This window comes from Tursiops truncatus, chromosome 7, assembly GCF_011762595.2.
Source record: "Tursiops truncatus isolate mTurTru1 chromosome 7, mTurTru1.mat.Y, whole genome shotgun sequence".
NCBI classification, from domain to species: Eukaryota; Metazoa; Chordata; class Mammalia; order Artiodactyla; family Delphinidae; genus Tursiops; species Tursiops truncatus.
In genome coordinates, this window is record NC_047040.1 from 92259939 (window position 1) to 92836654 (window position 576716).

At 42.6% G+C, this 576716-nt stretch overlaps 2 long non-coding RNA genes across 2 annotated transcripts; both read right to left on the reverse strand.

Annotated features, from left to right (window-relative positions):
* Positions 1 to 3854: 3854 nt before the first annotated feature.
* LOC141279103 (uncharacterized) lies at positions 3855 to 241087 on the reverse strand. The gene is made up of 3 exons (XR_012332859.1): positions 241039 to 241087; positions 57009 to 57059; positions 3855 to 3882 (listed from the first exon to the last, which is right to left on the reverse strand). It is a non-coding gene; the product is annotated as an uncharacterized lncRNA (long non-coding RNA).
* Positions 241088 to 306281: 65194 nt separating this feature from the next.
* LOC109548376 (uncharacterized) lies at positions 306282 to 385513 on the reverse strand. Its single transcript, XR_002174457.1, has 3 exons — positions 385478 to 385513; positions 324188 to 324284; positions 306282 to 306371 (listed from the first exon to the last, which is right to left on the reverse strand). It is a non-coding gene; the product is annotated as an uncharacterized lncRNA (long non-coding RNA).
* Positions 385514 to 576716: the final 191203 nt, after the last annotated feature.

Below are 576716 nucleotides of genomic sequence, written 5' to 3' on the forward strand. Positions count from 1 at the left end.
CTGGCTTTCCGGTCCTGATTAATTTAGATTCCCAGCATGTGTGCCTCATCCTATTAATAAGGGCTTAATCCTTCTTCTCGAAATTTAAATGATGCAACCCAGCAAAGAACAATTGGCCTGGAGTCACAGGACCCAAGTTATGGCCACAGCTTTTCCTCTAATTAGTTATGCAACCTGGTCCAATTTACTGCACACCTGCCCTGGGTAAAGCGAGAGCGACTCCTCTCCAGTATCAGTCTCCTGATCTGAAAGGTGAAGAGTGGAAGCCTGCCCTCTCTCAGGTTCCATAAAGCTCCCACAGATAAGGGGGTGCAAATCAGTGACCCTACTTCCACCCCTTATCTGTCCTCACAAGCTCCATGTCTGAGGGTGGCTGGAAGAGAAAGCCAAGAAAAGAGGTTCCATGTGCAAAAGATTATGGTTGAACTTCCACATACATGAAACGAAGGTAAACCAATCCCCAAGTACTGGCTCAAAGCCTGCTTTGTGCTCAGAATCATTGGGGGCACTCTGGAGGACCTTTTTTAAAGCATAAGATATATTCCTTGTCCTCAGAGACAATTTGTCCTTTAGAAATTACTATCTAGTTAGAAGAAAACTGTAACATGCATTTTAAAAAGAGAACAATGGAAGACTCACACTTAAGTGACGAATACTTAAGGAGAACTTCATGGTATGAATAGCTAACAAAGACTTCTTAGAGGTCTATGTGAAATAAGATTTTGCTCATTTAACAAATATTTACTGAGTGCACACTCTGTGTCAGGTGCAAAAACAGGCGTAGTTTCTACTCTCATGGAGCTTATAATCTAGTAGGAAACAGTCATCAATAGAAAGGCCCATGCTGCAATGTGAGATAAAAGGGGGAAGGAATCTAGTAAGGAAACTCAGAGGTCACTTCCCAGAAGTGACACTAATGCTAAAATCTAAGGACAAGATGGCATTAACCAGGTGAAGCAGAGAGGCAAGGATATTTCAGACTGCGGATACAGCATGTGCAAAGGCCCTGTGGTAAGTAGGTGCTTGACACATCTGAAGACCTGAAAGGCCATGGAGCTAGCGTACAGAGAGCATGGAACACAAATGATGTTCGGGAGGAAGTCAAGACCAGGCATGCTGGGTCCTGTAGGCCAGGTTAGCAGTTTCACCTTGAGATGAGAACATCTTCAGATGGACATGTCTGGCTGCTGCTGTGTGGGGAAAGGAATGGAACAAGACAAGAGTAGATACGGGGAGGTGTTTAAGAGACAACTTCAACAGACCACATGAGAAATGATAATAACACTCTGGACCAGCTTGGTGGCCATGGGGATGGAAGAGATAAAGACAACTAAATTTGCTGATGAAGTGGATATGGGGGTTTGAAAAATAGAAGTGGTCAGGGGCAGCTCCTGGGTTTCTGATGTGCCTAACAGAACAAATGATAGTGTCATTAACTGAGAAGGGAACACAGAAAAGGCTATTTTGAGGAGAAGATGCTAAGTGCCAAATGCTATTGAGAGGTTAACTATTACAAGATGAGGACTCTGAATTTAGAGAACTGAGGGTTCCTGGAGAACTTAGCCATTTTTTTGTTGTTGTTTGCAGATAACATGGTTTCTTATCTTTTTGCTTTTCATTGAAGTACAGTTAATTTACAATGCTGTGTTAATTTCAGGTATACAGAAAAGTGATTTGGTTATTTCAGTTACAGATAGATATTCTTTTTCATATATATTCTTATACACACATTCTTTTTCATATTCTTTTCCATGATCGTTATTACAAGATATTGAATATATACATATACTATATTCTATATTCAAGACCTTAGCCACTTTCAGTGGCATGAGAGGTCAGGTGACAGGTGGATTGAGGAGCTGGAGATCAGGAAGTACAGGGAATACAGCATAAGTATCTGCCCATCTTCCCTCATCTGTCAGCATCTTCATGGCTCCTATGTCCACTCATACAACACACAAGAACAAAGTACACACACATCTCAGATACTTCCTAGAAATTGGTACTCTCTCCTCTGAATAATTAGAAAGGTAAGGAATGGGCTAAGTTCAATTCTTGTAATCTGAAATAAAACAAGGCATGAAATGATCTAATTCTTTTATCCCCTAGCTACCCTCCTCTCTTTCTCATTCTTTCTGTCTCTCTTGCCTTGTCTCTCTCTCTCTCTCTCTCTCTCTCTCTCACACACCCACCCACCCACACACACACACACACACACACACCTTTCAGTGTAACTGTCTCTAAATATCTCATATCTTTCTACTGACAACTGTGGGCTACATCTTTGTAAGTAGCAAAGTATCAACTCAAGAAAGTTGCCTGTGTCTTCTGCTAAAGAAAGTGGCCAATGACACATTCAGCACTGGGAGAGCTTCTGCTTGGTTTTTCATCCAGCATCTGAGGCTGTGAGGTCCTTTCTGGCACTCACCCCCCTACTGTAAATCTGCACGAAACTGTGGCAACATGCTGACAACAGAGGCCAGCCATCCGAGGGACATTCTTTCCTCAAATAAGACTTCGCTTTTATCCTCTGGTATATAGATGAACTGTCATCATTAACCTGGTCTAGGGAACTAAAGTTTCTCTCTCGTTGCTTAAGGCCGTATGTGCTTCTTGTTCTCTTTGTTCTACATGTTTTAAAAATACCTATTCATCTTTTATTTCCAGAATGTTGACCCACATAGGTCGGGACAATAGGATACCATACATAGGAGTTTTCTGAATATCTTGGATATTATAACACTCTTTATTATGCTGAGCAGTCCAAGTCAGTGAGAGACCCCTAGAAAAACTGGGTCAGAAATCCTGTAAAGGTCTGGAGCTGACCTAACATTGCCAGAGGGATTAGTGACTTCTCATGATTCTCTTTGCTGTGGTTTGACTATAAGGTCGAATCTGCTTGTTAATCACAGAAACTATGTTAATTACATCACTACTTAGCATGTTTTCTTTTCCCGCACTTGTTCTGGTTTTCTAATACTAGTATCCTACTTATCAGCACATGCCCTTTGATAGGAAAAGTCAGAAACTCTATTGTCAAAGAGACAGATATAAGTACATAAATTAATCAAGTAATCGATAAGTCTACCCAGAGTTAGATACTGTGCTCAAAGTTATTGCTAAAATACATCAGTTCACTCCTGTTCTATCACTGGACGTGTAGAGATGGAGACATCGTCCAGTGCAGAGAAAATAAGAAGGAGGATAGTGTGCCTTGGGAACCACCAGGAAAGCATCACTGCTAAGACATCCCTCTTCGGGCTTCCCTGGTGGCGCAGTGGTGGAGAATCTGCCTGCTAGTGCAGGGGACACGGGTTCGAGCCCTGGTCTGGGAAGATCCCACATGCCGCGGAGCAACTAGGCCCGTGAGCCACAACTACTGAGCCTGCGCGTCTGGAGCCTGTGCTCCGCAACGAGAGGCCGCGATAGTGAGAGGCCCGCACACCGCGATGAAGAGTGGCCCCCTCTTGCCACAACTAGAGAAAGCCCTCGGGGCTTCCCTGGTGGCACAGTGGTTGGGGGTCTGCCTGCCGATGCAGGGGACGTGGGTTCGTGCCCCAGTCCGGGAGGATCCCACGTCCTGCGGAGCGGCTGGGCCCTTGGGGCCATGGCCGCTGAGCCTGCACGTCCGGAGCCTGTGCTCCGCGGTGGGAGGGGCCACAACAGTGAGAGGCCCACGTACCGCAAAAAAAAAAAAAAAAGAAAGAAATTCCTCGTTGCATCTGAAGCTCCATCACCTCTCTTCTTGGTAGTTTTCATGACTATTATAATGCAAACAAACATATTTATCCAGGTATCATGAGTGAAGAATTTAACAGCCAATTTCGCTAGGACAAAAGGCTCCCCTTACCTTCCACAGGAGGTAAGAAGGGACAGTGTGACCTGGAAAGGAAGAGGAAGAAAGAGGCTGAAATCAGAAAGCACCATCGGAGCCTTGCCCCGTGTTTGTTGGACCTATAGGACCAGACCTATAGGAGTTACTTAGTAATCAAACAGCTCTTGAACAGCAATCAACAATGAAAGAGACCATGGGCTTGGCACTGAGCATGATGCTTTGGGAAAGAGGACGGGTCCGATTTACCTCCTTCAGAATGTTTGGGAGTTCCAGTTTATTTGGGAACTACAACGAATGTACAAAGCAATTTTAAACCACGGAAGACAATATATTCTCTCAATTCTAATGCTGGGGCTTTGGCTTCTTAACCTGAGGAAATTTAGTAAATAGAGCCTCTTTATTTCATGTCTAAAACATCTTATTTCATTTCCTTAAACCTATTCCACTGCAGTACATTTAAATAATTACGAACGACTTTATATTTCAGAAAGTCTGCTTCAGAGTATATAATTTCATAAGTGAAAGGATGAGACTAACACTGCTTCTTCAATCTGTGCATGACAATGGAGAACCCACGGTAGGCAGAATAATGCCCCCTGCCCCACTGCCAACGTGTCCATGTCTTAACCCCCAGCATCTGTCAATATGGTATCTTACATTGCAAAGACACCGCAGCTGTCAGGATTTTGAGATGGGGAGACTGTCCTGGGTTATCAAGGTGGACTCAATCTAATCATAGGAGTCTTTAAAAGCAAAGAACCTTCACCGGATGGGTTAAAGAGATGAGAGGGAAGAAGGAGGGAGATTGGAAACATCAGAGACTGGCCTGTTGTTGCTGGATTTGAAGCTAGAGGAAGGGGCATGAACCAAGGAATGCAGGCAGCCTCTGGAAGCTGGAAGGCGCAAGGAAAAAGATTCTCCCCTGGAGCCTCCAGGAAGGAACATAGGCCTGCCTACACCGTGATTTTAGCCCAGTGAGACCTGTGTCAGACTTTTGACCTCAAGAGCAGTAAGATAATAAATTTGTTCAATACATTTAAGCCATTAGGTTTGTGATAACTTGTTATAGCAGCAATAGAAAACTAACTTGTTTTCCTCTGTATTTTGAAATCTGCAAAATGGGGACAATTACCTTTTCATTTTTCTTTTAAACTGTTATAAAATTAAGAAGCACATATTAAAGACTGTTAAAGAAAACAGTCCGAGTAGGAAAAAACAGCATTGAAAATTTTCTTCATTGCACCTCCTTTTCCTAAATTTTACACGACCCAGTCAATCAGAAAATAAACCAGAAACCTAATATACGTTAGCAAGTTTCATGGCATCCCCAGGTAATCAGAGGCAATCTCTCATATTGATCACAGTATAAAACCAGTTGAGTTATAGAGACACATATCTTATCAGTTCTTTGGCAAATATAAAGCCTCCCTTGGAAAAATACAGTAATGAAATATTCTCAAAGTCAGTATGCAGATCTCCAACTGCTAGGCAAGCTAATGAGATGCATAGCTAGGGACTTAGCATGCATCTGGAGCACTGGTGCTGCATAAGAAACACAGCTGATTCTGATCTCATCAGCTTATCCATTTTTTACAGAAACATCAGCAAAGAGAAGACACTCCATGTATTAAAAGTTTCTACATCCACCCTGAGCTCCACCCTGAGCTATCAGAAACAGGACTCCTGAGCTCCACCCTGAGCTCCACCCTGAGCTCTCAGAAACAGGACAGCAGGCCATGTATTAGAGTTTTCAAAGCTAATAAAATATTTTGCAAGTAACATATTTAGTCAGTCAAACATTGATGATATTTGGCACATTCAAAATACCAAAGCCCGGCCACACAAAATGGTTTGTCGACATGCCAGGAACAGCCCTTTGAAAGAAGGAACTTTAGGGTTTAGACATTAGATGGGTCCCAAAAAATGCGCTTCCAAGTTAACAGAAAATCATTTCGCAGATATGAACAAAAAAAGGATCTTAGCCTCATATAATAATAAATAATCAGAAGATGCTCATAAATAACAAAAGAGTACAAATTCCACAATTAATATTTATATAAGTTTTAAAAAAGAAAAGCCAAGAAGGGACAAAGCATGTCAAAAGCAACTCTCTCTATTCAAGTCTTTGCTACTACTTTGCATCTTTGGGAAAGTTTCTTAATTTCTTTTCACCTTGGTTTCCTCATGTGTAATAGTATTTTTAAAGCATTAAATAGCATTTAATAGCTCTTTACAAAGGATTTAAAATAGTCTCTGAATTTGGGGATCTGCTCCCCACTCCTCTCCTCACTCCGTTTGTCCTGTCACACCACTGCACCAGAGACCTGGCTCTTTCGACAACCCTGGAGTGTTTCTGCGTGAAACCTTCTCATTTCCATTGTGGCATCAGACTCCACAGAGCACGGATTAGTTGCACTCCGGTAAACAGCAGCACCAGCACAATGATTAAAGCCTCTATTCCTATCTTCCCTGGTACCTTGGTGCAGGGGTGGGGTGGACAGGTGATGGGTAGAGGGTACCTCATGAAACAGTCCCTCTGGCATCCTCAGCCTAAACAGGGCCCCAAGGGACCACCTTCACTTGGCTATTCCCTCTGACGAGCTTCTGTCTTCAAACCATACCTCACCACCACCTCGCTCCCAGTAAAACAGCCTATTTTCCCTCACTCAATAGAAAAAAAGACTGAGCTCCGCACATAGATGTGAAAATTAAAGGAGGTAACAGACACAAAATGTTCAGTACAATGTCTGAGCCTAAGTACCCACTCAACACATATTAACAACTATTTTCATCAGTTATGACCATCATCCTCATGGTAGGAACATCTTGCCACAAAATCTGCTAAATAACCCAGTCAACAGACCACAGTTCGTCAGATCCATGTTTTCTATATCTTGGTCAATTTGCTAATGCTAATAGGAATTATTCAAAAGAAGAGACTTACCCAGATGCCCTTTGTTAATCTGGTAAAGAACCACAGAGAAATTTCCTTGGGAAATAAAACGTTAGAAGCAACTACACAATAGTAGATTGTAAACTTTAAGGAAAGCAGGAGAAAAATCAGGAAGACAAGAAAAATGAACTTAAGAAAAATGTGTCCAAGTAATAAATTGGCTCAAATGAGATCTTTGTGGAAAATAAAAAGCAAATGGGAATGTCATGAAAAAGTAAAAGTAAAAAAGTGAAAGTTAGGCCAGGTTTTACATAGAAAGAAGTAAATATGTGAAGGCACAGGTTTAGAAAATGAAAAAAAAAAAAAAAACGTTACTGGCAAAAGAATAGAGGACCTTACAAAGCAAAACAGAGACATGGGAGGAAAGGTTAACTGATAATTGTAAGGCCATCTGGTGTTTTCAACTAAACTTCCTAAAAGACGTATCATCTGCTTTCTGCTAAGCAAAGCAAGTACCATCTGACACAAGAATAAAGAAAATGAAACCAAATTTGAGAAAGAAAGTACTAAAATGTACCTTAGCAGCCGGCTACCTTCAAATCAGCAGAGCCTTAATGGCCCACATTGGAGGATAGTTGAGGAATTTCCAAATGTTATTACGAAGAGCCCCATTCTCCTTGGTTATCCATTATCTCTGCCTTCTCATACTGAAATATCCTACACAGCAATGCACCTCTTCCAGATGATATACATTAAATAAGCAACCAATGGAAAGCATGCAGTGTGCCTATCATTCTGAATACTACCCAAGTCATAAAAGGAGATGCTTATTGATAATTCGGCCTTGTAATTACAGCCCTAACTTCTTCAAGGAAAGGCCCCTAGCAATACTCCATAAAATAAATTAGAATTCACACGTTTACTTAGAACAATTTAATTAATAGGTATGGCTAAATCCAGTTAACTCTCTAGGGCAATTAGGACATCCGAATCACCTGGGGTGCTTTTAAAACTATTACAGTCCCCACTCCACCCACTGAGTCATGATGCCTGGAGATAGGTGTCTCCCGTTTAAAACCTCTCCATGGTGATGTTTACACACACTAAAACATGTGTCCTGGGCCTTCTTCCCCGAGCTCCTTCCAAGGGGTACTTCCTCCCTTCTTTTATTAGGCATATTTATGCATATTTTAAGACAGGGCCTAGGAGCAACAGACTATGAATCACTCAGAGCTAGAGTCAAAACCTCACTATAGAAAGTAATAGCCAAGTGACTGCTTGAAGTCTCAGGTTTGTTTTTTTTTTAAATTTTTATTTTATATTGGAGCATAGTTGATTAACAATGTTGTGTTCGTTTCAGGTGTTCAGCAAAGTGATTCAGTTATACATATATCTATTCTTTTTCATATTCTTCTCCCATTTAGGTTATTACAGAATATTGAGCAGTGTTCCCTGTGCTATACAGTAGGTCCTTGTTGGTTCTCTATTTTAAATATAGCAGTGTGTACATGTCAATCCCAAACTCCCAGTCTATCCCTCCCTCCCACCCTTCCCCTCTAGTAACCGTTAAGTTCATTCTCTGAATCTGTGAGTCTGTTTCTGTTTTGTAAATAAGTTCATTTGTATCATGTTTTTCTTTATCTGTAAAATGGGAGCAATAAAGCCTATTTCTCAAATTTGCTCTGTTGGTCTGAGGACTAAATGACTGCAAATGTTAACATGCTTGAAGGAGTGTTTGGCACTCCTCCATCCTTCAGTGAAGGACCATTAGTAAACCCCGGGGTGGTAGCAGCAACCAGTCAGTCTCCAGGAAGGCCTATGACAGCTTCTAGAAGGACAGGATGCCCTTCTGTGTTTCAGTACACTTGCCTATGCAAAAAGCCTAAGGTATCCTTTGCTGAACTAAATCATCCTCAAGTGGTTTTGGTGGAGGCATGTCTGGATGGGTTCTCAGAGCCACAGTCCTCATAAGCCTGACCAATCCCCTCATCAAGGATGGCAACGCACTGGTCTCTATATCATTTGGAGAAATACAAGAGGAAAGAGGGTTGAACTTCTTCTTTATAATTCCCAACTCTTCCTCCAGTGATGCCCTTTTTACTTTGTCCTGTCCAGCATGAATATGGTTCATTCTCCCTCTTCAGAGGGTCTTGACATTAAGTGATGTGCCTTGATCCGTGACCCAGAGCCAAGCCATCACATTATACGGCTGGTCATTCATGTCCTGATATAATGTGTTGTGTTCTCTGTAGACAGCACATGTTTATTGATCTCCTACCAGGGCCCATGCACACTGCTAGGCTGTGCCCTGCTAAAGTCTGCAAGAAACCAGGCAGATTCATAGTCACGGGTGGGCTGTAGCAGGTATCACTGTAGACGTTAGAAAAGATGTGAAGACTCCCCTACAGGTCACTGAGTTTGGAGCCAGGACAGAGCATTGCCTGTGCTGAGAAAACCAGTGCAGGAGAAATTCATAGGGGACCACAGTCAAAGAGAGCAAGGAGGCATGAAAGAAGTCATGGCCATGTACCTCCAGAAGCAGCCATAGAGGCAAGTGATAACAAAAGAGACCTCCTCCACCTGGTCCAGGTGCTCTGCTTGTCAGTCACAGAAGAGGACCCCCAACCCTGACCCCACAGGACACTCCCACTCCTACACCCACCCAGCCAGCAGCTGCTGAGGAGTCTGGGTTGGAGGAGAGAGGGAGGAAGGGGAGAGAATTCAGTCCATGGGAGCCAGTCCCAGGAGACACATTCTAGGGAAGCCAGAACCAGGGAGCTCTGAACTATTACACGGAATGGAGTTTAGAGTTGCAAACTCATTATAAATGAACATCAAGTATGACAAAATTATCAACAGGGACTGAGAAGCCACTAATTGGCAACTCTACATTTTCTTTCTTTCTCTCAGCAAATACACAGAATATGGGTGATTAAAAAATCAAGCTGAGATAAATTACTGGGAAAAAATGTTCCATGTAAATACATCACTTAGTAAAGACTGTCCAGTCATACCTGCCACATTTCCTTTCTTTTTTTTAAATTTTTAATTAAAAAAAATCAAACTTACAGAAAAGTTGCAAGAGTATTAGATGAACCACATGAAATTGGCACTTTTATAAATCAAATATGGCCAAATATTGGTTATATCATACAGGTCTAACTAATAGTATTCTTGTAATTTATCTGTAAGTTTTTTTAATACCGTGAATTTTCATTTACCCTTCACCTAAATTCTCTAATTGCTAACGTTTTGTTCCATTTGTTTTTTTGCTAGATAGATAGCTATAGGTATAGCTATACAGATAATTAGATATATATACAGATAGTGCTAAAATTTTTGAAAGTTGCAGACTCCATGATGATTTACCCCTAAGTACTTCAGTGCGTTTCACAAGAACAAGAACTGTATCTTATATAGTCACAGTATCATTATCAAATTCAGGAATGAGACGTTGATATGTATGCTATTGGTACCTAATATACAGTTCATACTCAAATTCTTCCAACTGTCCCCATAATAACCTATATAGCATTGTTTTCTAATCCAGAATCACACACTGCATTTGACTGCCACGTCTCGAGTTTCCTTTAATCCAGAAAGTTTCTCAGCCTTTCTTTGATCATTTTAATAATGGCATTTTTTTGAGAACACAAGCCAGGTGTTTTACAGAACGTTACTCCTGTTGGATTTGTCTGATGTTTTCTGATGCTTCCTTGCAGCTGTGGCAAGATGACAGAAGCGATGCTGTGTCCTTCTCAGTGCATCACATTAGGAGGCCCATGATGTCAATTCATCCGATTGTGTGTGATATTGACTTTGATCACTTGGTTAACATAGTGATTCCACCATACAAGTTACCATTTTCCCTTTAGAAGTAACAAGTCAGTCGTATCTGAAGAAATTAGCTACTATTTCACAACCAGTTCAAAAATATTTATTGAGCACCCACCCTCTCCAGACACAAATCTCTTCCTTCAAGGATCTCACATTTCAGTGGAGGTGGGGGAATCTGATGATATACAAATAATTAAGGATTTGATATTCTAGAAGGCATTTGAAGGGGGGGTTATGGAGGGACGTGTGTGTTTCCATTTTAAATAGAGAGTCAGGGATGGCCTCTTTGAGGAGGTGACAATTAAGTACCGGCTCGAAGGGGTAAGGACCAGAGCCATGGGGAAGATAAGAGCTTTCCAGACAGAAGGACCAGCAAATGAAAATGGCCTGAGGTACCTGGTATGTTTCAAAGTCGTCAAAGAGCCAATCAGGCTGGAATAGAAAGAGCTGAATAAGGAGAATAACAGAGTTTTCTCAGGATTCTTTCCATTACAGCTGACCAAAAGACTCCCTAAACACACGGAAGTAAGAGGAGGGGGAACAAAGGGACTGTATTAGCCAATATAATTTTGACATTCATGGTAGAGCTCATTTCAGCCACAGCTGGACTGGGGGCTTAAGTGAGGACCTCAGGAGGCTGTCTCTCTCCAGGTCTTGCCTCTGATTTCTTCTCCCCAGGTGGCGGCTCAGATGGCCATTCCACATCCAGCCTTTCATCATACTCATTTAGTTATCCCAGGGGGAAGGGAGTGCCTCCTCCCCAGCAGATTGAAGACAAGTCATGAGAGCAATGTCCATTGACCTTGCCTGCTTCATGTTCCATTCCAGAGAGTAAATCCCTAAGGGATGGGGGCGGAGGGAAAGGAGGAGGGGGAGGGTGTTAGGATTGACAAGGTCTGCATCCCAGATCCACCCCCAGAGCCAGAGAAAGAGGTCAATCCCACCCTAGGGACACAGTGAGAGAATGAGCGAGTAGCAATTCTCTCCAAAGCAAGATTAAGGTCCTAATTCTCAAGAAATGAAGAAGATGTACTGAGCAGGACAAACAACAGATGTGCACTACTAGTGCATTTACATAATTATACTTTGTCTCCTTAAAAAAATAATAATAATCTTGACTTTCAAAGCCTCTGATAAATGACAATTGGACAGAGATTTTTTTTGCCCATTATGTTTTTTTCAAGGACACTAGCTTAGATCCTTCTGTTCCCAGTGTAGACATTGGAGGATTGAGAAGAAATAAGCAAAACACAGTGTTCAACACATAGCTTCTCAGTGGTTTTCATGTTCATTAAATCTGCTTTCACCCGTGCATAAACACCTAATTTTCTACTGGGATGCCAAGATATCAGGAGCATAAAAGTCTGACAGCACCTAAAATGACAATTCTCCTTTATAACAGCATCATTTTCTTAGAGCTATAAGCGGCCAAATCCAGTCTCCTAAAAATCAACTTATTCGAAAGCCAATGGACATTGCTAAATGAAAAAAGAATTAGAAATGAGGAATCAGTGACTTTTTTTATACCATTGGCCTTAACCTACATGTGAAACAATTTCACATAGAGGCTGAAAAACTAAATTAAAACATAAATTCTGTTTTAAGCTAAAAGAAGCAAGGGACTATAGTCATTTTCTAACTCATTCCGGGTTCTCCGTAAGGCTGAACACAATTCTTTTCTAAAAAAAAAACAAAGCCTTTTTTTAAAATGAATTTGAGAAGTAACACCAAACAAGACCTTAATATTTCTAAAAGTTCTACTTAAAAAGGGAAGCATTCAAAACTGCAGATTAATCCAGGTGTATTCACCCAAAGTAGGTGCTGATAGGATCACTGTCCTATCATTTTTCTTACTAGCGCTGTTTTTTGGCTCAGATAAGACCCAACCAACAAAAGAGACTTTTATGTGCAGCCTCACACACAGTGGGGAAAGTTGAAGATGTTCACTCCTAGGATTTACTCTAACCTCTCTGTTGTCTAAATGCAAACTGAGAGATTCATCTTACACACTTTTAGAACGAACACGCCAGTTCAGCAATATGACCAAATACAAAATATACCCAAAATCATTGTTTTCTTAAAATACCAACAGTAAGTCTATGGAAAATAATGGAATAAAGATTCGCATTCATCATACCAACAGATAAATGGACCTTTGGGTATAATATTTATGAGAAATGTGCCAGGCCTATATTAAAACATTGTAAAACTTTTCTCAGACATATGGATATAGATATAAAAATAAATAAATAAATGAACAAACAAACATGGCATTCACCTACATTCTCAGTAAAATATGTAAATTTGTATAGCCTTTCTGGAGGGCAATTTGCATTACATATTAAGTCTTACAAATATGTATACCTTTTAACCCAAGGAACTCTGTGCAAAAATCTATCCTAAGGAAATTATCAGAAATGTACCCAAAGATGAAGGTTGTTTATCTTGGTGTTATTTATAATAGCAAAACAAAACAAAATCCAAAATTTTAGGAATAGAGAATTAATTAAACTATGTCTCATTCATGCAATGGAACCCTATGCAGCTACTAAAACCATAGTTTTATCTTATTTCAAGAATATGAACTAGATTTAAATAATATACTATTATAGCAGGATGCCAAACTGAAGAGGCAGAATATTCTCCATTTCATAAGATGTCTGTATGTGATAGACACTTAAGATTATAAAAATACCTTCCAAGCTTCTCAAATTCCCATATCTGCAAGCATCTGTATGATAATCTCTCCCATAAAAGGCAATCAGTTGTAATGAAATAATGTTACGGACCTCTTCACTCAATATGTGAATAAACTCTAAAGATTCCAGGACAGAGAAATGCTTTTCTTCATGCCCCAAATAATCCCAGGCCAAATGCTGACATCCCTCCCCTGATCCTGTCTCCCCACTAGAAGAATAGTCACTTTCAAATGCCCTGGATTTTCCAACTAAACTCATAACCTAATTTGTTTCCATCTTTTTTTAAATAGTGTTTTCCAAATTTGGGTCATTTGCTTCCTAAGTTCATAATATTACCAAACTTACAAATTATCTGTTACTCTCTATTTCTTCTTTATATTGGCTCGTGTTTTATGTAAATATTTTGGTCACACATCAGCCATGAAATTAAGGATTTGATATTGTAATTATTTTTTCTAATATATCTTAAAATAAATACCTTGATCAAAGGAAAAAAAACATCTAACAAACTCTCATACACTTACATCATTGCTGTCTATTCCAATAGGAAACATAAGAGAAACACCAACTCCATGGATGCTGATAGGTGACCTGGGTATAGTTGAACCAAGTTTAAGCAATGTCTTAATCCAAATTAGTGTCTCTTAGGGCACCAAGTCAAGAGTCATGGAGAGTTAGCCAGGGAGCATCTTTTAGGACAGGCCACAAATTTAACATCCTTCTGCCTGAACTACTCAAATCAATTCTCCCTCTCTATCAATGAATCCTATGCTTCTTCTCTCCAAAATCCAAGAAGCAATACCATTTATTTAGGAAATAAAAGATCTGTTTAAAGCAATACAGATATACTTTCCTGTAACTTGTGTGAAATCAAGAGTTGGCAAATGTTTTCTGTAAAGAGCCATATAGGAAATATTTTTGAGTTTGTGGACCATACAGTCTAGCACAACTACTCAACTCTGTCATTATCATGCAAAATAGCCACGGGTATGTAAATGAGCGAGCTCAGTGTGGTTGTGTAACCATAAAACTTTATTCATAGACACTAAAATTTGAATATGATATAATTTCAAGTCATGAAGTATTATTCTTTTTTTAAATTTCTTCCCAACCCTCGAGAAGTATAAAAACTTCCTAAGCTCAGGAGCCATACAAAAGCAGGCAGCAGGCTAGATCTGGTCAACAGGTCAGAGCTTGCTAATCCCTGCTTTAGACCATCAGGGTTGGCAATCTTACTGTTTATACAAACTGATGGAAGCAAAAGTCCAGTGTTTGTCACAATTTTTCCTGAAGATTTGTTTTTGCATAGTCAGAAAATTATTTATCAACATGTATTTTATCCAAAAAAACATATTTTTAAAAAACACTTCTAAGAAAAACTTCAAGTGGTCATTTTATTACGTATATAGTACATAATTACTATATACGTAATGAGTAAGAGACCTTTAACTTTTCTACTTCTTCCCATTAAAGGCCTGCTTTCATTTTATTGGGGACTTTAGGCATCTTCATCCAGGAACAGAACAATGTATGCAGTTTATGTAATTGTTCTTCAATAATTACTCCCAGGAAATTCTGACCCAGTTCAAATATCAAAGAAAAATAGAAGTCCAAGTTCCTGACTTGTGGTTCCGGAGAGTGTGTGCAACAGAATGCTGAGAGACACACAGAATGATGAGAGCCTGCAGCAGCCCAGGTCAGGAAACCGGAGGCCACCAGGTCCTGCGCTGCCACACACCAGCTAAGGGACAAGTCCCCGTGTCACTGCGCTGAGCCACAGATCTCCATCTGTCAAATGGGGATCACTTCCCTCACAAAAGTTTTCTGAGAATCAAAGGAGAAAAGCCCTCTGTCAACTGAGGAGGATAATACTAAGGTAATGAAATCTCAAAGAGAAATTTGGTAGAGTCGGAAGCATAGAAATGAGCTGCTCAGATTCATTAAGTAAACGTTATAAGCAAACTCACTTCGAAGAATATGTCCATCATGTCACCCCACAAGCAAAAGATTACCCTGTGGAGCTCTCTTAAGAAACGTGACAGAATATCACTTGAATTCAATCACGGCATGTTCATCAATATTCTTCTTCATTTTGCAGTTGACCGTTCAAAGTTGTATGAGTTCAAACTTGAAATCGGGAGTTAAAGACCTGCAGCTGTCTCCAAACTAATATCATTGTAAATACAGTCAAGCCGTTTGTCAGTTCCGCGTGTGTGTTTAAGTCATTTCGAAGAGCAGTGGCTCCATTTCTCCTTCTCTGCGGAAATGAGAAGCATCCATCATTAACTTGCCAACCAACGTGAGCCTGGCAGTCACACTGTGGGTCTAATCCAAGCGGTATAATGCTCGGCGGTCTCCAGTAAGTCACAGCAGGTCTGAGGGCAGGTTAAATGGCTTTAATTAAGAATAAGAACTAAAAAGAAAGATCATTTGACACATAGGTCAATATTTTTCCTTCAAAACTGAGGTAGGCATACTGGGACAAAATCATTGCGTATTCATCAAAATGAAGCCAGTATGAGACCTCAGAAAGGATATTAATTAAAGAGAGGAAAAGTAATTAAACGTTAGAAAAAGGTGGTAGATAAGACATACTTTTACCCAGCCATATTATTTTTTTCTCTTGTAAACCAACGGATTTAATAATAGCTGGGGAATTTCACTTACTGCTGGCTGAATGCCAACTGGTGTAGCTCATTTGCATCATCAGATATGTGTGAAGAGATTCATATTCACCCAATAAAGACTGCTTGTATGAACTTTCAAAAATAATGTACTTTTAAAGCAAAGTTTACTATCGTCCGAAACACTTTGGTTTCCTCAATTAGAAGATTTGAGGACTGTCATTTATTAGCAGGATTACTTAGAAAGCTCATGGCGGTGACATCCAGCTGAAAGGGGCCCGAGGCTGAATTCCACTCTCCTGCCTCTTTGTGTGTGACGGACGACAAATTGCTTAGTTCCAAACTTGTCTCTTCATCTAAGAAAGGAAGATACTGATGCCTACTTCTTTGAGTTGCTCTGATGAGTAAATAGGATAATGTATGTAAAGTATTCAGCACTGTGCCTGGCACATAGAAACTTCTCCACAAACAGTAATTATTATTATTTTTATTATAAGTGCATTATCATTTTGCTCCGCGTCTAAGTTTCAGCTTACAGCTACTTCAACATTTTCTCAGAATCGTATAAACTACAGCATGGAAACACGCTTTTTATTTTACAAAGAGCCAAATATACATAATATACTATTGTAAACTATCGAGCTTTAGGTCAACTTAGTGCTGTAATTTTTTTAGATTCTTTTCAGATAATTCACTGCACATGCCATCAAAAGTTTTCATGACAGTCAATACACAAATAACATGGGAAGGTGTTGGCCAGTTAAACAAGAAAATAAAAATCACCATTTTTAGGCCAAAATAACTGAATGTGCTCAAAGTGTGCTCCAGCGAATTCTGAAGGGCTCCAGAATAAGCTTCCAAATTACGGATATTTAAAAATTCAAGATATACTTTATTTAGAATGAATTCATCACTTACTCATTATTCAAAAGATCCTCAAAGGTTTGGAAGAGATTGCTCTAACCGAGTATTTTGCTGATATTACATTTAATAATTCCTTTTATGTTCGTTTAGATAAGAGCTGAAACTAAACTCTCAACTGCAAAGCACAGTCTCAGCTCTGCACAGGGAGGGACACCTCAGGCCTTAGGATGAATGCACAGTAGATAGCAGGTAAACTGCCGAGTGAAACAGGAGACAAACAAAGGTGAGGACTCACACCTTTCCTACTTTGGAGCTTTGCCTTCTGCCTTCTTGGGATGGCTCATGATCTAGATTACAGAACACTCAGCAATTACCATTGGGTCACTTCTTTAGATTATATATATAGTAATTCCACAGTTCACAAGAATTATTTATTTTTTATGAAAATTTCTTTTCCTCAGCTCTTTTTTAGCTCATTTAGCTTATCGTTATTGTTAAAGCAAAAAGGTGGGATATTCATATACTGGGGCGGAGCTTAATTAAGAATGAGCATTTCAGTGGCTGAAACCAGCCTTTTTTTTTTAATCTTATGCTACTGTCTGTATTTTATAAAACTTTAAGGAAATATTTTAATTTATATAGAGTGTTTTTTACAAAAGAAACTGGTATCAGTAGCTGTTTGAGGAGAGGAAAGCTGAGGCACTGGAGATTCTATTTGGGAAGGACTTACTTTTTGCTGCATACATTTTGGTACTGTTTTGGAGGAAAATGGCATATTAACTTTAAGAAAATATTAGTGCATAGAGTTAATGCATGGATTGGAATACAATGCTCTCCAAGATTCCTTTCATTCTTAAAGTCTAGGATTCTAAATTCCTGTTGTGTGTTCAGATAGCCATTCTATATCTAAAGCAAGTAGAGCAAAACCAGTCTCTGCTACTGAGGGATTTATATTCTCAAAACGTTGGGCACTGGTATATATATGCCAAGGAGAACATGAGAAATATATTGCCATTTATCTAGAAAAGCCTGGCTATCTTTTGTAGATCAAGTTTTCTAGACAGTCTTTTAAAAAATAACTTTTTTTTTTTTAGGTTTTGTTCATTGAAATTCTGGGTGTTTTTTAAAATTGAAGTATAGCTGATTTACAACATTGTGTTAGTTTCAGGTGTACGGCAAAGTGATTCGGTTATATATATATATATATATTCATATATATGTACATATATACTCTTTTTCAGATTCTTTTCCATGATAGGTTATTACAAGAAATTGAATTTAGTTCCCTGTGCTCTACAGTAAGCCCTTATTGTTTTGAATCCAGCCTTTAGACATGGTTCACTTTGTCTGAACAATGTTTAGCATCTTTCGGAATTCGTTTCCATCATTTAAAAATTAGGTTTTACATAAGACCTGCCGATTTCTGACTTCTGTTGAAATGTCTCCAAATGGCGACCGCACTTATGCGTGGTGACGATTGGCACAAGCTCAGTAGTGGCTGTCCTCTTCTTTTTTTTTTTTTTTTTTTTTAAATTTTATTTATTATGGCTGTGTTGGGTCTTCATTTCTGTACGAGGGCTTTCTCTAGCCGTGGCAAGCAGGAACCACTCCTCATCGCGGTGCACGGGCCTCTCACCATCACAGCCTCTCTGGAGCACAGGCTCCAGATGCGCAGGCTCAGTAATAGTGGCTCACGGGCCCAGTTGCTCTGCAGCATGTGGGATCTTCCCAGACCAGGGCTCGAACCCGTGTCCCCTGCATTGGCAGGCAGACCCTCAACCACTGCGCCACCAGGGAAGCCCGGCTGTCCTCTTCTGAAGGCTGTGTGTTCTCCAAGTTCCCACAGTCCTCTGTATTCACTGATGGCCCGTCCCTAATTTCAGTGGGTATTGGATTTGGGGTCCTCTGCTCTACAGAATAAACTCTTCCAAAACTGTGCTTTGCAGTTGAGAGCTTAGTCCCAACTCCTATCTAACCTAACATAAAATGAGTTATGGATACATCCTGCTGACAGGCTACATGCCACATTCACCAGCATTCAGCATGTTGTTTTAGAAAGAAGTTGATGGATAGAAACCACCTCGACAGAGGGGACCTGAGAAGGAAATGAGACTCACCAGAAGCCTCTACCATGGCGGGGGGGTGGGGGGGAGGGCACAGGGGGGGACCTGCATCTTCAGTGTCTATTGAGGTGATTCCCATCACCCCATGTTCAGTGCAGGGGCACAAGTCAAGCGTGATACCCCCATAAAGAAACTCAAACCCTCCACGCCAGGAGCACTGCTGACTTAAGGGTTACAACATCATCATCACTGTATTTATTTATTTATTTTAATTATTTATTTTTGTCTGCATTGGGTCTTCGTTGCTGTGTGCAGGCTTTCTATAGTTGCAGCAAGCGGGGGCTACTCTTCGTTGCGGTGCGCGGCCTTCTCATGGCGGTGGCTTCTCTTGTTGCAGAGCACGGGCTCTAGGCGTGTAGGCTCCAGTAGTTGCAGTATGCGGGCTCAGTAGTTGTGGCGCACGGGCTTAGATGCTCCGCGGCATGTGGGATCTTCCCGGACCAGGGCTCGAACCCGTGTCCCCTGCATTGGCAGGCGGATTCTTAATCACTGCGCCACCAGGGAAGTCCCTACGTTTTATATCTTTATCTTTCAAATAGGTTTGGTGCCAATGCATGGTCCACAAGGCACATGCCTCAAGGATCAGACCATGTTGACCTGAGTGAAAATGGCATACAAACCAGCTAAAGGATATAGAGCTGAAGGACACAGCTAAACACCCACTTGCCGTGCCCACTGCACTGCCAGAAAAGCCATGAGAGTGAAGCTCCCTTTCATAAGGAAACCCAACGTAAGCACCACCCAACGACAAGCTTGAGTAAGACATTCGCAGGGAAACCCCGCCACTTCAGCAGCTACAGAACACATGATGTACCTTCTTTGGTTGCAGTTTTGGACATGACATATCTTCAGCCCACTTCCACAGTGGGAGCATGAGACTAACTACCAGATGCAGCTTGGAACCCGGCAGAGGTATCTAAGGCTCTCTCCTTCTATACTTGGTAACCGCTTTTATAGTAGTGCAGAGACATTTTTAAAAAGATATCACTTCTGTCTGCTCACAGAGAGAAGCCTGAAATAAATGACTGGGGTCTGTTTTCCCTCTTGTGTGGCAGGAGCAATTGCTTTGAAAGACTACTCTCTGGAAAATTCAAAGTTCAGCTGAGCTCTTCTGTAGCTGCTCTGCTTTCCAGGAAGAGCTTTCAAGGGCCATGAACTCAGGCAGCAGCACATGACAGCACAAGTCAAAACGAAAAGAGAACGGCTTTTGTCACACCCCTCTCCTCTACACGTTAACTACCCAGAATCTCTACACTAAATCCAACCACTTCCTGCCCTAACCATAGGTGACACACATCCTGCCTTCGCATGAATTATAAAAAGGCACCTCTTCCCCTCTGGGGAGGAAGAATTATAGAAAGAGTGTTCCTCTCTCCCCCTCTTGGCTGATGAATTATGAAGTGAAAGGCTTAACAAGTGGAATGCAGCTGGACTGCCAGCTCAACCCACCAACTCTGCTGGTACCTTGAGCAGTGCACCAACTACACAACTGTGCCGGCTGGCATTTTTCTCCTTACTGCCGTCACTGCCACCCAAGACCAAGCACCAGAATACTGTACTCAGACTCCGGCAGCAGCCTCAAAGCTGGTCTCCCTTGCTTCCTCAGACGATTCTCCACACAACAGGCCAGGGAGACTTTATAGACTTTTAAATCACATCACATCATTCCCATGCTCAGAATCCTCTTCAGAAGTCTATTCTCATTCAGAATGAAACCATGACCAGAGTCTGCAACTTTGCTATTCGTAGTAGGATCCATGGACCAGCACCCAGAAACCTATTAGAAATGAAAGGTCTCAGGTCCTGCTCCAGAACTACTGAATCAGAGTCTGCATTTCAAGAGATGCCCAGGTGATGCCCAGGCCCATCAAAATGTATGAAGTACTGGTCTACCAAATCCAACACGACCCAGTCCCGCCCGCTCTCCAACTTTATGTCCCCCCACTCTTGCTCACTCAACTCCAGCCACAGAAATCACTGCTCCTCCAAAATGGCAAGAGCCCTGCCACCTCCAGGCATCTGCTCCCATTCTTCTCTTTGCCTGAAATGCTCATCCCTCTGGACATCCACCTAGCTGACTCCCTCAGCACTTCCAGATCCCTGCTCACCGTCATCTTCTCAGTGAGCCTTTCCCTGATCACTCCCCTTCTCCTGAAAACTCCACGGTTCTCTGAAGTCCTAGACCCTGCTTTACACTGATCGTAGTATTTATCACTACCTTATATTGCATTATATTATATTACACATGAAAAGTTCTTCTCCCCCACAAATGTAAGCTCCGCAACTACAAGGGCCTTGTCAGTTTTTGTTCACTGCTTTATCCCCAAGGGCCAACATACAGTAGGTAATCAATAAAGATTTGATGAACAAGTGAATATATGAAACTAGTGCTTCTAATGAACAGTGGATTAGGCAAGTATCCAAACTTGTTTTTACAGACATTAAAAAAGGTAACTTAGGCACCTCTGACTTCTAAGAGAAAACGAGCTATAGTTGGCAAGTAACACAGTCACACCTCCAGCACAAGGACACAGATTTTTAAAAGACCAGATGGCCCTAGGTAGCATTAAACTGTGGCCAGAAGCTATAGAATAATTCAAAATAGAAAATACATGTGTTTAAATGTAGGTATTTCTAGGGATGAAAAGAATTGGTAATACAAAGCACTACTGAGGATATAAAGCAAGAGGAACGCTTATTTACTGCTGGTGGGAATGTAAAATTGTACAGTCACTGGAAGTCACACACCTAGGTATTTACCCACCTGATTTAAAAGCGGATGTCCATACAAAAACCTGCACACAAAAGTTTATAGTGGTTGCCTTAATAATCAAAACTAGAAGCAACCATGTTGTCTTTCAACAGGTAAAGGGATGTACAAAGAGTGGTACATCCATACTATAGATGATACTATGGACTGATGAAAGGAACAAGTGATTAATCCACACAACAACACGGATAAATCCTAAATGTGCACTGCTCGATGAAAGAAGCCAGTCTGGTAAGGCTACATATTGTATGATTTCATTTATATGACATTCTGGAGAAGGCAAAAGTATAGACAGAAAACAGATTGGTGATTGCCAGGGGTCTTGTGGGGATGAGGCAGGAGACTTGAACAAGTGCAGCTCAGGGGATTGGGGGCGGTAGTGAAACTATTCTGTATGATACTGTAATAGTGAATACATGACACGACACATTTTTCGAAACTCATATAATTTTACAATACAAAGAATGAATAGTAATACACGTAAAATAAGAAAAAATATCAATCAGGAGGGCAAGATAGCCCAAGATGGAATGCAAATTGTGACAAAAGGATCTAACTCTATTCCAAATGTATGACATAACCTCACTAAAAGGAGTAGGGAAAAAGAGGTGCTGACTTACGTAACTTTGGAAATGACTGGAAACTGTAAGACTATAGACAAAAGGAACTGCCCACAATTGTGTACTTTAGTTGATAAAGTTGTTTCTCAAGAGAATACAAGTTAACAATTCGGAAAGCACTGTACATGTGTACCTGAACTGGACAAGTAAGTAAATGAATGACTGATGGTGGGAGCCAAGTTTCTCACTATTGCAGTTGGAGATTACGGCCAACCAAGGGGAGAAGGCTAGAATAAAATACGTGGTAATTGGAATTGGTGACACCAGTAGGAAGTCATGTTAAACTTAATACAGACACTTTATACGTCCATATATTTCCTAGCTCTATCCTCTGAGAGGGTCTAGAAGCAAAGAACACATCTAGTGCCCTGATCTTAGTTTTTTTTTTTAAGATTTTTTTGATGCAGACCATTTTTTAAAGTCTTTACTGAATTCGTTACAGTATTGCTTCTGTTTCATATTTTGTTTTTTTTGGCTAAGAGGCAGGTGGAGTCTTAGCTCCCTGACCAGGGATCAAACCCGCACCCCCTGCATTAGAAGGCAAAGTCTTAACCCCTGGACTGCCAGGGAAGTCCCCAGATCTTAGTTTCTAATACTATTCTCCAATAAAAGAAAAAAAGGTTTCTTGGAGAAATGGCTGGTTCTAGGACTGGAACGGGAAATAATACAAGATGAGCCGGAAACATCATAGTGCTAGAAAGTAAAGATGTGCTCAAAAAAAAAAAAAAACCCCAAATGCTGGGGGTATGTCAAAGGGATATAGGAACCAACTGAAAGAACACTCAATAGCCAAGACTAGAATAATGTGAGCAACAAAATAAATAGGGGAGGACTGCATTATAACCCAAAGTACGATAAACAGTCATGAGTCCATGCTGATAGGAACTGTTGGATAAATAAATAAATAGGGAGGTAGGAAACAGCTCTACTGTACAGAAAAATTCCAAATAACTTATGTAAATATATTTCCCCTCAAGGAGGTGGAGCACAACTTCCCATGCTTTAAGTTTGGGTTATACTAAGTGACTTGCTTCCAAAGAGCAAAGGATAGAAAAGGAGGAAATACAAAGTAACCCGACAAACATGACCTCAGCCAGCTGATCAAGGTTAAAAGGTTAACATCAACGATGATGAGTCACGTCGATAGTACATACCCTTGACATGTTAAGAATACTTCATCTATGTGGTCTTCCTCCCCCAAATCCATAACCCCAATTTAATCATGAGAAAAATAACAGGCAACCCCAAATAAAAGGACATTCCACAAAATTCCTGACCACTAACTCCTCAAAACTGCCAAGGTCATTAAATCCATGGAAAATCTGAGAAACTATCATAGCCCAGAGGAATCTAAGGAGACATGACAACAACATGACAACTACATCTTGGGTGGGATCCTGGAACCTAAAAGAAAATTAGGGAACAGCTAATGAAATCAGAATAAAGTATAGAATTTCATTAATAATAGATCAGTATTTGTTCATCAGTTGTGATAAATGTCCCACAGTGATATAAGATGTTACAAAGGGGGGAAATTGGATACTGGGGATATGGGGACTCTCTTACTATATTTACATCTTTTCTGTAAATCTAAAATTTAAACTTTATTCAAAAAAAAATGAAGACAAGCCTGAATATAACATATTTATGTGTCCTCTTGCCAAGCTGCCATCTCTCATTATCATTATTAAGTCTCCTATAGATACGCACACCATACTGTACTTGGTAGTTTGCATACAACATCCTACATAGTCTCATAACAGCCCTCAGAGCCTAGGATTATTCTAGCATTTTACAGATGGAAAAATAAAGGTGATATAAAGTGCCCAGGGCCATGCAACTAGGAAGTGGGGCAGATGGTATTCAAACCTATGTTTTCCTGACTCCAGAGTCCACACTCTGTCCACTACACCATTCTGACTCCATAATACAATTCCTAAAACTTCTAAAATACCATGGACTGGAAAAGGCAAAAAATAAAAAAGGAGGTTTAATTCCACAATCCTGAAGAAGTAGCTCCAACATTATGACCTCCAAGAGGGAAAGAGTCAACTTTGGCAATGGCCTGGCCAAGTTACATTTGGTCATATTTACCAGAAGCCAGCACCACCCCTTGCCTGAATCTCCCTGGGGTTCCCACCTGCTAAGCGGGCATCAGCATTAAATGACAGCAGCAGTCCCTGGAAGACATAGATGGTACACCCAAACTGGGTAATACGAGGAGAGTTCCGTAAGGTATTATTTGGTTGGGTGTGGAGAAGCCACGGGGAATAGTGCAGTGGCCCAGAGCGAGCAACAGCAGAGCTGTTACCAGCCCCCAACCTGAGAGGACCAGAGGACAGAGCAGTTAACAGCCTGAGAGAAAGAGCCAGGTGAGGAAGGCCACCGGACCGAAGCTACAGACGCTGCAGGGAGGGGGTCAGGGGAATAAAGGCTCCACTCTTTTTTTTTTTTTTTTTTTTTGCGGTACGCGGGCCTCTCACCGCTGTGGCCTCTCCCGTCGCGGAGCACAGGCTCCGGACGCGCAGGCTCAGCGGCCATGGCTCACGGGCCCAGCCACTCTGTGGCATGCGGGATCTTCCCAGACCGGGGCACGAACCCGCGTCCCCTTCATCGGCAGGCGGACTCTCAACCACTGCGCCACCAGGGAATCCAAGGCTCCACTCTTGATGTGGAGACAAGAGAACCCTCCTACACTGTTGGTGGTGCAGCCACTATGGAGACTGGTATGGAGGTTCCTCAAAAAACTAAAAATAGAACTGCCATATGATACAGCAATCCCACTCCAGGGCATATATCTGGACAAAACTATAATTCAAAAAGATACATGCACCCCTATGTTCATAGCAGCACTATTCACAGTAGCCAAGACATGGAAACAACCTAAATGTCCATCAACAGATGAATGGATAAAGAAGATGTGGTACGTATATACAGTGGACTACTAGTCTGCCATAAAAATTTTTTTTTAAAACATGGAATTCTTCCATTTGCAGCAGCATGGATGGGCCTAGAGATTATCATACCTAAGTGAAGTTAAGTCAGAAAGAGAAAGACAAATACCATATGATACCACTTATATGTGGAATCTAAAATATGACACAAATGAACTTATCTATGAAACAGAAACAGACACACAGACATAGAGAACAGAATTGTGGTCGCCAAGGGGGAGGGTGGGTGGAGGAGGGATGGATTGGGAGTTTGGGGTTAGCAGATGCAAACTATTATACATAGAATAGATAAACAACAAGGTCCTACTGTATAGCACAGGGAAATATATTCAATATCCTGTGATAAACCATAATGGAAAAGAAATGTATGTGTGTGTATGTTTATTTATGCATATATATATATATGTGAATCACTTTGCTGTACAGCAGAAATTAACACAACATTGTGTATCAACTAAACTTCAATAAAATAAATTAAAAAATTAAAAAGCTCCACTCTTACCTTTCTCCCACCCTAGGTGCCCCCTACCGGCCAACCCCAATCAAAAGCCAATGGTCAATGGAGCTTGAAGATACATGCCACTTGGAGCTCTCGGCAGGATAAACTAAAGGGGAAAATGGATCTGAAGGGACAAATAGCAGCTCTTCAACACACAAGGGAAACTGGTCAGCTGTTTTAACTACACACAACTACAACTGACTCTGATTGTGTTTGACTCAGGGAGGTCTGTTCTCACTGCCACCATTTTAGAGTTAGTTAGAGGCTGTCTCCATTCAGACTCCCAAAACAGATCACCTTTCCCAACTCCCTGGTCAGGACAAAAAAATGCTCTCTTAATGTACTATATTTTCCCCTAACGTAAAAAGATTGAAGTTTGATCTCTGTTTAACTGCCACTCTATAGGAGTCTATTCCAACAGAAGGTCTAGCAGTTGAAAGGAACTGATAAGAAACAGGGATTACTAATTGATTAATTCTCCCAAGAACAATAAGATAAGGACTGTATTGAATCACGTGTACTTGCAGTATTTTTCTAGGGAAAAGAAAGAAAGAACAGCCATGCCGTGAGTTCGTGAAGTTTTAGCTCAGTTTCCCAGTCTGCTACGTGGACATCACACATTTCTAACTGAAGTTTGTTTAGCCACCAGCCCAAAAAGGCCCAACTCCTGGACCATCAAAAATGCCTGTAGGGGGCACCATTTTCCTAGAACAAAACGTGAACCTGGAGTGGTCCAAAATGCTGGCCCTGACCCCAAGGAAGTCATGCTTATCAGTATCCGGAAGCAGCATGGCCCCTCAGTCTTAATAATTAAGCAAGTTTTCTTTAAAAGAAAGTACCCAAACAGAAACTACTTTATAGGTAATTCTTTTAAAACACCCAAACAGAAAAAGCAACTTCAAGCAAAAGGGATGCAAATAACTAATTAGCTCCAGGTTGTCTGCAGGAAGCACGATCCACAGCCTCTTCTTCAATACAATCTGAAGCTTTCATAGAATAAAGCCCAAGATCTTAACACCTTGGTTGACTAACTTACCAAGCACCATAACATTACTGAAACACCCCAAGCTAAACTTTGATAATCATACTGATCTTCATGGCCTTAAATTCAATAAAGAATCAGCTCGATTCTCCCCAGCATTGATATATTTAAGGATAAATCTCAAATGAAAAAGATGTGCGTGTGTGTGTGTACGTTGGTACACCATTTGTAACACTGGTGCTAATGGACAAAGGGGTGAACTAACGTTGAGCGTCAACCTTTACATATACATTCATTCATTATATCCTTTCTATAACTCTATAAGGAAAATCTTTGCAGCTGAGGAAACTGAGCATAGGAAGGTAAATTCCTGAAGACCACACAGATACAAGTGGCCAAACCAGTATTCACGGAGCGAGCTCTTTCCAATGCACCACTTTCTTCAGAGATCATACTGTTCTAAGCTTTATACAGAGCATATAATCTCATTTTTTATTCTATATTAAACATCCAGGTAAAAAATTATACCTGTATTTTCTATCAAAAAGCCACTGCTGACCTTTAATTTTCATAATACCCGAAGTCTTCTACATGTGGTCCTATGTAAAGTACTTCTTTTAGAATTTTGTGTTGATTTTTAAAATTGACGTGTTCCCTCCTTCCTGATAACAAGAATTATTCAACCATCATAATATGCCTCCCAGCCTTGACCGCCAGGAAAACCAGCACCAAAATTAAGACTCAACCACAATAGCTTGATTAGGTTTTTGGTAGAGAATTTGCTTTTTCTTCCTTCTTTTTATGGTTTTGAGTGTTCATGATATTAATTTACTGTATGCTTAACGAAAATTCAGGCAGAACAAATCAACGAGTCTTTTACATATATGTATGCATATTCCAGGAAATATGATTTGATCCAAGATATATCTAAATTCATGAAGTAGGAATCCATTCATATCAAGGATGTTCCTATACAGTATATCAAATGTTTTTTAAAATGAGCATCTTTTCCTTAATCTGAACCATGACTCATAATTTTTTATGAGCTTAGATTTACTCTCTGAAAAATAACAGCGTTGAATCTGTTGTTAGCTATTAGCTCTGTTTGTTGCAGGAGAAATATTTCCTAGCATGCCCATCATTAGGTGATAATAAAGACCTAAATAATAATCATGGTGTTAATAATTTATTTGGTTATACAGCAAGTGTCCCTCTAAGTGAAGAGGAAGGTCTCACATTTCTAAACCACTCTGTGGCAGTTCAGCAGGTGAATTAAATATTTAGCAAGCTGCTTAATATTTCATTGTAGACAAATCATAGTGGGTTTTAACCACCCTTGGGTACAAAAGCAGTGATCAAATGCCCCATGTATATCTAAATTTAATTGATAAATTGTTTTAAAAGGCATTACAGTCAACAGTACACAAGAAGGGATGCTTGAAGGACCACAACACTGGGTTATCATAAAGCAATTATAGCAGTTTGCTGATGGAAGATTTTGTTATCCTCTCAGGAGAAACAATCTGAGGACAGGTAGATTTCACTCCTGCTCTGTACGTTTCTGCAATCAAGAGAAACTATGTTCCCTGCTCCTGTTACAAAGGAAGTCGGTACTTCAGCCAAAATATTCTGGCTGCCTTGCTACTACATAGCTTTCCCCTTTGCCTTCACTGAACATATATTGCTAAAATCTACTTGGAAATGAAAGGAAGTTAATTCTCCAAGGATCCATGGGATTGTGTTGCCTCTGGCTGTTCTCACTTCCTTTCCCACCCCATACATATCTGTCAGCTTTGAAAATCTCTCCTGATGGTAATTGGCAATTTACCCTATTACTGTTCCCCTTATATTTAAAGTGTTTTTTTCATTACCAGCTGCCTCTTATTCTGTCCCTTATAATGGGGAAGAATAATCCATCTCTACCCAAGTTAGTAGGACTCGGGGAGGTTTACACAGAATTGCTTATTAAATAGTTATTAACTGTTCGGAAACCACACATGGATTTGTGTTATTGTAACAGCCACTCATTTCCATACAAGCAGCTCCCTAAATATGCAGAAGCCATTTCTCTACAATAACAGTTTAACCACACGTCGACATTATGCAAGCAGAATGAAATAATGCTCCGGTTTAAGATACTCTCATTTCCTTCTCTGAAGTCCCCTCTTAGTTCCTGCCCTCCATATCACAGCATGTGCTGAAAATTACTGCCTTCGTTTATCCATTCAAAACTGCACAATCACACCCCAGCCCTCAGACACAACCCCACTCACTGCCTTGCCAAGTGCATTACAATACCATTCAAACCATCCTCCTCGGTTTCAAATGCTCTCTTATACTTGTTAGAGCCTCTTTAATGGGCCCTTCTTTTGCTTCCCTGCCATTTTTCTCCTCCTAATGTAGAGACTAACCAAAGAACATTGAAACAGAGAGAGAAAGGGGGAAAAATAAACTGTGTGAAGTGTATTTGAAGAGGTGGTCTTAACTACCTCAGGCTGAGGTCAAAACAAACCCTTCTAAGAGGCTTGATGATGAACCAGACTAGGCCCACCATCTCCATTTCTTAAAACGGGTTCATCCAATGCTATCTCAAATGATTCCAGACACAACCAAGTCTGAAGAATGGAAACTGACCTCTGAGGGAACTCAGGTTTTCTCATCTGTAAAATGAGAAATCTGAACTAAAAAAATTTCAAGATTTCCTTCAGTTGAGTCCAGAGATAAACCCATACACATATGGTCACCAAATCTATGACAAAGGAGCCAAGAATATACAATGGAGAAAAGACAGTCTCTTCAATAAGTGGTGCTGGGAAAACCGGACAGCTACATGTAAAAGAATGAAATTAGAACATTCTCTAACACCATACACAAAAATAAACTCAAAATGGAATAAAGACCTATATGTAAGACCAGATACTATAAAACTCTTAGAGGAAAACATAGGCAGAACACTCTTTGACATAAATCACAGCAAGATCTTTTTTGATCCACCTCCTAGAATAATGAAAATAAAAACAAAAATAAACAAATGGGACCTAATGAAACTTAAAAGCTTTTGCACAGCAAAGGAAACCATAAACAAATGAGAAGACAACCCACAGAATGGGAGAAAATATTTGCAAATGAAGCAACCGACAGGGGATTAATCTCCAAAACATACAAACAGCTCATACAGCTAAGTATCAAAAAAACAAACAACCCAATCAAAAAATGGGTGGAAGATCTATATAGACATTTCTCCAAAGAAGACATACAGATGGCCAAAAAGCACACGAGATGCTAAATAGCACTAATTATTAGAGAAATGCAAATCAAAACTACAATATCACCTCACACCTGTCAGAATGGCCATCATCAAAAAATCTACAAACAATAAATGCTGGAGAGGGTGTGGAGAAAAGGGAACACCCCTACACTGCGGGTGAGAATGTAAATTGGTACAGCCACTATGGAGAACGGTATGGAGGTTGCCTGAAAAACTAAAAATAGAGCTACCTTATGATCCAGGAATCCCACTCCCAGGCATGTATCTGGAGAAACCATAATTCGAAAAGACACATGAACCCCAATGTTCACTAGAGCACTAAATACAATAGCCAGGACGTGGAAGCAACCTAAGTGTCCATCAATGGATGAATGGATAAAGAAGATGCAGTACATATATACAATGGAATATTACTCAGCCATAAAAAAGAATGAAATAATGCCATTTGCAACAACATGGACGGGGACCTAGAGACTGTCATACTGAGTGAAGTAAGTCATACAGAGAAAGACAAGTATCATATGATATCACTTCGATGTGGAATCTAAAAAAATGGTACAAATGAACTTATTTACAAAACAGAAATAGAGTCACAGATGTAGAAAACAAACTTATGGTTACCAAGGAGGTAAGGGGGTGTGGGAGGGATAAATTGTGATTGACATATACACACTACTACATATAAAATAGATAATTAATAAGAACCTACTGTATAGCACAGGGAACTCTACTCAATACTCTGTAATGACCAATATGGGAAAAGAGTCTAAAAAAGAGTGGATATATGCATATGTATAACTGATTCACTTTGCTGTACAACAAAAAACTAACACAACATTGTAAATCAACTATACTCCAATAAAAATTAATTTAAAAAATACCAAAAAAAAATACAGTTACTTGTGTCCCTGTTTCTCCAGTGGTCATGGCAGACTGCACTGCAAGCTGCATCATTTGCCAGAATAAACGTCTCTCCCTTCCAAGGGATAAATTATATTGGGGAGCAGAGACATGTAAACCATAAGGATTTAGGACCATTCCTAGAACGGATGACATATGTACAAAGGATGAAGGAGAACTAGGAGAAGACACTCCAGGGCTACCTGGGAAAGTCAGGAAAGGCTTCATGGATGAGGTGGCTCTAGATGTGTTTTAAAGGATGAGTAGGAGTTTACATGGCAGACAAACAGGATGAGCACATGATAAGCCCAGGGAACCACACAGGCCATAAAATGAAAGTCTGCAAGATCCTAGGTTATTCTGGGCACTACAGAAGTTCTGTGCTCTCGAGAAGCAAGAAGTTCAGGAGAAGAAAATCCGGAGAGTTGATCTCTCTTGCTCCCTCTCTCTGAGAATCCCTCTCTCAATATCTCTCTCTTTTTTTCTCTCTGTCTGTCCTTCCCTCCTTCCTTCCCTCCTCCTCTCTCTTCTCTTGTTCTCTCATTCAGCTCCTATACAGTCTTAGCCCATCATCCCAAATGTTAAGATGGAAAACATGAGAAAATTGCAAAAGCCTACACAAATCTGCACCTACTTGAAAAATAGCTCATCTTGTAAACATTTTATTTCCCACATACAACTTCGGCAGGTTTGATACAAGTTAAACAATATACTACTCTCAACAGATTCACTTAGCTGTGTGATTAACAGATGAACACACCCACCTTCCCCTTGATCACAGGTCTGAAGTTTTCTATTCTGATTTGAAAGCAACGAGTCATACAATATTACCATCCACAATGCAGGGAAGGTATCACAAAATTATCACCTACTGATAGATATTGACTATATGCCACAGAGAAGTGAAATAAGCCAGGAGATGGTGGACATAGGTTTCAAACCCAGGCAGTCTAACCCAAGAGCTTATCCTCCTTAATAGGACGTTTAACTACCTCCCAAAGAAGGAGGTGGTCACAAGAAAAAATTTATTGTAAAAATAGTTGAAACAGATGCAAATATAATGATGGACAAAATTGTGGTGGTCTATGAGTTGACGAATATTTTTAAGGATATACTACATAAAAGATTCTAGAACCTAACTTAATCTGAGAAATGATGTGGGAGTTCAGATACAAACAGGTCAGGATTTCCTTAAAGTATAGAATACAAAACTGTTTTTTCAAAAGAATCCAAATTTCTATAGACCACCCTCATCAGAATATCTTTTAGAGTGGACGCATACCTCAAAGAAAACTCTACACATTTTAAAAATCTTTCTCCTTTCAAATTACCATTTTCAAGTATTAGTTACATGGTTATTATATTTACATAACGATTCAATCATGTCCATGTTATTGAGAGCAGAAGTAAGATCAAAGTGACCCATCTTGAGATCCAGAACAGTGGAACCACCATTGTACGTATGGACATGTACTAAGAATGAGCCTCTTAAGAATAACTTACTTGGAGATGTAGAAATTTATGTTGATCCCATTGAAAAGGCAATATTCTAATCTCTGAAAGTTCTATATTTCTGCCAAAGTAACACTAATCCAAAAGAAGTACTCCAAAGTGACAAAAAGACCATGTATAATATACAAATAAAGATATGCTTGGGCATCTATGTGCTTGTGGGGGGCGTGTGTGTGTGCACACGCATACACACAAATGTAGAGTCAAACACTTAGCAATTAACAAGTGACTTAGTTGGTGCAGCCACTGTGGAAAACAGTATGGAGCTTCCTCAGAAAACTAAAAATAGAATTACCATATGATACAGCAATCCCACTCCTGGGCATATATCTGGACAAAACTATAATTCAAAAAGATACATGCACCCCTATGTTCATAGCAGCACTATTCACAACAGCCAAGACATGGAAACAACCTAAATGTCCACTGACAGAGGAATGGATAAAGAAGATGTGGTACACGTATACCATGGAAAACTACTCAGCCATAAAAAAGAATGAAATAATCCCATTTGCAGCAGCATGGATGGGCCTAGAGATTATCATAGTAAGTGAAATTAAGTCAAAAAGAGAAAGACAGCTACTATATGATACTACTTATACGTGGAATCTAAAATATGTCACAAATGAACCTATCTATGAAACAAACAGAATCATGGACGTAGAGAACAGACTGGTGGTTGCTAAGGGGGAGGGATGGAGCGTGAGGGTGGAGATAGCAGATGTGAGCTTTTATATTTATTATAGAATGGATAAACAATATGGTCCTACTGTATAGCACAGGGGACTGTATTCAATACCCTATGATAAACCATAATGGAAAAAGAATACTAAAACACAAGAATGTATATATGTATAACTGAATCACTTTGCTGTACTGCAATAATTAACACAACACTGTAAATCAAAAAATGACCTTCAAAAATGTGACTTTGAACTCTGAAAAATCAAATGCTGATTGGCTGAAAAGGAGGTAATGACTTACAATATATCGGAAATGACCTGAATTAAATTATAGACCTGCTTGAAACACAGGTCAGTGAATTTGAAGGTGAAATCGGGTTGCAAAAAAAGCAATCTATGGAAACTATTGATGAACGAGTAAGGGATTCTTTTTTTGTCACTGAAATGAAACAAATAGGCTCTAGTTAATGGTTCCAACTGTTTAAAAAAGAAACACTTCTAACGTTTGTAGAACTTAAGTGTTAAAATTATCTGCTCAATCTCCTAATACACCTCCAAAATGTATTTTGTACTAGGAAATTGGATGATTACAGTGTAGGTTAGTAATGACATTATAGTAAAATCCCAGGGCCAGCCAATATCTTTCTTGCTATATGAAAATAAATCATTTTTCTTCCTGAGCTAACAGATAAGTGTTAACAACTATCCTACATGGCAAGTTTAGATGGAAAATATTGCTTTCGTTTAGTAAAGAAGAGTAGGAAAAGGAATTCCTTCATCAGGTAAGACAGCATTAAGTTTGCAAAAGGGAATTTCAGATGAACCCCCAAAATGTACAGATTCACACTGAAAGTAGCAACATGAAAGTCTACTAGGGCAGGATGTCCAAAACTTGCAAGTGAATTTCTGGGTAAGGCCTAAAGGAAGTCAGGAAATGGGTAAAGACTACAAAACCAAGAGGAAAACATCACCAACTACTTCTACTGCCTAGTTGATCAATGTTACAGGTGTTCGAGTTTTAAGAGGAAATTGGCTAGGTAAACTGCAAACAAATAATTACTTCTTTACATAAGTTCAACAGAGAGTGGTATAGACAGTGTGGCCTTGGTCGGTACTGATTTTGCAAGAGAGTAAGAATGTTTACTGGCCAGTTTGGTTGTTACTGATTTGGTTTTGGTTTTGGTACAGTGTTGATAGCATGTCAGTGGTTCCCAGCCTGGAACAGTACCACCTCTCCATGGGATCTTTTGGAAATGTGTATAGACATTTTTGGTTGGCTGAAGGTAGAAACTAGCATTTGTAAGATAGGGAAGGGGACAAGGATGCTATATGTTCTATATGCAGGATAGTTTTACATAAGGAAGGACTATGCCACCCAAAATGCTGTAAGTGACCCCATGAAAATATACTGGGATATTTCCCTACCCACCACATCCCCTCCCTTCAAAATGCATTCTGGGGTGTCTAAAGCAATCCCTAGACTTGGCAACCTTGCAAAGAGACCCCAGAACTGGATGCACAGTTTTCAAGGAGCTGTTCCCAAGTGGTTAGCGGCCAATCAAACTAGGCGACAATCAAGAGAAGGTCAGGCATACTTTGATGTGTAAAATAAGGGTTGTGAACCTGCAAGATTTAAGCAATTCAGCCCCTGAATCCTGTTTTTCTAATGAAGGAGGGAAGCCAGTCAAACTGAAGCAACTGATTTGAAAAGTATAATTTTAGAGCTTAATGTACTATATCAACCAATAGGGCTCAAGAAATGATATTCTAAGTAGGAAATAGAGAAAAGAGCATAGGGGAGAGAAAAAATCAACTTAAGGGAATGCATAATTCTTCTAGCTTCTTCTAACTGTAGTAATGATAGCCCTTTAAGTTCTCTGAGAATCATCTTACATGTCAGTGTTTGCAAGGATGTGGCTTGCCTCGTGTATAATCGCCTCCAAGGAAGACGAAACTTGCCAGGCCGTTTGGTTCAGGTGTGCAAAATACCCCATGTGAAAGTTCTAGTTTTAAATAACTGTAAGTGTTTGCATACAGTAGAGAGTACCTGGAGACAACATTTTCTTTGTGAAAAGGTGCTCATGCTTTGAAACCAGCAACAGTTGATATCATCAGGCTACACGCCTTATATGAATGCTAAGACTGAAAGGGAAGGATGAATAAAATGCAAACCATAAAATGTCCCCCCTAAACGTTCAGAAAATGGAAGTGCCTACACTCAATAAAAATGATTATAATGTGTGCAGAATTGCATTGCTTTCCATATGACCAGTCTCAAAAAGATCATGAACAATCATTATGTGTAATCAACGGCCTATTTATCTGCAACACATGAACAAGCCCATTTCAAATAAGCCCTGCTCCATCGTCTTGACTCTGACGTTTCATCTGCACTAGTGAGACTCCTCTGAGCAGACGTCTGCTCTGAGTTTGTTCATTCTGATGAGGTGACCTATGGAAAGACTTATGTTCTCTCCAATTGTTTTTAAGTCCGTTAATTCAAAATGCAGAGAGGTTATATAATTAATGTGTGTGTTTTGGTGACTCATGGCCTTGAGAGAGCTAGAAAAATGTGGTCATTTAAATCTTTCCCCTGACTTGGGGTTGGAAAGAAGTGGGTCTAAACCAACCTGTGGAGACTGGAATAATTTCCCAGAAAGAAAATTTCTTACCCTCTCAATACCCTGCTCCAGGATCTGAATTTAGTGATTCACATGCGTACTGCTCTGTTTTTCTTCAAAGGCTCCTAAGTGACCAAAAATTGGATTTCTACCAAAAACGTCCCAGACACTTCACTTATTAATAATTATTCTTGCTCTTCTTTTTGACAAAAACAAATGAATCTTCACTTCTCTTTTTTGCAGATCATCAAATACAGTATCTTAATATCTTGGCCAGTAAAACTGACAATGGTGTATTCTGTCAAACACTTCCAAAATTTAAGCAGGGTATCTTCATAAATGTCCCCGATAGAGAAGCACAGAAAATTCTGTTTACAATTTTCAATTACTGTTAAATAAAACCCCAATCTTAAAAATGGAAGCTCTTTAAGGAAAAAGAACATGACTTCAGTCTTGGGAGAATTTATATCGTGACATGCCTGTAACTTCATAAAGAGTTTCTTTCCAAATCTCAACAAATACTAAATTTAGAGGAACTCAAAAATCCCAGAATTGATTAGAAGCACAAATAAAAAAATACTGGGGACTATTTCAGCTTTATAATTTAGTAATTAATCAGTGAAGATCTTGAATTAGATTTTATGACTAAATGACTCTCTACTGCCACCTACAGGTAGTACCCAACTCTTATAATCCACTCTTTTTTTTTTTTTTTTTTTTGCGGTACGCGGGTCTCTCACCGCCGCGGCCCTTGTGGAGCACAGGCTCCGGACGCGCAGGCTCAGCGGCCGTGGCTCACGGGCCCAGCCGCTCCGAGGCACGTGGGATCCTCCCGGACCGGGGCACGAACCCGAAGCCCCTGTATCGGCAGGCGGACTCTCAACCACTGCGCCACCAGGAAAGCCCTTATAATCCACTCTTAAACGACTGCAAGGAGACCTTTGTACAAGTAGACTAGCTTCGAAAGAGAACCTCTCAGAGTTGTGTGAATTAGACAGTCATCCAGTCTACTGTTGAAGTTCCACAGTTCCCTGCAGGGATCCGTGCTATGTCCAAATTTACAGACCTTTCCAGGAAGAACCTACTAGAATCACAGGAAAACAAAAGCGAAAGTGTCCTTAAACACCAGTTCATGCCCCTTCTCAGGCTGAGCCAGGGTCTACATCAGGTTCCCTAATGTCTGCCTGCCATGCTCTCTGCAGTCCCTTTAACTTTACTCCCTCACAAATGGTATTTCCTGACTCGTGCTGTTAGGATGGTTGTAAAGGTCATGGCTACCTGTTGAGGTCCTGCTGAAACTACTAAAAAAAAAAAAGTATAAATTTCAAAAATCATATTTTCAAAGACATCAAAAAGCTGTGGGAGCAATGAAGTCTAGATGAACTAAAATTACAGAGCCAGAAGAACACTTTCTAGGTAAGTAGAAGGTAAATGAGGGTAAAATATTTTGTGTGTATGTATTCAGTAAGCAAATGAGACAGATAATCAAGAGAAAAAAAACGACAGAAGCAGATTCACAAATGATCCAGGTATTAGAGTTAGCATATAAGAACTTTAAAAAATGTACGTGATAAAAATAATTATTCAGGATGAACTATGTAATGCCATGGATGCTTACTGAAATCTCTAAGGTAACCACAAAAAAAAACACAACTATGCATAGAAAGATTGGATGAGAAAAAATAGAACAATAAAATTCTTGTTTAACCTACAAGAAGGCAAGAAAAACAGAGCAACAAATAGAAAGTAAAAAGCAAGATGGTAGATGTGAACTCATTTATGCCATTAACTGTATCACATATTACGTATTTATTACTTAAACAGATGAATAATCAACAGACAAATTGTGAGAATAGATTAAAAAAATAGCAATAGCTAACTATATGCTGGTGTGTTAGGCAGATAACAGCTCCTGCAAAGATGTCCATGTTCTTTGTTACCTTACATGGCAAAAGGGACTTGGCAAATATGATTTAAGTTAAGGATCTTAAAATAGGAAGATTATCCTGGATTGTCCAGGTGGCCCAGTGTAATCACAACTGTCTTTACAAGTGAAAAAGGGATTCAGGAGAGTCAGCATCAGAGTGATGCAATGTAAGAAATGCAATTGCTGGCCTTAAATATGGAAGGGGGCCATGAGCCAAGGAATGTGGCTCAATTATCTAAGCTTCTGTCTCAAGAAAAAGAACAAAAAATTAAAATTGAACAAATTACAAGGAAATATAAAGACATAAACTAATGAAACAGAAAGCAGATAAATACAATTCAATATAGTCCAAAAGTTGCTTCCCATACAAGATTTGAAAATTGATATACACTTAGCAAGACAGAACAAGGAAAAAACAAAAACTACAAAGTTCACTTATCAGGAATTAATGAGGGGCATCACTACAGACAAAAAGATAATGAGAGAATATTATGAACAAATTCATGGCAATAAATTTGTCAACCTAGATGAAAGGGACAAATTCACTGGAAAATACAAATTACTAAAATGTATGGAAACATAAATGAATATCTGAATTCATAATTAAAAACCTTTCCACAAAAGCTCAGAAGGCTTTACTGAGGAATGCCTTCAAACATCTAAGAAAGAAACAATACCAAATTTAAACATACTCCTTTACGGAAAAAATAAAGTGGAAATACTTTCCAATCTAGATTATGTGACTAGGATAATCCTGATATTGAAACTCAAGAAGAATATTACAAGAAAAGAAATTAGAGACTGTCATCCCTCATGAACATGGATACAAAAATTCTGAACAAAATTTTAGCAAATTAAATGAGGCAATATATAAAATGAAGATACAACGTAATCAAGCAGGTTTATTCCACAAGTGCAAGATTGGTTTAATATTTAAAAGTCAATCAATGGAACATGAATAATAAAAGGCAAAATTCCTGAACAGTACTATATCAACAATAAATAATTTCCTCTTCAAAAGACACTGTTAAGGAAAGGAAAAGATAAACTACACACTGGGAAAATAGAAATATTTTGTGATATATAAAATTTCAAGGATAGGCAGTGTAACTATAGAGACAGAAGAAAGATCAGTGGTTGCTTGGGTGTGGAATGGGGATTTAGTAAAAATAAACACAGAGAAAATTCTTAAAAAGGACATTATTTTTAGGAAATTTGGGGTTCAAAGCAAATCTTAAAGGAAATACAGAGATTTCCCATATAGCCCCGCCCCCATCCCCCCTCCCACGCACAGCCTCCCCCGCTAACAGCATCCCACCCCACAAAGATACGTTTGTTCCAGTGGGTGAGGCTGTGTTGACAGGTCATGATCACCCCAAGTCCGTAGTCTACATTAGCGTTCGCTCTTGGTGTTGTATATTCTATGGGCTTTTGACAAATGTATGATGACATGATCCACCGTGACAGTACCATGAACAACAGTTTCACTGCCTTAAAAATCCTCTGTGCTCCATCTATTCATCCCTCTGCCCCCCTAACTCCTGGCAACCACTTATCTTTTTATCATCTCCACAGTTTTGCCTTTTCCAGAATGTCACAGAGTTGGAATCATACAGCCTCCATAGCTTGGCTTCTTTCACTCAATAATAGGCATTTAAAGTTCCTCACAGAAGAATGTTTGAGGGACGATGGAAGTGCTCTAACCCTAGACTGTTGACACAGAAAGCTGCTCAACACCACCAGCCATCAAGAAAATACAAACCCAAAGTATGAGATACTACTTCACACCCACTAGGATCCAAAAGACAGACAATAACAAAGGATGGTGAGAGGCGGAAAAATTAAAACCTTGTATACTCTGGTGGGAATACAAAATGGGGCTCTGAAAAACAGTCTGGTCATTCAAAAGGTTGTACAATACAGTTACCCTATGAGCCAGCAATTCCATGCCTAGCACTACTCATAACAGCTAAAAAGCAGAAAAAAGGGCTATTAGCTGATGAATAAAATGTGGTATATCCATGCAATGGAATATTATGGGACAATAGAAAGAAATGAATACTGATAACTGATGAACATGGGTGAACCTTGAAAACATTATGCTAGGTGACAGAAATCACAAAAGATCACATACTGTATGATTCTATTTGTATGAAATTTCCAGAATAGAAAAATTTATAGCGAAAGAACATAGATTAGAACAGCCAAGGGCTGGAATGGGGAGGCAGGGGGAGGGGGGAGGAGTTAAAGAAACCGAGGAGTGACTGTTAATGGAAATGGGGTTTCTTTGGGGGTGATGAAAATGTTCTAACATTTATGGTGGTGATGATTACACAGTTCTGTTAATGTTCTAAAAACCACTGAATTGTACACTTTAAATGGGTGAATTGTATGGTATGTTAATTGCACTTCAATAAGATTATTTTTTTTAAAAAAACTAAGTCTGCTGTTTTGATGCAGTTATGAAAACAAATGGCTTATGGAGATGGTTACATAACTATATCTTAACAGCTTTCTTTGTCCAAAAGCAATGTCTATTGGCACAAAGAGATGCAGGTTTTATGGGGGGAGATGGGTGCCTAGGAGTGCTATATCTTCTGATTCACTAATTTTGTTTCTCTAAGACCCTTAGTTTTTCTCTTACTTCTTTCTTTCCCATTACTACAAAGTGTCCGATGGACGCCCCCTCATGCCAAGTCACCCCCTTCTCCACTAGATGCAATGCCTCCCTGAGACTGTCATGTTTATTCCCATAAACATGTAAGTTATTTCCTTGTAATACCCCAGGGGCCAACACTGATCTACCAAGTCTTAGACCTCCTCTTAAAACCTCCAATCCAGGTGGTACTTTCCTTTTTGCAAGTGAATATTCTCTATGTGTTTATCAATCCTCCTGTTTCCCTTCTCCTTTTTTCTCAGTTTCCTCTACTGGACTTGGGTGTTTCTCTAATTTGAGGTCAACTGAAGTTTGTAGTGTCCTGGGTCTCTCAGTTATGCTGTGGTTTTATTTGCTCTCTTTCTTGATCTGTTTTCTTTCTTGGGAAGATATGTGGATAGATCCGGATTTAGAGAGACCCCCTTAGACCCCATTCTAAGTTTCCCCAACGGAAACTTAGAAGCCCTACGTAGCATTTTTACTACTACCGATATGCTATCATAGTGTCGATAGTGTAAATTACAGTCCTGGAAATCTCCAAGGACTTTCATCTTTTTAGAGAGAAAATGTTTTAACCCAGACAACAGGAAACAAGATACAAGGCAATATGTAACTGAAAGCTCTATTAGCTACAGAAATTGTACACATTATAGAAATTTGAAATAAAAGTGGAGATAACTGTGACAAATTATTGATAAAAGCTTCATAAAGAAGGCAGGATTTTATTTTAACTTTAATGAACAAATAAGATTTGTTATAGAATTGAAGTCTGGATATGATAACAATATCTAGTTTCAATACAAGTAACCAGATATTATTTTAGTATTTTGAGATATTAAATAGGTTTTATTTTCCTCCACATTTTCTTTATTATCTATTCTTTCCCCCATTCAGCCCGTGAGGTTTATTACCTATGGGGAAACATAATTCATCAAAAATGGGGTGGGGGGAGTTGAATTTCAACACACACACACACACACACACACACACACACACACACACACACACACACACACACACACACACACACACACACACACACACACACACACACACACACACACACACACACACACACACACACACACACACACACACACACACACACACACACACACCCAAACTAGGAAAGGTTCCCAGGCACTAGGAGGCTACAGAGAGTTACACAGGAAGCAACAGGGAGCTTACAATTTGGTAGGGCTTGGAGAACAAAGCCCCTTCCCTTCCCCAGGCCCAGGTAAATCTCTAGATAGGTTTGGGAAATCAAAGAGTCTAGGATACCTCTCCAGAAGGCTCCACTCCTTTTGTCACTGAAACTGCAGGTCCCCGTGTTTACATAATGTCACATGCTATAAGAAGTAGGAATAAAAAAGCTCTATGTTCTTCATTCTCTAAACTATCCCCTAGACAAAGCTTTTATAATGTCCATCTTAACTTTGTTTCTGTTCAGATTCAGAAGCCAATTTTGAAAGTAATATGTTTTTGTAATGTTTTACTCATCTTTCCCTATTTCCCCATAAGTGAATGAACTACTCTCTCCTCTATAACATTCCCATTATGTCATTTATCAAGCTATTCCTTGCTTATTTTTTAAGGTTTCTATCTCCTTTATCAGGTTGTAAACCTCTTGAGGGCAGGTATCTCTTAATCTTTGTATCAGCAACTTAGCATAGCACACAGAAGGTACTCAGTGAATTGAACAGAAATTATTTATTCAAATTAAAACTAAGTAGTGATTATCAATTCTTTAGGATTGGGAAATCTGTATTCACCTTCTTTTTTTATGTTAAAAAGATTACTTTTTGCTGAGGATTGAAGTGTAGAAGGAAATGGCCTGCAAGCAATTTCAAAAACTCTAAAAACTTTAAAAACCAAATTGTTATCTTAATTATTAAATCTTGGCAATCATATCCCATTAAACAGTGATTTTAAAGATCCTTACACCTCTAAGAACCTAATTCTGCACTGAATATGCAAATCTAGAGGTCACTTCATTTAATAAATACATACCTCCTAATCAGCTGCATACTAATGAGTTAATCTGAAGGCTAAATTTCAGTTATGAATTAGAGACCCTCATCTCTGTTTCTTGATTGCCTAAATTATCTATATCCAGAAACTTCCAATATGTAGCAAAATGAGCTGCTGAAAAGTACATCGTTTTGAAGATCAACTTCATTCAGCCAGGTGAGGTGAAACGTGATGTGCCTCTAATTCTTAATTTTTATGTAACTCTCCTTACACAACACAACCATTTATAACCACCTAGTAGGTAAGTGAGCTAACTAAAGGCACACTGCACAAGTCTGGATGCTGAAACGGAGCCATAAAACTTAAGATCCCTGAGGTTTGTAATATAGGCCAATACTTCAGCAGGAGTACTTATCCTGCTCTGAGAAATTAATTTGAATTGAAAAGAGAATGGTTTTCCCTCTCAATTCATAGCTCTCAAAGTTTATTCTGAGCATGTTTTCTCCAAAGGAAAAAAAAAAAAAAATTCAAGTATGAAGGAATTTTTTTCCTAAGCTGAGTATGACATACATCAGCTGACATTTATACTTCAGTTGAAAATTAATTTGTGTGACTCTAAAAGCAACAGATTTTATTATTTCACAATGTGACAATGTAATTCAAATAACTATCTCAAACAGCATATCTGAAAGAAAAATAATTAAAAAGTCCCAGCTCACTTTCAGTGAATTGTTCCAACAGATCACTAGTGCTAACCACAGAATAGAACAATGTTCCAATCAAAGATTCTTTCTCATTCTTACAGTCAGTTGAGGTTTGTGGAGTTAGGCATGACTCTAACATCTTAAGGTGTCTCCCAGTGGGCACCTTAACCCCATTCTGGTTTGGCAACTCACTTCATTGAATCATAGAGCTGAAAAAAAAAAAGAAAATCCAGATACCTTCAAGTCAACTATACAAAGCAGTTCACCATCTTTAAAATTCTCATCCATACCCTCCAGATGGTATCAGCACAATCCTGTATTATATTCATGCATCTCATTCTTTGTGGCAGTCAGCTGAGTCTAAGTTATGCTGCAGTAACAAACAGACCAAAATTTTAGTGGCTTCCAACTGCAAACACGGTTCATTTCTCGAATACACTACATATTCATCACAGATCTAAAAGCCAGCTTGGAAGAGCAGCTGCTATCTGGGACATGCCAGTCCCAGGGCAGAGGGAGAAAAGGACGTTGGAGAGACTGCACAGTGGTTTCTACAACGTCTGCTTGGAAACAGCACTCATAACTTATTGCCACATTTCATTGGTCAAAGCATACCACCTGGCCAAACTATGGACAGGAGGCAACTAAACAGGGGACAGCGATATGCTTCTGATGATACAATCAATAGTAAGGTAATAATCCAATCATATAATGTACCACACCTCTTAAAACCACCAATCTTTAAATTTCCCAAGTAAAACTTCAGATACCACTCTAACTCTCCGAGAGACTTTGATCTTACCATACAAGGGGACAAACAGACCGGCCAAGTGCCTTTTCTAAACTTACACTCTAGGCACCTTTTACAAAGCAGCCTGTTCCTAAAAACTAACTCTTGAAACTCTTTAAGAATCCAATTCCATCTAATCCTCCCAGCTGCCTTAGAAGTAGTCAGTATGCCAGAGCACAGGGTAACCTACTCCCGGCAAACAGAAGAGAATAATTTACATTTGGAGAGCTGAAAAGAGAGGGCTTATGAAGAAATTGTCAGAGTTCATAGAATTCGCATACTTAATCAAAAGGATACTCTACAGATATAAAGGGAAAAGTATTCCAACTTAAGACTTTCCTGAAAGAAAACTCATCCAACTTCAATTTTAGAAGCTTCTTAGATTTCATTTTTTAGGTGCCTTAAATTTTTTAAATAACATTAGATTATGGATTTCATCACTTTCTCAACTTTCACCCTCTTCTTACACTGATCCCAGGCATAAACTCAAAATCAACCGTTGTTAAAGTCACCCTATGCTCTCTTCCAAATTGTAGGCGTAATTCTTGATATTCCTAGCAATCCTGTGTGTCTTGGCCACCAAGCTATGTCTCACCCAAAGACTACTAAGATCTGGCCTCCTTCCTAACCTGAACAGGGAAAAGCTGATGTAGCTACGTTTTTTTAAGATCTGCCATACCGATCTCCATCCCTATAGCATACCGAGCCATTTCTTTCGATTTACAACATCTTCGCTCATTACAACTGGTGCTGAAACTATTAGCTGAATGGTTGATGAGGAATTAGACACTTAAATAATACCAAAATAACCAAATACACATTACTTGCTAGACAGAGGGGGAAACATATAACTGCGAAATGGAAGGATCCGAGAGTCATCACGCTAATCTTGCCATTAACTATAGTATCACTAAGATGATTTCTTCTGATATAATGCAATCTGAAGCGTCACCAATGAAGCAAAGTTAAACAAATACACACTTCAGACAAAACGTCCAGTTCACAGAAACAGAAGAACAAGCTAAACAACACCTTAAGAAGCAATCAGGCAAACCCGTAAGGTAAGACATTTCCCAGGACAACTGGAACTGGGCAGGTTCTTCAAAAGCCCGTGACATTGAAAAATGGACTGTTCTTAGTTAAAAGAACCATAAGAGACATAACAGACAGAAGTAATATGTGGTTCTCTTTCGGATGCCGATTGAGATAATCAGCAGTGAAAGACGTCTGGGGAACAACAAGGTAAACTGGAACACTCCTTGGTTCTAGATGAGATGAAAATTCATAACTTAACATATGCGAATATGTATATATACAGAGAGAAAGAGAGAAGTCAAAGTAAAATTACACTCAAGTGTTCAAACTAGTCATTTCTGCGTGCTGGAACACGGTGACTTTTCTCTTATTTTTGCTTGTAAGCATTGCTTAATTTTCTACAACACACGTGTACTGCTTCTGTAATAATACAAGCCTTTTTCTAGGCTTTGCCTCACCGTGGTTAAATGAGTTAACACTTTGAGTTATAGGCTTGAGATGGCTTTCTGATTCTATTTGATCCTTGTGTATCTACTTCACTTAAACCTTTCTCTGTCTCTAAACGATGGAGGAAGGGGGAAGAGGAGGGGAAAGGACTAACAGGTTTTGACTGGTCACTGGGCCTTGCACTCGACCTAAGCTATCACATTTATCTTCCTAATAACCATCAAGCTAAGTATTATAACTCTTCTTTTACAGGTGAGGAAACAGGCTCCCAAGAGTTATGCAACCTACTTTAAGAAAGTATAATGGGTATTATCTAAAGCACCCTCACCCCAGCTTTATTGCATTTCTTGGCTGTGACCTTAAGGCCTTTCCTCCAACCCCAAGGACTTCTACCGAATGGCTCCACTGCCTAAAGGGAAAGTCAAAAGAGAATCAGGACACAGAAATCTCAAGCTCTGGGATGTTTAGACTTCAAGTTGGCCTTATAGATGTGTTTGAAAAAGAGCAGAAACCTTGAAAGAGAAACAAAAGAGTTAGATACAGTTCGGGTTTCTAAGAAAGGGGGTGGACGGAAACAATCAGACCCCTTCAGAGTCTGTTCCTGCTTTTCTCTGAGACATTGGGAAATGGGAAGTGACCCCGTAGCCTGACATCTTACTGTTCCCATGCTGCCATGGCCCAGAAGACCAGGCAGTGATGAGAAAGGGGTGAAGCAGAGGAGACAGACTGCCTCAGCAAGCCCTCTGTGTGACCTGATGAAGCAGGGGGAACAGGCAAACATCACCCTCACCACCAAGAGGGCAAGAGTGGGACGTGCAGGGCAAGGCAGCAGGCCTGAAGGACCTCCCCCGGTGAGAGAGGATGCTGTGCAGAGGGCAGGATGGACCTAATGAAGGGAGAGGAGGTAGGAGCTGGGATATGCTGCAGAGGCCAGCATGAGAAAGGCCTGACAATGCCCAATACCAGCAAAGGCTTCGCATCTCGGAGGATGCCAGCTTGGACCATGCCCCACCCCCGAGGGCCACATACCTCTCCCCTAACAAGTGCCATGCAGGGGAGAAAGGCGAGACAATACCCGAAATTGAATGACGGAAAAAACAAACCAAAACAGATGTAATGAAGTTAACCCACAGTCCTGCCACTAGACTGAAAAGCATTCTGAAAAGAGAGATTGTCACGCAAGAGAAAAATGAGCATTCAAGTATGTGGCTTTAAAATACTATAACTAGTGTAAAGATTTATCTCCGATTACAGAGCCAGTGGATATCAGTATAACTTGCCTTGCAAATTGCACTCCACAGTGCTACCAACAAAGGCTAACAAATATTTCATCACGAGGACAATTCTGTAGACTAACAATAAAAATAATCCTGCATATAATGCCTTTGAAATGCAGAACAAAATGTTAGTTCTGAAATAGAACTATAGAACATATAGAAATTCAATAATTTTTTGAAATTTAAGATACATTTATTAAAATTAAATTGCATTTTTTATTTCAATAATACTTCCTCCTCATAAGGAGGTGTTAGTCAACGACCTTAAAAGCCTCTTATTTGCACATTTTTTATTTCTTTCGTATATTTTACAAAAACAAAGAATGGAGCCTACAGTATAAGTCTAGTATAGTCTTTTCACTGGCCTGAGCCCTTTAATAATCTTACCAAAAAAGAAAACATCTGTGCCTAGCCATTTCTGCAGTATATATAGCACTGTTGTTCTAAACGATACAAGGAATGAACCAAATAAAAAGGCAGCCCAAACAAAAAGAATGTTCTCAGTCTAAGGGAGAAACTGTGCTCAAAATCATTATTTGTATAAGCTCCATTCTGATTACTTTTGCTTTGCCCTGGAGAATACTTTAATATTCAGCTGGAAATATAATTTCTGGAGGACGATATTGCCTATAAACTGCAAGGACAATAAGAAAGACAGGGTAAAGGTGAGAAGCGCTGCCATGCTACCATGACTTGAAGTCAAGAGAGAGATTTCAATTATTAAAGAATATTTTGTATTATGACTCATTAGGGAAGAAGTTTCATGATGACACACATTGTTCCCCTCTGGTGTGCTGGATCTATGTGACCCACACCTCACACTTTTGATATCAATAATCCATTAACCAGTAAGTTTTCTCAAGAAAACTCTAACAGAAGTCCTAACTCTTATGCATTTCTCTTACCAAATTAACGAAGAAGGCTTTCTCAGAAGGATCCGTAAGGCAGCACTGATGCCACTGAGCAATCTGTTTGTTGAAAAGAAGGCAATGAACAGTGGGCCACGTCGATCATTTGCCCCATTGCTCTTTGCCTCAGCCCTGCTCTGCTCTGTGGGGCAGGGACCTGATTCCTGCAAACCGCATTCCCACCCTCCCTTGCCAGCAGGCTTCTGGTCAAGTTCTTCCAGTGGGAGGATCTGGCAGAAGACTGGGGGTGGGAGGACAGGAGAAACTGGGTGTTTTTTAGCCCCTCACTCTCTCTACTCAGGGCAGCATTTTCATCATGGCCGTGACTCCTTTGTGGTACCATATCCTTCTGGTTGGCTCTGCCCCTGGGCTCTGGTAAGACCACCTCCTCTGCTGGGCTCTCCATTGAGCAGCAGCTTCCTGCCACAGCTAAGCTCTGAGTTGCCTCACCGTCCTGTTTACTTATCTCTTTTTTTTAATTTTTATTTTTGGCCGCGCTGCGTGGCATGCAGAATCTTAGTTCCCTGACCAGGGATCAAACCTGTGCCCCCTGCAGTGGAAGTACAGAATCTTAACCACTGGACCGCTAGGGAATTCCCCCATTTACTTTTTTTTTTTTTTTTTTAACAAAACTTGTGAGTATTTAAGATGCACAGCATAATGATTTGTTATACATACACAGAGTACAATGATTACTACAGTCAGGCTAATTAACATATCCCCCTCAGAGTTACTGATGTGTGTGTATACACATGGGAGGAGAACACCTGAAATCCACTCTCCTAGCAAATTTCCAGTATTCAGTACAGTGTTATTAACTACAGTCATCATGCTGTACATTAGACCTCTAGACTTATTTATCCAACAAAACTGTAGCTTTATACCCTGTGAACAACATCCCCCCTCTTCCCCCGCGTCCCTGCCCTTTGTAACCACCATTCTACTCTGCCCTTCTATTTATTTAACTTTTTTAGATTCCATGTATAAGGGAGATCACGCAGGGTCTTTTTCTACCTATGTCTGGTTTATCTCACTTAGCAAAGTATCTTCCAGGTTCATCCATGTTGGCAGAATCCTCTTCTAAGGCTGAATAATATTCCACTGTATGTGTGTGTATGTCACAATTTCTTTACCCATTCATCCATTGACAGGCATGTTATTTTTTAGCCCTCTAAAACAGCTTTTGAACAAGTACCCATTTAAGGTCCCTCCACTGAATAACTTGGCTTGAGCTGTTTTCCCAGCTCAATTCTGCCTGATAGAACAACCATGTGGAACATTAATAAAGAAACCATTCCAAGATTTTGCTCTCTAGGAAAAACAACACACTAAGCCACAATCAACCATAAACCCTTCACTCAGAGGGTATACAGCAGGCATAAGAGTCCTGAGAAAAGGAAGATGAGAGGAAAGGATAACCGAGCAGGACCCTACGGGACCTTCCTGGGACAGGCCCCTTCCCCATATCCTCTGCTGTAGCTCCTCTTGGAAGTACCCAGATAATGATATCTCAGGCATAGTTCCTAAAATTTTCAGATGCTAAAAACCACCACTAAATGGAAAAAATTAACTACTTGATGAGCACCTAGCCCCCAAACCTACTGGCACTTAAGGATTGCTAATGTTAACCCCTGTGACACCGCCCTGTTACCTCACCATCAACCAATCAGAAAATTGTGCAGGAGCTGATCACAGACCCTGGGACACCCGTCCCTCACCTGGCCTTTAAAAATGCCTTGCTGAAACCCTTCAGGGAGCTCAGATCTTTCTGAGCACGAGCCACCGACCATTTTGGTCTGTTTGGCCTCACTGGGCATCAGGCTCACGAACTTTCATTCGGTAACAAAAGGAGACAAAAAGATTCTTCCCTTTGCCAAGTGCCTACCACTAGCCAGGGAACGTGCTGGATGATGGGGCTACACAAATGAGGGAAAGCAAACAAAGCTCGGCGTCCCAGTCTCTAGTCTAATGGGGAACAACATGGGCATTTGCGAAAGATCACACAAACAAATGTAAACTGACAACAGCAACGCTCAGTTCTGCTGTGACGCTTGTTTTGAAGAGGTGAAATTGACATATGAGGGAACAATTTGAGCAGAACGGGCTTTTGTGTTTGCTTATGCAGGGATTTCATCTGTGAGACACACTGGATGAACATGCAAAAATCTGCACCCAGCTGAAGAGAACCGGGTAGGAGCACACAAACAACACAAGAACAGACCTCTTCCTGGGACCTGAGTTCACCAGGAGCTGCACTTTCCCAAGGATTTCAGACAACCCTCCGCCCACCACTTCACAACTCACAAGCAGCAGCCTTCTGAAGGCCACTTCCACTCAGTAAACTTCAGGTCTTTTTCAAGGTACATTACCATATTTATGGAAGTCATTGTGCATTTCTTAATGATTTTACATGTGCAAAAGCTTCCTACCATTTTGGATTAGTTTCCGGTCTTCTTTTTAGGTGTCACTGGGGAGGTTTTTGTTTGGTTTTGGTTTTAGTTTTTATTTATTTATTTTATTTATTTATTTTTGGCTCCGCTGGGTCTTTGTTGCTGCGCGCAAGCTTTTCTCTAGTTGCGGCGAGTGGTGGCTACTCTTCGTTGCAATGCACGGGCTTCTCACTGCAGTGGCTTCTCTTGTTGCAGAGCACGGGCTCTAGGTGTGCGGGCTTCAGTAGTTGTGGCATGTGAGCTTCAGGAGTTGTGGCACGCGGGCTTCAGGAGTTGTGGCTCGAGGGCTCTAGAGCGCAGGCTCAGTAGTTGTGGCTCACGGGCTTAGTTGCTCCGCGGCATGTGGGATCTTCCCGGACCAGGGATCAAACCCGTGTCCCCTGCATTGACAGGAGGATTCTTAACCACTGCTCCACCAGGGAAGCCCACTGGGGAGGTTTTTGATTGCTGTGACCCCACCTCATTTTCCCATAAACCCTGTGGTTTTTATTGTGCCATTTTGCACAGCATGGTGATTTTTTTTTTAATGTATATGTTGCATTATAACAGAACTGACTATATTTCGAAAGTAAGGGCAATGGTGCTCTGAAAGCATAAACCAGAAAGAGAAAGGGAGGCCAGGGGCAGGGCTACTATCCCTATGGGCAAGAGGGAACAAGGCATAGTACAGGGAACTGAGAAAGGCTGGGGAAGAGTAACTGGAAAACAGATAGCAGTGTGGGCTGGGAGGAGGCCAGAGAGCTAAAGTGGGAAGCAGGGACGGTACATGGAGCCTGCCAGGGCAGGAAGTGGTGAGGGTGTAACCGACCAGGACCCTACGAGGCTTTCCCAGAATAGACCCCTACCCGTGTCCTCCATCTGCCTCCTGTCTGTAGAAAAACTTTAGTCAAAGAATAAATTTAATCAGAGAAGTGAGAAAATGAAGAAAGAAAGGAAAACAGTCAAGCAAGACAAAATAATAATACTTTAGCCATTAAACAAACCCAAGGACCTTTAGTTCCTCCTCAAGGGCTATAGATAATATTCTGAGCCATGTCCTTTGAGCTGTTTTGCAGCTACTGAAACCCCCAGCAGGTGGAAGAAGTTAACCGTATGCGGCCCACAAGCAGGCAGACCCCAGACCGGTTGGAACCAGAGGGTTGATGATGCTGACTCCCAATTACCTCACCTCCAACCAATCAGAAGAAGGCCCATGAGCTAATCAGGCCCTGCTCCTTGAACACTGTAAGTCTCCTCACTGCCCCCTTCAGGGTGGGACACACAATTCTGAGGGCATTAGCCCGCTGTGGCCCCCTTTGCCTGGCAAAGCAATAAAGCTATTTCTTTCTAGTTCACCCAAAACTCTGTCTCTGAGATTTAATCTGGCACCGGTGTACAGAGGCTGAATTTCAGCAACAAGAGGCCAAAATGGACTAGCAGGACGGAGCTGGGCACCCAGACAAGTCTCCAAAGGAAGTGGTAAGTAGACCAAATATACGGCAAGGCCCCGTTTTCTCAGTGATAAAATGCAAACTGGTTTGGGGCCAACTTGAAATACACACACACACACACCCACACACTTTTTGGTATATATATATACATATATATATATATATATATATATATATATTACACTGAAAACATCTACTTGTAAAAATTTAACTCATTAACTTTTACACAAGCACATTTAAAAATCAGGTGACATGAAATCACACAGTGATTTTAAAAGACGGCTTTTTACGCTTACACATTTCATGAAGTATTTTACTCATACACTGTATGCACCTTCACATCCTTTTTATGCACTAGTGACATCAATGTTTACCTTCACGATGGCTCCCCCGCTTCTAACTAGTTAGCTCTTTAATTATAGGTGGAAATACGGACCTGTTTGACACTTCTCGGGGCTCAGGAACTTTGGGGAGCCCTAACAGACTGCCACCTGGTTTGTTCAGTGAAGTGTTTGAAAAGTACTAAATGTCTGGTAGATTTAAACACTGGGCCAAAGAGATCAGATTTTGGATAAAGAATCTAAAAGCTGTGCTTAAATACTTATTTGAAAATTTATGGTTTGAAAGAGAACCTTACCTGAAGGACTTCATAGGGGATTCTCACTACTCGAAAGGAATAATTTGGAGAGGGGGGAGTCCTCTACACACAATGAAAATGAAAGGCGAGTCAAAGGTAGACTCTAGGGAATGGTCAGCCTTGGGGCAAAGTGGAATCTCCTCACCCTGCAGAGAGGAAATAAATTCAGCAGGGGTGGGGTGGAGGGGCACGCAGAGATAAGAGAAGGCCAAACATTCACACACCGCCAAAAAACATATCCGTGTCGGACAGTCAGTCTGCAACCTTCTCCAGTCCACACCTCCTTCAACTCGGGCCTTTAAATTTCACCCAGATTCAGACCAGACTCCTTTGCTCTTCCACCATTTCTGTCCATTGCACTCAGTACACAACCTTCTTCAGCACCTCTGATGTCAATCCCTCCACAAAACTAACCCTCTGGCCCCCAAATAACCAGGGGACTGGTTATCTGCATCCATAACCAGTCTGTCTACTTTCTCCCATTGGGTAGCTGTAGACTGAATCAATCTTCATGCATGCGTATCTATTCCTGTTTATAGCAAAATCCTATATGTCTAAAACCCCAGAAAATGTAAATAAACAGAATTTATAGTGCCATTCAATGGTAATTGATTTTCTTAGTGTTTCTGGGAGTACTCCAAGTTCCTAAAGGAACTCTAAATCATCAAAGCGAGATTAACCTACATTCCATGAAGTTTCCAAGTGGCTTTTCTTCGCCTTATTCTAATATGATTCATTTAAGAAACGCTTAAATTAGCTCCTACTCTACACATAGTAATGGGCTCAGCATAACGGAGGGAATCCAAATGTAATACAAGGTTTGGGAACTTAAAGCAGTTATAATACTCACATGAAAAGTCAGAACATAAATTAAGCTACAAATATAACAGTATTTATATTAATGCCACTCACTAACAAAGACACTTTTCTTTCTGCTCTAATGTGTTCCTGAGAAACTGGGTCATCAATCAGATTATATTTCCCAAAGTAAAAACATTATAAATTATAACATAAATTATAATAGAAGTTGTTTGATCAAAGATGTGGCACTTAAAAGAATGTACTATGTACATACGTATACACACACACACACACACACACCCCCCCAATATCACGTCACAAAACAAACAAAAATGGCAAGAAACACTGGCAGCCATTTAACATAATATGTCACCCAAATGGGATAATAATTATGTAGACAGTATGCAGTGAGATCCAATGTACTCATGTGTATACATATCACAAAAATACACCTCTAACGTGAACTCTAATGTATCATAAATTTTACTTAGTGCCATAATGCCGGCTCTGATAAACAAGCATATCATTGACTATAGTTTTCCTTGACTTGTTGGATTTGAAAGAGTACTTCGGGGATGGCTTGAGGGCCTGAGTCTTTCTTAAAAATGAGCTGATAGGGAGGGTGGGAGGGAGGGAGACGCAAGAGGGAGGAGATATGGGAATATATGTATATGTATAACTGATTCACTTTGTTATAAAGCAGAAACTAACACACCATTGTAAAGCAATTATACTCCAATAAAGATGTTAAAAAAAAAAAAGAGCTGATGCCTTCTTTTTCTCTAGATAAATTTCCCTGCAGTACAGCTGAGCTCTCAGATTTCCTCACTGATCTTAGAGCTGACGTAAAGGACCAAGGCAGGTGTCTAATAAACGTCTGCTCCTGACGGCTAGAGTGGCATTAGTGCATCCTTTTCTCTTTTAAAAGGACTGACCTAACATTTAATCCCCTTCAATCTCTTCTCTCTTGAATTTTCTTAAAGGGACAGTTTCTGAACAAAAAAAAAAAAGAAAAAGAAAAAAAGAGGAAAAGGTAAATATGGAATAAACCTAGCGTCTGCAAACAGGTATCTAAGAATTTCGTGGGGAAACCCTACCCACCAGCAGTTGTTAGATAGGGGATTGAGGTTTTCTTTGAAAGATGATTTCAATGGTAATGCTGTCAACCAGAGTACTCTACAAGCAGACCCTTCATTCTCTCTACACTCTGGAGCAGTAAGTTTGGTGCTCATAAGGGCATCTGTGACTAAGCACATGTTCATCTTTATGCATTCCTTAAAACTTTGACCCTTTTAACTTCTTCTTTAAAATTCCCCAGCAAGAGAAACATGTCTGTGTACTAAGCAATATTTCCCCTCGACTCCTATAGAGTTAATATGGTATCTTCCATAAAGGATAGTTATATTTTCGACTAATAAATCCTAATTAAATTTCCTGCTACTTACCCATGTCTTCCTCAATTTCCAAAGGCTAATATTCCAATCTCAACTTTATTTTGAAGCTATTCTTTTGGGCAAAGTGTCATACATTTCAATCTTTTCCGGTTTACATGCAGTCCAAAATTACCCATTTTGCTTCTCTAAATCTCCAGTAGTTATTTTGGCAGCTTTGAAACAGAGAATCAAAATGGTAGGACCATGGGAATGTTACCAGTCCATTCTTGGCTTCTCTAATACACTAAGATTCTTCTTTTAATCATCACAATAAAGTGAGTCCGGAAAAAGTCCATTGGATTTGACAGCTAGGAAGCCATTCGTAACTTTGACAAGAACTATTTCAGTTGGAACAGTGGGGACAAAATCCAGGCTGGGTGATTTGAGGAGTAAATGCACGGTGAAGACAGCAAGCAAATTCTACTAGCTTCAGAAGATAGAATTGGCAGGAAAGGCAGGGTATAAGGATGTCACTGGAAAAGGAGTCAACAGTAGATTTTGCTTTAAGTGAGAAAGACTTGGGCATATGAACTTTTCATAGTATTATATTACACAGAGCATTCAATTTCACTATGTCAACCACTGCTTCATAGCGCTCCCATTTGTTTTTCTTCTTGTTCATTGTTTTTCTAAATCTGAGAGAATGCGTAATCTGTTTGGGTTACACACATTTCTCCCTCCTTTGCAACTGGCTTACTCTTTAGAACCAGCAGTATGCTTTCTTTCCCAAGGCTTTTCCTCTACCCCCTTCGAACAGTCTCATTTGGTGGTTTCAATGGAATGGTATTTCTAAACACATGTCTAGTCCCAACAGCTAAGAGCGTTAACTCCCTTTCAGGTGAATTGTTTTCCTCCTCTTCCCTCTTTTCCTGTCATTTCTCGTCTTGGACTTGCTATCATTTTTTTTTATCATTTAAAAATGTGTATGTTTTCTTTGGTAGGGGGAGGGGTGTGTGTGCATGGTCACATGTGCACCCTACCAAATTTCCATCATCCTATGTTCACTTCCTAAACCTTCACAGCATAAATGATTTCATACTATTTGCAGCATCTCTTAGCTTTCAGTTCTTGGGACTGACTACGTTGCTATTCCGAATGCCTTTTATCTTGTAGCCATTTACCAAACATCTGTGCTTGCCAACCTTGCTGCCAAATCAATGGATAATTCTGTCCCTGTGTACATTTCCCCATCATGCCCAACACATGCCAGGACAAAACTGTTTACCTTAGCTTATAAGGATTTGGGTCTCACTCTATTTAGACTGTGAGCATCACAAGTTTTCAAAACACAGAGTCTGAGAATGAGATCAAGTTCTATGCAGACCAGTAAACCAGGGATAAGCCATTCTGCCCCCATTCCCAGGCTGCGGGGGAGTTTAATCGTTACTTTTGTTGTTTTTAATGAATCTTGAAGAGGTTTCTTAAGCCATAGACTTCAAAATACTACGCAAAATAAGACTTTATATTAAAGAGAATATAAATATCCAGTCTAAAGACTAGCATATACGATCCAGAATCAGAAACAAAGTCGGAAAAACTATAAGAAAAACATATAGGATGACAGGGAGCCCAATTTATTCCTTCTCAGGCTGAATCTACTCATCTATAAAACCCCACGGATGCAATTTTTATCTTTGAGGTACTTTCCTTTTTTTTCTCCTACCTCCACGTGAATTCCATGAAAACCTTAAGCAGATGGCCAATTCTTGGGTATGGCTGTACATTCCACTGGGTCAAGGAAGTGCACTGCATACCGTAGAAACACAATGTTCCTTATTGGTGAATATTTTCTTTTCTTTTTTCTTTTGTTTTTTAAATAAATATTGAATTTATTTTCTTTAATTTTTATTTTATATTGGGGTTTAGTTGATTTACAATGTTGTGTTAGTTTCAGGTGTACAGCAAAGGGATTCAGTTACGCATATACATATATCCATTCTTTTTCAGATTCTTTTCCCATATAGGTTATTACAGAATATTGAGTAGCGTTCCCTGTGCTCTAGACTAGGTCCTTTTTGATTATCTATTTTATATATAGTAGTGTATATATATTAATCCCAAACTCCTAATTTATCCCTCCCCCCCCCGACCTTTCCCTTTTGGTAACCATAAGTTTGTTTTCTATGACTGTGAGTCTATTTCAGGTTAATATTTTTTCCTTGAGGAACCAGGTAGGTTGAGAAGAATTATTTAAATCTATCAACGTGTACTGAAGCCCTTGCAGGCAAAATGATAAAGAAATGTCTTTCTGATGATCTGATGTCTTCGTGTTTACATCAACTTTTCTGTAACTGATTAAATAGCCACACTAGCAAAGCAGCGTATTCTGTGCACTTGATGGGATAGTCAAAGGGGGCTCTACCTCTGTAGGTTACATAGACTTGCTAACTTTTAGCTGATTCCTTTAGAATCAGAATTCCTATATTCTTCACCAGTCATTGAAAACCCTACACAGGCACATGTAAACACATTTTTACCCAACCTCTTGGGTGCATACTTCCAAGAATTACGTAACATGATTGAATGTCAAGGTTCATCCTCAGAACACAATAGCATCTTTTTTCGTATACCGAAAGAGTCTGTGACTGAGGTTAAATCATGATACGACCCTGGCATGCTGAGACAAGAGGCCTCACACTTCCATCAGGTTAAGACCATCTTTTTCAAGTGCAGCCGAGCTGTTAGAAGTCACCAACTGGATTCAGCAGAGCAGATCCAGCTAGAGGAGTAGCAAAGGAATTGGGATTAGACTTGATTTGTCTTCATTATTTAAAACGAGACTTTTATAGAAATGGTCCCAATATAAATATGGCATTATAGCTATACTTTAATTCACAATATAAAGAAAATTAACGTACCACTTTCATTTAATCCAGCATACACCTGTTGCAGTTATTCTTGGCAAGGTGCTGAAAATAAAAATATGAGTAAGATGCATTCTCCGCATTTTTACAGCTCATACTTAGTAAGAGAGCTAGACGTATATAAATAAGGTAATCTGGCTTTGCCAAGGGCAAAGGACGTGTGTGTCACATCTCACCGGTTACACTTCAAATTCCTGGAAATCGAGGCTGTTCTCCTCTATTTGCTTTTATCCACTCTGTGCCATGGACACAGCAGGTGCTCAATAAATACGCTGAGTTTATTCATATAGCTCACAAACAAATGCATGTTGCATTTTCCACTGGTTTGTCTTGCTGTGTAAAGACTGCTTAGTTAAAAAAAAAAAAAAGATGTGCTGCACGGGGGATATATTATGTCCACAAGCATTATGTTTTAATTCTACCAGCTCTATAATCCAAATGAAACATCTAATATTCATGCACATAAAATTAGATGACATATCCTTAGAGTCTGTCTCCACAAGGAAATTCCTCCCTATGAAGTTTAGAATTTGTCTTTCTTTCCAATTGCAGCCTTGTTCTTAGTATTTTTCTTTTAATAAGCAACTCGAGTCAGATTTAAGCTACCCATAAAATATGCTCCCCCCGCAAAAGAGACTTGGAATTATTAAAACGTTTCACACTCTCACGTGCAGCCGAATAGAAGTTGCAGTAACAGAGGATACACAAGACTTGTTTCTATATGTGCCATGCAATGAAAGGCATGTCACATTCTGATTTTTCAATTGAAGCATGCCACAGCCCAGAGGGTCGGTTACTGTCAGAAATTCAACTTGAGAAAAGCCCTTCAGATCACTGAGAAGAACGCTACCTGCCAAGCCATGCATCAAACCTACCCGAAATTACTATGATTTGATCAGAAATATCACTTTGGTGGGCCGCATGTCATTTTTGACTTCAGGAATCATAAGAATGTAGTAAAAGAGGACTGAGAAACACACATCAAGTGTAAATGAGAAAAACTGGTTAAGTTCACTCTTCTTCGTTAAAGGTGATTTTCTCCCTTCTCATTCTTACTAGAGATAAGGAGATCCTCGACTATGCCCATTTCATACGCATCAGGCTACACAGATACACCAGAAAACCAATAAAAGCAAAAAAAAAATTAATAAGAAACAGCAAAAGAAACTGGGATTGTTTAGCCTGGACACAAGAAAGGAGAGGTGACTTAATCATGCATATGAATAGTTGTAAAGTTGAAGCAATCCGGCTATGCTCCATTGTCACGAGCGAAAGGCATATGGGATTTACTTTTTGACAGATGAAATACAGAGAAATCTTCCTACCTTACAGGTTTTAAAAGTAAACAGGTTCCTGAGAGAAGTCATGGAAGTGTTTTAAGTTGGTTTTTTTCAAGAGATGATTCATGCTGGCATTTAACGGCAAAATCAATAACGAGCTGAATGGCCTCACATATGCAGACCGGTGGTGTGTGCCTTGGAAGGAAACTTGGCAGCCAACAGACAGCGGTAGAGTGGGACTGTTCATAGCACGAGCTCTAGTCATGTCCCATATAGCAGCCCCAGCCAAGTGTGGCTACTGAGTACTGGAAACGCGGCTAGTTGAGATGTGCTTATAAGTGCAAGTTACAGACTGGATTTCAAAGGCTTGGTACAACCAAGATCTAAAACACCTCATTAATAATTTTCTTGGGCTTCCCTGGTGGTGCAGTGGTTGAGAGTCCGCCTGCCGATGCAGGGGACACGGGTTCGTGCCCCGGTCCGGGAAGATCCCACATGCCGCGGAGCGGCTGGGCCCGTGAGCCATGGCTGCTGAGCCTGGAGTCCGGAGCCTGTGCTCCGCAACGGGAGAGGCCACGACAGTGAGAGGCCCGCGTACAGCAAAAATAATAATAATAATAATAATTTTCTTGTAATTGATATATTTTGAACTAATATTCTAAATATATTAAGTTAATAAAATACATTATTAAAGTAAACTTCGATCCTTCTTTTTTTCCTTTTTAACGTGGCTACTAGAAAATGTGTGACCGCATGTGGGAACTGTTTTTGTGGTATGCATTCTATTTCTATCGAAAAGCGCTGCTCTAGAATCAGACTGCCCGAGTGCAGATTCTGACCTGGAGCAAGTCACTTACTGTTTATGCATCTATAAGTTGGGAATAATGATAAAACAATCAACTCTAAGATTTTTGAGAGGATTTCATAAATTAATATATGGAGAACAGTATCTGGCACATAGTATCTATCGCCAACTAAAAATTGTCACTTGCCATCTGCCTCTACAAGGATTAGGTCACTAGCCACTGTAGCCATGGACCTTCAACACACCCTGAAAGGAGTTCAGGGTAGAGATCAGGAATGAGGCACTCTGTGCTCTGGGAAAAACTGGCAGAACAGGCCTTCAGATAGTTAGAAATTTTCCAGAGAAGATTTTATGAGCCCCAATTCTTGCATCTCCTCATATCTAGAAAAGCACTAAAATCATTAACAGTGACATCTGCTTCTCATGACCAGCAGCAAGACTCTGTCAAAACTTGACACTGGGGCTTCCCTGGTGGCGCAGTGGTTGAGAGTCCACCTGCCGATGCAGGAGACACGGGTTCGTGCCCCGGTCCAGGAGGATCCCGCATGCCGCAGAGCGGCTGGGCCCGTGAGCCATGGCCGCTGAGCCTGCGTGTCCGGAGCCTGTGCTCCCAACGGGAGAGGCCCGCGTACCGCAAAACAACAAACAAACAAACAAAAAAAAAAACGTGTGCTTGAATGCAGGTACCCCCTTTCAGTAAAATTATATATAACACTGACCTTCCCCCGCTACCTCTTTGGAGCTGGTACCTCAGAGCTATCTGAGACACTGTCTCCTGGGCTATAGTCCTCATTTTGCCCCAAATAAAACTTAACTCACAACTCTCACGTTGTGTATTTTTTTTCAGTCGACAGTATATACTCAATAAATCTGTTATTAATATCCCATGCACGTGTCCTCTATGCAGAATATGGTGACATGTAGCTGCTAGTTCTGTTTGAAAACCCCCAAAGATAGGGAACCCACATTTTCTTGAGACAGCCTATGTCATTCCTGGACTTCTCTGAATGTGAAAAAGTTTATTCCTGGAGTGAGTAAATATCTCTCTTTGCAAGTTTGAATCTTCTGAGCTTCTTTATATACGATTGTGCCAGAGGCAGAGAGAAACTGGTCATATCTCAACACTGTATTTCTACAGAAATTAGTGAAAGACTTTGGTATTGGAAATGGGGATATTGTACATTCTCACGGAAGTTCATGTGAAGAGACCTCATGCTGACCCAGCAAAACCCTTTTAAGAAACAGATCTTCAAAAATGTGATTCATCATACATGCTTCACCGAAGAACCACCCTTCTCTTCTTAGCAAAGTTGTCCCTTTTGACCAATTACACTTTGCAGTGGGAAAGTGGAGAGAAGAGGACACCTGACCAGATGGCTCAGCCCAATCACGAGGGTGACCAAGGCCACTCACTGCCAATCTACCTACACTCACATCTGAAGACTCGTTTTCCCCTTTTTCCTGCTCTTTGTGTTAATTTCAAAAGTTAATGATTTGCAGATTTGGCACAACCATTCTGTCTTAATGATAAACCATTAATGAAAAGGAATATGATGTGGCTTTCCTAAGCATGCCTGGATTTTCAGAATCTTCCGTGTTTCCTCAGGAAGCCCACACTTTCACATACGAATGTTTCAAGCTCTTTACAATTCTAAGACACTATAATCTTCACGCATAGGATCTGCACCAAATGAAACTGCAGGCTTTTCCTATTTCCTAAGGGCACGTCTACCTTCACATAGAGGTGACTCAGCAGTACCCTTCCTGGCAGTCGTCTCCATCCATCATATGTGTAGGCTCTGGCAGTAGGTGAGTGTGAGTGATTGTGTGTGAGTATGTGTGTATGCACTTTTGCATTCTCACAGAGGTTAAGATTAAACTTGCTGACCCAAACATCGGGCTCTAGGGCAGTCTAGCGTATCAGAAGCAAAATGGGTCTTGCAGACCAAAAGACTGGGATGCGAATCTTGGCCCTGTGGTTTACCAGCTGCCCTGGCCTTACACCATGTGCCAAAGGCCCCTCAGCCTCCCTTTCCTAGCAATGAAAAATGAGGCTAAATAACAGACACCACTTTGCAACATTATTATGAAGTTTAAACATGCTGATTCTAATGCACCTGGCCTGGTATGCAGCATGTCGTAGATAAGCAATAATTAGCAGTCACTCTTGTTGCCCTCCCAGATACTGTGAAGCCTTGCCCCAGAGACCCTCAAAGGGCTATTGTCACCCTGCTCTCCATCACTCTCTCCTCTCTAACATGTTCCAGAACCCTCGGTAGAGAGTGGTGCCCTTTCTCTTTCAAGTCCTTTACTATCAGAACTGCACAAGTAGATGCTAATAAGATAATAGATTCAATCAAACATTAAAATAAGAATTTACCACCTGAGTTGTTTGGACAGAAAGAGGGCTTTGTGAATTGGCATAATCAGAGAAAGCTCGGTGGAAGTATAATTAAAACTGGGTCTTGACTAAAATCTGGATAACTGGGAGCTGGTGGTGGAAAAAGCAACATCTGGGGCCTTTGGAAATCACGGTGGGTCTTATGGGTGACTTAAGGGAGACAGGCCTGAGAGCACAAGGTGGGTAATAGAAAATTAATGGCTGGCAAGAGTCTATGTGATGTAGGACCCGGATCACTATTTTTTCTGTTCACAAAAGAAGCATAACTTAAGCTGTGTTCTTCAGGGCCCATGTAGCACTGTTTCATTTTAGCTAGAAGAGATCCAGAAGGAAGCACCAAAGAATTCTCCTTATAGAGTCTGCAAGGTCGTCACCATCCCTTTCCTCTCCCCGATTGGCCGGAAGATATTCCAGCTCATGGAATGGGTTAATTCTGGTGAAATGAAGCCCCATTAACAAGACAGTCACAAAAATGAATGGAAGTCGATACAAAATAAATTAAATCTGAAGACCAGAAATGGAGATGGAGAAAATAATTACTTTTCCCCCAAAAGAAAAAAGCCTTGTTGAACTACTCCCACATACATACATATATTTTAATTAAGTGGTGTGAGACAGCTGTGGGGTGGAAGGATGTACAGCCGTAGCAGATGACCTGGGTTAGAAATCTGGCTCTGCCCCTTACCGAGAGTCTGAGTTAGTATGCCTAGTTATGTTTGGTGGAGGCCCGGGGGGCACATTAAATGGAAGGTAGAGTGGCTTCATAGGAATTGATACCTAAAAGGGGTCTAGGTACTTTGGGATCTTTGGTCATAGAAGTATGTGCAAATAATAACAGTTAAGTGTTTTTAACAGATATAAATGTTAGACATATAAAAATGAAAATATACACTTAAACAGATTTCACGTTCAACTACTTGATAATGCCAATGGTTGCATTTATTCATGTCATGAGTAAACATATCAAGGGATGATACCAGAAATATTTACCAAGTGGTAGGGCTCAAGCACCAACCAATCAGAACAGGCTCTAGCAACATCCCTGGGGCGGGTCCCCAGGCCCTCTTGCCAAAACAAGTCGTGACTGTCTCAGTGGCTCTAACAATAGATGATCTAAGAGGTGTCAAGGGAGTGGCCATAGGACCAAGGTGGTAGTGGGGCCTTCAGGGGGCTTAGACCAGCACATGTTTACCTACTGGTACAGAAGTATTTAAATAGCTTACGACCAGTAAAATATGTGGCTGTATCAGTAGCCAAATCACCCAGAATATGTCTAAAGTTAAGCACAAAAGGCAGAAATCAATAGAGGAGTGCCCAGGAGCCAACTCCACAAGCAGAGATTACTGCAAGCCTTAGTCTTACTATAATTAAAATCTTTCATTTATGTGTAGTACATGCTATGGCTTTAAAAATCACCACCTGAAAAAAGATCAATTCAAATCTGCGTTACTCCAAAACTACAGTCTAGGACCAAGGCAATGGTGCCTGACTGCCATGAAGCTGAGAGCTTTTCCCAACATTGTGATTCTCTCAGTAAGTAACGAGCTGTTCACTAACGTAACACTAGGGCACAAATCTGCAGTGAACCCTCATGCAGACAAGTGGAACGCAGCAGAGCTGCTCTCCAGTCAAGGCAGGGAAGGACCGTTTGTGCATTAGTTACTTAGGATTCTGTTTTTAGCGGCAGCATATTTCATTACAAGAGGCTCATAATTAAAATATGCCTCGAAAGGCAAAATCAAAAGCAAGCATCACATCCCTTGCTGCAAAATACCCAAGTTCAACAGTGACAGCCTTTATTCCACATGGGGAATATTTCCGCATTCTCACTCATCCTCACATCTAGGTCAATGTCCAACCTTTTCTGATAGAAAGACCTCTTCTTTTTTTTTTAATTTCAAAAAAGTCTACAGACTCCTACATCACAGGAAAAAAAATTGCAAAATTACCTAATGGCCAAAAGTGAGGATGAATAGCTTTCAAATGCACTGTGTGATTTTCATCACAAGGGCAAATACATACTCTTGAAATACAGTAGTTCTTATAGGTGCTGGATGACTTAATTGTTCAGCTTATAAACCGATCTTGGGTTGAACCCTCCTTCCCTGCAATAAGCCTGAGCCCTGACCGGCAGTGGAAATCTATTCGACAGCATCTCCAGTATCGGTTTCAAAAGTCAGCCAAAAGACATGGAGTAAGTGGATTTCACTAATATTCTATTTTCCCCTTCAAATGGATTGCTTGATCTAGTAGCTAGAGAATGCTCATAATCAATCATGGGTGGACTGCAAGGGATGGAAATAACTAAGTATCTATATTTTGTTTACCTGACCCACTCCAGACAACATGGCTCTGGATGAAAGTGTAATCCTAGGATTCAAGGACTGTGATCCCTATCTCCTCCTCAGTCAGAAGCTACATACAAGCTGAAGGGAACTGCACCTAATCCTCTCTGGCTTGCTTTCATCAATAGCTACTGTTAGCTCTTATGAATAACCATCCATGAAAATGCTAGTCAAAACATCAACAAAATAATCCCAACTAATGAAAAACTGTAAAGGGTAAATACGATGTTTATCATCTTGGAACAAGGCTGCCGCAGACTTCACATCTGCAAAACACTGATCCCCCTCAAACTCACAATCTCTACAATTTCTAGAATTAAAAGTGGAGTTGAAAATCCTCTACTTTCACAGGTTTGTGTTAATTATCACTTCAATATTAATCCTGTTAACAGCGCTAAATTAAGGACCTGTGTTATATTTGGGAAGCTACCTGGTGTTAAAGGGAATGCAGCTGCTTCTTTCATAGTTATATCCTGGGAAAAAAATGTCTTCTTTTAAAAACATAAAGCACTTATGTCAATAGTTTCTGATACTGTAATACCCTTTAGTTAGTCAAAAACCCAGCCTTTGTACTTCACCTGGAGAGGGTCTCTGGAGCTGTGCTGTTAATGGTGCTGTGTTTCTCTCCGCCAAGTAGAACAGTTGTCACTACTTAGAATCTTCTAATCTGTTTGTCTTGATCATGTGCTTAACATATTGTATCATTTGTCATCTGGGCTCTTAACAGGACCAGTCAACTCTTCTTCATCATTCTATTCAGAGTTTTGCAACGATGTTATTACTTTCCTGCCTAATCTTTATAAAGGTGTGCAGCACAGCAAAACTGCAGCCTGAGCAAGATTTTTTTCTTTGAAGGAATCAAATGACTGCAGCTTCAGTTTGTGAAATACAGTTGAAATGCGTTACATGCCTTGGAATTTTGTTGTTGTTTGGATACTCCTCTTCCACCCACTTATAGCTCCTGTCTTTTTATTCTGCTTATTCAGTCTGTTATTTAAGGACAAACTCTTTTAAAACAAATATTAATGAAAGAATTATTCCTTTAGAAACAGGATCTGCAGCAAGTAGACGAAGTCCCTAATAGCCTTTCTGATGAAGCATTGAGTACATTTCAGCAGTACCATTTTTCTCTAATTCTTTACCTTGTTTTTCTCAAAAGGCACACTCAGCACAGAACAGAAAGGTACCTTTGGCTGCCAATTTATTAATGTCAATCCTCAAAAGTGGAGGCTGTGTTTATACTGCTTTTATCATCAGGAATTATTGTCTGCCCATCTCACAGTCTTTCTATTTCTTAGCCCTTCAACTATTTAACAAGCAACAACTTTTATTAAAAATAATGGGGGGGGGGTGCTGAGGACTAAGAAACACTGTAAAGATCATTTTTCAAGTATTGATTTAAATATTAAGGTAGTTATAAAGTAAGCCCACTTGTTATAGACCCTCAAAATGGACTATCAAAGTCTATCAGCAGTAGGCAGTCCTTCTGTGGGCTACGTATCTCCAAGACCTCACCATGGGTTACTCTCAAGTCTTCAGAAGCCTAAATGGTTTGTAGGTGTTCAGAGCCACTGGAACTGTCTGTGCTAATGAACAAGACTATCCCACATTTTTTAAGTCAACAATTGTATCTGCATATGTTGTTACAGGGTCATGAGAATTATCTTCATAATTCTTTTCCACTTAAATTTGCATGCAGAAGAGTTTCCAGTCCCCAACTCCCATCAGGCGTCTTCCAATCTACCCAGTTGGCTCATCTACCCACAGAAAGTAGAGAACTGGCTATATTACGTTTAAAAAGAAGGCTGCTGGTATTAATGTCGTCACGGTTAAAAACAGCAGTGCATCAAAGTGAAGCCTCATGACAGGTACTTTATATAGCTTTCAACTCACAAATATATGAGCTTTTCCCTTACCACTGGATAGGACTTCTTGATTTGGTTAGGAACATCCTAAGTGGCTTTCATGAAGCCTTAACCAATAGCTGTAATACAGTCCAGAATGCAAAAAGGCTTCCCTGGAGAGCACTACCTCCCAGTTACCCAAGAAACCATTACTGTCCTGGGAGACATCCAAAGATAGCCTGGCAAAAGGAAACTCCAGATGCACAAGTGCACGTGTACACACACACACACACACACACACACACACACCACAACCTGGCTGGCATGCACCCTGCCTGCATGGCTTACCATTTCCATGATAACACAGCACCCACAGGTGCACTCCTGAAAAACACCAAGCAAGGCGGCTCCTCCAGCCAGGTTGTCACTTACAAGAGCACAAATGCACTGTAAAGGTGGGAAACGGCAGACCACCAGCAGACCACCCTGGCAAGGAGCAGAGCACCAAAGAACTCTGGCGTCTCCCGTAGAACACGCCAAAGTACCATGATCTTAGTCAATTCCACCTTGACCAAAAGGAACTGAATTACAATAGCTCTTAAGGGATGCTCAGAATAATTCCAGGAAAAAGTACCATTAGATCACCCACCCTTCCTAGAAATAAAGTTTTTTTCCCTTGTATTTAAGAGATTGAGAGAGCTTAACGCCCCCTCCCCAAACACCCACCCCCGCAAGCTTTCCAACTTCAAGACTCAAACTACGTGGACTGCAAAAAGCGGAGGGTTCGTTTGCGTATTCAAATAACTTTCATACTACAGGAGGTGTTGGAAGGGAAAGGTGACAGGAGCATATGGGTGATGCTTTAGAAATTTACGCGTGTCGTCTTCCTTGCCCCTCACTCTCAAGCCCAGTTCCCAGTTTTCTCTAGATCAACCGTGTGATGTCACGCCAGACCCACAAGACCCATTCTCCCCAGCTGGCCCCTCGCCCCCTGCAGGGACACTGGAAGTGTTAACTGTTGTTGCAGCCTCCTGACACTCCGCTGATAAATCAGAGGAAGCTGCAAAACTTCTTGGCTTGCTCGGCTATCCTCCCGGGGCACTGAACGCCCACGCGCAGATTTCGCAGTCAGCCTTGCGAAAGGGAACCCTCAGTCAACCTGTTTGCAAAGCCCGCATAACTCCCCGCCCTCCGATCCTGGGGCTCCCCGTGCAGGACTGGGGGCCCTTGGCTCCCTTCATCAGTACTCCCCAAAGCAAGCTGGAAGTGGAGGCAAGAGAGCTCCTGCCGCCCCATTTCCACGCCTCGGTCCTGTTGCCTGCAGTCTGCGTCCAAGTCTCTGCATGGGGTACCTCCGCCTTCCCAACCCTGGGGTCTCCACACGCTGCGCCCCTGGCAGCTCGCCCTTCCTGCAGCCTCAAGGCAGAGGCGTCCGGGAAGCTCCGCCTGCAAGTTCCAGTGTCTGGCCGGGAGAAGGGGAGAAGGAGGCTGCCCGGGGAGGAAAAAGCAAAGTCTGTGCCCGTGGCGCGCTCCCCGCCCCGGGCCCCTGCCACCTCGAGAACCGGGTGCCTGGCAACCCCAGGTCGGGGCGCAGTGCGGCCACACTCACCCGCCTTGTCCAAGCCGCCGCCGCCCTCGCCGGCACAGCCTCCGGGAGCCGCCGAGCCCCGAGCTTCCCAAGCGCAAGAAAGATGGTGGTGTGTGTCGGGAGACCACCCATTCCAGCGTCTGGCTCCTCGGCGGCGACTCTGGCTCCTCAGCACAGAAGGAAGAGGAGGAGGAAGGCACGGCGCAGTCGAACGCCATCTGCTGTACACCTCAGCGCTGCCATTGGCCGCCTGGTGCGTCCCCGGGAGCCTCGGGGCGCGGGCCGCCGGGAGCCACCTTGCGCCTCGCCGCCCGCGGCAGCTGCTCCCTACCTCCCCTTCCTTCTTCCTCCTCCCCTTCCCCCGGCGGGCGCACCCACCCGAACCTCAGCTCAGCCCGCACCCGCAGACGAGAGTCACGGGCGCGCTGGCCTCAAGCTCGCCTCCTCCGCTCCCCGAGACTGTTTTCCGCAACTTTGAATCTTCGGGGTCCCCTCCGGCCTGAGCCCAGGGTACGCAAGCCTCGGCTCGCCGCGGACAGGGCGAGCGCTTTGCACTTCGGGGATCTAAGAAGTGATAGGGGAGAAGGAGGCAGAGCAAGTGGGGGTGATTTACTCCCCGTTTATAACCCCAAACACCTCCCCAACACTCACACGCGCGCGCGCAAACACCCACAAACACACTCACAGGCAGAGCCATCCCGCCCGCCCGGCCCGATAGCTTGGCGTTCCTCTGCAGCCACCCCCCACCCCCTCCCCGGGCACGAGAGGGCTTCAGTGTTACAGGGGGAAAGACAAAGAAGATCCTAGCGGGACATGTGGAGAAGAGAAAAAGGGAAAATTGGGGTTGACTCCGGGGGAGCGCCCCGAGCTGGGTCCTTACCTGCCTGGACATCCCCGCCTGGAGGGGCTCCCAGAGGCTCTCTGCCCACCCAGACCAGAGCCTGGGAAAACCCCTACCTCCCGCCTCTTTTTTTGAAGGGTTTGTGTCCTGGGGCTCGGGAGGCAGGGCGAGGGGCGTGCTGTCGTATGGGGTGGAGCGTCTATGGCAAACTGGGTGGTGGGTTACAGTGGCCGGGGAGAAGGTGAGAGTCAAGTCCGCCCAGGTGAGGCAGGAGTACAGAGAACACGTGGGCAGGCTGGAGCAGTCACAGCTCTGAGAGTCCTTCGCTTACTCCCTGACACTGTTCCAAACCCTCCTAGTTTTTGACACCTTTGATCTAGGGAACTTCTTAGGCTCGTGCAGAGAGATGAAGTTTCTTCAACAGGGAAAGAACATGAGGACTACTTATTGCCAATTACAGGATATTTTGCCTGTCATGTCTCTTTAAATGTGTGAACCCAGCAACAGCAGGGATTGTATCTTTTCCATTTTATCCAATGCTTGGCACACCATGGGTGCTTAAAAAGAAGCAAAACAATCCTGAGAAAATTGAAGCTTGATGTCATAGCACAAATTAGATTTAAGAGATAAACAGAGCACCTAGGGTTGTCAAAGGGAGTAAAATTAAAAGAATGCAAGTGCCACTGGAAAGGGAAACGTGAATATGATGATGAAGGTTCTGATCCATCTTCCTGTGAGACTGGACTCTGTAAGTGGGAAAGGGAACACGCCTTACTTAATATCTTAAACAGCAACTGCTATTCTCCCGGTGGACACTGGCATCACACTCTGGGCTGTGCCTTTCTTTCTGACACCACTGTCTTAAATCAGCAGCCATCCAGATCCTAGAATATTTCCCCAAATCCAAGACCATGATTTATTACTCCCCAGAAATAAAATGCCAATCCTGTGAGCCTGGGGAAAGAGAAGCGGGTCTATTATGTTTTACTGTAATCTCAATATATACAAATCAGTAGCCAACAAGTCGCATTTAAGTAACTTCAGGAACAACAGACAAGGAAAAACATTTCTGTTTTCCAGGACTGTTACATCCTGGCTTCCCAGATTTCCGTCTTTCCAGAGTCAACGCAGCATTTTCAGACCACATCCCATGCACGCATCCATATGGTAGAAAGATCTGTGTTTGCAATCCTTGTGGAAAGAGGCCATCAAGGACCCACTTCTGAGTATGTCATTTATGCATGTTTTTATAGTTATGTATTCTCCTCCCTCTTCAGAGGCAGCGATACGTATGTTTTTCTTTTAGGCTAGCAATTTGATTTCAATGTGCATTTTAATTTATTATGCTAGCCCGTTCTCATTAACCCCTTGCTCTATGTCAGTGATCACTATGGTAATCCTAAGATTTTGATTCTTAAGGCACAATGTTCATCCTCTGTTGCACTATATGCATTCGGTCTCCTGGTTTTTGACCACAATATAAGAGATAATACCTGTATGGCAATCATGTCCTATCCACTGGGCTTCTTAATCAAAAATAAGCAATTCATAAGAATAAAATCTAAATTATTTCTAAAATACAAAGAGCGATGAATTTCAAGCATTGCTACATTTTGTTAGCTTACTGACTCCTTCAGACTACAAAATAGTCACTTTTTATTAAGGCACTATGCCAACAGCAGGTATCTCAGTATAGTTAAATACTATAAGGTGCCTGAACTATCTCTAACATTATTCAATTGCATAAAAACCCGGTAGAAGGAAAAAGCAACCATTTCTAGCTCATATTCTCAATTTATATTTTAAATACACATTTTACTAATATGAGTTTCTTGCCAAGACAGTCAGCTTTTGGTCCTTAACGGAAGCACATCCCTCAAAATCTAGATTAGGTTAGAAACATTAGAAGGTTAATCTAGGGAGGGAAAGATGTTTTCAGTGGAGATTGGGGGTGGGGTTTGGAGGGAACGACCAAAGAAAGGATTTGGAAAAAGGTAGCCTTGAAAACTAGGTGTCATTATTATGTGTAAGGAATAGATTCCAACAAGGAAAATAAACTGGAGATTATACATTCCCAGAGCTCCACAAACACAGATGCCAAAGGCTCCAATCCCCTCCAGGCTTCCAGGGAGGATGAAATGAAACAAGAGAACAGCAGAAGAGGAGAGGAGGTAGGAGGAGACGGTCTCTTGGGACCAAGTCCCTGGTGAGAACCAACGGGGGGGCCACAGAGGAAAGCAACCCTATCCTATCCAAATATCGTTGGAGTTCATTTTCAGGTTTGTGTGTATTTCTCATTGTTTTTTTTCTGAACACTATCTTCTCCGTACAGTCTAATAAGCTTGGATGGGAAAGTGCTGTGTAAATAGAATAGACAAGCATTGGCATTAAACAAATAAGGGATAAAGAAGACACGTAGATAAAGCAGCCCAATTTTAAATGGGAGAAAGAAATGCAAGCCTGAGCCAGTATCTTGGGCTCACCGCCCAGGAAGTCCCTGCCCAGGTCTACATTAGCCCATCTATGGAAGCAATGAATTGTGTCAAATGTTCAGTCACCTTGGGAGGCAAAACCAGAAGGGGAAAGGGGAGGAACCGTGATTCTCTTCTTTACACAATTCATCCAGGCCAATTCCAGGTTAGATGTTCTATGGCAAATCGGGACATTTTTTTCTGCCAAAAAAAAGCATTTAATCTTGGCATACAAATGTAAGTTTTGAGCTGGGTCCAGTAATTTGATTTTGATGTGTCAATATCTTAAAATACAATGTAAAGACAATGCATTGAAAAGCAATGGAGTGGAACTCCACTGGCTTCTGGCCCGGCTCAGTCCCTCGGAGGCACCATGTTGCCAGTAGACACTGAGCATTCACAAACGTAGTTAGCCCTGAGACATGAGCTTCAGTGATTCATTCAGCAAGATATTTATTGAGTGCCTACTATGTCTCTGGCACTGTACATGTTGGTTGTTTGGTGATACAGTGGGCTGAGTCCTTCCCCTCATAGAGTTTACAATCTGATAGGGACATCAGACAATAAACAAACAGGCATACAAATGGTTATAAACATATAAAATAGGACTTCCCTGGTGGTCCAGTGGTTAAGACTCCATGCTTCCACTGCTGGGGGCACAGATTCCATCCCTGGTCTCCCGGTCGGGGAACTAAGATCTCGAATGCCACACAGAATGGCCAAAAAATAAAATAAAATGAAATGAAAGAAACAAGTTTTGTGAAAAAGGATGCAGTAGAGGGGAACAGAAAGGAAGGATGAGGCTCAGGTGGGATCTCTCAGAGGAAACGACGTTTAGTCTGACACCCAAGGGATAATAAGAGGTAAATAACATTTATTGAAATTTTTCTAGATACGAGACATGAGCTAAGTCCTTTACATGTACTATTTAATCCTCATAACTAGCCCATAAGGTAGGCCCTGTGATCACGTTCGTTTTATAGTAGAGACAGAGAGTTTAAGCAATTTCTATTCAAAGGCACGTGGCTGATGAGCAGAAAAGCTAGGATTTGGCCAGGCAGGCTGTACTGTGTACATTTTTAACCCCTAAGATACACTGCATCTCATGTAAGTAGATATCAGCCAAGAGGGGAGAAAAGAGAGATACCATGACCAAAGACCCTGTGGCTTGAAGAGCTTGGCACACAAAGAACTCATTAGGACCTAAAAGAGCTGCAGACTAGTGAGCTTGGTGGAGAATCTCATGACACAGGGCAGAGGGACAGGGTGAGAACAAAGCTTGCTGGTCCTGTAAGCCAGTGGACAGTTTTAACTCTGTGAGTGATATGATCTGATTAGACCTTTAAAAGATCACATGCATTCTTTGCAGACACAAAGCAGCAAGGGTGGAACAGTCATCCAGTCAAAAGATGGGGGTGGTTTAATGGAAATGGAGAGAACGGCACAGGCAGAGGGGTATTGGAAAGGCCTGTCCATCTCTTCACTTCTGCTCTGCTCTGCCTTCCCACCTCTCCCCAAGGCTGGCATCCAATCGTTTACCTCAGGATCCAAAATCCTAACTTCAGTCATTGGACCCTGGGTCTGTTTTCTTGTCACATGTCTGTAGTGTGGGTGGGATGAATAGCGATGACCGCCCCCCATTTGGCCAGCTCTGGGACCTTCGCTTCTGAGCCCTGTCCTAGAATCCTCCCTCTGTGCCCAGTGTCATCTGAATTCTCTATTTTGCTGCTCGGCCTCCAATAATATTTACTGACCAAGAGATCTAGGGTGTGATGGATGATACCCTCTTCCCCACAGCTCTCTAACGCCACCAAGCCAAGGCCATATCAGAGAGGCAGTCACTCAATCTACACTAAACAAGAGAACATGCGCAGGCAACCTCCATATATGTGAGAAACGACTCTCATTAATTTGGAAATAATAAAACCCCCGGAATGACAACTTGGATCACATTCAAAATGACTTGGTTTGTAAAGACCAGGTGTTATGTAGACTAAAGCTTGTTATTATCCAAAGATTTGGCAACTCTAATCTCTTCTACTGGGCACAAAGCCACACAATACTCACAGGCCTAACTCTGATGAGATGGGCAAGAGAGCCTCTATCTTCTATTTTTCTGTTTTCCAAGGACGCCAGCCTATCTGATGGGCAGCAGGTCCCTTTACAGGTAGAAAGGATAGAAAACATTGGAAAATGACAATATAGCCAACAGATTGCAAGCTCGTGTTCATGAGTGTGGTATATGGTGTGGAACTAAGAGAAGAGGTTTTTCTCATTTCTTACTCATTTAACCTATAATACCCAATTACCTAGGAAACAAAAAATCCCCAATTCGTACGATGTAGAAAAACTTTATACAACGGAAACTTCAGAACCAAAACTTTCTAGCATATTCGTCTTAGATTCTAATTATGCTATTTTTCTTGGTGCTACCTCATTGATTCTCCACTTTCTCCATATTACGTGTTATCTTCCTGAAATACTCTTTGTCGTATCACTTTGATTCCCAGGAACCTACTATTCTCTTCATCTCGTCACTTAGTCCCTTCATAAATATCAGCTCCAAACTGGATGTCCATTGACAGAGGAATGGATAAAGAAGATGGGGCACATACAGACAATGGAATATTACTCAGCCATAAAAAGAAATGAAACTGAGTTATTTGTAGTGAGGTGGATGGACCCAGAGTCTGTCATACAGAGTGAAGTACGTCAGAAAGAGAAAGACAAGTACCGTATGCTAACACATATATATGGAATGTAAAAGAATGGTTCTGATGAACCTAGTGGCAGGGCAGGAATAAAGACGCAGATGTAGAGAATGAACTTGACAAGGGTTGGGGGGGACAAAGTGAGAGAGTGGCATGGACACATATACACCAGCAAATGTCAAATAGCTAGCTAGTGGGAAGCAGCTGCATAGCACAGGGACATCAGCTCGGTGCTCTGTGACCACCTAGAGGGGTGGGATAGGGAAGGTGGGAGGGAGGCTCAAGAGGGAGGAGATATGGGGATATACGTATATGTATAGCTGATTCACTTTGTTGTACAGCAGAAACACAACAGTGTAAAGCAATTATACTCCAATGAAGATGTAAATAAAAATAAATAAATAAATAAGCACCAGCTCCTCAGAAACGCCTTCCCTGACCCTCCACTATAGAAAGAAAATGGCATATGTTCCATTTCTCTGTATCTCCTTATCCTGCCTTACTTTGCTTCATAGCACTTATCACAATCTGAAATTTTGCGACATAGTTGTTTCAATATTTATTATCTCCCCTCTCATGAAGAATGTAAGCCCCATAAGGTCAGGGCCTAGGCACACACCCCCTACTTAACAACAGTGCCTGGCACATGGTGGGCACTCAATAGATAGTTCATGAATGAAAGAATAAATGAATGCCATACACTACGTCTGCTGACTTTTGAAATCCTTCCCACTGTGGCTCTACCCTACCTTTCCAACCATATTTCTTGCCACTGTCCAATAACACCCGTCCCCCTGGTTTCAGGGGTCTCCTCACTTGCCCCTTCACAGTCTATGAAGCTCTGATTCAAGACCTCTCCATGTCTCCCTCCCCAGCCTTGCAGGTCTGACCTCCCCTAAGAAATGTTCCTAGATCTAATTTCATTTCACATTTATCTATTTCTTCTCTTACCAAACTCTTATAATGCTCACTGTCTGTGCCATTCAGTTTTTCAATGAACTGTACACCATCTCATACTGTTCTCTAATGCTTTCATAAGCCACAGCCTAGTCCTCTCAACTGCATCATTCTTCCTTAAGGGTAGAGGCTCAGACAGACACTTCCTTTCTTCTCTTCGATGTAGAACTTCTGGTATACTGCAGGCACTCAGTAAGTACTTAGGCTTCCTTTGGTCATGTGATGTTAAGAGACACGCTTATCACCTTATGTTTGTGACAACCAGGACCCTTATCACCTTACGTATGTGGGAGGTGATCTTGCCAGGGGCCAGGCAAGACTGTTCATTCATTGAACAAACAGTGACTGAGAATCTGCTTTGTGGTAGATACCATTGTAAGTGCTGGGAAGAGTCCTGGAGGAGATGATTATCTGAGGAAACAGACCCTTAAATTGCAATAGAACAAGCGTTAGAGGCAACACGTGGATATGGTGGAAACCTCCAGGATTAGCATGTAACCTAGGGTTGGGTGAGTCAGGAACAGCTTCCCAGGTTGGATCTATCTGGCCCAAAATCAGAGCCACAGGAGAAAGAAAAGAAAAATTCCTCAGATTTTGTGACCTGCTGGCTTGAAATAATTTACGACTGTAGCATTTTCACAGTGTGCTATGCTCCATTCATGACTTCATTCTAAAAAATCACAGCACAGGCTCTCTCTCACAACCAACAATCTAGGGAAAACATAACTGCCATTGGAATGTCCATACATGCTGCAAAATCACTCCTCCTCCTGCACAAATACTCAGGATTTGAACTCTAAGATGCCATTTTTACAGTTCATTTCTTCTCTTAGCTTCCTAGGTACCACATAATCCTGGCTTTCCTCTTCCACCTAACTCCTGTGTTTTAGAGCATATTAAAGTTCCAGACTGGGCTCCCATTTCCTCTCCAACTACACTTTCTCCTTAATTGAATATGTCCACTCCCATGATTTCAGGTACTTATCTTTCTACCCTTATTTATTTATTTATTTATTTTGTGGTTGTGTTGGGTCTTCGTTGCCACGCCCGGGCTTTTCTCTAGTTGCATCGAGCAGGGGGCTACTCTTCGTTGCGGTGCGTGGGCTTCTCATTGCGGTGGCTTCTCTTGTCGCACAGCATGGGCTCTAGGCGTGCAAGCTTCAGTAGTTGTAGCACACAACTCTAGAGCGCAGGCTCAGTAGTTGTGGCGCACAGGCTTAGTTGCTATGTGGCATGTGGGATCTTCCTGAACCAGGGCTCAAACCCGTGTCCCCTGCATTGGCAGGTGGATTCTCAACCACTGCACCACCAGGGAAGTCCCTCAGGAAGTTACCTTTTTACTGAAAGTGCCTAAATCTATTTCTCTGGCTATAGTAGTCAGTATATGCTAAGTTGTGCTACAGTAACGTATGAACCCCCAAACCTCAGTAGCTTAACACGAAAAGGTTTATATCTCATCCTGTATGACCAACATGGGTTAGCAGAGGAAACAGTGACTCTGCTTCACATAACCCACTCAGGGACCCAGGCTGAAAAGGGCTCTCCATCTGGAACATTGCTGGTTGCTATAGTAGCAGAAGGAGTGGTCAGAGAGAACTTCAAATTCCCTCTTCTGTGCTTCAGTCCAAAGTGACATAGCCCATTGGTTAGACTAATCACATGACCCTCACCAAAATACAAAGTGGTTGAAAATATAGAAAAGCACACAGATATACAGTGAGCAATAACTCTCTCTGCCACACATATAGTGGGCATCCTTGGTCCTCCAACTCCATAAACAAATGCTTATTTGTCATCTTAATTGGCATCACCTGTGTACTTTGAACTGAATATTGATTCTTTTTCCTTCCAAACCTGTGTACTTCACATTGAACATTTATTTTCCTCCCCAAAACTGCCTGCCTTCCAGTCTTCCTTGTCCTAGTATATAGTACCATTACGTTGTTCAACCCCAAGCTCTAAGAATCACCTCTCATTCCTTCTTTCTCTCACTTTACTCACATGGAAATAACTAGTTCTGTTATTTCTATCCCCCAAATAAATGCTATGTGCATCTGCTTCTTTCCACCTCCACTGCCCCCATGCTGATCTACGCCACTACAGTCTTTCATGTTGGTGATAGTAGCAGATTCCTAACTGACCTCTTTTCTTACACTTTATCCTTATACAATCCATCTTCTGCAGAGCAGAGTGATCTTTTTCCGTGGTACGTTGATAAAATCTTTTCCCTGCTTAAAACCTTCCAATGATTTACCAATACACCTAGGATAAATTCCAAATTCCTTGTGTCTGACTCCTATCGATACTGAGCAGGACCCTGTAGGGCTCCTGGGCACAAAAGCCTTTCTGTGTTCCCCATTTCCTGATTACAGGAATAGGCTTCATTCAGCCTCCATGACCTTCCCTGAGTTCCAACAAGCCAGGTTCAAACAGTTGCTAATCACAGAAGGGAGGGGAAATGGAGGAAAGGGAGGAACAGTCAAAAGAAACAATAGTGTAGCCTTGGGGCAGGGTCCTGGTTGCCCCTCAAGAGATATACAGAACAACACCTTTGAGCTTTTTCGCAGATACTGAAACCCCCATCAGGTGGGAGAAGTTAATGGTATGCTGCCCACAAGCACTTAGACCCCAGACCTGCTGGACCCAAAAGGTTGATGATGCTGACTCCCAATTAACTCACCACCTACCAGTCAGAAGAATGTTCATGAACTGATCACGCCCTCTTTGAACCACTGCTATAAAACTTTTCGCTACTCTCTACAGGTTGGGACACACGGTTTTGAGGGCATTAGCCCACTGTGGCCCCCATTGCCTGGCAAAGCAAGAAAGCTATTCTTTTCTACTTCACCCAAAACTCTGTCTCTGAGAATGAATACGGTGTCAGGGTACAGAGGCCAGATTTGGCTTCACTATGTTTCTCTGAGAAGTCATCTCCTACTTCTCTCTGTTGACACTAAATTACAGCCTGGCGTGCCCAGTCACTGCTGCCTTAGGGCCTTTGAGCCAACTGTGCCTGGAATGCTGACCCCCGCCCCCCCACCCCCACCCCGCCACCAGATTTGCATGTGGCTGCCTCTCTGACATCATTCAGATCTCAAAGTCAATATCATTTCCTCAGAGAGGGCTTTCTGGACACCCAAATAAAGTAGCTGCCGGTTACTCTCTGTCACATCCCCCCTACCTGGTTCTTTGCATAGTACTTGGCACTATTTGGTATTGTGCCATTTCTGTATTTGTTTGCCCATGGAATGTAGGCTCTCTTATAGCCACACTTTGTCTACCTGTTCACTCTTGTACCTCTCAGTGCCTAGAAGAACAGTGCCAGGCACACAGAGTAAATGCTCAATAGACATGAACTAAAGAAATGCATTTGTCGCTCACTTAGAAAAACTTTGGTGCCACTGCCCAGTCTCATCTTTATCTCATCTTGGTTTCTTTTCCATATATCCTTGTAAGGCAGAAGACTCAGACTAAAATCCTTATTTTCAACTGATGAAGACAAATGTAAAGAAATGAAACAGTGACGTGATCATCCACGTGCTGGTGATTTGCAGTCTTCTCCTGGCCAGTCAGAAGGAAGAAGTTAACTAAAGAGGCAGTTACTTGTCACATCTAGAGGTTCTTTTGACCCCAGTGATTAAGATGATGTGCCTGATGTGGTGAACTTTTATATTATGTTGCCAGAGAACTGGGAAAATAGCCCTTTGTCACACTGAGATCTCAGTTTTGATGACGGCTGTCACTGTCCTGGAAGGAAATGACTCACCCAAGATGGGCAGCGGGGGACTTGGGGCAGTGACAGGACAGGAGACAGAACTAATCGGAGGGTCTGTTTCCAAGTCCGCTGGAATAAATAGAAAGTGAAGGTGCCATAATACACAGGCACATGTTGATAGCAGACAGTATATAACTTTGGTCCAATTTCTAAAGCCTTCAAGGAAGGAAAGCCCTCTGTGTTCCTTAGCAATTTCCTCTCCCTATGCTGAGGATGCCCAGAGACTAAAGGCAGTTTATCTTGCAATGTTTGGTTCTATCCAGCTTCACAAAAAGGTCAGGACAGGTAGCTGGGGGTCATATAAAGGAAGCCCTTCACAGTCTATCAACCTTCATCCAGCACTGCTTTCCCTGCATATATTCTCACATCCTGGTTCTGAGTTTGCTCCCAATCCTCCCCATCACTAACTCCTTGATTTGCCTTCCTGTACCTGGTCCACCTCTCAAGTGGTAAATGGCTTCAGTTGTTTGAGGACAACATCCTACCCAGTCTGGTCTGACCTCAGTGTCCTTATTTGTCAAAGAAGACTCCCACTTTAGGTCACTGTTTACAGCTACAACTTTCTCAGCAAGATAGCTGTTATGGATGAAGTGTTTGTGTCCCCCTAAAATTTATAGGTTGAAGCCCTAAATGCCAATGTGATGATATTTGGAGGTACAGCCTTTGGGAGGTAATTAGGTTTAGATGACGTCATAAGAGTGGGGTTCCCACGATGGGATTAGTGCCCTTACAAGAAGAAACAAAAGAGCTCACTTGCTCTCACTCTCCTTGTACTCTCTCTCTCCCTCTCCCCCTCTTTGTCTCACTCTCTGTCTCTCCTTCTCCCCCTCTGTATCTCTCTCTCTCCCTCTCTTTCTCTGCTATGTGAGGACACGGCAAGAAGGTGGCCATCTGCAAGCCAGGAAGAGAGCTCCACCAGAACCTGATCATGCTGACACCCTGATCTCGGACTTCTAGCCTCCAGAACTTTGAGAAATAAATGTGTGTATTTTAAGCCACCCAGACTATTATATTTTGTTATAGCAGCTTGAGCTAAGACAATAGTTATTCACCTCTCTTAAAAGACTGTACATTTCCCCCGAAACATGTTCTATTAACTCGTAACCTTTAGAGCCAGTCGGGGAGGGAGGGTTCTTCTCTATTTCTAGTCTAAATTTCTCAGGACTTAATTAGACCTCATACCAAAATGGAGATTTTGATCTCATTGAAAAAAAAATGCTTTTTATTTCATTCCTATAAGAGAACTTTTTCAATCTTTACAGAACCTTATTTCAATGGTATTTGATCCATCCCTGATTATACAAATTATTAGCCTTTTGGTGATCTAACCAATGACATTTAAAAGGCTTGAATTATGAAATCACAAAACTTTTGCGCTGAAAGATGCCTCAGAGAAAATATAGTCCAATCCCTGTATTTAAAAGATAAGGAAAGTTGAGACCCAGATAGCTGAGGTGTCCTGTACAAGGTCACACAGCTTGTCGAGAAATAGAAGGGAAGAAAACATGTGAGATGGCCTTCTTACCATTCTACCTGTAGTTGAAGAAAAGTTTTTAGAAAGATAAAATGGGAGACAAATGGCTTTAGGGTCTTAAAAAAATGCTGATGCCATCCCAATGTATTTTATCACGCTTCAAGGATGGTATGTCATTAACATCGAGAAACCCTTAAGAACATGAGAATGTTGGCGAATCATAATTTTGAAAACAGGGATTAATTCCCAGATCACTGGGGTGAAGGGGCATGGGAAGTAGTGGGAGGAGAGGTCTTAAGAAAACCAACCTAAATCATGGTCCTTGGAACCAACTGCTCCTGATTCTCTCCTATTGGGAGTCTTTTGTAAGAGAAAACTGGAAATATTCAGCTGCACACAGATTGCTTTATTTAGCAGACAATCTCAGAAAAACAACATGTTCTCCTGTGATCTGAGGCTTGATTATCTAATTTTCTCTTTGTGGTGCTCCTCCACCAGCAACCACCTGCTAAATGGCTGGAACAGACATGACGACTCTGTTAATGGTCCTTGGTGCTCTGGTCTTCTCAGTCGCCACGCTCTCCCCGGGACCTTCCATTCACTCCCGTGTCTCCATCTGGAGAGACCCCAATTCAATCTCCAGGTCTTTCCCTTGAACTTTAGATTCATTTCTAATGCCCCAAGGTGTATCTCTACCTTGATGTGACCGGGCACCTTAAACTCAGCAAGTCTAAAACAAAATCCATGACTTTCTTCCCCATGACCCCAAATCCATCTCTTTCATAACCTATCTAAGCTGCCTAGGTTAATGGTGTCACCAGGCACTCAGCTGCCTAAACTGAACCCTCAGAAGCATCCCTGACTCTTTCTTCTACCTCACCCACCACATCCAGCTCATCACTAGTCTCTCCTGCCTACCTCTTACGCATCCCTAGAATCTGTCTCCTATACTCTAATCCCTCATCATCTGCCCGAAGTCCAGACTCCATCATCTTTTGCCTAGACTGTTACAAGGAACTTCTAGTAAGATAATCATCTTATTTTCCCCACCTTGCACAAATCCAATACACTCTTGCTAAAAACCCTTCTGTGGCTCCCTATTACCTAAAGAATAAATTCCAAATTCTTTAACATAAAAAAAAAAAGGTGACTTTAAATTTACTTACGTTTAACTTAGATATACTGAGCCTTAATATTCCATCTGGAAACTTTCACCCATTAGTAATGGATCTGTTCTCAAGAGCTGAATGTGGCAGAAGAATCGACCTAAGCCCTCATTCACAGAGAAGACTACGTATTGTGGTTGAGAGAACGGGCACAAAAAGCAGACGGAACTGGATGAAGTCCTGAGTCCACCATGAATCATCATTGCGACCTATGTCTTTATCTGTTAAATGGGGATGATAATAGTACATCATCATGGGAATTACATGAAATGTGTGCAATGTACCTAACAACAAAACTATCAATAAAGTCATATATTATTATTAATATCATTATTATTAACAACTCCTTAAATGTTTTAGCATAATTATGATAGGCCCCTCATTATTCTCTTCTTTAACCTAAACGTTCCCACTTCTTACTGTCAATTTCAAAATCATATCTTTTTGAGAATGGTTAAGTCCTGTGGACCATTAAGAAACTAACCATGACTTTATCATAAGACTTCAAAATAAACAGGAACTCATCCTTCCTAACAGTTTAAAGGTAATTAATAAATACAAACTCTCTTTTTCCAAGGGTGTTTTCTCTTTTAATCATTACAATTCTGAAGGATTAAACACCTTTTTATGTTAGTATACACTTTCGCTTCCTAATTGGGGCTTTCAAGGAAATTTTAGAGTGTCTATTTCAGACCACAAATTAGTCACTCCTTTCTAAAAATGCACCTTCCTGGTTTTGGTCAGAGATTATTGGCAGGAAGTTAGGTAAAGCCTTTCTGTGGCTTCCTAGAGCAGCACTATCAATCTAACACTTTTCACCAGCACTGAATTTATAGTTGTTTTAATAAGTAAAAGAGGGTAGTTGATAGAGCAGCAAATTGGTCTTCTCTTGCTATGAAAATGAAAACAGAGAGCAAACACAGTAGTCTATTAAAGTAAGATAAGTACTCCCAAGAAGTCAAGATATTGTTAGAGATGTTTTCAAAATGTCAACAGATAATAAGATTGGGCAGTGAGCCAATGATACCCAAGAAGAATAGATTTATTTGTTTATGTGAATTAAATGATTCTTCAACCAAAAGTATCAGGGAATTTCCATTTAACACATTCAGAGTGTTGTTACTGTCATCTAGAGTGTGAACATTGAGGACTTTCTTTTTTTTTTTTTTAAGTAGCATCATCATGAGAAAAAGCCCTGAAGTCTAAAATACCTCAGTCCCCCTGTTGCCCCATCACTTAACTAGCCCTGTGACCTTGAACAAGATACTTAATCTCCCTAGATTTTCATGTATTCAACTCTAAAATGAAGAAGGGGAAATAAGAACATAAATCGGTTTGCAATGACGACCAAGTCAAGGTAATTCATGTCATGTGCCAGACACAGAGCCTAGCACACAGTAAGTACTCAACAACTGTTGGCCATACGTGACTAGATTTGGATAACAAAACTGCTGTGAATCTCATTTCGTTTTTGTTTAGAGATCTAATGCAGTGACACCAAGTGAAAAATTCAGTCAACAGTCTTAAATTTTATCTCTTCATCCATTTGTTTTCGATCAATAAAAAATCAAATACCAGTAGGCTTTTTCCTATGGAAATGACCAGCTATTCTATCATCATGAAGAAATGCCCTTAGTGAATATTTCCTTTGATACACTGTATTTCTAGTTCCATAAACTTAGCTGCTTCATAGAGACCTGTAAATACTAAAGAAATTTTACTCTCTAAAGTTCTCTGCGAGGTCAGGTAGTAGCAAAAGATTAAGAAAAAAGAATCCAAGTATCGTGATTGAGAATATTCTTCAAAGTGTTGATAATGAAAGGAAACACTCTTCCTAAAAACCCCACCAAGCAGACAGGTGGCTTAAATTAGGTGCTAAATACAGGAACATGGATAACTGAATCCAGTCATATCCCTGTCAATCTTGAAAATATTATTATATTTATTACAAGCAGAAGACATGTAGGCAGCAAGTTCTGAGAGAAGGTTGGAGACTTCAGAACAACTATCCAAGTCTCAGAATTCTGTGGATTCAGTGGTAATTAGATTAGATATCGTTCTGCTGGATGTCAGATACAGAGGCATGCTATACCCCACCCCCATTGCTACACGGTGTTCAAGGGGCATTAATTAGTTGGTTAATACAGCATCATGATTAACTAAATCACGTCAATACAAAATGCCAAGATATATGTTTAATGAGCTGGGTTTTCACCAGTATTAATCTAGATAAGTAAATAAACTACACTGTCTTAACACAAGAATATGTCAAATTTATTTTCTTTTGATTGATCAAGGTGGTTCACAGTAAATTAGCATCCTCTAGTGAAAAGGCTAGTGCAGAGAAAATGTTGATAATAATATCTGCTAACATATATTAATTTCTAGATATACACATGCATAGAGTTCTTTTAAATTGTTTATTGAAATATAATTGACATACAATATTATGTTAGTTTCAGATGTACAACATAGTGATTTGACATTTATATACATTACAAATTCATCACCAGGATAAGTATAGTAACCATCTATCACCATACAAATTTACTGCACTATTATTGACTGTATTTGCTATGCTATACATTAGATCCCTATGACTTATTTAATTTATAACTGGAAGTTTGTACCACTTCAATCCCCTTCGGCTACTTTTCCCAACCTCCCCACCCCCCTCTCTCCTCTGGCATCACCAGTTCTCTGTATCTATGAGTCTGTTTCTGTTCTGTTTTTTGCTTTTTAGATCCCCCATATAAGTAAAATCACGTGGCATTTGTCTTTCTCTGACTTATTTCACTAAGCACAATACCCTCTGGATTCATCTGTGTTGTAAAAATGGCAAAATTTCATTCTCTTTTATGGCTAATGTTCCATTGCATATATATCCCACATCTTCTTTATCCATTTGTCTATCGATAGAAACTTAGGTTTCTTCCATATCTTGGCAATTGTAAATACTGCTGCTATGAACATAGGTGTGCATTTATCTTTCTGAATTAGTGTTTTTGTTTCCTTCAGATACACACCCAAAAGTGGAGTTGCCAGATCATACGGTGGCTCTATTTTTACTTTTCTTGAGAAACCTCCATACTGGTTTCCAGTGGATGCACAAATTTACATTCTCACCAACAGTATAGGAGGATTCCCTTTTCTCCACATCCTCACCAACATTTTTTATTTGTTGTCTTTTTGATGACAGCCATTCTGACAGGTGTGAGGTGATATCTCATTGTGGTTTGGATTTACATTTCCCTGATGATTAGTTATTTTGAGCATCTTTTCACGTGTCTACTGGCCATCTGTATGTCTTCCTCGGAAAAATATCTATTCAGTGCTTCTGCCCATTTTTTAACTGGATTTTTTGGTTTTTAAAAATATTGAGTTGTGTGAGTTCTTTATATATTTTGGATATTAACCCCTTAAAGGATATATCATTTGCAAATATCTTCTCCCATTCAGTAGGCTGCCTTTTCATTTTGTTGTTAGTTTCCTTTGTTATGCAAAAGCCTTTTAGTCTGATGTGACCCCATTTGTTTATTTTTGCTTTTGTTTTCCTTGTCTGAGAAGACACATCCAAAGAAACACTGCTAAGACTGATGTCAAAGAGTGTACTGCCTATGTTTTCTTCTAGGAGTTTTATGGCTTCAAGTCTTACATTTAAGTCTTTAATTCATTTTGAGTTTATTTTTGTATATGGTGTAAGAAAGTGGTCTATTTTCATTCTTTTGCACGTAGCTGTCCAGTTTTCCCAACACCATTTATTGAAGAGACTGTCTCTTCTCCACTCTATATTCTTGCCTCTTTTGTCATAGATTAATTGACCATATAAGTGTTGGTTAATTTCTGGGCTCTCTATTCTGTTCTATTGATCTATGTGTCTGTTTTTGTGGCAGTACCATACTGTTTTGATTACTGTAACTTTGTAGGATACTCTGGAATCAGGAAGCATGATATCTCTAGCTTTGTTCTTTCCCAAGATTGCTTTGCCCATTCAGGGTCTTTTGCAGTTCCATGCCAATTTTAGGATATTTGTTCTCGTTCTATGGAAAATGTCATTGGTATTTGGATAGGGACTTGATGAAACTGTAGATTTCTTTGGATAGTATAGACATTTTACAGTATTAATTCTTCCATTCTACACATACATATAGTTCTAAGCACTTCAGGGATATTTAATCATTTAAACCTTCCAACAAATCTACGACTACCTAACATAGATACTATTATCATCTCCATTTTATAGAGGAAAAATCTGAGGCACAGAAAAGTTAAGTAAAGTACCCATGGCCACTTACCCAGTAGGTTGGTGAGCCAGAATTTCAGTGCAAGCCTTCTAATCCAGAGCCCTTAATAATAACCTCTATACGAGTGATCCTCAATCGGGGGTGATTTTACCCCCAGGCGTATTTGACAATGTCTGAAGATAGTTTTGACAGTCATGACTGGAAAGGGAGAACTCTACTGGCATCTAGTGGGCAGAAGCCAGGGATGTTGCTAAACATCCTATAATGTACAGGACAGCCCACCCCCGGCTGCCCCACCCCCCACCCCTTCCCAAACAAAGAAGGAGCCAGCACAAACTATCACTAGGGTAGAGGCTGAAGAACTCTGCTCTGTGTTATACTGCCTCTGGGATCAGTTATACCCTTGCTACGAAAAATGTGGTCTGCCGGTCAGCAGCACTGCATCACCTAGGAGCTTGTGAGAAAAGCCCACCCCAGACCTACTGAATTAGAATCTGCATTTTAATAAGATTCCCCAGGTGATTCATCGGTACCTTGAAGTTTGAGAGGCAGTGAGTTATACTATTAGCCCCATCATGCTGTGATAGGCCTCGAATAAGACAAACGCACCATTTGTCCCACACAACAGTCGAGTCTCCATTCATAGGTGCAGAGAGACAACGTTAGGAGGGTGGGGGGGGGAGGGGAGGAGGATGGACAGACCCATCAGGGATGGAATATCAGGGGCTGAAATTTTCTTCAGTTAGATGGTTACCTGAAGCAGTGGATGCAATCAGGAGGCACACACAATCTGGGGCTACCAAAGAGGGACTAAAACGACCCTCAAAATCCAACTCTGACCTCAGGACTAAGGACTATGCAGACGACCAGGAGCCAGGTAAATACAGGTATGGAGTAGAGCCAGGTAAATACAGGTATGGAGTAGAGCCAGGTAAATACAGGTATGCAGTACAGCCAGGTAAATACAGGTATGGAGTAGAGCCAGGTAAATACAGGTATGGAGTAGAGCCAGGTAAATACAGGTATGCAGTACAGCTAACACAACTGGAGGGGTGGCAGGGCAGGATAGTTGTCACAAACATACAAACCAGCCAGGACAGCAAAGCTCCTTGAGTCTGGGTACCAGCTGTGCGGACCTGGGATCAGCCTGGTTTAAAGGCTCAAGTGCAGAGAAGGCCCACCCACCTGATGAGATTTATATGTATTTCCACAAAATGCAACTTTCCTAGAATACTTTTTTAACAGCCAATAAGGCAAAAGCACTAGCAAAATACAAAACTCCAACAATCATTGGTCATTCTTTTAAGACAAGACTCCCATCCTTTTAAGATATACACGCACAGTGGCTAATGAGACACAGAAAGAGTTCCTCCTCCCAAGTGGCCCTCAGAGTTGGCCACAAAGTGCTGTAGAACCCCCTGATCCTGATGCATAAACCGTTACACAATTTCGCATTTGGAGATTTAAGGCAATACTTTTGTCAAACCATGTTTCCTCCCCCACAGGTTTCTCAAAGCAATAAGCAAAATAACAATCTTTTGTGAGCTTTACCAAATGTTAACTGGGAAACCCTACTGTTTTTAATCATGCTCGAATAAATGCAGACCAGGATCTGTGACTGCAAATAAAGTGGTTTCTCTCCCGCTCTCTGCCTCCAAATCAGCTTTGCATTGATAGGTGGGCATTCCAAAGGCAAAGGCAAGATTGAGGGAAAATCCTCAGAGTCCAACCACTGTGAAAACCATTTCACGATAAACTAATAGTCTAAGAATACTTTTGTTGTGGTTATCCAAATAATTTCCCTTTCCATCATTCTCAATTCCTAAATCACCACTCTAACTATTGCATGAAAATCATAGCATTTGGGGATGAACTGGATCTTAAAAGATTTTCTAGTACAGTAGTTTCCAAATGTGGGGGTCCTCTGATTTGGGGAGATAGGGATACTGAGGAAAAAGCCCAGAGCCTTTTAAAAATGCATATTCCCTGGGTCCTATGCTCAGGAATTCTAATCCAACAGGTGTCAAGTGGGCCCAAGGAAGTTGTGCTTTTAACAATCTCCCGAGACTCTTCTGATGCTCAGCAGGTTCTGGGAACACTATCAAGTTCAATTCTCCCATTTTACAAGTCAGGAAACTGAGAACCGAACAGTTCATTTATTGCTATCATCCTAATCTCCAAGCTTAATTTATTTTGATGACCTAATCCTATTACTTTTTTCATTTGATCAACAACACTGCATAAAGTAAAAGAGAGCATTCCAGAATGTGAACTATCAAATGCAGAAGAATCCGGAATTTGGAGCTAGGATTTCTTCTATTTTTTCCACTTCCCATTCCTGTTCATTTTAATCCATGTAAAAGTGAAACAGCCTCCCAGATATGCCTAAATGCCAGCCTCCTGGTCTTCACAGGAGAGGATACGAAAGTTTTTCAATGAACAGTCTGCAAACTAGCTATGTAATCAATGACATTCCATACTTATATTTTCTCCCTTTTAATCTCTTACAGCTTTATTGTTCTTGAGCTTGCAGGGAATTTCTCGTTACCGAAAGAAGAACTGCATTATTGTAACTCAGGATATGTAGCCTCCGTGGTCCTATTGAGTGGTCAAATTCAACTACTGTAATTGCCTTTTATCTACATATATGCATACATAAAAGAAAGTTAACTTAGGGAACACATCCACTGTTTTCTTTAATTTCCCTCACTGCATTCTTGATTTTCTAAGAAGTGACTTGTCTAACTTAGCTACAAAACAAATAGCATTAAGAAAGAAAAAGTGCAATGACAAAGACAATGGTATTGTTTTGGTTTGGGTTTTTGAGGGGTAAGAAATACCAAAAAACACAAAGATTAATTATTTATTTTTAGGCAAAGGCCCACTCCTATTTGTGAAAATGTATCTGCAGACAAAAAAATGTTGCCTGCCATTTCAGTAAACAGCGAATGTTACCTGCCATCAAGCCATCTGCCACTGTAGCCACAGACAGTGTTCCCCGAGGGGAATTCAGGATGAAGAAAAACAGGATACTGGCCCTAGATAATTAAGATGCATATCTAAGGAATAATTTCAGTGAGCCCAGACTTTTCCATCTTCCCATATATAGAAAAGCACTAAAATCACTGACTTGAGATGTCTGGTTTTTTGGGATTAGCAGTAACCTGTTGATGTTCGACTACATTTTTTCTTCGCAGCAAAAACTCCTATACATCCTGGCTCCTCCCTTTCCTCTTGAGCGCAGTTCCTCAGAGCATCTGAGAGTTGTCTCCCAAGCTCTAGTCCTCAGTAAGGTCCCTAATAAAATGTAACTCGCAACTTTCAGGTTGTGCGTTTTCCTTCATTTGACATATCCAAATTCCGGCTGAGTTCACTCAGCTTGCAGTTCTGCCCTGGGATACAGTGTACTCACTGTGTCTATTCCTTTTTCAGGCATTAAGATTTAAAGAAAAGAAGAGTAGGTAGTCCTAAGAGCCATGGCCCTCCTGTACAGTGTACCTGATGTTTAGTCCAGAAAACGTAAGCTCATTTTTGGTATCTTAGCCACATTATTTTCTTTTTGTTGTTGTTTTTTGTTTGTTTGTTTGTTTTGCGGTACGCAGGCCTCTCACTGTTCTGGCCTCTCCCGTTGCAGAGCACAGGCTCCGGACGCGCAGGCTCAGCGGCCATGGCTCACGGACCCAGCCGCTCCGCGGCATGTGGGATCTTCCCGGACCGGGGCACGAACCCATGTCCCCTGCATCGGCAGGCAGACTCTCAACCACTGCGCCACCAGGGAAGCCCACATTATTTTCTTTGGTATTATCAAGTTAACAAATATGTTTTTATAAAAGATCCCAAAGCATATTATATTTTGTCTTCTCCATCTATCAAAATCCTACAAGCTTTAGAGCCCACACAGTTCCCTGCCACCTCTGGGAAGCACTCTGGCTTCCATTCTTTATACCCATCTAGCATCACATCTGGTAGAAGACCCTGCTACTCAAAGAGTGACCTACACACCAGCACATCAGCACCACCTGGAAGCTTGTTAAAAATGCCAAATCTTGGCCATGCTCTGGACCTACTGTATCAGAACCTACATTTTAGTAAGATCCTCCAGTGATTCATATGTACGTTCAAGTTTGAGAAGCACTGCTCTGTGTAATATAAGACTTCATTTCAGTTTGCTTTGAATCTCTTGTCTCCTCCAACTCAATTTTTATATCTTCCAGGGAACAACTTTTGTGTTGTCTCAGCATTTGGTACCATGAGAAATCTATGGTGGAACTGAAGACAATACTTATGTAGCAGACACTGTTGGTTGCCTGTCCAACAGCTATTCCTCATCTTCAATCTAGCTAACAGTACCTAGGCTTCTAGCAGGGAGGCATGTCCAGGTGTCCTAGGGATGTGGGATCCAGCTCCATTTCCAGCCTCAAGCCCAACTGTGGTTTGTGCTGATCATGGTGATCCTATGGTCCTACTTCTCTTCCCAGTCACTGGGGAGCAGAGAGTATGGGTATGGGACACAATTCTAGCCAAGTTACTGATGAGGGAGACATGGTTCCCTGGAAAAGTTTCTGAATGATTCCAAACGGACACGAAGACTTAAAAACCCCACTTTATGACTCTGGACATTTCCTGATGAAGATATGATCCCTAAAACTAAAGAAACCATCTTGTAAAGAGAGCTAGCCCAAGGAAAATATTCAGAATGGTTGAGCAGAAAATTGGAAGGATCTGGATCTCTGCAGGCATTGAATTCACCAACCTTAGACCTGCTTTACTTCCAGACTTCTTATTATGTGACATATCAATCATCTTATTAAGCTATTAATGTTGGATTTTCATTACCTGAAACACAAAGTATTCTAACTGGCAGAACTGTTGACTAAAGGATCAACCAGTACTTGAGGGTGTATATTCACCCTTTACATGTATTATCTCATGCAATCATGTCAGTTCTATGAGGAAGGCACCGTGTCCCTAGTATACGGACATGAAAACTAAAGTTCAGAAAGATTAACATTTCCAAGATTCAGGATTTGAACTCAGATCTGCCAGAACCCATCACTCAGGCATCTTCTTCCATCCTCTTACCATGGTTTGACTGTTAAGAGCCAAGATAATTTACTCACACTATTTTCTTGGGCCTGTATAAGAGTTGATCTTTGGGAGGATTACATTCCAGCTTGGATGGGGAGGAAAATCTTTTATAGGTTTTCTTGGGAGTGATTTATTATTTGCTTTATTGATGACACTGCACGAACAGATGTGTGGGTTATTTTAAATGGGAGTAGTCTCAGCCTACAAAACTCTATTCCCAAAGAATCCTGCAGCATGCCAAGCAGGTTCAAGATGAATAAAATAATGAAGCTCCCAGTTTGTGAAACTATTCATTGTAAAGAGATGCTGTGTTATAAAATTAATGAATCCTTCCAAGAGAGTTGATGGCAATGAACCGATACCCAATTCCTGACATGTACACATGGGTCTGAAGGCAGATGAAACCTCTACAAGTAGTGCCAGAGGAAAACATAACACTGTACTTCTTTTAATCTACCAGTTCACTTTGAAAGTATGTGGCTCAGCTTTCAAATTTGCCCAATTTAAGCAAGCACCTGCATTCATTTGTTCAGGTGTTTTGTCTGAAAGAGGAGATTAAAAAAATATATTCAAATATGTGGACGTCTCCAAAAACACCACCTAAATATTTCATTTGCCATTCCCACATGATGGACTGGTAGAGATGCTACCCTTGAAATGAGGCCGACAGTTTACTCAGGGTGGACTCCAAAATTATAAGAGATGAAAGGCTTTTGGATCAATCTTTAGCTCCTAAGAGAGTATCATTCTTATTCTTAGAAATGTCATTTCCCAGGTGTCTAGAGATACATAACAAGCAGAAATGTTTCTGTAATAAAAGGAGAACACAGCTTAGACACAATTAGCAACATTAAAGGAAAGAAGCTGGCTTTGCAGGAAAATAAAGCCCTGTCCTCACACAAAAATAAATGTCTGGGAGCACTGGCCTTCCACTCTCCATGTGCAGGCTACGCTTGGAAGGTCACCCTACGTAGACAGAATGCTAAACCTGGCTCTTAATTAGGTCACTTAGTCAATACGGTAGAAAATTCAGTCCCAATGGTCGTGTAATGCATGTAAACAATGTCTGTCTTTTTTTCAGTTCAGCCTTAAAGATCTCTTTAAATCTGTTGTTGGAAGTGACCAATTATTTCAGTTAAAAGAGATGAACTAATAATTCTGTGCAGACATGGGCACTGCTGATTAACTCTAGAAATGGCATAATTCATTCAGTAGTCTCTGAAATATTTCACTTTAGCTTCTTAAAATAAGGACTCTGACTCATTATAATGAGAATCAGAAAACTGTTTCTCATTCTCAAGTCAACAGAACAATGAAAAAAGACTTATTTCAGTATTTTATCTTCCAATTGAATTTTTGAGTTTTGCACAGGTATCCTAGTAATTAGGAGGAAGACAAAAGAGGTATGGGAATACCGGAAAATGAACCATCCCAATTGCTAAAGTCGAACATGTTCTACCAGCTTGTCCTTCGTACAACCATGGCATTTTAATTTTTCTTCCTAATTAAGAGTTAATTTAAAACCATCTTTTGGGTAGATCAATCCCCCCAGTAAATCAAAGAAGACCTGTGATATGATTGATAACTTTTATATATATTTTGGAATATTAAATAGGCTCATCATGGTAGATTTTTTAAACTACAGACATTTAGGGGAAGTTGGAATCTTGAAATATAATCAGTTTTTAAAAAGAAAATCAACTTAATAATTAATATAGTGAGATAGTACTGATAGACATTTTGATTAAAATTCAATATGTAAAAACTTAATTTTAAGTTGAGCATAAATAAATGCTGTTAAAAGTAAGGCATGTTGTAAATAAAGAATACAACCTTTTTTTTAAAAAACAGTATGGCATGTTATCTTTGATACACACATACAGATGATATTTTGATAAAAACATAATTCTAAATCAATGATAGACACAAAATAACCCAAGAATTAGCAATCCTGAAATCACAATTTCTGTTCCTTTTGTTTATATCAAACAACAACAAAAAACTTTAAATTGTGACACAGCATTAAAAAAAGAGATGAAAGTTTTCACTATTTTCAGCCAATCCTTAGCCCTTAAATTCTCACTCAATAATAAAGGCCTATGACTTTTAAATTTTTTACTAAGTAATATAAAACCATGACACTGTTTAGGTTGCATACGCTACCTATTCAGAGCCTTATAATTTACATGTTTGAATCGATTGTTTTCTAAATGATGAGCGATTTTATTAGAGCGAATGTTTATTCCTTTTATATAATGTTCGAAGCAAAGTCTAATGGCAGCTGGATGACAATCTCAAATTTTCCCTCACTGTGCACGTTGCTTCAGATTCCCAAAGCTGCCAGCAGACTTTATAGAAACAGAGAAGTTCTTTATAGCCACCTACCGGGAAACCTGCGAAGGTAGTATTACACTATTACACTGACTATTCTTACAGGTGAATAAAGGTTTTCTTCTGGGGAGGACAAAAAAGTTGCTATAAATGTGAATTCTAATAGCTATGGAGGTAGGCGAGGTATGGAGGGATGGATCTCTCTCTCGTGAAAATCATTTTCCACTAGTCGGTAAAGATTAAACAATCTTTTGGTTCAAAAAATCTGTAAAGAGTGCTCTTTTCTAAACAGAGCTACAATTCAGTATGTCTATATTTCATTTTCCCCCTCTGGTTAAAGATTTGCTGACCCACCTAAATCCAAGAAGTTCTGTTCTTGGAGTCCTGCTTTCAGAGAACAGTCTACACAATATTAGAAAGTGGGAAGAGACAGCAAACTGATCCATCCAGCAGTTTTTATTACATTTCAAGGTGGGGAACCTTCTGTGTCGTTTTTATTTCCCCAAACTGCAACAGCTGATGTGATCTGAGAACAGAGTTCAAAGGATGTGCAGTAGGACCAAATGAAACAGGCTGAGTATGACGGACAGATCCTTGAACCCTCACTTGAAATTTATGAGTTCCTTCAAATGCATCTAGTACTTTACAGGTGTGTCTCTTCCCAACTCAGCCAGCGGTGTGACTTCCTCGCTCGTTTCTCTTGGACAGCCTGCAGCCTATCAGACGTCTCTGTGCACCACTGCATATTCTCTCCACCCCATCCCTTGCTGAGACACTGTGACAACTTGTTTTCTGAGCAATCAGCTTCACTTGGGAGTAACCTGACAGGGAAGCACACCCCAAACCTAAGCCTGAGCCCCACACCCCTCCCCTCTTGCCCACCACTGCTAGAGAACCTTGGAATAAATATTTCTTGTGGTGGTTAATTTCATGTGTCAACTCAACTGGCCAAAGGGTGTCCAGGGAAACATTATTTCTGGGTGTGTCTGTGAGGGTGTTTCCGGATGAGATTAGCATTTGAACCAGTGGATTCAATGTAGACTGCCCTACCCAGTGTGGGTGGGCATTATCCAATCCATTCTTGTCCTGAATACAACAAAATGCGGAGGAAGGAGGGATTCGCCTCTCTTTTTCCTGCCTCACTGTTGAGCTGGGACAGCTTATCTCATATTCTCCACCCTTGGACTAGGGCTTGCAGTCATAAGTTCCCCTGGATGTCAGGTGCTGGAACTTAGACTGGAATGACATTGCTGACTTTCCTGGGTCTCCAGCTTGCAGATGGCAGATCATAGGATTTCTCAGCCTCTTGTCATCACATGAGCCAATCACTCATATTAAACCTCCTTTTATATCCTATTGGTTCTACTGCTCTAGAGAACCCTAATACATTTCCCTTTTCAGACAATTTTGAGACACCTTTCATAAGGCTCTCTGGAAAGTCCTAACTAGAGTGAATATGTCACCTCTAGCGGCAGCCTACAGAAACACTTTATAGGAGTTTCCCTCCTTCCCTAATCCATTTCCCAGCCACTCTCTCTTCTCCCTGGACTTAACTTCCCAAATCATCTACCTACATCCAAGGCTCTGACTCAGGCTCCACTTTGAGAAAGACTTAGCCTAAGAGACCTAGAACATCGTAATCATAACCTTGAAGGCGAGCCTGCCATAAGCAACTTTCTTAGAAAGCTGACAGTCTTAAGATCATTGGCACTGAGTGATGTAGTAAGGGTGTAAGTAGGATTCAAACCCAGGTGCGCTGGAGACTCTCAACATTGCCTTCCGTGTGGTCCTGCTCAAAACAACACTCTGTAGACATTGAGGCATCAACCAAACATAACAGTTCAAAGTGTTTTAAGCTGTCCAGGTGCTTCCTGATAGTAACAATAATAACCACTATTTATTGAGGGCTTCCTGTGTGCCAGGTTCTGTGTATCTTTGCAATCTCATTTCATCTTTACGACAAGCCTGTGAAATAAGCCAGAGGCTATTTCCTCATGTGTGTACCACGGATGCCTGCTAAATAAATAGACACTCAGTACTTGCTTACTGGATTAAACTGAACTGAAATAAAATTTAGAAACCACAGATCTTTTCTATCTTCCTACTTCCTTGCAGAAAAATGAAGTGGACCTCATGCTCACAAATTTCCTGAAAATCTCCACTTTGTTCTTTGATAACATATTCTGATGCCTCAGGAACAAAGAGAAACATATTTTCAAAGCACGGGTTAGTAGTCTCTTCAAAGGGGGAATAAAAATGTAGATTCACTCAAGGAGATTAGTATCATGGAATATGGAGTTATAAGGAAACCTCAGGAGGTTATCTAGTTCATAACCTTGGCTCTAGGCAAAACTACAACAAAGCTATCGTGAACACATCTCTGCCTGTGTCTCCAGTTCAAATCTTATTATAACCCATGGTAATTCTGATCTCCAAATGATACAAAGATCCCTCTGATCCAACAATTGGCCAGTTTATTTCAAGCAGTGTTTGGTAATGCCAAATTTCAACAAGAAACGTCTTAGTGGCCAGAGAATGAAAACTCAAAACAGGAGGAGAATTTCAAAAAGCTTCGTAAAGGCCAAAGACTGCGAGCGTGGATCTGCATCAGCGTGTTATTTTTGAAACTGCAAATCCTGAACTCTGGGAGAAATTAAAGAGCAAAGAAATTCTGAAACTAAAAAATTTCATTACACCAATAAAATAAATACCTATTTCTTATAGGTCAGGAGTAAATGATCATTACATGTACCTCTTTATTGGATTAATAAACATGGTTTTGTTCAAGACCCCTAAGGCAAATGTACAATAAAATGTGAACAAGAAGATGAGAAGGATAATATCTTTGAGCACCTTCTAACCCAACAAGTGAATTTTTATGTACACGTTTGTCCATTAAAAAAAGGCAAAGAGGGCTTCCCTGGTGGCGCAGTGGTTGAGAGTCTGCCTGCCGATGCAGGGGACACGGGTTCGTGCCCCAGTCCGGGAAGATCCCACATGCTGCGGAGCGGCTGGGCCCGTGAGCCATGGCCGCTGAGCCTGCGCGTCCGGAGCCTGCGCTCCACAACGGGAGAGGCCGCAACAGTGAGAGGCCCGCGTACCGCAAAACAAAAAAAAAAAATGCAAAGATCATTTATGAAAATAGGACGATAACAACGGGGCTTAAAGTGCATGCATCAGAAGTCCATTATAATCTCGCTTGTTATTAGATGCTTTCTGCATTCAGCTTGGTCAAGACATTCCCTCGGAGACATCTCAACTATACTTAGCAAAGCACAGTATCAGGTTTTCTCACACTATCAGGTTTATTAAAATAGAGTCGAGGGGCTTCCCTGGTGGCGCAGTGGTTGAGAGTCTGCCTGCCGATGCAGAGGACACGGGTTCGTGCCCCGGTCCGGGAAGATCCCACATGCCGCGGAGCGGCTGGGCCCGTGAGCCATGGCCGCTGAGCCTGCGCGTCCGGAGCCTGTGCTCCGTAACGGGAGAGGCCACAGCAGGGAGAGGCCCGCATACCGCAAAAAAAAAAAAAAAAAAATCGAGTCGAATTATCTTCATTCACTACAAATGAATGAAGATAGTGAATGAACTTAATTAATCATTTAATTTAATAATTAAGGAAAGATGTCTTAAAACCACTGCTATGTTGTCCATTAAGGATAAAGATGCTGACATTCTGCAGTCAGCTATCTAATGGGAGTAGAAAGTGGCTTTTCCATGATGAAATAACGTAAGAATAGAGCATTGGTTTCCCTATTTCCTTTCATGCCTGGGCCCCATGAGCGTTTTTCATGCTGCCCCACTGTTACTCAGACAAAGGTTCTGCTGTATCCAATACCATATATGTCATGTGTCTATTATATTTTTAATTTTTTAATTGAAGTATACAGTTGATTTACAATGTTGTGTTGCTTTCAGGTGTACAAGCTATAGCAAAGTGATCCAGATATATATATATCTGAATACACACACACACACACACACATATATATTCTTCTTCAGATTCCTTTCCTATAGAGGTTATTACAAAAAATTGAGTATAATGGAGACACATGTCATGTGTCTTCAGACTCTGCCTTTTCTATTTGCAGCCATCCGTGCTTGAGACACAGACCAAATTAACCATCAGTACAGGCTGCAGGTATACTGGCTATTGGAAACCCCTGGGACATGTGTCCTCTGGAAAACTAACCAAAGTTGTTGCTGTTGTTCTTGTTGTTTTAATTTTAAGAATTTTATTTGAATGTCTTCCTAACAGACATGTTTCTGCCTTAATCTAATATACAATTGTCCCCTGAACAACATGGGGTTTGGGGAGCCCACCACCTGTGTAGTCAAAAATCTGAGTGTAACTTTACAGTTGGCCCTCTGTATCCACGGTTCTACATCCACAGATTCAACAAATCATGGATCATGTAGTACCATAGTATTTACTAATGAAAAAAATGTGCATACAAGTGGACCTGCCCAGTCCAAACCCGTGTCGTTCAAGAGTCGACTGTATTGGTATAGTACAGTTTAGTAAAATACTGTAATATAGTATAGTATTAGTACTAGTATTATAGTATAGCATTAGTACTATAGTAAGTGCAATACAGAAAAATATTAGAATTATAGTATATTATTAGCATTTGTATCAGTATTATCGTAAAATAGGTTATAGCATAGTATTAGTATAGTATGTTAGTACAGTCTGGAAGCATAAACCCAACATATATTTCTATAATAATGAGGTAGATAATGTTAGCTGCCGTAGCAAATAAATCCTGGAGACTTAATACAAAAACGTTTCCTTTTTCACTAGTATCCCATCTAATCCATAAATACAGCAGGTAGGTTCCCAGGCTCTTTCCATTGTGTGCCTCTGGACAGTGGAAAGGTAAAGAGAAGGTAGAAGGGGCACCAACTTCATAAAAGTCTTGAGTGGAAGTACCACTCATCATTTTCATCCTCATTCCACTGGTGAGAACCAGTGTGTGCCTGGGATAGCCAGAGGGCCATATCTAGATGCAAGGAGGGTTGGGCAATTCAATCCCTGGCTGGGCAAACATTCTCCAGCTAAAATTCCATCATGTGGATAATGCCAACAAATTCCACTAGGCATTCAGCCATCTCTCCCACACTGTTCTTTCTTCTGTCTCTCATACTGTTCTAGAGCACACCCTTAAAAGGCTTTTCCTCTCGTTGTTTGTTGAGAGGTGAGGGTTTCAGAGAGGTGCAATTTGACTGTACTTCTATGGCTGAAGTACAAGATATTTAATGAAAGGGTCATCTCTCTCCTTGATATACTTGCTTTACTCACAGCCATATTCACTGTCTGAAGTTCTTGCCCACTTGGGTAAAATATTTAGTAGATATCTAAGTGTCTACTCTCCTTCCTGCTTCTAGATCCCTAATTATATGATATCAAATTATCCTGTCTCTAACAAGCTTCATGACTTTTTTTTCCCCTGAATTGAATAGATTCCAATGCTGAGGCAATGTTCTTTGGTGAAATACTTACAGACTTCATCTATCAGGGAAAAAAGAAACTCTGGTAAGCTCTTTATTTACTCAACAAACATTTACTGAGCATCTGCTGTGTACAAGATGTGATGCTAGGCTGTGGGAGTCCTGAGTTATACAAAATGCAGTTCCTACTCCCAAAGAATGTTTAGGTAACGTAAAGAAGAAATGCAGTCCTCCCTAAATTTTCTTTCTCCTTTCTCTTTTCCCTTAAAGAAAAAAAAAAAAAAAAACACACACCAGAAAACTCCCAAATACATTTTCAGAAGTTAGTCCAGTAGAGGGCAGCACACACACGTACACTCACTTCCACTGGCACCCCTACACCCCCAATAAACCTAGCTAAGTAGATAAAACAGGTGAAAGTTCTTTGCGCAGGACCCAGCACACCGTAGGTATGCAACTGATCCTTAGGGGGGAAAAAAAAAAAGACAGAGTAGCAAGGCAGAAAGCACTTAAAAAGAGGCAAACGTGCATTAAATAAAATTAGTATTCTAAAAGATAACAAAGAACTATCTAATTTATTCCTCACGTCTTAGTAATTGTTTCAAAAACACAGTGTACATAGAATGCAGTAAAAATCTACTTATAGTGAAAATGCTCTATAATTCAGCTCTATTATCATATTACTGTGTCTGATTTGTTTTCTCTGAACTCTGATACAGCTACGAAAATGAGAAAATCAAGTGTAACATTTTTTCAGCAGTGAAAATAGAGACAGATGGAACGTAATTATTAAAACTGTCATGTACCTTAGTCACCCACATGCTTAGATAAATTGTCCAGTTCTTCAGCACATTTTAACCATGCAAGAGAGTAAGAGATAAGCACTAACTCATTAACACTCTGTGAAATGGTTCCGTTTACTAATAAAAGACTCTCTAATAACAAAGCTTTGTGGGTCCATAAGGGAGATTTATTGTATAACTAGCATTCGCAGGAAAAAAAAAATGTATACATTTGCTGTTAATAAACTGAGAGCAAAAGTTTTTTCTTCTTGGAATAAGCCTATATACATAGGTTTGTGTACTGGGTTGTAATTACGGTCTTCAAACCAGAGAATTGCTAAATTAGCACATCTAATGAAATCAATACATTCTGGGGCGCCAAGAACCTTTGTGAGGTCTGCAAGGAAAACTATTTAGCAAGGCATGAGGGCCTTTTGTTTCCATAGAGTGCTGATTCATTACTTCTACTCAGACTACTGATGATTAAACTGAAAGAGTCAGTTCCTGAAAGAGTAAGGTACAATTTTAACAAGTTAACTCATTCCTACTTAACCCATGAGAAAAAAAATCCCTTTCATCTGAGAGTAACAAAGCTTCTTTGGCAACATCAGTAGTAGAATTAGCTTCTCCTTCCTCTTTCCTAGATGAGTGCAGTTGAAGTGAGTAAATAAAAATTAGGAAAACCAAAATGGCACCAAGAGGAAAATAAGGCATTTTCAGGAACCCTGGGGCACAGAAGACATTTTATCCTTCCTTCCACTAAGGTTGCAGCCCATCAGATTTTCACCCTGACATCTGGGTTTTTTAATACTGTATTGGGTGTCAGAGTAAACATCTGTCATGCCTTCAGATCAATTTAGGAAAAAAAAAATTAATATTTTAAAAGAGTCTGTGTCAAAATGCCCCTACCCCTTTATCACTTTGAACTTTTTCAAGCTTTTAAAAGTTTTCTTCAATTTCTTTTTTCTAAAATCTAAGTGCTTTTTCCTTCCTATTTCATCAATTCTTGAAAATGAAAAAAAAACTGACCTATTCAATCTAACTTTGTTGATAAAGGAGAGAAAATGGGTTTCCATAGCTTATTCTCTCTGGGAATGGCAAGTTCCTGAGGCATAATTCTTGCAAATACATGCATTTTGGCAGAAGGTGCCATGTGAGAGGTAGCAGCATAGGGGAAGCCCAAGTTTGGCCAGGAGAGCACCTCAGCAACTAAACTCCCTTCTATCCTAGAAGGGAGACAAAACCTTAGAAGTTCTGCACCAATAGCATTTTTGCTTAACAGGCTTTTTAAAATGATGGAACCTATTCACTTTGATTTCATGAAATGTCTTTAAATAATGCATTTTCCCCAAAATAATTCAAGAAAAGGGTGGACTCTCGCTGGCTCCTGAGTTGGAAATGTTTTTATTTGGGTTGGAAGTTTGGAAAAGTTCAGTTCGTTGCCCTGAGATTTACAAATTCTGTATTTGCCTTCCACAGTTTTAAGTTGGTCAGCTCTAAAGATCTTCGTATTCATGATTCTCAAGTCTTATAATTTCTCACTGGAAGCAGCGATCAGTTTTGCAGTCATCTATCCTCTCCCTGCTGCCAGATAGCTATAATAAATGTTTGAGTAGCACTTTACAGGATGCAAAGTACTTGTATGATAGCTAGGGTAAGGCACAGAAGTACTGTGATGTAAACAATGTTATCTTTGAGGAACAGTGAACTATATAAGACACATACCAAAAACAGACACACATTGACTCTGCCAGTCATTAGGCATGCAATTATACACTACCTTGTGCTTCTACTTGGCTGCTCTGTGTGTGTCTGATGTTTTTTCTTTTCAACTGGCTTTTAAAACCCTTCAGAGATCATGTCACAGATTTTTTTTTTAATCACCCTCACCTCTAGCACAATATTGAATAAAAAGTAAATGTTCAATAAATAATTGAAGGAATGAAAAAAAAGGTGAATGAATGCAGGAACAAAGTGACTCATTAGGGAAGACGCCATTAAAATTTAGCCTGAGAACTCTAAAGCCAGAGCTTTTGAGTGTTAAGAAATGTGGCTTCATGTCTAGGCTGAATCCCTGCCTATTCAATTTCAGGCCTCAATCACTTTCATACTATGAAGTAGGGATGGAGCATAACTGATACCTTTTTTCTCTGCTGGGCAACTCTGCCTCAATGTCAAGATACATTAGGTCATTTTCCCCACCCTCCATGAAGTCCTCCTTGCCTGAGCCCTAAGATCTTCCCCTCCTCTGAATTTCTGTAACATTTATAGTCAAATTAGCACTCAATCATTCCCTAGCTTTTTTTTTTTTTTTTTTTTTTTGACAATCTTGTCTCTATTTTTGACTGTCTTCTACAACTTTTGGATCTGCCAGAGTATTTAGCATAGTAGCAGACTCACATGATGGGCATGTATTACATATTTTTATTCAGATAATGGTTTTATTCATTCATGCATTCAACAAATACTGTCAAATACCTAGTCTGTACCAGGGACTGTTCTGAGCATAGAGAAAGCACGAAACAAAACAAAGCCATTGCCTTCACGGAGCTTACATTCTAGCTGTGGGAGGACAGACAAACAAACAAGCCGACGTCTTCCACTCTGAGAATATGGCACCTTCTGTCAGCACAAAGAAGTTAAAGAAGCTGGACCTTTGCCCCTGATCCCATAGAAATGGGATGATGTCTGACAAATGCGGATTTGAGCAGCTCTTTTGCCCCTTTCCTGTTTGCCTATTTCTGTTTCCCTTAAACTTTAATTATAGAAATGAGATCCCTAGGCAATCTAACTTAACTCCTGATTTACGCTCTCCTGAATGCACACCACACCTTGCCTAACCTGTTGACTCTTTCCCTAGATTAAAAGAAGTAAGAATGAAGAATTAAGTAGTTAAAGAATGACTAGCTCTCTACCCCCATCAGTCCCCTTAGCAATCCTGAAGGCAGACTGTGCAGGCAAGATAACATCTGAAGACAGATAACAAGGAGTCAACCAGTCTTTGTGCAATGGAGAATGATGTAGAGCTTGACATCCTGCCTTGATGATTCACTGACATTCTTTCCCCTTTAAAACCTGTCACGGCAGAACAGAATGTTGGGAGTTGGTTTTGAGGACACAAGTCCGCCTTCTCCCCGAACTACCGGCCTTCTGATTAAAGCAAACTTTCCTTTCTACCAACACTTGCCTCTCAAGTATTGGCTATTTATTCTCATTTTTGTACCTGGTTTTGTTACTGGCTTCTATTTGTTTGGTATCTTTGATGGAATCAGGGTATTCCTTTTCATCCCTTTTGCTCCCTTTTGTGCTTTTCATTTTCTGTTGTGATGTCTAAAAACGGTGTTTTTCATAAGAAAGAGAATCACAGGGTAAAATATAGGCATAGGCTATATTAGGCTGATGCTTGAGCTGGCCTCACAGACTGGTGGGATTCTCACCAGATTGGTGTCAGTTCAGACAAACTTGGCTTTGGGTCACCAATAAAACTGGATGAGGTTCTCCTTCTATTTTTTTTTTTTTTTTTTTTTTGGTTCTGAGAGCTTGGCTTTGATAGAGAGACTGTGTTCTTTCTGGTTTTCTGCTTGCTGGGGGTGTGGGTTGCTGGCTCTGCATTCAGAGGACAAACATCAGGGATGGGCACCCAGGACATGAAGTGCACAACTCTTACAACCTCTCATGGGGTCCTCTAAGTCTAAATCTTCTCCGCTTCCAGGAGAAACTCCTGCTTCTCCAATATACTCTCGTTATCATCCTTATTCTTATATCTATCTTTCTAAATGGCATCATTTTGCCAAGAATGATTTGTGCTTTCAGTGGCTCCTCTGGGAAACATTTGAGATGTTTGAGACATTTGAGATGGACAAAATTGTTCATTTGGGAGGCATCATAGAAAAGAGAGCATAAGATTACTTAGCTCCAATTGGTAGCATTTTTGTATTGGTATGCAGAGGTTACCAAGTGAATTCTGAATCAAAAATTGCTTCACTAAAAGATTCTTTGTCGAAGGCTAATGAGCAAAATTTGACGAACTTAAGCAACAATAAACTAGACTCATTTCCCTAGTAAATCCTCCCTCTCCTGTCCTCCAGTTGCCTCCCTACATCCAGTCTCCTCTTCCCCTTTGTCCTGTTCTCTCTTCTGTCATCTCCTCACTCTTTCTTCCCCTTTTCCAGACTCCCTGCTTTTTCCCAACGATTCTAAAACTCCAAAATACTTGTTGCTTCAAAAGATCCATCTTCCTATGAGCCAGGTATGCAGGCAACTGTAGAACTTAACCCTTAGACCAAAGCTTAATTAAGAGCTATAATTAAGGATTTCCTTATACTCAGAGAGGACCAGCAACTATCCACAGAAAAACTTAGAATTCTTTTGGGTGCACAGGGCCCAGGGTTACCTGATCCATATTAAAATGTACACATGTTGGACAGAACCTCAGAGGTTAAATCTTAAATGGCAAAACCTGATTGGACTGACCCAGAAAGTGACCTACAGGATCTTTCTTTCCACAGTAAACCTAAGGATCCATAATTTAAAAAAAAAATTTTAAAGGCCAAAACATAAGTCAAGGTTCCCTAAAAACGACATTTGAACATTCTAATAAAATTTGTTCAGACCATAATTCAATCATATAAACAAAAGAGAAAACTATAAGTAGATACCTAATTAAGGAACAGAAATTAGAATGAGAAATAGCTCCTTTACTTGAATTACAGCTCCTGGCAGAACATTTTGAAAGGGCTTAAGAACAAAAACCATACAGGACCGAAAATAAATGTATGGCCCTACAGATCGAACAGCTGGGGGCCCACTTCCCAACTGATCACCTGGTAACAAGGACACTTGTACATGTTGTAAACAGAAAGGACACTGCATAAAAGATTGTCCTAGCTTGCAAAATGGAAACCAAGATGATGAACTATCAGAAAATTCATGCCGACGTGTGTGCTCCAAAGAAGGAAGAAGTGCCTAATATTGCACCTTATCCTTAAACACTGAAGGTTAGTCAACCATCAATATAGATGGTTAACCTTATCAATTCCTGGTAGATGTGAGGGTGACTCTTTCCACATTAAGCTCTGCCACTTTTTTTTTCAGCTTCTTCCGTGGAGTAGACATATCACACATCTGGTAGGTATTTCAAATAACCCACAGATTTCTTCACGTCCCAGTCCTTAACTGAAACCCTTGGGGCCTTTGCTGAAAAACCCCTCCCTAATCTATGACACCACTCCTGCTTTTTAATAGAAAAGGCCACTGGCTTTACTGTAGAGGATCTCTGCCTTCTTCATTGTGCTTCTAGACCAGGCCAATTCCTATGTTTCTGCCTTCACCTGGGAAGGAAAACAATATACCTGACAGGCATGCCCAGTGGTTCATGAAGCCCCCTTTTACTTTTCCATGTTTTTCAATCAGACTTAAATGATCTCAATTTCCCTCATGATTCAGTTCTAATACAATATGTAGATGACCTCTGTTAACCTTTGTTCAGAAAACAAGAAAGCCTGTCAAGAGGACTCCACTTTCTTGCTCACAGCCTTAGCAAAAAAGGGACAGGAATTGTTTGCCAAAACACAGTCCATTATTTAGGGCATGACCTATCTAAGTAGGGAAAATCACTGTCCCCTGATATATTAAAAAGTATTCTAATGTATCCTAGATCCCTTACAAAATAACAACTAAGAAGATTTCTAGGTTTAAATGGATACTGCAGATAATGAGTGCTGAATTTTTCTGAGATCGTGACACCTCTGTGTGAAGTGACTAAGTCCTCAGTAAGAGACCCTCTCCTCTGGAAACCCAAACATGAACAGGTCCCTGTAACTTGGATAAGGCTTTGCCACAGCCTCCTTCCCTAGACATCCCTGACAACAAAAAGCCCTTTTGTCTGGTTTTACATGAGATCTCGACAAGCCCTTGGGATTTTAATTCAACTTCTTGGGAACCAATCAAAAACCCATCACTTACCATAACCTCATCCTTGACCCTGTTGAAAAGGCTTACTACCGCTGTCTTAAGGCAATGGAACCTCATGAAGGACAGATGTTACTATTGACTGAGAACACACAACAGCCACACAATTAATCTCTTATGAGACTCTTATTCTTTCCTCACATTACTATTCACCGCAGTCACAGCCTGAATTCTGCCACGCACTTGACCCCACCAGAAGAAGGGAACCTCCTGACTGCCTTGACTCAGAGAACTTTCCTATACCTCATGCAGATCTGTTGACTCCCATTGAGAATCCTGACCTAACATTATTTACTGATGGAAAACTGAAACCAGAGGTTATCAAGCAGGATATGATATCATTCATTTAAGCTCTACTTTAGAATATCATTCCCTACCTGAGATAAAATCAGCCTGGATGGCAGAACTAATTGTACTTACTAGAGCTTATTAACTTGCCAAAGACCAGAGAGTAAACAAAGATGCAGATAGCAGGTATGTTTTGGAGTAATACAAGACTTTTAGATGCTTTGGAAACAAAGAGTATTTCTTACTTCTACTGGAACCACCATAAAGGAACTTTTGCATGCACTGTACTTGCACATACAGATGGCCAACAGGCACATGAAAAGATGCTCAACGTCGCTAATTATTAGAGAAATGCAAATCCAAACTACAATGAGGTACTACCTCACACCGGTCAGAATGGCCATCATTAAAAAGTCTAGGGACTTCCCTGGTGGTACAGTGGTTAAGAATCCGCCTGCCAGTGCAGGGGACATGGGTTTGAGCCCTGGTCCAGGAAGATCCCACAAGCCATGGACCAACTAAGCCCGAGTGCCACAACTACTGAGCCTGCGCTCTAGAGCCCACGTGCCACAACTACTGAGCCCGTGTGCCACAACTACTGAAGCCTGAGTGCCTAGAGCCCGTGCTCTGCAACAAGAGAAGCCACTGCAATGAGAAGCCCATGCACCACAACAAAGAGTAGCCCCTGCTCACCACAACTAGAAATGCCCGCATGCAGCAACAAAGACCCAACGCAGCCAAAAATAAATGAAAAAAATTTTTAAAGTCTATAAATAACAAATGCTGGAGAGGGTATGGAGAAAAGGGAACCCTCCTACACTGTTGGTGGGAATGTAAATTGGTGCAGCCACTATGGAAAACAGTATGGAGGTTCCTCAAAAAACTAAGAATAGAGCTACCATATGATCCTGCAATCCCACTCCTGGGCATATATTCAGACAAAACTATAATTCAAAAAGATACATGCACCCCTATGTTCACAGCAGCACTATTCACAATAGCCAAAACATGGAAACAACCTAAATGTCCATCAACAGATGAATGGATAAAGAAGATGTGGTACATATATACCATGGAATACTACTCAGCCATAAAAAAGAACAAAATAATGCCATTTGCAGCAGCATGGATGTAACTAGAGATTATCATACTAAGTGAAGAAAGTCAGAAAAAGAAAGACAAGTATCATATGATATCACTTACATGTGGAATCTAAAATATGACACAAATGAACCTATCTGTGAAACAGAAACAGAATCATGGACACAGACTCGTAGTTGCTAAGGGGGAAGGACTGGGAGTTTGATATTAGGAGATGCAAACTATTATCTATAGAATGGATAAACAACAAGGTCCTACTGTATACGTATAGCACAGGGAACTCTATTCAATATCCTGTAATAAACCACAATGGAAAAGAAAAAAATTAAATGCAGTGTACTTCCTATAGAGGTGGCTATCATAATGGTTGTGGCCCATGCAAAAAGAGACAATATGGAAGCTAAAGAAAATGCTCTCGCAGATCATTCTGCCAAACAAGTAGCCTTAACCGAGATTATGAGTCTATGCAAATCCTCAAAGAATAAATCTCTGAAATGATTCAGAGAATCGTTATAAAATATTAATGCTTAGGCTCCAATTTCTAAAAGAAAGAATGGGGGAAAATCTGGTTTGACCTTTCACTCAGATAATCTCTGGTTCTCCCAGGAAAAGCACTTGATGGCATCAGATGGTTTCAAACGGATATTGGCTAAATTTCTCTATGTAACTGCTCACACTGGTGCAGACAAACTGGTTACTGTCTTAAATTGGCACTGGTGGAAAAACTTTGGAAAGACAGTTGAAGTTATCTGTAGGTCATATGTTACCTATCAACAACGTAATCTTGGAAAAACGATAAAGTTGGGACACAGCCAGGAACCAAAACCTCAGGGGGCTTTGGAACACCTTCAGATGGATTGTACTCAGCTTCTACTCTCCATGAGCTTTGAATATATTTAATTATTGTATGTCTATATTTAGGATGGGTTGAGACATTTCCTTGCCAAAAACCTACAGCCTAATAGTTGCTAAAATGCTGTCTGATTTTGTGTTTCCAACCTGGAGCAGACCAACTTTTATACCAAATGACTGAGGATCACATCTTATGAGAACTACTATAAAAGAACTCTGTAAGGTATTACCCCTCACTCAAAAACAATACTGTCCTTACCACCACAATCTTCTGGAAAAGTTGAAAGAATCGATATCATCTGTAAATTAAAATGATAAAAATATTCAGAAACCCTTGGACTCCTTTGGCCAAGGATACTAGCCGTTATAGTCACAGAGCCCTCTCCCCTGAGAACACATCAGTTATTACCTTATGAATTGGGAACTGGAAGGTCCGTGCAGTTTAGGATTTCACCTCTGATACTAGACTTGCCCTGATGCATGCAATTATGGCAAAATACTGCAAAGGAATCCTATGGGTTTACCCAGTCCTATCACTGACAGTTTAAGACTGCCTTCCTACAACATCTTTTTTTTTTTTTTTTCCCCTACAACATCTTCTTAAACAGCCTGGTCATGATCTTGGACCAGAAGAGATTTTGTCTATTGAAAGAGACATCAGAGAAAAACTGCTTTTTAAGCTCACTGGAAAGGACCTTATGAAGTATTGTTAATAACAAATGCCGCAATGAGGTTCCAGGTAGTCTATCGTTGGGTTCATATTTCACAACTGAAGAAGCAATTCCAAGTCTGATCCAATTGAAAGGCTACTCCAACTCAGACAAGAGCTTCAAAATGAGGCTCATCTTTCACTGTTCAGGCATTTTACCTAGGTGTTCACATAACTCATTCTTTATGTGCAAAATCAGAGCAGTGGTCCCATTGGTGGGAATTATACAAATAGAAAGGACTGTAATGAACTTAGTAACTCTGGCAGCAGCTGTTAACAGTGCCATCTCTGCCCTAGATGGAATAGAGAGCAATGTAAATTCATTGTCATGAGTATTAATGGGCAATTACACTGCTCTAGATTTCTTGTTGGCTAACTATGGTTGTGTCTGTGCCGTTGCTAATACTGCTAGCTCTATTTGGATCAAGGAAATAGACCAGATAGAACAACCTATCTTGTTCCACATTCTATGCCATATATCTTATGGCCTATGGGATTCGTTCTTTTGCTCTAGAGTTGACAGTTAGGGTTCCAAATTTTAAAGAATCTTACAGGGATTATTAACTGTTCTTGTTTTTGTAATAGTGATCATGATGCTGGACCACTGCCTGCTATCCACAGCCTTAAATGCTTCTGCACAGCTGATCGCTCATGAGATGATTGCCATGATGACATAACAAAAAGGTCAAGAAAAATCTCGTGATACTACTGACTGTATCTTCAAAAGGGGAAGAGCTGAATCTCTAGGTTTCCGTGAATTACTCAACCTTTCACAATCCAGAGAATGACCAAAAGGAGGAATGAAGAGACTGAATATATAAACGGATAATGGCCAGACCATATATAACAACAGAACTCTGACCCACAACTTCTGTAACAGCTAGCTTAGGAACCCAAACCACAACCTCTACAGCAACCAGTCCAGGAAGTCAAACCACCTCTGCAGCAATTGGCTCAGAATGGTCAGGACTTGGTCATTGACTTCCAGCTTCCATATTTTTTGCCCCCTCTTCCAACGCAAGACCAGCCAGAGAAAACCAAATATGCTCCTCAAAACCAAACACGTAAGATGCTCCACTTCTAGTCAGCCTGCCCCTGGCTTCCTGAACAACTTCCAATCAGCACAACTGAAGCCATCTTCTTTTTGCACCATAAAGCTTTCCTGCCATTCTGCTTGCCTTTGAGTTTCATGCCAAACACAAAGTGATAGTGGCTGACTGCCTTACTACAGCAAGCTCTGAATAAGTAACCTCTGTCCTTATTGGGGTTACCATTGTTTATTTACACACAGGAAAGAGAGGTGGGAGACAGACCCTGGCTGAACCCTGAGAGAAGCAGCCATGATCTGATTTAGAGAGTTATTAGAAATCAAGGTTTTCCCTGGATCTCAGATCCCTCAAAACAAATTCATGCATTCCAAAGTGTCTGTGCTCAGGTTCTTTAAGTAGAAAAACTCTATTCCACGATATTATATCTTTTAATAATAATAAAAAAGTGTCCATTATTCAGCTGTCTTCAGCAACAGACAAGTTATTAAATGGGATTTCTATAGGCAATATTCCAATGAAAATGTTGGTTTAACTGATGGCTATTATGATATTGGAGCCTGTATACATGAAAATGGTGTTTTTACTGTCCATAAAGGTGATAAATCGTATTTGGGACTGTAGTCTAATTTACAGCTTATGTGCTTTTATATTACCTGCTGGCGTGCTAAAAGAGGTTGATGTAGACAGATAAATAAAACATACAGATTGTTAAAAATTTAAATATTCACTTAGCAGAATCCACTAAACTACTGAGTTTGGTGGATTTAAGCAGTCACACATGCAGATTCTTTAAGAGAAAATGCTGTTTAGGGGAAATGAGCTTCTAGAGTGTTTTGGATTTTTCTTCCCCAAATATCCATTATTCAATTATCTCCACAACTGAAATGCAACTTGATGTTCTTTGCCTTACAAAAAGAAAAATGCCATCCTAATTTTTTGTTTTGTTTTGTCTTAGGCAAGTGTGTCTAGAATGGAGGAAACCCTGGAACAATGATAAAGGCTTGTTCTATCTCCTGATGGACAGAAGGAAGAATACTGTGCAGTCATTTCTGGGCTCAAAAGTCAAGCAGACTTCAACAGGAACACTCTCAATGTGGAGCCTGCAGAGAGAGGCCTGCTGAGCTGGGAAAATGGTTGCTGTGATCTCCATGTAGGTAATGTCATTTACTATTTAAAATTTAGGCTAAATTTAAGAGCCACTCTTTTCAAAAACATATTGATAATTTGTAAGACTGTTGGATCTTGGGGATAACCTGTAGGAACCCGGGAGAGCAACACATTAATTAAAGGCCCCTCAAACTTCAGCTGATAATCAAGAAGGGTATTGGCAGAATTGATATCTAGAGTCAAAACAATCTCACATTAGACCTTTGATCTCCCAGTGACTGGAGGGATAAAGGTTCAACTCATCTGCAAGTTTCACAAGGCCGAACTCTATGTTAGGAGACTCAGTAGAAATGACTCAGGGATTCTTGACTACTTCACTTGGCAGTAACTGCAGATATCAGCCCAGTTTTATAGCTTTGGCCTGGAAGCTCTTCTCCATGGCATGAAGTTCCTCTATGGCATACGTGGGTATTTTCTAACCCATCAAGGAGTGGCTTAAGAATTGTTGGGTGGCAAGTTTCTTCCCCAAGTCTGCTAATCCATGCCTGTAGTGAACTCAAACAGAATATCCTCATTACCTCCTCAGAATAATAATTACACTTCAGAGACTATTCACATATAATAGGTCTTTGGTTTTGAAAGTATGTTCCAAAGACCACCTGGGATATGAGCAAATGGAGGTTTAGGGATCTCACACCAGCCCTACTGAATTAGACTCTCCAGGAATGGGATCCTAAAATTTGTATTTTAATAAGCTCTCCATGTGAATCTTACACATACAGCTGTTTCAGAACCATTGCCTGTAATCCTCAAGCCATTCTTGGAGAGTGGTAAACCAGGGATCTTGTCTTTCTTGTTCTCAGCAACAAATAAACATTTGTTGAATAAATGAGTAATATTAAATGATAGAAATTATTTGAAGTATGAGGCAAATAAGAGTCAAAGAGCACTTTTCTTACTATATATATATATGTATATATTTATTCTTATATTCCATTTAGCTTTGTATCAGAATGCCTGTTGTATCAGGGTGCCTGTTAGAAATTAGGATTCCCTAGCCCCTTTCCAGACCTACACTCCCCATTCCTACAACAATGGAGCTTTGCTCAGTACTCTGAATATCAGCCACCTTTCATGATTAACAAAACACAGTGAAAATAATGATGGTAATTAAATGAGATTGAATTTATTATCACAAAAGCCTGGAATGGAAGGTTCTGTTATCCATATTTTATATATGGAGAAACATAAGGTGAAGAAGATAAATCCTTGCCTTATTACCCAGTAAGAAGGAGATCCACAAGCTTAATTCACATCGCCAGTCCACAGTGCTTCTAACATCATGGAAAAGAGAGCCTACACATATAGAGTATATTCATCCTCAAATCTTAAATGTTGAGACTAAAGGAGGACAATAGGCAAAGCTACCATGTCATAGAGTCTTTTCTAGCAAGTCAAATCAGTAAGTATTTAGTGATAGTCTAATAGGTACATCAAAAGTTACACAGTAATACTGGAGCCAGATATCATGGCAAGGCAGTATAGAAAAGCTTTGGGACAATGCTCCATTCTCAAATTAACAACCAAAAAGTCAACTATAAATCCAATGGCATAAAAGCAGGTCATGCTTGCAATAAACTGAGAGGGTATCCGGGAAAAGGGATTCAAGCTGGACTTTGCAGGGAGACAAGTTTTAATAGTCAAATGGAGTGAACAGGTGTTCCTTTTATCTCTTTATTCAACATGTATGGATTATCTTTTAGAGACTAAAAACTATATTAATTAACAAGGAGGTAGTTTCCCCAATATTTCATCCTTTTGGGAATCATCTGTATCCCATTTCCTGTGGATAGAGTGGGACTGACTGTATCCACCTGCCTCAGGAGTAGACACATGACTCAAACATGGGCAGTTAAGTCCTCAGTTCTCTTGGCCACAAAGGGATAAGCATGGGACCCAAGATGAACTGATCAGAGTCCTCTCAGGAGGTATTCTTTCAGAGAAATTAAAAAGTATTAACTTTCCCAGCATAAGCTATATATTCCAAGTATGCAGTGGTTGCATATCATCTTCTCTGGCTACATGGAGGGAGCCTTCTTCCATGAGAGAAGATACAAGCAAAAGAGTGAGCACTGATAATCATTTGACTCCCTGAACCCAGGTCTGACTGGAGCCTGGGCCTTTTCAATATTTGAGCCAATCAACTTCCTTTTATGCTTAAGCTGGTTTGAGTTGGGTTCCTTTCTTTTGCAGCCAAAAGATATTCCAACCAGTAAAGCAATGACAGAAAGTAAAAAAAATCAACAAGCTTATATATAGTTAAGCAAACAAGAATACTAATAATTATAATGCAGTGTCATACATGTTATAATAAATCTTAAGCACAAGATGCTACGCTAGCACAAAAAAGGGCCACCTTATTCCTTATCTGGAGTTAGAACTATCACACTTCTGCTACTGAATGGTATCAGTAGGGATTTATTAGCCTTAATCCCTCTAATCTTTCTCTTCTACTATAAATGGAAATGATCATTCAAACCGATCAGTAGACAAATCAATGTAATTGTCTTCTAAATACATGCATATAAGCATTAAAAAATGGCACAGAAACCACGGAGAAGATTCTTCCTTTATCTTCTTGACTTATTAAGGAAGTTATAATTTATAAGCAATTTTAAATAAGACCTTTCTTCACTAGAGAAACTGCCTGAAACTCAACATCAAAAGCACTATTTACAGTCTCTTAAAATCCTTTATTTTCTAGTTAAGTAGAAAATGCCCCGTTCAACAACGATCTTCAGGTCCGCAGATCCTATGGAGTTAAATATTCTCTGAAAACTGTCCTAATTTGTTTTTAGCCTCAAAGGAGTTGAGGACAGAGGTAGAACAAAATGAGGAAAGGGGAAGAACCTGATAGATAGATAGACAGACAGACAGATAGATAGACTCTACCTGTATAGTCAGTCATGTGTATGTTATCTTCAGTAATGGATAGATGTTAAAGTTAGGATGACTTCAAGTTACAGCCGGTATTACTCAATGGCAGGGGGGAAAAAAAAGCAAATGTTGTATAGGATTGTCAAAAGGAAGGAGCACCAAGGTTAGGCAGGCTTCGTTGTAATTCAAGGGAAGGGAAAATTTCCAGCTCAAGAAAATATAAAAAAGTCAGTGTGAATCCCTAGATGAAAGGGTAAAAGATGCTGGGAAGTAGAAGGAAGGTGGGTTTTGGAAATACATGACTAATTGAAAGTATGGAGAACTTAAGCAAAAATAATGGAATAAATTAAATTCTGTTGCAGGGACTAGCTGAGACAGTCTTCTACGTAGAGAAGAGAAGAGGAAAAATAAACCCCTAAGATTATTTTCTGTTGGCTAATTCCATGATTTTTTTGAGGCCTGAAGACTTTTAGTGAACCTGAATTTAAGCAAAATTAGCCCTAGTTGGTGCTCTCCCTTACCGCCAAATTGAGTTTGCCTTGCCACTTCAGCAAACTCGAGAAGCAACTCTTATACTACAGCTCTGCCTCCAGAAGGATAGGAGAAGCAGGGGAGAGGAAGCACTTTTATCTGTAGTGTATAACTTGCTGTTTCTAAAAGAGGGCTTAAAGAAAACTCAACAGGAGACAGTAAACTCCTTAAGGATGGGCGCTCTGTCATCTCCATCTCCATCTCTCTGCCAACACTGCTGTCATAGCTCTGCACATGGTAGAAGAGGATTAATATGAGTCTAATGAATGCAGGTGGATTAATCAATATTCAGCAGAATAAACAAAGCTAAGAGGCCATCAATCGCTTGTCCTGCTAAAATAACTGGGCCCCTTGTAGCCAAATCTCTCTAGAAGAATCTCAGAGCCTAGCATAACGCTTGCCTCACAGTAGATGCTCTAAATAACTGGCCTTTTAATGAATGAATGAATGAATGCCGTGGATTCAAATTTCTGTATTGAACCTTTCATCCTGGTTCACGTACACCCCCAAATCACTAACACAGCATTCAATATAGAGAGATCATTAACCAAGGCAGAATGGCCAATTTCTCCCTGCCCTGGTCTCACAGTTTTGACAATGTTAGATGAGCTTTGGATACAGCAGTTAGAAAACTGTCCTTCTCCAAGGAAAAACTCCCCAATTACTGAGATAGTTTCTGCAGGGCCCCCAGATGAATTCACAGAGATGTAGACGTCGACCCTGAGGGAGGGATTTTTTTCTTTCTCTGCTTGCTCGTATTCAAATGCTGTGCCCAAGTCAGTGACTTTGTGGCTTATTTGCAGAAGAGCTTCTGTACACAGGCGTGCTGCCCGTTTAGAGAACACATTGCCCCGCTCTGGAAGACTGCACACTATTTAACCAAAGGATCTGAATCCTTCAATACATTTTGTCTCTCTCCACCGCTTTATGCTTGATGGGAAAGGCAAGATGCAGAATATTTTCCAAGCAACGGATCTATGATTTTCACTGTAAGTGCAGAGTGCCCCAGGTAGGATTAGGCAAGCACCTTCTCAAGGGTGGGGGAAGTGTACTCACGAATGGGATGAAATTTAATCCAACTCATATTGTTTATCTGAAATGTTTCTTCAAAGCAGGTGGTGACGCAAAGTGACACTTCAAAGTCTCCTGTCAACCCTAAGAGAATGTGAAATCCCACGTAAATGGTCGTGTTTAAGCTACTCTATCCTGATCCCCCCAACTTGTTACCTAGAACAGTGTCGGAATCATAGCCTTCACTCCCGATAGGGAAGAAATATCAGCCTGACTCCTCCTTCCACGGAGGCTTCTTCCTCAAACTACCTATTAAGCAAGCATAGAAATAATTTCTTCCTTTGGGTGCAAATGTGGTGACAAAAACATCCAAAAGGGAGAAGGCTAAAATTGAACAGGAGCAGCCTGAAGTCAGAGGAAGGCTTACTGGAGTCTATTTCTCCACAGCTGCACCATCCCTTCTAACAGAATCCCTGGACCACTTTTGTTTGAGAATATAAGAAAAGCTCTTTTTCCCAGAAGTGTACACAGAAACAAGTCATGTACCTATTATCAGGTGGTCTGCAAGGCCCCTTAAAGCCCATTCATGAGATTTCTAGGGGATCCTTGCACTCCAGGTTAAATGTTCTTACACCAAACTTTGCTTTTTTTTTCTGTATCTTCTTGCCTTGATCAGACTAGGGGAAATATCTCATACTGTGGAAAAAAAAAAAAAAGGAAAGAACAAGAATCTGGGCCAGCACTAAGGTATTAAAAGAAAGCAATGAACCTTCCAATTACCCCAGCCAGATTCTTGATTCCCACCCTAGGCTTCATAGCTTGCACGAACAATGAGAATAGGATGCATTCTTTCATCTAGCAAGTACTTCTTGAGCATCTCCTATGTCAGCCAAGTGCAGGAGAAGTCACTAAGGTTAGAGATGAAAGGTGTTCGGTTGGTCTATAAAGAACTCGTAAAAAATATAGACAAGTACTGCATCATAAAACAGTATGGTGCTAATATGGATGTCAAGATGAGTGTTTCGTGGGAGCGAGGAGGATTGGGGAGTGTTGGGAATGGTTGGAGAGCAGCAAGGAGGTCTTGTTAGGAAGCTAATGCCTGGGCTGAGTCATCAGTGAACAGGAGCGAACTGTGGCGAGAAGGAGGCAATGGCAGCTTGGAGGTGAGAAGGAACAGGATGCCTTCAGAACGGCAAGCAATGGCAGAACTGGAACAGAGGAAGCGGTGAAAGGGAAGGCTGGAGGAGTAGGCAGAAGCTATCTTGAAGAGCTTCGTAGAACGTGCTAAGAAACCTGGATTTTATTGAAGAGCAACCAAAGAACTTGAGCTGAGGAGTGTCATCCAGTTAGCATTTTCGAAAGGTTATTTGTAGATGCCCCCAAATATTTAATTGCTGGATCGCCAAACGGTTCTAAGACTTCATAGAAGAGATGTCAGTCACTCCAACTCTAGATGATTCCAAAGCAAGTAGCAATCAGAGCACTTATACATTCATACCTTCCGAAGACCCTTAGCTTTATATGCATAGGCGGTAATTCACTTCGCTGCAAGTCCTTCTGGGTATAGAACATAATGACCACATTCCCAATAAAAATGAAAAATATCTTTATTGTCATAAATATATTTACTTTCATTGTATGTTTTGAAATACAGTGTGTCAGCTTTCTATTGTTGCTATAACAAATTACCACAAAGTTAGTGGCTTAAACAACACAAATCCATTATTTTACAGCAGGTTAGAAGTCCAGTACGGGTCTCACTAGGCTATAACCAAGGTGTCAGCAAGGCTGCATTCCTTTTTGGAAATTCTAGGGGAGAATATGTTTCCTTGTCTTTTCTAGGGGCCATTCAAATTTCTTGACTTGTGGTGTCCTTCCTCTGTCTTCCAAGCCAGCAAGTTGAATCTCTCTCTGACTTTTGTTTCATAGTAACATTGCCCTCTGACCAGAGCTGGGAAAGGCTCTCCATTTTAGACACTCATGTGATTAGACTGGGCCATCTGGAAAATCTGAGCTAATCTTTCTAACTCAAGGTCTGTACCTTTAATTAGATCTGCAATGTAAATCAATATATTCAAAGCTTTGGGGGCGGGCTTCCCTGCTGGTGCAGTGGTTAAGAATCCACCTGCCAATGCAGGGGACACGGGTTCGAGCCCTGGGCCGGGAAGATCCCACATGCCGCGGAGCAACTAAGCCTGTGCGCCACAACTACTGAAGCCCGCGCGCCTAGAGCCCGTGCTCTGCAACAAGAGAAGCCACTGCCATGAGAAGCCTGCGCACCGCAACGAAGAGTAGCCCCCACTCAACGCAACTAGAGAAAAGCCTGCACGCAGCAACGAAGACCCAATGCAGCCAACAATAAATAAATTTAATTAATTAATTAATTTTTTTTAAAAAAAGCTTCAGGGAGGCTTCCCTGGTGGCGCAGTGGTTGAGTGTCCGCCTGCTGATGCAGGGGACACGGGGTCGTGCCCCGATCCGGGAAGATCCCACACGCCGCGGAGCGGCTGGGCCCGTGAGCCATGGCCGCTGAGCCTGTGCGTCCAGAGCCTGTGCTCTGCAATGGGAGAGGCCACAACAGTGAGAGGCCCACATAACGCAAAAAAAAAAAAAAAAAAAAAAAAAAAAAAGCTGTAGGGGGTTAGGACATGGGCATTTTGAGGAGGGGGAGGGAGCCTTATTCTACCTACGCAGAGGGATTTGGCAATTTCTCCTTCCTGCCACTGTTACCGCTTGACCAATGAAAGGCAATTTGACAACACAATATAATACAGCTTTATCTACTTCTGTCTTTTATTTTTAGCTCATTGAAAGCATTTAATAACATGCTTATTTATATCCAAGGAGTGGGTTAAGGCCTTGAACGTGCTCTCAATATCATCAACCACTGCAGAGAAAAATAAATCAGTGAAGGAATCAGTGTTGGCAGATGAGGCCAACCGTGGAAACTCAACATGAGAATCTGAGACAAGTGAAAGCTGAGGAACGTGGTGGATACAGGCCTTTGAAGAATCATCTGAGTAATATGATTCCCCTGAGACTAAGACAAGCTATAAACCTGAAAATATTATCAAAGCATTGAAAACCAGTCAAGAAATCACAAATATTCATGTGTTTAAAATGAGCTAATTGCGGCTTTCCTGGTGGCGCAGTGGTTAAGAATCCGCCTGCCAATGCAGGGGACATGGATTCAAGCCCTGGTCCGGGAAGATCCCACATGCTGCGGAACAACTAAGCCCGCGCGCCACAACTACTGAAGCCTGCAAGCCTACAGCCCAAGGGAAGCCATCACAATGAGAAGCCCGTGCACCACAACGAAGAGTAGCCCCCGCTCGCCACAACTAGAGAAAGCCCGCGTGCAGCAACAAAGACCAAACGCAGCCTAATTAATTAATTTTTAAAAAATAAAAAAAATGAAATGAGCTAATCAACATTGTCAACAAGCATCCCCCATCCACCATGTACGTCCCAATGGCAAAGCTAACGTATGCTGTATTTTCCACAGCAACAAGCCTATTGTCAATACTGCACCAATAAATTGTAACAGCTTAAACTTACTAAGTCGGCCAGTGCCTAGAAAAGTAGTTTAGATTTCAGACAAGAACCAGAGTTCTCAGCCCTCTCTGGCCATTTACCATTTTAGAACACTCCAACTTTCCCAAGAAAAGCCCATCTGTTTCAAAGGACGTTACCTTTTCAACGTTCACTTTGAGGAGAAAGTAGCCAAGCACGCACATTAGACAAATGTTAAATCTCAGTCATCTGGCTATATTCAATACATGTTCCTAGAACACCCAGACGCTCTGATTCTATTCCAAATAACCACAAGTTCAACCTCAATTTCTTTTTTGACTCTTGGCTGTGTTGTCCTGAAATTCAGACTGTGTTCTATGATATCAATTCTGAAATAAATGGAAGATATTCTGCTTTGGGGAATGAGATGACTAGAGGGGAAATGAGGTCACCACCACATGGTGCCCTGGGATGCTCAGAGGGGACTCACACATTGGGCGGAGGTAGGAGACAGATTCTTTTCCAAATCTGAGGGCTATGGTTCAGTGTGTGTAAGATATGTTCATCTTAAGGATGGTTCTGGATATTGCTGAGCTGTACTAGAAAGAAAGGCCCCTGAGAAATGTCCCCCGAAGGCTCTGTTTCAGATCAAGTCATCCTGCTTAGAGACATACGATGCAGTCCTACAGACTAAAAGTAGACAGCCAGCTCTGGGGTGTGATTTGAGGCGCACCAAAGTCTGCCTCTCTCCCTGTTCTATGAGAGTCCCTCAGAGAAGGAGGGATATGAGGGATCCTAGGAAGCCAGATAGGATTTGTACCAGCTGAGAGTATTGGGGGACGATTCAAGGGAAAGGTCATGAGCAAACAAGCCTGGTGTGTTTGGAGAGGTAGGAAGAGACAGTTGGAGGGGCCATTTAGGGTCTTCTAGTGCAACCCTGTACATGAGCCCATAACGCAGAATCAGAACACGGAGGAAACTGACAGTTTACGGAGTCTGGACTCTGACCTCTAGGCAATGACAACTGGAAAGTAGGCACTGGGGAGGCAGGGCAACCCACCTGAAGCCACCTTGGGCAGGAGTTTGAGCAGACTGAGGAAAAAGACGGAGGGCCGTGTAAATTGCGACTGGAAAGAAAGACTGGGCATTCCCCCCTACTTCAATGGTTTGGTGTTACCTTTGTTTATTCCTTTTACTTTTATTTTTCAAATTATTGAATTCATAATGTTTCAGAATGTCTCCATTTAGAGGCATACATACAATTTTAAAAAATCAATTTGTTTCATATAAAACATCTTCAAGCTTACCTATTTCTCAGTAATTTATTTTCCCAGAATTTTTAAATACATATTGCTATACTGAGATTTATGTATATGGACATGTATATATGTGCATATATACACACAACTATATAATATATTGGTGTATACATATATGCATACACACATATACATTTTTCTTTACTTGTGCTTCATCCATTACTGTTTATCCTTCTCTGTAATGTTGTTTTTGAAAAAAATTCCGTGTCACCTAGCTGCACTGAGTGGAAAGGGAAGAACTGTGTATATATACACGTGCTTGTCCACATGGCCTGGGCATATCCCGTTCAGGGGAGCATTTATGCCCACAAACAGAAGCCCTGGGACAAAGGGCTGGGTACCAGCTGTAGGGGTGAAAAGGATTAGGGAGCAGTGAGTCCTCAGAAGTTCATTCTTCCTAACTAGCACATTCCCAAACACTTTTTCAAGTAATATCTTGCCATGACAGACGTGAGGACCATAATGAAAAGGTATGAAAGGAAATGGATTAAATCGATAATTAGGTCAGAAGGTTTAATACCTAGAAGAGATGTATAGAGAAAACTGTCAAAGGGTGATACGTTTTTGTTTTTATACCTACTGCTCATCCAACAGCAGAGGCTCTGCCCCAGACCCAGCAAAGGGTGATAACAGTAACTATTTCTACTCCTGAGACCTGGCAAAGTTTCAGAAGCTCCAGTATCTGCTGGCAAGTGGTATTTAACTTGCTCACTCCTACAGCCACAATGTTTGAGCATGGACCCCCAATGTCAGCATATTTATTTACAAATTGTTATAAAACATACCCACATAAAATGTAAGAAATACAAATCTATGAATGATGACATAAAATGGGATTAACTGTATTTTAAAACTAACATTTGTATCACATACATCACATGTTGGGCACTTGTTTGAGCATGTTACACATATTAACTCATTTAATCCTCATGATAGCCCTCCAAGTAGGTACTATAATTAATCCCCATTTTACGGATGTGGAAACTGAGTCGTGAGGCATGGAAGTAATTCATCCAAGGTCACACAGCTTGTAAGATTCAGAACTTGAGTTCAAACCCAGTAGTCTGACTCTAGCATCTGCATCCTAACCTCTGCACTACACTCTCCGAATTTTTCTAATGCTTCTCTAATTGTTATTCTGCCCCATTGATCAGAATGGCATCAGTTACTCTCTCAAGACATGATGTGCACTTTGGGAGAAGTTCACCATCAATGATGTGGCTATAAATCTGCATTTGAAATAGTCTTCTTGGTAATCATATCTGATTAGATTTTCTTTATTTTTTACCACCCTGATGGAGCTGACCAGGAGCTTTGAACGAACAGGGCAATTACCAGCATGGCCATTTTCTTTTGCTCCCTTGCGGACACTCCTTTGGCATTATCATCAAGTCACAGGTGCTTTGTAGAATATCTGTTTAAGCCAGCTGACCATACTGTGAGGGGTAGTTTAGTTAAACAAGATCATTGACCCTTAAATCCATTTACCCAGGCAACATAAATCTCCCTATATCAGAGTAAGCAAAACTCAAGTCAATTTCCACCCCCACTCAGTTCGTCAGGATTCTAAACACTTTGTCCAGGACATGACCAGCTGACTGTCATATAGGTTCAACGAGGACACCAGTGCCTATCAGCAGCAAAGCTTAAGAACTATCCTTCGTTAAGATAAACTTCAGAAAAAGTTCTAAAATGTTATTCCATCACCATAACATCCCCTGTAATAAGGATGTACATACCCTACTCTGGAGGCCCCTTCTCTAGCAGAGTATTTCTCAAAGTGGAGTCCTCAAACCATTTATATCAGAATCAACAGGGTTCTTATAAAAATCTGGACTCTTGGACTTAAGTCCATGTTTACTGAATGGGAGTCTTGGGGTAGGACTCAGGAACTCTGCATTTTACATGAGTTCTTCGTATGATCCTTATACATGTCAATGTTGGTAGCTGCTGCTTTAGGGGTTGCTCAGTTCCTAACACAACAATAACTCCCAAGGTTACAAGAGCCCTTCAGTGGCCCCTACCTCAACTCTCCAGCCAATACTTGCAATAATAGAGTAAAGAACCAAATACAGTGATGATGATTCTCCTTCCCCTGAAGAGAGGATACATTTGATTACTGCCTTTCAATTACTCAGATATATTTTGTTTCTTCAGTTTAATTATGACAACCTGGGAAATAAATGTGCTTGCTTTCTCCTAATATCTGTAGTTCTGATTCGGCACTAGAATATAGTAGGCCACAGCCAGCAGAGCGCTTTTGTCTCATGTGATGCCTGATTAATTGCTAGTTGCTACCGCGAGTACTCTGTGGACAAGGATTCTGAGACGGAACTGGGGCACAGTAATCAATCTCTGATGCATTAGCAATGTCTGCCATGGAAACCATGTGGAGAAGTGGCAACTAGGGATGGGCATATGGTGACATCAATGAGCCATCTCAGCCGTACATTCTCAAAATGTATGAATACAGGAAGATATCCCAAATATTGCATACGTGAGCAAATCGTCTCTCACTTAGAGATTTGCAAGTTTTTTTCAGGTCATCTCGGTCTTGGAAGGTCATTCCCAAAATAAGGTGGCCAATATATAAGGAACTCATACAACTCGACAGTAAAAACACAAAACAGTTCAATCACAAAGTGGGCAAAGGACCTGAATAGACAGTTTTCCAAAGAAGACATAAATTGGCCAACAGGTACATGAAACACTGCTCAACATCACTAATCATCAGGGAAATGCAAATCAAAACTACAATGAGATATCACCTCACACCTGTTAGAATGGATATTACCAAAAGACAAGAAACAACAAGGGTTGGTGAGGGTGTGGAGAAAAGGGAACTCTCATACACTGTTGGTAGGAATGTAAATTGGTGCAGTCCCAAGGAAAACAGTATGGAGCTTCCTCAAAAAATTAAAAATAGAACTATCATATCATCCAGAAATTTCATTTCTGGGTAGTACCTGAAGGAAATGAAATCACTATCCTGAAGAAGTACCTGCACCATGTTCACTGCAGCATTATTTACAATATGCACAACATGAAAATGACAGAAGTGTCTATCAAAAGATGAATGGATAAAGAAAATGTGGTATATATACACAGTGAAATATTAGCCATAAAATAGAAAGAAATCCTGCCATCTATGATGACATGAATGGACCTTGAGGACATTACCCTAAGTAAAATAAGTCAGACAGAGAAAGACAAATACTGTATCTCATATGAAGAATCTAAAAAAAAATCCAAATTCATAGAAAAAGAGAAAAGATTGGTGGTTGCCAGTGGTGGTTGGAGGGTGGCGTGGTAATGGGTGAAGGTGGTCAAAAGATACAAATTTCCAGTTACAGGATAAGTTCTGAAGATGTAATGTACAGCAATGGTGACTATAGTTAACAATATGGTATAGCATATTTGAAAGTTGCTAGGAGTAAATCTTAAAACGTTCTGATCACAAGAAAAAAATTGTAACTATGTGAGGTGATGGATGTTAACTAAACATATTGTGGTAATCCTCTGGTTTTATATATACAAAATAATCATTATAATAATCATGTAATCATATGCTAATCATTATATATATAAAATCACATTGTACACATATTTATACAATGTTATATGTCAATTATATCTCAATAAAACCAGAAAAAAACCCACAAATAACAAACAAAACCACAAAAAAGTAGCCAGACCCTTCCAGAACTGAAGCAATAGCCACTTAAAAAGAATACTTCTGGGGCTTCTCTGGTGGCGCAGTGGTTTAGAATCCACCTGCCAATGCAGGGCACATGGGTTCGAGTCCTGTTCTGGGAAGATCCCACATGTCACAGAGCAACTACACCTGTGCGCCACAACTACTGAGCCTGCGCTCTAGAGCCCACGAGCCACAACTACTGAAGCCCGCGCACCTAGGGCCCGTGCTCCGCAACAAGAGAAGCCACTACAATGAGAAGCCCGCGCACCGCAACGAAGAGTAGCCCCCCGCTCGCCACAATTAGAGAAAAGCCCGCGCACAGCAACGAAGACCCAACGCAGCCAAAAATTAAATTAAATAAATAATTTTTTTTAAAAAAAAGAATACTTCTGCCATGTCTCTTTCATGCCCACCACATATGTGGAGCCTCAAGTCAGGAGCACACTGGAGTTAGCCACAGACCTTGGACAGCTCCCACCATATTAGTGAAGGGGAATCATAAAACTACAGTTTAAAACAAGAAAGCAAGCTTGGTTTGTTTTTTTTGTTGTTTTCTTTGTTTTTTTTGCAGTACGCGGGCCTCTCACTGTTGCAGCCTCTCCCGTTGCGGAACACAGGCTCCGGACGCGCAGGCTCAGCGGCCATGGCTCACAGGCGCAGCTGCTCCGTGGCATGTGGGATCTTCCCGGACCGGGGCACGAACCCGCGTCCCCCACATCAGCAGGCGGACTCCCAACCACTGCGCCACCAGGGAAGCCCTCTTATTAGTATTTTTGGCAAAGATAAACTGGATTCAAGAGAAGGGGACGTTGGGACTAGAATACTAAAATGAGTTAAATCCATTGGACCCACTGGACATGTTTCAGGTTGTATTACCTGAATAAATGTTTGCTAGGTGGATAGATTAATGACTGGGTAAGAGAAATAAAAGAATTTTTACAATTTCAATCTGTTGAATGTTTGTTGGGTTTTCATCTAATCTGGGCCACAAATTGGAAGAGAAAAGAGTATCCAAATGTTTAAATTATAAGTTATTTATATTAACATTGTAAATTCAAGAAAGCAAGAATGTTCTACCAAAAAGTTTTAAGTCAAGAAGTGTTCATCATATTCATCATTGTCATTGTCATTGTTATTAGAATAGCTCATAGGATACCATGGACTAACACAACTCCTTTTGCTTCAGAAAGACAGCTCAAAAGGAAAAACACCTCCTCCTGCTAGATACCCTGTGTTTTATTTCTTCCTGTGAGTATTTGTAATTGAGTTGTGAAAATCTGGAAGTGCCGACCCAGCTTTTACTGGCTCCCTCTGAGCTCTATAACTACCATAGAATGAATGCTCAGATGAGGCTGAGAAAGAAGAGTTCATTTCCCTCTATCATGTCTCGTCTGCTTCAAAAGAGAAAGCGTAGCCATGAGGGAGGACCCTCCAGCAGCTGTCATCTGCTCTGAGCATCAGCAAGGTACCAGCATCCACACACTGTATTTAACCTGCCCCCAAGTCCTGCTCCTGGAAAATCAGCACAAAGTTTCCCATGACATTATGCTTTTCACCCTCCAGAACTGATGAGATGATTCAAGTGAAAAAGCTTTCAGAGGACAAGCTACTTTTCTTCACCAAGTACTTATTTGGCCTTCGGCTTAAACACTTGGGAGACACACTGCAAAAGGAGGAAGCACGAGTTAACTTGCCTTCTTGACTTCTGTATTGATAGGTGGTTAGTGGCTGATGAAAAAGTGATCCAGCCCAAAACTGTTCCACCCGTTATCTATTTAAGTGGGACCATCAGCTACCATTTCTGCCTGCTGGGGGCAGAGCTCTTGATTATGACATTAAACATATAGCAGGAAGGTTTCAATTTGATCCTACTGGTGACTTACAAATTAGGATTAAAGGACACTAGATTTTTGCTCATGTCAACTACCACCCTCTACACACACAGACACCTCCACTTACCCTCCCCCTCAACCCTTGCTTCTTTCGACCTCCTTCTGCAGCTACTCAAAGTCTATACTCTCCAGGGTCCCTGAGGGTGAAACATGGCTACTGATTCCCACATCCTATGGGAACTGGTATCTGGGCAGAGGGTCCTCTGCTGAATTTCCTTAAAGCACAGAGGATCCTCAAGATTATCTGAAGTTAAAAGTGCGTTTCCTTGGATTAGGATTTCTTCCTGGAAAAATAGCATTGCATGGCAGGATCATATAAGAGCAGCTCTCTCAAGGAAAGCTAAGCAATTCACCAATGCAGAGAAGTTCATGAAGAAATTTTTTAATATATTCATTTATTTTCCATACACATTTTGCCTAGAAACCCAAAAAGGAAGCTGCAACGTAAGGGTCAAAGCAAAAGAGAAGAGTGAGAAGCAAGGTGGAAATTTCTTTTCACCATTAGTAATGTTTTGTCACAGACAACCTAGCCAGCCTTTTCACAGCCAGAGCAGAGAGGTACTTGTAATCACCCAGCACTTTGAGCTCAATAGAAAATGCCTGCAAATTTCTGAAGCCTGAGCACAGGATAATTTCATGCCTGCTTCCCATATGCCAGTGCTGTGTTGAGGGCTCCTTTATCACACTTAGCAGACAGCCTCCCCATGCTGCCCATGTGTTTGTGTTGTGCTCCCTGACTGAGCTTGTCTGTGTCAGCACAGACATTGTCAGAAGCCCCAAGGGCTGAATGTGGAATCCATCCAGGAGGGCAGGAGAGCCCAGTAAGCCAGGCAGTGGGAGGCCACTGCCCTCTCCCCTCCAGCTGCTGACTGTGACCACCTGTGCGCACAGACTTTTACGAAAACAAACGCCGTGCAGACCTGACCTTGGTTTTTGAAGCAATTTTCTAAAACAGGGAGCTAGTTGTGACGGTCAATTGAAGTCTAGTCCTGTCTGCTGACAGTGTTAGCTGAAGTGATTGGAATTTGAAAGCAGTATTTTGTTCAGAAGAAGGTGAAGTGTTCTGGCAACAAGAACAGTCAGTAAACAAGTAATCACCATTAAATTCACATGGATTTCTATTATGAAAATAATAGTAATTCCTCCACTGTCCTACCCTCTCCATGTCCTTTGGAAACTGGAGAAAGCTCTCATTGTCCCAACTCCAGAACGCGGGCATGAATTTCATCTGCCCTGCCCTCCATCTGAAGAAAGACAACTGCCTTCAGATCTTCAGCTGGTAGACAAAACCTCACGGGCAAATGTTCATTGCTATGGGGGCATCTACTACGCCACCTAAAGAGTAAGAAAGTTAATTGCCAAAGATGCGTCACAATCTAACCAGAGAGGAACCTCACTTTCTCCTTTCCTTGGGTTGGGCTGCCAGCAGGGAAGGTTTGTCACAAAATACCATCCTACCATTCTCAGCCATAGCTGTTCTACTCTTACTGGAATTTGAAGAGAGACAGTTTCAACTCCATGTGCTACTTGAAAGCTTAAAAGAAATATTTAATAATTAGAATACTCATTACTTGCCCCCTCCAGAAGTTTCCATTTTAATTTTCACTTGCCTTTTGTGTTGGAAGAAAAAAGAAAGACAAAGTGGCAGATAGATCAGAATACACCTTCTTCGTAGGAGAGCTCTGTCACAATAATGTCACCTCCTTAAATATATGTTGTCATGGCCCCCAAACATCTATCATTAAACCTGTTCATATTTGTATTTGAAACACTTCTCTCCAAAAATTAGGCTATGTTACCTTGAACTTGCCTCTCTACTCCCTCTCTATATTCAATCACACATGGTGGATTCCATCCCACACGTGATATGGTTCAGACAGGTTTACATAGCTGAACCCATCACTGTGCTCCTGGTACCTCTTTCAGTACCCTCAAGATGGAAGGTTGAAATTTCCAAATGAATGCTTTTCACAACTACCAGATGAGGTATGCAATATGGTCCACATTTTGCTTTAAGTAAACTGAAGTTCCCCATCATTGCTGGGTTTAATGTCATCACTATCCATTAGGCTCCTACCTGTGCTGTGAATTTTACCAAGTTAGTAAAGTAGAAGTGATTTCTACCATCTCAAGTATGGGGTTATGTGTGAACAGTGAGAGATGTCTATTGGAACACAGCCTGGAGTTTCACATGCAACACTGAATTTATATTCCCTGTGTTATTAAGGATGAATTTCTCAGTTTCCCACAACTGGTCTGAATTAACTGAACCTGATAGTCCCGCTAATATCTAACATGGGGTTTTCGAGTTCCCATAGACCAACCTCTTCCCAATTCCCCACACACCTTATTCATTCTCACCTTCCTGTCATTGACCTTTGTTCCTACTCCTTTCATGGCCAGAGAGACGCTTTGAGTTCAGAGTCACTGGTGGGGTCAGTCACACTTTATTTTGCCCATTCACACAGCTAATTTGTTCCTCATGTTAATGAACTTTTTAAGTTGACGTTTAATGTACATATAGAAAAGTACACATACCACACATGTACAGGCCTGTGAATTATCATGAAGAGAGCAAGCTTCTCCCCTCTGAGATCAAGAAATAGAACATCATTAGCACCCCAAGGGAGCCCCTCTCTTATCCCCATCCAGTTAAAAAGCCCCTCCTCCCCCAAGTCATCCGTTACTCCAATACCACAGATTAGTTTTGCAGATATTTGAATTTTATATAAATGGAATCTTCAGTACACATTCTGTAGCACCTGGCTTCTCTCACTCACTATTATGTTTGTGAGACACAGCCATGTTCTCGTCTATAGCTGTAGTTTGCTTTCATTGCTGTATAATATGCCATTGTATGAATATATTATCATTTATTCATTATGCTCCTGGGAAATATGGGTTGTTTCTAGTTTGGGGCCATTACAATAATGCTACTATATATATTCTTCCATATGTCTTTAGACACAGACATACGCACTTTTCTGGGTATCGTAGCATCTACTGTTAATTCATCCCTATCCTCTGGAGTTTATCATTTCCTGGTACTCTGGCCCAACTTTCAGCTGTCCACACCGTGACTATACACTTGAAGGGTCTCTCTGGCCACCAGAGTCCTCTCTGCCTACACACTAAGCAAGCCAGAAGTACTAGAGGATTAGTAACCCTGGGATAAGTAATAATGGGATCACCCCTTGGACGAGATTAACTAGAGTTTCATCCTGGCTCCCGGTATGTCCCAGTGTAAAGCTCCAGACACTCCCACAGGTAAGTTTCTTGATAATGCATGCTTTATCGGCTTCCTTTCCATGCCTGTCTCGCTCACTCACTCCCCTGCTTTTACTGAGGTCACCTCCCAAATAAACGACTTGCATTTAAACCCTTGCCACGGGAACTAATTCTGGATGAACCCAAAGTATAACACCAACTTTCTCCTCTATTCACTACTCTTTACAAGAGGAAGTGGCTAGCCTAGAGATTACAAAATTAATCTTTAACTTATTCAAGTCTAATATAAACTAAGACATATACATCTCAGACAACTCAGAGGCTTTCAGACACTAACTCCATCTACCCCTTCTTCCTTTTGAGCTTTTATTGTCATGTTTTAAGTAGGCTTTAAACCCAATGACATATGATTATATTTGTTTCATGCGGGGGATATTTAGATTTACCTGCATACTCTTTCCATCCTTTATTTCTTCCTATATGTACATGCTTCTGTCTGGGGTCCTTTTCCTTGTTCTCGAAATAGAGACTTTATTATTTCTTTCCTTGTGGGTCTACTGGTAATAATTTCTCCGTTTTTATTAGTCTGAAGTTATCTTTACCTTGCTTTTTGAGAATATTTTTACTGGGTATCGGATTCTAAATTAGCAGGATTTCCCCCCCGCCGGCATGTTGAAGCTGTCAACCATAGTCTTCTGGCTTCCACTGTTTCTGAATAATATACGTATTTCTTTGAAGGTAATATATATATTTTGCCTATTGACTGCTTTTAAGGTCTTCTTTTCTGTGTTTAACAGTTTCACTATGATGTGCTTAGGCATGGGTGTCTTGTATTTACCCCACTTGGGATATGAAGCAATTCTTAGATCTTCTGACTTGAGGTCTTGTAAATTTTGGGAATATCTTAGCAATGGCTCTCCAAATATTGCTTCTCACCCATTCTCTCTCTCCTAACTTTTTGGACTCCAATGACATAATATTAGGCCTTTTTACCATATATCTTTTATGCTCTTTTGTGTATAATTTTTTCTTCCTATGTTGTATTCTGATTTTTTTTACCTTTGTGTCTAATCTGCTATTAAACCCATATATTAAGTTCTTAAATTCAGTTATAATATTTTTCGGTTTCAGAATTTCCACTTGATAGTATCTTAAAATTTTCAATTCTCTGCTGAAATTTTTCATTTTGTTAATTTCTTGAAAACAGTGATAACTGTTATGTGAAATTCTTAACTGGAATATGTGGGTTTCCTATGTTTCAATTTCTACAGACTTTAGTCCTCTTGATTTTTTGGCTAATTTTTAAAATTTCTGCATGCCTAATTTAGGGGGTTTTTATTTTGCTTTGGGGTTTTGTTTTTAACAACAATTATCACTTTAAGGCTCTGACCAATGTTACATTTCCTCCAAGAAAGGTCTTACTTTTGCCTGTGGCAGGCAATTAGAGTAGAAGTGGATCTTCATCTAACCTGGGATTGAGGTAATTTGGATGGAGTTTCAGTCTCTATGAGGACTGGTGAGTTTCAGCCTTTGTCAGGGTTGGTCTATTTCCAGTTGGTCCCTAACTCCTAGAATGTAGCCCTTGAAGGGTTCCCTCTAAATGCCTCAAGTGCTTATGAGGGCTTTTCTCCCCTGGCAGATGCTTAACTTCACTGTTCCTTCAGCCCCACAAGACCATCAAAACTGCCTCAGCCACTACTTTAAAATTTGCAAATATCTTGGCAGATAAGGCAGTGCCAGATGTTATACCTGCATCTCTGAACTTTTCTTTTCTCCAAGACCTTCAAAAGTCTTTGCTGCCTTCAAAGCTTTTCAATGGCTTTAAACAACAGTTTTTAAAGCCAGCTTTTCCAGTGGTGTTGGCGGGAGAGTGGATCTGATGCAAGCTAGTGTGCCTGAGCCCAACCAGTTAGTTTCTACCCAGCCAAAGCCAAGCTCAAGTCCTTCCTCCTCTAAGAGTCTTCTCTGTTTACTCTGGACCCTACGGTTCTCTTGTATCTGTGAACTTTAATGGCATTTTTAGTCTGCTTCATGCATTTTAGTACCTGAGCTCATTCTCTTTTAGTTTCCTCCACTAGTTTATAGAGTTACAGAATTAAATTACTATCATAATATACAACATATAATATACATGTATTCATGTATATTCAAATGCCGTATGCATTAAGATTATTACAATTACATAATCTACAGCATTAAACAGTTATAGATTGGTATCTCAAACACTTCTAAATTTCCTGAGAGCCCAGGACCTAGCACTTATGTTGCTTTATATTCATTGGAGGAAAACTTGGAAATCCAAAAAATCGTAGAAGTGGACCCTCTTATTATCCCTATTCACCAGAAAGACAGAATTAATTTGATTAATATTGCTTTGGGTAAGTTATTTAACATCTCTAAACCTCAATTTCCTCATCTGTAAACTAAGGATAGTGATACTACCTCATTGGGTTGGTGGGAGGATTTAATGAGATAATTTATGTGAAATGCTTAGAACAGGGCATTACATTATGCTCCTTCCGTTAATGTCAGATATCAGAGTAAGAATAGAGGTTTCATGTTTATTTCCTGTTTCCTTTCAATGGTCATGCTCTCTGTATAACATAATATCCCACTGATGTTTAATTTTATGTCATTAGGCAATAGGGGCCAGATATGGAACCATGAGCTGAAGGATTTGCTTGGGAGAGCTTGTACTGATTTCACCTCAACTCACACAGCCAGACATGTACACAGGGTCACACTGAAGGCAAAATCCCTACTTTCTCTGGTTCTTTCTCCCAACTGCTCAACAGAGCCAGTTGCAAAATACTCATTCTCCATACCTCTAGCATCCCCAGGAGAGTCTCACGCAGGTTCTTGAAAAGTACTCTGGCCCTCACCCCCAGACCTCTTGCCAGTGTACAAAGCTCAGAGCTTTACAACTGCTGGCCTCCACCAAAGGACAGTGACATCTGTGCCGAGGGGGCTTCTTCTCCATGTTCTGGAAGGTGTGAGTGGCAAGGTGCCAAAGGAATCAGAATCCTTGCAGGCATCCCTGGGCCAGGGCCATTCTACATTCTCTGCAGAAATGAGAAGGATGCCCCCTCTCTGTCTCCACGTCACTCTGTCTCCTGGACGCCAAGGTTAGGTCACTTGTTAGGTGGAAGCAGCTTCTTCTGTTTCCTTCTGTGTCCTCTTTCTCAGAGGGCAATCAATCTCCTCCAGGAAGTCCTTCTTCAGACAGAGCTCCACACACTAAGCTTCTCCCCAGAAGTAAACTGTATCTTGTTTAGGGGAATTATCTACACATCTGAATTTATTTGCAGCTATTGCTAAGAGAAAGAGAAGTAGCAAGAAGAAAGTTGACACACAGGGAAAAGGCAAGGAAGAAAACTAGTATTTACTGAGCACCTCTTGTATCTCTAGTCCTTCCTCCCAGAGAAAATCCAGAAAGAAAGTTCTAGTCTAAACAAACGCACAAAGTTACTATAAACAACCCCTGGAGGTCCTCAGACAAGAGTTCTCTGCCCTAGTCCAGTCTGGTTTAAGCTTAACCTGGCTCCCGTAGATTGGATTACTGCCTTCCTTTTTCCCTGACCAAAGTTCAACTGCCTTCTCCAGGTCTCACGAGCATCAAGTATCAAATTCCCTTTGCTTATGTGGAAAAAGGGAAAAGCAAAGGCTCTTGGGTTCAGCAAGATGGTTTCTGTGGAAATCTCCACCTGCCTCTGAGGGAGGAACCACAGAACGGAAATAGCCCCGCAGACAGGGCAGTACTTGGCAATTGTCTCAGGCGACAAAGCAGCTCAAAGGCTGATGAACTAGAGTGCTTTTCTTGTCTAACACTGAAAGATTAGTTCTCCTATAGTAGAATGGAAGACCACAAATAAAAATGGTTCAACTTTTATGCATAAAGGGGAAAAAAAATCAGACCATATGGGTAATTCAGCTACAATATACACAAGATGCAGCCTTTCACCACTCCATGGAGATGGACCAATGGGCTTTTCAAAGGGCTTTGGAAGGCAGGGCCTGCCAGAACCCAGATCAGAGGTTGAGCTTGGTACAACCCTTTAACCCAAAGCAAACAGTTAGAGGAGAGTGTTTGGAGACATCCCTTACAAAGTCAGAGCCTGACAAAAAGAAAATAAAATTGAACTTTTGTTTCCTCTTTCTCTAGGCCAAGTTTCCTTTTATTTGACTCTATTAGTGAACATGGTCCCAGGATTGCAATAACAAAACGTCTCAGACCCACCATCATATAAGAACAAACTACTTTAGAAACATTTTCACACTTTCAAGCATCACTGTAGGCCAGGACACGAGAAACGTGAGTTTAAAAAATTTTTAAACCTTCCAGGTGTACTTCTTAAATAAAACTTTCTCTCTCTCTCTCTCTCTCCATATATATATATATACACATATAATGTATGTATAATTTTTTTTTCCATTCATGAAAGTTAAAGCCTTCAGCAAGCCTGATACTTGCTAAAGGAGTTGACCATTCTGCTGTTGCTTTTCTGTGTCTTGCAGATGAGTAGCTCTTTGGATAGCAAGGGCATTAGGAAAGCTGGAATTATTAACCAGGGATCAGGGGCTGCCTGAGGCCACTTGAATTTCTGTGTACGAATAGCATCACAGAAGAGTCCTGTTTGGACTCGGCCTGTGAAGGCAGATCTGGAAGCTGCTCCGGTCCATTGGGATCACCAGGAAGCCACTCAGCAATGCTATTGCATAAGATTTTGTATCCAGTGCAACCAAAGTACAGATTATATGGTAGTTTTAAGGCACTGTATCAAATAATACAGTGTAATTTTTAATAAAGGTATCAGATGTTTTGGAATTAGAAACAGTCTAAAGGACACATTTTTAACATATGATAGCATACTGCACATGCAATTCTCAGAATGGGTTATTTAAACCACAGGTCTAAATTATACGTACACACATATTTGCTAGTATATTCATAGACTGTTTCTGCAAGAACACATGAGAAACACGAGGATACGTGAGAAACAGCAGTAGACTCACTTGTAACCATATACCCTCTGGAAACTTTTGAATCTTACACTATGTGCATGTGATGACCCATTAAAAACAAATCAGTATTATTTAACATAAAAAAATCAAATGATGCCATGTGGCTTAAAGTGATCTTCTAAAAGTCTCTAACTATGAAGATGAGAAGGCAGCTCGTCCCGGGTTGGCGGGGGACCGGGCAGGGGGTGGATCCAGGGTTGACATCTCATGGAGCGAATGCCCCTGATCAAGAGGGAAGATGAGGCATTCGTTCGACAGATCGCTACCTCGGCACCAAGCACCAACTCACCAGGGATGGGTGAGGGATACTGAATGTCACAGCAACGTCCTCAGACCAGCAGAATATTCAGAGACTCCAATATAGAAAATAAAATACAACATGATTCTATCGGTAAAAGGGGCAGGAGTGGGATGTGATATGTTCTCATATAACTAGTTAAGCCCACCAATAGGTTTCTTTGCTGCAAGATAAATTCATTTTTCTACACGGTAGACACTGAACAAAGGTGTTTATGACTTAAAGGTTGCAGTCACTGGCGTGACGAAACACTGACAACTCCCACAGCTGCATGAACCCCTGTGGAGTGTCTCAGGAGCTGTAGCCTGAGAACACGGGAGAGAGCATGGGTACTCCACTCTGAGAGGCCAAAAATGTGAACTCTGCTACTTTCTTGATGGGTAACTCTGAGCAAATTGCCTAACATCTAGGAGCATCATTCTCCTAATCTGAAAAATGGGAATGAAAATCTCTGCATTGCAGCCTTGCTGTGAGGACTGCGTGTATATGCGTGTGTGTGTGTGTGTCTGTGTGTGTCAGGGTGGCGTGAGTGTGAGGGGTGTCATGTTATTATGCTGGCATGTAGAAGAAGCTCAACGAATGGTGATTGTTAAGATCCTGGTTATTATTAATAACAGCTCTGGAGAATGGAAGAGATCCTGATAAATATTTAAGAGTGATCTTTAACTTACCACAAAAGAAAAACATAGCTCATAAAGAATACATGTAAACCAGAACAAATAGCTAAATATCTGCTATTCTTGTGAGCATAAATTTTCCTCCTCTCGGTTTATGGGGCCCATGATTATCTCTGTCAGCTGGGATATTCAGAAAAATGCGCTGTATTAAAGAGCAGGCCTATTCTATGGAAATCAATCAATAAAATAGAGTCCGGAAGTGACGGCAGCCTGATGACTCTTTTATTCGATCTGTTTATCTATGTGTCTCTCTGCCATCTGTCACAGCCATACCTGAGGGGAGTCTCCAGGGCTTTTACCTGACGGCAGGGGAGGCAAGGTTTAGGGTGGAAGGAAGAGCCAGGCACTGATGGGGCCTTGGCACTGGTGGGGCAGCACGTGCGGCTGCTCGAAGGTCAGCCTGAATGGTGCAGGACTGGAGACGTGCTGTTTCCTCCCTGTCCCAGGGGCCCACAGAAGCCAGCTCGGGCCAAAGGACAAAGCCCAGAACAGGACCAGACCCTCTACTGTAGATCTACATCTTCCTTATTAGGAAATGGGTCAAAACAAAATACTAAGGACGAAGGGATCAGGCTGGGGCTCTCTTAGGTGGCAGCGGGAGGACCATGGCCAGAGACTCTTAACTTGCATGGGGAGCCAAGCTTGCGCTCAGGGCAGAACAGGCTAGTGCTTGGTCGTCAGGCCACAGGCAGGGACATGGGAGGCTAAAGGTAAAGCCGGCTGCCAGGGAAGTCAGGCCAGTGGATTCCTGCCAATGGTTGCCTGTGACGGGGCTGAGCAGGGTTTTACCTGGCAGCCCTTCCCACAGGGAGATGTATTTGCCCTCAAGGAGACTGTCCTGTTGTGAAATGGGAGAGGGAAAGAGGAAGGAGTCTGGTCCTGGTGGGGCAGTGACCACCTCGCCTAGGGGCCTACCCTGTCTCTCCTGAGCAGTCACGTCAATTCATTCATGGAAAAGGAAGATTTGGTAACTCCTGGATTAAAGTCAAATAAAATACACATTTCTAACCACAGTCTACCAGATCCTACATGGCATGGCCCCTGCCCACCTCTCTGACCTCATCTCATGCCAATTCCCACTTGTCACACTCCCCACCAGTCACCCTGTTTCCTATTTGTGCAAAGCTCAATCCTACCTCAACAGCTCGCCTTTGCTTGCTGGTGTCTTGCTCACTCTTCTCTGACTCTATGACTTCTTTCATACAGGCCTTCGCTCAGGGCCACCTTCTTTGAGAAACCCTCCAGGGCCAGCCCATCTACTGGAGCCCCATTGCCTTTGATCTCTCATGACACTTCTGACACCAAATGTGTGGGTGTTTTCTTTTCTCACATCATCCAATTTTCCAACTCTCCAGACACCAACTGCGTGTCCTGCATTTCAATTCAATTCTGACACTGCTGACGCTGCAGTGTCAATTCTGACAAGACTGCTCCCCAACTCTAGATGCCGACTGCAAGTCCTGAGGCTCCCATGCTTCTGACTGACTGGCTATAAATCAGGGGTTCCCACAACACCCTCCTCAGGTTCCACAATTTGCCAGAATGGCTCACAAAATTCAGCAAAGCATGTTACTTACATTTAGTGGTTTACTATAAAGGAACAGCCAAATGGAGAAGATGCATACGGCAAGGTGTGTGTGTGCGTGTGCGTGTGTGCGCGCGTGCGTGCGTGTGCGTGTGTGTGTGTGTGGCGGGGGGGCTTCCACGCTCCCTCCAGACATACCACTCTGGCAACACCTCAGTGTGTTCACCAACCAGAAGTTCTCTGAACCCTGGTGTTTGGAATGTTTATAAAGGCATCACTACGCAGTCTCTCCTGACCCTGCAGTGCAAGCTTTCCTTTCAGCTCCCAAAGCCTGTCTTCTTGTCTCTCACCTTCCTCCAGTCACACAGCAATCAGTGCTCTTATCCAGTCTTAAAAACACACCCAGGAAAATAGAAGAGTCTGACGGTCCTGAAATGAGGTGATCATTAATTTAGCATTTCCTTGTCCTCTTCATTCTCAGCCTCACGTGTAAGATGAGTAATGTTTCAAACAAACGGGATCATGCAGCTGGGAGGATGAGAGAGTTAGTATCAGCAATAATGAATATTCCTGCATTTTTACAGAACAACTATTGATTGTCTAGAAGAGTTTAGAGCTCAAGGTAACTCTACCATTAGATAGCCAGTTAAAAACTCCAAACGATTCATTATTTCTCTTTAAAAACATATTGTGAAAGAAATGGAGTTGCATTTTCTATGCTATAAAATGAAAAGAGCTAAAGATGGTATTTTCTCAATAAGCCTACACTGTGATTAAGAAGAAAATGAATATCACAGAAGAAAATATCAGCTAAGATGAAATGAGAAAAGGGCAAAAGCTGAAATCCAGTAATGTTTTAGCAATTCAAACTTCCAGTACCTTAATATTCAGTCGTAAGATAAAACTGAGTTTTTAAACCTTTGTAACTTGAACAGTTACTACATACGCATAAGCATCCCACTGACGTCATGCCTCTAACTGGCTCCTCAGTTTCTGGGTTTTCTCTGGGCCTGAGCTTACGACCCCCACTGTGTCTCACTTTCCCAGGAAGACTCGCTCACTGAGGGCCATGAACTACTGTCCATCACAAGTCCACCCGACCGCAGGCAGAACCCAGACATCCTCTGCTGCCTTTCCTCTGGCCCAGCCAACAAAGCTGCTCACCTCTCCTTCCTTCCCCAGAGACACCTGCCACTTTCCTTCTCGACAGCTGGAATGCTGTTCTCTACTCTTCCTTGCTTAACCAAAGGACTCAAAGGTGTAACTCATTTCTAGCTCCCTGAGACCTAAGATACATAATATTCACCCTGTTCCCCTGGTAGAGACACTTGGTTTTCTGACGCTCCTAGACAGCACAGTCTGGGCTTGTGTTTTTGTGTACTGCCCTTGTACCTGTTGCTGATAAGATGTTGGGTCTGTGATAATATTTTTAATACTAAATTGGACCAGTGATACAGCTACAACCCCCTCTTCTCTGCCTCAGTTATGAAGTCTTGCCGCGTTCATATCAATCTTAAGTACTGCCCTAAATACATCTTCTTACTCAGCAATGTGACAGTAATTGTTGCTGTTTGTTCTTTGAGAACCTGCTATGTGGAAATCACCGATCATACATTAACTCTCCTCAAATGCCTCACTGAGATGGGGTGAGAGTTATTTTTTAAACCATGACCCATCAATAAGAAAAGAGGCCCAAAGAGACAAAGTCAGTTTTTCAAGTTCACACAGCTATTAGATGACAGAAAGAGAATTCAAAATCAGGTCTGTTGGAAATCCTTATACCACCTCTTCTCAAACATCTGACACCTTCCTGCTCTATGAATAATTCTCAAAGGAGTCTTCCATTTGCAGAAACATTTAATTCTATGAATGGGAGTCCAGGCAGTGGGCTCAGCAAGCGGGAACAGCCTCATGTTGTATGAGACTCATTATTCAGGCTTAAGGTATGTCGTTCAGAGAGACCAAGAGAGCGAGATCTAGGACCGTCGTCTAGAATATTCTGAGTGAAACAAGAGCTTGGGGCTGTGCGATTTTTGTCTCCACGCTGGCCTCCACCAGTGGGGGCACTGTGCTTCTCAGGGAATATTTGGAAACATCTGGAGACATTTTTGGTTGTCACAGTTGAGGAGGTGGGTCTTGCTTAGTGTCATCTGGTAGGCAGAGGGCAGGAATGCTGCTGAACATCCAACAATGCAAAGGACAGCCCTCTCCCCATCAAAGTATTCAGCCCCAAACGTCAGGGGCGCTGAGTTGAGGAGCCCTGGCTGAGAAGGAAGAGAGCTTTTATGGTCCTGCTCTCAGGCAGCCCCAGATGCCCCTCAGGTTGGCTCTCTGGATATCAAAAGGGTCACTGGCTTCTTAGCTGCTTCAGGTGAGGTCAACTTTTAGTTTGGGGTCTGAGTGTTAGAGGAGGCTTTAAGTCCATGCCTGTACCTTTAAGGTACAGCCTTGAGCATGGGGTCTGGCAGCGCCTCTTACGGGACCACTCTTGGAATCTTGAGACCATGTCTCACATCTGATACCTCCCAGAGGGTTTCTGTAACAACATGTGGCCTTGTCATTTCAAGCCCTCTTCTGTCATTTCTGCCACTCCAACTTCCCCCCCTTTCCTTTCCTCCATACCCCATCTTTTTCCATTCTGTGCTCACCAGCCTGTTTCAAACTCTCTCTGGCCCATCCTCTGCCTTTGTCTTCTGAGATGCACTCATCTCAGCATGTGCCACAAACATGTGCCCAAACTCAGTTCATTACTTGCCTCATTTAGGAAGAGAGAGCAAGAAAGGGAACTTCCTCAGCCACAGAACTTCTCAAAGTCTTGAACAACCCTGCTTATACGACCACACCTAGAACAATCACTTCACCTGTGCAATGCCAAGAGCCTGGGGCAGAATTTGGGGCCAGCATTCATAACCCTTCAGTTCTGGAACCAGGTTTATTGGAAGAATTTCCCAAAAATGCTTCCCCCATGTAAGTCCTCAGGTTTGTTCTTAAAACCCCCTTCTACTCATGGTCTTTACTCGAGTCCAAACCACAGCAGAGAAGGGCACCACCAGTAAAGAAACTAGTGGAAAATAATGTATTATAAGCCAGAAATCATTAAAATCATATTTGATAAGATATATTCATTAAATATATTCTGAGTAAAGAAAACACTTTAACCTTGAGGAGGCACAGGGAAAAAAAATTGCCCTTGGCTTGGTGATTGTTAGGGGGGAGTTTACCCCATGAATGATATGACTTTATATCAAAAAATAAACTAGGACGTCAAGAGCGCAGAGAACAGAGCCTTAAATAACGTGTTGAGATGGTAACTGAAAAGATATCTGCAGCCTATGCAAACTCAGAGTCAGAAATTATATATTTCCTTCTCTTCCTCATAAAACATACTCCACAATAGAATATTTCACCTTTCATCTAAAAACATTTCTCTTCTCCTCGCCCCTGCCTCATAAATAACGGTAGTGAGGAGAAAAATTAAGTGGGTATCCGCATCGTCTGAGATGCGTTGCAGAGGTCCTTTACTTTCTATAGCAGGTTTCAGATCAGAATTGTGTCATGTTTTCATGAATTTGGTCAAGGAGCCTTGTGTCACAATTCGAAGAGTGCCGGAAGACAAAATGCTGTTTCTGGCCACATGCAGTTCGGGGAGCTGACCAGCTCAGAACTTTTGAAATACCAGGAGCAGATGAAACCTTGACACATCGACGGTAGCCAACTACTCAGATAACAGGGATGGGGGTGGGGGCAGGGTGCCACATCTTAACCTGCTGCGTGAATCGCAGATTCACCCAGTGCCTCATTCACTTCCCAACGCTCTCGAAGCTGGCTGGAGGCAGCCAGTTAACCCACATGTGTATGGCAGAGGGAGACTAGCTTGGAAAAGCCTTCACCACCTGTGAGGACAAGATGTGCTTTAGGAAAGGGAATTTAAACTCAGTTCAAGCTCAAAGGGAATTTAAAGTGAAATTAAACTCAATTAAAGTTAACCAAATACCCTCTACACGGCAGATGCAGAATATATTTAAGGATCTTACTAGAACAGAGGGGAGACAGAGAAGCAAGCTAGTATTCACTGATCAGTTTAATGAGCCACAAACTGAGCACAGAGCAGGATGTGAGATTCTCTGGTGAGGGGTGGAGATGGCTGGGATGTTTCACCAAGAAGGCCGTCCTTGAACTAGGGTTTTGAAGCCCGAACAGGAGTTCTCTGGCTAAAAAAAGTAAGAGGGATAATCTAGGAAGACAGACTATTTATCCATTCACATGACACAACGTATTTGTGGGAGGGAGCATAGGAGAGTCTCGTTTTACATTTCTAAATGCCTAAGGGTGTGAGCCCAGGGATCCTCAGGGAACCCTTGAATAAGTTGATTTATCCAGGAAAAGAAGACCAACAAGGAGAAAATTTTATGACTGTGGCTGGACACAGAGATGAGAAAGCCAGTAAGCATAAGAGGCGCCTTCTGGACCCAGGGCAGTCCTGATGGAGTAGTCTGAGCTCTATGAATAGAGAGTGCTGCAGAAATAGGCTGGAGAAGCAAATGTACACGAGGGAATTTTGAAACATGGCGCATGGCCACTATAAATGACATCAAAGAGTGACACTAAGTACAGGCGACACATCAGTGCAAAATACAGCACTCCCCTGGCATTGAGAAATTTTTTTCATTATGGAAGGGCAAGTTAGCAGAAACTGAGATGCTTAGCAGGAGATGGCAGATGCCCAGTGGACATGGAAACGCCCAGTAGGTGCCTAGCAGGAAATAACGGAAGCTGGACCGACATGCAGTGCCCAGAGGATACTGGCAGAACAACAGAAGCAATCTAGTGCAAGCCAACCTGTTCGGAAACCCACTGTGATGGGGCTTCACATCTGGGGCTTCACATCCAGGGCTTCCAGGGCTCTGCAGATTCTTTATGCAAGACTGTGAACACAATCCAATGGCATTAGAATTAATATTATTAACGGGATGCCATTGGTACCTTCAGGCTAGAGAGATCTGGAGCAATTTTTGGAGTTCTGTATTTACTGAAGAGTGAAACAGAGCAATGTGACATTGGCTTGGCTCTCAGGTGGCAAGAAAATGGATATCAGAAGCTAGAAGGATGGCAGCCATGTTATATAAAGGCAAAACACCTGTCAAACTTTTTTTTATATGGTGAGTAAGGAGGCAGACATGCCTACTCAGTCTATAGCTCGAAGAAAAGAGGCTGAAATATGGAGTGTCAGTAATAAATGCTACTTTGGAAAGAACTGGCTGATTTGCAAGCAGAAATGAGAAAGGACAAAGAGCGAATATGCAAGGCTTTGCAGGACTGAAAAGCTTACTGCTTCAAGACTCCAAACACTAAGAAATGAGAATTAAAGATAGTCCTGAATCACAAACATTTAAAACCTCTTTTGATTGATTAAAGTGGCCCAAGGTAAAGATCATATTAAGGTTATATGATATCTATGCCACACGTAGTTTTAGATATCCTTCAGGTGACCATCATAAGGTTGAAACAGAAAGGGGCATGGAAGAGAGGAAGCAATGAAATAAATCGGTATCAAGTATTTTATCTAGTAATTCTTGAGCATGCTTACAGGCATCTGGAATCGACTAGAAGCAAATAGATCAGAAGATGATGAAGTTTTGAAGAAATGGTACTGCCAAAGAAAAGTCTTTGGCTATTCCAGTGGTCCAATAACCTTCAGGTCCTCTAGTTTACATGAGTAGGAAGAAGGCTGTAAAAGCAATGCAGCCCCCAAGAAGGGCATGTCCCCCAACACCTCCTTCAGATGTGGCAAGGAAGACATGCAAAAGGAAGAAGAAGAACATGGCCCATAAGACAGACCCAGAGGCAAAGGAGAACAATGAATGAGACAGCTGTCCCCAGAGAGCGGTATCAGGGCCTACAAAAGAAAATTCCCCACCATCAAGGTAGGAGGCCTTCAAACGCTTGCAGTTCCATAGCTGCTAAGGACCAGTGGCTGTGCTGTGCCTTGCATGCTTCCTTTTTCCAAATGAGTTTGTCCTGAGGTTACCCTGTCTCTGCTTGCCCACTGCACATTGGATGCGTGTGGCGGGGGCAGAAAGGATAATTTGTCCTTTTAGTTCACAGGTTGCTGAGTCGAGAGAGGCCATATCCAAACCTGATGGGGAAGAATGCACATCACTCAGAAATCACAGGCTGTGAGCTGGATACAGTGACCAGCTGGGACTCTGGGTCAGCCCTTATGGGGAGGCAGTGAATATGTGCTGTGTGTTGGAATGAGGGGCACATGGATATTTAGTGACCAGAGGGTAGCAGAGGCATCTTTCTGATAACCAAAAGTTTGTGGGTGCTCTGGCTAGAAAGCAGCTTCCCCGTCAGGACTACATTTCCCAGCCCCCCTTGCATCTAAGTGGGACCACATGACTATTTCTGGTCAATGAGATGTGAGCAGAAATGATGTGTGTCCCTTCCAGTATGTGGCCATTAAGTATTCAGTATGTCTTCCTTCCCTTTATTCTTTTCCCTTTATATGGGCACCTGAGGCAGCATCTCAGGATGTAAGGAGCCTAGATCCACTAGAAGGAGTCTGAGTAACCACTTAAAAAGAGGGCCACCTAGAAAATGTATCTATTCAGGAACAGCTACATTGGACTTTGAGAACAAGAGAAATAAGTTCCACTGTACTAAGTCACTGTGACTTTGTTGTTGCTGGTGTTAACTGGCCTGACTAACATGACCAGCACAGCCTAATGCACAGAGGTAAGAAATATCACATGTGGTTAAGGAATTAAAACAGTTTATACTGTTAAAATATAAGATGAACAGGGAGGATGGCAGGAGTTGAAGCTGGAGAGGTAGGCCAAGAACACATAAGTGTTTCTCAAAGTGTGGCCCAAGAACTATCTATATTCAAATCTCCTGGGAGTCTAATTAAAAATGCATTTGGGGGGTTCCATCCCAGACCTACAGAATATCTTAATAAGAGGCCCACAAAACACACATTTTTAACGAGAACTCAGGTGATTTGAACACACACAACAGGTTGAGAGATACTCGGTTGGACGGTAAAGAGACCTTGTGTATCATTTTAAGATTCCTTTATCTTATTTTACCACACAGACAAATGGCAACTGGTAAAAGGTCATAACTGGTGAAAGGGAAGCAATATGATTATTCTCAGTAGGGTGTTAACTCCATGAGGGCAAACAGTTTGTCTCTTTTGTTCACTACTATATCCTTAGGGCCTTAAATAGCATCTGGTATTTAGTAGGTACTCAATAAATATTTATTGAATAAATGAAACAGATCTGAGTTCTGATAATTAATTGGAAGGGAAGATAATCGCTCTTGTTAGGATGCTATTAAAACCATTGAGGTGTGAGATGATGTATTTTTAAGCTAAGGCAATAGCGTTGAGAACAGGGGAGAGGGTATGATTTTGAAATATATTTACAAGGATAAATTGGTGTGTTTTTTATTTTTGTCTGTGCCGCACAGTTTTCGGGATCTTAGTTCCCTGACCAGGGATCAAATCCGGGCAGTGAAAGCGCCAAGTCCTAACCAACGGACCACGAGGGAATTCCCAAACTCGTGTGTCTTAGTGACCGATTCAAGTAAGTAGCTGGGATAAAAGGGAGGGTCTAGAAAGACTGATTTCTTTTTTCTCGTCTAATGAAACTGATGCTCGTGTTATTCACCAAGATCCAGAACTTAAGTCAGTTTTCAGGAGGACATAAGTATAGTATGGGATAAACTGAGTTTGAAAGTCTGATAATACACCTAGACGTTCAGTACATGGTTGGCTGCATATTTCAGGAACACACTGAAAATAATACAGATTTGCGAGTTTGCATTCATTCATTTCCTCATTCACTCATTAAACAAATATTTACTGAGTGTCTTCCTTATTAGACAGTAGACTAGGGGTTAGACGTACAAATATGCCTTTCAAGAGCCTTAGAGTTTCATGAAAGGACAAAAGAGTAGTAAGCTCCCAGGGAGGTCAGACGAAGGGTACCAAATCCAGCGGGAAGGCTGAGAGAAAGCTTCACAGTGGAGGCCTTCAAGGAAATCACACGACAGACAAAAACATCAGCGTGGACAGAAGTCAGCTGCAGCAGATTCAGAGAGAAACCAGATGGCAATAATTGAGAAGTGGCAGGGAGATTAGGAAATAAGGACAGTGAATTTAACACAAGACTTTCAAGAAATTTTGAAAGGAAAGAAGGAAAGGAAAGAAGGAGGAAAGAAGGAAAAGGAAAGGAAAGGAAAGAAGAAGGAAAAGAAGGAAAAGGAAAGAAGAGAAATGGGTCAACAGCTAAAGGAAGCTTTAAAGAGAGCCAAAAATTCCATTTAGAAAAGGAGAGCACTGAGCATGTTTTCTTGCAGAAGGACCAGAAAGGTTAAAAGTTATAGAAGAGAGAGAGGCAAAAACTGATGAAGCAAAATCAGAGAAGACAGAACAGGATGGAGTAAGTTCACTTGACAGAATGACCTACAGACAGGACGTAAGAGACCACTTCTTCCACTGCTCATGGTGGGAAGGAAATGCACAGATGGAGATGATGTCTGGAGGCGGGAGAGAGTGGGTGGGAAGGGGGAGGGGTCCGATGCATGTATAGGAAGCACTGGTAGAGGTTTTGAAGATGGAGCCAGCATGGCATACTTCTGGCAGCGGGGGAGGGGTTAAAAGAGAAAAAGAAAAATGATAGAGTTATAACTTTTAAAGAGAAGCTAAAACCAATCAATCCAACATGTAGAAAATATGCAGTACGACCAGGGATGATATTAGTTTTTATAACATATACTTCTTCCCAAATTATTAGAACTTCATAGCATCCTGGGAGCCTGTTAGCTATTTATCTTTGCAACCCTATACCTAGCAGAGCGCCCTGGCCCATGAGAAATGTTTGCTGTGTGAGTCCTGGGCCCACTCATACTGCTACGACATTTATCTATTTCTAACAGCTACCAATATCTTAATTAAAAATAAATTACTAAGAATTAAAAGTAATAGCCATCCATTTCAGTAAAATAGGCATCTCATAAGAGCCCTGGACAAATATCACCAAGATTACATTCAGAAAACCTGCACATGGTTCAATGCAACTGGGGAAAAAATAGGCTAGAATTCATGACACTACCTCTAGTTGCTCAGAGTGATTTGTTGGTCTCTTTATATTCAGACAAGATTCCTTTGGATTTCGAGTAAGATTTAATCTCCTAAAACAACATATGCTCAACTCATAATTGTTACCAAACATATGTTCAGAATGCATAAGCCAGAAGCTCTGATTTATGCAAAAGCAGAAGGCAGCGAGCCTATTTATCTTTTTCCCATGCTCAGATTCCCTGCAGATCCAATATGAAAATAGTCATGGAAACTGTATCATTTCCTTTCTTCAGGTTTACCTGAGTAGGTAATAGAAGTATGATTAGATCAATGATTTCATTGTTATCACCCTACTCACCACCACCAGCATTGCCATCATCCTCAGCAGTAGCAGAATAAATGCCTCTCGGAAACACCAAGATGCTGTACCAGTGATTCACACAATCCTTGCCCTTGGAAAGCTTATCAAGGTCAAGTGACACAACTGGAGGAAGAAAGGACATCCACTTGTGGCTAGGTGAGGCTGCTTCTCCAACTGTGCTCTCTGAACCAATTTATATTCAGGCCAGAGGTCCTCAACCCTCACTACACATTAAAATCTCATAAGAAACTTTAAAAAAATACAGTTGGATAGGCCCTACCCCAAATCAACTATATCAGAATCTGGACGGGGACATGTGCTGGGGAATCTAAGCATCAGTAATTTTTTTTTTAAGTTTCTTAGATTATTTTATTGTTAAATTTTTTTTAATTTTGTTTTTACTTTTTTTATAGTTAGATTTTTTGAATTATGTTTTTTTTATAGTTAATTTTTTTGAATTTTGTTTTTTTTTTAAACAGCAGGTTCTTATTAGTTATCTATTTTATACATATTAGTGTATACATGTCAATCCTAAGCTCCCAATTCATCCCACCCCCACTGCTTTCCCCCTTGGTGCCCATGTGTTTGTTTTCTACATCTGTGTCTCTATTTCTGCCCTGCAAACTGGTTCACCTGGACCATTTTTCTAGATATATGCGTTAATATACAATATACAATATTTGTTTTCCTCTTTCTGACTTACTTCACTCTGTATGACAGCCCCTAGGTCCATCCACATCTCTACAAATGACCCAATTTCATTCCTTTTTATGGCTGAGTAATATTCCATTCTATATATGTACCACATCTTCTTTATCCATTCATCTGTCGATGGGCATTTAGATTGCTTCCATGAGCTGGCTATTGTAAATAGTGCTTCAATGAACACTGGGGTGCATGTGTCTTTTTGAATTATGGTTCTCTCTGGGTATATGCCCAGTAGTAGGATTGCTGGGTCATATGTTAGTTTTATTTTTAGTTTTTTAAGGAAACTCCATACTGTTCTCCATAGTGGCTGTATCAATTTACATTCCTACCAACAGTGCAAAAGGGTTCCCTTTTCTCCACACCCTTTCCAGCATTTGCTGTTTGTACATTTTCTGATGATGCCCATTCTAACCAGTGTGAGGTGATACCTCATTGTGGTTTTGGTTTGCATTTCTCTAATAATTAGTGATATTAAGCAGCTTTTCATGTGCCTCTTGGCCATCTGTATGTCTTCTTTGGAGAAATGTCTATTTAGGTCTTCTGCCCATTTTTGGATTGGGTTGTTGGTTTTTGTAATACTGAGCTGCATGAGCTGTTTTTATATTTTGGAGATTAATCCTTTGTCCACTGCTTCGTTTGCAAATATTTTCTCCCATCCTGAGGGTTGTCTTTTCTCCTGTTTATGATTTCCTTTGCTGTGCAAAAGCTTTTAAGTTTCATAAGGTCCCATTTGTTTATTTTTAGTTTTATTTCCATTACTCTAGGAGGTGGATCAAAAAAGATCTTGCTGTCATTATGTCAAAGAGTGTTCTTCCTATGTTTTCCTCTAAGAGTTTTATAATGTCCTGTCTTGCATTTAGGTCTCAAATCCATTTTGAGTTTATTTTTGTGTATGGTGTTAGGGAGTGTTCTAATTTCATTCTTTTACATGTAGCTGTCCAGTTTTCCCAGCACCACTTATTGAACAGACTGTCTTTTCTCTACTGCATATCCTTGCCTCCTCTGTCATAGATTAGTTGACCATAGGTGTGTGGGTTCATCTCTGGGCTTTCTATCCTTTTCCTCTTATCTATATTTCTGTTTTTGTGCAACTACCATATTGTCTTGATTACTGTAGCTTTGTAGTATAGTATGAAGTCAGGGAGTCTGATTCCTCCAGCTCTGTTTTTTTCCCTCAATATTGCTTTTGCTATTTGGGGTCTTTTATGTCTTCATACAAATTTCAAGATTTTTTTGTTCTAGTTCTGTAAAAATGCCATTGGTAATTTGATAGGGATTGCATTGAATCTGTAGATTGCTTTGGGTACTATAGTCATTTTCAAAATATTGATTCTTCAAATTCAAAACATGGTATATCTCTCCATCTGTTTGTGTCATATTTGATTTCTTTCATCAGTGTCTTATAGTTTTCTGCATATAGGTCTTTTACCTCTTTAAGTAGGTTTATTCCTAGGTATTTTAATTTTTGTTGCAATGGTGAATGGGATTGTTTCCTTAATTTCTCTTTCTGATACTTCGCTGTTAGTGTATAGGAATGCAAGAGACTTCTGCACATTAATTTTATATCCTGCAACTTTACCAAATTCATTGATTAGCTCTAGTAGTTTTCTGATGATATCTTTAGGGTTATCTATGGTCATCTACAAACAGTGACTATTTTACTTCCTCTTTTTCAATTTGTATTCCTTTTATTTCTTTTTCTTCTCTGATTGCTGTGGCTAGGAATTCCAAAATTATGTTGAATAATAGTGGCGAGAGTGAAAATCCTTGTCTTGTTCCTGATCTTAGAGAAAATGTTTTCAATTTTTCACCATTGAGAATGATGTTTGCTGTGAGTTTGTTGTATATAGCCTTTATTATGTTGAGGTAGGTTCCCTCTATGCCTACTTTCTGGAGAGTTTTTAGCATAAATGGGTGTTGAATGTTGTCGAAAGCTTTTTCTGCATCTATTGAGATGATCATATGATTTTTATTCTTCAGTTTGTTAGTATGGTGTATCACATTGATTGATCTCTGCATATTGAAGAATCCTTGCATCCCTGGGATAAATGCCAATTGATCATGGTGTATGATCCTTTTAATGTGTTGTTCGATTCTGTTTGTTAGTATTTTGTTGAGGATTTTTGCATCTGTATTCATCAGTGACATTCATCTGTAATTCTCTTTTTTTAGTATCTTTGTCTGGTTTTGGTATCAGGGTGATGGTGGCCTCACAGAATGAGTTTGGGAGTGTTCCTTTCTCTGCAAATTTTTGGAAGAGTTTGAGAAGGATGGGTGTTAGCTCTTCTCTAATATTAGATAGAATTCACCTGTGAAGCCATCTGGTCCTGGACTTTTGTTTACTGGAAGATTTTTTTTTTTTTTTTTTTTTGTGGTACACGGGCCTCTCACTGTTGTGACCTCTCCCGTTGCGGAGCACAGGCTCCGGACGCGCAGGCTCAGCGGCCATGGCTCACGGGCCCAACCACTCCGTGGCATGTGGAATCTTCCCAGACCGGGGCACAAACCTGTGTCCCCTGCATCAGCAGGCGGACTCTCAACCACTGCGCCACCAGGGAAGCCCCCTGTTGGAAGATTTTTAATCACAGTTTCAATTTCATTACTTGTGATTGGTCTGTTCATATTTTCTATTTTGTCCTGGTTCAGTCTTGGAAGGTTGCACCTTTCTAAGAATTTGTCCATTTCTTCCAGGTTGTCTGTTTTATTGGCAAAAAGTTGCTTGTAGTAGTCTCTTAAGATGCTTTGTATTTCTGCGCTGTCCATTGTAACTTCTCCTTTTTACATTTCTAATTTTATTGATTTGAGTCCTCTCCTGCTTTTTCTTGATGAGTCTGGCTAAAAGTTTATCCATTTTGTTTATCTTCTCAAAGAACCAGCTTTTAGTTTTACTGATCTTTGCTATTGTTTTCTTTGTTTCTATTTCATTTATTTCTGCTTTGATTTTTATGATTTCTTTCCTTCTGCTAACTTTGGGTTTTGTTTGTTCTTTCTCTAGCTGCTTTAGGTGTAAGGTTAGATTGTTTATTTGAGATTTTTCTTGTTTCTTGAGGTAGGATTATATTGCTATAAACTTCCCTCTTAGAACTGGTTTTGTTGCATCCCATAGGTTTTGAATCATCGTGTTTCTGTTGTCATTTCTCTCTAGGTATTTTTTTTTTTATTTCCTCTTTGATTTCTTCAGTGACCTCTTGGTTATTTAGTAATGTATTGTTTAGCCTCCATGTGTTCGTGTATTTTTACATTTTTTTCCCTGTAATTTATTTCTAATCTCATAGTGTTGTGGTCAGAAAAGATGTCTGATATGATTTCAATTTTCTTAAATTTACCACAGCTTGATTTGTGATCCAAGAGGCCATCTATCCTGGAGAATGTTCCATGTGCACTTGAGAAGAAAGTGTAATCTGCTGTTTTTGGATGGAATGTCCTATAAATATCAACTAAAGTTATATGGTCTATTGTGTCATTTAAAGTTTGTGTTTCCTTATTAATTTTCTGTCTGGATGATCTGTCCATTGGTGTAAGTGAGGTGTTAAAGTCCACCAGTATTACTGTGTTACTGTTGATTTCCTCTTTTATAGCTGTTAGCATTTGACTTTTGTATTGAGGTGCTCCTATGTTGGGTGCATATATATATATGTATGTTAGATCTTCTTCTTGGATTGATCCCTTGATCATCATGTGGTGACCTTCCTTGTCTCTTGTAACATTCTTTATTTTAAAGTCTATTTTGTCTGTTATGAGAATGGCTACCCCAGCTCTTTGGATTTCCATTTGCATGGAATATCTTTTTCCATCTCCTCACTTTCAGTCTGTATGTGTCGCTAGGTCTGAAGTTGGTCTCTTGTAGACAGCATATATATGGGTCTTGTTTTTGTATCCATTCAGCAAGCCTGTGTCTTTTGGTTGGAGCATTTAATCCATTTATATTTAAGATAATTATCAATATGTATGTTCCTATTGCCCTTTTCTTAATTGTTTTGGGTTTGTTCTTGTAGGTCCTTTTCTTCTCTTGTGTTTCCCACTTAGAGAAGTTCCTTTAGCATTTGTTGTAGAGCTGGTTTGGTGGTGCTGAATTCTCTTAGCTTTTGCTTGTCTGTAAAGCTTTATATTTCTCCATCGAATCTGAATGAGATCCTTGCTGGGTAGAGTATTCTTGGTTGTATGTTCTTCCCTTTCATCACTTTAAATATATCATGCCACTCCCTTCTGGCTTGTAGAGTTTCTGCTGAGAAATCAGTTGTTAACATACAAGGGAACTCCCATAAGGTTATTTGTTATTTTTCCCTTGTCGTTTTTAATAATTTTTCTTCATCTTTAATTTTTTGTCAATTTGCTAACTATGTGTCTCAGCATGTTTCTCCTTGGGTTTATCCTGTCTGGGACTCTATGTGCTTCCTGGACTTGGGTGGCTATTTCCTTTCCCATGTTAGGGAAGTTTTCGACTAAAATCTCTTCAAATATTTTCTTGGGTCCTTTCTCTCTCTCTTCTCCTTCTGGGACCCCTATAATGTGAACATTGGTGCATTTAATGTTGTCCCAGAGATCTCTTAGGCTGTCTTCATTTTTTTGCGGTACGCGGGCCTCTCACTGTTGTGGCCTCTCCCGCTGCGGAGCACAGGCTCTTCCTGGTGGTATGCTGTTTCATCATTATGTAATGTCCCTCTTTGTCTCCAGCAATTTTCCTTGCCATGAAGTCTACTTATTTGATATTAACATAGCCACTCCTTCTTTTTATTAGTGTTTTATGGTATGTCTTTTTTCATTCTTCTATTTTCAACCTAATATGTTGCTGTATTTGAAGCAAATTTCTTATATACAGCATATTGTTGGACTATATTTTTAATCCACTCTATCAATCTCTGTCTTTTAATTGTTATATTTAGACCATTTACATTTAAATTAATTATTGGTATGTTAGGGCTAATTCTTCAATTTTATTGTTTTCTGTTTGTTTCCTCTGGTTTAGTTCCTCTGTTTCTCTTTCCATATCTTCCTATAATTTTTTTAAACATTTATAAACTTTAACCTTGATTTATAGTATTTTTTAGTATTTAGCTTTATAGAGTTCTTAATGACTGCTATAGGTATTGAAATATGCATATGTAACCTGTCACAGTCTACTGTGTTTATCATTTTAAGTATAGAAAGATTATTTTCTTCCCACTTTTTATATGTAATTATCAAAAATATTTCCTTTACATATATTGAGCACCACATCTGATGGTGTTACAAATTTTACTTCAACAATCAAATATAATTTAAGGAACTCATGAGAAATAGAGTATTACATCTATATTTTTCAAAACCTACTCTTATATTCTTCTTTTACCTACTCTCATGTTCTCGAGTCTTCTTTTGTTACAATTACTTTTGTGTTTAGAGAACTTCCTTTAGCCTTTTTTTAAAGGTAGGTGTGCTAGCAAGAGATTCTCATAGTTTTCCTTCTCCTATAAATGTGTCTTTATCCCTTTCATTCCATAAAAATATTTTTGTTGAATATCGAATTCACAGCCAACAGTACTTTTCTTTCAATACCTGAAAACTGTTGTGCCACTTCCTTTTGGCCTCCAGGTTTTCATATTAGAAATACACAGTCATTCAAATTGGTAGCATAAGTAGTGTATTACTTGCTTCAAACTTTTTTGTTTTTAATTTTCAGAAATTTAATTCTGATGTATCTCAGTGGGGATTTCTTTAGGTTTATCCTACTTGGGCTTGACTTCTTGAATCTGTAGATTTATATATTTTGCCAAATTTGAAGTTTTTCACTATTATTTTTTCAAATACTTTTTCAATCTTCTTTCCTCTCTCTTTCTGTGACCTTGAAAATACAAATATTAGCTCTTTTGTTATTGTCCAACAGGTCCCTAAGACACTATTTTGGTTTTTGTCTTTTTTTCCAGGCTATTTTCTCTCTATTGTTCATATTTGGTAAATTCTATTCATGTTTCCTCAAGTTCATGAATTCTGTCCTCTGTCATCTCCACTCTATTATTAAGCCCATTAAGTAATGTTTTTATTTCAGTTATTGTATTTTAATTCTATAATTTCCATTTAATTCTTTTTTATAGTTTCTATTTCTTTGCTGAGATTTCTATTTTTCATTTTGTTTCAAGAGAATTCATAATTGCTTATTGATATATTTTTATGACAGTTGCTTAGAATCCTTGTCAGATAATTCCCACATCTGATTCATCTCTGTGTTGGCACCTGTTGTTTGTCTTTTCCCATCTCTGCTGTGATTTTCCTGGTTCATCCCATGACATGTGATTTTTCAGTTGTATTCTGGAAATTTTAGTTATTATGAAACTCTGGATCCTCTTTAATTTTCTTTTCCAGCAGATAGTTCCTTGTTGAGGCATAGCTTGAGGGCTAGTTGGGTGTATCTGTTCAGCTTCTGACAGGGCCCCTATGATGCCATCCCAGCAAAAGTGGGGCATTGACTTAAACCACCTTGTCTCCTCATTTGGTCCTGCTGACACCACAGAGGAAGGAAACAGAGGGCTGACTCACACCACTGTTGCTGCAGGGTGGAGGTAGAGACTCAGTAGTTTTCTCTGACACAAACAGAGGGGGTGAAGCAAATGGTCAACTACCCTACTTCTCACCACCTCCTTCTGCCTCCTTAGTGCTGGGTGGAGGAGGAGGTGCTGCTCTACCTTGCCAACACTATCCTGGCAGGGGCATCAGAGCACTGCCTATTTCTGCCAGATGGGGAAGGAAATTAGTTCTCTGTTCCCTGGATATACCACTCAGTGAGGGCTTCCAGTACATCTATGCTTTTACTCATAGGGGTGGAAGATCAACTTCTTGCTGGATCACGTGATGTCATGGAGAGGGGATGAGGAGGTATAGTTTTAACACTGGTATTTGGTTGTAGTGGGCAATATTGCAAACAAGGTTTCCTGTTGCTAAGCCATCTTTTTATCAGTTCTTCGGCCTGGGGAACTGGCTTTTCTTGGAGTTTTTTCACCCATGCCTGCTGGCAGTTCAGAATATATGGGAGGCAATTAAAAAATCCAGAGAATTCACTGCTTTGTTGCTCCTCCATCTTTCAGAGACTTATTGTGCTTTTTAGTTGTAACACGGAGGACCTGGAAGGAATGGGCTATTCCATCTTGAGAGAACCCCTTGAGTGTTTTTAATAAGCAGCCAGGCTTAAGAACCTCTGATTTAGTTCAAATGATTATTCTGGATGGTATGTTTCCCCATATAATTAATTGGTTGTTTGAATGATAAGATAAAAATTCTACAGATATTGATTAAATAAGTTTTCATGGTTGGCTTGCTACATATCAGGCAATTGTCTATGTACCGAAAATTGAGAATAGAGAAAAATCAAGTCCCTTCTTTCACAGAGCATACATGATAGTCATACATGATAGAGTGGGAGAAGGATGCTTGGAAGATAGAACCATTATCCCCACTGCCACTCCTGGCTTTCAGCTCTTTGGCATCTCCTACTGAGGCCATTGGAATAACCACCTAACTGATCTTTCCTTCTTTGTACCTCCGTCCTTGAAGGAGATGTGGAAGTTTCTCTTCCACTTTAGAGTCAATGAATGACCGCATCTGTCTCCTAACTAATACCCTCAATTGACTGTCTGTCACTACAAGATAAAGTCTAAAGTACTCTTAGCAAGTCTTTAAACCACCTCCATGATCTCCAGAAACATTTCCTGCCACAATTTCCAAAATCTGCAACGGCAGCACAATGTGGTGTCCCACCTCTTGCCTTCTTTACATGCTGCTCTCTCTCTCTCTGGAATATTCCATCCTCCTCCTTGATTGCTGGGTTAATTAACTTTCCAGTAACCCTTTTCCTGTAGTCCTGGCCCTTTGGGGTCTTGTGCTATTAAAATTAAAAAAAAAATCTAGCTTACAGGAACTTGGAAGACCTTATTCTAAGTCAAATGTGTTACAGAGAGAGAAAGTATCTGCCTGTTGGAGGTAAGCCAACACTTGATCAAAAGGTCACATTTTTAAGCATTTTACATAGGCACAAGAAATCCCTTTTCAGAGCCCAAGGATCGCACAGTCTTTTTTTCCAAGTTCCAAATGCCTTTCAACACAGCAGCTTCAGCATCTACAATTATGTAATGGGCATGGATGAAACATTAGCAGAATGGAATGAATCACTTCAGCACTGCAACCTTCCCTCTCTCTCATAGGAGAATTCTCCCATGGTTTCAGAAGAGTTCTCATCAATTTGTGCCACCAACTCACATATACATATGGACCTCAGCTTTCAAGGAACCTTGGCATTGATTGCCTTCTCTGTGCTAGCAGCTGTAAGTCAGTAAATGAACCCTCTGATGACACAGATCTAACATATCAACTAAAGCAGGGTTTCTCCATGGGTAAACGTTGAGATCCACTGATTTGTCTATTGAACAAAGCCACCTGGGGCCACTCTTTTTGTCTTAGAATACTTTCCACCCTTCCCTAAGCCAGTAACCTAAGTCAGCATCAGAATGACACAGAGACCTTGTCAGAAATGTAGCTTCCACGTCCTATTTCCCCCATGTTGGATGTATTAGTTCTGGATTTGTTAATAGAATACAGTAGAACAGAATAGAATAGAAAATATAAGAATGCATCACAAGTAGTAAAGTTAAGAGTTTGTATTTCTATAAGTGAGTGAGAGTGTGTGTGTGTGTCCATGCCACAAAGTGTATTTCTTACTGTGGATAGAGGTCAAAAGGTTTGAAAACACTGAGAAATATTGGGATTTTAAAAATGCAGGTGGTAGGGCTGTCTTACATTTAGAGCAGCTAGGACTTCATATCCCTATAATAATGTATAGGGCTCAGAATATGTCCTAAACTCTAATTGGAGACATTCCCCCCAGGAATTACCTCTTCTGTGAGGTCCTCCCTGACCTGCTTCTCCAGGCAGAGTCTGTCATGACCTCTTCTGAATTAACCTTTTTCTGTCCTTCTTACACTTGCCACTCTGACTATAATGTATTTGTTTACATCTGTTTTTTTTCCCTTTAACAGACTGAGGTTAGAGACAGTTATATTGATCTATGTGTATGTCCAATAGCTGAAACATAGTAGATATTCACTAGATTGGTCGTTCAAAATGAATAAGGCAAGAATCGTGAATGGATGCTAAAATTAATGAATGGAAGTTTGATGAGAAACAGGATATTTATATGATATACTATGATTATGTTACAGAATGTTCTGTATTTTTAAGAAATACACACTGAAATATTTGAAGGGAGGAGAAAGAGAGAAAATGTAACACTCCTGTAAATTTAAAATTTTCAAAATCAAAGATAAAAATGAATAAATGAATTAATGATAATATTATTAACAAGTAGAGAAAGTAATGGTCTTATGGCTACTTGATTATAGAGACAACTAGACTGAATTTATATAATTCCACTCATAATTAGGTGTCTTAGGTTCCAAGATCACAAGGCAGGAACAAATCCCAGACCACCTTCATCCATAAAACATCATAAATAGGGAGCTTTGGCTATGCCTATTTTCATCACTAGTCCATCTCATTTAGCTGAACTGATGAGTTACTAAGTAGTTACAAGCTGGTAACCAGGCCATAGAGTCAAAATTTCTAAATGGCTTAAATGGTCTGAATCACCACTGGCCATATGAAAGCATCAGCTGTCTGACCTTTACCCGCCTCACCCCTGGCCAGGTACCTACATAGCCTCATGCTGGTCCAACCCCATTACAGGTTTCCCCTCTTAACCTTATCTCTTTAGAGTAGAAAATCCCCACCAGCAAGAAAGAATTATTTTTTCTTTTCCTTCCTTTCTATTTTGGTTGCACGCCTTGTGGGATCTTAATTCCCCAACCAGGGATAAAACCCGGGCGCTTGACGGTGAGAGCACAGAGTCCTAACCACTGGACAACCAGGGAATTCAAGAAAGCATTACTTAGAAAGAATTCCCCTGCAAAACTTCTATGCCAGTTTACATACATATTCTTTATTATTTCATCAAAGCTGGACAAGGGCAAGGCCAGGCTTGGTGTTCTGCATTATATCAACACAGAACGGCCAGACTGAGCGTTCTGATTCAAATGACCAGTTGTCTCAAACTCTAATAGGTTCAGCCCATTTGGTTTTTATTCAGTGACTTTACCAGATGTTTGACCACACTGCATAAATTGTGTTGTTTCAGCATCGGACAGACCTAATTAACTACCCTATGCCAAAATCTCCTCTTGGCCTGGGGTGACTACAAAAAGACAACCTCGAGGTAGTGGCAACAGAAGACCCTTTGGCAATTATATCCTCTTTGCAAGGCAGGTAATGCGTCTTCGTGGCTCTGATATGCAGGGGGCGATGGGGAGACAGAAAGGCAAGAGAAGAAGGCGACCACATGGCTTCCCTCAGCGAAGGTCGGGGAAGAGACACCTCTGAGTAGACGTAGCCCCAAGGCCCTGTTTCCCATTAACCACATTGAAAACTCTCCTTTTCACCTATGAGACTCTCAGTTCTCTGTCTATGTCTTCTAGCTGTCTGGACACTATGGAGTCCCAGGCAAATTCAGGATCAAATATGATCATTCACAGCAATACCCACAATAAAATGTTGAGATACTGATTAAACTCAAATTTTTAATTTCTCTCCTAAAATATGATATTTCCTAAAAACAAATTTACATGTAGTGAAGAGAGAAAGGGATATACGGTAGCAGTTAAAACAGGAAATCCCTAGGCTCCAACCCCAGTTGAGTTGTAGCATGTTGGGTTATGTTAAGCTAATTCCATAATTTAAAAAAAAATCTTCATAAGTACAAAATGAGAGTTTGGACTTAACAGCCTCTAAGAAGATTCCTATGTCCAAACTTCAGTGCTTCTCATAAATGTTCCTCTTTGTATAACTAACTTTTTCAAAGGGCAAAACAAGCCAGACTGACCACCTTCTCCCACAGACAATTCATACTCAAGGTCATTCTCAGGGACGTTCTCATACCTAGACTTAAAGACCTAGTCCTGGATGTAAGGTACATGTGCGTGCATGTGTGGATAAACAGACACATACTATAGACACACACATACACACATATACTATTTACTATATACGAACTACTATACATATATATATATGTATATATGTGTGTGTATTTTTAAATGCTTAATCACACACTATTTCACAAGCAAGAGGAATCACTCCTCATTATTAAAAGAGGCTAATTTAAAAAATTGCAAAGGTCACATTTACACAAAATGTATAGGACATCTCTGTAAGTGCATTGACAAGAACCAGAGAGAGGCCACAGGACCAGCAAGGATATCCAGAATGGAAAGACAGGAAGCTTCCAGGAAGACATCCTCGAAGTCATCAACATGCAGACCACACCTGGCCATGCATAAATGAGAGCTCAGACACACGAGTTGGTGCTAATGTGGATAAAATATGGATAAGGAGAGACCAGATATCAGCTAAATGAGTAAAACTGAGAAACTGGAAAAATGAAACACAGCCCTTCAAGCCAAGTGGCCAACATTCAATATCCAATTCAGAGAAGTGTGGAAAGGTGATATGTAGACTACCAAACAGAGCAGAAACTTAGAACGATTTTAAGAGTCAGCTACTTGGTGTGTACTCACAGACAGGGTGGCAGAGCCCTCGTGGGTGAGCCCGCATGCTGGGGCAGACTGAGCGGGGCTGCAGGCCAAATCCTGGGTCCCGGACTTGGCTCTACCATCACCTACAAGTGTACTGCTTACCTTTCTACCTCTTATCTCTTTTCATGAAATAATATATAGAAATGTAAATAATTATTTGTATTGAATCACTAGGATCTGGTTAAACTGCATTATTCAGAAAAGGATCTCAGGATGTAGGCAACTACCCAGAACTCCAGAAGGAGTTTTTGGCAGGAAGCATCTTTTATCAGTTAACAGAATCCCCAATGAGTGTTTGATATTATCACTTCAAGCGTACAATCCATTCTCATTCCCTTCACCTTCTATGGCTCTCATGACACAACAGAGCATGTTCTTCTCAACAACTCTCTGATTCTGACTTCTAAAGGTCAGTGGGCATCCCTCCTTACACAAACTCTACTGATCAAATCCCTCAGGATTTCCCCCCAAAATTCCCTCTGCCATTTTTACCATAACCCTTCCATCCTTCTGTTCTCCGAATGTCCCTGATATTCCCCTGCCCATCTACTCTCACACTGAATAGGTCTCATGAATGATGACTTCCATCTTGTACCTGCTGCCACCTTGGTCCAGGTGTCTACAGCATCACTCTTTTTTTTTTTTTTTGCGGTATGCAGGTTCCTCACTGTTGTGGCCTCTCCTGTTGCAGAGCACAGGCTCTGGACGCGCAGGCTCAGCGGCCATGGCTCACGGGCCTAGCCGCTCCACGGCATGTGGGATCCTCCTGGACCGGGGCACGAACCCATGTCCCCTGCATCGGCAGGCGGACTCTCAACCACTGCGCCACCAGGGAAGCCCTATAGCATCACTCTTGGCTGATGACACCAGCTTCCAAACTATTCTCCGCTTGGAGTCTCTAATATTTTCAACTTACTCTAAGTCCACTATCAGATCCATCTTCCAAAGGTACTGCTTTTTATACATCATCCTTTTTTTTTTTTTAACTACAAAAGTAATACACTCTCTTTATAATTTTTTGTATCAATTCAAAAATGTATGAAGAGAAGAAAACACGTGCGATCATTCTTGCTCTTACTCTCAGGGTAAGCTAGGGGCATGGCTCTGAGGAGGCAATTTCACTCAATACTAAGTTAAACGAGTCCTGGTTGCAGCTCTTCACAGCAGTGGAGTTTACAAGGGCACAGTTTCCAAGGGCAGAACTCAGGGAGGAGCGAAGGTCTTGTGCTTCCCTTAGACCTGTGGCTTCCAAACTGCACTCCTTAGGAACAAGGAGGCCACATGCAGGTACGTCAGGGAGGCCGAGGGTTTTCAGGGGCTTCTCACCCTCGTCAATCTGAGCACCCCCATTTTTCTCTCTTTCCCACTGAGTTTCCAGGTATGGTATCACTGGAAGAAAAAGACCTGATGCAAAAAAAAAAAAAAAGTTTGAAAACCATTCCTTTGAGACTATCTTCCTTAAATACCTCTTCTCTCAGACTGGATTCTGATAAGGGCTAGAGAGCTGACAATGTGAGGTTATTTTCTCTGACAAGAGTCTGGAAGGCAGATGGCCTATGTTATTGACTGAGAGAAGACTGATACGTTTTAAATACAAGGCAAAGAAGTGGTTGGTTTGATATTCTGTTATGAAGTCTTCAGCTATAGTGTGAGATTCCTGGGGGAAAGGATGGTATCTTACAAGCCACATGTACGCCCCAAGACAGCGTCTTGCAGTGCTCACAAGACATTGACATTTAATAGGCGCACCTGACCACTTTGAAATGTACTGAATCTGTTTTGGCCAACAGCCTTGCTTTAGCTTCAGTTTTCCATCTGGGTTTACGCAAGGTCTGCATGTGTGTTTTTAGGGCCACTGATGTCAAAAGTAGACCCAGGTGTCCTAGCCCATCTTATAAATTTCCCAGCAGAATCCCAGGTAAGATCTGAAATATCTGCAGACCCCTCCTCCCCTCCAGCCTACTTTCTTCTGTCTCTCCAGGTACCCGGCCTGCAAGGCTTCTATCCAGACCTGCTCTTCCATGATAGCCCACTCCACCTTGGTCAGATGACCAGCTAATCTGGTTCCTTCCTTTATGCTCACCCTACACTAAGGACCAATATATAAAAGTCCTTTCTTCCTCATCTTTATCAAAACATAGCCATCCTGTGTCCCAGGTCCACATTTCATTCCAGATGATTTGATATTAGAATTAACAAGTCCATGGCTTATTGTGAATCAGCCCATTTCTATTGCATGATATACCTTTCCATTTTGACAGGCTGACAGTGAGTCACCCAAGTGGTAAAGGGTGATATTTTGAGACCTCAAGAGCCTTCAAGGCAGAATAAGTAGATGACATCATAATCATCTCTTCTATCTGGGTCTACAGCTACAGGAGAATAACTTGCACACTTATCCCTCCAGGAAAGTCAGAAGAAATAAAAGCATATTTCTTCTCACGGCCACATCACACAACTACACTATAGACTGGCCCTACCCGTTGAACAAAGTGAAGGCCTCCCACTGGCACAACGATGTTCTTCAAACTATGAATCCGTTCCTTCACACAGGTAATTGCTGAGCATCTGCTATGGGTCCCTGTGCTAAATACCGGGGTTATGAGTAAGACAAAATTCCTGCCCTCGTGGGCATATAGTCTAATGGAATACACAGACATTTAAAAGGAAATTATACTAAAGCGTATAAAGGGATCCTACAGGGAAAGTACAGGAAGTCCACAGCAAGAACACCCATCTCAGGCTAGAATACCCACACCAGACATTTACTGTAAACTTCCTCTCTCTATCCTCAACTACATCACAACTTTCCACTCTATACCCCTCTTCTGTTTCATGGGAAAAGACTAAGGTTCACTGCCAAAGACACTGTTAACATATGCCTTCTGTGTGCTGAAGACAGTACCTAGCAAACAGATTCTTGAATATTTAGTGCCCCGATAATGTATACTGACTTTGAAGATGGTGGTAGTAGAAAAGAGGAGTCTAAAGCATAGAAAATTCCAATGGTATCCTCAGTGGGCTGTAGTCTCCACCAAAAATAGCAAACTCGCCCCCTAGAGTCAACACTAAGGAACTCCACCTGGAAACAAATTATCCAAGGAAATGTTTTGCTCTTTCCCAACAGGATCGTCTTTTCTCCATTTATCGAAGCTTGGTTCCAAGCCCTCAGCCTCTCCCTCTGCAATCTAAACCCAGACAGAGTTCAGATATGCATCTGGGGGCACAAAGGAAACCAACTAGAGCCACCATATTGGTTATACAGTTCATGGGCCTTCCAGTTGGAGGGCTGAAATGTGGGGCAGGGGTAGGGGACGTCCTCTTCATTTGTTCTCAGATGATACATTTTAGGCTGGGGATATCTTTTCCAGGACACCCGTAGCCTAAAAGGGCCAAGTAGAGACCAGGGTAGGATCCAGAAGAGGAAACAACTAAGAGGCTACTTAGGGGATGGCTCTGCTCTAGGTTTTAGGTGAGAAGGATCAAACAGGAAGAAATTCAAAGTTCTTAAGTGGTTCAGCTCACCTAACCAGATCAGCAGTGCAGCTAGGACTCTGTGTAGAAACTGGAAAGAAGTGAGTTCTTATTTTTCTGAAGTGGTTTGTCTTGTGTCTTTTTTAGTACTTCAAAGGTGGTGGGATAATGATTTGAGATTTAGAGATTCCAGACACTGGTATCCTTTGAGAATGGGGACCAAGGGACTGGAGGGGGGAAGTGAGGACAAAAGTGGAACATGTCAGACAAGAGGGCAGTGAGCATGAAGAAGGGTTGCTGGTGTCCTGTGACACGTTCCTTCCCCTCCAAGGAGAGAGAACGAGAGAAGAGTCAGTTCTCTCACCCTCCAGGGTTATCACTTTCTTCACGGCTCTCTGAATAAATTCCATTTAGGTAAAAGTTTACTGAGTGTCTGCTGCATGACAGGCACTGTGGTAAGCAACAGGAATACAAAGATTAAAACCACAAAAAGCCTCAAATCACAAGTCTCTTGCTATCCAAAAGGTTATAACATGATAGAGGAGAGAAATGCACCAACAAGTAATTGCAAAGTGTCACTATAATGGCAATAAGAGAAGTGTGAACCAGGCCCTTTGGGTTACAGAGTGATCACTTCAGCTTGGGTGGGGTGCCAGATATCTTCTGTTTGCCCTTTCAGATCCACGCCTCAATCTTCTCCACCTGCTCTGTGCCCCAGAAGGCTGACCAATACGATCTACGTCAAAGACTCCCTGCCCTCTCCTGTCCTACTCCTACTGATTTCAGCCAGTGCTGAGTGCTGGCAGGAGACGGAAGGGAGGGAAACGAGCAAGGTTAGGGTATTTGCTCCCTTAACTCCCTTCCTGCAGTGAGGGCAGGTAGGTGGCTGTGGGCTGGCTGCATCCCTCTAACAGCCCTCTTTGTCTCTGGGTTCAGGTAACAGCTCCCCTGCGCAGGGAGGGGACAGACGGTAGCCCCCTGTTTTAGCCTCAGGGTCCTTACTACTCTATCCTTTGTGATTTCCCCCACGTCCGGCTCACATCTTTGTAAATATTCTCTTTATTAAACTCTCCACTTTGAACGAGCCATTTCCTGCCAGAAAGTAGTCTGACAGGTGATTCAAGAAAGAATTCATAGAGAGATGAGTTGAAGGGGTTTGACAGGGAGATTAGAGGAGAAAGGGAAATCAAGTATCAGGCAGAACACAGGCAAAAGCAGGAAGAGAGACTGCAAGGCATATTTAATGAGCCAAATGACAGAAGGCCTTCCGTGCCGTGCTAAGAAGTTTAGACTTGGTCCTAGAGCCGCTAAAATATAAAATAGGATCGGTTTTATAACCGTATAATGGAAGTTTGTGCCCAAAGGCAGCAAGGCCCATTGACAGGCTACTACAGAAGTCCAGATGAGTGATGCTTTGAAATATGACGTAAAAATGGTTTTTTCCTCAATGAAGAGCCCCCACCTAGCCATACAACCGCGAAAGAGAACAAGAAAGGAAGAGATGCAAAGAAAATGTAAAGAAACAGAAGTAACACTCACCAATTAGCACAAGAAATTAAAGACATGAGAAGTGTGGGCTGACTCCCAGAGCTCTCACAAGAGAAGATGGCAGCATCACTAAGACTGGGAATCCAGGAGGAGGGAGAGATGTAGGAAAGAAAACGGATAGTTCTGTGCTTCTCCTTCTGCCAGGAGGTAGAAGCAGGGGCAAGAAGATGACTAACCTGGAAACAGTACATGTCGTTTTCTATTTAACAGCACTGGGAGAATGACTTATGAACGCTTTGATTCCCAGTTAAATTCAGCCAGGCAGAACCATCAGAAAGGGGGTGTGCCCAATGTTCATAGCAGCACTCTTCACAATAGCCAAGACGTGGAAACAACCTAAATGTTCATCGACAGATAAATGAATAAAGAAGATGTGGTACATATTATATATACAGTGGAATACTACTCAGCCATAAAAAAGGAGGAAATAATGCCATTTGCAGCAATGGAACCCAGAGATTATCACATTAAGTGAAGTGAGAAAGACAAAGATCATATCACTTATATGTGGAATCTAAAATACGACACAAGAAAGATAGATCAATGAAACAGGATAGAAAGCCCAGAGATAAACCCATGCACATATGGACACCTTATCTTTGATAAAGGTGGCAGTAATGTACAGTGAAGAAAGGACAGCCTCTTCAATAAGTGGTGCTGGGAAAACTGGACAGGTACATGTAAAAGTATGAGATTAGAACACTCCCTAACACCATACACAAAAATAAGCTCAAAATGGATTAAAGACCTAAATGTAAGGCCAGAAACTATCAAACTCTTACAGGAAAACATAGGCAGAACACTCTATGACATAAATCACAGGAAGATCCTTTCTGACCCACCTCCTAGAGTAATGGAAATAAAAACAAAAATAAACAAATGGGACCTAATGAAACTTCAAAGCTTTTGCACAGCAAAGGAAACCATAAACAAGACCAAAAGACAACCCTCAGAATGGGAGAAAATATTTGCAAATGAAGCAACCGACAAAGGATTAATCTCCAAAATTTACAAGCAGCTCATGCAGCTCAATAACAAGAAAACAAACAACCCAATCCAAAAATGGGCAGAAGACCTAAATAGACATTTCTCCAAAGAAGATATACAGACTGCCAACAAACACATGAAAGAATGCTCAACATCATTAATCATTAGAGAAATGCAAATCAAAACTACAATGAGATATCATCTCACACCAGTCAGAATGGCCATCATCAAAAAATCTAGAAACAATAAATGCTGGAGAGGGTGTGGAGAAAAGGGAACACTCTTGCACTGCTGGTGGGAATGTGAAATGGTTCAGCCACTATGGAGAACAGTATGGAGGTTCCTTAAAAAACTACAAATAGAACTACCATATGACCCAGCAATCCCACTACTGGGCATATACCCTGAGAAAACAGAAATTCAAAAAGAGTCATGTACCAAAATGTTCATTGCAGCTCTATTTACAATAGCCCGGAGATGGAAACAACCTAAGTGCCCATCATCGGATGAATGGATAAAGAAGATGTGGCACATATATACAATGGAATATTACTCAGCCATAAAAAGAAACGAAATTGAGCTATTTGTAATGAGGTGGATAGACCTAGAGTCTGTCATACAGAGTGAAGTAAGTCAGAAGGAGAAAGACAAATACCGTATGCTAACACATATATATGGAATTTAAGAAAAAAAAAATGTCATGAAGAACCTAGGGGTAAGGCAGGAATAAAGACGCAGACCTCCTAGAGAACGGACTTGAGGTTATGGGGAGGGGGAAGGGTGAGCCGTGACAGGGCGAGAGAGAGTCATGGACATATACACACTAACAAACGTAGTAAGGTAGATAGCTAGTGGGAAGCAGCCGCATGGCACAGGGATATTGGCTCGGTGCTTTGTGACCGCCTGGAGGGGTGGGATAGGGAGGGTGGGAGGGAGGGAGACGCAAGAGGGAAGAGATATGGGGACATATGTGTATGTGTAACTGATTCACTTTATTATAAAGCAGAAACTAACACACCATTGTAAAGCAATTGTACCCCAATAAAGATGTTAAAAAAATAAATAAATAAAATAAATAAATAAATAAAATAAAATACGACACAAATGAACTCACCTACAAAACAGAAACAGACTCACAGACATAGAGAACAGACTTGTGGTTGCCAAGGGGGAGGGGGTGGGGGAGGGATGCAGTGGGAGTTTGGGGTTAGCAGATGCAAACTATTATATATAGAATGGATACACAACAAGGTCCTACTGTGTAGCACAGGGAACTATATTCAATATCCTGTAATAAACCATAATGGAAAAGAATATAAAAAAGAATGTCTATATGTGCATAACTGAGTCACTCTGCTGTACAGCAGAAATTAACACAACATTGTAAATCAACTATACTTCAATACAGTAAATTTTTAAAAAAGGAAGGGAGTGGGGTTCGCATGGTCAGCTCAGAGGCCCTTCATAGCCTGGCTCCCCTAAGAATGCCATGTGAACTTCCCTGCACCCCAATTCCTAAGACTCCCAAAATAAATTCTGTGCATATCTGCATGAAACAGCCTTTTACAGTTAAGACTGTCAACTGTGAGTTCCGGCAGAGAACGCGGTGAGAAGCGGATCGCGGCCTTCTAGCCCGGGGCCCTCCAGGCCCTCCGGCCTCTGGTCGGCAGGTGAACTGGGGGGCCCCCGGGACAAGCTCAGGCTGTGTCTTACCGAACCCCAGAGCCCTCGCCGCAGCCGCCCACTGGCAGGGCCCGAGCCCGGAAGCAGCAACGAACTGCTCCCCCACCCCCACCTCCGCGACCTAATGGCGGCGGCCCCTCGGAGCCCACATCCCGCCCACCGCCGGGTCTCTTGACCCCACGCTGCAGGGGTTAGGCGAAGCCTACGGCAGGCCACCGAGGACGTGGCGCCTTTGGGCGGCGGGCGTGGCAGGGCGAGAAGAATGGCGGCCACTGGAACGCTGCGGAGGGCCGTTAGAGCCTCGAGGGCCCGGGAAGGGGGCTCTACGTGGACGCCAGCTCAGCCACCCTTAGGCCTTGGAGCCCGCGCGGATCCGGGACCTGAGGTGACCTCTCTGCCCCAGTTGGACGAGACCTCACCTCGTCCGGACAACGACGGACAAAGGCCTTAACGGGCCCGGAAGGTGAGCGGAGCCCCGGTCGACGACGGGTGGAACGTTAGCGGGTTATCGGGCGGTTGGTCGTCGTACCAAGACCTCGATGTCGGAAGATAGAAATGGTAGAATAACGTACCACATGCGGCCAATAGGAAGTGCCCGCCACCCTTTGGGAAGATTTACTGGCCGTTTATAGAAGGCCTGTGTATATAATATGAAAAAGCTGCTCTCAACTTTCCCCCCAACCTTTCGAAAGAAGACTTTTCGCTACATATAGGCCTTCTACATGTGAAGAGGTTGCCGACGTATGATAGAGTTAAAGTCACATGTCTTGTAAATGCCCATTTCTTTAAAAAAAACCGTAGAAAAGAAATGTCTTCTGGAAATGACTTTTCGAAATGGAGTTGTTTGACCACCTCTAGAGGCGACATCAGGAGCCACAGAGGTCCACGTTTGTTCAGTGGGTTAGAGGACATGGAATGGAAGACGTTGAGGAGGAAGAAAAGAAGGTTCTGTGCCAGACTGGTCACAGAAGACATTTGCATATTAGAACCATTGTTTTGTGTGTGCATTTTACTCCTTACTACTGTATGTGTAGTTGACAATAAGTACTTTTTTGATATATCTAGTCTTTCTAGATCTTCTAAAGTGCCTGATATTTGTTCAGAGTAGAGGTAGTAAAAAAACATTTTGTAAATACCTTTTTGTTAAAATTCGTATGAAATGTTGTTTGCGGGGGGAAGGGGTGGCCAAACCACCTTTTTGAACAGTACGCAGTATGCACTGTGTTTGTTTGTGCACTGGTTCAAGGTCGCGGGGAGGAGAAGGAAGTGCAAAGAGCTCTGTGCCAGTGTGTTTATAGTGAGGCAAGATTAACCATTGTCTTTTTTATGTTCCCGCATTTTGTTTCACTTCGCTGTGTATATAGTGTATATAATGGACAAATGAGTCCTAATTTAAAACATCTAGTCTTTCTAGATGTTAAAGAGGTTGCCAGTGTATGACAAAAATAGAGTTAGTAAATAATACATTTTGTACATTTTGTGTTAAAATTTCTAGGAAAGATTGTCTTCTGAAAATTTGAGCGTGATAGCCCTCTGGGTTGGTGGAGGGGAGAGAGAGAAGGGGGTTGGTCTTAGAATGGCTAGAATGCTGGTATTTTGAAGACAGTTTCAGATTATAACTGTTACATGTGTGCAGTTCATTCAGTACTGCTCTGTATATAGTGGACAAATTAAGTCCTTATTTGAAACATCTAGTCCATCTAGATGTTTAGAAGTGCCCAACGTATGCTAAATGTAGATGTAGTAAAATATCACTTTGTAAATAACTTTTTGCTAAAATTCACAGGAAGTACTGTCTTTGGGAATGTTAAATGTTAAACCACCTCTCTGAGCAGTATACTATTGTTTGTACTTGTTCAGTGGTTTGGAGGAGGGATGGAAAGAATTGCAAAAGGTAATATGCTAGTGTGTTCATACCTGGACATTTTCAGACAAAACCATTTTTTGTATGTTCATTTTGTTTTGCTGTGTATATAGTGTATATAATGGACAAATTGAGTCCTAGTTTTGCAACATCTAGTCTCTAGACGTTTAAGGGGTTGCCAGTGTATGACAAAGTAGTAAAATTAGCACATTTTGTATACTTTATTGAAATTCATAGGAAAGCTTGTCCTCTGTAAATGACTTTTGGATATGAATTTGTTCAACCACCTCTAAGCATTACATATGCATGTACTTGTCCACTGGATTGGTGGTGGAGAGAAGGAAGTGAGGGAGGAAATGGTTCAGGCCAAAATGGTCATATTTAGAAGATACCTCAGATTATAACCATTGTTACATGTGTGCAATTTTATTTAACAGTGCTGTGTACATAGTGGACAAGTAAGTTCTTATATGAAATATCTATTCTTTCTAGATGTTTAGAAGTGCTTGATGTATTTAAAAGTAGTTTTAGTAGAATAATGCTTCTTGTAAATAGCTTTTAAAAACTGGGGAAATACTGTCTTTGGAAATGGAATTGTTAAACCTCCTCTCTGAACAGTATACTCTGTGCTTGTTCATTGGGTTTCGGGAGGTGGGAGGGAAGACTGCAAAAGATGTTTTGCTAGCAGGTACTAGAACATTTCAACTTATCCATTGCTCTATATGTTACATGCATTTTGTTTAACTTTACTGTATATATTTTGTATATACTGGACCAATGGGTCCCCATTTTATAATATCTAGTCTCTAGATATTAAAGAGGTTGCCAATGTATGACAAAAGTAGAGTTAGTAAACTAACACATTTTGTACACTTTGTGTTAAAATTCATTGAAAAGCCGTCTTCTGAAAAGGGCCTTTGGAAGTGAAATTGTAAATCACATCTAAGTGACACCTGTGCCTGACACCTGTGCCTGTACTTGCCCAATGTTGGATGGATGGCAGAAAGGAGGTACTGGGAGAAATGAAGTGTTCTAGATTAGAATGTCCCTATGTAGAAGACACTTTCAGATCTAACCATTGTTACATGTGTGTAGTTTATTCAACACTACTGTGTATATAGTGGACAAACTTTAGTCCTTATTTGAAACATCTAGTCTTTCTAGATGTTTAGAAGTGCACAAAGTATGTTAAAAGTAGAGGTAGTGAAGTAACATATTTTGTAGATATATCCTTTTGTTAAAATTCATATGAAATACTGTCTTTTAGAAATGGAGTGATCAAAATGATCAAACCACCTCTCTGAGCAGTACACATTATTTTATTTGTGCTGGTTCAGGGAGAAAGAAGAACGTGTAAAGGGCTTTATACCAAGACTAACCATTGTCTGGTGTGTCTCTGCATTTTGTTTTACTTGGCTGTGTACATAGTGTACATAAAGGACAGAGGGTCCAAATTTACAACATCTAGTCTTCCTAGATGTTAAAGAGGTTGCTAGTGTATTACAAAAATAGCCGATAAATACATTGTGTACACTTTGTGTTAAAAATCATAGGAAAGACTTCTGAAAACAACTGGAGGAAGTAAAATTGTTAAAATCCCCTCTAAGCATTACAGATGCTTATTCTTGTCCACCGGGTTGATAGAGATGAGAAGGGGAAGCTTCTAGGCCAGAGTGTTCCTGTTTAGGAGACACTTTGTGACTATAGCCTTTGTGTGCAGTTTCTTCAGTGCTACTACGTGTATACATAGTGGACAAACTTAAATCTGTATTTGAAACATCTAATCTTTCTAGATGTGTAAAAGTACACAACATATGTTGAAAATAGAGAGTTAAAAGTAACACCTTTTAAAGTATTTTTTTTCTGTTAATTCATAGGAATGGTTGTATTGGGGGAGTGGCAATTGTTAAACTTGAGTCTTGGAGCGTAAGCTGACTATTCACTGGGTGGTGGGGAGGCGGGGAGCAGACAGGGAAGGAAGTACAGAGAAGGGATCTGTGCCCATGAGTCTTTAGACAAGTTCAGATTGTCTAACCATTGTTCTATTTGTGTGTTTTAGTTAATATTGCTGTGTATTAAAGAATAAGCAAGTCCTAATGCCCAAAGTATATTAAAAGTAGAGGTAGTAAAATAACCCCTTAATAAATGCCCTTTTGTTGGTTTTTAGGAAGGGCTGTGTCTTCTGGGAGCGTCTATGTTAATCCACCTCTTGGAGCTAGATATAGTCCTGTACTTAGTTGCTGATATGCTGGAGGATGGGTGAGAGGAAGGGTGAAGGGAAGGGCTCTTAGCTAATATCTCCATATCTAGAAGACAGTTTTAGGTTATAACCATAGGTCTAAATGTGCATTTTTGTAAAGTACCAATGCTTACTATGGACGAGGTTCATTCATTATTTTGCAACATCTAGGCTTTTTAGGAGTCCTGAGGTGACAATGTATGATAAAAAGTAGAGCTAGTGAATTAACCAATTTGTAAATATCTTTGTTATAATTGGTAAAAAAGTAGCATCTTGGACATGGAATTGTTAAACCATCTGAGAAATGTACACCAGGACTTGTTCATTAGGTTGGCAGCAGAGGGGCAGAAGGAAGTATAAAAAGGAGGGAAGTATGTGGATGTATTCCTTTTTATATTTTGATGATAACCATTGATGTGTGTGCATCTCTTAGCTGTACTATAGGAATACATTGTTAAGTAATTCAGTGGAAATATACCTCCTTGCTAACACTTTAATAGTTTAGATCAGATAATGAATCCTCTTAAAAGCATTATACTTTGGGTACTCTGTTGCTTTATGTCTCAGTTTTAATTGAACGTTAAGGGAATGTAGTATTTTAATCATAACTCTGCCAATATCTTTATCTAGAGGCCTGTTGCCATTTTTGTCTTTTCTGAAGTTTTTGTCGCCAAGAAAGGATTACATTTTTTTCCTTCCAGATTGAGTTGGTGTGTAGTGTATTTTTGGTTATCAAAATACTCATAGCTTTGGGACTTTGAAATGGTAAATATTCATGATGTGTGAAAAAGCATGATACATAACTGTATGATCTTAATTACATATAAATGGATGCTTAGTTGTGTTTAAATACACAAACGAGACCTAGAAGGACACATCAAATGGTAAATTGCTTGTGATGATGAATGACTGTTTTTTGCTTCTTGTGTTCTTTGGTTTCCTATTATGCACATGTTAACTTTTAAGAAACAAATGTTATTTTGAAAACCTTAAAAAAAAAAAAAGACTGTCAACTGTGAGACTGCAGGGACAGTAACAGCAAAATAGGAGGGGAAAAACTGTTTTCATTTTTCCATCTGAAAATTGTATTTTCACTTGTAAGATGTGGCACATTTAATTTTAATGAATTGGAAACTGAGGTTTCCAAGAAACTGATCCCTTTCTCACTACGATAGTTTGTTGGAAGTCAGGCAAGTGACAAAGGGCAGAAGAAACAGAGAAGGTGATTGTGAGAATCAGTACTCCCATCCTTCAGCCTCCCTCCCGCAAAAAAGATGGTTATATTTTGAAATCCATAAGTTGTCTCAAAGTTTTGCCATCCCATTTCTCCAGTAGAATGAAACTCTGAATAGCTAAGAATCTGGACTTGATAGGCCAACAGTTTCTTGATTTGGTTTGGCCGGAAGGTCATCTCAGAAGCACAGTAATGGACCAAGTCTAGACTCCATCTTTGGAGAGAAGCCAGGGGTCTATAAATGGCAGTGTATATGCAGCTGGACAACAGCACCCCAGTTCCCAGAATAGGAGGGAATTCTCCCAATTTGATGCTTCCATTAGGCATGGAGCTGTTTCCAAATTTAGATTAAGAACGGGTAATACTCCAAAATGATGAATCTCATGGCCAAACTAAAGAAACAAAAAATGGATGAAAGATACAGCATATTTTCCTCCCACGTTTTTTGTTCTATGCCTGCTTTCTTTAACACTTTCACGCGTCCTTGTCACTCACACTCCTGACAATCCAACTCCTAGTCACATCTCAAAACCCCGCAGAGTAGTCAGAACCTATGTAAACCATTTCCTTGTAAACTTCCTAATCAGAGGAGAGATTCCCTCCACTCTACTACCTCTGGAGCTTTATATCCACCTCTGTTATTCCTTTCATCACGTAGAATTGAATCTACCATTTGCACGTCTATCTCCTCTACCTGACTTTGGTTTCTTTAAGGCAGAGAGTGTGTCTTATTTATCACTGCGTTCCTAGTACCTGGCCCAGCGTCTGGCACCTAGTAGGTGTTCAGTGAGTGTGTACTGAATGTCAGTGTGTTGAATTTTGTCCAGACACCAATGGGAAAAGGAAAAAGACTGGTTACGTTGTGACAGGCAACTGCTAAGCTCTCAACATGCATTCACTCATTTAACCTTCACAACAAGCCGGAGAGAGGGGGAACAATAGGATCCCCATTTACCAATGAGGAAAGTGAGGCATAGATTGGAAACTAGGAGTTTGATTTCAAAGTCTACCCCTTAATCTCTATGCAATACTGCTGCTTCTCTGTAAAATCTAGTACATGTATTTGTATAGCACATGGTGCTTTAGTCTCAGCTTTCTCCTGGATTCCCTAACACTCACTTAGACACGGAATTATTTCCCTTTGAAGTCTATCTTTTGACCAGTCCCTCAACATGCCTTGCGGCTGTAACCCTGCCAGGAAGGCTGGGTGCAGATAAGCACAGGAGCTGTGTCTAAGCCCATGGTAAGGCTGCCGGATGCTCTCAGAGCAATCCCGCCACTCACTTGGCCTCCTCCTGGGAGCCAGAAGGTACACACAGCTCCTTGGCCAGGGCTTGTTTGCTTAGCGGTATTGACAACACTATCCATTAAAGACAACGGAGACAGTAATGCGTGCCATTAGAAGCCAGTGGGCTCTAACAGAAATCTGAGTTGAAAGACATCGCAGTGTAGCCAGGAAACCATTCATCTCGGACCATCTATATTAATGAACTGAATCACATCTATTCCACCTTATCAGATGTCTGATTCAGTATGCAAATGAAATATTTTGATAACAGTCTGTGGAGAGTACTCTGTTTGCTTAATAAATTACTATTTTCTAAAACATTATTTTTTTTAAAAAAAAGGAAGATTATAAAAAGGCATGCAGTGTCATCAACCTGTAAGGCATAACCTCTCTTTAACACTTAGTTTCCAGCTTCCATAAAAGGTATTCAAAATGCTAAGGAAAGTCTGCATGGGTTTTAATTTTAACATCAGAAAAGATTCCTGAGGATTAACATATCTTCCCATATTTAACGAATATTGGACAGGTACCCGCTATTGGTTTCCAGTTTCAAAATCAAGAATGATGCCAAAATAATAATAAAAGCAGCAGAAGACAGTGAACAACAGAAAGGGTCAAAGGCGACGGACTCTCTCCCTTTCTGGGCAACGTCTTGTGCTTTCGTGAACTTTTTAATGAGAATAAATCCCTCAGGTCAGACTGACCTTCTCCAGATGGTTCCTGGAGGGGGGAGGTGTCCCCGCCACCTCCAGCAGTGGCTCCAGTGAGACACAAACATGATCAGCTTAGCCCCGGCCTGGCCAGCAAATGTGCTGACAGCTGGACAATCTTCCAAATGACAGTCCTAACAGAATACTCAGGTTCACCACGAGCCCCTTCCCGCAGCATTCTGCTCAGAACAATCAGCTCCCCTCCGTGCTAACAAACCATCATTGTCCTTGTCTGGCCCTTGTCATTTATCAACTGGATGGCTGCAGGCCCTAGGACTTGTCTTACTGTGTCCAATTCCACACCACCCTGGGTCACTCTACTCACTGTTTCCTGAGTGATCTTACAGAGGTATAAATCTGGCCACTCGAATCTCCCTTTAAAATTCCTTCAGATGTTTAAGTCCCCCACCCCAAGGAGAATGGTCAAATTTGATACTCAACCTCCAAAGATCTGGAGAAGTTGACCTCTCCAGAGACATTTTTGTGCTCCAGGTATCTTGCTCCCATTTCCCCCTGTGAACTGTTGCTCGTGGCATTCTCTTCATCTCAAATGTTCTTCTCTACATCCTAGTTCTTCCTCTCAAGATAGACAAACTTATCTTAGCAGAGTCATTTCCGGGGCTGCATCTCTCAGACTGGGGTGAGGGCCATTCCTCTGTGTCCCTCTCCTGAACTCACTTCCCAGTACATAACTCTATTAAAGCATTTATCATGCTCTACTCACTCTGTTAGTTGGCTGATATTTAATGAGCAAATGACAACTAAGGGCCAGAACTGTGCTCACAGCTTATGTTCTCTCAATAAATGAGCCCCTCTCTCAAGAAGCTTCTAGTGAGAGAGACAGGCAAGTACACAGCCACTGTGATACCACATGGTAAGTGTTATTCTAAAAATTGGAGGAAGCTGCGGGATGGCAGACGATGGATAACTAACCCTAATTTGGGGGGTAGGGAGGAGGTAGATGAAGAAAAAGTTCCTAGTGAAGGAACCTGAGGTGTGAAGCACAAGTAAGAATAGAATAAGTGAAGAGAATAGAATGGAAGTGGGAACAGCCAAGGAAAAGACCTGAACATGAGAGGGGAAGAAAATCAGGGCCAGGGAAACAGACTTGGGAGGAAAAATGAAGGGCTCTACTTTGGATTTATTGTGGCTGGGATGTCTGTGGTACTACTTAGATAGTTGGATGTTTGAGGCTAAACTGAAAGAAGGGCTCTGGGCTAGAGATACAAATTTGGAAGGCATCAGCATAAATATGATGTTTAAATCTCACAGGCTGTGATAAAGTGACCTAGGAGAGAAAGAAAAGATGGCCTAGGACCAGTCATAATGTACTATTATCTTCTTTATACATTGCTGGATTGATTTGGGAGCTCTTTGTTGAGGACTTTTGTGTTTACGTCCACAAGTAAGATTAGCCTACGATTTTCCTTATTTGTACTTCCCTAGTTTGGTGTTAGGTCAAGGTGTCCAGTTTGCCCACCAATTTTGGAAAATTCTCACCTATTATTACTTTGAATATTGCCTCTCCACCATTCTCTAATTCTCTCTTTCTGGAGCTTCAATTAGGTAGACGCAGGGTTTTTTCCATACTGTCCTCTGTGTCTATTAACTTCTTTCGTATTTTGCATCCTTTGTGTCTATACTACATGTGGGGTAACTTCTTCTGATTTATTTTCTAGAACATTAATTTTTCTATTCATTTATGTTCAATCTGCTAGGTAGGCTGTACATAATGTTTTTTAGCTTAAATTACTCTTTGTTTCTAGGTATTCTGCTTGTTTAGCTTTCCCCAAATCTCCCTGGTATTGTTTTGTCATTTTTTTCCTTTCTCTTAAGTCTTTCTTTAAACATATGAAACATGCATGTATATTATATTCCCTATCTGCTTATTGCAACATTTGCATTCTTCATGGCTCTGACTCTACAGATAGTTGTTTCTATTGAATCTCACACATGGTGGCTTTTTTCTTTGCGTATCTGGTGATTATCGATTATGATCTTCAGTTCCTTGAAACTTTATCTACAGAAATATTTGGAACCTGAGCTTTAAATGTAATTCCATAGAGGATTTGCATTTGCCAAGCTCTCTGGGCACTGTCAACTTGGGGGCACATTATATCAGACGTGTTTGTAAGTTTTGTTTTTCATTTTAATTACACAGGTGGCATGAATTCTATTCTCAGACCTGTTAAGTGGGCATATGAGGCAGGATTTCTTAGAGGAACTTGCCTTCTTTCTCTTTTCACTCTACACAGAAACAGGGCAGAGACGGACAATTCTTCTGCCGGCAGTTCTAGTTCACCTACCAAATGGCCTTTGCAGATTGAAACTCTGAGCAGGAATCTCTAGTTCAACCTCCCATCCTGCTCAGGACTCAAGCTATGCAACTATACAGCATGTACCCTCACAGTGTCTGAAAACCCAGGCTCTAGGACATCAGAGCTCTGAGCTCTCATTTAATATGCATGGCCAGGTGTGGTTTACATGAAGATGCCTTTGACCAAGTCTCTCTAGAATCACATGCCCTCAGGACAGTCACCAGCTCTAATGCTTGCTTACCTTGTAGACAGTGTGTTCTTATCATTTACAGTCTTTGCTCTCGCTCAATCTTGCTTTATAAATACATGTTGAAATTATCCAGCATTTTTATCTGTTCTATACTTGGAGGGGTTTATCTGCTCACCTACTATCATACTGCTAGAGATGAAATCTATTCCTTTAGAATCTAATTTTGACAACACATCTCTGAACCATCCATCAGTCTGGCGTTGCACTTAATCTGAACTGAGCAGACTGTTTCTCCACTTGCAAAAAAGAAAACTGTGAAGTGCCTCTGAGGAGCAGAGGCGTTTCCCAGACCACTTAAGGGGGCCACAGAAAGCTGGTCTCACGCCTGTCAGCCACTCCCCGCCAGCTGGACTGGCACTCTGCCTAACGCCAATGCAACTGCATGCTGCCAGTCCTCCGCACCCTGTCATTCCAGCCCCTCCCCACAGCAGACCTCCGCTTGGCTCGGGTATACACTAGTATTTTTAAATAGCAATAGAGCCAACCAACGGCATTATCTTCAAAGATTAATTATCACTCACTTTTAAAAAGTCAATTTTCTTTAAGGATGCAAATGAGAAAACAAATGAAAAATGGATTTCCAGAAGAACGATATTTCCTGCTATTCAGCAGGAATCATCCCCAAACACTGATTAAAATATTGGGATTGCTTCATATCTTGTTAATCTCCAGTGAAGAGGCAGTGTCATTAAAAATTAGCAAAAACCCTGTGATGTGGGAGGAAAATCAGAGCAAAGCATTTATAAATGTTAATGTACAGTAGATTTTTACCAGGTCAGTTTTGGTTGGCAGTAGAGTAGCCAACCACTTATGTGTTCAGGAGGGTCTGTATTACCTCCTGCCACTTCCCCCAGTAACCAGTCATTAGAGCATAAAAATTCCGTTATCACTTTAGATTAGGCCTCTCTCTGTCTCTCTTGTGAAATGTAATTTGTCTACCCCTTTCTAACTCACATTCTATTGGAAAGCAGATTAGGCAAAGTCCAGAAGAAATGAGTTGCTGTATTAGTCAGCTCAGGCTGCCATAACAAACCACCATAGACTGGGTGACTTAGACAGCAGACATTTCTTTTTCACAATTTTGGAGGCTGGAAAGTCCAAGATCAAGGTGCCTTCAAATTTGGTTCCTGGTGAGAGCTCTCTTCCTGCCTTCTCACTGTATCCACACATGGAGAGAGAGAGAGAGCACTCTCTGGTGGTATCTTTTTTTTTTTTTTTTGATGTGGACCATTTTTAAAGTCTTTATTGAATTTTTTACAATACTGTTTCTATTTTATGTTTTTGTTTTTTTGGCCACGAGGCATGTGGGGTCCTAGCTCCCCAACCAGGGATCAAACCCCAACCCCCTGCACTAGAAGGCAAAGTCTTAACCACTGGACTGCCAAGGAAGTCCATGTTATCTCTTCTTATAAGGGCACTAATCCTATCTTGAGGGTCCAATCCTTATGACCTCATCTAACCCTATTTACCTCCCCAAACCCCCATCACATTAATGTTTAGGACTTCAACACCTGAATTTTGGGAGGACACAAATATTCAGTCTATAACAGTTGTTCACTAAAGGCATATTAGAACTTTAGCAGTAAGCAGTGGAGAAAGTAAGGAGTTCTACAATCTGCAGAATATGGAATAGGGAAGAGTACAACCGTGGGTCTCTGCCCTGAGAGGTAGAGAGGATTTAGCAGTTCAGATTGCACCATCTAAAAGGAATGATTAACCTGGACTTGAACTACAGGTGTGTCCCCATCAATGGGGGTCTGACCTATGGCGTGAGACATAGCATTAGGTGTCTCCTCATGGTTGATCATGTGGAGTCAGGAATCACATGGTTTCCTCACAGCTTGTAACAGAAGGCCAGCCCAGTGCACGCAGAGCATGCACCAGAGGACACGGACCAAGCAGAATGCCCACATCCCCGTCAGCCTGGGGTCCAGACCAACACAGCTCTCCTGCCTGTCTTGGTTGACATGGAGTCACGGATTCCTGGGGCTGCTCCTCTGGGTATCCCACCTCCTGACCCCGCCAAGAAATCCAGTGATGGCAGAGCCAGACCAAGGGCATAAAAGACTCAGAGATGCTGGGCCCTAGCAGGAAGGAGAGAGTGCCAAGAGGGAAGACGGTGGCACTGAAAAGTAGTAACCAACACATTCCACCTACCTTTCCATTTTCCCTCTGGCTGATCTCACATCTGTACTCTACTTGCTCTCTAGTTTCTTATTCATTCAGAATTGATTGGTATGGGCCTGAAAGGCAGTTTACTGCCCATTTCTTATTGGTATACTGTGGAGACCCTGACCTCAATTCACCTCCTCTCATGTGGGGCAGACGTGCTGTCAGAAAACTAGAAAGTAATAAGAGCCAGTGGTCTTCCATGATTGCCAAGTGCAGCCCAGGGGGCTGGAACGGGGCCCCATTCAGACTTGGACTAGCTCAGAGCAAGGTCGGACCACCTTTGAACCTTGCCCAGTGGTGCACTGCCCTACGTTTCAGATCAGCCAGCACTGATGCTTTTCTTTGCCTGTTCAACACCTTCCTCTGAACTGTTCAGTGAGTCGGTGTTCACTTTTTAACAAAGTTTGTATTTCTTTCTTAGAAGGAATAAGAAAAAGATTCATGCTTAATTGAAAAAAACATTCAGACATCACTATTTATCTCTAGCTTGAGAAAAATTTCTTTAAAAATGGTTCATCTGCAGGAAATCTCCCTTGAAAAAAGTACTTGCTTCAGTCATTCTTGCCTCATTCACTGGACATTACTGAGAACCTTTTATGTATGAGCCCAGGCTACACTGGCTATGAGAAGGCAGATGTTCTCTTCTGTGTTTCACCTATCGCTTCTTGCCAGGCACAAGGCCACATGCCTTAGCCTCACTGTCTCATTTAAGCCTCAACAACCCCCCAATACAATAAGGACAGTATTAACTCCCAATTGATATATATGTGGAATCTAGGATCAGAGAGAGTAAGTTATTTGCTTGAGGTCACCATGAAGTTAGAGCAGTTCCAGGACTCATGGTGGATAAGAAAGATCTCCATCCACCCTCAAGAACCTGGCAACGCACTAGAGGAAAAGAGACCCACAGATAAATATGTACAATAAAGGGTCATGGGTGTTATGAATAAAACAGCTATACTGGGTAGAGCAGGGTACAGAGGTCTGAGTGGGCATTTCTAAGGGGCCAAAATCCAAAGGCATAACAGAGGAGCTGGCTGGACCTGAGTGATACTCACATCACTGGGTGACTAATGTGTGTGTGGTGGTGGTGGTTGCCCATAGAGGGTGGGAAGTGGTTTGAGATTCATGCGGGGAGAGGTAATGGAGGGAAAATATATTGAATCCTTCAACCTTGTATTATAACATGACTCTACACGGGAGGACAAAGATTTGCAATTTACACCACCTAGCATCATTTTCTAATATTTTCCTTTGTATATACTTTATATCTACAATAGATAATAAACTCTACCAGGACATTTGATACAAAACAGTTCTTAGTATGGTTTATAGAAGACACACTCCAAAATAGTTGCTGGTTTCTTGTTGAAGTACCAGGAGCCAGGGGTACCTGTGATCATTACTTAGGAAAAGTCTTTCTGAGAAGCAACAAGGTCCATTTATGACCTTCCTTTGGTTTTCCCAATTGTCCAATGAGCCTCAATCACTTTTATTATTGAGAGGAGAGGAAAACAAAAACCTTCTTCATAAAACCTCAACACTGAGCAACACTACCCCCTTTTCCTATTGTTTTAACCACCCCAGGAGTTCTGTGTCACCTGTCAGTTCAAGAAGCCACTGGTTATCAGAGGACAATGGTGCAACCTACTTAGGACTCAGCAGACCAGCGTAGAGGAGTGAAGAACCAAGGTCATAATGGGTGACGCATGATGCTAACGGGAGAAACCCGAGCATCACCAGGCTCCTATCAGCTGGGGTTGTGATCCTGGCGGAAGCTTGTCTTTTTTTGTCTTTTTTTTTAATGAGCTGTTTCTTTACACTCCCTCCTGCCTCTTTCCCTTCTCCCCTGTTCTATGAACCTTGTCAAAAACAAATAGAGTGATAGTGAAAGCAGCGGAAGGCCATTCTAAAAATAAAGACAAATACCAAGCGTTGTTAGGAAGTAGCCTGTGTTTGTCACGGTCCATTAATAAGGGCTGCTTTTCTATCCTCCTCTTTTTATTTTATTTAGAAAGAAAATGTTGTCAGATATGACTTTCTAGAGTTCTGCCCTGTGGAGTCTGGGTCCAATTTGGGGAACTGGAGACTGTAGGAAAAGATAGGGAAAAACCTATTGGGGGCAGGTAGGGGCGTACCTGCAGCAGCAGAGAATGGGATGGAGAGTTCCCGGGCTGCCAGGTGAAGAAGTTTGTTTTTTTTAAAAAAAATAAATTTATTTATTTATTTTTGGCTGTGTTGTGTCTTCGTTGCAGTGTGAGGGCTTCTCACTGCGGCGGCTTCTCTTGTTGCAGAGCACGGGCTCTAGGCGCGCGGACTGCAGTAGTTGTGGCGCACAGGCTTATTTGCTCTGCGGCATGTAGGATCTTCCCACACCAGGGCTCAAACCCGTGTCCCCTGCATTGGCAGGCGGATTCTCAACCACTGCGCCACCAGGGAAGCCCGGTGAGGAAGTTTTTAATAAGGGGAAAACAGGTCAGAAAACTCAGTCAGAGGATGAGGTAAGGGTTGGGAGATATGAGTTGCTAAACTGGACAACAGAAATCGTGAGTCGATGGGAAAACAGACAAAAAGGCTGGCGAAGCCCAGCAGTTAGCAGGGTTTCAGTGAAGCTGAAAGGTTCAGGCCCGAAGTCATGAGCTCTGGGTGGCAGGTGATGTGCTCCTGTCTTGGCCGAGAGATAGACCTTGAAAAGTTCTGGTAGGTGAAACAGCCCACGTCTATAAAACTGAGATTTTGAGACCAAATTAGCTGGGAGAGACCCTCAGTATTACTGAAATAATGGAGTTTTCTATTGACCTGTCTTAAGTTTGGCTCAAAAGATCAAGCTCATGATCTGACAGAGGAGGATAATACAAGATTGAAGGAGGATTTATTGCTCTGCTGTTGAATCTCAGCATCTGTGTTGTTCGGACACATGAGCCCAATGCTCACGGGCTTGGAGAAAACCTGCTAACAGACTGGCATCGGGTCAGGAGACTTCAGCAGTTGCCATGCTCCAAAATAGATACAGATATGGGCCACTAAAGATTTCATGCCTCCCGCCTTCTGAAATGAGTATTTGGACTTCTCAGGTTAATCACTTTCCATGGTGCTTCCCGGTGATGAGGGAATTGGCCTCAAATGAGAAGGTACTGAATGGAAAGTGGATGTTCTCTTTCTAAGAGCCATTTGGTCTACCCAGAAGTCCTCACCTGAACTAGTTTAGTGCCTCCTTTCAATGGCACATCGTTTCATTGGCATATCATCATCTCTCTTCAAAGACTCAGACCATATCACGCTTCGACATCACACTTCAAATATGGGTAAGAAGACCAAACTTTTAAGACTTTTAGAGCCAGAAATAATCTAATCTGTTATTTCCCAAACTGATTTCCAAAAGTACTGAAGTATGGCAAACCCTTTACTCTACCCAAGTCTCATGGAGAGACACAATGCATATTAGCACATTAAAGGCTCTGAGAAGTCCTGCTGTAAAGAAAGCTATTAAAGTTTACCTCACCTAAATGTTCTCCAAACTTATTTAGCCACCAAACATGTTTATTGGTGTAACTGTTTGGGAAACATGGATCTAGCAAAAAGTCTTTTCATTCCTTCTCTCCAATTCCTTCCTTCCTCCCCTTCCTCCCTCTCCTGATGAGAGCTGAGACCAACAGGTGGAGTGATCCGTCTAAAATCATGCAGCTCAATAATGACAAATCTGAGAAATGGAGCTATGACCTCACTACTGACCCTGGGTTCTTTCAATTTCCTCCTAATGGTGTCTTAACTTGTGACCTGATCGATGGAGAAAAGGTGACGCTAAGCTGGTTCAGCGTCTCTTCACCACGGAGGTCTGAATTCAGGGGCACCTGCCTGGCTGTGAGGCTGACCCGAGCATCAGAGCTCTCTAGGCAGTGTTGGCAGCTTTGAGGCCCAGGAAGACCCCACAGCCTCAGACTAACTCTATAAACTGTTCCTGAAGACCCGAGCAAGTGGCAGGGGATGGTGGTGAAGAATTCAGGTGACAGGCAAAGTTCAGCAGACTGGCTGGCACACAGCCAATAGCTCCATGACCTGTCCACCCAGGACAGTCTCTGCCACTAGGCTGGAGTGCCAGGTGAGGTGCCTAGCTAGCCAGTCTAGAACGTACAAAACAGGCTCCACTGGGAGGGAGTTTAGGTCAGGCCTGCCTAAGAGAACCCTAGAGCATTAGACCAAGTAACGGGTCAGAACTCATAGAAATGAACCATGACAAAGACCAAGGATAAATCCCAGACCTGCGCCATCGGATGATGGGGAGAGGCTCATTCCTGGGAGCACCGAGTCCCGGGGCCAGTTGGCAGAAAGGAGACGTAGGAACAACAGTCAAACAGCTGCTGGATCCTGGGTCTGGGAGTCTCTTCCAATCATGGGCCTGAGTGGGCTCTGCTATTTACTGTCTCAAGGACAAGTCAGGGCCAAGAGCTAGCACCTCGCTGCCCCACAGGCACTGTGGGTGGACAAACCAGTGCCCCCAGGAGGCTCAGTGTGTCTCATCTCCACTAGATCCTGGAGCTTCTATGGTCAAGTTGCAAACCATATGCCACTTCCAAATACTCTTCACCCTTCTCATTCATTCATTCAGCCAACACATAATTATTGATCATGATAACATGCTAGACACCATGCTTGGGATTAAACGGTGACTCCCAGGTTTTAGAATCTAGCAGAGTAACTAGACATTAACTGAATGGCTCTCACAATCATACAGTGGTGACATGGGTTACGAAAGGGATGTACCCAGCGTTTTGAAAGTCTATATTAGAGTGATTTGACCTAGTCAGGGAAAGGGAGAGAGAGGGTGCTTGGGTTGCAGCTGGGAGGGGACGGAGCATGTACAAGGGAAGAACACATGAGAGGCAGAGTTGGAATGCTGAGAGCAAGAGTGCATGGTGCAAGAGGGGTCTGGAGAGATCAGTAGGGACCACACTACACAGGAATGTGAGTTCTCATAAAGGAATTTTGTCTATATACAGTACTATCAGCATTGGAAGCAGTAAGTGTTTTAAGCCAGGAGGTAGCATTACTACATTGTGTGTGTGTGTGTGTGTGTGTGTGTGTGTGTGTGCACGCGCGCGTGCGCGCACGTGTTGACATTTGGAAAATTCCAAACATAAGTGGGATTAGAATAGTCAAATGAATCCCCTTTGTGCCCATAACCCAGCTTCAATGGTAATCAACATGTTGCCTGTCTTGTTTGATCTTTCTCCTGGCCATTACTTTTTCTGCAATATTTTAAAGTAAATCTCAAACATCATACCACTTCACTTAGAAATGCTTCCTTATGCATCTCCAAGCAATAAGGACTTTTTTTTTCAGATGTTAGAGTGAAATAATCACTCTGGCTGCATTATAAGGAAAGAACTGGACAGGATCTAAAGTAGATGTGGGTAAACTTGTTGGTCTAGACAAGACGGGAGGCTAACTTGGACACACTAGTGGTGGTGGAAATGGAGATGACCTAGTGCACTGCAGAAACATTTATGGGGTAAAACCTACAGGACCTGGGGATGGATGAGATATGGGGAGTTGGCGGGGTAGGAGGGATCTAGGCTGACATGATGTTTCTAGAGGGATGAACGACGGTGCACTCACCAAGAGAAGGAGTCTTGACAGAGGACCCAACCTGGGGAAGAAGAGTTGGATTTTGGACATGCTGAGTATGGGGTACCTCAGGACCTCCAAGACGTAAGGTCCAGCAAGCAGCTGAATATAGAGGCCTAAAGCTAGAGGATAACTCTTGGCTAAAGATATGAGTTAGGTACAAAAAAAAATATCGAGGCCATGAGCATAGCTAAGATTAAGCTGAGATTAATACCCAGAGTAAAAATAAGGAGAGAACCTAGGACTAAGGAACTCTACCTTTAATGATTGGGCAGAGGAAAATATTCCTGCCAAGAAGGTCAAAAGGAACAGCCATAGGGGTTTCCCTGGTGGTGCAGTGGTTAAGAATCCGCCTGCCAATGCAGGGGACATGGGTTCGAGCCCTGGTCCAGGAAGATTTCACATGCCGCGGAGCAACTAAGCCCGTGTGCCACAACTACTGAACCTGTGTGCCACAACTACTGAAGTCGGCGTATGCTCCGCAACAAGAGAAGCCACCGCAGTGAGAAGCCCGCGCACCGCAACGAAGAGTAGCCCCCGCTCGCTGCAACCAGAGGAAGCCCGCACACAGCAAAGACCCAATGCAGCCAAAAATAGATAAATAAAATAAATAAATTTATATTTTTAAAAAAAGGAATAGCCATAGAGGTAGGAGAAAAACTCAGAAACCCCAAAAACTCAGGGAAAAACAAGTCCAAGATGACTTTCCACATCCTCAGGGAAGGTCCATCAGGACACAGCGGGCACTGACAGCAACCGACCCAATTGCTCTCCTGCAGGAGTGAACTACAGGTACACACTGATGGTGTGTGTGTCCCCACCCCCATCCCATCACTGCCATCCCATCACCCTCATGGTACCTTAACAACCTTGAATCCTCAGTACCTGATACAGTGCCTGGCATATGGTAGCTTCTTAATAAATATGTGAACTAAACTAAATACACAGAATACTGAGACACGGTTCCACCTTCTAAGGAAGAGGACTCAGACATCACAAATGGTCCCTGACAGGTGAAACCTTCAGTCCTCTGAGCCCCCTGCAGAGTCTGCACCTACTACCCTCTCTGCCTCCTCAATCAGCCAGAGCATATGGCAGGCCGAGCAGAATTAAATGTAACTGACATGTGGTTTACCCACCCCACCGCCTCCCCCTTCACTCACATGGATAGAAAGTTAACAGATTTTTTTTTTTTTTTTACAAATTTTCTTTGCCAGAAATATTTTTAATGATATTTTTCATCAGTATTAGCCCGAAGGTTGCATCGTTGGCGTTTATCAACTTCCTCCTCTGGGCTCGGGCCCATGTGACTGATTCCTGTCACTTTAGTCAGAGATGGGCAGAAATACACAGATGAATCTTGAAGGATGGGAGGTACTCCTCAGCAAAGAATTCACAGAGATGCCATAATTCACTGTGGCAACACCAGCGACAGATCAAGTCAAGTTGGGCTCACTGAGCTCCAGATGAGGGAGAAAAAATACCAAAAGGGCACTGCTGAGAAGCAGTAATCATGGATACCTTGATGGATAGAATACAGACAAAATAAATGGGAAATAGAGAAATCTTGGATTCCTGAAGGAAGCTGACCTCCTACCAAAGTGCCCTGTTGGTTTTCTGGTGTCACGTGACCAGAGATTTCAGGATGCTCAGTTCCTGTCTGTATGCTCTGATAAAGGGCAGGGCTGAGTATGCAGACTCCAAAATGATGGTAAGTTAAGGATTGTTTCTATGAGGCTCTGGAAAGTATTCAGACCCATGAATTTGCATGTCATCCAGGGCTCTACGAGTTCACAAATAATTAGGGAGCCTAATTAATAAGCCAGTACGCTGGCAGCTCCGAGCCCTGCCCGCCTGCTCAGTTTCTCCACACAGCATGCTGAAGGCATGGCTTCCTTTCTCAGGCTGATGCAAAGCGCCCGCCTTTGCTCAGCGACCCTTCTGGCCACGGCCATCTACTCACTGGAACATCATCTATGGATCTTCTACTGATCCCGCAACAGGATCAGTGCACTTAAATGCTAACATTTTAAAGTTCTGATTTTAATATCAGAAGTAGAGTCTGGTAGCAGCTAAATAAACTCTTTCAGAAACTAAATAAACACAAGACCCCTCATTCAAATGAAGTGCATTCCACCGTGCTTTCTTTGTTACAGTATCACGATATTGGACGTGATGGTGTGTTTGCCTGACTATGTCTAAGTGAAGGTAAGCTCCTGAGGGAGACCGCATGTGTTTATCTCTAAATTCCTGTATCTTGATACTGCTCTTTGTTCATAGTTGGAGCTTGATAAACATCTTTGAATAAATGAGGTAGACGAAAATCCTCAGTTCAGTGATTTCATCTTTCACTTACTTTGGGATATCCTCATAAATGAGAACTATAAGGGACAACAAAAGTCATCTAGTTCCATCCTCTTGATTTGTTGAGAAGAAAATGAAGCCTACAGAGGTGAACTCTATGTGACCTGAATTTGGTGGCTTCCTTCTGTCGGGACACCTGCAGCTTTACTGGTGTATCACACCAAACTTGTTTGTGTTGTTTCTTCTCATTGCTCTCAGGCAATGTCCCAGAAGACAACAGAACAAGGAGGATATCTGCAGTTCTGCTGGGAAAGACGTGAGGAATTCCAGGCCAGGAAGCTTTTCTATGGGAGAGACTTGAAGTCCTCCATGGATCATGAAGGGTTCATCAACATTACTAGTTAGTAGTAGAGACAGCTACTAGTTAGTGGCAGAGACAAAACCAAACGCAGGGTTTCCCTGGTGGCACAGTGGTTAAGAATCCGCCTGCCAATGCAAGGGACATGGGTTCAAGCCCTGGCCCGGGAAGATCCCATATGCCGCGGAGCAACTAAGCCCGTGCGCCACAACTACTGAGCCTGCTCTCTAGGGCCCGTGAGTCACAACTACTGAGCCTGCACGCCACAACTACTGAAGCCCGCATGCCTAGAACCCACGCTCCGCAACAAGAGAAGCCACAGCAACGAGAAACCCACACAGGGCCACGAAGAGTAGTCCCTGCTCGCTGCAACCAGAGAATGCCCGTGTGCAGCAACAAAGACCCAAGGCAGCCAAAAATAAATAAATTAATTAATTAAAAAAAAAAAACCCGAGTCAGACTTCTACTTTCAAATCTTTCAAATCACCTTCCTCCCAAACCTCAGGAATTTATATTCCCATTTTGTGCCTTCCCATATTCAAAGCCTCTCTGGAGCCTGTGACCCAGGAATCTGGAAGAAAACTTGTATTGACTCATTCACCTACGCGAATGCGCCACTGAATCCCTCTTTTAGTCCTGCAGTAAAAATTTCTGCTTGAGGCAGCTGCCATTCTTAGCACAACTGCTTGTGTGTACTTCAGACCCCACCACCTCATTTTCCCCCAGGACGTCTAGATTGAGATTTTCTGCCTTTCTGTCTGGCTGATGTGCTTGAATTCTTGAACTTCATTTCTGTTGTCCTCCACTTGTTGCCAAGTGCTGTAATTATGTTATTTCAAGCAGAGCTTGTCTGTTCCACTGCACAGCATGGGGGTCATCTCAGTGACACACTGATGCCCAGCAACTAAGAATTTTCAGACTCTGGTTTCAAATGCCAGCACTGATTTCTCTCTCAAGTCCTCTCATGGAATGGTTTAGTTCTAGGAGTTCTTAGCCAATAAACGGGAATTCCACAGGAATTTTCTCTGGATCCTAACTGAAAACTTGAAGTTTGAAGCCACCAGGGGAATGATTTGGGTCTACATGGGATGGTTTTTAGACAAGGTTGACCAGTAGTCTCTGCCCAGGAATCCTCCTTACACTGAGGGCATTCCTTCATCATCATAGTTAGCAGCTCCTGTCGTGAGAGTCAACTTATTCTATGCAGACTTCTTCCTCTTCTTAGAGCTGTCTGGGACTGTCAGGTTGAGCGAAGCTTTGAGGGCTGAGGGATTCAGCTGTGATCTGTCTGAAGGTGATTCTTGGACTAGAGTTACATGAGTCACTGCTCTGGAGATAGCTGAGTCCAGAAGTAAACTCAGGATAAAGAGTACCTGAAAATTCAAAACACCCAAGGGACTGGCGGCACCATGCAGAATGACTCTACTAATATTGCAGTGTGGTGCAATGAGTTTGGATTTTAATTATTCCCATAAAAGATTGATTCTCTGTTTGCAGTGCACTCTCCCACTGTGTAAAAATAGCTCTTTAGTCAAAGAATCGCAAAGCAGTTAATGTAGCTGGACTTGATTTCAGTGAGTCCTTGCCTAGTTAGTGACAATGGCTGTAGTACTAGATTAATGAGGCCAAGGTCAGGCGATCAATTTTCTTCTCCTATTCCACATCCCAAGATAGTCCCTTTTATCTTTGCTACACATGCATGCCAGGGCCACAAGGGAGATGGATACAGGAAGGGGAAAGAAGGAAATCTGGAGTAGCAAATTTAACGGAGATAACAGCATACACAACTCAAAACATATGCAGAGGTCTCCTCTGACATTACTTCAAAAGGATGTTACTTCCCTGCTTTCTGTCTTACTCCTTCCCCATATGTTTAAGAAATTCATCTATACAACCTGCCAGAACCTTGTACATAACACATTAAAAAATGAGAGCACGTTCGTTCATTCATCCATTCAACAAATATTTATTGACCATCTACTATGCTCCAAGCACTGCCCTAGGCTTTGGGAATACAGAACAAGGCCCTCACCTCATGGGCCTTTCATTCTACTGGGAGGAGACAGAAATAAACATATAAACACTTATAGAAATAACTTCAGATGGTGATAGATGCTATGAGCACAATAAGATTATGGGTTAGAGAGTAACTGGTGTCTGTTAAGGGAGGTGTCTCAACATTAGTTTAGGAGGTGAGGGTAGGGCTCCCTGAGAAGCTAGACCTGAAAAGAAGGAAGCAGCCATCCAAAGATCAGGGGGAGATAATTCAAGGTAGAGACAAAGGCCTGAAACAGGGTCAAGTTTGGCATGTTCGAGAGATATAAAGCTACGGTGGCAGGATCACAGTGAAAGAGGAAGAGCATGGTAGATGAGGTGGGAGAGGAAGGCCAAAGCCAAATCACGCAGAACTGGGAGACCGTGGTAAGGAGTTTGCCCTCTATTACTAATTGTAAACCAAAGCCCCTGGACAGTGGTGGTAGCCAGTGATGCCTGCCAATGAGTCCCGCCTCCTGGTATTCACACACTTGGATTATTCCTTTCCATACTGGATCAGCATGTGTCTGTGTACAGTAGCATATGGCAGAAGTAATATGTGACTTCTGAGGTTAGATCAGAGTTTTTCAAGCACAGCACTGTTGACACTGTAGGCCAGATAGTGTGTGTGTGTGTGTGTGTGTGTGTGTGTGTGTGTGTGTGTGTGGGTGTGGGTGTGTGTGTGGGTGTGTGGGTGTGTGTGTGTGGGTTTGTGTGTGTGTGTGGGGGTGTGTGTGTGTGTGTGTGTGTGTGTGTGTGGGTGGGTGTGTGTGTGGGTGTGTGTGTGGGTGTGTGGGTGTGTGTGTGGGGGTGTGTGTGTGTGTGTGTGTGTGTGTGTGTGGTGGGGGAACTGTCCTTTATATGGCAGGATGTTTGGCAGCATCCGTGGCCTCTACCTATTAAATGCTAATAGCACCCCCTAACCAATTGTCACAACCAAAAATATCTCCAAACATTGTCCCAGGGGAGGACAGGGAGATAAAAGTCACCCCTGGTTGAGAGCCACTGAGGAAGACCTCGAAAGACAATGTACCTTCTGCCTTGTTCTCTCAGATCTCTCATGCTGGGGGAAGTCGGCTGTCATGTGACCACATTGAAGAGCCCTACAGAGAGGCCCATATGGCAAAGAACTGAGGCCTCCTGTCATAGCCGTGTGAGTGAGCCGTCTTGGAAGGCTCCTCCAGCCCCAGTCAATCGTTCAGATGATTGCAGTATCTTGACAGTGCCCTGAGAGTAGTCCCCTTGAGAGACACTGATCCAGAACCTCTCAGCTAAGCATCTCCTCAACCCCTGAGCCGGATCACTGTGAGATGACAAATTTCTGTTGCTTTCAGCTAATTCTGTGGATAATGTGTTATCCGACAATAAGGAGGGTGTGTGGCTCTGCGGTGTGTAATGGTGTCTGCTGGGCAACTTCAGGGAGCATTCTACACAGTTCCTAGTCAGTTCCTGCGGGATTGAGCCCCCGTTGCCTACTTTCAGCAATATACTTAGGGCACTGGTTTTCTCTCCTTGCCTATTTCATTTCCCAGACCCTCAATTCTGTTCCTTCTGGATCACGTCCCGAAGTAAATTACGTGAGCCAAGCCACTGTCACAGACTCTGCTCTGCAGGTGAAACACCTTAAGGCTGTCCCAGTCACGTGGTCAGTAGCCTGCCGAGAGATGTGAGGCGGGGTCTTTCTTGAGGTTCACGATCACCACCTTCAGCCTCATGATTTAGAAACAGGCCTGGGCTTGAGCCCTGGTTGCACTGCTGGCTTACTAAGTAATCTTAGATAAAACACATAGCTTCTGTGTGACTCTCAGAGAAGAGAGTCTCAGCTCTCTCATCCATAAAATGTGAAAAATAAGAACATCACCCTCCTGCAGTGTTGTGAAATAATGGATGTGATAATGAGGTGATAGATGTGCACAGACTTGGTAGCTAGAATGTTAAGAGTATGTGTAAATATAAGTGTGAGTGTTCTTTATTTTCCCAAGCCATCTCCAAGCCATAATTATGCCAAAGTACATTTATACAATACCATAGCCACTAGCCACATGGGGCTATTTAAATTTACATGAAATAAAATTAAATGGAATTTAAAATTCAATTCCTCAGTCACGCTAACCACATCTCAAGTGCCCGATAGCCACATAGGGCCAGTGGCTACTGTAGCATTTGATAGCAAGATATAGAACATTTCCATCATCACAGATAAGTCTACTGAACAGCACTGTTCAGTGTTCCTATTGCCACAAAAGATGAGGCAGGGTGGGGAGGATGTCATGTCTCAAACTCTCTAAAGCTGTGACCATTAGTCAGCTATCCAGGAATTTTTCTCCTGGAAGCTTTCCACCCAACTGGGCATCCAGGCGCATCTTGATGGTGCACAGTGCCTGGAGCCAGGATCTCTGGGCCTCCTCTGCTGGAGCCAGTTCAAAGCATGCGCCCCCTTGGTAGCGGAGCCACCACGTCTCTGAGCAAAAGAATGATGCCTTCTCTCCCACTGGTGAGAGCCGCGGAAACTGGGCACTAAGAAAAAAGGAAGCAAATCCAGCCACACTACAGAGCCACACACCCTCCTTATAGAACTCCCAACTTGCCCACAGGTACCTGCAACCTGCCTGAGAGAGACAGCATGGAAGGAAAGCTACTGGCAGCCTAAGGGATTTAACAGTGGAAAGTCCACTAGGTCCTGATGCTATTCCCTCCTGGACTCTTGGAGGCTGGAATGATTTTCCCCTGGGGGTGCTGAGGGGCCCACACACTTCTCCTGACCCACACATAAACCTGACAGGTGAAGGCAGCTTTGTTCCTGGTAGAGATGGGTCATGGGAAACTAAAGTGGAAAGTTGACCTTCTGACCCTCCCTTCGCTGCCAGCCCACTAGGTGCCCACTGCTCTCACGCGGGCCTGGATCCCACCTCTGCACTCACTCAAAACGTCAGCAGACTGGCTGATTTTCTATCCTGACTTCCCCACCATCAGAACTTATCTATGTGTCTGAGTAATCCATGGTAATGGAAAAACGAGTAAAAATGTTACCCGCATCACGTCTAAAGTTAACAAAAATATTCTTGAGGTGCAAAACCTTAACCCAAAACTTCCCCAAGAGGAAGTCTATTTGTTGATCTGAAAATAACCAATCCCCGTGAGAAATGCCTCTCACTTTACATCCACCTCCACCTGCCACCATACACACAGGCACGAAGAATGATCATGGAGACTAGAGAAGTCAAAAACAGCCCTCTGTATGGATAAACAACAAGCACAGGGAACTAGAGTCAATATCCTGTGATAAACTGTAATGGAAAAGAATATTAAAAAAACAATGTATATATAGGTATGACTGAATCACTTTGCTGTATAGCAGTAATGAACACAGCATTGTAAATCAACTACACTTCAATAAAAAAATTTTTAATTTTTTGGGCTTCCCTGGTGGCGCAGTGGTTGAGAGTCCGCCTGCCGATGCAGGGGACACGGGTTCGTGCCCCGGTCTGGGAAGATCCCACACGCCACAGAGTGGCTGGGCCTGTGAGCCATGGCCGCTGAGCCTGCGCGTCCAGAGCCTGTGCTCCGGAACGGGAGAGGCCACAACAGTGAGAGGCCCGCGTACCGCAAAAAAAAAAAAAAATTTAATTTTGAACTGAATGGAAACTGAAAAAGAGAAAAAAATGAAATATGTAGCATAATAAAAATATTGACTGCTACATAAATAAATATTTTAAAATATCCCTCTCTGAGGATCAAGTGTGTTGACCCTAGCCTTAACCTGACCTCTAACAGGGGACCCAAGTGCCCACCACACCTCACACACACAGGAAAAGGGAGATTTCAGCTCTTCTTGGCAAACACTCTGGATCTTTCTGCTACCTTTTCTCCTCATCTCTCACACTGTCACACTTGTGACATCTGACACCCTCTTGGATGTAATATGTTCTTCCTCCTTCCAATTTTCTTAGTTCTTTGTGACCACCTTACTTCTCAATCCCTGGCTCTGAGGAACTTTCCCAGCATGAACTCCCCACCTGACATCCCACGTGATTGGCCAAGGCCTGGAAAGTAAGGCTCACAGTATAACCGAGAAAAAGGAGTGTATGAAGCAGACACATAATCCAATAGGGGAGACATGGTTAGATCTGAGAGTCTTTCACATGACACCAACACCAGAAGCCATGGTAGAATTTTGAGTTTAAAAACTTTGGCTTTGGAGTCAGAAGGTCTGAGTTCAAATGATGACTTACTACGTAACAGGTGCAAAAGTATGACGGGCAATTTACTAACCTCCTTACCCCTCACTTCCTCAACTGTGACACGTGAAATACCCCCTTCATGCTAGGATTAAAAGTGGGATAAATATAAAAAGCATTTAGTACAGTGTCTTCCCCATAGTTAGTGACTAGTTAATGATAGCAATAATTACCGGTATTATTACCTTATCAATATATTTCTCATTATCATTATTACCCACTTATTTATCAGGACTTCTTGAAAACTGATGAAGAGTTAGCAATCTAAAGAGATGGAAGAAAGCCAAGATCTGTGTCCCTATACAAATAAAATCTGCCCTCTTGATCCAGGAGCCCCCCAGCTGCCAGGCCACAGTTGCTACCCAGAGAAATGGTTAGACTTAAGTGACTATTTATTTTGCCACTTTTTTCCTGTTCTCCTCTTAAATGCTTCGGGAAATAGATGTTTATTTAATCAGCCAGCCAAGGGAAATTTCCCTTTATAACTCTCATGGAACTGAGGAATATAAAGAATGTGGTCACTTACAAAACCAGGTGAAATGGCTCATTTTCCTGTAATTTGCACCACATGCTTCAGGCAATAGTTTCATGAACACAGCGAAGAGGATAAACAGAAGGCCGATTTGCTCTTTTCTCAAACAGGTTTTTGCAGTGACATTTTGCAACAAGATAGAAATTATTTCTCAAGGAAGAAAAATTCTCATCTTCACACACAAACAAAAGAAACAAAACCTCCACAAAAGTGACATTTTTCTTCCCTAGGAAATGTCTTTCTTTCTATGAGACCTGCCTTTCACCTCTGCAGTCAGCTCCAGGTGTCAATAGAAAATGCTTTGGTGTCTCTGCCTCCTACAAACCATGAATCATTTCCAATCCCTGCAGAAATGAGAATTAACATCCTGAGTTTATGAGCTTGGCATTCATCTACAAAAACCAGGCCTCACATTTGAATATAAATATTTCTGGACAAAAAACAAGGCTTAGAGAAAAGAATCCCAAACTTCTCACGTGCTATTCCTCCTCCACGCCTCTTCCTCAACCTTTAAAAACATGCACGCACACAATTTAAGACCTTTCGTACTGGTTCAAAAAGCTGCTGGCATCACAGAAAACACCAAACAAAGTAATTTGCTCCAACAAAGCCCTTCAAATGACTAGCCAGAACAATTCACAACTGTGCCTTTTGTCCTTCCATCTTAATAGCCATGGCAGAGGTGTGTAGGGGCCATAAGGAATTACTTGAGGGGTGAGCGCCACTGGAGAGATAAAGCAGGGGTCATTCCAAATACAGATTTCACACCACTTCAATGACATCCATAGCCTCCAAATGAAAATGAATCTTCTTTGGCCTTTATGGCCAGTTAGTGGGCCTCCCGTTCTTCGTGTGGTGTGGAGGACACCCATATTTTTCCAACTTAGTGAGTGTGAATGAGGCACAAACCATGATAAAGACAAACAGTCTCAAAATATACACTTACCAAGCCTGGACTCCTACTGCACGGATTGATTACAGGGGTAAGCTGCCCAGGTTTGCTCCCCAATAGCATTTAAAACTACCAAAGGGCTAGCACCTTTCACTGCCTTCTTCATGGACAGCTTACCAAGAAGGCCAGTGGCTAACTGGCCTTGAGGACTCCCCTTGTGCTGCCCCTTAAAGTACTTAGTGATATTTTCAGGGAAGCCTGTGCCTTTCCTCTGGGAGCCAGGCCAATCCTGGCAGAAGGACGGTTACTGGAGAAATCAACACGAGCATACTTTTTCATAAGCTGGTCAATTACATATTCTTACTGTTAATCTCACCTTGTGTCAAGCAACTGATTCATCTAAAACTAGGACTGTCAGATAAAAGACAGCACACACCCAGTTAAATTTGAATCTCAGATAAAACAAATATTTAGTGTAAGAAGACCCACTGGGGGTATATTTATACTTAAAAATATTTGATTATCTGAAATTCAAACTTGACTGGGTGCCCTGTATTTTTACTTGCTAAATTTGGCAATGCTACTTGGAATCCCCTTGTAGCAGACTAAATTATTGTTCGAAGATATTCATGCCTCATCTTCAATGTGGGAGTTTAAATTCTCACTCCATCAAAATTTTTCTATCTTAACCATGTAACTTGCTTCAGCTTCATGGTGGGTAGAGTGTGCTTCTTACCTTGAATTGGGTTTGGCTATATAAATTACCCTGACGAATGAGAGGCTGGCAGATGTGACACACCAGAGGCTTGAACGGGGTTTGTGTAGTTGGGCTTGATCTCTTGTACTTCTCCCATTACCATGTGCCAGGGAGCAGTTCAGGCCCCAAAATGAACACGTGTGGAACAGCCCTGAGCCCAGGCATCTTTGAGGAGTGACGCACCATCAAATACAGTGCTTGATGCAGGGCTACTCAGCCAAGCCCAGCCTAGATCAGCCAACTCCTAGCCAACCTGTAGCCAAATTCAGACACTGAATTTGGGGGCTGTTTGTTATGCAGCAGGAATGTAGCATTTGCTAACTATGACACTACTGAAATTGGTGTTAAACATAGGAAAAAAATCTTTGTTTCCTTAAATAGCTTCTTAAAATAGCCAAAGCCTCCCTTTGGTCTTCAATTGCTGTAGGTGCAGTAATCACAAAACGTTAAAGGATCTCTGCCAGGGCCTCTCTGGCAAAACACTGTGCCAAGGGTCAGAACAAGTAGGTTAAAATCCCACCTCTGCTATTTGCAAACTGTCTAATTGTGGGTAAAGAGATGAACCTCTGAGTATGTTAGCCTACCTGTGATATGGGGGTAATTTCTATCCATCCGCTCACTAAAGTTAAAGTGAGTAACCAATGAGCCAATGTGTCAAAAGTGCTTTGGTAAATTGTAAAATTCTGAATGAGTATGTATGAAGCATTTTGAAACATGTCTTGCATAGAGTAAGTGCTGTATGTGTGCGTTTGCTAAATAAACAAGTCTGTACATACAGAAATGCATAGCTATCTCCACCAGAACAATCTTATCTACTCAACATTTTTAAGCACGTGCACTGTGCTAAGCATGGTAGATGATTACAGAGTAAGGAGGTTGTTAAGGGAACTGAGAGGAAGGTTTCCTAACCCAGATGGGAAGGTCAGGAAAAGCTTCACAGAAGAAGCAAAAGATGTGGGATATTATTATTACATTAAGTTACAGTGATCTTTCTCACTCACATGCACAGATGCCGGCTGCACAAACGATGTCATGGAATTTCCTTCATAGGTTATGAGATGTGGTCATTTAGACAATGACAGCAACAGCCCCTCCCTCGTCCCACTGTAGTTATATTTTCCCAGCGTAAATATAAATGGGTGGTATGGAGAAGAGGAAAGGAGAGAGAAAAAGCCACAAAAGCCCATTGGAAACTCTATAAATCAGCCTGACTGAAGCTGTCATTTTCAAGAAAGCTGGATTAACTTGTTTTGTTTGGCTTTGTTTTTGGTGGCATGAAACCCATTTTTCACGCAAAGGATGTGAACTTTTCAATTTATATTGTCTTTGATAAAGCTAAATGCAGGCTTTTATCTACCAAGGAAAAGAATCATTAATAAATTTTTCAGTCAAAATCTATATAGCTATTGTCATTTTTAGCAGGGCTCCAGACTTCATTACAGATACCAGAACTGCATTTCAAGGTGTGACCCAAGATATGTGAAATTCAAACACGTGGAAATTCAAGAATGACTAACATCACTAATGGCCTTAATGAAGACAGAATATCAAAAAAAAAAAAAGGGAAGGAAGGAAGGGAGGGATTTTTCTTTTTTGCCAATTTTAAATACAGTTTTATTTAAGACATTGCATTTTCCACTTACCATACAGTGCTTGTAAAGTGCAATGTTATTTCCTTTCCCTGTGCACACATTCCATGTTCAAGTATCAAGAATGCCCAGTTTACTAGAGCAGCTCAACTTTAAAACTGCCGTGGAATTTGCCACAAACCTGGGTCCTTCAATGTTGTGTGGAACAATGCTATATCTATGCTAGATGGCTTAATCAGCCTCTTCAATGGTGGGCTCAGAGGAGGCACCACCAGATGGAGGAGCTCCACCACGAGGGAAGCCCCCGGGCACTCCTCCTGGCATGCCTCCTGCGCTCTGGTACAGCTTGGTAGTGATGGGGTTGCAGACTTTTTCCAGCTCCTTCTGCTGATGTGCAAATTCTTCCTTCTCTGCAGTCTGGTTCTTATCAAGCCAGTTGATTATTTCATTACACTTATCAAGTATCTTCTGTTTGTCCTCATCATTAATCTTGCCTATTATTTGATAATAGTTGTATAGAAAAATCAATAAACATTTATTGAGAATCTATATACATTGAATGCCGGACACTTAAATCTAAATAAATTATGTTTCTCACTTAAATAATATGTTAATAAAGTGTTTCCTCCTTAAGGAGTTCACAGTCCCATGTAGGAAACAGACAGGCAGATGGACAATTAAGATACAGTAACAGAAACTTGATAGAAACAGAGAAATTATGATACAGTAAGAATAATAGGCTATGGAGACACAGAGGACAGAGTAGTATAGAACTTTACAGAAGGATTTTACGGAGAACATTCAATTAGGTACAATACTGAGATCTTATGGCGAAAGCTGTTAGTGATTCAGCTAATACCATTATACCCTTCCCTTCCTAACAGAAGCCTCCTCTGTTTAGGTATCAAGCAGATTTCTAAGAAGACAGCTCTAGACCAAGGGAACGAGTCAAGTTTGTTCTGACCAGTCACAGCCATCCCGTTTCCCTTGGCCTGTGACTGTTTAGGAGCTACCATGTGACCCGTTTCTAGACAATCAGCCATAAGACGAAACTTACTGGGCAGCTTCTGGGAAAATTCCTACCTGATTAATAAAACAGAAGAGGGCTCGAGAAAAAAAAGCCCTTGATCCACCACTTCCGTGTTTCTGCATCGGCATGTTGTCCTGTCTACGTAACATCATACATCTCTTCCTCCCTAACAGAACCTAACCTGGTGGTTATAGCTGCTGCAACTCACATAACCATAAAAAGGAGACACCACTAGCCCTCCGAGGTTGGCAGAGGGAAAAGATGAGGACAAAAGGTCGTCAAACCGCAGAGCCAATCTTGGAACCACCATCTCTAAACTTCCTGTTAAGTGAGATGAAAAATTCCCTCTATCAGTATCCTGTTGCTTGTAGTTGAAAAATTCAAACTCAGAGTGCAGAGATGAATGAGACCCTGTCCCTGACATCATAGACTCACTGTCTAGTCAAGGAGCTTAGAGTCTAGGGACATTTGGTCTGGGTCTTGAGGTATGAGTAGGAACTTGCCAGGCAGACTAATAAGGGGATGATGCATGGTAATCCAGGGAAATGCACAGAGCAGAAAAGATAAATAGATGGCAGATCATGAAGGGCTCAGGCCAGACTCGGTGTTCAGGCTGTATCTTCCAGGCAATAAAAGGCCAGGATTTAAAGCAGAGGTTAATTTAATAGAACTCACTCTGCCTGTAGTGTAAAAGCTGGATGGGAAAGAAGGAAGGCCAGAGAAAAGACACCAGTGAGTAGGCTGCCTAGTGGGGGTGAATTTAACACCTCCCTTGCCCAGGCCTTTTTGCTTTGCAGTGAGGTATAAAGCTTAACTTTCGACACAGGTTAACCCAACTTCCTCTGACTTGGCCTGTCACTTTTCCTGCACTCAGTGATCCTCCACTGATATTAAGCAGGATTTGTCATTTAAATTCTTCTCTCAGAAAGTAATTTACTTGGCTTTAGCGTCAAGATCAGAACTCTAAGAAATCTGCCCTGCTTGGATGAATGACATAAACAAACAAACAACAAAAAAAAATCAAAACCAACGAAAACCCAAAAAACTAGGAGCAATTCAAGGCTGAACTCTGTTTCTCCAGGGAAGCAAGGAAGCTTAGCAAAAGGAACCCAGAACACAGACCAAATCCAGAAGCTCTGCTGCTTATGAGCTTTGCAACTTAGATGAGCCATTGATGTCTCTCATCATCATTAGCTGCCCCGCCTGTGTAACTTAAAAGTTAGAGAAGATAATCCTCCAGCATTTGAAAATTTCAGATTCTACGATTCTAAGATGGGAATACTAATATTCATGAAAGCCTACTCTAGGTCATGTACTCTGCTAAGCCGTTTACACATTTTATTTCATTTGATCCTACTACCAACCCTATGCGCGCTATTATACCCATTGTTCAGATGAGCAAACTGAAACCCACTGATACTGATGATCTATCACAACAGGAAGCAGCAGAACCAAGATCACAACCCAGGCCCCACTGACCTCAAAACCAATATCTGTGTTTTTAGTAACTTTTCTTCCATGATGTTCTAAACGTACAAGATTAGCGTAGAAATTTTGGAAATACACAATCAATGTAAAGAATCATACTGTGTTGTCTTAAATCTGCAATGAGAATTGTGAGATTATGCTGGATTTTATTTTCCTCTTTATGTCTACACATAAAAACATTTCATATTTTCTTTTTTTTACTCTATGCAAATATTCTTTCATAGTTGACATCTAACACTTCATATAGCTTTGAACCATGTTTTGTTTACTAAATATCCTCCTGAGCATTTGCTCTGTTATTAAAATTCTTCATAAATATTTTGCGGCTGCACCACATTTTTTAAACTACTCCCTATTACTAGATATTTAGGATAGATTTTCATGGGGTTTCTTTTTTAATATAAATAACACTTTCTCAAACATCTTTTGGAGTGACTGAGAAAATGATTTGCAAAATTTATATTTTCCACGGTCCTGTTATATATTATCAATATGCTTTGCCATTTTAAAAAGTTTAAGCAATTCACCCTCACAAGCACTCTATCAAAGTGTCTACTGCATGCAGTCCTCCTGACATTTTTTAAATCTTTAACCATTATGGTCAAATGTATCTTCTATTATCTTTGATTCTTAAAGAGGTTGACCATGTTTTCTGTGTTTATTATTTTGATTTCCTCTCTGATGAATGGGCTGTCCATTTTTTTAATTAAGATCTCAGTGTTTTACTTATCAATGGGCTCCTTATACATCAGCATCTTCAACCTATTGTCTGTCGTGTACATCACGTGTACACCCAATGTAAGAATTTCTTGTTCTGCTTTTCCCACTGGTTCTATAGATCATAAATGTAATGGTGTGAACCAGACAAGCAGGAGGCTGCGGCCTGAAAAACTGACACAAAAGATTTTTTAAAATTTACTTAATCTGCCCAGGTCACTCCATTGGCCTGCACTACGGTGACCAGAGGCTGTGATGCAGGTGAGTAAGTTTGAAGGTTAAGGATTCCAGGAATCTCCTGTTAGTACATCTCCTTGGCCCTGAGGTGATCACACTGCCTGTGGGGGTTGATGATTCCAAGCAGTTTGCCAGCAAGAGGTTGACCACCTTCACAGCAGCGCCCTGACTATCTAGGTCACTGCTTTCTGCCCCTACATACTGGCCGCAGCTGATGTGATGACAGGTATTTCTCTCCATTCCATTTATGCAATAAAGTTCATTGACGTGCTCTCCTGTTTCTGTGAACCTTGACATTTTCCTTAATATCAGTGAGACATGCCCTGAATGCCATTCGTTCTTTCATCCATTCATTCTTTCATCCATCCATTCAAACAGATATTCATTGAACATCTGTTATTTGCCAGGCACTGTGATTGGCAATGAAGATAAAATAGTAAGCAAAAACAAACACAATCCCCAACCTCGTGGATTCTCGTGAGAAGAAATGACATTAACTACATAATTAAGCAAATAAAGGTGGCTGGAGCAGTGTCCTGGTGAAGCATAGGAGACGTGGCTGAAGAGGTAAACCTGAGTGGATCAAACACAGCCTTGAACAAAAAGAAGCCACTGACTGTGGTAACCACATTTGGACTTTGGAAAGGTCACTCTGCTTTTTGGACAGGGTAAAATGTGGGGTTGGGTGAAATTAACATTTCAGAGAGGCACAGGAGAACATTTGGTCTCAGAGAAGCGATGAGAGTAGCTCGTACTACAGCAGACATAAAGATGGAGCTTCTTCATTTGCTCTTGCCTCCTTCTATTCATCTGTTCTGTTGGACCAGGTCCCAAACACCATAATAGTACGACTGAGTAGGGAAAATGCGCTAAGGGGAGGATAGGCACCTCCTATAAATATTATTTTAGCTATCACCTGTAGGACAAAACTGAATCTCAAGTGCCCTTTTTCCAGAGTGAACCTGGTGTTAAGAAGCCAGCTAGTCAATATATTGAGCCAATGAACCCCCACTCCATGTGGTGTTTTCTGACACCAAATACACCATTCCAACACCAAACAGTTCTCCAATTCTCTGACTCCAACTGGGGGTCCCACAGCTCATTTCTGACGGTAACTACCCAGAGTCAGAGCAGACCCCTCAAGCTGAGGGTTCAGTCCCACAAGACCTGCCTCTCTCCAGATGCCATCTGCAAGTCTCAGGTTTCCAGGCTACTTGCACTTCTGTCCAACTTGGCTACAAATTCAGGGCTTTTCACCACTCCTCCCTCAGACTTCATAATTTGCTAGAACAAGTCACATAGTATAAGGTGCTATCCTTATTATTACAGTTTATTATAAAGGCTACAAATGAAAGCTACATGAAGACGTACATAGTTTGAGGCCCAAAAGGGTCCTGAACACAGGAGCTTCCATCCACATGGAGTTGTGGTGCACCATCCTCCTGGTCAGTGAGTATGTTCACCAACTTGGAGGATCCCCAAACTCCATTGTTTAGGAGCTTTCATTTTGTAGGTACAATTTATTAAAACGTTGGTTAATGGTGATGGAACTCAATCTCAGGCCCCTCCCCGTCTCCGGACTTGGAATAAAGTAGGAGCTGAAGATTCTGACCCTCTAATCACACGGTTGGTTTTTCTGGTGACCAGCCCCCATCCTGGAACTATTTTAGCTCACCTTTCACTTGAGTCATCTTGTTGGCCTACAACAGACATTCTTATCCAGGGAATTCCAAGGGTTTTAAGGAGCTCTGTGCCAGGAACCAGTGACAAAGACCAAGTATTTATTTTTTTATTATACCACACACTTCTTTTCCCAGTACATTTTAATCCCTTCTTATTTGTAAGGCAAAACATTAAAAGCAAGTCTTTCTTCCAGACAGAAGAGTAACATCATATTGGGAATTCATACAATCATTCTAACATCTATTTGGGGCCTTTTAAAATGAATTAATTTTTAAAAAGGTAATTGTTAAGTACCTACTGTGTGCCAGATACTGTCCCAGGAGCCGAGAATATAGCCATGGCAAAGATGGACAAGATTTACACCCCAAGAGAATGTACACTCTACTGGGAAGACGGACATATGCACATATGTACAATGGACAAATATATTTCTATTCATATTTATAATCTCAGGTAGTGGTTAGTGCTGTGAAGAACACAGGTAGGACAACAGGATATAAGAGGACAGTGGGGAAATATTTTAGATAGAGCAGGGGTCAGAGGAAGTCTTTCTGAGGAGAAGGAGACTTCTGGCTGAACCTTAAACCTTGAGAGGGAGGAAACCAAAGACTTTGGGAAAGAGAATTTTAAAAAAGAGGAAGAGAAGGTGCAAGAGATTTGTATTTGTCAGGTTGTGGTTATAGCTATAACCAACGGCCCCCAAGTCTCAATGACATAACACTATAAAAGTGTATTTCTCACCGAGACTACAGCACAGTCCAATACGGGCCACAAGGGAGACAGAGAACGTGCACTGCCCCACGAAATCACTGAAGCGCAGACTCCTTCCCAAGTGTGGCTTCACCATCTGTTAAGGCCTCATCCTCCTCTGCATTCAAGTAGTAGATGGAGAAAGACAACACAAAGTTGCATGTGAATGGTATTATGGCCCAGAACCAGAAAGGTGCAGCCCACCTTTTACTGTGGGCTACCGTCTACAACTCAGACACCCACCTGTCAGGAGGTAAGGGAATGCCTGTGTCCAGGAATAAGAGGGAAATGATTTAGTCAACAACTAGCCAGTGTTTGCCACGGGCCCTGAGATGGAAGTAATCATGGTGTTTGCACAGGTCATGAAAAGAGGAGGGATTTTATCCTAATTGTCAATAGGGTGCTGACGATATATGATTTCCATTTGGGAAAAAAATCACTCTGGCTGCTGGGTAGAGAATAGATCGGAAAGGGGTACATAATGGAAGCAAGATAATTGCTTTAAGTGTTTGCACTGGTTCCAGGGAAAGCACTGCACGAAGGCTTTAGCAGCAGAGATGGTGAGAAGTGCTCAGACTCAGAACGTTTTGAAGGCACCGCTGACAAAACTGCTTATAGATTGAATGTGGGGTTTGAAGAAATCGAGGACAGTTCTTTTGAGTCTGAGCCCAGAAGAAGATGTGAAATTTCCTCAGATGGGAAAGTCTAGGAGAGAAGCAGTTTCAGTGGAGTAGGAAAATCAAGAGTCCATGTTGGCCAGGGCAGATGTGAAGAGGGTAGGGACATCCAAGAGCTGCTGTCCCAGGAGAACTGAATATGTGAATCGGGCGCTTAGGAGAGAAGTCAATGCATTTGGGAGTCACTGACGTACAATCGTTATTTAAAGCCATGGAACTGGATGGGTGTATTGTGTCAGGAGGGTAGACAGAGTATGTGGGGTAAAAAAGGTCAAAGGCTGATGGATTTGGGGAAGGAAATATGAGGACAGCAACCATTGTTTTCAATGAAGAATAAGATATTTATCATCTGAGAGAGAGGCTTGTAGAAATGAGGCAGGAAGTATATGTATAGAAAAGTGTAAAAATCATACACTAAGAAAAGGCGCCGCACCAGGGAAGTGTGGCAGACTGTCCGGCAGAGCCTGGTGCCCATGTGAGATATGTGTCTATGAAGTGAGACCAGTCTACCCTGTTCGGAGATGTCCTCCAGCACTGCTCAGCCACTTGGGTGCAGGCACAGAGTAGGAGGGTATGGATTTCACTAGGCCAGGGTTTAATCAGATCAGTTTAAAGGGGGCAGCAGGCAAAGAAGGATGGGTGCTGTGTAATTAGGAATGTGGCCCATCAAAAGAGAGGTCAGCCTTTGTTCTGACATCTGAGAGCTAAACTCCAAACCCTTGGAATTTCCTCAATGATAGGAATGTCTTTTGTTATTCATGGTGGGCCCCTCAGACCACACTTAAGAGTTTATGGAAAGAAGATAGCTTAGGGTGGGACTGGTCACATCTGATAAGACTGGACAGGGGACTGGCCATTGCAGAAAAACCAAGTGTGTGTTTACAAAGCAGGGGCTTTGTGTCATATGCTATCAGATGACCCTGAGTCAGACTTTAACCACCTGGGCAGTCAATCATTTCTACATGATAAAGCTCCAACAAAAACTCTGAACTCCAAAGCTTTGATGAGCTTACTGAGTTGGCAATACTCCATGGGTATTATCACATATCAATGCCGGAGCTCTGTGTTTGGAACCCTAGCAGACTCTGCCCAATGAGTCTCTTCCTCCAGCTGATTTTATGATCCTTTCCTTGTAATAAACATAACTATGAGCATAATAGCTTTCAGTGAGTTCTGCGAGTCTGTGCAGCAAATTTTCAAACCTGAGGATGGCTTTGGAGACCCCTCTGTTACAGGTTGAACTGTGTCCCCCCCCCAAATTCATATGTTGAAATCCTAACTCTCAGGACCTCAGAATGTGACGTTATTTAGAAATTGGGGCATTGAAGATGTAATTAGTGAATTTAAGGTAAAGCCATGCTGGAATAGGGTAGGCTTCTAATCCAATATGACTGGTGTCCTTATAATGAGGAGAAATTTGGACACAGACACACACACAGGCAGAATGTCATATGAAGATACAGGCAGAGGTTGGAGTGATGCTCCTGCAAGCCAAGGAATGTCAAAGGTGGCCAGCAAAACACTAGAACCCAGGATAGAGGCATGGGACAGATTCTCCCTCACAGCGCTTACAAAGATTCAATCCTCCCAACACCTTGATCTTGGACTAGCCTCCAGGACTGTGAGACAATAAATATATGCTGTTTAAGCCACCCAGTCTGTGGTATTTTGTTACAGCAGCTCTAAGAAACATCCCCAAGTTGGTGACAGAAGTTTTGGGCAGACTTGGCAGTCCGGAGCATGAGGCTCTTAATGTCACAATTTGGCTGACTCCAGGGAGGTGTCTAGGCTAGATACAGAAGGATGTGATGACATGTGGAAACACGGATGGTGAGAAAACAGTAAGGACAACAGACTGAAGGTCTCAGTGTGGTTAAAGAATTACTGTACTTGGGATAGTCAAAGAGTGAGATGGAAACGTAGGGTTGGTGATCAGAGGGTGATCTCACAATCCCAATCTTACAATAGAGGTTTGGGAGGTGATGCATTTATTGGTAATTACAAAGTGTAGCGTGAAAAAAAAAAAAAAAAAAAAACAAAGTGTAGCGTGAGACCAGGGGCAAGCGAGGCTGAAGTGGAGGAGAAGAAGTCACCATCAGAGAAAAGGAACCAAGAGAACCAGTGCTGACTGATCATCTACATAGATGCTGAAGTTCCCAGTAATGATGACAGGCATAGTAGGGAAGAAGGGAGAGGCTGGGCATCATATTCCTCAGTGAATAAGAGGGAACAACTCAGGTGTCCATAGGTGAAATCTAAAAGAAAGGCTATTGGGTCTGATGACAGGCTTTCATGGAACCTGAGCAGTGACTGAAGGAGGACTTACAAATGGCTTGAAAGTGTCAATGAGAAGGGATCAAGAATGATACCCACCCACCTCCAAGTCTTAGTACAAGGGAGGCCCTGCCTTGTACTGGATTATGAATTTACTCATAATTCATATACCTGCAGATTAGGGATCTGATACTCAGAGTATATACTGAGCATATACCCTGAGCATATACCCTCTAACCCTGTAGATTAGCGATAACCAAAGTGGTAGTTTCAAAAAGTCCCTGTCTGTCCTAAGCATAAAAGTTATGTGGGGACTCCAGACACCCAAGACATGAAATAGAGAAGAAACAGCACACCTTACATAGCTAGAAAGTTGAAGAGCTTGGACTTGAACTCTGTTCTCTGTGGCTCCAGATATAACACCTTTACAAACAGAAACAACTGCTGCCCTTCCTTGGGAAGAATTATACTTCCCCATCTCACTGACGTCAGGCTTTGGTCAAAAAGATGTGAGCAGAATTAACGTGCATCACTTCCCTGCAGAAGTTTTAGGTCCAGTGTGTCATCGTGGTGTTCTCTTTTCCCTCTGCCGTAAGACCAGAATGTTCTAGAGAAAGGCAGCTCCATCAGTCTGGGTCCCAGAGGAGGACCATCTGGAGCAGAGGCTCAGATAATTGCAAATGACATCCAGCATGAATACAATAAATGTTGGTTGTTGAAAACCACAGAGACCTTGGAGTCACTTGTTATGGCTGCATAGCCTATCCTATCCTAACTGATATAGGGAGGAATCTAGGATTACCTGAGCTTCCAAGTTTGGGTACCTAGATAGGTGGAAATCCCATTCACTAAGCCTGCAAATACAGGAGGAGAAAGCAATTTTCCCCAAAATGCTGTTTCTCCAGCAGCCTGGGCTTCCTGATAACTATTTGCAAAATTTCCCCACAGCTTAGTCATTCTGTGAATGAACTTGGCAGTAGTAACTCTCCACATTGGAAGTAGCCCTCAAATGGTACCCCTGACATTCTACCCCAGTAGCCATCTCCCTCCAGCTTTACTAGGGATGCCGGGGTGGGGGAAGGGATGGTAGGGGCATCTGTACATGCCCAGAGGTCACAGGAAAATGTCTTACTGCTCTCCAGAAAAATGTTCACAATGTTGACACAACAAAAAGGGACTTGCTAGCAGCTAGACGACACAATAAGTATATTCCCATCGCCTGGAACAAGTCATTTTAAGACACATTGTTTAGACTATAAGCTCCTCACAACTTCACTTGTTTCTATTACACTTTACTAGTTTATTCCTGTTCAAACAGCCAGAAAAATAATGGGAACAGAACAAAGCCTCCTTTCACCTAGAGTTATATCCTCCTTCTTCAGTTTTTCCCAGCAAGCATTTTCTTGTATCTTACGGCAAGAGTTTACTGAGATAACAGCCCAGAAGGTAGAACCCTCACGCGTGCATTTGTAACATCACCCCACATCCTTTCCTGAGTGTGACTGATAGTGGCTCCTTCATTAAACTTATCTCCAGAACACAGGGAGGATGCACCTGTTAGTCACTAGCCTATTTGTTCAGTTCTTGCTCCTATCAGCCTTCCTTTATTTTGTTTCTTTATCAAAGGCCTGTTGGAGGAGTTGAACATCCAAGCCCAATGTGCAGCTGAGAACACTAAGTTATCCTACCCTCTTTCAGATGGAGCTGCTACGCTACGGTAGGAGGCTGGGGGAAGGACCCACTCTCAGAGACTCCTCAGGAGTAAACCCCAAGATGAGCTCTGTTCAGACTTTTACCGTCACTGCCCTGTTTGACAGTAACGGTCCCTTAAGTGCTCCCAGTCTCCTGTCGCACCCCATCCAACGGATCCATCATCCACCACGCAGCAAGAGAGAGCTTTCTAAAATACAAATCCGATCACACCTCTGTCCTGCTTGGAATCCTTCTGCAGATCCCCATGAGGGAGAAAGTTAAGTACTCATTCTTTAGCACTTATACAAAGCCCCTCACCGTCTCTCCTCAGGCTAATTTTCTAGATTTTTCCTTCTGTGTGCTGCTCTCTTTGCATAGACTTTAAGTCTTTCCTACCTGGAAAACTCTTTTTGTACCTTTCAAATCCAAATCCTTCTCCGCAAGCTACCCCATGCGCGCCGCACCCCACCCCATCCCATATTCCATCCCAACCTCAGTGGGGTAAAGGGCTGCCTCACCATGGTTCTATGACTGCACCCAGTTATAGTCTCACTACTTCTTATATGGTGTCATTTCCAACCAATTTTTATATTCACAAGAAAAAAGAACCATCTTATTCTAGCATGAGTGTAGTGTCCAACATATAAACAGGCTTCATTTCTGTTTACAAGCATTTATAGTGTGAAGTGGTAGGAATCAAAGGTAAGAAAGTCTCAGTCCTTGCTGTAGAGGAACAGGCAGAACTGTAGGGCAAACAAGCACATTCACAAATAATTGTATTATGTAATAAATAAAACTACATCACAAGAGGTCCACATATCTTTCTTAAAGGAAAAAGGTGAATGAACCAAAGAACAGTTGGGAGGAATTATGACCTTATCGCTGGCTTTGTTTGGAGATTAAAAATGGTTTAAGGAGATATCTATGGGTGCCAAGTGGACAAAGTGTGGACTTGTGATGGTTAATTTCATGCAGCAGTTTGACTGCGCCAGAGTGTCAAAATATTTGATCAAGCATTAATTTGGGTGCTTCCTTTGCAGTGTTTTTGGATGAGATTAACATTTAATTTTTTTAACATCTTTATTGGAGTATAATAGCCTTACAGTGTTGTGTTAGTTTCTGCTGTATAACAAAGTGAATCCGCTATATGTATACTTATATCCCTATATTCCCTGCCTCTTGCATCTCCCTCCCCACCTCCTTATCCCACCCCTCTAGATGTTCACAAACCACCAAGCTGATCTCCCTGTGCCACGCAGCTGCTTCCCACTAGCTATCTATTTTACATTTGGTAGTGTATATATGTCAATTCTAATCTTTGTCCCAGCTTACCATTCCCCCTTCCCGTGTCCTCAAGTCCATTCTCTACACCTGCATCTTCATTCCTGTCCTGCCCTTAGGTTCATCAGAACCATATTTTTAAATTCCATATATATGAGTTAGCATATGGTATTTGTTTTTCTCTGACTTACTTCACTCTGTATGACAGACTCTAGTTCCATTCACCTTACCACAAATTACTCAATTTCATTTCTTTTTATGGCTGAGTAATATTCCATTGCATATATGTGCCACATCTTCTTTATCCATTCATCTGTCGATGGGCATTTAGGTAGCTTCCATGAGCTTGCTATTGTAAATAGTGCTGCAGTGAACATTGTGTTACATGACTCTTTTTGAATTATGGTCTTCTAAGGGTATATTCCCAGTAGTAGGATTGCTGGGTCATATGGTAGTTCTATTTTTAGTTTTTTAAGGAACCTACATACTGTTCTCCATAGTGGCTGTATCAATTTACATTCCCACCTTAGGGGAAATGGTTTAGAGGAAATGGATCTTAGAGGAAATGGTTTCAATTCTTCACCACTGAGAACGATGATGGCTGTGGGTTTGTCATATATGGCCTTTATTATTTTGAGGTAGGTTCCCTCTATGTCTACTTTCTGGAGGGTTTTTATCATAAATGGGTGTTGAATTTTGTCAAAAGCTTTTTCTGCATCTATTGAGATGATCATATGGTTTTTATTCTTCAGTTTGTTATTATGGCGTATCACACTGATTGATTTGCATATATTGAAGAATCCTTGCATTCCTGGGATAAATCCCACTTGATCATGGTGTATGATCCTTTTAATGTGCTGTGAGATTCTGTTTACTAGTATTTTGTCCAGGAGTTTTGCATCTATATTCATCAGATATATTGGCCTGTAATTTTCTCTTTTTTGTGACATCTTTGTCTGGTTTTGGTATCAGGGTGATGGTGGCCTCGTAGAATGAGTTTGGGAGTGTTCCTCCCTCTGCTATATTTTGGAACAGTTTGAGAAGGACAGGTGTTACCTCTTCTCTAAATGTTTTATAGAATTCACCTTTGAAGCCATCTGGTCCTGGGCTTTTGTTTGTTGGAAGATTTTTAATCACAGTTACAATTTCAGTGCTTGTGATTGGTCTGTTTATATTTTTTATTTCTTCCTGGTTCAGTCTTGGAAAGTTGTGCTTTTCTAAGAATGTGTCCATTTCTTCCAGATTGTCCATTTTCTTGGCATATAGTTACTTGTATTAATCTCTCATGATCCTTAGTATTTCTGCAATGTCAGTTGTTACTTCTTTTTCATTTCTAATTCTGTTGATTTCACTCTTCTCCCCTTTTTTTTCCTTGATGAGTCTGGCTAAAGGTTTATCAATTTTGTTTATCTTCTCAAAGAACCAACTTTTAGTTTTAATGATCTTTGCTACTGTTTCTTTCGTTTCTTTTTCATTTATTTCTGATCTAATCTTTATGATTTCTTTCCTTCTGCTAAATTTGGGGGTTTTTTGCTCTTCTTTCTCTAATTGCTTTAGGTGTAAGGTTAGGTTGTTTGAGATTTTTCTTGTTTCTTAAGGTAGGGTTGTATTGCTTTAAGCCTCCCTCTTAGAACTACTTTTGCTGCATCCCATAGGTTTTGGGTCATTGTGTTTTCATTGTCATTTGTTTCTAGGTATTTTTTGATTTCTGCTTTGATTTCTTCAGTGATCTCTTGGTTATTTAGTAGCGTATTGTTTAGCCTCCATGTGTTTGTATTTTTTACAGTTTTCTTCTGTAATTGATATCTAGTCTAATAGTGTTGTGGTCAGAAAAGATACCTGATACGATTTCAATTTTCTTAAATTTACCAAGACTTTATTTGTGAGTCAAAATATGGTCTATCCTATAGAATATTACATGAGCACTTGAGAAGAAAGTGTATTCTGTTGTATTTGGGCGGAATGTCCTATAAATATCAATTAAGTCCATCTTCTTTAATGTGCCATTTAAAGCTTGTGTTTCCATATTTATTTTCATTTTAGATGATCTGTCCATTGGTGAAAGTGGGGTGTTAAAATCCCCTACTATGATTGTGTTACTGTTGATTTCCCCTTTTATGGCTGTTAGCACTTGCCTTATGTATTGAGGTGCTCCTACATTGCATGGATATATATTTATAAAATTGTTATATCTTATTCTTGATCAAGGGTTGATCCCTTGATCAATATGTAGTGCCCTTCTTTGTCTCTTGTAGTAGTCTTTATTTTAAAGTCTATTTTATCTGATATGAGAATTGCTGCTCCAGCTTTCTTTTGATTTCCATTTGCATGGAATATCATTTTCCATCCCCTCACTTTCAGTCTGTATGTGTCTCTAGGTCTGAAGTGGGTCTCTTGTAGACAGCATATGCATGGGTCTTGTTTTTGTATCCATTCAGCCAGTCTATGTCTTCTGGTTGGAGCATTTAATCCATTTACATTTAAGGTAATTATCGATATGTATGTTCCTATGACCATTTTCTTAATTGTTTTGGGTTTGTTATTGTAGATCATTTCCTTCTTTTCTGTTTCCTGTTTAGAGAAGGTCCTTTAGCATTTGTTGTAAAGCTGGTTTGGTGGTGCTGAGTTCTCTTAGCTTTTGCTTGTCTGTAAAGCTTTTATTTCTCCATCAAATCTGAATGAGATCCTTGCTGGGTAGAGTAATCTTGGTTGTAGGTTTTTCCCTTTCATCATTTTAAATATGTCCTGCCACTCCCTCTGGCTTGCAGTTTCTGCTGAAAGATCAGCTGTTAACCTTATGGGGATTCCCTTGCATGTTATTTGTTGCTTTCCCATTGCTGCTTTCAATATTTTTTCTTTGTATTTAATTTTTGATAGTTTGATTAATATGTGTCTCGGCTTGTTTCTTTTTGGATTTATCCTGTATGGGACTCTGTGTGCTTCCTGGACTTTGGTGGCTACTTCCTTTCCCGTGTTAGCCAAGTTTTCAACTATAATCTCTTCGAATATTTTCTCAGACCCTTTCTTTTTCTCTTCTTCTTCTGGGACCCCTATAATGTGAATGTTGGTGCGTTTACTGTTGTCCCAGAGGTCTCTGAGACTGTCCTCAATTCTTTTGTTTTTTCTTCATTCTGCTCCCTGGCAGTTATTTCCACCATTTTATCTTCCAGCTCACTTATCTGTTCTTCTGCCTCAGTTATTCTGTTATTGATTCCTTCTAGAGTACTTTTAATTTCAGTAACTGTGTTGCTCATCACTGTCTGTTTGCTCTTTAGTTCTTCTAGATCCTTGTTAAATGTTTCTTATATTTTCTCCATTCTGTTTCCAAGATTTTGGATCAGCTTTACTATGGTTACTCTGAATTCGTTTTCAGTTAGGTTGCCTATTTTGTCTTCATTTATTTGGTCTTGTAGGTTTTTACCTTGCTCCTTTATCTATAACAATTTTTTTGTCATTTCATTTTTTTTTTTTTTTTGATGGGTGGTGCTGTATTCCTGTCTTACTGGTTGTTTGGCCTACGATGTCGTCCAGCACTGGAGTTTGCAGGCAGTTGGATACAGCTGGGTCTTGGTGCTGAGATGAGGACCTCTGGGAGGCCTCACTCTGACTGATATTCCCTGGGGTCTGAGGTTCTTCTGTTAGTCCAGAGGTTTGGACTCAGAGCTTCCACCACAGGAGCTTGGGCCCAACCTCTGGCCTGGGAACCAAGATCCCACAAGCTTTGTGGAATGGTGGTGGTGTGGGGGGGAGGAAGAAAGAAAAAGGAGCAGTACAATATCAAAGAATAAAAAGCAAAATAAAATTAGAAAGATAAAAAATATATTAGGAAGTATAAAACTATAATTGAAACAACTGCAGTAAGGTAAAATAAGTCCACAACAGAAAAAAGAAAAAAAAAGCGGGGGGGGGGGGGGGGGTGAACAAGCCAAAAGGAAAGATCACTAACAAAGTATAAAGAATAAAATAAAATTAGAAAAATAAAAGATTTATTAGGAAAAATAAAAATATAAAAGAATCAACAACAATGAATCAACAAGGTAAAACAGAACCCCAATCTAAAAGAGGAAAAAAGAAAAAGAATTCCACTCCTTTTATTTTGTTTTAATTTTATTTTTTGGCCACACCACGCGGCATGTGGAATCTTAGTTCCCTGACAAGGGATCAAACCTGCACCCCCTGCATTGGAAGTGCAGAGTCTTTTTTTTTTTTTTTTTTTGGGCTGCATTGGGTCTTTGTTGTTGCACATAGGCTTTCTGTAGTTGTGGCAAGAGGGGGCTACTCTTCGTTGAGGTGCATGGGCTTTTCATTGCGGTGGCTTCTCTTGTTGCGGAGCACGGGCTCTAGGCATGTGGGCTTCAGTAGTTGTTGCACATGGGCTTAGTTGCTCCACAGCATGTAGGATCCTTCTGGAACAGGGATCAAACCCATGTCCCCTGCGTTGGCAGGTAGATCCTTAACCACTGCACCACCAGGGAAGTTCTCAGAAGCACAGTCTTAACCACTGGACCACCAGGGAGGTCCCTAACATTTAAATTGGTAGACTGAGTAAAGAAGATTGCCCTCCCTAATGTGGGTGGGCCTCATCTAATCAGTTGAAGGCCTGAATAGAACAAAAAAATTGACTCTCCCTCAAGGAAGAGAGAGTTATTTCCTCCTTGTCTCTGACCTGGGACACTGGCTTTTTTCCTGGCTTTGGACTCAAATGGAGACAGTGGCTCTTCCTGAATCTCAAGTGTGTCAGCCTTCAGACCCAAACTACATCATCAGTTTTCCTGGTTCTCAGGTCTTTGGATTCAGACTGGAACTAATCATCAGCTCTCCTGGGTCTCCAAGCTTGCTGACTCACCCTGAAGATCTTGGAATTTGCCATCTTCCATAATTGCATGAGCACGTTTCTTATAATAAATCTTTTTATCAAGGGATTTATGCATGTATATATGTATATATGTGTGTGTGTGTGTGTGTGTATGTGTGTGTGTTAGTTGGTTCTGTTTCTCTGGAGAAACTTGACAAATACATCCTCTTACACTGATAATAATAAAGACAGTGTTGCTTAATCAGAGCTTGGGCTCTTTAGCCAGATGGCATGGTTGCAAATCCCAGCCCTACCATTGATTAGCTTTGTAACCTTGGACAAGCTATTTAATCATTCCAAGCCCTGAGATCCTCATTTGTAAAGTGGGGATAATAGTGGTGCCTACTTCATGTGGTTGTTAGGATAAGATTAAATATGCAAATACACAAAAGAGCATAGCACAATGTTTGGGACATACTAAGTATGCAATAAACATCAATGATTAGCTTTCCCAGGCATCAGTATTTATTGTTAACCCACTAAAATGGTCACTATGCCGTCTACTATACACACATGGCTCCTTGAATCCACACAACTCTACTACAGAGACACTCATGTTCCCACTGTACAGTGAAGTAAACCAAGGCAACCTAGCCCAGTGGTAAAAAAAAAAAAAAAAGTGTGGCTTTGGAAACTGATATACCACCTATGGGACCCTGAGCATGGGATTTAAAATCTCACTTTCCTTATTACAGAATTGATTTTAAAGGGTTGTCTGGAAAAACATAAGATATGAAAAGCTTAGCCTAGTGCTAAGTACATATTAGGCAGTCCACAAACTTGCCAGAAAATGTTACTGTTATTAAGATATTATTAATAATAAGTACTGTTAAGAGGATAAGTTCCTAGTGACATTAGAGCTGAGGCCTGAACTGTGGTCTGGCTCACTCAAACCTAAATGTAACCCTGCTCTGTCCTCCACCATCACACTAGCTCTGCCAACCCTGGAGCAGAGGCCAAGGATGTGATGCAGACCTGGGGCCTGCAGACAGTGGGGCAATAAGAGAGCAAATCACAGGGGAGGGATGGACTGGGAGTTTGGGGTTAGTAGATGCAAACTATTATGTATCGAATGGATGGACCACAAGGTCCTATTATATAGCACAGGAACTATATTCAATACCCTGGGATAAACCATAATGGAAAAGAATATGAAAAAGAATGTATATATATGTATAACTGAGGCACTTTGCTGTACCGCAGAAATTAACACATTGTAAATCAACTATACTTCAAGAAAAAAAAAGAGTGAATCAGAAACCCCACCCTAAACAAACATGCTGAACACTGCCTCTCCCTTTCACAGAGCTCTGACTACTTAAGATTCAACACCCGTGTCCTGTTCCATTTTCACAATTTTACTTCCCAGTAGAAGTTGGTATCGATGTTTCTTAACATGTTCCAGTTACTTTTAGTTTGTGAAAATAAAAAGACAAGAAAAATAATACACTGCCAATGATACCCTTCACTGTTTGTTTACATTAATGCGCCTAAATGTTTTTTTCTCCAGAAATTAGAAAAATAAAAGCCTACCCCCAAGCAGGCACCTCTGGGCTTGGACAACACATTGCATAGGGTCTCCACTTGGAATTGCTGTCTTCATCCTGGGGACCTCCTCCTTGGGAGTTCCTTGAGGGAACAAGGGGTGAGTTGCGCTCTCTAGAAAACTCCAAGGAAACAGGGTAGGATGACATGTGCACCGTGGGGACACCTGGCTCCCCTTCCTTGTCTTCAACAAGAGTTTGCAAAACACTTTCCATAGATGTATTACCAAGGGCTTCTCTCCTCACACAGATATGTCCCTGACCTTCTGGCTTTGGAATGCTAGCTTTGAGAAATTTTTATATTAGCGATGGTGGGTTTTAGCTAAGATGCAAACTTGTCACCTGTGCTGGTCCTCTCTGTGACAGCGCAAACCTTGGTGAGACAGCTGGGGTGCAATGTCAGCAGCCAAAGGGGGACTCTGGGCTTCAGAGAACAGGCCTGGAACCCCGGCCTCATTAGCCCAGCACCCACCACCCAGCAGGAGCCACTGGGGCCATTTTGTGACACCTGCCTCTCAGTTTTTACCTTCTCCCCCAACTTCCCATGCCTTCCACTCTTTCTCGGTCGTTCTCTCCATTTTCCTTCCCCCAAGGCCACTTGCAAAACCACTACCTAGAAGGCTGGCCTCCTCAACCTACAGGGGAGCCAGCCTTGTCACTAGGCCAAGAAGCCGCGATAGTGGTCTTTAAAAATAATTTGCTTTTTTTGGCAAGCACACTCCCTAAAGGACTTTTTTTCCCCCTTAATTTCGTATCTCCTCAAAGTTTTAAGTTTACATTTAACATGTTTATCATATGTTTAACAGTTAAAGAGTATGTGATTGCCTGTATATTGTGTGTGTGCTTTAAATATATTTTCATTAAAACCTTGGAGCTGCAGACTTTGCTCATTTAATTCACAGAAAATGTCTGCCATGTAACCTAACAGTCAAGGAGGTCTTCACTGTCAAATCCAGTCAGCCAAATTGAGTTTGCATTCTGACAAAACGTGTGCTTTATTTTAAAAAATTCAACCCAATAGGTTAGTAAGTGTTCCTGTGACAAACATCTCATTTCTGAACTCTCAGTTTAAGACAGATGAGATAGATGGATCAAGTAATGGTTAGATGTATAGAGAGCTGGGAAAGAAGGGAGGGAAGGAGGGAGGAAGATAGATAGATAGATGGATAGATGGATAGATGGATAGATGGATGGATGGATGGATGGATGGATGGATGGATGGATGGATGGATGGATGGATAGATGGATGGGTGTCTGGCCATGATTCTGAAACCAACTCCCTTCAATACTTCTTAGCTGAACTCTCTTTCCCAAAATTCTCTCAGGAGCTATACTTTCCCAAATTACCCCTCTTTTTTAGGGATGAAGAGATTTTTACACCCTGGAGAAAAGAACAATAATAAAATTGAGTATAAGATAGAGATATGGTTTCTTTCAAAGAGGGGACAAGGGTACTTGTAAAAGGGAGGGGTGAGTTCTCAGGCAGACCAGTTTTAAACGAGGCCACATGGAGGCTGAGGATCTCAAGAATCGTTTCCCTGCCGCACACATACCCAGGTTCAAAGAGCTACATCCTTCTGTCAGTCTGGATCCTGCGTTATTACAATGGGCACGTAGCAGAAATGAGAAATCAATGTTTGTTGTATTAAGCCTCTGAGACTTTGGAGATGTTTCTTACCACAGAATAACCCAGTCTAACCTGACTAATACATAGGTAATAAAGCCAATGTTCAAACTGGGTTCCTACCGATACTTGCATCTACATTTCAATTGATAGGAAACTCAACCATTTGAAGAAGATGATTTATGATCCAATATTCTCTATCCATCAAAATCTTACCCACTCCTTAGGGCCCAGATTTCCTGTATTTGCCTTAGTATCTTCCTTTTCTCTCTCATCTCAAAATATACTTTTTCTCCTCTGAACACAGGCATTTACCTGAAGATGCAACACAAATGCCTCCAGAAGCCAGGCAGGCAACATAAATGGATAACTGGGAAAACTGGAGAGAACTTGTCTACCCTAAAGGCAACCCAATTTAATTAAAACAAGGAAAGAGGGGAAAAAAAAAAGCACTATGCCAGACAAAATAACTATAGCTCTGGTCTGCCAGGTTGTGACCTTGGTAGAATTCATAAGAAATCCATTTCTTTCACTGATGTTTTAAATGACTATTTTGAGCTTTCACCATGTCTTGATCGATAGTAATGAATACAAAGTATTTAACTTTTATAAGTAGTTTACTGCTTATCTCTCCAGCCAGAGTGTAAGTTCCCTGAGGGCAAGGATTTGCTCACCTCAACAGTATTTTATATGGATTCTGATACAGTGCTTTAACATTGTGAGGGGTGGAGGCAAGATGGTGGCATGGGAGGACGTGTAGTTCACATCTCCCCACAGCCAGGTCACCTGCCAGATGCTGCTGGGGGACCTCAACGCCCAAGGTCATGGCAGGAATACCTGAGCAACCAGGTAGGATGTTGGGGGAGAGAGGGGGGAGGAGGAGTAAAAGCCGGACAATACTGGTGCCCCTGAGGGATGGCTGGGAGACTGAAGGGGTTGCCACGCCTGGAAGGACCCTCAGAGGCAGGAGAATCAGAGAGAAGCAAGCCTAGTGTTTCCTCTGCCCGACTAGGCCCCGGGAAGCCTGCTGAGCTCCCAGGTCTGGTCCTCCATTCTTTGCGGCCCCCTCCAGACCGCGTAGGTCCTAGGGGTGTAGGAGGGAGAGAGGAGGTGGGAAGAGGAGGAGAGGTGGATTGGCGGGGGGGGGACCCTCCAAGACTGGAGGATCTGGGGAGGCGCAGAAGGCAGTGCCCCCACCCTTGGCCCCGGGAAGTCTGTTGGGCTTCTGGGTCTGGTCCCCTGCCTTACGGGGGCCCTCTCTGGCCATGTGGGTCTTAAGGGCATAGGAGGGAGGGAGGTGGGGGAAGAAGAAGAGAGGGCAACACGGAGGGACCCTTCAGGATCTAGGATCAGGGGGAACATGCCTAGCATTTCCCCTGCCCAGTAAGGGCCAGGGAGCCTGCTGCAGTCCTGGACCTGGTCCTCTGCCCTCCATGGCCAGAGGCACTCCTGGGTCTCTCCTGATGTGGTTAAGCCTAAGCCCCATCACCCCCCAGAGCCTTTTCGGGCCCTGTGGGTCCTAAGCATAGGCCCTGCACACTGCCTAAGCCCTGCCCCCAACAGCCAAGGCCTTTTCCAGCTTTTTTTTTTTTTCTCCTCATTTTTGTTATTCTGGTTCTGTTTTACCTTCAGATTGGTATTTCACCTATATTCTTATTTTTTCTAACATATCTGTTAGCTTTCTAATCGTATTTTATTTTTTACTCTTTGTTATTGTTCTGCTCCTTTTTTTATTTTCTGCTGCTCCATGCAGTTTGCAGGATCTTGGTGCACAAGCTGGGAGCAGGGCCTGAGCTCCTACAGTGGGAGCTCTAAGTCCAAACCACTGGACTAATAGAGAACCTCAGACCCCAGGGAATATTCATCAGTGTGAGGTCTCCCGGACATCCTCATCTTGGCATCAAGGCCCAGCTCTACCCAACAGTCTACAAACTCCAGGGCTGGAAGCCTAAGGCCAAACAACAAGTAAGACAGGAACACAATCCTACCCATAAAAAAAAGAAAAAGAAAAAGAAAATTGAGATGACAAAAAAACATGTCACAGATGAAGGAGCAAGGTAAAAACCTACAAGACCAAATAAATAAAGAGGAAATACACAACTTACTTGAAAAAGAATTAAGAGTAATGATAGTAAAGATGATCAAGAATCTCAGAAATAGAATAGATGCACAGATCAAGAAAATACAAGAAATGTTTAACAAAGATCTAGAAGAACTAAAGACAAACAGAGATGAACAACACAACTGAAATGAAAAATACACTAGAAGGAATCAATAGCAGAATAATGGAGACAGAAGAATGAATAAGTGAGGTGGAAGACAGAAGAGTGGAAATAATTGCCGAGGAGCAGAATAAAGAAAAAAGAATGAAAAGAATTGAAGACAATCTCAGAGACCTCTGGGACAATATTAAATGCACCAACATTCGAATTATAGGGCTCCCAGAAGAAGAAGAGAAAAAGAAAGGGACTGAGAAAATATTTGAAGAGATTATAGTTGAAACCTTCCCTAACATGGGAACGGAAACAGTCACCCGAGACCAGGAAGTTCAGAGAGTCCCATACAGGATAAATCCTAGGAGAAACACACCAAGACACATATTAATCAAACTAAGAAAAATTAAATTCAAAGAAAAAAAATTATAAGCAGCAAGGGAAAAGCAAAAAATAACGTACAAAGGAATCCACATAAGGTTGACAGCTGATTTTTCAGCAGAAACTTTGCAGGCCAGAAAAGAGTGGTAGGATATACTTAAAGTGATGAAAGAGAAAATCTGCAACCAAGATTACTCTACCCAGCAAGGATCTCATTCAGATTCAACAGAGAAATCAAAAGCTTTACAGACAAGCAAAAGCTAAAAGAACTCAGCACCACAAAACCAGCTTTACAACAAATACTAAAGGAAGTTCTCTAGGCAGGAAACACAAGAGAAGAAAAAGACCCACAAAAACAAATGAAAAACAATTTAGAAAATGGTAATAGGAACATACACATTGATAATAACCTTGAATGTAAATGAATTAAATGCTCCAACCAAAAGACACAGACTGGCTGAATGGATACAAAAACAAGACCCATATATATGCTGTCTACAAGAGACCCACTTCAGACCTAGGGACACATACAAACTGAAAGTGAGGGGATGGAAAATGATATTCCATGCAAATGGAAACCACAAGAAAGCTGGAGTAGCAATACTCGTATCAGATAAAATAGACTTTAAAATAAAGGCTGTTACAACAGATAAGGAAAAACACTACATAATTATCAAGGGATCAATCCAAGAAGATATAACAATATAAATATTTATGCACCTAACATAGGAGTACCTCAATACATAAGGTAAATGCAAACAACCATAAAAGGGGAAATCGACAGTAAACAATAGTAGTAGGAGACTTTAACACCCCCCTTACACCAATGGACAGATCATCCAAACAGAAAATAAATAAGGAAACACAAGCTTTAAATGACACAACAGACCAGACAGATTTAATTGATATTTATAGGACATTCCACCTGAAAGCGACAGAATACACTTTCTGCTCAAGTGCACATGGAACATTCTCCAGGGTATATCACATCTTGGGTCACAAATCAAGTCTCAAAAAATTTTAAAAGCCTGAAATCATATCAAGCATCTTTTCTGACCACAACGCTATGAGATTAGAAATCAATTACAGTAAAATAAAAAAACTGTAAAAATTACAAATACATGGAGGCTAAACAATACACTACAAAATAACCAAGAGATCACTGAAGAAATCAAACAAGAAATAAAAAAAATACATAGAAACAAATGACAATGAAAACATGACAACCTACAACCTATGAGATGCAGCAACAGCCATTCCAAGAGGGAAGTTTACAGCAATTCAATCTCACCTCAAGAAACAAGAAAAATCTCAAACAAACAATCTAACTTTACACCTAAAGCAACTACAGAAAGAACAAAGAAAACCTAAAGTTAGTAGAAGGAAAGAACTCATAAAGATCAGAGCAGAAAAAAATGAAACAGAAACGAAGAAAACAACAGCAAAGATAAATAAAACTAAAAGCTGGTTCTTTGAGAAGATTAACAAAATTGATAAACCTTTAGCCAGACTCATCAAGAGGGAGAAGACTCAAATCAATAAAATTACAAATGAAAAAGGAGAAATCACAACTGACACAGAAGAAATACAAAGGATTATAAGAGACTATTACAAACAATTATATGCCAGTAAAATGGGCAACCACGAAGAAATGGACAAATTCTTGGAAAGGTACAATTTTCAAGACTGAACCAGGAAGAATGAGAAAATATTAACACACCTATCATGAGTAATGAAATCAAAACTGTAATTAAAAATCTTCCAACAAACAAAAGTCCAGGACTAGATGGCTTCACAGGATAATTCTATCAAACATTTAGAGAAGAGCTAACACCCATCCTTCTCAAACTCTTCCAAAAAGTTGCAGAGGGAGGAACACTCCTAAATTCATTCTACAAGTCCACCATCACCCTGATACCAAAACCAGACAAACATATCATGAAAAAAGAAAATTACAGACCAATACCACTGATAAATATAGACACAAAAATCCTCAACAAAAACTAGCAAACAGAATCCAACAACACCTTAAAAGGATCATGCACCATGATCGAGTGGGATTTATCCCAGGAATGCAAGGATTGTTCAATATACACAAAATCAATGGGATACACCATATTAACAAATTAAGGAATAAAAACTATATGATCATCTCAATAGATGCAGAAAAAGCTTCTGACAAAACTCAGCACCAAGTTATGATAAAAACTCTCCAGAAAATGGGCATAGAGGGAAACTACCTCAACATCATAAACGCCATATATGACAAACCCACAGCAAACCTCATTCTCAATCGTGAAAAACTGAAAGCATTTCCACTAAGATCAGGAACAAGACAAGGATGTCCACTCTCACCACTATTATTCAATATAGTTTTGGAAGTCTGAGCCACGGCAATAAGAAAAAGAAATAACAGCAATACAAATTGGAAAAGAAGAAGTAAAACTGTCACTGTTTGCAGATGACATGATACTATACATAGAGAATCCTAAAGATGCTACCAGAGAACTACTAGAGCTAATCAATGAATTTGGTAAGGCTGCAGGTTACAAAATTAATGCACAGAAATCTCTTGCATTCCCATACACTAACAATGAAAAATCAGGAAGAGAAATTAAGGAAATAATCCCACTTACCATCACAACGAAAAGAATAAAATACCTAGGTATAAAACTACTAAAGGAGGCAAAACACTTGTACTCAGAAAACTATAAAACACTGATGAAAAAATCAAAGATGACATAAACAGATGGAGAAATATACCATGTTCTTGGAATGGAAGAATCAATATTGTGAAAATGACTACACTACCCAAAGCAATCTACAGATTCAATGCAATCTCTATCAAACTATCAATGGCATTCTTCACAGAATTAGAAAAAAATTCATAGTTTGTATGGAAACACAAAAGTCTCCGAATAGCCAAAGCAATCTTAAGAAAAATGAAGCTGGAGGAATCAGGCTCACCGACTTCAAGCGATAACACAAAGCTACAGTAATGAAGACAGTATGGTACTGGCACAAAAACAGAAATATAGATGAATGGAACAAGATAGAAAGCCCAGAGATAAACCCACGCACCTATGGTCACCTAATCTCTGACAAAGGGGGCAAGCGTATACAATGGAGAAAAGACAGCCTCTTCAATAAGTGGTGCTGGGAAAACTGGACAGCTACATGTGAAAGAATGAAATTAGAACACTCCCTAACACCACACACAAAAATAAACTCAAAATGTGTTAAAGACCTAAATGTAAGACTGGACACTATAAAACTCTTAGGGGAAAACATAGGCAGAACACTCTTTGACATAAACCACAGCAAGCTCTTTTTGGACCCACCTCCTAGAGAAATGGAAATAAAAACAAAAATAAACAAATGGGACCTAATGAAACTTCAAAGCTTTTGCACAGCAAAGGAAACCATAAACAAGATGAAAAGACAACCCTCAGAATGGGAGAAAATATTTGCAAATGAAGCAACAAAGGATTAATCTCCAAAGTATACAAACAGCTCATGGAGCTCAATATCAAAAAAACAAAAGCACAATTAAAAAATGGGCAGACCTAAATAGAAGGTATGTCACCAAAGAAGACATACAGATTGCCAACAAACACATGAAAAGATGCTCAACTACACTAATTATTAGAGAAATGCAAATCAAAACTACAATGAGATATCATCTCACACTGGTCAGAATGGCCATCATCAAAAAATCTAGAAACAATAAATGCTGGAGAGGGTGTGGAGAAAAGGGAACACTCTTGCACTGCTGGTGGGAATGTAAATTGATACAGCCTCTATGGAGAACAGTATGTAGGTTCCTTAAAAAACTAAAAATAGAATTACCATATGACCCAGCAATCCCACTACTGGGCATATACCCTGAGAAAACAGTAATTCAAAAGGACACATGTACCCCAATGTTCATTAGAGCACTATTTACAATAGCCAGGACATGGGAACACCCTAAATGTCCAATGACAGTTGAATGGATAAAAAAGATGTGGTACGCATATACAATGGAATATTACTCAGCCATAAAAAGGAATGAAACTGGGTCATTTGTAGAGATGTGGATGGACCCAGAGTCTGTCATACAGATTGAAGTAAGCCATTAAGAGAAAAACAAATATCGTATATTAACTCATATATGTGGAAATCTAGAAAAATGGTACAGATGAACATATTTGCAGGGCAGGAATAGAGATGCTGATGTAGAGAATGGACATGTGGACGCAGAGGGGGAAGAGGAGGGTGGGACGAATTGGGAGATTAGGTTTGACATAAATACACTACCATGTGTAAAATTTATAGCTAGAGGGAACCTAGATGGTTGGGATTGGGGGGGTGGGGTGGGAGGGAGGTCCAAGAGGGAAGGGATATATGTATACATATAGCTGACTCACTTCATTGTACAGCAGAAACTAACACAACATTGTAAAGCAATGATGCTCCAATAAAAAAATAAACTTAAAAAAATATTTTGATATAATCTGCGTTGAGGTCTTACATGGGAATGGAAAGTACATTATAAATTATAATTAGCATAACATAGCATAACACAATATATTTGGTTAGCATGCCTTTGCCACGAGGTCATTTCTCCTCCTTGGAGCCCCCAGCTCACTGTAGAGCGATGCTCAGTGTCAGTCATGTCATTATCCTCCGTAAGTGTTACTGCCCCCACTTCCGGATGAATTAGGAAGGAGGGTATAAGCCAGGTAGGCTGAAAAGACTGTGCCCTGGTTGACATGAGCCCTATGACAATAATTTCTGTAAAAAGTCTCTTGGCTCCAGTTAACAGGGCCTAGGTCTCCATCTGACTTAGGAGCAGATGACAATTGATATTCTTCTTTAGAAATAAAAATCTACTGTCAGTCCTTATGAATTGAGTCTAGTGCTACTCTGCCCTAGATAGGGCAAAAGGATCCTTTTGCCCTGTGAAGGTCTGGGGAGTTAACCTAGATCTTAGCACTTGAACCTATTTCAATTTCATTTACTTATAACCAATTAAATTCACTCATTTTAATGTTTTAACAATTCCTGCTAGTATACAATGTACCCATCACTGCAAAACAACTTTTTTTCAAACATCTATCAAGCCTACCCGCGGCGTCCAGAAACATCACAGGGCAGTTCCCTGTCAGGGGTAGGCCTCAATGAGATTTTTTCTAGTATCGCTCCACGGCATTATTATTCCAAAAAGTTTTTTAATCTACAGAGAATAACAAATCGATTTGACCTTGGGAGAAAAGTGTTACAGAGTATCACTAGATCCTTGAAATGGGCTCCATTCAGAGACTGTCTGGTTGCCATGCCTTCTATGTCATTCAGTCTTATGTGGGAGCTAAACCCCTCTGCCCACCCACAGGCCCAAGACACACACCTTCTCATAGCAACTGGATGCATCCCCGCTGTCTTCATCATCACACTCTCCCTCTATTGGCAAATGTGTATAACACCTGACCAGGGCCTGGAATCCAGAGACCCAAGGAGACCTGACTTACTGATCCCTGATAGGGACTGACATCCCATTCTTGCTGATGCGCGAGGCTGTTACCCAGAGCTCACATTTAAATGTGGCTCTCTTGTTCTCCTGATTCAGCCTGCAATCCTGATCTCTCCTCTCCCCAGAATCACTCTCTGGGTCCAAGAATCTTCTCACCAATCTCTGGCTTCATTTACTGTTTATAATGTCTGCTCCCTCCATTCCTAAGTTATCTTCCAGGACTTGCTTTAGAATCTACCGATTTCGTCACAGGAGTCAATCTCTCACTCCCAAGACAGAGATATCCTTATTTCTTTCTAGGCCTCCCTGCATTTGCAGGTGCTATTCCTCCTGCCTGGAGCATGCACCGGAGGCCTGATCCACCACCTCCGAGAGGTGTGTGTTGTTGGGGGTAGAAGATGGGGTGGTAAAGGTCGGGGATCTAGAAAGTCCTCCCCTGACCACTTCTCCCCACATCCCCTGGGCTCCCAATCCATGCTTTAAGCCCTTCCTCAACCTCATCACTGGCTTTCCTTTCACTTGGCCTCTTCCTTCCCCCTCCCCATCACCCCCACTGTGAACTGAGAGCACTTGGCAGGCACTAGATTTCTTTGTGTCCAAGGCCCTCAGTTAAGGAAGGGAAAAGGAAGGATGGGAGGGATGAAGGGAGGGATGGAGCGAGGGATGGAGGGAGGAAGGCAGGCAGGCAAGTGTGTTTAAAAAGAGAAAGTTTTTGCCTTCTTAACCTACCATATCATCATCATCATAGCTGATCTCTCTGGAAATTCAATGAAATATTTTAAAAATCCACCTGAAAAACGAAACAAATGAAAATACGGAGCACTCTAAGGATAACTGGTAAACGACAACAATTAATTGCCTGTTTTTAATTAAAGATCACTTTCGTCAGAAACTTTCCAACGCGGACCTTTACCTCTCCCAACCATCTCTTGGGGCAGAATAAAATATTGAGTCCCTGAGGCCAGGGATCTAATGGGCTGTGAATCCATGGAGGATATTACCGGGGGGAAGTCATTTGCTCTTTAAAAGTATCAGTAACATCCCAAAATGCTTATAAATCTTAAAAGTCTAACTAACCAGCAGCTTAACCACAGTGGATTTTAGGCAGAGGTGTCTAGGAGAAAGAAGAATGATAAACCTAATTGTTAGCTCTGGGAAAACTTCACCTTGTTTGAAGATAATCTAGACTTTGGATCCTATTTGGAAATCATTATCTATGGTCCTCCTGGGGTAAAAAAAAAAATGCCCCTAGAAAGCCATGGACTTGAGTTGTGGGCAACCTAATTAATGGAAATGGCCTCTAACTTCAACCTGAGATCATGAATAATGCCTACCTACCTATCCTACACCTTAAAGTAATGAGATTAATGAGCCACTTCCTTGGGAGGCCACAGAAAATCAGAGCAAGAGTATATCCTCTCCTGTGGGCTGCCTTCAATTTGAGCTATGGACTGAGGTTTAGATGGACAGAGTAGAGGTCTGAGGACTAGGGCAGCTCTTTCCATAACTGGTGAACACACATCACACTCTCCAAGATGCACAGACAATCCTACTGTTGTCATGGGATTGAATTCTACTCAAGAACCTGTGTGCCAAATACATGCTGTGATACAGACAAGGGTATAAAGGTTTATAGACGGCAGCCCTTGCCACCAAGGAGCTCACAGTCTGATTGGTAAGACAGCTATTTATTAATAGTTATTAATAAATAAAATTCAGCATGATGTTTTCAGTAAGAGATAATAAGGCACAGAATTTAAGAGAGGAAGTAATTATCTGTCAGAATTATCAGGGAAAGCTTTACAGGAGAGGATGGACTCTGAAGCATGAATGGGAGTTTTCTACGTGAAAAGGCGAGAAGGTATTCTTGGCAGGATGACATCACGTACAAAGGCAGAGAGGTCTGGAATTCCACAGCGTGTTCAGTGAGCTGCAGGAAGACTGAAAGTTCAAGACAAGACTGAATTAAAACCTCAGGTTGCCTCGCCTTTGGAGCACCCACTTTTGAACATGCATGTAGATGCCTGACTGGACTGTTCTTGGGCTTCAGGGGGACGGGGGAGGGGTCATCCATGAAGTTAAGATTCCTGGGTTGTTTCTAAAACGTGTTTGAGAACTTGTCGCTGTGCCTACGCTGGTAGTCCCTTGGATGAGTGACCATCCCTGGAGAGAGGGCTCTAGGACCAGGCTAAACTAATGGAGAGTGTTAGAGAAGGAAAAGGGATGAGGACTTCTGATGCAGCTAACACAGGGGTAGTAACTGGTCAAATGAGTCTTTAGCCATAAACCACTGGAGTGGGTCTGAGTCACTTTTCTGAACAGAAGTGGCTCCAGATCTTCATAGATTATTTGAGTTCTCTGTGGGTGGGCTACGTACACTGCACTGAAAGCTTTATTTTGACCATCTTCTTCAGCTGTTGCATCGCTGCTATAAAGATATGTGCACTGTACGTTACTCGGAGCACATAATCACAGAGCACTGCAATGCACGCAGAGAATAAGCAGTTTACCATTATCTTCCTGGTGACAGATGAACGTGAGATTTGTATGCGATAGCAGAGCCTGCAAGACGACCCTGTGACAGGGACTGACTCATAGATACATGTATGTAGGTATGGAAACACCCACCCACAGGTGGGGGTCACATGCTCACATTTTCCACTGGATAGAATTACTTTTATTATCACTTTTACCAGGTACTAAAAAGATATTATGCCTAAAATTGGCAGCAAAAGCAAATCCACATTCATGACTATCTCCCGTTTTCAAACAGACTTGAGTTTAATAAATAAAGGATAGTGAAAATCGCTTCCTCCAATTCAGGATTTAATATTGTATACTCTGAATCACTTGATTCCATTGTTTTTAAAGTTTTCTTACAATCTGTAATTCAGCTAGCCTTCAGATAGTGAATCTTTCCTTAGTAAAATTACAAGATGCATACTGTATTTCTTTTTTTTAACAGTTAATTTTTTAAAAGATATCTTTATTGGAGTATAATTGCTTTACACTGTTGTGCTGGTTTCTGCTGTACAACATAGTGAATCAGCTACATGTATACATATATCCCCTATCTCCTCCCTCTTGCATCTCCCTCCCACCCTCCCTATCCCACCCCCTAGGTTGTCGCAAAGCACCAAGCTGATCTCCCTGTGCTGTTCAGCAGCTAGCCATTTTACATTTGGTAGTGTATTTATGTCAATGCTACTCTCTCACTTCATCCCAGCTTCCCCTCCCCCCTCCCCGCGCATCTTTATTCCTGCCCTGCCACTAGGTTCATCAGTACCATTTTTTAGATTCCATGTATGTGTGTTAGCATACAGTATTGCATACTATATTTCTAATGAATTGCCTCTTACTCTTGTTAGCCACTGAACTCAATCTTTACCTCACAAGGTTTTCCTAGAATCGGCTGGATTGTTATTGGATATCAGGATTGGACTTTCAAGGGAATTGGGTAGACAGGAAGGTACTGTTGGCCTAATTTTCATGAAGTGAAAAAATGATAATGGAAAAATCTCACGAAGTAACAAAGCATATTTCAAAGAAGAAGAAAAAAAGAATGAACTCAGCCTTGCAAAACAGTTTTCTAAAATTATGCTTAGTTGTTTTCAGAAAACCTATTTGATCAGGAAAAAAAAAAAAAATCAAGCACAGCCTCCTGGGCACCCCACTTCTCTATTCTTCTAGTTTCCCCCTCCTTCTACCTTCCCCCACCTCAGAAGGCTGGGTGAACACAATCAGCTACCGTAAGTACATATTCTGATGTTTAAAAATGAACTTCAACATGAAAAAGAAATTGGAAAAGGCTACATTTATTTTAGGGCATCTGTTGGATTTTAGTTATATCTACCTGAACTTTTAACTTTTGGGAGTTCTGGGTTATATTACACAAATAGGCTATTTCTGAGATTTATTGCTCCTTTTTAAGGAAAATTGGCTACCAAAGGTTTAGGTGAGTAGGTTGATAACTGGGACTCCACATAAGCAAAACCAACCAACCAACCAACGAGCAGCTAGACCAACCTCAGGGACTGCTCTAAAAACCTCCAGAAAAAAAAAGAAAACACAACAGCGCTTCTTCTAGCTGCCTTCCAGAAGGTACTGAAACACAACCTGCTTCATGCATCCGCTGAGGGCCCATGTAGACTCTGAGTCTTACTGTCTTCCAATTTGTGCTTTAATCAATCAGACCCGGATTTGTGGCTTCCAAAACTCAGTGTACTTTTGATTAACTCCCAAACAGATCTTCTGACGCAGGAAAGACAAATGGATTTCATCCACTTGCTAACTAGTGAGCAGGGTTAAGAGAAAAGAAAAGGGTACTCTGGGACTTCTCTTTCTGGCAAGAAGGGGGACTAGATACTCTGACAAAAATTAATGGCCCATTCCGAAAGGATGCTGAATGGATGTGGAATAAATTTACAAGGAGTTAAAAACATTGCTGAGCTCACAATAACGGAAATCCCCAAGGGCAAAAACAAACACAAACAACCACAACAAAGTGCTTGTGAATAAAATGAGAGTAGCAAACAATCAAACGCCTTTACCAAGAACTCAGCAATTTGGAATCAATGGCTGGCCATGAAGGAAATTAGAGATTAGGACTGCCCACGTTTGAACAAAGCTTAATCTAAGGACCTGAGATGCTCTCTTCACCAACGTACCCACATAACCCCTGAGCCGCAAAACGGAAGAGTAAGCCAGGAAAAAAATACTCTGTCTGCAGCAAACGAGGTGATAAGGAAATCCGCCCATCTCTGCCACCATTGTTAGGAATAATAATGAAAACCACACTTCTTCTCTGTGTACAGGTGACCACGGACCTGCCGCCACATGGGTGTGGATATTGAGTTTATATTATCTTCATGACCAGAAAAATGCAAGCCACAGAATTAGAGAGAGCAAAGTTGTTAGTACCCCTTGGCTTTTGTTGAAAGCCAACATAAGCCCTATTCAGAGGAAAGAAGGTCAACCTTGGCCTCTCAAGAAACTCAGATTAAATTCAGCTACATAGGAATTCACACACACACAAAAAGACCAAACATACCAAGAAACAGGCTGCCATGAGTAAGACTCAATATAACAAACAAATGAACAGATAAACAAGATATATGATCCCCACAGAACCATAACTTAGAATTACCACATAAACACATAGAAAAATTGTGTATAAGATTGTTTAAAGAAATAAAAATGTTATACAAAAAAAAATTAGCAAGGACAAAAGGGATTACTCGCAATAGCGAGGAAGATTTGGGGAAAGAACCTAATAAAACTTTAAAAATAAAACGTATAAGCATTTAATTAAAAATAGATGGGTTAAAAAGCTGGTTACACACAGATAAACAGAAAATTATAAACCTGGAAAAATTATATTGAATGTGCCCAGAGAGAAAAGGAGATGGAAAGTACGAAAGGGATGTTAGGAAACGTAGAGGATGGAATGATGAGCTCTGATGTGGGCGTCTAATCAGGGTCCCTCAAGGAGAAAAGAGAACAAGAAGGCATGAGATCGGAAAAGGGCAGACCAACCTCCTTCGGGAACACAGACTCAATACACCTATACCAAATATTGGCAAACCAAATCTAGAAAAAGTTAAAAATATATAATACATCAAGACCAAGTCAGGCATCTTGTAAGTTTGTCTTAACATTAGGAAATGTTCATCCACATTTGGGATGGACCTAGAGACTGTCATACAGAGTGAAGTAAGTCAGAAAGAGAAAAACAAATATCGTATAATATTGCTTATATGTGGAATCTAGAAAAATGGTACAGACGAACTTATTTGCAAAGCAGAAATAGAGACACAGATGTAGACAACAAATTTATGGATACCAAGGGGGCAGGTGGGATGAACTGGGAGATTGGGATTGACATATATACACTATTGATACTATGTATAAAATAGATAACTAATAAGAACCTACTGTATAGCACAGGGAACTCTACTCAATGCTCTGTGGTGACGTAAATGGGAAGGAAATCCAAAAAAGAGGGAATATATGTATACATATAACTGATTCACTTTGCTGTACAGCAGAAACTAACACAACATTGTAAAGCAACTATACTCCAATAAAAATTAATAAAAAAAAGAAAATGTTCCTCCATGTTAACTCGAAAAAATTCACTACACTAATATAGTAAAAGGGAAATGATGTATGATTATCTCAATAGATGATGGAAATTGGATAAAATTCAGTATTTTAATATAAATGCTTAGAAACTTAGAAATAAAGGGAACTAACCTTATCTAATAAAGCACAACTACAAGCAACCTATAGCAAACATCATTCTTCAGGTTCAAAATTTAGAAACATTCCCTTTAAAATAAGAACCAAGTCAAGGTTGCCCTACATCACTGTTTCTATCCCACACTGTGTTGAAAGTCCTAGCCAGTTTAATAAGACAAGGAAAAATGATAACAGAGAATCAAAAAGAAGGATAACAAAATCTTCAGTTTTTGAAAATGACATGGTTTTCTATATAGAACACCCAAAAAAACTAAAAGAATGTTTGTAATTAGTAAGAGAGTATGGTAAAGTTACAGCACAAAAGTTCACTTTGTAAACATTGTGTTTCTATACACAAACACCAAATAAGAAAAAGAGGATCATTTGTTTTAAAAAGATTTGCCATGGCAACCAAATATAAAGTAACTTGGAATAAATTTAATAAAAGTTGAGAACTTTATTGAATGGCATCTAAAAAGAGTTAATGGAACGTTATAATCATAGGTAGGAAGACTATCATAAATATATCAGTTCTTTCCACTGATTTAATAAAATTCTATTAAAATCCAAACAGATTTAGTGTATGTATGCATCTGTAAAGCTGATTCAAAAGTTTTATACTGAAGATCAAGGCCAAAACAATCATCATACAAAAATTAATTAGGGTATTGTTAGTTTCTATAACAAACACATTAGATACACAATTTCACTGGCTGGCTTATTTCTCACATAAGAGTCCGGCATGGGTGGACCTGCTGATCTTACCAGCTGGCAGTCTTCCATGTGGTCCTTTGGACTCGAAGTCCCCCACAGTTAACTGGCCAATGAGGATAGAGTACAGAGAGAAACTGCTGCATTCCATCAGTGACACATATTAATCGATCTGTAAACATCTAACTGCAAGAGAGGCTGCGAACTGAAGTCCGGCAGCATGCCCAGGGAAAAGCGGAATTAGGTTTGGGGAATAGCTAGCTGACTCAGCACATCTAAAGAAAAAGAACATAGGGGAATTTACTGGATTTCATGACAATACAAAGCTTCTCCTATCTCTCATCATTTATATCTACACGTATTGAGAGAGAGAGAGATGAACTGACCCATTAAATAATTTTCAAAATTCAGAAACAAAACCACAAATATATGGAAACTTGATATATGGTGGAAGGAACATTTCAGGTAAGTAGGGAAAGGGTAATAAATAATCTCTTTATTTTTGTGTTTGTTTTTATGTATTATTTGTGTGAAAAGTATTATAAACCTATTACAGTACAGTACTATATAGCCAATTGTGTTAGTTGGGTGCCTAGACTAACTTTGTTGGACTTAAACAAATTGGACTTACAAACATGCTCTTGGAACAGAACTCGTTCGTATGTAGGGGACGTGCTGTATATACAAGAGCTTTTATACGTCAGTATGAATAAGACAAACAGGCTAATAGAAGAGTGGGTAAAGGATATAAACTGGTACACCATTTCCTAGCCACCAAATTGGTGAAAATTTTAAACCAAACAATACCAAGAGTTGGCAAGAATGTGAAGTAATAAGAACTCTTACAGACCGCTGATGAGAGTGTAATCACTTTGGATCACAGTTTATCGTAAAGTCGAAGAGATACCTCCCTACAATACAGCAAACTTTACTCCTTGGGATGCACTCAAGAAAATCTTTCATACCCATGCCCCAGGGCAAAATTCGAACTTGTCACAGCAGCATTGTATATGATTGCAAAAAACTGGAAATAAACTAAAAGTTCACTGACAAGGGGGTGGATGAATAAACTGTGCTTATTCATCCAATGGAATGCTTCACAGAGGTGAAAATTTATAAAATACCCTTACATGCATGACTATGGATGAATCTCAGAAACATAATGTTGGGTGAAAGACGCAAGTTGGAAAATTATACATACAGCACTTTTTTACACAAAGTTCAGGAACAAAACTAAGCAATATATTGTTGAAGATACATCAGTTATATAAAACTATAATGAAAAGAAAGAAGATGATAAACTCCAAGGAGAACATTTGTTGTCCCGGGCCAGTGGGGAGAGGGATATGATCAGGAAGGGGACATGGGAGGCTTCCATCATGTTAGTAACATTTCACTTCATACATAGTGTCCTGCACAGATCTTTATTCCACTTGGCTTCACACCTTACTTACCTATGTTTTTATATGTATGAAATATTGATAATTCAATTTTTAAAAACTGAAATGTATATACACACATATAATATATAAATATATATAAATATATAAGTTCAGATTCAATGGCTTGCTTAACCTTTCCACACTATATCCATCTGCAAAATATCCCTTTCCCCAAAGCAACATGAGGATGAAGCAATATAGCACACATGTTTTGGAACTATAAACACAAGCATAAGGGCTTATTTTAACATAAGTAAAGATGTACAAGGAATTTTTGTGGGTTTAACTTCTTGGCTTCGTAATTTGCTAGCTGTGTGACCTTGGGGAAGTTAATAGCTCTGAGCCTCACTTTCTTCATCTGCAAAACAGAAGTTACAGTACCTACCTCACAGGGTTGTTGAAAGGATTAAACAAAATGATGTATTTTAAGAACCTAGTTGTTTGAGTCAGAAATTGTCTGCTTGAACATTCTAAAAAATGACTCAGACTTAAGCAAAAAAAAAAAAAAAAGTGAATTTATTTTAAATATTAGTGATTTCACTTAACCTCAAAAGCTTTACGTGCATTCCTGGGACTAAAGCCAGCAACTGGAGCACTTTCAGGAAACAAGGTGGTGCTTCAGGAAGTTTCTTGGTCTCTCTGGAGCTGCACAGGCTCCTACCGCCGCCCGCTCTGACCCTGAACCTCATTCTATACCTCTTCCCTCAGGTGTGAAAAACACCCTCTCTCCCATACATACCCCCCCAAATGTCTTCAAGTTCAAGAATAAACATTGACTATCCATTCACAGTCACAAATGCAAAATCTCAGAGGAAATTCAAGTTAGGTCAGGTGTCCATCCCTGGTCCAGCCAGCTATGACCAGGGACACAGGGACCTGAATTACAAGCATGGTCACTCTAGTATCTTTGTAGAACCTGATACGGCTCAGGTGCTCGATCAATGAACTTTACAGTTATTACTGCCCCAAATGCCAGGATAAATAAAAACCATCCATTCATCCTATAACCTTGCCTTCTCATACACGTGAGATTTATCTCCCAAAGATAATTACAGCAAAACCCAAGGAAATGGGTGGTTTATCATGTTTTGCAGTACATTATTGAATTCCAAAGAATTAACCCTTAGGATGCAGTCAGAAGACTGGGATTGTTCAAATGAATTGCAAACCTAAGTTCATCCAAAGCCTCTTAAATCACAAGACCCTCAGCAGTCGCAAGTGTTGATAGGAGGTGACTGTCTCACAGGATCCCTGCGTAGAACAGACACTCAGTGAGGGGCCATTGATATAGCATGTCTTTGAACTCTTTGATGGAAGGTTTAATTTGATAAATTACTTATTTACAGGAGCACACTGTGGAGAAAAATCTTTAGAGATGCTGTCAGGCTGCTTAAACAGGAGTGGATAAACTCAGCAGGTAAGAAATGCAATGTGAGGGACTTCCCTGGTGGCGCAGTGGTTAAGAATCCTCCTGCCAATGCAGGGGACACGGGTTCCATCCCTGGTCCTGGAAGATCCCACATGCCACGGAGCCACTAAGCCCGTGCGCCCCAACTACTGAGCTTGTGCTCTAGAGCCCGCGTGCCACAACTACTGAGCCCATGTGCTGCATCTACTGAAGCCCGTGTGCTGCAACTACTGAGCTCACCCGCCACATCTACAGAAGCCTGTGCACCTAGAGCCCACACTCCGCAACAAGAGAAGCCACCACAATGAGAAGCCTGTGCACCACAACAAAGACTAGCCCCCACTTGCTGCAACTAGAGAAAGCCCGCACGTAGCAGTGAAGACCCAACGCAGCCAAAAAATAAATTAATTTTTTTAATCATTAAAAAAAAAAAAGAAATGCAATGTGAGTTAAATGTTTTGAGGGTCTCCCTTGGAACAATCAAACCTGTGATCACATGTCACCTGTCTAAGGACCACCACTCACTCATCCCAGATATCAGTGTCAGAAATCAGGGCACCATTTTCAAGGCTCATGTAGCTGGCATTTCTCCAACATCAACACCAAAGAGCTGCATCTTCACAGGCAGACATGGGATGTATCTCTGGTGAATGTGTTATGAAAAAAGTACAGTTTTTTTTTTTTTTTAGTTTAAACAACATTTTTTTAAGGTGTAAATCTTGACTCTACACTTACAAGCTGTGTGATAGTGGATGAGTTACTTAATCTCTTTAAGCTTTGGTTTCTTCATTTATAAAATGGAGACCATGGGGCTTCCCTGGTGGAGCAGTGGTTGAGAGTCCGCCTGCCGATGCAGGGGACACGGGTTCGTGCCCCGGTCTGGGAAGATCCCACATGCCGTGGAGCGGCTGGGCCCGTGAGCCATGGCCGCTGAGCCTGCGCGTCCAGAGCCTGTGCTCCACAACGGGAGAGGCCACAACAGTAAGAGGCCCGCGTACCACCAAAAAAAAAATGGAGACCATAGAACTCCTCCTTGGATGGGTAGTTATAGGGATTAAACAGGTGGATGGATACTCAGCTCCTGAGTCCATAGACCAGCAAAAACAAATATCTTTAGGAGACTGGAGGGTAACACAAATAAGTAAAGCATGGTAAATGTAAAGTCATAAAAGGTGATAAAAACTGTGGCAGATTGGCATTCAAATTCAATTTTTAAAAATGGTTTTTGAGAACAAAATCTCATTCCATCTTTAAGTTTGTGATCTGTGCCCTGGCATTCAATAAGTGTTAGCATACTGCCTTCTCTCTTCTCTTTTCTGTTCTATGCTGATAATGTGCTCCTTTTTTTTTTTTTTTTTTCCATCTATTCCAGTGATTCTTAACAGGGTAAGTTTTGAAAACTTGTGGCATTTTTGATGCTACTGGCATTTGTTGAGAAGAGAAATTAAGGGCAGTAGCTCACATAATGAAGGTGAAATCTTGCTTGAAATTATCTGAGCCTAGAACCTAATTCTGTTTTTTATGGAAACACAAGTATTTCTGCACCATTTTTGACATACACTGCATTTTCAGGAACACAACTACCAGGGAAACTGCTTTATTTGAAACTTTACCAGAAGTCCTTTGCTATGGACTGAATTATGTCTCCCCAAAAATTCCTATGTTGAAGCCCTAACCTTCAATTACTATTTTGAGATGGGACCTTTGGGAAGTAATTAAGTTTAGTTGAGGTCATGTTGGTGGAGTCCTCCTGGTGGGATTAATATCCTTATAAGAAAAGGCAAGAGAGCATGTTTTCTCTCTCCACCATGTGAGGAGACAGCAAGAAGGCAGTTGCCTGAAAGGCAGAAAGAGAGACCTTATCAGTGTCCAACTATGCTGGCACTCACATCTCTGACTTCCAGCCTCCAGAGCTGAGATATAAATGTCTGTTGTTTAAGACACCCAGTCTATGATATTTTGTTATAGCAGCCCAAGCAGACTAAGATATCCTTCATCATTTCAGAAAATGAATGAAGAATAAATGCAAGATATCCATTTTTCTCAACTTGGTCTATACATTTCAAGCAATCTCAATCAAACCCCAGCAAGTTATTTTGTGGATACAAACAAACTTATTCTAAAGTTTATATGGAGCGGTAAAAGACCCAGAGTAGCCAATACACTATTAAAGGGGAAGAATTAAGTTGAAGGACAGATGCTACCCAACTTCAAGACTTACTATAAAGCTACAGCAATCAGGACAGTGTGGAATTGGTGAAAGAATAGACATATATCAATGGAACAGAACACAGAGCCCAGAAATAGACCCACATAAATAGAGTCAACTGATCTTTGACAAAGGAGCAAAAGCAATACAATGGAGCAGAGATAATCTCTTCAACAAATGGTGCTGGAACAACTGGAAACCCACATGCAAAAAAATGAATCTAGATACATACTTTACACGCTTCACAAAAATTAACTGAAAATGGATCACAGAACTAATTGAAAAGTGCAAAACTATAAAATTCCCAGAAGATAACATGGGAGAAAACCTAGATGACCTTGGCAATGATGGTGACTTTTTAGATATAACGTCGAAGGCATGATTCATGAAATAAATAACTAATAAACTGGACTGCATTAAAATTAAAAACTGCTCTGTGAAAAACAATGTTAAAAGAATTTTTTAAAAAATTAGAAGACAAGCCACAGGCTAGGAGAAAAACATTTCAAAAGACATCTGATAAAGGACTATCATCCAAAATATACAAAGAACTCTTAAAATTCAACAATAAGAAAACAAATCACCTGATTAAAAAGTAGACTAAAGACCTTAACACATGCCTTACCAAAGAAGATACATAGGTGGAAAATAAGCATATGAAAAGGTTCTTCACAGCGTATGTCATCAAGGAAACGCAAACTAAGCAATAATGAGATACCACTATCTATCTATTAGATGACAAAAATCGAGAATACTGATAACACCAAATGCTGGTGAGGATGCGGAGCAGCAGGAACTCTCATACATTGCTGATAGGAATGCAAAATGGTACAGCTCCTTTGGAAGACAGTTTGGTGGTTTGTTATAAAACTAAACATACTCTTCCCATACAATTCAGCAATCACACTCCTTGGTAGTTACCCAAAGGAGTTAAAATGTCCACACAAAACCTGCCCACAGATGTTTATAGCAGCTTTGTTCATAATTGTCAAAATTGGAAGTAAACAAGATGTCCTTCAGTAGGTAAACGGATGAAGAAACTGTGTAACATTATTATCATTATATTATTCACCACTAAAAAGTAAGTGATCAAGCCACGAAAAGACATGGAGGAACCTTAAATGCACACTACAGAGTGAAAGAAGCCAATCTGAAAAGGCTACATACTATACGATTCCAACTATGTGACATTCTGGAGACCACGGAACTGTGGAGACAGTAGAAAGATGAGTAGTTGCCAGGCCTGGGAGGAAGGGAGACGGATGACTAGGAATAACCCAGAGGGTTTTTAGAGCGGTGAAAATACTCTGTATGACATTATAATGATGCACACAAGCCCTTACACGTTTGTTTAAACCCACAGAATGGAGAACAGCAAGAGTGAACTCTAATGTAACTATGGACTTGGGTGAATGTAATGTGTCACTGTAGGTTCATCAATGGTAACGAAAGTATCACACTGGTGGAGGATGTTGATAATGGAGAAGGTTATGCATGTGTCGGGGCAGGGAGTAAATAAGAAGTCCCGGTACCTTCCCCTCAATTTTTCTGTGAACCTACAGTTGCTCTAAAAAAAATTAAGCCTTTTTAAAAAACTCCTATGAATGAAAGTCATGCCTTTTGGGTATTTGAGTTATTGATGGAACACACAAGTAGGGTTTTGTTACTTCACTTTGAACGTGAAGAATCACATTCAAAGTGATTCTTTAAAGGTGTGTAAAGAGGTAAGCACTTGACAACTTCATTATGTCTGCCAGTATAGTCCTGCCTAAGCATTTACATTTTGAAATATGTATTAATGTATTATAAATTACTTATCTTTTATATTTTCTCTTTATTATATATGGATTTTTTATGAATATGAGTAGGTAGAGGATATCATCTATGAAAATCATTTCAGGGTGGTGAAGGGGTCATTACAAAATATTTTCTGTGAAAAGAGACAGAACTGTTAAGGTGAGAAGCCGCTTATCTAGATTTTCGCTTCAGAACCAACTCATGGAAATTGCCTTTAATCTCAGATGAGTCACCCTCAAATCCCAATGATAAACTCTACTGAAAAACCATGAAAGTAAAGGGAATCATTCATGCAGCAATAACAGTAGTGACAAAGCAATATTCAAAGACTACTGAATTTTACTGGAAAGAGTCACCAACACAAGGAAATGCAGATAAGAATTGCCCCTCTCCTGACACCGTGTGGCTGCAAGTCTTTAAGGTGAGGGATGCGTCAATTTTCTGCCTATTTGCTCCTCCACTGAGCCTGTCCTACAGCGTTACTGTTATTTTAATGTCACTTTTACTCTATAGATTTTGCAGGATAAAATTTTATTTAGTTATCACCTTTCAAAAACTAGCTGCTGTAATGAAAGGAAATCATATATTAATTAAAGAAAACTGCTTATTCTTAGAGACTGGAGCAACAGCAGCACCCAACGTAAATGCCCTTGTTTAATGCAGAAGTTCCATGTAATGATTTTGTAAAATCACCTTTGCAGCTGGGTTTTAAATGCAAAGTAACATCTCTCAATGACCTACCACATTAGTTTACAGAAAAGCTGCTTCAACCATTTCTCTTTATAGGTATAAGATAAAAGGCCCTAACTTGCAGCTGGCAAGAGAAAAATCTGATCAATCCAGCAGTTATTCCAGCTACAGAATCAGGTGGACTCGCCCGCTGAACTGACAACACCTTTTGCTGGGCTGACTGACGCTTTGATGGAGTTGCCAGTTTGGTGTACACGGGCCTCTCACTGTTGTGGCCTCTCCCATTGCGGAGCACAGGCTCCAGACGCGCAGGCTCAGTGGCCATGGCTCATGGGCCCAGCCGCTCTGTGGCATGTGGGATCTTCCTGGACCGGGGCACGAACCCGTGTCCCCTGCATCGGCAGGTGGACTCTCAACCACTGCACCACCAGGGAAGCCCTGGAGTTGCCAGTTTGGACAGTGGGGTCCCATCCTCCAGCACCCTGCAACCATACCCCCTGTTACAGGACCACAACTGACTTGACAGTGGGGTCTGGGTTTCTCAAGGCTCCTCCAGCACGCTGCAGAATGACGGAGCTTTCTGTTAAAATGCTGATTCATAGGCTCACCACAGGCTGCATCTGACTTCCTGGAATGTGGGCCCAGGAACCTGCATTTTAATCAACTTTCTAGGTTCTTCCCATACCCCTTAGAGAACTACCGGTGTAATAACCTGCTGGGGTCCCCGTCCCAGGACCGCACTATGACTTAATGGACGGCTTCTGTGTACTTTACTCACTTGCTTTTGTAGGCCACTTCCTTCAATAAAAAAATGTTGAATGTATATTTTATGACTACATCAGTATAAAGATGAATATATTAATTGATATTTATTAAAACATTTTCTCCAACCTGAGAGTTCTATTTTCTTTCTTATTGTGAAAGAACTTGAAACACTTTCGTGAGTCCCTAAAAGTATCGTGGGCCCCAGGCCCTGTGTGTGCTCTGTCTTATGGATGCATCAGCTCTACCTGCCTCGATATCCTTTTAGTCCCCACAAGCTGGGGCTATTTTTCTTCACCTCCTGTAAAACCTCCTAACAAGATGATGAGACCTACACTGGCTTTGGGAGGGTGATCTAAAGAAACAAAAATTCAAGTGATCTAAGGAAGAGGGGATGGAGAGGGAGTTATCAGGATCTCCTTGGAAGCTTTTGAAATACAGTATGTATTCTCAAAACCCTGGCTGGGGTGAGGGTGAGAAGGTCTCAAAACACCTGAGATTGATTCCCTAGCTCCTGGTTACCTCTAGAACATCTCAGGGTCAAGTATCCCGTTACTAATCAAGCCCTATCTCTATTTTTATTAATCATTCTCTGCCAGGCACCGTGCTAAGTGCTTCACACACAACATCTCATTTGATCTTCCTAACAGTATACCCCCATTCAAGAGATGAGGACACTGAGGCACAGAGAGGTCAAGTCTACTGCACAGTCACAGTGAGGAAAAGGTAGAACCGAGATTTGAACTTGAATTTCTTAGATGTCAGAGCATCCATTCTTACCCTTGCTCGCCGCTGCCCCACAGCTGTCCTCTGTTCCTTAGCCCCATTACCTCAATCCAGGTTGTGTTGTCTCCTACTGAGTCCTGCCTTGGTGACCCGCCCTCGCCCTGAAGCCAGGGACTGCTCTTGACGTTACCCTCTATTCACAGGCTGGGGTCTCCACACACTGCAGCTCCAAACTGCCCTTCATGGCGCCCCACCACCCGCCAGCCAGCACTACCACCTCTTGCTGGACCTCCCTGATGCCATACACCTGCTTAGGTTTTATTCAATTTATCATTCACCCATTCATTCAACTGACATTCAGTAAGTCTCTTTATACCAGCGGTCTGTGAGGCACTAGAATAGGACAATATTGGCCCTGCCCCGAGATGCTCAGGTCCTGCTGGAGGGAAAGTACAGATAATTGTAACACAGCCTGTGAAGAGCCCTGGCAGGAGGTAGGAGCCCAGTGCCGTGGAGGCCCAGGGATAACGGGATAATCCTGCTGGCTCTGGCCTCTCTCTCACTACCTGGACAAGCTGGATCTGCCCCCAGGCAAAGCCCTGCCCCAGATGTCTCTTCAGGTCTGGCTTTGCCATGACCCGCCAAGCTCCACAGTTGGGAAGTTCTAGAATGGTCGGGCTGCCGATCGTGTACACACATCTTAAAGGATTACCTCTTTAAAAGTGATCTTTTAAAATCCTACGTCACTCTGTACACAGGAATTTCACTGGAACGCTCCAGAGTGGAAATCAGTAAAGTCTGTCATCTCCTCAAGGGGATTTATTTAGTGAAGTACTAAAAGCCTCATTATTAAAGTGATCTCACCTTTAAGCCCGTCAAGTACCCTGAACACTAAGAACAGCAGAGAAGGTTTTCCTCTATTTTGAAGTTCAATGATTTAAGGCGGAAGTAATATTTCATGTTAAAACCACACAAATATTTTCATTAAACCTCTTCCAGTGGGGGCACTCACAGCACTTCCTGGAATCTCTCTCTACAGCACGTCTTGGGTTTTCTAGTTACATTGCCCCACTTAAGTCCCTTCGGGACACAAGCACTGTCTCACTCACCTTGGTGTTGCCCACAGCCCCGTGCGCCTGGCACAGGACACACTCCCCGAGTCAAAGAGGCAAGCTGTTGGTCCCTGGGCCAGATTTTGACCACAGAAGTGGATTCTATAGCTGACACATTGTTTTTTTAAAAGTTTTACAATTTCTCATCTTTAAAAATGTTCACAGACATCTCCAAGTTTTCTTGAAATGTATCAAAACCAGAAACGTGGACCCTGATCAACCACTGCCTGTAAGCCACTCAGGCCGAGAGTTCCCCCCTTCAGATGGGCATGGTGGGTCTCCTCGCCTCGCCTGCTTAACCCACTCCTGGGACCACCCTGCCCTGGAGGCATCCGTGTCTGTGGCCCCCGTAACCACTGCCAGTTAGAATAACTATCGCCACATCTTGCTCTCCTCAAGCCAACCCAGGTCACCCCAAAGCAAGAGACTACTGCAAAATAACAGAGACAAACGAGCACAACTGAATGGGAACATGGAGACCGAAATAGGATGTGAAAATGGAGCACAGGAACCACCTGCGGAGAAAAGGTAGTTAGGACGGGTGCAACCTGCAGCTGAAATGCCTACTTATCTCTGCATTTGGAAATATACGAACGGGACACGCTGAGTTTAACGAGAAGGCTTGGAGATAAGGACAGAATCTCCACAGTCTGGGCACTGGAGAGCCGCCACACAGCACCCCGCCTAACTCAGAACGAGGCGCTCCCGGCCTCTCCAGGCAGACGCAGCCCTGCGCGAGTCCCCACTGCACCACGCTCAGGCAGGCAGGAAGTCTCCGAAGCCTGCAGTTTGGATCTCACCAGCCCGTCCCCGCCAAACTGACTAACCTTGCCCTTTCTCTTGGCCTTGGTTAAAGTTCTCAGACGTCCGCGTTTCCTCTCTCCGCGTTGTGAGACATCACACATCGGCTGGGTTCCCCCCGGCCGGGGGCTCGAAGAGATGGCGGCTGCACGGGTTCGGCTCCCGGATTAGCGAGCGTCAGTAATGGGACGCAGGGTCAAGGGTCATTACGTACCCGCCGTCTCTCTAAACAGCTGTAACAATCTACAAAGAATGAGGCTGAGCCCACGTGAATGTCATACCGCCTAATCCGCTTCAGATGCACAGGGAACAGATTTTCACACAACAGAAGACGCACACAGACACACACACGTTGCAACTTGCTCACTCTCTGGATTTTACAATGGAATATTAAGAGTCAAGGGCTGTTGTCTTTTAGAAATTATAACTTTGCAGGTCCAGGCTACCTAAGAAGAAGTGTAGAGATTGGCATCCGTGGCGTACCATTCCAGCCCCCATGCCTTTCCCCATATTGTCTCTGCTCTTAAAACGCCCTCACCTGCCTTCCATCATCTATCAATGAAAGCAGGGTTAAAGCAGCTGTGTAATACCTTGTACTGGCACCGTGCCTGGCCTAACCTGAAAGACCATGACCCATCCACAGGCAAGAGAGCAGAGCTTTTCAAAGACACTGTGCTAGCCAAACAAAACATCCTCTGCACTCCTGGACACACGTGTCCTCAGATCCATCCCTACCCTTCCCTGCTCTACTCTGTGTCACACGGTCCACAGCCCTGCAGCTTGCCCATGCTCCCGCATCAGCTGTTTCACACTGTTCTGCTAGTGGAAGGCTCGGATGGAATTCTGGAGAACAGGAGGGAGGGAAAAGGTCAGGCTGTTCCTCCCCACTTCTCTCTTGCTCAGGCCGCACCTCCTCTGTCATTCCACCAACCAAAGACAAGCTGCCAGGGTTCCAGCCTCCTTCAGATAACTCCAGGCCCTAGACTCTGATAACGCTGCCTTCTCCATCGTCCTTCTAACCTAGGAAGTGCAGTGCCTTCCAACTGTAATCTCTGAGTTAGCCTATGTCTTAGTCAGCTCAGGTTGCCATAATAAAATATCATAAACACAATGGCTTCAACAACAGAAATGTATTTCTCACAGTTCTGGAGGATAGTAAAACCAAAGTCAAAGTACTGGTCAATCTGGTTCCTGGTGAGGGCCCTCTTCCTGGCTTGCAGGTGGCTGCCTTTTGCTGTGTGCTCACAGGGCCTTTCTTCTCCTTGGTCCATGTTAGAAAGAGAGAATAAGCAAACTCTCTGATGTCTCTTCTTATAAGGACATTAATCCCATCATGAGGGCCCAACCCTCATGAACTCATCTAGACCTAATTACCTCCCAAAGTCCCCATCTTCAAATGCTATCACATTGGCGATTAGGTCTTTAACATATGAATTTTGGAGAGACACAATTCAGTCCACAGCATCCCGTTTGGCTTCCCAGCTACCCCTTCACCTGTGCAACCAGTGTGTGTATTACACTCCCTCTTTCTGTAATACCTAGAGTGTTTTTTATTTCCCTACTTGGTAGCTAACTTTAGACCAAGCCAGTCTACAGCCGTGACGCATACTGTGTATATATTGTCATGATACTTAACTTTCGTGAGACAAGCATGCCGATACACTGCTGATAGGGGAGTAAGTGCATACAACATTTCTGAAAGGCAATTTGGCACACTGAATAAAAGCCTTGTAATTTTCACATCATTTATCCCGGCAATTCCCAATCTAAGGGTTGATTCTAAAGAAATATTTGGATGAAAAGCCCACAGAATTACGTACAAGGATGTTTATCATGCCTTTGATTATAATAATCCAAAATTGGAAGCACTCTAAACATCTAATAATCATGTATGATTAAACAATGGTGGCACATTATGTGATGCATGATAATTAATAAATATCAGGTAATTGACTTATTGCCCCCTTATTGCAGTGGGTTTGTATGGGAGGTGATCCCACAGCCTACTCTCAAGGCTCTTCTTTCAGGGGAACCCAAATCAAAATGGGGGGATAAAAGGAAGGAAGAAGGCAAGAAGGCAATAAATCAACTACCTGATATTTATTAATTCACTGCTGTCAGCTCCCAAGAAAGAACTCTGAGCTCCTTCTACCCAGATTCCTGACTACGAGTTCCTTGTCTGAGAAAAGTGAGTGCACGTAAAGTGATCCCCATTCCTACCAGACAGGTATACCACTCTCCCCTCTGATAATATAATAATTTCCAGACATTTGGGCAAATAGCAGCTAAACTTTGATATGTGACCAAACACAGTACTGATAGGCCATGGATATCCCAAATCCATTTTTAATATTTCAGGCATCAGATGAAGGTGACACTCCACTAAACATATTGCCTCCTTTGGGTGCTTGTAGAAACCAGAGGAGTGGGGATATGAGGGTTCGGACTGGGAGTGGCGGGGAATCAACCCCATTCAGCAGCTACCCAATGTGCGGCCAGGATGTGCTGCTGCGTGGAATAAAGAAACGTCGCAGGAGAGATCGCAAAGGCCACAGAGAGACGTGTGGCCACGCATCATCTGTCCTAGAGAATGACACCGAGGACTCTGGAGAGTTCTGCCGCCTTAGGGTACAAAACGTCCCAATTTACATGCTTCAGGGAACTTCATATTGCCTTTTATGTCCCATGTGTGGTAGGCATCCAATCAAAATATGATGAACTAATTTAACCAAATGATTCTTGCTCTTTCCCTTTACAGTTCAGTCTTGGAGAAGGGTGGTGACGGTGCTGGCTGTCATTTATTAAATATGTGATCCCCAGCCCCCTCATTTCACAGTTAAGGAAACAAAAACCCAGAGAGATTAAGTGTCCTGCCCAAGATAAACAGCCGGCCATTGACAATGTTGGAACTTTGTCTCCCAAGCCAATATTTGTTCCATTATTCTCTGCTACTTCTACACTAATACGCAGATGAGACTTTAAACCTTGGGATTTCCATTGGCAATCTTAAGTAGGCTAAAGGGATAAAAATGATCCCTTCTCCTATAAAGGAAGGTGAGGAGTTCTCCTGGTCACTCTAAGCTTAAAAAATGTAACCCACTCAGTCTATGGTAATTTGTTATCATAGCCTAAACTGAGTAAGACACACACTAAGTGTTCAAAATTGGGTGCGTATTATACACCTCCTGACCATCTTGATTCAGACTAGGCACATTTCAAGTGCTCAATAACCACAGGTAGCTAGTGGCTACCACATAGGACAGTGTGGCTCTAAGGCAATGCCACTCAAATTTTAATGTCCATAGAAGAACCTGAGGATCTTGTTAAAATGCTAGTTCTGATTACCTAAGTCAGGGTAGATCCTGAGCTTCTGGACTTCTCAGAAGCTCTCAAGTCCTGCCAATTATGATGGTTCATGAAACTACATTTTAAACAGCAAAGAACTAGAATACCCTCAGTGGTGTCCCGGCATGGGTTCATGAGACTTGACTATGTGCATCTCTTCCTAAATCCATGTTCAGTGATGTCACATAGGGAGCTTAAAACCAGACATAGGGAGAGACTTTACACAATAGAAATTGGAAAACAACACAAATCAAGCGTTACCTTTTCTGGACAACTCCATTTCAGCAATTGTTGAACATTTACCAGCATATCACTGCTCATGGTCCAATGGGGAATCCCCAATTTCCAGCTCTTTTCTCAGTAATGCTATTATAGGTAATTTTTCTCCCCTCCTCGTCCCCCAGCTTCTCCTCCTTCTCCTTGTCCTTCTTCTTCTTCCTCTTCCTCTTCCTTTTAGCCTTTTCCTCCGCCTCTTCTTGCTCCTTCTTCTTCTCTTCTATAGTTATCTTTTTATAGTTAACATCTACTGTTCATGATATTTTTTTAAAAATACACTTTTTTTTTTACACAAGAAGTATACAATGTTGAGAGATAAGGGGGCCCACTTCTAGTAAATATTATGCCTTTGTCATCTAAACAAGTCTTTTAACTCTGTTACTCACTTTCCCCACCTCTAGATTGAGCATAAACACATTTTCTCCATCTGCTTAAAATATATATTTGAAGAATAAAGTGAGATGGCATCTTTGATTTTCAAGGTGACTTGACACAAACCCAAGGAAAAGAATGAAACTGATTAGCTGCTTCAGTCACCAAGAGTTCCACTGCTCTGGCGTGGCCAGGTTCTCTTCTAGGTCAGAGCTATTATTAAGGGCAGATAGAAAGTCTTCAGTTCTGAAGGGCATAGTTATCTTACTATGAATTTGCTGAACTCATATTCTTGGCCAAGACCTAGCTGTCCCTGCTGGTTAAGAAAGCCTCACTAGCCAAAACAATCTTGAAAAAAAAAGAAAAAATTATTGCATGCAATCTTCCCAATTCCAAAACTTACCACAAAGCTACCATAATCAAAACAGTGTGGCACTAGCATAAGGATGAATATACAGATCAATGAAATAGTATTAAGAGTTCAGAAATAAACCCATGTGTCTATGGCCAAATGATTCTGACACCAACACCAACACCATTCAGTGGGGAAAGAATAGTCTTTCCAATTGATGGAGTGACAACCCAAGAGCCACAAACAAAAGAATTAAGTTGGACCCCTACCTTATACTATATACAAAAATTAACTCAAAATGGATCAAATACTTAAATGTAAGAGCTAAAACTATAAAACCCTTAGAAGAAAACAGGTGTAATTATTTCTGACCCTGGATTAGGCCAACAGTTTCTTAAATATGACACCAAAAGCACAAGCAAAAAAGAAAAATAAATAAATTGGATGTCATCAAAATTTAAAACTTTTGTGCATCAAAGGATATTATCAAGAAAGTGAAAAGATAACCTAAACTATGAGAGAAAATATTCACACATTACAAATTTGATAAAGGATTCACACCCAGAATGTATAAAGGGTTCCTAAACAACAAAAATAACAATTTAATTAAAAAATGGGAAAAGGATTTGAATACACATTTCTCCAAAGATATGCAGATGGCGAATAGGCACATGAAAAGATACTCTATACCACCAATCATTCAGAAAATGCAAATCAAAACAACAATCAAACCCATTAGAATGGCTACTATCAAAAATAAACAAACAAAATAACAAGTATTGATGAGAATATATGTGAATACGTCATTAGTGAACATAGTAAAACAAACAAAAGAAAGCACTGGATTGTACTCTTTAAAAAGGTGAATTTTTTGTTATATAAATTTTCTCTCAATAAAAATGGAAAAGTAAGAAAGTATGATCCCGATAATGTCTCTGATCACATTTAATCCATTCAACAAATAGCACCAAAATTGGGGGCTGGATTTTTGGGCTGCGTACTAACCATAAAGTGCCAGGTACAACTAACACAGTCTTTGCCCTCAGGGATCGTACTTTCTTGTTTGTCCACCCATCTATCTAAGCCTCATCATCAGCCCAGACTACTATTAAGAACAAATTAACACCACGCTGCCGCGACCAGGTTTATACTAGCCCGAGATACAGTATAAATTGCTGTTGAGCCTTAATATTTCAAGTCACTTTGTGTGTGTGTATGTATATATTTATATATACATATTGTATTCGCTTTCTAGGACCACCATAACAAAGTACCACAAACAGTGGTAAACAGAAACTTGTCTCACAGTTCTAAAGGCAAGGAGTTCAAGAGCAAAGTGTCAGCAGGGCCATGCTCTCTCTCAAGGTGCTAGGAAAGGATCTGACCCAGGCCTCTCTCCTAGCTTCTGTTAGTTCCTTGTAGTGGCATAATTTGACTCTTCACATCATGTTTCCCCTGTGTGCATGGCTGTGTCCAATGTCCCCTTTTTATAAGGACTCCAGTCATATTGGATTAGGGGGTCTACCCTACTCTAGTATGATCTTGTTTTAACTAACAGTATCTGCAACAACTCTTTGTGAAAATAAGGTCACATTCTGAGGTACTGGGAGTTAGGACTTTAACATGTGAATTTTGGAGGGACACAGTTCAACCCATAAGAAACACACACTGTGTGTGCGTGTGCTCACGTGCGCACGTCCACACAACTGCCTTCAATAGCATCTCTGAGGGATGGAAAAGGCAAGTTAGTTTGGTCCCTATTCTTCAGATAAGTCTACTGAGGCTCAGAGAGCTTAAGGGATTAGAGGAATCCAGGTCTCTAGACTCTCAGGCGGCACATTTTCTACTCCTTGGAATGGCGTGTGTCTTCCAATGCCATCCCTTCTGCTGTTGCAACCATTGCCGAGTAGTCAGATTCCGGAGGGTTCTGACTTTGGCCAACACAGGTGACAAGCTGGTGGGAAGTCCCTAAAGCATTTCTCAGACTGTGCTGACAGCATCCTGGCAGCAGAGTGGGCACTGGGATGAAAGCCTGTTCCAACACATGGCATTCCTCCCAAGCTGCCTGATACGCCTGCCTTCTTAAGCAGCTAAGAACTGTTGCCAGCTGTGGGTGCAGAAAACCAGCAAGTTGAATCCACAGGAACCACAGTGCAACATATTTCCAACCAAAAGGGCAAGTTATCCATCGACCCAATCCCACCTAAAGCTTGCTAGTGATCACATGCTGCTGCGTCTTCAAAATCATCACCAGCCCAGTATCTAATTTACTGAGGCAGCATCTCAAATCCGGCATCATCTAGTTTTCAGCTAATAGAGCACCACAAAATCGTCCTCTAATCTATTCCCAAGCCAAAATCCTCCTTTTAAAAACGATACCTGAAGGGAAGAACAAGGCTATTGTCTTAAAAGACTTGAGGTAGGAGGAGGTTAATTAGCTCGGCAAAAACTCAAATTAACACCCACGCCTAAGTGCCGCCTCCCAGAGATGGCTCATAGAAACATGGACAACCAGACAAGTCAGCTGAAAAGTAGAAATCGAAAAAGGGGATTTTTTGGAAAGATTCCTTAGAGGCTCTGGTAAAGACACCCTGGAGAGGAAGGCAGGAGACAGGAGGGCTGCCACTGCCTCAGCACTAGCTGCAGAGCTCCTGCTAAGTCGCTTCCCTTTTCTGAGCCTTGCTTTCCCCAGTTGTGAAATGAAAGTGCCGCACTGAGAGACTACCAATGTCCCTTCTGATTCTAAAATTTTATCTGGGAGGAAAACCAGGTAAATAAATTAGCCATATGCTCTCTAAATGAACAACAAATTCCAAAAAGATGTGTAGCTTCCATGCTGCTAAAGGCACCAAGCCCCAGGAAACACACTCTCCCACTGAGCTACCCCAAGCACTGTGGAGATAATTTCTGAAGCTGGAGAGAGAAAAATTCTGAGGCACCAAGCAGCACTGACCCTGCTTCTCCTGAGAACACGTAAGTCAGCAGCCCCCAAGCACCAAGGGTGGCTCAGATAGCGTTTGGACTTGGGAGACAACATGGGCTACTGGAGCATGGGGTCTCTCCAAAAGAGGATGGGAACCTGGCATGAGGAAAGCATCACTGCAGACAAGGTGGGTCAAATGTCAACACTCACTGCCAAAAAGCTGTATGAGATTCTCACCATTAGTGACTATTCAAAGGACTGAAATCCCAGGAAGACAGGGATCACAATCAGTGATAGATATCTATTTTGGAGGTTGCATACTGGTCACCAGTAGACCAGGTTTGGGCTGGTGACCTGCTTTATTTGACCTGTACAGTGTTTTCCAAAAAATTAGTTTCCAACCTTAAAAAAAGTGGGACTTTTTTACATAAAAATACAGATTTCCAGCTTCTCTTGATTAGAATATTTGGTAGCACTGGGCTTTATTCCCGCTTGGCTGCCATCATCTGGGGCTGAAATTCACCTGCTCACGACAGATGGGGCTGGCTTCCCAATGTGTCACAGGCCAGTCATCAGCTTTGCTCATTTATGGTTCCTCTTCATGCTCACTCGGGAATAAAGTGAGTGAGGCCCAGGAACATCCAATGCTGTTTGCAAAGGCAGAGGCATGGGTTTTGTCTCTGCAAACTTTTCGGTTTTCTGAGTGATAACCAGGGACCAAAGGTAGCACCATCTAAATCATAAAATTAATAGGCAAAGAAAGATACTGGGAACAAATCAAAAGAGCACCAGGAAAGGAATGATTGCACAAAAAGTGGCATATCCATACCGTGACATATTATGCAGCTATTGAAAAGAATCAGATCAGCGGCTCTCAACCAGGGACAATTATTGTCCTCCAGGGACATATGGCAATGTCTGGAGACACGTTTGGGAGGGCTAGGCACTGCTGTGATCTAGTGGGTAGTGGACAGCAATGCTGCTAAACGTCCGACAATGCACAGGACAGCCCTTCCATGACAAAAAATTATCCAGCCCAAAATGTCAGTAGCACTGAGGCTCAGAAATCATGATCTAGATCCATTCTTAGCTACATGATACTGAGAAGAGCAAGATGCAGAGAAGTGTATACACACCATGTTAATATGACAGACAAAAAAGTTATGCTCACGAATTTACTAAACAGCATTATGATACTGCATGAAATCAGCTACTTCTGCATCTAGATGCATACAAAGTTTTGTGAAACATTAGATCACCAAATGTTAACAGGAGCCATCTCAGAGTGACGGCATGCCAGGTGATTTCTACTTTCCTCCTTTTATTTCTTGGCACTGTGTGAATAGTTTTGAACGACTCTGTATTATTTACATAATCAGAAAAGCACAGTAAAAATGTTTTTCATTTTAAAAAGAATCAATAGATAATTCACACACATGACCTTTAACAATAGATGTATTGATCACCCTATCAAACCTTACTCCTCTGCCATTAACAAAGACAATCATAATTGACTGGCAACTTCCTGGTCTCCCTTCCCTTGCTTGACACTGAAAGGGCCTTCCTCACCAAGGGCCACAAAAAGGGCACGTGGTTCTTAGCAAGAGAAGCCCAGACAGCTAGTCTGTTAGTATCAGCACCCGACAGCCAGAGTCAGTTGGCAATCAATGACCCACCAGCTTACAGGACCGCATCTCCTCTCCCCTCTCCTGGTCAAGTTTCTCCTGAGTGCAGAGAGTTCCCAGAGAGAGAACAGAGCCAGCGGACATGGATCCTACCCTTAATGAGTTAACACACTACTTAGGAGATGTACAAACCACACAAGGAACATGGTAAAGGTGTGGGTGCCAGTTACAAATCGAAATTGTCAAAACCCAGCTCTGCCAGGCATCAAGTCAGAATACCTATCATATCGAGCTAAGCACTCTGTGGTTGAACGATCAGAGTTTTTTGCAATGTCAGAGGCTCCAAAGGGCTGAAGCTCAGGCAGTGCATCTGTATCTGCTGGAGCGGACACCAGAACAGGGACAAAGACTGCGCCTGGGGGCTCCTCTCAGCTGCCCTTGCTTGGGTATCGCAGCATCATCACCAATGGGCTGAGTGGAAAGTGGCATGGGCTTCTCTGTCCCATCTCCCATCTCCTTGTGCACCATGTCTTATCAGTAGGTGCTGAAAACAGATTCAGTCTCCCCCCAAAAGGAATAGGATTATGTGTATTTCTATAGAATTATCTGAATGTGTGGAACTGATTTTTGTGAAAGCATGGGTATTTGTGCAAACTTTCCTCAGTAAGAAGTTAAGACTATGCATATCAGTAAGGCAAGGGTTTCAGGACTCATGAGACGATGCTCTGGGATCAGTGTAAGAATGTATATTTAGCAATGAATATATTATACACACTATTAAACTTCAGAGTTAAACTTCAACATTAGCTAGAGAATTTAGTCGATGTGCTTAATGGTAAAAATGAGCTTCTGAACTGTCCAACATATCAGGTATTTTGCTAGGTTCCCTGGAGTCTTCAAAACTCCAAAATCCTTGCAGAGAGAGTCACATTATCTTTTTTTAATAGATGAGGAAACTGAGGCTCAAAAAAAGTTAGATATATCACCCAAGTCCACTATTAAATGTCAGAAGCATTAAATGTCAAACCCATGTCTATATGAATCCAATGTGGTTTCCATTATATGATGCTTTCTCTCCAGTTACTCCCCATGGGATATCCCCAGGATATCCCATGGGAAGGGGAGTTCACAATGGCAATCAGAAGAGCTACAATCAAAAGCTGCTGTTTTCTGGAGTTTACACTTATACCAAATACTTGTCTGCCCCTTAATGAGTAATAGTCAATTAATTATATGCCACTGGATAAGTTAAGATATAAATACCCATAGTATCAATATCTGGGAGATTCACTTTAGTGAAAGTAGAGATTTTTATGGCTTTGAGCACAACTAGTAGCGTTTCATTTTTCCTAAAGTATGATGAAACAGTCAATGACATTGGGGTAAATGGAAAAACCCAAAGGAAGTTATCATCAATGTCATATCTCCAGTTCATGCAGGGATCATTAATTCTACTTACTGGAGTATAAAATGAGTGCTTGTTATGATTGACACCTCATGTGAATTTTCTGTGATGAGCGGGTTAACATCAAATTAAAATTCCCCAAACAAATGCAAAAGGCCTGTGAGTCTTAGCTGGTTTCTCTTAAACCAGCTTCTCATTAAACATAGGAATGGGTCTCCTAGGAGCCTCCAGGTCAGACTGTCTTGCTTGGGTTGTGATTGTTTTTGCTAACTTCATAAACAGTGTTTCTCAACAGTTTTTGTACTTTTTTTTTTAAGCATAGGCTCCATTTGGTGAATATAATATTCTCATGCAGTACCCCCCCTCAAAAACAATGATAATAATTGGACACTAAACCCTCCTATTGATAATTTCTTTCGCTCCAAAGATAAAGTCTATCTTCAGATTATCGGCACGAAGCAAGGCTGGCATGTCTAGCTTATTTTCTGCAGTTTTATTTAAGAAAATAACAGGGTTTGGGGCCCTTGTTTTAACATTGCATCATAACAGTGACTATACTTCTCAAACTGCACACAATCCTCCTGCCACTTCCTCAGAAAAATCCTGATTTTTCCCTCTAGTAGGTCTGGCACCCTGGGTGAGAATCACAGTCCTGAAGTCTAATTAACTCCAAAGACAGGAGAGGAAATTGTCTAATTTCATCAGAAATTGGTATATTTTCTCTCCCACTGATGGGAAAAGAAAGTACTTTCGAAGAGAGGAGCTGCTGCTGGCCACAGAAAGAGGATGTGTGCCTTCCCTTCAGAGGAGCGATGCAGGGTTCCTCTAAAGGCTGTGGTAAGGCAGGCAGGAGAGGCGTCAGCACTCGGCCCTGTTTACCAAGGAAGCTGAGTACATGTCCAGCTTGGCACACACGTGGTGACGCCCGAGGGGATGCCACAGACCCTGCTCACCCTCACTCCTTCTATGTGCTGTGGAAGCAGACCCACTCTTCATTCACAAGAGAGAAAAGATGTACAACAGGGAAAGACAAAAGAAAGAGAGGGGAATGATTTCTGGGGGAACGAAGACTTACAGAGGGGTAAGGAAGGCATCAGAGGAAAAGGAGGAGAAGGGCAGAGGAGAGCAACCGATGAAGGCATCTAAGAGTTTAGACCACAGAGAATAGGAGGCATCATCACAATGACAATTTCACATCAGTAACAATAACTACCATTTATTGAGCTTTTGCTGTGTGGGATGGATGCATGGATGGATGGATAGATGGATAAATAAGTACACAAATATACATACATACATTTAATTTAGTTTAACTTCATTTCACTAAACTTAATCCTAAAAGACACCTGTTCCGATCCTTCTTTTACCCTGAGGAATCTGAGACTCTCAGAGTTAGTGACTTCTCTAAGGTAGCAGAATTAGAATTTAAACCCAGTTTGTCTGGCTCCAAATTCCACGCTGTTAATTACTAGACCGCTTATTTGTAACAAATGTGAAAGAATGTGTACACTTAGTTGCCTATTTTCTTGTTCAAATTAGTCATCTCCAGACATGATACTGTCCCAGTGATATATCCACTGATGCAAATCACTTGGGGATCCACTTTTGAAACTTCCATTACAGCCTCAAGCACACTCTTTTGATTATCTTTGTTGATGACATATCCTCATGCTTTGAGAGTGGAGTTTATTTTGGAGACAGCCAAAAGTCAGTCAGAGCAAAACTGGTTAAAAACTGTGGGGGACACTGATACCATTTGACGTTTAAGCAAAAAGTATTTTGTGTGCCTTATCTACTGTTTCAGAGAAATTCCCAAAGAAGAGTTGCTAGCAGATTCTGATCCATGGCCCCATCACTGCAGTAAACACAGAGACCTAAGATAGCCCCTTCAAAGCTCAACATTATACTGGTATATTTGTCAAAACACCATTCGCGTGACAATAAAATCATATCTTAGTCATTCTTCAGATAAAAGCAATCTGATCTTGCTTTAACTACCGATAAATGAAATGTTCCAGGGACTTCCCTAGCAGTCCAGTGGTTAGGGTTCCACGCTTCCACTGCAGGGGTCACAGGTTCCATCCCTGGTCAGGGAACTAAGATCCTGCATGCTGTGCAGCACAGCATAAATGAATGAATGAATGAATAAATACATAAATAAATAGAAATGTTCCATTAAAAAAACAAACAAACAGGTAAGCACCTAATAGTCTTTGATGTTGATGCTGTTAAAGCGTCTTGTGCCTGAATTTGCGGAAAAGTCCGAAGAGAAATGATAATGCTCTTGGGGCATTATGGCCTTTAAAATTCAAACTTCTGATCATGGATGACTAGATATCTGGGATGGGATGGCCTGCCCATCTCCTGCCCTGCGACTGACTAATCTTTGAACATCTAAACAGGGCTGCCTCTCACACATTTGAAAAAGGGCATCGTATTTGGTCTGGAGAGCTTCCTCTCCTGTTCATGGTCCATGGAGCAGGTGCTCTCCTCTGAATGGTTACTGTTCTTCTCAGGAGCTGCCAATTTTCATTACAGCGATGCACTGGAGGAACGCTGGAATGTCACATGGAAAGAAACTTACGGGGCAGCTCCCTTTTTTCCATTAGAATTTCAGCAAAGCGAGTAAGGCAAGGGCAGACAAGATAATGAAGGGGTTGCATGGGGATTTATTTCATTTTCATTTTTCCTTTGAGAAGGTGTTCATAAAATTAGCAGTGTTCCAATAACAGCAAGGATTATAAAAGATACATGTATCAACAATGTGAAATTTCCCTACAGGAATGTATAATAAAACTTTTCACATGCAAATCTCCCATCAGCGAACATATAGAGGTGCAAGATAAACAAGGGGGAAAAAATGACATTAAGCTAATTCTCAGTCATCTCTGACAACGAGAAGGATTAAAACTTTTTAACTTGACTGACAAATCTCCCAAACAATTGTAAGCTTTCATTCAGTTTTTGCTCTGTCAAGTCTTTAGCCAAAGCTCCTTACAAGGAATCATGCTAATTCTTTTAAATTTTAGGGATTGGGTTAAAATCAATGCTTTCCCACTGCCTAGCACACAAAGCCAAAAATCCTCTTACAAGTCCTTCTACAGTCAGGTCCTATCCAACAATCAAAGTAATCTAGCCCACTCTGCCCCAAAGTCATCTCTCCCGTTTGTCCATCAAAAATCTCCAGCTAAAAACTGGTCCCTTCAAGGTCTATGACGCTCTCCTCCCCTTTATCTTATTTCTGCTCAAATCGTCCCTATCCTTTGAAGCCTTTACAACTCAGATGCTGCCTCTTCTCAGCTTCGCCCTTCCCTTCTAGGTCTTACCAACCTCTTACCACTCTCATGTAGTCTGAACCACCAACTCACAACCTGACACTAAGCTATTTGAATGGATCACAATTTTTCATGCATACCACCTCCCTAGGGGAACAGCAAGCTTCCATGTAGCAGAGACAGTACTGGGCACATGCACAGGATAAGCATCTGTTGACTGCATGACAGACTCTAGGGCCCTATGCCTCCTCCTGTGGAGATGCAAACAGGTCAAGAGGCAGAGAGAGAAAAGAGAAAGGAAAAGGAGAGACAAGGGATCTTGATACTCCAGACACTGGACAATCAAGTGAACCATGATCTAAATAATCCAGACTTTACTTCCTATATAAAGGGAAAATATATGGATGACCAATGCAATTTACATGAAAACTGTTTTGAGAACTATGGTGATTTATTAAATGTTGATTCAGCAACTCTAATATGAAGGGTACTTCCAGAAAGAGCAGGTAAGTAGACATAAAATATTTCCTAAAATCAAATGCTAAAATTATAAACATGCTAAAGAAAATTTCTCCCCCAAATCATTCTCAACTCAAAATGTAGATTAAATTTATTACTGAGGTATTCAGACATGCTAATGATGTTGAATGTCCCTGCTGGTAATAAATGAAAACACTGAAATCTTCCAGGAACATGATGAGTGCCGTTTTCACATCATCATCTGAAGCCGCCACCTGTCGTTCAAAAGGCTAGAGCTGCATTGAATCCTTCGTGTAAAACCCAAGGAGATGCTGCCATGGCAGGAACGAGGCTAGCGTTTCTATCGAGCCAAAGCAATAACAATTACTTGAAAATGCCAAGTAGAAAGCTGAACTGGTGCTAATCTGGAGATGCCAAGACCCATGGCGTTTTATGTGATGAAACGGTGTCCATCTCACTGAAGTAAACCCCGTGACCACAGCACAGCACCATTTCTCACCTAGTTCTTTTTACGGCAGCAAAGTGTCATGAACACAGAGGCTGAGATTCAGCCTCAGGTAAGTCACCAACAGCGCTTCTATAGCTGGAATGGTGGCAGGCCAACAACCTTTTTCATCTTTTACTTGAACTTTTTACTCAACAATATTTCTGAAAGGCTTGGGATGGTTGTCCATTTCAACATGTTAAAAGACAGGCTTTTCGGAGACTAAGTACCCAAACAGTATAAGATGTATGGCTCTAACCCATTCCCATGCCACAAAAACAAGCTTCTATGTATTTGTTTGAAAAACATACGAAAATAGAGAAGAAAGACACAGACCTCGAAAAATACTTTTAAGCTTCTTCTACATGAAAAACACATTTAAGGAATGGTGACCAATCATTTCTATGCTCCCTTGCGCATACAACAAATATTTGCTGAGCATCTGCTATGTTCCAAGCCCTGTGAATGAGACAGACCCCACCCCTGCCTTCATACAGCTTACAACCAATAGGTGTACATCAATCAAATATTAGATTTGTGCTACTACAAAGTGCATTTTGTAGAGGCTTAAATAAAGCAAGTGATCTCGAGTAGCTGGAGTGATGGGGAAGATTCTATGGCAGAAGTCACGTCTAAGCTGAATTTTTAAGTTGACTAGGAGTTACCTAGGTGAAGGGGAGAAGGGAAGATGGGAAAGAGTTCCTAGTAGAGAAAAGTACATCTGTCAGGCACCAAAAACAGGAAAGAGATTGGCATGTTGCTGAAGGAGAGCCAGCCCGGCTAGAAAGGAGAGACTGAATAGGACGAAGCTGGGGGAAGCAAGGAGGAGTAGGGTCACGCAGATAATTGAAAGCCACGTTGAGGATACAGAACTTTAAACCACAAAATGTTTTAGGCCAAGGATGGACATCAACAGTTTGTATTGTTAATGAGCACACAGGTTGCTTTAGGGAGACTGTGTTAAGGGTAGGTAGGGAGCAGTATTAGCAGCAAGGACACTCAGAGGCTCTTGCAATAGTCCAAGAGAGAGAAATAGCTTGTCCTAGGCTGATGGGAAGAAGAAAACAGATTCAAGAGATATTTAGGGAGAAGAAATAATATTTAGGGAGAGAGAGGAAGCAAAATGGGCTCAGAGGTTACTGGCCTGAGGAAATAGGCAGAAGCACCTACTGAGGGATGGGTGAGTACAGGTTACAATACTGAACATCAGACTTGGTGTCTTGCAAACAAGACATGTTCTTAGCTCAGTTAGAGTTCAAAATGCATTGATAAACTTAGAAACTTCTCCAACAATCATGGAACTACATAGCTTCAGAGCAATAAAGAATTAAGCAGATCTTTGAACTAAAATAGCAAATCTATGGGAACCAGTCGTCCCCAATTTGAAGGGAGAATATTAGTCCTAGCAATTTCTGAATTATTACTGGCATCATTAATACTTCCAGAAACAAGGGATTTATCCACTTGTGTCCTCGACACTTGTCCCAAGGTCTTTTTAAATGTCGAATTCACACTGAATGCCAGTGTTCCGGAGCAAACAAATCCATCAGTTGCCACAGAATTTATGTTACGGTTTTCAGAAAGCTTGTGGGAATGCCAGAGGTCTTTTGAATTTTTTCATTGAACAGAGAACCCTGGAGTTTGTATTGATTGAACAAGATCAAGCAGAAAGCTTTCATTTCCCCCAAGGGTCTACTGTGTCGTATTTCTCAAAAGATAATTCACTTAATTCTTTTAGCCCTGGTAAAAAGTAAGGGACAATAGCAATTTTAACTTGATTATTCTTAAACAATTCTATCACATAAAAATTATCAACCCCTGAAGCTCCTGGGATATACAGTTAATAGTGGCCCAGGCCTGTCATCAAACCAGAGGACTTTCCACCTTCTGCTGCCACCCTTGCTCAGCACTTTTTAATTTTTTAATGTTTCAACTCCAAATAGCACTGCCAAATCTCTCTCTTCTCTGATATAATCTCTATATGATTTCAATGAACATTTTCTCCTGGGCCTATTATAAATAACACAAGGGAACAGCTGCGGAAGAGAAATGGGCATTTTATAGCAGGTGATTTGGGAATTCAGAGAAACACAAAAATTCTGGGCAGAGAGAAGTGCAAACACAGAAGAGGGGTTAGAAACGTAGGACAGGACTCACTATATATGGCCTTGATGTCCCTGTGATACATAATTTCCTAGTAAAGGAGTTTAATAAATCCAAGCCAGAATGATAGGGGGTGGGTTCTCTGCAACTAGGAGATATATCTCATTGGCCCAAAGACTCCATACCTTTGAGGAAAGAAAGGGGGTGTCTGTCACTGCATTCCTGTGGCGCCATGGAGACCAATAGGACAGCAGACACCAAAAATCTCTATTCAATGGAATAAATACGAGGATATTCCCGCGGCCATGAGCCAGTATGACTGTTTATGTGCCTGAAATTAGTTATTTGGAGGTTGCATGCTCCCTTCTCCCAGTATTCTGGGTTAGGGTTAGGGTTAGGGTTAGGAATCAAGCACTCGGTTTTCAGAGGCAATCAGAAAGGATACTGAGGTGTTCAAAAATTTCTTTTCTTAATAAAGAGATTTAAAAAGCAATTATCTGTCCACAATTCAGCCATTTGGCAACTAAATCGTTCCTCAGCCCCACAAGGACCAAAGACGCCTGATTCCAATTAACTCAGAGGCATTACATTGCCCAAAAGAGCTAAGGAGATAAAGCTCTGCTTTGCCTTGACTTCTGTCCCTCAACAGTCATCTCTTCTTAGTTTGAGGTCAGTGGCTCTAATATAGAGACTGGGGCCCACCTAGGATTTGAAACCCTAGTATGGGGGAATTTAGAATCAAACCCCTAGTTTTGGTTCTGGTAACAGAATCCTAGCTGACCTATCTCAATAACTTGTCCAGGTCCCAGGTCCTGTGGCACCAGGGCCCTGTGTTGCCATCGTAAAAGACCTCACTTAACCCTTTCCCCACCAATGACTAGCATCTTGCCTGCTACCCAACGTGTGGTTGACACAAGGGGACAGTGGGTTGATGGGAATATATCAATATCCACAATGAGAGAATGTTTCACTCTACAGATATTTACTGAGTACCTCGATGTGCAGGCTCTGTTCCAGAGAGTATGGGCATATCTGTGATAGTCATGGACTTGGATTCTCATGGGCAAGACAGACAGCAAACAGATGTAGAGTTCCTTTAATGGCAAAGACGGAAACTCAGAGATGGCACATAAAAGGAAGCAATATGACAGACTCCACGTGGAAATGTGACCCCCAAAGCCCACACAGGACTGTGCAGTCCCGGTGAGCCCAACCATGAGAAGTACGGATTCCAGCAGGTACAAAATGGCCTCCTTTGCCATTTACATGCCATCCAGATGGTTCCATGGGCTCCCAGCCCGGCTCCTTAACAGGGGCCAGTGGAACGAACTACTTGTGTGAACTGTGGGACAAAAGAAATCAAAATTCAATTTTCCAGGCCTGGCGTTCCTTACCAGAACCTAATCTCAAACCTGCTCCTAAAATAACGGAATTTCTTAATATCCTTTTTGCAATCACCTTCAGGAGACATGAAGGGACAGAAAACCAGGAGTCACCTCGTGTGAAAGCATTTTCCACTGAATATTGATATGATTATTTCACCTTGGAAATAATATCATTCAGTTTACAGTTAGATACTGAGTTTCTGATTTGGTTTAAAACATAAAAGGAATCAGACAAAGTGTGCAGGAATCAATGAGACCCAGCTAGAAACAGATTTCGATTTCTAGTTTGGGCCAAAGGCTTTATTGGATAAGGTAAACTGGTGAAGAAGATAATAATTAGATAACCATTCTTCTGTCTTAGGAAAAGATAGGCTTAAGAAAGAGTTTACTTTTGCTTCTGAGGAGGGGTTGACCAGTGCTGTTTTTTCCCATTGCGGAGCACAGGCTCCGGACGCGCAGGCTCAGCGGCCATGGCTCACGGGCCCAGCCGCTCCGCGGCATGGGAGATCCTCCCGGACCGGGGCACGCACCCGCGTCCCCTGCATCGGCAGGCGGACTCTCAACCACTGCGCCACCAGGGAAGCCCAACCAGTCCTGTTTTGAAGAGAATTGATTGATCACCACGGAGCGAGCCTATGGAGATGACATACTCCATCCATCCTTTTCAGATGGTACTCTGAGACTACGACAGCTCCCCTAAGTTCTTCCTTAAACAGGAGATTGTCAGGAGCCCAGAGCAGACAAACACTGGCCCAGAAGAAGCCACATCTTCCACTGCTCACATGCATTCTCAGGGGGAAAAGCTCAAACTGTAAAAGTTTTCTTTCCTAGACCAGGAGCGGGAGACAGTGACAAGCGGAAGGTTTGTGCCACTTTCTAGATTCAAAACAATTCAGCCTCCCTTCCTTGGTGAAATGTCTAATGTCAAGAGTGCTCAATTTGTTCAATATGTGGGACTAAGTTACATGTAGGCCGCAGCCCCCATGAACCCTGCACTGTGGCTTGATCCCTGTCTCCTCAGACAATCTCACCTGCCTGCCTCAACATCGTACATTGGCCCCCAGAAGCCCCATGACAGGACAGCGTGTCTGTTAGCGCCTCTGGCCTGAGCACCTCCGGCCTGCACACAGATGCTCAGAACACTGACTTCTACCTTCTGGGTTGGGCTTTTCCCAGCACATGATGTGGATCTCACTTTGCATCTGCTCCCACCCAGTGATGTGTCCATTCCCTTGTCGCTTCCCCACTTGGAATGTCCCGGTCCAAGTCCCGTGCTCTTACCTATGTCCAAATAGGTCACAATATGACAAGAGTGATTTATGCCCTTTTTGTAAACATGATTAGGACTGTAACATTCAGTCCATCTGAATTCCTGTAGCCTTTACTATCTATCCAACTCATTTGGTAACTTGCATATATTAGCCATACTATTTTCTTTCCCTATGTGTGTATATACGTACACATAAGCACACTTCCTCTCCAACTAGATTTCATGCTTCTTAAGAGCAGGGACCACAATTCATGTTCTGCATTCTCAGCATCTTACACAATACCTCCCATTTGTAAATACAGTGAAATATTTATCAGCGGAGTGACAATGATAAAGATTTGTCCAAGATGATCTTAATAATCTCGGTGCCTAAGAAGCACTGAGACAGCTGTACCTGCCCATGAGCAGACTACACAAATGAGAGGAAGAAGATCAACCCCTGAGTGTGCTCAATCAATAGGGTAAGCATCAGACAAAAATCAGCTTTGTCTATTTGGAGCAGGACCTGCAACAAGATCAAGAATATCTCTGGGTTTTTGGCTGAAGTGATACTTCAAAGGAACAGCCCCATGCTCTTGTAAGGGATCTCCATTAAACAAATCACCAGATGAACAAACACAGTCCAATCGCTCTCCAAAACACGCTGGCCGATGCCCGTGGCACAATCCAGGCATGTGGCTAAGAGGCCACTTGTAGAAGCCCTCATGCCTTTGGGCCTACCTGTTGTATCCTGTGCCAACCAAGAGCATGTTGAATTCATTCTTTAGCCTGTTAACAGCTTTATTTATTTATTTTTGTAACATCTTTATTGGAGTATAATTGCTTTACAATGGTGTGTTAGTTTCTGCTTTATAACAAAATGAATCAGTTATACATATACATATGTCCCTACATGTCTTCCCTCTCGCGTCTGCCTCACTCCCACCCTCCCTATCCCACGCCTCTAGGTGGTCACAAAGCACCGAGCTGATCTCCCTGTGCTATGCGGCTGCTTCCCACTAGCTATCTACCTTACGTTTGGTAGTGTGTATACGTCCATGCCTCTCTCTCGCTTTGTCGCAGCTTACCCTTCCCCCTCCCCATATCCTCAAGTCCATTCTCTAGTAGGTCTGTGTCTTTATTCCTATCTTACCCCTAGGTTCTTCATGACATTATTTTTTCTTAAATTCCATACATATGTGTCAGCATACGGTATTTGCCTTTCTCTTTCTGACTTACTTCACTCTGTATGACACACTCTAGGTCCATCCACCTCATTACAAATAGCTCAATTTCATTTCTTTTTATAGCTGAGTAATATTCCATTGTATATATGTGCCACATCTTCTTTATCCATTCATCCGATGGTGGACACTTAGGTTGTTTACATCTCCTGGCTATTGTAAATAGAGCTGCAGTGACCATTTTGGTACATGACTCTTTTTGAATTATGGTTTTCTCAGGGTATATGCCCAGTAGTGGGATTTCTGGGTCATACGGTAGTTCTATTTTTAGTTTTTTAAGGAATCTCCATACTGTTCTCCATACTGGATGTACCAATTCACATTCCCACCAGCAGTGCAAGAGTGTTCCCTTTTCTCCACACCCTCTCCAGCATTTATTGTTTCTAGATCTTTTGATGATGGCCATTCTGACTGGTGTGAGATGGTATCTCATTATAGTTTTGAGTTGCATTTCTCTAATGAATAATGATGTTGAGCATTCTTTCATGTGTTTGTTGGCAGTCTGTATATCGTCTTTGGAGAAATGTCTATTTAGGTCTTCTGCCCATTTTTCGATTGGGTTGTTTTTTTGTTATTGAGCTGCATGAGCTGCTTGTAGATTTTGGAGATTAATCCTTTGTCAGTTGCTTCATTTGAAAATATTTTCTCCCATTCTGAGGGTTGTCTTTTCATCTTGTTTATGGTTTCCTTTGTTGTGCAAAAGCTTTGAAGTTTCATTAGCTCCCAATTGTTTATTTTTGTTTTTTATTTCCATTTTTCTGGATGGTGGGTCAAAAACGATCTTGCTGTGATTTATATCATAGAGTGTTCTGCCCATGTTTTCCTCTAAGAGTTTGATAGTTTCTGGCCTTACATTTAGGTCTTTAATCCATTTTGAGCTTATTTTTGTGTATGGTGTTAGGGAGTAATCTAATCTCATACTGTTACATGTACCTGTCCAATTTTCCCAGCACCACTTATTGAAGAGGCTGTCCTTTCTCCACTGTACATTCCTGCCTCCTTTATCAAAGATAAGGTGACCATATGTGCATGGGTTTATCTCTAGGCTTTCTATCCTTTTCCATTGATCTATCTTTCTGTTTTTGTGCCAGTACCATACTGTCTTGATTACTGTATCTTTGTAGTATAATCTGAAGTCAGGGAGGCTGACTCCTCCAACTCCGTTTTTCGTTCTCAAGATTGCTTTGGCTATTCGGGGTTTTTTGTGTTTCCATACAAATTGTGAAATTTTTTGTTCCAGTTCTGTGAAAAATGCCAGTGGTAGTTTGATAGGGATTGCATTGAATGTGTAGATTGCTTTGGGTAGTAGAGTCATTTTCACAATGTTGATTCTTCCAATCCAAGACCATGGTATATCTCTCCATCTATTTGTATCATCTTTAATTTCTTTCATCAGTGTCTTATAATTTTCTGCATACAGGTCTTTTGTCTCCTTAGGTAGGTTTATTCCTAGATATTTTATTCTTTTTGTTGCAATGGTAAATGGGAGTGTTTTCTTGATTTCACTTTCAGATTTTTCATCATTAGTGTATAGAAATGCCAGAGATTTCTGTGCATTAATTTTGTATCCTGCTACTTTATCAAATTCATTGATTAGCTCTAGTAGTTTTCTGGTAGCATCTTTAGGATTCTCTATGTACAGTATCATGTGTCCTGCAAACAGTGACAGTTTTACTTCTTTTCTGATTTGGATTCCTTTTATTTCCTTTTCTTTTATGATTGCTGTGACTAACACTTCCAAAACTATGTTGAATAAGAGTAGTGAGAGTGGGCAACCTTGCCTTGTTCCTGATCTTTGTGGAAATGGTTTCAGTTTTTCACCATTGAGGACGATGTTGGCTGTGGGTTTGTCATATATGGCCTTTATTATGTTGAGGAAAGTTCCCTCTGTGCCTACTTTCTGCAGGGTTTTTATCATAAATCGGTGTTGAATTTTGTCGAAAGCTTTCTCTGCACCTATTGAGATGATCATATGGTTTTTCTCTTTCAATTTGTTAATATGGTGTATCACGTTGATTGATTTGTGTATACTGAGGAATCCTTGCATTCCTGGAATAAACCCCACTTGATCATGGTGTATGATCCTTTTAATGTGCTGTTGGATTCGGTTTGCTAGTATTTTGTTGAGGATTTTTGCATCTATGTTCATCAGTGATATTGGCCTGTAGTTTTCTTTCCTTCTGACATCCTTGTCTGGTTTTGGTATCAGGGTGATGGTGGCCTCGTAGGATGAGTTTGGGAGTGTTCCTCCCTCTGCTACATTTTGGAAGAGTTTGAGAAGGATAGGTGTTAGGTCTTCTCTAAATGTTTGATAGAATTTGCCTGTGAAGCCATCTGGTCCTGGGCTTCTGTTTGTTGGAAGATTTTTAATCACAGTTTCAATTTTAGTGCTTGTGATTGGTCTGTTTATATTTTCTATTTCTTCCTTGTTCAGTCTCTGTAGGTTGTGCTTTTCTAAGAATTTGTCCACTTCTTCCAGGTTGTCCATTTTACTGGCATAGAGTTGCTTGTAGTAATCTCTCATGATTTTGTATTTCTGCAGTGTCAGTTGTTACTTCTCCTTTTTCATTTCTAATTCTATTGATTTGAGTCTTCTCCCTTTTTTTCTTGATGAGTCTGGCTAATGGTTTATCAATTTTGTTTGCCTTATGTATTGAGGTGCTCCTATGTTGGGTGCATAAATATTTACAATTGTTATATCTTCTTCTTGGATTGATCCCTTGATCATTATGTAGAGTCCTTCTTTGTCTCTTCTAGTAGTCTTTACTTTAGAGTCTATTTTGTCTGATATGAGAATTCTACTCCAGCTTTCTTTTGGTTTCCATTTGCATGGAATATCTTTTTCCAACCCCTCACTTTCAGTCTGTATGTGTCTCTAGGTCTGAAGTGGGTCTCTTGTAGACAGCATATATATGGGTCTTGTTTTCGTATCCATTCAGCCAGTCTGTGTCTTTTGGTGGGAGCATTTAATCCATTTACATTTAAGGTAATTAACGATATGTATGTTCCTATTCCCATTTTCTTAATTGTTTTGGGTTTGTTACTGTAGGTCTTTTCCTTCTCTTGTGTTTCTTGCCTAGAGAAGGTCCTTTAGCATTTGTTGTAAAGCTGGTTTGGTGGTGCTGAACTCTCTCAGCTTTTGCTTGTCTGTAAAGGTTTTAATTTCTCCATCAAATCAGAATGAGATCCTTGCTGGGTAATCTTGGTTGTAGGTTTTTCTCCTTCAACACTTTAAATACGTCCTGCCAGTCCCTTCTTGCTTGCAGAGTTTCTGCTGAAAGATCAGCTGTTAACCTTACAGGGATTCTCTTGTGTGTTATTTGTTGTTTTTCCCTTGCTGCTTTTAATGTGTTTTCTTTGTATTTAATTTTTGACAGTTTGATTAATATGTGTCTTGGTGTGTTTCTCCTTGGATTTATCCTGTATTGGACTCTCTGTGCTTCCTGGACTAGATTAACTATTTCCTTTCCCATATTAGGGAAGTTTTCAACTATAATCTCTTCATATATTTTCTCAGTCCCTTTCTTTTTCTCTTCTTCTTCTGGAACCCCTATAATTCGAATGCTGGTGCATTTAATGTTGTCCCACAGGCCTCTGAGACTGTCCTCAGTTCTTTTCATTCCTTTTTCTTTATTCTGCTCTGCAGTAATTATTTCCACTATTTTATCTTCCAGGTCACTTATCCGTTCTTCTGCCTCAGTTATTCTGCTATTGATTCCATCTAGAGTATTTTTAATTTCATTTATTGTGTTGTTCATCATTGCTTCTTTCATCTTTAGTTCTTCTAGGTCCTTGTTAAATGTTTCTTGCATTTTGTCTATTCTGTTTCCAAGATTTTGGATCATGTTTACTATCATTATTCTGAATTCTTTTTCAGGTAGACTGCCTATTTCCTCTTCATTTGTTAGGTCTGGTGCGTTTTTATCTTGCTCCTTCATCTGCTGTGTGTTTTTGTGTCTTCTCATTTTGCTTATCTTACTGTGTTTGGGGTCTCCTTTTTGCAGGCTGCAGGTTCGAAGTTCTCGTTGTTTTTGGTGTCTGTCCCCAGTGGCTAAAGTTGTTTTAGTGGGTTGTGTAGGCTTTCTGGTGGAGGGGACTAGTGCCTGTGTTCTGGTGGATGAGGCTGGATCTTGTCTTTCTGGTGGGCAGGTCCACGTCTGGTTGTATGTTCTGAGGTGTCCATGGACTTATTATGATTTTAGGCAGCCTCTCTTCTAATGGGTGGGGTTGTGTTCCTCTTTTGCTAGTTGTTTGGCATAGGGTGTCCAGCACTGTAGCTTGCTGGTCATTGAGTGAAGCTGGGTGCTGGTGTTGAGATGGAGATCTCTGGGAGATTTTCACCGTTTGATATTATGTGGAGCTGGGAGGTCTCTTGTGGGCCAGTGTCCTGAAGTTGGCTCTCCCACCTCAGAGGCGCAGCCCTGATGCCTAGCTGGAGTACCAAGAGCCTTTCATCCACACGGCTCAGAATAAAAGGGAGAAAAAGGAGAGAGGGAGAGAGAGACAGAGACAGAGAGAGAGAGAGAGAGAGAGAGAGGGGAGGGAGGGAGGGAGGGAGGGAGAGAAAGAAAGGAAAGAAAGAAAGAAAGAGGAAAGAGGATAAAATAAAATAAAGTAAGATAAAATAAAGTAAGATAAAATAAAATAAAGTTATTAAAATAAAAAATAATCATTAAGAAAAAAATTTTTTAAAAGGAAAAAAAAGCGGACAGATAGAACCCTAGGACAAATGGTGATAGCAAAGCTATACAGACAAAATCTCACACAGAAGCATACACATACACACTCACAAAAAGAGGAAAAGGGGAAAAAATAATAAATCTTGCTCTCAAAGTCCACCTCCTCAATTTGGGATGATTCGTTGTCTATTCATGTATTCCACAGATGCAGGGCACATCAAGTTGATTGTGGAGCTTTAATCTGCTGCTCCTGAGGCTGCTGGGAGAGATTTCCCTTTCTCTTCTTTGTTCTCACAGCTCCTGGGGCTCAGCTTTGGATTTGGCCCCACCTCTGCGTGTACGTTGCCGGAGGGCATCTGTTCTTCGCTCAGACAGGACGGGGTTAAAGGAGCCATTGATTCGGGGGATCTGGCTCACTCAGGCCGGGGCGAGGGAGGGGTACGGATGCGGGGCGAGCCTGCGGTGACAGAGGCCGGCGTGACGTTGCACCAGCCTGAGGCGCGCCATGCGTTCTCCCGGGGAAATTGTCCCTGGGCCCCGGGACCCTGGCAGTGGCGGGCTGCACAGGCTCCCCGGCTGGGAGGTGTGGATAGTGACCTGTGTTCACACACAAGCTTCTTGGTGGCGGCAGCAGCAGCCTTAGCGTCTCATGTCCGTCTCTGGGGTCTGTACTTTTAGCCGCGGCTCACACCCGTCTCTGGAGCTTGTTTAAGCAGCGCTCTTAATCCCCTCTCCTCACGCACCAGGAAACAAAGAAGGAAGAAAAAGTCTCTTGCCTCTTCAGCAGGTCCAGACTTTTCCCTGGATTCCCTCCCGGCTAGCCGTGGCACACTAACCCCCTGCAGGCTGTGTTCATGCCGCCAACCCCAGTCCTCTCCCTGCGCTCCGACCAAAGCCCGAGCCTCAACTCCCAGCCCCGCCCGCCCCGGTGGGTGAGCAGACAAGGCTCTCAGGCTGGTGAGTGCCGGTCGGCCCTGATCCTCTGTGTGGGGATCTCCCCTCCTTGCCCCCTGCACCCGTTGCTGCGCTCTCCTCCACGGCTCCGAAGCTTCCCCCTCCACCACCCGAAGTCTCCACCCACGACGGGGCTTCCTAGTGTGTGGAAACCTTTCCTCCTTCACAGCTCCATCCCACTGGTGCAGGTCTCATCCCTATTGTCTCTGTTTATTCTCTTTTCTTTTGCCCTACCCAGGTACGTGGGGAGTTTCTTGCATTTTGGGAGGTCTGAGGTCTTCTGCCAACGTTCAGTAGGTGTTCTGTAGGAGGTGTTCCACGTGTAGATGTATTTCTGATGTATCTGTGGGGAGGAAGGTGATCTCCGCATCTTACTCTTCTGCCATCTTCCCGATTCCCCCCTCCAGCACCACTTATTGAAGAGGCTGTCTTTTTTCCACTGTATATTCTTGCCTCCTTTAGCAAAGATAAGGTGACTATATGTCCATGGGTTTATCTCTGGGCTTTCTATCCTGTTCCATTGATCTATATTTCTGTTTTTGTGCCAGTACCATACTGTATTGATTACTGTAGCTTTGTAGTATAGTCTGAAGTCAGGGAGCCTGATTCATCCAGCTCTGTTTTTCTTTCTCAAGATTGCTTTGGCTTCGGAGTCTTTTGTGTTTCCGTACAAATTGTGAAGTTTTTTGTTCTAGTTCTGTGAAAAATGCCACTGGTACTTTGATAGGGATTGCAATGAATCTGAAGATTGCTTTGCTGTTAACAGTTTTAAATGCTATGGGAATTATATAACTAAATATAAACATTGATGAAATATGAGTTACAAAAGAGAGTTAATTCTATGAAAATAAGGTTGAAAACTATAGAAAGACTCTCAAGCTGTGTTTAATTACATGAAGTTGAACACAGATACAGAACTACTAGAGAATGGACTTAAGGACACGGCGGGGGCAAGGGTAAGCTGGGACGAAGTGATAGAGTGGCGTGGACTTATATATACTACCAAATGTAAAATAGATAACTAGTGGGAAGCAGCGGGAAGCAGCCACATAGCACAAGGAGATCAGCTCAGTGCTTTGTGTCCACCTGGAGCGATGGGATAGGGAGGGTGGGAGGGAGGGAGATGCAAGAGGGAGGGGATATGGGGATATATGTATATGTATAGCTGATTCACTTTGTTATAAAGCAGAAACTAACATACCATTGTAAAGCAAAAAAAAAAAAAAAAAAGCCTAGTGAAATTACTATAAATATCCAGGATTCTGTGCTCAGACTGCTTTGCAACGATCTAGATTTCCCCTCCCCCTTGAGAAAGCATGTGTATGGAAGAGTAAGGCCTTGACCCTCAGTCAAAAGATTGAGAAAGAAATATGCATTCACAAGTTTTTTTTTGTTTTTTTTTTTGGTTTTTTTGGCTGCATTGGGTCTTCATTGCTGCGCGCGGGCTTTCTCTAGTTGTGGTGAGTGGGGGCTACTCTTCGTTGTGGTGCATGGGCTTCTCACTGCAGTGGCTTCTCTTGTTGCAGAGCATGCGTCTAGGCACGTGGGCTCAGTAGTTGTGGCTCGTGGGCTCTAAAGCGCAGGCTCAGTATTTGCGGCACACGGGCTTAGTTGCTCCGTGGCATGTGGGATCTTCCCAACCAGGGCGCGAACCTGTGTCCCCTACACTGGCAGGCGGATTCTTAACCACTGCACCATCAGGGAAGTCCCCCATTCACAGGTTTTTAGACTGAAATAAAATGTTTGAGCTGTGCGTGCATCATTTTTTTCAGATGCCCATTTTTTATTTTTATTTTTTTTGCGGTACGCGGGCCTCTCACTGTTGTGGCCTCTCCTGTTGCGGAGCTCAGGCTCTGGATGCACAGGCTCAGCGGCCATGGCTCACGGGCCCAGCCGCTCCGCGGCATGTGGGATCTTCCCGGACCGGGGCACGAACCCGTGTACCCTGCATCGTCAGGCAGACTCTCAACCACTGCGCCACCAGGGAAGCCCTCAGATGCCCATTTTTAACCGGTCCTTACATTAAAACAACTACCAGTTCTGTCACATCAGATAAGAAGGCTCTTACCATCCACTCACCCCTACTTAACTCCCAGAACCCAACTGAGAAATTGCTCAGAACTCAGGAAGCCAGAAGCAGCAGGAGCTGTCACCCAAATTGTGATTGCAAAAATACAAGAGAGAGTCACTGCTGGGGATTTTCTTCTGTTCTTCTGGTTTTTATTTTCAATCTTAAGTATCTATGTCTATATCTATCCCTTGTGCTTTTGGAAGTTTCTGAGTCTATGTAGAATATTTAGAGAAATACAGTACATAATTAAAATCAATAGCAACAAATAGGAATCATGAATTACCTGCCAAGCTGAGAGATTCACCTTCAAGAGGTTCCCACACAGATTCGACACAGTCAAGCAAATCAAACAGTCCGTTAAGCAAACAGGCTGAACAGTGCGTGTGGGATCCAGAACCGGTGCTGGGGTGATACACGGAGGAGATTAGACATAGTCCTTTTCCCTGCAGAGCTTTCAGTTCAACAACCAAGCTGGGGCGATCAAGTTGCATTTAGTTCTTTAGAATGACAGCAAGACAGGACTAAGATGGTGGGGAGGGAGGCAAGGAACCAATTTTGAGCTTTACTCCCTCAATAGTTCCATGTTCACTGCCACATGGATATTGGAAAGTAGCAAGCATGAGGTGGAAAGACTTTGTAGAATATGACCGTAGAAATGTTTTTCACAGATTCATACAGTGTTAAAATAGGAAAGGCGATCTTAGACACATCTTGTCTAAACTGCCTTGTGTTACATATGTGGAACCGAGGCCCAGAGAAGCAGCTGAGTAAGGCGGCACGGCTAATCGTGAGCAGGGCTGGGACCAGACATCAAATATCCTGAGTCTAAGTCCAGCGTCTTCTAGAACACTGTGTACCAACACTCACCTCTTTTCAGTTAGTCTCCCTTCTCCATTTTATAACCTCTATATAACCTCTAACCTCTAAGATCTATCCAGAGCACTGAGGTTGGTGGGAACCCTTGAAAACTCATGTCTCAACAAAGGCAAAATTCCTAGATAAATCAGTTGACAAACTTCAGCAAACTGAACAAAACAACAATCGAACAAAATTTCATGCTAATTGTGTGCTTCCGTGTAGACCAAATATTTAAAGTACTGAAACAATCGTTGATCCCGCTATCTAAGTCAAGATAAACCAATCAGAAAACCTAGCTCCATTTCATTTACTCAGCATATATTCCCTGCTCTCAAAAAAACAAATATATATATATATACACACACATATGTATATAAACCTCACCAGAATTATTACGAGAATTTCCATTGCTTTCTGTGATGTGCTGGTCTCTAAATAACTCAATTCAGCACACATTTCATGAGTGCCTACTGTGTACAAAGCACTCAGTGAGCACCCACTGTGTTCAGGACTGGATGTTATGGGTGGCACCAAGAAGAGGGTCTCACATCTCAAGGAGCTTACAGTCTAGTCCTGGAAGCTGGACTCAGATAACAAACACAGACCGGACTGTGGTTATAGTTACAATGATGGCAAGAAGGACCTGGAAACACAGAGAGGGAAAGCAGTGCCGGGGCAAATTTCATAGATGAAATTGCTTTTGAGCTGGGCCTTGAAGACCGCAGGAGACACCACAGAGAGAAGAACATGGACATTCTCACCCTAAAAGAGTAGCCCCCCGCCATATTCTTTCTGCTCTTTACCCCCTGCTCATGTCCCAACCCCCTGAAACTTACATTCCACCTCCCATCTCCAAATTAAAACTGTTCTCGCCAGTTTTTCCACTGACCTCCTAAATCGCCAGATTCAATTGTCATTTTTAGTCTTGATCCCATTTATCCCTGTGAGAACCCTGCTGGCCTTGACGTTCTTGACACTCTTCTCTGGTTTTCATCATTTGCTGTTTCCTGCAGCTCCCCTGCCTCTCTGACAGTTCCCTCTCAATCTTCCTGTTCTCCGTAGTTCCTTGCCCGTATATTTTCTGTTTTGGCCTTACCCATCCCACCTAGATAATTTTACAGCCTCCATGGCTCTAACCCCTGATGACATAAATTTAAATTTCTAATTCCCTATCTCTTTCTTAAACTCCAGACTCATCTTTTCTACTATTCGCTGACCTATAAACACCCCAAACTCAACATGTCCAAAAGCTGACATGTCGTCTCTCTCCCTAAACTTCCTCCCCCACTTATTTTTTAAAAATTTTTATTATTTTATTTTATTTTTACATATACATATTTATATCTATTCTTTTTTCAGATTCTTTTCTCATATAGTTTGTTACAGAATACTGAGTAGAGTTCCCTATGCTACACACTAGGCCCTTGTTGATTATCTATTTTATATATAGTAGTGTATATATGTTAATCCCAACCTCCCAATTTATCCTCCCCCCTCTTTCCCCTTTGGTAACCATAAGTTTGTTTTCTAAGTCTGTGAGTCTGTTTCTGTTTTGTAAATCAGTTCATTTGTATCATTTTTTTAGATTCCACATATAAGTGATATGATATTTCTCTGTCTGACTTACTTCACTTAGTATGGTAATCTCTATGTCCATCCATGTTGCTAATTTCCTCCCCCACTTATGTTTCTTATTTCTACTTAGAACTCTCAGGCACACTCTTTCACACCTCTGAATCTATTCTTTTCCCTTATGATAGGAATTCTTTTCCACATATGAACTACTAAGAAGAGTTCATCTGTAAATGATTAAAAGTTCATTTTGTCACCTCCTCTGTGACAGCCCAGAGAACAATGTTGTCCTGAAAAAATAACAGATCTAATTTTGAATCCTGGTTCCAGTACTTATTAGTCATATAACCCTGACCCCACTGAACTTACATTTCCTTGGCTGTAATATCTACCTCAGAGGGTCATAAGCTTCAACTGAGATGCTCTATATGAAGAGCCTGGCTCAGGAAATGGCACCTAGGGGACCCCCCATGGATATGAGCCATCTTCCCCTCTCTCCTGTCTCTGGGCTACCAGAACACATGAACCCACTGACTGCAGCCATGGTTCTCACACCAATCCTCCAGACCCTGAGCTTTTCAGTGGGAAAGCCTACAGCCCAGCACTCAGTACCTATTTATTTAATTTAGGAAGACTGGAGACAGGTCAGCATCCAACTCTAGGGCTTGAGATCTTGAGTCAGCATCACTGAGGAAATTATGGGACTCTCAAGAAAAATAGAGAAATCAAGGATAAACTCCTTTTGGGTATAATGTGAAGAATTCCATGTGGGGCATGTTGACTCTTTTTTTTTTTTTTTTTTTTTTAGGGATCTTGTCCACAGTCACACCTTTATTATTTTTAATTTTTATTGGAGTATAGTTGATTTACAATGTTGTGTGAGTTTCTGCTGTATAGCAAAGTGAATCAGTTACACATATACATATACCCACTGTTTTTTAGATTCTTTTCCCATATATGTCATCAGAGTATTGAGAAGAGTTCCCCGTGCTATACAGTAGGTCCTTATTGCACTCCAATGTTCATAGCAGCACTATTTACAAGAGCCAGGACATGGAAGCAACCAAAATGTCCATCAACAGAGGAATGGATAAAGATGTAGTACATGTATACCATGGAATATTACTCAGCCATAAAAAAGAATGAAATAATGCCATTTGCAGCAACATGGATGGACCAAGAGATTGTCATTCTGAGTGAAGTAAGTCAGACAGAGAAAGACAAATATGATATGATATTGCTTATATGTGGAATCTAAAAAAGTGGTACAGATGTTGACTTCTAAAGAGCAGAAGGAAGACACCCAGCAGGCAGTTGTGGCTGTGCCGGGGGGAAGCCCACATTTAAGTAACAGGGGAAGGAATAGAAGGCAGCAGCAGAGGAAAGGGGCAGGGGACGTCAGGACAAAGCAGTGACAGAGAAACAAAAAAGAAAGGAATTTCAGGAAGAAAGCAGAGGGTCCCTGGTGCTAAACACAAAAGAGAACTTGTAGAATTAGGAAAAAAAAAGAAAAAAACATCTCTGGGGTTTTGGTCAAGGAGGAGAAGACAGTTTCAACAGAAGAGTGACAACAAAAGAGACTGCAAGGGGTTAAAAAGTGGGGGAAATCTCCGAGGTAACGAAATCACGTCTAGCATCCGTATGTGTGTAAGTGTACAGAATTTTCCACCCCTGATATTTTATACCACCAGCAGAAGCCAAGACTAGAACCCAGGTTTCCTGCCTCCCGTTTGTCACGATTCGCCCACACCACGCTGGAAGGCACCTGTGTCTTTTCTGTGCTCACGTAGTTCCCCACCTCCACCCCACCACAGCTACATGACTCATCCAGACATCGGCCAGCTGTCTCATTCAACTAAAGGCTGAGATTCTGATGGATCGCTGCCTTGCATCATTGACAGGTTCATCACTCAGACGACCAAGGGAGAAACTGGAGGCACAGCTTTCCTTCAATTAATTTTAATCAACAGTCAGCCTTGAATGATGGAGCGTCTGTGATAAGAACTTTGTGGGGGAAAATGATGAAATCGTCTTGTACTAGTCCAGGGACAGAAAGCTGGTCACAGTCAGACACAGCTCATAGGATTCAGGAGAGTGGATTTTCATGTGTGACTCCCCACTCCTCCATCTGCAAGGCATGGAGTTCCTAAATGGGAAACAAAGGGCCCTGAATCCAGCTCTGACTCTTTAAGGTTTTTTTTTATTATTGACTTCAATAAACTCATGCATATTAAAATTGAAGGCCACACAAAACAGAAAGAGGACTTAGAGGACAGGATCAGGACCTCACAATCACTCAGCAGCCTAGCAGAATGAATCGAAACTAATAAGATTATTTTTAATTAGAAAAATATAAAGCTCTGCCCTGAGGTTAAAGAAAGAACAGAAGAAATGTAGAATGGGAAGAGCATAAAGATATTAAATAAATTTAGGCTTTACAATATTAGGAAGAAATGTTAACACTGTTAAGGATAAGCACTTAGAAACTGGAAATATAATCTGTAATTTGCAAACAGGAAGAGAAAAGAATGGGAACTTTTAAAATCAAGCAGAAAATAACAAAGGAGAAAAGAAGGAATGACAAAATCCCAAAATAGATGACATAAATGAGTCTAATTATACCAGTTTTTCAGCAAATATAAATGAATAAGCTTACCTGTTAAAATTCAGAGTATCAAATAGTATTTTTAAAAAAACAGCAATGCACTATATATAAGAGTAATCCCCAAATAGTACTGGGAAATCTGACAATAATGTAAAAGCAAAAGAAATGCAGGAAAAATCTTCACAGAAAACTTCTAATACAGTAATATTTTTATAAGGCAAAATAGAATTTAAGATGAAAAGCATTAATATGAATAACTAGGACCCCTATACATTAATCAAAGGAACTACCCCAGGAACAGATAATGATCATTAAATTATATGCAGAAATGTAGGATGGAAGAGTTCAGGTTAACAGCAGTTCACGTGAAAATGATGAGGTTTTGCTTTTATAAGTTTAACAATGGCCAAGCGGTTAACACAGTTGCCTCCAAAAGTCACTGGAAATTTGGCTAACATTGATGGTGTGCAGAACAGCTCAGGTTAAGACCCATTTTCTCTGCACTGTCAAAATGCATCTGGAGTGGAGTGCTCAGGTCTGGGTATGTCATCTTGAGATAGACATTGCCAAGCTGGAGAACCTCTAGCAGAGATTGACCAGGATGCAAACAGCATGAAAAAACATCAACTAAGTAACAGCTGAAGGACAGGAGTTATCATTGAAGAAAAGAGAAAAGTTTGGAGGAGCATGTCAACAAAAGTGGGCGCTACAGCAAGTGGTGGAGCCAGGACAGGAAAAGAGCAAATCTCACTGCAGAGAGCCTTCCAACCATTCTCAACTCCTCTAGCCTACTTGCCTCTCTATAAAAATATCAGAAGAAATCATTTTCATACTATCAGAGTTTAAAAGACTTTCCTAACCATAACATAAGATCACTGCCATTGAATGAAAAGAGGTCTTTTTTTAACAAGGTAAAGTTTTGAAATTTCACATAGAGAAAAGTACAAGAAACAAAGGTTAGGTAAAGATACAATAAACAACAGAGTGACAGTACAAAATGTTACTGAAGAGGCAGAGAAACTGGATTACTCATACATGGTTGGTGAGAATGTAAACTGGCACAGCCACTTTGGAAAACAATTCAGCAATTTTTTTTTTTTTTGCGGTACGCGGGCCTCTCACTGTTGTGGCCTCTCCTGTTGCGGAGCACAGGCTCCGGACGTGCAGGCTCAGCGGCCATGGCTCACGGGCCCAGCCGCTCCACGGCATGTGGGATCTTCCCGGACCGGGGCACGAACCCGTGTCCCCTGCATCGGCAGGCGGACTCTCAACCACTGCGCCACCAGGGAAGCCCCAATTCAGCAATTTTTAATAAATCTAAACATTTGTTGACCATACAACCCAGAAATGGCACTCTTGGACCTTTATCCCAGAGAAATGAAGACTTATGTTCACACAAAATCCTGTACATGTATGTTTATAGAAGCACTATTCATAATAGCCAAACACTGGAAACAACCCAGATGTCCTTCAATGAGTGACTACTTAAACCAGGCTGCCTTCAGACCACAGAACACTAGTCAGGGATAAAAAGAAACCAAGTATTGATACATGCAACTACTTGGATGAATTTCCAGGGAATTACACTGAGTGAAAAAAGTCAGTCCCAAAAGGTTAATTAGCGTATGATTCCATGGCATACAACATTTTTGAAATGACAAAATCTTAGAGATTGAGAACAAATTAGTGATTGCCAGGTGGTGGGATGAAGAGGGTGCAGCACAAAAAGGAGGTGGATAAGCTTTTAAAAGGCAACATGAGGGATCTTTGCGGTGATGCTACTGTTCAGGATCTTTACCAAGGTGGTGGATACACAAACCTACGTATGTGATAAGATTGTACAGAACTATCAAAAAGACAGACAGTAACGGGTTTTGGCCAGCATGTGAGAAAACTCGAACCCTCAGACATTGCTGGTAGGAATGTAAAATGGTACAGCCACTTTGAAAAACAGTTGGGAAGTTATTGGAAATGTTAAACATAGAGTTAGTACATGACTCAGCAATTGCGACTCAAAGGTATACACCAAAGAGAAATGAAAATGTTAAGTCCACACTAAAACTTGCACATCAATGTTCATAGCAGCATTAATGACAGTAATCCAAAAGTGGAGACAACCCAAATGTTATCATCTGATGAATGGATAAAATAATGTGCTATACCTATACAATGGAATATTATTCTGCAATCAAAAGGAACAAAGTACTGATACCTGCTGCAACATGAATTAATCTTAAAAATGTTATTCATGCTACATGAAATAAGGCAGTCACAAAAGATCACATGTTGTATTATTCCATTTATATAAAATGTCCAGAATAGACAAATCCATAGAGAAATTATAGCTGGAGGGAGGGATGGGGAGTGACAGCTAATAGGTACAGGGTTTCTTTTGGGATTGCTGAAAATGTTCTAGAATTAGATAGTAGTGAAGGTTGCAAAGCTCCGTGAATATACTAAAAACCATTGAACTGTATACTCTAAATGTTAATAAATTGCATAGAACTAAACACACTCTCACAAATTAGTGCAAGCAGAACTAGGGAATGCTGAATAGTATCGGTGAGTTGTATCAATGTCAATATCGTAGTTGTGATATTATACTACCATCTTACAAAACATTACCATTGGGGGAAACGGTAAACTATACACAAGATTTCTCTGTACTATTTCTTGCAGTTGCATGTGACTCTACAGAAGCTGCTATGAAACTTTACAATAACCATATGGTGCAGAACTTCACATTCACCTACACACCCTTGCTCATCAGTGCTAGAGAAGCAATACTTTCTTCTGCTTCTCCCTGATTTCTAGTCATGTATGAGTCCTCTCATTGAGAGAGTCTAAATCAGAACCTGGCTGGCGAAGGATTCTGGGACATGCCCCTCTGATACAAGGAGATCTTAGAAGACAGCAGGGATGAAGGAATATATATATAAATATAAAACTTATATGTATGTATATATATATATTAATACATATGCACATATGCATATACATTATAATTAACATAAAATTACATTTATATATCCATCTTAAACTCATGGCATAATGTTTAAATAAACTCTGTGTTTGAAACTGCACATCTAATGCCTTAGCCTGTAATCCCCCAAAAGTAACATCTACAACAAAGTCTGACCTGTGGGTGGTTTATTCGGGAATAGAACCCCAGGAAGCAAGAATGGAGGAGTAGGAGGATTGAACAGCGAAGAAGGCGCAGAGAAAATAAAGATGAAATATCGGGCTTCCCTGGTGGCGCAGTGGTTGAAAGTCCACCTGCCGATGCAGGGGACGCGGGTTCGTGTCCCGGTCCGGGAAGATCCCGCATGCAGCGGAGCGGCTGGGCCCGTGAGCCATGGCCGCTGAGCCTGCGCGTCCGGAGCCTGTGCTCCGCAACGGGAGAGGCCACAACGGTGAGAGGCACGCGTACCGCAAAAAAAAAAAAAAAAAAAAAGTAGCTGATAAATATAGGATCATTCTAATAACATGAACTGCATGCCTCAGACTGAAAAAAAAGTCTGGAAGGCATTTTAATAATATGCTAGCAGCGTGTATCTCTGAGCTACAGAATTATGGGTTATTTTTGTGTTTTTTTAAAAAATATGTTCTTGTACTTTCAAGCTCTCTACAGTAAACATATACTGTTTCTGTAATCACAAAATACAATAGAAATTATTTTTTAAGGAGCTGTATAAATGTTTATACAAAGACTAGATAATCCAGATATACGATTCTTCTACTGGATGGAAAGCCAGACCATTCGACCTCTCAGATTATAGGCTTGGACTCTGTGATAATCAACCTGCAAACGCCTAGGGAAGTACCAGGCACAAAGTAGGCATTCAACACGACACACATTTGCAAAAGGAATGAATGTTTGCAGCAGCACAGATAAAGAGAGTTAGAAGACTTCTGCTCCCAGGAATAATCTAATAATCTAATAATAATATCTAATAATCTGTAATAATAATCTAATCATCTAATGATCCCAGGAATAATCATAATCTATTAGAGAAAATAAAAAGCAGAGACTTAAAAAGCTAGAGTTACCAGATGACTCAGTAATTTCCACTCCTAGGTATATATTAAAAAGATACATAAAAACATATATCCACACAAAAACTTGTATACCAGTGTTTACAGTAGCAACACCATGTGCAATAGCCAAAAGGTGCAAACAACCCAAATGTCTATCAACAGATGAACGGTTAAACAAGTTAAACAAAATGTGGTATGACCATATAATGAAATATTATTCAGCCATATAAGAAGTAAAGTACTTATAAATGCTGCAACATAGAAGAATCTTGAAAACATTATGCTAAAAAAGAAGCTAGATACTTATTAGAGAAATGCTAATCAAAACTACAATGAGTTATCACCTCACACCAGTCAGAGTGGCCATCATCAAAAACCCTACAAACAATAAATCCTGGAGAGAGTGTGGAGAAAAGGGTACCTTCTTACACTGTTGGTGGAAGTGTAAATTGGTACAGCCACTATGGAAAACAGTATGGAGGTTCCTTAAAAACTAAAAATAGAGCTGCCATATGATCGAGGAATCCTACTCCTGGGCAGATAGCTGGAGAAAACTCTAATTAAAAAAGATACATACACCCCAACGTTCATAGCAGCACTCTTTACAATAGCCAAGATATGGAAGCAACCTAAATGTCCATCAAGAGATGAATGGATAAAGAAGATGTGGTACATTACTCAGCCATAAAAAAGAATGAAATAATGCCATTTGCAGCAACATGGATGGACTTAGAGATTATCATACTAAGTGAAGTAAGTCAGACAGAAAAAGACAAGTTATCATATGATTTTGCTTATATGTGGAATCTAAACAAATGAACTTATTTAAAAAACAGAAACAGACTCACAGACATAGAAAACAAACCAAAGGGAAAGGGGGCAGGAGGGATAAATGAGGAGTTTTGGAATTAGCAGATAAGACTACTATATATAAAATAGATGAACAACAAGGTTCTACTGTATAGCACAGGGAAATATATTCAATATCTTGTAATAAACTATAATGGAAAAGAATCTGAAAAAGAATATATATATTCTTTTTGCTGTCCTTTGCTGAATCACTTTGCTGTATACCAGAAACTAACACAACACTATAAATCAACTATACTTCAATTTAGAAAAAGAAGCTAGACACAAAAGGCCACGAAAATGTTATTCCATTTATATGAAATACCCAGTATAGGTTATTCCATGAAGAAAAGAAAAGTAAATTAGCAGTTGCTAAGGGCTGTGGGGAGGGAGGAACAAGGAGTGATTACTTAATGGGTTTGAGGTTTATTTGGGGTTAATGGAAGTGTTCTGGAAGTAGACAGTGGTGATGGTTGCACAACATTGTGAATACACTAGAAATCACTGAATTGTCCACCTAAGGAGGTTAGAATGGTAGATTTTCTGTGAATTTTATTTCAATTAAAAATGATAGTAAACAGTTCTGAGCAACATATCATGTACAGTAAACAATGGTATTAGAGTCTGGGGGAGAGCGAGAGAGATCACATGGGCCTGGGGTCATCAGGGATGGCTTCAGGAAGGAGGTAGGAGTTTGGGACTTCAGAGGACCAGGATAACGGACATTTCAAAGATGCTCAATAAATGCTTGTAGGATTGAATTCAACTATAAGACATTCCAGGAAGAGGCATCGGCAAGGGCATCAAGACAGCAAGATGCAGGATGAGTCCCGGAGATGATTAGTCAACATCCCTGATTATGGAAGATTTTAACAGTGGAGAAGTGGTAGCAGATAAGGCACACACACAAAAAATATTTGACATTCATATAAATATTTTATACTGAAAAATCCTGCCGGATAATGCCTTCTCCAAATTCTACTGTTTTGATTTCTAATTATAGAAATGATATAAAAGAAGATACTCTGCTGTAATGGTTTAAAGGTTCTGTGCCAGTCAGAAGGTCATGCTGCAGAGCAAATGACCCCAGGATTTGCTTCCAACAGCAATAAACTCACTCTACATGCCCATTATGGATGGGCGGTAGCCATGCTCTCTGTCACCTTCACTCTGGAACCCAGACTCACATAGCAGCCTCTACCTGGAACTGTCATCATGGCAGAGAACAATCAAACTGCACGATGATCTTAAAGGTGCTCAGAAAGGACATCCACTCTCCTCTCACTGGTCAAAGTCTGTCACATGGCCTTGCTCGAAGTCAAGAGGATGGGAGAAGGGACACTGAATATGAGTGACCAGAAAAACAATCTAGCACAAGTTCCAACCCTGGCCCAGCTACTTAACAGCTTCTGGCAAAGTTGCTTATATTTTCTAAGCTTTGGAGTCTTCATCTTTCAACGAGGATTATTATTTCTACACCGTGGAATTCTTGTGAGGATATAAATTATCATGTAAGTAAAATGTTTGGTGCCATGCCGGCCTGTCATGTAGTAATTGCTCACTAAAATGAACTGCTCTTAAAAAAAAACAAAAAAACGACTGCTCTACCAATGATAAGCTCCTTCAGGACAGGAACTTCTTTTTACTTATTGTTTACTCAATACCCAGCACATGCCTAGCACACTGTAAGGACTTCAAAGCTGTTTAGTAAAGAGGTGAATGAATGAATATATGCTCACTAAAGAAAAATTAGCATAGAAAAGTATTCAGAAGAAAATAAAACAAAGTTACTCTTTTCAATTCCTGGCCAATGCCCAGGGAATGCACTGATGAGCACATGACTGGTCCTTTTTAATTTACATCCTCTCTTGCCCTGGCTCATGCCTGAAGCAGAAACCAAGGCTTAAATGCACAGACTCTGCCCATCTTTTGGAGGCCTGGACACTATTCTGAATAACCTTTCTAGCTCCGCAGGAGCTAGCGATAAATAGGCGATAAATAGGCCTTATGGAGCTCAGTGTTCAGACAAAGCACTGGATTATACCGGGAGCCTCCAGGAGGTGAGAACAACAAGACAGGAGGTGGAGATTACTGCCCGACTTAGTCTTTCCTGGGATGAGGTCTCCAAAGAATGGAAGCTCTCTCTGCCAGGACTCCATGTACTTGTCATCAACTCAGGGCAACAGAGAAGTTTTTTTTTTTTTTAACATCTTTATTGGAGTATAATTGCTTTACAATGGTGTGTTAGTTTCTGCTTTATAACAAAGTGAATCAGCTATACATATATCCCCATATCTCCTCCCTCTTGCGTCTCCCTCCCAGCCTCCCTATCCCACCCCTCTAGGTGGTCACAAAGCACCGAGCTGATCTCCCTGTGCTATGGGGCTGCTTCCCACTAGCTATCTATTTTACATTCGGTACTGTATATATGTCCATGCCACTCTCTCACTTTGTCCCAGCTTACCCTTCCCCCTCCCCGTGTCCTCAAGTCCATTCTCTACGTCTACATCTTTATTCCTGTCCTGCCCCTAGGTTCGAGAAGTTCTTTTTGAGATTAAAAAAAACTTTTTTTAATTTAAAGATCCCTAATTTAAATTTATACCAGTAGATATGGAAAAGAAGAAATGCAAATAAAAAGGACAGCTAAACCCTACCATGACTGAAGACAAAATCATATCTTCTTTTTTACATTCTTCTTTTGAATATACAAATTCTATATTAAATCTGCTTATGTAATGTACAAATTTTCATTACTTATAGACCCCTTCATTGGCATGGCCCATTATTACAATGATTTGCAACAGGAAAGATAATGTTCCCACCACACACACACACACACACACACTATACACACACTACATACAGGAGAAGAGACATAATAGCTGTCTATTCTAAGGGCTCCTTGAAGGAACAGAAATCCTTGCTCTGTGTACACTAACTGGTAAAAGCCACAGGGAAACATTTCTCAGTTAAATGGAAGACTTTTCAGACAGATAGCTTTTAAAGACCCTTAACCTTGAGATACAGTCTGATTCAACCTGAAGAGCCCATCGGGCAATTGTTCCATTGTATTTAAGGTTCTTTCTATTCCCTGAGAGTCTGAAACAAATGCTTGTGAGCACCTGTGCTCCGTTCCCCTACCCTGCTAGGAGTTACGAGGGCCACCAGACTCAGGGCCAGTGTCCCTCCTTCTGAGGGGTTTACCCTCTACACGGGCAAACAAGAGACACCCATGGGAAGTTCAATAACATGGCCAACAATGACAAAACAGCTCAAGTATCACAAGGAAGGCTGAGGTTAGTTGCCAAGAAAGCGCCACAGATAATCAATGCAAGGAGATGGCTAAATATACCCAAATCCACTGTGGCCGCTGCCTAATCTACAGACTTAGGTTAAATACACTATCAGCAAAACAGACTTTTCAGGTTCCCTCAGGCAGATGTTTCGGAAAAACCTCCACCCTACCACTCAGTCAGAAAAAAAGAATGAAATAATACCATTTGTAGCAACATGGATGGACCTACAGATTATCATAGTAAGTGAAGTAAGTCAGACAGAGAAAGACAAATACCATCTATCACTTATATGTGGAATCTAAAATATGAGAAAAATGAACATACCTATGAAACAGAAACAGACTCAGACATAGAGAACAGACTTGTGGTTGCCAAGGGGGAGGGGGGGATGGATTGGGAGTTTGGGATTAGTAGATGCAAACTATTATATATAGGATGGATAAACAGCAAGGTCCGACTGTATAGTGCAGGGAACTATTTTCAATATCCTGTGATAAACCATAATGGAAAAGAATATAAAAAAGAATATCTATATATCTATATAACCGAATTACTTTGCTGTACAGCATAAATTAACACAACATTGTAAATCAACTATACTTCCAGAAAAAAAAGCATAAAGGAAAAGAAAAACCTCCACCCCCAGCACCAGTACCCATCCCTCCCAGACACACACACACACACACACACACACACACACTCACAACTCTTCAACTCCACCTCACATAAGGACCTCCCCTTCCACGCACGCGCGCACACACACACACACACACACACACACACACATTATTACTCTGTGGGGAAGGCTTTCCAATGGAATGGCTCCTGCTCTGTGAATTGTGCCCCCTTTGTATTTCTCTCCACTTTGTCCCCCTTGGGTTTGACCACCTGTTCATTGTTAAAAGTCGAATGCTTCCTTATAGGGCTTCAGAACTTGCTCGGATCATCAAACACTGCATCTGCTCTCTTGGAGAATACAGGCAAGATTTGAGACGGACTGAGAGAGTTTTGAACATGGAGGATTCTGAGAAGACGGAGGACATGGCTGCTATCCTTCCAATATTCAAACGGAAAAAGCAGGCTTGTCCTGTCTGACCTCAAAAGCGAGATGTTGGGCTGATTAGATTTGGCTCAAGCTATGGCAGGACGTGGAGCAGGCGAGGCTGCTCGATGGTAGCTTGCGCCGTCTTAACAAGTCCTGAGCTCTTTGTCACCGGCAGAGTTCAAACTAAGGAGTGGCACATGTCCGGTGAGGATGATCTTGGAGCCTGACCTGAACCCTCAGCCCAGAGAGTCTCTCATGTGATCCCCAAAGTGCCTTGTCAAGGAAGAGAGACTAGAGCTGGGTCATGGCCATCAAGCAAAAGGTAAGAAGGAATGGACAAAAGTCCTGGGACAAAGTGATGAGAAAGAGCGTAGGGGTCAAGGGAATTCCCTGGTGTTCCAATGGTTAAGACTCAGGCTTTCACTGTTGTGGATGCCAATTTGTTCCCTGGTTGGGGAACTAAGATCCCATAAGCTGTGTGGTGCAGACAAAACAATTACAAAAAAAAAAAAAAGGAAAGAGTGTAGGTGTCAAGACCATTTGGGGAGAAGGAGACACGCGTGTCTGAGTAAGAGACTTCGGAAGGGTGGTAAGTAGGAAATCACAGGAGGAAGTTAGCTGAGGATTCAATTTTAGATGACCTGAATGCCAAGATTAAAAAAGTGTGGATTTTGCCTTCAAGGCCGTTGGTTACAAACTGGTAGCCAACCGATGGCTTTTTACTTGAACTGCCCAGCTTTCGCAAAGGCATTTGGTCCCAATGCAAGCAAGTTAGAGCCTAGTGTCTCACATTCAACAAACTTTACACGTTTATATTACCTGCCATCCACGATGGCTGCTGACACAGATGATGATAAATCACTGATGATTTTCAAGTGGAAAAGTGGAATGACTACAATTGTAGGGAAATCAGTACAGCAGGGACGTGCAGCTAAGATTTGAGGCAAGGGAGTCTATAAGCCTTTTCCATTGCAGTAGTCCAGCCATGAGACACTGGGCCTAAACCTGAAGAGTGACAGTGGGAGAGGAAATGAAAAGAGAGATGCAAGACACGTCCAAAGGAAGAGGTGATGAGAGAAGAGGAGCATCCATAGGGGGAAGCCTTTCCTGTGTTCAAATCCCCATTTGCCCGAGATAGGCTGTGTGACTTAGGGAAAGTTACCTAACAGCTCTGTGCTTTATTTTTCTAAGATATACAATGGGTGCATAATAGATAAAATGGTCTATCCTCAGTGCTATTTTAAGGATTTATAATAATTTATATAAATGTACATAAACTTCCTAGTACACACCCTGCCACACAGTAAGCATTTCATAAATAATAGAAAATTGTATTGCATATGATTATTAAAATAAAATGTGTGATTATGTGTATATGTGTGTGGTGTATTATCAGATTGGAAGTAGGAGAAGAAGTCAAAAATTACTAATTTTAATATAAATTTGAAGTGTAGATATGACGAAAAGACAAGTAGGTAAGTTTTAGATATTTTGGACCTGAAAAATAATGGTTCACAGGATATATCCAGGTAAAATTTTCTAGCTGAAAACTGACAATATTTGCATGCAGCTGGGGAAAAGTTGGACTGAAGCTTCAGATTAATTAGGGAGCTTTGGGCTGAAGGGACCAAAAACCTCAAACTCAGTAGGCTTAAACATAAGGAAACAGATGAGCTCCCATAATGGGAAGCCCTGAGGTGGGACAGTTCAGGCTTGTTTATTTTAAGAGCTCTGAGGTATCCTGAGGGATCCAGGTTCTTTTCATCTTTCCCCCAGCAGCCTAAATGTGTCAGTTTACCTCCAGACCTGCAATCCTCATGGTCACAACATGGCTGCAGCCATTTTAGGAATTACATCAAGACAAGACAGTGAGGCCACTCTTTCCTATGAGGGAACATTTACCAGCTATCCTTTAATATATCTCCTCTCTCTTCTCTTTGACTAGGTTTGGGATAAATTCTCTTCCTTAAACCAATCATTAGCAAGAAGACATGGACTCCCAAATTTGGCTGAGAAATAATCTGGATTTACCCCCTGAATCGGGGCGGGGGGAGGTCAGATAAAAGACGAGATTGGGCTTCCCTGGTGGCGCAGTGGTTGAGAGTCCGCCTGCCGATGCAGGGGACACGGGTTCATGCCCCGGGCCAGGAAGATCCTATATGCCGCGGAGTGGCTGGGCCCGTGAGCCATGGCCCCTGAGCCTGCGCGTCCGGAGCCTGTGCTCCGCAACGGGAGAGGCCACAACAGTGAGAGGCCCGCGTATCGCAAAAAAAAAAAAAAAAAAAAAAGACAAGATTGGCTGCTGGTTAGTAGGATCACACCAGCTTGCATCACTGGCTGAGTCTTAGGGTCCAAAGCCTAGGCTGGTGGCTCTCCAACTCTTCTCACTATCACATGATTGCTGCAGAAGACGGCTGTTGACCCTTTCCACCTCCTTCCCCGCATTTGGGTTTTCGTGTCCTTCTAGATGAGACAGCTGTGCCTCTGCTCCTCCAGGCATGCGGAGTGAAGTTATCACCATGGTTCTGGAACTAACTGAACAGAGCAAGAGGACAGTGGTGGAGGCTTCTCGCTTCCCGACCACCACCTGCAGTAACCCCTGTGCTGGCACTGTCTTTGCAAAACCAGGATGAATTGGATCAGTTCCATGGACTGCCTGACTCCTCTGCACTGAGTCACACAGCAGGCAGGAAGCTGGATTGGCTGGTTGGCTGGCAGATGGTGGCCAGGGGTGGCTGGCAGATGGTAGAAGGTTGCCCAGGTGCCAAGAGGAGCAATAAGCCAGGGTCCAAGCAGAACATAAGCCCTTTGTCTCACTGATCCAAGTGACAAACTCACTTTCAATCAGCTACGATTCCTCCCCTTGCCTAAGGTCCTCCTTGTTAACGACTGACCAAGAGGTGGCAGCCAAGTGTTGGACAACACAGATGGCCGCCTGCAGTTCCCCAGATGGAGGCAAGGGGAGGGACCCGGAGGAACTGGGACCCACATCTCACTCTCACTGAACAGTAAACTCATAACAAGCCAGTCTAAAACATGCCAGCAGGAAAAGATCATTAACCCATCTCCCTGCGTCTTGCACGGTCTGAATCTAAGTCATCTTAGCACGACAATATTCTCTTATAATGTTCATGAAAATACCAGAAACTTGCCACGGACTCAAACAAGCATGCCATCAGTGAGACAGCCTGTTTTGCAAGTTTGGCTCACTGGCTCCAAAACTTTCATGAGGGATCCCCGGAGAAAATCGTCCATCAATTTTGCCCTGGGCTGGGCCCACGTTTTAAAAAGTATTGCCTTCCAAACAGTTTTTCCAGCAACAATTTCCTCTCTCCTCTTAGACTATGAAAAGTCGTATTTCACTGGGCATGCAATAAAAACCAGAAATGACTATCACAAAATTTCCATTAAGCATTTTAAAAATTTTTAATTGAATTAAAATTTAAAAGCACACATATCAGGCTTCCCTGGTGGCACAGTGGTTGAGAGTCCGCCTGCCGATGCAGGGGACGTGGGTTCGTGCCCTGGTCCAGGAAGATCCCACATGCCGTGGAGCGGCTGGGCCCGTGAGCCGTGGCCGCTGAGCCTGCGCGTCCGGAGCCTGTGCTCCGCAACGGGAGAGGCCACAGCAGTGAGAGGCCCGCGTACCGCAAAAAAAAAAAAAAAAAAAAAAAAAATCCTACAAATTACTTATCAGTTGTATTATGGATGGGCATTTGGGTAATTTCCAGGTGTTGGCTATTTCCAATAGTACTGCTCTGAACATTCTGGTACCTGTCTTTTGTGGGAATATACATGAGCATTCCCGTATCTAGTACCCAATACCCTGGCAGAAGAATTGCTGGGCCCTAGGGTGTGTGTGTATTCAGCATTCAGCTTTGGTAGATAGATTCTGCTACACAGTAGACTCTGCCAAAGTGGTTCCATTAGACATTAGAGATTCTTGAAATATGGAAGATAGCTTGTGGATGCCACAACTGCTCTCATGGATCCCTTCAAGGTCTAAGGACACCAGTTAAGAATTTCTACTTAAAAGAAATGTGTTGTCTTCTGTCTTCAGTGAAAACAGGTAACTCTATCCCTCATAACATTCTTCCTTACTTCAGTTATTTTGATGCTGTCACGAATTCCTCTCTCAGCCCTGTTACTCCTGGACTGTGAAAACTTCCCTCACAGGTAATGCCCAGCTGAAGACTATGTGCTCACCTGAGGCCCCTTTGTGTGATGGGGACCCTGAGGCTCAGAGCCTTATGTGATCATAGTGGGCGTTGGTGTGACCCATAACCACATCCTCTATAACACACGACCTCTGTCTTCAGTGTCAGGTAGAAAGGGAGGCAGAGCGGGGTCAGAAAGACACACGATTTGGGGTAGACAGACCTAGGTCTGGGCATGAATCTGGCCACTCTCTGGTGTAAACCTGGGACGTGTAACTAACAAGGACAGTTGTCCAGTCCCATCCATGAGCCCGTGACTAACGCCGCTTTTCTAAACCCAGCACCTTCCTTCCTCGTGGTTGAAAGGAGCGATTAGAACGAAATCAACATTCCTGACCATGCCCATCAGGTCCCACCTGAACAGAGATTCTCCTGAGCTTGTCTCCCCTACCCTCTCCTTTGCTCCCCGGTTGCATGGGTCCCCTTTCTTCCCCTGCACACAGCAAGCATGGTGGCTTTTCAGAGCCTGTGCCCCTGCTGGTCTTAAACGTCATCCCCCTTGGAGTGCCCTTCACTGCCCAACTCTCACAAAGCAGGCCCTTGCCCGCTTTTCTCTATCCCATTAGCCGATTGAACGTTCTTTAAGCAGATAGCATTATGTGACATTTGCTTACGTGTTTATTGCCCTTCATAACTAGAACAAAAGATCCATAAGGACAGTAATGATGTTTCTTATCCATTAGTCTATTCCCCAGCACCTAGCATAGTCCCCGGTACAGAGTAGGTGCTCAATAAATGTTTGAGGAATGAATGATAGAGGTCCCAGTCAAAGAGTGTGCTGGCCCAGATTCACCTATCACTGATTGCCTTTGGGAAAAAAAAATGAAAGCCCAGGTCCCACTCATCATAGTTTGATACCCTTCCCCTCCTGAGCCCAGGATCAGCAATTGTGATGACTGGTGATCATCCACTGACCCCTGAACTCAGCGCTAAGATGCCCACTCGTCTGAGGACCCGGCATCTCTCTTACCTCATTTCAACAAATCCATGTCGCGAATTTTCTGTTCCACACAACTTGTGCTGATGCTTCACGGTGAAACACCACGACACCAAGAAGATTGTTTAACTTGTCAAAAATGAAAACTGTTGGCTGTAGTAAATGCAAACCTGGACCTGAAGGCTCTTCAAGGCCCAGATGCTGTCCCTTCCAGCTCTGTGGACTCTGGGGGCTAAGACAGGATCAAAGGGGAAGCCACCCAGCCAGACCAACAGTGCATGATCACAGGACACTGGGGCTGCCCAGCCTGGCTAGGGCAAGAAGCCCCGGTCTGTTCCTTGTGCCAAGTGGCCTTGGGCCAGCAGCTTCAAATGACTCCAACAGCTTTACCGGGAAGAAGAAGGGGCTTCATTGGTTGGAAGCCCTCAGATTTAAAAAACAATAGGTATCAGTGGTTTTGTCTTTTCCCGGAAAGTGTGAGTTCCTTGGGTATCCACTACCATGTTTTTGCTTTGCTAACTGCAGTGCTGGTCAATATTTGCAAGTGGTCCGGAAACAATGGAGATGTGGAGAAGCTGTAAGTGTTCATCCAACAGAAAACTTCAATACATAGGTTTCGTCTGACAGAAAATGAACCAAAATGATGCAATCGACTCTAATAGACCAGAGAATTTTAAAGATGGCTTGGCGCAGGCCCTAGACACTGACATAAAAATGGGCCTCGAATACCCTCTGATTATTCACAGCTTTGATCCTAAAGCACCTATTCCAACCCATCGGTGAACCGGAACCCAAATGGCCGGATCCCCCAGGCTTCTGGAAAGACCTCTCTCCCATCAGAACATAACCTTGCCTTTCCTCTTGGAAATCCCACTGCCATGGGCTCTCATGTCAACATTCATCCCAGTCCCAGGGGCGGAGCCAGACAGAGAAGGAATCATCCACGCCCAATCCCATCTGAACCAGCTGTTCAGAACTCCGCGGAGTTCACTGCAGCCATGAGGTCGGGCTGCATCTAGTGATGACTAGGAACACCCCGCTGGGCCCCAGAAGCGCCAGGAGAGATCCTGGCTCAGGGTCCCTGTGTGCCCTTTGGCCAGTGTGGACACCTAGTGTCTGTGTGACATGGCTAGTATCCACCCATGGTTTCTACCTCAAAGACTCCTGGTGAGGAGATGGTGACGCTGACCCTGGGGCAGGAGCACACAGGCACCAGGTTGAGGCTCTGGGGGCTCATGGAGCCCACCTGGGTTTCGAAAGCCTTGGCTCTGCAGAGCTGCAGTGAGCCAATGCACACAGCTGGGCTCAGTTGGCAGATCAGGCCGGAACAGAACACAAGGAATGCTGAAGCCACAAAAACAAGAATAAGGAACCTAGGATGAGAGCCTGGAAGGAGCATGGAGGCCATAGCAATTAGCGTTGGTCCACTAGTGAGGCTTTTGGGGTCCCGTGCTGCCGCTCTAAGTGGCAATGGCCTGACAATGGTTCTTTAGAGACCTCTGATACTTAAACCTTTGATTATATCCACTTTCTTAGGATCACAGTTTATACTCTTATTATGGTGTAGTGTTCATTCAGTGACCTAAAAGGGCTCTAGGTCAGAGAATGTAAAAAACAAATGGTATATAGCTAACAGATGAGGACTTATTTTTAAAAAATGTGAATTATTTGCCAACATTTTACATTGAGAAATCGCACATAAAAATCCATATTTACAACTCTCTTGAGAAAGGCAAAGTTCTGACAAAGGCGAGCCTGTAGTCCAGCCTGGCAACACCCGGCCAGTGCTCAGAGCAGTCACCCCTTTGCTGAGGGCACAGGCTCTAGGTTCATTGCTACCCACCTGGCCTGCTTCCTCCTTTAAGCTGCTGGCCTGACAGGAATTCGAGTTTGAGACCCCTGAACTCAGCACTTAGTGCACCAAACCGTGGGTGCCTATGTGGTGGCGAAACATTAATTGTTGTAGTAGCTGATGTAATTGTTGAGGGTTTGTTGTTGAAGATTCTATGCAGTACAATGCCCATTTCAGGGAGACAACATATGCATAGATCTTCATTGCATGAGCTTTAAACCAACAGAAAGATCAGCACAGGTTGATTTTGTAAAACACTGCGAAAATTCAAAGTGACAATGACTGATGGGGTATAGGAACAGGGGCTCCATAAAGAAAGTGGGAGACCATAAATTGGAAGTTCATTGCTCACTGTCACACAGGGAATGAAAGACACAGCCTGCAGCCTACCGACGCTGATACGAGGTGGACAGAGACAGCCAGCCCCTCCTGGGTTTTTGTTGTCCGGGGATATCCATGAAGAGCAGAATCTCTGACCCTAAAGTCTGACCTCATGTCAACTCAGGATGGCCCTCGGAGGGACAATTTTTGAGCACTTAGTATGTACTGGCATTGAATGAGCCACTTCACCTACACTGGTCCATAGAAGAGGCAAACAGTGCAGACTTGGAGTGTGGGCTCGTAGTTGGCTGACGGGGTTCAAATATTGGCTCATGCCTTACAAGCTGTCTGAACTTGGACATCCAAGCTCTTTAAAATTTCCTTTTCCCAACCTATAAAAGGGAAAACTGATGGAATCTACTATATTAGGAGGATTCAGGGTTTAGCAGAGTGGCTGGCTTATAGTAAATATACAGTAAGTAACTATTATTACTAAGTTTCTTTTTATCAAGTGAGGAAACTAAAAATCAAATAGGGTAAGCAACTTGCCGCAGATGGTACTCACACCCAGCTTCATCTGCATAAGGATGTCTGTGGTTCTGCCACCTTCTCTCCACTGATATCTTAGGTCTTCTTGGACAAAGAGTAGAGATCCTAAATGAAAAAGAGAGAAAGAATAATGCCTTCAAAGTACAGCACTAAATCATTCCTGGCTTCTGGAACTTTTTCTTTCCCCTTCAATCCCATTGTCCTACCCGTCAGTGAAGCCATTTTCCTTGCACAAGTTAAGCCCACTTCTCCGTGGAAAGACAATGTCATCCATCCCAGACACAAGTCATGCTTAATAGAGAATGGCAGGCCAGGGTCATCCGCAAAGCCGCGTGGAGCTCAGCCAGGCCTCCCACATGGAAGGCGAGCTCACTGCCGCTCAACCCCACACCTCCTGGACACTCTCCAGGAACGAGTGACAGGTCCTGCCATGTGGGCAGCTGAAGGCATGGGGGCGGTGGGAATAGTACAGGAGATGGAAGAAACATCGGAGACGAGCAAAAGCCAGACAGATGACATGGCCTCACTGTAGGTGGCGAGGAAACCACAGCAGCAAGCTGGCTAAACGGGCATATGCATGGCTGAAAGGACCAGGAGAGGGCAAACAAAGTCAAGTCCCAAAGGCACCAGCTTGGTGAAGAACAACCGCAGCCAGGAAACTAAAGGAGACGTTCATGGACCAGTGACGAATCAAACTCCAGTGGTGTGAGCAGCTTGGGACTGATGGGGAAGGGGGATACGGGACAGAAGTGGAATAATCAGAAACACGGAGCAGGCAGACGTTTAGAGTAGGAGCCAGAAGCCAGCCTGGCCGGGTCTAAAAAATCCCGAACAAGAGACCACTAACCCAGGGACGGCGGGCGGAGTTAGGAAGCCTAAATGCACTAACACCAAGGGGTCTTCTGATGTCTCAACAAGGGTGAGGGACCAGATGGATTTCTGTCGGAAGCAGTCACCATCCCACTTCTCCGAGAAGCCATTGTTAATGGGCATATGCACATATATACAAACATGCAAGTATATACATATACACACATACATATTCTCAGATATTCAAAACAGGATTAGGCTACACGTATTGAACATATTATCCAATATTTTTTCACTCAACTGGATCAGGGACATCTTTCAATGTCAGTGAATTGACTGCCGCACGATCATTTTAGTGGCCTTGCTGTATTCCATCATGTATGTGAACCACAACTGACTTAGCCACTCTCTACTGCAGGGCATGTATGGTAGGGTTGGACGCTTTTTCACTGCTATAAGCCATACTGTTATTATCATTGGTTTCCTTGGAATTAATTCCTGGATGTAGACTTGGTGAATCAAAGGGCAGAGGAATTTTTAAATCTTTTACTGTATAAGAAAAAAGGGGGGGAGGCGGAGGCTAAACCACTTTACATTCTCACCAGCAGTGTGAAAAGGCAGTTTTCTACACACCCTTCCCAACACTATATGTTATCATTACTTTGCCAATTTGCTAAGAAAAAAAAATGCCATGCCAGTTGTCTATCTGCAGTCCTCTGCTTACTACAGAGACTGAACATTTTTATAAGTGTATCCGTAGCCAAGTGCAAGGTTAATCCCCCTACCGGAAGATGTCATTGAAAGGGGTGGGTAAAACGGGTTGGCTGGCTGCTCAGACCCGGCCTCAGAGAGAGATTCCTTCTTCACACTCGCAGGTTCTATCATGGGTTCAAGGGGCTGCACCTCAGCTTTGCAAATGCAAAACCTGACTTCTTCTATTCACCCAAGTGTGTTCTCACTCTGGGAACAGATGTTTGCTAAGAAAATTCACGGGAGATGGGTTGTTACGCCAGGATGCTAATGTATCAACTTACAATAAAGAAGTATAATCTTTCCAACAATGGGAATATTCATGTCTGAGAAACTAGGATACTCCCTTCTGGAAAACAAACTAGGAATCCAGTTACTTGACGAATAAAAACATATCCCCAGAGACAGAGACGAGCAGCAAGACAGCATTTCTAGAGACCAGAATACATCTGCAGGCAGATTCAGAGTCCACCGCGCCAGTGAATTCCATCTCTAGCTCCACATGTCTTCAGGACAGTTACTGTCACCAAGCCCATCCAGAGATCAACCCCCTTCCCAGACGTGGCCAGGAGAGGGTCTGTGGCTGTGGACGACCCACATGATGATCCAGCTAACGACTTCAGGTCCAGTCACCTCCTGCTCTCACCTACAAAGTTAATCAGTCACACATGGGCACAAAGCCAAGAGCCTCCACTGACGCCCTGCTCTAACCTTCTGGGCCAATCAACCAACAATCTGTATCCTCTCTCTATCTTGGTCTGTCTCTTCTGTCTATCTAGGTCTTGGTCTTTGTCTCTGTCTCTCTGCCTCTGTCTGTCTGTCTCTCACACACACACACAAACACACACACTCTCTCTCTCTCTCCCCGTATTTTTGTTTTCTCATACCGTGGTCCAAATGTTTTCTATTTTGCTTTAGCTGTCTTTTATTGCATGAATCCACGTTTTGTCTCCCCACCTTGTACCTGTCTGAGACCACCCACTGGTTCTCAAATTAGGATGTATGTACCCTGGAGGGTTCACCAAGGCTGGCCCAGAGTCATACCTGGAGCCAGAGGATAAACATGGCTCATCTATGAAAACTCATTTTTCTAAATGTTACATAATTTTAAACATTTTGAAAGTAGATATGTAGCAGAATACAAAATGAATGAGTTCTTCATAGCAAATATAATTTTTGAAAAAAAAAAAAGACACAGAAATTCCATGTTGCCTACAATTGCTGATTAAACTCCTAACCAGTCCTCAGCCTCCCGCACCCACACCCCACCATGGGAGGGCTATGCACCCCAGTCCTGTGCCTCTTAAGAACACTTTGGTGGGAAAGTTTAGGAAGCACTAGTTATCCCTTGGGGTAAAGGATAAGAGCAAAAATCAGACCTGGGGTCAGACAGACCTGAGGTCAGAGAGCCCTGGGGTCAGATAGACCTGAGGTCAGATAGCCCTGAGGTCAGATAGACCTGAGGTCAGATGGACCTGGGGTCAGATAGCCCTGAGGTCAGATAGATCTGGGGTCAGACAGACCTGGGGTCAGATAGACCTGGGGTCAGATAGACCTGGGGTCAGACAGACCTGAGGTCAGATAGACCTGGGGTCATAGAGAACTGAGGTCAGATAGACCTGGAGTCAGATAGACCTGGGGTCATAGAGACCTGGGGTCAGATAGACCTGGGGTCATAGAGACCTGGGGTCAGAGAGACCTGGGGTCAGATAGACCTGAAGTCAGATAGACCTGGGGTCAGATAGACCTGAAGTCAGATAGCCCTGAGGTCAGATAGACCTGGGGTCAGACAGATCTGGGCTCAGACAGACCTGTGGTCAGATAGCCCTGAGGTCAGATAGACCTGGGGTCATATAGAACTGAGGTCAGATAGACCCGGGGTCAGATAGACCTGGGGTCATAGAGACCTGGGGTCAGATAGACCTGAAGTCAGATAGACCTGAGGTCAGATAGACCTGGGGTCAGATAGACCTGAAGTCAGATAGCCCTGAGGTCAGATAGACCTGGGGTCAGACAGACCTGGGCTCAGACAGACCTGGGGTCAGATAGACCTGGGGTCAGAGCTGGCTTAGAAAACAGCACCCCCTTTACTAGTTGGGTGCCTTCGAGTGAGTCATTAACTACCTCTAAGCTTCAATTTCCTCATTTGCTAAATGGGATAATAACAAAATAATTGATGGAATGTTTGATTGTCGTGAGAGTCTATAAAATTTGCAAAGCTGATTTTTAAAAATTGATTTGTAACCCATCACAGCTTAGCTCTTGGGCTTCCATTTCTGCTGATTGTGGAAAATATTTCACCCTTCAGCGTAACATAACTTGGTCTTTTCTAATTCAAGACTTACTTTGGGGGTAAAGATTGACTTAAATTCAAGGTTCACCCCTCAACCTTCTGGGAGGCATCTGTGTACAAGGGGATTCTTCATGGTATTGAGATGGTGTGGTGTCCATCTAGTCAGCCCTCACCTCCCTCCGCTGGAGTTCACCTCTCTGCTGGTCCACGTGTTGGGTGGGTTCACCTCAGCCACAGCCGCAGCCTGGGCCAGCAGGAGGGAGACAGGCCTCCTTGTTCCATACCTGGGTTGATCTAATATGGGTGGCCTCTGCTACTGTGCCTTGTTCTAGGTGGCGTGCTGCTTTCCTTAGCAGCACTCAGCTGTCTCCCAGCCTTTCAGTGTGTAGACCCTCAGGGAGGTAGCCAGGGCTCCCTGTAGCTGCATCCAGGGGCACAGGACCTCCAGGGCATGCACCTTGGTGTCTCAATCATGCATCTCTCAGGGCAGCACACTGGCACTCATTCCCGGACTGACGTTCACACTTTCTCCACTCAAGGGGCTGGTGTCTTTGTAAAGCCTAGTAGATATTCTTCCAAGGGTGGGAGAATACAATCAACTACAATCAACTCCAAGAACAACCTGGAACTCCAGGCAGGATGCAGGACCTTTGAGATCAGCTCTGAGCCCCAAGCTATTCAAATAGCAGTTGCACAGCAAATAAAAGTCATCATGTATTACCAGTACAAGAAGAATATGATAAAATTAAATAGAAGTCTTGTGATCGAAAGTGAAATAGCTACTGCCAAAAAAGACAGAGAACACTTCTAAACTTGAAACATATACAAATCACGCCTTGAAATTGACTCTTATCTCTAGGTATCGTGAGAATTAACTAATGTTGCACTCCTGGAGAATATAAGTGATATATAAATGCTAAACAATTTACATTTGCCTAACCACTTAGGATGCATGCCGAAATACTGTGCAATACTGATCTTCTAGAAGATGAATCCCCCCTAAAAGCAAACGACTTCCACAGTGGCTTGATAAATGACAAGGAAATAGCAGTTTTATGACTCTCATACTGATGTTCTGTGCTACGATGGAACAAATATTAAAAGAGAAAAATCTATTGATATCTCCAGGATAAGATTATGGTGCCTGGGTAGCTGGTACTTTCTGAAGAAGGCCATACCAACCGAACAGCTTTCCCTGAAGGCACTGGCACAGGAAGAAATGGGTTTGCTATTTCGGTGAACATTTCATGAACACTTAGATGCTAGTGCTGTGCTACATGTTGGGAATACAAAGGTAAATAAAGTGATTCCTGCCCTGAGGTCACTTGCCCTCACTTGATATTTTGCCTTTGTCCTTTCTCTATCTTGCCGTCCCCGGGACTCTCCCAGTCTCCCCAAACTCAACAACCTGGCAGTCATCCGGCACCCCTCCTTATCCCTCAAGTGCCAAATCCAATTAGTCACCAAGACCCAGGGTCCCTCCCACTTGGTTGAGAGTGGCCTCTGAGGTCATAACTCCCCGACACTTCCAGGCTGCCTTGGCACTGGAGAAGGCCCTGAGGCACAGAAGCAAGGAGGACCTGAAGCTGTCCTCTATAGCCATGGCTGAAATCCCAAGTAGACCCAGGGATGTGATAAGGGGCACCCAAGTATCTGCTCTACCAGTTGTGCTACTCAAAGAGGACCACCGAGCAGAGAGATGACGAAAGGAACATTCAGTGGGGAGACAGTGAGGATAAGGACGGATGGAGGAAAAAAGAGAAAGAAAGATGGTAGGAACATGGACAGGAAGGAGACGGAAAAGGGAAAGAGTCCAGAAACCAAGTGAGAGGGCACAGTTAGGACCCCAGGAAAAGCTCAGTCCCTCTGCTGATGAACGAAGAGCAGAGAGCAGATTTTCAGACAAATGGGATAATGCCACTTAATGAAATAGGGTTAGGAGCTCTTAGAGGTCTCCGGTATTAATTCAAGCAGAGTAATGGAGGTGGCAGTCAGGAGGGTATTAGGAAACACAGTTGAAAAAAAGACACTGGGTTTCACCCCCAAATACGGTCATATTCTGAACAGAAGAATCTGAGAATCTTCAGTTTGAAATGTGCAACTTCAAGGAAGAATAAGCAAAGGCAATGACCTGGCTCGTATGTCCCACAACGACTGGCAACCTCTACTGCTAGAAAAAGTGTCTTCCTGCAATGGTCTGAGATTCCTAAGGAAATGTGACTGGGGGGGGAGAGTGGGGGAGGGAGCTGGCACCTGGAAGTTCTCTCTCCTCCAAAACCACCTTTCTCATCAGCTCACGGATGCCTGTAGTTCCAGTTTTGTTGGTGGAAGGGAAGAAATGAGTGACCGGGTGTTGAATGCCGATCCCATGCTAGCTCTATGCCAGGGGATTTACATACGTTAACTCGTTTACTCCTCATGGTACCCTCTGAGGTAAAGATGTCTAACCCCCATTTCACAGATGAGAAGATTAAAGCTGGGAGTGGTTAAGAAACACTTCCTATATCACACAGCTAATAAGAGGCAGAGCCACAACTCCAGCTCTGTCTTTCTGTACCAATGTCCCCAGTCTTTCCCCTGCACCATGTTGTGTCCGTCGGGCTTAACACTTTACCTCCTGGGAACAATGGCAATACCCCTAAAAAGAATCACACACTTTTAGACGTCACTAGCTTTGCTCGTTCATTCAATACCTGTCTATTTAGCATTTCGTTGGATTCATTCATTCACCAGGTATTTACAGAGTCTGACTAATGTGTCAGGCGCTATGCTTTGGGGATAGTACAGTGAATGACCAGCTGTGATCCCTGTACCCTGGTGGGGAAAAGGGACACAAGACAATTAAATAAAAGAATTACAAATTGCAAATTTGGAATGTACTATGAAGGAAATAAACAGGAGGCTGGGTCAAAGGGAAATAGGGGAAGGGTGGCCCACATCGGAAGTGACATTCAAGACAAGCTCTGTCGAATGAGAGGCTCAGGCATGGTGCTGGGAGAAAGGGATTCCAAGCAGCAGAAATAACCCATGAAAAGATCTGGAGCATGAAACAAGCTTAAAGAAAGCTCAACTGACTGGACAATGGTGAGTACAGGAAGCAGGCGTGTGCAAGGTGCTTGAGAACAGGCGGGGCCCCATCCTGCAGGGCTTTGTGTGCTCTTTGGGGACTCTGGGTTTTGTGCTGTGTGCAAAGGAAGCCGTGAAGGATTATGACTGGAGAAGGAATGTGATCCAATTATGTTTCTAAAAGATTTCTCCGGCTGCACATGGAAAACAGACTCTCAGAGGTCAATGGTAGAGACAGGGAGAACTGTTAAGGAGGCTGCTGGAGTGTTCTAGAAAAGAGACCAAGAGGGTCTGGATTAGAGTGGTGGCAATAGAGGCGGAGGGGAGTGGCTGGCTCTGAGATCCTCTGGAGGCTGAACCAAAAGGACATGCTCACAGATCAGGTAGGGGAAGTGAAGACAGAGGTGACTACTGGGTTTCTGCTGGGGAAATTAGATGGATGATGGAGTCGTTACTGAGGTCGTAGCTCACAAAGGTCACAGAGCTAAGTAAGGGGGAGGATTGGGACTTCCCTGGCGGTCCAGTGGTTCAGACTCCACGCTCCCAATGCAGGGGGCACAGGCTCAATCCCTGGCTGGGGAACCAAGATCCTGCATGCTCCACGGCCCGGCAATCCAATCAATCAATGTAGGCAGTGTGATTCCCCAGGCACACTCACCACAAAGGCATCTGCCTCTAGCTGGCGACAGAGACGGGTAGCTCATTCCCTTATTACTCTCCTTGGCCCTTTCCTGCCTAACTTACTGCTCTCCCTCATCCCCACAGACGTCCTTGCTCAGGACCTGGGATGGCTCTCCTCCCTGCACTGACCTTGTCCAACATGGTGATGATGCTCAGAGAGGCAACTCTCACGGTGTTGAGATTTCACATCCCCTCCACCCCCTCACAGCTACAAGGTTAACATTACCAGCACCCTAAACCTTGCTCCAAATCCCCATAGGTGCCCCGACTCCAAAACCTGGGCTGGGAATATTTAATCTTCATTTTAAACCAGACACTGATCAGATCAAACTCAGGTACTTTGGACGTACGTTGACATGGCAGAAGAGCAAAGGGAGTAATCACTGCTGATAAAACGGAGAAAATGGAAGAGAAAACTCTTTTAGCTTAAATTGTTTCCTATAAAACAGTTTTGAAGGTAAAAGGTACTATCTTCTTGTCAGTGTCAACATTTCTCTCGCTGGGTAAGTGAAATTATGTTTCTGTCAATGATGAAATCTCTCCAAAAGGGAGGTGACATTTTGCTTGGGTTCTGGCAAGGAAAGACTGGGTCTAATGAAACTGGTAACTACACGGACACATAAAAGAACATTTGCATAGGAGGCAAGCAAACATCACCCCATTTCTACTGTCTGCAATGAGTGTACGCCCAGAACTCTTAAACCCTGCCTACGCTAATATGGCTCAATTGATTTGATGAGTATTTTTCACTGAATTTCTGCCTGGTGTTTGGGTTAGAGATAGAGCCAGAGACTGTATGCTACTGCTTTCTCTCTATCACCTATTATCCAAACTCATCGCTTGACTGTCAGCGGCCAATATTCAGATGCCTTTGCTATCTGCCCCATAACCTCGAGCAGCGCCATCTTGCTGATCCAACCAGAGCCATAGTCTATCACCTGTGCATCTGAGCTCAGTTGTATCACAAAATCAAAACCAGTATAAGAGATGCCAGATCCTGCATGAGAATTCAATATTCAAGGCTCCTGATCTGAGGAGGCACTGGTTTTCCAGCTGCACTTCCTCTCCCTCTGTGTGATGGATGGCATGCCATCTGAGCCCATGAGAGTTAATGCCCTCACCTCTAAGTAGGAATCCCTAAGACCTACAGCTACAAAAAGGAACCAGAGGAACTGCTTTGAAGGGTTAAAAGCAATTCCCTCCTGGAGGAGAGAACCAAGGCCCCTTTATTTCATAGTTGCTGAGCTGAAGCCTGCAGTTTTCTTGGCATCTAGCGTGAGCTTGTGCCCAGAAAACCAGAAATGACAAATAGAAGCAGAATCACAGCTTGGGCACACATTAATATGTTTGGACTCAGAAGAGGTAGAATTCTCTAAGATATTAAGGGGCATTTTTGTCCCACCTTAGAGTACAGCTCTGACGCTCTTCTCAGATCTTTTCATGGTTGATTCTTCTCAAACTAACAGTTGATCTAAGTCATGGGCGCATTTTGGAAAGTTGTAAATGTGGAGCTCGAACCAAGCTAAAATTGCACATGTATGAGAAACAGAAAAGGCTGGAACAAACAAGTGAAGGAGAATTCAGAGGGAAGAGTTTAACCATGTCCACGGATCCATCCAAAGAATATAAGCAAGTGCCACTTTTATTCCCAGTCACCCAAACGAATATTGGGAATTGAAATTAAAAAGCATTTTTTCTAAATTATGCCATTATACAAAGCATCATCACATTTTCTCCCACTTCTGTCCTCTCCCTCTTTCCCCACCCTACCCTGCCTCTAAATAAATCAAATTTCCAACGTAAGATGTGGCCGATGATAATACGCAACATTATTCTGTGAGCCATCAAGACAGAAAAAAATGCTGCCAATTCAACCCTGACACACACCTTGGTTTCAGAGATGTTGAAATGTGAAAAAAGGGCTCATCTTAAAATCTATGAACCACAGCATACACACAGGCGCACATGCGCGCGCACGCACACACGCACATCATACGCGTCCGTGAATTCCTCTAAGCAAGGGTAGAAAAACTGTCATCAAGAACCGATTTTCCAAACAGGCTAGATTTGTGCCGCCCCTTAAAAGGAGGGTGTGGGGAATTTGAACTTTATTTTATGGCATACATTTGCTGCCTGAAGACAACTCGGAACACCACTGACAGATAATGGACCACATTTCATATCTGAGAAATGTCTTATTTTTAAAACTGAAAGCAGAGAAAGTCATTAGGTTTGCTTTCACTCTTGCCACAGAACGGCAGGGCAATTTTCATCATACCTACTCCTTTTTCTTTTCTTCATTTTCCATTTTCCTCTTCTCTCTTACATTCGCCTTTATTCTTGTTTTTTTTTTTTTTTTTTTTTTTTTTTACTTGAAATCTAGTTTAGGTGTCTCCATATCTCATTAATGTGGTCTGCCTCAAAGGTCCTTAATAATAACTTATTGTACATGTTTATTACACTTGATAGGAAGTAATTTTATTGAAGCCCCTTTTGTTTCCTCGTTTGCTGATAATCTTGTGTCTCCACACCGGTAATACTGTCCCTAAGAAATTAGTATTTTTAGCATTATTCTTGTTTGTTATAACCAGGGAGATGATAATGAGAATTCATGAGGCTGCAAAACAGGCACAGTGACTCCACCTCTAAAACAGCCCAGTGCCTAACTGTAACGAAGATGCTTTGTACTTATTTGGCATAATATTCCTGACACCTAATAGTGGTCATTTTCTCTCCAACACTAAGGATTTGTTTAGATCGATTACTCATTGCATTGGTTGTTTGTTAAAGCCTTATCTAGGCCACTCATACAAAAGGGGGGGGTGCCAATTAATTGAAGTTTAATCATTCATCAAGTCAACATTTATTAAGTGCCCGATCTTTTCCCAGACATTCTAGCAGGCACTGCGGATAGGTCTTGGCAGAAAACGGAAACATATCCGAATTAAAAATAGCCCAATGTATTTGTCCCTTCCAGCTGCTATAACAGAATACCACAGACTGGGTAGCTTATAAAGGATAAACACAGTTCAGGACGCTAGAAGTCTGAGATCAGGGTGCCATGGTCCGATGAGGGCTTTCTTCTGGGTCACAGACTTCTTGTTGTATCTTCACATGGCAGAAGGGGCTAGGGAGCTCTATGGGATCTTTATGAGAGCATTAATCCCATTCATGAAGCCTCACCCTCATCATCTAATCACTTCCCAAAGGCCCCAACTTCTATCACCATCGCATTGTGCATTAGAATTCAAAACGTGAATTTTGAGGGGAAACAAACATTCAGAGACCATAGCATCCAACAACCTCCAGACAGTTAAACTTAGCACTGTCCCTTCTAAATTTCCTCCATCTGATGAGCAATTATCACCTCCTTCTCTGGATTCCTGTTGCCCTCAACTAAGACAGCTCGAGCCTGTGCCACAAAATATATCCTTAATAAAAAAAGAAAAACGGAAGCATCATTTAGAGGCATAGCTTATTCCATTCTTTATGTCTTCTGCTTCATTTCTCTGAGGCCTTCAGACAAAAACTAGAACATGTTTCAACTTTACTTTAACCATATATTATGGAAAATTTCAAACATATAAAGTAGAAAGACTAGACTATGAACCCCAAGTACTTATTCCCAGCTTCAGTAATTATCAACAATTCTGCCATTTTTATTTCATCTCTGCCTTCCACCTTTTTTCATATTGGATTTCAAAACCCAGATCTCCTACCATTTCACCCATAAATACTTCAGCATGTATTTCTGAATGATTGGGATTTTTTTCTCTTTTTAACTTCACCATAATGCCATTATCTCATTCAACACACTTAACAAGAATTTCTAATTATCACCTCATAACCACCCTTATTTTTCCCCGATTGTCTCAAAAATGTATTTTTATAGTCAATTTGTTGAAATCAGCCTCCAAAGTTTGCAAATAGCATTTGTTTGATTAGTCTTTTAAGTCTCTTTCAGTCCAAAACCGTTTTCTCTCCCTTTCTTCTCCATGCCATTTATGGACAAATGACAAATTGGTCATTTGTCCAGTGGTTGAATGCATCCTCGTGGTGTCATCCAACATGTTCCCCTTTCCTCTGTATTTTCTATAAACTGGTAGTTGGATCTAGAGATTTGATTCCATCTAGGTTCAATATTTTTAGCAACAAGATGTTATGGACCATGCTGTGGTGTCCTATTGCATCACATCAGGAGGCACAGAATGTCTGGTTGTTGCACTTTTTGTGATAATCAATGAGTTCAGGTGATGTCAACCTGATTCACCCACTAAAAAGCCTCCCCATGAACTTTCACCTAGTGTTTGTGTAGCCATTGATAATCATTGCCTAGAGCCACTATTCCATCAGAGATTTTTCCAGTTAATCAATCATTTCATGTCACAAGTATACCACAGAGTGAAATAACTTACCCTGGTATTGATTAAACTAAATCAGAAAAAACTACGGTTAAAACAGTTTTTAAAGCACTGAAACACACTTGAGACTGTTATCTAAAAAATAAATAAATAAAAGTAGGAGAGTTCAACCTATAGATGTCTCCTCCTCTTTTGAAAACAAAAACTCCATTTTCACTGAAAATTTCCTAGACCACCTACTTGATAGCACTTGCCTTTTAATACCTATTGATTAGGAAGATGTAGATGATGAAAAGCTTCTAAATTCAGTGACCCACTAAACAGATGTCTAGTATATTAATCATAGCAGTAGTCTACACACCCCTGAACTATAGCAAAGCATGTGTCCTAAGGATAAAACATAATTTTAAATTATTCAAGCTGCAATCTTTCCCCCTTCTGTCTTACATCCCAAACCATGCCCTCTAAGGAGCTGATCACTGGTGGGACTGGTGGAAGGAAAACTTCTTCAGGCTGAGTGTCACAAAAAGTCTGTGGGAGCTTACAGAGAGCAAAGAACAAGATTTTCTGGACAATGTGCAACAACGCGGATGGACCTAGAGATTATTATACTAAGCACAGTAAGTCAGAAAGAGAAAGATAAATACCATATATACATGTGGAATCTAACATATGACACAAATGAACTTATCTACAAAACAGAAACAGACTCACAGACATAGAGGACAGACTGATGGTTGCCAAGGGGGAGGGAGGGTGGGGGAGGAAGGGATTGGGAGTTTGGGATTAGAAGATGCAAACTAGTATATAGAGCATGGACAAAGAACAAGGTCTTACTGTGTAGCACAAGCAACTCTATTCAATATCCTGTGATAAACCATAATGGAAAAGAATATAAAAAAGAATGTATATATGTGTATAACTGAATCACTTTGCTGTACGGCAGAAATTAACGTAACATTGTAAATCAACTATACGGCAATAAAATTTTCAAAAATTAAAATTAAAAAAATTTAAAAAGATTTTCTGGCCAGATTTTCTCCCCTCTTCACCCTTTGATATTTTCAAAAGAGAATGCAGAAGGCTCACATTCCTATTCCAATTACATGACTTACATACGTATGTGTCAGATATGGTGTTGATTCAGTCAACAATGTTTTCTTACAGATCTACAGCTCGAGGCAGCCCTCTTTTCTTCCCCCACTGGGGTCCACAGTCCAGCAACTTCCCTATATGGGTCTCTGGTACTTTGGTTCCAAACACTTCAACCATAGGCTCTACTGCCATCACCATCCTGCGATAATATTAAGACTACTCTCCATAAATCTAGAAGGCAAACAAGTATGGTCCCCCAGAGAAGGGCACCTTCTAAGCTAGAAGTTGGTTCCCCAAGACCAACTAGATAGCCCACAGTAGCATCAGTCCTAGTGGCCATCAAGGTAAGGAGGACAGACTGATGGTTGCCAAGGGGGACCAGTGGCCTACTCTCCTGCTGAGGCCAGAAGCACACACGGTACAATTGCCTGGTTAGGCTGACTGCTCACAGACAAGATAGGAGGCTAATCTGGCCATTGACCTAAACTCTGATGTTTGCAGCACACACTCACAGGGGCCCCAGACTCAAGCCTCCTTCCTCTGTATAACAGGCCATTTGATATTTCTGCTGACATTCTTCACTCAAAGGTATTTTATTCCAGATGTCATGAAGTGAAACTTTTGAAATTGTGAAACGACTTGTTGCAAGCAGAGCTGGCTTTGCAGAGATGCTGAGATGAGGACCAGCTTCTATCCATCGATCAGAAAGAATCTGCAAAACATCTTAGATGAAAGACAGCTACGAAAAGGGCTGGGGAGGCCGAGCGGACCTGAGTAGAATGCTGAGGATGGCAGCTAAACAGGGACTCCAGCTCCAATTCTGTTATAGAGCACTTTTCCCAATATTCAAAAACCAGAGGGGACAACTTGCCATGATCCAAAGGGCTAAGTCTACTCTCTTCATCAAGCCTTGCCCAATATTCCTCTTAACATGTTTTTAGAACTGCTCAACCAGAACATACACGTAAAATGCAAATTGGGGGGAGGGGGGGGAAATAAAGTATCATGTGGTCACTGATTCCAGCCTATTTTAAAAAATATTTTATTCCTTTTTAAAATAAATTTATTTATTTTAGTTATTTATTTTTGGTTGCATTGGGTCTTCGTTGCTGTGCGCAGGCTTTTCTCTAGTTGCGTTGAGTGGGGGCTACTCTTCATCGCGGTGCGTGGGCTTCTCTTTGCGGTAGCTTCTCTTGTTGTGGAGCATGGGCTCTAGGCGTGCAGGCTTCAGTAGCTGTAGCACGTGGGCTTCAGTAGCTGTGGCTCACGGGCTGTAGAGCACAGGCTCAGTAGCTGTGGCTCATGGGCTTAGTTGCTCCATGGCATGTGGGATCTTCCCGGACCAGGGCTCGAACCCATGTCCCCTGCATTGGCAAGTGGATTCTTAACCACTGAGCCACCAGGGAAGCCCTGATTCCAGCCTTGAGGAATGAATTCTGACAAGAGCCACGTAGCATTTTCTTAGAGAACCACTGTGTCTTCCTCCTTGCCTCTTCCAAATGAAACTGGACAGTAATAAAGTCAGGCTCAGCATTCATTCATTCATTCACTCAACATTTAATGGACAGCCCTATGCTAGGAGGTACAGCGATGAACAGGACAGATTGCTGGTCCACGATTTCCTGATCTAACCAGTGATATCGAAAGTTATGCCACTAACCTCAGAGCCTCACGGTAGGACGATGCTACAGGAGAAGTGAGTCTCTCGTGCTGTGGATGCAGCATTCTAACTGTTCAGTGGGCCGTGAGGGAAAGCTATGCAGGGGCATGCCTTTGGAGTCTTGATGTTTGCTCCTGATTTTTTGCAGCTGCAGGTGTGGCCCTGGAATAAGAAGAGGCTGGATTCTACTTACCCTGCAAGAAACTCCATGTCTCAGCTTTCTGGGTTTTCTGCGGTCAAAGCTCTTGCCCAAGAAGGGCAGTCACCTGAGGAGAATGATTCCTGTAAAAAGAAGAGAGCGACTTAACCGAAGCTAAGACCTCCTCCCCAGGAGGACTGTGGAGGAAGAAAGAAGAAAGGTGACTCTTAACAAAGATCTATTGCGGATGGGTGCAGGACAGCAAAGATGCGATGAGAAAGCTGAAGTCCAGGCTCTATTTTATTAATTAAAATTTTTATTGCAGTACTTGTAGATTTACATGCATTGTAAGAAATACTACAGAGAAAATCCCCTGTATGCTTTTCCCAGCTTCCCCCAAAGGCAACATCTTGCAAAATCACACTCTACTGTCACAAACAGGATATTGACAGTCATATAATCCACCAGACTTATTCCAATTTCCCAGTTCTACTTGTACTCATTTTTGTGTGTGTCTATAAAGTTCTATACAATTTCATCACCTGTGTAGATTCATGTATTCACCTCAACAGGAAAGAAAATGCGCAGCTCCAACACCAGAGGATCCCTCATCCTGCCCTTTTATGACCACAACCATCTCCCCTAACGACCACTAAACCTGTCTTCCATTTCTAACTATTATCGTGGTCTGATTGTTATATAAATGGAATCCACGATACTGGCTTCTTGTGGTTGGCTTTTTTTGCTCAACATAATGCCCTGGCTATTTGTCCAAGTTGTGTGTGTATCAACAGTTTATTCTTTTCATTTCTGAGTAGTATTCTATGGCATGGATGCACCATAGTTGAACCCTTTACCTGTTGAAGGGCATTTGGGCTGTTTCCCATTTGGGTCTATTATGAGTGAAGCTGCTATGAACGTTCGTTTCCAGTTTTTCCAATGCTAAGGGACGTAAAATTTAGAGTCTACATTCTGGGACAGACCCCAGTGGTAAACGGCCACTGAGTGTTGGGCTCACTGTGCACGGGCAGGCTGTGGAGGTAAAGCATTTCCACCCCTTAGACGCTGGGCTAGCTGCTGAGTCCCGGAGCTTCAAGGCCCATCACCATGTGGCCCCTGGTCAGCATGAGGACTGGATTGGAGGAGCCTCAGCAGCGCTGGCAGGAAAGAACGCCAGGTGTCCCCTGCTGCTCAGTGTGGCTTCTCCAACCAGCAAGTGCCTGGGCAGTGGCCGCAATGCAGATTCCTGGGCCCAACCCCAGAAATTCTGATTGGGTCAGTTCAAGGTGAGCCCAGCAATCTGCATTTATATCAAGCAAACCAGGTGCGCCTCCCTTGGCTCCTCCCCCTTCCTGGTGTTCACACTTTTGTGTAATCTCCACTTCAGTGTGGGTGGGACCTGCGACTCGATTCTCAGCCAATAGAATATGACACAGGTGATTAGGTTATGTTATAAAAGACTCCATCTGGCTAGGAGACGTGCTCTAGAGACACTCCATGCTGGCTCGATGAAGTAAGTAAAAACCGCCGGTCCGGCCCCTAGGAGCTGCGGCAGCCTCCAGCCTCCATCACCAAGAAGTCATGACGCTCAGCCTGACAACCACACCTACCTGCGTGAGCTTGGAGGTGGATTCTCCCACAGCCCAGCAGTCAACATCTTGACTGCAGACACTGTGAAAAACAGTATGGAGGTTCCTCAAAAAACTAAAAATAGAGTTGCCATATGATCCAGCAATCCCACTCCTGGGCATATGCCTGGACAAAACTACAATTCAAAAAGATACATGCACCCCAATGTTCACAGTAGTATTATTCACAATAGCCAAGACATGGAAACAACCTAAATGTCCATCAACAGACGAATGGATAAAGAAGATGTGGGGTGTGTGTGTGTGTGTGTGTGTGTATATATATAGATATAGATATAGATATAGATATATAGATATAGATATATATCATGGAGTACTACTCGGCCATAAAAAAGAATGAAATAACGCCATTTGCAGCAACATGGATGCAACTAGAGATTATTATACTAAGTGAAGTAAGTCAGAAACCAAGAAGAGGATACAGCTGAGCCCTGCCCGGACTCCTGACCCACAGGAGATAACAAATACAGGTCGTTTTAAGCTCCAAAATTTGTGGTGCTTTGTTACACAATAGAAAATGAATACATCATGTGTTAGGAACTGAATGTTTGGGGCCTTGCATTATTCATCGGTTGAGATCGAATCCCCAGTGTGATGGTATTTGGAAGTGGGTCTTTGGGAAGTGATTAGGTCCTGAGGGCAGAACCCTCATGAATGGGATTAGTGCCTTACAAAAAGAGGCCAGAAACATAACTGGCCTTCTTTCAGCCATATGAGGATACAATGAGACGTCATCAGTCTACAACCCAGAAGGATCTAAGACAGAACCCTGCTGGCACCCTGATCTTATACTTCCAGTCTCCAGGACTGTGAGAAATAAATGTTCATTGTTTAAGCCACCCAGTCTACGGTATTTTGCTATAGAAGCCCGAGCTGACTAGACACCAGGTGAATTCTGCTGGCTCTTGCCACGGAGAAAGTATCAAAATCTCATTCTCACATATAATGGAATAGAACAAGGAAATAACTTGATGTCAAAAGCACCCGACTCTGCCATTTACTGGTATAAACTTGGGTAACTTCTTCAGATCTCAGTTGCTTCATCTATGAAATGGAAATAAAAATAACTTCCTCATGGGAAAAAAATTTTCTACCCAGCAATAGATAACCAGTATACTGAGTGGTTCTGATGCAGAGTGGTGGGCCCTACCCTGGACTGTACCTTGAGAACCACAGACCAAACCAAGGTGGGGCTGAGCCTCAAGTAGAGGGCAGTAAAAACCTGCCTCAAACCAAACCCTACGGTCTTCTTTTTTTTTTTTTTTAAGAATCTGGAAAAAAAATATTTATTTATTTTTTTACAATGGTGTGTTAGTTTCTGCTTTATAACAAAGAAGAACCTAGGGGTAAGACAGGAATAAAGACACAGACCTACGGTCTTCTTGACATGAAAGACCTGCTTGTCCCCTGGGGGGAACCCTTCAGTTCCTCAGAAGTACTTTGGAGTTTGAGTAAGGACTGTCACCTGCCCCCAGGCTGCCATCTGACTCTCCCACCCAGAGGTGGCCCAAGACTCTACTTATGGAATCAAACAGCAGACACTTTGTAGTCTGTCTCCTTTTACCACTCTCTGAGGTAGTGGGGAGCTTCTGGAAAAACCTTTGGGGTCTTAAATGCCTCTACTAAGTTTTCTAGCATCTAATTGGTCACAGCATCAGCTTTTAAATGGCAAAAAGACGGACAGGTACAATTATGTGTATATAAACACATATATACATTTATTTGCCTTAGTATCTTCCTCTTCCTACACACAAACACACACAGAGGAATGCAAGCACCATAACATAAGGGCAGGGAATTTTTCTGTAGTGTTTAATGATGTATCTCCTGAGCCTGACAGGTATTTGCAGGAAGGAAGGAGGGTAGGAAGGCAAGAGAGGGAGGGAAGAAGGGGGTGGGGTGGGGGGAAAGCTAGACTAATCAATGAAATTAATCCAATATTAACGGATGATTATAGTCTCCTCCTTTCACACCCCAAAGAAGTAGTTAGGAGAAATATTCCAGGGCTGAATATGGTATGGGGATTCATATTCCGAAGGCAGTTGTCCATCCCCTTTCGGGAACAGCAGGGACATCTTAACTGCATGTTTATCTGTCATAAGATAGCCCTGGTGTCCTCCATCAGCCACAGTTTGCAGCCAATTGAAGACAGCACACATATGTTTAGAAAGCCCAGCAGTGACAACACCACTGTTCACCCTGAGACTTCTGCTTGTGATAATCCACTTCCTGTCAAACAGTGGATGGCCCACTGGGGAAGGGCCTTGCTGACGCACGATAGCCATAACGGGCCAGTCTCTAAGGAGACCACCCAGTATGAAAGCTGATTAATAACAGAGTCAAGCCTGAGAAGGAAGCTTCTCTTTTTTTTTTTTTTTTTTTTTTTTGCTGTACGCGGGCCTCTCACCGTTGTGGCCTCTCCCATTGCGGAGCACAGGCTCCGGACGCGCAGGCTCAGCGGCCATGGCTCACGGGCCCAGCCGCTCCGCGGCATGCGGGATCCTCCCAGACCGGGGCACGAACCCGTGTCCCCTGCATCGGCAGGCGGACTCTCAACCACTGCGCCACCAGGGAAGCCCGGGAAGCTTCTCTTTAACTTTCAATTTCCTACTCTGGCTGAAGACAGATGTGTAATTTGATTTCAACATGGCTTTCTGAAGCTCTAGATTTCTCGAGCAGTAAAACCAGCTTCGTGGCAATCTTTTTCCTCCTTCACCACTTCCTTAGCTTGGGGGATCAGATTCTTTCAAATCTGTCAGATTCAGACGAATCTGATGAGCTTCCTGCATTATTTATCCTCGAGTAAATGAGGAAAACCATTAACAGCTTGCCTCGGATCTCTTGGCAAATCTAACCACTGAGCACACTGATGTCCTGGTTAATCAAATAATTTATCTACACAGAATCAACATTTCTATTCATACTTCACATTAAAAAGAAGGAAAGCAAGGCACTGTCACACATTCTCTCCTTTAATTCTCAAGAGATATAAATTTGTTCTCCTCCCTCTTAAGAAAAACTTCTTAAATTGCTAGTGTTTCATTTGGAACCATCACCTCTCTTCGCTCTGGGAAGTGAGGGCAGAAGAAAGGGAAGGTACTGGAACATGCACTGACCGAGGTCTGCCTGGCATGTGCTGCCTGTGTGTGCACGTGCCTGGGAGAAAAGGAAGGGTTCTGTCTTGCACCAGATACCTTCCCTGCACCTTCCCCAGGCTCCCCTATTTACCCGAGGTTCCAAATGAGAGATCACAGAGCAGCATTGAGGCAGGCTGTCTGCCTCCTGGGTTTTGGACAATGCGCTCTGACTCCCTGCCTCTGTACATTAACCAAAAAATATCAAGTGCTCATTATGTGTAAGGCACTGAATGACAAATATGTGAAGACAGAAGATCACCCAGTGGGGAGAAGGGAGTGACCCTGTGCCACACTCAGCGCTGGGCACTGACACACATTTTCCCCTTCAATTCTGACAAGATACAAATTTGTTCTCCCCTATTTAACCCATGCAGAAACTGACGCTCAGAGGAGTTAAGTAACTTGCCCAAGGTCACACAGCCAATAATGAACCCAAGCCCATCTTCTTCCTGCTACATCACAAATTATCCCTGGTCTGCTGACTATTAGCTACCGTTCTTCCCCATGTCTTTGTTCCCTCCATTCACAAACAGTCACCACTTTATCTGGGTTTTTCTTCTTTCTACTACTACAGGATTAGGGTTACTCTCTCCCCAGATAACTTCCAAAAGGGTTATTTTACGTTACTGCTAAATTCATCCAACAAGTGCGGCCAGATTTTGGGAGAATAGGGCGATTCATCATCAAAATATGCAATGTAAACACCACCCGGTACAGCTGTACACAATGTAGGATATGAATCTTTATGTCAAGAGCTGAAAAACAGCCGCATGGCACAGGGAGATCGGCTGGGTGCTTTGTGACCGCCTGGAGGGGTGGGATAGGGAGGGTGGGAGGGAGGGAGACGCAAGAGGGAAGAGATATGGGAACATAAGTATATGTATAACTGATTCACTTTGTTATAAAGGAGAAACTAACACACCATTGTAAAGCAATTATACCCCAATAAAGATGTTAAAAAAAAAAAAGAGCTGAAAAACAAGTGTGTGACCCCCCTAAGAAGAACAAGTTTTGGTGGCACAAACCCTTCAAAACATAACTTTTATTTCTTCAATAGGGGTCTTTCCTTAAAACTGGAGAGATAAATAACCAAAGAAGCAAACAAATAAATGAATAAATCAATAAGGCTTCAAAGGAAGTAAGGACCACAGAGAAAAGCTAATGTGTTCTTTCTCTGCTGTCACTGATCAAATCAACAACGCTCTCTACCGCCGTGTGGCAGGGTGTCTCTTGCTCTCCTGTGCATTCACGCCTAAGAGCAATGACATTTGCTGATTACACCCATTTGGTTTTCAGAGGCCAAGGTGGACTGTATTTGCCTCTCCTATTAGCCTAGCAATACCTTCCTGTATTTTTTGCAGTAGATTTTCTGAACGGCAATAGGCTCTAATCAGTCTTCCTGGCTTCATTTCTCAGAATCTCACAGTCTCCTCAAGGAACATTTCAAACCTGACTTATCATCATTACCAGATGCTAAATAGTCACCAGATTGCATATTATTTATTACACCTAGTTCATGTCCCTGTTCTAGACTCATGGGTCGAATCACAGAGCATGTGAAAGACTGTCCCCACAATACGTCACGGAGACTCTACTATAATGCAGAGTCACATTTTGAAGGAAGCATTTCACCCCGCACGGAATAGCTCTGAACAGCAGCTGAGTCCTACGTCTCTTCAAGGCTCTGTCCCATAACCAGGCACAGGCTCCCAAGCGGCCCCTGAGCTGCACGCCTGTCGACGCAAACAGCAGTCACTTGCCCACCTCTCTCCAGCGGGGCCAAAGCACACCGCCACGTGCCCACCCCGCCCCGCCGTCTGCTGCTCTATCACAGAGCCTGGCAAGCAGCTGTAGGAGAAAGTGATTCCAGGTCATCCCTGTGTGGGCAGAAAGCACCCAAAGGTTACAGTGAGGTGAGAAGGGGTCACAGTACTACCCTTCTGGGACAAAACGACACTCCCACTTTGACCCATTCTACAGAACAAAGAGCCCCCAGTGGTGACCCTTTGAAGGACACAGGTTGCACCCTGCCTCCCTCAGGTCTCCCAATAGGCTAGCAGTGGCTTTCTATACCTCCCAGCCCCCTCCTCTCTCCCCCAAAGGAGGGAAACTCGCCTCAACCATGCACAAGTCAAGGTGAAAGGGATTCCAGCTGAATTCTCTTCCAGGGAAATGTCTCTAACTTATCCAGGGTTTTGTGCTCTAAGAAGACCTTTCAAAACCCTGACTGCCCAGGAAGCAGCTGTCTGATGTGGGTGGGGGGATAGAAGCAGGCTCAGCCAGGTCTAAAGACCCAGGAGACCAAGGATGCGTTCTGTATCACTCCAGGCGACAGAATTAGAACCAAGAAGTAGGTGAATGAAAGGTTTCTCCTCAATACAAGAAAGAACTCCAAACAGAGTTTGTCCCTTTTGGGACAGTCAGGCTTGTGGAAGGGCTAAACAAAGGTTAGGTAATAACTTCCAGGATGGTGCACGAGAGGCAAACCAGGAACCCGCTAAGACCTCTTCCACCTCGACATTGGTGTGACCCTGAGGGGCTATGCACATGAAACTCACAGGGCCACAGCATTCCACACCTGCAACGGATTTCTGAGTTCATCATGTCTAGAGGCTGCAAATGAGCACCCCCAAGTTGAATTCAGTCCAGGGGAAAACTTCATTTTGTTCAGAGTGCTGTTGGTTCACACAGGTTTATTGTTACATGCCATATATTTGAAAAGTAAATGATTTCATATAAACCTCTGGATTTTTCACCTTCTCTTTAAAAAGAAATTAGAAGATCTGGTCACATGAGGTCTGCATTCAGCTTGAAGCTGACTAGTGGGCCATCCCCTTTAGATTGGGCTGTGCTCTGCCTCAGTCCCCACCATCCCCGATTGCCCCCCAGCCTCACAATAAAGTTGGTGTTCTGTTGGCTTTCTGTTTCATTGTTTTGTTTTCTTCCCAGTCCTCTTTATCCAGATGTATTTTCTGTCTTACCCCTGGGGCCAGGAGTGTTTGCCACTGCTGGCCTAGTGAAACCTTGATGAGTTGAGGCTCAGAGAAGTTAAGTGACTTGTCCAAGGTCACACAGCCAGCTAGTACAAAGCAAGGAACAGAACACAGGTTTTCTCATGGTCTAGTGCTCCTTCCACCTGGCCACACTGCCAGCCTAGGGATGGCTCATTTCTCTGGATTGATTCAACTATTTACATCGAGGGTGGGCAAACTGCCCCTCTGCACTTCCATTTAACATTTTCTAGGGATCAAGTTTCCACATTTTCCCTTAAAAAACCAATAATAATAGCAAAAAAAAATAAACCTTCTTTCCAGCTGACTTTGCAAATAACCAGCATCCAAAGACCAAACACCCTTTTGTGTGTCCAATAAAAAATCGACCTGATGAACATGTACGATTTCAATCTTCCTTGTAAAATCAGGAATAGGCCAAAACCTTATTATTTCAGACTCTGCCTTGATAGTCCAAATCAATAGTGCAAACGAGATTTCTGGGGGAAAATGTGAAAGTAATTGGCAGAACACACAGGTGTTAAGCCACCAGGAGCACGTTCAAAGCAAGGAATTAAATACAAATAATTGATAAGCTCGTTACAAGTCATCCTTATCTATCTATATATATATATGTATTAGGGGCTTTATAAGACATCTCTCTATAATCTAAATTGAGTTACTGCCCGTACTTGAAAGTGACATAACTGCACATCTCTTAAAATCTTCTGTAATCAGACCTATAAGCTGATTTAAGCTGCCTATCTCCCAATTAGTCAGGATTTGTAAGGACTGAGTAAACGGAAGAAAAGCCTTGTTACGGATTTTTAAGTTGTTTCTTTTTTAAATTTTTTAGCCACGCTGTGCAGCATGTGGGATCTTAGTTCCCTGATCAGGGTTTGAACCCACACCCCCTGCCTTGGAAGCGCAGAGTCTTAACCCCTGGACCGCCAGTGAAGCCCCAGGACTTTTAAAGCTTTTCCTTGGGGGGTAGGAGATCCCTTTCGGCAAGGCCTAGGTTTACTCACTCGGTCTGTGTGGTAAGCTGAGTTATGTTTTGCCCTGGCCCTAAACAGAGATGCGGCTTGGGTTGACTTGCTATCCGGTCCCCTCACAGGAGGGAGTTGGACTTGGCTAGGTCAGGTCACATGTCACATTTATGCTCACATCTGAAATGAGACTAATTTTAACAGAGCAAGTTAAAAGTAAGATTGCCTCATCGCTGAGGCCACCGATATTGAGCTGTCAGATTAGAAAACTGGGGTGGGGGGTTACCTTCACTGTCCATTAAGCCTAACACTCAGGGAGACACATAACAGACCAAGCAGTCACTGTGGGCTGCCTACCCAGGATCCATTCTCCTTTCCTCCTCCTTAGGAAAACCCACATTGTGGTCAGGTATCTAGGATTGATAATCAGCTAGTCCAAAACAGATAGACTTACTGCTGTGTATAGAGAGCATCCATCCTGATTGGTGGTGTCCAAATTGCGCTGGATGTAACATTAAGAATTTCAGTTCTCTCCCCAGATAGTCTAAGAACCAGTCGTGACTATAGAAATGAGTCCTGATTAGTATCAGCCAATCACAGTCATCCTATCCTTCTTGCCAGTGATTGGTTCAGGTACCCTGACTTTAGGCAGTCAGTACAGAGTATTCCCACTGTTGACTGCTATTGGGCCAGGGTTGGGTCCACAATCTAAACCACCCAATCAGACTGAAGAGAAGGAATACTTAGTCCATAATTGAGGGAATGAGTTTTCTCTCATTCACAAAGAAGTCACTTGTCTCAGCTGTTAATGGCAGCCCTCTTGAAACTCTGAGGACAGAGCCTATACATGGATAAGGGTAAGCAGGGGATAGAGCCACAGTCCCAAAGATTCAGGTACTGTGCCTGGAGCCTGCCCTACTTTCTGTCCTCCGTTACAAGAAATAGTACATTTCCTCATCGTTTAAAATACTTTAAGTGGGATTTCTATTCCTTACAGTCCAAGGTATCCTGTATTTACACAAGCCAATATATTCAAAGCAGGTTAGAGGGGCTTTCCAGGTGAAGCCAGTGTCTTAATCCATCCTCACGCATTTTTAATCAGAGAAGATAGAACAACTGTTGGCAGCTGCCAAGAAAGTTCAAGGTCTTTGATGAACCCATACAATGCACGCACACACGCTTGTAACTGGATAAGGCAGGGAGGCTGGCAATGTGGGGAAAACATGGATCTGGAGTGACACAGTCTCAGGTCCATCTCAGCTTTGCCTCTTAAAAACTCTGTGACCACAGCAAAGTGTCAATACCTGTAAATTACGGGATAAACATATGTCTTACAGCATTGTTCTGAGAAGTCAATGAAATGCAGCATACAAAATATCTAGTGCACAAGATAGAAGATCGATAAGTAAAAGACATTTTTCCTTCTCCTTTTGCCACCCAAGAAGTCCTTCCAGACCCCCTGACCCAAAGCTCCAGGCACCCCATTTGTTCCATTTTCTAGTTCATCCCTTTCCTTTCTTCCCCTCTAACCCCACACTTGTTTAACTCTTTCTATCCATGGTTATGTTTTGTGTGGTTGGTGTATGTTTTTCACTGATTCCATTTACTGGTACTTACTCTGTGGCAAGGACTGTTATGACATATAATGCTCACGACCACAATCACCCACTGAAGAACGTGATATGCTTGTTTTATAGTTGATGAAAGGAGGCCCAGAGAAGTGATATAAACCTGCCCATGATTTTTTTCAAAGTTAAGAGCAAGGAATTCTAGGCCAATGGGACTCCAAAGGCTGTGCTCTTCCGCTACTTCATTATCCTGTCCATCCAAGGAATAATTTATACTATGTAGCTTCCAGTGGACTGAGAGTTATTCAAAAGTATAGCCATTGTTTTCTAAGGGAAGGTAGGTAATGCAAGGACTGGACGGTTGCCTATTCTAAGACGTCATTGACAACACCCACTTTGGGCTGCCAGTTGTGCAAGCCTTCTTGACGCCTGAGATACACAAAGAAGCAAGAGACATTGAGCTGTTAGGAACTATGGTAGTGTTTGTTCAAGTCTTTATAGGCCAAGGTTGAGGCCTCATGAAGAGGACTCAGGGAAACCTGGCTGGAGTTTAGTCCAAGGAGAGAGTCTGTTGGAGGGCAGCTTCTAGCCAGCGGGCCGGGCACTGACAGAGCCCCCTACATAGCAGAGCAGTAGACGGACGGGATTGAGAGTGAGAGGTCAAAAGCCAGGCTGATGATCTTGAACTCTCCCTTAGAGGGGGGATAAGCACCAGTCCCATTTTGCCCAAGATTGAGGGGTTTCCCAGGATGATAGACATTTGGCGCTAAAATGGGGAATGTCAGGCAAACAAGGACCTGTGGACCATCGCCCTGCTTGGAGGCACAAGGCACCTGGGAAAGGTGACTGAGCAGGAAGGCACTGTGTGTGTGTGTGTGTGTGTGTGTGTGTGTGTGTGTGTGTGTGTGTGTCAGAATTCGTAGTTTCAGAAGATTCCTCCAGCTGTAAAACTTAAGGCCTCAAGCCTCACTGGCCCTTTAGCGGGTCAGGCTGTGTGGTGTGTCATTGCACCCTGGTTTGCTTGTTCTGGGAATCAATGTTCCAAAGTTTCTGAGCTGAGATGGGTCTGCCTGCTTTGCTTTGTGAATCTCAGACTTCACACGATAGTGTGTTCCAAGAATTGTTGGAGAAGGTAAGACCATTCATTGCTAGAACTGAATTTAACTGCATTAAAGAACACTGAGGAATCTGACTCAGTGCAGGAGTTGGAATTCACTCGCCACCGGTATCTAGCTAGGCAAGTGACTCTAAGCACACTCTTTACCTTCCCTAAGCCTTTGTCTCCTCATCTGTAAAATAGGATAAAAACCCCACAGAGCTCACAGGGTTACTGAGAGAAGTAAATGAGATTATGCATGAAAGGCCCTTAACAGGGTGCCTTGGAATGTATTAAACATTCAGTGAATAGCAGCTATTGTTATAATCAATCACAGTGGTTGTTTTTGTTGTTAAGCATGGGAAAGAAGCAGGATTTTATCCATAGTGTTTAAAGGTCAACATCCTGAAACATTTCCACGGGGTTGATTTTGAGGTGAAATAAACCAACATGAGGAGTCTGTCACATAAACAGAAGTTGACCCTGGGTCCCTCAGACTTGTGTTAACGGTCACTCGGAGAATTCCAGAAAAACAAAGTAGACTAGTGAAAAATGCCTGTATTGCCCTTGGGTGCCATCCATCAGAAGGAGACTAACCCCCAGATTTTATTTTCTGTGTTAGGGGAAAGCCAAAAGAACGGGAACAAAATCCAATTAACAAAAACATAATTGATTTCAGAAATCCAGGAACACAGAGCATCATTTCTGCTCTTCAAGGAAAACTCTAACAGCAGCAAGTATGGTTAACAACACAGAGAGCTAAACCATTTATTTATTCATCTTTTAAAAATATGCTCTTCTTTTAAAGCCTTGGGAACAAAGTATAATCCAATCACACTGTAAAATATTGACACTGGAGCATTGCTGTAGTAATGAGCAAAATCCAAAGGAGCACCACAGCAAGACACCTGTCAAGGGCCCCCTGAGTCCAAGGAGGCCTCTGAAAGGGGCGGTGTGAACAGCCGGCTCAGGAACCTTTCAAATGCCACAGCATGTCCAGGCCACTGCAGTCCTGTCACTATTCTGACCACATGGGCATCTCCATCTAGCCCACCTGGCCTCCTCCTGGACTCCCAGCCCCCAAAGAATCCTGGCTTTGTCACTTACAAATTTTAGTACAAGACTTGACCCGTCCAAAGCCACAGTTTTCTCAGCTGTACAACAGGGAAGACAATATTTACTGCCCAGGATTATTTTGAAGATTAAGAGGAAATGCATGTGAAGTCCTTAGTACAGTGCCTGGCATACAGTGAGCCCCAGTGCCTCTTTCCCTTTCCCCTGAATCTCTTAGTCCCCCTGACTCTTCCAGACTCCCAACTCATACCCTCTCCTAGAGCATGATGGTGTTGATTTAGCAATTATGTCTTATTTTATCAGTATACATTTATCCAACCACACAGCAGCAGGGTAAATTCTTGACAGCCGGAGGTGGCTTTAAAAAAAAAAAAGATAAACATACAAAACAGGGGGAAAAAAAAAGCCAGAGAGGGCTTATTATTTAATAAACACATAGCGTGTATGTGCCAATCTTAGCTCTAAATCTTTACACACATTGACTTGGTAAATGGTCATTACTTTTATGATTCCTATTTTACAGATGAGGAAACTGAGGCACAGAGAGAGAGAGACAGAGTAACTTGCCAAGGTAGCAGCTCATCAGCTGCTGTGCTGAGATTTGAATTCATGAGGGTTGTCAGAGACCAAGCTCTTAACCACCAGACCCCTTGTGTTTCAGACTTCTGTGACCCATGGTGTCTACCACATGGAAGGCCCTCCACAAAGACACATCAACAGAAAGACGATTTAGTCAACAAGGATCACTTTGCACATGAGGAAACCGAAGAAAAGAGAGGTTACATAGTTTGTCCTAGGTCAGAGAGACAACGGGGAAGCAGATGATGGCCCAAAGTGTCAGATCCCTTAGTGGTTTGCTCTTTCTGCCATGCCACCCTGATGGCCTTTTGAGGGACAAGCCGCCCACTGATGGAAGAGGTGGAGAGGAAAGCCCATGAGCGAGCCTCAGTTCATGATCCCACACCTGGGGCTGGTGATCTCACCCCACGAGCCCGCCCACCATGTCCCTCCGTGTGGGGTCTTCACACTTTGGGTCAGCCATAACTGCATACTGGCTCTGACTGTCAGGAGTACTTAGGGTTGTGCGTGTACAAGAGAGCCAGCTGAACCTGAGCACACAGGCCACTGGCAGGCCAGGGGAGGGAAGCAGAGGCCCAGCCCAGATGCCTCAGGACGCTTACTTACTGGTTGGGATAAATCTTCACCGACTTCAAATAAGCATCTCAAGTACACGAGGTTTTCCAAACAAAATACCGCTTCTGGAGGGCTGCAGAATTGCCTTTCAGGTATCATTTCTACATCGTTTCACAATTCAGTAAACTAGTTTTTATAAACTTAAGAGCCTAAATCCCTACTGTTAACCCTTTGCAGTCCATCAACACGTTACCTTGTACTGCCAGGAAAACTCACTGTTGTGTGATCTGCACACAGTCTCAGGGGCCAGGGGCTGAGTTCAAATCTCAGCTCCTGAACTTGGTAGTTGTGGGGCACTGAGCTTTGTGCCTCAGTTTCCTCATATTTAAAAGGGTAATAATCACGGTACCTACCTGTAGGATTAAATGAGTATGTGTGTATTACACATATATATGTGTATACAGGCATACCTCGATTTATTGGACTTCACAGGTACTGAATTTTTTACAGATTGAAGATTTATGGCAACCCTGCCTCAAGGAAGTCTATCGGCACCACTTTTCTAACAGCATTTCCTCACTTTGCATCCCTGTGTCACATTTTGGTAATTCTTGCAATATTTCAAACTTTTTCATTATTACTATTTCTGTTATGATCTGTGATCAGTGATCTTTGATGTTACTATTGCAAAAAGATTATGACTTACTGAAGGCTCAGATGATGGTTAGCACTTTTTAGCAATAACATATTGTTTAATTATGGTGTGTACCTAGTTTTTTTAGATATAATGCTATTGTACACTTAGACTACAGTATAGTATTGAACATAACTTACATGCCCTGGACAATCAAAAAATTGGTGTGACTCACTTTATTGCAATATTTGCTTTATTGTGGTGGTCTGGAACCAAACCCACAATATCTCTGAGGTATGCCTTTATATATATATATATATATATATATATATACACACACATGCACTAACACATATATATACATATTGTGTATATACTATACATATATACATGCATGTAACTATACCTGTGTGTATGTATGTGTGTATATATATATTTTTTGTTGTTGTTATCGTTGGGAATATTGTTATTGGGAATATTTATTGTTGCGAATATTTGGTCTGTTAATACCAATATCTGCAAAACACAACAACTTCTAAACACAGGATAATAAAACTTGAATATTAACATTCTTCTTCTATTTTGTGTGAAGTCTGCAGTACGGAAAATATACAAACTTCGAACAGCTGCAAAAATAGTATACACACACACACATATATAACTATACCTGTACATACAGGTATATACAGGTATACACAGGTATAGTTATATCTATTTGGTATATAGTTATATACAGGTATAGTATGCGTTGAATTTTTCCCCCCAAAATTCATATGTTGAAGTCCTAACCCCCAGTACCTCAGAATGTGACCTTGTTTAGAGATAGGGTCTTTACAGAGGTAATCAGTTAAAATGGAATTATTGGGGTGGGACCCTAATCCAGTATGACTGGTGTCCTTATAAGAAGAGGAAATTTGAACACAGGCGTATACAGAAGGAAGACAACATGAAGACACAGGGAGAAAGTGGCCATCTACAAGCCACAGAGGGAGGCCTGGAACATGTCCCCTCACACAGCCCTCAGAAGGAACACCGTGGTCTCAGACTTCTAGCCTCCAAAACTGTGAGAAGACAAATTTCTGTTGTTTAAACCACCCAATGTGTGTGTGGGGCGGGGGAAAGGCACCACCACTCAAAAATGGACCCAGCACACGGAAGTGGTAGTACTTAACTATTAGTTACTAATAGCAGTAAATAGGTTATACATCAGAAAGTGTGTAGTTTGACACTGCACTCTAAAAAAACCCAGACCTGTGGATATAAAATCACAAAAGCGGAACTACAGGATCACAGCAGTCCACATGTAGGCCACTGCAATGCCAGGCCGGCCAGGCTCAGCTCTTCAGATTCAGACCCAACCATAAGAGCTGCATCATAACCAGTAATAACGTAGAGTCTCTACAGCTTGTTCTCAGTCCTTAGTGCTCTTCTCTGACTCTTCTAAGTCAAACATGAGCCAATGTCATCACCCCTTTAACATTAAAACAAGTATTTCCTACTGTTCCTCTTTCCAGCTTCCAAATGGGTTTAATGGAAATGTATTCTGTTATATCAAGGCAAGCTACAAAACAAATGAATGTCATATAGTATAGCTAATTATCTGTGAATTTGTCTCAATATTATGCAATCAAATCGCAATGCAGACATTTGGAACTGAGGCCCATGTAAGGTTGCAACTGCCATCCATAACCCCTGACTGCCTATCTTTGTGTTCACCAAAACAGTCTCGTTTTCCCTCATTGACTGTTTATTATAAGTCAGTTGTAAACTTGAACTCTTGATGTAATGTAGATTTATGCTAGTACAAAATCCTGATTCTCACCTGTGTCATGCATTAGAGAACTGCAGAAGATTATGTGTGAAAAAGGGGAGGATTGTGATGGTTGATTTTAGGGGTCAACTTGACTGGGCCACAAGGTGGCCAGATATTTGGTGAAACATTCTTCTGGGTGTGTCTGTGAGGGTGTCCCCAGATGAGGCTGACATTTACATCAGGAAACTGAGTAAGGCAGACCACCCTCCCCAGTGTGGGAGAGCCTCACCCAATCGACTGGAGGCCTGAATAGAACAAAAAGACTGAGTAATGGAGAATTCTCTCTGCCTGACACTGAGCTGGGACATAGGTCTTCTCCTGATTTGGGGCTTAGACTAGAACTTACACCATCAGCTCTCCTGGTTGTCAGGCCTTCAGACTCAGACTGGAACTATATCACCGGCTCTCCTCGGCCTCCAGCTTGCTGACTGCAGGTCTTGGGATGTGTCAGCCTCCAGAATTACATGAGCCAATCCCTTGCAATAAATTTCTTGATAGAAACAGAGACAGAAACAGAGAGATCTCCTACTGGTTCTCTTTCTCTGGAGAACCCTGACTACTAATACAGTGGCTGTTCTGTTACTGGTTAATATGTCCTATACCACACTCTTCAGGAGAAACTGCTCTTTGAATTTCATTAAAATAAACTTTGCTTGAGGGTGTGGAGAAAAGGGAACACTCCTACACTGTTGGTGGGAATGTAAATTGGTATAGCCACTATGGAGAACAGTATGCAGGTTCCTTAAAAAACTACAAATAGAATTACCATATGATACAGCAATCCCACTACTGGGCATATACCCTGAGAAAACCATAATTCAAAAAGAGTCATGTACCACAATGTTCATTGCAGCTCTATTTACAATAGCTAGGACATGGAAGCAACCTAAGTGTCCATCAGTAGACAAATGGATAAAGAAGATGTGGCACATATATACAATGGAATATTACTCAGCCATAAAAAGGAACGAAACTGTGCCATTTGCATAGACATGGATGGACTTAGAGACTGTCATACAGAGTGAAGTAAGTCAGAAAGAAAAAAACAAATATCATATAATATCACATATATGTGGAATCTAGAAAAATGGTACAGATGAACTTATTTGCAAAACAGAAATAGAGACACAGACGTAGAGAACAAATGTATGGATACCAAGAGGAGAAGAGGGGGGTGGGATGAATTGGGAGATTGGGAGTGACATATATACACTACTATGTATAAAACAGATAACCAATGAGAACCTACTGTATAGCACATGGAACTCTACTCAATGCTCTGTGGTGACCTAAATGGGAAGCAAATCCAAGGAAGAGGGGATATATGTATACATGTGGCTGATTCGCTTTGCTGCACAGCAGAAACTAACACAAGAGTACAAGGCAACTATACTCCGATAAATAAACAAACAAACAAACTTTGGCTCCTGTAGACACCATTGCTATGTTCCTTCCTTTCTGGAGAACAAGAATGGCGGCCTTTATCCACCAAAACACAAGGTTTTGTTCAACCACAGGGACAGCGCTGACCTTACAGCTGGCCTCTTTGTTTTCCCTTCATCTTAGAGCTGCATCACAGAAACGGCTTACTAATCTTGTTGTACACACCAAATTCCTTTTGGAAAAGGGTACGTATACTCAATAAGTAATTTTGACTTATTGTAATAAGTTACTTGTAAGTAATTAGTAACCTGTATATACAAATTTTATCTGCATCTACCTTCTTATAATAATGGTCAGGTATTTTCCACAAAAGAAACAAGTGAATGTTTGACTTTTCTTTTCCCACTCTTTTCTTCTTTCTACCCGAAGGTAATTCCTCCAGACTAGAACTGAATAATGTAAAAAAGTATGATTTGAAAAATGTCACATCACCTGCCAGTTTCTGAAGCACCACCATGTTCTCTATAATTATTTTTAACTGTAGGCTCAACAGGCAGATATATTGGCTTATCTCCTCCTGCCCAGGTTCCTGAAAGACAAAAACAGAGCAACTACTGTTAAAGGAAAGAATTACAAAAATCATGCATCCTTAATGAAAGGCACAGGAATAGAAATATTATTATCTAGCTTTGCTGGTTCCCAGTTTGAGCCTCTTGTGAGCCCGTCCTGCCAGTAATTCTGGGGGGAGTGGAGAGAACCTTGCACTGGGTGGGGCGGGGTGGGGGGGGGTCAGTATCCCGGGGTTCCAGGCCTGCCCCTGCATTTAAGCAGCTGGATAACATTGGGCAAGTCAGTTATTCTTTGCAGATCTCAACCACCTGTAAAATCAGGGGTCTGGAATGCCTCATAATTAAGGTAGTTTAGCATAATGGTTAGGGTACGGGTCCTGGGCCAGCCCAAGTGACCTTCGATGAGTTACTTAACTCGTTGCTTCTGTTTCCTTATCTGTGAGATGGAAACAAAAACACACTTCCTCAGAGACTCTTTGTGAGATTTAACCAAATTAATACCTGTGAAGTGCACAGAATACAACCTAGCCCAGTGGCCTTCTTAAATGACAGCTATATATTATGATTATCCCCAAAGTGCCTTATCATTTTAAAATTATTCAACTCCATGACTCTGATACCTCCCCTAAAATTCTTAGTATTCTGGGATTTCACCATTGGGATAGAAAGTGAACACAGAAGGAAAATATTGAAATTGAAGAGTCACATTTTTCTCTATTTACCAATATATTAAGAGAAAGTTAAAAGTCATAGAAATTTCTCAAGTTCAAACACAGATAAAATAGGCCATTGATATAAAATGAGCCATTTCACAAGGCAGAAGCCTTAAAAGAGCTGGGGAGAAGGGGAAATGTTTTGTCTTTCAAGAGAAGGAAGCAATATTCACCAAGCACCCAGTGTCTGTACGGTACTCTACCACCTCATTTCATTAAACCCTCCAACATCACTACCAAGCAGTTATTACTGTGCCCATTCTCCAGATGAGGAAGTGGAGGCTCAAGCAGGCTGATCACAGTTCCAAAGGCATATGGCTCTTCAAAGGCAGACTCAGATTCCTCCCACTCCTGACTGCAAAGCCTGTGCTCTTCCACACCAGAACGCTGGCTCCAGAACATGGACCTTCCTCCCTCAGGGTGACAGTGGTTAGGGAGAATTTGGTTTTTATAAAACAAATTATAATTTAAGTGCATCGGAAATATTTTCGGTTTAGAAGACCCCTTACATAAGTTTTGATAGGAAGAAAAAATCAAATCAAATCTTCTGAAAAATGCTATATCACTTCCTAATTTCTTAATATTAGTAACAGGAAAGTAAGAACAGCTGTCAAATTAAGGATTACAATGGAGTAGATAATTGGAATGAAGTGGAAAATAATTTGAAATCAGGTGACCTAGGTTTCAGTCCTGCTTTTAGACAGTCACTAGCAGAATACAATCACTCTCTCAGATCTGATTAAAGATAACTGCAGGGCCTCTGTCATAATTTATGACCTTGGAGTAGAAGATGAGAAAGCCTCCAATCTCTGTGTCGCTAGTTCTAATTATTTGGTCTTGTCTTAACAAAAAAGAGTGGTTCTAAAATATCTTACAAGTTTGAACACTCAGATACAATCTGAAATAACACCTCTACAAATTCTTTCCAGACTCCTCCCATCACCAGGAGAATCTCAGAATTCACTCCTGGCCCCAGATCTGGGCCTCAAGATTCCATAATTATCTACAAGCCCTGGCTGCAGGTATTTCTCTCAAAAGCAGGTACTAAGGCCCAGGCGGCAGAAACCAGCTCTTCATTTTGGTTTGGGGTTTTCTGTTTGTTTGTTTTGTTTTGTTTTTACATCTCCTATACCTGGCACTGTGGTGTACCAAGTTCATGTTCAGAAAACAATTGCTGAATGAGTGACTGAATCTCTGAATTACATTTATCTGTGCCTGGGTACAGCACCAGTTACATAATTTATGCGGCGCAGTGCAAAATGCAAATTAACCCCCCTTGTTCAAAAAGCAGGAAAAAACGTGATGTTAAAGGTACTAAAATATAAAATTTTTTCCTTTGTTCTGTGCTCTCTCTTAACCTGTCACGGTTTCTTTTATTTGCTATTTAATGTCATTCTAAATAAAGAAAAAACTAAATTTAAATTATTAGCAAAAACCTTGTTCATCTTTATATTGCATCGTGCTAGCTTTAAATGCAACTATAAGAGACTTCACAGGTCCCTGCCCACGAGGTCGGCCCAGCCTGAGTACAGTCCAAACAAATTAAGGTATAAATGACTAAATTCAAGTTTTCTCCTGGCATGAGTTTACACTACAGTAGCAAGCAAAGTCAAGGACATCTGCTGATGGTAGGAAGAGGGTGTTGTGGAATAGCTTTCTTCAACTTGTAATAACACCAAGGAAACCTCTCATTTAACTGATTGCAAACCAAATTTATTCCCATGGAGATGAAGTCCTCCGATGGGACACAAAATGTTCAACTAAGTTTCTATCAACTAAGTTTCTATCTTCTTTGGGGAAAAAAAAAAAAAGAACACAGGCTTCCCTGGTGGCGCAGTGGTTGACAGTCCGCCTGCCGATGCAGGGGACACGGGTTTGTGCCCCGGTCCAGGAAGATCCCACATGCCGCGGAGCGGCTGGGCCCGTGAGCCATGGCCGCTGAGCCTGCGTGTCCGGAGCCTGTTGCTCCACAACAGGAGAGACCACAACAGTGAGAGGCCCGCGTACCGCAAAAAAAAAAAAAAAAAAAACAAAGAAAATATGTTATTGATATAAAGAATTATGGATAAAGCAAATTGCTGGATCTTATTTACTCATATTCCATTCTACCTCCGTGCCTGTAAGAGGCTGGCAAGATATTATATCATAATTATGGACTCGCTAGCAGCTTCAGTATCAATGGATCCTATTGTTCCAAGTCTTTGCAAGCTCACGAGGTCCCAGGTTGCATCACACAGAAAAAAAGGAGCTAATTGCATTGCATATTTCTACTTCCCCGTTCCCACCATTACCCACATTATTCCCTGTGGGTTCTAATTAGCTCAATCAGAGCGAGGGAGAATAAAGTTTTAAGAAACTTCAAATAACTGTGGGGTCTGCTACCACCACAAAATTTGGCAAAATGTTATCCTTACACAAATACCATTTATCTCCCATTCCCAGAGAAGCTGGATAGCGTTTCTGGTGTGCTTAGATTTCACTAAGGATAATAGCTTCTTAAATAACATCAACCTAGCTGGTTTGCATTTTGACATTTTTGTGGAATTGGAGGGGGAAAAAGATCCACTTTGAGTATAATTTTTGTTGGGCTCTTAAGGGGTAGCTGTGAAAATAACAACCAATAACTCTTCCGCGTTTCTCTTCCTCTCCCGTTTTATCATCAGCATTGCCCAGAATCCTTCCCTTTAAATCCTTTGCAAATTGTAATGAATGGTAGTTAGGAAAAGGATTTCCTAAAGGGTTATACTCTGGGAAAATGAGCTTAATTACTCCAGGTACCAATCAATGATTTAAAGTTTTGAGAAATCACTTTTTTTTTTTTTTTTTTAGTGAAAGCACCTAAAACTTCTCTGAACATAAACAAGACCGGAGTCCCTGCTTCTCCCCATCACATCACCGCATTATTAACTCATCTGGCTTCAGAACCTCAGTTCTAATCAGAAAGATGGCTCCTGCGGCTACACTTACAATCAGCTCAAAGCCAAAACGGCCTCATGCAGTCACCCTCCTCACGTCTACAGAGGACTCCTAATGAAGAAAATCATTCGAAGGCGACTGATACGCTGAGACCCGGTTTGTGATATCCAACGGCTGGAGCTTGGGGGTTCACACCAACTGCCTTCCCCTTAACCTCCAGCCTCCATCATAGGGAAGGTCAGACAAAACAGGGAGAGGAGACCCAGAGACTTCCAGAGAGGACCTCAGGAGACAACCTCGGCAAGAGGCCAAGCCTGCTGCCTCAGGCCTGAAAGCAGCCCACAAAAACATTTTGTTTTTCCCACCTTTCTCCTTCCTACCCCAATACATCATATTTTATTAGTGGCTAATATATATTTTTTTGTCCGTGCCACACCACATTCAGAACTTTCCCCACCAGGGGTTGAACCCATGCCCTCCACAGTGGAAATGTGGAGTCTCACCCACTGGACCCCCAGGGAAGTCCAAAGAGTGGCTAATATTTAAATATTGAAAGTATTTTTTACATAAAACTCCAGGGTGTCAGATTCTTTTGATGACTCATATGTTCTGTAAACAGGAGGCCCACATTCTGACATGTTAAAAATTGGAAAGGGCCGGGCTTCCCTGGTGGCGCAGTGGTTGGGAGTCTGCCTGCCGATGCAGGGGACACGGGTCCGGGAGGTTCCCACATGCCGCGGAGCGGCTGGGCCCGTGAGCCATGACCGCTGAGCCTGCGCGTCCGGAGCCTGTGCCCCGCAACGGGAGAGGCCACAACAGTGAGAGGCCCGCGTACCGCAAAAAGAAAAAAAAGAAAAATAGGCATGTGGGTTTCATGGTTGGCTCCCGGTCTCTGAGCCACAGCCTCTGGAACATTCTCCTGATAAAGACAGTTCATTCTGGCTTCCGTCCCCTGTTTTAAACGTGCGGTCAGGTGTCTTCCTTTCTTCCTCAGCCTCCAGTTTTCATTCTACCTCTACTCCCAGGGTTCACCTTTGGTCTGTTCCAGAACTTTCCTTTTGATCTCATTTCATGTTTTTCAGTCTCAGATTCCTGATCTTGACGCCGGCTCGTGCTTTCATTTTGGGCACCTCTGAAGCTCTCCTGCTAGTCCCGAGTCACCTGATCCAGACCACACAGTACTTCCCCACAAAGTCAACAGATGTTTCTTACCATCCCATCTAGGCTTTCTGAAGCCAGTAGAATTATCCCTTCAAGTACCATCCAGAGATATTTCTGTGTATTTCAATGCTACTCATAGGCCATGATTAACACCCAAGATGCAGAGGCAAAATCACGTGCCTTATAAAAACTCTATGAGTAGGACATGGAAGACCAACTTTGTACTGCACTTAGCATACACCTTAGATCATAATCTGAAGATTGCCCACACATTCTTCTCTGCATTTTTTTCATTCACTGTTAAACGGCATTGACCTAGCATCTTCCCGTGCAGCCTCTCCCTACTTCTCATGAAACACAGAGATGGCTCAACTTCCAAACAGTCTGTACATTCACACATCATATATTGTCACACCAAACCTCTTTTCCCACGCTTTCCATTCAACACTTTCATTCAATAGTTAAGGAATGATCAATTCAAGCTATCACATGCTGGTGTTACCCAAGAGTGAATTGTTCTGTTTCAGTCCAGAGATGTTTGTGCCATTACCTGGATGTTTATTATATTTTGTCCTATTATTTTATAAACATGAATAGAAAACAGAAAAAGGAAAGTGCTGATACAAGTGATAAGAAGTATAGTTCATGTAAACAATACTTCAAGACAAAGATGAAAATCATTAAGCAGCCAGAAGACAGAGAATCTTTCACCTTAATCTGATTCTCATTGGACTTAGGCAGGTCAATCGTGTGTTCAATTAATTAAAAAGGAAATGAACACAGTTAAAGAACATGTACCAAATGTTGGCAATAAATCATAAATAATTGTGTTTAAAAAACTGAGGTGTAGGGACTTCCCTGGTGGCGCAGTGGTTGAGAGTCCACCTACCGATGCAGGGGACGCAGGTTCGTGCCCCGGTCCGGGAAGATCCCACATGCCGCGGAGCGGCTGGGCCCGTGAGCCATGGCCGCTGAGCCTGCGCGTCTGGAGCCTGTGCTCCGCAACGGGAGAGGCCACAACAGTGGGAGGCCCGCGTACCGCAAAAAAAAAAAAAACAAAAAAAAAAAAAACAGGTGTAATTAGGGATCTTATTTTTTTTTAGCTCTCTGGGAATGGAACTCCTACCTCCTTTACATCAAATAAGTCTATTGTCCGGCTTTCCCACACGCAACTCTTGTACAAATTTTCAAGAATGCATTATATGTGAAAGGAGAGAACTGCCTGTACTTAGGACCAAAAGAAAGAGGCAAAAATATTAAAGTGTAAACTGATATCAACCTAATACCAGTATCCAGAAGGAATTTACTTGTACTTTAACAAATAAAACTGAACTGAGAAAACCTAACCATGAGCTTCTCCCCAGGACAGAGACCAACTGAACAAAAATACGATGTCAAAGACCCTTAAGACAAACCTCCACAAATATGAAACAACCTACGCACAAGGGTATTCATGGCTGAGGCACTTCCAATAGCAAGACTGGAAACCCAAATGTCCCTCAGTAGGGAGCTGTGTGAATAGCCCATAATACACAGTGGAGAACCATGTAGCAAAGTCAAGATCTCTCTGAATTAATATGAAGTGACTTCTAGAAAATATTCCTCAGTTAAAAAAGCAAAGCACAAAATATTATATAGTTTGACATCTTTTATGTGAGAAAGAGAAATGAATATACACAGATAATTTGCTTATTTTTCAAAGAAACATAAAAGTTAGCTAATGTCTATAGAGGGTGGTGATAATAGGGTGGAGAAGAAAGAGATAGGAACTTCTCTAAATATACTGTTGTATATAATTTTGATTTTTGAAGTATGTAAATATTCTACATATTTAAAAATTAAATTAAATAAAAAATAAGCCTTAAAATCATACACAGAAACAAAGTGAATTCAACTGCCTATAAAATTGGTAATCACACAGAGAAAAGCAGTATTCACAATTTCTTTGAATACAAAACTATGACTGTACCTCCTTAGGGTGGTAAAAGCAAAGAAAACTATGACTGTACCTCCTTAGGGTGGTAAAAGCAAAGAAGAGTAAAGAAATATTAAACTTAGTGGGTTTACTCTGAACTTCATGTTAGAATTCTAATTTTTAAATTATTTTATGATTAGTATTTTTTAGGGGGGATAGCTGAGAATTTTGTACCCAGCCAAGTTATCTCTTACATGTAAAATATGCTACCACATAATCTTCCGTGGAAAAAGTCACCAAGAGAAGAATCACATTTAAGATGTGTGTCAGTTGCATAAAATGATTTACCAGCCTTGCCTTACTCAGTCTAAGCCTCAAACAAGAATATCTGTGGGATTTTTTGTTCCAATATGGATTCCACATCTCAGGATATAGGTTGACCCTGCAGTGCTACCCTTGGCTGCTTTCTCTATCTTACCAATGCCAGAAAGCATGTTTACTGAGTCCTGTTCTTTATACCAGAGTTCCGATAAAAGCTTTTGCCATGTTTGATTACCACTTAAAATAACCTATATTATTCTGTTCCAGCACTTGCTCCAATAACAGATATTTACATGGTTAAGATGTTATGCAGAGAGAATCATTAAAGTATTTCTTCTTCCCTCTTCCCTGAACGGCACAGCTGCATAGAGCAGCATAATAACCATTTCCATTGCCAAAGAACTCAAGTAATTATATCCTGCAACTTTAAAACTCATATCAAATGACCTAAGTCTCAGAGATTTTTGTTTTTCCAATGGGTAAAAATTAAATAAAAAACTAGTTTATAGCAGATATTATCTTCTTCAATTCCTCTTTTATCATCTTCCACCTAATAGTTACAAATGTCCCTGCATCAACTATATTTTAAACTTTGAAATGAATACATTTTGAAACACAATAAAATGGAATATTAGCATTTATCTCTGGATGGTGAAATTCTGTGTAATTATTTTTTCCTTATACTTTCATATTCTTCAAGTTTTCTGCAAAGCATATATATCACTTTCATACCCACAAAAATAGATGTTTACATCAGTACATACATTTTTCTATATATAATATGGTCATAATTTTTTTTTTAAATATGCACCCCTAAACACACAAAGAAAACCAACACGGTTACTTTTTCTAAGATGGAAATTGTCTTCACCTTTCCTCTGCTTTTCTGTGTTTCCCAAGTTTTCTATGATGAATGTATGTGTATTACTTTTATCATGCTTTGGGGAATTTTTGTGGTTGTTTTTGGGGGTGAGGAAAAGAACAAGTCAAAATCACTGATCAGTTGGAAATCACCAGGTTAACTGTTACTAATTTAAAACGAGGATAGGGGATAGGCAAGAAAGAGGTATTAAGACATGCTTATACTCAGATGCACTCAGCTTCAATGTCTGCTCCAGCCACACATGGTGAGCAGCAAATGAACATCCTTATCAGATGCATCTCACCCATGTTCCCAGTTCTCAGTCCTGTACCTTTATGGGTCATAGCAGGAAGGAGGTGGACTTTACTACCACCCTTCCTTCCCCAAATTTTCAACCGCGCTCTGAAACCAGTACAGCCCAACCACATGAACGCTGTTTCTGCCAGGCACGTGAATTGGAGAGCTCTGTGTTTATTTGCGAGGAAAGACGTGGTCGCCTTGTAAAACCCAGAATTAAGTTCCCTAAACAGATTTTGGTTTATAGGACTCTTTCAAACTGCATTACTTTTCCCCCAATGAAGTTTTCCTCTTTGCTGCCACAGTAGAAAGAAACATTTTATGGCTCGCCTTTAAAAATGATGTGGCAGGAGGTTGATAGCACAATAAGAAATTTGATTCCCTTGATGGAAAAAGCAACCCTCACAGATGTTACTCTATAGCAACCAATAGCCTCTAAGTACAGATACCTCTGTTTTTTTAAAAACATCCCCGGGGAAATGCCTGTTGTGCATTTTGTAACAAACTGACAAGTTTTCTTTCGCTATTGTGTTAGTCTCAGTGGCCCAAAAGGAAAAGAAGTATCTGAACCTCCAGGGGCTTCAGAACAATTCTGAATAATCCCTGTTGCCTCTGTACTACATGACGACAAGGAACACACAGGCGCGGGTGCTGTTACAAGTCCTCACCCCGTGAGTGTTTATACTAGCACTGTGCTCATAATCATTCCTCTTCAAGCCTCACTGTGGGCAGAGTGATATTTTCTTTTTTGTTTTATTTTTCCTAATGCCCTTTACTATGGTATCCAATATTTCTTTGGCCCTTCTGGAGCACCTTACACCAATTTTGTCAGGAAATGTGTCTATGCTGTTTTATTAATTCCATTCTTGGGCTGTCATTTAATCTATCTCTGCCCCCATTCCATACTCCAAATAAGACCAACAGCTTTTCTCAGAGTGGAAAAAACTGGGCTTTAGAGCTAGATATGCTTTGACTCAAATCCCGGCCCAGACACTTTCTGGGATGATGAGTTAGAGTGGGCGACTCATTCTCCCTAAGATCCAACTTGATCACTTCAAAGACAGATAAATAGCACGTATCACAAGGCTGCCACAACAAAAAGAGATACAGTATGGAACCTTCCAGCCAATAGCAGATCTCATGGAAGGGCAGCTATTATTCTAATCAGTAACATTATTAACAATTGTCTTCACCCACCCCTCCTGTCAATGTCCTGCCTTGTAAGATATCACTAAGGGCTCTTCTTATTGCTTTGTTATTTCATTGTTTAGATGAGTTTAGTGTCGTTCTGAGCTCTGCATATTTTGCTGTGTGCTTTCTCTGCTTTATCACCCAAGACTATTAAATACCTTTGGTCTGAGTACCAGCCCCTCTGGGTCCCCACCACTAAACCTTAACAAAAAGTAGAGCTGTGTCCGCCTCTTTTGTTTCCTGTGTTGACTTAAGTTTCTATACAGCAAACACGCATGAGCACACAGACTTGTCCAGACATGTGAAAGGGAAGCATCCACCTGCCGAGGGCTTACAGTCTAAAAGAGATACCAGATATGCACAGCCGTAACTCTGCTAGAGGAAGTGGAGCTGAACTTCTTAGAAGTGATTTTACTTTATGAACAGTAACAAGACAGTACAACTCAGCTTGACTTGGATAAAGCCTGAAGCCACGCTACAGCAGAAGATGTCTGAGCACCTTCTTGTATTTCCAGGTTGCAAATAAAAGAGGAGGAGGGGTAAAGAACAAATACTGTAACACTCCCTTTACATGAAATGTCTAGAATAGGAAATTCACTAAGACAGAAAGTAGATTAGAGATTACCAAAGGCGGAGGGGAGGGGAGATGGGGAGTTACGGCTTAATGGTTACTGAGTTTCAGTTTGGGGTGATGGTTGTACACATTATAAATGTCATTAATGTCACTGAATTGTACACTTACTAATGGTTAAAATCACAAGTTTCATGTCCTATATATTTTACTACAATAAAAAAAAGAAAGTGAAATCAAAATACAGAGTTCCAGACAGTAAAGTAGCTCCCTTCCCCCCCCCCCCCAGCTGCTCTGAATTACACGTACTTGTGTACACAAGCCTTCCGTAGCAATTTAGCCGGTGAGGGTTTTTTGAACCCTTGTCCAAGATCACACAGCTGGGAAGCAGCAAAGTCAGGATTCAAATAGGTTTTTCTGATTCCAAAGTTAATATCTTATTTAATACCCTAAACTGACTACTCACTGGTCCCTAATGCCCCCTGCTTTTGCCTGTCTTTGTACTTTTGCCAAAACTCAAGGATCATTTCCAGTTCCTGCCTTTATTTACTCCCCACTCAGTCACCAGGTCTTGCTGGCACTGCCTCCAAAATACATCACGAACCTGGCTTATTCTCCTCTTCCCCCACTGTTCCAGTTCAGATCAAGCCACCATCACATCTGGCCGGGATCCCAGTGTGGCCTTCTAGTTGGTCACTCCCAACACCTGTTTCTCCAGGTGACAACCAGAGCGATCTTCAAAAAGCATCAATCATCCTCCTGACTAAACCTTCCAAAGCTTCCCATTGACTTTAGGATAAAATCCTATGTCTGACCATGGTCCCCAAGGCCTGTCCTAGGCAGACCCTGTTTTTGACCTCGTCTCCTTATATCCACACCCCGCTCCGCAGTCCACTGTAGTCCAGCCCACTGGCTTTCTCCCACCCCCTCCAAATATGCCACTGCTGCCTGCTTACGTAGAATACTCTTCCTATGGGCCATCTTTTCATCATCGAGGTCATCTCAGAGAAACCTTTCCCAGCCTTTCTACCTAAAGCACCAGCACCCATCCGCTGTGACCACACCTAGTCATTCTCTATCCTGTCCCATTTTTGTTCTCTCCGTAGGACCTTTCTCTAAAATCATATCAGTTATTGATTTAAATATTTGTTGGCTGCTTCTCTGACCCCACCTCTCAACTAGAACGTAAGCTTCATGAAGGCAGCTACTGTATCTCCAGAGCTTGGAACAATGGCTTGTATGTACCAGATGCTCAGTGATCTCTGGTTCAATTAATGTGAGTTGCTCTCTCTGCACACCCTTCTCTCCCATCTTCACCTAACTCCTATTGTCTCTCAAATCCAGCTCCAAGAACACCTCTTCTGAGAATCTCAGAACTCCCGTGAGAGTTGAAGTCCCCTCCTCTCTGTATCGTCTACTATCTTCCATCAGAATATTTCTCAAACTCTACTATCATTGTCTATCTCCCACACTGGATCATGAGCTTCCCTGTCTTTTACTTCTGTAATCCTATTCTCCAACACAGCCTGGATACACAATAGCAGCTCAATATATGTCTGATGAAAGAATAAGCAAATGCATCACGTATTATTATTTTTTGGCAAAGGTAACTAATGTTCATGGGGGAGAACTTCTTGGAGAGCTCTTACAAGAAACTGCACTGAAGAAACCGAAACAATTTTTAAATGTGCCTAATGTCTTAAAGCTTACATTGAAAACTACAGTCAGGATTCAGGGAGGGATGTTATAATCCTAGCTAATGATGCATGGGAAATGACTAGTAAATCCTGGTTGGATGATTGACAGGGTAGGAATGAGGTCCCACACATGGATGTCTCCGGTGGCCAGCCATCACAGGACACACCATTTCCTTGAAACACCCACCAGGTCATGCTGTGGCCTTTCCTCTGAGAGAGCAGACTTTTCCAAGGAGGATGAACAGCAAAAGGCTCACAAATGCTCCAGCTTTATCCCCTGTCCAGCATGCGTAAACCGACCAAATTCTGAATCCTTGGATCCCTTTTCCTTTAAACCCATGACAACAGCCCCTTCTCTGAAGAGCAGTCTTTCCTTGGCCCTGTTTATCAATCTTTCTGTCTATAGCCATGGTTTGGGGTCTGGTTTAGAAGACACCTTTGCAGATATCTGATCTCACCGCATAGGACTCATTTTTCTAGCCTGTGTCACAGAACTCTGGGGATACCTCACTGTTCACCCTATGCCATCTACATGACAATGGTCTGGAGTTTGCATTTTGTTTTATTAAATCCCAGTGTTCTCTGGGAGCGAAGGATTATTTCCTCTTGCTGCCTGACCTTTACCCTTTCCTGCATCTTTATTTAAGTTGTTGATAGAATTCCCCGCCCCCGCACCAACTCCTTGATCAATGGTGATTTAATTGCATGTACAATGGCATGCAATACACAATCCTTGTCTCTAGGATTGTACTGGCTCCCTCCCTAAATTGTATTCTCAGAAGCAACTGACTCACTTCTCTGAGTTGAGTCTATTTAGTCAATATGGGGTCAAAAACGCTGGGAGCCTGGATTTACAGGAGTTCCTACCTACAATTTAGTGGTAACGTCCTCTAACACATTTACTAGACACTACAAAGTTGGATTCTATTTTGCTAGCCCTTCCTACTTCAGGTGTTGACAAAACAAATTATTTCTTAGCTGACACTGAGTTCTATCATGTTGTACTTTTGTGCATTCAAAACATGGATCGCTGGAGGTTTTCTGGTTTTGTTTTTTTATTCGATTGTTTTTGCTCTACTTAGTGGATTTAATATGTGCTTCATGTTGAAAGAAAGCAGTGGAAAAACTGCCTTATTATTGATGACTTTTTTACAGTCTTAGCCCCTTTGCTAAAATCAACAGATCTAATCTCAGCCCATCTCAGTCCAGTCACTTAGAAATCACTTCTCAGAATTCTGTCACCAAACATGAGTTCATACTCATCCTTGTCAAAATCCCCTTCTATTCTGCGAGGGGAGCAACTAGAAGAAAAGGGAATCAAACCATCCTGAATCTCCCTCAGTGTTAAGACTCGAGAAGCTCACCATAAAACTGTTAACAAGAGGGCAGAACTGAGGATTAGGTGCTTCTGGCCTGCACTTGATCCTGTGGAGTTTCATTACTGAAAAGTCATAATGCAGACAGACAGTGCCAACATCACGATGCTGAAGATCCGAAATGGGATCTTTTGGAGACAAGATGAACCCATGCACTCAGTAGCTCTTCTGGAGCATCTGAGACCAAAGAGAAAACGATGTCATCAACCTGAGTGATTTTTGAAACATTCTAAGGAGCACTCCCAACTCATGAAAAAACATTCCAGCACCCCCAAGATTGCCTGAAGCATTTGATTCATACTCAAGGTTTTAGCTTTGTAGAGAATAGTGATAATCCTCTTTATCATCAGGCAAAAGGGGAGAAGGCCGAGAACACTAAGTCAATGTAATGGCCAGGGCTCAATTTAACTCAACAAATGCTGAGTGCCTGCTGTGATCAGGTATTGTGCAGGATAGTACAGACATGGAAATCCATCAGACAGTCCGTGCTCTTAAGGAGTTCCTAATCTGTGTGGAGAAACAGACACATAAATAAATACAATTGGAGATGAAATAATAGAGGTATACACAGAATGATATGGAAACATATGGAAGGGCTTTCAGCCCAAGGGAAGGGAATTCAAAGAGCAGTAAGAATCAGAATCATTATTCAAATTCCCTTCCTAGGAAGTTTATAATTCTTGCCCAGAGAGGTCACAATAGTTTATGCCTGGTCAAAACACAAAAATAATATTTTTAAGGCTGGAGGATACAGACAGTAGCAAAAATTTATATGAGGCTTTGAATCATCAAAGCATGAAAACTATGGGGTGTGTCGTGTGTATATGTGTACTCACAGGCATACTTGGTGAATGTGGCCTTAGATGATAGGTACTTTACTGTACTTTTGAAACATGGGTTGACAAAGAACTAATTGAATGAGAATTACAACCCACACATGTGTAATATATTAGTCTCCTCACAGATTTAAGGATAATCAGTAATCTGCCCACACAGGCAAGAATCCACAGTGAAATTCACTCAAATGATTTCAGTTACGCCTTCTTCATTTCAGAACATTCACCTTTTAGAAGAAAGGATGGTACTACCTCATCATGCTGGAAGAAGTGAATGCTTCGCTTGAGTTCTAACTTCTCAGGGTTTTTTTTTGTTTGCTTGTTTGTTTTTAGCTTCTCATTTTTTAATCTCACTTTTTAAAGGAAAGAAAAATAGCACCAGTTGAACACCTGCTATGGGCAAAACATAAATCCTTTAACTATGTTACACTTAGTTAATCTTTTCTGCAATTCTCCAAAGAAGGTATTGTTATTCTTCAGACCCTATGCGTATCACACCATACACATTTTACAGATGAGAAAATGCAAATTTGAGGAAAAGCCTAAAGCCCCACACCTAGGTCTGATTTCTTCTGAACACATTTTCCCAATAACATAGAAGATTGTCCAATACAAGGAGTTTGCCTTCTATTCCCTACATCTCTCCACGGTTCATCACAGAAACAATAGTCTGAGTCAATAATAGCTATGTTGGGTTTCCTCAATCTAACTGGCAAGTAGAGGCTGAGTATAGATTCATAGGTGTTTTATTTAGGGAAGAGAAAGTCCTAAAATATTTCATAGCCCTGTAGCCTACATTTTTCCAGAAATTATTCCAATGTAAAATATTATAGTGTGGCACCATGAATCATCAAAATTATTTTAAAAAGGAGCTTCTACTGAAAATGGCCTCCCCCGTATTTTCATGGAAATAACTCTGAAGACACACTCCAAGAAATGACAAGAGTCTCTCCACTAAAATCCAAACTAATAGTGAAGATGTTGCCATAAAAATGAGTGACCCAGGGCTTCCCTGGTGGCACAGTGGTTGGGAGTCCGCCTGCTGGTGCAGGGGACACAGGTTCGGGCCTGGTCCGGGAGGATCCCACCGTGCCGCAGAGTGGCTGGGCCCGGGCGCTGCAGCTGCTGGGCCCGCGTGCCTCGGCTGCTGGGGCCCGTGCGCCTGGGGCCTGCGCTCTGCAGTGGGAGAGGCCACCGCAGTGAGTGGCCCCCCACTCGCCACACCTAGAGAAAGCCTGCATGCGGCAGCGAAGACCCAACGCAGCCCACTGATACCAGATAGAGGAGGAGTTGAGAAAGCTGGAAGATCGTTTTCCTCCTCCTGCACTGTCTGCTCCCTAGATACCAACACAAGGTCTGTGCCAACCAGATCTTTGAAACGTGGGTACCACTTTCTGAGTTTGCCATTGCACATTTAAAAATTAGTGATCATTTATTAAAAATTGTGGTAAAATGTACCTAACATGAAATTTACAATGTTAGCCATTTTCAGGTGTCCAGTTCAGTGGCGTTAAGTACATTTACATAGTTGGGCAACCATCACCACCATCCATCTCCAGAACTTTTTTTATCTTTCCAAACTAAAATTCTGTACCCATTAGAAAACAACACTCCTATCTCCTCTCCCCCAGCCCCTGGCAACCACCATTCTACTTTCTGTCTATGAATGTGACTACTCTAGGTGCCTCATATAAGTGAATCGTACAGTATTGGTTCTTTAGTAACTGGATTATTTCACTTAGCATAATGTCTACAAGGCTTAATCATATTGTAGCTTTTGTCAGAATTTCCTTCCTTTTTAAAGCTGTATCACATTTCATTGTATGGAAGTACTACATGTTGTTTATCCATTCAACCATCAATGAACACTTGGCTTCCAACTCTAGGCTATTATGTGAATAATGCTGCCATGTACATGGGTGTACAAATTAAGTTACTGGTCATTTTATACACACAATTGAAGGCTGTAACTCCTAAATATCAGCTACGGAGAAGACAGAGGAATTTGGAGTGAAGAACGTAGCATTAGTATATTAAATTCTGAGAGACGAAAGTACCTCAACTGAAATATCAAGGAGATGATAGAAAAAAGTAGAAACTCAATGTAAGTACACCAGGTGACTACTGGGTCAGGCGGAGAAGGAAGAAGAGCATCTCAACCCAGCCCAGGAGAAGTGCTATAGAGGAAACCCTAATAACACCAGATCTGAGGTTAGGGCAGTGTGCATACAATGACCCCTGAGAAGAAGCTGTGATCACCACCAAAGTGGACAGACTGTGGGGTCAAGTTCCGACCTCTTTGTAGACAAATCCTGACTCTACTTAGATCCTCTGTGTTTGAGGATGAGAAAACAGAAGGGTAAAAAATGAGATTTATGAAAAATCACTACACAACAAGAGAAAATCATACTAAAGACCTGAGGGGAAAATAGGTACTTCTGAAAATGATTTACTACTAAAACCAGATGAAAATGATTGCAGTGGGCATCCTCATTAGAAGGTCTAGAGACATAGCCTTTGTGGAACAGGACAGAAAACCACAAGAAGAAAGATCAAGATGTAAGAATAGCAGAGTGAGATGAAAATGGAAACTTGAGGAAAGACGTCAAGGACGCTAGAATGTAATAGGAGAATTTAAACCCACAACAGAGACAGTAAATAACAGAAATGCATTTATAAAATCAAATCAAAGACAAAAAGAAAAGACAAGAATTGTAACAGATAATGAGAAAGAAACCAGAATAGCTGAAAAAGAAGGAATATCAAAAACAAAAGAGGAAGACTGCTACCATGTCCTGCCCACCATCAGCCACATACAGTGGAGTATCGCTCCAGGACCTTGTTTCAGATGTGTCACATAAGTCTGAGTGGAGAGGCTTGGAAAACCAATATAGAGGAAAAGAGGTCTAAAGAGGGTTGGAGGAGGTCACCAAGAGGACGTGACCACTGGTTGACCCCTGACCTGGAACCAGGGAATTGGAGGCTCCTCACCCCCTCCCTTGTCTGCCCACCATTCCCATAGTTTCAAGGACGCAGCCTTGAGAGAGTAGGTGTTGTTGACACCATCTGGACTGAATACATGACTGAACTCTGATAGAATCTCTTTATAAACTTTTAAGATCCTGGCAGGTGGGTGTGGAGATCTACTTGTCTTGCAGCACCCAAGACAAGCCCCTAAGGAAGTTCCTTTGTTATTAAACCTGCCATCTACCAATATGGAGTGGCTGCCTCTTTCTCTGGTCTCTCCTTGCCGTCTGTGTATGGCGGCCAGTTTGTGAACCGACAGTTAGGAAGAATTTTAACAACAAACTTTCTAGAGACCCTTTGATTATCTACAGTCAGGGGCAGATAGAAAGCTGAGGGAAGGGCTATTATGACCATGCCCTGGGAAATGCCAGACAGGTAGTAAGACCTGGTAAATGTGGGTAAATATTATTTAATGAACAAAGTGTCAGAGCTAGCACCAGGTGTTTTGTTAAGATGGAAGGGAAAACAAATAGTTCTGAAATCTGAGGAGACAACTGGGAAACACAACTCTGTGTTCCTAAAGAAGAGTTTTTGTGAAGCTTGAAAACCTGGAAGTATGTTTCATAGCAACAAGTCTGCCCTTTTATCCAGTTTAGTCCTGAAACAAAGTAAAATTTTATTTTTATGATTGAATGAGTTGAGAATACATTATGCCCACTCGTACGTCTGGAATGATCTTTATCTCCTTTTATTACATTAGCTCCAAATGAACTTTTCCAATTTTCCATCACGTACCTTGGTAGTCTTTTTTTACCCTCTGATTGAGGTTATGGAACAGGATTGAAGTGAGGAGGTAAATATTTAAAAATTTGGAGCAACCAGTCAGCTAGGAAAGAAAAGAAAATATTAAAACCTTCCTCTTGCTCTCTTTTTCTCTTTTAACAAAAATTTCCAGTCTTTTTTTTCCAGTCCTCTCAAGTTACCAACTTGTTCCTCAAAGGGTTATTGGAAAGTTACTAATTTTTTTGTTGTTGTTGGAATGTGGTTGGTTTGCAGTGTTGTGTTGGTTTTATATGTGCAGCAGAGTGATTCAGTTAAATATATATATTATTTTTCAGACTCTTCCATTATGGATTGTTGCAGGATGTTAAGTATAGTTCCCTGTGCTATACAGTAGGACTTAGTTGTTTACCTATTTTGTATATGGTAGTGTGTATATATTAGTTCCGGGCTCCTGATTTATCTCTCCCCCCTCATCCCCTTTGGTGTCCGTGTGTTTGTTTTCTGTGACTGTGGGTCTGTTTCTGTTTTGTGGATATGTTCATCTGTAGCATTTTTGGATTCCACATTTGAGTGATATCATATGATAAAAAAGAACTGAGTAGAAACTAAACCTAAACTGAGTAGAAACTGAGACTTCAAGTTGGAATGGTTTATTCATTCATTTATTTACTGGCTATTAATGGGTGCCTACTATGTGCCAAGTTTACAGAGGTGAACATAATTGCATTCCAGGAAAAATAATTTTAAAAGAGATCCACACCTAGTGTCAACATGCTAAAATTTTTGAACCATTAAAAGAGGTTAAAAATCTCACATGTATTGTTAAGCAGAAACACGTGGTAGATGGGCACCATCTATAAGAAAAACATTTAGGCTGGCCTCAAATTCTCTTCTGAAATAGGATATGAAGCAACATGTCCTGAATTTTATACCCAGCTAAGAATCCTTGCTTATGTGGAAACAACAGAAAGATACACTGAGGTACGTAGGGATTTATAAAATATAACCTCCACATACTGTTGAAAAATTTAAAGAGATATGCCACCAACTATAAAATTAAGTAAATAAATCTCTTCTAGTTCAAAATGTCAGGCTAAATGCACATGTTTATCTTCCTAATCTTAAAACAGATTGTAGTGGTACATTCCTCAAAGTGCTGAGACTTGTAGGGAGGGATATCAGTAGGCCAATGTTTCTAATAAATTTCCTAAAGGTAGAAAGCAAACAGAATGAACTACAGCAGAAATGCACTGCTTAGAGCATGCACCAAAGAATGCTGTAGTAAAGGTGGGATCTTTTCTTAATGGAAGAACTCCTTGAAATCAGCAGGAACCCAGAACACAGGCCAGATGAAGGACAGAAATTAAGGTCCTTGGTTGAGAACTGTGCAGTAATGGCATTTTCCCCAAGGCTGCAGCCACATAAATACTCTCTGAAGAAAAGGCGTAATCTGATGGGTGCAGTCCAGGGCTCTCACAGGGCTTGACAACCTAAAAGTAAGACCATCAGAGGTCAGATGGTTCCTATTTGCACAACCTAAAGTGAAGGCTTCTAGTATACAAGCCCTGCCCACACAGGTAGGTGTACTCTCAGCCCTCATCCAGCTCTGCACTGACAGAGGAAATGCACCTACCTACTCATGAATCAACACAGCCTTTACTTTGTAAAAATAAATGTACAAAATGGGATTAACAAACATTTGAAGAAAACCAGAAAGACCATAAGAAAGACAAAGATAAACTAATAGAAAATAACCTGAAGGGTCTACTGAATTCAAGGAAAAAAAATTTAAAGCATTAAAAATGTATAACTACTGTCTTTAGAGAAGTGTTGTTTGCAGACAGTAAGATCACACTTCTGAACGAGGAATAAACCAAGAACAGAAGTAATGGAATTAAGAAATATGATTGCTGAGATAAAATATTCAATAGAATGGCTGGTGGAAAAGACTGAAAATAAACTAGACTGGAGAGTGAAAAGTCAAAGCTTAGAAAACAGGAGAGAGAAGAGTGACATCTGCAAGACAACAGAATAGGAGGTCCTCTCATATCCCCCTCAGCAACAATAAATTTGTAGCCATCCATGAACAAAAGTACCTTCTTGGGAGCTTTGGGACCCAGGGAGGAGACTGTGAAACCCAGTGGAGTATAAGAACAAGTGGGTCATTTTTAGAAGACTGTCTGTGCCCAGGTGTCTGACCCATTGACTTTAGTCCCAGCTACAGAACTGAAAACAGTTCTGTACCCCTGAGGACTTGGCTACAGTCCCATTTGGCTTGGTCCCGCCACCAGCCCCATACACCAAGGGACCTGGGGGGAGTCAAACACACCCACCACTTCTTGGTCCCAGAAGCAGACCCTTATGTGCCTGTGATCCAGATCCAGCCCCTATCAGACACAGTAAGCAAGGAGTCCTGCCAGCACAGTGACCCCCTGGGAAACAAGCCTCCATCAGGCCCTCCAGAGGCAGACCAAACAATCTTGGTCTAACAGCAGATCCCAAAACAGGCCTGTGACTTGGTTCCAACTGCTCACAGAAATAAAGAAATAAGAGCTGAAAATATCCAAAATCTAGGGAGAAGAGAGATATGGATATCCAGATACAGGAAGGTCAAAGGACCTCAAGTAGGATAAACCCAAAGATTATCCCCAAGACACATTACAATCAAAATGTTAAAAGTAAAAGACAAAGAGAAATTTGTAAATCAACAAGAGAAAGATGAATCATCATATACAAGGGACCCCCAAAAAAGCTCTCAGTGAGTTTCTCAGCAGAAAATTTGTAGGCCAGAAGGGAGTGAGATGATACATTCAAAGTGCTGAAAGAAAAAACTGCTAACCAAGAATACTATACCCAGCAAAACTGTCCTTCAGAACTATAGGACACAAAGATAAAGACATTCCCAGACAAACAAAAGCTAAGGGATTTCATCACCACCAGATATGCCCTACAAGAAATGCTAAACAGAGTTATTGAAGTTGAAATTAAAGAATGGTATAAGTAATAACATGAAAACATTTGAAAGTATAAAACTCACTGTTAAAGCTAAATATATAGTCAAAATTAGGATACTCTAATACTGTAATGGTGGTATATAAGTCACATTTGTCTCTAGTATAAAAGTTAAAAGCAATAGTATTAAAACTAACCATAGCTACAATAACTTGTATTGGATGCACATAAAAAGTGTGACATCAATAGCATAAAATGTGGAAGGAGGAGAAATAAAAGTAAACTGTACAGCTCTTGGGTGTGATTGAAGGTAAAGTGTTATCAGCTTAAAATAGGCTGGTACATCTATAAGACATTTTATATAAGCCTCATGGTAACCAAAAAGAAAAAACTTCTAATAGATATACACCAGACAAAGAGAAAGGAATTTAAAGACACCATGACAAAAAAATAAATCACAAAGGAAGACAGTAAGAGAGGAATAAAGGAACTATAAAACAGTCAGAAAAAAATCAAGAAAATGGCAACAGTAAGTTCTTACCTATCAACAATTACTTTGAACATAAATGAATTAAATACTCCAATCAAAACACACAGAGTGGCTGAATGGATAAAAAACAAGCTCCAACAATACACTGCCTACAAGAGATTCACTTTAGCTTTGAGGACACATATAGGCTGAAAGTAAAGGGTTGGAAAAAGATATTCCATGGAAATGATAACCAAAAGAGAGTAGAGGTGGCTATACTTAAATAGACTTTCAAAATCAGTCACAAGAGTCAAAGGTCACTATATGCTGATAAAAGGATTAATTCACAAAGAAAATATAACAATTATAAATTATACATGCCCCCAACTTTGGAGCACATAAATATTTAAAGCAAATACTAGCAGAATTGAAGGGAGAAATAGACAGCAATGCAATAATAGTAGGGGATTTCAAAACTCTATTTTCAAATTGGATAGAACAACTAGACATAAATCAAAAAGGAAAGAGTGGACCTGAATAATACTAATGGATCTAGCAGACATATATAAAACAACTGCAACAGCAGCAGAATACATATTCCTCTCAAGCGCACATAGAACATTCTACAATATAGCTCACATGTTGGGCCACAAAGAAAGTCTTAACAAATTTAAGAAGATTGAAATCATTATCAAGTACCTTTTCCAACCACAATGCTATGAAATTAGAAATCAATAATAGAAGGAAAATTCACAAATACATATTTGAAATTAAACAATACATTCCTGAAAAACTAATGGGTCAAATAAGAAATCAAAAGGGAAATCATAAAGTATCTTGAGATAAATGAAAATAGAAATACAACATACCAAAATTTATGGGATAATGCAAAAGCAATTCTAAGAGGGAAGTATACAGCAATTAAATGTCTACATTAAGAAAAAAGAAATAGGGCTTCCCTGGTGGTGCAGCAGTTGAGAGTCCACCTGCCAATGCAGAGGACCCAGGTTCGTGTCCCAGTCCAGGAAGATCCCACATGCCGCGGAGCAGCTAGGCCCGTGAGCCATGGCTGCTGAGCCTGCATGTCTGGAGCCTGTGCTCTGCAACGGGAGAGGCCACAACAGTGAGAGGCCCATGTACCACAAAAAAAAAAAAAAATACTCAAATAAACAACATAACTTTACACCTCAAGAAACCAGAAAAAGAACAAACTAAGCCCAAAGTTAGCAGAAGGAAAGAGATAATAACCATAATGGTAGAAATAAGTGAAATAGACACTAGAAAGACAACAGAAAAAGATCAATGAAACTAAGTGCTGGCTTTTTTAAAAAGATGAACAAAATTGACAAACTTTTAGCTAAACTTACCAAGAAAAAAAAAAGACAACTCAAATAAATGAATGTATAAATGAAAGAGGAGACATTACAACTGATACCACAGAAATACAAAACAATCATAAGAGACTACTGTGCACCAATAAATTGGACAACTTAGAAGAAATGGATAAATTTCAAGAAACATACAACCTACCAAGACTGAATCATGAAAAAATAGAAATCTGAACAGACTAATAATGAGTAAGGAGATTGAATCAGTAACCAAAAACCTCCCAAACAACAACAAAAAGTGAACAACCAGATGGCTTCATGGGTGAATTCTACCAAAAAATTAAAGAAAAATGAATGCTAATCCTTCCCAAACTCTTACAGAAAATTGAAGAGGAGGGAAAGCTTTCAACCATGTTTTATGAGCCAGTATTACTCTAATACTAAAGCCAGACAAGGACACTGCAAGAAAAGAAAATTACAGGCCAATATCTCTGATAAATGTAAATGAAATATCCTCAACAAAATACTAGCAAATTGAATTCAATACAATATTCAATACAATATTAAAAAATTCAATACAATATTAAATATACCCTGACGAAGTGGGATGCAAGGGTGGTTCAACATATGAAAATCAAAGATGTGATATACTACATTAACAAGATGAAGGATAAAAATCATATGATCATCTCAATCGATACAAAAAAATTAGACAAAATTCAACACCCTTTCATGATAAAAAAAAACAGATTGGGTTTAGAAGGAGCATACCTCAACATAATATATGACAAACACACAGCTAACAGCATACTCAGTGACAAAATGTTGAAAGCTTTTCCTCTAAGATCAGGAACAAGAGAAGGATGTGCATTCTCACCACTTTTACTCAACATAGTATTGGAAGTCCTAGCCAAGGCAATTAGGCAGGAAAAAGAAATAACAGGCATCCAAATTGTAAAGAAGTGAAATTGTCTCTGCAGATAACATAATCTACAGATAAGAAACCCTAAAAACTCTACCAAGAAACTTTAGAACTAATAAACAAATTCAGTACAGTTGCAGGATACAAAATAAACACACAGAAAGCAGTTGCATTTCTATACACTAACAGCAAACTACCTGAAAAGGAAATTAAGAAAACAATCCCATTTACAATAGCATCAAAAAATATAAAATAATTAGGAACAAATTTAACCAAGCAGGTAAAAGGTCTGCACACTAAAAACTGTAAGACACGAGAAAGAAATTAAAGAAGACATAAATAAATGGAAAGGCATGCTAAATTCTTGGAATAGAAGAGTTAATATTGTAAAAATACCCGTATTGCCCAAATGACCTACAGTTTCAATGTAATCCCCATCAAAATACCTAGGAATAAACTTACCTAAGGAGATAAAAAAAATACCTGTACTCAGAAAACTGTAAGACACTGATGAACGAAAATGAAGATGACACAAACAGATAGAAAGGTATATCATGTTCATGGACTGGAAAAATTAATACTGTTAAAATGACCATACTCCAAGGCAATCTACAGATTCAATGCAATCCTTAGCAAAACACCAATTATCCACAGAAGTAGAAAAAATAATTTTAAAATTTGTATGGAAACACAAAGATGCCCAAAGAGCAAAAACAATCTGGAGAAAGAAGAACAGAGCTGAAGGTATCATGCTCCCTGACTTCAGAATATATTACAAAGCTACAGTAATCAAAATATCATGGTACTGGCACAAAAACAGACACATAGATCAATGGAAGAGCATAGAGAGCCCAAACGTAAACCCACGCACTTATGGTCAATTATTCTACAATAAAGAAGGCAAGAATGTACAATGGAGAAAAGACAGTCTCTTCAATAAGAGGTTCTGGGAAAAGTGGACAGCTATACATAAAAGAATGAAATTAGAACATTTTCTCACACCATATACAAAAATATACTCAAAATGTATTACAGACATAAATGTAAGACTAGAAACCATAAAACTACTAGAAGGAAACACAGGCAGAACACTCTTTGACATAAATTGTAGCAATATTTTTTTGGATCTGTCTCCTAAGTAAAAGGCAACAAAAGCAAAAGTAAACCAATTGGGACCTGATTAAACTTTAAAGCTCTTGCACAGCAAAGGAAACCATGAACAAAACAAAAAGACAACCTACTGAATTGGAGAGAATACTTGCAAATGATATGACCCATAAGGGGTTAGTATCCAAAATATATAAGCAGCTCATACAACTCAATATCAAAACAAACAAAGAAAAAACTAATTTTTAAAATGGGCAGAAAACCTTAATAGATATTTTCCAAAGAAGACATACAGATGGCCAACAGGCACATGAAAAGATACTGAATGTGGTGAATCATCAGAGAAATGAAAATCAAAACCACAATGAGATATCACTACACAGCTATCAGAATGGCTCTCATCAAAAAGACCACAAATAACAAATGTTGGTGAGGATGTGGAGAAAAGGGAATCCTTATTCACTGTTGGGAATGTAAATTGATGCAGCCACTGTGAAGGACAGTATGGAGGTTCCTCAAAAAAACTAAAAATAGAACTAATACATGATCCAGCAATTCCACTCATGGGTATATATCTGAAGAAAACAAAAACACGAATTCAAAAATGTGCACCCCAGTGTTCATAGCAGTATTATTTACAATAGCCAAGATATGGAAGCAACCTAAGTGCCCATCAACAGATGAATGGATAAAGAAGATGTGGACACACACACACATATACACACAGTGGAATACTACTTAGCCATAAAAAATGAAAATTTGCCATTTGCAACAACATAGATGGACCTGGAGGATATTATTAGTGAAATAAGTCAACAGAGAAACACAAATACTATATGATATCACTTATATGTGGTATCTAAAAAATAAAACAAAGTAGTAAATATAATAAAAAAGAAACAGACCCACAGATATAGAAAACAAACTAGTGGTTACCAGTGGGGAGAGGGAAGGGAGGAGGGGCAAGGTAGGGGTAAGGGATTAAAAGGTACAAACTACTATGTATAAATAAATAAGCTACAAGGATATATTTGATAGCACAGAGAATATAGGCAATATTTTATAATAACTATAAATGGAGTATAATCTTTAAAAATTGTGACATCACTATGCTGTACATCTGAAACATATAATATTGTAAATCAACTATACCTCGATAAAAAAAATCTCATGGGATCAGATTAAAAGGGTAACTGAAATGAATTTCATCCTCATATATTTTACTAAAGCATCAATAAATACAATTTAAAGTTGATAAATCAATGAGTTAAGGTATTAGCTTATCATTTAGAATTATGATTTTATAACACTAACAGAACTGGGTGGGGGAGAATTTTACTATTCATGCTGTAGCATTCTGTACTAATATTTTAGTTTCCATGTACATCTACTACAATAACAATAACATAACAGGGAATGTGAGTTCACCACTGTCCTGTCCCAAGGGGCAATTTCCTACTGGTTCTGTCCAGACCAACTTGGCTGCATCATGATCAAGAGGCGAAGTTCTCTCTTGACACCACCATGTCAACCCCACGAGGGTTACAATTTCCTTAGTCTCTGTTCGCAAACGCTTACACCGTCCCATGACCAGCAGTGAGTTATGATTGGAACAGGAAAAAAGACTGGGCAGAATCTCCATGGCTCAGACGAGTGTCATTTTGACCCAGACACTCATGGCTGACAGGCCAACCACTGGCTGTTGGTGACAGCAACAAGAGCGACAGCTGAGTCCACCTACTCAGGGTTCCCTGGTGCTCCCCACAAAATGTCATGTCATCACCCTTCCTCCAACCCAGGCCTGAGGGTTTCCCACTCTTTCCTCTTTCTTCAATCCTTCAAATTCCTCCCCCTCCTCCCCCATTTCAGTCATATGTAGTTTATAGAAACAGGAAAATTCATTCAGCAAGCTCGCTTCCAAATCTTGCATCTGACTCTTTCATCTGACACTTTTACAAGCAGCTTCTTTCTTTGCATCTTAGGCTCTTAGATGCTGTCTCTGAAGCAGTGACCCAAGCCCCATAGATCTGAGCACTAAAGGGAAAAGCCCTCAGGATATGAATCAGAGACATTAGTGCATCTAGTGAGGATGAAAAACACGCAGGAAAGGCCAGATATAATCCAACTATGACATGAACAACAAAGGTAACAAGGTAATGATATTGTGTGGATATCAAGGGTTCTCAGAGAACCAAGAAAAAATGCTTCAATCCTACCATACTAGTCAAGTTTCCCCTGAGCAGAAAAAAACATTTGGAATGCCTCTAGGAACCTGATATATATAATAAAGACATTATTTTAGGTTATATGGTTCATGACAAAAATGGAAATGGCTTTGTATCCTTCCTAAACAACTGCTAAAAGTAAATCTACTGGTCTTGTGAATAAATACGTTGATTTTTAAAGTACACTAAAAACTCAGTGTATTTTCTTCCTCTTCTTCCTATTCTTTCCTGAACAATTCAATCCAAAGGTCTGGATGGTGGAGGAATTTTAAGTGGCCCAGAGTGGGGTGTTGGAGTCTTAGCAAGGTGAGGGAAGCATGCCCATGTTGGGGGTGGGTGGGATGGAATTGGGGATGAAGGGGAACAGTCCAAGATGGTTGGTTGGAGCCCAAGTGCAGTGAGTAAGGCATTCACAAGAGAAGAAGGGTTGGTGGCCCAGCCCAGCGTGTGATTTTGGAGCCTGAGTGGGGCAAGGAGGGCAGTGATGCAGAGTATCAGAGCCATAGCTGGGTGAGGACATCATCCATGGGTGTGTGAGAGAGGCAGCCCAGCACAAAGCGTCAAAGTCTGAGCAGGGTAAGGAGGTCATCTGTGTAGGAAAGTGGGCTTCATGGGGTATCTGAACCTAGTGGAGTGAGAGGCATCTGTGCAGACCAGAGCAGTGGCAGGTGCCAGCATGGGTGTCAGAGACCAAATGGGATGGGGAGGGTGTCCACAAAGGGAGTGGGACAGCAGTGGTGACGGGAAACTGGTCCCATAGACAGAGAAGTTGATCAAATACATAACATAGTAGGAATACATAAGAGAGTAGGAATCAGATTCCACACTGTTAAAGCAAGGAGCTACAAATACAAAAAGGGAAAAAACTAGAATAAACTCTGTGGTATTGGACTGGAATTGGAGATATCAGGGTGAACTCATGGTTTTCAATATGTATAGCTAAATGTTGAAACAAATGTAGATTTGAATGTGTATAGACACACACACACACACACACACACATACGGTCCCTAGCTCTGTTGACTGAGTGGGCCTGGAAGCAGCTACACCCCAGGAGCAATGAGCACACCTAGTACCCAGATCTTGATTTTTAAATACCATTTACTACTAAAAAAGAAAAGAAAGGAAACTAGAGCTCCTTAGAGAAATAGCTGATTCCAGAGCCAGGGCAAAGAAAATATAAGATGAGCCTGGAACATCTTGCTGTACCAGGAAACATGGAAGAGCTCGACAGATGACGAGGACGTGTCAAAAGAACACACAAGCAACCTTGAAAGGGCTTCCACTGGCCCACTCTGAGACAATATGAGCATCATAATGATAGTAATGAATATAACCCATTAATAAAATAGGAATCCATGAGACCCATACCCATACAAACGGATGGATGAATGGATGGATGAAAAAACAAACATAAATAAATGAAAAGTTTGATAAGAAACAATGGATTTATATACTCTCAAAGTTTCGCTCAACTAAGTACTTATTAATTATAAAGAAAAAAGTAACTTTACAGTGGAAATGTCTAATGGACATCACCTTAACCAAGTAACTAAAGTAAACATCATCAGATAGAGAACAAATTGAAATTGTGTACCACCCAACGGGATGCAATGAGAAAAACTCAGCATCACATCTGTGATATTTCTGACAAGGGTCCACAACCTGAATCAAATCACGAAGAAACATCAGACAAATGCAAATTGAGGAACAGTCTACAAAATAACTGGCCTGTCATCTCCAAAGGTGCCAAGGTTATGAAAATCCAAGAAATATTAAGGATTGAAGGATATTTTAGAGAAACATGACAAATAAATGCAATGGGAGCATCGGGGTGTCATTCTTTTGCTGTAAAGAATGTGAAAATTAGGGAAATTGGCAGAATGTAAATGGATTGTGAGGAGTAAATGGTAGTAATGTATCAGTATTAATTTCCTGTACCTGATTTGTATGGTTGTGGTGAGGTAATATAGGATACTCTACAGAATACCTGACATGTAATCTTGAGTGTTCATAAGAACCATCTTAAAGACTTGTTAAGATCCAGATATCTGGACTCCACCTCAGAGTTTCTGATTCAGGAGGTCTGGGGTGGGGCTCAAGAATTTGCATCACTAACAAGTTATTAGGAGTGGCTGATGCTATTAATTTAGAGACTCCACATTGAGAGCCGCTGATGAGGAGAATATCCTTGTTTATAGAAAAAAAAAAAGTATTCAGGGGCAATGGGACTTCCCCTCAATGGTCCAGGAGAAGAAAAGTACTTTGTAAAGTTCTTACAAGTTTTCTTTAATTTTGAAATGTTTCAATAAACAAACAACTTCATTGATTCCAAAACCACTAGATCAGAATTTAAGATAACTGGGCAGTGAGGCAGCTGTGGTGGAACAGTGCCCAATATACACTTTCTTAATGGGTAGTGAAATATAAAATAAACAGGACAAGAAAGGGGCCATCGGGGACACCTAGGAGAATCAAATGCTTTCAAGTTCTTAAAAACATTCGCTGGCAACTGATATGCAAAACACTCCATCTCTAAACACTAAAATAGATGTCCTTTAAGACATCTTTGAGTTTTCTGTGGCCATTTCCCTCCGTATCACCAAATTTTCCCTTTTCCATTTTACTGCTGCTTTGAGCTCTAAATTCAAAGACTAGGAAATACATTGAATGAAAGAGCTGGTACCTTTCCTAAAATCATCTAATACTATGTTACAGAGTTGGGCAAGAAAATAAAATCCAATCTTCAATACCATACCTCTCCAAAACGTTTGCTGGCTCCTCCACAGGCCAGTCATGTGATGCTAGGCAACTTGCCTAACCTCTCTGTGCCTCCATTTCCTCATTTATAAAATAGGGATAATAATAATACCCATACCTTGTAAGAGTGCCATAAGGACTAAATACATGTAATGGACTTAGAATGAGCCTGGCAGAGAGGAGTCAAGATGGCGGACTAGGAGGATGAGGAATTCGCGTCTCCGCAAAACTAGAGCACCTACCAGGCACTGGTGGGGGACCACGGACACCTAAGGGGATGGAAGGAACCCCCATCGACCAGGTAGGAGGTGGAGCGTGGGGAGGAGTGAGGGGGGGAGAAGAAGTGGAGGCAGGACGGGACTGGCGCCGCTGAGGGGTGGCTGGGGGAGGGGAAGGGATACCATGTCTGAAGGGGGAAATTGGACGACCATTGGGAGGGCAGAGGATCAAAAGGGAGAGTGACCAGGTTTCCCCTGCCCTCTTGGACCCCTGGGAGCCTGCTGAGATCCCAGACCTGATCCTCTGCTCACCTAGGCGCCCTCCAGCCAGGCGGATCTTGAGGGAGTGGGAGGGAGGGAAGGGGGAGCAAAAATAAAGGCCGGACCTATACGACTGGCACCCCTGAGGGGTGGCTGGAGGAGGGAGGAGTTCCTACACCCAGTGGGACCCACCCACGGTTAGGGGTCCAGCGGGAATGGGGGAGACCCAGAGGGAGACATGGCGGACATGGAGGAATGGAAGAGAACACGGCCAGCGCTTTCCCTATCCACTTAGGCACCTGGGAGCTCGTTGGGCTCCCAGGCCTAATCTTCTGCCCTCAGAGTATCCCTCCTGCCATGCAGAGCCCAAGCCCCACCCCTAGACCCCCACCCAGGGCCCCACCTCTACACTCTGGAGACCCCCTCTGAGACCCCCTCCAACTGCACTGGGCCTAAACCCCACCCACACACCCTCACCCAAGGCCTTACCACCAAACTCCAGAGCCCCACACTCTGCAGGCAGCCCCGTGGACGTGCTTCTTCTCCGCTCCGTCGGGTCCTAAGCAGAGGCCCTTCCCCCAACGCCTTTTCCGGGTCCTGAGCCTAGGCTCCGCACCACGCTCAAGTGTCACACCCCCGCTTATGTCCCGCCCCTAACCCTAATCCACCCTAAATCTCGCCCCTGCATAAGTTCCACCTCTGCCTAAACTCCGCCCCCCATAGCCAAGGTTTGTTTTTTTTTTCTTTTCTTTTTTCCCCTTTTAGATTGATTGGGGTTCTTTTTTACCTTGTTGTTGATACATTTATATATATTTTTTCTAATAAATCTTTTATTTTTCTAATTTTATTTTATTCTTTATACTTTGTTATTGTTCTGCTCCTTTTGGCTTGTTCCACACCCCCCCAACTTTTTTTTTTCCGTTTTTCTGCTGTGGTTTTGTTTTACCTTACTGTAGTTGTTTCAATTATATTTTTATTTTTCCTAATATATTTTTAATCTTTCTAATTTTCTTTTCTTTTTTATTCTTTGTTATTGTACTGCTCCTTTTTTTTTTTTTTTTTTTTTTCTTGGCCTCACCATGTGGCTTGCAGGATCTTGGTTCCCAGGCTGGAGGTCAGGCCTGAACTCCTGTGGTGGGAGCTCTGAGTCCAAACTTCTGGACTAAAAGAGAACCTCAGACCCCAGGGAATAATAATCAGGGTACGGCCTCCCAGAGGTCCTCATCTCGGTACCAAGACCCAGCTCTATCCAACTGCCTGCAAACTCCAGTGCTGGATGCCTCAGGCAAAACAACCAGTAAGAAACGAATACAGCTCCACCCATCAAAAAAAAAATGAAATGATAAAAAAAGAGGTTACAGATGAAGGAGCAAGGTAAAACCCTAAAAGACCAAATAAATGAAGATGAAATAGGCAACCTACCTGAAAAAGAATTCAGAGTGATGATAGTAAAGATGATCCAAAATCTCGGAAACAGAATAGAGAAAATACAAGAAACATTTAACAAGGATCTAGAAGAACTAAAGAATAAACAAACAGTGATGGACAACACAATAACTGAAATTAAAAATACTCTAGAAGGAATCAATAACAGAAGAACGGAGGCAGAACAATGAAAAAATGACCTGAAAGATAAAATAGTGATAACTGTCACAGAGCAAAATAAAGAAAAAAGAATGAAAAGAATTGAGGACAGTCTCAGAGACCTCTGGGACAACATTAAATGCACCAACATTTGAATTATAGGGGTCCGAGAAGAAGAAGAGAAAAAGAAAGGGTCTGAGAAAATATTTGAAGAGATTATAGTCAAAAACTTCCCTAACATGGAGAAGGAAATAGCCAATCAAGTCCAGGAAGCACAGAGAGTCCCATACAGGATAAACACAAAGAGAAACATGCCGAGACACATACTAATTAAACTATCAAAAACTAAATACAAAGAAACAATATTAAAAACAACAAGGGAAAAGCAACAAATAACATACAAGGGAATCCCCATAAGGTTAACAGCTGATCTTTCAGCAGAAACTCTGCAAGCCAGAAGGGAGTAGCAGGACATATTTAAAATGATGAAAGGGAAAAATCTACAAGCAAGATTACTCTACCCAGCAAGGATCTCATTCAGATTTGATGGAGAAATCAAAAGCTTTACAGACAAGCAAAAGCTATGAGAATTCAGCAGCACAAAACCAGCTTTAAAACAAATGCTAAAGGAAGTTCTCTAGGCAGGAAATACAAGAGAAGAAAAAGACCCACAAAAGCAAACCCAAATCAATTAAGAAAATGGTAATAGGAACATACATATCAATAATCACCTTGAATGTAAATGGATTCAATGCTCCAACCTAAAGACACAGACTGGCTGAATGGATACAAAAGCAAGACCCTTATATATGCTCTCTACAAGAAACCCACCCTAGGCCTAGGGACACATACAGACTGAAAGTGAAGGGATGGAAAAAGATATTCCATGCAAATGAAAATCACAAGAAAGCTGGAGTAGCAGTACTCATGTCAGATAAAATAGACTTTAAAATTAAAACAGTTATAAGAGATAAGGAAGGACACTACATAATGATCAAGGGATCAATCCAAGAAGAAAACATAACAATAATAAATATTTATGCACCCAACATAAGAGCACCTCAATACATAACGCAAATGCTAATAGCCATAAAAGGAGAAATCAACAGTAACATAATAATAGTGGGGGACTTTAACACCCAACTTATACCAACAGACAGATCATCCAGACAGAAAATAAATAAGGAAACATAAGCTTTAAATGACACAATAGACCAGATAGACTTAATTGATATTTATAGGACATTCCACCTAAAAGCATATGTGGAATGTCCTATAAATTATTAAAAGCATAGGTGGAATGTACTATAAATTATTATTTATATTATAAATAAAAATATTTATAGGACATTCCACTATGTGCACTTACTTCTCAAGTGCACATGGAATATTCTCCAGAACAGATCACACCTTGGGTCACAAATCAAGCCTTGGAAAATTTAAGAAAATTGAAATGGTATCTAGCATCTTTTCCAACCACAATGCTATGAGATTAGAAATCAATTACAGGAAAAAGGCAGTAAAAAACACAACTACATGGAGGCTAAACAGTGCGCTGCTAACTAATCAAGAGATCACTGAAGAAATCAAAGAGAAAATTTTAAAAAAGCCTAGAAACAAATGACAACGAAAACACGATGATCCAAAACCTATGGGACACAGCAAAAGCAGTTCTAAGAGGAAAGTTCATAGCAATTCAAGCTCACCTCAAGAAACAAGAAAAATCTCAAATAATCTAACCTTACACCTAAAGCAACTAGAAAAATAAGAAAACCCAAAGTTAGTAGAAGGAAAGAAATCATAAAGATCAGAGCAGAAATAAATGAAATAGAAACAAAGAAAACAATAGCAAAGATAAATAAAACTAAAAGCTGGTTCTTTGAGAAGATAAATAATATTGATAAACCTTTAGCCAGACACATCAAGAAAAAAAGGGGGCTTCCCTGGAGGTGCAGTGGTTGAGAGTCCGCCTGCTGATGCAGGGGACACAGGTTCATGCCCCAGTCTGGGAAGGTCCCACATGCCGCGGAGCAGCTGGGCCCATGAGCCATGGCCGCTGAGCCTGCACGTCCAGAGCCTGTGCTCCGCAAAGGGAGAGGCCACAACAGGGAGAGGCCCGCGTACCACAAAAAAAAAAAAAAAGAAAGAAAAAAGGGACAGGACTCAAAACAATAAAATTAGAAATGAAAAAGGAGAGATTACAACAGACATCACAGAATACAAAAGATCGTAAGAGACTACTACAAGCAACTATATACCAATAAAATGGAAAACCTGGAAGAAATGGACAAATTCTTGGAAAAGTACAAGCTTCCAAGACTGAATGAAGAAGAATTAGAAAATATAAACAGACCAATCACAGGTAATGAAACTGAAACTGTAATTAACAATCTTCCCACAGGGCTTCCCCAGTGGCGCAGTGGTTGAGAGTCCGCCTGCCAATGCAGGGGACACGGGTTCGTGCCCTGGTCCGGGAAGATCCCACATGCCACCAAGCGGCTGGGCCTGTGAGGCATGGCTGCTGAGCCTGCGCGTCCAGAGCCTGTGCTCCGCAATGGGAGAGGCCACAACAGTGAGAGACCCGTGTACCACAAAAAAAAAAAAAGAAAAAAAGAATCTTCCAACAAACAAAAGCCCAGGAGCAGATGGCTTCACAGGCGAATTCTATCAAACATTTAGAGAAAAGTTAACACCTATCCCTCTCAAACTCTTCCAAAATATAGCAGAGGGAGGAACACTCCAAAACTCATTCTATGAGGCCACCATCACCCTGATACCAAAACCAGACAAATATATCACAAAAAAAGAAAATTATAGACCAATATCACTGATGAACATAGATGCAAAAATCCTCAACAAAATACTAGCAAATAGAATCCAACAGCACATTAAAAGGACCATACACCATGGTCAAGTGGGATTTATCCCAGAGATGCAAGGATTCTTCAAAATACACAAAACAATCAATGTGATACACCATGTTAACAAAATTAAACAATAAATACCATATGATCATCTCAATAGATGCAGAAAAAGCTTTTGACAAAATTCAACATCCATTTGTGATAAAAAAAAACGCTCCAGAAAGTGGGCTTAGAGGGAAACTACCTCAATACAATGAAAGCTATATACAACAGGGCTTCCCTGGTGGCGCAGTGGTTGAGAGTCCACCTGCCGATGCAGGGGACATGGGTTTGTGCCCTGGTCCGGGAAGATCCCACATGCCACCGAGCGGCTGGGCCCATGAGCCATGGCCGCTGAGCCTGTGCATCCGGAGCCTGTGCTCTGCAACGGGAAAGGCCACAACAGTGAGTGGCCATGTACTGAAAAAAAAAAAAAAAAAAAAAGCTGTATACAACAAACCCACAGCCAACATCATTCTCAATGGTGAAAAACTGAAAGCATTTCCTCTAATATCAGGAACAAGACAAGGATGTCCACTCTCGCCACTATTATTCAACATAGTTTTGGAAGTCCCAGCCACAGCAATCAGAGAAGAAAAAGAAATAACAGCAATACAAATTGGAAAAGAAGAAGTAAAACTGTCACTGTTTGCAGATGGCCTGATACCATACATAGAAACTCCTAAAGATGCCACCAGAAAACTACTAGAACTAATCAATGAATTTGGTAAGGTTGCAGGATACAAAATTAATGCATAGAAACCTCTAGCATTCCTATATTCTAACAATGAAAGATCAGAAAGAGAAATTAAGGAAACAATCCCATTTACCAGCACAACAAAAAGAATAAAATACCTAGGAATAAACCTACCTAAGGAGGCGAGACCTGTACTCAGGTAACTATAAAACACTGATGAAAGAAATCAAGGATAACATAAACAGATGGAGACACATACCATGCTCCTGGATTGGAAGAATCAATATTATGAAAATGACTATACTACCCAAAGCAATCTACAGTTTCAATGCAATCCCTATCAAATTACCAATAGCATTTTTCACAGAACTAGAACAAGAAATTTTACAATTTGTATGAAAACACAAAAGACCCTGAATAGCCAAAGCAATCTTAAGAAAGAAAAACGGAGCTGGAGGAATCAGGCTTCCTGACTTCAGACTATACTACAAAGCTACAGTAGTCCAGACAGTATGGTACTGGCACAAAAACAGAAATATAGATCAATGGAACAGGATAGAAAGCCCAGAGATAAACCCACGCACCTATGATCACCTTATCTTTGGCAAAGGAGGCGAGAATATACAATGGAGAAAAGACACCCTGTTCAATAAGTGGTGCTGGGAAAAATGGACAGCTGTGTGTAAAAGAATGAAATTAGAACACATCCTAACACCATACACAAAAATAAACTCAAAATGGATTAAAGACCTAAATGTAAGGCCAGACACTATAAAACTATTAGAGGAAAACATAGGCAGAACACTCTGTGTATTTGCAAATGAAGCAACTGACAGAGGATTAAGCTCCAAAATATACAAGCAGTTCATGCAGCTCAATATCACAAAAACAAACAACCCAATCCAAAAATGGGCAGAAGACCTAAATAGACATTTCTCCAAAGAAGACATACAGATGGCCAACAAATACATGAAAAGATGCTCAGCATCACTAATCATTAGAGAAATGCAACTCAAAACTACAATGAGGTATCACCTCACACCAGTCAGAATGGCCATCATCAAAAAATCTACAAACAATAAATGCTGGAGAGCATGTGGAGAAAAGGGAACCTCCTGCACTGTTGGTGGGAATATAAATTGATACAGCCACTATGGAGAGCAGTATGGAGGTTCCTTAAAAAACTAAAAATAGAAGTACAATGTGACCCAGCAATCCCACTACTGGGCATATACCCTGAGAAAACCATAATTCAAAAAGATACATGTACCACAATGTTCACTGCAGCACTATTTACAGTAGCAAGGACATGGAAGCAACCTAAATGTCCAGCAACAGATGAATGGATAAAGAAGATGTGGCCCATATATACAATGGAGTACTACTCAGCCATAAAAAGGAACAAAACTGAGTTATTTGTAGTGAGGAGGAATGGAGCTAGAATCTGTCATACAGAGTGAAGTAAGTCAGAAAGAGAGAAACAAATACCGTATGGCAATGCATATATGTGGAATTTACAAAAGTGGTACTGATGAACCTAGTGGCGGGGCAGGAATAAAGTCGCAGACGTAGAGAACCAACTTGAGGACACTGCGGGTAAGTGGAAGCTGGGATGGAGTGAGAGAGTAGCACTGACATATATACACTACCAAATGTAAAATGGATGGCTTGTCGGAAGCTGCTGCATAGCACAGGGAGATCAACTCAATGCTTTGTGACCACCTAGAGGGGTGGGATAGCGAAGGTGGGAAGGAGGCTCAAGAGGGAGGGGATATGGGGATATATGTATACATATAGCTGATTCACTCTGTTGTAGAGTAGAAACTAACACAAAATTGTGAAGCATTTATATTCCAATAAAGATGTGAAAATAAAATGAGCCTGGTCCATAGTAAGCCTGTGATAAATGTAATATGCTATTGTTGTCTCATTTCTGAAACATAAAATATTCTTTGGATTTGATAATAGCCATTCCAGCACCCAGCACCCACCACACTTCCCTTACTATTTGATATGTGAAGCTTCAAGGCCTCTGGGTAGAAATCCAGCAAATTTGCATAGCAACCAAGAAGCTTCCTGGGAGAGATGCTGACCCATGTTTCTCTTGAGATTCAGTGTTTTTAGACCATCTTTGGTTGTTCTCATGGCTCCAACTCATATCAGAGAGGCAACATGCTGCAGTAGTAGGAGCTTGGGCTCTGAAGATAAGAATCTGAAGTTTGAATATAGGCTCTACCACTTATTGTCTCACCTTCAGCAAGTTATTTAACCTCTATGTACCTCAATTTCCCTCTGTAAAATGGAAGAGACAGCAATAGTATCTACCTCATAAGGCTGTTGTAAAGACAAAGGAGACAATTTAAATCAAGCAGTTGTCACAGTGCTTGACATAGTAAACACTTGGTAAAACTTCTGGGCACAAGGTGTGGCCTTGTGACTAGCTCTAGTCAGTGACATAATGTGTATAACTTCTGTAGGGGAGGAAAAATACTTTTCCCCTGTCCTCTTATGTTTAGTTTCCAGGGCCTGCAAATTAAACTGACAAAAGACAGATTAACAAAAGAAAAAGTTTATTTTGCATGCTCATGGGAGCTTCACGGAAAAGAAGTGCAAACACAAGCAGTTAGCTTGAGAGCTTATATACCATTTTAACAAAGGCTGATAAATCATGGAGATGTGACCAGACAACGGAAAAGGCATCTGGTCTTCTAGGGGTGAGAAGTCATGGAAAGGTAAATATATGCAAGAAACTAATGTAGATAAGGTTTTTTAGTAAAGTGGTTATGAAAACTCAAGTCAGTGCTGTCTCTAGTGATAAGAGTCATCTCCAGTGCTTAAAAGTCATTCTCTTCCTGGTACAAGAGAAGGGGGAGGGGAATACCTTCACAAAGGGAAGCATATGCCCTGCTTTTAGGCAGAAAGAGGGAAGGGCAGAGAGTTCCTCCTCTGTTTGCTGTTTCTCAATTTCCTTCAGCTCAAAATACTCCTTATGCCAAAGTAGCAAATTCGGGGTGGCATATCCCTATCCCCCTCACTTCTAAGCTGAAGCATTTAATTAACAGTACAAGACCCTCTAGACCTCTTTCCCTCTGAATAGTGACCAGCAACTTTCTAGATGGTGGCTGCTCAGTCAGCTTGGGGCACTGAGTACTTACAATTAAAGCAGAGCCACCTTTGTGACCTACAAAGGTCATGCAGCATGAACAAGAACAGAAATTAACCTTTTTTCTTTTACGCCACTGAAACTTAGGAGTTGTTACCACAGCATAACCTACCCTATCCTGACTGAGCAAATACAACTACCACCCATCTCACTGCCAAGGGGGGTCACCTTGAAGGAGGAGGGAATTTGAATCGTTGACTTGGGCTAGGGTGGGTGCTAATGGGTGCTGTTTCTGAGCACAGCGTGTGGCTGAGTCTGAAAACACTCTTCTTACTCAACAGACATTGTAATAGTTATCTACTGCTGTGTAACAAACTATCCCAAAACTTAGTGGCCCACATGCACAGAACACCACCCCATACTGTCAACAGTCAAAGCTGGCTCTCTGTCCTCTCCCAGCTCCCATGCCCTTCCTCTCCTTCTCTATTGAATTTATACTATCCAATGTGTGGATTACACAAAACATTAGGTGTAAGTCAAGTTGCTGTTAAAGAAAAGAAAAGAAAAAAGCCTTACTGTGTCTCAAAGCTTAGAAAAACAGATGGATAAAGAACCACCATGAAACCCAGGTTCCTGCAAAGGTGTGGAGAGCGTGAGCCAGGGGTGAGTTGCGCCTGCACCCTTTGTTGGTGGGATGAACAAGCACAGAAAAATGGTGTCCCTCATGGGCTACCTTTTCCCTCATCTGACCATCTACCCATTGATGTTTCAATTGCTTATTTCACACTGCTTCCCAAAGGTGTTTCCAACACAGTCTTAACCACCATCATGCCAACACACTACCTTAAAAACAATTATAGGGGGCTTCCCTGGTGGCGCAGTGGTTGAGAGTCCACCTGCTGATGCAGGGGTCACGGGTTCGTGCCCCAGTCCGGGAAGATCCCACAAGCCGCGGAGCGGCTGGGCCCGTGAGCCATGGCCGCTGAGCCTGCGCATCCGGAGCCTGTGCTCCGCAATGGGAGAGGCCACAACAGTGAGAGGCCCGCGTAATGCAAAAAAAAATAAATAAGTAAACAATTATAGGAAAGAGGCAACTAGAGAATGTGCTGTCCACCTCCCCCCTCAGCTACATCTGGGCCACGACACATTGTCCCTAGCATATAAGTGGGCAAGTCTAACAGCAAGCCTGATTTATCAATAATAACCCAGAATTCAGGAACCAGAAAGAGCTGGCGAACTCCAGAAAACACTGAGCAAGAAACTGCAGCAAATGATTTAATATTAACAAGGCCGACATCTCTCCTTCCCAAGGAAAAAGACGGCTATTTAGTAGTTCCTCCTGTCCCCAATTCCACGCACAAATAATTGCTCAGGTAAAAGAGACCAAGAACCCCGGGCATATTCTACTCCCAGATAGCCTGTCACCCCTGCATTCCAATCAGGGTGTGAGCGAGTGGAGACGGTAGAGTCCTGCCCTGGAGGCAAAGAAGCATCATTTGCAGAGAAATGGAACACGGTTGGAAAAGGAGGCAAAGAATCAGCTGGCTGTTCCCCAGGCAAGGTTAACAAAATAAAGCCACCCTTTCAAGGTTAAAGCAGGAGACAAACAGACATGATGCTATAAATACGGTGTCCCTTTGGGCACCAAGGCATGGACCATAACAAGCCAAGGGCTACATCGGGCACATAGTGGGTGCCCATCACTATCAAGCCTGATGGATCGACAGGCAGATAAATATGAAATGCAAGCCTCGAAGCCAGGCCGTACCCTGGGTGAGATCTCATTAAAACGCACATCAAAGATCCCACGGCAGGGGTGAAAAGTAAAATACAGAGCAATAGCCAGCCTGGGAGATAGGAGAGGAGGACAGGAGGGGAGTTGACATTAGCCAGGAACCATTCCCAGCTGTCCGCTGGCTGTCAAGCCTGCAACAATTCAGCAGCCTTCTCCCCAAGGGCCGTCGGGTCTCAAAACCATCCTGCTTCACAGCCTTGGGATGGACCCATGAGATGACGTCATGATGTAACAAGAACCACCTGACCACGTGCCAGGCACTGTGCTAGGTGCTCTGGGTATATTTCATTAGCCCAGGGGGTGGATAAGGCAGGTATCATCCATCCCACTTCACACACGCAGAAACCAGGGTCAGAACAGTTTCGTCACTGGTCCAAGATCACACAGGTGGTAAAGCCAGAGTTTGAACCCGGATATTCCCAACTCCAAAGCTTATGCTTTTATCTCTGACGCTGCTGCCTCGGCTCTTGCGGTATCACAAGCTGCCTGGAAGCTCACTGCCACCACCCTCCAAGGCAGCTGAACCAGGAAATGTAAGCACGCTGCCACTCCCCTCCCAGACCCACTTGCCACTAATTAATGATCGTGGGTCCTCCTGGGCCTGGACTCTGACACAGAACCATGCTGAAAGGATGCCTGAGAGCAGCTGCTGCCAGCCTACCCGAGGATAGCGTGAGCATACCAAGTGGCAGCCCTTGGTTAGTACAATGTGGCAAGGGGGGGGTGATGGCCAGCAAGCGCCACTTTTCTAGTAGTGGGGACAAGACTCCCCCAGTGAGAAAAGGACACTCCTCGCCCCCTTTGTCACATGTGTCCCTCTCTCCAGTCCCACAGCTAGTGGCCTAGCTCAGGTACCCCTCATCTCCCCTGAGCCACACCGTGGCCACACAAGTCCCAGCACAGTGAGTGAGTATGCCGCTGTCCAGCTCCAAGTCCGGCAGGGCTCCCACAGCACCAGGACCAGCGGAGTCCCCTGCAGCAAGAAACCTCTCCCGTCCGCCTCAGGCTCCCAGAGAAGGCCTCTCAGCTCAGAGGATTTGGCTCAAGGACATGGAGAGCACACGCCAAATTATTGATATTGACGATTTCCAAAGTTGACGTTATAAGGAGGTAGGAGGGAAATTGTCGACCCTTTATTATTATTCATCTCTGTATTGTTTTACTTACCATAATAATTTATCATGGTCTTAACAGTCATGATAAAGTCCAAACGTAACAAACATATAAAGATGGGGGAAATGATATCTAATTCCACATACTCCTCCCTCCACAGCTATGTGGACCCAGCATCCAGAATTCACTGCACTCCCACTGGCCCAGTTAGATGTCATGTTTACACTCCTTGAAGACAGGAACTTTCTTTCACATCATTGAGTCTGATGGTGACTGCCACATATTAATGCCAGTTTATTGGGAAAAAATGAATAAACAATGGAATGAATGTGAGTGAACAAAGTCTCCCTAGGAATTTTGTTCACCACATGGCCAATATCCTCACCTGTGATATAACGAGCAGGACCCCATGGGGCCTTCTCAGGACAAAACCCCCCATGTCCTCAGCCTGCCTCTTGTTTGTAGAAAAACTTTAGCCAAAGAATAAAGTTAATCAGAGAAATGAAAAAGATGCAGAAGCAAAGAAAAGCGATCAAACAGGACAAAATAATAAGTTTAGTCATTAAAGTTGAGGACTTTTAGTTCCTCCTCAAAGCCTATAGACGATATTCTGAGCCATATCCTTTGAGCTGTTTTGTAGATACCAAAACCCCCATAAGGTGGAAGAAGATAACCACATGATGAACAGATTGTAGCTATGACATAAGCTTCTCCATCTTACACAATTCCAAGAACTGGCCTCAAGGAAACGGGAACAAACCAACCCTGGAACTGAAGATTAACTGTACTTAAAACAATCAAGATGATGCAGACGAGACCAACACTTGACTAACTTCAAGATGACTGTGGGAGCTGACAGTGCTGTTCTGCACGTAGCACCCTCCTTCCGCCTATACACCCCTGAAACCGCCCTTTAAAAGCTGTTTTCCCCTGATTGGCAGTTGCACGTTGGCTTTTGGACATGAGTCTGCCTTCTCCCCAGGTTGCCAGCCTCCTGAATAAAGCAACCTTTCCTTTACAACCAACACCTGTCTCTTGAGTATTGGCTTTTAAGCAGTGATCAGCCGAACCCGAGTATGGGAAAACTGATGGCTATAAGTCTGTCCTGGGGCTAACCAAGTCCAGGGTAGAATTCTCTAGAAAGAAAGATGGTTAATAACGTCAATAAGAAAGACTAGATCAGTGTTATTCAAGATGTGATCCATGAAATCGTGCAGGACACATGACCTGTTTCTTCAATAAATATATAGACAGGTTTTTTTTAAAAAAAAGGTCTCAGATTTAAGAAATAAAACAACCAAAAACAGTATGCGAGTCTTTTCTGGCTCCTAAAAAAAACAACTCTAAAGAGACATTTTTGAGACAATTAGGGAAATTTGAACAATGATGGAGTATTAGAGAATGTTAAAGATTACCATTAATATTTTTAGGTGTGATAATGGTATCGTGGTTACATTTTTAAAAAGTCCATGTTACAGGTGGGTGAAATAATGTCTCAAAATTGCTTTAAAATACTCCAGCCTAAAAAAAAAAAAAGAAGGATAGGCAGATAAAACAACATTAGGGAAACATGTTGCTAATTGTTGGAACTGAATGACTATACGTAGGATGCTTTATTCTGCTCTTTTATATGTATTTTCAAAGATTTCCATAGTAAAAAGTTTTAAAACTAAATTTAAATGGGCTCCTAATTTTTAAAAATACAGTCTGTGAACTCTCTTCATCAGAATTGCCTGGTGCTTGTTAAAATGCTGATCCCAAGCCTTCTTTGACCTGTTGGCAGGAAGGCAGTGGCCTTGGAGCTGTACTTTAACAAGCACCCCCCACCCTACCCCAAGCTCTAACGCCCCTGTGGTTCTGATAAGAGGATTCCACTGAGAATGACCAATTACGCGGCATCCCTTGTAAATCTTAACAGAGCGAAGTCTTCCTTCATTCTCATGCATGTCCCAGTTTGGCAACAAAGTATGTAGTCATCCAAGTCAGTGTGAGCTGTGCCCACTCCTCACATGCTGCTCCCACTTGCATGTGCTGAACCGCCACTTGTCTGCCAAGGCCCAGCTCAAGCACCCCCTAGGCCTTCTCCGATGACTCCAGGTGAGAGAATTCCTCCACCCTTTAAACCATGGACCCACAGTCACAGGCAGCACATAGTGGTGTCCTCAAGTGTATCTGCCTGGGTGGCTTTGATATCGTGATATAATAAGGAGCAGTATATTTGGTCGCTGTCCCGAGTTCCTGGCACAAAACTCATAAAACCCTTGAAATTTCCTTAGTGATAGCAGTGAGAGGAGTGTCTTTTGCTATTTATACTAAGCCCCTTTCAACCCCACCTGAGTTTCTGCTAATGAGGTGACTCTTGGAGGATGGAGGCTGGTTGCCAGAGGAACCAACCATGCATGGGATTAGAGGGTTAGAACTGTCAGCCCCACCACCAACCCCTAGGGAGGGGAGAAAGGCCAGGAATTGAGCCAGTGGCCAATGATTTAATCGATCCTGCCTATGTAATGGAACTCCATAAAAACTTTAAACCACAAGGTTCCAAGAGCTTCCTGGTTGGTGAATGCCTCGAGGTGCTGGGAAGGTGATGGCCCGGTGAGGGCATAGAAGCTCATGGGTCCTTCCCACATACCTTGCTCTACGCATCTCTTCCACCTGGCTGTTCCCGGAAGCAGCCCTTTTGCCCTTTCCCTGTTTGCTCATTTCTGTTCCCCTCCAACCTTAAAAGAACGTAATTATGGGAATGAGGTCACTAGGCAATTTAACCTAACTCCTGATTTATTCTCTCCTGAATGCACACCATACCTTGATCCTTTTCCTAGATTAAAAGAAGCAAGAATGAAGTAGTTAAAGAATGGCTAGCTCTCTACCCCCAGCAGCCCCCTTAGCAATCCTGCAGGCAGACCACAAAGAGACAAGATAACATCTGAAGAGAGACCATGAGGAAACAGCCAGCCTGCAAGCAATGGAGAATGACAAAGAGTGTGACCTCCTGCCTTGATGATTCACTGAGATTCTTTCCCCTTTTTCCCTTTAAAAATCGTCATGGCTGAGCAGAATCTTCAGAGTGGGTCTCAGGACATGAGTCCACCTTCTCCCCAGATTACCAGCTTTTCTGATTAAAGCAACTTTCCTTTCTACCAACATTTGCCTCTCAAGTGTTGGCTTCTGAGCAGCAAGGTGCCAAACCTGAGTTCGGTAACATTCCTGAGTTGTATTGTTTATAATCAACTCATAATCATAAGTGTTTCCCTGAGTTCTGTGAACCATTATAGCAAACTATCAAGCCTGAGGAGGGGGTTATGAGAACCCCCAGTTTATAGTAGGTCAGTGAGAAGTGTGGGAGGCCTGTTCTTGTGATTTGCATCCAAAGTGGGAGGAATCTTGCGGGACTGAGCCCTGAACTTGTGGGGTCTGTGCTAACTCCAGGTAGTGTCAAAATTGAGTTGTAGGAAACCCAGTTGGTGTCTGAAGAAATTGGTGTCTGGAAATTGGTTGGTGTAGGAAAACCTCCCATATATTTGGTGTCAGAAGTATTATGAGTAGAAAACACTGTTTCTCTTTTAATGGTCATCCTTAGTTTCCATGTCACCTGCCGGGAATTCCTTAAAGGCAATGACTCTGTCTTATTTATCTCCTTCTCTCCAATGCTGGCATGCAATAGGTTTTTGATAAGTGTTGTTCAATGAATGAATTAACAAACAAATTAATTAATACATAAACAAGAGTCACTGTGCTGGGCACCTCATAGACATATCTGTGCTTACTTAAATTCTGATATACCATCATGATGAAATGACAGGCAGCCTAACTTTATGATGACTAGTGTGAAATCTGGGTAAAACATGGGGGAAATGTGATTATGTGGGGAAAAAAAGATCAGAATTCCAAAAAGTATATGGACACTAATTGTAACTATAAAAACATATGTATATTATTTTTTATAAGAACAAAGCTAAAACATAATATGCAAAAAGCGAAAAGAAGAAAAAAAAGTAAAATAGTGGGATTCTAGGTGACTATATTTGTATTCTATTTCCATTTTCCAAATATTCTTTTTCTTTCCCAGTAAGGAAGAAGAAAGAGGGGAAAACAGAATTTGGAGACAGTTTAGGCTGGTGTAACCTGCATGACACTAATTCCAGCACCACAGGGCCCCTCCCAAGGCCCCTGCCAAACTCAACATGGGAGAAAAATGGTCAATTGCTGCCCCTGGCATTGGGGGCAGATGGAGACAAACCATTTTTCCACATAACTAGGGCTTCCCTTGGTCAAGTCTAGCAAGACCTCCAACCCCTAAGACAGGGAGTCTTAATAGTTTCACATGGTCTGCACACTGCACAGGCCTGTATGTATTTAAAAGAACAAAGAGCTTAAACAGTCACTTTGCTTTGTCTGTACTGAGAGCATCCGGGGCCTTCCAATCATCCTGCAAGGAGTCTGCTCAAGCATTAACAGGTATCAACCTAATATATTGTACAGCAAGCATCTTTATTTTCTTCTCAATCTATTTTACCTAGCATGTCTCCCAGGGGCAGATTGGAAAATATGTGGTCATTATATATTGACAGAATGTGGGAGCAGGTTATATACGGATCCATTGTACTTGGCTTCCTTATTAACCACTTCTTTGCTCTTTAAGGAATCTCTGGAGCTGAGGTATTACTTTGCTACTTATGCTTTTCCCCTTGTTTATGAAAATTGTCCAGCTCCACCAGAACCTCACGTGTACAGAGCAAGATGGGGCTTTGAGACACAATCCCTGTGTCATCCTCCTTGGCGAGGTCCCCATGTGAAGCTGGCAACTTCCACACAAAGACACAGAACAACTCACTGGGTGGGCTGCCCAGTCCCCTCCACTGTCTAGTTGAAGAAGCGGTAGTCAGCAAGAAAAGTATTTATTAGGAAAGGGGCATTGCACCATGTTTGTGCGCCTTCAGAAGAAATAAATTACTTTTTTAAGGAGCATAGCAAGTTTTTAATGATAGGTTTTCCTCACAAACATTAATGATAATGGCCTCCAGTGAAGAAACCGCAGGAAAATGGGATTGGGTACCTTCGGGTACCCAGTGGTCTTTATGTGGTTGATTTGTCTAGAGTGTTTGAGCAGAGGAAGCTAGAAGAGGAGGCCTGGGATCAAAGAATTCTGGAGGAAGGACAGGGTGGAAAGCAAGTTGTGAGCCCCGAGCACTTTGGGACTGCTGCCCAGGCGATGTAATGGATGACCTAATGGACGAGCTAACGGATGGTCATTATGGGTGATCTAAGTGGACCTTAGGTCTAAAGGAAGTGTGAGGAGGCCACATAATCCACATGTGGAGGATGCAGCCAGGCTGTTCCAAGGTGGTCCTTTCACTCAGCAAGCACTCACTCAGCATTTCCTACGGGCATGATGGTGCCGAACCCTCCCCGGCTGCCCTGACCTCAGGCCCCACCATGGGAAGGTGGCAAGTGCTTGAACATAGAGTAGCAGAACCTGGGTCCTCCCACCAGCTCTGCCACCCACCTAGCAGGCTGGCCTTCTGCAGGACTCACCTCTCTGAGCCCTTTCCAATTGGAAAATAATGAGGGGAGACAGTAGGAGGTCACTACTACCCCAGCCAGCTGTGACAATTGACTGCATACGTGAAAAGAACCCACCCAAAACAGCTGTTTTTTCTTAGCCTGGTCTCGTCTGTCTACATGGCTCATTTGCCAAAAGATATCCCATCCTGAAGCAGCTGAACCAAACGACCGTGCAGGGGAACTGAGTTGGCTTCTGTCAGGTTGACCTGAAAAGGGGACAAAGAAACAGAACTCACCTTTGAAGGTGAGACTCTGCCCATTAAAAATTCAAGTCCAGAAAGAGAAAGACAAATACCATATGATATCACCTGTAAGTGGAATCTCAACTATGACACAAATCAACATATCTACGAAACAGAAACAGACTCAGAGACATAGAGGACAGACTTGTGGTTGCTGGCGGCAGGGTGTGTTGGGGAGGGAAGGACTGGGAGTTTGGGATCAGCAGATGTAAACTATTGTGTATAAAATGGATAAACAACAAGGTCCTTCTGTAGAGCACACAGAACTATATTCAATACCCTGTGATAAAGCATAATGGAAAATAATATAAAAAAGAATGTATATATATATATGTATAACTGAATCACTTTGCTGTACAGAAAATTAACACAACATTGTAGATCAACTATACTTCAATAAAAATTTTTTAAAAAAATTCAAGTCCAGAAACTATCATCTAACTTATTAAATACAACCTTTTCCACTACACCTTGTCAAAATAAATAAATAGCCCACATAACTGTAGCAATAAAGTCATTAGGGAGGCACACTCCCTCTAAAATGAAATACCAATACCGTAACTTCCAGTTAAATTTAATTACTGCCTAATTTCCTTTACAATAGATGACCTAGTTTTTGGACAATATTCTCAGAAAAGAGATTACGTCCAGGTGGAAAATGTCTGCCCTACCTTGGAGAAGCAGAGAGACCATTTACTGGGCTAATCCATCCCCATATGAATGTGTGCAAGGCAAACGAATAAGACACAGCCCTACTGAAGAACACGCTCTGTTCTTACACAAAGGCCAATGTGGCAAACAGTACGTTTATGCCTCTAACAAAAAGCCGTTCCATGGAGACTGATGAGCTGTTTGTCAGACTTGCTGACCGACTTCCAGAGGGCAGCCTTGGACATTCATGTGAGGAGCCAGCCCGTAACTCTGCCTGTCACCTTCTCCACCTGCAGACCCAGCCTGTGCTCCCCAGTCCCCAGGTCCCAGGACAAGGATGGGGCACTGGCACAGAGCAGCCCACGCCGTGGGGACCCCACAGGCTTCTCATGCCTCAGAAAGTCCCCAGCTCGAAAGAAAAGCAGGGAGGGTAGATCCATGGATGCTCTGGCTTGCCCTCACTTCTCACCAAAGGTGTCCCAGGCTGAGTGCAGTAAATGGTGACATGTGAAGGACAATGAATGGTGACATGCACAAAGAATGGGTGAGAGAGGGCTGTCAGAAGCATCCCAATTCCCGGCAGCCAGAATGTCCCCGAGGATGAGGTCAACTACCTATTCATTCTATATTTGCCATAATTAAAAGTAAAGGGGGGACATAAATATCCTATCTGCAAGAAACTCGGAGTGTAGGAGGAAAATAAATACGTAAACAAGGCAATTACAAAAGAATGTAATTAATTCTATGGCAAGAGAGTATGGTGTGTTACAGGTGGGAAAGGCAGTAGGAAGAGGAGTCAAAGAAGGGGAGTCAGGACCAGAGTTTGGGACCTTGAAACCAGATCTAAAATATACGAAGAGGGCTTCCCTGGTGGCGCAGTGGTTGAGAGTCCGCCTGCCGATGCAGGGGACGCGGGTTCGTGCCCCCGTCCGGGAAGATCCCACATGTCGCGGAGCGGCTGGGCCCGTGAGCCATGGCCGCTGAGCCTGCGCGTCCCGAGCCTATGCTCCGCAACGGGAGAGGCCACAACAGTGAGAGGTCCGCGTACCGTAAAAAAAAAATAAAAATAAAAATAAAATAAAAACAAAAAGAGGGATTGATGAGAAAATGGTGAACTGTTGGTAATGGAAAGTGTTAATACCTCTTGAAGGCAGGTGATGGGTACATGGAGGTTCATTATACTATTCACTCTACTTTCATCTGGGTTTGAAATTTTCCATGGTAGAAATACCTTTTTAAAACTAACATGAATTATTTTTAAACATCGGAAGCATGTATATTTAATTCTTGCAATTTAAAAAAAGGCTATATATCCTAACTCATTAGCCAAAAATAAGTGGGAGCACGTTTGTATACTCTTTTTCTCCATTTAAAAAATATCACAGTGCTGCAGGATGGAGAGTAAATTGGAGAGAAGAAGAGAAAAGACAGGAGGAGTTTGTGTGGGGACCCAGCTGAAAGATGGTGGTGGCCTGTACAACAGAGTAGCAGAGGGGATGAAGGGATGGATTTTAAATGTTCAGGAAGTAGTATGGCCAGGACCCAGTGATTGACCTGACATGAGTGAATCATGCATTCAATCATTTTCCTGGTAAAGATTTAAGGCCACCCACTCTGCCAGGGACTGTGGGAGGGACAAAAGGCAGGTAGAACAGGAGGCCAGACATCAGCACAGCTACCCGTGATAGTAATAAGGTAAAAGAAGCTTTTAGCTTATTTATCTGAAACAGTTTTGGAAAAGTAAAAACCGTAAGTAAACATTAGCTTAAAACATGCTGGAGTAAATACCAGCAAAATCAAAACACGCTGGAATATAAATGTGATAAGTTGAACAGTGCACACGTAAAATGTTAGAACTAGAAAAGGTGGCCAAGATAAAATAAACAGTAAGATTACATCATAAAAAACAGATAATACAATAAATATTATTTTTTAAAAAGACAAAAGTAAGTAATATTAGCTAATGGAACATACTAAACAGATTAAATAGTTAAATAAAAATTATTTAGAATGCATAAATTTTGCTAAAAGCGTATTCTAACCAAAGGGTAAAAGGAGAAATAGGGGTTGTGGTATGGACATCAAAACATAGGTGAGCTGCCAGGCCATCTGGTCAACCTCACCTCCCTTCGTCACTGTGAAGAGTACTTGTCATTCCCCAAATCTGCCATATTTTCCTTAAAGGACACTGCTGGCGGGAGGTGAGGATTACATGACACACTCCACAGAAAAACATCCTGTTTAGACATCTGTCCCTCTCCTCAAAGCTTCCCACTCACAGCAGTTGCCAAAAATCTCTCCTCTCACTGCCCTCCCTGCTGTATTATCCATCCCCCTGCACACCAGCCTCCTCTGCTCCAGCACCCTTGCTTATGATGGGAGAGCCTCCTTGCCACACCCATCCCCTGGGGAAGGGCTGCCCATCTTGAGCTTCTGAGTGCTCATCTTGCCAGAAGGCTCCCCCTAGACCTGAATGAATGGCATTCTCCACCTTATTACATGCACACACGGGCCAGGCTTCCCCCGAGACTGGGTTCTTGGAGAGACAAGGACCATAGCCCCTCCTAAAGTGCCCTGGGGCCTAGGCATGGGCCTGACACACTGTCAGTGCTCAGTTAACCTGTGTTGAAAGTAAAGAAATGAAAGGAGTAATCAGTAATCTCAGATGGACAGGGCTCAATTATTCAACAAAGATGAATTCTACAGCGGAGAGTCTTGGCCCCACGTAGCTTCTTATGGCTTGTCTCTCATTAGAATTCTCTGGGGCTCTTCTCTTTCATGTGGGCATCATCAGCCCTTCCCAAAAGGCGTATAAGGTAACAGCAGAGATGTCACCACACAGGAACCACAACAGCATTGCAAGCATGGAGATAGCAGCGCTGCTGCACGACCTCAAGGAGAGACGGCTTCCAGGCTTCATGGAAGATGGGCATTTGAGCTAAGGCTCCGAAGATGGTTAAGCTGCATGGATGGAGGGAGAATAAGGCAGGATTTCTGGAAAGGGAACAGGATATGAGCTAACATACACACAGACAATTTCAGCCCTCCACCACAAAGGTTGTCTTTCCCCACCCGCCGTGTCCCTGGCAGGAAGCCAGCCACCAGGTCCTAGAGGCAGCATTTTGTCCAGTGTGGAGGACGTTCCCCAAACTCAACAGTAGGAACTTTGCAGGAGTTGCCATAAGGCAGGGCCACTGATCTTGTAACCAGATCACATCTTTCTTTGGGATGCAGAGACCAGCTACTGGGCTTTCAGCACATCGTCCAACACCTGGCTATCACGAGCAGCCCCTGCATTTGCTTTTGGACAGCCCTAAGTGTGAGAAGCCATCAGGCTCTGTTCTCTGAAAAACAGAGCAAGTCCAGCTGCCCCTCCGTAAGGCACTCCCTGTGAAGTTTAAATAGATGGCGACAGTTCACAGCATTAGACTCCTTAGCAAGAATTTGCCTAACCTCTTACACAAGCCAATTTTCAGCTCTCACAGCCATGTGGATTACATACATCATTATACATACTTATTTCTACTAGGACAATTGCTGGCTTTTTATTTTTTCAGCTCCAGAGAGAGCAGGAATCGTCTTTGTCTAGACTTTAGAGAAGCCTTGAGGGGAGGTTCACCAGATATACAGCTCTTGCATTCACCTGGAAGAAGAGGCAAGCCTGCAATTCTGTCCGCTCCAACTGAGATGCCAATACCACAGATATCAGACAGCAGTGTGAGTACAGAACAGGCTTGCTGAGGACTGAATGTTTAAGTCCCCTCAAATTCATGTATGTTGAAATCCTAACCCACAACATGATGGCGTTTGAAGGTGGGGTCTTTGGGAGGTGATTAGGTCATGAAGGCACAGACCTCACAAATGGGATTAGTGCCCTCGTAAAAGAGACCCCAGAGAGTTCCCATCTCCCCCTGCCATGTGAGGACACAGAGAGAACCACCATCTGTAAACCAGAAGGCAGGTCCTCACCAGACACCAAATCTGTCAGCACCTTGATTGTGGGACTTCCCATCCATCGTAAGTGTGAGATATAAATCTGTGTTGTTTACATGCCCCCCAATGAATGGCATTCTGTGACAGCAGCCCAGACTAAGACAAACCTCCAATGCAGAATTTATAGGAAATGGTTAGGAACTAGTTTCCTAACTCTTGAGTCCCTCACCCAGAGGCCTTTATCTGCTTTGGGAATATAAAATTTTAAGAGAGTGGATGAAGGGGGAATTTGTGAATCGACTGCTTTGAAGAGAATTTTTGAGATGCTGTGAGTCCCACCCTACACTGCCATGTAAGGGGAAGGATGTGCTTTCTGTCACCTCAAGCCTAGGGAGGGGGCTGCCATTGGGCCATTGAAGGAGTATGGAGATGGTCCCCATACTTAAGGGACATTGTACACTGTAGAGAAATCTAGTCAGCACATGGCAGTAGGAGAAGGGCGTACAGCTGGGACGGGCCTGAACCCTCAGGGTTTACAGACCATGAAAGAAAGCCAGCCTGGGTCCATTTTAAAACCTGCCAAAAGTCCTCCTAGGGGTGGGGCGTGAGGCCTCCAACAGTGAGACAGTGTGTGGACAACATCAGAAAACCAGGATGAGAGCAGCAAGGAAGGGGGGAATTGCACAGTCTGCACCTAGAGAGCTGCAGGGGGATTCCCAGGCAGAGGCATTTCCAAGCAGCCCACCAGCGCATCAAAGAAAGAGTCAGCTAAAAATATCTACCAGGCCTGGGAGTGTGGAGCAAATGGCAGTTCAAGGAAGAGCTCTCCTGTCCCTCCTTCCCCCCACCCCCTCCACCCAGTGGTCAGTAACAGCAGTTATAGGGGCAGACAGAAGGATATGCATCTGCTCTACCAAGGGGTCAGCCACAGTGAGGGCCCAGCTGCAGGAAGCCCACAATCACATTAATTAAATTCAGAGATTTGATTATTGCTGGGGTCTGGATATTCTAATTTCTGAAATTTGTTTGCAACTAACATAACCATCGGATGGTCTGCTGCCTAAGAGAGAACAGAAGAGCCATGGACCTGCCCAAATTTTTATCACAGGCAAGGGAAATTCATCCCTCAGTCCACCCAGTAAAACTTAAAGGGGCAATGAGAGGTCAAAATAAAGCTACATTGGATAATATCCCAAAGTCAGGTTTGTTCCACATGTAATAAAAGCCGTGTATCATTGCTGCTATCGACAGAGCAACAAAGCTTTAATTCTACAAAGCTCTCTTTAGGTGATATACCTTTGGAGCCATAAATTTCATTGTCTATGTGGTAGATACCGCAGTTCAATCCACCCAACACCAACGTTAGGCCTCTCACTCTTGCCTGCTGTACAGGGAAGGTAAAAAAGCCAAGTGTTCATTTTCACAGCCTGACCTGGAGCTTGGAACGGTCACGTGACAGAGTTCTGACCCATGAAACACATCCAAATGTCTGCAAGTGCTGCCTTTACCCTTCTGCCTCACTCCTGCAGTAAATGCAGCTGACGCGGCTACAACTGCAGCCACCGCCTTCAATTCGTGAGCAAACGGCCAAGGGAATTGCAGAGAATCCAGCACTACGTCACGAGCCCCAGAACCTGCCAAATACCTGCTCTCTACAGATCTCTTGCGAGAGACAAATAAATGTCTATTTGTTTAAGACATTTTCAGTTGGGTTTTCTGTCACTTAAAGCCAAATGTAACCCTAACCTGAAGGACACGCACATACACAGGCACACATGTACCCACAACACATACGTGCACGCCAAAAACAAACAGTGGGAGATACATGAAAATGTACAATGGTAGGGCTTCCCTGGTGGCGCAGTGGTTGAGAGTCCGCCTGCCGATGCAGGGGACGCGGGTTCGTGCCCCGGTCCGGGAAGATCCCACATGGCGCGGAGCGGCTGGGCCTGTGAGCCATGGCCGCTAAGCCTGCGCGTCTGGAGCCTGTGCTCCGCAACGGGAGAGGCCACAACAGTGAGAGGCCCGTGTACCGCAAAAAAAAAAAAAAAAAAATGTACAATGGTAGGATTTTATATCATTCTTTTCTTCCTTTTTTCCTGTTGATATTTAAAAATTTTTCTACAGTGCTTTTGTATTGCTTTTGTGAGAAGACAAAAACTTTATAAAAACTACTTTTTGATAGTGAAGCCCTGACTGTGATCACTGAAATGTAGACATGTTTCATGGTCCTTAAAGGGCTTTGTCTATGTTTTTTGTTCTATGGCTGGCTCAGCACACAGCTACGCTCAACCACTTCTATGAAGATGGACCCCAAGAGAGACCAGCTAAAATTCTACTAAGATAAACTGAGCATGAAGTGAGAAGGGCCAGGTTTATCAGAGAGAAAAGCACAAATATTTACCATATCTTGTGTAAAATCTGCAAGGCCTAGAGATTAACAGGTATTATGGGAGAATGGAGAGAAAAATCAAAGATGGCTGAGTTTTGGGGCCCCAGATACTGAGTGGCAACTGACAGAACTAGGAAAGTTGCGAAGGAGAGCCAGTTTGGGGGTAGCTAGAACTCACGATCTCAGATTTGGACATGAGGAGCTTAAGGTTGATGAAGGGACCTCCCAGGGGAACCATCCAATAGCCTGACGACAGTTGTTCACCCAGTAAGCCCTTACTGAACACTTAATTTGTGTGTAGAATTACGTACTAATCCATGCTAATCACTAGGCTACATACAGAGAAAAATAAGATACGATACCTGCTGACTCAAAAGCTTGCAATCTGGAGAGAGTTAGAATATAAGCACCAACTCTACAGCAGAACCTAAAGCAGAGCTATAAATTACAGTAAGGAAGGACAGTTAATTCTGACTAGATATCAACAAAGATTTCATAAAGATGGTGGAACTTGAACTGAGGCTTAAAGGATAAAAAAATATTTCAAGAGACAGATGAGGCAGGGAAAAGATTTTCAAGATGAAGAAATCATACGAGCCAAGGCATAGAGATGTGGAAGGGTGCACATGCTCTAGCTGAGGACAGCAGAGTCTGATGGAAGACGGGGCAGGGCCAGCTGGGGGAATGATAGAATTGCCAAGCTGAGGAATCCAAACTCTAGCCAATGGGGAGCCACTGATAAGACTCTAAGAGGGTAGAAGTATGGTCTTACCTATAGTTGGGAAAGATAAGCCTGGTTGTGGAGGCCAACTTAAGAGGCAAGGTATTAGAGGTGGAAAAACCAGTTATGAAGCTCCTATAACCATGCAGGCAAGTTATATACACATATGTTTTCTTTTTCTTTATCCATTCATGTATCAACACACACATGGGTGATTTCCATGTGTTGGCTATTGTGAATAATGCAATGAACCTGGGAAAGCAGATATCTCTTCAAGATATTAATTTCATTTCCTTTGGATAAATACCCAGAAGTGGGATCAATGGATCCTGTGGCAGTTCTATTTTTAATTTTTTGAGGACCCTCCATACTGTTTTCCATAGTGGTTCCACCAATTTATATTCTCACCAACAGTGCACCAGGGTTCTTTTCTCAAAAATACTTGCCAGCATTTATCTCCTACCTTTTTGATAATAGTCATTCTAACAGGTGTGAGGTGATTTCGCATTGTGGTTTTGATTTGTGTATCCCTGATAATTAGTGATGTTGAGCATCTTTTCATATAGCTCTTGGCCATTTGGATGCCTTCTCTGGAAAAATGTCTGTTCAGGTCCTCCGCCCATTTTTTACTGGGTTATTTGGTTTTTCGCTATTGAGTTGCAAGAGTTTCTTTATATATATTATATTGACCCCTTATAAGATACAGATACTCCTCAAGTTATGATGGGGTTACATCTTGATAAACCCATCATAAACTGAAAATATCATAAGTCTAAAATGCATTTAAAACACCTGCCCTATCAAACATCATAGCTTAGTCTAGCCTATATTAAACACACTCAGAACACTTACATTAGCCTACAGTTGAGCAAAATCATCTAACATAAAGCCTAATTTATAATACCCTGTTGAATATCTCATGTACTTTATTGAATACTGTACTGACAATGAAAAACAGAATGATTGTATGGGTACAGAATGGTTGTAAGTATAACAGTTGTTTACCCTTGTGATCACATGGTTGACTAGGAGCTGTGGCTCGCTGAGGCTCGAGCCTCTTGATGAATTGACCCCTTCCTTTATCTTTATCTATAATTACCATCTTCTTTTCTTGTTACAGCTTTTGATCTAAAGTCTATTTTGTCTGATATAAGTATAGCCACCTCTTCTCCTTTTTGGTTTCTATTTGCATGGAATATCTTTTTCCATCCCTTCCCTTTCAGCCTGTGTGTGTCCTTGAAGCTAAAGTGAGTGTCCTGTAAGCAGCATATAGTTGAGTCCTGATTTTTATCCATTCAGCCACTCTATTTCTTTTTATTAGAGAATTTAATCCATTTACTTTTAAAGTAATTATTGATAGGTAAGTACTTACTATTGTCATCTTGTTAATTATGTTCTGGCTGTTTTATAGCTCCTTTCTTCCTTTCTTCCTCTCTTGCTTTCTTTCTTTATGAATTGATGATTCTCCATAGTGGCATACTTTGATTCCCTTGTCTTTATTTTGTGTGTATCTACTACAGGTTTTTCTTTTGTGGTTACCCTGAGGCTTATTTGAAACATTTTATAGATATTACAGTCCATTTTAAGCTGATAAAACTTAACTTCAATTATAATAAAAATAAAACCTTACCCTTTCACTAACCCCCAACATTATTTTGGGGGTCACAATTTATTTTATATTTTTGTTGTCACAATTTACATCTTTTTATATTGTGTATCCATGAACAATTTCGTAGCTATAGCTATTTTTAATAATTTTTATTTTTTTATATATTTTTGTTGTCACAGTTTACATCTTTTTATATTGTGTATCCATGAACAATTTCGTAGCTATAGCTATTTTTAATAATTTTGTCCTTTAAGCTTATACAAGAGTTAAGTGGTAACAGACCATCTTATGACAGTATTAGAGTATTTTAAACCTGACTATATATTTATCACTTTAGAGTACTTTAAATCTGATCTTATATTTACCAGTATGTTGTATATTTTCATAAGTTTTTATGTTACTAATTGGCATGTTTTTGTTTCAGTTTGAAGAACTCTTTTCAGCATTTCTTGTGAGGTAGATATTATATAATGGTGATATACTCCCTCAGTTTTTGTTGTTTGGCAAAGTCTTTATCTTGACTTCATTTCTGATGGACAACTTTCCTGGATAAAGTATTTCAGTTGGCAGTTTTCTTATTTCAGCACTTTGAATATATCATCCCACTCTCTCCTAGTCTGCAAGGTTTCTGCTGGGAAATTCACTGATATCTTTATGGGGTTTCCTTTGTATGAGAGAAATATTTTTTCTATTGCTGATTTTAAAATTCCCTCTTTGTCTTTGATTTTAGACAGTTTTACTATAATGTGTCTTAGAGAAAGATCATTTTGGATTGAAATTCTGGGATAACATATTAGCTTTATGAACTTGGATGTACATATCTCTTCCCAAGTTTGCTATGTTCTCAGCCATTATTTCTTTAAGTAAGCTTTTTGCCCCTTTCTCACTCTCCTCCCCTTTGGGACTCCAAAGATGCTTAGATTGTTTCTCTTAATGGCGTCTCATAAATTCTGTAGCCTTCTTTTTTTCACTCTTGTTTCTTTTAGCTCCTCTGACTGGATAATTTCAAATGCTCTGTCTTCAAGTTCACTGATGTTTTTCCTCTGCTTGGTCCAGTCTTCTGTTAAAGATTTCGACTGAATTCTTCAATAGATAGTTCAATTCTATTGAACTATCATTGTATTCTTCAGCTCCAGATTTCTGTTTGGTTCTTTTTTGTTTTCTATCTCTTTGTTGAACGTCTCATTTTGTCCTTGCATTGTTCTCCTGATTTCATTAAATTGTTCACCTGTGTTCTCAAAGAGCATCTCTGGAACAATTATCTTGATAACTTTGTTGGGCAATTCCTGGATCTCCATTCTTTGAGGCCAATGACTGGAGGTTTACCATATTCCTTTGGTGGAGATGTGTCTCCCTGATTCTTCACAGTCTGGTGTAGCTGTCTGCACATCTGCAATAATCCAGAAAAATTCCAGCCTTTATGGACAGACTTCAGTAAGGAAAGCACTTCATCTGCAGATGGGGACACACTGGAGTGTGCTGTGATCCTAGGTCAAGTGGTACAGGGCAGCAAGTGGTGGGCCGCGTGGCATCTCCAGATACAGAAGGGCATGATGTCTCAGTGGCTCAGCCACTGAGGTCCACAACATTTACAACTGTGTGGTGTCTGGTGAGCTCTGTGGTGGTCCACAGTGGCTGCAAGGGCTGTTGGGGTCCTCAGCAGCACCTCCAGGTCCAGCAGCTGGGGACCAGGGCCGGCAGCAGTACTGGCTAGAGCAGGTGGTGTGCATACCCTCAGCTGCAGGACCCAGCTGCAGGTGCCAGTGTAATGTCAGGAGCTGATGCACACACACACAGTGGCAAGGGCCTTGGCCAGAAGCAAGGATCAGGGCCAACTGCGTGTGCACTAGCAGCTGCAGGGGCCCTGACTATCAGTGTGCACTCCTGTGGCTGCAGGGTCTCACCACAGGCACGAGCACAGCAGTGGAGGCTGGTAATGAGAGTCAGGCCAGCAGGGTACACGGGCACAGCTGAAGGGGCTAGCGGCGGGTGAACCCCGTGGTGCAGGCCAGTGACAGGAGACAGGGCTGGATCTGGGCCCACAGCAGCTGTGGGAGCCTTGGCTGCCAATGTGCACTTTCGTGGCTGCAGGTTCTCGCCACAGATGCACACAGCAGTGGAGGCCAGCAATGGAAGTCAGGCCAGTGGTGTGCAAGCGCACATCGGAGAAGCCAGCACCGAGCACACACACGTCAGTGAAGTCAGCTACGGGGACCTAGGCTGCTGTCTCGCATGTGTGCAACACAGAGGCTGGGACTAGCTGCCAGTGCAGGCCCCAGGCACCAGAGGCGACCAGGGGATGGGGGAGAGGTAATGAACAGCGAGGGACTCAGGCTAGTGAATGCCAATACCTGTGGGGTGAAAACCAGTGACATCTGCAGGGGGCGTGCTGGCTTCTTCAGTGGTGAAAGCCGTCGGGGTCCTCCGCAGAGCGAGTCACTGGGAACCACAGTCACTCCTGCTGTGTGGCCGATGTTGGCAGCCACGGTTCTTCTTCCTTGCCCCCAGCCATCTTTATACACCTCAGCTTTGCCAGTTTCTGGGTGGAGTGAAATCGAGGTCCGTCCTTTGTGTAGTATCCTGACATCTGGTCACTCATCCCACTCTCCCTTTCCTGGCAAGGGGAACTCTTTCTAGAAGGGGAGCAGGGCCAGCCTGGGGGATGGGATGATGCAGGCAAAATGAAACTACTGTTCCTTCACTTTTTCTGTGGTTATTCTCTGGGTTTTTGCTCTACTATATTGCTGGAGTTTCTTACGTGGACTCCAGAGCTCTCCCAAGCTGTTTCTGTTCTTGGATAGCTGTCTAATTATTGATCTTTTTGAGGGATGTTGGCTGGGGTCTTCTATTCTGCCATCTTGCCACCTCCCTACCACAGGCTTTTTGAAGGAAAGTATCATATGTTATCCCAGGCCCTGTTACCTAGTGGGTATTCAGTAAATTAACAAATACAGAAACAAGGGAATCAGTCGATGGACATAGAAGTTCCTACCAAGATTTCTTAAGGCAATAAAAAAGAAGAGCAAAGAAATCACAAAGAAAACCCTCTCTTCCTAATCAGGCCTCAGGTCAACCCAACTGTTTCCCCTGTTTATCCAAATCCTTCCTTTTTCAACTGGTCGCTCTGGGAAAAAATTAACACAGCTTTTGCGCCCTTCTTATTGCTTCACCAACTCTCCCTGGGACTCAGTGGCCTGCAGAGCTCTTTACTAACAAATTAGTCCCAGTGTGCCCATGAGAGAAGTCTCCGTTCTCAGACTAGCAGATGGATGGGTTTTCCAATTTGACAGACTGACCAAACCCACACTCCACTGCTCAAGCAGGCATCTGTTGCACCGAAGCCCCGGGAGAACCACGAGCCCTTCTCCTATGTGTTTGACCAACGATTTCAGCACTTTTATCTTATTTCAAAAGCCAAACTGAATCTTCCATAGCAAAGAGCTCCAGATTGGGTGGATTTATGCTCATCAGCATGTGGAGATCCAGGAGCTCACTGTGACACAGAAGGTCATTTGTTTAGTAAAACCACAAAAGCATAAAAGAAAAGAGAAACCGATGAGCCACACGGCAACAAAGTACATAAAGCAGCAGGAACCACACACACACCAATCCCATTAAGAAAACAGGAGGTCATTAAAGGGAAAAAATAAACAGCTTTAATGCTTCCATGTGGAATGGGTGCAGTTTCTCCGAGTCATTGTTTATGAAAATAAATTTACTTCTTTCCAGCAAGATACGTTAAATATATGTGTGTGGGGATAGGGGGTCTGGGCCTCTTTCTCAGTTGTTTAGACTTTCGTATTAATTAAGTCCAGATCAGTAGTTTAATTCTCACATGGCCTGCTTAGTTTCACTGAGGATAACTCAATGCATCACTCCAGATCACTTTGCTGCCCGAGGTCAGCCTTCGCTCTAAGCCAGCACTGACCATAGGCATCATGGGTGGACAAGCGATCCTTCTCCAGTTTGGAAAAGCATCAAAACCTTTATGCTTTAAATTGCTGAGTCATCATGCATCAATGTCACTTTTTTATTTATGCCATACTATGGGCTGAATTGTATCCTTCCTATAATTCATATGTTGAAGCCCTAATGCCCAGTACCTCAGAATGTGACTGCATTTGGAGATAGGGTCTTTTTTTTGGCCACGCCACACAGCTTGCGGGATCTTAGTTCCCCGTCCAGGGATCGAACCCAGGCCCCCCTGCAATGGAAATGCAGAGTCCTAACCACTGATAGGGTCTTTAAGAGCTAGTTAAGTTAAAAGTGGGGTAGGCCCTAATCCAACATAATTAGTGTCCTTCTAAGAAGAGGAAAGTTGGACACAGACACAGTCAGAGGGGAGACAATGTTAAGACACAGGGAGAAGATGGCCATCCACAAGCCAAGGAGAGAGGCCCCAGAAGGAACCAAATCTGCCAACAGTCTCAGACTTCTAGCCTCCAGGACTTTAAGACAATAAATTTCTGTTGTTTAAGCCATCCTGTGATACTTTATTTTTGCAGCCCTAGCAAACTAGTACATGTCACATTTCCTTTAATTACCTTTGCAACCCCAATAGAATGCAAGCTCCAGGGAGGCACAAATTTTTCAAAGCCTCGATCACTGCTGTATTCCCAGTGTCTAAAATGATGCCTGGCGTAGAACTGGCACTCAATAAATATTTGTTAGAAAAAAGAGAAAGAATGAAGACTTAGATGACATCAGTCTAAAATACCATTTCTGAACTACATCTTCCCTCCCTCTTACTCTGGTCAAGCTAAATTCTGGTTATATTGTTTAAAAAAAGATTTGGAGAATCCGAACAACCAATAAATATAATGTACCATATTCAATTTTGCCCAGGAGATATACAGTCTAATCAGATGTGCACACATTTTCTGAACCTCCTTTCTCTTGGCTATACACTGCTGGTGATAGATTCTGCCTTGTCAGACACAGCAAAAACCATCCTCTTTGTTCAGTTGTGCTGTGGCAAATCCACAGTATGAAGAGTCACCTCCAACCTCAAAGACTAGTGACTGTACAGGAGCCAAGGGGTCCTGTCTCACACTCACCCAAAATGCCAGCCTGGCCATCAGTCAAGGGAGCTTTTCATCAATGGCCACCTCCATCACTGCCTCTGACCAAAAGCATCTTCCCCTTCAAGTTAACAAGTACTTATTGAGCACCTACTCAGTGTTTAGCAATATACACAGCAAAAGGAAGTGGAAGAAATGGATGTCGAAAGCATGAGCCCAACCGTCAAGTTTAACGACATGGCAGGAAGCCAAGGCTGAGATGCAAGAAATCAAGAAAGCACGTGGCCTGGAGACGGTAGGGAACCTGGATTAGACTTAGGAGACCTGCTGACCGTGGGCAAGTCCTCTCCCCTCTGCAGCCTAAGCTCTCTCATCTGCAAAACTGGGAGGGCAAGCGAGGCCTTCTGGAAGGTCTCTTCCAGTCTATAGGGCTGCGGATTCGTGACCATTCAGGCAGGCTGCCTTGCTTGGTCGCAAAGACAAGCAAGTTACCTCCAGGGAGGTGGTGGGTGAAGATAGTTATTGTCAGATACACAGGGGCTGGACGTGAACATGGGAACCCCAGGAACAAGCAACGTGGGGTTGGTCTCTTGATCTCTCCCTCCATGGTTCTGATTCTCTCTGTGATTCACACAGTTCTTTTCTCTCTGCCAACATATTCAAATCTCCTGCTCCATCATAATCTCATTTTACACTTGCCTTTGGCCGTGACTCTGTCCTGACCCTCTGCCTCAGTAAATCACTGGTAAATCTTCCCCATGTTTAGTAGTTCCTGAGGAAGAACATCTGATTGGCCTCGAACATCTTTTTATACCAGACTGTAATCATAATCCAGCCCTGGGACACCGATGAGGCTAAGGCCCAGGCACCTTGGCACTAAGCCTGGCAGGTGAGGCAGCAGAGGCAATGGCTGGGCAGCTTCCCTTGGAAAAGCGGATGGGTGGGTAAGGATTTGGAGGTCAGAGGTCGAAAGACAGGTAGAGTCCACAGGTGCTTAACACGGTGCGTCATCTGGAATGCAGGTTGGATTACCCCATAAATGATGGTACTTTATCTTCTACACCTTCCCTCTCAGCATCTATAATTAGACTGTACCGAGAGGTGTGTGGGTCCTTACCCTCTGAATCAAACCTTCTGGAGACGGGGAAAGAAATAACAGTCAGTCTCGCAGCCATAAATAATCCCAGGGCTATCCCACTGATGGGACAGGCCTCTATACACAGTGAGGACTGGGACAGGACAGAAAGACCCCTTGATGACAAATGACCTGGACCACTTGTGTGACCTCGAGAAAAATCACTTAACCTTTTGGACCTTGATTTCTCACTTGTAATATGAGACTAAGATCCCTCCCACATCCTTTACTGAATTATAATGAGCAACAAAGGAGGAAACAGATTTTTTATGGCTTATAAAAGCATAAAGTCCTATGTACATTTAAATTAAAGAAATTAACAATAACTCTAATTAAATAAGAAAATAGTCTATATTTAGGCATAGAAAAAAAAAATAAAGACAAGAAGGAAATACACCAAAATGGTCAGTTATCTCCAGTAGATAATGGTAGTTATTTCCAGATGGTAAGATACAGGTGATTTTCATTTCTTCATACTTTTATCCTATATTTTTCAAATTTTCTACAATGAAAGTGTGATAAGCAGAAAAATCTTCTTTAAAAAATGTGTGGGTCAGTGAGATCTCACTACCTTCCTTGGCGACACTAGCTGCCTTCTGAACGTTTTATCGTTCTGTTCCTAAGCATTTCACTTAGAGGTTGGGCAAAGAAAATAAAAGAAGGTCAACTTCAAATCGGTCAATTTCTGTGGCATGTTTGCGTCCCTTTAAAAGGCTTCGCTGGAAAGAGAAGGCTGAAACCTCACAGCTGAAATGAGGCTTAGCCAGCGGGTTTGCATTTCCACTGTTCAGGCTGCCCTTGCTCCCTGCTACTAAGATTTCACTCTGCCAAGCTGTTTCATCTCATTTGGGGAATCCATATTATGTTCTCATGAAAATTACTTAAAAGAAAACAAAGTTCTCAGATCCTCAAGTAAAGAAGGACGATGTGTAAGTTTCGCACCTATGTGATTTATAAAGGGATATTGCATAATCGGACCCAACCCATCAGCAATGGGCATCTGACTGTCCTGGTAACAAAAACACACACTTTCATCACTGAACTAAACATTTCTTGAGTCCCCACCATACGCCAGACTCTGTGCTACACAGAATATTATGGTGACAAAGACAGGCCCAGTGATCCAGCACCTAACACGGTGCCTGGACAGACAGGAGCTCCCGATCAACAGTCATCAACAGTCATTGAACATATGAGCATCTCTGCCCCTCTGGCTGTCCTCTTGCCCACAGACGTGGGCAGGGCTGGCTCCAAAGAGAATGAGAACACAGAGTCACACTGAGGAAAAGGGGCAAGTAACCAGGGGTGAGTCAACTTCATGCCCTTTTCACCAACTCTACTACTTCCAAAATGGAGAGAAGGGGACATTATTCATCCCTTTGGAATCAAATTAAAATCAGAGATAAAGGAGACACAGGAATGTCTCAAAAGCTAAAGTGTGTACCAAAGATAGGATATTAGATGGTACTAGGGAATCACAATTTTTTTGGAGTGACAATGTTATTGTGCTTATGTTTTGTTTTCAGGTTCTCAATGTATTCTGAAGCATTTAAGGAGGATATAAGTCTGCTGTTCACTTTCAAATAATCTGGGGGGCAATGGAAAATTCGGGTCCTAGGACACAAGAGCTACAAGATCAGCAAGACTGGCCACTTACTGATAATTGTAGAAGCTGGATGATGAGGTCACAGACATGTCTGTACATGGAAACCAGCCAGAGAGCTTCAAAAATACTGATGCCTCTGTTCCAACCCCAGAGATGGTGAGTTAAATGGTCTGGGAGGTTACCTCGGCATTGGGATTTTTCAAAGATCCCCAAGCGACTCTAATGTGCAGGAACCATTCGGTTTATGCTATTCTCTATACTTCTGTGTATGTGTGATTATTTGCAGAGCAAAAGTGGTTTTTTTGGTTTTTGGTAGGTTGGCTTGTTTGTTTAGTTTGATAATGCAATGAGAACAAAAGGTAGTTAAGCATATGAGGAAGGGCAAGGGGCAGGCCTGCTCCCCCTTATCTGAGGATAGAGGACTTGCTGGTCCCTCTCTCTGTTCTTTTTTTTTTTTTTTTTGCAGTACGTGGGCCTCTCACTGTTGTGGCCTCTCCCGTTGTGAAGCACAGGCTCCGGACCGGGGCACGAACACGCATCCCCTGCATCGGCAGGCGGACTCTCAACCACTGCGCCACCAGGGAAGCCCCCCCTCTCTGTTCTTTAATCCCAGCCCCCTTCCACCTGCAGCTGACTTCCCACCTCTTGGTTCCTGAAGCAGGGTGGGAACATGCAGAGCATGGTGCCACCACAGGAACCCACTGACACCTATAGATGGCTCCACCCTCAAGCCCCAAAAGGAAGAAACCTGAGTGTGGAGTCTGGACCTCATGATGCAGCCTCCTGCCGCCCTCCCTCTTCCACTTAGCCACCCCCCATCCCACACTCCCTGGGCTCCTTTTGTGACAGTGAATTATCCACTTTCACCTCCTGCCGGGAAGGGAAGGCCAGGGCTTCCTAACAGCCCTGTGACTGAGATTAATCATCCTTGGGTGGATGGAGGCTTTTTACCCACTCATTTCCAGCAGGACCTGCAAAGCCCTCTCACCTGGCTTCCCACAGACCCCCACGGACAGGCCCATCTGATGGGATAATGCTCTCTTTTAACCAGAATGTCTCAATAGTAGGTTTCATGTTCCCAGCTGTGCTCACGGTGGGCATGTGATTTTTCTTTCATGAAAATGCTGTTATTATAGAACCCTAGGCTCACCACCCTCCCTACAATAGTTCACTATTATTTGTGGGGGAATGGTACTTTGGAGAAGGATTTGCATGTGGTTCTCTAAAATGAGCCAAGCCTGGCTGACAATCAAAGGCCTCCACACAACCATAACTCCAGCCAGCCTCCAGACGTTCACCAGACCCCTGGCTATGGCCAGAATGTGAGAGGACCCCCAAAGTGAAACAGAAAACCCAGCGGACTAAAGAGTGTTTTCTTTCCTTCATTCTTCTTTAGTTAAGCTCTTCATAGATGTCTGTCATTGTTGGGGAAGCAGCCTCTGAGGCCCTCTCAGCCCTCAAAAGGGAAAGGAAATAGCAGGTATGAAGAACCCGTTGAGTGCCACTGTTCTAGACACTTACAGTGGAGGTTGCACCTCCAATGTCCATAGGGTCAGAACACGGGAAGCAAGTTGACTTGGGCGAGCACTTGGGCATGGTGGGGACTGGGGTGCACACTCTGTCTCAAGGCAGCCACGACTTAGTGTCAGACCACAGTTTCCTGCAGAAATATTGGCTTCATGTAGCCAAATCTATTTTTGTCAGAGGAGCTGGAAACCTAGAATTCCAAGTGAGTGTAATCTCTCCATTTTTAAATGATGGTAAAGAATTCCATTTTTAGAAAAAACATGGTGGCTAACCCTGTACATTCCAAACTACAGGTGTGTTTGGGCTGGACCCCTCTGGATTGAAATCTGCTGCCTCTGTTTGTATGTCAATCTCTCTCTACTCCTTCCCCAAATACCCCTTAGCCAGTCCCCTGGTCCCCAGGGCACCCCAAGTGAACTTCTGGTAGGGGTGCTTCTCCTACTGCATGGAAAACTTCCATGGACATGTTGGTCTCCCCACCTGACTGCAAGGGACCAGGGCTCATTGTCTGGGCACCCTCAGTGCCCAGCTCGTGCCTGGCATATAGGTTTTGAATGTATGTATGTTTGTTGCATGAGTGGATGAATGAATGAATCCACATTTCAGTTACTCCTCATTACCAGCCCATGATGCTGGTGTTCTTATCCCCGTCACACAGATGAGGAAACTGAGCCTTAGACGGGACGAAGAACTTGCCCAGAACCCCAGCTCCCACCACATCTGCCCAAACCCAAACCTGTGCTCTTTGGGCTGCACCCACCGCTTTCTCCATGTCATTTTTCTCCTCGCGTGCCAACATTCTGTACCTACTGAAAGCCACAGTCTTGGCTTGAGAGACAAACAGCACGTTAAAATCATGTCAAAAGTCCTCCACTTTTCGGCTCAACGTGTCACCAAATCACTCACCGAGTTATTTACTGCTGTGGCCTGTGACCCCTTGCTGGGTCAAGGCCTGAAGTGGGTCAGCAAATCAATATTTTTAAGATGCCTATTAAATATCCAACAGCTGGCGCGTGTTAACGGGCGTCACCCTCCCCCATCACATAAGAGTTTTCAAACAACACAGAGCATCTATTCCGCCTCCGGCCTTTTAATTATTGGAAAGAAAATATCACAAAAACATTGCTCTCCCTCCGAAGAAGCAGAGCAGCTTGTGAACGTTATTCCTCCTCCGCACGTGCACCCACTCGAACGCCCGCCTCCCCGGGAGAGACGCTCCGACACCCCCCCCCACCCCCCCCACCCCCCCCACCCCCCCCACCCCCCCCACCCCCCCCACCCCACCCCCGCTGCAGCGCGGCGCTCATTGCGGGGAGGGCACAGGAAGTGCTCGCCTTCCCCTGACAGCGAACCCACGCCTGCTCCCGGGAAACTGACCTGCCGGCTTCAGTTCTAGGCTGGGCATCAGCGGGAACCCCGCAACCTCCTCCAGGCACCCCCAAACCGTGCAGAGTCCTGGGGTCCCTCACCCCTTCGGCGAACTGCTGGGCGCTCCGTGCTGTGGGCTGCGCGCACCCTTAGCGGCCCAAATCCAAGTGCCTGGCCTGCCACCTTGTGGACACTTCTAGGAAAACACCCTGGCGGGCGGGCTCCCAGGATATCCCTCTCCACCGGGACAGAGAGGGCAGAGAGATGGAAATACAGATGAGAAGCAGATTAACGTGGCAAAATGAAAGAGAACCCATGAGGAGGGTTTAGGGATCATTTTTTCCTCCATTTAATTAAGCCTTTATATGAGGGATGGTGCAAGGTTTAAATGCTCTAAGTGCAAACCACAGATGCATCCTTAAAAAACGGTCTAGTGTTTCTTAAAGTTTGGTGAGTGTCAGAATCTCCCAGGGAGAGTTTTAAAATGTAAATGCCCTGCCCGCTCCGACCTATTTACTTGGAATCTAGGTCCGGCATGGTTTATTTATTTTTACTGTGGTCAAAAAATATAACATAAAATTTCCACTTTAACCATATTTAAGTATACAGTTCTGTAGTCTTAAATATGTCCACACTTATGAAACAGATCTCCAGAACTTTTTTATCTTGTGAAACTAAAACTGTACTCTAAACAACAATTCCTCATTCTCCCCAACCAGCCCCTGGTAATCACTATTCTTTCTGTTCCTGTGAAGTAAACTTTAGATACCTCACATAAATGGAATCAATGTAGTATTTTTCCTATCATGACCGGCTTATTTCACTTAGCATAATGTCCTCAAGGCTCATCCACGTTGTAGCATTTGACAGGATTTTCTTCCCTTTTAAGACTGACTCACATTCCATTGTATGGGTAGACTACATTTTGTTTATCCATTCATCTGTCCCTGGACATTTAGGTTGCTTCTGCCTTTTGGCTATTATGAATAATGCTGCTGTTGACATGAGTGTGCAAGTATCTTTTCAAGACCCTGCTTTCAATTCTTTTTGATACAAACCTAGAAGTGAGATTTCGGGATCATATGGGATTTCTACAGGGCACCTCTAGTTTTCACAGGCTCCCTGGGTGATTTGGATACACAACAGAACCACAGATGTGGTCCCAGCCCTTCACCACACAGGGTAGGAAACCAGGGCTCTGGGTCGGGGTTGGGGGGCGGGGAGGGAGAGGGGGGATGGGACACATGAGGATGCTATTGAGGAAGTTTTGATCCATCCTCCCCTATCTAAGGAAGAAACTTTGAGTTCTGTGTAGTTCCAGTTACTCAACCTGCATATAGCCTGGAAGACAGAGAGTAAAGAAGCAAATGAAGTAACTTCAAACAGTGATTACTGCTGTAAAGCAAACCGAGCAGGGTTCGTGACTTGGAGTGGGGGGCTGCTATAACTTATGTGGCACTGACTGCGCCCAGGCACTGTCCTAAGGGCTTTACTTACACTAAATTCTATCGACTGCACAAACAACCTTATGATATAAGGATAGCATAAGCCCCACTTACAGCTGAGCAAAATGAGGCACAGAGCTTGCTGAATATTACACAGCCAGCACGTGATAGAACCAAGACCTGAAGCCAGGCAGTTGGGCTCTGGAGACCCCGCTAAGGGCTGGCAACATCTGAGCTGAGACCAGAGGAGAAGTCAGGCAAGCATAGTTCTGGGACGAGCATTCCCAGGCAGCAAATGCAAATGGGCAGGAACCAGCCTCCAGAAACTGAAAGAAGACCAAAGTGGCTGAAGCAACATGTGGAGTCAGAGGAAAAGAGGAGAGCGTGCAGGAAGGCAAGGTCAGATCATAAAAGATCTCATTGGCTGGAATGAGGAGGCTGGATTGTATTCTCCTGACCCCGGGATGCCACTAAAGAGTTACCAGAAAGGGAGAGACTTGAGCTTTTGCCTTCCTACTGAAAGTCTTCTTCAGTGATGTATATTCAATATGGTCGCAACAAGAAACCAAAGGCTGGTGGGAACCCTGAAGGTCCAAGTCTCTAGCCATGTTTCACTAATAATATGTGCACACTTCGAACGTCTGAGGAATAGTATTTGACTTTTCTGGGAATAGCCCTGGGAATAGTATTTGATTTTTCTGGAGTTCTGACTTTTCACTGTGAAGGACGAGATGACTTGCCCGCACTCAGGCAAGACCCATAATTGCTACGGTGGGCAAATGAGTGGGAATTAGAAACTGCAACCCGTTAAGGGAAGAAGAGCCAGCCAAAGAAATAGAAGTGTTAGTATTTTTACCATGAGATCTCACTTACATCTACATAAACTCAGAAGATTAAAAGAGCTCTTTTACATGATGCCATTTTTATAAGCCTTTGTTCCCAAGGTGGGTGGACTTGTCAGGAACTGCTCATCCCTGAAGCCTTCGTGGCCTAACAATCTCTGCCTTTTATCTTGACCAATTCACTTCATCAAAGAAAGGTCTAAATCCTCTGCTATCCTGAACAGTTTTGTTTTGTCTTGTTTGTTTTGAGGTAGGGCACTCAGTGCAGTATCCCTTCCGCACAGCACTCTGCTTTCCTTGTGGGAACTTGCCTTTGACCCCCACTGGGATGCCATCCTTATAGTACAATAAATCCAGGTGCCTGCCCTCCCAGAGAGGGAGCTGGAGTGTTCCCAGGAAGCTCCTTCTGCTCTGTCCTTCCTCCTACCAACTTGGTACAGGTTGGCCATGTTAGCTTAGAGCAGTCACGTGACCTTGGCTCAGCCAATCAAATCCTTGCTTCTCTTAGATGTTGAATCTTGACAGAAGGACACAAGGAAGGTGGCAAGAAATTTGGGTCCACTGATAAGATCAATGAGCAAAGCCTGCTTACCAGGACCTTCCAGGGCAACCTGGTGCCCATCTGCTCCAGGCCTAGGTCTTCAGCCCTCACTTGAAGCTTATGAACAACCCCATAAAGTTCTCAAAGGATACTTAGTCCCTTTATTCTAAAATTAGCCAATGCTTCTGTTGTTTGCAATTAAAAAAAACCCAACCAGTGGGTTCAACAACGAACATTCAAGGATCAAAATTAGGTATCAACAAGCACCTAAAATCTGCAAAGAGTTACATGCCTCTGCTCTGCGGAAATACAATGATGAGAAAAGGTGGGGGAATTCTTTTTCTTTCACACTGAAGTGCAGAGGTAGGTACTCCAGGGCTAGTATGGTGGCTCCATGATGTTCACGTTGGACCAGGATTCTCTGTTTCTTCTCCACCACCTTTAACTCATGCTTCCATCTACAAGGTTTCCTTAATAGACGATCACTGTGGCTCTAGTCATCCCAGCCATGTTCCGGGCAGGAAGGAGGTACAGGGAAAAGGTAAGAGTCTCCTGCCAGCTGAGTGAGTCCCCTTGAAAGAACTGCTGGAAGTAACTTCTACCCACACCTCATTGACTGCCCCAACCTCAAGGAAAGTTACCAAATGGTTTGTGTTTTTTTAATTGGGCAAATTGCCACTCTCAAATTTATAGAACTCTATCCTTAAAAAGGAGAGGATGGATAGTGAGTAGTCAAGTAGTAATCTCTTTCACACCCTGCTTTCTTTTCTTTGTTGTTAAAAAAAATTTTTTTTTAATTTAATTTTTTTTCAGGGGCACTGTGCTGCACGGCATGTGGGATCTTAGTTCCCCAACCAGGGATGGAAACTGTGCCCCCTGCAGTGGAAGTGCAGAGTCGTAACCACTGGACCGCCAGGGAAGTCCCATCCTGCTTTCTTGAGAATTGCTGAAGCTGCTGAGGACCCCCATTCGTCTTTCTTCCTTGGTCAAGCCTGTCTGAAAAGATCCCCTAGTCTAAACTCTGGTTATGAGGAAAACTACAGGAAACTTCATTTCCATAGATCGGTCTTGGAATCCTGATTCCCACACATCTTTGCTGAGTGACTTTGAACAAGAGAGTTGATTCTTTAGGAGCTTAGTTGCCTCAAATGTAAAACCTGCCTCAGTCAAGGAAGACTGGCCTAGATAACAACCCACAGTCCCATCTAGTTCAAAGATGATGAGAAATTAACTTTTCCACTAGTTGGAGCGTCCAACAGCCCTGCCAAGAACACCAAAGCAAAAGAGAGACACTGGTCATAACGTGAATGAGACTTTTAAAATTCTTCTCAGCCTTTACCCCCAGGAAGAGGCTTGAATTGTGCCTTAAGCTCAGGCAGAAATCCATCTGCCTGAATTTCCTTAGAAATTAGAAAGCGAAAACTACGAGGACTCAAAACCAGGAGTGAGCTCACCTGAGGCAGCTGGGGAGGAAGGGGGGAAATTGCAACTTTGGAGCAGAAATGTATCTCTGGAAGACAATTCTCCATGCATCTCTGCACACACTGAAAGCAGAGGTACTGACTGCTTTTATTCCAGCCTATCTGCTTCAGGATGATGTATAGAGAACAGTCTTGGAAGGTAGAGAGACTATCTCTCTCTAGAGCAAAGGGCCAGTCTGCCCATATAATAGCGACATCTTCCTCTGGAGCTAAGAGCAGGCATGCTTACTGCCCATTATAAAAGGTTCCAGTTCCCTAAGCTCAGGGTGCCCCTCCTGTAACACAACCCGCTACATGTCTAGGTGTCACCTGACTTGCTTCATATCACCCTGTGGGAATGGGGTCAGGGCACTGCCCCAAATGCTGATACTGTGGCTACTGCTACTGTAGGAAGTAATAAGGTTCTTTGTCTCTGAACCAGGAATCCATCAGCATCCACAACACTGTGGTGGGCTAACTGAGTGGCCTGCAAGTAGAGTAAAACCCCAGACCCTTCTTAACTTTCCTTTCCTTTTCATCACCTCCCCACCTACCTTCCCTAACCTACCTCCCAAATGTAAACATGGGGTCCTCAGCTTCCAATCATCCCCCAGAAAATATAAATATTTTAACACTTTTAACCAAATCATAGAAACCTCAGAATAATTCTCTGTGTATTTTTAAGAACTTTCTAGTTGCAGAAATAATCCCTCCAGGCACTTAGCTCCCTGCTGTGGCCAAACCCTCGGTATAACACAGTTAAAGAATAGTTAACCATAATGATGGACATTTCCTGTGAGATTCAACCACATAAGTCACAAGAAAGCAACTGTGTGTTAAACCCAAAGTTTCCCAGAAGGGACCCAAGAGCTGTGAAGGATGTGTATTTCTCTCCAGCTTTCATCCTCCAACATTATCAAGCTGAGCTGCTGATGCCTGATTTTTTTTTTTTTTCTTTTTTAAGAACTGGAAAGTTAAGGGAATAGGACTTTAAATAATAGGCTCAGCTGATGGTGGCTGAAACGGTCCATGCTGTTTGACTTTCCAATATTAAAAACCTTTGGTCACCCCAAATACACACAAACAATGATCAGATAAGAAATAATCTACTTTTGGTCATGCTCAGCAATCTGTTGTTGTCTGCCTGGGCTACAGCAGAAGTCAAACACTGAACAGTAATAAAAACGATAGTGATCAACTCTGCCAATTCCATTCATTTCCAACCCATCTGCGCCCCATGTATGCTGGAAATTCAGCCCTTAGAGAGCAAGAAGGTGCATGTTTTAGCCATCAAACCCCAGCATGACCTTTCTTTCCCCTGTGAGAGAAGTCCAGGGTGAAAGCCACCTTTCTCAAACTCCATTCCCCTCAGAGAATCAATAAAAGACTGTTTATTTCCATAAGCGCATCCGCATTGGCAAAGGGCCTCCTGTTTTTCCTAAGGGAAGGGCTTTGTTGTAAAATCATCAAATGTTAGAGCTGATTGCGCCCCTGGAAATCTCCTCACTCAAACCTTCATTTTCATATGAAGAAGTGATGCTCAGAGGGGGCTAGTGATCACCTAGAGCACAGAGCAGTGTCCACGTCCCCAGCCATGGCTCTTTCTACAACATCCCACTGCCTCAGGGCCTTTGCACTTACTGTTCCCTCTGCCTGGAATGCTCTTCCCAAACCGTATTTGCATGGAGTATTCCTTCACCTCCTTCAAGTCTTGATTTAAATGTCTTGGTGAGCCCTGCCCTGCCTATTCTATTTTAAAATTGCACCCATCCACACTTGCTATCCACTTTCCCATTGTATTTTCTTCATAGAACAATCACCTTCCAACATATTTCTATAATTTACTTATTTGCTTATGGTCTGTCTTCCCACACTAGAATGTAAGCTCCATGCAGTCAGGGATTTTGTGAGTCTGGATAGCCGTCATAGGTATTCAATCAATATTTATTGGCAAAATGAGCAAACTACCACAATAAACCTTCATCTAGAGATCACAAATCCAAATTTCTACAGGAAACAGGCAGGAAGTGTCAAGGGTCAGCTAGGGACTATGGCAAACCTGAAATCTCATGCTACCACCTAAAAAGGACAGCATTACTTAGCACAAGCCAATCACTGCCATGTGACAATGCTGTTTTTATTTTGATTTTTTTAAGAAAAACCTGAAATTGGAATTTGGGGATGAAAAGTAAAATCTACTGATTTCTACAGATGAGGAAAAAAATTTAATTGAATCATGAGTGTACTGTTCAAACGGAGCAAACTGTTCAAATTATACCGGTTTGGGACCTCTCCTTGACCCAAACTGGAAAGTGACAGGAATGGAGGGGAAGGGGAGAAGGGGCACATCAGAAGAGTTCCTCCTTTTGCTCTGTGTGTCACTGCAGATCTGAGAGAGAGGAACAGACGGCTGGCTTTTACCTAGTCTAAGAAACCAAGAGATTCATTGAAGAACTGGTTCAGGGAGGTTCAGAATAGATCATTGCACGCCAGAAGTTCCCCAAATATATGAGAAAGTCTCCCTCTCAGAAGGAAGAAACTCAAGAGGTTCCTCAATATGCATTCTGTGAAAACCACTCTGTCCCCATGGCCTTGGCTGGGTCTTGATTAAAGGTTAATGGTTTGATTAAAGACATAGAAGATCTGAAACCATGATACTCCTAGAAGAAAACATAGACTATAGCCCTTGACATGAGTCTTAGCAATGATGTTTTTAGATATGACACCTAAAGCATAAGCAACAAAATGAAAAATAAATAAGTGGGACTACATTGAACTGAAAAGCTTCTGCACAGCAAAAGAAACAATCAATAAAATGAAAAGACAACCTATGGAATGGGAAAAAAAGATCTGCAAACCATATGTCTGATAAGGGGTTAATATCCAAAATATAAAAAAACACACAACTCAACAGCAAAAAAAAAAACAAAAAGCAAAAACAAATACTCCAATTAAAAGTGGGCAAAGGACATGAACAGACACTCTTCCAGACACGCAAATGGCCAATGGGTTCATGAAAAGGTACCCAGTATCATTACTCATCAGGGAAATGCAAATCAAAACCATAATGAGAGATCGCTTCACACCTGTCAGAATGACTGTCCTCCAAAAGATGACAGATAACAAGTGTCAGAGAGGGTGTGGAGAAAAGGGAACCTTTGTGCACTGTTGGTGAGAATGTAAATTGGTGCAACCACTATGGAAAATAGTATGGAGGTTCCTCAAAAAACTAAAAGTAGAACTGCCATATGAGGTAGCTTTCCACTTCTGAAAATATAACCAAAGGAAATGAAACCACTATGTCAAAGAGACATATCTGCACCCCCATGTTCATAGCAACATTATTCACAACAGAAGTTATTATATATGTGTATATATATATATATAATTACTCAGCCATAAAGGAAGGAAATCTTGCCATTTGTGACAACATGGACCTTGAGGGCATAATGCTAAGTAAAATAAATAAGAGAAAGACAAATACTGTATGATCTCACTTATATGTGGCATCTTATTTTTTAAAAAACAAAACCATGAACTTCTAGAAAAAGAGATCAGATTTGTGGTTACCAGAGGTGAGGGACTGGGGGAAGGGGGAATCAGATGAAGATGGTCAAAAGTTACAAACTTCTAGTTATAGGTAAATAAGTATTAAGGATGTAATATACCACATGATGACTGTAGTTAACACTGCTGAATGTGACAATGTGAAAGCTGTTATAGACAAGCCTAAGAGTTCTCAGCACAGGGGAAAAAAAAATTTTTTTTCTTTTTTTTTGTATGTATATGAGATGATGGGTGTTACCTAAACTTATTGTTGCAATCATTTCACAAGATATGTAACTCAAATCATACCTTAAATTGAAACAGTGCTGTGTGTCAATTATATCTCAACAGAACTGGAAAAAAAAATGGTTAAAAAATGTTGACAGTTTCCCAAGAAAGTAGAAGAGTCAAAAGCCTTTCCTTAGTGGAGGGTGGGATCCTAGGGCTTCCCTGAGTCATTCAGAGCTGAGTCAGGAGACCACAGCCTGGGCCACCCAGGACCAGCAGGGACATTCACTGGTCCCCCTCTGTTCCTATCCCCCTTTCCCCCACTTCATCCTCAACCCAGACTTCAGCAAAGCTAGTTGGCTAGCCCAGCAGGCTCCATGGCGGGGGTACGTCCACCCCGGAGGGACTAGAAACCTCCCCAGGGTAACCACAACCATCAATAATTTGAAGGCAGTCCAATTCCAGATTTCCCACTCACATCTCCACTATGGCCACGGTCTACAGTAGAAGCTTCTTGCCAACCTGTTGGTCCCCCTCTGCCACCTCCCTGCCTCTGGGCACCCAAGGCTCACTACAGACCTCAGCCCTCTCACCTGGCCTGAGTCTTCCCATGCGACTTGACCCAGGTGGTCCTCGGCTCAGGCCCTAAATAAAGGGAGAGGGTCAGATGTCAGAGCGAGGCACCGGGCAGGGCTGCTGGTCTCTCCCAGTTATACACATTCTGTTAAGGGCAAACTGGGGCCTTAGATACAAGGTATTTGGGGCATATAAGGAAGTTCTGAATTCAGATATTCAAAATTTCTGCTTAACATCCTCTCCTCTTCATCCCCAACATGCATCAAAGACAGCAAGTCTCCTGAGGCCGGGAACAAAGCAAAGAGTCACCACAAGCCTTATGTCACCAGGCAGCAGGCTGCAAGGCTCCAGGTCCCACTCATCTCTCTTTCTCTCTTTCTTAGAATTAGATCAGAAATGAGAGAGGTGACACAGAAATGGCTACTCGAATTGGAAAATGAAGTCAGATGTTTTCTGGCAGGAAGCGAGTAGATTTGGTTGATGAACTTGACCATGGTGGACACTGTCCATAAATTAAAATCTATAACTCTACGGTTTCATACAAATACATTTGAAGCCTTTGTATCTGATTAAAAAATATATGTATACATCAAATTGGCAAAAGTGTATTGCAATGCCCAATATTTTTATTTTCTCATTTGTAAGTATAGAAGGTTAAAGAGGATGTCTTTAGGTGAAAAAATAAGTACTGTTAATAATAATTTGATAAAGATTAATAAATACTTTTCAGTATATTTCCAAGAAATCAAGAGAGCAAATAAGTCTAAGAGCTGGATAACAAATCTTCTGCAGTTCAGGCTGTTTGCAATTCTTTGCTTTTAATAAAATTGGAAGAGGACCTAACTGAGCTAGCAAATGATATATCATTATTAAAATAAATTCTGTGATATATCACTATGTGATCGTTATCATATAACCGCGAAGGAATTCAAACTGGTATCATAAATCTTCTTCCATAACTGCTTATTTTATATGTGAAATTTTTTATTTGCGTCTATAAAAAATAGAAATAGAATTGGTGCTGCACCCGGCCTCTTCCCAGCAATAAGTCATACTCACCCATGAATACAGGAACTCGTTGTTAGAACCCCAATCGTGCCATTTAGGAGATATCTTTCCAAAACCTTTTTTTTATACTTTCTGACTAGTATTGAAATTGGGATGTTATTGGGATGTTATTATGCTATTGTAGTCAATAACGCACTAATAGTGTATCTGTGTACTACTGATAATAATTATAACTCAATCAGGAAGAATTTTTTAATACTTGGAGTTTTATGATCATAGGATATAAAGGAAGCATTCAATTTTAATCTGTGCATTTCTTTTGTTTGTGTTAGAAGGACATGCCACAATGATCAATAACAACTTTCAAGCATAAACAACTATACATTAGGATAAGATTTTGTGGAGTAAGCAGAATAGGTAGAAAATAAAGATGTAAAAGGCTCAAATGCTAAAAAGGAGCTTGTTTAAATATTTAAAACTAGATAGTGATGAGTATCAAAGTCCTTTGGTTTTTAGATTCCACTGGATACATTTAAGAGAATAATGTAGGAGATTTATTTTTAAATGTCAATATTTAGAATATATCAAAAGTTACAGACTTTGCTGTGCTAATTTTCTTAGGTGATAATGGTATTTATTGTCTCATGGGAAAATGTCCTTATTCTTAGAAGATGTACCAGCTGTCATGAAATGCGTCTATGTATCAACAGGGCTATTATTACTTTATTGTTTTTATATCAGCTGACTCCTGTTCTTTTAGTTAGTTCATTTTGAAAGAAAACGCTATGTCATTAGTACAAATAGAAAATCAGCATTACTTGTTATAAAGAGAAGATAAACCTCAGTAAATAAAATGAAAACAAGACAACGTTTTAAATTTCTGGCTAGAGTCTGTCACTTACATGATGAATCTAAGCCTGAAACCTACTCTCTCTTATTTAAGAAGAGAGCAGGGTTGTGCTGGAGAAAGCAGTTTAGGGAGTGGTAGAAGCATGAGAGTAACTGCAGATCCAAACTGACTTCTTTTTCTCTTAGATGAGGGTGGGGAAAAAAAGACAGTTAAAATGGAGTGTTTTACATGCTAAATGGGTGAGGTACAGGATGCTAGGAGAACACACAGACGGGGTAGAGGTCTCAGAAAGGCAAAGAGGGTACGTCAAACCCAAGGTCTGTGGATGAAAGTAAACTAATCATGTGTGAGGAACTAAAGGTTCAGTGTGATTTGTGTTGACTGTACCTCCCGCTTTCCTTGGGAGAGTTCTAGTTCTCTCTTACTGTCCCAGAATAATTATTAATAGCACCCTCTTCCATTCTCAAATATATTTTGTCTGGAAAATCAGTTATAGGTCTCCCTAAGTATGACCCACAGGCTGACCCATACTCCCCAAGTATGACCCATACTCCCCACAAGGCTTGCAGAGTATGGTGAGAAGCAGCAAGAAATGAGGCTGAAGAGGTAGGCAGAGCCCAGCTGAACCTGGAGGGCAACAGGAAACCACAAAAGCCCTCAGGCAGGGGAGTGCCGTGATGAGATTGCATTCAGAAGGCTCCATGTGGCCAGTGGACTGGGGGGTGGAAGTGAGGAGGGTAGCATCCATGGGAAGAGGAGAAATGATCTGAGGCCAATGATTTTCAGAAGGTAGATTCACAAGGGCTTGGCAATTGATTGTGGGCATCAGATCAGGGGTAACGGAACAATACAAGCCAGGATGACAACCAAGTTTTGGCCTGAGTGACTGTTTGCATGGTGGTGTCACTCACTGAAAGTAGAGATGCAAGGAAAGGAGCAAGGTTATGGGAGAGTTTAGTGTCACTTGGGGTAGACTGAGTGTGACGTGCTTAGTGGACATCCAAGTAGACATGTGTAGTAGCACCTACATGTACAGGTGATGGATTGGGATATGCCGGCATCAAATAAGAGTTTCTCAACACATACACACGTTACATATACAACTGAGGAATCACCATCCCCAAAAAGGACCAGTATGACAGTGAATGTTGGTGATAGCTGGTGCATCACCCGACATTTTTGACAGCCCTCCCTCTGTTTGAGAATCAGTGATGCCAAGGGCATAGGAAGCCAAGCCCATAGATGGGATTGTCCAGAAAGAACAGAGGCCTGAGGCAGAACTGGGAGAAATCCCAGGATTTAAATATAAAGTAGAAGAACGTGAGCCAGAGAGTGAGAAAGGGCGTTGCATAGAAAGGAGGAAATTCAAGTGAGTGTGGTGTTCCTCAATTAAGAGAGAATGCTTCCAGAAGAAGGAAGGGGTCAAATACTCCCAAACAGTGACCAAAACAGCCAAGGTGGCACGGTAACTCTCAAGAGGTATCCGCTAGACCTGACAACAAGGAGGCCACTATGGCCCTTGGTTGGGCAGCTTCCAGGCAGTTGATGGGCAAAAGCGGATTGAGGAGTGGATAGAGGTGAGGGAGAGGACCCCGCTTCAAGACATTTGCCTGTGACCAAGACAAGAGCATTAAGTGACTCCCATTCAGCCATGCGGATTTCTTAGCACCAAGAATATGACCAGGACTCCAGGAAAGGTAGTAGGAATTACAGCTCTCCCATCCAGCCAATTTCAGCCCACAGAAGCCATCACTGGGCTCCCTGGGCTGGGGAGCCACTTGCAGCACCACACTACCTCTGTGCCACATGCCCAGCCAGGTGAATCATATTCACATTTGGACATGGGTCTTATCCATTGGTCTGCAGGAACCCCTCCATGTATAAGACAGAACTATATCTCCTATACCTTCATAATCTCAACAGTAACATCAACTCTTACTACTAGACTTTACTACTATCGTGTAGTTTACACTTTGACAACATTATATAATTTATTCTTTAAAAATAATCCTATGCCAAAAACACAATTATTTGCATCTTATAATTAAAGAAAGTGAGGACCAGAGAGGTCAAAGTACTTACCCCAGGTCACACAACTAGTGAGAAGTAGAGCCAGAATTCAAGTCCACATTTGCCTGCCCCTGCTGGAACACCTCTGCTCCCCACAAGGCTTGCTAAACAGAAGCAGCTTACTCAAAACTGCCCAAGGCCTCCTGATGCTAAAATCAGGCAATGTGTGCATCTCACTACATCTTTGAAGGAGAGAGAGTGGTGTAGAAGCTTGACCCCAGCCTAGAGACAGAAGAACCAAATTCAAATTGTGACCTTGGGTAACGAATTCACATAACCATCCGAGACCTACTTCCTCATGCATAAAAGGGGGGTGTGTGTTGACTTGATCATGTGTCCCATCAATAAAAAAAAAAAAGAGTACATACTACCTATACATATGCATTTATTTATCCTTTAATTTATAAGGTGCTTTAATGAAGAAATATTGCATGTATTATTAAAGGGCATAAAAATAAAATATTTAATAGGATGAGAGAAAGATGAAATAAGGAATATTAAATGTCCTGTTGATTGTGATGGCTTGATACCATCATCAGCTAATACCTCAAGGCCTAATATGAACTGAGGTAAGATTGATTTATCATAATAATAGTAGATGATAATCAAGAGATCAAATATCTTGGTAATCTCAAGACATTTTGGCTGACTTCCTACCAGGTTTGATGGAGCTGTCATAATTTTTTCCTTATGATAGTGGTCAATGGAGAGAGGGGCAGTACTGCTACGTCCCTGTGGTCCACTTGACCTTGCATCAAAGGTCTTCAAATGGTGCTGTCTTTGCAGAGTGCCCATTTGGTGAGGGAAAGTTTCATTTAAACAGAAATATAATTCATAAATCTACCTACATAGGTGCGTGTTATTAGTTTCCTGTGGCTGCCATAACAAAGTTCCACAAACTAAGGGGGCTTAAAACAACAGAAATGTATTGCTTCACAGCTCTGGAAGCTAAAAGTCTGAAATCAGGGTGTCAGCAGGGTCAGACTCCCTCTAAAACCTGAAGAGGAGAAGCTTTCCTTACCTCTTCTAGCAGCTGGTGTTTGCTGGCAATCCTTGGCATTCCTTGCCTTATTGAGTCTTCATTCCGATATATGCCCCATCGCATGTGGCTGTCTTCTCTCTCCGTCTCTACCTCTGTGTCTCTTCTCCTCTTCCTATAATGACACCAGACACATTAGGTGTCCCACCCTAATTCAATATGGTCTCATTACTTCTACAACCAGCTCCATTTCCAAATAAATCCCATTCTGTGGTACTGGGGGCGTTAGGACTTCAACACACCTTTCTGTGGGAACGATTCAACCCATAACAGCATGCATAAACATGCCAAAAGCAAATGAAACAAGGAACGCAGCTTTGTCCATGCTATAGACCCTCCGCCTTTGACTCGGACACAGGACCTACTATACGTGACCCCTAGAGCAAGTGAAGATACTGTGTCAATCCATATACTATTTTTTAAAAAATTCTTTTAAATACAGGGACTGGGATACTGAGAAGAAGCAGTCAGAGAGAGAGACAGAATAAAAGGTACAAGAGTGACCTCACTCAGTTAAGGGAGATGAATGGTTCAAGAAGGGGGGGTTCAGCAGGGACCAGCTGAGGAGTCACTATAATAAGGTCTAGGAGGGGCCCGTTGGACTTAACAACAGGAAGATCACCACGGCCTTTAATTTCTTTGGTTTTACACTTGTATTTTTCTCTTCCCCAATCCCAATGGATAACCTTGCGCATCCTGTAGGGTACAAGCACTCCATTTCACAGACTTCTGTCCTAAGAGAATCTCAAAGGTCTCTTCCAGGTTAAAAAATGTAATAACACGAAGAATATCCCTTTCCCAGAGGTCACTTCCAAAATGACTAAGAAATCAGGTGCTGTGAAATAGTATTAGATTGAACCGTCTAAGAATTTTGAGTGGGCAGAAAGGGGAGACATAAAAAGGACACTTGAGGGCTTCCCTGGTGGCGCAGTGGTTGAGAGTCCCTCTGCCAATGCGGGGGACGCGAGTTTGTGCCCTGGTCTGGGAGGATCCCACGTGCCGAGGAGCGGCTGGGCCTGTGAGCCATGGCCGCTGGGCCTGCGTGTCCGGAGCCTGTGCTCCGCGGCGGGAGAGGCCACAACAGTGAGAGGCCCGCGTACCGCAAAAAAAAAAAAAAAAAAAGGACACTCGAATCTATTATCATATTTATTTTTATCTTAAGGGGATGCCTACAGGAAAGAATGTGAGAAAACACTGTGTTGAAAGCAACCGAGGGCCTTATTACTAACCATTAGTAGTAGCAGTACTTACCATTTACCACCTGAAAGGCAGCAGAGTGCACTGGTTAATGGCATTAAAGTTTGTAGCCAGATTCCCTAGTTTGAATCCCACCTTTGTCACTTACTAGCTGTATAACTTTGTGTTATGTAATCTTTTTTGTGCCTGAGGTTCCTCATCTATAAAATCTGCTATAATGGTACTACTTCATAGGGGTATTTTGCAAATAAATCTATGTAAAGTGCTTAAAATAGTGCCTTTCTGGCACATAGGAAGAGCTATGTAAGGGTTACTTGCTGTTGCAGTGATGATAATGATGATGATGATGCTGATGATGGCCACTTACTGAGCTTCTAGACACTATGCTAAACATTTTATCACCTCATCTCTTTTTATCGACACAAAATAGCCCAGTGATTAAGAGAATGGACTGAGAAATCATACCGACTTCAAATCCAAGCCTTGCTAGCCACTTGCTAGCAAGTCACTCAAAACTTCTAAGGTTTAGTTTCTTCCTACACCTATGAAATTTTCCATGTAATCCATCTAGCATGCCACCTGATGAACAGTCGGTGTTCCATTAATGTGAACTCTTATGATTTATGACTTAATTAAGAAAGTATAATTACATCCATACTGGTCCAGTGTCTCACAGCAGATGTGGATTTGAACCTGACCTAAAAGTCAAGTCAGTTATATCGGCACCTTTTGTCATTCAATTCCTTGCATTTCATGACCCCATACCAGTTATCCATGGACAGGGGTTTCTCAGAGCAGCAGGAGGTCTACATGTAAGCACCAACCCTTTCACCAGAACGACAGTCATCACGTACGGTCTTTCTTAAAAGTAAAGTGCTGGCCTGCCTTGGCACCGTGGGAAAGCAAAAATTTAAGTTACCATTGAGTGGAGGGAATTTTGAACTGCTTCTAGACCCAGCCCTGAAATTGACTAAGGTGTGGCCTCCGTGGAACAGATTATCTTGTCTCTAGGGTCTCTTTGAGTTCAGAAATTATGCAAGTTTATGAATTTACAATCCAGGTGGGGATATAAGACCAAGATAACTAGCAAACGATTTGAGGCCATTTATGACCAAAGGATAAAAGTTTTGTGGGGGTCAGGGTGACCTTTAATTGATGATTTAGACAGTAATTTCTAAAATGCCCAATCATGAAAATATCCTGAGGTTCTTTTTTCAATGTAAAGATTTCTGGGCCCTATCCCAGACCAACCGAATCCCAGTCTCCCAAGAATCAGTATTTTTACCCAGCACCTCTGATTCTGGCCAATGGACTCTACCACTAGACATTTAGATGTAATTAGGGTGGTGTTTCAGGAGACAGTATTTTTTTTTTTTTTTTTTTTTTTTTTGCGGTACGCGGGCCTCTCACTGTTGTGGCCTCTCCCTTTGCGGAGCACAGGCTCCAGACACGCAGGCTCAGCGGCCATGGCTCACGGGCCCAGCCACTTCGCAGCATGTGGGATCTTCCCGGACCGGGGCACGAACCCGTGTCCCCTGCATTGGCAGGCGGACTCTCAACCACTGCGCCACCAGGGAAGCCCGGGGGGACGGTATTTTTTAAAAGCTCTACAGGTGGTTCTAATATAACCAGAGTTGAAAATCACTGGGTTAGATCATTGAATTGTTGGAAATTTTTTTAAAGGATGAGGTATTTGCACAGCCATATTCATAGCAGCATTATTTACAGTAGCCCAAAGATGGAAGTAACCCAAACGTCCTTTGACAGATGAATCGATAAACAAAATGTGGAATGTACATAGAACGGAATATTGTTAAGCCTTAGGAAGAAAGGAAATTCTGACACATGCTACAAACTGGATGAAGCTTGAAGACATTCTGCTAAGTGAAATAAGCCAGACACAAAAAACCGAATATTGTATGATTCCATTTGTCTAGAGTAGTCAGGCTCTCAGAGAAACAAAGTAGAACGGTGATTACCAGGGGCTGGGAGGAGAGGGGGGATGGGGAGCTATTGACTCATGAGTCTAGTTTCAGTTTTGCAGGATGAAAAAGATCTGGAGGTTGGTTGCACAACAATGTGAATACACTTCATACTACTGATGGTAGTATTTAGTGTATTAATACATGGTTAAGATGGCAAATTGTAAGTTATATGGATTTTACCACAGGGTTAAGATTGTTAAACATGGTTAAGATGGTAAATTGTAAGTTATATGGATTTTACCACAATCAAAAAAGAAATTTTTAAAGGGTAGGAATGGTAGATAAATAGATAAATAGCTTACTTGGTACCGCCCACATCCCCATCCCTGGCAGACATCGCTAATTGATTACTGACTACTCCCACACAGAGCCCAGGCCTTCCCAACCCCTGAACAGATGAGAACAGTGTGAGAAGAGATGGGAGAAAGTGAAATGATTAAGGTTATATGACCATGTGTTTGGCAGAGGGAGTGAAAGTGGGGACGAAACGAAGGCGATTAACCTCCAAGGTGGAAGGGAGTACTAGGGAGGAAAAAAGACACAATAAACGAAATCCCCTCAAACACAATATGCACTATCTATTCTTTTTTTTAAATTAATTTTTATTGGAGTATAGTTGCTTTACAATGTTGTGTTAGTTTCTTCTGTATAGCAAAGTGAATCAGCCACACGTATACATGTAACCCCACTTTTTTGGATTTCCTTCCCATTTAGGTCACCACAGAGTACTGAGTTCTGTGTACTATACAGTAGGTCCACATCTGTTATCTATTTTATATATAGTCGTGTATATATATGTCAATCCCAATCTCCCAATTCATCCCACCCCCTCTTCCCCCCGCCCCCCGCGGTGTCCATATGTCCGTTCCCTACGTCTGTGTGCACTATCTATTCTTTAAAACACCACCTAGTGGGCAGAGGCCAAAAACTCCTTTTCTGTTGCCATGTTACAATATAGCCTTACTAGGGGACTAACGAGCCACAGGGGTCTGTTGGCAAGTGCCCTAGCGAGGACCCAGGGATGGGGTTGAAGGTCTGCCTGCCTCTGGAAGCCTTGGAGGGGCACCGCCTCCATCCCTCTGTCCTCGGATCCCTCTCCAGGCTACTGCCGTGCACGGTGCTCCAGGCACAGACGTGGGTAAGTCCCTGTCCCCTGAGGCCCCGATGCACCAGCATGGCTGAGAGCTGTCTGAGGCAGGAGCCGCTTTATAGATGGGGAGGTGCTAGCAGAGGCTTTTTTGAGACATTCCACATGACAGTTGGCTAGACTAGGTTTCCACCTTTGCAGAGAAGGGTCGACTTTCTGCAAAGAAGAGGAGCCAGCACCTTTAAATGACTCACATCCCCTGGAGATGTTATCTCCCTTTCTCTCTTCCCAATCCCTTTTGTCTTTTACAACCAGAGGAGACAAATGTGGTATTATGCTCTTCAATAATTCGGTTTGCGCTTCCGTGGTGGCGCAGTGGTTGAGAGTCCGCCTGACGATGCAGGGGATACGGGTTCGTGCCCCGGTCCGGGAAGATCCCACATGCCGCGGAGAGGCTGGGCCCGTGAACCATGGCCGCTGAGCCTGCGCGTCCGGAGCCTGTGCTCCGCAACGGGAGAGGCCGCAACAGTGAGAGGCCCGCGTACCGCAAAAAAATAAAATAAAATAATAATTGGGTTCTTAATCCTGGCCTTAGCAAAGCCCAAAATCTATGAGGAAGGAAGCATGTGGTTCAAACTCAGGGTGTGGGTGTTTATCTGTTTGGAGAAGGTCCGGTTGTTCCCAGAATAATCATTACTACAAAGGCAAATCACTGCTTGAAGATTTGCTCCCTGCTTTTGCACTAATTAGTATACAAAAGGGAGGAGGAGGGGGGATGAGAAGCAGAGGGCAGCCACCAGCCGTGAAGATTTGTTGTTAATTAAACAACAGGTTGAGACAGGAAAACCAGAGTCAGGTGTGATCTGTCCTGGGTGCCCAGCCTGGTCCTGTGATGCCCAGGGAGTTGGGGGGATGTGGTCGGGGGAGGGCCACCGCCTCCCCTCGGGCTGCCCCTCCTGCCCTAACACCAAGGGGTCAGCACTGACGTCCTAAAATTCCAATGGACACCAAGAAGCAGCTCTCACTCCAACCCCAGAAACCTACTTGAGGCACCTGGGAACCACAAACAGTGTGGGGAGGCTTCTCTGTCACGGCCACAAGCGCTCTGCCAGCTCGAGGCATCACCAGAAAGCTTTCCTTTGGCATCACGGCTGTATTTTATGTCGGCTTTAATTGTACGTTTGTAAGAGAGGATAAATGAGTTAGTGAGCAGGGGAACACCGAGGGGAAATATGGAGCAGAGCTGAGAGTCTAGTGATAAAGCATAATGGAGCTCTATTATTAAGGAAGTAACTCTGCTTTTAAAAACGGGGTTGCAGGTCTGGGCAGCTGCTAAGCGCACTCAAAAACAGGTTGATGTGCCTGCTTTCAACCTCTTCATTTTTCCGGCACCCAAAGAAGCCACCTTGCCAATACACCTGCTTCTTGTGGTGGCGAAGGCAATCTGTCTGCTTGTCACCTTCATTGGTGTCTGGGGATGGCTACAGTAGTCTGGGCAAACGCTATGACACCAAGTCCCCAGGAAGAGCCAGGGGCTAGAAAACTTTACAATTGCCTCCCTTGCTCCCTGGAAATTGTCCTTTCAAATGCAGGCAGCTCCACTAGACGCTGGGAGAGAGATGCACCATCAGAATCATGGGGATTTACAGCTGGAAGGCAACCCAGTCAATGCATGATCTCACACTCTCATTTTGGAGGCAGTGGAACAGCTGAAAGGTGCAGTGACAGCACAGAGGGACAAATGGTCAGAAGCAGGGCCAGCCAAGAACCCGGGGCTCCGCATCCAGCCCGTACTGGGGCCCCACTCATGGAGACAGTCGATTCTTCTCCAGTCACTGTGGGGAATCACCCTGCACGCCTCTGGTTAACTCCCGGGACCTTGGAGAAGAGGGCAAAGGGCTGGAGATCATTCATCCATTGTGCCAACTGATTATGGAGGCCCTGCTGGGTGCCACAGATGGAACTAAATTCTGGGGACACAAAGAGGGGACTCAAGTCTAGCAGAAAGAGTAGAGCCACAAACCAAAAATCGACCTGTAGTTATACCGTGAGAGTGGGCACTGGAGCCCAGGAGAGGAAGCAGCAGGCTACATGCGAGCTGGAAACGCCTTCCTGGAGGAGCTGGCATTTGAGCTGAGCCACAAACCCTCCCCTAATCAGCAGCCCTTTCCTTGGCCTTCCTTGTCCCATTGGGGCACCACTCCTTGGAATTCGGCACCTTTATACTCGCCCTCTGGCTGCTCAGGACCCAAAGGTCTGCCCTCGCCAGGAATACCTTCTGGTCCCTCTTACTCTCCTTCAAAACTAACTTCCCATCTTATTGGGATGAGGAACACATTCTAAAAATGGGTGGTGACAGTTGCATGACTCCAAGTCATTGAATTGTACACTTAGAACGCTGAACTGTATAGTATGTAAATTATACCTCAATAAAGTTGTTTTTAAAAATTCCCAACATTTTTATGTTATAGCACACAGAGAAAATGAGAGCATTTGCATCATGTCCTGGGGTAACCTGAAGAAAATTTAGAGTTTAGTAGGGAAAAAAAGCATTATATTTTATTTATATTAATAGAAGAAAAATAAAATACTAAGGTTGCAGAAAGGTACTAAATATTGAATTTACAAAAAATTTCCAAATGAAATGTTTTCAAATATGTAAGTGATACACTTGAATTTGTGTCCATATACATACTTTTAATAAACTCTCCCCATTCTCTCAGGGGGGACACAGGTTGGAAATGGTTACTTGTAACTTGGGAACAATGCTTTAATGAAACTTCTTCACATTCTTGGTGATCTCCATCAACAAGAAACTTTGTTCACACAAAGAGGTAAGACAAAACTTTAAATCATTTTTACAATCATTCAAAAGTCTACACTGTCACCACTCTTATTCAACATAGTTTTGGAAGTTTTAGCCACAGCAATCAGAGAAGAAAAGGAAATAAAAGGAATCCAAATCGGAAAAGAAGAAGTAAAGCTGTCACTGTTTGCAGATGACATGATACTATACACAGAGAATCCTAGAGATGCTACCAGAAAACTACTAGAGCTAATCAATGAGTTTGGTAAAGTTGCAGGATACAAAATTAATGCACAGAAATCTCTGGCATTCCTATACACTAATGATGAAAAATCTGAAAGTGAAATCAAGAAAACACTCCCATTTACCACTGCAACAAAAAGAATAAAATATCTAGGAATAAACCTACCTAAGGAGACAAAAGACCTGTATGCAGAAAATTATAAGACACTGATGAAAGAAATTAAAGATGATACAAATAGATGGAGAGATATACCATGTTCTTGGATTGGGAGAATCAACATTGTGAAAATGACTCTATTACCCAAAGCAATCTACACATTCAATGCAATCTCTATCAAACTACCACTGGCATTTTTCACAGAACTAGAACAAAAAATTTCACAATTTGTATGGAAACGAAAAAGACCCCGAATAGCCAAAGCAATCTTGAGAACGAAAAACGGAGCTGGAGGAATCAGGCTCCCTGACTTCAGATTATACTACAAAGATACAGTAATCAAGACAGTATGGTACTGGCACAAAAACAGAAAGATAGATCAATGGAACAGGATAGAAAGCCCAGAGGTAAACCCACGCACATATGGTCACCTTATCTTTGATAAAGGAGGCAGGAATGTACAGTGGAGAAAGGACAGTCTCTTCAATAAGTGGTGCTGGGAAAACTGGACAGCTACATGTAAAAGTATGAGATTAGATCACTCCCTAACACCATACACAAAAATAAGCTCAAAATGGATTAAAGACCTAAATGTAAGGCCAGAAACTATCAAACTCTTAGAGGAAAACATAGGCAGAACACTCTATGACATAAATCACAGCAAGATCCTTTTTGACCCACCTCCTAGAGAAATGGAAATAAAAACAAAAATAAACAAATGGGACCTAATGAAACTTCAAAGCTTTTGCACAGCAAAGGAAACCATAAACAAGACCAAAAGACAACCCTCAGAATGGGAGAAAATATTTGCAAATGAAGCAACTGATAAAGGATTAATTTCCAAAATTTACAAGCAGCTCATGCAGCTCAATAACAAAAAAACAAACAACCCAATCCAAAAATGGGCAGAAGACCTAAATAGACATTTCTCCAAAGAAGATATACAGACTGCCAACAAACACATGAAAGAATGCTCAACATCATTAGTCATTAGAGAAATGCAAATCAAAACTACAATGAGATATCATCTCACACCAGTCAGAATGGCCATCATCAAAAAATCTAGAAACAATAAATGCTGGAGAGGGGGTGGAGAAAAGGGAACACTCTTGCACTGCTGGTGGGAATGTGAATTGGTGCAGCCACTATGGAGAACAGTATGGAGGTTCCTTAAAAAACTACAAATAGAACTACCATATGACCCAGCAATCCCACTACTGGGCATATATCCTGAGAAAACCATAATTCAAAAAGAGTCATGTACCAAAATGTTCACTGCAGCTCTATTTACAATAGCCCAGAGATGGAAACAACCTAAGTGCCCATCATCAGATGAATGGATAAAGAAGATGTGGCACATATATACAATGGAATATTACTCATCCATAAAAAGAAACGAAATTGAGCTATTTGTAATGAGGTGGATATGAGGTGTGTCATACAGAGTGAAGTAAGTCAGAAAGAGAAAGACAAATACCGTATGCTAACACATATATATGGCATTTAAGAAAAAAAATGTCATGAAGAACCTAGGGGTAAGACAGGAATAAAGACACAGACCTACTGGAGAACAGACTTGAGGATATGGGGAGGGGAAGGGTGAGGTGTGACAAAGCGAGAGAGAGGCATGGACATATATACACTACCAAATGTAAAATAGATAGCTAGTGGGAAGCAGCCACATAGCACAGGGAGATCAGCTCCATGCTTTGTGACAGCCTGGAGGGGTGGGATAGGGAGGGTGGGAGGGCGGGAGATGCGGAAGGGAGGGGATGTGGGAACATATGTATATGTATGACTGATTCACTTTGTTGTAAAGCAGAAGCTAGCACACCATTGTAGAGCAATTGTGCCCCAATAAAGATGTTAAAAAAAAAAAAGTCTACACTGGAATTATACTGGAATAATCTAATAACTCTTTTTCTTTACTCTCAAATCAGTAATACTGACATTTTTATGATAATGTCAACCGATTTCAAATTCAACCAACTTTTTCAAAATAATGATGACAAGGAGATCTGCAAAATGTACATAAATTATTACAACAATCAGCCTACAGCTGGTTTGGATGCCACTGAAAAGTATAGAAGCTGTAAAAATAATTAATCAGTGTATGTGAAGACTGTAGGAGTGGTGCCCACCAGGACACCCTGACTGGCCCACACCTTGGATGACATACCTTGGTCCCTGGGCACCTGGGACACTGACCCCTTCCACTGCTCCCTGGGCCCTTGCCCTCAATGGGCAGGGGCGGTCCCCGCAAGTGGCTGCTCCCACGGATGTCCAGGGAGTGGGGCAAGTGGTAGATGGGCTCATAGCAGCACTGGGGGCCAGGTCGACAGATCCTCTCCATTCATTCAGACACCGTCTGAGAGACACCTGAGGGCCAGCCTATCCCCACAGGCAGGAGGGATTCTGATCTTGCGGGGCACAGGCCATGCTGATGCCTGCTAACACCTCCTGTGTTTGGACTCCCAGATAACCTGTGAGCATTTCTTAAGAGGCTTCAACCATGCTGATGGTCAGCGATATCCATTTGGAGGCCCTTGGGGGGGTTCACTCGCTGGAGAGGCAGTGTGCTCAGAACAAGAGGAGCAGAGGGTTAAAAACATGAACTTGGAAAAATCTAGATTTAAGAAGTAGGTGGACAAGTACCACCTTGGGGAGAAAATAGAAGAGGAGGACATCAAGTGCTGAGAGAGCACAGAATTTAAAGGAAGCGAGTAATTAGCCGAGAGAGAGAATAAAGTCTGAAGTGCTTCTAGGAGGAGGGGGACGAGAAGTAAGTGATGGGAAAATGATGGAAATGATGGGAAAGTGGGCCTGAGGCTCAGGACAAGGTATACAGAGTTGGGGCAGGGGCGATGCTATTAAAGAAAAATGATTCATGACACTTGTTAAAGATGGTAATGAAAACTGTATTGAAGAGGGACCACTGCAATGGGGGCTCTGCAGTAGGGGAGAGATTGCTGCTGAAGACGGGCCAGAGTGATGATACCAAAGGTGGGGGATGAGGACATTGATCAGATATCCAGGGTGATCAGGCACCAAGGGTGAGGAGATCTTTGCTAAACTGACTCAGCAGGATTCTCGCTAAGACTGGACTAAGCAGGTCAAGGACAGAGCCCAAGGTCAAGGATTAGACAAGAGGAGGACTCAGAGGAAACTGACTCAGGTATGGTCAAAGACATAGTCTTGCAAAAAAAAAAAAAAGGGCTTCCCTGGTGGTGCAGTGGTTGAGAGTCCGCCTGCCGATGCAGGGGACACGGGTTCGTGCCCCGGTCTGGGAAGATCCCACATGCCGCGGAGCGGCTGGGCCCGTGAGCCATGGCCGCTGAGCCTGCGCGTCCGGAGCCTGTGCTCCGCAACGGGAGAGGCCACAGCAGTGAGAGGCCCACGTACCGCAAAAAAAAAAAAAAAAAAAAAAAGACATAGTCTTTGGGAATTCCCTGGCAGTCCGGTGGTTAAAACTCGGTGCTTTCACTGCTGTAGGCCTGGGTTTGATCCCTGGTCAGGGATCTAAGATCCCACAAGCTGCACAGTGTGGCCGAAAAAAAAAAGAAGAGAGAGAGAGAGTCTTTGTCAGAGTGGCCCGGTAGCTTCAGAAGGTGACACGGCCAGTAGAAGTAGTGCTTTTTGATTTACTGGCCCGAGGAAAGGAGGCTGTGAGGGGTGCTACTGGCGGGGCTGGGGAGAGAGCCAGGACCCAGAAGGGCAGGAGGTCAGGGATCCAGAAAGAAAGGTCTTCTTTTGGGGAAGGAAGGAGTTCCTTTGCCTTTGAGTTGGGAGCAAAGGTTTTCCCGTTGAGATAACAAGGAGATTCAAGGAGCCAAGAGCCACCAGCTAGTCAGTTGGTGCAACAGATGGGGACAGCCAGCCGATGGCAATGTTCCTTCATTATCCACGTGCCAGTGCTTTCTGGACAGCTGTTGTGCGCCAGCCTGGAGACAAGTGAGGCATGGCCCTTTCCCATTAGGAGCTCAGAGTCCAGGGAACAAGCGAGCTATCAGACCACCACAGAGCCAGCAGAAATGACCGGGAGATGGCAGGATGCTGCTGAGCCCTAGTAAAAGCACCCAACCCGCCTTAGAGGGAGGACGGAGGCCTCCTGAAGGAGAAGGAATTAGACAAGAAGAGGCAAAACCTATTCCAGGAAACTGCCCAGGGGCAGAATGGAACACAGCACATGTGCGAACTGAAAGTGTTCAGTTTGGATGCAGGCAGAGCAGAGAAAGCCAGAAGGTGACGGCCAGAGAGATAAGGCAGGAGTCAGATGATGAAGCACATTATCGTCTGAGTTAAGGGCTCTGAAGTCTGCCTAAGGTTCCTCCCAGTCTTTGGAATAAAGAGATCCATTCAAAGGAGGAAGCCTTTCTCTGTCCTCCTAGACTCTCAGGACTTTTAATCCACAGAGAAAAATAGTGGGGTATTAGGTCAGTCAGATGATACAACGTTTGGATCAGATGGACAAAGTAAAGTGCCCTGAAGATCAAAGCCTTTACAGACAAGGTTCATTGGGTTTAATTGTTGTCCTGGTTCTTTCCTCTCTTTGCAGGGATTACACAGAGCGCAGATGGGCCGTAACTACTTTTCCTTAAACACCATTTTTGTGTCTTATTCCCAACTCAAGAATCTTTTGAGGCTCCCCACTGCCTGTCCATCAAGTCTGAGTTTCCCTGTTTGGGTTTTAAGGTTCTCCCTTAGCTGATTCACTCCTCGCTTTCCTTCTTTTACCTACCACGGACCTCCCAATCAGCTTTCTTGACATCAACACATTTATGGATTGCCTTAGAAGACAAAGACCCTGCAGTGAGAGTTTACATGTTGTTCAAGAGAATTTCATAACCTAAGAAAGCAAAGAAGTGTCAAAAGGTGTGAAGAGAGTGGGACAGCCTCAGGAGTTGAGAAGAGAGAGTCGTAGGAGACTTACACACCTGTGCACCCCTGCCTCTGCACCTCTGGAAGCTGCTTGATGTCTGGTGGCTGACAAGGAGGTGAGATCAAAGGAATAAGGAAGAATATTTGATCGTGATTGTGAAAATGAAGGATCAGGAAAGCATAATTGTAAACAGCATGGTCTTTGGAGCAACTCAGGCCTTCCTTGGGCTTTAGCAATTTAGATAACCCCCCTCTGAGCCTCATTTTCCCATGTGGACAAATCTGATAATCATATCTACTTATAAGGTTATTATGGAGAATAAGTTAAATGAGATGCTATATGCCAAGTACTTGAAGCACTCAACACAATGCCTAGCAGATACTCAATAAAATGTAGTTACTAGTATTCATTATCATCATATTCCGAAAAAGAATATAGATGACATGGTAGCTAGACATCTGTCTCAGAACTCCTATTGCTTTTCCACACGACAGCTGGTGTGGCCTTGTGTGAGTTACTTCAACTTCTCTGTTCCTCGTTTTCTTAGTCCATAAAATGGGGATAATAGCAGGTACCACAGACGTCACTGTGAGGAATATTATTCGTATCAGTGTAAGCAGATAGGGTAGGGGGTCCCCGGAGAAAGAGAACCAGGAATGGCTTGCTTGACATAAAAGAACCAATTTTGGCCTAAGCCATTTTGTGATCTAAGCCTGGCCACAATGCTTGCCCTTGAACAGGTCTCAGTAATTAATGATCTTAAGGGAGGGAATGCAGAAACAAGGGAGGAGCAGTAAGAAACAATAGTGCAGCCTTGGGGCAGGGTCCTGGTTCCTCGAGTGATATACATAATAATATATCTTTGAGTTCTGCGGGAACTAAGGCTCCCATCCAGGTGGAGGATGGAATGATGATGTTGACCTTTGCCCCAATTCTATGCTGAATTCTCCTCTGCTCAAGCCCCTTCATGAATATGTATGTACCCTTAGTTTAAAACTTCCTCACTTTAGCTGTTCAGGGTGACACTGCTTTGGGAAAGACCCCTGGTGTTCTCCTTACTTGCTACAAGTAATAATAAATCCTTCCTTCTCCCAGTCTTTGGCTTGGTTGTGTCTGTTGGCTCGACACCCACCAAGAGGCAAACCCAGTTTTCAGGTAACATCAGCAGTGAAATGTGAAAGGAGGAGAAGTTTTGAGTGGGGTGAGGAAGAGGAAGGCTTACACAGCTGCTTCCGCCCTCAGTTCTCAGTGATGCTGGCATATAAATAGGCAGTAGAACAAAGTCCAGAAATAGATCCAAATACATTATGGGACATTATGATCGTCTCTCCAATCAGTGGAGGAAAATGGATCATGCAATAAACGGAGTTGAGACCACTGGACTGCCATCTGGAAAAGCTGGCTCTAGCCCTCCATCCACTTTGATGAGGAGGGAGTGAACTGGGCAGATGGGGAACAGAGGTGGGACAGTTTGCTCTCCATGCTTTCATAAATTTTTGAAGTTGGACCTACTCAGAAGTATCGCCTACTTAAAAAAGTTAAAGGGCAGGGCCTCCCCGGTAGCGCAGTGGTTGAGAGTCCGCCTGCCGATGCAGGGGACACGGGTTCGTGCCCTGGTCCGGGAAGATCCCACAGGCCGCAGAGCGGCTGGGCCCGTGAGCCATGGCTGCTGAGCCTGCGCATCCGGAGCCTGGGCTCCGCAAAGGGAAAGGCCGCAACAGTGAGAGGCCCGCGTACCGAAAAAAAAAAAAAAAAAAGTTAAAGGGCAAAAAAAGATAGACAAATAGTTCTCCCAAATGATGAAAGATGGATTGTCCAGGAGAAGAGCCCGGAATCCCATAGATGGGACCGGTTTCTTACGGAAGTGAGCACACTGTCCTTACAATAGGCTGAGTAACACAGGGACAGTCAGGGCTGGCTGTGCAAAACCTAGAAAAGGGCTCTAGGGCTCTTGGGGTCCCTGCCTGTCATTGGCCATAGGGTCACAACTTCCATGCAAGTTCAAGCACTATCCGGGAAGGGGTACAGTGTGTGTGCTGGTTTTCCCAGAAGTGCAGTGAAGTTTGCCAGATGGGCAGAAATCAGAACTACAGAAGGTATAGGACCCTGGACAAGTAAGTTTGACAGGAGGTACAGACACAGGGCCTGCGGGTACCACTGAAGCCTGTCAGACCCAAAGAAAGGGAGGAGTAACAGGGAGAGGGAGTCCAGGGGGAGCTCAGAGACTGAAGCACTGAGCAGTCACCAAGAGGGGCAGGGGAAGGAGACCAAGGGACCTTTCCCCAAGCTCACCCACTACTAGGCCTGGTCTTAGATGAGTCAGGCCTTCCAAAGAAGCTGGAGGCTGCACGTACTTGACCTCAGAAAATTCTCTCAGGCCTCACTGTCCTCAGCAGTAATTTAAGTTCAAGTGCCCAACTGGTAAAAGTTTACACCTCCCAGATTTGAGAGACCCCCGGCGCTCTTCACTCCCACAGAAGTGATTTCCCACGGAACTCTCCCAGGGGAATTGCTGGTTCCAATGCCCTCCTGCACAAAGCAGGAGGCCTTGTCCAACTGTCCCAGGCTTTGATTTGTACCTCCCACTGGTACTTCCTAAGAGGGCTCACTGCACATGGCAGAACGGTCCCTCAGTGGGTTCCAGGTAACAAGCAAGAAAAAAAGGAGTGCAAAATCAATGCAGCCCATAAATTCTCATTCCCTTGACTCTCCCTGCAGCTACAAGGACCAGAGTCTAATCCAACTGATGTGGGAGGCACTGCTGAGGAACTGTTTCATTAACATTTTTCCTGCTTATAAAAGAACTCTATTTCTTGCCCTTCTGGGTCTTACCCTGGAGCTTAGACACAATGACAGCAGCCTTACTTATAAAAATATCCAAAAATATAGGATGAAGTATAAGAAAAAGAATTCAAACACCAATTATCCTACCACCAGGTAACACTGTTCTATTGGTATATGTGTTTCTGATCTTTTTATAAAAGCCTGGTTGATATAATTTGGATGATATGATATCCTAAATGAATAGCATTAATATACTATTAATACATGTAAATAATATATTAATATCAGTAACATATTAATATATGACATAAATATTATATATTGATATTAATATATCATTAATATATTATATAATGATATATTAATATATTATTAATCATATATTAATGTATGCAAATAAATTATTTGACCGTGGACTCAAATTCCTTATAATGTTTAGTGCTTACATAATATCCCATTCAAAAGATATGATGAAACTTATTTACTCAATCCCACAATGTTGGACTTCTTTTTGGTAGTCAGTTTTTACTAATATAAATAATGTTTAATAGATAATGTTTTACCTAAAGATGGACCCACATACCAGATCAATCCTCTAGGAAAACACTCCCCAATCTTAAGATTACTAGGTCAAAGGATATGTAGATTTTTAAGGCAAAACAAAGTGCCAAACTGTTTGCAAGAAAAATGACATCCATTTACACACCCCAGCCAACCGCAGATTCTAACTTTTACTCTCTATACCGAACTCCAAAACCACTTCCTAGCTGAACTGTTGCCTCCAGGACTGGAAAGAGGGTGGTGTCCTATCAGTGTGATGCCTGTGAGATTCATCAGTCTGTAAGGAGAGACAGATCTGAAACCAGCCAGGGAGGAGGAACGCAGTGGGCATGTGCTTTTTGATTCCCAGCCTCCAGTAACCCTGTTTCTGCTAATATCCACCTGAGGGCTTTTTTTCTTGACAGCAATTATGTGGTGTCTTTTCCAACTGGATATCCACATGAAAAAGAATGAAGTGGAATCCATTCCTCACTCCAAACACACAAAAATAACTCAGAATGGATCGTAGACCTACATGGAAGAGCTACACTAGAAAAACTCTTTGAAGAAAAGATAGTAAATCTTCAGGACCTTGGGTTAGGCATAGCCTTCTTAAGTATGACACCAAAAGCATAGGGGACAGAAAGAAAAATAGGTAAATGGGACTTCATCAAAATTAAAAGTTTCTGTGTTTCAAAGGACACCACCAAGAAGTGAATATCTGCAAATTATATATTATCTGATAAGGGACTTGTATCTAGAGTACACAAAGAATTCTTATAACTCAATAATAAAAAGACCGAAAAAAACCCACTTTAAAATGAGCAAGGATGTGAATAGTCATATTTTCCAAAGAACATATACAAATGGCCAATAAGCACCTGAAAAGATATTTGTATATCAGGAAAAAGTGAGAGAGAGGCATGGACATATATACACTACCAAACGTAAAATAGATAGCTAGTGGGAAGCAGCCGCATAGCACAGGGAGATCAGCTCGATGCTTTGTGACCGCCTGGAGGGTGGGATAGGGAGGGTGGGAGGGAGACGCAAGAGGGAAGAGATATGGGAACATATGTATATGTATAACTGATTCACTTTGTTATGAAGCAGAAACTAACACACCATTGTAAAGCAATTATACTCCAATAAAGATGTAAAAAAAAAAAAAAGGGGCAGGATGACGATGATCAAAAGAGGGATGATAACAAGTGGTGGTGAGGATGTGGAGGAACTGGAACCCCAGCACATTGCTGGTGAGAATGTAAATGTTGCAGCCACTTTGGAAAATAGTCTGGCATTTACCATAAGACCTAGCAATTCCATTCCTAGGTATACAGCCAAGAGAAATGAAAACATAGGTCCAAAACTTCCACATGAATATTTATAGCAGCTTTATCACAATAGCTAAACAGTGGAAACAACTCAAACGTCCATCTCCTGCTGAATAGATAAACAAAATGTGACATACTCATACAATGGAAAACAATTTGTCAATAAAAAGAAATAAAGCACTGATACACACTACAACATGGATGACCTTGAAAACATATGCGAAGTGAAAGAAGCCAGTTACAAAAGGCCACATAGTATGTGATTTCATTTCTATCAAATGTCCAGAATAGGCAAATGAGTACAGACAGAAAACAGATTAGTAATTGCCTAGTGCTAGTGGGAGGAGAAGAGTGATGGGGAGTGATTGCTAGTGTGTATGGGGTTTCCCTGGGGTGATAAAAGTGTTCCAAACTTAGATTATGGTGAGAGTTGCATAACTTTATGAATATACTAAATACAATTGAATTGTATACTTTAAATGAGTAAATGGTATGTGAATTATATCTTTTTCTTTTTGAATTTTTAAATATTATTTTTTTATACAGCAGGTTCTTATTAGTTACCTATTTTATACATATTAGTGTATAAACGTCAATCCCAATCTCCCAATTCATCCCACAACCACGACCCCCCACCTTGGCATTTTCCCCCCTTGGTGTCCATATGTTTGTTCTCTACATCCGTGTCTCCATTTCTGCCCTGCAAACCGGTTCATCTGTACCATTTTTCTAGGTTCCACAGATATGCATTAATATATAATATTTGTTTTTCTCTTTCTGACTTACTTCACTCTGTATGACAGTCTCGAGATCCATCCACGTCTCTACAAATGACCCAATTTCGTTCCTTTTTATGGCAGAGTAATATTCCATTGTATATATGTACCGCATCTTCTTTATCCATTCGTCTGTTGATGGGCATTTAGGTCGCTTCCATGACTGGGTTATTGTAAATAGTGCTGCAATGAACATTGCGGTGCATGCGTCTTTTTGAATTATGGTTTTTTCTGGGTATATACCCAGTAGTAGGATTGCTGAGTCACATGGTAATTCTATTTTTAGTTTTCTAAGGAACCTCCATACTGTTCTGCATAGTGGCTGTATCAATTTACATTCCCACCAACAGTGCAAGAGGGTTCCCTTTTCTCCACACCCTCTCCAGCATTTGTTGTTTGTAGATTGTCGGATGATCCCCATTCTAACTGGTATGAGGAGATACATCGTTGTAGTTTTGATTTGCGTTTCTCTAATAATTAGTGATCTTGAGCAGTTTTTCATGTGCTTCTTGGCCATCTGTATGTCTGCTTTGGAGAAATGTCTATTTAGGTCTTCTGTCCCTTTTTGGATTGACTTGTTAGTTTTTTTTAATATTGAGCTGCATGAGCTGTTTATATATTTTGGAGATTAATCCTTTCTCTGTTGATTCATTACCAAATATTTTCTCCCATTCTGAGGGTTGTCTTTTTGTCTTGATTGTAGCTTCCTTTGCTTTGCAAAAGCTTTTAACTTTCATTAGGTCTCATTTTTTTATTTTTGTTTTTATTTCCATTACTCAAGGAGGTGAAACAAAAAAGATCTTGCTGTAATTTATGTCAAAGAGTGTTCCTCCTATGTTTTCCTGTAAGAGTTTTATAGTGTCCGGTCTTACATTTAGGTCTCTAATCCATTTTGAGTTTATTTTTGCGTATGGTGTCAGGGAGTGTTCTAATTTCATTCTTTTACATGTAGCTATCCAGTTTTCGCAGCACCACTTATTGAAGAGACTGTCTTTTCTCCATTGTATATCCTTGTCTCCTTTGTCTTAGATTAGTTGACCATAGGTGTGTGGGTTTATCTCTGGGCTTTCTATCCTGTTCCATTCATCTATATTTCTGTTCTTGTGCCAGTACCATATTGTTTTGATTACTGTAGCTTTGTAGTATAGTATGAAGTCAGGGAGTCTGATTCCTCCAGCTTCGTTTTTTTCCCTCAAGACCTCTTTGGGTATTCAGAGTCTTTTGTGTCTCCATACAAATTTTAAGATTATTTTTCTACTTCTGTAAAAAATGCCATTGGTAATTTGACAGTGATTGCATTGAATCTGTAGATTGCTTTGGGGAGTATAGTCATTTTCACAATATTGATTCTTCCAATCCAAGAACATGGTATATCTCTCCATGTGTTTGTGTCATCTTTGATTTCTTTCATTAGTATCTTATAGTTTTCTGAGTACAGGTCTTTTACCGCCTTAGGTAGGTTTATTCCTAGGTATTTTATTATTTTTGTTGCAATGGTGCATGGGATTGTTTCCTTAATTTCTCTTTCTGATCTTTCATTTTTAGTGTATAGGAATGCAAGAGATTTCTGTGCATTAATTTTGTATCCTGCAACTTTACCAAATTCATTGATTAGCTCTAGTAGTTTTCTGGTGATATCTTTAGGATTTTCTATGTATAGTGTCATGTCATCTGCAAACAGTGACAGTTTTACTTCTTCTTTTCCAATTTGTACTCCTTTTCTTTCTTTTTCTTCTCTGATTGCCATGGCTAGGATTTCCAAAACTGTGTTGAATAAGGGTGGCAAGAGTGGACATCCTTGTCTTGTTCCTGATCTTAGAGAAAGTGGTTTCAGTTTTTCACCATTGAGAATGATGTTTGCTGTGGGTTTGTCATATATGGCCTTTATTATGTTGAGGTAGGTTCCCTCTATGCCCACTTTCTGGAGAGTTTTCATCATAAATCGGTGTTGAATTTTGTCAAAAGCCTTTTCAGCATCTACTGAGTTGATCTTATGGTTTTTATTCTTCAGTTTGTTATTATGGTGAATCACATTGATTGATTTGTGTATACTGAAGAATCCTTGCATCCCTGGGATAAATCCCACTTGAGTATGGTGTACCATCCTTTTAGTGTGTTGTTGGATTCTGTTTGCTAGTATTTGGTTGAGGATTTTTGCATCTGTATTCATCAGTGATATTGGTATGTCATTTTCTTTTTTTTGTAGTATCTTTGTCTGGCTTTGGTATGAGGGTGATGGTGACCTCAAAGAATGAGTTTGGGAGTGTTCCTTCCTCTGCAATTTTTTGGAAGAGTTTGAGTAGGATGGGTGTTAGGTCTTCTCTAAATGTTTGATAGAATTCATCTGTGAAGCCATCTGGTCCTGGACTTTTGTTTGTTGGAAGATTTTTAATCACACTTTCAATTTCATTACTTGTGATTGGTCTGTTCATATTTTCTATTGCTTCCTGGTTCAGTTTTGGAAGGTTATATCTTTCCAAGAATTTGTCCATTTCTTCCAGGTTGTCCATTTTATTGGCATAGAGTTGCTTATAGTAGTCTCTTAGGTTGTTTCATATTTCAGCAGTGTTCACTGTAACTTCTCCTTTTTCATTTCTAATTTTATTGATGTGAGTCCTCTCCCTCTTTTCTTGATAAGTCTAGCTAAAGGTTTATCAATTTTGTTTATCTTCTCAAAGAACCAGCTTTTACTTTTATTGATCTTTGCTATTGTTTTCTTTGTTTCTATTTCATTCATTTCTGCTCTGATCTTTATGATTTCTTTCCTTCTACTAACTTTGGGTTTTGTTTGTTCTTTTTCTAGTTCCTTTAGGTGTAAGGTTAGATTGTTTATTTGAGATTTTTCTTGTTTCTTGAGGTAGGCTTATATTGCTATAAACTTCCCTCTTAGAACTGCTTTTGCTGCATCCCATAAGTTTTGGATTGTCGTGTTTTCATTGTAATTTGTCTCTAGGTATTTTTTGATGTCCTCTTTGATTTCCTCAGTGATCTTTTGGTTATTCAGTAATGTATTGTTTAGCCTCCAAGTGTTTGTGTTTTTTACATTTTTTCCCCTGTAACTGATTTCTAATCTCATAGCATCGTGGTCAGAAAAGATGCTTGATACGATTTCAAATTTCTTAAATTTACTGAGGCTTGATTTGTGACCCAAGATGTGATCTATCCTGGAGAAAGTTCCATGTGCACTTGAGAAGAAAGTGTAATCTGCTGTTTTTGGATGGAATGTTCTATAAATATCAATTAAATCTATCTGGCCTATTGTGTCATTTAAAGCTTCTGTTTCCTTATTAATTTTCTGTCTGGATGTTCTGTCCATTGGTGTAAGTGAGGTGTTAAAGTCCACCACTATTACTGTGTTACTGTTGATTTCCTCTTTTATAGCTGTTAGCATTTGCCTTATGTATTGAGGTGCTCCTATGTTGGGTGCATATATATATATATATATATATATATATATATATATATATATATAATTGTTATATCTTCTTCTTGTATTGATCGCTTGATCATTATGTAGTGTCCTTCCTTGTCTCTTGTAACATCCTTTATTTTAAAGTCTGTTTTATCTGATATGAGTATTGCTACTCCAGCTTTCTTTTGATTTCCATTTGCATGGAATATCTTTTTCCATCCCCTCACTTTCAGTCTGTATGTGTTCCTAGGTCTGAAGTGGGTCTCTTGTAGACAGCATATACATATGGGTCTTGTTTTTGTATCCATTCAGCGAGCCTGTGTCTTTTGGTTGGAGCATTTAATCCATTCACATTTAAGGTAATTATCGATATGTATGTTCGTATTACCATTTTCTTAATTGTTATGTTTTTGTTTTTGTCGGTCCTTTTCTTCTCTTGGGTTTCCCACTTAGAGAAGTTCCTTTAACATTTGTTGTAGAGCTGGTTTGGTGGTGCTGAATTCTCTTAGCTTTTGCTTGTCTGTAAAGCTTTTGATTTCTCCATCAAATCTGAATGAGATACTGCCGGGTAGAGTAAACTTGGTTGTAGGTTTTTCCTTTTCATCACTTTAAATATGTCATGCCACTCTCTTCTGGCTTGTAGAGTTTCTGCTGAGAAATCAGCTGTTAACCTTATGGGAGTTCCCCTGTATGTTATTTGTCATTTTTCCCTTGTTTCTTTCAATAATTTTTGTCTTTAATTTTTGTCAGTTTGATTACTATGTGTCTTGGCGTGTTTCTCCTTGGGTTTATCATGCCTGGGACTCTCTGCATTTCCTGGACTTGGTTGTCTCTTTCCTTTCCCATGTTAGGGAAGTTTTTGACTATAATCTCTTCAAATATTTTCTCGGGACCTTTCTCTCTCTCTTCTCCTTCTGCGACCCCTATAATGAGAATGTTGTTGCGTTTAATGTTGTGCCAGAGGTCTCTTAGGCTGTCTTCATTTCTTTTCATTCTTTTTTCTTTATTCTGTTCTGCAGCAGTGAATTCCACCATTCTTTCAGGTAACTTATCTGTTCTTCTGCCTCAGTTATTCTGCTATTGATTCCTTCTAGTCTAGTTTTCATTTCAGTTATTGTATTGTTCTTCTCTGTTTGTTTGTTCTTTAATTCTTCTAGGTGTTTGTTCTTTAATTCTTCTACGTCTTTGTTAAACATTTCTAGCATCTTCTCGATCTTTGCCTCCATTCTTTTTTCTGAGGTCCTGGATCATCTTCACTATCATTATTCTGAATTCTTCTTCTGGAAGGTTGCCTATCTCCACTTCATTTAGTTGTTTTCTGGGGTTTTATCTTGTTTCTTCATCTGGTACAAAGTCCTCTGCCTTTTCATTTTGTCTATCTTTATGTGAATGTGGCTTTCCTTCCACAGGCTGCAGAACTGTAGTACTTCTTGCTTCTGCTGTCTGCGCTCTGGTGGATGAGGCTATCAAAGAGGCTTGTGCAAGCTTCCTGATGGGAGGGACAGGTGGTGGGTAGAGCTGGTTGTTGCTCTGGTGGGCAGAGCTAAATAAAACTTTAACCCGCTTGTCTGCTGATGGGTGGGGCTAGGTTCCCTCCCTGTTGGTTGTTTGGCCTGAGGCGACCCAGCACTGGAGCCTACCCGGCTCTTTGGTTGGGCTAATGGCAGACTCTGGGAGGGCTCATGCCAAGGAGTAGTTCCCAGAACTTCTGCTGCCAGTGTCCTTGTCCTCACAGTGACACACAGCCACCCCCTGCCTCTGCAGGAGACCCTCCCACACTAGCAGGTAGGTCTGGTTCAGTCTCCTATGGGGTCACTGCTCCTTCTCCTGGGTCCCGATGTGCACACTACTTTGTGTGTGCCCTCCAAGAATGGAGTCTCTGTTTCCCCCAGTCCTGTCAAAATCCTGCAATCAAATCCCCTAGCCTTCAAAATCTGATTCTCTAGGAATTCCTCCTCCCATTGCCAGACCCCCAGGTTGGGAAGCCTGATGTGGGAATCAGAACCTTCACTCCAGTGGGTGGACTTCTGTGGTATAAGTTGTTCTCCAGTTTGTGAGTCACCCACCTAGTGGTTATGGGATTTGATTTTATTGTGATTGCGCCCCTCCTACCATCTCACTGCAGCTTCTCCTTTGTCTTTAGATGTGGGGTATCTTTTTTGGTGCGTTCCAGTGTCTTCCTGTTGATGATTGTTCAGCAGTTAGTTGTGATTCTGGTGCTCCTGCAAGAGGGAGTGAGCACACGTCCTTCTACTCCGTTCTGAATTATATCTTAATAAAGCCATTAAAAAACTGTTGTATGCCTTTGGAAGAGATACCATTAGTGATGCTGGGCAGGAAAGAAGGCCCTACCACATTTTCTCATTTCACTCACCCCCTACACCCTAAGAAATATGATAACTGCGGCTGGGCTACATGTTTCAGGAGCCTAATCTGAGCCCACTTCTTCCCCTCCTGGCTTCTCCCTTGCAGCTATGAACTATTCCCAAGCCTTCCATACTTTCTCTGCCACACAGAAGCTGAAGAAGACATTGCATACTGATCTTCAAAAACACACTGTCAAAACTCACAGATGACACTCTGAAACCACCCTACCTTCTGTAGGCTTTGTTTCTAGGAATGTATCCTCTGTGAAGGCTTGAGCTGTTGACCCTACAAAGTCCCTACCCCAGTACTTAGGTTGAGTTAGGGTGCAGCACTTCTCGATTACAGAGATGACATATACCACCTCCCCACACCACCCCCAATGATACCCACCCTGAAGACACATCTGAGAAACGCCTAGAGCAATGCTTCTCAATCTACAATGTGCCTACAAATCACTGGGGATCTGGAGCCTCATTTCTACAGAGCTTTCTGCTGTGTTCAATACATCCAGGGCTCTTGTCTTGGCTTATTAATATTCCAAGGAAGAGGCTAGTTGAGCCAATATTGCACTCATTAAGATCTTTCTCCCTTTAAGCCACCCTCCTTAGTACAGTGGTGTGAAAAGCAGAATCAGCATCACCTGGAAACTTGTTAGAAAAGCAAATTTCCAGGCTCCAGCCAGAGCTACTGAATCAGGAACAATGAAGTCATTTGAACAAGTCCTGCAGGTGATTCTGGTAGTCACTAGAGTTTGAGACCCACTGTCTTAGAACAACAGAAGATGTCTAAATGTGGACGCCTGCACATGCGCGCGTGCGCACGCACACACACACACACACACACACACACACACACACACACACACCTCGTGTATGCACCATCCAGCCCCTGCCCCTCCTCCCCTGGCCTTGTTTCAATGCCTCTCATGTGTCTTTTTTTCTTTTTGCCTCTAATGTGTCTTGAAGCCTTCCTAATTGCTATTCTTTTCACCTTGTGAGCAAAGAGGAACTTTTTTTAGTATGAAGAAAGTTCTACTTTCTTGGTGGGCAGAACACATAACCTTCAGTAGGTTTTGTTCAGCTCTCCCTTGAATGCTGGAGGGGTCCTCCTTATTCTGTAACTTAAGGAAGAAGGCATCCATTGCCCTGAAAAGGGCTTTTGTGGGGGCTTCCCTGGTGGCGCAGTGGTTGAGAGTCCACCTGCCGATGCAGGGAACACCGGTTCGTGCCCCGGTCCGGGAGGATCCCACATGCCGCGAAGCGGCTGGGCCCGTGAGCCATGGCCGCTGAGCCTGCGCGTCCGGAGCCTGTGCTCCGCAACGAGAGAGGCCACAACAGTGGGAGGCCCGCGTACCTCAAAAAAAAAAAAAAAAAAGGGCTTTTGTGGAACTGGTTTCAACTTCCTTCCCGTGTAGGCCCTGGGAAGCCAACACCGTCCCTGTCAGAAGAGAGGGGTTAGGGCGCCTCAGGGAAGAGAGAGAGCTGAGTGCTGCCCGCTTCCTCTTCTTCTGAGTCAACACGTTTTAGAAGTTCTCCTCTGTTCTGCATTGGGGTGAAGTCAGCCAGCAGGAAAGGGAACCAGGCGGAGGGAAACCGATGCCACGTGGGGTGGGAGCCTGAACTGGTGACCCGGCCTCAATACATGCACAGGCCTAAAGGGCCACAGGAAAAGATAGCTTTGGCCTGAGCCAGTCACATGGGCACAGAGGCTATGCTTTGGGACTGAGGGCAGAGCACACCCAAGTCTTGCTTCATCGTGTTAGCCAGAAGTCTCCTCCATGGCTATTTCCCCAGAACCCAGCCCAGTGCAGGTACAAGGGAGAAATGCAATAACTACTCCTGTGAACGGCCTGCCTGCAAACTCACCCAGAATAATCAGCCAGCCCTTGTTAATTGTGACAAGTTTACAAACTTCTCTAAACCTCAATTTTCCTCAACTGACCAGGAAACTGAAGCCCCCAAAAGTTGAGTGACTTTTCCATGTCACATGGCCAACCAGGGGCAGAACCAGCCTAGAACCTAGACCTTCAGACCCCCAGAGCCTTCACCACCCCCTCCATGCGTCACACCCCAGGTGAAGTCCCCATGGCCAGTACTCATTGCTTTTCTATCAGATTCAAGATATAGCTGGGGAAATAGTTCAGGGCCTGAATTTTTTTTTTAATTAATATAGTTTGGTGAGGAGGAAGAGGGCCTCTGAGAAAAGTAAGTCATTTCAATCCCAAAGCTATTTTTAATCGCCTTGGGTCTTCGTAACCTCCAGCACCAAGCACCGTGAATGTTGCTGATAGAATGGCACTGCACTGAGCTGGAGATAGCAGACCTAGTCTATGATCCAGTTCTCTGAACTCTACTCAAACACGAAGAGCTATAAAACTGGAAGACGTGATTGGGCCTGATTTCTTGTAAGCACTGCCTAACTAGTGAGAAGGGGTGCAGTGACAATCCGCATGGCTGGGTTTTGTTTTTTGGGTTTTACACTAGAAGAAAGACTTGCTATTTCATACAAGGTCAAACATTCATAAGAAGAAGAATAGAAAACCTCTCTTAAAGAAAAATAAAAAAGAAAACCCCTTGAATAAGTATAAATATTGAAGAGATGCTATACAGGTGCCTGGAAATAAAATGATTTTCTAAAATTACCAGAATGCATTATTTACTGTACATGTCACTGAGGTAGAAGTATAGCATATTAGGAAAAGCAGAGGGTTAAAGGATTTTTTATGAGATTCGCAAGCAGTTCAGATGCAGTACCTCTGAGCAAAGGCTTCAGGTCTCCTCTCCGAGGGTTACGTGGGCAGCCTCTAGGTCTACGCATGTTGTCACCCCAGTTGCAATGACAATGTCCAGAAGGACCCAGAGGCTACTGCTATTCAGGGAATCTACTTCTAAAAGGAAAGAACCACCCCTTCCAGTACTAATAAAAAGCTTCAGGTAATAATGTCAATAGCAACTATTGTTCTATTATAAATAATTTTGCTATATTATCCAATCATTTTTAAACTTGAAGAACTTTTATATTCATCATCAATCCGCCCATGCAACAAACCTATGAGGTATCTAGACCAGGCCAAGCTTATTTACTTGTTTTGAGCACCTACCCTGTACCAGGCAACAAGGAACAATGAAGAACAAAACAAAAATGTCCCCTGCCCAAATGAAGCCAACAGTGTCGTGAGAGAGCAGGTATTAAATAGTAATTCCACATGGAGAAAACTTTGCTCTTTCTATCCATCATGCAGGAATCATTGATGAAAAGCCTGCTTCCTACTACACTCTTACAAGGCATCATGACTCAAAGATGACCAAGACATAGGCTCACCGTGTAGGAACTTCCTCTCTAGTTGGGAAGAGAGACTCCAGAAAAAAAAAAAGTCATCAGAAAAAAAAGCATTTGAGCTGAATGTGAAAAAACTGGTAGGATATTTACTTTTCCAAGAAAAGGAACCTTCTGGGCAGAAGAGCAAAGAGCATGTTGTGGTCAGGTGTGAGGGAGATTTGGGGCTGGAGCGGGCATGCAGTTCTGGGAGGGCTGGCTTGTATAGGGGTTAGAATTCTTATACTTCAGAGTTGAAACATCATCTGGGCAAGAGGGTGCCTTTAAGGGTCTTAGCAAAGCATCAAATCAACTTTCCATTTTAGAAAAAAGAATTCTGTTGCCAAAGCAGAATATGGATTTGAGGAGGAAGACGGACGAGTGAAGTCAGTCAGGAGTTACAATCTATCAATACAATAGGACCATTCAAATAAAATTTTTTTAAAAGATGCCATCTAGGAAAAGAAGATTGTTCAATAAATCTAGGCTGATACTACTGTGTGCTAAGGATGCCATTTACACGATTTCATTTAATCCTCACAACACCTTTACTAGGTATTCCCATTTCATTAACTGAGGCACAGAGAAGTTAGGGAATTTCCCCAAGGTCACGAGTCTAGTAAGAAGCTACAGTCTGGATTCAAAGCCACCCACCCATCACCAGCCATTGCACAGAGCGGACAGTCAGTAAAAGTTTGTCTTGGCTCAGCGGGCAAGCGTTGGTTACCCTGCGAGGAACAAATGCAATGATTGTTGGGGGAGTTCAGAGGGCAGAGAGGGGACAGAGGGACTCTCCCCCACCTGCCAGCTCTGGAAGTGTCATCCAGTCTCCCTGTCCTCTGATGGAAAAACACCTGGGAAATAATCAAACAAAAAGCAGTCTCCAGGAAGATCCACCAAAACCTCATTAACTGAACAAAGGATGAGAAAATGGCCAGAAACAGACCACAGGGAACAGAAACTGGATTCTGGCTGAGATTTCTCTTTCCACCCACTCTGCCTGCTCCACAGGCCCATACATCATTTTTCCCTCAGACTGTTAATTAGAGAGACACCCGCCACCCTGACACAACACGTTAATTATGAAAACAGAGCACTGTGCACAACATAAGATGGAAATGAAGTGACATGCATCCAGTTAATTAAACTTTCACAGCTCCAATCGGTTTTAATTAGAGAAGCTATCCTTTTCACTCTCCTCTCGATCAATAAATAAACTTTGCAATACATACATATTTTTTAATCAATTAGCAAATGGGGGGAAAGTGTGAGTCTACTGCTGAGGAGCACCATGAACTCTCCCACCAGCCACACCTACGTGCATGGTCCATGTTGATTCTCAGTCGAGTTTACAAGCAACACAGTTCGAACCCGTGCAACTTGTTTCCAAGTTAAATCAAAAATAAGAGAGTGGGCTTCCCTGGTGGCGCAGTAGTTGAGAGTCCGCCTGCCGATGCAGGGGACGCGGGTTCGTGCCCCGGTCCGGGAAGATCCCACATGCCGCGGAGCGGCTGGGCCCATGAGCCATGGCCGCTGAGCCTGCGCGTCCGGAGCCTGTGCTCTGCAACGGGAGAGGCCACAACAGTGAGAGGCCCGCATCCCGCAAAAAATAAGTAAATAAATAAATAAGAGAGCTGACACAGATATAGAGAACAGACTTTTAGTTGCCAAGAGGGAGGGTGGGTAGGGGAAAGATGGATTGAGAGTTTGGGATTAGCAGATGCAAACTATTATATAGAGGATGGATAAACAACAAGGTCCTACTGTATAGCACAGAGAACTATATTCAATATCCTGTGACAAACCATAATGGAAAAGAATATGAAAAAGAATATATATATATGTATAACTGAGTCACTTTGCAGTACAGAAGAAGTTAACACAACCTTATAAATCAACTATACTTCAATAAAATTAAAAACAAAAAAATAAGAGAGCTGAAAAATGGCAGCCCCGTTGTTTCCACTCCACCTCTCCTCATTTTTGTCTATAGACCTAGAAAATGCTTTGAGGACTCCAGAAATTAAGAAAGGCTCATAGTACAATGTCAGTAGAGAAGCCCAGAAGCTGTGTTTCTTTGGGTCATCAGGACAGTGTCTGTGTACCCTTGACCAAAGGACAGCTCTTCCTCTCTGGGAATGACATCCTCTTTGACCAAGCATACAGCCCCCAGAGGGCTGCCCACAAATCACTGTGGAGGAAGGGTCACCAGCCTAGCCTCTTGGATCAGGCAGCTCAGCCCTGGCCATTGATGGAGTCACACAGGCAGCAGCCACATGGGCCTCATGTGTGATCTTGTTAGCACCACCCATCTGGTGCTTCCGATAGGCTGCAGTGTTCTGCATCACCTGGGTGGATTTTTAAATCCCAACATTGGTGAAGAGAGAAAGTCATAAGAATGGAATAAGCAAAAGGTCAGTACCCAGGAGAGTTAAAAGGAGCAGAAGAAGGGAGGTGTAGATTGGGTTGGGCAGTTCAGGAAGTAAAGCACAGAATGAGACATAAAAGCAGGGGACTCATTTTAAGCGATAATTACCATGTGCATCTTCAAAGTACAATTCTGGGAAGCAGTGAAAGCAAAACAGACACAACAGAGAAACCCTATACAAGATGCTAGGGAGGAGCTAAGGGGCGTGGGCTGGCAGATATTCACACCTCCATCTGACAGACATAGCTGATCGATCCCAGCTCCCTTTCAGGCTGAGTCCAGAAATGACTTCAAAAATCCTATCAGTTAGCTTGACTTCAGAAACCGTGATTCAAACTGGCTTCAACAATATGGAAATGTATTACCTCACGTAACAGGAAGTCTATGGGGCCAGAGTGGGGGTGGGCTTGAGGGTTGGTTGATTTGGTGGCTCAGTGAAGTTGCCAAGGACTTAGTTTCTCACCTCTGTCTCTTCTGCCACCCTCAAAGTTGGCTTTATAGTCATCCTGGCTACAAGATGGCTGCAGCAGAAATCATATCCAGGAGAACAAGGCTCAGAGGATACAGAGAGATCATCATGCCCTACTTGCAGGAGAAAAGTCACCTGTCCCAGAAACCACAAGCAAGCTTCTTCTCACAAGTCCGTATTCAGAGTTGGGTTGCTTGTCCTTTCGAAATCATTTACTGGCCCAGAGAAGACAATCTTATCTGCCTTAGACTTATCCATCTGCATTGGAATGGATATTGGGGAATCAATCATCATATCCACTATGGAAGTCCAATTCTCCATAGTATCATGGCACCCACGACTAGCTACTGATCGAATTGGCACCAGAGATACAAATCTCTTGGCCATGCTTGGACTGGGAGAAGAGTCAACAACTGAGGAACTAGAGAACATGACTCAGCAAGGGTGAGGGAGTAAGGAGGTGGAGAGGAAACCCTTTTGTTTGGTGAAGAGTTTGAGTTCTTGGAGTTGAGGAGAAGTCCTCTGCCCCCCATCCCGAAAGACCTGGTGCAACCTACCTAAACTTATGAAGAAAAGGAAAAAAAATAGTTTTCAGTAGATGTGATACAAGTCAGGGGAAGCTGTGATTCCATATTATTGGCAAGAACTTAAATCAATGTGTAGACCCTCAGGCAAGGAGTTTAAACCAGTCATCAGTTTCCAAAAGAAAGGTCAACTGGGAGCCAGAAATCTAGAATCCAAGACCTCAGAGAGTTGCCACAAGCAACTGTCATACAAAGGACACTCAGAGAAGTGGGGTACCTAAACGAGAAAACATTTCGCAGTCTCTTTCACTGGCAGAGACTCCCACTTTTTCTGAGTGGTCATCTTAAAGACACTTCTCCCTTAACTTGAGGTGAGAAGGAAACAGATAATAATAAGAATTATTATTGTTAATAATAAGTTGATAATAATAATTATCAACTATTGAGAGGAAGGAGGAGAGATGAGAATAGGTGGGCAAGGGATATATAAGATAAATCCCCATTTTTCATAGTGGGAATTTAAAAATATTATCGAATACTCATAATTCAAGAAATAGAGGTATAGCATATTATAAGGCAATAACCACCAGAAGAATTAAATCATAAATAGATCAAAGCAGGGGCTGGGGACAGGTAATGACCAGGCAAAAGACTGCTGCTTGCCAATACAAGCTCTTCTGTACTATGGTAAACATTTAAAACAAAAAAATCTGAGAAAATAAATTTAAACTATTGTTCACTCTCACATCCCCACTCCCTGACAATTAGTAGGTGTTTAATAATTATTTGTTGAATGAATCAATGAACTGTCCCCAGTAAGAGCAATCATGTCATGAGCAACCAGTTAAGTATGAAACCCGTGCTTCGCCCCTCACAGTTGAAACCCTGGACTTCCTTAGGTGGAAACGTGTGGGACTGCCTATATGATCATCCCTGGACTCTCAGTCTGGGCCTAGCCTCTTACAAGCCTTGAAGAGCATTTTGGAACACCTGTCAACTTGAAATTTTGACATCTGAAGAGCATCTCTTCTTGCTGATCAAGTCCCAGAGTTTCACCGTACCCCACAGAGTAAGTCCCATACTTGCTCTGGGTGTGCACCAGGTGCCTGCCTGAACAGCGCATTCAGAGCCATCAACATGAGTAATGTACCCACAGTGGATCTGCATGGGAGAGTCAAAGGAAATAGCTATCTGGAGCTGTCTAGCCACTTGACCTGATGGTCTGAAGCCTAGAGATAATCACATGTCTACAACAGATTACAGCACAGGCCAGCACACTCAACTACTCTGCCCAAGTCCCCCACCCAGCCACAGGCATTGATCAAGGAACTTTCACAATAAGTGACTTTCCTGAGAATTTCCAGGGAAAGAATTTTTGATGGTGATGGAATTTTCTTCAAACACACAGTGGGAAAATCCCCTTAAGGACCAGAACATTCCCGGCAGGTCATTTTCTTAACTTTCCTTTGATGATTCCAAGAGGGTTTTAAGTTAGAAACAAGTGTTCTGAAGTAGTGATTTACAGTATCTACTGGGCAGGAGCTGCCTGAATATTCAAATATTAGAAATTTCTAGTTTAATTTGTTATCAAAATGTTTTTGCAATCATGTGGTAACTACTGACATTGGGTTTGCATGTTTTAGTTAAAAGTGTACACTGTGCAAATTACTTAAATGTTTAAAGTATTTGGATTGGATCAGTTGAAAGAAAAAGAAGGAAGGAAGGAAGGAAGGAGGGGAGGAAGGGAGGAAGGAAGGGAGGGAGGGAGGGAGGAAGGGAGAGGGGAAGGGGGAGACAAAAGAAGGAAGGGAGGGAGGGGGGAGAGAGAGGGAAAGAAAGAGAGAAAGAAAGATAGAAAGAGAGAGAAAGAAAAGAATGAAAAGAAAAGAAAGCAAGAATGAAAAATTCTGGTTTAATTGATTCCCTCTGGGGTATCCTCCCAACTGGAGATCAGCATCTGTCCATGAGACCCACCCCTGCACCAGTTTCCAAAAAGAGTCACTGGCCCTGAGCAAAATGGGCTAGAAGTAGAGACTTGTAGGCTGTATGTGAAGAGACATACATCGTATGCTATGTTTCGAGACGGGTGGAACCAGCCACAGAGTCCTCTGGGGCACAGGGTCTGCCTGGACACGTGTCTGCTGCAGGACACCCCATCATCGGAAGAGTTCCATCCTTTCCCTCCCTGTGCTCCTCGCTGCCTCACCCAGGGCTGCTCGGAAGATCAAGGGGTGGTGGCCGCAAAGCTGGTGTGAGGATAAATCCACCATCAGCCACTGTGTGTTCTTTGCCATCCCCAAAGAATGATTTTGAGGGACTCACTAAGTGAAAAAAACCAGACAAAGAGGGTTTCCCTGGTGGCGCAGTGGTTGGGGGTCCGCCTGCCGATGCAGGGGACATGGGTTCGTGCCCCGGTCTGGGAGGATCCCACATGCCGCGGAGTGGCTGGGCCCATGGGCCGTGGCTGCTGGGCCTGCACATCCAGGGCCTGTGCTCCGCAGTGGGAGAGGCCACGGCAGTGAGGGGCCCGCGTACTGCAAAAAAAATAAAAAACAAAACAAACAAACAAAAAAAAAACAGACAAACATGTCACAAAGAAAGAAAACTACAGGCCAATATCACTGCTGAACACAGATGCAAAAATCCTCAACAAAATACTAGCAAACAGAATCCAACAGCACATTAAAAGGATCATACACCATAATCAAGTGGGATTTATTCCAGGAATGCAAGGATTCTTCAATATACATAAATCAATCAACGTGATACACCATATTAACAAATTGAAGGAGAAAAACCATATGATCATCTCAATAGATGCAGAGAAAGCTTTTGACAAAATTCAACACCCTTTATGATAAAAACCCTGCAGGAAGTAGGCATAGAGGGGATTTTCCTCAACATAATAAAGGCCATATATGACAAACCCACAGCAAACATCATCCTCAATGGTGAAAAACTGAAACCATTTCCACTAAGATCAGGAACAAGACAAGGTTGCCCACTCTCACCACTCTTATTCAACACAGTTTTGGAAGTTTCAGCCACAGCAATCAGAGAAGAAAAGGAAATAAAAGGAATCCAAATCGGAAAAGAAGAAGGAAAGCTGTCACTGTTTGCAGATGACATGATATTATAGATAGAGAATCCTGAAGATGCTACCAGAAAACTACTAGAGCTAATCAATGAATTTGGTAAAGTAGCAGGATACAAAATTAATGCACAGAAATCTCTGGCATTCCTATACACTAATGATGAAAAATCTGAAAGTGAAATCAAGAAAACACTCCCATTTACCATTGCAACAAAAAGAATAAAATATCTAGGAATAAACCTACCTAAGGAGACAAAAGACCTGTACGCGGAAAATTATAAGACACTGATGAAAGAAATTAAAGATGATACAAATAGATGGAGAGATATACCATGTTCTTGGATTGGAAGAATCAACATTGTGAAAATGACTCTACTACCCAAAGCAATCTACACATTCAATGCAATCCCTATCAAACTACCACTGGCATTTTTCACAGAACTAGAACAAAAAACTTCACAATTTGTATGGAAACACAAAACACCCCGAATAGCCAAAGCAATCTTGAGAACGAAAAACGGAGCTGGAGGAATCAGCCTTCCTGACTTCAGATTATACTACAAAGATACAGTAATCAAGACAGTATGGTACTGGCACAAAAACAGAAAGATAGATCAATGGAACAGGATAGAAAGCCCAGAGATAAACCCACGCACATATGGTCACCTTATCTTTGATAAAGGAGGCAGGAATGTACAGTGGAGAAAGGACAGTCTCTTCAATAAGTGGTGCTGGGAAAACTGGACAGCTACATGTAAAAGTATGAGATTAGATCACTCCATAACACCATACACAAAAATAAGCTCAAAATGGATTAAAGACCTAAATGTAAGGCCAGACACTGTCAAACTCTTAGAGGAAAACATAGGCAGAACACTCTATGACATAAATCACACCAAGATCCTTTTTGACCCACCTCCTAGAGAAATGGAAATAAAAACAAAAATAAACAAATGGGACCTAATGAAACTTCAAAGCTTTTGCACAGCAAAGGAAACCATAAACAAGATGGAAAGACAACCCTCAGAATGGGAGAAAATATTTGCAAATGAAGCAACTGATAAAGGATTAATTTCCAAAATTTATAAGCAGCTCATGCAGCTGAACAGCAAAAAAACAAACAACCCAATCCAAAAATGGGCAGAAGACCTAAATAGACATTTCTCCAAAGACAATATACAGACTGCCAACAAACACGTGAAAGAATGCTCAACATCATTAATCATTAGAGAAATGCAAATCAAAACTACAATGAGATATCATCTCACACCAGTCAGAATGGCCATCATCAAAAAATCTAGAAACAATAAATGCTGGAGAGGGTGTGGAGAAAAGGGAACACTCTTGCACTGCTGGTGGGAATGTGAATTGGTGCAGCCACTATGGAGAACAGTATGGAGGTTCCTTAAAAAACTACAAATAGAACTACCATATGACCCAGCAATCCCACTACTGGGCATATATCCTGAGAAAACCATAATTCAAAAAGAGTCATGTACCAAAATGTTCATTGCAGCTCTATTTACAATAGCCCGGAGATGGAAACAACCTAAGTGTCCATCATCGGATGAATGGATAAAGAAGATGTGGCACATATATACAATGGAATATTACTCAGCCATAAAAAGAAACGAAATTGAGCTATTTGTAATGAGGTGGATGGACATAGAGTGTGTCATACAGAGTGAAGTAAGTCAGAAAGAGAAAGACAAATACCGTATGCTAACACATATATATGGCATTTAAGAAAAAAAAGGTCATGAAGAACCTAGGGGTAAGATAGGAATAAAGACACAGACCTACTAGAGAATGGACTTGAGGATATGGGGAGGGGGAAGGGTAAGCTGTGACAAAGCGAGAGAGTAGCATGGACATATATACACTACCAAACGTAAGGTAGATAGCTAGTGGGAAGCAGCCGCATAGCACAGGGAGATCAGCTCGGTGCTTTGTGACCGCCTGGAGGGGTGGGATAGGGAGGGTGGGAGGGAGGGAGACGCGGGAGGGAGGGGATGTGGGAACATATGTATATGTATGACTGATTCACTTTGTTATAAAGCAGAAACTAACACACCATCGTAAAGCAATTATACTCCAATAAAGATGTTTTAAAAAAAAAGGAAAAGAAAGCAGAGGCAGGCAAAATCTCCCGTCACAGAGCCATGCCACCTCCCACCCAGTACTTGTCTCAAACTTCTTCTGCTGTGAGCACAGGTCTGCCCCAGTTACACAAAGTGGTTGTTGCCAGACACTATGCTTTCTGACCTGGCTTTGCTGTTGTGTCATGACCCACAGATGATCAGCCTGAAAGGATGGTACAGCTAACCAAGGACATCCGAGGTCATCTCCAGCTGGCCTGGGGTATCTCAATCGGCTTTAGCCAAAGTCAGATAAAACCTGGTAGCGCTGAGGCACCGTTGTATATATGATGTCTCCTTATTTTTAACGTGCTGCCATTAAGGTAACATCCTGCACCACCGTGATACTGAGCTGAGGCTGACTCCAGTCATGATCCCAGAGATCACAGGCCCTTTGTCACTCAAGAGACTTATGCCAACAGCGATGTAATGTCTGTGTATCGATCAGTATCAAAGGCATCCCTCCCAGGGTGAGAGGACAAGGGATCATTTGAATTATCTCCTTTCCAGCCTTTCTCTTTCCATCTGTACTTCCTGAAGGCTCACAGAGCCACAAAGAGGAGAACCATAATGGTTTTGGGGGGGGCGGAGTACCACAATTACTGCTGTTTCCACACCACTATAATACAGATTCAACTTCAAAGAAAGAGTACCCCTTGCTGGTTCATGTCGGCCGAGTGGAGGAAGCAAAGAAGGAAGGAGGGACACCTGTATAAGGCAGAGGGGGCCCCTAGTTCTGTTTTAGTCATTTGTCACAGTGATTTACAGTGGGGCTGTGCCTGCATCATTTTCACTCCAATAATGAATCATTTATGGAAGAGTCCACGGTACTTGCCTGTTTTATTGCCACACAGCCCAGCAAGAAGATCCATGGAACATTTTCTCGACAGAAGACTTCCTTCCACATCTGGGACACTAAAAGGCTGAGATGCACAGGTTTCCTTCCCCGGGGCACAGACTCCAGCCATGAACTGTAGTGGGTCAGCCTGACCACCAGAGGGTACCCTGTGGTCAGATTTCCCTCTCCCTCAGCTCTAGGTTGGCGTCCCTCCTGAGTCTGGACAGAACCAAGTGTCAAGTGCATCACACAAATTAATACTTAGGGTTTTTTGGGTTTTTTTTTCTTAACACTGCCTCCTGGGATGATGTCAGACTCTCACCATACATATATATTTTGCTTTTGGCAATGTCCTTTGGCCCATGCTATTGTGTACCCTAACTGAGGAATAATTCTCTGAACATCGTGCTTTCATTACGACAGCTGCTTATGTTTGCAAACCACTCATTTCAACACAACACACTATTCAAATCTCCATGACTCCAGGATGCAGGGAAAAGAGAGAAGTGACCCTCTCACCAGCCAAATCAGGGCTCATGGCTCTGACATGATGGTCATTGCTATGGGTTTTCCATCCCAAAGGTCTGATCCCCACCAATATCCTATCTGCTCTTCTATTACAGGTCTTCCCAGCCATCTTCTTCCAATGGGAAGATAATGATCCCTGGGTCACAGAGAGCTTTCAGCTGCGTTAAGAGAATGACTAGGTTTGGTCATTCCTGTGACAAAGATCTGTTTACAAGCTGGGTGGCTGTAGCTCCAATGCTCTATGGCCGTGGACCTGAATCTCCTCTATGCAAAGTTTACTGGTCCATTAGAATGGGTGACTGTTCCCCTTCTTTTCTCAGCCATCGTTTTCCTCTCTGACTTCACTCTGAAGCCTCCCAAATCACAGTATCAACCCCTGGGCAGTGTGCTCATACATAATCCTTTCCGTTTTTCAACATATTTTCAGCGCATTATCACACTGACATCTCATAATACAAAGCTGAAGTGCGTCGAGAGGGTATTCATGAACTTTCCCAATTCTCCCAAGCAAAATCAGTTGGTTTGCTCTGTACTCCCATATGTTGTATACCCCCTTTACGATAGATATTTTTGCTGTGTTGTAACTGCTCCTTTACCAAGTTCTACCACTAAGTGCTCCCCTAAGGCAGGGACTAGATTCATCTTACAGCTTTCTATCTTCAGAGCTTTGCAAAGTTCTCGACATACAGTCCATATTGAATGAACGTTCCTTTGAAATAAAACACCCATTTGACAAATAAGGAAATCAAGTCACCCAGAGTGGCCAAGGGCACCACATGCCACACCCACGGCTTGAAATGAGTAAAGGAAGGATGTGGGATAGCACACGTATGGTCCAACTAGAGGAGTAAATAATCAATGAGAAAAATATGTGGATTCTGACTTTAGAACAAGCATCCCGATAAATGCAAAAGATTTAATAATAAGGCGTGAGCAAAGTCCTAGATTCCCATCCAGGGACTAGTGGGGTCCTTAAACTTCTGTGGGTTTCAGCTTTAACTTATTCAGTTTGGAGGATAAGATCTATAATGGCTCATTGAGATGGAGCCGGCTGAGTCTACAGCCCATCGATATTCTTGCTGAGAAGATGCTACATATATATATGCATAGGTGTACCGCACGCAGATGAACAGACACACGTGTCACACGGGATTAACAAGACAATATGCCGTATCACCAAGTGGAATCAGGGTGGAAAGAGCAGTCCAGGCACCTCGAGAAATGTCTAGAGGACAAGAGAGCTCAGGGAGCAGAAGAGTGCAGAAGGTCGTACACAAGCGGGACTAACCTGTGAGTCAGGAGTAACTGAGAAGGGAGGTAAATGACTCGAGAGGGAAGCACAGAGTGTGTGTATTCAGAGGACAAAAGTATCAGGAAACAGGGGAACTGCCTTTTCCCGTGGTCCTTCCCTGTCCATGAAACAGGGTTTGTGTTTAAAACAAACAAACAACAACAAAAAAAAACGGTCTCCATTTCAGTTCAATGTCTCTCTCTCATCTGAACTCACTCCCATTTCATTTCTTTTTGCTGCTAAACCCCAAATCTAAATTAGGTTTGACCCTACAGTCCAGTCTCATACCATTCTGCACTTCTACTTCATGGAAAAAAAACCTTAATTATACATCCACGTAGGCTATTATTTGTCTGTTGCCTTTATCCCCTACCAGACTGAAAGGTCTTTGAGAGCAAGACTTGTACCTGTTTGTTCATTGCCGAATCCCCTCAAAACCGAGAATATATTGTTTAATAAATGTGCAATTAACAAATGAAAATCAGAAAAATTTGGAAAGTGGGTCCCTATGTAAATGGCGAGGCTGCTTTCCAGGCCCCAGTTGCTTTGGCTCCCTCAGCAGCTTATCCCCAAGTCAAGTGACGACAGCAGTGACAGGTGCAAACGCAGCCTGGCCTGCAATCTGGACCTGTGCCGGCAGTTTGAGAAACACGACCTCGGAATTTCATCAGCAGCCCCTGCCTCTGGCGGCTACACCACATCCCCTCACCATTTCCTCTTGGTCAAAACGGAAGACACAGGGAAGTTTCCAAACAAACTTCTCCTGATGAGCATTAGACCCCCTCCCAGCCCTGCCCAGATGCCCCAATTCAAGCATCCCGCCTCCAACCCAGCCTGGTAATGAATGGCTTTGTCTGCACACACCCAGAACCGTACAGTACAGTCGTCTGACCTGTACCTCCACCTGCACGTCCCTGGGGCTATTTCTGTTTTTAAAAGAGCTGAAGCAACTCAGTCTCAGAAAGCATAGGTGACCTCTTGAAGGTCACATAGCTAAAAACCCATACAAGGGGACTGAAAGAGAAGAGCTCAGCCTCATAACACGAGTGACAATGCAGTGCTCACCATCAGCTAGGCAATCTGCTAAACGCTTCCTTGCTTTATCCCTGTGAATCCTCACAACCGCCCTGTGAGACAGGTCTAGTATTAATCCCGCTTTACAGTAAGACCAGAGTCACAGATTAGTTACCTCACCAGCCCAAAGTCACTCAGCTTGAAGATCTGGATTCTAACTCAGGACCACATCTGACCCCATGGCCTAAACTCTTTCCCTGACATATTCATCACACAGCTACCGAGGTGATTTTTCCCTCCCCCAGCTTCTCACTCATTCAGTTATAAACTCCCTAAGCAATGGGGCTACACTGTAGGAAAAGTGACCCATGATTCATGAAAAGTGTTTGACAGTAGGATTCACCCAGCGGAGCCTTTCTTCAGAAAAATGCCACATCCAGTCTCCACCACTTTTCCAGACACGGCTTGTTCCTTGCTCTCCCATCCACATCAAAGTTTGGACCCTTGATGCCTCCACAGAGGCCTTCACCCATGCCTTCCCTCTTCCCTCCCAGTTGCTTCACCACCACACTTGACCTTAGCGAGTTTTCCAGAAGCAATGTCTCCAACAACCCAGCTCTGGTAACTAGCACGTGCCTACCACGCCTAGGGGGCATCTCTTTACAATCCAAGCGCATCTTATTTCAGCCAAATCTACGGGGGCCAATTCTGTCAGTTCTGTAGTAAAGTCTTGTGTTTGGGTCTCCAGTGTGACCATCTGACGCTGCTGCTGGAAGCCAGCATTTCTGCAGTCCTGGGAGTAACAGAGCTCTTACAGCCCTGAGGGTGCCCTCCACCCGGGGCTCCTGTACTCACCTTTTAACACACAGCAACCTTAAGAGGGAGAGGAAGGCCAGAGCACAAAGGCTGTGAGTGTAGTTGCTTTCTTCCTTGCCTCTTCCCACCCAGCCCTCTGAAACCAAGAGCGTAGGCATAGCTCCTATACGTTGAGTCCCTACTATGTATCTGCCTACCTTTTTCCATTTAACCCTTAAAACTACTCCATAAGTAGGCCATAATGTTCCAAATTTACAGGTGAAGAAAATGAGATCTAGAGAGATCAAATAACTTCCCACAAGGTACAAAGGATTTGGAAGCCAGCTTTGCCTGACCTCAAGGCTTGGAGTATCGGCCACCATGCTAAGCTGCCCCATCCACTCTCTCTATAAGACTTAAGCTTTTGCAAAGCAAAACCCAACTCTTACCTTCCCAGACAATGCCAGCAAGAAGATGAATCAGGAGCGCTGTTTACAGTCAGCACATAGTAGAGACTGCATATGACACACAAGCAGACGTCTGTATTCTAATCTGCAATGAGTTCTGCTCCCACCTCTGAGATTTCTTACTGTATAATTGTTCCCACAAATCCAGACTGAGTTGCTGCTCCTCTTATTTAGTCTTTGCATTCGTTGGCCCAACCAAACTTAAAAATGGCAAATTAAACAAGAAGATGATGTGCTACACGCATGCGCTATCTATCAGGCTGAGACAACACAGAGCAGGAAGCCTGTCTTTTAACGCACCGCCAATATTTCTGCGACGCTTGACAACTTCCTCTAAGGCCTTTCAATAATTGCCTGTGTGCTTTGGTTTTTGAGTTGCCTAAACTTTGGGTGATGGAATCACAGCATATCATTTTAATCTCTTTATAATGGACTGGAGTTCAGTTCAGATAAACACGTCTCCTGAGTGCCCGGGCCAGGAGGCAGGAAAGGTCAAGAAGCAGGTCTCCCCACCTGCCACAGGGATCCCGAAAGGGCTGAAGTGCACCCTCCAGCTGAAAACTACAAAGGCTTCTGGGTCTGCTGCTCTTTTCCCTAAACCAGGGTTCCCCAAATGTGGTCCCCAGACCAGCAGCATCTCCATCACTTGGGAAAACATCACAAAGGCAAATTCTCAGGCCTTTGTTCAGATCAATCCTATATCCACATCACCCATTAGTAGCCACTCAATAAATATGTCTTGCTCATTGATTCAATAGCACCGGGAGAGGGATGAGTATAATGGAGAACCACACGGATGCTGAATGTCATCTCCTTCATCTCTGTCCAATGATGGCTTCTATTCCCCAACACAGTGATGCTCTAACTTGACGTCCTTCCAAATCATCTGAAAACACAGATTTCTAGGCTCCACCCCAGAGTTTCTGATTCAGCAGGTCTGGGCTGGGGGCCCAGAATATACATGATAACAAGTTTCCCGATACAGACGCTACTGCTTGTGCCGGTGTGGGGACCACACTTTGAGAACCTCTGCCCCAGAGGTAGGACTCACCTGTCTCCACTTCCAGCCTCTCTTTCAGGTCTTGGCTATGAGACTTATTTTTAAGGCCTTCTCCCTAAACTTTTGAAACCTTGGCTCAAAATATTGCCTGATCCCCAAAATAACCAAAACCCAAACAAGAATGAATTCCTTTCTCTTTAAAAGAACAGGTGAGACCTTAACAATACAACAGTTGCTTTCTTCATTCAGGAAATAGAAAAGCAGAGACGGACAGTTGTTAGGATTTCACGGTCAGTTTTTACTGCTGAGCAGGTAGAGAACATGCACACTGAACGTCTGGTTCCTTTTTGGAAGGTTGCTCTAAAGTCTCCAGTAGCCTTTAGAGTTTGCCCAGCCCCAGGTATGTGACGGCAGGGCTCAGTCAGGAAATGTCATGCTGGATCCACAGACCCACCTTCCTCTGGGGGACTGACTACCCAGAGCAGGACAATAAGCCACCGACTAATATATGTGATGGAACCAAAATAGGCTACAGCTTTTCCTCCCAGGAAACCTGGCATTGAAGACATTCCCCACCCAGCAAACACAAAGCCTGGAACAGAGACCCAAAGCAGAGCTGCATTCCGTTCAGTCTCTAAAGACACAGCCACAATTTCCCACACTCGAATTAGGAAACATGGGGCCAGTGGCCCCCCCAAAGCATCTGGGACACATAGCCATCTTAGTTACAAGGCAACTGGTGGTGAATTCGCACAATGAAAGAGGCATTAAAATTTGTACATCCTATGCAGACGGAAAGGTGTCCCCAAATCTATTCTCTCGTGGTCAGCCAAATCACGGTGTATTCTAAGTAACAGGCATCATTCTGCAGGTCAAAAATGGGGATTCGTGGTGAGATATGAGTCCTTAACAAAAGCATATATGAAAGGAAGAAACTTCCAGAACATCCAAAATGTATGGCGGCCACACTGAGAGCAAAACTGCTCGGAAAATGTAATTCTTCCTTCTCTGCTCAACCTCCCACCACTGTCACCTTTTCCAGAGGCCTGTCTGAGCTGAAATAGGTAAGATTTTTGCTTCGCCAGTACGCTTTCCACCCAAATGTCTCAAAAAGAGTTACTTGATATTTGCATAATTCTAATAAAAATGTGTTTTTGTGCTCGAATTATCTGGACAGTTGCTTCCATTTTCCTTGGCCTTGGCGACAGAACCCCCAAACTTTGTAAGACCCTTGCCTTCCCTGGATTAGTTCACTGGATCGGTTGTTTCCAAACCTGGCTTATCCTCAGCATAACCTGCAGAGTTTTGTTTCTTGGTTTTGTTTTTTCAAGTACAGATTCCATGTCCCAGTCCAGCCTGCTGAGTTAAAATCTTGGGAAGGAGGAGGCAGAGCCAGAAAGCTGTGTTGGTTTCTAACACATACGTAGGAACAGCTACCCAACTAGGCGGGCGCAATGACCAGTCAGGTTTAGGAACGGCTGCACCAGGTAACACAGCTTTTCAGGCCTCAGAGCACGTTCTCTGTCATATTCACAGTGTCCTGTGGGGCCAGTGGGAAGGAAACAGTGTACGTCTACAGGTCCTCTAATTATCCATTTCTAGTCCATCCACTTCTATCCTTCGGATTTTCTCATTTGCTGTGGGCGCCGTAGACTCAAGTTTACCAGACACACTGTTGCATGGCTTCCCAAAGCCAGGAAATTACTGCACTCGCCCACTCCACTCCATCTTCCTGGAGGCCTTGTAATCCATCCCAGAATTCTGGCACAGCAGCATGGAAAGGAAGTGAGTGCAAATAAAGACATATGAGAAAAGGGTCCAGTTGCTGGGGCTCTTTGAACAGGAGAATCAAAGCCTCGGGGAGGAGCTGCTCGCGGCTGGGAGGGCGCTGGGGGTGGTGGGAGCCGGCCCGAGGCAGCTGGTGCGGAGAGCAGAGCAACCCTCTACCGGCACTCACGCCCACACAGAACATCTGTTCGCGCCCATGGACGTGCAGGGATCTTTCGCTGTGATTAACTTGGGGGGTGGGGCGGGGGGCAGGCGGGGGAGGAAGGCATTCAGCTGCGAGGGGAGATTGGGAGAAGAGAGGAAGATGAACAGTTTGCCTTGGCACCTCTCCTGCCATCAGCCCTGCGGTGTGAGTCTCTGGCTGTAAAGGTGATGGTCAGACATTGGACACCGCTTTCACGAGAGGCTTTTATAACGGTTTTAGCGAAGCAGAACTGCTCCTGGGCCCAGGTAACCCCAAGTTGTGTGGGAGACCTGTCTGAGTCAGGGACCAGTCAGAGAAGCAGAGTCACTGTGAGTGATACGGAATAAGGCATTTATTACAGGGGTCAGACTTCACCCAACTATGGGAGGCAGCAGGTTGTTTCACGCAGGATGTTGCTTCTGAATCTGGTGCTAAACTTGAAGTTGCTATAGATCAGCTAGACTGTCAGTCAAGAAGGAAAACTGGATGTGGACAAGAGCGAGGACAAACTGGAACCTATGAGAACTAACTGGGACTTGCATCCATCTCCCACCACCTGCAGCCTCCACGCCCTGGGTGATGTACGGGAGACGCCAGCCACCTTCGCTCCCAAGCTGCTGATGCACCTGGCCAGGGATGCTCAGAAGCGGAGGATCTGGAGGGAGCTGCCCCAGCCAGAGAGCTGATGGTCATGCATGGCGGGGAGCTGCCATGGTGCTCAAGCTGACCACCCGAGGGGGGGGAAATGGCTGCTGCTTCCCTGCCGCCTTCTAAATCTCAGGCAAAATACTTCCTGCGAGCAGTGCTAACTTGATCCTATAAAGAAAGGGGGATCCTGTGAAAGGTCGCTCTTGCTGAGCTAAGGTGACGGAACGCAAATGTACAACAAGATTTTCTCCCTGCTCTGGCACTGAGACTGGTAGCTTTGGGCACCCAGCGTTTCAGTAAGTTTGGCGTGAACTCTGGAGTTCTTCCAGTGGGCAAAACTCCAAAACAAGAACAGAGAAATGGATGCAGCTCTTCAGGTCAGCTTGCTGGGCAGTAGATATCAAAAGCATCTGGGGAAGGAAAGGAAGAACACAGCAGACTGTTCTGGGAGCATATGAAAGCCCATCTGGAGACTCCCCCAGATAACTGGGGGATACTTTATCCCCCAGGCAGGGGTTTCGAGAGTGGTACCACTGCAATTTGCACATGAATGGAGAGGTGACCCCATTTTGTGTTCAGGGATGGGGATGCCTGGACAAGCTGGTCACGTGGGTGAGTGACATATTAGAGTGAGAATTTCTAATTTCCCTCGCGCTGGAAAGGAATACGAGAGCCATTGCCTGGCTCTCCTCTCATATCGCCTCGTCTTCATGAGCACCCTATGTTTTAGTCATGCCAACCCACATGCAGATCTCTTAATACACCACACGCTTATGTGCTTTGGAACTTTTGCATTTGGTGTAGCCTCCACGTAGAGAGCTCCCCACCCCTCCTGCCCTTCTTCACCCCCTACCCCTGAATAACAGACACTCAAATTCCAAATCTCAGATCAGGTATCCCCTCTTCGTTGACCACTTGACCACTGGGGAGTTTCAGTTAAGGGACTCTCCCATGTACTGTCTACTGATACAATTCTGAACTCGCCTCTTCCAAGGCATTCACTCTATTTTTAAGGAATCTTATTGAGGTATAATTGACCTACAGGATACTGCACATATTTAAAGCGAATAATTTAAATTCCACATATAAACAATATCATATGATATCTTAAAAAAGGACACAAATGAACTTATTTACAGAACAGAAATGGAATCACAGACAAAGAAAACAAACTTATGGTTACCCAAGGGGAAGCAGGGGGGGATAAATTAGGAGTTTGGGATTAACATATACACACTACTAAGTATAAAACATATAACCAACAAGGACCTACTGTATAGCACAGGGAACTAAAATAATAAAATTAAATTAAAATAAAGTGAACAACTTGATACATTTTGACATAGGTATACCCCCATGAAAGTATCACAACAGTCAGGATAATAAACAAATCCACCACCGCTAAAAGTTTCTGTATCATCCTGTATAATTTCTCCCCCTTAACTCCTCCAACTCCATCCACAGGCCAACTCTGATCTGATTTTTATCACTATAGATAGATTAATTTGCATTTTCTAGAGTTTTATTTATTGGACTCATATACTCTTTTTTGCCTGTCCTCTCTCATACTCAGCATAATTATTTTGAGATTCATCCATCTCATGTATGTCAATAGCTCATTCCTTTTTATTGCTGAGGAGTATTGCATTGTATGGATATACTGCAGTTGGCATATCCATTCACCTGTTGGTAGATATTTGGGTTGTTTCCAGTTTGGGGCTATTACAAATAAAGTTTATATGAACACTGTGTACAAATCTCTTTATAGACATTATTTCCTTTTCCCTTGGGTAATACCTGGGAATGAAACAGATATACGGTAAGTGTAAGTAGAATTTTTTTAGAAACTGCCAGAATGTTTATCAAAGTGGTTGTACCATTTTACCTTCCCACCAGCACTGTATGAGAGTTCCAGTTTCTCCACATCCTAGGCAACACTTGACATGGTCAGTCTTTTTCATTTTAGCCATTCTAATAGGTCTGTCATGGTATTTTACTGTGGTTTTAACTTGCATTTCCCTAATGACTAGTGATGTTGAGTATCTTTTCATGTGCTTTTTTTGCCATCCATATATCTTATCCTTTATCAAATATATGATTTACAAATAGTTTCTCCCAATCTGTGGTTTGTATTTTTATTCTCTTAATGTTGTCTTTTGAAGACCAAAGCTTTTTAATTTTGGTGAACACTAATTCATCAGTTTTTTAAACAACTGTATCATTTCTTTAATTCTCTAGTAATTGTCTATTCAACTCTTCTAGTCAGTGAATTCCTTGAGGGCAAAGGCCACCTTCTGCCATCTCTGCATTCCTAGCATCAAGACAAGGCCTAGCACTTATGAGACACTGAAATTATAGTTCTTATGGTTACATTATTATTCCTGGTTGTTATGGGAGAGCCCTTGAGCTTCCTGGCATCTGCTGTGTAATAATTATTCCTATTTACAGGAAAAGAGATTTTTAATCAATGTGATCATTTTTCTTAAGCAAGGAATGCCTATGAAGGCCTCTGTACATTTCCCCATAAGATATCTGTGTATTTGAATAGAGAGAATGAGTAACAGGAAAATTCTCTCCTGAAGACCCTTCATTTGGGAATCACTTTTAATCAGGGAGAGTCCTTTCTTTCTAGAATAAGTAAAGAAAAATCTTATAAGAGTGTCTCCCCATGGGCAGAAATCAAAGGGAAATTCAAAGGCAGGATTCAAGGAAAGCAGTTCAAGTAAATTTCACCATCAGCCCCAGGAGAGGTGTTTTAAGAAAGAGATAAAACATCTCCTCCATCTGTGAGAACCACTATTTAGAGATTCCCTCCAGCGGTCCCACTATAGGCAGCTGGCCCCCATCAAGGTTTTCCACATGGACAACACCAACAGTGATGCTGGCTCCTTCAGGCCGACAGCAATGAAGGGCCCATCTAAATATTGTTGGAATGTTAAATTCAATAGAAAACGAATAGACACTTGTCTTGTGGAGTCCTGAAACTGCCATCTTTCACAACAACATGATTCTAAGGATGATTTCAGTTCTGGAAATATGGGAGATTAAAGTAACAACCAATAACCACAACAAAACCACTTGCTTCAAAAACCAAGAATTGCTGATAAAATATAATTTTTAAAATATTTTTAAACTATATTGTTAGACTCCCAAGAAAAAAATAAGTGGAAATTTTCAGAGGCCAAAAAGGAGCATGAAACCAGAGTAGCAGCTTAGAAGCTAGTAATGCTGTGGGTAAATAATACAATGGCTTGAGTTTTAAAACTGTAAGAGATAAGATGCTGGACCCAATGCAAGACTGGAGAGTTGGAATTGAGAACCCTCAAACTGGAACGCTGGAAAAGTGATATCCTCTGAAAATATAGACTAGAGCAAAATCTATCAGCACAGATAAACAAGAAGTCTTGTCTGTCTTTGAATTCTAGATGAGAAAAAAATGTCTCCTTGGGGAATTAGAAATCTTAGACAGAACTGGGGCTCAAATTTACCCACATTTTCTAGGAACTCCTCAGTTGAGAAATTAGCATAAAAATTGATCATATACCTGTGATAACTCTGAGGGTCATGAAAAGCAAAATCATTAACACCACAAGGAATTCAGGGAAGAAAAATAGGCTAATCAATTAAACTTTTCAAAATCCACGGGGAGAAATCTACCATATGGAAAAGGCAGCACCTGCAATAAATACAAGACTAGACTCTCAAGAACTTGAAGTAATGGAATTAAAATCTGAAAAAGAATTTTTAAAAACAGCAGGTAGTATTTAAAATAATTAAATATTATTTAATTAAATCTCTAATTTTTAAAAAAGAAACCTTTAGAAAAGTTGAATAACAGGCAACCTGTAGAAGTTCTAAAGAGTGTGAATAGTAAGCATGAGCTAATACACATTTTTAGATACAACTCTATACCTAATAATGGTAACCCTTCAAACTCCCAAAGTATTTCCAAACAAATTATTGTTTGGAAATAATTCATGGATCAATAAAAGTATTTTAATAAATATTAGAAAATATTTTGCACTGAAAGTAAATGAAAATACCATATATCGAGATGTGGGGATTGCAGCTATGTAGTATTTAAAGGATATTTTTTATAATGCATATAATAGGACTTAATAAAGACTTAGAATTAGTGAGCTCAGCATCCAACTCAAAAAGCTGGGAAAAGAGTAACAGTAACCTCCCATCAAAAACTGGATAATAAAGGAAATTCTAAAGATCAGTAGGGAAATTAATAAAAAAGAGAAACAATAGAAAAATCAATACAACTGAAAGTTCTCTCACTGTCGTGGCGTCTCCCGTTGCGGAGCACAGGCTCCGGACGCGCAGGCCCAGCGGCCATGGCTCACAGGCCCAGCCGCTCCGCGGCGTGTGGGATCCTCCCGGACTGGGGCACGAACCCACGTCCCCTGCATCGGCAGGCGGACTCTCAACCACTGTGCCACCAGGGAAGCCCCAAACTGAAAGTTTTTATTTGAAAAATGACTAAGTAAAATAAACAAACCTCTGACAAGACTGATTAAGAAAACAGTGACTGAGTTAAAAATTACACCCATACACATATGCTACCAATAAAAAAAAAAAAATAGGAAGCTAGTTACACATACAGTGGAGATTGTCAGAAATCACAAGAAAATACTACGAACAACAAAACTATGAACATTAGAATATTTAGATTCAAGATACAATACTTTAGAAAAATATAATTCACCAAAAACTGTTCAATAATATGTATAAAATTTGAATCGATCTATAATCAGTAAAGAAAATGAATCATTAGTTTAAAATTTATTCACACATAAGCACACACGCACACAGGCACATACATACTTAAATATACCCACAAAAAAACCCAACCTCAAACGATTCCATGGGCAAGTTCTACCAAACACTGAAGGAACAGATATTTTCAATCTTATTCAAATTGTTTCACAAAACAGAAAAAGAGGAAATGCCCCCCACTCATTTTATGAGAGTGGCATATCCTTGATACCAAACGAGACAGGGCAGTGCGAGAATCGAAAACCATAGGTCAATCTCATAAACACGAGCACGCAGGACATTTTTATAAACGATTACCAGACTAAATTCAGTGACGTAACAAAAAAACCTTGATGGCAGGTTTCATCTCAGGAAGGTTTAATGTTAGGAAATCTATTTGTACAATCCACCCAATAAAAAGTAAATAAGAAAAAGAAGCACATGATAAAATTAAATTCCCATTCTGGGGGGAAAATTCTTAGTAGAAATAAAAGTGATTTCTTTTAGAAAAAGGAAAATCTATCAAAAACAAATCATCAACAAAGCCATAGTGAAAAATTAGAGCTTCCCTTTTAAAATGAGGAAAAATATAAAGATGTCAGCTATTATTGCTTCTATGCAAACTTGTACTGTCATTGTTAATCAGTGCAGTAAGATAAGAAAATGAAGTTTTAAAATGTAGGAATTCGAAAAAAGAAAATAGTCACAATTCCCAGACAATGTTGATCAACACAGAAAAAGTCAACAACATCTATAGACAAACTCACAGCACTAATACGAACATTCAGTAAAGATGCTGGCACACAAACAATATACAAAGTCAATAATGTTCTCACACACTTGCAACAAATAGAAGATGTGATTTTGAAAAAGTTGTATGTAACAACATCAACAAAAGCTATGAAGAACATAGAAGTACATCTAACAAATGATGTGAAAACATTTATGAACAAAATATGTTTTAAAAATTTAAGAGTACATTTAGAGAAACTAAATAAATGGAGAGATACACCGTTTTGTTATTTGGGACACGGATTTGACTGGGTATAACAGAGATTTTGAAATAATAGTGGTTTAAACTATTAGCCTCTTTCTCTTTCTCTCTGTAATAATTTGGAGGTAGGCATTCCACAGCTGGTATGGAAACTGGGGCAACTAATGTTATTTGCCATATTTATAGATAGTTGCAGAAATCAATTTTCCCACATTAACCTATAAATTCAAGTTCCATTATAAATCCCAATGAATTTTTATATAGGATAAGCTCATCATAACATTCATATAAAAGAGTGAAGGGCCAGGAATAGCAACACAATTTTGAAGAAGTAAAAGGACGGTACCATTTACTGTATATCGAAACACATGATGAGACAAAGGATTTGAACAAACATTTCTCTAAAGAATGTATGCAAATGACCAAAAAGCACATGAAAGGAAACTCAGCATCACTTGACATTAGGGAAATGCAAATCAAAACCACAATGAGATATGACTTTATACCTATGAGGATGACTATAATCAAAAACAGAGACAACAACAAGTGTTGATGAGGATGGAGAGAAATTGGAGCCTTGCAATAGAATATTATTCAGCCACAGAAAGAATGAAGTACTGATACATGCAACAACATGGATGAAACTTGAAAAATGCTAAGTGAAAGAAGCCAAAGACAAAAGATCACATATTGTATGATTCCATTTACATGAAATGCACAGAATGGACAAATCTATAGAGATAGAAAGTAAATCAGTGGTTGCCAGGAGCTAGGGTTTAAAGGAAGAGACTACTAATGCGAATACAGTTTCTTTTTGGGGTGATAAATGTGTTCTGGAATTAGACAGTGATAGTAGTTGCATAACTTTGTGAATATACCAAATTTTATATTTAATAAAGGCAAATTTTACGGTACATATATTATATCTCAATAAATATAATAATAACTTATGGGGTTATAGCAATTAAAACAATGTGGTTTTAGTATAGAAGTAGACATCTTGACCAATAGAATTGAATACAGAGCGTAAAAGGGAACTACATACACACAAGCCAGGCATATGACACAGGTGACATTATATAGGGAAAGGATGAACTCTTGAAGAAATGATGAAAAAAATAAAATTAGGTTCCTCCTTCATACTTTCCCCAAAAGAAATTCTAAACAGATTAAAGATACAAATATGAAAAAGCAAAACTGTAAAACCTGTAAAATAAACATAGGAAAATATCTTTAATGAATTTGGGATAGGAAAGGATTTCACAAGTCACAAAAAAGAAAAAAACAAAGGAAAAAGAAATATACAGTCAATTTTAAAACACAAAGCAATCATAATATGATCATTTATGAATACACACCCTGTAGTTAAAATAGAAAGACGTTCATGAGAATAACATACATCAAGTTCAAGCGAATAGTTACCTCTGGGGACAGAGGAAAAAAGGAGAAAAAGACAATACTGGTGGGCAACAGCTGTGTGGGTATTAACTTATCTTCCTCTTCTTTAAGAACTCTAAAGCAAAGATGGCAAAATAATAACCATCATTTAAATTTTGTGATGGATACATAAGGGAATATCATATTATTTCCTCTAGTCTTCTGTAGTTTTTTGAAGTGTTTCACAAATAAGAAAAGTTTTATTACATATTAACATACCATCTTGCTGAGAAAGTTGAGGGATCCCCAGATGCATCCTCCTACCTTCCCAGGGTCAATACTTCTGTGGTGAAAGCATAGAATGTTAATCATCTTCTCGAAGTTAGAGAGCAAACTTGTGACAGAAACGGCGCGGAAACCCAGCTACACTCCACCGCAGTTGCCTGCTCTTTCTGGAACAGCACGTGTCTGCCGTGCTGGACAAGCGTTCAAGTTCTTTCCACTCTAAAGTGTTATGTGGATTTACTACACCAACAAGAAATCAGGGGAGAAACTTAAATCACTGCCTTTGCAAATCACTATTTGCTGCTAGTCCTGAGGACTTATTGCACCCTAAAATCAATGAGGGAAAGGAGAGTAAGGGAGTGAAAATAAGTACTTTTACTCCTCTGAAGTGCAGAGTATTACTCCTGTGCTCCATGGGGCCATCCCTGCTTCCCTGCTCTACTGCGTGATCACAGATACCCAGGCAAAGGCAACCACCAGCGGCTGCCAAGTCAGGACAGGGCAAAGGTGCACTTAGAGAAGCTCCCGCTAAACCGGGGACCTTCAGCAAGGAGCCTGCCAACAGCAAGGAGGGGCCACGCAGCCGCAAGGGAACTAGAGAAAGCCCACCTGCCCAACTCTTCCTCTTTAGCGACAGAACGTGAGGGGGGCAGCTCTGGGCACAGGTTAAGGGCATAGAGTGATGCAAAGCTGAGTTCTGGGAGCACACACAACATGCCCAAGGCAATGATTCTTAACCCTAACCACACATTATAATAACCAGGGAACCAAAAAATAAAATAAAAGTAAAATAAAAATTTAATTTAAATTAAAAAAAAACCCAGATGACCAAGTGCCGCTCCCAGCAATTCTGATGCAATTGCTTTGAAGCAGGCCATTGGTATTATTTACTAGCCCACCAGGCAATTCTAATGTGTAGCCTCTCTGCTAAGGACTAAAAGCAATAATTTGGGAGGACTTTTAAGAGAAACGGTTTCCTCAGGGCTGACCATAAAGGGAGTGAAATCAGATAAGCCTAGGTTCTAAAGCCAGCTCTGCCACTTATCATATGACCTGGGGCAAGTTATGCAATTTGACCCAACCCCTATTTTTTCTCATTTGAACCTGGAGACAATAACACCTACTCCTCCTGATAGCAGTAATTGAGATGATATACACAAAAGAGCGCCTGCCACGTGGCTATCATTATCAACAGTCATCTGGACCCCAGGAATGGTTCATCTGTGGTCAAGTGCATCCTGTGGTGGTGACTGATAGCCAGAGAGAAGCCAGAGCCTGGCATGTCTCAGCCACGCCTGCATTTGTGGAGGAAGGTGATGACCCACACACAGCACCTTACCTGGTTCTTTCTGGATCAAACATTGGGCTTTGGCTTGGATGGCAAGGCCTTAAACAGTTAACTCTCAGTTATTCAAAGGGATGGAAAAGAGCTAGTGGTAGTGCTATAGACTGAATGTTTATGTCCCCCCAAAATGCATATGCTAAAAACTAATCCAATATGACGGTATTAGGAGGTGGGGGTCTTTGGGAGGTAACTGGATCACGAGGGGCATTAGTGCCCTTATAAAAGGGACCCCAGAGAGCTCCCTCACCCCTTCCTGCGTGGAAGGACACAGCAAGAAGATGCCATCTGTGAACCAGGAAGAGGGTCCTCACCAGACACCACATCTGCTGGTGCCTTGACCTTGGACTTCCAGCCTCTAGAACTTTGAGAAATGAATTTCTGCTGTTTATAAGCCCCCAGTCTACAGTATTTTGTTACAGCAGCCCAAACGGACTAAGACAGGTAAGTAACCAAAAGATTCCCTATTGAGGATTTGAAATGTATCACAGGCTGTGGTAGGCAGAATAATGAGCCCCCAACGCTACCCACATCCTACTCCCCAGAATCTGTGAGTATGATAGGTTACCTGGTGGGGAGGAATTAAGGTTGCAGATGGCATTAAGTCTGCGAACCAGCTGACCTTGACATGGGGAGATGGTCCCGTATTTGGGGCGGGCCCAATGTCATCACAAGGGTCTCTGTAAGTGGAAGAGGGAGGCAGAAGAGAGAAAATCTGGGAGATGGTATCATGAGAAGGGCTGGACCAACTGATGCTGGAAGAAGCTACTGGAAGAAGCAGCGGCCGCAAGTGAGCAACGTGGGTGGCCTCGAGAGGCTGCCAAGGTGAGGAAACGTACTGTCCCCGGAGCTTCCAAAGGAAGACAGCCCTGCTGACACCTGGATTTCAGCCCATTGAGCCCTTTGACCTCCAAAATTGCCAGATAATAAATCTGTGTTGATTTAAGCCGCTGAGTTTATGGTAACTTTTTTTTCCAGCCTCTGATTCCATTTCACTTTTTTTTTCTTCTTATGTCTTTCCTTAACTGTATAGTCCATCACCCTGGCTCAGTGCCTGTCACCAAAAACTCTCCTGGGATTTCACAGTCTCTGACAGTCCATTACAGCTTGGGGTGCCCATCTTAAGTCTGTGGTAACCACAGCAATGGAAAACTAATAGGACAAATACTTGTATAACCAGAAGGTTTTCAAGTCCTCTCCTTGGGTGACCCTGGCTAAACTAGATGGCTGGGTGGTGACTCAAGGAAGCTGCAGACCAGGGAAAAAATGACCCTTAAAAACTGGTGCTTGAGAAGCAGATTCCAAGACCTGAGGTTTATTCACTCATTCACTTGAGAACTGGACAGTGGGTACACCAGATGAATCTGCAAGGCATGGTCTCGGACTGCAGGACCTCACCATCTAGACGCAGGAGGCAGTGACAGAAACAGGGAATTATGAGTGCTGTGATCTATGTCTACTGGCAGGAAATATTCCCCGTGAAGTGATGTTCCAGCTGAATTTGGGAAAACCGGCAGGTGTTTGTGGAGCAAACTAAATTCCAGGAAAAGAGAGGTGTGAGTCAATGCGGGGCTCTTGCGAACACAATTCCCTATGAGCTGCCCCATGTGGCCCAAAAGCAATAGGTAAGACTTGCACTCTACATACCCTCTCCCCAGACCAGACGCCCCTCTGGGACATCCCCGGCTTGACCTGCTGCGCAGTATGGAAGCCCTGGCTCACATATCTCTCTCTCACACACCAGTACGTTACAAGTCTCTGACGCGTAGTAGGTGCTCAGTAAAAACTGTTGCGGGAAGGAATGGATGATGAGAGGGAGGGAGGGAAAAACACCAAACTCCACACCTTCCTCATCCCTCACCCTCACTTCTAAGCTTACTTCCAGGCCTACTACTCAACCTCACTCTGATGTTCACCCCAGGAGCCCCCCTCAGCCCCACTCCCACTTCAGAAGCCCCCGAGACACAGCCCTGCCCACCTCCTCCCTGATGGACCACATTCCTGCAGTCTCCTCCCACCGCTCCCTCTGGTCTACCACCTACTGCTGGCCATAACCCAGCTCTGCTGAGAGAGAGAAACTAAGATGCTGGTGCCCTTCCAGAGCCCTTCCACTCTGGAAAGGAAAATTCCTTTTCATCTGGAAGAAGAGAGAGGGAGACCAGGTTCATACAGGTCTGTCTCTATTCTAATGCACTGGAGACTAACCCTCCTTCCAAAGAGAAGGTCACACTTGTTCTCTAAAGAAAAGAGAGTATTTCTTCTTCTATGACAGTGATGCTTTTTTAAAGGCCTCTGGCACCCACCTAGAAATCCCAGGTTTTTTAAATGATAACGTTCTGTGACATGGACAATTGCCATCTCGTTGTTTTTATTTAAAATGTGACTATCTTTTAGGAAAAATGTCATTTCTTCATTGATCAGTATTACATAACCTAAGTTCTTTTTTTTTTGCGGTACGGGAGCCTCTCACTGTTGTGGCCTCTCCCGCTGCGGAGCGCAGGCTCAGCGGCCATGGCTCATGGGCCCAGCCACTCAGCAGCATGTGGGATCTTCCCGGACCGGGGCACGAACCCGTGTCCCCCGCATCGGCAGGCGGACTCTCAACCACTGCGCCACCAGGGAAGCCCTAAGTTTTTTCTTTTTAAGCTTCAAACGGGTCCCTACTCTCCCACCCTCTTACTGCTCAGTAAGACTACTGTTCCTACATGCTCCTAGGTATAAAGTCTAGAGCTTGCCAGGATTCTTACCATAGGAATCACTAATTTTAAGTATCGGCTGACATTTGCTTCAAACTATATTCACGTTTATTTGCCGTTACAACTGGTCCCACGATCTCTGAACTTTTCATAAACAAGCAAACAAACAAACAAACGAAAAACCTCAAACTAACGTGGCAGATAGTTCGACCAGCCCAAAGCAGTGGAAACACAGCATTGAAGAGTAAAGAATTTCCAAACCAAGATTTAAAATCAAGAATGTATTCAACTTTATAGTCAACAGCACCTGTGGCACACTGCACGTCATGTATCACTGTCCAGTCTAGACCATTAGCAGGGGAATTTGCAGTGGCTTCAGATGGGCCTAAGCAAGACACCTCACCCGTTTCACAACTTTGCAGAGGGCCGCCTGGGCAAAAACCACACAGCCAAAACCCGATGTAAAAAAGACGTACTTTACACAGACCAAGATGGAAAAGATGAATCAGTGCAGGGTTTTTTTCCTTTATTTGTATGGTTGTTTGGGGACCTAATGAGAACAGTATTCACACTGTGTGTGTGGGAGGTGTGACCCACACAGCCAGCCTGCTGCCCCAGCACTTTGTGTACTGTACACACTCCAGGTCAGAACTTGATTTGTGGCTGTGAACATTGTTGCTCAACTAGTCAATAGTTGCCTTTCTCACTGCACCTCTGACCACGTGGCAAAAATCCTCAGCTTGGATTATACAGGCCGCGTTGCCCAAGAACCTGATTGGTCTGCCCTCGAGAATGGTTTCTCACCTGTGCATAGCTCTGTCAAAACGCTCCAAGAGGCTTCAACCTTTCTGAATGTTCTATGTGGCTTTCAAGCTGTTCTCACCCATCCAGAGAAGCTGCTTGCACACTTCACCTACCTCTGTGTGCACAGCAGGCCTGGCGAGCTTCCCACCACCACTCTGAGCCTTCTGACACCCAGCTCTTGATCCCCTTTTCCAGACCAGTTGGTGGCCCTTACCTGCACTCCCCTCAGGTCTTGTATCTACCTGTATTGTTAATATGCAACAGAATCATAAGAGGATAATATGTGAATATGTTAGGTTCAAGCTGCATCTCATTTATCTTTGAACCTCCAACGTGTGAAACCATGACTAGCATCTAAGAGGTTCTCAATAAATGTGTCGGTGAAGCAGACGTATGTCATTGCTAAAGCTCCCTCCCATCAAAGGAAAGTCCAGAAAGTAAAGTTAGTCCTGCAAGGGCCTAGCAAATCCCAGCTAGACTGCTGGCTGGGTGGGAAGACCTCCCTTCCCCCATGAAGCCCACGGCTGCTATTCTCCACTCCTTGTGAGCCACTGGAGTTAATTATAACAGGCAGTGAGGGGCGCCTGGCTCTATTTTAGCATCACTCTACCAGTCTGACTCTGCTTTTCCCTTAATGTCGAAGACAAAGGACATTTGGTCTGATGGGAATAATCATCAAGTGGGGTGTTAAAGAGATTTGCTGTCCAGAGCCTAACTCTGCAACATATGAGGCTGTACAGGTCGTGTCTCCTCTCTGGTCCTCAGCTTATTCATCCTTAAAATGAGCTTGGATGCCACTTCACACCCACTATGATGCCATAATAAAAAGACAGATGATAACATGTGTTGGCGAGGAGGATATGGAGAAATTAAAACCCTCGTACACTGCTGGTGGGAATGTCAAATGGTGCAGTGCTTTGGGAAAAAACCGCTTTGGCGGTTCCTCAAAAAGTTGAACTGAGAGTCACCATAAGACTGAGCAATTTCACTCCCAGGTATAAACCCAAGAGAAATGAAAACATACTTTCAGACAAAAACTTGTACATGAATGTTCATAAACATACTTCCAGACAAAAACTTGTACATGAATGTTCATAAATATACTTTCAGACAAAAACTTGTACATGAATGTTCATAACAGCATTATTCATAAGAGCCAAAAAGTGGAAACAACCAATGAATCAACCAATGAATGGATAAACGAAATGTGGTATATCCGTATGATGTAATATTACCCAGCCGTAAAAAGGAACGAGATACTGATACATGCTACAACACGGATGAATCTTGAAGACATTATGGGAAGTGAAAGAAGGAATGGGGACTCTTTCATGGGTACCAGGTCTCCTTTGGGAGTGATGAAAATGCTTTGTAATTAGAGAGAGATGGTGGTTACACAATATTGTGGATATACTAAATGCACTAAATTATACTCTTTAAAATGGTTAATTTTAAGTCGTGTGAATGCACCTCAATTAAAAAAAAATTAGAGCTGAAGAAAGTGCTTTTTTTAACCCAGCCTAGATTGTATTAATCTTTTACCAACAGAGTCATAAAGTATCATTTTTAATATATATTTTTTAATGGAAAGGGGGGCCCACAAAAGCCTTCTGCAGCCCTGCTGGGGGTGGAGGCTGACTGTCCCACTGGGAGTTGGTCCCTTGGGGCAGACCCGTCAGCATCACAGGCATTAGAAATGTGAGTTATTGAATCCAAAGTGTCCTTTTTTTAACACCAGGCTGGGGTGGCATTTAGAAACGAAATCAGTAATAATGACTAATTTTTTATTCAGCCTCCTTTCTTTACTCATCTGGACACTGCTAGATATTCTGCCTACAAAGGAGGCCTCCCCGTTTTACAGATGTGGGAAGCGAGGCTGCTTAGAGAAGCTAAGTGGTTTACCAAAGTCACACAGGATGGAAGAGTAAGAGCCCAGGAATCACACCGGAGTTTGTGCATCTGGCTTTTCCCATCATACCATGTGGCCTCCTGCAAAGGGATATTTGGTTCTTACACAAAAGCATCCCAGCTGTAGCAAACCCTGAAGGTTGTGCCTTCACCCAGAGCTCAGTTTCTGATAATAGTCACCGTGGGCTTTCTAAAGTGTGCATGCACTTACGTGGGGGCAGGACCTGCCATGAGGCTCTGTAGGCAATCTTGTAGAGACAGTAGGCTATAAAAACGATCGGAGATGGGCTGCCCTGGTGGCGCAGCCGTTGGGAGTCTGCCTGCCAATGCAGGGGACACGGGTTCGTGACCCAGTCCGGGAAGATCCCACATGCCGCGGAGCGGCTGGGCCCGTGAGCCATGGCCGCTGAGCCTGCGCGTCCGGAGCCTGTGCTCCGCAACGGGAGAGGCCACAGCAGTGAGAGGCCCGCATAGCGCAAAAAAAAAAACCACCGTCGGAGAGGATAAACAAGAGCACAAACAGGATCAGAAAAATCTGTGGACTGTCACTGGGGGCATTTTCTTTCCTCAATCTGAAACCACCACAGATCAATTTCACTTGTAGACTGACAGCTAATCACTTTCTGATCTCATTAGCAGTTCCAGGGCTTAAGTGTATTAGTGAGTCGGGAAGGGGGAAGTGGGTTTTGCTCCAAATAGCAGAGGGATGGGGGAAACAAGCCTCACACACTTGACTTTCCAGAAAGATTCATGCGAATCAGTTGAGTTCAAGATCTGCTTGCATAAAGGTCAGTAGCAGGTTTGTAAGCCCGACCTAGAGGGTGGCCCTTTGGGAAACAGGTTAAGAGGGGCAGAAGCGCTTTTAGACTGAATTATTTAACCAGGGAGCCTCCTTCCAGCCCAGCACCTGGGGCGACTTGGATACAGGAAGATGGCCTTTCAGAATCTATGCCCAATTACCCAGTTAAACAAACAGAGCCCCAGGCGTCTCTCTGGATACCACATTTTATCATCTTTTGGCCGGGGACAGTTTCCAAGAAAGCTGTCCTGTTGAAAAATTGCTGGGTGGTGAGAGAAATCAGCGAAAGGTGCATATTTGTAAACAGAACCTCTAATATTCATTATTTTTCCCAGAAGCGATAAGGCCAGCTCCACCGCCACCAGATAAAAATGGCTTTGAAGGCTGTGGCTGTCATTCCGATGACAAATGTATTTTTCTTTGCTGCCCAGAGCGCACGTCTCTTGACACACTCGCAAGGGGGGGAATGTTAATTGCTAAGCCCCACTGGAAAAAGAGAAGAGTGCTAACAACGCACTATTTTAATGAGAGGGTCTGCACTGCCAGGAAGGGTTGATTTAAACCCTTTGCTCACCTGCCTGTTCTCCAAGGAGAGTTCTCTGTCTTGTGGAGAAAATGGGGAGCAGGGGGGCGATTAGAAAAGAGGTGGTGTGACTGCTGAGCTGCACAGAACTGGTTAAGAGCTGTCCTTGAGAGCTGCTACTTACTGGGGTGGGGGCAGCATGTTCTCAGGGGAGGCCGCTATTACAGGAATGAAGCTGGTGTGGGGAAGATGCAGCAAAGCTGGCAGACGTGGATGCAGCAGGGTCTACCGTGGACGCTCAGCTGCCTCGATCCCACCTCCCTCTTCTTCTAACCCAGATCCCTGCGGCCCACATTTCCCCTCCCCGTTCCATGCCGAGTGTCTCAGGTCAGGGAGTGTGAAAGCTGGGAGGGACCACAGAGATCAGCTGCAGGCGGGGATGGCAAATACTTGCCCCCTGCACCTCCTTCTTCGCCTTCTGTGCCTAGAGTAGACATCATTAATTGATCACAGTGCTCGCTCTTTTTGAGTCTAAATGCAGCCTTAAAATTCTCTTTAGCTCACCATTCCAAAAAGCCACGACAGATTCAATAGACCAGATGAAACTTTTCCAATTTTAGTTTTGTCTAACCTCATCTCATTTTTTTTCTGTTTTAACACGTTTCTTGTTTATTTGGCTAAAGATTCCATACTATACTAATGTTCTTGATTTTCTTCTTTTTTTCTTCTGTCCCTGACTCCCTTGCCTTTAAAATAAATAACCGCTTTACTGAGATATAATCCACATGCCATAAAATAAACCATTTTAACATGTATAATTCAGTGATTTTTAGTATATTCCCCAGGTTGTACAACCTTCACCACTATCTAATTTCAGGACATTTTTAATCACCCCAACAAGCCACCCCTAAATCTATCAGCAGTCACCCCTCACTCCCCGCTTCTCCCCAGACCCTGGCAACCTCTAATCTACTTTCTGTCTCTTAGGATCTGCCTCCTCTGGACACTTCATATAAATGGAATCATGCAACATGTGACCCTTCGTGTCTTCAAGGTTCATTTTTTTTCCTCTGGTATCCATTTTATTATTATTAATTATTATTATTATCATTATTACTTTTGGCCACACAGCTTGTGGGATCTTAGTTCCCCAACTAGGGATCAAACCCTGACCCTCAGCAGTGAAAGTGAGGAGTCTTAACCACTGGACCGCCAGGGAATTCCCTCCTTCTGATTTTGAAAGAAAGCAAAACCTTCTCGTGGCTCCTACAAGTGTCCTGGGCCCCAGGAACTGAGGCTGCGGGAGAAATGGGCCCCGCCTCCCAGGCCGTCTCCCACCCGCTGGAACACCACCAACCCTGTAGACACCACACACCGCCTCTGCCGGTTTCTGACACACCTCCTCGGGAGGTACCCAAAGGGCCAGGGCCTGAGAGTGAACAAGGTGGGGGAGGGGTGCTGCCCTCCCCCCATGTCATGCCGTGCCTGCCCTGCTCCCCGCTGCCCTGCTCATGGCACTGACCCAGAAATTAGATCCAGCTCATCCTTGACTCAGCCCACCCTGTGAGGCCCGGAGCTTTGATCTTAGGCCAGGCTTGTCTGCCTGGTCTGTTTCTCACTTAAAACAGCTCCCTCCAGAGGGTTTCCTTATGCAGAGAGATTGTCCACCATCAGGGCTGAATCCCAGGGTGGGCCAGCTTACGAGTAAATGCTCTGCTGTTAGCAAATCTCTTTTGCTTCCCCTGTTACCAGCGGGCTGTTCTGGAGGCAGCTCAGAACCCTGCGTGGGCAGCGGGCACAGGGCACAGGAAGCTCAAATTTGTGCCTTTGTCAATTTTCCTGGCCCCTCCTCCCCAGTCTGTTCCCAGAAAACTCCTTCTGCTCCCTGAGCCTGTCCAGCTGGATGGGTGGGAAAAGGAGACTGGCTGTCAGACCCTTTAAAGGGACTTCCAGAAATTGGGGTGGGGAGACGGAATTTTGAGGAGAGGACCACACAAAGGGGGCCTTGGGGAATTTACATCTTCTGCGTGTGATTAAGTGGCCGACAGGCTGAAGGGAGGGCTGAGAGCCAAAGGCCAAGCCAGGAGGCTGCAAAGCACAAGACAGTTCCAAGGCCTGTGAGCCAGCAGGAGGCAGCGCAGTGGATGAGGGTCTAGGCGACCACCACTCCTGGGTCCTGCCCCTCTCCCTGATCCCTCTCCGTCTCTGGATCCCTCAATCCTTCCAGAACTTCCACAAAGAGTCAAACTACCCACAAGCAGTTATCAGACCCCTTGTTCATTCACTCATTCATTCATTCATTCACCTACCTTTTCCCAAGTTCAGGATGCGGCCAGCACTGTGCTAGATGCCAGAAACGCATGAGCCAGGTGTGGCCCTCAGGAACGTGTGGCCCAGGGATCATCACAAAGAGGAAAACAGCTCAATAAAGGCGACCTGGTGAGAGCACCAAGGAAAGAGTGTTAGTTCTTCCTGGGGGTGGGGCTGGGTGTCAGGGAAGGCTTTAGGGAGTGTACTGGTTCGCTAGGGCTGCCATAACAAAATAGCACAGAATGTGGGGCTTAAACAACACAAGTGTATTTCCTTGCCATTCTGGAGGCTAGAAGCCCAAGATCAAGGTGTCAGCAATGTCGGTTTCTCCTAAGGCTTCTCTCCCTGCCCTGCAAGTGGCCTTTCCTTGCGTGTACGCATCCCTGGTATCTCTACGTACACCTAAATTTTCTCTACTTACAAGGACACCAGTCAGATTGGGTTAGGGCCCACCCTAAGACCTCATTTTAAATTAATCACCTCTTTAAAGATCTTATCTCCAAATACAGTCACATTCTAAGGTACTGGTGTTTAGAGCTTCAACATAGGGATTTGGGGGAGACACAATTCAGCCCGTAACAGAGAGGCTACCTTTGGCTGTGCCACAATAGCAGAGCCAAAACCAGCCAGATGGGCAGAACAGGCAACTATTCGTGATGTCAAGCCCAGCAGAGCAAAGACCCAGAGATATGAAACACTTGTCTCCTTCAGGGGGTGGCAAAAATTCTCATAGGTGGAAACACAGGACAGAGGCCAGACAAAAATGCAGCAGCATTCAGGAGGGCTGCGTGTTTTCCTGGCAGTTGAGCACGGGAAGGTGGATGGTGGGTAACTGTTCAGGTTCTGAAAGTCCTCATGTGTAGATGGACTGTTGTGCAGATTAAATAAAACAAAGTTTATTAGATACCCAGTGTTTATAACAAACACTTACTACTCTTACAAGTGGTGTTTTCCTTCTCCACCTTTGTAATTCTTTATGTCCTTCGGTGACCAAACATTAGTTTTATAATGAAAACATAAGCTTAAAAAGGTAGTCAAGAGGCAGCAGACGCTGGGGAAGTCAGAAGCGTGAGAAAATCCGTTCCGTGTCGCTGTCTAATCAAGCATTTACTGGGTTTAGTTCTCTGCTCGGCGCTGCGTGGAGGGGAAAAACAACCTAAGGCAGGATCCTGCTGCAGCCGAGTTGACAGCTCATTTGGGACTATTCCTCAGAAGATGAGCCCACCCCACAGGTTGCTGGCAGGGGCGCTGCCATTGTAATCACAGCCCTCACTCCTCAAGCCCCCAGAAGGCACAATACTCAGAACCGGTAGCTAAATCAAAGCACGAGGGACAGAAATGACTTAAAAGACCTCCCAGAAAGTGGCTGAAGGCCATAAGCTCTCTTGGAAAGGACTCTGGGCTCACCTTTAGGTTTCCTTGGAACTGTAACAGAAAGAAAGCTTGGAAGATCTGAGTGTGCCGGTCTCCGAGAGGGACGTGGATGGAGCCATGAGCCTGGAGCCAGAGGGACAAACCTGAGTTCTGGCTCTGCCTTTTCTGACTGGGCAACTTTGGTGGAATCACTGGTCAATGAATCTTTCCGAGTGGTTGGTTCCTTCATCTCCAAAATCAGGAGCAGATTACGACCCATTCCCATCTGCCTTAGGACCAAACACGGTAATTAAGGAGAACATGCTCTGAAACCCCAAAGTTCTACACACCCTTAGCTGTCTTCCAGAACGGTGAGGCCACTGGGCTTCCGGAGTGGAGGTCCAAGGATGTCTCTCTAGTCCCAGCCTGGGTGTACATGGAAAGCATCTGGTTGCTGGTGGGAAGCATCCTGCCTGAGCTCTCGGCATGGGTCCTGCGTGTTGTCAATGCTCCTCAAGTGATCCCAGTGTACGGTCAGGGTTGAGAGGCACAGCTTCCTTACCAAATTGGCTGACTAGGTTGCTTTACTCTTTTAGCAAAACAGACTTCTTCCACAGTTGCAGTGGTAGAGGAAAATCTCTCCTTCCAAAACCCGCGTCCTCAGCAGTCAAAATCCTCCCACCTAATTACTAAGGGCTTTGGATCTCAAAATTTAGTGTGTACAAGAGACATCTGGGATGCTTGTTAAAGAGGAGGCCAGGGAACCCCCCCCCCACACCCCGCCTCGAGATTCTGATCCAGTCAGTCTGAGAAGGGACTCAGGAAATCTGCATTTAATCACATGTGGTCTAAAGAGAATGCACTGGACTCAACAGAAAAAAAAAAACCCTTAAATCTTATTTTTGCTCTTCTACTAAAACAATGAGTAATCTTGGCCCTCTAACAGCAAGAATAACCACAATAGTTATTGTTTATTGAGCACATACCATATTCCAGGACCTTAGGGACAGTGGAGTCTTCCTAAGAGCTGGGGGGGGGGGTAATTCTGGGTTGGCGCATGCACACCCAGCATCCCTCCCTCTGTTGAGAGGTGCCCTTCCCCCATGTCATGTGACTCAGGTAGAACTGCCAATCAAACGGCCCAGTACCACCCCCCTGGGGAGATGGAGTCAGAGGAGAACATGTGACTCAATCCCAGCCAATCAGGATCCTCCTCCTGGGAGCCTGACTTGAGCGAAGAGAGGTTAGGGCCAAGGGCAGGTGCCACCTGCTTTTCCCAGGCTGAATCCCCAGCCAGCGTTTCCCAAGACTTGGTGGTTTAGCTCTTTCTCCCGTTTCATGAGCTATCCAATAGCCTACCTGTAGATCTTTTTCTGGATTAAGTTAACCAGAGTGGGTTTCATTTATTACAACAAAAATTTAATGAAACATTTATTTTACAGGTCAGAAGCTGAGGCTGAAAGGAAGTAAATGCCCCAAGGTCTCCACAGCCAGGAGAGGACAAAGCAGGATGCACAGCCGGGCATGTGTGGCTGCACATTACCTGTGCCTGACATTACACCATGCCCCTCATACCCTCCTGGGAGATCAAAAAACTGAGAGGGGGAGGAGAAAGTGCACTTCAAAAAAATACGTATTTATATGCTTTGAAAGGTATGAAGAGAAATTTAAAAGTTACCATTAACTCCCACACTCATCCCTCTGTAGGTTTAAAAGCTCCCAGTCAGAGACCTAGACTAATTGTTAATTTATCCATTTCTATTAAATGTCCCAAGGGGCAGACCAGCAAATCTCTTACTAAATTATATATTACATTACAACACATAGCAGAGCAAAAAAGGGCATAGAAATGCAAACAGTGGTTGCAGTCGGGAAATTGCCAAAGAAAAGTATTTCAACAAGGTAAACAATTAGCAGAATTCACCACCACTTTGGTTGAGCTTCTATTTTATTTGATTAAATTACTGATGTTTTAGATTCATGGACCCTAGATTAGGAACCTAAAATCGCACAACAGAGGCTAGACTTGTGGTCAAAAGTTTGACCAAGTCATTGAATGCTTACAAGCATTAAATCTTCCCACTCTTGCTCCTAGAACACATGGCTTCCTCTACTTCCTCTTCTTTCTTTTTCTTCTTCCAACTATATGCATGAGGCCATCAGGCAAAAAAAAATCTATATTTGACTCCCCAATATGACTTTTGTTCTGCTATTCAGCACAGTGCAAAGCCAAGACCAAGCAGGTATTTGTCACTAAACAGAAACTAATCTAGCAGAATTTACTTTAAAAACAACTGACCTCACTGGAGGATTCCAGGCAGCCTTCTCACGCCCTGTATCCCCTATGTGTCCTCCACACCTAATGCCCCTCACGATAAGCCCTTGGCCACGTTCCACCCACTGCTTCACTGCACTGCTAAGCCAGTACCAGGCAGCAGTTTGCTGGAGAACCACTAACTCCATTGCTGGGAATTTAATCTAAAAATACGACCACCAATGTTTAGTGATCAAATATTTAGCCCTAAATGCTATTCAGAATAACATTGCTTATAATAGGAAAAAAATGGAAACAATGGCAATGTCTCAAAATAAAAGATTAATTAAATATATTATGGCATGATCATTGTAAAAATCTGGTTAAAGAAGAGTTAAACGTTCATCAGAAAAATGTACATGAGAAGCCGCGTAGCACAGGGAGATCAGCTCAATGCTTTGTGACCCCCTAGAGGGGTGGGATAGGGAGGGTGGGAGGGAGACGCAAGAGGGAGGAGATATGGGGACATATGTATATGTATAGCTGATTCACTTTGTTATAAAGCAGAAACTAACACATCATTGTAAAGCAATTATATTCCAATAAAGATGTTAAAAACAAAAGAAAAATGTTCATGGAATATGTTCATGAGAGATTGTTAAAAAAAATGTATGGAACAGTTATATCTGTTGTGATTCCAATTTTGTAAATATATATGAAATATTCTCCCCCCCAAAAAGATTGAAAGGATAGTCATCAAAATAGAAAGGACAGTTATCTCTGAGAACTACAATTATAAATTATTTTTATTTTATTTTCTGACTAGTCCATATCACTTAAATTTTAAGAAGAAGAAAGGATTCTTTTAAGGCAGACTATTGGGTTGGCCATAGAATGTCCAAGCTAGTTACATTTACTGTTCCCAGGCAGATCTCAGTTAGCTGTTGATATCCCCCAGGACTGAATTTTCCGATCCTTAACTGCACACTGTCTGAGGAGGCCATTAGGATGATTCCAGGTATTCTGTCATGTACAAAGCTGTGGAGAAAGAATCCACAGAGAAAATTCTGTAAACTGAAGGGATTAAAAAGTAAGAGGGAAGAAAAAAGTAAACAAATTGCCAAAGGTCTGAAATGTAACTGGTCAAATTTAACAGGTGATTTGTGAAACTTTGCCAACTTGCTTTTAAAAATAATAAGAAAATTAGTCTGATGCTAGTAAAAGGTCTTGGTTTGAAGAGGTCAGGTCTCAAGCCAGTCTGGAAGGAGCACTACCACCCTGGTGGCCTAAAGCTGGTCTGACAGAAATGAGGAAGGCAACAATTATATGTCTCCCTCAGTGTCCAAACGCAATCTCAACTCCATCACCAGGCAACCTGAAGCAGGAGGTTGTTTCAAAAGATGTGGAGAATTACCTTCCTCCCTAATATAGTTCAAGGTCTAGAGATCACTGAAGACACCATCTTGGTTTTGACCCAACCTCCCAAAGCATCTCACATAGAAGGCTCGTCTCTGACTGCCTGTTACAAAGACACAAAGAATTAACAGGAAGCCTCTACTTCCAGGCTGTGACATGACTCCACAGTTTGCTAATGTGGTAAGCCAGTCCTTCAAACTCTTTTTTTTTTAATTTAATTTTATTTATTTTTTATACAGCAGGTTCTTATCAGTCGTCCATTTTATACACATCAGTGTATACATGTCAATCCCAATCTCCCAATTCATCACACCACCACCAACACCCGCCGCTGCTTTCCCCTTTTGGTGTCCATACGTTTGTTCTCTATATCTGTGTCTCAATTTTTGCCCTTCAAACCAGTTGACCTGTAACATTTTTCTAGGTTCCACATATATGCGTTAATATGCGATATTTGTTCTGCTCTTTCTGACTTACTTCACTCTGTATGACAGTCTCTAGATTCATCCACGTCTCTACAAATGATCCAATTTTGTTCCTTTTTGTGGCTGAGTAATATTCCATTGTGTATATGTACCACAACTTCTTTATCCATTCGTCTGTCGATGGGCATTTAGGTTGCTTCCATCTCCGGGCTATTGTAAATCGTGCTGCAATGAACATTGGGGTGCATGTGTCTTTTTGAATTATGGTTTTCACTGGGTATATATCCAGTAGTAGGACTGCTGGGTCATATGGTAATTCTATTTTTAGTTTTCTAAGGAACCTCCATACTGTTCTCCATAGTCGCTGTATCAATTTACATTCCCACCAACAGTACAAGAGGGTTCCCTTTTCTCCACACCCTCTCCAGCATTTGTTGGTTGTAGATTTTCTGATGATGCCATTCTAACTGGTGTGAGGTGATACCTCATTGTAGTTTTCATTTGCATTTCTCTAATAATTAGTGATCTTGAGCAGCTTTTCATGGGCTTTTTGGCCATCCGTATGACCTTTTTGAAGAAATGTCTCTCTAGGTCTTCTGCTCATTTTTTGATTGGGTTGTTTTTTTTAATTTTGAGCTGCATGAGCTGTTTATATATTTTGGAGATTAATCCTTTCTCTGTTGATCTGTTTGCAAATATTTTCTCCCATTCTGAGGGTTGTCTTTTTGTCTTGTTTGTAGCTTCCTTTGCTTTGCAAAAGCATTTAAGTTTCATTAGGTCCCATTTGTTTATTTTTGTTTTTATTTCCATTACTCTAGGAGGTGGATCAAAAAAGATCTTGCTGTGATTTATGTCAAAGAGTGTTCTTCCTATGTTTTCCTATAAGAGTTTTATAGTGTCCGGTCTTACATTTAGGTCTCTAATCCATTTTGAGTTTATTTTTGTGTATGGTGTTAGGAAGTGTTCTACTTTCATTCTTTTACATGTAGCTGTCCAGTTTTATCAGCACCACTTACTGAAGAGACTGTCTTTTCTCCATTGTATATCCTTGCCTCCTCTGTCATAGATTAGTTGACCATAGGTGCGTGGGTTTATCTCTGGGCTTTCTATCCTGTTCCATTGATCTATATTTCTGTTTTTGTGTCAGTACCATATTGTCTTGATTACTGTAGCTTTGCAGTATAGTCTGAAGTCAGGGAGTCTGATTCCTCCAGCTCTGTTTTTTTCCCTCAAGACTGCCTTGGCTATTCAGGGTCTTTTGTGTCTCCATACAAATTTTAAGATTTTTTTGTTCTATCTCTGTAAAAAAATGCCATTGGTAATTTGATAGGGATTGCACTGAATCTGTAGATTGCTCTGGGTAGTAGAGTCATTTTCACAATGTTGATTCTTCCAATCCAAGAACATGGTATATCTCTCCATCTGTTGGTATCATCCGTAATATCTTTCAACAGTGTCTTATAGTTTTCTGCTTACAGGTTTTTTGTCTCCTTAGGTAGGTTTATTCCTAGGTATCTTATTCTTTTTGCTGCAATGATAAATGGGAGTGTTTCCTTAATTTCACTTTCAGATTTTTCATTAGTGTATAGGAATGCAAGAGATTTCTGTGCATTAATTTTGTATCCTGCAACTTTACCAAATTCATTGATTAGCTCTAGTAGTTTTCTGGTGGCATCTTTAGGATTCCCTATGTATAGTATCATGTCATCTGCAAACAGTGACAGTTTTACTTCTTCTTTTCCAATTATATTCCTTTTATTTCTTTTTCTTCTCTGATTGCCATGGCTAGGACTTCCAAAACTATGTTGAATAAGAGTGGCAAGAGTGGACATCCTTGTCTTGTTCCTGATCTTAGAGGAAATGCTTTCAGTTTTTCACCAATGATGTTTGCTGTGGGTTTATCATATATGGCCTTTATTATGTTGAGGTAGGTTCCCTCTATGCCCACTTTCTGGAAAGTTTTTATCATAAAAGTGTGTTGATTTTTGTCAAAACCTCTTTCTGCATCTATTGAGATGATCATATATGGTTTTTCTCCTTCAATTTTTTAATATGGTGTATCATATTGATTGATTTGCGTATACTGAAGAATCCTTGCATCTCTGGGATAAATCCCACTTGATCATGGTGTATGACCCTTTTAATGTGTTGTTGGATTCTGTCTGCTAGTATTTTGTTGATGATTTTTGCATCTATATTCATCAGTGATATTGGTCTGTAATTTTCTTTTTTTTTTGTAGTATCTTTGTGTGGTTTTGGTATCAGGGTGATGGTGGCCTCACCCTGATGAGGTTGGGAGTGTTCCTTCCTCTTCAATTTTTGGAAGAGTTTGAGTAGGATGGGTGTTAGGTCTTCTCTAAATGTTTGATAGAATTCATCTGTGAAGCCATCTGGTCCTGGACTTTTGTTTGTTGGAAGAATTTTAATCACCGTATCAATTTCATTACTTGTGATTGGTCTGTTCATATTTTCTATTTCTTCCTGGTTCAGTTTTGGAAGGTTATACCTTTCTAAGAATTTGTCCGTTTCTTCCAGGTTGTCCATTTTATTGTCCATTTTATTGGCATTTAGTAGTCTCTTAGGATGCTTTTTATTTCTGCGGTGTCCTTTGTAACTTCTCCTTTTGCATTTCTAATTTTATTGATTTGAGTCCTCTCCCTCTTTTTCTTGATGAGTCTGTCTAATGGTTTATCAATTTTGTTTATCTTCTCAAAGAACCAGCTTTTAGTTTTATTGATCTTTGCTATTGTTTTCTTTGTTTCTATTTCATTCATTTCTGCTCTGATCTTTATGATTTCTTTCCTTCTGCTAACTTTGGGTTTTTTTGTTCTTCTTTCTCTAGTTCCTTTAAGGTGTAAGGTTAGATTGTTTGAGATTTTTCTTGTTTCTTGAGGTAGGCTTGTATAGCTATAAACTTCTCCCTTAGAACTGCTTTTGCTGCATCCAATAGGTGCTGGATTGTCGTGTCTCCATTGTCATTTGTCTCTAGGTATTTTCTGATTTCCTCTTTGATTTCTTCAGTGACCTCTTGGTTATTTAGTAACGTATTGTTTAGCCTCCATGTGTTTGTGTTTTTTATGTATTTCTCCCCTGTAATTGATTTCTAATCTCATAGCGTTGTGGTCAGAAAAGATGCTTGATATGATTTCAGTTTTCTTCAACTTACCGAGACTTGATTTGTGACCCAAGATGTGATCTATCCTGGAGAATGTTCCGTGCACACTTGAGAAGAAAGTGTAATCCGCTGTTTTTGTATGGAATGTCCTATAAATATCAATGAAATCTATCTGGTCTATTGTGTCATTTAAAGCTTCTGTTTCCTTATTAATTTTCTGTCTGGATGTTCTGTCCATTAGTGTAAGTGAGGAGTTAAAGCCCCCCACTATTATTGTGTTACTGTTGATTTCCTCTTTTATAGCTGTTAGCAGTTGCCTCATGTATTGAGGTGCTCCTATGTTGGGTGCATATATATTTATAATTGTTATGTCTTCTTCTTGGATTGATCCCTTGATCACTACGTAGTGTCCTTCCTTGACTCTTGTAACATTCTTTATTTTAAAGTCTATTTTGTCTGATATGAGTATTGCTACTCCAGCTTTCTATTGATTTCCATTTGCATGGAATATCTTTTTCCATTCCCTCACTTTCAGTCTGAATGTGTCCCTAGGTCTGAAGTGGGTCTCTTGTAGACAGCATATACGTGGGTCTTGTTTTTGTATCCATTCAGCGAGCCTGTGTCTTTTGGTTGGAGCATTTAATCCATTCATGTTTAAGGTAATTATCGATATGTATGTTCCTATGACCATTTTCTTAATTGTTTGTGGTTTGTTTTTGTAGGTCCTTTTCTTCTCTAGTGTTTCCCACTTAGAGAAGTTCCTTTAGCATTTGTTGTAGAGCTGGTTTGGTGTCCTGAATTCTCTTAGCTTTTGCTTGTCTGTAAAGCTTTTGATTTCTCCGTCAAATCTGAATGAGATCCTTGCCGGGTAGAGTCATCTTGGTTGTAGGTTCTTCCCTTTCATCACTTTAAATATGTCGTGCCACTCCCTTCTGGCCTGTAGAGTTTCTTCTGAGAAATCAGCTGTTAACCTTACGGGAGTTCCCTTGTATATTATATGCCATTTTTCCCTTGCTGCTTTCAATAATATTTCTTTGTTTTAATTTTTGCCAGTTTGATTACTATGTGTCTTGGATTGTTTCTCCTGGGTTTATCCTGTACGGGACTCAGTGTGCTTCCTGGACTTGCGTTTCTATTTCCTTTCCCATGTTAGGGAAGTTTTCGACTATAATCTCTTCATATATTTTCTCAGGTCCTTTCTCTCTCTCTTCTCCTTCTGGGACCCCTATAATGCATATGTTGTTGTGTTTAATGTTTTCCCAGAGGTTTCTTAGGCTGTCTTCATTTCTTTTCATTCTTTATTCTTTATTCTGTTCTTCAGCAGTGAATTCCACCATTCTGTCTTCCAGGTCACTTATCAGTTCTTCTGCCTCAGTTATTCTGCTATTGATTCCTTCTAGTGTAGTTTTCATTTCAGTTATTGTGTTCATCTCTGTTTGTTTGTTCTTTAATTCTTCTAGGTGTTTGTTCTTTAATTCTTCTAGGTTTGTTAAACATTTCTTGCATCTTCTTGATCTTTGCCTCCATTTCCGAGGTCCTGGATCATCTTCACTATCATTATTCTGAATTCTTTTTCTGGAAGGTTGCCTATTTCCACTTCATTTAGTTGTTTTTCTGGGGTTTTATCTTGTTCCTTCATCTGGTACATAGTCCTCTGCCTTTTCATCTTGTCTCTCTTTCTGTGAATGTGATTTTTGTTCCACAGGCTTCAGGATTATAGTTCTTCCTGCTTCTGCTGTCTGCCCTCTGGCGAATGAGGCTATCTAAGAGGCTTGTGCAAGTTTCCTGATTCAGTTCTTCAAACTCTTAATGCCATTTACCACATCAACAAATGTCTCTGTGTTACAGCTAGAGTAATTTCAGAATAAGCACTTCATAAAAAGGCAAATAGCTATGAAATATCTATGTCTTGAAGTCTTGAGAGAAACACTGGCAGGTCAGCTGGAGGCTGGCTGGTCTGGGATGGTCTTGCTTACTTGTCTGACAGTTGACCTGTCAGTGAGAATAACTCATTTCTCCTCCATGGCCTGTCAAGCAGGCAGCTCATCTTCTGCACACGGCAGCTGGGTCCAAGAGGGTAAGAATAGAAGTTCTCCAAGACCCTGAGGCCTGAGCATGGAAGTCACACATAAGTTTCCTGCATTCTATCAGTCAGAGCAAGTCACAAGACCAGTCCGGCTTCAGGAAGTGTGGAAATAAGCTCCACCTCCTGATGAAAGGAGCTTTCATTAATTTCTGGCCAAGTTTAACCTATCACCCAGAGTACTTGCAGTCCCCATAGTTTAAAATTATCAGAAATGTAAAAGCAATTCTCTAACAACAACACAATTTTTTTTTTAGTTGTGCATATTGGTCTCAGAGCTACATATATGTTACTGTGTTTATTCAGGTAAAGATGTTGACCAAAAAATTAGGTAGGAAGGGAGGGCAGGTAGATTTACTATTTTCCAATCTGAGAGGTAAGACTACAAAATGAAATAAAAAGTTCTTACAGGGCTTGCCTGGTGGTGCAGTGGTTGAGAGTCCGCCTGCCAACGCAGGGGACATGGGTTCGTGCCCCGGTCCGGGAAGATCCCACATGCCGCGGAGTGGCTGGGCCCGTGAGGCATGGCCGCTGAGCCTGCACGTCTGGAGCCTGTGCTCCGCAACGGGAGAGGCCACAACAGTGAGAGGCCCACGTAGCGCAAAAAAAAAAAAGTTCTTAGAAAACAAATTTGCTTGTTTTTTCACAAAATTTATGTTTCTAGATAGATTAGAATTATTATTCTATTTAATCACAGATTACCTTTGGAAAACTTTGTTACAGTCGTTCTCAATCTGGCTGCATTATTGAATCTCCCAGAGAAGGCTCAGCCCCTGGAGATTCTGATGCAGCTGTTTGAGGTTGGAAAATCATTTATTTGGTGTATGTCCAGCTTTTTCAGTTCTGCCCCTAATCCACAGAGGATATACCCTCTCTGCATGCCAGATCTTGGAGCATCAAAGTTTTCTGACTTTTCTGTTGAGTTCAAGGCACAGTTTGGGTTCCAAGTCAAAATTACACTCTCTGTGGTCCTCTGACCCCAGAATTATTTACTTGGGCTCTGATAAACAATTCTTTTACAATCCTTCTAAATCCTTCATTTAGAGGCTGCAAAATGTTGGCCCACAGGCTAGAAATGACCCAAGTTTTATTTGACCTGTATATATACTGGTGGCCCAAACAATACATTCTAAAAAGAGGGGAGAGGAGTTAGGTGCCCACATTTATGAATCAGGACGTTTCACCTTAAGACCAGAGTGGGGCTTCTCTTGAAAATGCTAAAGATCTGAGAAGACACAGTGGAGTTAATAGGCTCTACTCAGCCAGTGTCCCGTTTTTCAGTCTGCAGCAGTTTTTATACCTGTCTGCTTTCACTCATTAACATTATCTGTCTCAACCCTGTAAGCATTTGAGTTTGCACCCTTGGTCTAGTTCAATACCAGCTGCCATTTTATAATTGAAGATTCTGAGGCCTAGAATCTTGGGTGGCATTCATGGTATTTGAGCCCTTATGCTGTACTTGCTAGCACACCTATTATTTCATTTGGTTTTCATTTCAACCCTGAGAGGAAGGCTTTACTAGCGCCGTTTTATAGATGATGGAACTGAGGCTCAAAGAGGTTGAGTAACTTGCCCATAGGCACAAATAGCTGGTCAGAGATGGAGCTGATACTCAAATCCAGGTATTTGTGGGTCTAAAACCAGGCTCTTTGTGCTCTTCCATGGCCATTCTTGCCCACCATGATGACTGCTTTTTTTTGCCTCCAATCCCTTTCACCTCCTCTTCCCCACAACACCCATTTTACCTCTCCATTAGCACATTCTAACATTTCCTGCCTTCTCTCTCTCATCTCATATTGTATGATCCTGTCCAGCAACTTACACCTGTTAGTCCCAAGACTCATATTCCCATATCATACAGCATATCACAATCATAAAATAACTTGTTCTGAGGCAGGAAGGGGTCCAATTACCACCCATATAATTGGCAAAAGAGAGTCATTCATCACAATGGTCATGGGATTGGAGGTCATCAGAGCAATTCCCTTTGTTGGACATTTTCCTGTTTGTTTCAGCCATGCCTTCATCACACTCCTTTACAGATCCTGGTGGACTCACTGGGACACTTCACAAGTTATCAAATACATGCATTAAGGATGGTTAATAGCAGCCAAGGAGCAGAAACCATTATGTGAGAATAAAATGCATTGCATAAAATGCAATTTTGGAGTGACAGAGTGGAAAAGGGGTGATATTTTTTCCCTCCAAGTGACCCGTAGCTAAGGCCCCGTGGGGTGACTATCTTGCATGGAGGAAATCCTCCACATCCTATAAATCTGAAAAATAACGTGATGGGAGTCCCGTTGCCTTGCTACTTGAACCAGTCTTGCCACGCTGTGAGTTGGTTTTCTCTGTGTCATTGGAGAGGCAGCCATTGGTTCTCTAAGGAGCAAACTTTCCCCTGTCAGGTTGGGAAGACAAATATCCTAATCTTTCCCATTTTAGTCAAATAATTTGGTTTGAGTTTAATTAGTCTGTATGTTCTCACTGCAGTGGGAAAGATAAAAACAATTTAATAGAAGTATAGAATTTTAGAATAGAATAGGATAGAATAAAATAGAATTTTAGAGGGAGAGTATCTAGTCCAGACATCCCATCCTGGTGCCCACCTCTCAGACCTGACTCATGGATATGTTTTACAAAAAACTATGTGAGGCTTTCGTAAAAATGAGACTTCGTTACCAACATTTAAAAATCAAGTGATTTCACTTTTATAAAAATCTCATTTTCTGGCCTTTACGCGGGTCTCTCGCTGCCGTGGCCTCTCCCGTTGCGGAGCATAGGCTCCGGACACACAGGCTCAGCGGCCATGGCTCCCGTGCCCAGCCACTCCGCGGCATGTGGGATCTTCCAGGACCGGGGCACGAACCCGTGTCCCCTGCATCGGCAGGCGGACTCTCAACCACTGCGCCACCAGGGAAGCCCTTTCTGGCCTTCTTAAAAGAAAAACTTGAAAGTCTTGCAATACTGAGCCAGCACCCCTGTGACAAGAGTTGGCTGGAGCTGTGGAGTGGCTGCCCCCCAGATGAAGAAGAGCTGATCACGGAAGTTTGCCCCAGGCCCCACCAACCACTACTGTCTCCCCAATTCTCAGGCCAACGGGCAGTTACCACTTCACTCATTTAAGTTTTAGACTTGCAGAAAATTTAAGTAACATGCCCAAGGTCATTAATTCAACTTATTCAACAAATATTTATTGAGGCACAGACTCTGTGCCAGGTACTATTCCAGGCACCAAGGACACAGCAGTGAACACAACGACCCAGAGTTCTGGTCCTGTAGGGTTGACATCCAGTGAGAGACACAGACAGTAAACAAAATCATGAAAATATACAGTATAACAATTGGTGATAAGTACCGTGGAGAAAAATCAAGCAGGTAAAGGGGAGATTTTAAGTGGGATGATGAGGAAGGCCTCTCTAAGAAGGTGAGTGGCATTTGAGCACAAACTCAAAGGACAGGAATGAGGGAGCCATTTGCCCTTTTAGAGGGAGAGCGTTCCAGGCAGGAGTAGCAGGGCCTGCAGAGGACACATTAGCACCAGTACTAGGACTTAAACCAGGGCCAGGCTGTCCTTCCAATTAGAGACCATGCCACTGCCCATTAACCCTCAGCAGAAGTGCCAGGATATGCTTTTCCAGAGCACCTGCCATCTCTTTTCTCATGGAAACCCAAAACACCCTAAGTGAAAAACCAGATTTATGCCAATGATAAAATGGAGAAGGATTATTCACTTTACCCAGGGCTTCACAATAGGAGTTTGTATTCAGGAAACTCCCTTAGCACATGTAAAATGGTTTTGGAATTTAGAATTGTGATGCTCACAATTTTTTGAACACCCAAAGATTTCGGCTGAGCCAGCCATAGTCCCTCACCAGGTCCTAGGGTCCCCCCACACCTCCTTAACCAGCGTTCTTTGCAAGCTGCCCAGCTAAGGTTAGAAGCCCAGATCCTCAGTGGGAGCCAGTGCCAAGTGACAGGCTGGGCTGGGCTCCGCAATCCAGGGCTGCTGCTGCCAAAAGCACTGGGCGCTGACCCCTGGCTACTGTCGTAGCTGCTGTCATAGCCACTGTGCCCACCCACCTCAGCCCACCCGCAGGGTTTCACTCAAAGCCGTGGGGCTTGTTTCGTTGTTTCTTTTATTAGAGGCTATTGTTTTTCAGATTCCAAAAATACCCCATTTGGAAGATTTCGAAAACACAGAGGAGAATGAGTAGGTTTTTAAAAAGCCTCCTAACCCCATCATCCCGAGAAAACCATTGGCATCCAGCCTGGCTGGCCACTCATTATTGAAGTTGTAGGGATTTAGATTAATGGTCCTCTTTTCTGTCTTCAGAAAGCTTCTCTGCCATGATGCCATTCCCCTCAAGAAAGCTGGAAGCAAAGGCTTGGATGTAGGTAATCAGAAAGGTAGAAAGGATGGAGGTCAACTTAAAATGGCTGGTTCAATTCAAGATGCAAACATCCATGTCTGTAACAAGCTGGGCAGATGCTGAATCTACAGATGGAGTGAGGGGGCTTTCTAGATGTGCAGGGGCACCTTCTAAAACCTGGCTTCAGGCAGAGGCTGGGACCCCCCTGTAGAGATTGAAGGAGGGAGTGGTTACAGCATTGTGCAAGGTAGGAAAAGGACCCAACTCCTTCCCTTCCAGTGCCTGGATGTGCTATGAAGGGCTTGGCTCTGCATGGTGCCCCTCAGGGGTCTAGCTCTATGGTGAGAATCTGCCTTAGTACCTGGGGCTATACTCCTGCCAGTGTTGCGGGCACCCCAAAACAGTAATGAGGCAGTGATGGTAGAGACGGTGGTGGGAAGGGGTGGGTATGACAATTACAGAGACAGAATGTATCAGTCAGCTTTTGCCACAGTAATGCTGTATGACAAGCCATCCCCAAATAAAGCAGCTTAAAACAGTAATCAGTTATTCTTACTTAAGCATCTATTGGTTAGCTAGGGATTGGCTGACCTAGGTTGGGTTCAGCTCCGCTGGGTTTCAAACTGCTACAAGGTATAATCTCCATGTCTCTCTAATCCACCTTGGCGCAATGGAGCAGCTAGATTATGTTCTTCTTGTGCTAACGGTAGAAGTGCAGGAACATAAACTCCGTTTCAAGGTACATTTCAGGCCTTGGCTCACATCACATATGATAACATTCCATTGGCCAAAGCAAGTCACATGGCCAAGCCCAATATCAGCGGGATGAGGAGATATTCTGCAAACTCCTGCAAGAGGGGGAAACTGCAAACTCACATAGCAATGGGTGAAGAGTGAAGAACTGAGGCCAATAATGCAATCTACCACATAGATGATAGGCCAACCAGCATAGGCATCAAGAGTTTGCAACGACTCAAGTAGGACACAAGGTGATAGAGAGCCAGAGAAGAATCATGGGACCAATGGGGTAAAATCACCCCAGGGTTAGGGGTAGCCAGGACACACCAGTGCTGCCTGGCCTGACTCTTCTGATGCCCTGTAGGGTCTGCCATCCTGGTGGTTGGTGGAGGCTGTGGAAAAACTCTGTCACTCACTATGTACTGAATGTTTATATTCCCCCCAAATCCGTATGTTGAAACCCTATCCCCCAACGTGATGGTATTAGGAGATGGAGCCTTTAGGTGGTCACTGAAATTAGATGAGGTTATGGGGTGGAACCCACAGGAAGAGGATTAGTGCCTTTATAAGAGTCATGGGAGAGTTTTCATCCTCCCTCTGCTCTCTGCCACATGAGAATACAACGAGCCGTCTGCAACACAGAACAGGGCTCTCACCAGAACCCTGTGCTAGCATCCTAATCTCAGACTTCCAGCCTCCAGAACTGTGAGAAATAAATTTCTGTCGTTTGTAAACCACACGTACAGTCTACAGTATGGATACTTTGTTATAGCAGCCCAAACTGACTAAGACATCAGTCCATGTCCTCAACTTCCTTCTTTAAAAAACTGAAACAGATGGAGGATTTCTTCTGAAGCCCCACCTCTCTCCTGCCCCCTTTCTTATCTTTACACTCCTCTGCCTCCGTCTTCCTCTTCATTAATGTTACCTCACCCATGGGGTACTTATCCAAAGCAGGTAGAATTGCAAGTACCACCAGAAACTGGGCAGGGGCAGATGTTTCTAGGTGGGTTGGACCCCCTTAGAGAAGGCAGTCTAGCTCTATAGTAAGGCAATCTAACTTTAGAGTCAGGCAGAAACGTGGTCAAGTCTTAGCCCCACCCTATCAGTGTGATCATTTTAGTATTTCTTAGCTTCAGTTTCCTTACCTACAAAATGTATATAATCATTTTTACCTTGGCATTGCTGTGAGAATTAACCATGCTAATGTGTATAAGGCAGGAATTTTCCAGCACAACCTTGGATGCAAGAAATATTTCCTTAAGATAAAAGTAAATCTAACTCTGAATCCCCATCCTAAAAGTTAGTAGTAAATTCCATCACAAGCATTATTAGGGTTCTCTCCTGTTTCATGGTGTGATATAAATATGTGTTCATTAGTTTCTCTAAGCTGCGCTCCAGGGACTGTCACTTGCTCTTTCCTAAAGTCCCACTCTACAGGTGGTCAGCTAGTATATATCAGGAAGGTTACCCTCCAGAGGTAGCTACTGCTCTTTCATCTGTTATCTACATTGTGATCATTAGCAGACTTACTATATAGCATCCTAAATAGCAGAAAGGGGTTTTATTGAGCAGTGGTTGAATTGTGACTGCAAAAATATGTCCATGTCTGAATCATCAGAACCTGTGAAAGTGACTTTATTTGGAAAAATGGTCTTTTCAGATATAATTAAGTTAGAGATCTTAAGATAAGGAGATTATTTTAGATTATTCAGTTGGACCCTAAATCCAGTGCCAAGTATCCCTATAGAGGGAGATTATACAGACAGAAGTGAAGGAGTCAGTGTCAAGATAGAGGCAAATATTGGAGTGATGTGACCACAAGCCAAGGAATGCAAGCAGCCACGAGAATCTGGAAGAGGCAAGGAACAGATGGTCCCCTAAAGCCTCCAGAGGGAGTGCAGTCCTGACACACCTTGATTTCACACTTCTGGCCTCCAGAAACATATGAGGATAAACTTCTGTTGTTTTAGGAAACCACATTTGTGGTAATTTCTTACAGCTTTCACAGTAAACTAATACATTGATAACACTAATAGTGTGCTAAACTACATAAAGATGCTAGAAAGAAGCTCTCATTGGTCAACTATGAGGACTGACTAAAATAGTTGAGAGACACGATGCTACCAACAAGGGATTAATTTCCAAAATATACAAACAGCTCATACAGCTTAATATCAAGAAAACAAACAACCCAATCAAAAAATGGGCAGAAGACCTAAATAGACATTTCTCCAAAGAGGGCATACAGATGGCCAACAGGCACATGAAAAGATGCTCAACATCGCTAATTATTAGAGAAATGCAAGTCAAAACTACTATGAGGTATCACATCACACCAGTCAGAGTGGCCATAACCAAAAAGACTACAAATAATAAATGCTGGAGACGATGTGGAGAAAAGGAAACCCTCCTACACTGTTGATGGGAATGTAAATTTGTGCAGCCACTATGGAGAACAGTACGGAGGTTTCTCAAAAACAGTCCTTCAATCCCACTCCTGGGCGTATATCTGAAGAAAATTCTAATTCAAAAAGATACACGCAACCCAATGTTCATTGCAACACTATTTACAATAACCAAGACATCAAAGCAACCTAAGTATCCATCAACATTTGAATGGCTAAAGAAGATGTGGTATATATACAACGGAATGTTACTCATCCATAAAAAAAGAATGAAATAATACCATTTGTAGGAACATGGATGGACCTAGAGATGATCCTACTAAGTGAAGTAAATCGGGGAAAGACAAATATCATATGATATCACTTATTTGTGGAATCTAAAAAAATGATACAAATGAACTTATTTACACACCAGAAATAGACTCACAGATGTAGATGACAATCTTATGGTTACCAAAGGGGATGGGGGGGGAGATAAATTAGGAGTTTGGGATTAACATATATACGCTACTATATATAAAATAGGTAAACAACAAGGACCTACTGTATCGCACAGGGAACTATATTCAGTATCTAGTAATAACCTATAATGGCACAGAATCTGAAAAAGTATACATATGTATACGTTAAAAAAAAAATAGTTGAGAGATACTCCCCATCTCTACATGAACTAGCATAAGAACCCACCAAGGCCTTTAGCCTGGACGTGTAGGGAGGATACACAGACTTAATCTACAAACAATCCCGTGTTGAGCTATTGGTCTGGATGCCTGATGTCGACTATAAAGGGACTAGAACCTTGCCTCTGGTGTACTATTACATCTGTATCAAGTGACTAGTGCACATAGGAAGTGTTCAAAGCACCTAATAGGACAGAGAACCGGGGCTTCACCAAGTGTACAAGAGCATGTGGTAGGAAGAGTGTGCGACTGCTCACTACTAAACGCTAGTTCAAGCTACTCTACCCTCCACATCTCTGAAATTCACTTATTCTTACTACCTGTGTTTCTTTAACATTTTTCTTCGGAGTATTGCAGACCAACCCTTAATATGTTGGACCATATGCTAAACATAAAGACTTGGTCCTCCAGTGTTTCGTGTACAAGCAAGCAGGCTATGTAAGTGCTTCTTAATGGTAAGGAATATAAAGTTTGTCACAGCAAGTGGATTTTAAGTGAGATGTAAGAAAGAATTCCTTAATGAGACATCAAGGGTGTTGTGGAAACTCCTTTGGTGGAAGTCTATTAAAACAGCACACTTTTTCTTTCTGGCCGATTAAAGTATCACTTCCCTAAAGATAAGGGATCCTTATATCCCTTCCAAAGTTATAAGATTTTATTTTTCAGTGCTTAAATTAATAACACTTTCTTCCAAAAGTTAAAAGTAATGATTAACAATAATAATAAGGCAAGAGGGAAGAGATATGGGTACATATGTATAACTGATTCACTTTGTTGTAAAGCGGAAACTAACACACCATTGTAAAGCAATTATACTCCAATAAAGGTGTTAAAAAAAAAATAATAATAAATGCTAGTTCAATGATGGCTGTGTGGCAACATTTGACCTGAATCTGATTTTCTTCTAATCTGGTAATGAGTTTATGCTGGCAACTGTTATGTTGCAAAAAGAATTTAAGACTGGTGTGTGATCAAAGTAGCTTAGATCAGCTCTACAAAGGCTCTAAAGACCACATGGATCCTGAAACATCAGGGACCCTACAATCATCCCTCCACACTGGTCAGCAAGCAGGTGCCACTGTCAAGGTCTTCATGGGCCCCTGAGACAGGTGGCTCAGTGCTCTGTTGCACAAGTGGGTTTGATGACCTTGTCTGTTGCTTCAAGCACAGGGACCTGGAGTCCTCCTCCTGGATGTGCCACAAGCCTTTCCCTCCGACTCCCCCAGGGAAAAGAACGCAGATCTCCACTGCCCTCAGCCAGCCCCGTCTGTCCCCTTTCCAGTTCTGCAGAAGTTGTTGGCTTTCACAGTGCCCACCTCTGTCTTCTCCAACCACAGTGCTCTGTCCTCTCCTCCTCTTGGACCCCAGCCATGATCTCCTCTGAGATTATGCCTAGAGGCCTCCACAAAAGATGAGGAGAGAAGGTGTTCCCAGGCAACATGAACCTCACCCTCTGGCAAGAGAACATCGGTGTGGGCCAGCACCCTTGGAGTGGGGAGAAGGAAAACTCTGAGAGAATACACGTACAATACCAAAAGAATTAAATTTTCCTGACACACAGGCAAATTGCTAACACAGCGCTAGCTACACACTCAGTGAGTCACATTAATACCTGTCGACATCCATCAGACCACACCGCCTAGGAATGGTGCGTGTGTACGGGCAGCCCATACTTGTTTGCTCACTTATGTATCCTCAAGGCCTAGCAGAGTTCCTGGCACATGACAGGCATTCCATAAACAGTGTTCAATGACTAATTTGCTATTCCATGAATGAACAGTGCGGAGTTTTCTAGAAACTGGTGCAAAGTTTAGAGATATGATTAGATATGAGATCTACTAAGTTTGTGGGTAAAACCAGGCAGTCGCTCGAAAAACATACAACCATTTTGGTTGCTGACACCGGGGTCAGCCATTTATCTTTATAGACAAGTTTCCTTTTTTTCTACTTTTCTGTGTGTTCCAAAATGTAATAAACAGATAGCAATTGTACTTTGGGTAAATTAACTGTCTAAAAACATAATTTCTTCCCTTCCCCACTGCCTATTTTCCTATTAATTTTGGAGACAGAAAGATGCATGTGTTCCCCACATTGCATGTTCCTGATTGGTCCCACTGGTTGGTAGGGTAAAGAATGTCATTTGCAGAAATTGAAAGAAAATGGATCTAAGAAGCAGCTAATAATGGTTAGTGACTCTGTCTAATCCCTCCCAGACTTCACGGATGGGGTATGAGGAAATATCGAGTTCTTCAGTTCCTTTATTTGTTTACCCTGAGCTTCTGGGTAGGAATAACTTTCCTGCCATGTTATCAAAAAACAGGTGGAGGGCTTCCCTGGTGGCGCAGTGATTGGGAGTCTGCCTGCCGATGCAAGGGACGCAGGTTCGTGCTCCGGTCCGGGAGGATCCCACATGCCGCGGAGCGGCTGGGCCCGTGAGCCATGGCCGCTGGGTCTGCGCGTCTGGAGCCTGTGCTCCGCAACGGGAGAGGCCACAACAGTGAGAGGCCCGTGTACCACAAAAACAAAAAAAAAACAAACAGGTGGAGTAAATACCTTCACCAGGGAGAGCTGGACCCTGTGAGCCTCTAAAGGAAGAAATGAGTCAACACAAAAGTAAGACATTTGGGACCGCATCTCACAGACCTGCACAGTAGGACTGTCTCTACTGGTCACATGCCTGTGATGTCTCTAACAGGAGCTCTCTCTGGGATGGGGGTTCTGAGGGTTGTCACCATTTAAATGACACCATGGTGTGGAGGTGAGGATAGGGCTAGAAAGGATTTTGCTGGCTCCTTTCCAGCCCCAGTGGAGGTCCTCTGAGGGCTTCTGAGGGGCCGCACCGGGTTGGGAGCTGTTCCTTTCCAGGAACAGGAAAGCAGAGTTGGCAAGCCCTTAGCACTAACATGCCAATGCTGATGTCCCTTCATTCTCCACTGCTCTCGTGGAAAAAACAAGAGGAAGTAATTCACTCATCAATTGTAAGAAACATTTAGGTCACTACAGGAAAAACTGGGCAAGGCTCAGAGGATGAATGGTACTCAAATCCATGCTCTCAAGAGGAGGAGAGGAGGGTTTCAGCTTCTCCTGGCTGAGAAAACTGAGCAAGAGGGGTATATAAGGCCAGGGGCTGCCCTGGCCCACGGTCTTGACCTTGAAGACAATTGCAGACAATAAACTCAGAGGAGAAGGCAAAGCCAAAGAACATATCCAGGACTACACGGCACCACTGGATGTCAAAATGCCAGAAGGATCGGGGTGTTTCCAACTCTGGAGGGATGCAAGCTGGGCCTGGGGGTCTAAGTCTGAAGACAGAGTAACTGCTCATTCAGAACCAGCAGCACAAGAGCAAACAAGGATGGAGTTTGAATGAATGAGCACAACAATAAGTGAATGAACGGAGGGCTGGTGTCATGGGGACAACGCTGGAACATGCCCAGGCAGGAAGCTTTTGGGCTCCAACCAAAGGATGATGACGGGGGGTTGTCCAGCTTAAAGACAGAGCCAGCATGGAAGTGGCTCAGTGTTGGCTGCAAGCAGAGCAAAGGCCTGGATCATTATCTCCAAAACCCCATTTCTCAGAATGCTTGTCTCAGGATATCATCCTTGAATAAATAATTCCCCCATGAAATAATTTAAGGAGGGGCTACACACCACGGGCTGGTAATGGAGCCCCATAATGCACTTATTGAAAGCTCTGAGACGGAACATGCTAAAGAAACCTGTTGCACCAAACATCTCTCAAATGGGTGAGGCCATAGTATATCTCTCGTCCATTAAAAAAAAAATGCCACATAAAACACCAATGAATACCATACGGGACATGAGCCCTCCTCTGAATACACTTTGGGGAAAGCTGGCCTGGGTGCATGATCCCTTCAACTGTTTTTTGTTTAAGATTAAAGGCAGCACCCACAAGTGTTACACAGTCAGCCCTCCGTATCTGCAGGTGTCGCATCTCTAGATTCAACCAACCACAGACGGAAAAGATTTTTTTAAAAAACAAAATTCCAAAGTTCCAAAAACGAAAAACTTGAATGCAGGCAACTATTGACATAGCTTCACATTGTTTTAGGTATTATAAGATGATTTAAATTATACGGGAGGATGTGTGCAGGTTATATGCAAATACTGTGCCATTTTATATAAGGGACTTGAACATCCAAGGATTTTGGTATCTGAGCGGGACCTGGAACCAATCCTCCGCCCCCATACTGAGGAAAGGCTATAGTCTCTCCCTCCCTCCTTCCCTTTCCCCATTCTCTCCCTCCCTCCTTTCCTCTCTCCTTCTTTACCCTCCTTCCCCTTTTTTAAACTGGGGGTTCCCTTTCATTTCCCTCTTTTCCTTGCCCACCTTCCCTGACAATGCACAGCCGTTCCTTGGGCCTGAGAGTTGATGTCCCACCATAGCTGTAGCTGACCCAGCTTCCCCTCATCCCCGGAGCCATCCAGAGATCACCACCTCAGCAATTTGCAAATGGTACAGAGGGTGGGCACTGCTCCAACAATGGCCCTGTTAGCTGCCAGCTCCATGTCACCAGCCTCCAGGTTAATTGGCTCACGTGACAGAGATGGAGAGTCAACTGCACCCCATTAAATCGATCCTCTCTGGGTAACAATCCACTGTGCTCCCCACCTGTTTTCACAAAGCTTCCAAGAGACAGGTGAAGGCACCGGGCTTAAAGATGAGGAATGTTTCTCATTAGCCTCCCTTTTCTAGAAGACGGCCTGGGCCCCCTGTCCCCTCCCCCATCCCCAAGCAAATCCAGTGGGCTCCCCACTTCTGTGGCCTTTGATAGCTCCACAAATTCATCAAAGGCCCTGCCTCTGGGTTTCCAGTCTTCTGTGGAAATAACTGCTCTTTATTTCTGAGAAGCTTTAGGTGAGGGTTTCTGGGGGGGAGAGGGTTGTTTTTCTTTTTTTTTAAAGCGCATTTAGAGTCTCCCCAAGACTTTTCAAATAGTTGCCAGACCTTGGATTCTAACACGCTGTTTCATCATATTCAAACATTGACTGCACGGGTGGAAACCTATATTCCTTCTCATACTTAAGAGCCTTTTCCCCTGACTGACGTCTGCCCTGCTATTTTATTCTAGGTACTATCGATCTTCCTGCTTCCCTCCAAAGTGCCTTCAGAGTGTAATAGAAACCTTTTATTAATGGACTCCCCACAGCTTAATTCTTTTTAGATAAGTTTAAGCGTGCACGTGCACACACACACACACACACACACACACACACACACACGAGAAAGAAAGCAACAGTTGACAAACTTTTATTTGCCCCAAAAGTCAGGCCACCTGTGGAGTGGCTTATAGGGACTTGGGGGTATGGAGTGAGCAGGCGGCACCGTTAGAAACAAAACTTCAACCAGCTGCTGGGGAGCTCTGCGTCACCCAAAGCAAGCAGGATGTTCCACTAACCTACAGACTGTTTGATTACACCCAGAGTCGAGTGGCCCCAAGCCCAGCAGTGACTGATGCATCAGGGCCCAAGGCAGACAAACACCTCTTAGCGGGCTGTCCCAAGATGCCTCTGGAGCAGCTGTGGGCTGACATGTCGTACGTGTGTGACGTGAGAGGGAGTGCATTTCTTTCCCAAGATCAGCCTCTACGCAGAGAGATTAAATCAGTCCCATACAGAGAAACTGGTTTTCCCACGCTGACCTGTGTTTGTGAAAAGCTGTCAAAAGTTCTTGCGAGTGAAGCTAATCAGAATGAAAGTGCTGACGGGACAGATCATACCCACAATCTGAGCGCCCTGACCACAGACGGAGGCTCACCACTGAAACCCTCCAAGGAGGTCAGCAGCAGGACCCAGGGCAGGTGCTTGCAGAGGCCTCCTCACCTGCTACAAACCTGGGCCTTCCCAGCAGTAGGGCCTTTGCGGCCTCGGCTACAAGGTGATTTCACATTCTATAATGACAGCAATTAGGCAGAGATGACTTTGGACTAAGCAGAATCCTGACAGAACAGATTTAAGCTAACTAGCTCTATGATTAAGCAGAGAATGGGACAGCTAAATTCACCATATGTTCCTCCCCAAATATTTACCCCATTCGCCTGCTATCATGCCAGAAATCCCTTCAACAGGGGAAGGCTTAATGTTAAGACTTTTAAAGCCATTAGCACTGTAGTCTAAATTAACTTGCCCGAATGGTCAGTTGGTTGGTTGGATGGTGGTTGGTTGGAGGATGGGAGAGATGAGTGGATAAAAGTATAAATGGATAGAAGGAGAGATGGAGGGATGGAGAGAAGGCAGACTTAGGCTCCAGAAAATATAGAATAAGACAGTAGAACACACATCAGTAGGGGTAAGAAAATGAGAAGAGGAAAACAAAGAACATGAGAGACTGCCTAATAGGACCCATTTTGTAGAGGAGATGATGTGGATGACCATGACAATACTGGTGGAGAGTGGAAGATGGAAATGAAAATGCAGATGGAAATCCTAGGAGAGGTGAGACAAAAATGAATATCTTCTTCACAATTTTGACCAAGTTTTTTTACAGTCAGAATCTCAGCTGTGCATAGAGCCATTAACCATCATTTCATTCCAGCCATTCATCCAACTACTACACTAGTCCCTTCCCTTCTCCAACTCATGGAATGTAAAGGAAAACGACCCAGAGGGAAGATTGTCCGGTTAAGGATATTTAGTAACTGGACCCCTGGATAGATCTTTAGAGTGTACCTCACTGGCCACAAGGGTTGTTGTGTGGCTTGGGAGAAGCACACACTCTCAGCAGCTGGAAGACCCGCATTCTCTGCACGTGTAAATAACCTTGAACTCCTCTGGCACGTCTAAGTTCTCTTTTCCTGCCGCCCCTTTGATCTCTTTACACCGACTCAATATTCCACCAAAGATCCGGAAAATGAAGTACATTTCAAAACCCTACCATTTGGCTACTGGTTGGCAGTGGAAAGATTTAGGAGAAAGGTAAAGAGTTGGCTGGAATGACATTGAGGGTCGAGTGAAGACTTCCTTTTTGACCTTTGGCCCTATCGGCAGGGATGATCAAGAGCTGATGAGCAACGTCATCCTGCAACCTCCGCCTGAAGTCACCTCCTCCAGGGAAATGCCTGCGTGCTCCAACTTTCACCAATCCTTTCCACACCATGCAGAGTCTGACCCTCACAGCTCAGCATCTCAGTTAATCCCTGACTCTAGCTGCTTCCTGTGTACAAAACTGCCTCACCTGTCTTCTGTGTCAACATCCCCATGGTGTCTGGCGGTTTTACACAATAGAAGGTTATTAATGAAAGTGTGTTTAACGAGCACATGCCCATGCAACTTTGGTAGAACTGAACTTTTAGCACCAATCATTTGGGAAAATAATTTGGCATGAGTCTTCCGGCAGAGACAACGGCTGCCCACCAATAATCATTCTCCCCATCTTTAGACGCCTGAATTTTAATTAGGCATAGCCAAGCTAGACACTATATTTTGTAGCCTTCTTGCAGCTTAATACATGGCTATGGGACCAAGTCCTGACAAGGAGATGTGGGTAGAAAAATATGTGGCACCTCTGGGTCATGCCCTTGTAAGGAAAGCCCATGTGCCCTCTTAACGTTTTCCTCCCTTGTTGGCTGGGACAGGATGGGAGCTGGAAAAGCCTCCAGGACCAGAGGTGCAAGCTGGTGTGGACATGGCAGAACCACTTAGCTCTGGTCTGTTGTATAAAAGAGAAGTAAATTTCCTTCTTTGTTAAGTCATTATATTTTTGAGTTTCACTGTATTTAGGGCTTTACTTCTAGCAATTTAATCAGTGCCCTAACCGTTACAAGTTTTAAAATATCTTTGGCCAAGTAATTCCACTTCAGGACACACTATAATTCCACTTCAGGACACACTAGTGAGGAAATAACACTAAAATAGCAAATAACAACAATAACAATAATAATGAGTTAAGCTTTTGTTCAATTCAACTATTATTTTTTAATATAAAAAATGACAACATCCTAAATTTATAACACTAGGGAAATTTATATCACTGGTGCAACACGTATGCCATCAGGCCTTACCACTTCAGAGCCTTAACTTATCTGCATTACTTTGCCTGAAGATTTTCTCTGCCCTTGCATGAGGCAGGCTGGAAACGCTGGGAAACAAAGCCTTCTAGAAATTATCCACCAACCAATGATTGGCAGGAGTTGGTGTACACAGAACAAACCTTGGGAAATGCTGCCCATTTCATTTCAGAGATCATAGTACTGAGGTGCAAATGATTTACCCATGGCAAGAAATGGGTTAAAACTCAAGTCTCCTGCCTTTTCTCTTTGCTCACCACACCACACTGCAGTGTTAGGTGGGGTATAGATACAGCAACGCTGGAAGGCTTGTCACCTGTTCCTAGAAGAGGGCTAAGAACCCAATGGGGGGTCAAAATTAAGAGTGGCATCAACGGTAGATTAAACCCAGTGATATTTTAAATGGAGAAAGTGACTGCTGATTCAGCTACGACACTTGTAGCCCCATAAAGTGGTTGTTCCCACTAATCACATTTAAGGAACAGGTTCAGACCCCAGCTTTATTTAATTACTTCATTCAGGTAAATGGACTGGAGGGAAAATTCTTCTAGAAAGATCTGCTAGTAAATTTCAGCCTTGGTACCCCGGAGTCCATCCTCTGGGGATAAAACCAAAGGGGCACTTGCCCTGATGGACCCCTTAGCTTTAATGGCCTTACAGGGTCCCTCCCACAAGGATGGAGGGTTGTCCTGCCTCCCAGCCAGGTCTAACTGTGCTTTCCCCTTCTCAAGCTGATTTCTTGTCACTGCACAGCAAACCCACTGTTTACATCCATTCCCTACTGCGTCCTTTCTGTTGAGGTTCCTCTTCTTTATCTCATCTCTTCTGTTGCAATTTGTGACTGGGTGAGGAAATGCATCACAGAAAGAGCAGCTCTCTTGCCTTCATTGGTCCCGGTTCTGTTGGCACAAATGGTGGGCTAGAGATAAGGTGAGACTGGGCCTCCAAGGGTGGGAGACAAGCCAGACCTAAACACCAACCCCCAGGCAGGTGTCTGCTTCCTCTTTGTCGGAGCCCTGCTGTATTTACATTTAGAGATTTGGAGAACTGTGTTCACCAACTGTCTTTTCACCTTACCTACAAAGCCTCCTTTAAGAGCATGAAGAAACTGTCTCATCAGGTAAGGGTAGCCCCGTTTAGAGGATTCAAGCTGAGTGCTTTCTCTTGAACAAGAAAAAATTAAAATACAGCAAAGATCTCTCTCACATTTTCTTAACAACCAAGTTCAGAAGAAGGAGACACTCCTGACCAGATAAATGTGTGTTTCATCTGAAGGGGTCATCTTTAGAGAATCACAACATGGGGCTGTCTTCATTTCTTTTACAAGTTGATTCTCCTTTTGAAAAATACAGAAGGGCCCCGGTCACCCAGTTTCAGACTTATCAACACCCTGGATCTTAACAGGTAACAAAAAATAGAAATGATGGATGAATGGATAAATAAAATGTGTTATAAACATACAGTGGACTCAGCCATAAAAAGGAACAAAGTTCTGATACATGGTACAACATAGATGAACCTGAAAAATATGCTAAATGAAAGAAACCAGATACATAGGTCATACATTGTATGATCACATTTATATGACATATCCAGAATAGATAAATCCACAGAGGCAGAAAACAGAGAGGTAGCTCCCAGGGCCTGTGGGAGGGAAAAGGAGGAGGGACTGCTTGGGGGTATGGGATTTCCTTTTGGGGTGATGAAAATGTTTTGGACTTAGATAGAGGTAGTGGTGGCACAACATTGTGAAAGTACAAAATGTCACTAAATTATATACTTTAAAATGGCTAATTTTGTTTTATAAGAATTTGTCCCAATTAAAAAAAAATAGACGTGACAAATCAGGCAGCCACTTCTCTCCCCACAGACAAGCTGGATCTGTCTGAATGCTTGAAAAATAATTCATGAAAATTTCCAAATTTACAGAACACTCCACCATATGACAGGTGAGGCCTAGACAAGCTTCCACAAATGCCTGACCAGAAACCTCAGACAGGTTCAACAGGGCCTAACTTTGAAGGAGCAGAGGATCACTTGTCTGGGCTGTTTGAACTCTTGACCTAGAACTGAAACCAACCTGGGAACTGATGTTCAGACTGTGGGCAGCCTCCTTGAATCACTCTTTCCTCCCAGGGTATTTCTTTCTGAAGCACTCACAGGTCTGGTCTTCAGGCTAGCCCCATCCTGGAAGACCTAGTCAATATCACTTAAAAGAGAAGGGTCCTACTGACATCTGGGGGCTATCATTCTGGGAGAGCTGTTTGACCTGAGAAGGTCAAAATTTGGGGAGGAAGTAGAGGCTTGGTGTGGGGTAAAGGGGGTTGGCGGGGAAAATATGGATTGAGCCAGGCAATGCAGATCTGGCTTAAATTGCTTCTCATTCTAAAGAACTATTTTTCTAACGAGGGCACCAAGTTCCTCATTTCCCAATGCAACTGTGTTACCAAGCAAGGACTGTGTGCCCTCGGCACAGAAAGTCAAACTCTGACAGCAGGTGTTTGATGTAAAGTAAGTGTTTATTTTCAGGGTGCCACACAAGAAGAACAGGGAGCTCATGCTCAAAAAACCAGAACTCCTAGTGGCTTTCTGGCAAGGGTTTTTAAAGACGCTTTTATGGGAGAAGGTCATAGGATGCCTGATCAGCTCCTGGACCTTCTTCTGACTGGTTGATGGTGAGATAGCAGGTGATGTTTTGAGAATCTCAAGACTGCTGGTTCCCAGTCTTGGGTCTATGTATTTGTGGTCAGTATAGTCACCATCTTCCATTTGGTTAGGGGTGTTAGTTTCTATAGAACAACTCAAAGATATCATCAGATTGTTCTCTACATCCCTCAGGAGGAACTAGGAATCCTGTGACTCTAGTGTCCTAATCATTAACTGCTTGAGCCTGCTCTTTGGAACTCGAGGAAGGCCTAGGAGACCGAAGCCTTTTTTACAAAGAAGAGACAGGAGACGCAGAAAGGCTTTTGTACCCGAGAAGGTCCCACAGGGTCCTGCTTGGTTTCAGTCCCCTCTTTTCTTTGACACTCCTCAATCCTGAGGGGAACGGGGACAGAACAAGGACGGGAATAAAGTTTTGGAAAGAGAGGTTAATCATAAACTCAGTAAGGGTATTCAGTTTCGGGGCACTCGATTAATCCCCACTCCTGTTTTAACTTCCCTCAAATCTTCAAGGGAATAGGGTGACAACTGCTCTGGCTACTTCCTGCTGAAAAGGGACATAGTCCTGCCTGGATCTGGGGAACAGACACCATTTCATCTGGACAGGTTTTTACAATCTGATTTGGCCCACACCCTGGACACCCCACTCCCCCGCTCCCAGGCTCACTTTGGCTCAGGCAGAGGCACGTTACTCTGGGACCCCTCCACACATTCCTGTGTGAGGTAGGAAGTGTCTTCTCAGACCCCTAGGGGAAGGTCACCAACCTCCTGGCTACTCTATGTCTTCACTTCTGATGGAAGAACTATCTCCCTGGCTCACCCCCATGGGTTTCACCAGCTCAGGACCATCAGTCTAACAGCTGAAATTAGGATTTCAGGCTTTATAATGGGGGTTGGACTTTTAATCAGTCACCTCTTGACTGCCCACTTGATCTCTCTGCCTCCCACTGGAGATAGGACTTGGGTCTTACAACATGGTGTCTCCCTCACTGTGCCCAGCACATAGCAGAGCCTGAAAGGTCATCTGCTAAATGATCAATAAGTTAATGTCAGATATTCATATGAAGCACTGGAAAAAGCTTTGAGGGTAAAAAATGAGAAGAGGTCACCATTATTAGGAAGGCCAATGAGCTGCTATACAATACGACAGATGCTGGAATGGAGGTTTGTATCAAAGGCTTTGGGAGCACAGAGGAGACTGCAAGTGACCCTCTGGGGAAAGTCTGGACCAGCTGAGCAGGAGAAGGTGGAAGGAGTTGGACAAACCACAGAGGAGAAATGAACTGGGACCTGAAGGATGAGGAAGAGTTCACCCAGGACAGAGGGGTGTGGTATCTTAGAGACAAGTCAGTCATTCAAGGGTAGATTTTACTTCTAAGTCCTTTATGCAACTGGCTTTTCCTTTATTTTCCTTTCTTCATTTTTTAAATCTTATTTTTACCCTTTGGAATACCCAAGTGGCCTTCTTCTATGGGTATTTTTTATTGCCTTGGTTTAAATGTTTTTAAAAGAAATAAAAGGAAAGAAAACAAAATGGGATCATCTTTCTATACATACATTAAAAAACAGAGCAGCACACACACCATAAGATATATGTCATTGATGGATTTTTTTTACATTCTGTTCTGGTCTTAGCTTAACAGACAAGCTCTTGGATGGGTCCTGATGGGACATCAGATGTGCTCCACCTCATGTCCTCCTGGCTCACCTTTTCACTCTAGCCAGTGATGAGGCGACAGCCGTGTGGAGGAATAACCTGACAACACCTTGTTTCAGCTGCCCCAGAGCTTCCCTGCAACACCATATGGGACACCATGCATTTCTAACAGGACACAAGCCTGGAAGTGTGAGGAGTTAACACACGCTGGGGCAAACCTTGACTAATGGAGGAAGGGAGACAGTGGGTACATTGGACAAACACTCCTGTCTTGTGTCTCCTAAGCAGACATTCCTTAGGCATATGCTGCATAGCTCCTCAAAGGGACCCCATTGGTATCAAGCCCCAGTGTCCCAAAGAGATGCCCAACTCATTCAGTTAACAATGCCCTCTTGAATTAACTTCCCCTCCTTGCCTGTTACACTCTTCCCGGTACCTTGTGGTCACTTCCTAAAATAATATGGATGTAAGCCCTTCTCTCAGGCTCACACTTTTGGGAAAAACCAAGGTTAAGACAGTGGATACCAGAAGTGGACCTAGAAAGCAGACTCTTGGGATGGGATTTTGGAATTTTTTCACTCATGGGTCAGAAATCCTCTGTTGCTGGTGGTAAGTGAGGTGGTAACAAGCACTGGTGTGCAGTGGCATCACAATAACTAAGACTCTCACTGGTAGTCATCCTGGATGAAGCATAGGTGAAAGGTGAAGCATAGGCTTATGTGGTAGTGGTAGCCCTTGAATGGTAGGGACAATGTCATTTCAAGAATTATGGAGGTATGCACTTTTTTGTCAATGACTTTAGATACTTTGGTAAAAAGAAAAAGAGAGATCCACTGAAGATACATATTCAATGATCAACTTCAAGATACCCTGTGAAAGTGAAAATGTATCTTTTGTAGTTTTTAAGATAGAAGATATAGCTTATTTCCTAAAGCCAGAGAACAGGCTGTGGTGAAAACCACGGGCAGGATTTAATAATAAGGTTAGCAGAGCTCCAAAGGAGACTGAATGCACAGCCTCAATCAATCTCTTTAACAAAGTCAGAATCCTCAAAGAGCTGGTTCCCAAAACTCAGGATGGGGACATTTGGATAGATGAGCCTGCACACTTGGAATGCTCAGAATCTTCTTAATCTGCAGCCTAGCAAGTGGCTCCCTCTCCCTCTCCAGAAAAAAACCAGTCTCTTCTCATCTGCAAACAGCAATAGGACCTCTCCTGAGGAAAGAACCTTGTAGGATGACACTTGTCCTCCTCAAGATCATCTTGCTTCCCCTCATAACCTCCAGACTAAAAATTGGAGTCAGGTTACAGCACAACCCAAGCAAGTACACTCAGTCCTTGCTAGGAAGGAAGGAAATAGCATATAAAACCAAAGAATTGTAGGATCTGCTCAGACCCCTAGGGGAGGGTCACCAACCTCCTGGCTACTCTATATCTTCACTTCTGATGGAATCACTATCTCCCTGCATCATGTGTTTCTACCATGAGCACAAGCCTGGTTATATGTGCCAGAGGAGGGAGCAGGTGAATGGATCTTGAAAGTTGAATATAAGGCTGGATAAGGAAGAATTTTACTGAGATCAGACCATTGTCCCATGAACCTGGGTTTAGTATTCTTCCTGGCGAGGATATCTGGAACCAGTCCTAATACACTGCTAGGATGTCTCCTTGAAGGCTGAACACAACAATGGGACTCAAATGCACTAGAGATTCACCAGACTGTCTCGGTGGGGTAATGGGGGAAGAGGGGAAATGGAAGGCTCAGGAACATGTAAATGTTAAAGTGGATTTGTTATGTAAAGCTGAGAACCATCCCCTAGGCTGTGTCTCTGAAAGGGCCTACAGGGTACACATTTTGAAACGAAAGCACTGGTGAGGGAGTGCTTTCTGGACCATCTTCACAGACCTTGTAAAGCCTGAGGGCCTAGGTGCTGTACCTATAGTGCCTAGTGAATAAACGGCCTTATTCGTAAAATTCTCTGAGAGTCTCTTTCAGACAATATCAGTGGGGAGCATCCCTTCTGATTCTTAAGCTGATACCCTTAAAGAGAGCATTTTCAAATGTCACAGAATTTACACATTGAAAAATATTCTCAGGACCTTAAGCAAGTAGAAATGTAATATTATCATTGCTTTCTCTCTGTGTCATGAACTTGACCCCCTTTGGAAACAAATAGATGGCTCCCAGATGAAGAAAAGTGTATAATCATCTACAGAGGGAAGAGAAAGAACTTTTGAAGCAATGTCATACCAACTTCAAATAGGGAACAAGCCAGTAACTTCACAAAGCATTTATATAAATCCAAACCAAAATCTTAGGCACCCCACGTAAATCAAGTCAATTTTGTGGGAAGTCTGACAGAGTAAATGGTCCTTTGAAAAACTTGTGTGCCTCTGCCTTTCCTCTGGCTCTCTCTGCCTAAAGGAAATTTAGGACCCTATGCATCCCCACTCCTACTCAAGAGTATTTAAAAGCTCATAGATTCTCAATATTCTGTTACTGGAACAGACATAGAGCATCCCAACCAGTAGTTCTCGGGCCCAAATGCTATAGAGTGAATTACAGAACTTTAAGAAAATGCAAGGTTCTGGATCCCAACCCTGGAGATTTTAATGTAGTAGGTTTGGAAGGGAGAGGTCCCCAAGCAATTTCAATGACCAGCCAGGTTTGAGAACTGTGTCAGTCAATCCTTCACTGTAAAATCTCAAAGTTAATTGATTTCATAAATTTATGTTACACACACACAGACACTTGCAGAAGAAAAAACCAATAGATTCTGGACAGAGAAAAAAAAAAAAACAGTTTGCATCTCTTAGTCTTAGTTTCACCAAATTCAAAGCCTGAGGCAAGGACTTATGTACAAGTATTTTCAATAGTTTATTTTAGGAAGCGATCCCAGGGAACAAGTGTGGGCAACTAGGAATAATGAAACAGAGAAAAAGGGTACATCTCCAAGATAATCATCACAGTAAGTACCTGAGGGTCAGTCCCACTGGGGACTCCGATGGTCTGTGTAAATGCACCTTAGGATTATACAACTGAAGGAAAGAAGATAGGAGCATTTATCCACACGCCTCTATTATCCTTAGCCAAGGATGCTCCATAGGGTGGTAATACCTCACGCTGCAGGTTTTTTAATGCATCAGCATGGCTGAGCATCTCTTGTGAAGTAGCAGAGAATGTCCAAGGTAGAAAGCAAGAGAAATGAGGATCAGTTGAAGAACGATGCTCTCAGGATCTAACTGTATGCAGCTGGTGACCCCAGCAGTGCTGAAATTTAAAAGGCGGGCCAAGATAATATGAAGCAAGCTACGTAAGCTGTCAGATAAGTCCACCCCTTACACTGCTCAGCTCCGCTCAAGCCTTCCTTTAAGTCAAAACCATCACAGAACCTTCAAGGTGTTAGCCAGCCAAAATCTCAACAGAAACCTTCAAACAGCTTTAGTGGTCTAAACTCTAGTCCCTGCTGATGCCAAGGCCATATCTGGTATTTTTCATCTCCCTCCTCCCTCACTTGTTGTAGGTTTCCCTCACCCTCAGCCAGCACTGCAGTGACAGCTCAGACCTCGAATCAGAATCCTCAGTGGCTTTACTCTTCTTGGACTGTGGTTGCCGCACTTGCTCATTTACAGTTAGCACAGAGACACCCCAATGAATCCCCTTCATTCCAGATACAGTCCTTCCTGTCCCCATTGTGTAGCAGCAATTCTAGTTCTTAATGATAGTCAGGGTCAGTCACTCCTGCAAATATGGTCCATCAGCATAAGGAACCTAAACTGACTAGGTGGTCATCATAGCTTCAGATGCAGCAGAACCTTAGCTGGGTCCCTTGCCTGTGGTTCTCTAGCCCCTCTCACCAAAACCCCAAAACCAGGTCTTCTAATCCAGCATAGCCTAAATTCTCAAGGATGAGAAGTATGAATTCCACAAGCAGGTCATGAGAATTGTTGATATGAGGGGCTGGTCCTCTTAGATCCTGGACCTATGTAATCTAGCTATTGAGGACAAGAGGCAAAAAGCAACAATGACACAATAATACTTCTTCAAGTTCCTATGCATTTTTAAAATACTTTATGACTTTAAAGGATTTTATAAACTGGGCCTTTATAAATATCAGGTGGTATGGACACAAGGCTTCTTAAGAATCTATAGAAATGTTAGAGACTGAGGGAAAAATGTATTTGTTTCAAGATACAAAAAAATAAAATCACAAAATCTAAATAAATATTTAATTCAATAGCTACAAATATAACAAACTTGACACTGTCACCAATTGTTAAATTTAATATGTGTAAAAACGGAATTATATTTGAAAAGAATCTGCAGGCTAGATTTTTCTCACGTCAAAAGGATTTCTAATTATTCATGAATCATGGCCAATTCTAGTCAATTACAAACAAATAAGTTATAATAACTATATAATTTTAAAATCTAATTTATAAAAATCCTTAAGACTGTGTGTATGTGTGTTTTTAATGTGAAATATGGGTGCTTTGTAATATGTATGCTTGGATGTACAGTGGGAAATCTCTGGGAGTAGTAGTTCGGTCCATAAAATTCTTAAATAAGCCTTGTTTATAAACATCAACTTGATATTATCATTCCTGTGATTATGTCATTAATTCTAATTTATAGATGTGTTGACTTCATATGGAAATATCTTTGACTCTTCAACCTGGATTCAGAACATACCTGTTAATATGTATTATTATAATTTAAAATTTTAACAAATAATCTTGTGTGAAGTAGCTGACTAATATATTTAAATCAAGCCTTCTCAGGAAATACACTCTATTATCTATTAAATGGAAGTTTTACCAATGGCAAAACTGGTCCACAAAGTTTGACCACTGGATAATACTGATTAGAAATTCAAGTCCCTGGACTTCAGCTCAACTCTGAACTGTTTAATCCAAGGGGAACAATCAGTCCTGCTTTATATTATCATAAATTATCATCTTTTTCAGATCACTTCCTAGTTTTCTCAGGCGTAATCGCCAGTTGGGATTATATTCATTTACAAAAGGATTATGAAATTTCAATAGTTTAAAATTTAACAGGCCAACCTGGCAGAACTGTCAGAGATGAACGATGCTTTAAGGGCATAAAATTTTAAAAGATACATAGTGAAGATGCTGCCCCAAAGATCTGTTTACTGAAGTGTGTGGTAAGATGGTGGTGGTTTCTTTTGGACAATTTTGACACCATTTCTAATGAGAGAAGAGACCAATATTCTATTTTGTTTAACCGTGGAAACAAGTGGGACCAGAAGCTTCTTCCTCCTCCCTCCTGGGAATAGACTTCAGGTTCACAGCAAAATTCCCCTCTCTTTCATTCTGTGAGATTTCACAACAGAGGCCCACTGGCTATGCTAAGGCACTCTAGTTATTTTGCAAACCAACCATCAGAAGAAAAATGCCCACAGATGACATAGCACATCTTGGTGTGAAGACTGTAGAAATGGTGGCATTATTTCAGTGCCCTCTTGACTGTTTTACGCCAGTGTATTTCCTGTGTCTGAATCTTCTATGCAAAATCTGACCTTAAATTGGGCTACCTGATACCAGCTCAAAGCTTTGTGGTTTTTCTTGAATAATATAGGCCGTTTTTGAAAGTTGGGAAAAAAAGACAAGAGGATTTATCTATCTGAGGTTTATGGGAACTTTAGACATGTGTCTCTTGAGGTCCTTTGGAGAGACAAACAGTCTGATACCAGGAGCCCCATTATTTAGCCTTCCTTAAACACCAGGTCAGATGTTTTGCTTCCCTGTTTCCCATTTCTGTCGTCAAGGGATGTTCCAGCTTTGCTCTGACACCCCATCTTCATTGTCTGTCCTCACCTCTGCCCCCGCCACCCAGGGAATCTGTTTACGAAGCCATCTGGTTAGTCCCTGAAAGCCACAGAGCTACAGTGCTGGCGGCCCTGACCCCAGCTACCAGAAGCTCGCTCTGTGGACTAAAAAAAAAAAAAAAAAAAAAAGGCAGGTTTCTGTTGTTGTTTTTAAGTTGATGAAACTAACAAGGTCCAGTAACTCCTTTGGAAAGCTGGGACTTGGTGATAAATGAAAATTGAAGACTTTTCTTTCCAAACTTCTGCTCCATCCATTTTTTAAAACTACAAATGTAAAACTAGAAATCATCAGGAAAAGTGATTGAACTTAGGGGCAACGCCAGTGAGCCTGGCGTCTCTTAAGTGTGTTTTGAGAACCCATAGAGCCCACAGTGGATTCCTACTCACACATAATTCTGCAGAATTTGAGAACCTACAGCTGTACACAGATTTAGAGAAAATATCTCATAATATCTCAAAATATCGCATCCTGGCACAGCTTGCAAATAAAGCATGTGTAGTACATGAACATGCTGTCCGTGTTTGCATTTCAGGTAGGCGCACTGTAAAGCAATAGAGCAGGGAAAGCAGGACCTGAGTCAGCCCTTGTGGGGTTGCTGCTTTCAGCGCTCTCTTGATGAAACCCAGACGCCCACACAAAGTCAGCACAGATTTGAGGAAGGTTTACCAAGTGTCTTGGGGAAACTTCTGTGGCCTGCGAATGGTTGTCTGAAAATGTGTGCCTGAGGTTTTGCATAGCATGCCAGGAGTGCTGCCCCGGAACCGCTTAGGGAGTGCACAGCATCCCTTAGGCTCCGCTGCCTGGGGACTTCCAGGGCTGAGTGATGAAGAAATGATGCTCCCGACGCTCTCCCGAAGCGGTCAGGGTTCTCTTTCTGTCACATAAACAGAGCCTCAGCGCAGCATCTCTGCAGACACCCATCTTTGGCTTCAGCACTAATTTCAATCTCCCTAGGGTAAGTCATAATAAGAGGGAGAGAGGACCAGAGAAAGCAGCTCTTAACTGGACGTTGTACCATTTAGCTGACTCTGACTCTGAACCTCAACTGCCTCATCTTTAAAATGGGGATCATAATTCTTATATAGCTGGTTTTGAGAAACAAAAGTATGTAAAAGGACTTGGAAAATATAAAAAGCACAAAGTAATGAAAGATATCATTGCGAGGCTCAGCTCTGATACCAACTAGTTGTGTGATCTTAGTGATTATGAATAAAACTGCTAAAGGCCCTTCTGAAAATGCTGTGAGCCTGTGAAAGATCAAAGAAGAATTTTAAAGAGCCAGGTACTTTCTGTCCGGCTAATATGATGCTCAGCGCAAATGTGTTCTCTCGGCCTGATCACGTGGAGTCAGTTCTTCTAGTTCGAGTTTAAGTGGTGAAACCCATCCTCCTCTCCGCTTCTCCGCCTCTTGTAGTCTTGGGTCTACTTTAGAACTTTTCCCTCAAAGCGCCCTGGCTTTGGAGAGGAAACTGAACGCTTCCGCAGAGAGTCAGGCAGCTCCGTTCGTCTCTCTCTTGAGTTTTAATTCTATGAACAAACGAGTACTTAGTGGCCTGCAAGGTGAAATAACTTGGGAGCTTAACAAACGCTGCACCTATGACTGCAGGCAGCCCGAATCTGCTTCCTAATTGGCAGAGATGGGCACACCCAACCTCCCTCTGAGAGCATTTCCGTTAGAGTTGACTGTCCTAATTAAAACTGTGACCCAGATATAGCCCCCTCTGATCCAGAGAGCTGATACAACTGTCTCTGCAGGAAAGGGTTTCCAGTTTGAGTTTTAAGTACATTGAAGTGAACTAGACTCCGATTTCTATCAAGTCAACCTCCAAAGCAGTGAAGGAGGTGATGTGCTCAGCTGGGGAAGAGGAATTGGGACAAATGCCTGGAAGCTCCCAAGCTTCCAAGAGTTGACCTGCCCTGACCCAAACCATCGCGCTCAGCCAGGCTGATGCCGGGCCCTGTCCGCGCTGTGGCCACGCCCATCTCTGTGCCTTTGCTCTTGCTCTGACTTCTCTTCCAGAATTGCCTTCTGCCCTTCTTTTCAGTGCTTCAATTGGTCATGCAACAAACACTTTCTGAACACATTTTGTGGTTCACCACTGGGCTAGGTACTGTGGATCTAGAAAGATAAACCTGATATGACCAAGGCTCTCAAGGAGCTTGTTTCCTGGCAAGGGAGATGGGGCATGTGCCCAAGTCATTCTAGTAGCAAATATGCAGGGAGAATGGGATGAATGCCTGATAGAGTGGCTAGGAGAGTATGGAGAAAGGAGAAATCCCTTATGACAGAAAGGGGTGAGGAAGGCTTGGTGGAGGGGGTGGCATTTTGTGGAAGCCTGGATAAAGGTTTCAGGAGACGAAGACTGGCACAAGGTGATGTGGAATTGGCTTGATTGGCTTGGCTGGTTCTGCAGGCCTAATAGGTCCAGGAAAGGATCTGAAGGGACAGTGCAAAGGAAGGGAAGCAATGTTTATTGAGCACCTACTATGTGCAAGTCCATATGCCTTCATATAGTCTATATTACCACTCTCCGTAGGTTTTACTATTCCTGTTTTGTGGGTGGTAAAACAGAGCTTCAAAGAAATTAAGTCGCTTGCTTTAGGTCCCAACAGCTAGTGAGCGGCAGATCCAGGACTTTTAGGCATGTCTGCCCGACTCCAAAGCCTGTCCGCTTTCTCTACACGAAGCTTTCTCTATGGGAAGGATCTGAGACTCGAAAAGGCAGATTACAGAAATCTGTATATTCACTTCCTAGAAAGCGAAAGAAGTTGGATTTATCCTTCCTCTTTGCTTAGTTGCTCAAACTCTACCCTTCCCACTAGACTTTGTGTGCATGTTCCAAGCCTTCTGACATTCCCAGTTACTGTTGACAGGGTCCCATTGCCCCTGTAACATAATTTATTTGCCCCATGTGAATCTATCATAAATCCCCAGTAAAGATGCAAGTTCTTAAGGAAGAGGAACTGATCTTACCCTTCTTCCTTACCCCTGAAAGAGCAGTTGTGGAATTAATTATCTCTTTTCCAAGAAGATGTAGAGATCAGCAGTGGCTGCCCCTCCCCAGTATGGTCTGCCTGCACTGATGTTAGAATGAGTGTGGACTCCTCAATTCCCCAAGACCCATCCACAGACATTTGCCTTCCCTGAAGTTTCTCTCTACAAGGAAGTCACAGGGAAACATGCCCAGTTCTGCTGAGAGCAAACAACTCAGTGGGCCAGTGTGCCACAGTTGGCCTTACTTACTCATACACTGGCCTGAGAGTTGATTATGGAGTTTTTACTGATGGCTCTAAAGAGCTGCACCTCCCTCCCTAAGTGCGAAGGAGAAGTTCCCAGCCTGGAAGGAGACACGGCCCCAGGCAGCTCCAGCTCCCACGTGGAAAGGCCTGCAGATGGTGCCAATTCACAGCCTAGGAATTTACTTGGGTATCTCTGAATTTAGGGCCTTGATAGATGTGTCAAAGGGAGGAGGTTTCCCACTGGTGTGGATTTGATGGCCCTGATCATTTCCAGACCATTTAACACTTCCACTCTTATAATGGTTGATTTTCCAGGTCACAAATTTCATGGGCATACTTGCTACTTACAGGATAACTATTGATCATTTAATTGCAAGGTAAGTACCATGGAAAGGATGAGAAAATCACATGGTAAACAATTATAGCCTACGGCGCTTGGTTATTTTTGAGCCTGCCTGGCTACCAGTCATTTATTTTCAAAGTAAAATTTAGTCCCAGAAAAACTCCCATTGGTGTACATAGGGATGATCAAGAAGCATCTTCCTTTTCATTCATAATTATATCAGCAGTATATTAAGTATGTTCTTATTTACTCTCCCTGAAATCTAACGTGGCCATTTTCTTTCCATGGTACATTCCCCAATGTAACAAAGTAGAAGAAGGCCAGAACTGGGGGATACAAACCTGGTAAAGAATCCCAATCCCAGCAATTACCAGGGTACAAATTACCAGATAACACCTTAGGCAGGATACTTAAACTCTCTAAGCCTTAGTTTTTCATCTGTCAGATGAAGTGAACATACCTACTTCATGGGAATATTGTTAGCAACAAGTAAGATAATTGATGTAATGTGCCTGGTGCATAGCCCTAATGACTGTAAGTACCCACATGGCGATTACTCTGTGTCAGCCACTGTCTTAAACACTCCATATTACGCATTGACTTGATCTTCACAGCCACCACCAAAAAGGAGCAACTGTTATCAGCCCCATTTTATGGATGGGAAACTGAGTCACAAGTAGGTTGCTCAAGCTCATCAGCTATCAAGTGGTAGAGCTAGAATTCGAACCCAGGAAGATGGGCTGCAGAGTCTGTGCTCTTAACCTCTGCACTAGACTGGTCCAGAGGCAGTGAGCACAAGTTATTTAAACTCAGAAGGCGCTGTGTGATGACGTGGATTCACCAAATGAATGAGAGGATCAGATGTTAGGTTAGAGGTTGTAGTAGGCGGCCTTTAAGATGCCTCTCAGGGATTCACGCCTCCTGGTATTCAGGCCTGTATGGAATCCCCTCCCCTTGAATGTGAGCTGGACCTAGTGACTCGAGTCTGAAAATTAAAATATGGCCAAAGTGATGGGGTGTCACTACCAAGACTAGGTTGCAAGAAGGTTGTAGTTTCCATTTTGGAGCCCCTTTTACTCTACTCCCTCTGAGGGAAGCCAGCTGCCATACTGTGAGCTGTCCCAAGGTCAGGTCCATGTGGCAAGGAACGCATGTCTCTTGGTGAACAGCCAGCCATGGTTTGCCAACAGCCATGCCAGTGAGCTTGGAGGCAGATCCTCCACAAGTCGAGCCTTGAGAGAGCTGTAACCAGCATTGTCAACATCACCAACTTCAGCCCACAGTTTCTAAACCCAATAAGCTAAGCAAATACATGGTTCTTTCCAGCACGGTCAGATCCTTCACGAACAAACTTACCAAAGACAAACTTACAGCCAAACAAAAAGAGATAAGGAAGAAGATAGGTTTGTCTATTTGTTGGTTTATGTTTTCTTAATAAGGACCATTCATGTCCCTGGCAGAGCGGGGGAGTGGGTGGAACTATGTCTGCATCAGAAAGAATAAGAACTGGGTCCCTCCCAGTCCTGTCCCAGTCTCTCTCCTCTTCCTATCTCTGCACTGAACAGCCACAGAGCTTTGGGAAAGTCTGTGAACCCTCTGGGTCTCAGTTGTCCCATCTGTAAAAAGGGGTGATACTTAGCCTGCCTGAGAAATGAAGTGGACAGAGCCAGATTACCCTTCAAGGTTCCTTCTAGTTCTGAAATATATGATACTCCGTTGCTTTATTCAGACTGAGTTTTAACAGCTCTGTTACTGTGGTTCTCAAACTTTCTGGTCTCGGGACCTCTTTACTCTTTAAAAATTTTTGAGGATCTGAAAGTTCCTTTTGTTTTAGAGGGAGATATATATATATATATATATATATAGAGAGAGAGAGAGAGAGAGAGAGGGGGGGGGGGGGAGAGAGAGAGAGAGAGAGACATATATATATGTATCAGTCTTGACTGTATTAGAAATTAAAACAAGAAAATTTCTAAAAATTATTAGTTCATTTAAAAATACTAAGCATATTTCATGTTAACATAAAACTATAACTTTATGGAAAGTAGCTACATGCTACATTTTCTTAAGATAAATGAGAAGAGGGGACATTGTTTTCCATTTTTGCAATTCTCCTTATGTCTGGCCTAATAGGAGACAGTTTCTTATATCTGCTTTTGCATTCATTCTGTTGCAACATCACATGTCGGGCAGCTTCTGGAAACTCCTCAGTACTGGTGGTAAGAGAATGAAAGTGAAAAAAGCAAACATCTTAGTGTTATTATGAAAACTGTTTTGACTTTACAAAACCCCTGAAAGGGTTTCTGGAACCCCCAGGGGTCCCTGGACCACACTTTGAAAACTGCTGTTCTGTTAGTACTGGTTGGAAATGCCAAGATTTCTTCTCAACATTTTGACTACCTACCCACCACCCAAAAAACAAACAAAAAACACACGTATATACAACACACAGACACACACAAACACACACATACAAGGGCAATTTCCACACTTTCGTTCTAAAGCCTCTCTCTGAGAAACTGCAAGTCAAAATAATTCACCCCAAGGGACTTCCCTAGCTGTCCAGTGGTTAAGACTCCACCCTTCCACTGCAGGGGGTATGGGTTCGATCTCCGGTCGGGGAACTAAGATCCCACAGGCCTCGCAACGCGACCAAAAAAAAAAAAAAAAAAATTCACACCAAGCAGATCCTCTGCAGAGACTCTGCCAGCTCATCCTCCAAATGGTGGCTTCCTGCTTATCTACAGAACCCAGTGAAAGTAACAAATGGCTTCTTGAGGGTCTCCATCTAGCTTCTCCAACCAGATAAATAGCTGAGGAATTTCAGATGCTGCTTGCCTTTGAAGCTTTGGCTTCAAAAACAAATGCCTAGAGGAAGTCAGCAATGAGCAGGCCTGCTTCAAAAGCTAGCAACACACACACCCCCATCCAGCAAAACAACAGGGACCCTCTAAAGCCTCTGCAGTCAGCCAACCAGGAAGCAACCCAAAGTACGGGTGGGGGAAACATCAGACCAGTTGGGGGCTTTCTGAGAAGACCTTTAATAAAGAGTTAAGTGGAAGAGGAAATCACTAGGTCTGGTCATACTAATTGGGCGGGATATGAAGTAGGAAGCCTGCCTAACAAGGAGTTTTAGTTCTGGTTCTACCATCTTGGTGTTGGTAGCAAATGACTTTTTCTGAAAAGGACAAAGGGGGTAAGAAAAGTGCCAAAGTTCCTTCAAGCTCTTTCATGCTGCATTTCTCACCAATAATGCACATAGGTCTATGGATATATTTCGGAAACAAAGAGAGGACACAGCCGCAATCCCATTTATGCCTGAAGTACATAACTCTTTCATTTATTCAACAGCTGTCAAGACCCCAGTTTGTTGCAGGCACTGTTGTAGCACTGAAACAATGCTATTACTGAAGTGATATTCAGTGTTCTATCACTGAAGCAGTGACCACAACAATGAAAAATGCTTGCCTTTATATTCTAGTGGGAGAGATAGACAAACAAAATATATCAGACGTCAGTGATGATAAGCGTCATAGAGAAACTTAAAGCAGGGAAGGGGAATACAGGCTATAGGGCTGAAGGCTGTTTTCAATTTTAAATAGACTGGTCATTGTAAGCAAACCGTATCTATGAGCCTTGGAATTTGAAATATTATATAACTTTGCATGAATTTGGCCATCATAAAGTCAATCAGCATTCATCCTTACAGTGAGTCAGTTAATCAGTCGGTCGGTCAGCAAACATTTACTTGGAACACTGAAGACGTTGCAACTTTGGGAGCTTGGGGAGATAGCCCCCTTGGGTACAGATCAGTTATTGTCCAAGAGGCAGCATAGGGGGATTTGTTCCAGGACCCCTCACGGATACCAAAATCTGAGGATGCTCTAGTCCCTTATATACAATAACATGGTACACTCAGCTCTCCACATCCATGGGTTCCGCATCTGTGGAATCAACCAGCAGCAGATACAGAGAGCCAACTCTACTTACTTGAAGGGTTGTCGTAGGATGTAGCTTTAGCCACGCTTGACACTAGACATAGAACCACTCCCAGATGGTAGCCATCAAAGCAGAAATCAGAAGAGAAGTCCAGGAGGGAATTGTCTTTGGGCACATGAGCCACTCCCTCACGGAACCCTCCCCCCAAAATAAATGGGGTCCAGTGAGATTTGAGACTTATTTGGATCCCATTTGGCCGATTGAGTCTTGGGAAACTCAGGTTACACTACTCTTTTTCAGTAGATTCTGCTGGGCTCCCAGAGCAGAAGGGAAAACAACTCCCGCTGATGATTATAATTGACCAACAGAGCTGGCTGCAAAAGGGGCCGTTCCAAACAGATCAACTGATTTTATCAGAGAAGGAACTGGTTTTCCATGAAATAAAGGACTGTTATGCCTCTGCCTAACTGGAATCCAGGCTTTGCCACCCTCACTGTCCGAGGGCTGGCCAAACCCACTTGGGATATGAGCATCCCCACTCCTGCCCCAAAAATATGGCCATCAAATGACTATAGCCCGTTCTTCATTTGAATAAGAATCCTGCTCCATCTGTTAGAAGGAGCAATATCTGTTCATGCTAATCTGATTGCTCCTACAACTTGTATTAAAAAACATGGAGGTTACCAGAGGCTTTACTCTGACCTTTGATTTTCCAATATCGCATCTGGGGTAAGCTCTTCCTTTTAATCTCTACGGACAATAGGCAAAATATCACCGAGGGCTCTGCCGACAGAGGCAGAGATCATAGAGCATGTGTCCATGACCCCAGGTTAGATGATTATAGTAACGCTTTTTAGGCTCTTCTAATAAAGAATATGCTGAACAGGCTCCAATGCACGCGTGCAAAAGTCTAATTGCTGTTAACATGTCACTCCCATCACGGAGGAGCAACAATGTCCTGACGGCTTGTCAAATCCCGAATTGATTTTGAAATTGCTTTAATGAGGCAATGAATAAGTTTGCAGGGGCCCTGGCCATCTGAGAGGCCTCCGCGGCATCAGCCCAGATCACCTGCATTTGCTTTGTTGGCCGCTTATAAATGAGGACAGGGCACACAGAGGATTGCTGTTTGGCGGTTGAGTATTTGCAAGCTCTGAGCTGGGATTTCAGTCCCTGTTCCCACCTCTGAAGTCCCTTCTTGCATTTTAGATTTGTTTTGAGGTGTGCGTGTTTGTGTACATTTCCCTTCCAGCTTCATCCCCCCCTCCCCCAATAAATACCTCCCACGGAAAGGGCTGAGCTGGTTTTTCTCGGAAGCACAAGGAAGGGTTACGAGTTCCTTCTTGCTCCTCATCCTTTACGTATGAGAGTCGCTCTGAGAGTAACGCGCCTCCCCGTTTTGAGCTTTGTCCTGTCAATCAACACTGACAGTGGATGGGCTTCCCTGGTGGCGCAGTGGTTGGGAGTCCGCCTGCCGATGCGGGGGACACGGGTTCGTGCCCCGGTCCGGGAAGATCCCACATGCCGCGGAGAGGCTGGGCCCGTGAGCCATGGCCGCTGAGCCGGCGCGTCTGGAGCCTATGCTCCACAACGGGAGAGGCCACAACAGTGAGAGGCCCGCGTACCGCAAAAAAAAAAAAAAAAAGAAGACGACTGACAGTGGATAAAGATGGATAGAATCAAGCTTTCTACCTGCATCACTGCCCAAGGCAGAGGAGTTGAACAACTGTCCCTCTGCCTCCAAAACTACTGCACCCACTTTCTGTTTCCCCTGAAGGATGAGAAAAGTTGGTAACGGTTTTCCAGACTGTCAAAGGCTGGACCTCACGGCTCTTCTCAGTATCCAGCCAATAAAACCTAGTGGGGCAGAACGGGCCACGTTTGTTTTGATATCACGCTCTAATAGCAATATCACCGGGTATTTCGACGTTGCAAGGAGGGTTTGGGCACAGTACCAAAGAAACCTTCCAAATCTGACCAAATCTGACATGATGCGCCACCTCATTCCTGCTTAAGATGTGGTTTGGGATTCATGATGGGGAAATGGTGTTTCCCTGGCCAAGAGAACTGAATGAGCTTTCCTGTTTCCTTGTCTTTCCCATGTAAACAACACCAACACTCTTGACAATGGGGACAAATGTATGCCCAGCTTGCAGTAAAAATGAAAAAAAAACTGCCAGTAACACTTCACAATCCTTGCTTTTATCACCTGCCTCCCCCGCCCGGAACATTATTTCATTCAGAGCCAAGGTAGAGAGCCAAACTGCCTATTTCAAACGGACATGAGCGCATTTTAGAAAAGCATCTGTGTATATTATATTCCGTGGGGCTGCGTCTCATTTATACAGCCCCTGTGCTTCCGAGCGCCTGACCGGCATCCTTATTGGGTGCAGATGCCTTCAAGAAATTGGATGCTACAGTATCCATACATCAACGTTATGATGATGTATTTTTCATGAAATCTGTAAATGAGGTCAACAGGTTAGGGATATTCTGGATGCAGACTCTATAATGGTTTTGAGGAATGGCCTGTTTCTCTCTAAAAAGTCAATTTAACCTTTTTTTTTTTGAATGCTCGCTCATTACAGTCTGATCTGGCTACTTTGGTACAAAGCTCCCTCCACCATGGCATGCTGTGAGAAAGAGGTATTTACTTCTCTATAAACCAATGAGTAGAAATGCAAGTTTGTTAACATGGAAGGGGTAGGTAGTTGGTACCTCTGGGGTTTCTGATATCTTGTCTTTTCTTATCACCAGAAACATAGTCTCAAGCTGAAGGAACAGATGACCCGGTCGTCAAAGAAAAGAGTGACATAAAAGGACAAAGAAAATGCTGAGGGTCAGGAGTGCCAGGAATTGAAGTTCCAAAATGTCATTTTATACTCTCAGTGAAATTGGAAAGTAACCTCAGCTTCTGCCAAGACCTCTGTCCGTCCCAGAATCAACTGCACGTTGGGGCCTGTTATTATAAGAAGTGTCTGACGGGGCTCAAGAGTGAAGGAAAATGGAGCTCTTACGTGCTGCTGTCCATTCCCCCGCTCGACGCTGGGCGACTCAGGGCTGAACGCAGGCACCCAGCACAACTCACACACCTCCCTACCCCACTGAAGGCCAAAAGTAGAGCTGGGTCCCAGGAAGGAGAGACACCAGGGACAAAGGTGACAGAAATGAAGCATGGCTCAGACTGAAACTGACTACTGCCAGCAGAACCGGCAAGGCTGAAGTCTAGTCACCAGATTTGCTGTCTGGGCATGAGTGTGTTTTATCATTTTTCTGGGCCCTCCTCTCCGGAGCTGCAAAATAGGAATGACAGGAACTCTGTACAAGAAGGCAGGTATGAAGAAAAGGAAATGTTAGGGCTGCAGAGGCCTTAGCAAAGGCCAGTTCTGTGAACGCAGTAAATATTGAACTCATGCTGTAGACTTAGATCCTGATCTATATACACATATGTATATATGTGTGTGTATACACAAACATAAAGAGGGAGAGACGGAAATGTGGTTTTAAAGATGTAATAGGAACTTTTAAGCAACTTAAAAAAAGGAAAATACCCTTCTATATTACATGCATTACTTTCTTATTGTCCTTACGATTAACAAAGTGGTGTAGACAGTCTCTTCCAGATCAATGAGCGTGGCCTCAGGCCTAAACGCAAGAGGGAAAATGAATCCTGAGTGACAGAGCCTGGCATTTCACTTGTTCCTGCCACCTGCTCTTGGAGGTCACCGGCACCACAGTATGTAATTACCAACCTCATGGCCGCCTCTCCCTTCCCCTCTCCCACTGGCTAATTGATGGCCTTCACACCAGTGCTGGGTCAGCCCTCTGAAAACATCTTGAGCAGGAACTACTCCTCCATCTAACAGATGCCGCTCACTCGGGAGCCCCCCAGAGCCAGGACCTCAACGATGGCTTGTGTTCGCTCAGCCGTGAGAAAAAAATGATAGAGCAAAGAACAAGATTACAGATCTACTCAAAGCAGAAGGATTTATTGGTCCTCTTCCAGGAGAAAGATACCTGAGCTTCAGTTTCTTGCCTTTCTTTTCAGGTCTTCCTTGCTTCCCTCTGAAATTACACGCAGACAGTGAAATCATTGCCTCAGCAAATGCTGAAATATTAGAAGGAGTCCACATGGCAATGGGTGGATCACATCTGTCAGCGGCTGCAAAGAGAGCCCCCAACTGCCCCCAGAGCTTCTGTACAAATGAAATACAAATCGTCAGCCCGAATCTGGGACTCTATGCCTAGGTGCTGTGCCGTGATACTGACCCCTCCAAAACAAGAACCAACTTGGCACCCAGGAGAATTGGGGGGAAACTGGTCTCTCTTCTTGCTCATCTCTGAACCACTAGAGAATAAAGCTCCTAGCTGACTCCTGGAAGCATGTCGCTTCTTTCTCCCCAAGCAGCAAACCCCAACTGCCCTGGGGGACCCAGATCCTCTGTGAAAGGTCAGGTTTCCATTCTAAGCCCTTTTTTATTTCAGCCCATGATTGTAGCCCAGCCAAGACAGGACAAGAGGCTTCCCCTTGAAAACGCGAGGGCAGGGTACCACTCAGAGCTTCTGGTCATCAAATACCTCTGTAAACACTCTCACTTGAACCCCTCACTCTACTTATACATGTAATGTTCAAAAAACACAAAACTGGTAGCAGGTGCTATCTGCTAAGAGTCAGCTTAAAAGCAGGGTTTCAAAGGCCAGTGGGGTAGGCTAGATATTTTTCGTAGCTAAAGCTATCTGTTTCTATCACTTGCTCTAGATTAGAGATCAGCAAACACAGCCTACAGGACAAATCTGGCCTGTTGCCTGTATTTGTCAATACAGTTTTTGGAATATAGCCATGCTCGTTCATTGACATACTGTCGATGGCTGTGTTGGTCTCACAAAGGCAGAGGTGAGCAGTTATGACAGAAACTATGCAACTCACAAAGCCTAATGTATTTCCTATCTGGCTCTTTATAGGAAAAGTTTGCTGACCCCTGCTCTATTGGCTGTCCTGACATCTCCCAATTATTGTTAGTGGCAGTATTCATCAATTCATCTTCTATGGACTATTTTGGCTTATGATGGAAAAGCTTACATAATCCTTCTGAAAAAAGGAAACTCATATGCACTAGGTCCTGGTTTGAAGTGGTTACATACATGAAAGGTAGAGCTAACAATTACACGCGAGCAAAATAGTCCAATGGTTTTTTTTAAAGAATGACAAGGCAGGAGTTGCATACGTTTAACTGACACCCACACTGTGGACATTGAGCAAGTGCTTTAAAATCATGGAGCAAATAAAGATAAAAGAACTCTGCCCTGTAGAGTATCAATGCAAAAAAATTTATTGAAGATTGTTTTGTATCAGACTCGACTCGCCAAAGTCCACAGATAGGAAGACAAAGGAAATCTCTTTAGAGATTTGTCTCAAATTTGTCTCGCTTGATCAAATACCAACTATTAAGTGATTCTTCACAAAGAAACCTTTTCATAAGGAGTAAATTTTAAAATGAGAGCAAAGAAATGGGTATTTGTTTTTCCACAGAATACATAATGCCAAATCTAGTCCACTTCCTGACTCTGCCCCACACCTATTGGCCATTTTAGGAGTCACTGTTGAAACCTTCCTGCTGGTCTGATATGAAGTGAGACAAGGTCTCTGCAGAGCTCTGACTTGTATGTTTTCCAAGCAGTACGTAACTAGACCTTACAGCAAACTTAAGTTGTCTAAGTCTCCCTCAAACCCCAATCCCTTGGACAGAACTTGACCCAGGTCCCAATGGCTTGGCCTAAAGAGTTGAAGATTGACATGGATTGGGGGTGGAAGTGAGCTGGAAAAGCTCCCTCCTGGACCAACTTGGATTTTCCCAATTGTTGGATCACAGACCAAAGGAGGTAATTGTCCAGTATTGTGAGGCTCATGTTTGCACCACAGTCCCAGATGGCTGCACACATGCCCCACCCATTTGACCAAGCCCCTTTGGATGGTGGGCAAAGAGCCTTGAACCTTCCTATACTGCCTCCAGGCTAGGATGGGGCAGGCATAGTCAGACAGGCAGGCAGCATCTACATCCACATCCACATCTCTCACACACATACCCACCCAGAGAAAGCCTATTTCTTGCAATTAAAATACAAGTTACATTTAAAATTCAAGGGCAGAAGGACTCTGCTGGAGTTGAGAAAGATGAGTGCTACAAATGCATCCCCTCTTTATTTGAAGCTCATCTCCCCATAGGACATGGTGCCCTTCCACTCTACACTGTTCACACTATTTTATAATTAAACTGTGTCTTATCCATCTATGAATTCCCGGCGTCTGGCAAAGTACGTGGCAAGTAGGTGCTCAATAAATGTTTTTTCATGCATCCATTCATTCAAGCAATAAATGTTTATTGAACACCTACTATGTGACAAATGCCTTGCTAAGAACAGTAAATTAAAGAAATGAATAAGACAATCTGTGTGTCCAATGTTCCTCAAATCTAGAGGAGGAAGAGCAAATAAACAGATAATTACAATATGGGGTGGAGATGCTTCAGTCAAGACTTAACAGAGTTGGGCACCTAACCTTGCCGTGGGGTGGGTGGGTGTGGGAGTAGTTAAGCCATGGATGAGGACACTTCCTCTCTCTGGAAATGTAGATAAATGTTGTCATATTGGGACTTGGATCTTTACAGAGTGCAGTTAGAGAGGAGTTTACTTTCTGACTACGAAATTCACATTTTTCAGCACTGATAGTTCACTAAGATGTGGGATTGCTCTTCACAAGCAGAGAAACTTAACAAAAGGTTGTTTTGATTCTCCTATTGATGTGCAACGACATCACCAAAATTCCTTGGGTCTTGCCTTGCTTTAGGCACATGGCAGTTAAAAACAACAATAAAAGGAAAAAAAAATCAGTCAATAAGTTAGAATCAGAGGATCATAGAATGCTAGAGTCTATAAAAGGGCATTTAAAATGTTACTAGAGTCTGTCTGATGCCAGATGACTAGTGTGACCTGTTTCATTCTTCTGTTCAATTGATAGAGTGACTGACGGATCATTTGGGCTTTGCCGGAAGGGAGAGTTGCACAGGAAGACTTGGCATGGGGTGGTCATTTGATAAATGGGCTCTGAATGAATGAAGGCAAACACCTCAGGCTCTGTAGAGCAAAGTGGGGGGGTTCAAAATCCACAAGCTCAAATAACACTGCCACATTGACCTTCTCATCAATCATCAGGCAAGGTCCAGCAATGTTCTGGGAGCAGTGGAGAATGCAGAAGAAATTATACCTGGTCTCTGACCTTAAAGAATATACAAACAAGGATATGAACAGGCAGTCTTTGGAACAGGGAAGTCAAAAGTATATGAAGAGATGCTCAGACTCATCAACTGTTGGAAAAAGTGCAGATCAAAATATTAATGAGATGTGATTTCATACAAATAACCTGGAAAAAAATGTATTTAACTGGATGGTAATATTGAGTGTCAGCTTAGAGGTGAGATACAGGGTCCTTTATGCATGGTAGGTGGGAATGGAGACCAGTGCAGCTTTACTGTGAGTAACTGGGCACTTCCTAGTCAAATGAAGCGTGTGTGTAACCTACATGTCATTATTCTGGTTCTGGGTATGCATACATCCCAAAGAAATCCTCACACAGATTCATAAGGGACCACGAATTAAGATGCTCATGGCACATTATTTGGGATGATGGCGTGAAGTTGGAGGTAATCTGGGCACCCGTCCCTAGGCGACTGGACAGATAACATTTGGAGGGAAGGGGTATAACCCATGGTGTACTACACATAGTTGGAAGCAACTGACTAGATGTCCACATAAAAACATGGATGATTCTTGAAAGCTTAGGGATGGTTGAAAAGAGTGAGAAACAGAAGAAGATATATAAAACAATACCATTTAGGAACGTAAAGAGTTACACTCATAAAATGAGTATAATCTTGTAAGAAATTTTCACAAAGTGATTTTCTTTAAATACATTAGAATAGTTGCCTCTGGAGGTAAGATGTGGAAAGGATAAACAGAGATTTCGGTTCCTGGAAGTGGGGTGATGCTCTAACAAATACGTGTGGGAGTGGCTTTGGAACCTAACAGTAAGCAGAGCCTGGGGAGAATTTGAGGAGTGTGTTAAGGGAAAGCCTTGTTGTCTTGAATAAACTGTTAGTAGAAATTGTGACTTTGAGGACACTGCTGATGACGTCTTAGAAGGAAATGAGAAACATGCTCTTGGAAACTGCAGGAAGAGAAACCTTATTATAAAATGGCAAAGTTTAGCAACACTGGTACCTGCAGGTATTTTAAACTAAAAATATGTCTAATGAACTGGGCATTCAAGTTAAGAAGGAGTGTTTTCAAAGTAATGGATGTGCCACCTGGTCTCTTGCTGATATTTATAGTAAAATGCACAAGGAGAGAAATAAACTGAGCAAAACATTGTCATACAAACAAAACAAAACAGGTTTAAAAATTTTTCACCTTCTCCAGACAGCAAACAACGCTAAAACTCAGAAACGACTTCCAAGCAAATGCCAAGTCCAGGCACTGCTAGGAAAACAGGGTCTAAAGATAAAACTGAGGATGTAAAAGTAAAACTTTAAAACCTCAGAAAGATCAAAGGTGGTGCCTCAGAGTCTATAAAATCCCCCTTAAAGAGGAAAGGAAAAACTCCACTTTCCCTCTACTTACACTCCTGACACCAGATGTGCAGGATTTTCCACATCAAGAAATTCTCTGATTCTCAGAGGACGCCAACTGCGTGTCCTACAATTTAACTCTATTCTGACACTAACTGCCCGGAGTTAGCACAGTCCCAACAGGTTAAGGTCTTGGCCCCATAAGACTGTGCCCCCCCTGCGCCCCCCAACTTCAGACCCCAATCTCAAGTCTGTCCTATTTGCTAGAAAGGACACAACTCAGGGACGGCCAAATGGAAGAGATGCAGAGGGCAAGGTATGTGGGAAGGGGCACAGGGCTTCCATGCCCTCTCCAGGGGCTCCACCTCCCAGCACCTCCATGTGTTCGCCAACTCAGAAGTTCTCTGAACCCCTTTAGTCAGGGTTTTTATGGAGACTTCATTACACAGGCATGATTGATTAAATAATTAGTGTCCCCTGGAGGTCAGGGGGTGGGGCTGAGGCTGAAAGTCCCAATTCTCTAGGCATATGGTTGGTTCCCCTGGCAACCAGCCTCCCACCCCGCCATCCTTAGGGGCTTTCCGAAAGTTGTCTCATTAACATAAACTCAGGTGTGATTGAAAGGGACTTGGTATGACAAAAGAGTCGCCTTTTACCTTTAGCACTCTGGAGCTGTTCCAGGAGCCAGGGACAAAATCCAAATAAAAAAAAGATGCTCCTAACGCTATCATCATTTAGGACATTACAGTGTTCTGTGGAGCTCTGGCCAGGAGCTGGGGATGAAGACCAAACACATATTTCTTATAATATCATAAGATATTAAGGGTGTGCCTCACAAGTTCTCTCAATCAAACTACAGGGTCCCTAGGAAGTTAAGGGTATTGGACCTCAGCCATCACACAAGGGGTTTATCTCAAAAAAATTTGTAAGTATGGATTTGCCTAATGGAGTGAACCCCAAAGAGTTTCACAGGAGACCTACAAGTTTCTTAAAATACATACTTTTGGAAACATCGCCAACTTGGACTGCAGGAGACAGAGATGGAACAGAATGAGCAGATGCTTTTTGACTCCCAAAATTCTATTGGCAGAAAGCAAGCTAAGAGAGCTGCTCAGCTGCAAAAAAGTACCACCTTCCATAAAAAAGTAAAGATGATCTAGAGGGCAGAATTGATAGCCCAGAGAGTGGAGCCATGAACCATGGAGAAATAACCCCAGGACTTGGGCTCTAATCAAGGAACATCCAACATTTGCTTGGCTGGCTTTCAGAATTTCTATGGTCCAATGAGCCTTTGTGCCTCCAATTTTCCACCTTGTTAAACAGGAATATATTCTTGACCAACAATATATTCCTGTATGTTGGGTATTTGGGGGCCAGATCACTTATCTCTTTAGCTCCACAGGTCTATAGATCGAGTCTACACTTGAGGAGCCTCATCCACACCTGAACGATTTAGATGCAATTCTAGACTTTGAACGGATGTAATGAGACGAGGCTTTAGGGACCTCGGTAGCGGAGGAATGTATTTTGCATGTGGGAGGGTTGTGAACCATTGGAGGTCAGAGGGTGGACTGTGGAAGGCAACCTTTAAGACAGCTCCAAATTATTCCTGCCCCTGATACTCAGGCCCTTGTATAATAACCCCCTTGAGTATGGGGCAGACCTTAGTTTCTTTTTTTTTTTTAACATCTTTATTGGAGTATAATTGCTTTATAATGGTGTGTTAGTTCCTGCTTTATAACAAAGTGAATCATCTATACATATACACATACCCCCCATATCTCTTCCCTCTTGTGTCTCCATCCCTCCCACCCTCCCTATCCCAGCCCTCTAGTTGGGCACACAGCACCGAGCTGATCTCCCTGTGCTATGCAGCTGCTTCCGACTAGCTATCTATTTTACATTTGGTAGTGAATATATGTCCATGCCACTCTCTCCCTTTGTCCCAGCTTACCCTTCCCCCTCCCCGTGTCCTCAAGTCCATTCTCTAGTAGGTCTGCATCTTTATTCCTGTCATGCCCCTAGGTTCTTCTTGACCTTTTTTTTTTTAGATTCCATATATATGTGTTAGCAATATGGTATTTGTTTTTCTCTTTCTGACATACTTCACTCTGCATGACACACACTAAGTCCATCCACCTCACTACAAATAACTCAGTTTCATTTCTTTTTATGGCTGAGTAATATTCCATTGTATATATGTGCCACATCTTCTTTATCCATTCATCTGATGATGGACACTTAGGTTGCTTCCATGTCCTGGCTATTGTAAATAGAGCTGCAATGAACACTGTGGTACATGACTTTTTTTGAATTACGGTTTTCTCAGGGTATATGCCCAGCAGTGGGATTGCTGGGTCATATGGTAGTTCTATTTTCAGTTTTTTAAGGAACCTTCATACTGTTCTCCATAGTGGCTGTATCAGTTTACATTCCCACCAACAGTGCAAGAGGGTTCCCTTTTCTCCACACCCTCTCCAGCATTTTTTTTTTTTTTTTTTTTTTTTTTTTTTTTTTTTTGCAGTACGCGGGCCTCCCACTGCTGTGGCCTCTCCCGTTGGGGAGCACAGGTTCTGGATGCGCAGGCCCAGCGGCCATGGCTCACAGGCCCACCCACTGTGTGGCATGTGGGATCCTCCTGGACCGGGGCACGAACCTGCATCCTCTGCATCGACAGGCAGACTCCCAACCACTGCGCCACCAGGGAAGCCCCTCTCCAGCATTTGCTGTTTGTAGATTTTTTGATGATGGCCATTCTGACCAGTGTGAGGTGATATCTCACTGTAGTTTTGATTTGCGTTTCTCTGATGATTAGTGATGTTGAACATCCTTTCATGTGTTTCTTGGCAATCTGTACATCTTCTTTGGAGAAATGTCTATTTAGGTCTTCTGCCCATTTTTGGATTGGGTTGTTTGCTTTTTTGATATTGAGCTGCATGAGCTGCTTGTAAATTTTGGAGATTAATCCTTTGTCAGTTGCTTCATTTGCAAATATTTTCTCCCATTCTGAGGGTTGCCTTTTGGTCTTGTTTATGGTTTCCTTTGCTGTGCAAAAGCTTTGAAGTTTCATTAGGTCCCATTTGTTTATTTTTGTTTTTATTTCCATTTCTCCAGGAGGTGGGTCAAAAAGGATCTTGCTGTGATTTATGTCACAGAGTGTTCTGCCTATGTTTTCCTCTAAGAGTTTGATAGTTTCTGGCCTTACATTTAGGTCTTTAATCCATTTTGAGTTTATTTTTGTGTATGGTGTTAGGGAGTGTTCTAATTTCATTCTTTTATATGTAGCTGTCCAGTTTTCCCAGCACCACTTATTGAAGAGGCTGTCTTTTCTCCATTGTATATTCTTGTCTCCTTTATCAAAAATAAGGTGACCATATGTGCATGGGTTTATCTCTGGGCTTTCTATCCTGTTCCATTGATCTATATTTCTGTTTCTGTGCCAGTACCATACTATCTTGATTACTGTAGCTTTGTAGTATAGTCTGAAGTCAGGAAGCCTGATTCCTCCAGCTCCGTTTTTCTTTCTCAAGATTGCTTTGGCTATTTGGGGTCTTTTGTGTTTCCATACAAATTGTGAAGTTTTTTGTTCTAGTTCTGTGCCAGTGGTAGTTTGATAGGGATTTCATTGAATCTGTAGATTGCTTTGGGTAGTAGAGTCATTTTCACAATGCTGATTCTTCCAATCCAAGAACATGGTATATCTCTCCATCTGTTTGTATCATCTTTAATTTCTTTCATCAGTGTCTTATAGTTTTCTGCATACACGTCTTTTGTCTCCTTAGGTAGGTTTATTCCTAGGTATTTTATTCTTTTTTTGTTGCAATGGTAAATGGAAGTGTTTCCTTTATTTCACTTTCAGATTTTTCATCATTAGTGTATAGGAATGCCAGAGATTTCTGTGCATTAATTTTGTATCCTGCTACTTTACCAAATTCATTGATTAGCTCTAGTAGTTTTCTGGTAGCATCTTTAGGATTCTCTATGTATAGTATCATGTCATCTGCAAACAGTGACAGCTTTACTTCTCCTTTTTCAATCTGGATTCCTTTTATTTCTTTTTCTTCTCTGGTTGCTGTGGCTAAGACTTCCAAAACTATGTAGAATAATAGCGGTGAGAGTGGGCAACCTTGTCTTGTTCCGGATCTTAGTGGAAATGGTTTCAGTTTTTCACCATTGATGATGCTGTTGGCTGTGGGTTTGTCATATATGGCCTTTATTATGTTGCGGTAAGTTCCCTCTATGCCTACTTTCTGCAGGGTTTTTATCATAAATGGGTGTTGAATTTTGTCAAAAGATTTTTCTGCATCTATTGAGATTATCATATGATTTTTATTCTTCATTTGGTAATATAGTGTATCACATTGCTTGGTTTGCATATATTGAAGAATCCTTGCATTCCTAGGATAAACCCCACTTGATCATGGTGTATGATCCTTTTAATGTGCTGTTGGATTCTGTTTGCTAGTATTTTGTTGAGGATTTTTCCATCTATGTTCATCAGTGATATTGGCCTGTAGTTTTCTTTCTTTGTGATATCTTTGTCTGGTTTCGGTATCAGAGTGATGGCGGCCTCATAGAATGAATTTGGGAGTGTTCCTCCCTCTGCTATATTTTGGACGAGTTTGAGAAAGATACGTGTTAGCTCTTCTCTAAATATTTGATAGAATTCACCTGTGAAGCCATCTGGTCCTGGGTTTTTTTTTTGTTGGAAGATTTTTAATCACAGTTTCAATTTCAGTGCTTGTGATTGGTCTGTTTATATTTTCTATTGCTTCCTGGGTCAGTCTCGGAAGGTTGTGCTTTTCTAAGAGTTTGTCCATTTCTTCCAGGTTGTCCATTTTATTGGCATAGAGTTGCTTGTAGTAATCTCTCATGATCCTTTGCATTTCTGCAGTGTCAGTTGTTACTTCTTTTTGTTTTCTAATTCTATTGATTTGAGTCTTCTCCCTTTTTTTCTTGATGAGTCTGGCTAATGGCTTATCAATTTTGTTTATCTTCTCACGGAACCAGTTTTTAGTTTTATTGATCTTTGCTACTGTTTCCTTCAATTCTTTTTCATTTATTTCTGATCTGATATTTATGATTTCTTTCCTTCTGCTAATTTTGGGGGGTTTTTTTGTTCTTCTTTCTCTAATTACTTTAGGTGTAAGGTTAGGTTGTTTATTTAAGCTGTTTCTTGTTTCTTAAGGTATGATTGTACTGCTATAAACTTCCCTCTTAGAACTGTTTTTGCTGCATCCCATAGGTTTTGGTTCGTTGTGTCTTCATTGTCATTTGTTTCTAGGTATTTTTTAATTTCCTCTTTGATTTCATCCATGATCTCTTGGTTATTAAGGAGTGTATTGTTTAGCCTCCATGTGTTTGTATTTTTTACAGATTTCTTTCCTGTAATAGATATCTAGTCTGAAGCGTTGTGGTCAGAAAAGATACTTGATACTATTTCAATTTTCTTACATTTACCAAGGCTTGATTTGTGACCCAAGTATGAGCTATCCTGCAGAATGTTCCATAAGCACTTGAGAAAAATGTGTATTCTGTTGTTTTTGGATGGAATGTCCTATAAATATCAATTAAGTCCATCTTGTTTAATGTATCATTTAAAGCTTGTGTTTTCTTATTTATTTTCATTTTGGATGATCTGTCCATTGGTGAAAGTGGGGTGTTAAAGGTCCCTACTATGACTGTGTTACTGTCGATTTCCCCTTTAATGGCTGTTAGTATTTGCCTTATGTATTGAGGTGCTCCTATATTGGGTGCATAGATATTTACAATCGTTATATCTTCTTCTTGGATCGATCCCTTGATCATTATGTAGTGTCCTTCCTGGTCTCTTGTAATAATCTTTATTTTAATGTCTATTTTGTCTGATATGAGAATTGCTACTCCAGCTTTCTTTTGATTTCCATTTGCATGGAATATCTTTTTCCGTCCCCTCACTTTCAGTCTGTATGTGTCCCTAGGTCTGAAGTGGGTCTCTTGTAGACAGCATATATACAGGTCTTGTTTTTGTATCCATTCAGCCAGTCTATGTCTTTTGGTTGGAGCATTTAATCCATTTACATTTAAGGTAATTATCATTATGTATGTTCCTATTCTCATTTTCTTAATTGTTTTGGGTTTGTTATTGTAGGTCTTTTCCTTCTCTTGTGTTTCCTGCCTAGAGAAGTTCCTTTAGCATTTGTTGTAAAGCTGGTTTCATGGTGCTGAATTCTCTTAACTTTTGCTTGTCTGTAAAGGTGTTTATTTCTCCGTCAAATCTGAATAAGATCCTTGCTCGTTACAGCAATCTTGGTTGTAGGTTTTTCCCTTTCATCACTTTAAATATGTCCTACCACTCCCTTCTGGCTTGCAGAGTTTCTGCTGAAAGATCAGCTGTTAACCTTATGGGGATTCCCTTGTATTTTATTTGTCATTTTTCCCTTGCTGCTTTTAATATTTTTTCTTTGTATTTAATTTTTGATAGTTTGATTAATGTGTCTTGGTGTGTTCCTCCTTGGATTTATCCTGTATGGGACTCTCTGCACTTCCTGGACTTGATTGACTCTTTCCTTTCCCATATTAGGGAAGTTTTCAACTATAATCTCTTCAAATATTTTCTCAGTCCCTTTCTTTTTCTCTTCTTCTTCTGGGACCCCTATAATTCAAATGTTAGTGTGTTTAATGTTGTCCCAGAGGTCTCTGAGACTGTCCTCAATTCTTATAATTCTTTTTTCTTTATTCTGCTCTGCAGTAGTTATTTCCACTCTTTTATCTTCCAGGTCACTTATCCGTTCTTCGGCTTCAGTTATTCTGCTATTGATTCCTTCTAGAGAATATTTAATTTCATTTATTGTGTTGTTCATCACTGTTTGTTTGCTCTTTAGTTCTTCTAGGTCCTTGTCAAACGTTTCTTGTATTTTCTCCATTGTATTTCTAAGATTTTGGATCATCTTTACTATCACTACTCTGAATTCTTTTTCAGGTAGACTGCCTATTTCCTCTTCATTTGTTTGGTCTGGTGGGTTTTTACCCTGCTCCTTCATCTGCTGTGTGTTTCTCTGTCTTCTCATTTTGCTTAACTTACTGTGTTTGGGGTCTCCTTTTTGCAGGCTGCAAGTTCATAGTTTCCATTGTTTTTGGTTTCTGCCCCCAGTGGCTAAGGTTGGTTCAGTGGGTTGTGTAGGCTTCCTGGTGGAGGGGACTAGTGCCTGTGTTCTGGTGGATGAGGCTGGATCTTGTCTTTCTGTTGGGCAGAACCACATCCAGTGGTGTGTTTTGGGGTGTCTGTGGCCTTATTATGATTTTAGGCAGCCTCTCTGCTAATGGGCGGGGTTGTGTTCCTGTCTTGCTAGTTGTTTGGCATAGGGTGACCAGCATGATGGTTTGCTAGTTGTTGAGTGGAACTGGGTCTTGGCATTGAGATGGAGATCTCTGGGAGATTTTCAACGTTTGATAGTACGTGGAGCTGGGAGGTCTCTGGTGGACCAATGTCCTGAACTCAGCTCTCCCACCTTAGCAGACCTTGGTTTCTAACAAATAGAAAATGGGGAAAGTGTTGTGATGTCACTTCTGAGGTTAGGTTATAGAAACATTGTGACTGCCACCTTGGATCTCTCTCTCTTTCTCTCTCATTCACTCTGGAGGGAGCCAATTGTGAGCAGCTCTATGGAGAGGCCCATGTGACAAGGAACAGACTTCTCTAGCCCACAGCCAGTGAGGACCTGAGGTTTGCAAACAGCCCCACAAATGAGCTTGCAGGTGGATCCTTTCCCACTTGGGCCTTGACATGACGGCAGCTTCAGCAACACGGTGACTGTTGCCTTGTGAGGGATCTAGAGCCAGAGGATTCCAGCTAAGCTGCACCTGATTCCAGACTCTGAGAAACTGAGATAATAAATGTTTGTCATTCTAAGCTGATGAGTTTCGGGGTAATTTATTATGCAGCAAAAATGACTAATACAGATTTTATCTCCAATTACAGATCTGATTTTCTAAGGGGATAAGAAATGTTTTTAATGTATACTTTTAAAATATTAAGAGGAATTTTCATCCTGTTTATAATTACCTAGTTGAGTAATTATACACAGTCCACCACAGTTTTATTCAGTTAAGTCCTCATTCTACAGAGATTTTTGTCTGATTCTGTGCAAGGGCATGTATGAAGTATAGAGATTAAAAAAGAGAAAGAGAGAGAGAGAAGTCAGATCCCCGGGTTTCTAAGAGCAGATGTCCCTTGGGGAGGCAGGCATGTGAGACAGAATAGTACAAGGTGATCTGGACCACGATGAAGGCAAGTTCAAGGCAGAATAGGAACCCAGGGGTAGCAGTTTCTGAGGCCCACTGTGGTGTCACTAAGAGGGTGTACTTGACTCAGGACTCAGTGACACAAAAACACACCTAATTTGCTGCTGCTCAATAACTAAAAGGCCCAACAAGTGTCACACTGGCTTTCAGCACAGCTAGATTTAGGGGAGCCAAGATGATGTTATAGAGACTCAGTCACCCCCTCTCTGTCTCTGTTTCCTCTATTTTGGCTCCTTTTCAAGCAGACTGTTGATCAAGGGCCGAGCTGATCTGCGAACTGTCAAAGTAGTCAATTAAGACAACATGGCAAAAGGAAAGTAACAATTAAGCCTTCATTTACTTACTGCCATAGTATAGGGAAGAGGCTAAAGCCCTGGCCCCCCCAGTGTTCCATGGAACCGCACCTGGGGAGGGGCAGATATATCAGCACGGATGGGGGGAACTGTCTCACTACTGAGGGAGACCTAAACAATAGGCTCCTGCCTTTCTCTGGATCTGGGGTGAGGGGGAGTGGGGATACCTAGGAGGAGAAAAGACCTCAGTACTAAGTCAGAGTAGAGAAAGTATCTGCAAGGTTCCCCCAACTTCCCCCACAAGAAGGTTTCAGCCGAGTCTTCTGCACCCCCCCCCCCCCCCCCCCCCCAGTAAAGAGGCCTCTGACAGAGGTGCCTGGGCCGGGAATGCAGTTATGCATAAGATTAGGTTGGCCATGGGACCTAGTCCTTGACTGCAACTCCCTTCAGAGCCTACCATGCATTGGCTGGTGTGGTGAGGACAGCTTACCCCTGTGAGGCCTGCCAGGTAAAGTGTTAAGGACTAAATGTTTCTGCCCCCCTCCCAAATTCCTATGTTGAAGCCCTAAACCCCATCTGATGATATTTGGAGGTAGAGCCTCTGGGAAGTAACGAGGGTTAGGTTAGGTCATGAGCGTGGGCCCTGCATGATGGGATTGGTGTCCTTATAAAAAGAGGAAGAGGAACCAGGGCTCCCCCCTCTCTCTACACATGCATATACACAAAGAGGTCACGTGAGCACACAGGGAGATAGTGGCTGTCTGCAGACTAGGAAGCAGGCCCTCATCAAGACCAGAATCTGCCAGCACCTTGATCTTGGACTTCCCAGCCTCCAGAACTGTGATAACAAGTGTGCCTTGTTCAAGCCACCCAATCTGTGGTGTTCTCTTATAGCAGACCGAGTTGACATGAAGCCTTTGTAATTGCCTATGGTCAGGCCTGAAAGATCACCCATAGTTTTTTGGCCAGGATCTGACCCCTTGCTTTTCCTTTATGGTAGTGAGATGGCTATCAGAAGCTCCAGACAGACATCCTATTCCTCTCAGAAATACCAGTAGGAAGAGAATACTCTGTCTTAGCAGTTCCAGCAGAAACTCTGAGACTGGCTTTGATGAGACTGACTCGGGTTCTGTACCCATCCCTGAACCAAAGACTGTGACCAAGTGGATGAAACTAACAGATTGGTCTGGACCTGAATCTGGGGTTTGAGGCAGGACTTTCCCAAACTACTTAAACTGAGAGTGAGGGAGGAAAACTTTCACCAAAAGTGGAAGTGGATCCTAGGTAAGCAAAACCCATAGATGCCCACTCTCCAGTTCTTGAAAGTGAACGGATTTCTTTCTTCAACCATTCAATAAACATTTACTGAACTATGTGCCAAGGTACTGCTCTAGGCCCTGGAGAGACAGCAGTGAACAAGATCATCAGCTTAAATTCTACTGGGGGTGATAGATGATAAAAACTATCAGCAGGTGAAATATAGCCTGTTAGATTGTGATAAGGGATAAGGGGGGAAAAAATAAAAGCAAGGAAGGAGGATAGAAGGTGTGTGTATAAGGGAGGGGTACCCAGAAAGGCCTTGCTGAAGGCAGTCAGAGAACATGCATCCCAGAGAACTGGGGAAAATGTGTTCAAAGCAGAGGGAATAGCCAAGACAAAGGCCTTGAGATGGGAACATGCTTGTTGTGTTCAAGAAACAAGGAATACAAGTTGCCAGATAAAATACGACATGCCCAGTTAAATTTGAATTCCAGATAAACAATGGATACATTTTTTAGCATAAGCACGTCCCAAATATTGAATGGGACATATTTATGTGAAAAAAAAATTTGTTTCATGCAACATCTGGAACATATTTATACTAAAAAAGTACTTGTTGTTTACCTGAAATTCAATTTTAACTGGGTGTCCTGTACTTTTATTTGCTAAATCTGGCATCTATCTCTAGGCCAGTGTGACTGAAGTAGAATGAAGAAGCAGGAGAGGGTGTTATGGGTTGAATTATGTCCCCCCCACCAAAGAAGATATTTTGAAGTCCTCACCCCCAGTGTCCCAGAATATGACCTTACTTGGTAATAGGGTCATTGCAGATGTAATATTCAAGATGAGGCCATAATGAAGTAGGGTGGTCCCTGATCCAATATAACTGCTGTCCTTATAAGAAGATGGCCCTTCCGTGACACAGAGACATACAGAGAGAAGGCCATGTGATGACAGAGGCAGAGATTAAAGAGCTGCAGCTGCAAGGCAACAAATGCTAAAAATAGCAACAATTACCAGAAGCTAGAAAGAGGCAAGAAAGGATCCTTCCCCTTCAAGTTTCAGAGGGAACGTGTCCCTGTCAACACCTTGATTTTGGACTTCTAGCTCTAAGAACCATGAGAGAAATTTCTGTTGTTTTAAGCCACCCAATTTATGGTGCTTTGTTACAGCTGCCCTGGGAAACTAACAGAGGGGAACAGCAGGGGATGAGGGCAGAGAGGTAAAGAGGGTGATGGCCAGATCCCACGAGGCCTTGGAGGCCACATGAGGACTTGGCTTGCACTCTGAGTCATCTGAGAGTTTGGGGAGAGGAGTGACATGTGGAAAGAGATGTAAGAGCTCTCCCAAAGGATGCCAGGGAAGGAAACGGTATGCAGTGCTCCAGGAACTACGTGCAGTGAAGTCCTGCTAAAGTGTGTAGTGCGGGCAGTGGGTATGAAGGCAAGAGGTGAGCCAGATCTTGAAGAGCCTCTTGGTAACAAAAAATAGGGATATGCTTCCCCCTGTAGGCAATAGGAAGCCACAGAAAACTTGGAGCAGAGAGCTGGGATCCAATATGCCCACTCTTCATGGTTTTTGTTATTCATCATATTAGAGATGGGTGCTGAAGAGTTCAAGATGGTGGACAGTGGTGGAATTCCAAGTACCTCGATTGCCAAGGGAAGGAGATGACCTTTCCATTAGATAGGGGATCTTAATCCAAGCCTCCCGAATCACACAACTGAGACAGCTGCATTCCCACACACACCCAATCTAACTTGGAAAATAGCTAGTATTCTCTGGAATATTAGAGATTCTACCCAAGACCACTGCTATGAGAAGGGAGATAAGATTCCCATCTGCAGGGTAGGGTCTAGAGGAGCAAGTAGATGGTCTAGGAGAGAGCAACAGGGAGATTCTAAGAATTCCTGGGTCCCATCCGGGGTATCTTATGTAAAGGTGGTCCTAGAACCACACTGAGTGGGTGTGGACAGGAATAATGGTGCAATTTTGGACAGGGTAGCAGGTAATGTCACTAAGAAGGTAGTATTATACGCTGGAAATAAATGCAAATTTTTGTGAGTATATCCCTTCCTGGGGAAATGGATACACAACTTCCAGGAGATCCTTAAAGAGATTTTGAACCCAACTGTAAGGAGAACCACTGCAGATTAGTTAACAGACATTTTCTTTTTTCAGATAGAAAGCATTTTCTTTTAGATCGAAGTTCAGAAGCCACTTGTATTTTGAGTGTCCATAATACTTTGACCTTGAACAGTGGTTCTTGGCCTTAGCTGCATATTAGAATTACCTGAAGAGTAATTTTTAAAAATACTAATGGCTGGGTCTTAGCCCCAGAAAGTCTGATTTAATTTGTTTGAGGGTATGATCTAGGATTTGGGGTACTAAAAGCTCCCCAGGAGATGCTAATTGCAGGAAAAGCTGAGAAAAACTGAGGTAGGGTTTTAGATGAGCCTCACCTGGTGATAGGAAGACTGGCGTGATTATTTCTGCTCACCGACTGGGAAACTGAGAGTCTGGAGAAGGTGTGACAACCTGAGGTCCCATAGCTGGTGAGTAATTCAAGACTCAAGACCAGGTTCTTGGGCTCCCAATTCTGTGCTCTGGCCACTATCTCACCGTGGGGCAGAGGCCAGCAGGATTTTGATAAGGAATGAAGGGCCAGAGCTCGGGCTCCCGCACTAGGAAGGGCAGGCCTGGGGGGAACCCCTCCTGCTAGGAAGGGTGGGGTGATTATTCTGGGGTGATTAAGGTACAGAGGGGAAGAAGAGGTGGCTCAGAGAAAAAGCGATCAAGAGCTGATAAAACCAGCTGCCACCTAGCAGGCCAGCGAGAGAAGCTAGCGCTTGGCCTGCATCTGCAATCCAGTCAACACCGGCCTCCCGGCTGGCCCAGTGCTGAACAAAACAACAGCCACAACAAACACCCTCCTCTGAGACAAACGACATTAACAGCCTTGTGGCTTCCGATAATCCAATTCCTTCCTCATTCCTTACCACCAGCCAGGACTGCTGATGTGGGGAGCAGGGGGGTGAGCAGAAGGTAGACCTGAAAGAAGTCGCTATGCAAAAAGTAACGGCTCCATCAGGTCGGTAAAATCCTAAAATGCTTTCAACTGGGACAAAGCTTTCCATTCTCCACGTGGTCATTAGTCACGACTTCAAAGGCAAATGCCCTTAGGAGAGAGAAGACCGCTGAGTAAGAGCTCAAGGTCTTAGTGTTCAAACTTCTGTTTAAACAGAACGCTTTTGGCAAAACTATCTTGTATGTGTGTGTATGTGTGGGCATGTGTATGTCTGTGTATCATATATATGCCATATTATCCTTTACATTTGATGTGTTACGTATACATACATGTAATATGACTATTACATGTATACTCTATTGTATAGTAAGTATATTACAGGAGATAGACATAATATATATAATTTAATATATGTGTATAGAAATATAAAGCAGATCAAAGTAAAAACTTGCTGTGGACACAGCAGGGGCCTGGAAGTTTCCTGGTGGGTAGGAGACGGTGGCAGAGGAGAACGCCCCTCCCCGCGCCCCCTGGCCCCCAGCCTGCCCTTCCCCCAAGCCGGCTGGCCCTTGAGCCACTTCAGCCAAACCCTAGGACGGTTGGTAAGAGCTGCAGGAAGGAATGCATTAATTCATCGGACGTGTGTTGAGAGCCCACCGTGTGCTCGGCATTGTGCTCAATGCTAGGGCCACAGGTGCAGGAAGAAGAGCCTCTTTCTTCAAGGACCTCATCGTCTCTTGAAGGTCATGGACAGGAAAGGATAATTATGCAAAATGTGCCAGGCATCTCACCCTGTGGGAGTGGAGGAGGGAGCAAGGAAGGAGGAGACCCCCAAAGTGAAGGTCCATCCTTATAGCAGCGGTTTTGTTTAATTGAGGTATAGTTGATTTATAATATTGTACTGGTTTCAGTTGTGCAACATATGATTCAAAATTTTTATAGATTCTGCTCCATTGATACTTATTACAAAATATTGGCTATATTCCCTAGCTCAGAGCGGATTTTGATGAGATGTTGATGGGGGAGCAGGAAGACTTTGAAAATCAGAAGATAAATGGGGCAGAGCCAGAGAGAGGAAAAGCCAGGGCACCTGCAGGTGCCAGAGACCAGGGTCTCAGGGGACAAATCCTGCTACCTCACAAGCTTTCCCCACTGGCCCCAGTGCCAGGATGCCGGGCTCTCCTCGCAGTATGTAAAGACGAGACCAGAGGCCCCATCCAGACCTTCAGCCCAAAGGGGCAGGTCCGGGGCCACCAGACTGGGGCTCTGGTGTGAAAAGAACTCCCTTTGAAGTGAAAAGATCAAAATGGTTTTTGAGAAATCGGATCTCCTCAGCTGGATTTCAACGGAGAGCTGGCTTTGCCAAAGGCTGGCAGTAAAAAGAGAGCAAACGCTCAATAAAGTTCTGTAGGGCCAGAGGGGAACCTCTCCATCTGAGGCTGACTTCCAAGAAGACCCGCCCCCTACAAACAGGCAAGCAAAGCCGCGCAGAAGAGGGAGGGGGCAGGGGCCTGGGTCAGGGGTACCACGAGGCCAGGCATCACTGGGAGGAGAGGCTGAGCAGAGCATCACCCTCTGAACAAGCTCCGCTGTGGGAATCCGGTCACAATGGTTGTCTGTTTGAGGCAATGGAGATAAAAAGAGAGAGGGCGGTGTGTGGTGTCATCACACCTGCCGCGGGGCCCTCGCCGTGTTCCTCTTCACCCCAAGAGGAAATCAGAAAGCATTTTGGCCTTTTTTCATGGTCTCTGGTCTCAAAAACTGCTTTTCCCTCTCTGCTCCTTCATCTTCCTCCTTCTTCCCCAAGACTCTCCTTTCTCCCATGATAGATACCCTGGCCAAGAAAAATGCCCACGTGGACTTTGTTTTCAAGGTTCAATCAAGGCTCTCAGCTTTTATCTTGCTCTTAATAGCACCTTGCACCGATAGAGCCCGGCAAGGCTTTGCGGGCCTTAATTATCTCCCAGAGATGGATGGGGCCCCTCACTCCGGGGAGCAGGCACCGCCAGCATTTCTTCCAGATGGATGAGCTGTGTCCCAGAAGGCAAGGCTGGGCTACCCTGCTTCTCCTCGCAGGCACCCATCTTCGTTTCCACCCCCCAGGGGATTTTTCAATGAGACTGCAGGCTCAAGAAGGCCCGCCCAGCTCAGACGAGAGGAAACCGAGGCCCAGGGACTTCCCGGTGACCCAGCCCAGGCCTGCGATGAGACACAAGAGCCCAGCGCGAGGATTCCCCGGCCCACGCGCTATCACGTCTCCTTCCGGGGGACCCTCAGCACAGGGGGCAGTATTACTAAGCAGCCTGGGGAAGCCAAGGGGCCGTCAAGGCCTCCTTGGAGAGGCAGAGAAGAGCTCGCTTTCGGTTCCATCCCCTCCTTCTGCAACCGGCACGAAGGAGGAAATTAAAGCTTCAGGGAGAGTTGGCTGACGAGAATGCCCTTCACACTAAGGTGCTCGTATCAAGAACCTCAAACGGCCTGGTGCCACCTGGAGCAGTCTGCAAGCTGCAGCCTGTGACACTGTGCCCGAACCTGGGGGAGGATGTGAGATGCTGCAAGACTGAGGAGGCAGGGAGGCGGAGGCAGGGAGGCTGGGCCTCTGATAATCTTTACTTGATAAGAACAGTGCGTTTTAGAGCAATGTACGTGGGTAATAACAGCTGCTAACTTTCACCGAGCTCTTCTGTGCTCTCACAGGGTTTCTTTATTTTAAACTCAGAGCAGCGCAGCCCACAAGGTAGGCATAGAGAACTGAGTCTCTTGCCAACAGCCAGAAAGTGGGGGATCTGGGATTTGAACCTAAGCAGTCTGGCACCAAAGCCCACGTTACTACTACTCCCTTTGCCAGGTCATTCAGCAAAGTTTTAGGCCCCCTGGGCTTCATCACAGAAGGCAGGAGGGCTTCAGGTAGAAGGCACCTGACAGTGTCTCATTTCCTCATTAGCCCAAAGTTGTTTCCCAGGCTGGGCAAAAGCTATACATTATCCAGGGTGACCCTCCAGAAAGGGGAAGGCTGTGGGCTCCCTGAGGACAGGCACCAGATTTGATTCCTCTTTGCATCCTCACACCTAGTACAGTGCTTGGGTCAAAGCAGAAGCTCAAACAGTCCTTGCTGACTCCCAGCCCAGCCAAGTACAGACTGTGCAGTCAGAGGCAAGCTACTGAACTTCTCTGGGTTCCAGGTCCCCAAGCTGTAAAATGGGGGTAACAATGCAGCCCTCCCAGGGTAGCTGCATGATTAGAAACCCTATGTGTAAAGTCCCACCCACCAGGCCTGGCACACAGTAGGTGCTTAATGACAATGGCTGTCATGGCTATGTTCAAAGCCATGATACCAAGGTTCAGGAGTGGGATTGGACAGACCCATAGTTCTTGCCTAACAGCCAGAGAGAGCAAAAGGAGACAGCTCAAGATATTCTTATACATGTTTTTCAAGCACCCGTCTCTAAAAGTTCTCTTTTAGAACTTTAGAAGGCTCTGGGTCCTTCAGCCTCTCAAAGAAGGAAGATTCTGGGGAATCTTTATTGTACAGAATACTTTGATTGGGTGCTCCCCTTCTCTTTCCTCCTAACAGAATCCTGATGTCATGCTACACTCCTCAGTAGGGTCTTATGCTCCCAAGAAGTCTGGCTCCAGCCCCAGAAGATGAGATATAATTGGTCTAAACCTATAATTGTGGTTCATGGCCCATGTCAGAAATTCATTCAGACATGGGCACAGGACGTGGTTATGACTAATGGAAGATGAGAAAAACTAAGAAGCTTCTAGAAAGAATTTTCCTGAAGGACCAAAAGGATGCGTGCAGTCCCTTTTCTCCTCTAGGATACTGTCATGATGATGTGACACCTGGAGCTATGGCAGCCATCTTGTACTCATGAGGAAAGCGGATGCAAAGACAAAGACAACACACTAAGTATAGCAGAAAAGAGAAGAAAGAACTTGATCCTTAACGACAAACTGGAGCTACTGAATTAAACAACTCTGTAGCGCCCTACCTTGGGACTTCTTGTTATGAGATAATAACGTTCCTTTCTATTCAAGCCAGTTGAGTGCATGATATCTATTACTCAAGACAGTTGAGCACCCAAGAGTATTCTGGCAAACTTGCCATCTTATAAAAGGTAATCTCTGAGAGGAAGTAATCCTTAAATTACCTTGGTAGAGAATCAAATATCCTGAGTTGAGTAAGAACCCATATTCTGAGGCTCAAACACAAATATAATACTTTTGCAAGCACAGGGTGAAGCCAATCACAATACTTCTGAGTCCAAAAAGGTAACCATGGTCTCAGGAAGGAGCAGTCAATGTTCCTGACTCTGCTGAAATGATTTGTGCTGTGTAGCAGACACTGCTCTGGGTGCTGACAGGGGATGAGGTGGTTGAAAACCTGTTGCTGCTGCTGCCCTCATGCGTCTCTCAGAGGAGCTGGAGAGTGTGGGGTGAGGCAGGGAGACCAGCCTGGGCACACATGAACACAGGAAACCATCCTTCCCAAGGCCAGGCAGTGGGTGCTAACTGCCAAGACGGTCCTGCAGAACAGGATTTCCACGGGCTGGGGGATTGGTCAGAGGGTCCAAGGAGTCATGTGACTTCTCAAGTACATGTCCAGTTTTCCAAAAGGGGTATCCAGATCTGAGTACCTTTTTGTCCAAAATGTACCCAGACTCGCTGCTGGGTGCCCACCATCACATCTCAGTGGCTTCAGTGTGGATAGCAAAAATATCCACTGTGTTGTCAACAAACACAATACAGGAGGCAGGGCCGGCTACTATGGCCCTGGGGCCAAATCCAGCCTGAAGCCTGTTTTATAACTGCCCATGAGCTAAGATCGGTTTTTACATGTGGAACAACAAAGAAAAAGAAGGAGGAGGAGGGAGGAGGGAGGGAGGAGGAGGGGAGGATGGGGAGGAGGGGAGGGGAGGATGGGGAGGATGGGGAGGAGGGGAGGGGAGGATGGGGAGGATGGGGAGGAGGGGAGGGGAGGATGGGGAGGATGGGGAGGATGGGGAGGATGGGGAGGATGGGGAGGAGGGGAGCAGAGGAGGGGAGGGGGAGGGGAGGGAGGGAGGGGGAGGAGGAGGAAGAGAAGCGGGGAGGAAGAACGAGCAGCAGCAGCAGGGAAATCTGTGGTCTGCAAAGCCTAAAATATTTACCATCTGGTCCTTCACAGAAAAAATTTGCTGATTCCTGGACTAGACCACAGTGGCCAAAAGTGTAACCCTTATTTGTCAAGGTTTCCTTGAGGCTGCCTCGGAAAACCGGAATGCCTTTGGCTGCCAAGGTCCCCTCCTGGTCCAGGCAGGTGCTCTAGGTGTGAGAGGGGCCAGTTCAAGGGCTGAGGGGTTTGAACTCCTCCTAATTCTCCTCTGCATTCAACCTGGCAGGCCTGTGCCAGCCTGCAGCGACTCCCCACTAATGATTCATGCAGGACAAATGGACATTCCAACACACTCCTGGCATCCACCGCCCCTGAACACCAGGCCTTCAGGAAAGCCATGGAGAGTTTAGCGCAGCACACAGCCCATCAAACAGACATACTCTTCCTTCCCCAGGTGCGCAGAGCAGGTGGGGGAAAAAACGAGAAGTAAATGCCAGGAGGTCTGGGGCACCCTCCAGCTCCCCATGCCAAGGGGGCCTTCTGGCTTGCAGACTGCAGGGCCCCCAGCCCTGCACCAGACTTATCCCTTGGGCACCAGCCCTGCCTGCCCTGACAGGAAGCTGTGCCAGAGCGGCTGCCCCATGTTGGGGCCAAGGATCTATTCTAGGGATCCTTATCACCCAGGAACAGAAGCTACAAAGGGAGCCAGTCCCCTTATGTATCTGAATAGGATGCAAACAATCTAAGTTTTTGGAGTCTTCCAGCTGGCTGGTATTTCAAGCGGCAATCGGCAGACAGAGGCAGTTACTGTATCAGCTCAGAGGAGACACTTTTATGATCAATGAAACTCATTATATTCAAATATACGATTCCTGCCAATACACAATTTAAATAATTTCAAAGCAATTTGTTATATAATTGAGTCTTTTATACATATTATATATATATAATTTGCTATATAATTGGGTCTTTTATAATTACCGCCTCCACAAAGCAGCAGCAGCAATTTTTATTTTGGGAGGTAGGCATCAGACTTGGCTGGCAAAGGGACTTTTGGTTGTCCCTGGACATCTGGGCCACAGGCAGTATTGGTAGTGAGAGGGGAGGGGTGGAGGGGGGTCGTTTGAGGGGTTCCTGCCTATTCTCTTCCTTTAGCTTGAGGGGTTGACTGTTAACCTAAGGGTACTTTGAGAGATGTATTTATTTTTGGCAAAATGTTAATAGCCTTGGAAGGTCACCTCTCTCAAATATTCCATAATGGGCATGTCTTTTCTAGTGGAAAAATTATATTTTTAAAGAGAAATAAATGGTGTGCGAGGTCTGATGTGAACCTCACTGATGAAAATACCTTCTGCTATAGGTGGCCAGTGACAGAGGATAAGGTAAGGCTGGACCAGCAGTGGGGACCTGACTACTTAACAAAATCCCAGGGTCCACGAAAAAGGCTATTCCGGCCTTGAACTAAGGGGAACCCGATTCCTGGAGGCCCAGATCATGCAGGATGGGTAAGATACGGTGGGGTGGTGAAGATTCCTCTTTCCACCTCTTGATCCATTTATCTTTGTCAAGGGCAAAACACAGATGTCAATAGGGGTCAGACAGGTAACATAAATGAAAGAAGTGGACAGGTACAAGTCAGCAGGAAGTTCTGGGGGCTGTGAGTAGCTGGAGAACTCTTTTCAATAAAGGGAGCAGCCACTGTTCAGCTCCAACCAATACTGGCAGGAACAAAGGGCCAGTGCTGCCATATCATCTACTTTTTAAAATAGAAGTTGGAAATTCAGAGTTTATGTGTGATATCCCAATTTTTGTATTTTGACTCATTTTTGTAAACATCGTACAGGCCAATCACAATATGTCAATGGACTGTCTCTGCCTCCTGTATACCGCGACAGTGATATCTGTCAAATGGGAGTGAATAGAGAGGGTACTGTCGCAGGCCGGGTCTCCAGCAGCAGACGCTAAGATGGGGTGTGAGGGGCAAGATGTTTACTAGGGATCCACACCTGTGGAAAGAAGGGGGCAGAAGCAAGATTGGACAAAGGGAGAAGGCAGACATGCCTGACCAAGTTTCTACCAACCTGGCAAAAAGTTCTAGATCAAATACTGCTTGTCAGAGTTGTCTCATGTCAGTCCAAACTGGCTGGACATTATTTTTAAATGGAAGTATAGCTGATTTACAACATTGTGCTAGTTTCGGGTGTACAGCAAAGTGATTCAGTTACGTATTTTTTTAGATTATCTTCCATTATAGGTTATTACAAGATATTGAATATTGTCTCCTGTGTTATACAGCATATCCTTCTTGCTTATCTACTTTATATATAGTAGTTTGTGTCTGTTAATCCCATACTCCTAATTGATCCCTACCCCACCCCTTTCCCTTTTGGTAACCATAAGTTTGTGTTCTATGTCTATGAGTCCATTTTTGTTTTGCTATATACATTCATTTGTATTATTTTTTAGATTCCACATATAAGTGATGATATATGATATTTGTCTTTCTCTGACTTACTTCACTTAATATGATAATCTCTAGGTCCATCCATGTTGCTTTCATTCTTTTTATGGCTGAGTAATATTCCATTGTATATATATACTACATCTACTTAAACCAATCATCTACTGATGGGCATTTGGGTTGTTTCTATATCTTGGCTATTGTAAATAATGCTTCTATGAGCATTGGGGTGCATGTATCTTTTTTAATTAGAGTTTTCGTCTTTTCTGAATATATGCCTGGGAGTGGGATCGCTGGATTATATGGTAGCTCTATTTTTAGTTTTTTAAGGAACCTCCATACTGTTCTCCATAGTGGCTGCACCAATTTACATTCCCACCAACAGTGTAGGAGGGTTCCCTTTTCTCCACACCTTCTCCAGCATTTATTATTTGTAGACTTTTTGATGATGGAGATTCTGACCAGTGTGAAGTGATACCTCATTGTGGTTTTGATTTGCATTTCTCTAATAATTAGCAGTGCTGAGCATCCTTTCATGTTTCTGTTGGTCATCTGTATGTCTTCTTTGGAGAAATGTCTACTTAAGTCTTCTGCCAAAATGACTAGACATTTATAATCCATCTTGCTCAGTCATCAGATACAGATTGTCCTAGGAAAGGTTTGACCCTGGGCAAGGCAGCTCTCAGCAGCAGAGGCTGACCATGGAGGAGCTCAGTGCTGGAGGCTGTTTCATAGCTGGGCAGCACATCCTTTCTTGAAGGTCAAACCCTTCCTAGGACATATGGACAGTGCGTCTCACGTCTACCAGAGGTACAGAATCAAAATCCCAGACTCAGTATGACACAATTGGCCAGGCATGTAATAGAGTCAGTGTCCAAAGCCACCTTCTACAGGTCACTGAGACGGCCTGGTCTGTAGGAACAAGCTTGAACTGATGGCCAGAGTGTCTGGGGAATTCATCCCAGGACTGACACTTGCTTCCTTGTTTTCTTGCCCTGGAAATATAGAGAGTAACCCCTGCTTTTCCCGAGCTCTGCAGTGAAGATCAAATGCTATATAAGTTCTTAGAAAAGTTAAATACACTTTGCAAGAGTCTTGGAAAAACTGTTAATCTTAACCACCCCCAAGATGATGACTGTCACACTTTCCTTAACTGTGTATGGTAAACCAGCAGTTTGGGTCCCTCTAGTAGAAAGTTCCTGAAGCCTAGGATTCTGGGTTCTGAACTGACCAGACTTCTGAGTTTCAATTCAATGTCCTTTATGGATACAGATGACAGAAATGACTCGATCCATTTGTTTGGACTAAGGCATCAGTAAGACCACCATTATAAAAAATAATAAGTGGTACATAAAATATGGTTCTAAAGAGCTAAAGATTGTCTCCTCTGACCTCCTGGGTACCAGCCTACAAATGTGCATAGTCAGGCCATCCTTGGCATCTCAAACCCAGTATCTCTAAAACACACCCTGCAAAAGTATGTAAGATGACTAACAAACCTAAACTACAAACAAATCCAAGCAGCTGGCAGGACTTGGGTCTAACCCCTTGGGAACTCATGGCCCCAGGACCTTCCTGCCACTTCCCATATAACCCAGCAAGCCACAAAGATTTACTGAGAGCTTGTGTAAGACCTGGGCTCTGAGCTCTCTGGAGGGACAACAAGAAGGAGAAAACCTGGCCCCAGCTCTCAAGAGCAGCTCACGACATAGGGATGGCAAAACATGCACCCATGAAAATAGTGGCAGGAATCAAAAGAATCAGAAGCATCAGAGGGGCACCCTCGAAAGTCCCTTCTGCTCTAAACTTCTGGGATCTAACAAGTCACTGTCCAATGTATTTTAGGTTTTCTTTCTCAGTAAAGTTACCATTTAAAAGTAATAGTACTTGCCTACTTTCTCAGTTCTCTCCTCTACATCAGTTAGCTATGGCTACGTAACAAACAATCCCAAAATTCTGTGGCTTAAAACAACCTTCAAAATTTTTCTGATTTGCTCATAGGTCTCTGGGTTAGCAATCTGAGCTGGGCTCAGCCGGGCAACTCTTCCCCCAATCTCACCTGGGGTCAGTCATGTGGCTGCAGTTATCTGGATCCTGACTGGGGCTGGACACAGCCTCAGATGACCCAATAGAGCCTCAGTCCTATGTCTGCAGGTTGAGGCTGGCTCTCAGCTGGTGGGCCCAGGGGGCCTCAGCTGGGATGGCTTGTCTCTGCTCCATGTGGCTTCTTCACGTGTCAGGCTCAGGGTGGTGTTCCAAGAAGACAAGAGCTGAAGCTGTTATGGCCTCTCAAGAATTAGAGGCCATAGAGGCTCCAGAGTTTTACAGCCTCCACTGCATTTTATGAGTTAAAAAAACAAGTCACAGGGCCACATAGATTCAAGGGATGAGATTTTGCCTCTTGATGCAAGGAATAACTAAGGTCACTGAGAATGAACTTAAATTGTTTGCAGCTTATCCTGACATTATCTGCTCACTTATCTCCACAGTCCGTTGGTCACCAATACCAAGTATTCATGTCAATTTCATTGGAAATCCACCCACGTTGCGAAAATACATAACTACAACCACAGAATGCGATTAAGCAGCTTTTGGAAAACTGCCTTTTGCTTTCCCACACATGGAGCAAAAAAATAAAAAATAAAAATATATAAATATATATCGTCTACTTCCTTACTTTATACCACACTTGATCCAATATCTTCACAATGTCTACCAAAGAATTTCAAACAGAACAGTCAGTCACCTTCTTTTGGAACCAAGTCCAACAAGCATTGATTACAATGTTCCAAACAACTGTTGTAAATAAAGGTAAATTAAGAATGATGCATTAAAGAAAGGCCAGGTGACGTTCACAGTTCCGGATTAATTCTAGATGCATTTTAGATCTAAAGGCTGAGTAATTTTTCACGGTTATGCTAGAACATTATATAACAAGCAAGTCACCTAGAGCTCTGTCGTGGGAACTGATTATTGACCATATTCCTTAGGACCTTATTAGTTTACAGCTGTCTCTCCCCTCCCCCCACCCAAATTTTTGGAGGGAGAAATCTAAGTAGCAAGTCATGGATCAGGTTGTCCAGCAGTTCACAGATCTAAAACAACTCATAAATCAAAACTGACAAGATACTAGTAGACTAGCTTAGACACTAAAAATCTTGCCATCAAATCTTCCAACTCAGAGGCTGACAAACACTTGATACCCCTTGATAAGACAGAACTTCGCCTTGACACGCAAAGCCAGCAATAACAAAGGCACTCATATTGCCTTCTTTGTACGTCACACAGAGTCAACTTTGTCAAAAATTCAGCCCTTCCAGTGACGACTCACCCAAAACACTTACAGCTTCCTCAGACCCTTGAGAAGATACTCTGAAAGACAAATAAGCTCAGGCCCAGTTTGGTTGAAATTTGTCACTGCCTCAAAATTTACTCAAATCATCAAGGCAAATCAAGGCAACTTCTCTTTCTGGTGTTTGGAATTTGTTCATTCCATTATTTTAGGAGGATTTCCTTTGGGGGTTAGAGAGAAAAACAAACAAACAAAACAAAAAGTAGATCCTGCCTTCAAGGAAGAAGAAGTAGGGCTGTGACAGTGAGCTTGGCTTTTTCACATATCCGCACATTTCTTGTTTAACACTCACAACACCCCTATGATACCAGTATTATTATTATCCCCATTTTAAAGATTGGGAAACTGAGGTTTCAGTTAGCAACCAACAGAGCCAAGATTCAAATTCAGGGAAGAACAAAGTGAAAGAAGCAGAGTTGGGAGGGTGATGGAGCTCAAGTGAAACACTGGGGGTATGGCACTTTCTAAGCAATAAAGCACTTTGCAAACACTGTCGACGGTAATGGTGGTGAGTATGGGACATAGATGGGACATCCAGGTGGACGATAGCCTGCTGCCTGTTGGAAATGAAAATTTGAAACCTGGGCAAGAGTTGAGATGTGCTGAGAGAGTGAAAATGAAGAAAGGGCCCAAGGATGGGTCCCGGGTGAATCTGGCACAGGTGGAAGGGAAAAATGCAAATGAGAGAAAGAGCATCTGAGTGAAGCATCCACTGGTCCAGAAGCCAAGAGCGTCAAGCTCTATGAAGGAGTTAAATGCAGCCGGAGGGTAGAGTGGGATGAGGCTTGCGGTAAAAGTCACTGGAGTTTTGAAAGTGGGAGACCACTGGGGATTATCAAGAGAGATTTTGGGTAGATGACAGATTGTGGGGCATTAGAGAGAGGGTGGGTGGTGAGGGAGTGAGGCCATCAGTGTAGACTCCCCTTCCGGAAAGCTTCTCAAGGAAGGAATGAGGGAACTGAATGCAATGACAGTTTAGAGGATGGTAAGATCAAAGGAAGGGATGGGTTCCTAATATCCAGGAACTCTGGAGGAGGGACGAGTGTGGGCATGGAGATCTGATCCCATTCCCCACTTCCTCGCCTGTGTAACTTTGGGACTATCCGTATAAAGAGAGATTTCTCTCATTGCTGCCACAGCTAATTAGAAAACAGGTCTGCACTTTTTCATCCCACCATGTTCCATTAATTCTTTCTGTTCTACGTTTCTTTACTTCATCTTCTCTTTTCTGCTCCCCTACCAGAGGACAGCACAGTCCTCTCTCCCGGAACTCTGTGTCATCGTGCTCTCCGCTTTTCCAAGCCTCCCACTCCCTCCCCTCATTCTGAATCTGAACCAGATTAACCTGCCATAAAAACTAGCTTGCGAAACATGAAAAGCACCCTCATACGCATTGGCCCAAGTCCAAAATTCCTGGCCCCAAACGGAACAGATTCCATCAGGAGTCTCCATTCTTCAAACCCAGCCTTTCTTACACCCCTTCTATATGACTTGATGGTCCCGGGACTGTCCTCAGCCCTTTTGCACACTAGACCCATCAAGGAAGCTATAAAGTGCCAAGGCCCAGGCACATTCTGGAGGCTGTGGTTCATTTGGTCGGCAGTGGGGTCCAGACACAGGTGTATTTGAAATATTCTTGTCAATTCTTTCCTGCAGCTCTTTACTGCTCTACGGGATATTCATAAATCTTGCTCTGAGCCTTTGGTCAGAGATGCTTTCCATGCCTGAAATGCCCTCCTTCTTCCTTTCCATGAATCTAAATATGTCACGTTTCCCAAGACCTAATACAAGCCTGACTTTTTTTTTAGGAAGTCTTCCCGGACCACCCCGGCCTGTAAAGATCTTCCCCATCTCTAGTTCTGATAATGCTTACAGATGGTACCTCGAAATCCAGTTCTTAATTCAAGAAGCATGTGCCAGGTCCTCACTTAGTTCCTGGGGGTCCATACAGATAAAAGATGCTTTCTGTCTTCAGAGTTTATCACTGAGGGGGGGTATGGTTTCGGGGGTGCTGATGAGGTACACAAAGCAAAGAGAGCTGCACACGTTAGGGGAGGGCAGCACAGAGGCCCAGGAGTCAGGAAAGCCCCCAAGGTTCGGGCAGCAGGACGTGGGTCTGGATTTGTAGCCATGGCGAGATCAAGAAGGACCCTGTACACCAACAAAAGATTGGATCCTGCAGTCCCCAAACCCTTGTCCGAGGAAAGGTCCTCTGAGCCTGTCCTTCTGCCTTTGACCTGACCCCATGCTCACCTAGCCGCCCCTCCAATTCCAATCCACCTTCCCTGGGTGGGGCAGGGGGTTCCTCCCCAATGGCAGATACAAACCGTTTTCCCCAGGAAGGAAAGATCCCTTATTACAAGTGAGCAAGATTGTCAGCGGCTTATTATTGTGTTTATCTCAAGGCAGATAGCTCTGCCTTGATAACTGCCGGATAACTCAGTTCCAACGACATCCTGCAGAACGACAGATGGGCCCCTTCTCACCACACCACCCCCAGGTATGGGGGGATGCACATCACACAACAGGAGGGCTCCGGAAACACAGTGTGAAAACCACTGTCACAGGCCGCTGGGGAGTCCTCAGAGGCATAGGTTGTCCTATAATTATTTCATGTATACAAATCTCACCTCCAATAGGTTTTAAACACTTAAAGGCAAGAAACCTGCTTCTCATAGCTTTGCCTCCTCTAGTTCGTCATTCGGGACACAGAGTATAATAAAGAGTTGATACGTGAGCTTGAACAAAGGAGGCTGCCCACAGTCAGGAAGCATGGAAGACAGAATTTTCAAAGGGCTATTAATCATTTCAAGACAAATTTAAGTATCTAGATGGTACATGAGGAATAGAAGTGAAGTTGACTTCCAAGAACTTGAAAGACAGCTGCCCTTGGAAAGTTAGGTTGGTGAAATTCATGAACAAGTGGATGAGGTTAGCTATTATACTAAGAGAAAAGGGGAAAAAATAACCTAAAAGAGTTTCGGCAAGTGTGTGTCCAAGGAGTTTGGGAACACCTAAGGCTCCCTTCAAGGTGACAGGGTTGAAATACAATTGGATTTAGAAAATGTGCTGCCTGGGAAAGTTCTGTATAAACAGAAAGAGGCCAAGTTCATGGAGAAAGGAAAACCAGCGGGGTCAGAGGTCGGCAGTGTTTACCCATGACCCCCAGGGGAGAGAGAGACAATTCAATGACAGAGCCTCATCATTAGAGGGGTGCACCCTGTGTGAGGCAAGGAGGGCTCCATAGGTCTAACCAGGACCTTCATCTGTCAAGGTTTTTGACTGCAACACAGCAACTGACACTGGACTATTTCAGGAAAAAAGGGAGGTAGGGATGGGGTATGCTTTATTGGAAGGGAAAACATATAGAAAAGCACAGAAGATCACAGGGGCTGGCAAACCAGGCTTGGAACAGATGAGACCCCGGCCACCTGTGAAGGTCTCGGTCACAGAAGCTACTACACAGCCTCGGCTGGGTCCTGTCCCCAGTATAAATGAACTCCAGCCATTACTCGCATTCAAGAAGCAAAGCCCTGGGAGAGAGAGTGCAGTGGAGCAAAATGAGGTCATTTGCTTCCTTCTCGGTGGAAGGCTCCATTAGGAAGAGCCTTTCACTTATAACATAGGAGGGGATGTATTGGACCCACCAGTCCCAAAGCCTAAGCGCAACGGAGGAGAGAAAAATCCCTGGAAGGGAACTGGGGTGCTGCTGGAAAGAGGAAATGGTCACTGGGCAGTCAATATCCACAGCATGGTCTGAGGAAATGTTTTCTGAGGCCGTCCCTCTATCTTTGACCTGACCCCATGCTCACCTAGTCACCTTTCCAATTCCAATCCACCTTCCCTGGGCTGGGGCAGAGGACTCCTCCCCGATGGCAGATGCAAACTTTCCAAGGGAAGAAGGATCCCTCACTGTAGGTTAGCAAGATTGTCAGTCACTTGGGGACATCAGTCCTGCAGATATGATGCTCAGGCGGGAATAAATGGACCTGTGGCAACAGACCAGTCTGCTGAGACCTCAGAATCTGGAAGGCTGCTCTGATGATATTTATCCTTTGGATCGTACTTAAAGCTGAAAGGCCTTTAAGCAAACACTTGGTTCAGTTTTCTTCTTTTTTAAGATGAAAGCTTTTCTGAGTCCAGAGAGAGGAAGTGACTTGCTCAACATTGTACAGCTCGTGAGTGGAAAAACTAAAACAAACCTTGATCTCATCCATCCTTTGCATTACCTCATAACACTGTCTTAAAAATGAGAAATGGCCTCAACTTTCCAGGCCTTCTGGAAGTAAAGTGGGTGTTCACCTCACTGTCTTCTCCACCCTTCAGCTGAGGGCAGTGATGAGAGCAACTTCTGACCCTTTGTACCCAAATACCAGTCGTGATGCCTCCCTTGCCTTGATATGTTAACTCAGTGAAACTTGCATACCCAAAGCTCAGGAACTGTGGTGCCCTGAGAATTCAGATGCCTGAAGAGCAACTGGAAAGAAATCGATTGGCAAGACCTTTTTAAGAAATACTTATTACTGAAAATATTACTAAATTGTGTGTGTGTGTGTGTGTGTGTGTGAGAGACAGAGAGAGAGAGAGAGTTTCCCACCTTAGTAAATATCATCAGAGCCAAGCTCAGACTCTGAGGTCAGCGCCCCTGGATCGGCATTTCTGCTGCATCACCTTGGGAAAGTTCCTTAACTTATTTGAAGGTCAGTTTCCTCTTCTATGATATAAATAAACTACCTCCTCGGCATGCTGTTTTAAACTTTGAGTTAGATAATTTACAGAAAACATTTGGGACAGTGCCTGGCTAATGGCAAACCCTCAAGTGTTCTTAATGTTATTTTGAACGTAATGAAATCCTCGGTGTTTGCGCTTTCTCACAACATCCCAAGAACACCTCCCACACGTTTCAAGGCATAGCACTGATTCTCACCCTGTTTAGAATCACCTGCAGAGTTTTCAAAAGTACAGATGCCTGGGTCCCACTCCCAAAGATTCCAGTTCCACTGGTCTAGGGTGCACCTGGGACATGGCTCCCATTACATCAAGCTCCCAGGGGAACCTACACACAACAAAGTCTGGCGATCATTGATCAACAGAACTGAACCTATAACTAGAGGCCACCAAGCAGCCAAGCTTACAGCCACTGTACCACCACCTGTCTCCCTACTTCACTGAGAACATCAATGAGAAAGAACCTGCAGCTGTTCTCAACCATCTCAAGCTTCTCCTTCCAAGACAATTAGAACGAAAGAAATTAGGCCAAAGTTGAGCTAATTCCAGATCCCACCCTGGCAGCTAATTTGGGGGGACCAAATCCTTTACCATTTTCTCCTTAAAAGAAAAAAAGAAAAGCACCTAAAAATATTAGAATTTTAAAAACCCAGCTCATCAAAAGTACAGTGATGGTGGTCCTGAAAAATTCAGGCAGTCACTGCTTTGTTTGCCATATGGAGGGTAGGTTCTCACTGTGCCGATAAAACATTTTCCTACCTGTTTGTCAGGCTTGAGGTTGGCCACATTTTAATAGGACACAAAAGTCTGGCTATATTTGAATAGGGCACAAGAGACTCGGAGGAAGCTATTTTTGGAGGCAGACTTTCTTTTTAAGGCTGGCCAGGATGGAGGGGAATCAGGCATGTGACCTCCTTTTCCAGCTGACTTCACAAAAGACCGGGAAGAGGAGAGCACCCCGGATGGTCCCCATGAGTCACTGACTCAGATCCCACCCTTCTGCTGGCCTGGTCTTAAAGATCCCAGGGTGCTGCGGGCCAGGCGGCTGCAACTTTTCACATGCCCACATTTGGGGAAGTGAGCCTGGGAAAGCAGCAGTGCAGGGGCAGAGTTTGTTGCTCGTCAACGGAATTTTGCCCCGAGAGCTGGGCTTCCTCCTCTCAGAGGTCCAGTCCTGGCAAGTCCCTTCACGAGCCAGCCTGTCCAAAGAGGAACGCCTGGGGGTGAGCTCCTGCCCCCTCAGCTTCCTCTCCTTCCCTAGCCCCGCTGGGAGGCTGGCCCCAAGGTCCCTGTCCAAGCAGCTCCAAGGGCCGCTGTGGTGGAAATCTTCAGGGTGGTGGCTCAGACCTGGGACCGATGGCCTGACACCAGGAGGAGACCGCTTTCAATGTAGGCAATAACTTTCCAAGAGTTCCATCTGGGGGCAGCTCCAGTGGTTGGAGAGGCGAGTCAGAACAGGGGTTCACACAGGGCCTTAAGCAAGTCACAGAGGAGATTCTGGAACCAGACAGAGGTTGACCAGATGTTCTCAAAGGCCTTCTCCCCCCTGAGAGTCTATTTCTGTGATTCTTCAAGTTAGTGTCACTTACCCAAGACAATATTTAAGCCCGAGAAATACTTTTCTTATTATTTTAAATGTGTAAAGGGGAAATATTTCAATCATACTGAATAAAGAAAATAATAAACTAGACCTTTATAAGCCCATCACCAAGATTACACATATTTTACCAAACTTGCTTCAGACCTCTTTCTCTCTCCTTTCAAAGAAATAAAAATGTCCAGATATAGTTCCATTTCTTCAGCCTTCCCTTTTCCTTCCCCAAAGGAACTATTAACCTACAGTTGGCCTAGATCATTCCCATGTATGTTTTTGTTTTTTAATAAACATGAGTGTATTCATAAAAATCAATTTTTTATACTTTAATATAAATTACATCTATATATATTATGTATATGTATGTCACACACATATGTCCTTTTACAACTTGTTTTTTCGCTCAACAATGTTTTAGAATTTATACCTTTTGATAAAAAGCCTAGTACCCTTACATTAACTTCTGCATAGTATAGCATTCAATTCCATGAACACATTCATAAACCACAGCTTGTGGGCTGTGTGATCAGTACTCTTTTGTGTATGTGTGTATATATATGTACATATATGTACATGTGCATCCATGTGTGTATATACATGTACAGGTATACTATACATATATACACAACACAAATCTGTACACATATATGATAGCTTCTCTGGGCTTTATGCCCAGGAGCAGAATTGATATTTCATAGCAGGAGCACATCTTCGACTTCAGTAGGTATTGCCAAATTGTTCTCCAAAGTGACTGTTCCAATTTACACTCCCACCAGCGTTCTTTTATGCCCACATCTCACCATTCCTGTTGTCATCAGGCTTAATTAATTTTTGCTAAGCTGGTAGATGTGAATGGTATTTCATTGTCTCAATTTGCATTTCTCTTATCGTGGGGAACCAATTATAGTTTTTGAGGCCAAGAATAGAAGCTAACCCCTCACCACCCCAATCCCACACACACACACACACACACACACACACACACACACGCACACTTGGTGGAGGCAGGAGGAAGCATGGGAGCCCAAATGGTGAGGTTCCAGACACTCAGGGCTGGAGCAGGGATGTTTCACTTAAGGGTCAAGCACAGATGAGCGTCAGAACGGAAGAAAGGCTGAATCCCAAAAGGACAGGCCGCGGAGTTGCCAAAGAGAAGGGACAGAGTCATAACTCTGAAATCAGAGAAGGTCGACAAGCGCAAAGCACATTGGAATCAATGGGAAGGGGTCCACACTGCTTCCTGAGAACAAGGGCAGTTGTTTGCAGCTTGCAGCTGAAGAGGGAGCAAGATTGGGGTTGGGACAGCTGAGCAGAAAGGAAGGGGGAGTAACAGGCACCAAGGTTCCTGCAGCTCAGCCTGCCGCTCTCACCATACCCTTGGCCGTCATTGTTCTCCACTGTGAACCCCGAGAGCCCTAAATAACGGTGTTATGTCCTTCTAAATGAAACTCCTCAGGTCAGGCCATAAAATCTGGGCCACGCTTGGGTTTGAGGGTTTGGGGTTTTCATTTCTTTTGAGCAAACAACAACAGAAGCTCTGCGATGGGTGAGTGACTTATTTTTGGCAAATTGTTTCTCCTTCTGGTGGCTTCTTTTCAAAACATGTTTTGGAAACATTTAACCGTCTTTCCCATAGCACTGCTTCTCAGGGAAGTTAAACAAAGCCAGATTGACAGACGGACTTCAAGACATGTGCGTCAAAACATGTCTCCCATATTAAAGAAGCTGGAGCTTTCTGGGAATAACTCATTTCCTTGGGGGGCACTGGGGGTTGTGGGAATCCCATATATCTCCATGTCCTCTTACCAGGCAGAACTCTGAGAAGCAGAAACCTCTGCCAATGTGTGTGACAGATATGGTTCTTAATGGGGACAGGAAACCACTCTAACCTCAATAAGTCCACAGTTTCAAAGTCAACTTTCCCTTCGGCTCACTTTGCTTCAAGTATGGCCCAGTGTTAAGGACGACAGCCAAGGAAGCCTCCAGAGAGACAGGTGAGGAATAACAAGTCATGGCTGCACAATGGCATCTTGAGGGGCTAAGACACCAGGACCCTAACGTCTCCTTTTCCTCTTTTGACACCATGGCAGTATAAAATGGGATGAAGTCCTCAGTCAAAAATGGACAGCATCTCATAAAAACCTAGAAACACTGAGCGTCTGGAATTATTCTGTAAACCCAAGATGTAGTGAGAGTGAATCCTCACTATTCTGACCTCAGATTAAATATGACCAAGATATATTATATTTCTGATGACTTGTGGAGGACAAGGCCATGCATGATACTGATGGGCCTTTCTAATACCTCTTGGCTTTGAAATCTACTGTAGAATACCTGCATCTTTGAAGTAAGTTTTAGGGCCCATCATGTACGTGCAACACACACACACACACACACACACACACACACACACGCACACACAGAGTAGCATCGTATTAACATAAGACCACATGAGTCATGCCCTCTGGGATACCGAAAATGCCACAGAGCTGCTCCATTCAAGATTCCTGGCTGAGCACCTGCTAGGTAGGGTTGATTAGAACAGGCTATGAGTAAGTCAGGGTCAGCCAGCAGGCAGCTCACAAGCCCTCACAGATGCTTCTCGTGAAAGGACTCCTGATTCAGGTGTGGGCCAGGTTGAGGGAACAGACCAAGGATGGTGAGGTGCCCAGCCACCAGCGGGAAGCCATAGCATGCTAGGGCTGAGGGGGCTCAAGGAGGAAGTCATGTGTGGAAGTAGGAGCCCACTGGGAGCTGGAGCCTTGAAGGATGGCTGCCCAGTGGGAACTGCAGTGATGGAGGGACACAGCCACTGCTAGAGACTCAGGACAGAGACAGAACCCAACCTCTCTCTCTTCCCATCCTTGGACCTCCTGCTGTGTTCTCCTTTTTGCTAAACCCACCTGGAAAGCAGCTGGCAAGGAGACCTGGGTGATACAGTCCTCTGGAGTCAGGCCCCACTGAGCGCAGAGCAGGGTGGGGAAGAGAGAAGCCGGCTCAGGGGCTGGAGGGCAGGTGGGTGTGCTCATGGAAAATAATCTGCCCGGTGGCTCTCCTTCCGTCCTGTGCTGCTTCCTGTTTGAACTGGGGTGTCCCGCAGTCAGAAGGCACCTGCAGAAAACAGCACAAATCCTCTCTTGATCTCTTGATCAAACAGCTCGTAAGTTCTCCTGATCCAGGGTCAGTCTCCACATTTCTTAGCAGAAAGATAGTCCAGTTCAGAGTCATTTAACTCAGCAGTTCACCAAGCAGGAGTTACCCTCATAACTTGACCATGGTCACAGCCAACTATGTGGGCGAGGAACTATACCAGGTTTTGCTCCAGCAGCTAGTTCCACGTCTCCAAACCAACTCTCTATGGTTTGCAGCAGAGAGAAGAGAGCTCTCTATTCATTCTCCGGAGAAACAGTGTCAAGCAGGCCCCAGACCAGAGGACGCAGATACCACTGAGGGAATAACGGTCAGCACTGACTTGTCCCTTACTATGTGCCAGGCACCATTCTCCAGGCTTTGGGGGGGGGGGGTGTGGGTGAGTCCCGTTTGCCAAGGCACAGGATCGCAGAGGGAGAAGAGGAAAGTTGGGGGACTGATTCCCCTGCTCTGCCCATCCCCACTTTGGCAGGAGCTACCTGCCTCTAACTATGCCCTCAGCTTCTGTCTAGAAGTGTCTCTCCCAGGGCCACAGTTATCCTTGGGTTTGAGAAAACACTCCCTCTGTTTGCCCCTCCAGGCCCAGAGTGCTATCCCCTGGGCGCCCTTCTATTCCCTGTTGGTTCCCTAACCCTACCCAGCCTCTGTAAACTGGTTTTTTCATTAAACTCTCCTCCATCACTCCTTTGAATATTACATCTGCCTCTTAGCGACTCCCTGGCTGGTACAAGATACATGAACTCGGTTAGTGATGCTGCAGACCCCAGACTAAGAGGGTCACCTTCACAAGTGCACCGTGGAAACTGATGCTGGCAGGGAGGGGCTGGCCTCCTCTAGGGACACAGGGATACAGAATAGGGGTCTGACTTCAACAAAGACATAGTCTAACTTCTTTTCTTTTCACAAGGATTAAGTCAAGCAGTCTATAGGGAACCCAGAAATGGGCTGAGCATTGCTATCTTGAAAAGCACTTAGAATTCAGAGAAAAACATGAGCTTTGGAGTCAGCCTTCCAATCATTCGGACCCCAACTCTACTACCTACCTGCCAGCTGACACAGGGCAAGTTATTTCTCTGGGCCTCAGCATCTTAGTCTGTTAAACGGGACTAATAATATCTACCCTACAGGGTCATTAAAAGGTAACAAATGTTAAATACCTGGTACAGAGTACACCTTTACTGCATCTAAATTCTCTCTCCCCTTACTTTGAGGATTCTACTGTTTTCTCTTGGGCCCTAGCTTTAACTCTGTTGCATCTGGGCCTGAGAATCCTTCTCTGATTCCTCTCCTTCACATGAATTGAGTTCACTTTGTCTCTTCATCTGGAATCCATGAGTTCCGAGGGCTTTATTCCTGGAGTTGGGTGGAAGGACGGCTTTCTTGATGAGACCTGAGATTCTGGGTACAGGCAGTTTTCCCTCTGATGTAATGCTGCACACGCACACACGCACACACACACACACACAGGGGTACACATGCAAACACATCGAAATCCGATCTCGGACAAGCTCATTCCCACTTATGACTCATGCTTCCATTCAGATAGTATTAATTGGTCCCTGGAGAACATTACGGGGGATAAAATGGCAGGGATAATAAATGGGGGATGAGAGTGAGAACATTTTTTTGAAAATAATAGTCACTAAGGGCCCAGGAAGCTGACGCCTGGCTTGGTTAGAGTGTAGTAGGTATTTCTTCTAAGGCAATTTTGGGTTAATGCTCAGTCCTCTGTGGAAAATTCAGGAATATTTCTAATTACTTTAGTCATAACCGTTGGGTGGAAACAGTCCATGCCTCCTCTTCTAGTGCTTATGTCTGGAACAACAAGGCCTGTGAAATTCCAATTTGGAGTCCTCCAGCATGCCATTATCAGCCTATAGACTATAGGAATAGATTTCAGGCAGTGGATCTCAAACTTCATGTGTATCAGAATCACATGCCCAGAATGTAATCATATGCCCCGTATCCAATGGCGTCAAAATCACCCCTGCATTTTTAGGAAGTTCCGCAGATAATTCTGATCAATATAAAACATTGATAACAAATGAGGTTAAAGGACTTGCAGGAGAGCTTGTCACATCCCCTCAGGCCACCTGCCCAATGAATCACAGAAGGTAGACCCATCACTGATGAACACAGACTTGCAAGTAGCCACTGGCCGATGATGAAGGGACAGCAGGAGAAATGACCCAAAAGCCATTTCTATCTGGCTTTCAGAAGGGGCTTCTCTCTGATTTATCTCTTGCAAAAGATTCACCGAACATGTACAATACAAACCTCCACACGTAAAATTTCTTAGGGGCAACTGGTGAAGTACATTGCTCGGTAAGAGAAGAAAGTAAGAGGGGTGATAGGCAAGGAGGTGGCTTCAATTTGGAAGGGGAGGGAGAGCAAGTCTGAGTGGGGCAGAGAAGCCCAGACATTAGAGCTGAGCTGGAAAACTCTAGACAGAGGAAATCCACATGCCACCTGTATAACGCTGGCATGCCTGCATATCACTGAGACCTACACTGCCAGCGCGATAGCCACAGCAACACGTGGCCACTGAGACCATGAAACATGCCCAGGTCAAACTGAGATGTGATGGAAGTGTAAAATCCACATCAGATTTTGAAGACTTATTACCAAAAAAATATAAAATATCTCTTGTTTTACCAAGTACACGTCAAAATGATGTTTTAGATATATCAGCTTAAATAAAATCTATTCTTAAAACTACTTTCACCTGTTTCTTTTTTTAATGTGACTAATATAAAATTTTAAATTACATACGTGGTTTGCATGTTTGCCTCCCATCATAGTTCTACTGCCCAGCACTAACCTATACCATTATTTAACTGAGTTTTTTTCTTTACATACGACTCCTTTTTTTTTTTTTTTTTTTTTGCTGTGCGCGGGCCTCTCACTGTTGTGGCCTCTCCCATTGTGGAGCACAGGCTCCAGACGCGCAGGCTCAGAGGCCATGGCTCACGGGCCCAGCCGCTCCGCGGCATGTGGGATCCTCCCGGACCGGGGCACGAACCCGCGTCCCCTGCATCTGCAGGCGGACTCTCAACCACTGCACCACCAGGGAAGCCCTTGACTCCCTTTTTTTTACTTCAATAAACTTAGCCTTATCCCAGGCTAATACTAACCATGAAACCAGAAGTTTGACGTGCCAGTTTTCTTCTAATAAGCGCTAAAATAAATACATAAAATAGCTCATCCACACGCTACCTAAATTCCACGTATGTTTTGCCAGTGGGACAGAAAGCCACATTTTGGGAAACATGGATCTATTGCAAACCCTTTGACACCCAGAGAGAGAGAAAATGACCCGTCCACAGTCACTAGTGTGGTCAGGGACAGAGGTAGCCCAGGGCTGTTTGGTAAGCTCTGAGGGTGGGTGGAGTTGGGGTAACCCGGACGCTCCCCCCCCCAATCACTTGCAGGTCTGGACAGTAGAGTGTGTGACCGTCAGCACAGAGGGACTGGTGTCTGGTCACGCTCTCTGGGTTTTCACTCCACTGGTGCCTTTCTTAAAGGGTCAGTAGGGAATGCAGCTTCTGTCTTTGAGTAATTGTGGAGGCAGGCAGAGCCCTGCCGTAACCCAATAAGCCATGCCAACCCCCGACTCCCCGGCCACCACCAGCTTCTCCCTCGACACCCCCCTTCACCAGCCCTGCTTCTGGTGGCAGTTGCCACTGCCCACAATTCAAGGTCCCTCTGGGTCACAGCCCAGCTCTGGCTGCCCTACCCCAGCTGCCCTTTCTGATCTCAGGAGAGGATCAAGGACAGCCACCCTCCGGGGGGGTCCCTGCAAGCGCCTTAATTTGGCAAGAGGTAGGGACCCCCCCAGGGAAGTGGAGGGGGCCAGGCCAACAGCCCTTGACCTGCAACTTTTTATATCTCACCCTAACCCAGCAGGTGCTAATGAACGCTGGTGAGGAACCAGCCTGTGGGTGTGGGAGCCCTGCCATTTCCATCTAGTATCCTCCAACCTGAGGAGGAGGGGGCTTGGGATCAGTCCCAGCAGCCAATATTCACCACAGATGCAAAGGGAGGGGACCCTGGCTTCTGCTCAAAGGAGCCTTCTAGAACACTCTTGACCCTTCAAAAATGGCACTGCCAGAGATCTGAAACCACCTCTTCACAGACATCAGTGTATGCCCCCCGCCATTGCCTTGAGCAACTTTCCTTTTCCTCACCTTCCTGCTGCTCCTCTCACCGCCCCTAGCATCCAGATTCCTCCAAGTTCCTACCTGCCCTTGGCCTTCTTCACAGTTTTAATGTGACTTCAACTTTTGACTCACTGGTCCAGAGTTAGAGCTGCCCACGGCCCCAGATGCGATCTCCTCTGCCCCAGAGCGGGCCCGAGGGGCGCCCACCCATCAGACCAGCTGCTGCCTCCACCACAGGCAGGAGACAGCCCCCCACACGGCCAGGCGTGTAGCCCTCGGAAGAGAACCCGGGCAGCTGCACCCACACACAGGGCTGGCAGGCCTGTCCCATCCCCCGGCAGACCATCTGAAGACCTAGTTGGGAAGCAACCCGTGTGGGAGACCTGGCCCCCAATCCCAGCCTGGCCTTTACACACTCATCCTTCCATGGGCGCTAGAGGTTATGAGGCCATGTAGAGTTAAAATGCTACTGAAATGAGAAACCAGCAAGGAATCCAAGCTGCCTTGTGTTTCACCTCCACAAACTCTAGTAATAGCTGATAATCATTGAGCAATTACCACGCGCCAGGCCCTGCGCTTAGCAGTGCTTCGTCTCATGCAGTCTTTACCACAACCTCAGGAAACAGATTCAGAGAGATTCAGTAATTTGCCCAAGGTCACACAGCTTCCAGGTGGCAGCAGTTGGTATCCTTAAGCGGCTCCATGGACTGCCTCCTTCCAAGCTCCTGGTGAGAGCTGGCACAGCAGCGCTGAGGGGGGAAACACTCAGTGTGGCTGCCCAGACGCCCCCCAAGGACAGACATAGAGGGGCTGGCGTGGACCAGCACAATGGGCTATTGGCCCAGGTGGCTTCTTCCCATTTGTCCTTCTTATCGCCACAGTGCCACACTCAGCAGAGCCCCCTCAAGGTCGCCCACCGCACGCGCGTCCCCAGGGGTCTGGGACAGGCTTTCAGGGTCTGTGCGGTTGACAGCTTGAATCTGACAAGATCTGTGCTGAAGACAGAGCCCCATAACCAACTCGCAGAGAAATGCCCGTGGCCCTCCCCGGGGACCCCTGTGATGGATGGGCCTCTCTCTGAGGGTCCCGGGGGCCCACTGGGGGAGGGCTGAGGGCTTCAGGGCCTCACTCAAGCTGCCAGGAGGTCAACCACTGTTTTAATGACCATGCCGTGCCAGCCGCCTCTCACTTGCTCAGAAGCTCAGCCCTGGCCAATCTCGTCTCTGGCAAACTCCACGCTTCCCAGAGGGCTGGGCACACTCCTGTCCCAACACGTTCCTTTGTCCCGGCAGGATCACAGAGGCCAGGGCTGGATGGAGGCCCGCGGGGCTGCAGAGCTGAGACGGCCTCTCATCCTAGCCCAGTGCGCTCCCTGTCTCCCTCCTAGTCCCAGAACCACGGAAACGACAAGGGGAGGGACCCACCATGCACCTAAAGGGAATCAGGAATTCACTCATTCATTCATTCATACATGCATTCATTCACAGATATTTACTGGGCCCCTACTCCATACCAGACTCTGTGTAAGCACTGGGGCCATAAGAGTGAGGCAAACAGACATCGTCGCTGTCCCAGGGAGCAGACCATTTGGCAACAGTGTTAAACAAGGGCCCCCCTTGGGAATTCCCTGGTGATTCAGTGGTTAGGACTCCACGCTTTCACTCCCAAGGGCACAGCTTCAATCCCTGGTCAGGGAACTAGGTTCCCACAAGCCACACAGTGTGGCCAAAAATAAATAAATAAAAATAATAAAACTAACTAAATAAACAAGGACCCCCCCCCACCCAGGAAGAAGTAAGCACTTCAGGACAGTTAGAGGCCATTGAGCCCAAATACAAAGGATTAGGGATGAGACAGGGCAACACCCGCCTGCAGTAGCCCTGTGTCTTGGTTTCCACTCCTTCTCAGGGTGTTCGCTGTACAGGGAAAATCTCCCAGACGAGAGGCTGTCCAAACCGGCTGTGTCTCAGAGCTACGCTGAGCGCATCTTAAATATACAGGTTCCTACAGTTACAAGGTTACTGCTCCTAGAGATTCACCTCTGGAGGGATCAGGTGGGGACTAGGAATCTGTATTTGTAAAAATTGTTCTACGTGAGACTAAGGCATATCCAGGTTTAAGAGACCCTATCCTTAATTGTGAGTTTCTTATTTATCCAGATCTCTATAGGACTTAGATCAGTGGGGAAATAAATGAAAGAATAAATGAACGAATGATGTAGGAACGAAAGCACGCATGTTTGGAAGCTTGCATGTGGCTGTGGTTAAGAGCAGGAGCCCAGGGCTTCCCTGGTGGCGCAGTGGTTGAGAGTCCGCCTGCCGATGCAGGGGACGCGGGTTTGTGCCCTGGTCCGGGAAGATCCCACATGCTGCGGAGCGGCTGGGCCCGTGAGCCATGCCGCTGAGCCTGCGCGTCTGGAGCCTGTGCTCCGCAACGGGAGGGGTCACAACAGTGAGAGGCCCGCGTACCGCAAAAAAAAAAAAAAAAAAAAAAAAGAGCAGGAGCCCAGGCCCAGAGATCTGGGAAGCTGGCGTGGTCTCGAATCTATGGGTGAATTAGTGCTACACGAAAGGTGTGCAGGATGGAAGCAGGATGTGAGACCCCATGCCAGGCATTGGGCCCAGGCCGTCCTGCCAGGGAGACGCAGATGAGCTAAGAGTACACAGAGTGCTGATGATTCAGGGGAAGTGGAGCCCACAGGCCACAGACACGGTCGTGGCATCTTAGGCAGCCCATCTGTGACAGGCAATACAGAGATGGAGGCGGGCAGACAGCGTGGAATGGCCCTGTACCCTGAAACGCCCACGGTCACTGCCTTGCATTCATCAGTTACTAATTTTACACACACTGGGTGGAGGCCTGCCATGGGCCAGGCAAGCCACCAGCACTGAGAAAGCAGGGACTGACCCAGCCCCTGGCCTCAGGGATGCCTGAGGCTGGCAGGGGAGGCAAGCATGGAAAGAGACAGAGGTGATAGAGGTAAGGATAGGAAGCCTCTGGACATGCTGGCTGAGGACACAGCCGCATACCCAGGGAAGAATGAATCCTGGAAATGCCAAAAACTAAAGAGAAAGTAGTGACCCCAGGTTTAGGGTAAAATGTGTTGTGTAGGGCTCAGGTGGGGAGCAATGTGGAAGGGTCCAGTTCCTACTATTTACTTGCTCTGTGACCTCAGACAAGTTACTTAGCCTCTCTGAGCCTCAGTTTCCTAATCCATGAAATGGAAATAATAACACTACTAATCTCGTAAGATTATTGTATTGACAAAATGAGAAATCAGGTGTGAGACCACTGAGCACACAGTCGGCACTTAATAAAACGTAATAAGGACAACCATTAACGGAGTCATTTTCATACAATTCTCATAAATGCAATACAATCTGAAGGAGCTGCTCTTAGGCCCAGTCTGATAAGGAAACAGACTCAAAGAAATGAAGTTTCATATAGCAGATAAATGGTGAATCCAGAACGTGAACCTAGGCCGGTCTCATTCCAGAGGCTCTAGTATTATGCTAAGCTGTATGCAAATATATTTTTGAAAGGGAAGATATTTAAAAATCATAATAATTATCAGAACCATTAAAAGTGGAAGTTAATTGGAATTTCACATTGGATTAAGAAAACTGGACTGTATTTATCCCACAGGATGCTAATAATTAGCTTCTTTTTTTTGAGTACTTACTTGGTGCCAGGCACTGTACAAAAGCACTCTTAGAAATCCATAAAAAACAACTGTTTTACAGACAAAGCAAGTGGGACTTAAAAAGATTAAATGCCTAGCCTGAGGTCATTCCGTAACCAAGAATGGCTGAGTGAAGATTTGAACCCAGGACTCTGAGTCCTTACGCCCTTAACAAGGCTGCTGTACTATAGATTCTCACAAGGGAGCACTCAGCAGATCATCCAGAAGATAAGACTCCCGAGACTCCGAGACACATGAGGTATTTCTCAGGGGATGTCCTCACTGACGTTGGAATTGTTAGGGGAAACACTGACCGAAATCGCCTGCCCTGGCCTGGCAAGATAGTAGCCACTTGCATGAGTTATCTTACAACAGGAGGTCCTGGTAAGGAACACAGAACTAACAAGCTACCACCAACCGGAAGAATTCAGTAGAGGTCAAAAGGAGAGAGGAGATGCCAGTCCATATGTCCTCCCAGAATCCTTCTCGCTGGATTCCATCTTGGTTGAGCGATGTGCGTACCACCAGCAAGGACCTTGAGCCAGAATGATTGGCCAGAGACAACCCGGAAAATAACCCCATCACCATAAAACCTGAGACTGCGAGCCACGTGGCAGAGCCGTCCTCCTGGTTTCCCTTACCCTGCTGCTCTCTGACCGGGTGCCCCTTCCCAATAAAGTCTCTTGCCTTGTCAGCACGTGTGTCTCCTCGGACAATTCATTTCCGAGGGTCAGACAAGAGCCCACTCTCGGGCCCTGGAAGGGGTCCCCCTTCCTGAAACAGAATCAGACCTGGTTTGGGGGGCAGAAGGGGAGAAGGAAGAAGCACAGGGGGACAGAGCAGGGGCCAGCCCAGGGTGAGCTGGTACCTTCCTTGCGGGCACTGGGGAAACACTTAAGGCCAACATCTGTCAGGGCAGCAGGGGTAGGGTGCGGAAGGGCACCTTCCCGTACGGAAGCAGGAATTAAGGAGACTCTAGAATAATCTCCAGTTATGCCCCAGACATCTGCCTGCCCCTTTCTCGTGGCCCTGATAACTTTGTGATGGTCTCATCTGCTTTGGATAGTTTCCCTAGCACCTTCAGTCACATCTGAATCTTTAGTCTGTCTGGGTGGAAGTCTATTTTTTATGGTGTGGTTTCGTTGCTTTTGTCAAGTAAAAATGAAAGACCAGCGTTCCAAACCCACCCTGGCCTTGGAAGCCCACTGACGCTGAATGGGTCCCTTCCCTCCTCCGTCTGAAGTCTCCCATCCACCAGTGACGCCTGTCCTCCTGACCTCATGGGGTGGCTGCAGAGGAGAAATGAGGTCATTTAAAGGATTACACAGAAACAAGGGGGTTTTTTTTGGTTTGGGATTTTACTGGGTTTTTTCTTGTTTTAAGTCATGGCACTAAGCCCTGTCGCCTCTCTTCCCTTGGGCTCAGGGAAGCACTTGATTTTGACTGAGGAATATAAAGGGCTGAGTTGTCGAGCGAGCCCACCTCAGCACACAGAATTACACAATTGGCCAGACTTCCACCATCATCACCCAGAGAAAAGGCAGTGAAGAGAGGACTCAGACAGGAGGGGATTTCCTCATTCTTGTGCCAAGGTTGGCACAAATGCCAGAGGCCCAGACATTTTCTCAGCCCCAGGGGTCCCTTGGCCTGGGGTAAGGTAGAGTGAGGGAGGATTTGGCCTCGGCCCCTCACGCCCCTGGGAAGCAGAGCGGTCCAGGCCCCTCCTCTGAAAATGGAGCCTTTGTGAGTCCAACTACGGCCTCAGGAGACCCCAACGGAACTGCCCACAGTGACATTCCGACCCTTCACAACTGCCATGTCCAACCGTTCCCTTGTTCAGCGAAGTTTTCACGCAGAGAAGGAGCAGAATGTCAAGTCTCAAGTGCTGGTTTCCATGTTTTTATGATTCCCCGGCCTTCCCCTTCCCCCCCACCCCCCGCCAAAAGCTGCCATTGCCTTAAGGGCAGAATAAATCTCCTCTCTCCCATTATCTTAAATTCCCTGAATCCATCCATCTGCCTTAACCAAAAAAGAAATAAGGTGAGTCTGGTACAGCTCAGGCCAGCAAAGCGCCTGTCCCTAGAGGGCCCGGAAGCTGTGTAAGTGATATATCATAAATATTCTATTCCTAGACATAAATGTCTTGGGGCTTTCATCCCCTTCCTCCAAAGTCAGGCCATTCCGTGGAAAGAAAGGTTAAATGAAGTGAACTTTTCAGGGACTAAAACGTTTCTCTTTCTTTGGCAAAAATAAGCAAATCTGCATTTAGTAGCATTTTTGTGGGCCTGACTAGAAGCATTTCATCAGAGCTGAACCCTTTGAAGAGGAGAGGAAATGGGACACCAGTGAACCCAAGACTGGGAAAGGAGGCAGGGGGGAGGTACCAGGAGGATGGCTAAGCCTGTCACCCCTGAAGCAGCCTCGTTCTGAGAGCTGGACCCCTGGGGCTTGGGATCCACATGGGGCTCAGGAGCTCTTGTTTAGGGAGAGAAAAACGCTATTGAATTGGTGGGGATGGAGGTGGGGAAGGTCACCTCCACCCCCATCACCACATCCACACGAGGGAGAGAAAGTCCCAAAGTCTGAAAAACAAAAACTCATAAATAAGGAAGTATCTGAAGCTGAGAAAACCAGCAGACACCTGACAGCTTTCCTTACGCAAATCTGTTAGGATACCAAAACAAATGACTAAAGCTGGCATCACTGATGAAGAAGTTGACCCCTGGTTTCTACAGTCGGATGACTTGAGTCAGAGACTTTAAAAACAGGAAGCACCAGATGCAATATCAAATGACCCAGACAGTGAAAAGTGAGGCAGAAAGCTAAATTGGAAGACAGGAAGTCACAATCATGCCACAAACAATACAGATATTTGTCTGAGATATGTTTGGCATGGTGCCCTATCACAGCCAGAAAATGGAAAAGTGCAGCCAAGATGAGGGTGCTTATCAGACACAAGGCCACTAGAAGTGGCCAACCTGATACCCTCTCCCGCAAAACCTCATCTCTGCAGTTGAGCAAACCTTCAGAGGTTACATTGCTGGGTTGAAAGTGCAACTTGCAGGCCTAAGGCCAGATACCATTACTAAGCCCTGCGACTTAGCTCCCACAATAAAAGCTCTAGTCTCCCCCAGACTCCCTCCTTGATCAAGGTAAGAGAAGGGGGCATCTATCATTTCTGGCAACTGTCATTCCTCCTCCAGGTAACAACAGCAAGGTCACTTTTGTCACCCCTCCCCGACTCTCAGCCTCCCTTCAACTGGCTTGCGTGGAGCCCACCCCTCCCCGAGCTGCTAGAGTCTGGGGTGGTCCCACGATGCTAACAGTACCGCCAATCCCTAGCCACAGTGACCCTCTCTGAGCCCAAGAACATGAGCCCTGGGATTCTGCAGGAACTCTTGGAAAATAGAAGCTCTTTATCAAATAGAATTACTAATCTGATAGCATAAAACCTAACTGTTGCCAAAAGCCACTACATGGATTGAATCTGCTGGAGAATCAAAGCCAACACAGAGGAAAGCAGTGCAATTAGTACAGAGGGAAAAAAAAAAAGACTTGTCTTTATGACATAATTATGAACTCTTGGATCCACCCTTACTTGAAGTTAGACCAGTCTCCTGGATTTTTCAGCTATGAGAGCAATAAAGTCCTCTTTTGCTGATTTCAGTGGCGGAGATGTGTCACTTGCAGCTGAAGGGTGTTACTACAGTGAGCAAAGGGTTTAGTCTCTGGTCTCTGCGAGGTATGCAGAGGGACCCTCTCTATTCTCCTATTTCTTTTTTTTTTTTTTTTTTTTGCGGTACGCGGGCCTCTCACTGTTGTGGCCTCTCCCATTGCGGACCACAGGCTCCGGACACGCAGGCTTAGCAGCCATGGCTCATGGGCCTAGCCGCTCTGTGGCATGTGGGATCTTCCCGGACTGGGGCATGAACCCGTGTCCCCTGCATCGGCAGGCGGCCTCTCAACCACTGCGCCACCAGGGAAGCCCTCTCCTAGTTCTTGGTAGTTCTGCAACCATATTGGCTATGAGACCTTAACAAAGCTTCTTCGTCTCTCTGAATCTTTCCTCCTCTGAAATGAGGAAGTTGGACAAAGAGAGTTCTAGGATCCAGGCACACACTAAAACTGTGATTTCAGAACTTTGTAATATTCTCTGAAATGTTTCAGATCCCTGAAAGCACTACCCAGATATACAGGATACACTTGACTTTCCAATTCAGCAGATGATTTCTACAACTTTTCTACATAACCCAGAGGGTCAACATTTGCCTGAGGAGTTTTCAGTGTTAACAAAATACAAATAGACAAAAATGTAAGTTCTCTGGAAAACCTTGGTTCAGGAAAGTTCTGCAACTAATTGTTCCCTTTGACTCTCTTCTCTGTGTCTAGGTGGCCGATAGCCACAGGTATTAGAGATGTGAAAGTACCACCTCCTTGCCGCCCAAGATTGCTGTGATCCCTGGATGGGTGACAGGCTGCTGGTATACCAGAGATATGTGAAGACACAGTCATCAGGAAAATTTAAGTTTATAAATGTAACTGTACCTATTTTGGATGATCTAGATTGTGGCCTGTATCTTCCAAGATTATTTAGACTGTAAGTGACAGACAGACCAGTTCAAAATGGCTCAAACAAACAAACAAAAAAATAACTTATTTGGCTCATATAACTGAAATGAAAAGAAACCTATATTATGTCTTCAGGAACAGTTGGATCCAGGTGCTCAATTGATATCTTCAGGAATATGCCCCTCTCTTTCTCTCAGTTTTACTTTATTCTCTGGGCAAGTTCTTCTTACCTCTTCCCTTAGATTTCTACCAGTTGTTCCAAGTTTATACCCATTTACCAAGTTAGCAACCTCAGGAGAAAGTAAGCACCTCTTTGCCAATAGTGACATTGAAAGCCCCAGGACTAATACCCATCAGTTCAGCTTGACTTATATGTGTCTATCTCTGCAACAAGAACTATGATGCCCATTGGCCAAGTCTAGAACACATACCACATGCGCACGCACACACGTAGGACTCAGGAGGGTGAGTCTGCCTCATTTGGCCTACATGGGCTAAGACTGAAAGAGGGACGCTAACCCAAAGGGAAACTAGAATGTTACTTCTAGAGGAAAAGGAAATGGATGCATGGAAAACAACCGACAGACACTACCCAGCTTTGGGGCCAAATGCAAAGGGCCTGACCCTGGGGTACAAAATGTTTCTAGAACTAAAAGGAGAGGGAGTCATTCTTTTCCCCCTACAGAGGGCCTCTCTCCCTGCAAGGAGGACAGCGTGGAATAGGGAAGAGGTCGCAGGAGCGCAGTTCCATGGGCCAGGAATGCAAGCGTAGCTTGTCTGTGGAAAGGATTTGCCATCCTCTATGGGAAGGACCTGGTCCCAGGGAAGCAGCTGATGTTAGGGCTGTGCCCTGAGCCGAACAGTGACAGGTACAGGGCTGTAGGTATCCTCTTCCTTCTCTCTTAGGCCCCTCTTCCATACCTTCTTCTCTGGGACCCACACACTAATAATAACAACCCCAGATCACAGGCTACCCGAGCTGCCATCATCATCTGTCTGGTTCACCAGCACGTGTGGCCCCAGGGCCAGTCACTGCAGGGGTACCTGCTGCGGAGCATCCTGAAAGAGCACTGGTGTTGAATGCCTTTCCTTCCATCACATCCACATCACACAATTGCACTGATAGTCCAGCTGGAGCACTGTGAAGACCTGCTGGCAAAAGACAATAGGGCTGGACCAAGCCTCTGTGTGCACCTGACTCGCTATGAGTCATATCCCCTGGGGACCACCTCAGTGCACCATTGTTATCAATTAAAAAGAGTCACGTATGTTCCCAACATTTGAACGTCAGAGCGGCAGCTGAGTTTGAGGATGTTGTTCTTTGGTTTGGAATATAATTCTCCACTAAGACGTCCACTGACAACAGCACAAAAATAATATCCCTTCCAAAGGCAGTTACATTTTAATTAACAATAAGTTAAGCTACAGCATCGAAAAGAATAACGAAGGTTCTAAAGAGTGTGTGGTATTTCATCTGCTTTGCCAGTTCTCTTTTAGCAATTCTGGTCACTCTGAATCTTCTTCAAGGACGAGGTCTTAAGTTTGTCTGAGAAAAAAAAAATCCTGGTCCCTTCAGACCTTTTACTGCCGCCTTCTTCAGAGGGTAGAATAGCCTGACCATCACTCCCATCCCTCATTTTCACATGAGAATCTCCGGCTGCTCACGGTGGTAAATGCTAACAGAAGAGGTAACTAAATGTCATTGTGTTTATATCTATGTGTGTCCTCTGCAATATAAGATAAACAAACTAATCTTCTTACCAAGCTTAGGAGGCTAAAGAACAAAAATTATAGTTGAGTAACCTGCCAACGTAAATATTTCACAAAAGCTAAGTGACAGTAAATACAGCCAAATTGTGAGACTGGAGTGGGACTTTCCTGAAGTATTCTCAAGCTCGACCCCTTAAAGGAATAATTTCTTGTTGTTTTTAATATTTGGCTTGTCAAACTTACTACGATTTTACCATGCTGATGAAATGAGTATTAATATTAATTCACATATAGCAGCTAATTTTTAGGCTCGCGCAATGTGCTGGGCACTGTGTTAAATATTTACATGTATATAAAATAGATTATCAACAAGGACCTCCTGTATAGCACACGGAACTCTACTCAATACTCTGTAATAAGCTATATGGGAAAAGAATCTGAAAAAGAATAGATACATGTACATGTATAACTGGATCACTTTGCTGTACATCTGAAACGAATACAACATTATAAAGCAATTATATTCCAATATAAAATAAAATAATTTTTAATAAATATTTTACATGGATTATCTCCTTTATCCTCAGAACAATTCTATGAGAAGGAGCTATCACCATCCTGATTTTACAGATGGGGAAACTGAGTCTCAAACAGGTAACACAAATTGGGACCGGGAATCAAACCCAGGCAGCATCACCCAGAGCCCGTGTCATTAACCATTTTCAGGCTGCATTACATGAGCCCTTCCCTGAGAGTGACAATAGCTTCCTACCACCCCCCACTTCAAGGCTATGCCACTGTTCTGTTCTCACAGCCCTCCCACACCTCACCCATCCCCAGCTCTCCAGCCTAACGCCCCAGTCTTCCTCACTTAGCATTTTATTCTAGATAACACATTTTCTTCCCCCTTCCCACCTGTTATTCACTTCCTTGCTACCCCCTAAAGCTAATCACATGGGCTGACCTTACTTCCACGCCTTTCTGCAAGCTGTTTCCTACCCTGGAAGGCTGCCTCCTCTTCTCCACCGATGGAGACCTCGAAATCTCATCTCAAAACACCACGTTCTTTGTTCTCTTTTTTTTTTTTTCCGCACCGTGAGATATGCGGGATCTTAGTTCCTCAACCAGGGATCGAAACTGGACCACCAGGGAAGTCCCTTAAAACACCACATTCTTTTTTTTTTTTTTTAACATCTTACTGGAGTGTAATTGCTTTACAATGTTGTGTTAGTTTCTGCTGTATCACAAAGTGAATCAGCTGTATGTATACTTATACCCCCATATCCCTTCCCTCTTGCGTCTCCCTACCCCCCTCCCTATCCCACCCCCTGGGGGGGTCACACAGCACAGAGCTGATCTCCCTGTGCTATGCAGCTGCTTCCCACTAGCTAGCTATTTGACATTTGGCAGTGTATATATGTCAATGCTACTCTCTCACTTCGTCCCAGCTTACCCTTCCCCCTCCCCATGTCCTCAAGTCCATTCTCTACAACTTCATCTTTATTCCTGTCCTGCCCCTAGGTTCATCAGAACCTTTTTTTTTTTAGATTCCATATATATGTGTTAGCATAGGGTATTTGTTTTTCTCTTTCTGACTTACTTCACTCTGTATGACAGACTCTAGGTCCATCCACCTCACTACAAATAACTCAATTTCATTTCCTTTTATGGCTGAGTAATATTCCATTGTGTATATGTGCCACATATTCTTTATCCAGTCATCTGTTGATGGACACTTAGGTTGATGTCATGCCCTGGCTATTGTAAATAGAGCTGCAATGAACATTGTGGCACATGTCTCTTTATGAGTTATGGTTTTCTCAGGGTATATGCCCAGTAGCGGGATTGCTGGGTCATATGGTAGTTCTATTTTTAGTTTCTTAAGGAACCTCCATACTGTTCTCCATAGTGGCTGTATCAGTTTACATTCCCACCAACAGTGCAAGAGGGTTCCCTTTTCTCCACACCCTCTCCAGCATTTATTGTTTCTAGATTTTCTGAGGATGGCCATTCTGACCCATGTGAGGTGATTCCTCACTGCTGTTTTGATTTGCATTTCTCTGATGATTAGTGATGTTGAGCATCCTTTCATGTGTTTGCTGCCAATCTGTATATCGCCTTTGGAGAAATGTCTATTTAGGTCTTCTGCCCATTTTTGGATTGGGTTGTTTGTTTGTTTTTTATATTGAGCTGCATGAGCCGCTTGTATATTTTGGAGATTAAGCCTTTGTCAGTTGCTTCATTTGAAAATATTTTCTCCCATTCTGAGAGTTGTCTTTTCATCTTGTTTATGGTTTCCTTTGTTGTGCAAAAGCTTTGAAGTTTCATTAGGTCCCATTTGTTTATTTTTGTTTTTATTTCCATTTCTCTAGGAGGTGGGTCAAAAAGGATCTTGCTGTGATTTATGTCATACAGTGTTCTGCCTATGTTTTCCTCTAAGAGTTTGATAGTGTCTGGCCTCACATTTAGGTCTTTAATCCATTTTGAGTTTATTTTTGTGTATGGTGTTAGGAAGTGTTCTAATTTCATTCTTTTACATGTACCTGTCCAGTTTTCCCAGCATCACTTATTGAAGAGGCTATCTTTTCTCCATTGTATACTCTTGCCTCCTTTATCAAAGATAAGGTGACCATATGTGCGTGGGTTTATCTCTGGGCTTTCTATCCTGTTCCATTGATCTATATTTCTGTTTTTGTGCCATTACCATCCTTTCTTGATTACTGTAGCTTTGTAGTATAGTCTGAAGTCAGGGAGCCTGATGCCTCCAGCTCCATTTTTCTTTCTCAAGATTGCTTTGGTTATCTGGGGTCTTTTGTGTTTCCATACAAATTGTGAAATTTTTTGTTCTAGTTCTGTGAAAAATGTCATTGATATTTTGATAGGGATTGCACTGAATCTGTAGATTGCTTTGGGTAGTAGAGTCATTTTCACAATGTTGGTTCTTCCAATCCAAGAACACGGTATATCTCTCCATCTGTTTGTATCATCTTTAATTTCTTTCATCAGTATCTTATAGTTTTCTGCATACAGGTCTTTTGTCTCCTTAGGTAGGTTTATCCCTAGGTATTTTATTCTTTTTGTTGCAGTGATAAATCAGACTGTTTCCTTAATTTCACTTTCAGATTTTTCATTATTAGTGTATAGGAGTGCAAGAGATTTCTGTGCATTAATTTTGTATCCTGCTACTTTACCAAATTCATTGATTAGCTCTAGTAGTTTTCTGGTAGCATCTTTAGGATTCTCTATGTATAGTATTGTCATCTGCAAACAGTGACAGTTTTTCTTCTTCTTTTCCGATTTGGATTCCTTTTATTTCTTTTTCTTCTCTGATTGTTGTGGCTACGACTTCCAAAACTATGTAGAATAATAGCAGTGAGAGTGGGCAACCTTGTCTTGTTCCTGATCTTAGAGGAAATGGTTTCAGCTCTTCACCATTGAGAATGATGTTGGCTGTGGGTTTGTCATATATGGCCTTTATTATGTTGAGGTAGGTTCCCTCTATGCCTACCTTCTGCCGGGTTTTTATCATAAATGGGTGTTGAAATTTGTCAAAAGCTTTTTCTGCATCTATTGAGATTATCGTATGGTTTTTATTCTTCAATTTGCTAATATGGTGTATCACATTGATTGATTTGCTTATATTGAAGAATCCTTGCATTCCTGGGATAAACCCCACTTGATCATGGAAAACACCAGATTCTTATATAGCCTTTCCACTCTCTCTCCCTCCTAGAAATGCCCATGGCCCATTTGCGGTTTTTTTTTTTTACCATTTATTTGAAGTTTAAACACTGCCTTGTGATGTTGATTAGCTGCTGAAGCTTACAAATCACTAGCCCCACTATTAGATCAGCCTCCTAGAAGGCATGAACCACATCCTGGCTCCTTTGACTCACCTTCACATCTAGCACAGAACCTGGCCCAGTCCTCAGCTCAGCCCTCAATGAAGTCACAGGCTGGGGTCAAGAACCTGAGTGCCTTCTAACTGCTGGGATATTTAGTATATGAAACATTCAATACAGGTTTTGATTTGTGCTTGATTATCATGACACAGCTCAAATCAATCCCTGGAAGGGAACAGCCCACAATAGACTCAATCCTCAGCTCTGCTACCCACGTGGCCACCTGTCACAAGGATGTGGGCCCGTTTGTGGGTGACTTTGAGGAAGAGTCAGCTTCCCTGAATATCAGAAGCTGAGGCAGAGGATATGCTGCAATAGCCTTTAGCGTGGACATTTGTTCAACACACTCCTCTCCTCTCCGATCCTAAGTGCTCAAAGAAAAAAAACTATTTTTTTAAAGTTTTCTGATTCTCTAAGTAACACTTCTTCATGGTTTTTAAAAAAAAAAGAAAAAGAAAACATGAAAAATGTGGTGCTCCAAAGACAATGGTGCTTCAAGGACAAAGGACGACCCTGCCTGAAAAAGTTTCATGTTACACCCCCTACTGGACTCTTAATCGCCCTCCCCTCCATGTTGCGATGGTTATGAAATTCCTGAGCCCACCTGAGCGACACCCACCTCGGCAACGGGACCTGTACCAAATAAGGAAAGGCATCTTTCTTATTTGAAAGAGTCTGTCCCACTCCCACCCTATAGAAGGAACATATATGTGCCTCAACCAATTAGTAAACGAAGTTTTCACCTCAGACCATTCCTTTGTTTTCTGGCTATAAAAACTGATCAAGAGCACATGTTCAGGCTCGACTCTCCCAGACTCCTAGGAAGTCGGCCTGCTGTTCTGGCAGCGACCCTTCCCTCTAATATATTCTATCTTCTTTACATTCTGCCTTATGTCTGGAAATTCTTTTCCAGCCCACCTTCAGACCACAACAAAAATGTATGAAGAATAACATATTACCCATTATCTCACCATTGTTATCTTTCTGGTATATTTCCTTCCAGTCTTTTTTTTTTTTTTGGCTACCAGCCCGCCACTTGCTAAACAATGGAATGACAACAGTAAAGACCCATCCCAGCCCTCTAGTCTCCTGCAGATGAGCGAGAGAGACATGCAGGACAACAGTGACGGGTCACACAGTATGAAGACCAGGACAGTACAAAGGACAAGGCCATGGAACTTTCCACCTAGAGGGAGAAGAAAGGGCAAAGATGGAGAAAGAACTGTGAAAGGGCCTGCGTTTTGTTCCCTCCAGCACAGTTACCGAGATCCTGCTGTGTGTCAGGGTGGTGGGGAACTGAGAAGACCCAGAGGCAGGAAATGACTTGTTCAAGGTCACTCAGCTAGTTAGCTATTTCCACAATACTTACCAGAACACATGTTCTGAAGCCACAAGATCCTAAAGAAGACTTCATGCAAATAAACCCATAAATCACGTATATATGTGTGTGTGCAATATATTTTTATATTATATTTACATATTATTTATAAACATATATATTTCACACACACACACATAAATATACGCTTTATCAAATTCTGTGTTAATACACACAAAATAAACTGCCTTAATTGAAGCCTCAAACTACATGAATAGAGGACCATCCAGGAAAATCTGGGGCACACGGTTTGGTCACAAGCATTACACTACAGCTTTTTCTCAATCCAGCACGCATTTCCTAAAACAGCCTTGCATTCCATCAGGATATAAAACCCTGTTGAGGATGCCCCGCTCAGGAATCAAAGAGTATGAGTGGCTGGGAAGAGATCTCGTTGACTTTACCCTCTAAGTGAAATGGGATGCAAAACTAAACAATGTCATTAGGGAGACAGAACTTCATTTCCCTCAAACAGTCCTTTCAACTTAGAAAGCAAAAGGGCCTGGGCCATTAGCAAGCAGAACTATTTCTTGCTATTTTGCATTTCCTTCCTCGAAACTACCTTTAATAGTTTGAGCCATGAAGGCTCTAGGCAAGGGAGGAGGAAGAAGGCAAACTAGAAGTAATTTGAAAATTAAATAACAAAAAGGAAGCCCAGGCAGAAACCTCAGCAGCCCCAGAATCTGATGTACTTTTGAGTCCAGGGCTCACTCCATCCTGACAAAAGGAGTGGAGAGAGCTGGGCTCTGTTCCGCCTGATTAATTCCACATTGTTCAGCAAAGGTCTATCCAAATGGTTAGAACAACAACTAGATGATAATCACAAAGCCCTCCGCAAGCCGTTGAAAATGAATTTGTCTGATACATTCGCAGCGTCTACTGAGCAACATCAAAGGAGCTCAAAACACAGTGGACTTTGTTGAGTAACCGGTTTTAAGTAGGGTAAAAAAAAATGAACACTTTTCTGCCTGCAAACTCTAAAAGCCCAACTTGTGTTCTCAGAGTCCAGAAGAATAAATCACTCCAGCAAAGAAATAATAATAATGAAGACGTATGGTGCAGCTCCCAAAAGCCCATCACGTACCCGTCATTAATACATAGCAGATCGTTCATCACAACTCCATCTTTTGATTACTTTCTCATAGGGACAAACTCAAATGGATTTTCTTTCTCCCTTTCTCTTTGCAAGAATACTTTCTTAAGAAACCAGCTAAGGCATTACAATGGGCAGCACTAGAGGATGACCTTCTGGCAGCAGGATTCCCAACTCAGTGAGAGCTCTTTCCAACCTTTGCAGCGGAGGAAGCGGAGGAAGCGGGGCATTTGGCTGGCTTTCACAGCAGGATCCCAGCATCCCTCCAACTCGCTGATCTTCCTGCTTTACTTTATTGCATGTGCTGCTATTTTCCACACATCACTGGCTCCAAACTTGCTTCTCTCCAGACCCCTTTCATCTCATTCACCATCTCTATTACTTTCTGACTCTGTTTTCTTTCCTTCCTTGCCTTCATTAATTCAGCAAACATGGCTGAAGCACCTACTCTTGCAAAACACAGCATCACTTTCTCTCTCTGTCACACTCCCATACGCATTTTCCTCCCCGAGCAAAACTTCCCTCGACTCTCCATACATTCTGTGTGCATAGGAAGGAGATGCTTACGTTATCATGAAATATTTCAGACTTACCCAAAAACTGTAAACAGTAATATAACAAAACACTTGTGTACCGACTGCCCACCTTAAGGGATAAGACATCAATATAACTGATATCTTAATGTGTCCCCCTTCCTCCCTGGTGACATTCCCCCTCCCCACTTACCCACAGATAATCACTAAACTAAATAAGGTTTTTCTTATTCCCGTGAATTTTTAAACATCTTTACAACATATGTAAATATCCAAACATAATATATAGCGTTGTTTTACATTTTCTTGACCTTTATAGTCATGGTTTTGTACCACATATTTTCTTCAGTGTGCTCCTTGGCTCAGCATTGTAAAGTTGAACATCATTCATGTGAACACTTTAGCTCTAGTTATTCTTTTGTCATCACCGTCTATTATTCCACTGCATCAAGGCAGCCCAGTTCATTTATCCAGTCTCCTCCTGATGGACATTTAAGTTAATCCCAATGTTTTTATTATCACGGAGAGTGTGAACATTCTGGCATACGGCTCCTTGCACACATTCCCAATACCCTCTTGATCTCCACCTGCACATCGAATATCAGGGGAATTGCTACTCCTTAACATTGCCAATGAGACACCTTCCAACGCAGCCGTATTTGCCTCAGCCTGAACTCTGGCCCTTTTCCATCTAATCCGTGACTTAAAAGGACATGGCCGGGTGACTTTGATCAGTGAGGCCGAAAAGACAGACCCCAGTAGATGCCATCCCCAGGCTCCCTGGTCTTCGGCTCTGCCTCTCATCAACATGCCGTGGAGCTGGGGAGGTGGCATTCCCATGCTGGGGACCTCGGCACAGAATCAAGTCGCTGCTATTGGGTTTTATGTGGCACATCCGACCCGCTGTTTGTTGCCTTACACAAAGGAGTTGATGCTCTCCTGAGAAATTAATTTGGATTTCCATTCCACTTCAAATTGTGAAACAAGAATGAACACATCTCAGCCTGGGTGGTCTGTTTCCCTCGCTGTTTCTCCTAATCCCTTTCCCCACAGTTGGGCTAAAAGCACCATTATCCACTCCTCGTAAGGGTCTGGGATGCCCTGTCCTGGGCTTGTTCTGTTCCCTTGCTTTGCTTTATTTCCTGTGTCATCTCGTTTGTCTGTGCTTCCAGATGTTATTAAATAATCCTCTAGATATGCCTTTAGGATTTGCTGTAAAGACACTTGAGATAAAATATCTGTCAGAACCAAGCTGGTAAGAATAAATGGGAAATGTTTGGTATGAGAGTCGGGACCTTCCCTCAAGCAACAATTACACCAGGACAAATCAGTTTTGACTGAAGACAGAGCCTCTTCCAGAGTCTCCTTTATCAAGAAGTTAAAATCTTCCCCTTATTTCCTGAAAGTTAAATCTCCTTTTTGTCATTTGCCTGAATACTGAGGGTTTTCTAAATTACTTTATAAGATGCATGTGGGGAGTCTGAATAAAACCATAATACGAATAAGGATGTTTGAGAAATAAGGATATTGAGAAAGAATACCCAACTAATAACGAGGAGCAAGGAGTTGTTAATACCTATAATCATTGGCATTCCATGCACAGAAGACAAAGTTCTTTACAAAGAATGGTACAACCAGGAACAACATAAGGAACTATGCCTAGCAAAGACCATACAACTGAAATATATATTTCCAAAGGCCTCATATATTATAAAACTGGTGTTGGGGAGGAAGGCATTACCTTCTAAATTTCCCACATGAGAAGCTAAACGGATATAGAATTTATCACCATAAACACATAGGGAAATCTTGCCCCATAAGGTATCTATTCCTTGATTTACACACACACACACACACTCACAAAGCATGAATAGTCACTTGCCTGCACATGCGGTATGTGCCTAAAATTTGCACCTACTTTGAATTTTTGCAAGCTAAATAATATTTAAGCATTTCAGAGGTGCTTTTTCTTCACTATGCAGTTGTATTCTATTTAATGAGCACGTACTATAGTCATGTATTGTGTCAGTTACTCTTTTACAAGAATTTCATTCATGCTCCAACCAAGGCAAAACGCTGCACGTATATTATTTCATTGGCTCCTCACAAGAGGATATTCTTACCCTCATTTTTCTGATGAGGAAACTGGTGCTTCAATAGGTAGGCAACCTACTGACGTTTCCTCAGTTAACGAATGAAGAGTAGGATTATAAGCCCAAAGCAGTCTGTTGGACTCTAAAATCAAAGAACTTAAGCACTACCCTAACCTGGCTCCACAAAAAAGACAACTATGGTACTTACAAACTTTCAGTACCTTGACTATAGTAGATTCAGATGGATGGATGCATGGATGGAAGAATAGATGGATGGACGGGCAGATGATGAATGAATGAACAATGGGTGGATGGAGACAAAGGAGCTTCACATCTCAATGAAGGATGACTCAACAGTGTCTTTTTTCCTCCATGATAAGGGATGTATATAAATAACCATCCTTCTAGACACACAGATCCTTTATTATTATTCATAACAGATAGATAGATAAAATGTAAATCCAACCCTTTAATTTATCTGTTTACGAATTTCATTTTCCCTTCTGAATTTCTTTTGACCTTTGTATCTGAATCCACAGAACGGGAAAAAATACTTGGAAATGGGGATTTCCTGAGTTGTGCCTTTAT